At 44.2% G+C, this 498,179-nt stretch overlaps 2 protein-coding genes and 1 non-coding gene across 3 annotated transcripts; 2 read left to right on the forward strand and 1 right to left on the reverse strand.

Moving 5' to 3' along the window:
- Positions 1-76,769: 76,769 nt before the first annotated feature.
- Positions 76,770-80,991, reverse strand: CYTL1 (cytokine like 1). Its single transcript, XM_004269689.3, has 4 exons — positions 80,798-80,991; positions 78,887-78,931; positions 78,618-78,746; positions 76,770-77,423 (listed from the first exon to the last, which is right to left on the reverse strand). The coding sequence occupies exons 1-4, from the start codon at positions 80,945-80,947 to the stop codon at positions 77,340-77,342; spliced, it is 408 nt and encodes a 135-aa protein (XP_004269737.1). The 5' UTR covers positions 80,948-80,991; the 3' UTR covers positions 76,770-77,339.
- Positions 80,992-112,775: 31,784 nt separating this feature from the next.
- On the forward strand, positions 112,776-466,038 carry STK32B (serine/threonine kinase 32B). The gene is made up of 12 exons (XM_004269626.4): positions 112,776-113,023; positions 209,736-209,791; positions 235,579-235,730; positions 337,768-337,941; positions 393,557-393,594; positions 410,458-410,547; positions 428,051-428,154; positions 441,067-441,183; positions 443,310-443,435; positions 445,924-446,055; positions 448,089-448,153; positions 464,131-466,038. Exons 1-12 carry the CDS (start codon positions 112,972-112,974, stop codon positions 464,267-464,269), a joined length of 1,245 nt encoding a protein of 414 aa, XP_004269674.1. The 5' UTR covers positions 112,776-112,971; the 3' UTR covers positions 464,270-466,038.
- TRNAE-CUC (transfer RNA glutamic acid (anticodon CUC)) lies at positions 114,782-114,854 on the forward strand. Its single transcript has one exon. It is a non-coding gene; the product is annotated as a tRNA-Glu (tRNA).
- Positions 466,039-498,179: the final 32,141 nt, after the last annotated feature.

Here is a 498,179-nt window from a genome sequence, read left to right on the forward strand (position 1 = left end):
CTGCTGCAGATGTCTCAATCCAGGTGTTGCCTGGGGCTGTTTCATCTGAGGCTTGCCTGGGGAGGGCACCTGCTCCCAAGCTCCTGTGGCTGTTGGTAGCTCCTTGCAGACTGCTGGGCTGAGGGCCCGTTCTCTTTTTGGCTGGAGGCTGGAGGCTGCCCTCAGTTCATGGCCACGTGGCCCTCTCCATGGGGCAGCTTACAACACACAGCTTGCTTCTTCACACCCAGCAAGACAGATGTCACAGTCTTATGTAATGTAATCACATGGGCCTAACCACACATATCCATCACCTTTTCCACAGTCTTTATGTCTGGAAGCGCATCACAGGTCCTGCCCACACTCGAGGAGAGGGGCTCCCACAAGAGCATGAACATCAGATCATGGGGCACCCTAGAGTTTGTTCTCCACAAAGAACAAACAAGAGATGATATGAGATGACTCCAAGGAGGCAGTGTGATGTGAGAATCAAAAGCATCGGCTCTGGAAACTTTGCTTTGGGTTAGATTCCAACTATAGCATTTCCTGGTCCTGGAAAAGCTGCTTAGCTCTCTAAGCCTATTTATCTCGCCCATAAAATGGGGATGATGGAGCCCTAGCCTTGTAGAACTATTCTGAGGTTTCTAGTTGATCCAGAACTTGGATAGCCGTGTCATTGATTTAGCCCAGGAGAACCTAAATCAATGTCATTCGTGTTCGCTGGGTCCCCTCTAAATGTTGGTTGGTTTTGTGTGGTCAAGGGTCTATAGTAGTCTCTTCCGGAAAGCAGTTTTATCTGTGGCAGAGGATACCTTGTCCCGCAGCATCCATCCTCCCTGACTCCCTTTGCTGCTGGAGTCTCCCAGTATCGGCTGGTGTCTTAGGCGGTTTGTTCTGCTCTAACAAATTACCAGAGAATGGGGGGCTTCCCAGTTCTGGAGCCTGGGAAGTCCCAGATCAACATGCTGGCTGATTCAGTTCCTGGTGAGGGCCCTTTTCCTGGTTTGCAGACAACGGCCTTCTTGCTGTGTCCTCATTTGGTGGAGAGAGAGCCCTTGTCCCTTCCTCTCCTTTTAAGGACACTGTAAGGGCATCCTGGGTACCCCACCCTCATGACCTCATCTTAACCTAATTATCACCTAAAGGCTCCATCTCTGAATACTATCCCATTGGGGGTTAGGGCTTTAACATATGAATTGGTGAGGGGGACACATTCAGTCCATAGCAGTTGAGGACCTATCGGCCAAGCTAAAACCACTTTTTAAAATTGCCCCTTGTAGCAAGAATGACCATGTGACCAAATCTGGTGGAGTGGATGTGACCAGAAGTGATGGGTTGCATGCCGTCATAGGGAGCAGGCATACCTCCTGTCCGTCTTCCCTCTTCCTGTCAGCAGGAAGGTGATGGGAGCAAATTTGACCACAGGTTGTTGCGATGGCAGAGAACAGGACAGAAGGGTCCTGGCTCCTGACACCCACCAGCCCTAGACTCTCTACCCAGAGGCTTACGAGAGCAAAAATTAAACTTCTTCTTCTTGAAGTCACTGTACTTGAAGCTTGCTTGTTAAAATGTCTTCATCAGCATTTTATTTAATACTTGGCTATTTACTGGCTTTCGCTGTGAAGAACACTTGCATATGGAGATGAGTTAAATGCAGTCTCTGTTTACAACTATGCGTGAGTCCTGCCTCTGCCTGGATTCCCGGAAAACAGTACCTGAGACAAAAGGCTTCTGTGCGACAACTTTGCTGGGGAGCGTGATCCCAGGGGGCAGCGAGTGAAGCTGGGCGGAAGGATGCACTGACCACACTAAGGGTGACTGGTGACCCGAACTCCAACTATTTTGTGAAAATCATCTGAGAAGGATCTCCCAGGGGAAAGAGAGCAGAGCAATTTTCCATTGGCACCTGACCCCTCCTTGGCCAAAGGTTAACCCGTGCGGTGTTAATTCCTCGCATTGCTGGAATGTGTGGGCACAGGGGGTGCTCCCGTGGCATCAAGAGCCCAGCATCGATAGAGAACCGCTGGGGTCAGAGGCGGTCAGGTCTCTGCATCCTAAGGCTGGGCGGAGCCCATGCAGCCATGGCTGGGATCAGTGGCAGGGGAGTCGCGAGCATCTCAAGTGCATGGGAGGGGCTCTGGACATCAGTAGAGGAGATGAGTCAACACAGCCAAGTCTGTCCTCGCTCCACCGTCGTCCTCCCCATCGCTAACCGTGATGTCTGGTAGCTGTTTGCACAGCTTTAACCAGACTCCCTGGGTGGGGTGGGGGGAAACGGACAGAGGACACCAGTTGGGTCCTGCGCTCAGCTGCTTAACGTCCTTCCCTGTTTTTTTGCACGATGTCCACTGTGTTAGTTTCCTGGGGCTGCTGTAACAAGATACCACCACTGGGGGACTTAGAACAACAGAAATTTCTTTCACAGTTATGGAGGCCAGAAGTCCAAAATTAAGGTGTCAGCAGGGCCGTGCTCCCTCGGAAGGCGCCAAGGGAGCATGCTTCCTGCCACATCTAGCTTCTGGTGGGTCCAGGCAGTCCTTGGCTTGTGGCTGCCTCACTCCCCTGACTTCACAAGGCCTTCCCCACTGTGTTTCTCTCTATGTATCATCTTGTCATTGGATTAAGCGCCCACCCTAATCCAGGATCATCTTATCCCAAGATCCCTATCTTAATTATATCTGCAAAGACGCTTACCCCCAATAAGGTCACATTCTGACATTCTGGGCTGCCATGTCTTCTACGGGACAGCATTCAACCCACTACTCTTTCATTTAAAAATTTCTCTGGACATTTTCTGTTTTAGGGGTCTGAAGTCCAACACCAACTCACTTACATAGGAAAGGAGTTGAATGTAAAATACTCAACAAGGAGCTGATTAATGTAAAATAATCAACAAGGGAACTCTACTCAACACTCTGTAATAACCTATATGGGAAAAGAATCTGAAAAAGAATAAATATATGAATATGTATACTAAATCACTTTGCTGTGCACCTGAAACTAATGCAACATTTTTTTTAAACATTGTTATTGGAGTATAATTGCTTTACAATGGTGTGTTAGTTTCTGCTTTATAACAAAGTGAATCAGCTATATATATACATATATCCCCATATCTCCTCCCTCTTGTGTCTCCCTCCCACCCTCCCGATCCCACCCCTCCAGGTGGTCACAAAGCACTGAGCTGATCTCCCTGTGCTATGCGGCTGCTTCCCACTAGCTATCTATTTTACATTTGGTAGTATATATTGGTCCATGCCACTCTCTCACTTTGTCCCAACTTACCCTTCCCCCTCCCCGTGTCCTCAAGTCCATTCTCTACACCTGCGTCTTTATTCCTGTCCTGCCCCTAGGTTCTATTTTTTTTTTTTTTTTAGATTCCATATATATGTGTTAGCATACGGTATTTGTTTTTCTCTTTTTGACTGACTTCACTCTGTATGACAGACTCTAGGTCCATCCACCTCATTACAAATAACTCAATTTCGTTTCTTTTTATGGCTGAGTCATATTCCATTGTATATATGTGCCACATCTTCTTTATCCATTCCTCTGTCGATGGACACTTAGGTTGCTTCCATGTCCTGGCTATTATAAATAGAGCTGCAACGAACATTTTGGTACATGACTCTTTTTGAATTATAACACAACATTGTGAATCAATTATATATCATATCAATTATATATCATAATCAATCAATTTTGAATTATAACACAACATTGTGAATATAAAATTAAAAATTTAAAAAAAATTCTCCCCGAAAATCATCGGGGAATTCTGGTTTTTCAGCACAAGCCACTCATGCTCCTTGCTTGGCCCGGCCATAAGCCTTTCTCTGCTGCAAAAAAAAAAAAAAGAGTTGACATAAGACTGGGAAGTCCAGGAGCGGAGCAGACCTCAGACATGGTGGGGCAACGCCCTTCTCTCTCTTTCTCTCCTTTGCCTTTCTCTGTGTCTTGGCCCCTTCCTATGCTTCCTCTAAGTAGGAGGGAAAAAGCAGAGTCACAGGCCACTCCTAGCTCCAGCCATGTCAGATAAAAGGGAGAGAGATTTTCTCTGGCAAGCTAGATGAGGTCTCAGGCAAGGACTCTATTGGCCCATCTTGGGTCAAGTGTCTATCCCTGGGCCCACCCCTTAGCCAGGGGTGTGGGATACCAGGATTCAAGCCCCACGACGACCCCGTGGAGCAGGGGAAGGACAGTCTGCAAGGGAAGAGAGGCTGCTTTTCCTGGAAGGAGGGTTGGGTGTGGCGCTGGAGGGCTGCAGATGACAGGACCCCATCACTCACCTGCTGTCTGTCCTACTGCACTCTCCACCACCACACCAATGTGTCCTTCCCCAAAGCCTCCATGCTGTCACATGCTCTTCCCTCTGCCTCCACAGCCCTCTTTGGAAGCCATTCTGCCCGTCCCCACCTAGCCCTCCCTGCCTGCAGCCCCCAGCCCTGGCCAAGCTGGGTCTGCCTTCCGTGTTCCCACCACCTACTCCACTTCCATAAATCGAGGCTTACCCCTTTGTGTCATGAAGGTCTGAACTTCTCCTTCACTGGACTGGGAGCTCACTGAGCTGAGGGACTGGATCTGTCTGTCCATCTGTATATTCCCAGACTTAATACAGAGCAGGAGTGTAGGGAGTCTGTGCTCGCTGAATGAATGAGTGAATGAAAATAATCTCGGACAAGGTTGGACAAGTCATGGCAGGAGGTATGAGTGGACGAGGAGGGGCAGCTCCTCCCCAGCCGCTCAGTCATGGTGGTGGCTATGGCGGATGGCTAGTCCCATCATTTGCCCTCGGCCTCCTGATTTTGTCCACAGCCCCCAGTTCTCTGCAAGCTCAGATTCACCTCGCTCTGAGGCATCCCTGCTCCGGTCAGCTCTGGGAATCTTTCTGCATCCATCCAGGGCCTTCTCCAGTGTCCTGGCACCTCCCTTGGCTCTGTTGCAGTGCAAACCAGAGGTGCAGGAAAGTTATCAGCCCCACTCACCCAGGGAGAGTGGGGACTTCTGCAGAGATGCCCTGTCTCCTGTCCCCAGGGGTGGGCAGTTCTGGGAGACTATTTTAGTGTCCTGTGGCTGCTATAAAAAATTACCACAAACTGGGTGACTTAAAACAACAGAAGTTTGTTGTCTCACAGTCTGGAGGCAAGAGTTGGGGACCAAGGTTTTGGTGCGGTTGATTCCTTCCGGAGACTCTGAGGGAGAAGCCATCCCCAGCCTCTCTCCTGGCTCCTGGTGGCTCCCGGCAATCCTTGGTGTTTCTTGGCTTCCAGACACATCACTCTAATCTCTGCCTCTGTCATCACATGCCTTCTGCTCTCTGGGTGCTTTCACGTGGCCTCTTATGAGGACACCACTGGATTTAGGGTTCATCCTAATCCAGTATGACCTCATCTTAAGTAATTACATCTCAAAGACGCTAGTTCCAAGTAAGGTCATATTCTGAGGTTCCAGGTGGCATGAATTTTGGGGACACCCTTCAGTCCAGCCTGGAGGCCTCTGTACCCTTCTCGGGAGGTCCTGGAGGAATGGAATTCCTGCTGCTTGCAGCAGACACTCTGGTTATGCTCCTAGCAGCTTCCCCATCTCCCCTGTCCCACTGTCTCCCTCCTCCCGCTGCGTCCTGGGTCACCCCCAGTGAACTACCCTTCTCGGGTTATGCTCTCGGGGGACCCCAAAACCAAGAGAGACCTCTTTTCAGTGCTAGCTATGAACTGCCTTCTTCCCCAACCCCAGCAGTCTCCCTGAGTTACCGCCAGAGACCAGAGTCCTCATAAACTACCCTTAACTGTGACCCAGGAGTCACTGTGTGTCATGAACCGTTCTAAGCAGTTTACAGGCCTTAACTCATGAGTTCTCGTATCAGCAGCCTAGCTCTTAACATTGTTCTCACTTTATAGGCAAGGAAAATACGGCAGATAGGTTGTAGAACTGGCCCAAGGTCACACCAGCTAAGGAGCCACAGAGCCAGGTTTGAATCCAAGTGGCTCCCCTCTGGAGCCCCTGCCCCCAGACAACGCCTTTGAGGCCCCTGGTGAGTACCTGACTGGCTGTGTCCTTGGGCCGCACAGGGGCCATGTAACCCCTGGCCCTCCCGCGGGCCCCTGTGCCGTGCTGATCGGCAGGAGTTTCCACAGCCATGTCCTCGGGGCCCTCTGGAGGGAGTCTGGGTACTGGGGCTGCTCGCTTGGTCTCACGTGAATGTCTTACCTGGTCAGCTTCCTGCTCCATCCATCTTAGGGGACAACCATGAATAGGAAGTGTGAGCTGAGCGTGCCGTGGGGGTCTGTGCCACCTCCTTTGTTCAGTGTACTTGTACCCTCTGGATGTGCTTAAGCCCAGTCTCAGCTGTGCCATGTCCATCTCATGAAGGGCTGCCAATGAAGGCCAGCTGGGCACACCTGACCATATGGCTTGGCGAGTCTGAGGGCACGCAGCATGCAATGGGCACTTCCGCTGGGTGGTCACTTAATATTCTTTTTTTTTTTTGCGGTACGCGGGCCTCTCCCTGTTGTGGCCTCTCCCGTTGCGGAGCACAGGCTCCGGACGCGCAGACTCAGCGGCCATGGCTCACGGGCCCAGCCGCTCCGCGGCATGTGGGATCTTCCCAGACCGGGGCACGAACCCGTGTCCCCTGCATCGGCAGGCAGACTCTCAACCACTGCGCCACCAGGGAAGCCCGATTATGACTTTTTATAAGTCATAACGGCTGACATGAGCTTTCTACTCATCTTTCTGCTTAATCTCTTTTGATTATATATTAATTTAATAATTGATGCCTTTTTGGGGGGCTTCCCAGCCTTCTTGTTTTAGGAATACCATGTTCTCTTAGATATATTTATAGATATTTGTGGGTTAGGGGTCCCTGATTGCCTATTTAGGGTAACTATTCCCACCTTCTTTTTGACAGTAAAATTCTGCCGCCGCTTCTCTACTATTTGGGAACCCCATCATCCCCCTTGCTACTTTATAACTGCATCTCCTACCATCAGTCCCAGATTACAGAGGATGACCACTAAAGAGCCTCTCATTGATGCTTCTGTCTCTCTTCCAGGGCGTTTCGTATGGCCTTGGTAGATGCAGGGTCCTTCAAGCCTTTCTGAAGAACATAGCCAATGGGTCTTCTGGTCTGATATATAGATCCATTATAGCATATCCTCTTCTCTCAGTTTTTTGCTCCCTTCTTCTAGAAACTTCCATCACAGTCTGACATCTCTACTTCATATAATGCGGCCCATCACTTTTTCAGAGCTTCTAAGAACAGCATGTTACAACCATTTCCTGGGTCCCTTGTCAAGATATTAAAGGCTGATAAGAACATGCAGTATAAACAAACAAACAAACAAAAACAACTAATACTAAACTTTCTTTGGGTTATTTGTATGGAAATATGTTAATATAAATGTTTCAGACATTACATGAAATTTCTAAAAATCATATGTTCTGGTCTAATGTTATAAGTCATAATTCTAGTTATTACTTTAAAATGTATACCTCAGAAATAACTAAATTTCCTCGTCAATTGCATTATTATGAACTTTCATCAAATCTTTAACCGTGGTCATTTTTAAGTCTTTTGTCATTTACAGACAGTTCTGGGTGTACTCTGAGGCTTCTGCAAAAATGTTCCTGTAAAAGGGTTTCATCTGCAAGGAATTCATGGAAAAGACTGACAAGTACAGGTTTGTGGTAACTGACTCTACTGCTGAACTGAATGAATAAGCATTTTCAGAACTCTAATGGAAAACTGATGAATTCATAAAAGTGCTAACAAAAGATCAAGATGAAAAACAAAATTAATTACGTGGGACTGAGTGAACTGATGAGGATCAGTATAATTTTTGTGACTTTTTGTTTGAGTAAAAAAAAAAAATCCCACAAGGACTCAGAGGCAAAAAATATACAAGTCAATTTTCACTGCAAAGTAAAGGAGCTGTTACAGTGGCGGATTCCTGGACTGAATGTCCATATTATGACATAGTATGAGTGTGTTTCGTGTTTCGTAATTGCGATCATTGTTGCTTTTGTTGCGGTCATCCATTTACAATGCTTGGTGTCAGTTCACTTATCTCTTGTAAAAGTAAAATACAGTGTGTGTGTGTCAAAAAAAAAGATTGAGTGAGAATGCAGATTAAAGACATGTAAGAGACATACAATAAACTGTAAAACAAAAAAGATTTAAAAGAATATATTAAAGTCTGTATATGAGGAGCTTGCTCCCCCCGCCCCCACCCCATGTCAACAAAATCCCCCTCGCTCAGTTTTATATTCCATTTCCTCGACCCAGTACCTTCAGGTCCACTGCAGAGGAGACTGTCAGCTTCCTACTAGAGCACATTAGCCAGTCCTGAAACTCTTTTTGGACTTATTAGCCTTCTCCTCCCTTAGAACACTTACCACTTCCCCAGTTGAGGGTCATGCTGAGACTGACCCTAACTATTGCTCTGATGGCTGGAAGGGGACTTGGGGAAGATTCTGAGGTGAGGGAATTTTGTTTTATAAGGCATCCCTTTCTTGAGGCTTCAAGCAGGTGATCACCATGACCTTTTAATGAGGGGGATGGGCCCCTCTCCAGGGTCAGGGGGTTCAAGGGAATTTCTAAGTTCTCAGCTGTACTTACAGAGGTGTCTCCAATCCAAGTCTCAAGAGTCTCGGACTTTCCTTATCGTTGCCCTGACGCTGGCAGAGGAGACTCGCCCAGCTGAGAATTCCACCTTCCCTGAAGTTCTGCTACCTGACAATTAAGCTTTGTCTTGGCCTTCAGCTCAGTGTGCCCTCCAGCTGCAGAGATAAAAGTCTCTGAAACGTGGCCACGGGGATCCTCTGACTCCCACATTTGACTTTTAACCGGCGATTAATCAATCTGAGCTTATCACTCTTCTCCCTTTAATTCATTACTGATGTTTAGCAACAGTCACTCGACTGCACAGATCTTACAGTTACTGTTTCTCCGCTACCTCCCAAACTTCAGTGACCACACACAGGCTAATGCAACTCCCTGTTGCTTGTACAGTACCATAATTAACACGGGTGAAATTCTCAGCAACTGTGCCGCTATAGCACGCCGGGGACTCCCCCCCTAACTACCAGTGATGGGGTCTTCATCACCATCTGGATAGGGAGAGACCCAAATCTAGGTTCTGTCCTAAGAAACTGTTTCTTAGAAACTGGTACCAAATGTGTCTGGTTGGATTCCCCAGGACCAGAGCCTGTGATAGGGACTCTTGTGCAACTGATACGTTGAGAGAATAGTTTAAGATGACGTCTATGAGAGGGACAGAGCCAGGGACACAACTTGGCAAAGATGTAGTCTCAGCTAAATTCTAGCCACGGCTTGATCTCATGGGGAGCTCTTGAGTGTCTCATGTTGACACAAGGTGGATGAGACTTTGTATACACATATTAGTCAGAAATTGGCTGCACACGGACGCTGGCCAGGAAGGGGACAGGGTGTAACTCCTCAAATATATTCCAAAAAGCAAAGAGCAGGGGCTTCCCTGGTGGCGCAGTGGTTAAGAGTCCACCTGCCGATGCAGGGGACACGGGTTCGTGCCCCGGTCCGGGAAGATCCCACATGCCGCGGAGCGGCTGGGCCCGTGAGCCATGGCCGCTGAGCCTGCGTGTCCGGAGCCTGTGCTCCGCAACGGGAGAGGCCACAACAGTGAGAGGCCTGCATACTGCAAAAAAAAAAAAAGCAAAGAGCAGTGCTCCAGGGAACGGGCAACTCAGAGTCACCAGAGGTCACCATCACAGCAGCAAGAGGGATGGGTGCCCACCCAGTGAATGGGGTCTGGCTGACCGGTGTCAGCATCTACTCCAGTTTATCTCTGAGTATTATTTAGTTCTCTTGCTTTTTAAAGTCAGCCTCCTCACCAGCATTTTTGATTTTCATCCCAGAACTACTAAAATGAGTTCAAACCAATCAAAGGATGACCAGGAAAATAGGACAGAAGCTACAAGAGGGATTGAGCTGGACCAATGAAAATGTTTTGAATCAGACGTTGAGTCCAGCTGTTAATTAAAAATTGATTTTATTCCTTATTCCTTTGTAAACTTTACAGTTTACAAAGCACTCTCAAAGCTTCTTGACTCAAATGGTCCACACAGCAAGTATTGAGTGGGAGAGTCTCCTTGTCATCAGAGGAGTGAAGTGATTATTCTAAGACCTCGAAGCTGGTAAGTGGTAGAGCCAGAGAGAGAAGCCAGGCTCTGGCACCTTCCATCAGAGTTACCTGACCCTGTCGACTTCTATATGTTCATTTGGGGCCATCACTTGATCTTAAGCACACACTTTTTCCTTCACTCAGAGGAAAACACAAGCCAGCATGGAGTATGATTTCCTTGAACCATGATGGAATGTTTCAGAGTTACAGATGTGAATGTATGCAAGTTTTAAAGGTAACCACAGAAGTTTATTTCTCTACTTGTATACAGACGATGGCCAGGGAATCAAATAGTCTGCTTCTCTGGTCTCCTATTGTCCATCCCTTTCTGGGTCGAAATCAAGATCTGCTTTTCCCTCCACTGGGGAAGAGAGTTGGGTGTTTTAACTCGTGGAAACATATGGTTCTCTTACCAGCCGACAGCCATCTGGCAGAGCCAGGGCAGGGGATGGGCAGCGTGCACAGTAGGCAGGTTTCTCAGAGAACTCGGTCTGGAGGCAGGCTGGGTGGTGCGTCCAGGGAGCTGTCTCACGGCTGCTGTGTTATGTGCAGCTGCAAATCACTACAGTATCTCCCTGACGTGTTCCACCCTTCAAACTGGGCCAGTAACTCTTTTCCCCCTCTCCAGATGATAGAAAACTGTAGACTTTAACTTCCCAGCCAACGGTCCTTCCTCCCACCCTGGCTGTGTAATTCCTCCACTCCAGTGACCTCTGTTTCACAATCTGGACCACATCTTGAAGCTCCTCTCCAGTCATCCTTCTGGAACGGCCTCCTCTTTGCTGGCAACTCTGACATTTGAGCATCCTCCCAGTCACTATCTCAACAACCCATTTTAATTCTCTGTCTTGCCCTCATAACCATCATTTTCTAGGTTCTGTATTGATTTTTCTGCTTCCTCTTCCCTCCCCACCCCCCCTTAGAGTGTAAGCTCCGTGAGGGCAGGACCTGGACCTGCCTCGTTCACTGCTGATCCCCTAGTGCCCTGGCACATAGTAGTGTTCAATAACTATCTACTGCAGAGCATCTCTTATATCCATGATCCTTCTAAGCTACCCAGCCCCTCCCCACAGGGAGGTAGGCAATGTGACAGGAGAGGGGACAGACTGAGGGGGTGGGGTTAGAAGGTTCTCCCCGGGCTGCACAGCTGACTCCTCACACCCTCCCCACAAATCCACAGAGGTGGGGTTTCCCAGCCCCCATCAGGCCTGGCCTCAGCTGCCTACAACCCCTCCTCTGCCCCCCCCCCCCGGGTGGCCCCCTCGCCACCGCTCTGTGCAGAGAGTAAAATCAGACACGGAGAAGATGGTCAGCCATGTGGAGCTCCGTGACGGACAAAATGTCACTTAAGAGAAGTGAGGCACGGAGGGGACCGTGCCCGAGCTACCATGATGTCCAGGTGACACCAGGTGAAAGCAGGGAACCCCAGGTCGATGGCCATGAGCAGGACATGCCTACAGGCATGCCAGATCCTTGCTCTGTGGAAGGAAAGCCATCTCTGGCCCTCCTCTACCCATGTCAGTGTGGCTTACATCACGAAGGAGAAGGAGACGGGGAGCAATGTTTGCTGAGCACATTAGGTACCGCCCACTGTGTGGCATGTTCCATTTTGAGTCCTCTATCTCCCTGTCTAGTTATCATCTAATGATCCATCTCCAGCTTTCCCTCAGAAGATCTAGGGCTTACAAATACTCGAAATCCAACTTGGTTAAAAAGAAAACAAATGCCAGGTCCAAGAGGAAACAAAGGCAGGAAAAACCCAACGCAGGCGAGGTGAAATTGGTCCACAGCCTGGACAGTGAGGTTCAGGAGAGTTGGAAGAGGTGGGTCACAGGTTTGGGTCTGACCTCTCCAGCGGCCAGTGCCGAGGGACACGTGACCAGGCACATGATGTCGGGTGTCCACAAGGCGAAACTAAACTGGCTGCTGAGAAGCTGGTACTAGACAGAGAGTAACACAACTATTTTTGGTCCTGAAGTGGACAGAAACATCTCCCTCTGGGCTTCAGAAGGATGACTCACTGGGGAGCAGGGAGCCCTGTCCTCAGCCCTGTCTTCAAGGTAAACGCAGTGGCCGTTCCTGACAGCGTCCCCGAATGCAGGTGTGTGGCACCACACCAGAGTGAAAATGCAGTAACACCTTTGTGCGGTGGGGATTAAGTGGGATAAAATTTAGAGTATTAAGGAGAATGGATAGGTGCTAAGTCTCCAGGAACTCTTCCATCCACGCTTTGCTTTCTCTCAACAGGGCTTCTGATACCATTGTGTGGTGGCCCTAAAGTTCTAGTATATGGTGATAATGATGTACGGGCAACCTGTCCATTTGTACAGCCATCCAAGTTGATCTTTGTTAGTCCTCCCACCAACTCTGTGAGACAAGTATTACTGTCTCCGTTTCCAGTGGGAGCCAAGAAGACTAGGTAACTTGCCCAAATTACCCAACTAGTAGGTAACAAACTAGTAGGGTTCCGAACCCAGTGTGGTCTGATCCCAAAGCTCTGGTCTTTCCCCTTCACCATCCAGCTCAGATTCTGCTCCTCTGGGTGAGCAGGCCTAGTTTTACAAAATGGCGGCCATGCGGCTTCCATCGGCTGTCAGGCCCTACTTTCTCTCTCCTCTGTGGTTCCCGGGAACCCAGGGAACAGCCTGTTCTTTTGGCTGGAAAGAAACCAGGATGAATTTCAACATTTTCTAACCAGGCCTCGCCCTTCTCACTCTTGCCTTTGTTTGCGGATCTCCAGTTTTCCAAACCCAAACCCCCTGATTGACGGTGAGTGACTGCCAAACACATCTGGCGCAGAGGAAGTCCAGAATCACAGTCATCCAGGTGTTGGGGAGGCCCAACCATTGGGTCATCCGTGGTCAGCCGGGCAGCCTCCTGGTTGGTCGAGGTCTGGCCCTCCCCCCTTATCTTTGGGGCCTTCCTCCTGAGGACAGGCAGTCAGGGGGAGGGGCAGGCAAGGGGACTGGGCCAAACATTTGGAAACGCTTCCCTTGCAAAGACTCGGCCAAGAAAGGAGATTTAAACATTTCTTCTACCCACACGATTCAAGACAGCTTAGCTTGGAATTCCTAATTTTTATGCTTAATTATGACACAGTGTCTTCGAGGGTGTGTGGAAGAACTTTCATTGGGCTTGTAGAGGTAGGAATCCCCATAGACCCCTGACGGGGGGAAGCTGGTAGAAACCACAGAAGCTCAAGGACAAACCCTCTTATGTAAATGTGCAAACAGGCCAGAGACAGAAAGGCACTCGCCCTTGATCCTACAGAGAGCGGGCGGCCAAGCTGGGGTCTGACCCTTGGCCTCAGGAAAACCAGTCCCTTTCTCCCCACCCACCTCTCAAGCCTGCCCATCAAGTGGGAGGGCTGGCCCAGCGTGGAAGGGTGGAAGGTGCCGGTGGAGCTGGAGGGGGACACAGAGTGCCAAGGGCTTGCTCAGAAATGACAGTCACTGTCTGCAGATTACTGGCCATTCACTTCCAGAAATCGGCATCACTGAGCAGATACTACCTTGCTTAAATTCAGGCTCAGAGCGAGCCTCGTTGCCCAGCCGCCTTGGCTGGAGGCTTTTGACAGTACCACGAGTCATCGTTGGTCCGTTAGCCCTCTGAGGTGACAAATGAGGCAACTGAGGCACGGAAAGATTATGTGACAAGCAGTTAGGGAAGAGCGTGGATTTGCATCCAGCTTTTTTCCTCCTTCCTCTGGGAACCTGCAAGATGTTTTAGTAAATGAATATAACGTTATGTATAGCTAGGTTTCTGCAGGAAGCAGAATTCCACTGAAAAAAAGCCCGTTCAGTTGTTTTAATGAAGGGCCATGTACAGAGCTGTGGGCAGGGTTAAGGACACTGGCAGCCTTATACAGGCTCCTGGCAATACTAATTCAGGCAATCAGTGTCTCCTTCCGGTCTGAGGAGACAAGGGGAGGATGCAGGAACATTGGAGCCTGGTAAAAGCTGTAGCCGTGGACCAGGGGCCACCCTGGTGTCAGTCACTGCTGGAACCTGCCCAGTCCCTGGAGCTGTTTGAATTGCAACCTGGTCATCGGAAAACAACTTCCTTCTCCCTTTCTTCCTCTCCCCACCAACCGCTACCAGAGCCCCGCACTGGCTGACACCACCCAGAAGCTGGGATGCACAGGCCCTTGAATGATACAGGCTATGGGTCAACTCCCAAAGATATGTCTAGTTTGGACCAAATGGTGTATTCTACAAACAAACAAAACAACTGACTTAGTTGCCTATACTTAAAATTTTGAGCCATCACATAAAAATCTGAATTTCAGGCTTCTTTTGAAAAAGCGTTGGTACCGTTGGTCCTACACTTCTGCTTGGCTGGGAGAGGCTGGACCAGAGCTACCTGCCCCTTTATGTAATGGTGGTATGCTTACCAGCCCTACACCCTCGTCTTATACCCCAGGCTCCCTTTGTCATTGATGTTCCTGTCTGGGCCTTGGAGTCTGTCACGTGGCCACAGGAAAGGTGGGGGAACCAGAGCCAGCGAGGAGAAGTGACTTCCCCAAAGTCAGCAGAGCCGGGACCACCATGCAGGTCCTGCCTCAGTTGGGCATTGTCCCGACTGGGTCTGGGACTCTGTGGGCCATGACCCTTGTAGGACCCACCCTTCTCTGAGTCCACACCAAGGAATCACGTTTCACGTCAGGTCAGCATTTCCCAGGCATCCAGCTGGAGGAGAAGCCAGCCCCCCAAGTCTCCAGAGAGATCTTCAGGCATCTGGGCTCTGTCTCCGTGTGTTTAACAAGGAAGATCCCTCCCTTCACTTCCAGTGTCCCTCAGCAAGCGCCCCCTGTGAGCTCCAGGACAGCCCTGCCAAGGCCCTCATGATCACCCTGTTTCGATAAGAAACGAGGGGCTCAGAAATGATTTGCCAACAGATGTGCAGTGGGGTCTGAGGCTGCACTGGGATTGAGCCCCACTTGTCTTATTGGGGTTTTACTGCCAGTGTCTCCCCAGTGACGGGGTCCACTGGGTGTGGGGAAGGGTTGCCAATTTCAGATTTCTGGTTTCCCCAGGTTGGCAGCGTGTCTGCCCCATGTCCGTTCACTGAGTGACATGGGCCACAGGGAGCTGCCCCCAGACCCACAGAGAAGCTAGGACAGCACTTCTGTGTTCTCGGATGCCGCCACCCTCACCTGTCCCTGCCCATCCACGCCAGGCCTTCTCAACCCAGGCATCCAGAGGCTTCCATCAATGATCTCAGCTCCAGTCTGGAATCTGCTGGCTGCGGAGGCACGGTCACGGCTGCCCTTTTAGCCACCCCATTCCAAGATCTCCTTGACCTCTCGGATAGCTCTTGTCCTGTCTTGTCCGAGACTGAGATACCCTTACCCAGCTCCAGAAACTTGTCTCTTCCCCATTTCCAGTTCAAGGTGGAACAGTAGCTAGCACCTTCCGTGCATGCTTACCGGGGCAGGGCAGAGAAAAGGTGTGCCTTTGCCCATCACTCGTTCTGGGTCCCTGGAGAGCCAGGACTCCAGCCATTTCTGCTGTGTGATTCCTGCTCGATGCATTACCGTCAGCAGAGGGATGAGGGCAGTGTTGAGCTGGATGCCGCCTGATAGAGCGGGGGCTCCCGCTGCTCCTGCGTGGTGGGACCCCATCAGGCTCCTGGTGGTTGGTCAGCAGGGGGACTGGAGCGCCCCTGGGCACCTGCTCACCCACAGATCTGCCACCTCTCCCGTCTCTGTGAGCCTGGACCCCTGACCTGCATCTGTAAAGACCTGAGATTTGCATTTTGAAGTCAGGTGAGCTTGGGTTTGAATCCTGCCTCCCTCCACGCAAGCTGTGGAACCCTGGGCTCTTCTCAGAACCTCCTGGTCCTCAGCTCCTTTATCTGTCCCGTGGGGACAGGACGTCCTACCTGGCAAAGTTGGGGTAAGGCTGGAGGCACACCTCCCTTCTCTCTTCAGTCATATCTTTGCTCAGAGGTCCACCCTGACCGCCCCCTGCCCCCCCACAATCTAAAATCCTCCTGCTTCACAGACTTATCTTCAAAACCCTTGTCGCCATTAGCCACAGGATAGGTTTATTTGCTTATTTTTTCATTGTTTGCCTCCTCGTCACAACGTAAACTATATGAGGGCAGGATGGCCCCTGTCACTCAACACTGTATCCTCCATGCCCAAAACAGTCCCTGCATATAGTAGGCCCTCAAAAGTATTTGTTAAATAAATGAATAGACGTGTATTTGCCCATCCTCAGTGTCCTGCCCTCACCTGTCCCCACAGGTCTTGCTCTGTGCTGTCAGTCCTGTCCTACCCTCTGGTCTTACACCTACTCAGAACTGAACCAGATGCTGCCAGCCCCCTGATTTTGGTCATTGCCACCTTCTGGAATCCCTGAAGCCATGTTCCCTACTGGGTTGGGCAACATGGGCCACCCGGATTAATTAATAAATGCAACAAAACATTCCCCCTCCAAAGGGTTGGGCTCTGCCCTCTAAGCTTACCATCTTGGGTTTGCGGGGCGGGGCAGAGAAAGACCAGCAGGTAGGCGGACTACCATGTATGAGGTCCCTGCTGGGCTGGGGTTCAGTCCCAGTCCTGAAGGTGCCTCGGGGGAGACCAAAACGGTCACATCGTTTCAGGAACTGGATCCTGGCTGGTTGTTGTGTGTGAGACTGTGTTTTGGTTGCAGGTGCCAGAAACCAAACTCAAGCAGTTTAATTAAGTCCAAGAGGAACATTGTTGGCTCAAGGCATCAGTTACAGGAAGAGCAGAGTAGGGACTGGGGAAGGGATAGCCACAACCAGAAACCCCACGTCCCTCTTTCTTAACCTTGTGTATCTATTTCTCTCCGGGGTCTATTTCCGGGTCTCTCGTATGTCTATTTTCTTCCACTGCGGTCACTGGGGGAGACACGGCCCTGGGACCCTGAGATCTGAGAGAAAAAAGAATCTGTTCTCTCACTCCCACCTCATAAATCCTAGGGAAGGACTGTGGTTGGCTCAGCTGGGTTGAGAGCTCTGCCTTGGACATGTCACTTCGGTCCAGAAGGTCAGGCACTAGACAGGACATCCCACGCCCCTCCCGTGACCTGGGCTTTGACCAGAGAGGGAAGAAGCAGGACTGGGCCAGCATGAAGGGGTCTCTCCGGTGGCTACCGTGGATCTGGGTCTGCTACCACATCATGCCTCCGGCCCTGTCCTGGAGTCTAGATGCCCTCTGCTCCCACCTCTGCCACAGAAGCTTCCTGCTTCCTGCTTCCTGCTTCCGGCTCCTCCTGCCGCAGCTCCACCTGCTTCTTGGCATGTCCTTCCCTGGGCCCCCTTCCCTAGGGAGCAAACTGCTAAGAGTTAGTTTCTCCATTCTCAGGTGTTCTGGGCTGTGGCTGTCCCTGTCCCCATGTGCTTCCCTGGGCCTCTGAGCTGGGGCCCCCCTGAGGGACTGAGTCATGATTATGTGATATCCGTGCTCTGGAGCACATCTGCTCCCTGTGCTTAGGGGAACCCAGGTAAACGACGTGCAAACATCATGGGGCTAGAATGTGGAGCTGAAGGGAAGGATCTGGGTGAGGGCTCAGATGTACACCCTTCATCTGATTACCTCAGAGGCTCTGGGGAGCCCGTCTTGCTAAAGAGGATGGTCTCGTTCTCCGGGCCCTGGTGTCCCAGAGTTCCCGGGAGAGGGCTGTCCTTGAGAATCCAACTCCCCGAGCAGCTTCACCTGGATTTACCTCATTCAAAGGAACGTCGAGTTCTTGCACCAAGTCTTGCCTGCCAATTGCTGCTCTGAGCTGTCCAGAGAGGACTCAAGGTGAACAGCCAGGATGGGAAGCTCTCAGATGGCAGAAAGAACCAGTGCTGAAAGCGAGGCAGGGGGTGGGGGCTGTGGATGGTGAGTGCCTTTTATAAGGCACTGAAAGCGTGGCAGAAATGGCAGCCACCCAGCCTGTCTGGGCACCCACTGTGGGCCAGGCATCCAGAAAGCTCCCTCCTTGCTACAGGGAGCTCACGGTCAGATGGGTTGCTTGGGTGCTGAGGCCCTGACTCACTCGCCCCGTCCAGCCCATCTGAATCATGGCGCCTCTGGTTGCCCGGGCCAGGTCCCTGGCGAAGCCCTCTGCACAGCTGAGTAACATTAAGAACTTGGCATCCCTCACAGCATGCATCAGATCCTCTGGGCCTTTTTCTTATTGTTGTTGTCAGAGGCTGATGGGAGTTTGGGAAGCAAATGAGGAATGTGTTCATTTAGGGCCAGGTTAAAACTGGGCTGCAGGGCGGGTTCAGTCTGAGGGGAGAGCCTGCAGGGCATCAGGTCCATGTCCAGGTGGTGGGCTCTGGGTGGCCAGCTCCAAGCTCTGGGTGCATGGATAGACTTGTTCCTCTAAGCCTCATCTCCCTATCTACAAAAGAGGGGAGAACAGCAGAACCCACCTCCCAGGCCCGTGAGAAGACTGAGTGAGAGCAGGCAGGGACAGAGCCTAGATCAGCACAGAGGGGGTGCCCTGTAACATAACACTGGTGCTCCATGGTGCCTCAGTCTCTCCATCCATGCTGTCCATCTGCCCTCCTCCTCTGTCACCCCATTCCCACTGGCCACAGTGTGAGGACATCTAAGTTCCTCAGAAGACACCACCTTGTCCCTAGCACCCTCTCCAGCCCCTCTCTCACCATACTTTCCCCAACATTCTAGGCCCTAGAACTCTAGAACATTCCAGGCCCTAGAACATTCCAGGCCCTAGAACGCTAGAACATTCTAGGCTCTAGAACTCTAAGAACATCCCAAGCCCTGGAATTCTAGAACATTCTAGGCTCTAGAACTCTAAGAACATCCCAAGCCCTGGAATTCTAGAACATTCTAGTCTCTAGAACTCTAAGAACATCCCAAGCCCTGGAATTCTAGAACATTCTAGGCTCTAGAACTCTAAGAACATCCCAAGCCCTGGGATTCTAGAACATTCTAGGCCCTGGAATAGGCATGACACTTCCCATCAAGCACACCCTTGTGCTTTTGTTGACCTTGTTCCCTTCAAATGTGTCCCCACGTTCTTCAGCTGGCTAACTCCTCATCTTCCTCTTGTGGCAGGAGGTGACTCGATGAGATTTTGGCCTCCCATCAACCCAGGCAAGTGACATTCCTCAGCTCAGATCACCTCCTCTGAGAAGCCTTCCATGACCTCACCTGCCCCCCAGATGTTCTTAGCTGAGCTTCCTCTGTGCCCCAGTGAGCTGAGGATCCCCCACCAGGGCCCCCATGTCCCTGCTCTGGTTTCTCTCTGGCTGTGAGCCCCGGCACCTCAGAGAATTCCTGCATCACTGGGGTGGACCTGTAGGGGGTGTCCTGTAACACTTTTTGAGAGACTAAATGAAGGACTCGTGGAGATGGGGCAACAATGGCCTCCCAGTTAGGAGAACAGAGCTGCTACCCTCAATCTTTTGCCCAGACCCTATCAGGCCTCACTTTCCAACCAAGGACCCCTGGCTCTGAGAAGACCCAAATTCAGCCCTGCTCAGCCACCAGCTGAAAACCTTGGACCATCAAAGAACACTGAACACGGCTTCCTGCTACAATTTATTACGCAGATTGTCATGGTGAGAGAGAAGAGAGAGGTGTAATTGGAAAGAGGCCTGAGAAAGTCACTGTGATATTTCAGCTGATGAAATCTTTTGCCAGCTTTTCTCTTTGAGTCCTTGTTGTGTGTGCGTTTGCAGGGAGGCGTGAGAGTGAGGCCGGCAGGGGATATGGGAGCAGGTAATGGGACTTGCTGACGAACGTCTTCTAAGATTCTTCAGGGTTAATTTTTTTAAGTTACTCAAAGATACACCAAAGGTTAGAGTTCTGGAAATGGGAACCAGGTTGGTTCCCTGGAAACTGAAAACTAAAGTGGCTGATTTGTCCAAGTCAGACTCTTCTCCCTAAAAGATTGCCAGGCTCGTAGGACCCCGTGAGTTAGACTTCTGGGACCGCCAGCCCAGGTCAGCGTAGATTAGGGACCCATGCCTGATCAGTCTCCACTTCTTTCTCTTCTTTGTCTGCCCACCATCCCAGCATCCTTCGTTGCCATGAGGGTCCTAATGGTCCCTGGGTGATCTCCGCAGTGACTCTGGACTTCAGTTTCCCCTCTTAGGAAATAGAGAGATAGTCCCTTCTCTGCCATCCTCATAGGGAGGCGGTGAAGATCAAATAGCTCAAGCATGAGAAATAACTATTTTCCTCTTAAATGAGAAATGAGTAGTAGAGAAGAGGCAGCGGGCTAGGAGCCAGGACATGTGAATCTGAGCCCTGGCTTTCTCTGATCCATGGAGAGATGGGCCCTTGGGTTACTCACCCTCTCTGGGCCCCCATTTTCCTTATCTAAGAATAAGAGTCTTGACCCTTGGCCTTGGCTGATTTCAAGGGCCCTGCCAGCTCCAACCTTCCAGAATCCTGCACATCCCATTTCTTCTTGACTAAACTGTACTTTTTTTGTGGGGATGGGGTGGGGCATGGTCCCATCAGATCTGTTGCAAAGTTCTTCCCAAAGGATGCAGCCATGGAATGCTCGCTCAGGACCCACCATGAGGCTGAGACTCCCTCCATATCACTGGCCATGCCAGCTGAGACTGTGGCCTTCCAATTTTCCAAGCATGTTATGGAATCTGACCTGGCCTGGCTTCCCTGGCAGCTGGGCTACTCCTTCTGACTTGGCAGGTTGAAGGAGGCTGCCTTCCTTGAAACTGACTCAAGGTTTTGAAAGTCATTCATCACTGTTAAGTCTTCATGGGTGGGGTTCTCTATTCCTGCTAGAATTTCCTCCGGGATTGGTCTCTCATTGTGATGGGCTTTCACGCCAGTGCCACTTAGAGGGCCCATCATGATGAAGATGGGGACTTGCGTTCCAGTCCCAGCTCTGCCACCTCCTAGCTGTGTAGCCTTGGAGAAGTCACTTGACATCCCAAGGTCTCTATGTCCCCAGGGGCAGGACAGTAGGAAAGAAATACCCCTGCCCATCTCATAGGGTGGTGTGAGGCCCAAAGGAGATGATGGGTGGGCAGGGGCTTCCTGGTCGATGAGAGACTGTGGACTCGTGCAGGGGATGCTATATCTCTGCCGTGGTTACTTAGCAATGGCAGCACTAAGCTGTGACAAGTCCCCGAGTCAATTCATGGTGCTGAAAAGGGGAGTGGTTAAGGTGGGCAAACTTTCCCAGTGTGACGCAGTGGAGAGAGCATAGGAATGAAACGCCACCATACTTGTCACCTCTGCAATCGAGATGGATCCCCAAATCTGGTGGCCCCCAAACATAAAATAGGGGCAGTAGTGAATTTGCCCAGTAATTACGTTGGGATCCCCCAAAGCAGACCCTCAACACATAGATTAGATTTAAGTAATTTGGTGATAACCCAGGAAGGATGGGGAAGGGGGTAAAGGAGGGAGGATCCCCCAGAACCTCTGAGAGAGGGTGCAGAACACACCCAGAGTCACTCCACAAGGGGGCCAGGAACCTAGCTGGTGTTTGTCTACCAACTGTGAGTTGCTCTCAGGGTGTTAATGCCCCAGAACTTCCTGCCTGTCTATGTGTGGGCCACCGATGCCCTACGTGACCAGAGAACACGCTTAGGCAGAGATGCAGGAAGCCAGGGGACTCCAGGGCCAGCTGACGGGGTGCAGGCCGGATGCTGACAGTGACTGCTATGCCACCTCGTAGGCTGTGTGAGGGTGACGGGAGGTAATGGAGGAGAAAACCATGCCTGGCCTTGGCGAGCATCAGAGAGCTGTTTGCTGTCATTGCTATCTATCCACCAACTTCCTCTGTCCCCAGCAGAACCTTCTCCAGACATCATGGGCTTCAAGGGAGGCTGCCGCCAGCCCAGCCTCAGGGCTGGGGTCTTGGTTGATCTAAATCAATCATGGTGCCCCAGGCCCCTTGCCTGTGATTGGTTTAGGCATGGACCTGGGATGACTTTCTGGTCCATGAGACACAAGGAAGAGGAGGCTGGCTCCTGGTGGTCTCCTGAAAGCCCCTGCATGTTCTGTGTCTGTAATCACTCCTGGGGCAGGGGCTGCCACCTTGTCATGGTTCAGGTGGCCCCAGGTGGCTGGAGCACCTTCCAGTAACTTCTAGAAAGAAGATGGCTTGAGTCTGATAGCTCCGTACCTAAAACTTCCTTCAGCAGGGGAACCCGAGCACAGGTTTAGCTCCAAGATAAGCTTCCCACAGCATCAATATGCATGTTTTTCCTTCTTTAAGAAGGAAAAAAAGAATGCTCTGGCATTTTTCCTTTAGAGCCACCCTCTCTGTCTCCACAAGCTGATCTAATTTGCAATCAACGTTGCATATTTCCCATTCTAAAGGTCTGGGGAGCTGGGCCTGGAAAGCAGGAAGGTAGTCATTTGTGATGGAACTGAGAAGGCTGGAGGAGCTTCCACATTCCTGCATATTCGCACCTCTCTGGGACAGGACTTGGGCACTGCAGTCAGCCGTGTCCTAACGACTTCCAGCTCCTTCTGGGAGCCTGGGAGACTAGATAAAATCATTGGGTTGTGAAGCAATTTTACTTGGAATGAATGGTGAATTTTGTTTTCTTTTGATAAAGAAACACCAGCCTGTATCTGGCCTTTTTTTTTTTTTTTTGGTAGTTAATTTTAGGAAGGACTTTTAAATGCAGTTAAGATGAGGTTGGACAAGGTCACACTTGGTGTTGTCTTGGAGCTGCAGAGCCCGTCCATGGCTGTAACAATGGCGAGAGGGAAGGCTTATAACTGACCTGAGGCCTCAGCCCTGCCGGAGGGACAGGAGGGCTCAGGTCCAGGATTTGGGGGACCCCAGGGGCTGCAAGCCTTCCCTGACCCCTCCCTGGAGAAACAATGCATCAGGGAGAAAGCCTGCTTTCAAATGGGCTGACAGAGCTGTGTGAACCCTCCTGGGAAACATAGGGCCTTGGTCATGAGAAAATAGGAGCCCATGAGGGGAGAAATGAATACTCTGTTTTTTTCCCCGAGGGCAAATATGTTTATTTACAAAACGCACAAACCCTCCCTCCCAGAGTGCAATGCCTGTGGGAGAGGGGGAGGTCGGGGCCTCACACACCTGAGACCCCAAGAGTACCAGGAGGGGCGGGGCCTAGGCAGGGCTGGAAGGACACACTGGCGCTGCCTCAACACCGAATCCAGTAGTGGGTAGGGTTGGAGTGGTGAACACTCTTAATAGTAATGATGATGGTTACTTTGCCCAAGGCACCCTTTCTGTTCTCTCCAGCTCCCCTGTAAGGCAGACACCATCATTCCCACTTTTATATGCAAGGAAATTGAAGCTCAGAGGGGTTGTGTCCCTTACCCAGGGTCACCTGTCTGATAGGAAGGTGACCAACTCTCCCGATTGGCCCGGGATGGTCCTGGTTTTAGCACGAAGATTGCCACATCCCTGGAAACCTTCAATTCTGGGCAAACCAGGACAGTTGGTCACCCCAGAGGAGTCAGAGCCAGGATTAAAGCTGAGTCCAATGGGTCCCCAAGCCCGTTGCTCTCACATCTACACCATGCCAGCTGCTAGCTTCCAGCCCTCGTGAGATCTTCCCACTCAGGGTGAAGCCCATAAGCAAGGCCATGCAGTGGGAAGATGGGGAGGAAGAACTTGAACCCAAGGCTGTCTTTCTCCAGAGTCTCTTTTTCTTATAAGATCACAATGGTGGAAGGTTCCAGAATGCCTCTAGCCCTGTGGCGTTGCTGTGAATGGGTAGGTATGCCTAGTGGTTATACCTCTCCAGGGGCTGTGCACACATCTGGAGGGAGAAAGCTGAGTCTCTGCAACAGCTGCCTCCTTGCCTGGCCTGGAGCCCTGCCTGGGAGAGAGCGGGACCCACGAAGGCTTCACGGCGTGAATGAGAGGCGAGATCACACATGGGTTTGCTTTCATTTAAGCAGCAACACAAACGTTCAACGACTCAATAATTGGCAGACATAAATACAGACATAAAATAAGGACCAGTTTTAAAAGAACTCCAAACAAGTACAATGTGGTAACTTTTCTCATTAGCATCAACCGTTGTCCTTCATTATGGGACATAATCTAACTCTGGTGTTCTTCCAGGCCTGGGCTAAGCTGCTCGCTCTCTCGCTCGCTCGCTGTCTCTCTGTCTCTCTGTCTCTCTCTCTGCGTGTGTGTGTGTGTGTGGTGTACAAATCTTCTGTGAATATACTTATATTCACGGAAGTTTTTCAAGCCGTTTCTCCTTCATGGAAGCTGTTTTGAATTTATGAGCAACTGCAGTGGAAAACTTGCTCTTTCATTGTGGCTGGCATGGAACATCACATTCAGCTGCTTGTCCTAATTAGCCTAAGACTTGTTTCTGTGTTTTGCTACTCCCCAGCATCTCTGTCTTCCCAGCCACCCTGGTTCCAAGGCCCCTGTATCCTCATTCTTTGTAGCTAGAACAGAGCCCAAGCGGAAGGATGTGCCAGCTGAGTCTGTTTTGAGTGGCTTCTGAGTCCTGGCTCTTGGCAAACCACTGGTGTATTCCAATATCCATCCTCCTCTCTTTCTATGGTAAGAGGAGCGTGACGTTTGGGCTGAGCCATGGCCACCCTCAAGATGAAGACTACGTTTCTCAGATTTGTTGCTCGCTGTGGCTATTTGGCTAAGTTTTTTTGCTCAAAAGGTATGGGTGTGATTCGTACAAGCTCTGAGTTGTGCCCTTCAGGGGAGGGCTGTACCCTCCTCAGCATCCTTTCTTCCCTTCCCACTGATTCAAACGTAAGCGTGGTGCTGGTGGACTCAGCGGAAACATTTGTTCATTCATCTCATTAACATAACCAAACAAGACTCCACAAGGGATAACCCACAGAGATAAAAGACAATAGAAATAGACCTACAGATTTGTCAGATGTTGGAAAGATTGGAGGCAGATGATAAAGCAACATCATGGAGATGATCCAACAGCAAGCTAGGAGAAGCTTGGGTCCCTGCAGCCTCGTGGCTGCCTGGCTAGCCTGCATATGTGAGAGAGAAAGAAATGCTTATCCTAAGCCTCTGATCAAGTAACTGAGCGGTAACTAACCCCATATCTGATAATATATGGTCCTTCTGTAGCAGCTGGTTTTTTTCACATGCAAACAATTTTGATTTAATCACGAACAACAATAAAGTAGTTCACACCCTTCTTTTTTTTTTTTTTCCTGGTACGCGGGCCTCTCACTGTTGTGGCCTCTCCCGTTGCAGAGCACAGGCTCTGGACGCGCAGGCTCAGTGGCCATCGCTCACAGACCCAGCCGCTTGGCGGCACGTGGGATCCGCGGCATGTGGGATCTTCCCAGACCGGGGCATGAACCCGTGTCCCCTGCATCGGCAGGAGGACTCTCAACCACTGTGCCACCAGGGAAGCCCCACTCCTTTCTTAAATGGAGGCAGTTAGGGGGAAATTGCAAGGGACTACTGATAGGATTTAGAATTGGTTGGTTGCAGTCGAAAAGGAGAGGGAGAAAATGATGGTGGAGAGGAAGAAGAGGAGGAATAGGAGGAGGTAGCTTGGTGGCACCTAAACTTTATTGAGCGCCATATGTATACTTGGAACATACTGACGCTAAACATTATTTGTTGTTTATGTGAAATTCAAATTTTACGGGGTGTTCTGTATTTTATCTGGCAGCCCGATTTCCACCTCAACTTCCTACTTCACCTGGATATTTCCTACTTATCCTACCAGACTCAGCTCATGTGCAGATTCCTTAGGGAAAGCATTCCTGCCTCCTAGCCCAGACTGGACCCTCGTTACAGCTTTTCCCAGGACTGTGCTTCTGCCCCCAGAACCCTTATCTCTGTTTGACTATTTGATTAGCCTCTTTCTCAAAGTAGCCTGTGAGTATCTGATGGCAGGTCCACCCCAGCTTTTGCTCATCACTGTTTCTTCTACCCCTGTAGTGTATCCGGCACCTAGTAGGTATACAATAGATAGATGTACAATGAAGTAAAGGCTGGCTGAGGAATTTGTCCAAGACCAGCCACTTAGCAGGTAGGAGAATTAGGATTCAAATCTAAGGAACAAAGACAAGAGCTGTTTTAAAGGAAAACCGACCCCATAACTTGGCCTCTAGTGTCCCCTGGCTGCTTCTGCGGCCTCCTTGTGGAAAGCAGCTCGGTGGGTCAGGCAGGGCTTTGCCTGAGACTGAATCCAGGCTCAATGACTGATTACCTGGGTGGCCGCGGGCTAGCCACCTAACTTCTCTTCATCTCAGCTTCTCTATCTGCAAAATGATGATAAAAAATAATAATAGCTCTCTCATGGAATTGTTGTGAGGATTAAATGAGCCGGTACATCTGGAGCCCTTAGAAGAGGGCTAAGTGCTCAGTAAATGTGAGCTTCTGTTATGCCATCTCTGCCTTGCTTGCTATAGTCCAGCCACACCCACGGAACTGGTTCCTACCTGAGGGCCTTTGCATGTGCTGTTTCCTCTGCCATGGAAGCCCTTCTCATGCTCTTTTGCCTGGCCAGATCCTTCTAATTCTATCTCTAATTAAATCTCGACTCCTTTCTCGGGAGGGCTTTCTCTGCTCCCACCTGTTGATGTTTTGTACTCACCCCCTTCTCCATCCTGTCTCCTCGGACCGCTGACCACGATATGTAGTGAAATGTGTATTTGGTATGTGTTTGTTTAGGGTCTGTCTTCTTCCATCAGACTGTAAGAGGGCAGGGACCTCTTCCTTGTTCTCCAAAGACCTACAGTGGCCAGCACAGTGCCAGGCATACAGTAGGTGCTCAGTCAGTGTTTGGTGAATGAATACATGAAAACAAAACCAGCAGGACATGGTAGCTGAGGGCACAGAGTGGGGCAATGGGAGGGCAGTGAAGGGGCCTGGGAAGTGGGGAGCAACATTGCTTTTAATGGAAACAGGGAGTGGGGGGAGACCCGGACTCCGTTAATTTCAGTGAATGCTTGTCCAGCGTTGTGTCCTTTGTTGTACTTCTCTCCTGTCAGTCACTCACGCTAGTCTATGAAAACATCTCAAGGGGCCAAGTAGCACAGATGAAAGCTCTTATGACCTTGAAAGCTATTTCCTTCCGTTGCGGCTGCCTTAAGATTTCTGTGTACATCTAGGGGATGGATGAAAATAAGGATAACCATCACTGCCAGGAGATGCCAGTTTAAAAATACACATTATATGAAATACTTCTTTAGAATCCCGCAAGGTATCTTCTCCCAATTTTACAGATGTGCTAAAGAGTCTTAGAAGGAATAAGTGATTTGCCCAGAGTCACAGGAAGTAGAGGACTGCTGGGATTGGAACCCAATCTGACTGCCTCTGAAGCCCATGCTCTTGCCTGTCCATCCAACAGCCTGTGAAAAGCTAGAGTTTGACATGATTGGTCTGGCTACCCATCCTAGATCAGCATGAGGCAGCAAGGGCCCAGAGGGTCTCAGGGGCCATGCTTCAATACCAGCAAATTGCATGCCCACCAGGCCCTGCTACAGGGGGAGCAAACCCTAGCTTGGTAGTAGCTTGAGTTACTCCAGCTTGATGCTTTCCTTGATTCTTTTATCCTTTGATTCATTGATCAACCTATTCATTCATTCAATAAAATGAATTGTACAAGGCAATCACATATACAGGAAATTGTAGGGAAATATGACGTCCCTGGAGTCACAGGCTTTGGGGAAGTGTTGACCTTTGTGTTGCCAAGGTCCTGGGATTCAGCAACCAGATGAGCCCTTGAATCTCTAGGATGGGGTCCAATAATGGAGACTCACAGAAGACATCGGCTCCTGTGAGACCACTGGGAGTCCTAGGCACATCTCACCTCTGGTTAATCTTTGTGTCCTCACAGTCTTAACAAAAAGCAATTGCTTTTGCTTTGTGTGTGTGTGTGTGTGTGTGTGTGTGTGTGTGTGTGTGTGCACGCACATGCACTGTAAAAAGAGTGGCCAAAGAGGGATTTAATTCAAAACAAGCATCACTAAAAATATGCATCTCCATTGGATGAGGGTCAATTAATGATGTGAACAAAGAAGATACAATGTCAACAGTCATCTGTTTATTCAAGAGACATTCACTGAGGAACCCTGGGTGCCAGGGCCTGGGTCTCATGGGCCCCACAATTTAGAGGATGGAAGGACAATAAACAATGACCATGAAGTGACCCATGGGCTGAGAAGGGGGTGGACACGGAGCTGTGAGCCCCAGGTCTGTGTTGTCACGTCTGTCTCACATCTGTCTTCTCTCTGGGTCCTCAACTTCCTGAGGGCAGGAGATGCCTCCTGGTCTTGTCTGTCTCCCTGGGCAGGGCCAGTTGGATGCAAAACACAAACGAGAGGGCCCTTGTTCAAAAAAAGGAAAAAATGCCAACAAAGTTACAAAAATATAGAGTTTCTCTTCTTTTGTGGCCTCTTTCTTAAATTCTCATGGTGTTTTAAAATATTTACTATTTAATAGCCATCTAAGTAAATAAAAATTATTAACATGACTTTCATCATTTATCTTTAAATTGTGTGATGCCGTTTTCAATACAAATCTAAGAGCATTTAACTCTTACGCAGAATCTCAGGAATTCTATGCTCATAGCTCGTATGTGAACACGTGGTTCATTCTTACCAGAACAGGGGAACCTGCCCAAAAGTAACTCACCTGTTCTCATTTTGCTTCTTGATGTGCACACTTTGCTCTCAGTCTTCAGCTCACTGATGAGTGAGGAAGGATGGAAAGGTAAAGGAATTGTGGGTCAGTCAGTCCTTCCTTTCCTTGTATGTCATCATTCTCAGCGTGAGATTGGCTAATACAGGGAAGTGACAAGAGATGGAAGGGATGTGATAGGATTTCTTGGTCGTTAGTGTTTCTTAGAATATCATTGCCTTATTTCTGCATTCGACATAAGTTCCAGTTGACAAAAGAAGGTGGAGGCTGTCAGAGCCCCCTGCTACTCAGTTACAGATGTAACATGCTTACCTTGAACTTGCATTGAGTCTCGCTGAACTCCCGCTTAGTGGGTCCACAGGAATTCTGTGCTCACAGGGCTTCATGAATGCTGGATGTGTATGGCGTGGCAAGGAATGGCAGGCATACATGCTATATGTACCTCCTCTGCTCTATGGTCCCACTGGACTTCACTTATGAAACACAAGTTGAAAGACAAAATTATTAAGAATTTCAAGATGGTGATAGCAGAGCATTCAACCAAGCATGGGGTCCTTCCAGGTGTGAGGGTCTGAGAAACTGCCCAGGTTCCATGTCCATGAAGCTGGCCCTGTCCCTAGGGCCTTGGCCAATTTTGCTGATGAGTGAAAATCTTCCCCAAGGTGATCATATTTGATTTACGGTTGATTGGCCAAATGGAAGTCTCCCAGGCAGAGAAAGGGAGACCTAACAGAGGCAGGAGAAGTCATTGCAGGATGGGGGTTGTGGTCAAGTTGGCATGGCTCAAGTATCTTGTGCCAAGGAGGGAGCGGCAACAATGAGGTTGAATAGGAGAGCTGGAGCCAGGTTGGAAATGTCTTTGTATTCTAAACTAAGGAACTTGGACCTCTACCATTGGCAATGGGAAACCACTGAAGACGCCATTAGATCTTGGGCTCAGAAAGAGGGATCTGTTGTAGAGCAGGCAGGATGGTAGGGGAGTGGCAAAGAGGCTGGTGCAGAGAGTCAAGGCCAGAGACAATGGGGTCTGGATGTGGGTGAGGCTGCAGGGAAGGGAGGGGGGGCTCACTTGAGGGAGAATACCCAGGTACAGCCCATAGGGCAGGGTGAACTTCCCGACGGAGGCGGGGCAGCCAGGTGGAGGCCCAGGGCGAGCCTTGGGTTTCTCATTTGGGCAGCTGGGTTTTCTAACTTCTAAACCCAGAGGGTTTAGACATATCACAGGGTCTAGAGACCTCTGATCCACGGCCTGAAAATTCTTCCATTTACTGTTCTCTCCTGCTGAGGACGAGAGCGTTAAAGCACAGAAAGGAAAACACAGCAGAGGGCATGTTATTTTTAAGAAAGCCTGTGGCACAAATAAAAACACAATATTTTAAGTCTTCGTTTATTTGCAGGGGAGAGACCATGTCAGCCTGAAGGTTCTGGACAGTGAGCCAACCCCCGCCAGCCTCTGTAAACACTCCCAGACGATAAATAACAGTAGCACCAGTGTTAAAGCCCCTCATTAGGGTCTTGGCATGAGCACACCTTGATTTCAGAGGTCCCCCTGAGTTGTGCGTGCTTCTCTTGAATTCCAAGAGATGAATCTTTCTTCTTGTAGTTCCCAAGCAGAGCAATGGCTAGAGGAAGGTGGAAAGACTTGTTTGTGCCAACAGAAACTTGTTGTTGTTGTTATTGTTATTTATTTATTAGGCCTTAAGAAGCATTCATACCTTACCCTCGCAACAGAAAGTCCCTTATACTATTTGACTTTCCACACACTCCTGTACTGGAGCCTAGGCCCATTTAATAAATGAGAAAAAAGAGGCTCCTGGAGGCTAGTGCATTGCCTAACGCCATATGCTGGAAAACACTGGAACTTTCTCCTCGTGCTTCTTGGTCTGAGGTCCAAGCATTAGATCAGTGCTTCATTTTCTTGCAAAAGTACTCCTATCAAAGAGAGGTTGTCTTGGGGGTTCTAGAAGGAAGTTTACAGTGGTCCCCTCAAATAAGGAAACTGTCATTTAAGTTTAATGTCTTATCTTAATTCATATAAACATTGCATCTTGTGGTATATTATAACCAAATATGTTTTTTAAACATAGATATAATTCATTGAATGTCTTATCCAGTAAGATAGATGCTCTAAGAAGACCTGCTGTATTTATCCTGTGTCTTAGCCACTGGGTAGGTCCTTGGCGTACTTAACCATACATTGAAGGGAACTGCATCACACTATAGCTGCCACTGTGATCTAAAAACAGGATGAGATGATGTACAAGCTACCCACAATAATGCTGGGTAACAAGCAAGCCCAGGATTTCAGCTGCATACAACAGGAAGCATTTATTTAGCTCAAGGATCAGCTGGTGGTTGGCTGATACTGGTTGGGCTTGATCACATGTCTGCTGGCCCGTTGGTCTCAGCAAGAATCATCTGGGCAGCTAGGCTCTGCTCCACATGCCCGTCATCCTCCTCCAGGGTCCAGTGCACCAACCCAGGCCTGCTCTCCTCATGGCCATGGCACGGGGCGCGATCATGCCATTGCTCATGTCACACCTGCTAACTTTCCATTGACCAAAGCAAGTCATGTGGCTGAACCCAAAGTCAAAGGGTAGAAAGTATTCTTTCTTTGGGAGGAAAGAATTGAGAAATCACTCAATGAAGGGTGTGGATACAGGGAGGGGTAAGGAATGGGTGCTGTTAATGAAAACTCCCACAGTGACGGGAGTATGGGTCTAGTTATTTTGTGTCACTCTTATTAACTTGCATCAGGGAACCTGGATCCTTTTCTTTTTTAAATTGAGGTATAGTTGATGTACAATATTACATAAATTTCAGGTATACAAAATAGGGATCCACGATTTTTAAAGGGTAGACTGCATTTATATTTATTATAAAATATTGGCTATATTTCAGGGAATCTGGATTTTAATGGTAGCTCAGCCATGTGACCTCAGATAAGACCTGTGTTCTTTCTGAGCCTTACTTTTCTCATCTGTATAATAGGAACAATCATTCCTTTGTCCCAGGGGTGTTACTAGGATAAAATAGGTGATTCTATGGAACAGCACTTTATGAGAAAGCAGGATGAAGAGATTCTTACTATTACTCCATCTCATGTTTCCTGAGTGGCTATACTTAGCTCCAAATAATTTTTGACCTTCAAAATAGTCAAACCAGGCTACTGAATGCTTTGGAACAGCGATCATTATAAAAACAATGAAAACCACCACCACCACAGCAACTATGATAAAATCACAACAGGAAAGCTTTGATATTCACAATTGCCTTTCCTAGATCACAACAGGAACGCTTTGATATTCACAATTGCCTTTCCTAGTATCTCCAAGGCTGAGACATAGCGCTTACTCTAACGAGGCTTTGCTGAATGAATAATCAAACCACTAACAGTGATCATGTATTTTAAAAACGTCTCTCTGGTTCTAAAATTAGTTTCCAAAGAGGAACTCTAGAAAAATCTTTGTGTGAGGGATCCCCCTGGAAGCCAAGCTTCACCTGCTTTGAAGAGTAGCTACTCATCTCCCCAGATACATCATGGAAGTTTTCTTCCACCATCCCCAGCACACACAGAGAGCCACTCTGAGTGTTTGTCTTTGCAGCCAAGTTGAGCCATTCTGTGAGCCCAAATCCTTATCTTTATTCTCCATGGCATAGTCAAGCCCTAAATCTTGATTATCTTAGGAAAGAGAAATCTGCATTTTATTGAGGACCATCGCTGTGTCAGGCAATTCCACATGTCAATTTCTCCAGTTCTCGCTGCCTCTGAGGGAGGCATTAGTATTCACCCACTATTTACAGCTGGGACTCTGAGCTCAGAGAGGTTGTGGGATCTGAACTCGAAGATGAGCTTAGGCTGGCTCTAACTTTTCCCCCCGGCCTGTGGCCTGCACTGGCATTAAATAGTTGTTACTTGATTGCTCTATCAATGAACAGGTTTGAAGAAGCTACTATTAAGGTAACAGTCATTTGGCCGGAGGCAAAATGTGGAACAAGTAGATGTAATGCCTGTCCACACTCCTGCCCTCAGGACAATATCCTGTCCTCAGTAAGGCTCAGGGACGGTTCATGGTGATGTTCACGCTCTCTGGAAGAGAATTCTGGAACGGAATTCTTTTTATTGAGCTCAGGATTTTAAATTAGGCCAAGCACATCCAGAAATTTCTAAGATTCCTCTGGGTTTGAAAACACTGGATGTAGTCTAACCCCCTCATTTTCCAGATGAGAAAACTGAGTTCCAAAAATGTGAGTGACTTTTAGAGTCACCCAGCTAGTTATTGGTAGAGCTTGAGTTTTGCTGGAAAGTTCTCTCTGTCTTTCTCTATGTCTCTCTGTCTCTGTCTCTCGCACACACGCTCAGCCAACCCGGGGCAGGGGTGGGTGCAGGCAGCCTCTTCTAGCGAGTAAGAATGCCCATAATCACCCTCTGCCTTTCTGAGTGACGCTGAGAAGTTGAAGGCTGAAGGTCTCAGCGCCCTGGAGCCCCAGGGAGTCTGTGAACCCTTAGCACATTTAAACGTCAGCCCTTCAAACCATCCATCTGTGGAGCTTTCCGCGGGATCGATTCCCCCATACCGCCAACGGGCTCCTGATTAGAAGCACAGCAGAGCCCCAGAAGCAGCAAGGCTAGCAGGGGAGGGACTCACTTCAGAGCCGTGACACGGTGGACAGCTGAGCTGTTGAAACAGGAAACAGACTCGCGGCGCTCAATTCAGGCTGGTTGACTGCGTGTGTGAGGGAATCAGCCCGTGTGCGACAGGCTGTTTTGACAGGCTCTGGGCCGCTGGGGTGGGATTGCACTCTGTCACACATGCTTTGGGCCTGCAAATGGTCCAGACGGCTGCCCCCTTTTGCATCTTGGAGTGAACAGCTAGGATGAGCTGATTCTGCCTAAGGACAAGTTCTGCTCCCTAAGAGAGAGGGCCCTGGGCCAGAGCCCCCGTGGTGTGCACCCAACTTCCCCACTCACTGCTGTGGAATCTTGGGCAAGTCACTGAGCCTCTCTGAGCCTCCGCTTCCCCCTCTTGAAAATGGGGACAATACTAGAGACCGAATTTAACTCACGGGTAGACAACCCATCGCTGTATCTTAGCGGACCTTAAGGCACAGTATTTAATTCACAGTTAAATAACTCATCCACTGACATTAGTGGAGGTTGAATTATGAAATTTAGAACTTGGAGCGTTGCAAACGGAAGGCACTCAGCAGAGGTTTGTCGAAGCTCTCGCCAACATCTGACCCTGTACCTTCTGCCCTTAAGCCCAATAGGAGGGAGCACCAGCTGCTTCAGCTTTGTCCAGGGACATCAACCCCGAGTTTCGAACCTGAGCCTCCTTACTTTCTTCCTAAAATTAACATCTGTCACTGATTGGACACCTGCCATATGCCCGGCATTGTGGTGGACATTTACTCATGGTACCTCGTTCTACTGCAACAACAAATCTATAAAGTAATGACATCCAAATTAAAAATGGCCAATGAGTGTTATTTAAACATTCAAGGTGCACCGTGAACACTTAATATGTATATTAACTTTGTTAATTAAGCTTTAGGTCTTATTTCCCCCATTCTGCAGATGGAGAAACCCGACGCTCAGAGAAGTGAGCTGCGCAGACCAAGCTGCGGAATCCCAGACACTGAAGACCTTGGAAAGGCCCAATTTACTCTGGACAGAAGCAATCTCTCTCTCTCTCTCTCTCACACACACACACACACACACACACACACACTCTCACCTGTGTGCAACTGTGCACAGAAACTCCATCACCAGTGGTAGGGAAGGTGTTCCATGGGCTTATAACAGCGATCCTTACGTATCTGGAAGCCTTGGTCTGTGTCTTACTTTCCTGGAGCCCAGCAGGGGCTATGGAGGTGGGCAAAAGGTGGCAAGGGCAGCAGAGATCAGGGCGGGGCGACCACAGGGTGAAGTAGGGGCTGGAAGTACAGTTTTAAAAGCTGGACAGTGGGCTGGGTGCACCGTGTCAGTGGTCCTGCATCACAACGATCCAGAGGCAGAATCCTGGTTCTCTGGAGGACCCACTGGGCTCCTCTCCATTTACTTCACTCGCTGGGTTCCCCCTACTTAGAACACCCCCATCGCCCACCCCCCCACCCCCCCACCAGCCCATCTTTCCCTAGGGAACAACTAGTCATTATTCCAGATCCAGTTAGGGGGTACCTCCTCTGGGAAGCTCTGTTCCCTCCAAACAATGGTTCCCCAGATTCCCATCAGGTCCGGAACTTTCTACCACTGGAGCATCTGCTTGTAGTCTGAGTTCCCCTCTTGCCTGAAGGAGCCCTCTGGGGCATTTCATTTCTGCCCAGCCTAGCACAGGGCCCGGGACAGAGTAAGAGATGAATAAAAGTTGGTCGACTGATGAAAATGATGAAGTCTGGGCAAGTTTTCAACCAAACAAATGGAGGGAGGAATTCATATAACAATCTCATTGGACAGATCAAGAGGCTGGGGCTTGGGAAGTGCTATGGGCTGAATTGTGTCCCCCCAAATTCCTAGGTTGAAGTCCTAACCCCTGATACCTCAGGATGTGACATTATTTGGAGCTAGGGTCTTTACAGAGGCAATCAAGTTAAGATGAGGTTATCAGGGTAGCCCGTAATCCAATATGACTGGTGTCCTTATAGAAAAGGAGACGTTTGGACACAGATTTGTATAGAGGGGTGAAGGAACATGGGAAGGGGACAGGCAAGGAGGGAGGCCTGGAACAGAGTGTCCCTCACAGCCCCCGGCAGGAACTAGCCTTGCCGACACCTTGATCTCGGACTTTTGGCCTCCAGAACCCATTCTGAGCTACTCTGTCACGGTGGCCTTAGATAGCTAGTACAGCACAATGAAGTAACTTGCTTATTGTCACAGGCCTGTCTGTGGCAGAGCCAGGATTTGAACCTGGATCAGCTAACTCCAAGATCCATTTTGGGTGAAGACTTGCTGATTTCCCCACTCTGTACCTCTGTCTTACCAGTTCTCCCATTTTCCTTTTAGAATAAGAGTTGTTCTTGGGCTTCCCTGGTGGCGCAGTTGTTGAGAGTCCGCCTGCCGATGCAGGGGACACGGGTTCATGCCCCGGTCCGGGAAGATCCCACATGCCACGGAGCGGCTGGGCCCGTGAGCCATGGCCGCTGAGCCTGCGCGTCCGGAGCCTGTGCTCCGCAATGGGAGAGGCCACAACAGGGAGAGCCCTGCCTACCGCAAAAAAAAAAAAAAAAAAGAGTTGTTCTTCTGTCTACTCAATTTCTATCTACTGCTTCTCTATGCAGGGTCAGTTAGATCTGGGGAGAAGGGTGAAACTGAAGAAGGTTGGTGACTGGAGGCATTAAATCAAATGAAAATCACATCCGCTTATCATTTTATGTGGATTAAACTTTCTATTGTAGAAACCATAAACCTACACTGACACTTTCTGTCAGTAATGAAACTTATCTCTGTAATGAAAGCCTGACTGCTGCATTGGACGCACGAGGGGCTAATCAGCAGTACGTCCAGGCCTGAGGTCCAGGACCCAGACCCTGATGGTTCAGAATGCAGAGGACAGAACCAGACTGGCTGGGCTCAAATCCCACCTTCACTGGCGGACACTCAGGCAAGGTGTTTCGTCTCTCTATGCCTTAATCTCTCATCTTAAACATAGGGTCAAAAATACTATCTGTTTCTTATATTTTCTTTGTTTTCCCTGTGTGGATTAAGGGAGGTGGGTAGTACATGCCCTATGCTTTGAAGAGTGTCTGGTGTACACTGAGCGCTCCATCAGTGGGGGTTATTGATAGAATATTAATAACATTATAATAGGAATTATAATAATATGATGTATAATCATATATTAGAATGCTAATTATAATGATAGTGTAATATTAATAATGCAATTGTTAATTATAATATTAATAATTAAAATAATATATTAAAATATAATATTAATAATACTATTGATACAACGGTAAAATTGTTGCTCCTACTATTACTGGTAAGCCCTCCATTGATGTGGGTTATTGTTTTGTTGTTCTTATTATTGGTATTATCAGCAGTTCCTGAAGGTCTCAACAGGTCAAAAGGGGCTACAAAGAATATTAAAATAATTTTAAAATCACTTCTTAACTGTTTATTCCATCAAACAGCCACACTTCAAATATTTGACTTTGTATTTTGCTTCCAATCATTGTTTGTATGGGAATGCAGACATTTCCATGGTTATACCAGTCTCCCTATGATCACAAGCTGTGGACCATTTCTGAACTGCCTGTGTGCCTGGAGTTTTACTTGGTACCTCTTTTGTGTGATAACTTCCTTCTCAACTTCACAATGGTTCTGTAAGTCAGACAGTCCCGAGATCCATGTCACAGTGCAGGAAAAGGCTCCGAGACTTGCCTAATGTCCAGCCTTGTTGTGAGGCAGAGCCCAGGGTATGACTCAGCTCTCACTGGCTCCAAAGCCCTTCTTAGGGATTATCCCTGTAGGACCAGTTCCAGGAGTAGACAACTTCTCAACCTCACCTTCCAACCTCTGTGGTTCCTCTTGGTGCACTGAGGACATAGTAATTCCTCAAAAACCCAACATCTGGAATGAATTAATGAGCAAAACAAAGCAATGGGGCCCACTGTGGCTTGGAATGTTGAAAGTTTGTCATCTTCATGCTTTTAATCACTTAAATCAAGTGAAGTTGCGGTAGGGTCCGCGTTCAGCTTGAACAAGCTGATTCTGCATCTCTGGCTGCAGGTGGGTGCCCTGGGTGGACCCCACTGTGGAAAGGTGGGCCAGGGATTTGGCTGGGCGAAAGAGTCACAGTTTTGCCTCCATCAGGCCCTCGTCGTGAAGGAGAACAAGGTGCCCACCTGTTTCTGTTTCCCCAAGGGATTTTCTGTCTGTGATTGTCATTCGTTCCTGGGACTAATCGCTCTGTTTTTCCAGGAATAGCTTGGAGATCTGACCAATTCCAGAAGCTGGGAGGACAGAGATACCTTGGATCCCTCAAGGGCAGCTACAAGGCAGTGTGGGGAAGAGATATATTTTCCATCAATTCCCCAGAGAAACCAGTAACTGAAATGTGTCTCAGGGAAACGATGTGAGGATCTAAATAAGTACGGCTGTAAAGCCACCCCAGAAACCATGAAGTGCTTATAAATGATGAGAATTTCTAGTAATAGGAAATGATGATATGGGCTAAGAGATATAGAGGAAGATATAATGAGTAAATTTAAGGGGTTTAATGATAACGGTAAAAATAACGACAACTAGGGAGATCAGCTTGGCCTGGGTTTCCTGGAACTGCCCTGGTTTTAAAACTGAAAGGCCAGTGTCCCAGGAAGCCCCTCAGTGTTGGTCACCCCAGTAATGAGCATCTCAGACAACATGAATTCATTCAAAGAAATTAAAAATGATTCATTTGCAACACTTTTTGAACAATGGCTAGAACATGCATTCTGAGTCGCGGAGGGACTCTTTGCCGTCCTTGGTTGGTAGCACCGCTGCGACACCTGAAAAACCTCAGTTCCTTTCAGGCTTGGCAATACGTCAGAGCCAGACTCCTCAGGGACCCATCCCCTGAGATCTCGGGACTCACCAGAAACCCTGGCATTCCCATCACAGCCCCTTACAATCTGCAAAGTGATTTCACCTATTATTTCATTTCAGTCTTCCAGCAGCCCAGGGGAGTGGAAATAGTAGGCACAATTAATTTCATTTTTCAGATTAGCAAACAGATTCAGAGAGGTTAAGCCACTCTCCCCAGGTCACACAGCTGGTGGGTGATCCAGCCAAGGGCCAGGTCTGTCTGACTCTAAAGCCCGTGGTTTTTTTTACAAATACTGTATGATATCACTTATAGGTGGAATCTAAAAAATACAACAAACTAGTGAATATAACAAAAAAGAAGCAAACTCACAAATACGAGAACAAACTAGTGATTACCAGTTAGGGGAGGGGGGCAGTTTGCGCATGGAGGAGTGGGAGGTACAGACTATTGGGTGTAAGATCGGCTCAAGGATGTACTGTACAACACGGGGAAAAGAGCCAATATTTTACAATAACTGCAAATGGAAAGTAGCCTTTTAAAATTGTATACAATTTTTAAAAATTATATTCCATTAAAAAAATAAAGTCTGTGGTCTTTTCCCTGTAATATCTACCACTTCTCTGAGTTATTCCCTCACGTGAAAAACTAAGATCTCAGCATCAAATAAGCCAATGCCAAGACTCCACTCCAGGGAGCCCCAAAGCATGTGGCTGAGCTGAACCCCACACACCGGTGCCAAGCCAGGGGGACAATGACATGGCTTCCAGAACCTCAGTCCTCCTGGTCTGTCACATATGCTTCATGACAGTGGCAGTGTGCAGGGGTGTGGGGTTGGGTACTAAGGAGGAAGAGTGGCTTTCGGAGTGAGATAGAGAAACCTTTAAGAGAACTAATGTAAAGCAAGATGACTGTAGTTAATAACACCGTCTCCAATGCGGGAAATTTACTAAGAGAGTAGACTTCAGGGGCTCCCATCACACACACAAAAAGGAGAAGATAAGTTAATGAGCTTAATCAACTTAATATATTAAGTAGCTGGACTGTGGTAATCACTTCGCTAGGTATATGGCTGGCAAATCATCATGTTGCACCTTTAACAATTTTTATTAAAAAATTAAAAATAAACCCACCTCCATCTATTACTACGAGCCTTGATTTCCTCACCTGTAAAATGGAATTATGGTCACCTTGCAAGGTGATGGTGAGCGTGAAAAGTGATAAAGTGTTGGTACAACATGGTACAGCCAGGGGACTGAGAGCTACCGTTCATTGAGCCAGACGTGGTTTTAAGCACTTTGATGGATGAAATAATTTAATCTCGAGCATCTCTGTGAGGGAAGGGTAGGCTAGTCCATGGGTCAGATGCAGGTCAGCACACAGGGGGCTGGGGTAGGGTCGGGCACGAGCAGGGGCTGAGTAGTTTGCCAGATCAAATTTTCTAGTCTGAGTGTGTCCCATGCGATACTTGGGACATACTTAGGCTACGTAATTATTTGTTGTTTATCTGAAGTTCAAATCTAACTGGTCGTCTCGTATTTTTATTTGCTAAATCTGGTACCCATAGGTCTGAGCCACTGCCTCCAATAAAACCAGTGTTCATGGCTCACGTGGAACATTTCTCAGGCACTGGGGGGTGGGGTGTGGGTTGGAAGCTTACACGTACCAAGTCTGGACAGCCCTGTAACGGGAGGTGTGCGTCCCCTGGGCTTCAGAGTCATCTTTGGGTCTCCTGTGAGGTTGGTTCCTTTGCATCTATCTCAAAGGGATCAGCAGCAGCAAAAGAGACAGGGATTCAGATGATGTAATTACTCTTTCTTTTGCTTTCTGATGCCCATCAAATGATTTGTCTAGCCCCCTCATTTTTTCTGCTAGTCTTTGCCTATACCCCACAATTATTTTGAGTGTGAATAAGGGAAGGAAATGTTCTCTTTCATTATCTTATAAGAAATGTTTTAGGGTAGTGGTTCTCAGATTGGAGTCCTAGGACCACCAACATCAGCGTCATCAACGAACTTGTTAGAAATGCAAATGAATCGGAAACTCTGGGGTAGGGCCCCAAACTCAGTTTCCACAAGGCTCTAGGGCGTGTTGATGCCTACGCAAGTTTGAGAACCTCTGGTTCAAGCCATCCGCTTTGAATTAGGAAGCAGGAGAGCTTAGAGCCAAGCTCCACGCCTCCCTGGCTGGGTGACCTTATGCAAATCACTTATTCTCTTAGACTGTTTCCTTCTGCTGAGGGTAATGGGGGAACCAAGGCCCCCAGAGCCCCATCTAGCTGTGTGTCATGTTTCCTCCCAGTCCGTCGATAAAGGCAGCCTGCTGGGGGGTCCCTGGGCACCGTGCCACAGGAGTGGGAGCAGTCTGCTAGGTCCCTGCCACCCAGCCTGCGGGTCCCCAGCCAAGAACAAAACGACATGTGCTGCCACTTGGCCTGGCAAGGGAGGTGGCCCAGCGCCAGCCCCTGCTAATTGCTGATTTGCACTGAAACAGCAAACAAAGCTCTTCATGTGAATGCCCTGGTTATTTGGCCGGTTCTCCCCCAGCCTCCTTTAGTCACCACCCAGAGGACTGGCCCCATACTCTGGAGCTATTCACCCCGGGATTCCAGGAGGTCATATGGCCAGGGGCACTCACGCAGCCCCCGGAGAAGCCAGCCTCTCTCTCAGCAGCTAATGGGAAGGAGGGTTTGCTGTTGCTCTGTACTCTTTCTCTCCCATGTTTATGCTTCGCCATGAAGAAAAGAATACAATGATTTCTCTCTCAGGGGCACAGAGCTTTCGAGAGAAAGCAACAGAGGGGAGAAAAGAGCAAGAGCCCCGACTTGCAGCCTTGAGACCCTGCCAAGACTTTCAGTCCTGCTGGGACTCACTCCCATGCCTGTAACTCAGGGAGCCCTTGGTGCCTCCCCAGCGCTTGAGACCCAGGTAGGATTGCCTTGAACCTTCGTTCCACTGCCCGAGGGCACCCCAAGTCTCCCCAGGGAGTCTGTTAAGCCCTGGTTTTACATTCTCAGGGCCCAGCTCCTGCATCCTCATCCTTTCTCATTCTCCCACGACACCCCGACACCCACAGCTCAGCTCCATCACCAAGTACCATAAGCAAAGAGAAAACCACAGGTCCAAACGTTCCACCGTTGTGTGGCCTTGACAGAGACTTGGCGGAGGGTGGAGAGGGTTATGGGGTGAAGTTAAGTGGCACATCCCACCCTCTGGCTACCCACCACCTGCCTCCACCTCATCACATGCAGCTTCCCTAGATCTCAGAAGCCCTGGTACCTGCTCTCACCTGGGCTTCGCAGAGCCTCCTTCACCCCGAGCAGGCTCATCATGCCAGTCTCCCAGCAAGGAACTCAGTTCCAAGAGAAGGAACTTTCCCTCATCATGTTACAAGTCATTGGTGAAAATGAACTAAGTCTCTGACCTCTGGGAGCTTACATTCCAGTGGGAGGAAAAGGGGGAAAGCACAGAAACAAATAATCATAGAATGGGTCAGGTGGCGATGAGTCAATATATTTGGATTTGGAGCGATTCCCTCAATTTGCGCTTTCTTTCCGCCCACAGGTGAAGCTCCCCGAGACAAGATTTTTTTGTAAACAGCTTTATGGAGTATAATTTACACACTATAAACTGTACATAAAGTGTACAATCTGAGAAGTTTTGACAGATGTACACACTCGTGAAACCACCACCACCAACCAGATAGTGATCCAGCTCCCCCAAATGTCCTTGTGCCCCTTTGCGACTCCTCTGTTCCTTCTGTTTGCCCCATCCCCACTGATGGTTGGCAACCACGGATCTCCTCTCTGTTACTACAGATTACTTTGCATTTTCCGAAGTTTTATAGAAATGAAATCATACTGAAAGCATACTTTGGCTTCTTTCACTCACCAAAATTATTTTGAGATTCATCACTGTGGTAGTGTTAATTAAGAGTTCATTCCTTTTTTTTTTTTTTTTTTGTGGTACGCGGGCCTCTCACTGTTGTGGCCTCTCCCGTTGCGGAGCACAGGCTCCGGACGCGCAGGCTCAGCGGCCATGGCTCACGGGCCCAGCCGCTCCGCGGCATGTGGGATCTTCCCGGACCGGGGCACGAACCCACGTCCCCTGCATCAGCAGGCAGACTCCCAACGACTGCGCCACCAGGGAAGCCCCAGTTCATTCCTTTTTATTGCCAAGTATATCTCACTACACGGACAGACCACAGTTTGGTTGTGCTTTTACCTGCCGATGGACTTTTGGATTGTTCCAATGTTTTGACTATTAAAAATAAAGCTGCTCTAAACATTTATATCTAAGTCTTCACACAGATGCATGTTTTCATTTGTGCTGGGTAAATATCTAAGTGGAATGACTGGATCATATGGCAGATTTATGTTTAACTTTTTTGAGAAACTGCTAAACTGATTTCCAAAGTAATTGCACCATTTTACTTTCTCACTAGTAGTGTACAAATGTTCTAGTTCCTAGCCTAAAGTTGCTATTACCAACCTTGAAAATTTTAGACACTTTGGTAGGTATGTCTTGGTATTATTACTGAAAGTGAGGTCCAGCTGCTTGCCGCTCTAAAGCCAATACTACAGAGGCAATGTTGGTGGAAAAGAAAGTTTGCCTTATTGCGGCGGCCATCTGGGGGAGGGCGGACTCATGTCCAAAGGCCAACTCCCCCACTGACAACCAGTGGGCAAGAGCTTTTAAAGGGGAGTGTCAGGGGTGTATAAGTGGAGGGAGGGGGCTACGTGCAGAAGCAGCACAGTCAGCGCTGACAGTCATCTGGAAATTGGTCACGTTGTGGTCTGATCAGCGTCATCTAGATTGTTTTGAGTACAGTTAGTCTTCAGTTCCAGGGTTGGTTTGTTCCCATTTCCTTGAGGCCAGCTCTCGGAATTGTGGCAGCTTATATCATGGCTACAGTCTGGTCATCTTGTGGTTAACTTCTTCCATCTGGTAGGGGTTTCAGTATCTACAGAACAGCTCACAGGATATGGCTCAGAATATCATCTATAGCCCTTGAAGAGGAACTGAAGGTCCTTGACTTTGTTTAATGACTAGATTATTATGATTTGGTCTTGTTTGACCATTATCCTTTGCTTCTGCATTTTCTCACTTCTCTGATTAAACTTATTCTTTGACTAAAGTTTTTCCACAGACAAAAGGCAGGTGGAGGACATGAAGGGGCAAAGGACTATAGGATCCTGCTTCATTTCAATATCTCATTGTGGTTTAATTTGCAGTTCATAGTGACTATGAGAGTGTTGAGCATCTTTTCATGTGTTTATTTGCCGTCCAGATATCTTCCTGAGTGAAGTGTATGTTCAACATTTGACCATTTAAAAAATTGGGTTGTTTGTTTTCTCATCATTGAGTCTTTAGAGTTCTTTATATGTCCGGGATGAAAGTCCTTTATTAGAGACATACTTGCTAAGATATTTTTTCCTGTCTGTGGTTTGTCTTTTTATTCGCAACAGTGTCATTCGAAGAGCCTAAGTTTTAAATTTTGACGAAGTCCAGTGTATCATTTATTTCCTCTTATGGATTGTGCTTTTGGTGTCACATCTAAAACATAGCCTTGCCCATGGTCACGAAAATTTTCTTAAGTGTTTTTCTTTTTGATGATTTATGGCTTTAGGTATTAAACTCAGGTCTGTGATTTATTTTGGTTAACTATTGTATGTGGTACAAGGTAGAGATCAAAGTTCATTTTGTTGCATAAGGGTATCCAATTGTTCCAGCACTCATGGTTGAAAAGACTATCTTTGTTTCACTTAAATGGCTTTGTACCTTTGTTGAAAATCAACTGACCATTATATGAATGTCTCTGTATATGGACTCTCTATTCTGTTCCATTGGTTTATTTGCCCATCTTTACACCAGTAATGAATGTCATGATTAGTGTAGATTTATAATGTTTTGTGGTCAAGTAGTGTTAAGCCCTCCAACTTTACTCTTTCAAATTTAGTTTGGCTATTTTAGGTCTTTTGTACATGAATTTTAGAATTGGTTGGTCAGTTTCTACAGAAGAAACCGCTGGGAATAAATTTGGAAAGGGTTGAATCTATAGATCAATTTGAGGAGAACTGACATCTAATGATATAGAGTTTTCCGATCCATGAACACAGTCTATTGATCAATGAACACAGTCTATCTATTTGTTTAGATTTTGTTTAATTTCTCTCAGCAATGTTTGTAGTTTTCAATATATATAGTCTTGAACACTTTTGACAGTCCATTCTGCATTACTATTTATATTTTAATGCTATTCTAAATGGTATTTTAATTTCAATTTCTGATTGTTAAAAACTAATATTTAGAGACACAATGGAATTTTGTATATTGATCTTATATCCTGCAAATTTGATAAACTCACTTATTAGTTCCACTAGCTTAAAAAAAATTTTTTTTCCATTCCATCAGCTATTCTGCAGAAAGGATCATATGATCTATGAATCAAGACAGTTTTACTTCTTCCTTTGCCATCTGGATATCTTTTATTTCCTTTACTTGCCTTATTGTTACTGATTTACATCTTTGGTAAAATGTTGAATAGAAAAGGGAAAACCAAACGTCCTTGTCTTGTTCTTGATCTCAGGAGAAAACCACTGGCTCTTTCCCCATTAATTACGATATTAGTTGTAGATTTTCCTAGATGTCCATTATCAGATTGAGGAAGTTCTCATATTTTGAGTTTAATAAGATTTTTAAAAATCAGAAATGGATATTGGATTTATAAAATGTGTTTTTTGCATTTATGATAATGTCATGTGTTTTTTTCTTAGTCTGTTAATGTGAATTACATTGATCTTTTGAAAATGTTAAACTAACTTTCTGAGATAAATCCTACCAGTCACGATGCATTATCATTTTTATATACTATTGGAGCCTAAAATTTGATAAGTTTTCTTTGCAATTATGTTTATGAGGGATATGAGTCTTTGGTTTTCTTTTCTTGCAATGTCTGTTTAGTTTTGGTATCAGGGTCATGCTGGCTGCAGAGAATGGGCTGGGCAATATTCCCTCCTATTCAATTTTCTGGAAGTTTGTATAAAATTAGTGTTATTTATTTCTTACACATTTGGTAGAATTCACCAGTGAAGACCCTGGGCATGGAGTTTCTTTATGGGAAGATTTTTCACTACAAATTCAATTTCTCTAATAGATAGAGGACTATTTAGGCTATCTAGTTATTCTTTTTTTTTTTTTTTTTTTTATGGTAGGTGAGCCTCTCACTGTTGTGGCCTCTCCCATTGCGGAGCACAGGCTCCGGACGCGCAGGCTCAGTGGCCATGGCTCACGGGCCCAGCTGCCCCGCGGCATGTGGGATCCTCCCGGACCGGCGCACGAACCTGTGTCCCCTGCATCGGCAGGCGGACTCTCAACCACTGCGCCACCAGGGAAGCTCACCTCCCTGGACTCTTATCCCAATCAACCCAAGGTGACCACTGGACTCCATCTGGGTTACCCTTTACTGTGCCACATCATGGAAATTCTCTCCAGGCTAGATTGAATAATGGCCCTCTAAAGATTTTCCTTTCCTAAGTGCAAGAACCTGTGAATATGTTGTGTTACCTGGCAAAGGCGAATTAAAGTTGCAGATGGAAGTAAGGTTGTTAATCAGCTGCCCTAACAATTGGAGATTACCTTGGATTATCTGGGTGGGTTCAATGTGATCACAAGGATTCTTAAAAGTGGAAAAGGAAGACAGATATAGTAGAATCAGAGAGATGGCAGCTTGAGAAAGACAACACCCAATGTTACTGACTTTGAAGATGGAAGCATGGGGCCCTGAGACAAGAAATGTGGGCAGTCTCTGGAAGATGGAAAAGGCCAGGCAAGGATTTTCTCCTAGAGCCTGCAGAAGGGAATGCACTCCAGACAACATCTTGATCTTAGCCCAGTGAGTTCCATTTTGAACTTCTGACCTCCAGAACTATAAGATAATAGATTTGTGTAGTTTAAGTCACTAAGAATGTCTTTGGCTATAGTAGCAATAGGATACTAATACAGATTTGGTACCACAAGTGGTGTGCTGCTGTAACAAATACTTTGAAATGTGGAAGCGGCTTTGAAATTGAACAATGGGCAGAGTTTAGAAGATTTTGAGGAGTATCATAGAAAATGTCTAACTTGCCTTGAACATATTTTTAGTAGAAATGGCTGTTAATGACTTAGCTGGGAAGGCTCAAAAAGAACTGAGGCGCAGAGAACAGCCCATATTGTCTTAGAGAATATCTAAATCTTCATAAATAGGCCAGTAGTGGAAATATGGATGTGAAACGTCCTGTTAGTGAAGGCTCAGGAGGAAATGAGGAACATGTTACTGGAAACTGGAATAAAGGGATCCTTATAGTAGCAGAAGACTTAGTGGATCTGGGACCTACAGTTATGTGGAAAAGCAGAACTTGTGAACTATGAAATTGGACATAGAGCTGAGGAGATTTCTAATCAAAGAGCTAATGCTCTGACCCAATAAAGATGTTTTTTAAAAAAAAAAGATGTGGCACATATATACAATGGAATATTACTCAGCCATAAAAAGAAACGAAATTGAGCTATTTGTAATGAGGTGGATGGACCTAGAGTCTGTCATACAGAGTGAAGTAAGTCAGAAAGAGAAAGTCTAGTACTGTATGCTAAAACATATATATGGAATTTAAGAAAAAAAAATGTCATGAAGAACCTAGGGGTAAGGCAGGAATAAAGACACAGACTTACTAGAGAATGGACTTGAGGATATGGGGAGGGGGAAGGGTGAGCTGTGACAAAGCAAGAGAGTGGCATGGACATATGTACCCTACCAAACGTAAAAAAAAAAAAGAGCTAATGCTCTGACCCAGTTTCTTCTTGTGGCTTAGAGTACAATATGAGAGGAAAGAGATAAATTAAGGGAAGAATGTTAAACTAAAGGGAAACAGGACTTTATAACTTAGAAAATTCTCAACCTATCCAGATTGTAGAAGACACTATAATTAAGATATTCACTGTCAGGAAAGTATGCTTTAACAACCTTTTGCTAATACCTCAGAAAGATGAAAAGGTCCAAATATTCAGTTACACAAAAGGCTCTTTGAAGAGATTCAAGGTGTGACTATTAGATTCCCTCAGCCATTTCAAAAGAGCCAAAAATAGATATGAGATTATCTAGGAAGAATCTGTGGAGAATCTTCTTGTCTAATGGAGTGAATCCCTAAGACATACATGGGAGACCTACAAGGTCTTTTAGAATTTTACAGCAGTAGAAATGCTACCAGCATTTCCAGTTTTAGCTATTATGAATAAAGCTGTTATAAACATTCATGAATGTATGTTTTTATTTTTATTATTTTATGTTAAATTTATGGCATTAATTGGGGAAAAGGGGGGCCTCAAGAATTGGATTATGGACATATAGGCAGATTCCAATGACAGCCTTGAACTCCTAAACTTTGCCATGCCTCTTTTGACAGTAGTAGAAGCAGCCTTTCCTTCTCTATCTAAGGAGATTAGCCTCCTATTGCCTGAAACTCCAGTGAGATTTCCTGTGGAAAATTTCCTAGCTGCCAATCCAGGACTGCTGATCCTTCTGAAGACCTCCTGCAACTGCCCCTTGTTGTTTCTAAGTCAATAACCACACTCAAATCCTGGCATTACCCAGTGGGCTAGGTGCAAAGTGTTCCTAGGAAAGAGTACCATACATAACAAACAAATTGCAGGATTCTGTCCGTTTATTATTTTTTTTATTTTAATTTTTTTTTGCGGTACGCGGGCCTCTCACTGTTGTGGCCTCTCCCGTTGCGGAGCACAGGCTCCAGACACGCAGGCCCAGCGGCCATGGCTCACGGGCCCAGCCGCCCCGCGGCATGTGGGATCCTCCCGGACCAGGGCACGAACCCGTGTCCCCTGCATCGGCAGGCGGACTCTCAACCACTGCGCCACCAGGGAAGCCCTGTCAATTTATTTTAAAAAATCAAAACCCATCAAAAAATTTTTTCATATTAAGGAGTCTATGTAAATTTGGTATTAAGAGAATTTAGTGTTTTAGAGGGATAGCCTTTTAGCTCCACTGAAATGTACAGTATTTGACTTATACTTGTGATTTTAAGGGGAAATCTTATAAGGCGTGTGTGTGTGTGTGTATGTATATAAAATTATTAAACCACTGTTTTTATAAGTTTATTTGATTTATAAGAATTATTTCAGTATTGGGAGAGTTTGCCAGACCACTGAACTACTTAAAAGCAAATCAGGTATAAGCAATTTACAAACGTAATTCAAATTTTTGAAGAAGTTTAATTATTTAATGTGGTTAATAGGACCAAGTATTATTTTTGGATCTCTTGTGAGTGATTGTTTGCTGGTCATAAAAAGGCCTTGTACACTCTGGTAGAAAGTTCTGGTGGCTTAACAAGATCTGCTTCTCTTCTTCCTTGGTGGATGTTACTTTTTCCCAGTCCTTTACAGTTAGTTGTGGCCAAATGACTGAATTCTAGCCCAATGGAATCGACCAGAAGCGATGTGGGCCATTTCCAGTCCTGGCCCATGAAAACCTCTCATGGGCCTTCATTTCTTCCCATCTTCATCCATGGCTGGAATGGAGATGAACAAGGCAAATTTGCAAGCCACTGGTTGGAAAGTCAAAGCCTTGATCAGCCCGGGTCCCTGCATGACCTCATGCGCTATGGGGCATTCCTCACTTGTGCTGTCCCAGCACTGCCATGGCATGTTACATAGGCAAAAATTACATTTCTTTTGTGTTGGGCTGCTCCATATTGGGACTAATTGTTACCCAGCCTTCTCTAACTAATATGGTTTACAGAATATTAAAGAAAAGATTAGGTGTTAGGATATTTAACTTTAATAAGTTGAAAATAAACTTTGTGAAAAGCAAAACAAACTTCTGAATAGACTTTGCTTGGCCCAGGAATCTTTCTTTGCAAAGCTTCACAGTGGTAACAATTTTCAATTGAGGGTTTATAGGTAACAGATCTGTTGAAGAATGTCAAATTTTTCCTTCTTTTCCATTCTCTGCTCTCCACTTCCTCCCCATGATGGATCTAAACCCTGCTACAAGGGAGTCCTTGGAAAATCAATAATGTTGAGTAAAAATTTAAAATAAACCTTGTTTTTTTTTAATTCTTAAAAGTAATATACACTCAAAAATTTTGGAAAATATAAAAAAGTGAGAAAATGTCAGAGAAAGACAATCACTGCTAATATTCCAGTACTTGTTTTTTCAAGCTTATGTTTAATTTTACATAGTTGATATTATATTATATACATATGTATTTAATAGATATTGAATATATATATAATAGGGGTTTCCCTGGTGGTGCAGTGGTTGAGAATCTGCCAGCCAATGCAGGGGACACGGGTTCGAGCCCTGGTCTGGGAGGATCCCACATGCCGTGGAGCAACTAGGCCCGTGAGCCACAGCTACTGAGCCTGCGCGTCTGGAGCCTGTGCTCTACAATGAGAGGCCGCGACAGTGAGAGGCCCGCGCACCGCCATGAAGAGTGACTCCAGCTCGCCAAAACTAGGGAAAGCCCTCACACAGAAACGAAGACCCAACACAGCCAAAAATTAAAAAAAAAAAAAAAAAAAAAAATATATATATATATATATATAATTACCATAGTGTGTGTGTATATATATATATATTTTAAACATCTTTATCGGAGTATAGTTGCTTTACAATGGTGTGTTAGTTTCTGCTTTATAACAAAGTGAATCAGCTATACATATACCTATATCTCCATATCTCCTCCCTCTTGCGTCTCCCTCCCAACCTCCCTATCCCACCCCTCTAGGTGGTCACAAAGCACCGAGCTGATCTCCCTATGCTATGCGGCTTCTTCCCACTAGCTATCTATTTTACGTTTGGTAGTGTATATATGCCCATGCCACTCTCTCACTTTGTCACAGCTTACCCTTCCCTCTCCCCATATCCTCAAGTTAGCTGCCATTTCCTAGGTGCTTACCGTCAGCCAGGTATTGAGGTTATAATGAACATACACCCTCTCAGTTAATTCTCCCAGAACTCCCACTATACAGTGCTGCTATCATTTATTTTAAAAACAAGCAAACCAAAGCATAGAGTTGAAACAACTTGCTTGAAGTCAGAAAATAAGGAATTGTTTGAACCCAGAACTCTCTGACTCCAAATCCTTGAGCCGGTCTCCACCATGATGCCAAAGGCCAGGTCTTTCCATTAACTTGCTGTATGACCTTGACTAAGGCACTGAAAACCTCTGAAATTACCAGATCGAAGTAGATGATCTCAAAACCTCTTTCCAGCTTTGCAGGCTACAGCCCGGTGATCCCGGGGTGCAAACACCCTCCCAAGCCTCCCTTCCACAGTGGGCTTGCTTGGAGCCTAGGAGGTGGTTCCGCTTACGCTTCCACAGCCCTTGCAGCCCACCTTCACCTTGGCTGCCTGCCCCACAAAGGCTGGAGCCTGAGCCTGGAAATCCACAATCCAAGCAGAGAGATGGAACGAGCTTGGGAAGAGGGCATGAGCTCCCTTAGTGGGGCCCAGTGGCACCAGGAGTCTCCTAACGTTCCAGCTCCCACTCGGGATGGCTTTTATGATTTTTGCAGAGGGGCGGATGCACAGCATGCATACATTCGGCACAGTTCGGTACTTACTGCCATGCCAAGGCTGGGGGGTGCTATTTTATATGTCTCTGTTTGCACGGCTCTAGCATCATATAGGCTAAAATGAATTCCACGAGATGGGCTGCTCACAGGCAGAACCAAGAATTTCCTGGGAAGGGTTTCCGTCTGACTTTGGCAGCCGCTCTGTGCAGCGATAAAGCCCTTTCAGACCATCTCACACAGCCACGGGCATCCGAGGGTATTGTATTCTTTGGCCCCCGAAGGCTATTTCTCCCTTTTCCAGAAAACGGAGTGTGGAGGGTGGGCTTGGAGTCAAGGCTGATCACAGATGGGAAACGAACCCGGGCCTCCTCCCTCGTCCCACTGGATGATTTGATGGACGGGGTTAGTGAGGTCCAAACGGGTCAGCTAGCACCCCTGCCCCGGGGCACTGGAGCCCATGGACCTGACCCCTTGTCCTGTTCCCCCAGCCAGACAGCAGACTACTTACTGCTCACGAGGTGGGTTTGGTTGGTCCTTTGATTTCTGAAGAACTTCCTTAGGCATCATCTTACCTGATCCTCCTCAGAGCCCTGGGAGGTAGGCTCCGTGATATCATCACACCTCGTCTTCAACAAAATCACAGTGGTGATGACAGAACTACTGAGCCTTGACTCTGTAGCAGTTCCTGTTGGAAGTACTTGACACCCATGAACCATGGCTTTGCAGATAGGTCCGGAGAGAATGAAATGACTTAAGGTAGAGACATTCCCTGATCCTCCAGTTCACCCCAGCCATCATCCTCCCCGGAAATTTCACAATCCGGCAATATTGCAAAGGATGCTGCTTGCCAAACACGTTGTGCTCATCTCCATGGCTTTCTGCAGCCTCTTCAATTTTTCTAGTGCTCCCTGGAAAATGCCTATTCATCCCTCAAAACCCAGCTAAGGAGAAGCTCCCTCCAGTGCAATCCCTCAGACCTCATCAGACTGATAACATCATCAGAGTGATTACATCGACCCAGTCACTGCCCACGAGCTCAGTTTAGTGGCCACTGAGTATGGTCCACTTCTTCCACAGAGCTGCACGGCTCCCTGCTCTGGGGCCAGGAGGCTGACTGTGTCGACTGGCCCCCCTCTGCCCTCCTGCTGGATTTGGTCAGTAGGCGACATCAGCAGGTGATGCCAGGTCAGGAGGAGAGTGAGGGGTGGGCATCCGTCCCCCTGGCTCCTTCTCTGTGCTGTGCATTAACCATGACTTTTATTTCTCTACTCTGATGCTTTGCTCACCCTGGAGGACTGGGCTAGCCATTTCCTAGAGATAATAAACAGTTCACTCACAAGTGCACTTCCCAATGCAAACCAAGCAACCCAGAGCCCACACCCTCCAACCACCTCCTTTATGGGGTTCACACACTCTGGGCCGCTATCCACCTGTCCTAATCCTCAGGTACCAGACAAATGGGGAGAGCCACTCTGCCAGAGCTGATGTAATCATTCAAAGCAGCCCAAGTCATCTCGCCCTGCTTCACCTGTTCCTTCCATTGGAAACCACAAGAAAGGCTGCTTCCCAGTTTCCCCACTCCCTCTACCTCCCGAGCAACCCTGGTGCTTCCCCGTGTGGCCCGCCATACTGTGGCAGGTCCCCTTGTTTTGGAATCTCTGAGTATAGCAAAAATCTTTTCTCTCCTGATCTGTTGGCTTTACTGTATCTACATAATAATAAAATGTAAATTAAAACATAGCTGCAGGGCTTCCCTGGTGGTGCAGTGGTTAAGAATCCTCCTGCCAATGCAGGGGACAGATGTTCAATCCCTGGTCTGGGGAGATCCCACATGTGGCAGAGCAACTAAGCCCTTGTGCCACTACTACTGAGCCTGCACTCTAGAGCCCGTGAGCCACAACTACTGAAGCCCATGCGCCTAGAGCCCGTGCTCTGCAACAAGAGAAGCCACCGCAATGAGAAGCCCGCGCACTGCAATGAAGAGTAGCCCCCGCTTGCCACAACTAGAGAAAGCCCGCACGTAGCAATGAAGTCCCAACACAGCCCAAAATAAAATAAATTAAAAACAAATCAAAACAAAACAAAACACAGCTCCTGTGGGCTAGCTGCTTCCCTCTGCTGGAGCACTGCCCCCCCCACCCCCCACAGCCCATGCTTCTGCCTCAAATCCAGTCCAGTGTTCACACCTCCCCTGCACTTCAGGGCAAGGAGCCTTAGCAGCTCCCCCTACTAGCCCCCAGGTTCTGCACTGTCCACACCTTTATGAGTAGTGTTTTTATGAACATCTTCTCAGTTACACAGTTTGAGAGTGTCTGTTTCCTGCCAGGACCCTGTCTGGTACCTGGGGGTAAAACCTGGGAGCAGACAAGGTGAATGCTGTCCTTATGGCCCATCCAACCATCTTGAGAAGCATCTTAGGGTCCTTCCCGCCGCACGGTGCCTGGACTCACCTGCCTCCAAACTGTGAGATCCCTGGGCCAGGCCCCTGCTCCCCGCATCTCGGCATCCCCCACCTGCACAGCAGGCACCATCCTGCGGGAAGCCGGGACAAGAATACGAAGGACAGATTCCAGGACAGGAGGGTGAGCACTTGTGGCTGGTTGAAGGAGAAGTCACAGATGACACCCAGGTTTCTAATGTCACCAATGGTGTTGCCAGGCAGAGCAGTGGGCTTGGGGGAGGGCGAGGTTATTACTGGACGTATATTGAGTTGGAGGGGCCTATGGTGTCCCGTGGCCAGTGGATCAGGGAACAGTGAAGCTATGGTGTGGAGAGACCCTCCAGGGACTGTGTGGAGAGAGACCAAAGTGGGCCCAGGGAAGTCGGGCTACATTTGGAAGCAGGGGTGGGAGGCCATCGCTGGGGGGCATGGGAGGAGGGCTCTGCACAAAGGTGCAGAGCCAGAGGGGTGGGCTCCAAAGGGGACGCGGCAGGGACGTGGGCCGAGAGGGGCCTTTGAATTTGCCAGCTGCAGGGTCCCCTTGGGCTGAGGCTTTGTGGTGAGGGGGCAGAGGGGAGTCTGCAGGGGTTAGGATGGCAGGGGGTGGTGGTGAGCCCAACCTCACTGCACTCAGAGGACAGGAGGGTGTGAGGGAGACATTCTGGGAAGGGTGAGGCCCCCCCACCCCCCCAAGGTGGGGTCAGGCAAGGATGGGATGCAGGAGCAGAGAGCTGAAGGGTGAGGCCAAGAGGAGGGGCTGAAGCGGTGGGAACAGCATTCCAGGCAGAGGGAACAGCATGGCCAGAGCGGGACATGGAGGACATGTGGCTTATTTATGTGGCTGAAGAAGGCAGTTTAGAGTCAGATGTGCTTTATGTATGAGAGTGTGAGTGTGTGTGTGAGTGTGTGTGTGTATGTGTAGGTGTGTGTGAGTAAGTGAGTGTTTAGAGTTCTTTTCCTTTCTTGTTGGCCCTCAGGTGCAGATGTCGAGGTGGTCAGATCTTCAATACCTGACACCTCACTTCGTCCGGCTGGGAAAGTCTTTTCATCAAGTTTTTCCCTTTTAGCCTCATACCCCACTTCCAACTCCTTCTGTATGTACATGTGTGCACGTGTGTATGTAGTCTTATTTGCATGTTCTTATAAAATATGCGTTGTAATTTGCATGGATATAGTTTTAATTTTTTGTAAGATGTACTGGGTCATGGGTCACAATTTCTTCCTCCTTCCTTTCTTTTTCTTTCTCCCTCCATCCTTCCTCCCTCCCCTCTCTCTTTCTCCCTCCCCTCTCTTGCTCTCTTTCCTTCACAGCCCTGGATTTTACTGCGTAGTCAGTACACAGTAGTGGGTTCATCCCTTCTGGCTGCTACATTATGCTCCAGAGGTGCCCACCTTGCATTTCCCCCTCTCTTCCCCCAGGGGTGGACCCCCAGGGTGCCTTCATTTCCCTGTCCTGGGAGCTGATTTGTAAAGAGTCTGATGAAGAAGGGAGGGAGACGGGAGGCCAGGAGCCCAGGGGCCACAGAATGGGAGAAGAAGGAGGTACAGAGGTTCTATGTCTGCTGACTCTCTTGGGGGAGAGCATGAGGGGGCGTTGGAAACGGCCAGGCCCCAAAGGGTGATCAGGAAGGAGCAGGTGCCGGAGTTTCAGAGTCTTTTTTTTTTTTTTTTTTGCGGTACGCAGGCCTCTCACTGTTGTGGTCTCTCCTGTTGCGGAGCACAGGCTCCGGACGCGCAGGCTCAGCGGCCATGGTTCACGGGCCCAGCCGTTCCGCGGCATGTGGGATCCTCCCAGACCGGGGCACGAACCCGTGTCCCGTGCATCGGCAGGCGGACTCTCAACCACTGCGCCACCAGGGAAGCCCCTCTGAGTCTTGCAGACACCTTTCCATTACCCCCCGAAGAGCCTGTGAGCAGGAGGGGCTAAGCTGAGCCTGGCCTGCTGACCGGGCATTTACTGGATGCTTATTTGGTGGGGGGAGGAGAGAAACATTTTCTATTAATAAAAATTGCATGCCTCTCTCTGTTCAAAATAAGAGATTTATTATGTGCATTTATTATAGGTGATTTTCTGAACCAGACGGCATCTTGGGAGGCATATTAAAAAGTTTAAAATGTAGATAATAAAAGAAAGCCCTTGCTTGGGGGTAAGCAGGGCTGCATAATACCTCATTCTGCTTCTGGATCTCAGTTGGCTGGGATTTGCAGCCTCACAGTCCCTCCCGTTGGCTGGAGCCTGGTGCAGAAATACTCAGCAGGGGATGGTCATCCACCGGCAGAGACATGGGTTTCTTTCCACTCCAGGCAGCATCCAATTTAGCAGGGCCAGGGCTTCAGTTCCCATTCTGCCACCTCTGTACGGACTCCTGCACAGAGACCTTCGCTAACTGGCCCTGGTTTCTGGTTTCTGACAGTGATGTGTTCATGCCCTTATTGGTCAGTGCCCGAGGCAGATGCCCGGCTGGTCCCACTTAATATGCCACTAGAGGCAGCTACTGCGATCCTCATTGTACAGCCAAGGGGTGCTAAGTCACTGGCTAAAAGTCATATAACTAGTAAGAGATGGGGCTGGGGTTTAAACTCAGCTACTTCCAGAGCTCTATTTTGCCCTGGGCCTCAGGCTGTGTTAACCATATCTTCTATTTTCTGTATTCTGATGCGTTCACCTCTGGGGTCTTGCTGACTCTGGAGGGACTGCCCCTCCCAGGACTAGCCAATTACTATAGATAATAAACAATTCACTCACAAGTGCACTTTCTAAATTCAAATCCACAAACGCAGAGCTCACACGCACACCCCCTCCTCTATCTGTTTCTCACATTCAGGGCCATTATCCCTCGCTGTCTTCCTCATCATCCCAGGCCGGGTACCAGACAGCCGGGGACAGTCCTGCCCCCAAGCCTGCTGAAATGATTCCAACCAGCCACTCCCAAGCCTGCTCACTCCGCCTCCCTGTTCCTTCTCATGAGAACCTCAGTAAAGGCTCTTGGCGCTCCCATTCTCTCCTGACCCACGCTGGCGCTCCTTCAAGTGGCCCTGCATGGCGTGGCGTGTCTCACGTCTCCAGAAAAAAACTTCTTCCCTCAGGAGAGCTATTTCTGCATCTGCATGTCTCACCGCACCCATTAAAACAAATACTGGTGCCCTTAAAACACACGGGTTTCCCAACATTCAATAGCCAGGAGTTCAGATTTCGGCTTTCACTTTACCTTTCTTTTTTTAAGTATAAATACATTCAGTAAAAAGCCACACATGTGTTATCCCCATCAGTTCCTGCCACTTCTTCATCCTGCCCATCTTACCCACGAGGGGATTGGATACTCTCTGCCTTGAGGTCTGCTGGTTGGTTACATTTTCTCAGGGAGATCTGGAAAGAGATCCCAAGGTGTGCCGGTACTGAGTTTAGTCCTCACTCAGCCAGGGGAAGGGAGTGTTGTTAACAACTTCACTTAACCGGCAAGGAAACCCAGACTTCACCTTGACCACATACAGTGGGTGGCCGAGAGGGGTTCATGGCCACGGCATCCTGGCTTTGCTCCACACGGGAGGTGGCAATGGGTTCTGATTTCTTGGAAGTTGAGGCCTGTCTGGGCTCCCTGCCATTCTGCCTGCAGTTAAAGGGCTCTTGCAAACAAGGACACGCACCTTAGTTACAAGGCTGTCCAACTCTGTGTTGTAAACCATTGCAAAACTTTAAAAACAACCTAAGTGTCCAACTGAAAGGGAATGGTTAGAAAATGTCTTGCTGTAGCCATACAGTGCAGCACCCTACTGCCATTAGATATGCTGCCCAGAATATTAACTTGTGGGGAGTTGTCCATCATAGTTATTGACCAAAAAAAACTTACAAAGTATAATATACATGATGATCCATTTGATATAAATATCTAGAAACGTATGCAGCTATGTCTTTGGGTTAGGATTCAGGTGATTTTAATTTTCCTTGAGTTCATCTGTGGTATTCTCTACTTCTATAAGAAGAGGTGTTACCTAAAATAATACTTTTATTTGAAACAGTCTCTTTAATATCTACAGAGTCTGTCTTCTCTGGCACAGAGATGGGCCTGGAAGAAGAGAGATCCTAGGAATAAACAGAACTTTCCCAGGAGCTGGGGATCTGATTGCCCACCTGTTCCCTAGGCTGGGCTAGGAACCCTGACACGGCCTCCTCCGGGTGCGGGAGGTGCCCACACACAGCCTCTGCAGTAGAGGTTTATCTCTAAAATAGACACCATAGTCTCCACTGTCCCGGGGTGAGAATTGAACGGCTATAAAAGTGTAAAGCGCCCAGCCTGGCGCAGAGTAAGGCCCAGGTCTTGTTTACTCTAACTGGGCTTCTTCTCCACGTCGGCCTGTGCCTCTCCGTTTGTCTTTCTCATTTTCCATCACCCTGCTTCTTCTCACCTCTCCTGTCTCCTCCTTCCTCCCATAACCCCTCCTCCATTTCGCTCTCGGGCAGGAAGGGACCCCGTCTGTCCGGGCTTCAGCCCAGCCATCTTCTCAGAGCTGCTTTTCACCAGCGAATGCTCACTGAAGCTTCAGAACTTCCCAGGGAAACAGAGTCATCATGCCTGTTTTACAGAATGACGCTGGGGCGCAAGGTAATGAGCTGGACCAGAGAGGATCAGTGCAACGATGGTGGGAAAGAGTGTTGCCCCACTGTAGACAGGGTGGTTGGACCTCAGCACCAACGACTAGGTTCAGATAGGGCTCCCCACCTCCAAGCCAGCTTTTCCCCTCCGTAAACTGGGGATAACAATAGTCCCATGCCCCATGGGCTGTTGTGATGATTAAATGAGAAAACCCACAAAAGCGGTTTCACAGGGTAGCCTGCCCGGCAGGAGCAGGGCTCCGGACTTGGAGACAGGGGCCCAGGGCGGGGCTCTGGGTTGGGCAGCACGAGGATTGGGTGGGCGCCTCACCCGGGGCAGTGACCCTCCCCCCAGCCTTTCCAGCCTTACGTTCTAGGGGAGAGAAATGCGTGGGGTTGAGGGCTTCGCAGCAAGTTCATTTCCAGTCCGTCTCTCAGACCATCCGCTGACCCCTTTCTCACCAGAACCCATGAAAATCCAGCCGCATTTTTTCTTTGCTCCTGATGAACCAATAACCTTGAAAATTTGAAAATAAAATGTCTACGGCCGCACAGCTGACTAAGGCTGTGTGGCTTTGCAGACATTATAAAACATCAAATTAGACGGAAAATTGCCCAGGGTCTCTGTAAATGAAACTTACTCTTTTTATAGGGGGAAAATGACCCTTATAATAGCAACAAACAATTTTGGGCTCTTCCTTTTATTAGCCGGCTCACAGGGAGAACAGGCTTTGTTCATTCCACTGCCCTGGCCCCAGTCAACACTTTTACAAAGTTTTTACAACACTTTGCTTTGCACATTTTCACAGCATTATAACAGGAAAATGAGGTTCTACCTGTGTCTCTCCTGTTGGGATAGAACTTTTTGCCCCCCCTTCTCAAAGTTTATGCCTCCTGACTGGTGCTGGCTGGATCCAGGCTTGCTGTGGGGCAGCGGAAAGAGTCCTGGGTGGGGAATGAGACAAGGAAGTCCGCTGTGTGACTTCAGGCTGGTCGCTTACCCTCTCTGGGCCACATTTCCTTCCTCCATGAAAGAAAAGGGTTGGACTGGATCAGGGACACTCAATGCCTCTAGGAGCTGGCACAGTGATGGCCTTGTGTGATGGCCAGGCGGGGAAGTGCTACCCCAGAGTCACGCCAGGGCCTGTGTCACCCATTAATGTGCATGTTTTAACATTAAACTTAACAATATGTTTTTTTCTGCTCCAGGACCTCACGAGAATATTTTGGGGGCAAGGCAAAGAGGGAAGATGCCACTGGTCCTAGCTCAGTGGTTCTCAACCGGAGGGTGATTTTTGCCTCCACCATAAGACACGCGAGAGTGTCTGAGACGTTTTGATTATCACGAGTGGGTGATCACCTGGTGATGCTCCTGGCATCAGTGGGTGGAGGCCAGGGATGCTGCCAGACACCCTAGAATGCACAGGAGGCTCAGCCATGACGAAGGATTAACCAGCCCCAGGTGTCCACGTGCCCAGGCCGAGGCCGGCACCCTGCACAGAGGATTTGAATGGAGCGTTGAGACTGGCTGGTCACAGACTGGTCCCCACCACTGGCCCTACTCCCCACGATGAAAAGCAGTGCCCGTGGGACCCTGCAGCGCTGGCTGTCAACCCAGGAGTCACCACACCCTACTACATGCCTGTGGCCTGACCTTTGTCGGGGGCGAGAGAGCTGCCGTCTGCCGCCAAGCCGGAAGCAAGGCCTGGAGAACTGGGTGGGGGGTCAGTGTTGAGGGTCCAGGGATGGAGCCCCAGAGGTGAAGGTGGCACCTGGAGACCGCAAGCTGATTTTGATGAGTTCTAGCTCTCTCTCCTCCCAGATTCTCATAGGGGGAGAAAAAATCCTCAGTGGAGACAACCATCCCCATTCACCCTGTCACATTGGCTTCCTCCTTGCAGGTAAGAGGAAATACACTGACCTTTTAAAACCTCAAAAGCGGAGCCTAAGGAGGCCGAGCGAGCAGGGTCCTGGGCGTCAGGGACCTTGGGCTCGAGCTCACGTGGACGTGTCTGTGGACGTCCACCATGCTCTCTGACCCACTGTTTTCCCGTCTGTAAAGTGAGCAAGTGGACACAGGCTCCTTGAGTCCTGTAAATGGAAGGGTTTAGACGTTTCCTGATGCAGAGTGGGAATCCAGTCTGGGGACTGGCATACTTGGTGTTTCCCAGGTACCGCTCTGGTCTGCCTACCTTGGGTCATCTGAGTCACGAATTACGGATCTGCAATTTGGGCAGTAAGGATTGCCTTGTCCTACAACAAGGCTCTACTGTACAGCAGAGGGAACTATATTCAATACCTTATAATAACCTATAATGGAAAAGAACCTGAAAAAGAATATATATATATATATATATATATATATATATATATATATATAACTGAATCACTGCTGTACACTTGAAACTAACACAACATTGTAAGGTAACTACACTTCAATTAAAAAACAAAAAAAGGACATGCAGATGGTGACATGTTGAACGAGGAAACACAAACCACCTACACAGGGTCCACAGGGAGCTCCCCCTGCATACAATCTCCCACTCTCGGGAAGTGAAAACCCTGGGTTGTTTCGATCAAAGGTGGAGTTTCAATACATCCACACAAAGGAAGTCAAGACACAAGATTTATCACTTATACATCCCAGAAACGGGGGTGGGGAACACAGTGAGCTGGGGGAAGGGCCGTCCTCCGTCCCAGGTCAAGGGTGGGCAGAACATGGATAGAGAACAGAGTGGCAAGCACCTCTTACAAGATGTTTGGGGTGGAGGTCACCAACTTCTCAGGCTCAACTCTAAGTGGTTCTTTTAATTTTAAAAATGTATTGTTTATTTTTAATTGAGGTAACATTAATTTACAACATTGTATGTTTTATGTATACAGCACTGTATTCCCTCTCCTGCGCGCCCTACAACGTGCTCACCACCAAAAACTTAGTGTTCATCCGTGACCATATAGTCGACCCCCTTTACCCATTTAACCCTCTCCCCCAGCGCCCTCCCTCCTGGTAACCACTATTCTGTTCTCTGTATCTACCTGTTTGTTTTTGTTTAGTTTGGTTTGTTCACTTATTTTGGTTTTGTTCATTTCTTTGTTTTGTTTATCAGTTTTTTATATTCCGCCTACTGTGTTTGTATTTCTCCATCTGGCTGATTTCACTTAGCATAATGCCCTCAGGGTACATCCATGTTGTCACAAATGTCAAGATTTCATCTTTTTTGTGGTTGAGTAGTATTTCAGTGTGTGTGTGTGTGTGTGTGTGTGTGTGTGTGTAGTAGCTTCTTTAGCCATTCATCTGTTGATGGACACTTAGGTTGCCTCCATATCTTGGTTATTGTAAATAATGTCATGATGAACATGGGAGTGCAGGTATCTTTTTGGATTAGTGTTTTCACGTTATTTGGATAAATACTCAGAGTGGGATAGCTGAAGCATATGGGCTCTGTTCTTCATCTTTTGTTGAATAGCCATACTGTTTTCCACAGTGGCCGCACTGATTTACATTCCCCCCAACAGTGCACAGGGGTTTCCTTTTCTCCAAATCCTCAACAACACTTATTTCTTGCCTTTTTGATGTTAGCCATTCTGACAGGTGTGAAGTGATACCTCATTGTGGTTTTGATTTGCATGTCCCTAATAATTAGTGATGTTGAACATCTTTTCATGTGCTTTTTGGTAATCTGCATGTCTTTGGAAAAGTGTCTTTTCAGCTCCACTGACCATTGTATAATCTGTTCTTTTTTGGTTTTGAGTTGTATGAGTTCTTTATATAATTTGGATATTAACCCCTTATCTGATATATCACTTGCAAGTATCTTCTCCCATTGGTAGGTTGCCTTTTTGTTTTATTGATGGTTTCCTTTGCTGTGCAGAAGTTTTTAGTTTGACGTAATCCCATTTGTTTACTTTTGCTTTTGTTTCCCTTGCCTGAGGAGACATATCGAGAAAGATATTGTAAAGACTGATGTCAAAGAATGTACTGCCCATGTTTTCTTCTAGGAGTTTTATGATTTCAGGTCTTATATTCAAGTCTTTAATCCATTTCAACTTACGTTTGTGTATGGTGTGAGACAGCAGTCTAGTTTCATTTTTAAGACCTGAAAATTATAAGATATGGTTGATAGCAATTGAAGAAGACACAAATAATTGCAAAGATATTCTGTACTCATGGATTAGATGAATGAACATTGTCAAAATGTCCTTATTACCTAAAGAAATCTAGAGATTCAATGCAATCCCTATCAAAATCCCAAGGACATTTTTCAAAGAAATGGAACAAAAAATTATACAGAACCATGAAAAACTCTGAATAGCCAATGCAATCCTGAGAAAAAAGAACAAAGCTAGAGGTATCATACCCCGGATTTCAAACTATACTACAAAGCCACAGTAATCAAAACTGCATGGTACTGGCCCCAAAACAGATACACATATGGAACAGAACTGAGAGCCCAGAAATAAAGCCACACATATATGAACAATTGATTTACAACAAAGGAACAAAGAACACACAATGGAGAAAGGATAGTCTCTTCAATAATTGGTGCTGGGAAAACTGGACAGCCACATGCAAAAATAGAAAAAGAAAACTAAGTGGTTATTTTAAAAGGTGTCCCAGGAAAAGCAAAGTGGGAGTTTGTGGCAGGAGTCCTAAGCTCAGGTCCTTATTTAAATATCCAGGCTCTGGGTGTGAGCTGGTGTTATACTGTAAAATGCCCAACTCATTCTCAGGGAGAAATGCTGGTGGCTTGGTCCCATGTGAGAGCTGTGGGTATGGTGATAAGAGGCTGAATTGGGGACATAGGTAGGTAGTTATGATGGCTAGCTGCAGCTAGGAAGACATTTGATTTTTAGCCCAATTTTCATGATGAAATGGAGACCAAAAAAAGGTTAAGAAATGTGCCCAAGCTCACAGAGCTAAAGGCTATGTATGAATCCATAGAGCCCACGAATCTGTGCCCTTGAGGGATGAACTTGCTGGAGTGGGGCATGTCTGACCCATCACTGAGTCCTGGTACACAGCAGAGACTCAGTGCCATCAAATGTGAATTTCGCTGCATCCTGCAGGGAGCCCTCTGGGCGCAGCCATAGTTCATTCTGGCCAGTAGCCACTAGAGGGCAGCAGTGCTTTATCCTGTGCGCAAAGTTTCAGGACATCAGCTTCAGCTGAGTCAACCCCATCTGGTCCCAGGTCACCTGGAACTGAGAAACTTTGGGACGGAAGGGCCCCACTGATGACCATCCCTCCACCAACCCCAGCCTCCTACCCAAGCCAGAGGAAAAGAACACGCTTGAGGACCCTGGCGGGAGACTGGACAGGACAATCAAGACCTGTGTCGCTACCCCTCTCCCTGGCCCCCACCTCACATCTGAGAAAGGGAGGCCAAGAAGGGGAAGGGACTTGCCCAGGTCACACAGAGACTGGGCGCCATGTGACCACCCTGTTCTCTGAGACCCGCTCCAGCCCTTCTCTCCTGTGACCCCAGGGTCCTCCGTCAGTCCAGCTGACACTGGAAGGCCTTTGGCGGGGGCGGGGGGGGAGCGGTGTGCGTGTGCCCACGATCAGATTAGTATCCCAAGGAGGCAGCAAGGGCTGGAGGGCCAGTCAGGGAGGAGACCTGCTCCAGCAGCCTGCTGACCCCTTCCTGGTCTACATTTTCAGTCCACAGACCGGAGAGCAGTAATTGTGAGAGGCAAATGATGCTAACTTTCTCAGCCTCAGGTATCCTGGCGTCAGCCGAGTGTGGATTGATGTTTAAGCATCTACACACCACTGCAGCTTGACCTTTGAGAATCCTCTCTTGCTTCAGACATGCACATAGAAAGGTCACATTGATTGTTTCCCAAATCCCCGCATAAATATTTGCTTGGCTGGCTGAGAACCTCGTTCGCCTGTGTAAATTAATATAATTTATAATTAATTGCATTTATAATTTATTTATTTATTTATAATGAATTGCATTGGCAGGGCTTCCCGTCCACAGCCCGATGCCAGCTTCGGAGGCTCTGGCTTTTCCTGTTGATGGTCAGCACGTCCAGGCAAAGCTTTCGGGCTTCTCCAAGCAGTGCCCCCTTTCCCTGACTCATGTCCACAGGTGAGGCCTGTGAAGGCCCCGCCCTGCCCTCCAGTCCCCTCTCCCCGCTCCCTTGATGTGGCCTAGTCTTGGCGGTTGCTCACACCTATCGAGCACCATTGATGGCTGACGTAACACTTGCTGTGAGCCAGCCTCTTTCCCAAGTGTTTTCCACACCGTCACTCATCCACACGACTCTTGGCAGAGCCCTACTCAGTAGTTGTTATCATTAACCCCATTTTACAGGTGTAAAGACTGAGGCCAAGAGATGCTCGTAAGGGACAGAAATAAGATTGGAACGAGGCATCTGGCTGGAGAGTGTATCTCCTTTACCTGTACGTGGTAAGCTGTTGGGCACTGAGCTGCCTGACAGTGTCCTGGATGCTTTGGTGTGGGTCCTGCCACCACACCTCTGCTGGAGCTGTTCTCTCCTCCTGACGCCTCCTTGCCCTTCCTCTCTTCATCTGGCAACTCCATTTCCTCTTCCACGTTTCTTCTTAGACCCTCTATTCCAGAAGTCTTCCTAGGATCGGGCCCCTCGCTGGTAACTGTGGAGAATTCTCAGTTTGCCACCAGGGTTCGTCCACCGTTGGAGGAAGATTGCGTCTCATCACTGCTTTTAGCCAAGCATCCGCATCCCTTTGCTTTTGTCCACGGCAGACCTTCCCTCTGTCTTCCCCAGGCCCCACCCCTGCCCTCTGGTTGGCCACCCCAGCTCCCTGCGTGAGACTGGAGCATAGTCCATGGGTTTATCCTGTTTGCTTATTTTAGCAGGAGAGTAATCAGAGGTGGGGTGACTTCAAGATCAAAACAAATCCCACTTTGTGAGCAGCCAGGACGTTTGCTCTGGGGCCCTGCCAAGTACCTCCACCCCACCTCCGCTCCCATTTCCAGCCTACGACTGGTAGTATCTGACCACTCCATTCCCCAAACAAGAGCCATGAGAGAACTTTGCCAAACGATATTTAAAAAACATGCAACCACAAGGAAGGAGGATTATTCTACAGCGGAGAGTCCCGGGTGCTGCTGAGAAGCCGGTCATGTGACTCCAGGTGCAGGAGCTGGTCCAAGGCTGTTTCTGCCCGACTACCTGCGTTTTCAGGTAATTCACCTAATCTTTGAAGGCTCCCTTTGTCATCTTTTTTTTTTTTTTTTTTTGCGGTACGCAGGCCTCTCACTGTTGTGGCCTCTCCCGTTGCGGAGCACAGGCTCCAGACGCGCAGGCTCAGCGGCCATGGCTCACGGGCCCAGCTGCTCTGCGGCATGTGGGATCTTCCTGGACCGGGCCACGAACCCGTGTCCCTTGCATCGGCAGGCGGACTCTCAACCACTGCGCCACCAGGGAAGACCCCCCTTTGTCATCTTAAAGATGGAAGAAATCATTTTGTTCTGAATGCATCTCAGGGTTGTTTTGAAACACAACGTGTATCGTGGGTCAGTGTGTCCCCTGGGCTCTGTCAACTGCAGAGCATCACAGAAAATACGGGGACCGTGAGAATGGGGGCGACCCCAGGTCTGAGGTGGGACGGAGAGAGTTGGACTCCCTCTTCAGATGGATCCTTCGGCTGTGTCCACGCTCTGAAGGGGACACATTCCAGGGCCCAGTATCCTCGGAGGAAACACAACCTGTGGCCGGAGATAAGCAAGAGCTATAAATCCATTTTATGAGGCCTGGAATCGCTGTCTGCACAGGCGGCATCCTGGCTGCCGTGAGGGAGGCTTATCAGCGATTTCAGGAGGCCTGTGACACCAATAAGACGGAAACCAGGGCTGTGAGCTGCCTGTGACAGCAGCGGGGCCTGCGCTGGGCGCCTGGGAGCCACAGCTCCGCGGTGCCAACGACAGTCAAGAGCATCCTTTCCCGGGGCCGTGATCCTCCGCCGGGATGCCCCTCGGAACTGGGTTTTCAGTGTGTCAGCGTGGTACTGTGGTTCGGCATAAATTTTCCAGCCTTGAAAACGGTGCATCCGAATTTATTATTATTTTGCTCATATGTGTCATAACCATGGACCTTCCAGAAAACGAGCAGGATCTAATTTTACAGTAATGATTCCTTCATTATCTCTTCACTTTAAATCAAAACCACACCATTCTTCGTCTTATAAATATGTTGCTCCAGGGGGTGAACTTGCTGAATCACTCCAGAACTTTCCATTTGAAACTGGAGGGAAGAGGAAGAGGTTTGGGAGGGACGAGGTGTGAGGAGTTGGCAGTTTGGGGAGTCTAAGAGGCAGGAAACCTCGAGGTACCCAGTGGGAGACCCAGAGGAGCTGGTCTAGAAATGTGAATTTGGGGATGGGGGCCAGGGCAGGAAGCGAGGAAGGAGGGATGGAGGCTGAGCTGCCTGGTGGGAACTTTCTATGGAGTCCGTGGCCTGGAGCAGGGAATTTTCTGAAGATGCCAACAAGAAAGGAACACAAGGAATAAAGACTATGTGGAACAGAAAGCACAAATCACCAGATAGACATTTGAAGGGATGTCAGAACAAGAAAAGATGCCAGGGACATCACTCCTGGGCCTGAGACCCTTCTACCTTTATTTTTTCCAGCAGATAGGATTGCCAGGTGAGGAGTCGTGCGGATATCAGATAATTTTCTTCCATCAGGTCGCCAAGAGATGGGCTTCCCACACAGATGTCTTCTTCTGATACTTGGAGTAGATCAGCATACAGTTCCTGCTGGGGTACAGTGGGTAGTGGGGGACCCGGACCTCCTCCAGGCCCTGGCCAGCAGCTGGGGTGTGGGGTATGGGACTGTGCTGCTGTGGACTAGCCCAGAGCACTCTGCTGGGGGTGGGGAGTGCAGACCAGGGAGGGGAGTATTCAGGCTTTGGAGGTTCTGCAATGAAGCAGTTGTGTGGCCCCTGCCAGTCTCTTTCCCTCTCTGAGCCTTTTGAGCAAATGTCTAAGCTCCCACCTCGCCCCTTGAGCTCCCACATGCACAATGCAAGCCCTGAAATGTCCTCCAAGGGAGTCTTGTCAGGTAATTCCTCCATCAATGGAAAGAGCAGTGGGCTCGGTGTTTGGAACCCTTGGTGTGAGCACCAATCCTGCCACTTCTTGGCTGGGTTACCTTTGGCAAGTTACTAAACCTCTCTGAGTATAGTTTTCTCCCAAAAGTTCTCTCTGGCTCTGTGTTAAACAGCAATGCTCAGCTCTACTCTTCACAGGAGGAAATGGTACCTTATGCTAGAAAAGCAGGGGGAAAAGTACTAATTGAATCATTGAATCATTTATTGGAAGCGGATTTCAGTTGTTCCAATGAATAGAATGGTTATAGTCACATTTTAAATTCTGGAATATTGGAAACATACAGAAAATAAGACAGAAAATTATAAATAAACAGCACAACTCTGATTCAGTAAATGTTAACCTTTTGTCATGCATGCCTAAGCTTTTAAAAAAATCCAATATTACTGATAAAGGTGACGTTCTGTTTCCCTCCCTGTGCTGCTTCCTCTTCCCCATTCCCAGAAGCAACTAGTCACACGAATGCGATGTGTTTCCAGTCCATTCTCCTATGCTTCTAAGGAGTTTTTGATAGTCTTAAGTACATACAGCTATTTTGGGGGACATACACTCCTGAAACTTTTTTTCTTATTAGACAATAGGGTTTTTTTTTTGCAGTACGCGGGCCTCTCACTGTTGTGGCCTCTCCCGTTGCGGAGCACAGGCTCCGGACACGCAGGCTCAGCGGCCATGGCTCACGGGCCCAGCCGCTGCGCGATATGTGGGATCTTCCCGGACCGGGCCACGAATCCGCGTCCCCTGCATCGGCAGGTGGACTCCCAACCACCGCGCCACCAGGGAAGCCCAAGACAATAGGTTTTGAGATCAGGGCTTGTTGAATCATGGGCAGCTGATTCATTCACATTAACTGCTGTGTAATATTTCATGGAATGAATATATCAGAGTTTACTCATTTTTCTGAGGGACTTTTAGGACCTTTCTTTTTTCCATTATAGCCAATAATGAAGTGGTAGTGAACATTCTCATTTATATCTCCTTGTGAGATATATTCCTGAGATATATTCCCAGGAAAGAAATAGCTTGACCAAATATCATGAAATTGCTCTTTAAATAATTTCTATCAATTTACACTTCTGAAAGCAGCCCATGAGAGGTCCTGTGTCTCCTTGTCCACACTAACCATTGGTATCATGAGACTTCATGTTTCTTCGTATTTGATGGGTATAAAACTGTATCATATTGCTGTTTTAACGTGCCTCTCCCGGGTCGCTAGAAAGTTTCGACATCTTTTCATAAACTTAAAAGGCCATTATGGTTTCCTGTTCCAGATTATTCAGTCCACATCCTGCCCATCTTTCTATATCGTTCTTACTGATTTGTAGGCAATTTGGATAAGATTAGTTAACATACTATTTTTCCAATCGACAGGGCTTTTCTTTAGTTTTGTTTATTGTGTCTCTTAAAATCTTATGTTATATTTTTAATGTTTTCTTTATTGAATATACTCTTTGGATCTTGTTTAAGAATTATTTCCTTATCCTAATAACACAACGATAGTCTGCCATGTGTTGTTCTAAATATTTTAAAATATTGCTTTACTTATTAAGTCTGTCATCCCTCTCAAATTTATTTTTGTGTATGAGATAAAATTTCCATTTTTTCTAAGTGGATATCCTATTATCCCAGCAGCATTTATTGTATTGCTTATTATTTTCCCACTGATTTGTCATGTATTCTCAGCAATATACCAAATTTCATTTGTTCTGTTCCACTGGTTATTTTTTTTCCCTGCATCAATAGGCCAGCATACTAATTTCTACAATATTATTACAAGTCTTGATACCTGGTAGGGAAATTTCCCTCCTTCCATTTTTCTCTTTCAAAATTTAGTTAATCTTTTACATTTTTCTATAAATTTTAGGCTCAGCATATCAAGATCTGTCCGTTGGGATGTTCACTGAATACATTGAATTTAAGTTGAGATTCATAATCATGGCTTATCTCTTTATCTATATAGGACATTCTTTTACGTCCTTCAATAAAGTTTTAGAATTTTCTCCATAAAGCCTGTACACATGTTTACTTATATTTATTCCCAGTTGCCTTATGGTTTTTGCTGCTATTGTAAATGAGATTGGTTTTTAAACTACATTTTCCAATTAGTTTTTGATGTCACTGCTATCCATTTTTATTTATTAAATATTGACTAAATAATATTTTTTCTAAAAAGGCCTATCTTCTGTCCTGAATTTTATCTTAAGCACTTTCATGAACTAAAAAGCTTTATCCCATATGTTTCTATCCCCCAAAATATATTTTATGCTTTTCCTGCTTTTGTCCATTACATAAACGAAATCATTCTGCATGTTTTCCGCTACTTATGTTTCCCCGTCACTGTAGGTACCTGAGATTCAGCCATGTTATTATGTGCCATTGTAATATATTCTGTATCATTATCATTATCATTATATGACTCTACAACAATTTATTTTTCCATTGATGGACTTTTGGGTTGTTTCCAGATTTGCTATTGTAAACATTCTGTCATAAACTTAGATATATTTGTGGCACACTTGTGCAAGAATTCCTCTAGGGTATATTCTAGGGTTAAAATTGCTGGGTCATAGGGTATACACATCTTCAAATTTACTAGGTAACATCAAGTTGTTTTTCCAAATATCTGTCCCACCAGCAGTATGTCAGTTGCCTCATGTCCTCACCTACACTTGATATTGTCATATTTAAAATTTTTAGCCATGTTTGTAGATACAACAGGTATTTAATCAAAGACTTGCTTTTAAATCTATAAACGGAGATCACTTGTCCTAATCCACCCATCCTTCAATGTTGGCATAAGAACTAAAGTTAACAGAGGGGAAAATAGATTTGAAAATATTTTGTAAATTACAAAATTTTCCACATACTAAAGAAGTTATCATCACCAGTAAATTGAGAGTATCCTAGAGAATCAATAGACAATGTTACAGCACAACTCCAGACCCTTCCCCTCTCGAGCTAAATGATTTACAAGCTCAGAATGTCTGTAGACCTGTAGGCCAGAGGAAGGATGCCCATTGTGGTGACAGTGACAGTGATCTGAGCCCATCTTCTGAATAAGGAACACCTTCCAATTTTATAGCATCTTCAGCTGGGTTGATTCTGGAACCTTGGGATCAAGATGAAGTGAATTAAGAAGCCATAACTTGAGCATGTTTTCTTGTTTTTGGGTGGCAGCCAGAAAATTCTTGAAAAATAAGTGGTGCTTGCATTTTAGGAACTTGATTACGAACGTTTTGGAAATGTATATCCAATGCTTAAATAATTCCTGGGATTCTTTCACTATGAAGGAATGTAAACCTAAGTTATGACTGCTGACCTGGCCATTTTCTGCACATTGTGCTCTATTTTTCTGTTCTTTCTTCTCCTCCAACGCTTAATTGATTTCAAGGGCAGTTCATGACGCTACCTTGTAAGTTCTTTTTTTTTTTAAATTTATTTTATCCAAGTATAATTGACTCACAATGTTGTGTTAATTTCTGCTGTACAGCAAAGTGATTCAGTGTTATATATATATATATACATACACATTCTTTTTCATGTTCTTTTCCATTACGGTTTATTACAGGATATTGAATATAGTTCCCTGTGCTATACAGTAAGAGATTGTTGTTTATCCATCCTATATATAATAGTTTGCATCTGCTAATTCCAAACTCCCACTCCATCCCTTCCCCACCCCCATCCCCCCTGGCAACCACAAGTCTGTTCCCTATGAGTCTGTTCTGTAGATAAGTTCCTTTGTGTCACATTTTAGATTCCACATATAAGTAATATCATATTATCCTGTGAGTTCTTGATCTATGTCTAGACCTGAATATCCTGCAAAGGCAGAAGGTGATTTCACATTATTGGCACTTTTGCAAATCAATGAGGCTTTGATTGGCACTTTGGCAATCAATTGGCACTTTGCAAATCAATGAGGACTTTTGCCTAATAATTCTCGGTTGGTTGACATCGCCAACCAACTGGTGTGAAGGTGCAATGCTGATGTCAGCAAATTGCTCCAAGACAGCACTTCCCTGGTGGTCCAGTAGTAAAGAATCTGCCTTCCAATGCAGGGGACATGGGTTCGATCCCTGGTCAGGGAAATAAGATCCCACATGCCGCGGGGCAACTAAGCCCTTGTGCCACAACTAGAGAGAAGCCTGCGCGCGGCAAGGAAAAATCCCACATGCCCCAACGAAGATCCCGTATGCTGCAACTAAGACCCAACACAGCTGATCAATCAGTCAATCAATAAAGAAATAAATTGCTCTGAGACAGCCGAGACTGATGACTAAGCTTTTTTTTTTTTAATTTTTATTAGCGTATAGTTGATTTACAACGTTGTTTTAGTTTCAGATGCACAGCAAAGTGAATCAGTCATACATAACATATATCCACTCTTTTTTTTTTTTTTAGGTTCTTTTCCATATAGACCATTAAAAGAAAGATAAGGTTCTGTTCACGTCACTGCTGCTGGCTCCAGTCCAGACAGTCATGTTTTATGGAAGACCTTGGTCAGAGCCCTGTGAGAATGAGTGTCAGCAAGAGGTGGGTCTCTGTGTGTGTGTGTGTGACAGAGATAGAGACAGAGACAGAGACTTACAGAGGTTTTGAAGTTGACCAAACAGTGAGAATCACAAAAGCATAGGAACCAGGCCTCCAAGGCTGTGAATATATCAGTGTTGTAAGTAGCATATACTTTATGAAGAAAGAATGGGCTTGGACCACTTGGAATTGCCAAATCTTAACTTCTGACTTTTCTTGGTCTTCCCAATAACCAGTATCCAGTCTCCATAAATATCCAAAACATAGTTACTGAGTATCTACTAAGTGTCAGGAATGGTGCTAGGTGGAGGGGATAAAGTGATGAAACAAAATGACGTGGTCCCTGCCTTCCTGGAGCTTACAGTCTAGTGGGAAAGACAAAGAATATGAAAATAAACAAATGAACATATGATCAAGTACTGTAATGTCATAGGATGCTTTGCAGAGACTGATGGTGGTGATGGTCAATAAGGGGTTTGTAGACCAAGGTGAGAACTTCAAATTTCATTCAAAGTGGGAAGCTGTAGAAAGCTTTTCAACAAGGGAAGGACATGATCTAATTGATGTTTTAAAGTAGATGATTCTGGCTGCTGAGTGGAAATTGGATGGGAGGGGGCCAGAGTGAAAGCTGGGAGGCAATTGCAGTCCAGGTAAGAGGTCATGATGACCTTGACCAGGATATGGATAACAGGTATGGAGAAAAGAGCACAGGTTCCAGGTATTAATCAGGGTTCTCCAGAACCCTGGATATAGTTATACATTTACAGATATAACATATCATATTTATTTGAAAAAGGATTTGTTATAAGGAATTAGCTGACACAGTTATGGAGGCTTAGAAGTCCCATGATGTGGCACTTATAGGCTGGAGACCTGAGAAAGTTGATGGTATGTTTCCAGTCTGAGTCCAGAGGTCTGAGAAATGGAAAGTCAATGGTATAATTTCTGGTCTGAATCTGAAGGCCTGAGGACTAACAGTGACGTTGGTGTAAGCTTCTGTCCCAGGGCAGGACAACACCAACGTCTCAGCTCAACAGTCAGGCAGAGAGAACAAATTCTCTCTTACTCAGTCTTTGTTCTATTCAGGCGTCCAGTGGATTGGCTGAGGCCCACCCACATTGGGGAGGGCAATCTCTTTACTCAGTCCATTAACTCACATGTTAACGTCTTCTGGAAACATCCTCACAGGCACAACTAGGATAATGTTTAATCCAGTATTCTGCACACTCTCTGGCCCAGTGAAGTTGACACATAAAGTGCTTTGGAGGCAGAAAGTACAGGACTTGCTTCTTAGTTGCAAAGGTGGGAGAAAGGTGAGGAAAAAAAAATCAGGGGACACAAGCCCACGTTTTTCATGGAAGCAAATTGTGAATCATGGGGCAATTTTACTGAGACAGGAAAGGCCAATGGGCAAGAAAAGCAAGAGTTACCTTTAGGGAAGTCAATTCTGAGGTACTTGTGGGGACTCTAAGAGAAAATGTAATAACAAGGTAGTTGGAAAATTAACCTAAGCCTCCTCGGAAAGTCTGAGTAGGAGGTGTGAATTTGGAGGTCCTTTCACTAGGTGGGTTAAATCAGTTGAAGAAAGAACATGGGCTCTAACAATTAACAAGCACATGAGAAAAAAAAACAACAACCTTCTGTTGTGGAAGCCTCAGGGGAGAAGGATCAGTGATTGTCAGAATCTCACTTGGGACAAAAAGAGCTAATGGTGAGTGAGGATAAGGGGACAGAGTTCTCACCTTGGTCTACAAAGCCCTTATTTAGCATCACCAGCATCAGTCTCTGCAAAGCATCCTATTACAGTACCTCACCATTAGCTCCATCCTCCATCAGAGAAAGGAGTCCTGGGCAAAGGTTGGATGTCATGTTCTGAGAAGGTTCTGAACTAATGTTGAGGTGGTGAAGAGCAAATGGTGAAGTCAAGAGATGCAAAGAAGGTGGGGTTGACCAGTTGGCTATCGAGAAAGAAGGAGAAGGAGCCCAGGCTGGTACCCAAATGTCTGGCTTGGCAATGGGCTGGTTCACAGGGGAGAAGCCGTGTCCTCATTTTGTTATTTTTGAAATCCAAAGCAAAGGGACCCCTTCAGGAATTGACAACTTCCAACCACTGGGTCCCAGTCTTTCTGCCTAGAAAAGGATTCTCCTTTATGTGACCCTGGTTATTACACAACTGGGGTCAGGACAGACACCCTCTGCCTGCGTGTCCCTGCCAGGCCTCACCATGGTCCACACTGATTACATTCTTTTTTTTTTTAAAATAAATTTATTTATTTATGGCTGCGTTGGGTCTTTGTTGCTGTGCGCGGGCTTTCTCTAGTTGCAGCCAGCGGGGGCTACTCTTCGTTGTGGCGTGCAGGCTTCTCATTGCAGTGGCTTCTCTTGTTGTGGAGCACACATCTAGGTGTGCAGGCTTCAGTAGTTGCTGTGTGTGGGCTCAGTAGTTGTGGCACATGGGCTTAATTGCTCCGCGGCATGTGGAATCTTCCCGGACTAGAGATTGAATCCCGGTCCCTTGCACTAGTAGGCGGATTCTTAACCACTGCGCCACCAGGGAAGTCCCGGTAGTTCTATTTTTAATTTTTTGAAGACCCTCCATACTGTTTTCCATAATGGCTGTACCAATTTACACTTCCACCAACAGTGTACGAGGATTCCTTTTTCTCTGCAAAACTTACCTGTTGTCTTTTTTATAAAACCCATCCTAACAGGTATGAGGTGGTTTTTCATGGTGGTTTTTTTTTTTTTTTTTTTTCCCGGTACGCGGGCCTCTCACTGTTGTGGTCTCTCCCATTGCCCAGCACAGGCTCCGGACGCGCAGGCTCAGCGGCCATGGCTCACGGGCCTAGCGCTCCGCGGCATGTGGGATCTTCCCGGACCAGGGCACGAACCTGTGTCCCCTGCATCGGCAGGCGGACTCTCAACCACTGCGCCACCAGGGAAGCCCTTCATAGTGGTTTTGATTTGCATTTCCCTGATAGTGATATTGAGCACATTTTCATGTACCTGTTGTCCATTTGTATGTCTTCTTTGGCAAAACATCTATTCAGATCCGTTGCCCGTCTTAAAATCAGATTTGGGATTTTTTGCTATGAGTTTTAAAAATTTCTTACGTACTTTGGGTATTAACCCCTTATCAGATACATGGTGCAAATATTTTCTCACATTTCATAAGTTGCCTTTTTTTTCATGGTTTCCTTTGCTGTGCAGAAGCTTTTAAGTTTGATATAGTCCCACTTGTTTACTTTTGCTTTTGTTGCCTGTGCTTTAAGTGTCATATCCAAAAAATCATTGCTGGGACTTCCCTGGCAGTCCGGTGGTTGGGACTCCGTGCTTCCACTGCAGGGGCACAGGTTCAATCCCTGGGGAACTAAGATACCACGTGACACAAGGCACAGCCAAAAAAATAAAAATAAATACATTTAACCATTCAAAAAATATTTAAAATAAACAAACAAAATCATTGCTAAGATCAATGTTAGGGAGATTTTACCCTATGTTTTCTTCTACTAGCTGTATGATTTCAAGTCTTACATTTAAGTCTAATCCAGTTTTGTGAGTGGTGTAAGACAGAGGTCTAGTTTCTTTTGCGTGTGAATACCCATTTTCCCAGCACCACTGATTGAAGAGACTATCCTTTCCCTATTGTGTGTTCTTGGGGTCCATGTCAAAGTTATGCATGAGTATATATCTGGGTTCTCCTTTTATATCTGGGCTCTCCGTTCCCTTCCACTGTTCTATGTGTCTGATCCATGTGCCAGTACCACCTCGTTTTGACTATAGCTTTTAGTATAACTTGAAATGACGTGATACTTTGAGCTTTGTTCTTTGTCAAGGTTGCTTTGGCTATTTGGGGTCTTTTGTGGTTCCGTATGCATTTTAGGATGGCTTTTTTCTGTTTCTGTGAAAAATGCCAGGGGAATTTTGGTAGGGATTAAGTTGAATCTGCAGATCACTTTGGCCAGTATGGACTTTTATTTTAATGGTATTAATTCTTCTAATCCATGAAAAGGGGATAGCTTTCCATTTATTTGTGTCTTCCTCATTTTCTTTCATCAATCTCTTATAGTTTTCAGTGTGCAGGTATTTTATCTCCTTGGTTAAATTAATTCCTATGTATTTTATACTTTCTGATACTATTGTAAATGGGATTTTTTCTTAATTTCTCTTTCTGAACGTTTGTTGTTAGTGTATAGAAATGCAACTGATTTTTGTATATTGATTTTCTCTCCTGCAACTTTACTTAATTCTAACAGGTTTTCTTTGGTGGAGTGTTTAACATATATAAATCATGTCATCTGCAAACAGAGATAATTTACTTCAAGAAGAGGGAATTTTGGACACAGGGATACAGACGCCAGGGAAATACCACGTGTTGATGGGGACAGAGATTGAATCGATGTGTCTATAGCCAAGGAATGACAAGGATTACCAGTAGCCACCAGAAGCTAGGAAGATGCAAGGAAGGATCCTCTACCCTAAAGCCTTCAGGGAGAGGATGACCCTGACAACACTTAGATTGCAGAACTTCTAACCTCTAGAACTATGAGGCAATAAATTTCTCTTACTTTAAGCCCAGTTTACGGTACCCTGTTATGGCGCCCTAGGAGACCAGTACTGTGATGCTCTGGTCTTGTGCTTCTAGATATAAAATCATAAGCTACTAAATCATTCTCATAAATCATCTAAGTCAAAGACACCTAAGAACAAGGAGGGAAAGTATGGCCCATGTGTACAGAAGGGAGTAAAGGAAACAAAAAGACCACAGTGTAGCATGTGAACTTTTAAAAAATCAATATTTGAAATCTTTTTCAACAATCCAGTTACTTAACTGAGATGTTACTATTGTGTTCATGAATTAATTAAACAAGCATGCTTCACCTGCAGAGAGCCAGTGTGGGACACAGGGGAGAGTGTGGGCTTTGGAGCTCTTTGAGTTCAATCCAGCCTCCCCACTTAGCAGCTGGTGACCTTGGTCAAGTTACCTAATCTACATGAGCCTCAGCCTCCTACGATGCCCGTCTCTAGGTTTGTTATGGTGACTCAGTGAACTGATGTTTATGATGTGTCAGGTACTGCACTGCCATGGGTACGATGCAGGATACAGTCTGTCCCCAAACATAAATTAGAGCATCTTCCGACGCTTTAAAGACAGACATTCACACAGGTGGTTTGAAGCAGACCCAGAAACACCTGTGCTCGATGGAAAGAGGAAGAAAGACATATCTTGCTAAAAGCAGCAACTTGCAGAAAGAGCATGAAATAAACACACTGACACCCACCTTGGACAAATACAGCAGGACACGTGTTTCTCACTGTAATGATAGTCTTTATTTGATTTTCATCACCTTTCAATGAAAGAGTGGTTCCCATCAGCACTATGTAATTATGAACCTCGCAAATATATCTTATAGAAAATGAAATTTCCTTAAAAATGAAAGATAAGTGTAAGGAAAATTTGTAGAGAGAGAAGGTATAAAATAGAAGCTTGGTTAAATGTAAAGCAGGTTTTTATCAAGAAAGAAAAATGGTACCACTACTCCGTTAAAGTGGTACTGCAAACATACTATTTTGCTTTTTCTCAAGCTAGTTGTTCAGAAAAAAGAAGCTGGTTTGCCCTTTTCTTCTTAGTGATCAAATCAACATGCTTGTGTACCTCACCATCCTGGTAAGACAAAACCAAGGGGAAGGAGAAGCAAGGCTTCTAACTATGTTAAAAATCGTTTCTAGGGTAGGAGCACAAGCCTTGCTTTCCAGAAGGTGGAGAGACACATGACAGTTTCAGGGAGACCTGTGGGGGCCATGGCTTTAGCCCATTGTGTCTGGGCAGCTGACATAACTTCAGTCTCCCTGGGGTCTCTCTCTGGTCTGAGCTGCCTTAGCTCTGATGATCTGGCAGGACCGTGGTCACTAGGATTGGGTATTCCAAGGCATTGCAGTCATCCAACAGGAACACCAAATCCTGGAAAAGATGTGCAATGAGCAGGAATGTCACTGAAGGTGGCCACAGAGCCCATGCACAACTATAGGACTCCTGGTTATCCTCAAAGACTGTTCAATTGTTCCCCTTTGTGTGAAAATTTCCCAACCTTCATTCCCCCAAGGAGAGCTGGTTACGTCTTTCTTCACCTTCCCATTGAATCTCATATAGTCTTTGACTATTGAATTCAGTTGTACGTTGGTTGACCAGATGGATGGATGGATAGATGGGCAAGGGAGTGAATAAATGAATAAATCTCAATTTTTGAGCAAAAACTCTGGGCCAGACATCGGGGATACCGTGAGTAACAGCACCAGGTCTCACCTTCAAACACTTTAGAGCCAACAGCAGCACTTTTCAGACTGTATTATGTCTTCTTCTTGTCTCCCCTCCATGACCAAGGGGAGAGGGGAATGAGGAGGGGAATGGGTGTGGGACAAAATGCTCGTCTCATCTTTGATGCATAGTAACGAAACAAATCTTAATAAAACTTAAAGCTAAAAAACCTAATAGCTAATTATTAGTTTCCTGGGCCAGGCCTGGTGTTCGGTATTCTATGTTTAGTCACCTTGATAGAGATCTTAGGACCGAGGGAGTTACTACAGTGTCCAGCACACACAGGGTCAGGTTGTAAGTAGTATTATCCTCCCAATGCTCTCCTGACATGGTTATCATTCACGAATGAGGGAACTGTGGCTCAGAGAGAGGAGGCGACACTGGCATTTAGGAAGCAGGGAGGTGATGCTGAAGCCTGTGCCCCTAGGACCACACGACTCTGCTTCCTACATCTTAACCAGTGCTGATTCTGTGTTTTTCCCGTCTCCCTCCCCTCTGCTGCCAGATTCCTCCCAGCACAGAGCACACCAGAAGCCCCTCCCCCAGGAAGTCTCTCCTGATCCCAGGGCTCTGGGAATTCTCGGAATTCCAGAGTCCTCTACCCGCAATCCCAGCCCCATTTGCCTCGCAGCCTGTGGTCTTGGGTGTTGGAGATGGAGCTGGAGGACAGGAGGAGCCTTGTCCTCAGCAAGAGCTATAGGGTTGAGGAAGGGATTTGTGACCTGGAAGCACCCCACAAGCTTTTGTTTTCCTCCTCCTCATCTCCCTCTTCTCCTAACCCTTCTCTTAAGTTCTTGGCTGATGACAAGTAGAAAAAGAATGTTCAATGGGGTCACTTACCCTCCTGCAGAACGAGTTCATGATGGTGTACAGTTTCCGCACTTTATCCTTCAAGGCATCTACCCGGGCCACCTTCCAACACTGGGGCGATGCCACAAAGTCCCGCAGCTTGGCCAGCACACAGTAATTCTGTGAGTGGACAACAGGGCCGGGTCTCGTGGTGGGAGTCAGTAGCCAGAGACGCGGGAGCTGGGGACTCCTGGCCCTTCTGCACAGTCTCTCCCCACTCCCACTCCAAGCCCTCCCGCAGGCAGGCAGACCCCTCTTACGTGTATATCCAGGTACAGCCTGGGCAGGTATCTCACACACGGCTCCTGCAGAAAGGGAAACGGGTTTCTGTGTTGCTCACAGGGACACACCCTCAGCCTGGCCACAGAAGGCTCTCTGCCAGCCTCCCCAAAACCAGAGCAGCCCCAGATCCCTGGGGCCTTCCTTGATGCTGCCGTGTACAATACTTTCTTGTACCATATGCCACATTCCCCCAAAGTAAACTGCTCTTCTAGAATTCGACTTTTAGAATGCAACCATTTTATCATTGACTATGAGCTAGGGAACAGTTTTATATATATATATATATACACACACACATATACATACATATATATATATATAGAGAGAGAGAGATACATATAAATATGTGTGTCTATATATGTATATATATTAAAACAGTTCTATAACTGTAATCTAGACATAGTAATATATACAGTATATACTTTAGTAATATAAAACTGTATATATATGTACACTTTTATATTACTATATTTCACTTTTGCTTCTGTGCTGGCCTGAAGGTCAGAAGACCCAGATTCTGGTCCCTCCCGACCAGTTATCCCCTGTGTGACGTAGAGTAGGTCTCCTTCTTCTTTGTGACTCGGTTTCCCAGTTGTGAGATTAGAGAGTTAGAACACATCACCTCCACTTCCTTCCAGCTCTGAGCCTATGCATTATTTTAAGCTTTAAAATCATATAGTTTTAAAAGATGATTGCTCTACACATTTAATAGCAAGGAATTTGCGGACACGTTGGGGCGCAAAAATACAACCAAATGTTGTTACAAAGAAATATTAATTTATTTGACAGAGTCGCTAAAAAGTAAATTGCAGAACTGCTGTGTTGTTTGATCCAATTTGTCCACACACTTGGATAACTATGTACAGACCCAGAGCTGAAATCCTATCCTCTGAATGTGATGGCAGCAGGTCACCTCTAGGTGGTAGAATTGCAGTAATATTTATTTTCTTCTTTGTCTTTTGTGCCTTTTCCAACCATTTTCAAAGTATATGACTTTCATAAGTTGAAAAAAATACTCATCATTTAAGTTTCAAAAAGAAAATACAAAGGAGGTGATAGGGTATCGTAAGCCCCACATCTGAGAAAGGTGCATTTTATTTGAAGGGTTCACAAGTGGTAAAGGGATACTTTTAAATTTTACCGGAGCTTTGAAGTTTAATTTGCTTTGTTTCTACACTGGACGAGCAGTCAGGAGGCCGGATTCTAGTTCTGGGTGGCCCCTGTGGGACTGATGGCTCCGAGCCCCTGGGTCTTCCTCTTAACACAGTGTTGAGAACAGTGCAGACATCCTGGGTTGTCCTCTGTGCAGGCTGTGTCTGCATTCAAGTCTTCAACCCTCCAGCTGCCCGAAGCCGGTGAGGGGCTCGGCCACCCCCTCTCACAGCTGAGGATGCTGAGACTCAGGGCTGAGTAATTTGCTCAGGGTTCCTACAGCAGGTTAGGGGTGGGGCTGATTCTGGGAGTTGCCCCCTTAGCTCCTGCTGGCTAGTGGAGAGAAGAAATAAGCAGGACTCTTTGGTCCTCCTTAAGTTGGAGCTCTAAACTCTATGGGAGCTTCTTTTCTCCTGTTCTTCTCTTCTCTTCTCTTCTCTTCTCTTCTCTTCTCTTCTCTTCTCTTTCTCTCTTTCTCTCTCTCTTTTTACATTTTAAAACAGATCCTCTGATATTTGCTAGCTAGTTATAAACAAAAATTGTGATGTCTTTGATTATATTTTCTTTGTATTTAAAAGGAAGTGCAAACCATTGGTATTTAATAGGATGGGAATAAAACACAAATACCCTTGAAATTAACATTGACCAGAAAAGAAAGATAGCGTTTTTTCCCTGGTCCAAAGGCAAATTTTTGAGAACTGGGTCTCCCAGTCCTCAGGGGGGCCGAGGGCACTCACCGAAGGCTCCGTGGCCTGCAGGCTCCGGGAGTCAGCGGTGATCTCCCGGCTCAGGGCCAGCATCCTGGAGTAGCAGGTCGGGGGAGCCGGCTGAGCGGCGGGGGGGCCGGCCAGAAGCAGCATCAGCAGGGGAAGCAGCTGGGGGGTCATGGTGCAAAGGCGGCCTGACTGCAGCCCGAGGCCAGCCGCCCCTTTAAGCAGAGGCTTGGGGGTGGTCCTCCACGCCTCCGTTTCCTGTGGTGCCCAGCCAAGGCCAAGAGCACGCCCACCTGGCCTGTGGACACTGGAGCCTTTCAGACCTAAAGGTCCCCCTTGTTGAGAGGAGGTGCTTCCTGGCAGGGGCGGGGAGGGGGAGATGCCAGGCACCTGGAAGGGAACAGGGTCTTCCTCTCACACAACTTGCAATAGAACTTTCTCTCCTGGCAGGGGCTCTTCCTGAAGTGGCAGGATTGGCAGATGAGGGGGACAGAGGACAAGAGGGAGACAGGAGGGATGGTGGTTCAGCCAGAGGGGCGGGAGTGAGCATTCAGCCCCTTCAGTCAGAATGGGGACCGTTTGGTAAAACTGGATGATCTCTTGGAGCAGAACTGGGGGAGGGAAAGGGACCAGAAGTGATGGATTGAGGACCAGTGATCCGGGGGTTTGGGGTCAGGCAGCCTGGGTATCACTATCCACCCGCCACTGACTGGCCAGGGGAACCTTGGGAAATCCCTTGCCTTCTGAGCCGCTGCGCCTCTGCATCTGGAAGACGGGCTTGTGCTAGGGCCTGTGATGGGGGATGTGGGAGCATTCCCCTAGCTGGTCCACTTCAAGCTCCCAGCACAAGTCCTGGTACAGAGCAGACCCACTGGAAGGGTTGGTTCTCCACATGTGGGTCTCTTAGCAATGATGCTCTACGGGCTGCTCTCCTGTAAATACAGGAGCATGGGTACCAGTTAGAAGAGTAAGCTCTGCCCTTAGGCGCTCGGTGCATTGCATGGTCACCCACTCCTGTGATGACCTTGGGCAAGTTTCTTAACTCTTTCTTCCCTCTCCTTGTCTGTGAAACGGGGATGATAAGAGCATAGCGAGGAAGAGAAAATGCTGAGCTATTATCACAGTCAGAGCTGATGTCACTGTCTCCTTTCCTACAAGCATCCCTGCGAGGCAGGTCCTGCAGAAAACAGTCCAGTTTTCCATGTGGGAAAATTGAGACTCACAGAGTTCCAGCAACTTGTACAAGGTCATAAGGCTGGAGGCAAATGGGTCCAGTGGGGCTTTCTGCCTTGTCTTCATTCCGTCCTCCCATTCTGCAGTGTGGACCTGGGGAAGAGCAGGACTCTTGCAGCCAGAGATGAGTTTGAGCTCTTGGGCTGCCCAAGACCAAGGAACAAGCAACGCGAAGGAGCTGTCGAAAGAGAGGAAGGTTCTTACTTAACACCAAGCATCACATATGCTCCAGCAGTGATGCGTGAAGCTCATTTATACAACTACACAGCTGTTGTCACAAATGCCACGAGCTTCACAGAAAGCCAGTGAAGTGGGTGGGGGTATTCCCATTTCCCAGATGAGGAAACTGAGGCTCTCAGGGGATATGAAACTGTCTGGGGTCACAAGGCTTATAAGGGGAGGCAGAGCTGTGCACCTGGGTCTGCCTGTCTCCCAAGCCTGTCTCACTGCAGGGCAGGGCAGAAGAGCGGCCCGGGCTGGCACACATTCCCAGAACAAAACAACCAAAGTGGAGGACCAGAAGGTTAAGGGAAAGGAGTGTGGTGTCCTGCATATGGGGCAGCATCGAGGATCAACAGCAGGGATGAAAGTTCAGCTCCAGCCTCTCCCTGTCTCTGTTTGCCCACAAAAATCCCTTCCTGACGGGTGCCATTCCCTGTCCATAAACAGAGCAGCATCACCCCAGGCAGCGGGAGGTCTCTTCCCGCCCTGATGTTCTATTTTGCTACTTTTCTGTGTTCAAGCCCTGGGCAGGGATCACAGCCTTGCCTTCCTGTTTTGCAGGTGAGAGCATGTTCTCTAAACACCTTTAGCAAGATGGCCTGGGGACCGCCTTTTGGATGCCCTCTCAGGCAGGGCAGAACTGTGTGTGTTTGGAGGTGCAAGCAGCAAACACAGATGTGTTTTTCTTCTGGATCAAGGGGTCTCCCCACTTTCTGTGGCAGTGCCTGGGGCGTGGGCCTCCCTGGCAGACAAACCGGCCCCAGTCAGGGACTCCGGACTCCTTTGAAATGCTCCAGTGTTTCTGGATGTGCTCATCGAAGGAGCTTCAAATTCAGGACAGGGAGGAAAAACCAGCCCAAGCAGCAAAACTAGTCCTTGGACCATCCGATCGAGGAGGCATTGCTGTGCTGAAAAAGCGGGCTTTTCTGTGCACTTGATGGTGAGATAAATGTGTCGCTGGGAGGTCTGGCCTTGTTCCACCCTGGACACGTGTGTGGTTTTTGATAGGACTCCTTGGGCGAATCAGAAGCCTCCTCTGCACCCTACGTACCAGACATCCCGCTAACAGGATCCCATCTGCCTTCCCACTCACCGCGCTTGCCTTCTGCATCTGGGCTTGTCAGCACCCAGCACCCAGCCGGGCAGAGCAGATGCTCAGGAAAGCTTTGCTGAATTAACCTGATGGCTGTTAATCTTGTTACTCAGAGCGAGGCACAAACCCATTAAGAAACCCACAGAGCACAGCCGGAGTCATGCCAGAGAGACCCTGCCCTCGATGAAGGAGGTATCAGGGGACCCACGGGTGTACTTGCTCACAAAGTTCTCCTTTGGCACTGCCGTCCCCCTGCGCCCCCAATAGCTCCCTTCCCTGGCCCCTTCCCTGGCTCCTTCAGCATCAGGCTACTCAGTATGGAACGTGAATGCTAAAAATCCAGGCTGGAATTTCCACACAGACTGAAGCCTCTGTCTTCCTCCAAAGGTTTCTCCCAACCCCCTTAGTGCGTGAGAAGAGCAGGGGTCCCATCAAGCCATGGTACCTCATTATGTCAGGAGAGCCGAGCAGCCAGAGCTAATGAGTGAGTGAATGCTTCTCAGCTGGAATGGCATCTACCAGCCATTTTCTTTGAATGGATTCTTCATTCATTCTCCAGACACTTTATTTATTGAGAATCTATTGTGTGCAGGCCTGAGATGAACAATAAGGATAAAACAGTGAATGAGAGATGCTGTCCTCTGAGGAGACTAAAGAGGGCAATTAACTCATCGAACACACAGGGTAAGTGGCATGACAGTGGGAACCCTGGTGCCGCAGGAGCCTCTCCCTGGCGATGGCTCCGTCAGCAAGTTGAGGAACGTTGTGGGGATGTGGGATGGGCATGGGGATGTGGGCGGGGGCGGTGTATGAAGGAGAGAGAGAATTTGGAAGCTGCTATGCTGCTACCTTTGAATGTGGAGGAAGAGGCCACAAGCCAAGAGCTGCAGGAAGCCTCTAGAAGCTGAAAAAGGCAAAAAAAAAAAAAAAAAAGATTCTCCCCTAGAGCCTTCAGAAAGGAACACAGCCCCGCCAAGCCTTTGATTTTAGTCCAGTGAGACTCATGGTGGACTTCTGACCTCTAGAACTGTGAGAGAATAAATGTGTGTTGTTTTAAGCCATTCTGTTGGTGGTTATGTGTTACAGCAGCAACAGGAAACTAATACACCATCTCTCTGGGGTTCAGTAGGATAACAGAGATCGTGGTTGTGAGGAACTTGGAAATGATCTGCATCAACTTGCCTGGTGCTTGTGCCTCTTTTACAGCTTCCCTGTCAAGCATTCATCCAGAGTCTGTTTGCATACCTCCCTGGATGGGGAGCTCATTGCCCTTTAAGTCTGCCCTCCAGTCTCTGGGCAGCTGTGAACAATACAAATTCTTCCCAAGGTGAAGGTGAGATGTGCTGACTCCCTGGAGCTACCGCCTGTGACCTAAATCTCTGTTACCTTCCTCCACAGAACAGCCCTGGGTGATTCTCAGCCGTCAACCTGTCTACCACTACTCATCCCTGCCCCCCAGACAGAGCCGGCTCTCTTTCTGAGCAAACACCCCAATTTCTTGAAACTTTTTCCATGGGAAGTGGCTTCAACATCCTTTTCCACAATTACATTACGATTACCATCTCTCTGCCCAGAATTCTTTCTCCTCCCAGTAGACATTTCTAAAGCAGAAATCCACGCTTGCCTGTTTCGTGTTCTTCCCTGGTTCCCTGAGGCCTGGAAGATAGTCTGAGGTCTGTGGCCTGGTCCCAGACTACCTCTCCAGCTACCTCTGCCTGTCCTTTCCTGCACTTTTATCAAGGAATGACAATGATGATGGTGATGATGATGACGATGGTGATGATAGCTAACCCTGAAATGCGGCCTTGTTCCAAGCCCTGTACAAGGCTTAATGCATTCATTCTAGTATCATCATCTGAGGGCACTGAGGCACAGAGAGGTGAAGTGACTCGCTCCAAATCACACAGCATTAGCAATCCCTAGTGTTTGTAGTTATAACACCCAAGTGGCCTTTGGCCTTCATACATGCCGTTCCTGCTTCTTGGAATGTCTTTTCCTCACCTTGTTTGTTCCTGGTTCATTCCTTCTCACCCTTCCAGACTGAGCTGAAATGTCACTTTCTCCAGGAAGCCTGCCTTGCTGGATTGGGTCCCCTCCACCTGCCTGCACAGGCTCCCATGGCCCCTGCCCTTTCCTCTGCTTTGACACGGCATTGTCCACTCTGGCCTTTGTCTGTTTGCTTGTCTGCCCCCTACAGGCAGAGCGAGTGTCCTCTTTGTCTTTGTGTCCACAGCATGGAGGCCAGGTCCAACACAGAGTAGGTGTTCAGTAAACATCTCCCTGCTGAATGGAAGTGACTGCCCCTTTATCCCTGTTGTGTGTCAATGTGTCTCCCACTAGCTGGAACCCAGATTGAAACACAGCCCTCCTTGAGAGGTCTAGTCAGAACTGTTAACCTCCTTGGTTTGGGCCCCTGTTGTGTCAGTTAGGACTAAAGTTGTGAGTTACAGAAAACATGGTTTGAGATACCCATGGCCAGATTTTCTGGAAAGTTCAACTGGAACACGTAGTGGTAGTGTGGAGCTCAGGAATGGTTTGATCTAGGAGCTCGATGAAGTCACCAAGGAATCACCTTATTCTGTCTCCCTCTTCCATACTGTGATGGTCTTTTGATGTGTCAACTCTGCCAGGCTATAGTCCCTGGTTATTCAATCAAATGCTACTCCAGGTGCTACTGTGAAGGTATTTGTAGATGTGATTAAAGTCCATAACCAGTTGACTCGAAGGACAGGAGATTATTCTAGATATTCTGGGTGGGCCTGATTCAGTCAGTTGAAAAATGTTAAGAGCAGAGCTGATGAAGAAGAAATTCCCTGAGGAAGAAGAAATTCTGCCTGTGCAGTAGCTTCGACCCATCACCCTGAGTTCTAGCTTGCCCTTCCTGACAGCCTGCCTTGCTGTTTTGGACTTTCTTGGCCATGCCGGCCTCCACGACCGTGTCAGCCAATTCCTTACAATAAAATAATCTCTTACTATGTCTCTGCTTCTGGTTCTGCATCTTTGGTTGAACCTGAACTGACACATATGTCACTGACTCCATCCTAAAGCCAGGTCTCCTTGTGGTCGCAATGTGGCTGCTGGTAGAGTCCAGCACACATGCTATCCCATCCCTGTCTGGAGAGGACATGTGCCATCTCATCCCCTGACCATTGAAGGAAGTCCTGAGCTTTGCGCTGCCAGCAGATCCTGCCATGTCTGTCTCGTGACGTCGTATTTTCATAGTCTGGGACTCCTTTTTAGCATTTTTAGATAAAGATCACTTAAACTTTTCCTTCTGGCTATTCAGACTGGCACATTCCTGTAAGTGATGCAGGTAACCAGGGAAACACTTTTTTGTTCCCAGCCCTACGGGGTTATGGGAAATTCCTGAGCAGACCATAAGAAATAAGAACTCTTTCATTACATGGCTCAAACTCAGAATCACACCTTTCCCCCGAATATTCCCTGTGTTCCTGTCCTGTGCCTGTTTGCAATGACAGCCAAGGTTGAAAGGGCCATGGCCAGTCTCAGATCTCCTCGGTTACCCAAAGTCCAGCCAGTAGCTGTTTTCGCCAGAGATCGGAAGAGCCCTGCGGCAGTTTCCATCCTTGGAAAACATCACACTGGACACACAAGGAGTCTGAGATGCTGACATCAGGGGCTGGTGGTAGAGGCCAGTTCTCTAGCAAAGAGACTACCTCTGAGTCCCCCTTCCTGCCTGCATTTGAGGTCAGAATCCAGGGCCAGTGATGCCTGTGCTATCCTGACAGAGCAGTAACAGCCAGGAGGTATTTGAGCAAGGGGTGTAGGTTGAACAACTAGCCGGAATGTTGCCTCCAGGGTGTCCTGTCAACAGCAGTGTTCCTTTGGTTAAAAGCCACACATCTCCCCCTGTTTATGTGATGTGTTTTGAGCTTGTTACTTGCGCTCTTGGCAAACCCAAGTGGAAAGTTGGCCCACATATTCCAGAGTAAAGGAATGAAGACAAACAACAAGGCCACGTTTTGCTTTGGGGCAGTGATTCTGAAAATAATCCCACGTTTTAGAATAGAGACCCCTCTATAATCCTTGAAACATGGATTCAAATTTTAATAGGAAACAGTGTGCAGGACAAATTCTCCCAAACATTTTCCTTGGGCCTGTTTATGCAGAAAGGACTCAGAAAAAGTCTTTCAGAAGAGTCCCAGCTTGGCTTTTCTCAGAAAGAACACAGGTTTTGGAGTGATAGAGGCTTCAGTTTAAATCTCACTTCTGTTATGATGTGACTGTGCAAATCTTGTCACCCCTTGTCTTCCTCTGATGTATGGGATTTATAACGTTTATTGCCCAGAGTTCTTGTGAAGATGAAATAAACATGAAATAGCCAGTGTGACTGTGGGGGCTGTGGTTTTCATTTTCTTTATCTTTTCTTTCTTTTCATTTTCTTTTCCTGGTTGTGGACCTTGTTCATTCACTCCATCTTAGGCCAGTTCTAACCTTCCCACAATGGTTATGGCGAAGGGCACGTGGCCCAGGATGGACCAATCAGCTTCCTTCCCTGGGATGAACTGATGGGTACAGGAAGAAAGTCGCTCTCTCATTCCACCGATGTCCCTACATGGTTGCCAACAGTTATGTCTCCTGACCTGGAGTGGGCTTCTCTGCTGGAGGAGCAGGCAAGGCCAGAAGCAGAGCTGGGAGATGGATGGAGAAGAGAGTCTGGATGGAGCCCCATCCCTGATTCTGTTCCCAGAGGCCCAGTGCTGGAATTCCTCCTTGGACTCTGTAAGCTGTCCTGGGGTCATTTCTAGCTATAGACTTAGTATTTCCTTTTGGCTAGAGCTGGTTTCAGTGAGTTGTTTTTCTATCTCTTAAAAATAAGAGAGCTCTGAACAAGACAGGACCCAGCACGGCGCCCAGCACAGAGCTGGTGCTCGCAGCCATTGCCTTCTCTTTGATGATTCACTATTTGTGGTAATCATTGGTGCTGATCATCAAATACATCCAGTCTCCTCTCTCCTGGTTCCAAGCCAGCGCTGAGCTTCCCTGCTCCCTTGAAATTTTGCATGGCCACGTGAGTCATTTCGTGCAATGACACATAAGAGGACACGATGGGTTTTGCTTCTGGGCAGAAGCTTTAAGAGCCCGTGCATGCATTGCCACTTTCCCCTTCTCTCTGCTATGGGGCCACTGAGTCAGAGATAGTGGCGGCTCTGCTGGCCTCACCCTGAGGTGGAGACCTAGAGCTATACCCCAGCCCACCTCTGGCTTGTTTGTTATGACAGTAGAACCTAGCCCAGCCTGACTGTGGTAGGCAGAATTCTACCACGACCTCCAGGCCCCTGTAGAACCCCATCCCCTTGAGTGTGGGTGGAGCCCATGTAGGAGATATCATTCCTGTGGTTTAGTTAGTTATATGGCAAAAAGGATCTTGCAGATGTCCTGGAGGTTACTGATCACTTGACTTTGAGTTACTCAAAAGGGAGATTACCCAGGGATCTACCAAGTGTGGAAAGGATTTGACCTACACTGCTGGTCTGAAGGTGGAGGGAGAAACATAGGAAGGAATGGGGCAGCCTCTAGGAGCAGAGAGTGGCCCCTCTGGCCTCCAGCACAGAAATGGGAACCTCAGACATACAGCCACGAGGAACTGGGTCGGTCAGTAACCTGAATGAGCTTGGGAGCAGATCCTTCCCCAGAGCCCCCAGATATGAGACATGGCCAGTGAGACGCACAGCAGAGAACCCAGCTGGTTTCACCCCGACTGCCCTCCACAGCCAGTAGCTGATAATGGATGTTGTTGTTTTCCTTTAGTGATGTTAATTTTTTTTATTTTTAAAAATTTTTTATTTAAGTAGAGTTGATTTACAATGTTGTGTTAATTTCTGCTGTACAGCAAAGTGATTCAGTTATACATTTACACATTTTTTCAATTCTTTTCCATCATGGTTATCACAGGATATTGAATATGGTTCCCTGTGCTATAGAGTAGGACCTTGTTGTTTATCCATGCTATAGATAATAGTTTGTATCTGCTCATCCCAAACTCCCAATCCACTCCTCCTCCACTCTTCCTCCCCCTTGGCAACCACAAGTCTGTTCTCCGTGTCTGTGAGTCTGTTTCTGTTTCATAAATAAGTTCATTTGTCTCATATTTTAGATTCCACATATAAGTGATATCATATGGTATTTGTCTTTCTCTTTCTGACTTACTTCTCTAAGTATGATAATCTCTAGTGGCATCCATGTTGCTGCAGATGGCATTATTTTGTTCTTTTTTATGGCTGAGTAGTATTCCGTTGTGTGTATATATATGTGTGTGTGTGTGTGTGTGTGTGTGTGTACCACATCTTCTTTATCCATTCATCTGCTGATGGACATTTAGTTTGTTTCCATGTCTTGGTTATCGTGAATAGTGCTGCTATGAACATAGGGGTGCATGTATCTTTTTGAATTATAGTTTGTCAGGATATATGTCCAGGAGTGGAATTGCTGGATCATACGGTAGCTCTATTTTTAGTTTTTTGAGGAACCTCTATGCTGTTTTCCGTAGTGGCTGCACCAATTTACTTTCCCACCAACAGTATAGGAGGGTTCAAATGGGTGTTGTTTTAAGCCTTCATGTTTGTGGTACAGTAATTTATTACACAACAATAGACAACAAACACACCGAACAATACATTATTACTTGAGGTTATTCCTTGAGGATTATAATTTTTCAATTTAATAACACGTGTGACACCCCCCAGGCTGCCTTCCAGTGGTTTGTTTGCCAATGTCTGTGTCAGACTCAGGATCTTCTGGTGGAGGAGCTGAGCTGGTCATCTCTGTGTCCCCGGGCTGAGCAAAGGCCCCGGAGAGACACTCTAAGATGAGGTAGAGGTGACACTTGGCAAAATTGTGACGTTGATGGAATGTTTTGCACCAAATGTCCACATCCCATCATGCCTGGTTTGGGGACCTTGAAACTAATAACAGCTAATGTGGATACAGAGCTGAGGGTCCGGTGCTTTTCTTAGGGTGTTGTGCCCGTGAACCAGGGCGATCCTTGTAAGAACCCTACCAGGTTGGTGCTGGTACCATCACATCCCCCCTTCACAGATGAGGCAAGAAGTTACATAACTTGCTCAAGGTCACACAATTCATTAAAGTGAAGCCCAGGTTCAAACCAGACAGGTTGGCTCAAATCGGAGTTCCTAACACCCCACTACCCTGCCAACTAAGAGAAAGGACTCAATAAAAATTTGTTGAGGGATGGAGAGAAGGCAAGAAGGAAAAAAATAATTTCTTAACAAGCTGTGTGATACTGGGCAGCTCACTACCCTATCTCTGAACTTTAATTTCCTCAGAAAATGAGGGGAGACTCTATTTAAGGTGCTGTTTTGCATTTCTCTCCATTATAAACGTGGTGGCTTGTTGCTTTTAAGAGGTCCATCACGAGCATGGCGAGTCCTCTCTGCCCTGGGCAGGACCACCCTACCGGCTGCAGCGGCCTGAGTGTGGGCTCACGGGCACATCAGGCTCTGGACCACCATTCTGCAATGTGCTTGGTCCCCATGTTCTCAGTGTCCTGAGGTCCTTCATGGGGACGTGGTCGTGAGGATTGAAGTGGGGTACTTGTTTCAGGCAGAACGGGCGATGCTCACTTATGAGTAATCTCCTTTCCCAGACCCTGTCTCCAGGGAACCTGGAAAATTCCCTGGTTGTTAGCAGATAGCATGTTGTATTAGAGATTGTATTTGGAGGCCCAGATTTTTTTTCCCTTTTGTTGTGTTTGTTTTGTTTATAGGATGCTAAATGATTCACTTAACTGATTCTTTTCAATAAATTAACAGAATCGACTTAGCTGAACAAATATGCTTGTTGCTTTGGTGTCACGCATATACAACCAGAATTCTTTTAAATTTAGAACCTCAGACCAGTCGCTGGTTTTGGCTCCTGACCTATGAAAAATCTATACAACCGTTTCCATCTTTAATGATTTCTTTTATAATGAAAGATGATCCATTTCTCCTGCAATGTGATGAGTATTTCTAGAGCTATTCTGTATTCCCCTGAACCTATGAAAAAAAAGTTATTGTCATAAAATATACACAAGTTTTTGAAATATTTAAACTTTTTTTTTTTTTTTTTTTTTTTGCGGTACGCGGGCCTCTCGCTGCTGTGGCCTCTCCCGCTGCGGAGCACAGGCTCCGGATGCACAGGCTCAGCGGCCATGGCTCACGGGCCCAGCCGCTTCGCGGCATGTGGGATCTTCCCGGACCGAAGCACGAACCCGTGTCCCCTGCATCGGCAGGCGGACTCCAACCACTGCGCCACCAGGGAAGTCCCATTTTAAACCATTTTTAAATGTCCAGTTCAGTGGCATTAAGTACATTCACATTGTTGTACAACCGTCACCACAATCCATCTCCAGAACCTTTTCATCCTCCCCAGCTGAAACTCTGTACCCCCTAAACACTACCCTCCACTTCCTCCCCCAGCTCCTGGCACCTACCATTCTATTTTCTTTTCGAGGGCCAGCTTGATTTAGAGGTTTCAACTCAAACCACAGATCTAAGCTCTGTCATTTTCTTGCCGTGTGACTTTCTCTACTGCCTTACCTGTAAAATGGAGACAATGGTGGTGGTCACCCTTATGCTCGGGGCCAGAGGGGATGAAATGGTTAAGATATGCAAAGCCTTTAGACCACCAGTGCCAGGGGTAGACAGAGCATTGTGGGTTTGGTATTATTATTATTTATGTGATTTCCAGCCCTCAAAATACGGTTCCCACCCCCAACTCCCCAACACATTGGGCGATGAGGAGCTCGGGAGCTAGGACACACCGTCTCCACCCCCAGGCGCTGGCCCAGGGCTTGAGCCTGGTACAAGGACAGAGAACGTGGGTGGAATGAACGAAGCAGTGATGCTCCAGTCACTTCCTCCCATAGCATGAAGCCCTGGGAAGCCAGCGCCCCAGCACAGCCACCATAAACAAGGGCCCCCTGAGACCCCCATTCATCTTCCCGGTCCCGTGGATTCCAGCTTCTGAGGTGAAGGCTTCCTCCCTCGGGAAGCGCTTTGAGTGTTTTGGCCTCCATCCTTTCAGGAAGCCTCGTAGCCAACACACACCCAGGGCAGGAAGTTGGTGAGAAGGACTTAAACCTTGGGTGGAAAGCATCTCACCTCTTCAGAAACCATTTCAGAAGCTGGCTGCACATCCATGTTCCTGGCACGTTCCAGTGTGACCTCCTAAGTTTTTTTCTTTTTTCTTTGAATAGTTCCTTTTTTCTTTCATGAAGAGGCCATAGTTTCTGAGTGAGGCTCACTTATGGCACAGAATCAGGAAGGCAAAGGGGGTACAAACAGGTCCTGAGCACTTACGGCTGTAGCTCTCAATACTTTCTGAGCATACCACCACCCTGAGAGATGGGTATAAATCCTCATTTTACACTTGAAGCTCTTAGGTTCAAAGGGGCCATGTGTCTTGCCAAAAATACGCCGCTGGTACTTGATGGGCTGGTAATAAAACCTAGATGATCTGGGTCCCAGAGCTGATGCTCCGCATGGGATGGGATGTCTCTAAACCATCTTCATTGGCTGGGGGTATCCAGATACGCCAAATACACTCACATGGGCTGTGTTTACTTATCACAGACTTTCAGGGTGTTTTTAAAATTGAGCTGCATTCACTGATGCACAGCAGATGTAGGGCCCTAAACATAGTATAAAATTATATCCTTGAAACATTTCAAAACAAAGGAGAAAAGGCAAAAAAGCAGGTGGAGGAATATCACATATGTTTCCAGACAGGTCATGCTGATTTCACACTGTTATGTATGTAGTTCTTCCTAATTCTATTTCAAATATAGGAGCTTTGGATTCTTATTATTTGCTTATCCATCTGTTCAGCAGAGACTTGAGCAGCAATTGGGCTTCTTACAGCTACAGAATTAGTCTTTTGAAAAATGAACCAGAAGACGTATGGAAATTAATCTGGCCTTTCTCAACGAATACACTGTAATAGTAACCTCTTATACACGGGCATCACATGTTTATAAAACATGTGCGCCTTACAAATGAACTTATATACTAAACAGAAATAGACCCACAGACGTAGAAAACAAGCTTATAGTTACCAAAGAGGGAAGGAGGGGAGAGGGATAAATTAGGAGTTTGGGATTAACAGATACAAAACTACTATATATAAAATAGATAACCAACAAGGACCTACTGTATAGCACAGGGAACTATACTCAATATTTTGTAATAACATATAAGGGAAAAGAATCTGAAAAGGAACATATACATATGTATGTATGCATAGGGGCGTGTGCATATCTATAGCTATCTATCTATCTATCTATCTGAATCACTTTGCTATACACCTGAAACCAACACAATATTGTAAGTCAACTATACTTCAATTTTTTAAAAATGTGCCTCAAATGTGTCATTTTCCCTCCGATGCCTGGGCTTCTGACCACGCTGTTCCCCTGCCTGGAACACTATTCCTTCTCCCAGCCCTACTGCAATCAGGCTCAGACTACTGAGTGTCTGGACTGTCCTTTCCCTGACAAGGCATTTTCTCACCCCAGGCAAGATGAGCTGTCTGCTCTGTTCTCTCTCCTAGATTCTCATGCTTCCCTGTCCAGACATTAGCCACAGATCATTGCTTGTTTACTGTTCTTCTTTCCTGTACACCTTCTATGTTGCTCACAGCTGGATCGTGAGCAACCGGCACAGTGACTGACTCCAGAAATATTCTACATGCTCTCCTCCTCCCCCGTATTTGATGAATGAATGGCAGATTGAGCAAACTTTATCGATAGCTGTTGTAAGTGCCACACTCCTACAGGGCACCCTGTGACAGCTCTGTCATCATCGTTATTCACGTCACGACAGTTTTGCCTGATGCTTTGCGAATTGATCCGTGTGCTTAAAAAACAACTTTATCTGTTGTGTACGTGTCACGTGTTTTCCAGAAAAATCTTCCCATTTTCCTGCTTGAACTACTGTTCAAAAATAAGCAAAATAAAACTATCCTCACATCCTTCCACTCATTCAGCTGATTCTTAAGCTGGTCTCAGCACTTGAGTAAATTTGTCAGGTAGCTTGAGGGGCGTCTTGGGTTTTCTCAGGCTCCATCATCAGACATGGGTTCTAGATGCATTTTCGTGGCAGCCTTGCCACGCAAGTCCTGCAAGAGTCAGTAGCAAGAGTCTTAATGGACTTTTCCATTAATGGCTGATGTCTGCTTTCCCCCCACTGGCCATCAGTGACTTCCTTTGAATGATGGTAAAAAAGCATTTTCATGGTTAGATGTAAATTTCATTCCAGAGTTCCACAGATGTCTGGAAAACTCTGCTCCCATTTGCAGACTCTACTGGGGTTGGGGTGGATTTTAGCGCATGGCCGAACGCTTGGAGTTTGCAGCCTGACAGCCTCTGCTGGATGTGCTTGGCTCAATCTCTCACCAGCGATGGCATTTCAGAACCACGCGCCTTCATATTGCCATTAAATTGTATGCACTACACTTCCTTCCTTCTTTATTTTACTTGTAGCACCCAGCAGTGACCATTTCATAGGAGGTCTTGATACATTTTCATCAAAGAAATGAATAGATAAACCTGTCTCTGAGCCTTACTGTTCAGGTATTAAAAATGAAAAAATAATCTTTATAGGAGACTTAATTGAATGAATGTTTGTAACATGCTTATTATACTAAATGGCACATAGTAATTGCTCAATAAATGGGTAAATGGTGACTTACGTTTTTAGTCCTTGTGGGGACTGAAGGGGTTGGCATATCATGCAGACAAGAAGAGGGAGTTCTATAAAGGGGAACAATTCATTCAACAATGTTTCCTTCCCCAATATTTCAGGCGACCCCTTCCCATGTACATAGTGCCTGACCATGGGATGTCCTAAGGGCTGCAGGAAGGTAGAGGAGGAACTCTTCACTTTGTCAGGGTTGAGCAGTAAGCAGGGGCATTTCCAGATGAGGAGATGGCTCAGCTGGACCCTAGAGGCTTGTCAGGGGGCCCCCATGTAGGGAGGAGGGGCTGGGCATTCTCAGCAAAAACTTGGACTCATACTCAGAGGGCTAAAAGATCTTTGAGAACATTTACATTCCAAGTTAACAAACTTAGAATTGTTACCTACAAATTGGCACCTGCCATCTACCTCTACCAGGATCAAATCATGAGCCGCTGCAGCCGCTGACCTTCAACACCCCCTGAAAGGAGTTCAGGGTAGACATCAGGAATGAGGCCCTCTGTGCTCTGGGAAGGACTGGCAGAGCAGGTCTTCAGATGGTTAGATATTTTCAGGAGAAGATTTTATGAGCCCAATTCTTGCATCTCCTCGTATCTAGAAAAGCACTAAAATCTTTCATGATGACTTCTGCTCCTCATGACTAGTAACCTTCATGAGACCAGCAGAAACCTTCTGCAAAAAGTATGTGCTTGACCGCATGTACTCCCCCTTCACCAGAATCACATATGTACTGACCTCCCCGCTACCTCTCTGGAGCAGTTTCTCAGAGCTATCTGAAATGCTGTCTCCTGGGCTATAGCCCTCATTTTGCCCCAAATAAAATGTAACTCACAACTCTCACGTTGTACATTTTTTTAGTTGACAGAATGTATTTGCATCAGAAACACAAATTAATTGTAAAAATGTTTTTAAAATTATTCTTCATGCATGTTTTCAAAAACATTTTTCTTCTATCATATTCAAAATTATTAAACTAAAAGAATATAAATTAGAATATAAATTGATATAATTAATAATTATACCTTATAATAGAAGAAAATTTTAAATAAAAATACTTTAAACCAATCAAAAATGATTTATTACTTTGAAAATATGATGAAATATGATGAAAATATGATGAAATATGATGAAAATATGATGAAATCCATTGACTACTTTTGAAAATATGATGAAATCTCATTGACTACTTTTACAAAATAAAACGATTGTGATTTCAGTGTTCAACATCCACCTAGTTGCTAATACAAAGAATCTGTATCACGCTTCAGACAAGTTCTATCTAGACTTACACACATCGAAATAAGCGCAAAATGAATATTTAGTAATGCAAAATGTTCCTCAGCCACACCATGCAATTCTTGCCAATACCCGGTGGTTCATGAGTGCCTCTGGATCTACCTATTGGAGCCAAAAGGAAGCTAGAAATGGCTACTCAGCCCTGCCGGGAAACGATACCCTGTTATACAGGAATCTGACGGTTCATGCGCTCTAGAGCAGGGATGCCACGTGTTAACTCCTTTGTCTTTTCTGGTACCCAAACCCTCTGGCTGCTCAAATCCTCCTTACTCTTGGAAGCAGTGTCTGTCTCTAACATCAGCAGTGAATCAACTTACAAATCTTGGAAGCACTGGCATGCAGTCACATTTTGTTTTTAGGAGATAATGCCAGAGACGCAGAGAAGTGTTCCCGGGTTTCTGACCCATCTTTAGGGTTATGGGACATTCTGTGCCAGCTCCCCTGAGAAGGAAGCCCCAGAAGTTCTAACAAATTGCAGTGTGTTTATGATTTGCCAGACCTTCTAATAGTGGGGGACCCAGTGCAGGAGCCCCTCATGTCTTGATCTAAGAGGGATACACTCTTTTGTATTAGAGTATGATTGAGGGTAGTTTCTGTATCCTAGATCAGTTTATTTCAGTTTAAGGGCAGTTTCAATTCTTTAGAGTACTGATCACTTCCTGAAATATTTTGTTTTTTTAAAAAAAAGCATGCTTTCTTGCCTATTTTCCTTCTTAGAATGTAAACTCTGCAAAGGGAGATTTTTTTCTGTTTCTTCCCTGCCTTGAGCAGCATGTTGTAAGATCCTGAAGAATAAGCAGTGAATGACTGCAGAACTAAACAAAGGTACCTTGATGGCCCACCACATGCCAAGGTGTCGGGGCCACTTAGGAGCCCACACATAGCCTGGCATAGCGGAGGACAGCTGATCTACAATAGACTCAGACTTGCTTTGCCTCCCCTTCACTCACTCACTCACTCACTGCATTTGCCAGTGTAATACGAAGAGTGGTACACAAAACTGACCCTGAGGGCTGTTAGGCTGCTTGGGCAAGGAGATAGCAACGGGTAGGGGGTCCCCTATCCTGGATGGAGGCTGTACTTTCTCTCCACTTCCTATGACCCAGAGGGACTTTTTTTTTTTTTTTTTTTTTTTTTTTTTACTGTGTATTCCATCCTCACAATGTATCTCATACCTTTCTGTAAATTTTTATTTTTTTATTGAAGTGTAGTTAGTTTACAACGTTGTGTTAGTTTCTGGTGTACAGCAAAGTGATTCAGTTAAATATATATATATATATATATATATATATATATATATATTTTTAAATTCTTTTTCATACTCTTTTCCATTATAGTTTATTACAGGATATTGAATATAGTTCCCTGTGCTATACAGTAGGACCTTGTTGTTTACCTATTTTATATATAGTAGTTTGTATCTGCTAATCCAAAACTCCTAATCTATCCCTCTCCCACAGTTTCCCCTTCTGTAACCCTAAGTTTGTTTTCTAAGCCTGTGAGTCTGTTTCTGTTTTGTAAATAAGTTCATTTGTACTATTTTTTAGATTCTACATATAAGTGATATCATATATTTGTCCAACTTACTTCAGACTTACTTATTTCTCTGACTTACTTTGCTTATTATCATAATCTTTAGGTCCATCCATGTTGCTGCAAATGGCATTATTTCATTCTTTTTTATGGCTGAGTAATATTCCACTGTATACATGTACCGCATCTTCTTTATGCATTCATCTGTTGATGGACATTTAGGTTACTTCCATGTCTTGACTATTGTAAATAGTGCAGCTATGAACATTGGGGTGCACGTATCTTTCTGAATTAGAGTTTCCTCCAGATATATGCCCAGGAGTGGGATTGCTGGGTCATATGATAGTTCAGTTTTTAGTTTTTTAAGGAACCTCCATACTGTTCTCCATAGTGGCTGCACCAATTTACATTCCCACCAACAGCATAGGAGGGTTCCCTTTTCTCCACCAGAGGGACTTCTACTTCTAATGGACGACTCCAAGGTGCCCAGATGCCAGGCAGATGGCTTTCCCAGACAGCTGTAAGAGCTGGCGCCAAAAGGCTCAAATTGTTCCTGCATTTGAAAAGTTTCCATTCTGATTGTCCTGCACAAAAGGAGAGCAATAGGGGTGGGGTCCCTCTGCTGGATGGTAGACCTAGTCTGGATGCCCAGCAGAGTACCCTGGCCCAGCACACCTCTCCAGGGGAGGGTGGCAGGATGCCACCCCGCCGACCTTGGCCTTATAAGATTTGCTTTCTCCAATAAAGCCTATTCCTTCACCTAAATCACATGGCTTTGTAGAGTTTAGTTAGAAACCAGGTGCATGGCATTCAAGATCTCCTTGGTATAATAGTCTGTCCATCATTAACCCCACTATCTTCTCTACTGTCTTGAGAATTGAAAAAGAAAATGCTCTTCAAGAATTTAGGCTAATGGGGAGGCACTCCATAAAGCTACACATTCTAGACACAATGATAAATTCTATAATATGGGAAAGAACACATCTCGGGGGAAGCACTGAACTTGAGATGAGGATTAACTCTGCCTTGGTCCATCAGAGAAGGTTTCACCAAGGAGGTGATACTTGAGTGTATCAACCTGGCCACTTCTCTTCCCCAGTTCACTTCCTTATTCCCCTGTGACTGTTTTCTGGGGTCACCTCTCCAATAAGCTGCTGCATTCACATCCTTTTTGGGGGGTTGCTCCTGCGGGACCCAGCCTAAGACTTATGGTTTCTTAAACACCAAATTTATGTCACGACTTACCTATTACCACCCTCCAGAACTGTGCTCCAGGAATTCCAGTTTGGGGAACACTAGGGTGGGTTGATCTCTGAAATCTTCCTGCTCCAACACCCCAGACTAACTCTTCACCGTGCAAGGCAGGTGGGACAAGGTTATGTTAAGGGCATGGGCTTTTAAGGAAAGCAGATATTGTTACTGAGTCCAAGCTTGTACTGCTCACCGAATGACAGGCCAATAAATCAAGAGATTGCGGCAACGAGTAGAGACTTTATTCAGAACGCCAGCAGACCAAGATGATGGTGGACTAGTGTCCCAAAGAACCATCTTCCCCAAGTTAGAATTCAGGCTTCTTTTATACGGGGGTAGCAGCGTTTGGTTGTTGCAATCCTCTTGGTGTCAGAATCCTTTGTTCTTGCAGTTGTCCACTAGGTCAGGTCATGATGTTCCTATAAACCTCCAACAAGACAAATGTTTTTCTCTGTTCTGCAGCTCTTTATCCCTATGTGAATGGAAAAGTGTTGTACCTTTAAAGGTCAGAGCCTTGAGAATGGGCTATCCTGTATAATTCAGGCTGTAGGCAACTTTCTTAACTTGTAGCAAAAGGAATAGAACACAAAGGTTAAAGCAAAAGAAACTGATCCAATATGGAGTCAGATTTGTTCTTCCCTATTACAATATGCATTTAAGTTTAGTCTACCCATCCTACTAGTTAGTGTGACCTTGGGCAATATATTCATCTCCTGTGGTAGCCATAAAAGTATCACAAACTAGGTGGCTTAAAACAGAGTCTTATTTTCTCACAGTTCTGGAGGCCAGAAGTAAGTCTAAATCAAGGTGTCAGCAGGATTGGTCCATGTTGGAGGTTTCTGAGGGAGAATCTGTTCCATGCATCCCTCAGCTTCAGGCAGTTCTTGGTAATCCTTGGTGTTCCTGATTTGTAGATTCATCACTCCAATCTCTGCCTCTGTCGTCATGCAGCCTTCTCCCTGTGTGTCTTCTTCTCTGCATTTCCCTCTATTATAAGAACAGTCATTGGATTAGGCCCATTCTAATCCAGTATGACCTCAGTTTAACTTGATTACAACTGCAAAGACCTTATTTCCAAATAAGGTCACATTTACAGATTACAGGTGTTAAGACTTGAACACTACCTTTTTGGAGGACAAAGTTCTACCTATCAAGGTGAGTTGCCTAACCTCTCTGGATACACTGTCCTGTTTGGTTAAACAGGGATGAAAATAAGGTCAAGAGGATTAAATGCTAAAATATGTGTCAGATGCTTAGCCGAGGCCCTGGCACATATTATACACTTAGTAAGTGGTGGCTGGGATTATTGGTGAGTCAAGGTGATCAGCCAGAGAGGCCAGAGCCCTGGGTCTACCAGATGGCCTCGGATATTTCTAAGGCTTTGCAATAAATGAGCTGTCATTTACAGAGATGGAGCTCAGGTGTTGTCACATGCACATGGGGCTCAGAGAAATGTCACCAACAACAAAGGAAAAGCTTGAGGTTTCCCCAATTTTAATTGGGAAATGGGGCCCAGAAGGGAAGACCTGGAGCTCATTCCCATGTATTCCCAGAGGAATAACCAAGGTTCTCATGGAGAGAAAAAGGCACAGAATATGGATCAAAGAGTTCAGGGTTTGACCCTCCATCCCCCCATTTACTGGCTACATGCACTTGGGCTCGTAGCACCTCTGAGCCCTGTTTTCTTCCATTTCCTAGTCCCTCCCTCCCATACTGGTGATATTCTTGTCACTAATCTCATTATCTCTATGCTATTGTTACCCAATATATTGTTACTCTTATTACTTTAAACAAATGGTTCTTTTCCAGATCAATTAAGAATAAGAAAAGTAAAAGATTTTATTTATCTTCATTTGTTCCTTCTCTAATCCCCTCCCTTCCCTTAGGTAGATCCAAGTTTCTGACCTATAACATTTTCCTTCTCCCTGAAGATCTTCTTTCAAGATATTTTGTAGGGCAGGTCTGAATTTCCTCAGTTTTGGTTTGAGAAAGTCTTATTTCTCCTTCATTTTGAAGGATAAGTTCACTAGATATAGAATTCCAGGTTGGTGGGGGTGGGAATGCAGAAAGGCAAAAACAGATTGGAGGCCATTACTGCAATAATCTACCTACTGAATCCACTAATGGTCCATGCCTTGCTCATCATAGGATTTGGGCCTCTGCATTGTGGTTGCCCAGCAATTGGACATATGTCGTCATGGTGTCTGCCCATTATCTTTTGAATGGATTTTTTATTTTAGGGAAGGAAATTTCCACTTCGTGAATCCTGCTTACCTCTGCAATGGAGAATCAGAATTCGATTTTCCTAGCTTCCCTTGCAGCTAGGACAAAGGACGTGACCTAGATAGCACCAATCAGATGCAACTAAAGGAGATTTGGCTCCAGAAGAGAGAAATTGTCTGCCGTGTTGCAACTTCTGATCAGCATCTCCAATGCTAGTGCCTAGAAGCAGTGGGATTATGCCTGCAGCCTGTCCAATGGGGAGTTATGATCTTGGCTACTGGCTGCATCATGCCCTGTTCAATTCTCTGGCCATCCCAGGGATTGTGTAAGCTAATAAATATCCTTTAATACTTTCCTTTTATGTGTATATGACCTAGGGCTCATTTTGCTATTTGCAGCTAAGAATCCTAATTACGCACTTGTGTGTAACTTTCTCACCTCTAAGAACTACCATTCCTGCTTATTTCAAAGATTTGTGTAAATATAATAATATATGCTAAAACCATCTGAAAGCAGCTAGGTGCAATTAGCATGGGGGCTGCGTTTGTTTTATTTCCCACCGAATGCCCAGCACTTAGCAGTTAGTGCCTGGAATGTAGTAGGTCCTCAATGAATATTGGTTGGAAAAATATGCTAAGATCATCACAGCTTACACTGGTAATCACCATCATCAACATCCCACTCCTTCTCCATACAGCAGGCCCCTTATGGTTCTGATTATGAGGATTGCATCCAGGTGTCTCTGAAGTCAGAAAATAGACTCCACAATTGCAGACCAGACTAGAAGATGGCGCTGTTTCCTGATGAGTAATCAAGTGGACCTGAGCAAGTCGGATCAGGTTCTGCCAGCAACAATTCATACATGGATAGAAGGAACTAAAACTTGTGCTGCTGCTATTTTGAGGAAAAGCTTCCAAAATTCCAGTTGACAGTCACAGAAATACTGTTTTATGATTATTTATTAAACACCAAGGCAAGGGTAGCATTTTAAATTGCATACTATAGATCTCTAGCAAGAGTTTGAATGTATCATGTGGAAGTTGGTATTTTGATGGACTAGAGCACAGTCTCCCACCACTGGCACTATTGACGTTTGGGAGGGATATTTTTTTGTTCTTGGGAGCTGTCCTGTGCATTATAGAATGTTTAGCAGCATCCCTGGTTTCTATCCACTAGATGCCAGCAGCACTGCTTTCCCCCAGGGCCAGTCATGACAATCAAAAATGTCTCCAGACATTGCCAAATTTCCTCTGGGTGGGGATCACCCTGATTGAGAACTTCTGGGCTAGAGTAATATTTCTCATACTACCAAATCAGCATCTATTCACATGTATTGAGCCCTTGGTAGGCAGTGGGCACTTTGTTGGGTACTTTGATTCGAAGTTCACAGTAACGCTATAAGATAGGAAAAATTAGCTTCATTTTACAAATGAAGAAATTGAAAGGAAACTTGTTTGAGCAGAATGACTGAATAATGAATGAGTGGTCCAACAGCCATGGTGGGTTCAGATCACAACCAGCTCTTCTCACTCCCAGGCTGGAAGTTTGACCCCTCCAGAACCCCAGGTTCATTGCTAATCAAACTCAATTACTCCGCAGACAAAGGAAGTGGACCTAGAGTGAGGATGCCTTGAGGATTCTGAGACCTGGCTCTGACAGATGAACTTCCCCAAAGCAAATCAGGAACTCCCGATCGTGTTGAAGCTGGTGGAGATAAAGATACTTCTTTTCTGGAGACCAGCTCTGGGAGACTCTGAAGACTCAAAGATTAAGATGTCACCATGCTTCAGCCTGTTTTCAGCTTCCACCGCACTGCTTTTATTTACCATTGCTCCCCTTTCTTCATTGGCTTGTGAAGGTTAGCATGCGGATGTGTTCATTTCTGTACCCACTGGTGCCTGGCATGTAACAAGCACATGTTTGTTGAGTGAATAACTGAAAGGGGGCAGGAGACAGGATGAAGGGGGTGTGTGTTACATCTCTTTGATCCCTCTTAGAACCTCGCCTTCCCATCCTTTGTTTGGAAGACACTTGGCTAAGACAATACCAGTCACCTTGGTGTTCCCAGGTGACCCTCAGTTCTGAGAAACAACAGGACAGAATTTTAGTATTGGAAGAATACTTAGACAGGATATCATCCATAGCCAGTCTGGTTCATCCCTATAATATTCCTGACATGCCCATTAAACTCATTCATTTATTCATTCATTCTTTCACTTTGCTGGCCATCTGTTATGTGTGTATTTGTTCTGGATGTAAGGGAAGATGAAGATCTTGGCATTCATCCAATCTGTAGTAGTTAAATAATGGGCTTAACTGCTGAACCAAAGAAACGATAACTATGATCGTTAACTATGATAGTATGTTTTCCTCTCTTAACAGTCCAGAGGTGGGCAGGCAGTCCAAGGCCAGCAGGGCATTCTGCTGTGTGAGGTTATCCAGGGACCTGGGCTCCTTCTACCTGATTTTCCTGTTCCTCCCTAGGCTGTGGTCCTCTCCTGCAGGGTGGAAGCTGGCTCACAATATCATGTCCCTATTACAGCCTACAGAGGAAGGTACGGTCATTATATACATCCTTTTGGTTGGAACTTAGTCACATGGTCACTCCTCTCTATAAAGGAAGCTGGGAAATGTAGTCTCTAGCTAGGTAGCCATGTGCTCAGCTAAAACTGGGTGTGTGCATGTTCTGTTTTTAAAAAGAAAGAAGGGACAAATCAATACCAAAGATCAAGTCGTAGTCTGCCATACAGCCCAACTTCTTCATTCTTCTGGTTTACAGATAAGGAAACTAGGCCCAGAGAGGGGAAGTAGCTTGTCTGAGGTTGCAAAACAAGGCAGTGACAGTAGAACTTTTAAGACCTGTCTCCCGCCTCCTAGGTCATACACTTTCCATCTCAATACATGGTGCCTTTTATTTATTTATTTTTTAAAATTTATTTATTTATTTATTTTTGGCTGCGTTGGGTCTTCACTGCTGCACGTGGGCTTTCTCTAGTTGCAGTGAGCAGGGGGTACTCTTCGTTGTGGTGCGCGGGCTTCCCATTGCGGTGGCTTCTCTTGCTGCGGAGCACGGGCTCTAGGCACATGGGCTTCAGTAGTTGTGGCGCACAGGCTTAGTTGCTCTGTGGCATGTGGGATCTTCCCGGACCAGGGCTTGAACCCGTGTCCCCTGCATTGGCAGGCGGATTCTTAACCACTGTGCCACCAGGGAAGCCCCATGGTGCCTTTTAGTAAATTGTTATTATTACTCCTACTCCACTTGGCTTCTGCTTTCTAAGAGAAGGATTTATTCTCTCTGATACAGATTGTGTAGACAGAAAAAAAAAAAGCACAACCTAAAAGTTGAGAGTTATGTTTTATTCGGTGGAAAAAACTGAGCACTTAAGCCTGGGGCACAGCATCTCAGATAGCTCTGAAGGACTGCTCCGAAGAGGCAAGGGGGAAGCCAGGATATACAGGGGTTTCTGCAACAAAGACCAGGTAGTCCGAACATCACAAGATGACTGTTCGTTAAAGAAAGCCAGACATCTCAAGCTAAGGAATTTAGTGCTTTTCTACGCATTATGGGAAGATGCAAGAGTCTGGGCTCATTGAAATCATTCCTTTGATATGCACCTCAGCTATCTGGGGCCAGTATCCTGTGTTTTCTCATCCTGAGTTTCCTCAGGGTGTACGGTTGGGAGAAGGGTAGTGCAGGGGGGAGTGGGTGGCTGCATTTTGCAGATTCCATGGTGGGTATTATGTTTTCCATCCTGAGTTCCCTCAGGGTGGCTGGAGCGGCTGTAGTGGCTGATAGCTGCTACAGCCTTTGTTCACTGATATGGCAGGCAGCATTTTTAGTTCACAACGGTTCTACAGATCAGTGGTTCTTAGTGCCTTTTTTTAGGGGAAGAGGTAGACTCGTGCAACTTTTCAGGGAACTATGAAAGACTTTCACTCTCCCCCCATAAAAATACTCAAACATACACGCACGGGCAGGCACACACACACATAAGTACACACACACAAGTTCAGGTGCAGTCTGGAGTATTCCCTCCCATATGACCCTAAGAATCCCTGTCAACGCAGGTGGGAATACAATGTAACACACTCCATGGATGTTGTACTTGGCAGCTACAGAGCCTTCTTCCTGACCCAGCTGGGTTCACGTTACAGCTAGAATTCCCCGCAAACACTTAATTTGAGATCAGCGCGGAGCTACTATGCAAATTGTTTTAATATAAGAATAAGGAGCTCAGAATTGCTCGGCTACCAAGTTCCAAACGAGGGAAGTTTTATCAGGCCAGGAAAGGAAGAAAGGCCATAATAGTAGCAACTGATGGATCCTTCTTTTGGGTAAGCATGCACACCCACGCACTTACCCACAAAGACTCAACAATAAAAGGTAACTCTTGAAATCATCATTTTTTAAATCATTAGGGATAATTTGCTATCTGAGTGAGGTGATTTTCAACAATGAACTGGCTCTGCAAACCGTTCCTTATCTTGGTGTGCCACAGAACAGCCTTTCTCATTTTTTTCTTTATAATATACAACACTGCCAAACAGAACATATTGAAAGAAAGTGCAAGCAGACAGTATTTACTCTAAGTGAACCAGAATCAAGTTTTAAATAAAATAGGCTTAACAGAAACGATAACAAAATCTGATCTAGCAGACTCAAAAAAATCGCTTGGCACAGAAGACAGCCTGCCCGGAGAATTACATGAGCCTCTCCCGTGCGATTGTGTTACATAAAATTAAAGGTTACAGCCGCTGGAGTTTATAGTTCTAAATGCGAGTCTGGTGAATGCTTAATCATGTTCTCTGTGATAGGTCCAGCAGCCCCAAGAATCTACTCATGAAAATTGAAGTCAGAAAAAGCATCCCAGTTCTTATTTTCTGTGCCTCTATTTGGGATTTGAGATGTAACACAGAATCATATACTCAAGTTCGTGTCACATTCATAGGAGAAGCCTTAGACCGCAACTTCCATGGTCTTTCCACAGTCAACCTCCTGGGAAAGGCAGATACACTCAGGGCAGAGAAGCAGATGGCTTTTATTTAATTTATTTCTTTTGCAGCTGGTCAGAAGACCACACAAAGCCTTATCAGTATGTAAGCCAGGCAAGAGGGCAAGACCTGTAGCTGGCTTTGCCTTGACCACGGCCGATACCAAGTTCAGCCACTCTCATTCAGGGGACTAGGTGACACTCCACATTGTGTAGGAGATAGAGGAGGAAGGTACTTACGTCAAAATAATTCAGCCAGATTGTGCCAGGAGGACGTGACCGATTCCTGCAGCCATGAAGAGTCATGACGAGGGTTTCTGGAGGCTTCCAGTCTCAGCTGTCTGCTAGGGAGAGCAGAGTGGGAGATGGAGGGTACCACCTTGTCATCCATCTCCCCTTTCCATACCTGGAGACCTGCCTGGTTGAAAATGAGTCTTGGTTGGGGGCGGGGGTCAGATTAGATGTGTGACTCTGTCTCCTTGACAAAAGAAGCCCTTACCCAGACACCAGCAGGAGAATGGAATTCTCATCTGTCTCCTTTTGGCAGTGGGCTTCTGACTACAAATGTCCATTGGAGTCTCCTCTATCTCAGTCTTTCCCAACAGCACCTGCAAAATCTTTTTCTGTAAAGAGTATTTTATGGAGCTGTAAGTAGAAAGAGTTAAGAACTGAGTGCTCTATGAGGAATGAAAACATAAACTTGTACTTAGCTTTTAAGCATATATTCCATGTATTCGTCTTAATTATGCACATGGAGTCACTTACATCTCTCATAAATCTAGAGCTATATGTGTCACATAATCCTCGGAACAAATGATGACTTTATAGATGACGAGCCACAGAGAACAATCATAAATCCTCTGCTCTGCCCCCAGGATACCTTGGGTAGCATCTTCTCATACGAGGCGGTGGGATGCATTTTTACTTATTGGTCTCCTTAGTGCTCCTAGCCCAGCGTCTGACACAAAATACAAGCTCAGGGCATGTTAACTAAAGCACTAAATGATAGTGAGGAAGCCATTTGCCAGAAGCAGTTTGGACATTATTTCTAACCAGATTTTTATCGGGTTCACTTCTTGTGTTGGCCACTAATAAACACAGCTTGATTGTTACCAATATACCAGGGGCTGTGCTACACACTTTCTCTACATGAACAAGTTTAATCCTCACACCTGCCCCTGATGCAGGTACTCTATTTGCCGCTATAGATCATCTCTGCGCCTCAAGCCCTTCCCCCACGTAGCTCCCAGAGCATCCCAGACTTGGGGTTTCCTCTTATATGCTGGTTACTGCCTCTACATCTCCCCAGCCTGTTTTTATTAGAGGCCCTGGGGTTTGACATCTGGCATCTCCTTCTTCCTTGGCGTCTCCAAGATGATCTCCTCCAATCTCAGGGCCTGAAATGTCATTTAGAAGCTCAGGATTCCCAAATTTACATTTCCAGTCTCACTTTCTCCGCTAATCCCCAGACATACCTGTCTAGAGGCCGGTAAGCAGCCACAGGAGACATGTCCCAAACAGGACTCCAGATCTCCCCACTTCCCCTCCCATCTCCTGCTGCCACTCACCTCCCCACCCCACAAATGCACAGATCCTATCCTGCCCACAGTTTTCCCCAACTTGGTCAATGTCAACTTTTTCCTTCCGGTTGTTCAAGCCACACCCTCCTAGTCATCCTTGTTGCACCGGCTGCCCCCTCTGCCTGTGATGTTTTCACCCCAGGTGTCCATGTGGCCAGCTCCCTCCCAGCCTTCTGGATTTCCCTCCGGTGTCTGCCCAGTGAGGCTTCCCTGACCATCCCGCTTACAAGTCCAGACGCCTGATTGGCGGTGACGGAGTTGGGGTTCCTTTCATGTTTCCCAGCAAAACCTGGATTTCTACACACCTGAAACCATCCTCATTCATCATTTTGTCAGTGAATATTTGTGAACATCATTTCTGTATCAGGTACTGAACAAGACCTCGGGGGCACAAAGATCCCTGTACACAGACCTGGCTGCCCTTGAGGCTCACGGATAATAGGAGAGAGGGTAGAATGTGGAAGCAATGCCATGTGGTGTGGGTCTACGCATGCCTGTAGGGAGACAGCCTTGCTGCTGAGTAACTGTGGTGGTTGCGTGGCGGCCGCCAATGAGATACATCCAAGTTCTAACCCCCGCCGGGAACTGTGAATGTGATCTTATTTGGAAAAAGAGTCTTTGCCGGTGTTTTGGGATCTTGAGATGAAAGCATCCTGGATTATCTAGGTGGGTCCTAAATCCAATTTATAAGAGACAGAGGAGGAGGTGACACGGAGAACAGAAGGCCACGTGAAGATAGCAGCAGGGATGGGGTTCTGCAGCCCTAAGGCAGGGAATGCCTGGAACCACCAGAAGCTGGAAGAGGCCTGTAACTGACCCTCCCTCAGAGCTTCTAGAGGGAACCCCCCCTGCAGACACCTTCATTTTGGACTTCTGCCCTCCAGAACAGTGAGAAAATATATTTCTGCTGCTTTAAACCAAGTTTGTGATAACTTGCTACAGAAGCCATAGGAAACGATAATACAATAACTGTGGCATTAAGGACAAGCCATTTGACCCTCTGAGCCTCTTTTTCTCCATCTGCAAAATGGGGATCTTCCTAGCACCCCCTCATGTCACACAGTAACGTAGTGATGAACACTGCCTTACAAAATCAGGTATGTTGGTGTCCACAGATTTTTTTCAAAATGAAAATATTGCTCATTGTTTTTACTGGTTATTAAAATAATACAAAATTTTAAAAAGAAAATAAAAATGATCTGAATTTCATAACTCCAGAAACAGCCACTGTTCCCTACTTCCTTTCTTTCAGATCTGATATATGTGTTTAATTTGTGGATCTAAATCTCCACCACTTTGCAACCATTCGGCCTTGCCTTAACCTCCCTGTGCTTTTTTCTCTATTAGTACAGGGGTGATAGTCACGTCCGCCTGCCAGGTTTGTTGTGAGTATTAAAAGGGGGTGATCCATGAAAAGTACTTGAACTAACAGGCCTGACACAATATCTATAAATGGGTAGGGGGTCAGGGAAGGGGTTGCCTGGAGGGCCACGCTTCCTGCAAAGTGCTGGCATGGAGCTGACACACAGAGAGCGCTCCTACAGCACGCTGCGGCTGCTATCCTGATCACCCCTGCACTCAGTCACCGCACTCCAGCGACCTGGAACAGCCGAGGCCCTTCTCGCTTGGCCTCCGGACTTTGCCTGGTTGCCCCTCTCTTCTCCCACCTGGCTGATTCTTCCTTGCCCTTCTGGTCTCAGCTAATGTGCCATCGCCCTCCTGTCAGCTTCTTTGAGTGTGGTTCTGTCATAGGGAAGAACAAATCTGACTCCATATTGGATCTGTTTCTTTCACTTTTATATTCTATTGCTTTTGTAGCCTCTGGCCTGGAATATACAGGAGAGCCCATTCTCAAGGCCCTGAACTTTAGAGGTGTAACACTTTTCCATTCATACAGAGATAAAAAGTTGCAGAACAGAGAATAACATTTGCCTTGTTGAAGGTTATAGGAACATCGTGACCTGACCTAGTGGACAACTGCAAGAACAACGAATTCTGACATCAAGAGGTTTCCAACAACCAAATACACTCTTTCCCCTTTTAGTATAAAAGAAGCCTGAATTCTAACTTGGGAAAGATGGTTTTTCAGGACACTAGTCCACCATCATCTCAGTCCTTACCCAACAGCTGTCTCTCTACTGGCCTGTCCTGGGGTGCGTGGTATGAACTTGGACTCGGTAACCGTTCAGGGGCCTCCCCTCTGCCTTCACAGCCTGTGCTTATCCCCCTCCCCCTAATCAAAGTATGACCCACTCTGTGAGTGTTGCCCTTGTCCTTCAGCAGCCTTTTAAACTTCAGCTTCATGGAAGCAGACCCTGTCTTACTCGTTGCTGGGTCTGCCTCCAGCACCCAGTCCAGGGCCTGGCCCACAGCAAGTGTTCAGAAAATGCTTGTTCAACAAAGGAGGAAGTGAAGGAACAAACACTCGTGACTCCTTTCTGGGGGACCCTGCGCCTGCCCTGACTCTCAGGGCTGGGACAGGTCCCTCCTGTGTTCCCGTAGCCTCCTGGGATTCCTTCCACACAGTACAAATCACAGTTAGAGACTTTGCATGCATGACTATTCATTGAATATATGTATTTGTCAGTTCTTTCTGTGATAATGCTGTGGAACAACCACCCCCTCAGCAACCCCTCCCCCCCCAAATCTCACTGGCTTACAAGAACATATTTTTCTTGCTTGTGAGCTTGTAGTTCTGCTTCAGGATACACGTGGGGTTCAGGTGTACACCTTGGGTCTCTCGTTCTGGGAACAGAGGCTACCCAGGGCCAGATCTTCTTGTGGTGGATGGCAAAAGGACAAGAGAGCTGAAACATGCAACATCTTAAGGCTGTCACTCTGAACTGGCACACTGTCACTTCCTCCCATAGACCACTGGCCGAAGTAAGTCCTACGGCACGCTCCACCTCAGTGGTGGGAAAGTAGGAAATGCCCCCTCATTCCAGTGAGCAGTATCAAGGACAGGGAGAGAAGGAAAAATTGTGAGCCAACAGTACAATTTACACCATAGCTAATTACTGAGGATAATAACTAACACCTGTGTTGTGCTTATTATGTTCCAGACATCAACATCAATTCATTTATTCTGCATAACAACCCAAGGAGGGGGAAAAATACTATTATCACCCCCATTTTGCAGATGAACAAACTGAGGCCAGTAGAGGTTAAGTAATTTACCCAAGTTAGCTTGCTAGAGAGTGGCAAAGTGGAATGAAATCTGGGAAGAACAGGGCCCAGCACTCATGCCTGTCACCATCCCTCCTCCTGCCTCTTGGTCTAGGGGCTGTACCTCCTTTATCTTGGTTAAGTACATTGCCTGGTGTAGACTGGCCACTCAGTCAATGCTTGTGGGCAGAATGAAAAGCAAGAAATAGTTATTGATCATTTGTTACATGCCAGGCCCTGTTACCTGCTTTTATAAATATTATCTGATATAATTCTCATAGCAACGCTGGGGAGTTAGTATCAACCTCCCCGTTTCACAGATGAGAACTGGAAGTGGGGGGCACATACAGCCTGTAAGTGGTAGAACCAGTCCTGTAAATGATGCTTGTCTGACCCCTGAGGCCTAGCAGTTTAGGCCAATCCTGAAACTTTAGCTGGATGGGGCTGGCTCGTCTGCTCGACCTCTTCCCGTTGTCTCTCGGAGTTTTCTTGCTGTGTTAGACAGAGAGACACTCCCTCCGTTCCCTCCTCCCCCACAGAAAGAGACAGACAAAGAGACAGAGACAGCTTGGGGGTGGGGGAGACAGGATAGGGAGATAAAAAGAACCACTGCTTTCCACCAAAGCACAGACGGTAACTTAAGGCGCCCAGCAGATGGCAGGATGTGGCCAAAGATTCCTGGCTACCAGGTGCCTGGGCGGGCAGGACTGCACCGCGCGGGTAACCTGCGCACCCCTCAGGAAGCGCCCTCTGAGAGTCTGTGCTCGCCCCACGAGAGCTTTGGGGCACACCCATCGCATCCCTGTCATTAGTATCCGCGTGTCCAGTCTGGGCTCCCCAGCTCCCGCCGCCAGGACCCCACCGACCCAGATGCGAACCGCCCTTAGTTCAATTTCAGGGGACTCCGGAGGCCCACGCAGAGCCACTCCTAGGGAGAATGATTTGGGGCAAACCACGCCCCTTTGCGGACTCAGTTTCCCCGGGAGAATGAAGGGGTTAGACTGAGTCCAAAAGGGTAACTCTACTTTCACTCATTAAACATTTAGAAAAACATTAAGAAGAAAGAGGGTGTGTTGCAGAACTGGCAGACACACCACTGCCCGGGTCTCAGTCCGAGTGGACAAATAAGGCCAGTAGGGCGTCCGGGGGTCCCCCTTCGTAGCCAGGACTGACTAACTACTGACCGAAGAGTTCCTTTACCCCTAAACTCTACCTGACTCTACAATGGGCAACAACGCTTTTTCTAACCGTTGGGTTGTTGAGAGGTGACATGGGATTGTGTTTATAAAGCCCTTGACTGAGGCCCGGCACACAGTAGATGTTCACGACTCGCTTACTGCCTGGAGGGAGCGCCCCGACTCCTCCGGGCCGACGCTGCGCTCAGCTCCGGTGGGTGCAGCGGGGAGGCGGCGGCCCGCGCCCTCTCCTACAGGCAGCCCGTAGGGCTGCGTTCGCCCTCAGTGCCCGCCGCGCCCTCTCCTCCAGGCCGCCCCCGGGGCTGCGCTCGCCCGCTCTCCCCCTCTGCGCAGCCCCCGCCCATTCCCTCCTTCCCCTCCTGCTCCTCCTACTTTTCCCGCGCCGCCTCCAGTCTCCCGCGTGGAGCGCGCCTCGGTGGCCCCGGCGCCGCGAGCTCCAGTGTTCCAGGGCGGGCGCAGGCGAGGGGCGCGGCAGAAGAGTTAGCGTGGCCAGGGAGCGGCGGGCGAGGCGGGAGAGCGCCGCCAGGGGGGGACGCCCGGGAGGAGGGGGCGCGGTTCCCGCCGCTGCGCGGCGCTCGGCCCCCTCCGGCTCGGCGCGCGGCTGCAGCCTGGGCTGGGCGCTCGCGGCACATTCCGCACCCGCACCCCGGCGGCCGGGCATGTAGTAGCGGCAGCTGCGGCAGTCGCCGCGGCGGAATATGGGCGGGAACCACTCTCATAAGCCCCCGGTGTTTGACGAGAATGAGGAAGGTAAGAGGGCGAGGGGCGCCTGCCCCGCGCTGCCCCTTCGGGCAGAGGCCGGGTATCCCTCCTTCCAGCACCCTTGGCCGAGCGTCGGCTGTGTGCCCGGCCCGTGCCGGGCTAGGGGCTTCTACAGAGGCAACAACTCCTCGCGTCAGTGCCCCTTAGGGGCCGGGACGGTGCCGAGCGCGAGCCCGGGCGGGCCATTCCGAGAGGAGAGTGAACCCGAAGGCTTCACTTGGGGGAGCAGGAGGGATGAGTTGACTTCGGAGGCGAGTCTGGATGTTGTTGCTTGGGCTCCGGGGAAGCCGAGGTCTCCTTTAGAGCCCGAGGCTGAAGGAGGCGTTGTGTGTGTGTGTGTGTACTACGCATTTGGCCTTGTGCACGGGCAGGTTCCATGCTGCCCTCCTCATTCGCCCAGGACAGCTTAGGGAAACTTTTCTTGATTAAACTCTGTGTCTGGGCGGAAGGCGTCCCGCTGTTGGCAGCCTCCCAGGTGGAGGAGTGGTGTAGGCGGTCCAACCTCATCTAAACTCCAGAACTGGGTTCTTATGGCTCATATCGGTAGAGCTTCGTATTTGCAATAGCAGAACCCCTTTTCCAGCGCTGTGTGTCTGTGGGCAACTTCCTTAACCTCTCTGAAACCTTTGTTTCTTCACCTAGGAGAAGAGACTTACGATTACCGCTTACTACCTTAGGGGGTCGTTTGAAGCTTAACCACTGGTAATTCCTGTGAGAAGTGCCTTGATAATATAATCAGTTACAGAGCTCTGCACGGTGTTATGTGTTAACTTTGCCTCTAAAAGCTCGGTTTGCTATTGCACTGGTTTCTCCAGTCTCCACTGTGCCCCCAAATGAGAGCCAGGTCTACTGAGCATAGTCCATGTGCCAGCCAGTGTTCTAGGGCTTTACATGTGCTCACTCAGGCCTCATGGCAACCGTATGAGGTGGGTACTTCTGTTGTTCCATTTTACAGTTGAAGAAAGAGATGTGTCCTAGTCAGAGCTGGCTTTGAGGCTGGACAGTCTGCCCTGGAGGCAGTGCTTCTTGTGCCCAGGAATAGGCTTGTGGGCATCAGTCATGATCTCTAAATCTACCAAGGCTGTGGGTGGTAGTCAAACGCTCACCCTGGCAGTCCCTCTGAATAGAATACCTGAATACAGCCAATGTAATTGAGTCACTCCCATTTGGTCCTTTCTTAAAGGAGTTCCTAGTCTAGTGGCACTGAGGACCATCCATGGTGATAAGGGCAGTGAGTGGGACCAGTGCAGGGCCTTGGAGACCCAAGGAAGGCTAAGCCCTTCCTGGTTGTTTAGTCTGGAGCACAGGTAGATAGGGAGCCAGGAGTGGACAGACAAGAGGTAGCCAGGTGGGTGGGGGAGGCCCTTGTGTATCCCAGGAAGCATTTGGACACCATGTAGCTGAACTCTTCCCCAGTCAAGTTCATAATGACCCTGAATTGCTCTATGAAAGTCAAAGCGATCTTGACACTTAAATCAGTATTTAAATATGTGTTCTGCTAGGGACACATCCTGCTTGGGGTGGATGTGGGGCAGGCCTGTCCCTTTGGGAGAACTTCTGTCCTGTGAGGTTACATTCAGGGGTGCTCAGACCCTATGAGAAGATACACTCATTGACAGATGGAGAGGATGACTTGGGCCAAAAACTTTCTGTTCACAATCGGTCAAAGGTTTCCTGTCTGTTTTGGGGAACGGACCTATATTAGTCTGCTCAGGCTGCTCTAACAAGATACCCCAGATGTGGAACTCCCTGGTGGTCCAGTGGTTAGGACTCTGCACCCTCACTGCCGAGGGCCTGGGTTCGATCCCTGGTCAGGGAACTAAACTCCCATAAGCTGTGTGACATGGCCACAAAAAAAAAAAAAAAAAAAGAAAGCATTCACAAGATACCCCAGATGCTTAAACAAAAGAATTTGGTGGTGGTGGTGGTGGCTTAAACAACAGAAATTTATTTTCTCACTGTTATGGAGGCTGGAAGTCCAAGATCAAGGTGTCATCAGGGTTGGTTTCTGGTGAGGGCTCTCTCCCTGGCTTGCAGACAGCCTCCTTCTCCTTGGGTCCTCACATGACCTGTGTGCTCAAGGAGATAGAGATCTCTGGTGGCTCTTCCTCTTCTTATAAGAACACCTGTCCCACAGGGTTAGGGCCTCACCCTTATGACCTCACTGAATGCTAATTATCTCCTTAAAAGCCCTCTCTCCAAACATAGTCATGTTGGAGGCTAGAGCTTCAGCATCTCAAGTTTGGAGGGGACACATTTCGGCCCATAACAGGATCCTTTGATGAAAGCCGTGGACTCCTTTCCCAGAAGAAAGCACAAACTTATGCATCACTCCCAATTTTAGAGGTTCGTGGTAGTAGCCTGGGTCAAAGGTCATGCTTTAGGTAATTTTTTAGTGTCTTTCTCTTTTATTTTCAGAGTAAATTTGCTTCCCTGTCTCTATCCTTTATCCCAGAAAATATGCTTTAAATATCTGTTGGCAAAATAGTTATATCTGGCATAGCCAAGCTTTTGATTTTCCTGCTGTTGTTCCTCATTCCAAAAGTGGTCGGGCTCAAGGTCAACTGCCTGGTTGAAATACAAGGTTAGGACTCTCCTCATTTTGCTGGCTTTCAGCTCAGTGAAACATTAACTTGTTTGATTTTGCCAGCATATGTCTCAATACCTGTGTAAGTAACACACTGTTATTTGCCACCAATTGATTCACTTATTTCATAGGCAGGTACTGGTCATCTTTTCTGCACCCACCCCTGTGCTGGGCAGCAGGAATATGGAGAAGATGAAGGCAAAGTTCTAACCCTCAGGGAGCTCGCAGAGCAGATAAACAGGACAGTGTAAGAGAGCTCAGGGGACTGTGGTATCCTACAGGAGGTGCCCTAACCCCGGGGCAGAGAGGAGGGGTCAGAGAAGACTTTTCTCTTAGACTGAGTCTTGCAGAAATGGTAGAAGTTCCCAGGAAGGAGAGGTTGGTAGGTAGGGGAAGGGTGTTTCAGAGGGAGGGAACAGAATGTGCAAAGACAGATGGTAAAGAATAAACATGGCTCTTTGGGGAGATTGTGGGGACTTTAGTACCCCTGCAATGTGGTGTGTGAGGCTGGAAGCTACAGGAGATGAACCCTGAGTGCTGGCGTGGCCTTAAAGGGCCCAGTGGCCATGTATTTGGAATTGACCTTATGGACATCTGTAGTCAACGGAAGGATTTTAAGCAGGGCAGTGACATGGTCTGGTGACCGAACATGCTCTCCCAAACCAGAGTTGCTGAGTGGTTGAAGATGCAGATACCTACACAACCAGAACGAATCTGATTTGTAAGTAATTTAAAGCTAAACTGTAGCTGAAAATTTGCCATTGTGTAATTGTACCATAACTGTCTACATTCTGATGGCAAACATTTAACTTGCATCCAGATAATATTAAAAACTGTAACCTAGTGATGCATTGTGTGGACTCCTTTTCATACCTAATTGGGAATCATTATCACAACTCAGCCAGGGAGGTCTCAGAATCTGCATTTTACTAGAGAGTTTACAGAGGACCTCTGGAAAACTGCCCAGGGTCCCATGGCCTGTGTATGGATGAGCTGGGACTCATGAGTTAAACCCCCAGGGCTGTTTAACTCCAGAGTCTGGTACCTAACACTGTTTCCTGTGCCACCCCTTAGGACCTACAGGAAAATGAATCCCTCAAAGATATGTAGGACCAACGCAGAATGAGACTAGCGCAGAGATCAGGCTCTGATAGAGGTCTCCTTATGCAAACGTCTATAGGAAGAAAGTAACAGTGCATCCTGACAGCACTTGATCATTTACAATAATCAGCTACCATCTTCAGAAAACATTTTGTTGAGCTGTCATATCATAATGCAAGTTCTGGGAATGAAAGCAAAATCATCTCCCTTTCCAAATTCGTGTCAAAATTGTTTTTAAGGTTTTTTCCCTTTACTGTCCTAATCTATGTCTAGACATTTTTACATAAGGGTACACTTGCCACACAAAATGATTTCTGCTTTTTCTTTTAGCGTCCTGTTTTAAGTAGTTTATGTTGCTATAATGTCTTCAAAATTACTATTTTAATGGGCTATAATATTCCATCTGATGGAACTATTGTAACTTAAATGTTTTCCTGTTGTTAGACATGCAGGCTGTTTTCAGTGTTTCATCTTTATAAGTAAATTGCCTGAAAATTTTATACGTAAAGCATTTTTCTTCTTTTAAGTGAATTCCTTAAAATGAGGTGCAGTGAGTGAGATTGGATCGAAAGGATTGAATAACTTCTAGGACTCCAGAAACATGTTCTTAGATTATGTTTCCAAAAGGTTTTTTTTTAAAATATCAATGTTGTATCAATTTATGGCCTGTACCCACATTTGAGGGTATCAGTTTCACAACCTTGTAAACAGCTCTGGGTATTCTCATTTTCGATTGTTAGGAGTTAAAGGGACATTTAAAAAGAAATGTAACTTCTGTATTATTATTGGGCCAGGTAACTTCACATGCAGCATAGAACATGAAAGCATCTTCTTGGTTAACATAAATATACAACAAATGTTGTTTAACTCTGGGCACAGTCAGATAACAAAGGCAATTTAAAAAATCACTCCGTGAAGTTGCAATCATGCTTCACTTGGAGACAGTCTTTTGAACCTGGGGTGTCCCTGTCATTGTGATTCACAAAGTGCCTGAAATCTCTTAATGGGGCAGGATTCACTTCCAAGTTTGTCTCAACTTTTTTTTTTTGCGGTACGTGGGCCTCTCACTGTTGTGGCCTCTCCCGTTGCGGAGCACAGGCTCCGGACGTGCAGGCTCAGCGGCCATGGCTCACGGGCCCAGCCGCTCCGCGGCATGTGGGATCTTCCCAGACCGGGACACGAACCCGTGTCCCCTGCATCGGCAGGTGGACTCCCAACCACTGCGCCACCAGGGAAGCCCTGTCTCAACTTTTTTAGAACTTGGGGGAAGCTCACTTATGTTATACATTGCTTTTCATCCTTGTACCAGTTGTGGCTTGTGCAAAAGGTGGAAACCAAACATATTCTGAGAAAGTTTGGAGTTGCTTTGAATGCACTTTGTTCTTTATATATAGAGTACGTAGAGAAGTAGAGGCTGGAGAGAGGCCATGTAAGGGATGTGGGCTTATGGGCTTGGTGTCCATGTGTGTATCAGGCCTGTGTGAGTCTAATGCAGGAGTCTAGAATGTAAAGCTTAGATTTTAAGATCTACACCTCATTTGAAAGTTCATTTTGATTTGTCTTGTACATGGGGGATTAAGAAAATTACCATAAATCGATCTGAGATGGTTAAGTAGAAATGAATTGTAGGATGCATTTTTACCTTTCAACGCTCCTAGAAAATAAATATGGACTTCACGAGGATAAACCATGTACTAATCATCTCTAGAAAGTCAGACATAAGTATACACGCTAATGGATTTCATTGACTATGACGCACACACTTTCCCATGTTTTAACATTTCTGAAATTGGGATGTGCTTTATGATCACTGCTGGTCATGGTGGTACTTGTGATGTAATGTTATTGTTTGTACGTGGTCACAGTTGTTCGTACTAACATGATGTATGAAAGGTCTAAAGGAACTCTTTTAAGGGATGCGAAAGAATCACATTGTAGATTAATCGGCAGCATCTCTTCCTTCTTCGTGGCACGTAAAGTAAGAGTGCATTTGATGTGGATGGCACCTGAAAGCAGACGGAATAGAGCATGCCAGCCTCCTTCAGCTGCAAGTGGCAGAAAAGCAACATGAATTCCTTTAAAGGGAATTAATTGGCTCTGGCCACTTCTCATCACTTCCATTCTGGTCCAAGCCAGCGTCACCTCTCTTGCTTAGGTTATTACAATAACTTCCTTAACTGGTCTGCTTGCTTTTACCCTTCCCCTCTTCAGTGGCACCTCCATGCAGCAGCCAGAGTGATCCTGTTAACATGGGCATCATTTTTCGTGCATTGGTCTCCTCCTAAGGAGTTACAAGCTCCTTAAAGTAGGGATGTGGTGTGATTGATTCACTGCTGTGTCCCCAAGCCCTAAAACACCTGGAACATAATAGATGCTCAATAAATTGTTGATGGACAAATCAATAAATGAATGAATGGAGGTGTGAGTCTCATCAGCTGTGGGTGGAACCAAGTTCCTGAATACTATAATGAGAAATCTTCCTCCTTGGATTCTCTCCTCTGTGTGGCTCCAAGCAGGCTCTCTCCTCATGAGGCCCTTACCACCCCCAGGCTCACAACCTCACAACTCCAAGTGTGGAAAAGGGAGTATCTTTTTCACCATCGTTGCAGAGAACATCCCAGGGTTAGTTCTGATGAGTTCTCATGAGGTCTTGGGTCATTCTTGCACCAATGGCTGTGACCAGGGAGACTGAGGCTGTAACTGGCCGGGCTGTATCTCATGCCCACCCTTGGATTCAGGGGGTGGCGTTGGTTCCCCTTGAGGCATTGGGACAAAGAAGATATGTGAAGAATATTCTCAAGGAATATTGCAGTATCAACAGAAGAAGAGAAGTGGACCCTGGGTCAGGCAGGTAAACACAAACAGAAGCATCTACTCCAGTGACGATTATTTTTGTGTTCCTTGAAACATGGAACATTCCTTGTTTATTTTGTTGCATATCCACTTCTGCACTAGACTGTGACTTCTGAACAGCAGCAGTTCTTTCCTTTTCACCTTGGTGTCTGCAAGGCCTAGAATGGGGCCAGTGAAGGCCTGTGGCAGCTCTTTGTTGAATGAGAGATGAAAGTAATAACTTATTGGGGGCCAATTTCTTCTATTCTTCTGAGTTCAGAAGCTGTTGAGAAACAAACGAAGACATTTCGGGTGTATTATTAATAAAGTTGGTTTGGAGAACTGACTTGGATTTGAGTCCAGAATGGCCTTTCTATTCTTGTCCCTTAATTTCAAGCTTGAGACCTGCTTGGGCAGAGAACTGAGTCTGTAAGCTGGGCTCTGGGACCGTGGTTCCCAGTCACAGAGAAACCCAAGAAATTTCCAAAAAATGGTAACCTGTAATGATCAATGGATATCGGACTCTTGTATGTCATGATTTGGGCTATCACTTCTCTCCCAATGGATAGAGAAGGCAGATCTTTCCCCTGGTGCTTTCTGAGGAAGACAAAAATCCCTCTTTTATGGGACAGCAAAAGGGTGGAGAGGGGAGATGGCTCTCACGATATGAGCTGGAGTGGATAGGCTGTTAGGATGGCGACAGGATTTATGATGTCTTGAGGGAAGGGTTTAAATGCCTTGAGAGAAGAAGGATCGATATTTTAGAAGGATCAATCAGCATAAGCTAGCACTGAGCTTGGGCATTCTCCTGAGAGAATTGGTAGGAACAAAATATTCTCAGCAATACTCAGTTATCTAAAATCTGGGCTCTGAGCTATTACAGACAGAGATGGAAAAACTGTTCTACAAAGAGCAGTGAGAGTCCTGACACCCTAAAGGGATATTCTCCTGCAGACAACAATGGGGACAAACAGTTTAGGATACCAGGGGAGAATTGCGCACCAGAACCACCAAGAAGAGAAAATCAGGCTTATTAGCCAGAGACAACCAAGGAAGACGTGAAGACCGGTATTGTTACTCATCCTGCAGTCTAACTCCTTTCAGCCCTTGGTTTTTCTGACCATCTTGGAGTGTCCTTATTCATTGAGGAGTCTGGCCTCTGGTTCCTCTTTCCATCTGTGAAGTCAGTAATACAAATAGGCCCCATTCTCTCAATGTGGGGCTTTACCACTGTTCACCCATATCCCGTCCCTGTTTATTTCCATGCAAAGAATTGTCCTTCCTTGTCCCGTTGCAGTTCTGTGGGAACATGTGACTCGCTTTGGTCATTGTGAGCGGAGGCAATGTGTGTCACACCTTGGAAAAAGTATTTACGAACTAGGTGTCACTTCGTATGTCTCTAGCTCTGGGCAACCACAATGTTCTGGATGGTGGAACTTACTTCAGCCTGCCTCCCAGAGTGAGTGCAACGTGGAACGGAGGCCACACCGACTACCAGCCCACCTGACCTGGGACATGGCATCAGTGAGACAGACACTTCTGCTTTTTGAAGGCACTGAGATTTGGGGCTGCTTCTTACTGTAGCATAACACAGCCTGTCCTGATTGGCACATTGACCAAAACCAGCTCTCCCTCAGGCAGAGAGCATTCACTATTTTACAGTTAATTATTATGTTAGCTGTATTGTTATTGTAGATATGCTTTATCATGTTATTTTCCTTCTATCCTGATCTGCTGGGAGGTTTTATTATCAATGAGGGTTGAATTTAAGTAAATGCTTTTTCTCCATCTGTTGAGATAATATGTGGTTTTTCTCCTTTTTCTTTGTCTGACTAGGTGAAGATCAAATTTTTAGAGTATTCTTAAATAATAAATTAATCTTTCATTCTTGGCATAAAACCCAGTTTCTCATGATGTGATATATTATTAGATTTGATTTGGTAATAATTTTGTTTATAAATTTTTCATAAGAGGATATTATGAACAGTATGCCAATACATTTGAAATTTGGATAAAATAACTACTTTGGAAAACACAACTTAGCAAAAATAATACAAGGAGAATTTAAATATTAGAATAATTCTATATCTATTAAGGAATTGAACCTGTAGTAAAAATTTTCTTGTAAAGGGAAGTCTAGGCCCAGATGTCTTCATAGGTGAATTCTTCCAAATGGTAGAAATAATAATAATGATACAAAGCGAGTGAGAGGCATGGACATATATACACTATCAAACGTAAGGTAGATAGCTAGTAGGAAGCAGCCGCATAGCACAGGGAGATCAGCTCGGTGCTTTGTGACCGCCTGGAGGGGTGGGATAGGGAGGGTGGGAGAGAGGGAGATGCAAGAGGGAAGAGATATGGGAACATATGTATATGTATAACTGATTCACTTTGCTATAAAGCAGAAAACTAACACACTGTTGTAAAGCAATTATACTCCAATAACGATGTTAAAAAAAATAATAATGATAATCTTCTGCAAACTCTTCTAGAGAAGAGCAAGAAAGGGCACACTTTTAATGTCTTTAAAAAAAAATTTTATTGAAGTATAATTGTTTACAATGTGTTAATTTCTGCTGTACAGCAAAGTGACTCAGTTATATATATTTATTCTTGTTCATATTCTTTTACATTATGGTTTATCACAGGATATTGAATATAGTTCCCTGTGCTCTACAGTAGGACCTTGTTATTTATCCATTCTATATATAATAGTTTGCATCTGCTAATCCCAAACTCCCAGTACTTCCCTCCCCCACCCCCTTAATGTCTTTATTAGTTTTTTAAAAAATAAATTCATTTATTTTATTTATTTTTGGCTGTGTTGTGTCTGTTGCTTCGTGCGGGCTTTCTTTAGTTGTGGTGAGCAGGGGCTACTCTTTGTTGCGGTGCACGGGCGTCTCATCGTGGTGGCTTCTCTTGTTATGGAGCATGGGCTCTAGGCATGTGGGCTCAGTAGTTGTGGCTCACGGGCTCTAGAGCGCAGGCTCAGTAGTTGTGGCACACGGGCTTAGTTGCTCCGCGGCATGTGGGATCTTCCCAGACCAGGGCTTGAACCCGTGTCCCATGCATTGGCAGGTGGATTCTTAACCACTGCACCACCAGGGAAGCCCATCTTTATTAATTTTTTGTATCAAGGTTATATTGGCCTCATTAAAAGAATTTGGAACTATACCATTTCTTGCAATTCCCTGTAAGAGTTTGTTTAGGATTGTTATTATTTCTAAGTTTCACATGTATGGGCCAAATGTTCATAATATCTTCTTAATCTTTTCAGTGTTTGTAGGATCTGTAATGATATCTTCTTTTTTAATTCTGATTTTGGTAATTTGTGTTTTCTCCCTCCTTAATTTATTTTTTGATTGGTCTTGTTTGGGTTTATCAGTTTTTTAGATTTAAAAATACCCTTGGCTTTCTTAATTATTATTTGTTTGCTAATGATTTACTGGTTTATGTTCTCATTTTAATTTTCTCCTGCGTACATTTTGGTTTAACTTACTGTTCTTCTTCTAGATTTTTGAGACAGAATCTTCTTTGATCATTGATTATATTTACTCACATAGTCTGCTCATTATTTCTTCCTTTACTTGGAAGTTTCCATTGGAATTACCTTCATTTTGCCTGAAATATTTTCTTTAGCATTCCCTTTAGAGTATGACTTCTGGTGACAAGTCTCACTTTTTATTTGTCTGAAAATGTCTTCATTTAAACTTTGTTTATGAATTATTATTTTTCTGGATATCAAATCTGTATCGGCATCTTTTTCCTTCAGCATTTTGAAGATATGGTTCTATTGTCTTGTGGTTTTTATTGTTTCTGATGAAAAGACGACCGTCAGTACTATGTTTTGCTCCTTTTCAGCTGACGTTTTGTCTTGCTGCTTTTAAGAATTTTATATTTTGCTATAAAATTTAAATCAGAAATTAAATCAGAAATTTCATTACGGTTTGCGTAGGTCTGGCATTTTGGCCATTACGTCCTGTGGCCCTTGCTTCTTGTATCTGTGCTTGCGGGGCCTTGTTATTTTTGTGGGATTCTTATTTTGTCTTCTAATATCACATCTGACATTTTCTTTCTCCTCACATTATCAAACTCAAATTGCACAGATATTAGGCCTTATCACTATGCCTTGTATGGCTCTGACAATATTTCCGTATTTTAAAAAAACTCTTTTCTTTCTCTTTGTTTTTAGTCCGAATATTTTCTTCTACCCTATTTCTTTTGTAATCACTTCAGGTCTCTCTGTCTGCTATGAAGTATAACTTTCAAGTTCTTAATATTCATTGTTGCACTTTTCAGTTCTAGAATCACCATTTGGTTCTCTTTTATGGCTTTCGCCTCTGCTGAAATTCTCAAAACTTGCTTTTTAATTATTTAAACCTAACAATCACGTTTACTTAGAAGACATGTTTGATAACTCCATTATTTGGTAACCTTCTATTTTTTTTTTTTTTTTTTTTTTTGCGGTACGCGGGCCTCTCACTGTTGTGGCCTCTCCCGTTGTGGAGCACAGGCTCCGGACGCGCAGGCTCAGCGGCCATGGCTCACGGGCCCAGCCGCTCCGCGGCATGTGGGATCTTCCCGGACCGGGGCACAAACCCGCGTCCCCTGCATCGGCAGGCGGACTCTCAACCACTGCGCCACCAGGGAAGCCCGTAACCTTCTAGTTTTATTGTCAGTTGTTTCCTTTTAGACATCTTTTGTTTTCTCATCCATTTCATACTCATTGCTGGAACAAAGCCCTTTGGCATCCTTACGGGAAGCGCAGAGTTTACCAAGCCTCTTCCTTTTTGGTAGACTCTGATTTTTAGTGTGTGTCCTGTCCCTAAAGCCTGTGAGGTCTTGCAAACCCTGTGTGACTTCTTAGCCTCCTGAAAGCTGTTTTCAGATTTGGCAGATAACCTCTTGAGGAAGAGTGATCTCAGTGCTGGACCCATCTCTTTGGGCTTTTCTTTTTCATCGATATTCAACCTGCAGCTCCTTACTCCTTTGAGAGCTCTATGAGTCCTTCAAATAGATTTTAAAATATATATTTTGTACAGTTATCATAGTTCTTATTAGCAGGAAAGTTGACCAGAAACACTCTAGTCGACCGGAAGCAGAAGTCCTCTCCTCAGTGTTTATCTGTGCGTAATGCCTTCTAGTTTAATAATAAGCTCTCCCTGGTACCCGTGTCACCTTAGGTCTACCACCCAACACGCCTCACTTTCACAACCATACTTCCCCCCAAAACAGCCTTCTCTTGGTGTCCTCACTTTCTCATGATAACTTGGTCCTTAACTCACTACGTTGGCTTCATCATTTCAGTGAAATAGCTCTGAGTAGAGTCATGATCATTTGGTTCTTAAAACTAGCATATGATTGTAAGTCTTTTCTTTCTTGGAAATAAGAAAATGAGCTCATGCATAAACTCATGATCCAACTGAAGAGTAGAGCCTGTCCTGTACTTTTGAAGCTCCCTGGGCTTCTCCCTGACTCCATCCCCTTTCCCACACTTTCTCATTCCTAACCATACAGTGTTTAATTGTTATTGCTTTATGAAATTTATGAAAATGGTACCACGTTTTATGTATTCTTCTGTACTTTGCAGTTTTTGCTCAAGATTGAGTTTCTAAGATTCACCCACGCTGTGTATAGCTGTACTCTCTTCATTTTCACCAATGTATAATGTTCCATCGTGTGACTGCACCGTGAATTTTATCCTTCCTACTGACAGTGGACATTTGTACTCTTTCTAGTTTTTGACTATTATGAACAATGCTGCTATGAACAATTTTGTATATATCTCCTGGTGCACATACGTAAGAGTTTCTCTAGAACGTATACCATTAGGAAAATGGCTGGGTCATAGAATAGGTGTATGTTCAACTTTGTTAGATAATGGCAAATTGTTTTACAAAGTAGTTGTACCAGTTTACACTCTGATTAGCCATGTATAGACACTTCCATTGCTCTACATCAGCACTGTTGTAAAGAAATATGATGAGGTCACCAAATGCAAGCCATATTTGTAATTAAAAAATTTCTACTAGTGACATTATAAAGGTAAAAAGGATTAGGTGAACTTAATAATATACTTTATTTACCCTAACATAACTAAACTATTTTAATTTCAATGTCAAAATTATTGAGATATTTTACATCCTTTTATTCATACTAAATCTTTGAAATTGGGTATGTATTTTACAGTAACAACATGTCTCAATTTGGATTAACTACATTTATTTTAAAGTGTCCAAAAGCCACATGTGGCTCATGGCTACCCTGTAGGACCACACACCTTTCCTTCCTTGCCAATATTTAGTTATGGGCTTTTTCATATTTGCCAATCAAATGAGCATGAAGTGGTATCTTATTGTTTTAAATTGCATTTCCTCACTAACAGGTTGAGGTTTCTTTATATATTTCGTTCCCACTTTTGTGAAGTGCCTGTTCATAGCTTTGTTAGTTTTTCTTCTAGAAGAGTCTGCCTTTTTGGATTGATTTGTTCCTTACATATTCTAGATAACTCCTCTTTGTCAGTTATATGTGTTGCAAATATTGTCTCCTATTTTTTGATTTCCCTTTTTAAGTCCTTTATGATGTTCATTGGCTGTTCCTTCTCCATCTTCTTTGCAAGTTCAGCCTCCTCCCCCTTGCAGTAAATCTTGGAGTTCCTCAATACTGAGCCCTGGTACCTCTTCCTTAGCTCTCTGTACTGTCTCTCCAGGTGAGATTGCCAACCCCTACGTGTTCAGTCACTCTGTACCAGTCTGAGTGCAGTCAGGAGACCAAAGCAATGTCAAAAAGGGAAAATGTAGTACAAAGGACTGTCATCTAGTCAAAAGGTTAACTTCGAAAAGGAGTCAGGACTCTAGGAGATCCAGAAGTAGCAATTTCAGGAAAACAGCTGCTCCCGCTAGGGCTGAGGGTGACTTAAGAAGGAAAGAACTCAGAAACCTAGAAGAGGGCTTCCCTCTCCATCTAGGCTGTTTCAGATTTCATTGGGAGGGCCTGGTTGTCAGAGGAACAGGCATCCTACTGGGTGGCACAGAAGCTTGCGGGAGGATGCTGGCTGCAGCTTGCGCAGGAGGGCCGCTGAGATAAGGGCTACCAGGTCCCCTGCACCCCAGCCTACTGCAGCACGTGGAAAGCAGCACACTGGAAGAAAAAGGAATGCCCCTTCCTCCCACTCTGGACCGGCCGTGTCTCTGTTGTGCCCTCTATTGGCCATGCCGAACATGAAGCCAGCTGGAAATAAACGTCCACAGGGTCCCGTCCAGTGTCACAAAGCAGTGGATTTGGAGCTCAGAGACAGCACATGCGTAACTGGTGCCTATTCCTCTAAAACAATGACTCAGTAATTTATTTCCTGAATTCACATTTCTCCTCTGGGCTCCCAGTCTGTGTGCCTGTATTTCCACTTGGATGTCTCAGAAGATTTAATACCTCAAATTCAAAATGACCTCAATCAAACTCATGTGTTTTTCAGAGTTTCCGAGCTTAGTGCGCAGTACCATCATCTACCCAGTTGCAGGAGCCAACATCTCTGAGGTTTTCCTTGATCCTTCCATCTCCCTCAGCCCCGTGAATCCAATTAGGCACCTGGCTGTGTTGATTTTACCTCCCAAATATCTCCCAAATCTGCCCTTTCTTTCCAGCCACACCACTACCATCTCCATTCAACATCGCCCCTCATGGGACCCCTGTGCTGCCTCCTGACTGGTCTCCGTGCTCCCTCTTGCCCTTTCAGCACATCCTCCATCCAACCACCAGAATCAGTTTTAAATCATGAATATGACCAGGCTGGTCCTGCTCAGCGGTCCTTAATGGCTTCATTGCTCTCAGGACGAAGATTAGGAATGTAATATGGCCTCCAAGGTTGTATGGTCCGGAACCTGCCCAACTCTCCCATCCTGTCTCATCTCGCGTGAGTTCAGTTCACTGCCTGAGTTAAATTGCTCAGTGCAAAGTTGTTAGAGTACCTGGCACGTGGGCACTGTCCCATCGAGTTAGCTACTCCTCTCATTCTTCCTGTAATCAATGCTGTTATTTATACTCTTGGACCATGGGAGCATTCTTTCAGTTTCATGTAAGTTCCATGCCCACTACTGCCCCAGGGCCTTATCACTTGTTCTCTCTGCCTGAAATGCTCTCCCACCCACCTCCACCCCACTTGGTTTAGTTATCTCCCACTCATCTTTCTTCAAGGTGCCTTATCTTATTCCCAGACTGCATCATGACCCCCAGGGAACCCCCCTCAAATTACCATGTGCCCTTTCTTTACATTTGTCACATTTGCAGTTCTTTGCTTATTTGTGTGAATCCTTCATTAATGTCTGTCTCCCCCCTGAGACCAGAGTCTCTATGAGGACAGGGCCTGTGACTCTTGTAGTGTCTAGTGTGGGTCCCACTGCTTTTACAAAGTGTCTGTCATTGTAACTGCTGGTCCTTGACCGTCTGCCAGGAAAGACAAAGAAACATCACTGTGTAACCTATGAAAGGTAACAGCTTCCCTCCTTGTATCTGAAGGAGGCAGCCTAGGGAAAGGGAAAACCGAATTATATTGAAGAAGCACCTTGTATGGGCCAAACATTGTTCATACACGATTTCATGTGGTCTTTAGAATAACACTGCAGAGTAAGAGCGGTAACTTTGGCTTCATTTTATACCCAAGGATATTGGGGTTTGGAGAAGTTGACTAAGTTGTCTTAGGTGATAAAATTGTGGTGCTTGGTCTCACTTCTTTCTGTATACCTGGAGCGCTCTTTCCCGCATGACAGTCTTTCCCAATATTCAGCTGTTTGTGTCCCACATGCAGAATTATTTTTTACCACAGCCATGTATTACCTGTACTGTTATTTACTTAATACTTTTTTCTATCTTCACTGATTTTACTTTACTAGAACTTTTTAAGAAGGCACTTAAATGGATTAAGACTTCTATAACTGGGAAGAAAGATAAAGTCAAGATAAAGTATGGTAGATAAAAAACAATGATATTCAGTGTAGCAAGATATTATTAACCTTTTTTTTTTTTTTTGTTTTTTTGTTTTTTTGTGGTACGCGGGCCTCTCACTGCTGTGGCCTCTCCCGTTGCAGAGCACAGGCTCCGGACGCACAGGCTCAGCGGCCATGGCTCACGGGCCCAGCCGCTCCATGGCACGTGGGATCTTCCCGGACCGGGGCACGAACCCGTGTCCCCTGCATTGGCAGGCGGACTCTCAACCATTGCGCCACCCGGGAAGCCCTTATTAACCTTTTGTACACCCTTCCTTTGTGACTTGCTCAGTGGATGTTTTTGGAGTGGATTTGTAATCACTGAACTCCCAGCAGATCTGGGCGGCAGCTGGGTAGATGCAGGGTTGGGCCCTGGGGGGGTCTGCAGGGTAGGCGTTTGCATGTTAGCTCGAAGGCGGGGGTAGGTCCCTGAAGGGAAGTGAGTCCCACACTTTGTTCCCAACATCAGAGCTGCGGCTTGATGCTCTTTCAATCACACTGCAGCTTCCAGCCCTGCTTAGAAATAGTATATTGGCCTCTGGGCTTATGTGTCTCTGGGACACAGCAGGCGCCCTGCCAGGTACACCCTGGAATCTTCCAGCAGGGAAGCCCCATCCACAACACAGTGGTTAAGAGCACAAACCGTGGAGTCAGACTGCCTGGAGTTCCATGCTGGCTCTGCTACTTACTAGCTGAGCAACCTCAAGTAAGTTTCTTCTCCTCCCTGATTCTCAGTTTCCTCATCTGTAAAATGGGGATTCAGTGGTACTTACTTCATAAACTCTTCTGAGGAGTAAATGAGTTACTACATGTAAAATGCTTACTAAATAGTCTGGCACATAATATGTGCTATGTAAGTTTTATTAAATTAGATTAAGTTTTGTGACTGAAGAAGGTCATGCACAGAGGTTAAAAGGACAGGTTTTGGGGGTTACACAGGTTTAAATCCTGATTCTTCTACATATTGTCTAACCGTGGAGCAGTGCCTTAACCTTCCCAAGCCTCAGTTTCCTCCTCTGGACAATGGGATGCAATCTGATACAGTTGCCATGGGAATGGAGTGAGGTGATGCTTCGTACAGGGAACAGTGCTTAGGAGGGCACTTGGCCCAACACCTGGCAGCATGATATATGTACAAAGAGAGAGGTCAGGTGAGGACTGCTGTTCCTTTCAGCCTGAAGAAAGAAGTTGTTCTGACTCCCTCCTGCCTTCAACCCCTATCGTCAGGAGGGATTCCTCATTTCCATTCTCCTAGGAAACAGCCTGTTCAGACAAGCTTCCTTGTCCGAGTCCTCATCACATCTGTCAGGAAGGCCAAGGCCTATTTTCAAGAAGCCCGACTCTGGCAAGTTGTGTGGAACAGGCGATCAGGGATAGCCGTCCTCTTGTTGGTGGTTGATGCCACTGACATGGATCAAGCCGACTTTTGAGTCTTTTTGCTAAATCTCTTGGCGGCCCCTATGGAGGGCTTGGGAGTGGAGTGGGATTCTAGGGAGGATTAGATATCGGGCCCCCGTCTTTTAGAAAATGTCCATCATCTTAGGTGCTTAAAGGAAAAAAAAGAAAAAGACTTCTGGATGCCTGGTATTGTGGATTGAGTTGAGTCCCCTAAAATGAGTATGTTGAACCCTAACTCCCAGTACCTCAGGATATGACCTTATTTGGGGACACAGATGTAGTTAAGTTAAAAAGAAGTCATTAGCGTGGGCCCGAATCTCATAAAAACAGGAAATTGGAACACAAAGACAGACACACACACAGGGAGAGTGCCATGCACACATGGAGGCACAGGTGGGGTAATATGACCACAAGCCGAGGCACACCAAAAACTGGGCAATCCACCAGACGCTGGGCGAGAGGCACGGAACAGATTCTCCCTCACTGCCTCAGAAGAAACCATCCCTGCTGATACCTCAGTGTTGGACTTCCAGCCTCCAGAGCTGTGAGAAAATAAATTTCTATTGTTTTAAGCCACCCAGTTTGTGGTACTTTGTTATGGTGTCCCTAGGACACGATTTCACCTTGTTTTACCATTATGTAGTAACTTCAATGTGACGTTCTAGAGGAAGCCACAAATCAGGTCTGGGAAGTGTTTCCAGAAAAGGCAATTTCTTTTTTTTTTTTTTTTTTTAAGATTTTTCTTTTATGTTGACCATTTTTTAAAAGCCTTTATTGAATTTGTTACAATATTGCTTCTGTTTTATGTTTTGGTTTTTTGGCCTCGAGGCATGTGGGATCTTAGCAGCTCACAGACCAGGGATTGAACCCACACCCCCTGCATTGGAAGGCAAAGTCTTAACCACTGGACTGCCAGGGAAGTCCCCAGAAAAGGCAATTTCTGAGTCAATCCTGAGGTAGGGACAGGAAGCATTGAGGGGGAGGTAATGTGGGGAGGAAGGAAAGAGCTGAGAAGGTGGGGCTGGGGAGGCCCTTTAAGGCTAGGAGAGCAGCATGTGCAGAGGTGAATGGGTAGAAGGAACAGGGAGGTGTTTAGAGTTAATGGGGAGTGGGTATGGTGGGGGAGGGGGCATGGGGGAGGGAAGCCATAGAGATGGGGCTGGAGACTTAGGCCAGAGCCATGCATTAAAGGGCCTGGAGTGTCATGCTATGTGTCTTGGTTGGCTTGGGTTGCCACAACAAATACCACAGACTGGGTGGCTTGAACAACAGACATTTATTTCTTACAGTTCTGGACCCTGGGAAGTCCAGGGTCCAGAAGGTGCTGATGAGACCTTTCTTCTGGTTTGCAGACAGCTGTCTTCTCTTTGTACCTTCACCTGGTGGAGAGGGAGAGAGCGCTAGTCTCTTGCTCTGTAAGGACAGTAATTACTCTCTCTCTAAGGACACTAATCCTATCATGGGGCCCCACCCTCATGACCTCATCTAAACTCATTATCTCTCAAAGGCCCCATCTCCAAATACTGTCATCTCATTGGGGGTTAGGGTTTCAGCATAACAATTTTGGGGGGACACAAATATGCACATCTCCATATGCTAAGGAATTTGATTTTTATTCTTAGTTGGCAGAACTGTCTCTGTTATCTGTGAGACTCAGTGCAAAATAAAAAGGTGGGGTCCCTCATTCCAAAATTGGAAACATGCTGTTAAAGGTACTAAGATATAAAGCTTTTTCCTTTCTTTCATGGTCTCCCTCTTTCTCTTGGTTTGTCATGGTGTTTTTTATCTGCTATTTAATAGCAATCTCGCTAAATAACATTTAAAATTTTGAATTATCAGTGAGCATTTTACCATTCATCTCTGAATTGTGCAATGCCAGTTTTAAATGCAAATACAAAAGCATTGAACTCTCGTGCGGAATCACAGAAATTACCCAATTCATACATCGAGGTACATATATGAACATATATTTCGTTCTGACCAGAACAGTGGAAACACTGCAGAAAATTAACTCTTTTTATTTCCCTCCTTGATAACGTGCGCTTTCTACCAGCGCTGCCTACCTTCAGCTGACTGATGAGTGAGGAGAGATGGAAGGGAAGAGGAACTATGGTTGTCTCATATTTTCCTTTCCATCTGTGTCATCACTTCAGCCTCAGTGATTTGCTAACACAGGGAAGTAACACAGGAAGGAAAGGATATGACCAAGGTTCTTTGGTCCTTGCAGTCTCTTAGGACACCTGTGCTTCTTTTCGCATTTGGAGTAAGTTAGTTCTAGTTGGACAGAATACTTGGTCTCTGCGGGCCGTCAGTGCCCCTGCTTACTCAGGTATAGACAAAACACACTTACCTGGGTCTTGCTGAACCTCCACACTTCATGGATCCACCAGAATTCTGTGCTCACGGAGCATTACAAATGCCATATGGTAATGAGGGACATGCACATTGAGTGTAAAGCCTCTGCTCATGCGCACGCCCCACTGTAATGCCTTACAAAGCTACATTTCCAAGGTGAAAGACTCCATAGTGTTCAACCAAGTGTAGGGCCCTGAGCTCGGAGCTCTGTATTATTGCATGCCCACAAAGCTGGCCCTCTTAGTAGAAGATGAGGCGACACTAATAGTTTTAACCTGGGGAGTGATGTGACCAGTTTCCGTTTTAGAATGATCACGATACCTGCAGACTGAAGGATGGGTTGGCAGGGGGAGAAATTGGTGGCCAGGAAGACAGTATAAAAAAATCCATAAGAAAGGGAGGAGGGTTGTAAATCCCCATAATTGGATATGTTGGCATATGTGTAGACAGTTACCTGTATCACTATATATTGATGTACAGGAAAACACAAATACTCCTACAGGTGTTTTTTTACGAATCTAGCCCCTTCACCCTGTGGATAGTGCCAGTGAGCTCCCACTTACAGGCAATATAGCTTATCAAATTCAGCAAAATCATGGCACAGCAGAATTTTCTACAGTTCACTTAAGTGGTATAATATGTTTATAAATTCCATTTAAAATGTAATTAATTTTAAGCACACTTTTTAAAAAAAATTGAAAAGTCACTGCATGTCATATTTAATAAGTTCCAACATAGTTTCTTAACCCTCCTCTCCAGAGTATAATTACTCCATCAGTCTTCCTGGAGAATCAGAGGGAGCTTAGTAGAACACACCTTTCATGCATTAACCAGAATTGTGCTTGCTTTGGAGTTGCATTGGAAAGTTATTTGCATTGACATTTTACTTCTTCCAGAACATAACAAATGTTTCTGATCTTCCTGAGGTATCTTGGTCTTAAACTAAGGTTATAAATCTTTCAGAGCTTCTGTTTAATTTCTGTGATGTGACAGGTAGGGAGAGAAACAAAGCTATAATTTATGACTCTTCTTCTTTCTTAGCCAGCAAATAAGACACAAGATCAGGCCCTGGTATGCAGGTTGGCAATTTGGTTTGTGTTTTGGCTTATGCTTCTGAGTTGCCCCTGGGGGAGGTGTACCTACTCCCCATCTTTCTGGAAGTGTTTATCTGTTTGTAAATAATGGGAACACTGTGTTAGATTTTGATATAGATTTCTGGCTGAGGCCTGTAGGGCAGAGGGTCTTAAATATGGTATTGGTTTGAGATGAAATAGCTGTTTAAAAAACCACTAGTGGGCTTCCCTGGTGGTGCAGTGGTTAAGAATCCGCCTGCCAATGCAGGGGACATGGGTTTGAGCCCTGGTCCGGGCAGATCCCACATGCTGCGGAGCAACTAAGACTGTGCGCCACAACTACTGAGCCTGCGCTCTAGAGCCTGTGAGCCACAACTACTAAGCCCGCATGCCACAACTACTGAAGCCTGTGCGCCTAGAGCCCATGCTCCGCAACAAGAGAAGCCACCGCAATGAGAAGCCTGCACACCGCAACAAAAGAGTAGCCCCCGGGCTTCTCTCGTGGCGCAGTGGTTGAGAGTCCGCCTGCCGATGCAGGGGACACGGGTTCGTGCCCCGGTCCGGGAAGATCCCACATGCCACGGAGTGGCTGGGCCCGTGAGCCATGGCCGCTGAGCCTGCGCGTCTGGAGCCTCTGCTTCGCAATGGGAGAGGCCACAAGAGTGAGAGGGCCGTGTACCGCAAAAAAAAAAAAGAGTAGCCCCTACTCGCTGCAACTAGAGAAAGCCTGCGCACAGCAACGAAGACCCAATGCAGTCAAAAATAAATAAATAAATAAATAAATTTATAAAAAGCAAACAAACCACTAGAACATTATTTGCCGACAACCCCATCATTTGTTTTTGTAGGCACAACTTATGCCCTGCAGGCTTAAATTTTTAGTTGCCAACCCAAAGGTTTTACATGGGTATCTGGTAGGAATCTCGCTCTTAGTGCCCCTCAATTGAACTCTTGCTTCTCTGCCCCATCCCTAAATCTGATCCTTCCCATCTTCCCTATTTTAACAAATAGCAGTTCCATTCTTCCAGTGATGAAGGCCAACACTTTGGAGTCATCCTTGACTTTTCGTATGGCACCTACCCTCTTTCCTGTAGTCCTCCCATTCCTGTCCTGTACTCCCGCCTTTCACACCCACCATTTCAATACCAAGACACTGAGAAATTTGGAGCAGGAGTTGAAAAAGACTCATCTCTTTCAATTATCTCACACTCCCACTCCCAGTTCTGTTTATTTTCAGTCTTCTGGAGTTTATTGAGACTTATGTCTTGGCATTTGGTCAGCTTGCCATAGCCTCTTGTAAAGAATAGGTATCTTGTAGTGATTGGTGTAGTGTTCTATAAATGTCACTTAGGGATGTTCAAATCTCCTGTATCCTTAATGAATTTTGCTGCTTTTTTAAAAAATTGGTTACTGAGAGAGGAGTTTCAGCATCTGTATGTATGTTTGTGAATTTTTCTATTCTTTTTAGTTTTGTCAATATGTATGTATTTTGAAATATGTTAATAGTTATATGCACATTTAGGATTATTTTGTCTTCTTGATGAATTGACACTTTTATCATTATGAAATCATCTTCTTTATCTCTGAAAGTAATGCTGTTTTGAATTCTACATGGCTGCTATTAATATAGTCATGCCAGCTTTTTAATGCTTAGTGTGTGCATGGGAAATCATTTTCCTTTTTTTCACTTTCATTTACTGTGTCTTTGAATTTAAGCATCACTTTAAACAGCATGTAGTTGGATCTTCCTTTTTTTGTTTTGTCTGAAAACCTCTGCCTTTTAGTTGGAGTAATTAGTTCATTTATGTTTAATATATTTTTGATGTGGTTGGGTTTAATTCTGCCTCTGTCTGACTTTGCTCTTTGTTTATTTGTTCCCTGTGCACTTTGCTCCTTTTTTATTCCCTTTTTGAATTTTTATAAATCTAATATGTTTTAATATTCCATTTTATTTTGACTATTGGCTTTTTAGCTAAGCCTCTATATTTTTTAAAAGTTGCTGTAGGGATTATAATATGTGTTCTTAGTTTATCACAGTCTACCTTGAATTAGTATTATACCACTTCATGTATAATGGTAGACTCTTATAATACTGTAGTGTAATTTCATTCTCCAATTTTTGTCCTTTTTTGTCAAATATATTTATTTCTATGTAGGATATAAAACCCATGGTACTTCGTTATTATTTTTTCTTTATCAGTTGTCTTTAAGAAAAAAGTTTTATATTTACCTACATGCATACAATTTCCAATGTGCTTAATTACTTACTCTAGATTCAAAATTTTATCTCATATCATTTCCTTTTTGCATGAAAAATTGCCTTTACCCCTTTGGTAATACAGTTTTGCTGATAACAAATCATTTAAGGTTTTTTTTAACTAAGTATCTGTATTTCACTTTCATTTTTGAAATGTGTTTTCATTGGACACAAATTCTAATTTGACATTTGTTTTTTAGCACTTTCCATTATCTTCTTGACTCTGTTATTTCTGATGAGGAGTCAGCCATCATCCAAATCATTGTCCTCCTGTAAGTAATGTGTCTTTTTATCTCCAGTTGCTTTGAGGATTTTTCTTTATCTTTGACTCTTATAGCTTGCATCTTATGCATCAAGATGTAATTTTCTTTGTATTTATTCTGCTTAGGGTACACAGAGCTTCTTGGATTGTGGATTGATGTTTTAAATAAAATTTGGGAAACTTTGGACCAATATTTTTTCTTTTTCCTTCTCTCTGTCTCCCTCTCTCCTTATGGAACTCTAATAACATGTATGTCAGACCACTTGATAGCATTCCATAGAATATTGGCGTGTCTGTTCCATTTTTTTCTATTTGTGTGTTAAATATATTTTCTTACTTTGCTTCAGTTTGAGTATCTTTCTGTTGATCTGTGTCTTCAAGACTCTTCTGTATTGTTCAGTCTGCTCTTTTTATTAAATGAATTTAAGACATATTTTTCAGTTCTTCGGTCTTCATTTGCTTTTTCAGATTTTCTGTGTCTCCCCTGAAATTCTTCATATGCTTATTTGTCCAGTATATTCAATTTTTTTCCTATAACTTCTTTAACTGTTCTTCTAATTTCAGCGTCTTAATGTGTGTCTCTTTCTATGGATGTTGTTTTCTAGACCATGGGACACGTTCTCTTGTTGCTTCACATATCTAGTAATTTTCTTTATATGCTAGACGTTGTAGATGGTACAGTGTAGAGGATGGCACTAAACTTATCCTTGGCACAATAAATATTAGCTAGAATTATCGCTTTAGAATGTTTTATGAATACTACACCATTTTATCCAATAAACTTTTTATTTCAGATATTGTATTTTTCAGTTATAGGTTTTCCACTTGGTTGCTTTCTTCCTCTGAAGAGTGTGGGTTCTGTTCCACTAAGAAAATAAATTACTGTCTGTTTACTTTGATCTTTAGAGTCTTGATTTTAGGCTTTGCTTCTGGGACTTGGTACTTACTCATGCTGGTTTAACTTGAACTCCAGACTCTGTTGTTGAATACACTGCAAAGTTGCTGAAATTTCCGCTCCTCTCTTTCAATTTTTCATTTGTTTCACTGGACTCCTTGGAGTCTCACCCAACTCATGCCCATTTCAGGAGTCAACTAAGGACTCCAAGGGGAATTTGTATGCACATTTTGGGGCATTGAAATCAATTGTGTCCTGCTGAGTTATTTCTTTAGTATAAATTTCAATGGTGTGATTATTGAAATAAAGAATGTATATGTCTCTATAACTTTATAACTTGTAAAACACTGGCATTCCAAAACATTTTTCTTAAGTTTTGTTGCCACCAGTACAGCTTAAGTATAAGAATTCTTCAAGAAATTCTGTCCAAAAAGTGTTAGCATTGTTAAATCTGTTTTCTTGATTAACTAGGTTTGACATGGAACTTGAGGGTTTTATTAATGTTCATGATAGCAATTCCTGAGAAGGATGAACCCTTTTTTCAGGTCTTTATTCATTATTATGTGTCCTTTCTGAACATTGCCTTTTTATATGTTTGCCTATTTTTTTTCTGTTGTGTTTTTGATTAAAAAATATATCTAACTAGGCTCTTAATTCATTTTGGCGATTAACCCTTGTGTCCAATTTTATCTTCTCCTCTTTTTAAGATTATCATTGGATAAACTGAATGATAACCAAATTCAGTTCTAGTGAACTATTTTAATTATTTTTTTATAGTTAATAATGCTCATTTATTACTTAGAAGACCTGGAAATCACAGAGCACACGTGGGGCCACACAGCAAGGTCGCAGGTAGAGGGACGTTCACCTGGGGTTCTGCTTTTACTGAGGGTGGGGGCCTAGAGATTTGTTGGTTCGCTCTTTATTGGTGAATTTTGAACATAAAAGCAGGAATTTAAAGTGCGGGAAGAGAAAAAAATGAAGCATGCGGCCCAAATAGTCAGTTATCAGAGTCAACCAAGATTTCTAAAACAAAGGAACCTCAGTCAAGTGAGGGAGCCTGGCTCTTTATCTTGCCATGTGGCTGGCAATGTGTTTGTTGAGATAGCCGTCTTTGAAGTGGATGCCTCTCTGAAATGGATACCTCAGCAGACAAAGTTTAAGTCAGGCACTTGCATTACAAAAAAAAAAACAAACCCAAAACAACTGTCAGGGTTGACACTACACTAGTAAATACTGCATATTCACAAGGCTGATCTGTACTGACATAATCTGCATTTTGTATCTTATCGGCTAACGCCGTGGAAAAATGTGCTAAAAAGATGTTGAATTTTAAGTTGGTGAACTGTGTACATGGTAATTACAGGTTGCAAGATGGTAGTGATGATAAACTCTGCATGTGTAAATCTTTACCATGGTTACAGTGGCCACAATTATGGGAAGAGATATCGATATCATAGGGTACTTGGACCTTTTTTATAACTAGGCGTGGGTCAGAAGGGAAATCCTTATTCCTTCATTGTAAAATTTTCCTGGGCAGTGGTTTTTCTTTCTTTGAATTGTTGTGGAAGGGCTAGGTCACTGGGGGAAGAAGGGCAAGGAGAAGAGAGACGGGTGCTTCCTTGCTCACATCTCGCCATCTGCACTGATGCCCTCAGGATGAGATGCTCTGTCTTGCTGAAGGACTCCTGGGTTTCCGAGCTGCATCCCTGGGCTGTCGACTCCACTTGTGTGGACTTTGTGGGCCATGTTTCTCTCTGTACACTCAGCAACTAGAACACTGCATGACGCAATATGCAGAAGTCCCCGTCGTATATTTGTTGAAAGAATAAATGAGCCTCTTAGTGTTTGTTACGTTGAGTATGGTTTCCCCCATGTCAAGTTACCAACAACATGAAAATGTCATGACAATGAGAATAAGCAGAATCTAACAAAAATATTATGTCTCACTACCCTGTCCACCTCCCTGCTGCACACAGTCACATCCTTTTACAGTCCAGACCTCTTGTTAATCCCTCCTTATCCCCCAATCTCACCCCAGCCACTAAGATGTCATTGCTATATGCCGGTTTCTCCAGTCAGCTGTGAGGGCAGACACTAGTAACTAAATCATGGTACCACACCCACTGAGCTCAGAACAGCTTCAGAATCCCCCCTAGGCATGCCCAGCAGCTTTTCTCCAATGACCAGGGCAGGCATTGGAGGTAAAGCCTCTTCCCGGTTGACCCGTTGTTCAGCCTTCCTCTGGGTGCACCTCCCATCCTTCTTTCCAAGACCTCTTCTCCCTTTCCCCCGAGGTTAAATGATCAAAATACCTCTTGCCTTTTGCCAAGCCTAAGACACATCGCGTAGTTTTGTACAACAACGCAAGTTCTGTGTAATCCTTAGCAAAGATGCTGCTAGGAAGGTAGGAAATAGGGTTCCCTAACGTCAGGATCCCTGGAGGACCCACACCATTGTAACAGTTTCAAGGCTACACTAAGACTCTGTGTCAGGAGGTTTTGTGGTTAAAGAAAACAATTATTCAATGACACTTGCTAAAGTGTGGGAAGGAAGACTCTATTCAAGGTGGGGGTTGCATCTTGAAAGGTGTAGGGACCACTGCAATGGAGTCTTGTGGTGAGGTAGAGAGCTTGGACTCAACTCTGATATAGCATGGGCAGTGGGAATTTATAGCCATGGAGAATGGCGGGGGTCGGGGGATGGAAAATGTCTTGGAGGAACATTAGGATTAAGGGAGGATATTCTGAATAAACTGAACTAACAGAATTCTTGCTGAAGGCAGGCCAGGCTGATCACACATCACCTGGAGGATGGTGGAGGATGAGGAACCCAATTAGATATTGAGGGTAATCAGATATGGAGAATGGGGGATTTTAGCTAAACTAACTTCCAGGATTCCTGCTAAAATTGGACCATGCAGAGATAAGCAAACATGGAGGCTCAAAAGTCAGGCCTAGTTGAAAAGTTCAGAGGAGGCTGAGTAGAGTTTGGCTAAGGAGAGGATCTTTTTGTTGTTGTTTGTTTGTTTTTGCTCCGGACGCACAGGCTCAGTGGCCATGGCTCACGGGCCCAGCCGCTCCACGGCATGTGGGATCTTCCCGGACCGGGGCACGAACCCGTGTCCCCTGCATTGGCAGGCGGACTCTCAACCACTGCGCCACCAGGGAAGCCCAGGGGAGGATCTTTTTGAATATTCAGTAGGATGCTTTTGGCTTCAGGTAATGGAAAACTCAAGAAATAGTAACTTGAACCATAAGGACATTGCTGTGCAATTAACCAGAAGTACAGAAGGGTGTGGACCAGGAATGGCCAGGGAGCAATGATGGCATTGAAGACCCTGGCTGTTTTTGTTCCGCCGCTCCACCCTTCTCCCCTTACTGGCTTTTCCCCTCAGGCTCATCTCTCAAGGTCTCAGGATGGCTGCCACAGCTTCAGCATCTCCCCTCGTGAGAGTGTCTGAAGATGGGGTGGGGGGGAGTGAAGGAGGAGAGAGGGCTTTTTCTTCTCTTGCCTCTCTTACAGGGAGGGCAATACAGTTGGCCCTTGAACAATGAGGGGTTAGGGGCACTGACCCCTGTGCAGTTAAAAATCCCTGTATAACGTTGCAGTCGGCCCTCCATATCCTTGTTTCTGCATCCTGGATTCAAGCAACTGGGGATCGTGTCGTATTGTAGTATGTATTTATTGAAAAAAATCCGTGTATAAGTGGACACATGCAGTTCAAACCCACGTTGTTCAAGGGTCAGCTGTACTTCCTGGAAGTTATTTGCAGAATTCCCTTTGCCACTCATGAGTCATAACTAGGTCACACGTCCTCATCCTCCACCAATCACTGGCCAAAAATAACTGGAATGCCATATTTGTCCTGGATCAACAAGGATTCACTAGCCAGGACTGGCCAAAGAAAACGGGAACTTTCAGCCAGGGAGAAGATAGAATGGCTTTAGGGTAGACAAACTGTAGTATCTGCTACAGCCTAAAAAACCAAAAAACAAAACATCCAACAAAATACCTGCCATGGTGTGAAAAGTGGAGGCTAAATTTAAACCATGTAAAATGCAAGACCACATTACTATGAAGTTAATGATATTTGTAGGGCAAGCCTTTCCCACTAGCCATCTAGTGGGAGGTTCTGGGGGTCTGGAATTCTGGAGGTCCTACCCCTAGGTCTGAATATATCCAAGCTCCAGATTCCATTTGGCACCTCCTGGTAGCTTTTGTCCACTCTGGCTTAAATATCACCTGGGAAACCTCCTGATGTCAGATCCATGGGGACTACTGGAGATTTGGGGAACGATCCTCCACCTCCCATCTTCTCATGTCAAGGTGGCCAGCATTGCGCTGCCTAACCTCAGTCCCCTTTAACTATCCCCACCACCCACTTATCCCAGATGATCCAACTCTCTCTGTCTTTGAGAGGAGGGGCCAGCACAAAGCAGGGAGCATTATAATGGGCTTGGTGTTAGAACAGGTTTAAGTGTATTTCATTTTATATCACTACCTGTGAGAGTAGAATAACCATCTCCATTAAAAATAAGATTGTTGGGGCTTCCCCAGTGCAGGGGACACGGGTTCGAGCCCTGATCCGGGAAGATCCCACGTGCCACGGAGCAACTAAGCCCGTGTGCCACAACTACTGAGCCTGTGCTCTAGAGCCCGTGAGCCACAACTCCTGAGCCCATGTGCTACAACTACTGAAGCCCGTGTACCTAGAGCCCGTGCTCTGCAACAAGAGAAGCCACTGCACCACAACCAAGAGTAGCCCCCACTCACCGTAACTAGAGAAAGCCTGCACACAGCAACGGAGACCCAATGCAGCCAAAATAAATAAATATTTTTTAAAAAGATTGTTTTTCCTCATAATATTAAAATTATAATGTTGAAAAAACTTCAGTTCGAAGAAAAAAATATTCTTAGCATCCAGAGACAACTGTGATGCTTTAGTGATTCCTTGCCAGACGTTTTTGTTACTATTCATTGTTTTTTTTTACACCATATTACACTGTATTACATTTTGTATTGCCATTTCCTTTAGAAGCTATGTTTTAACAACTCATAACAAATTTTAATGGCTGCACAATATTCTATTATGTGGGTGGGTACACAATGGTATTTTAACTGTATCTCTATTGTTGAGTGTTGGGCTCTTGCCAATTTTTTATTTTTAGAAATAAGAATGTAACTGCATACATAAATCTTTGTACATTTTTCTATTTTCCTAGAACAGATTACTTGAAGGGAAATTAACAAGGTGAAATTTATGAGCATGGCAAAGAGTCTTGATTTTTATCCCCAAATTATTTCTCAGAAAATGTATGCCAGTGCATCCTAGCCAGCAAAGTTCTAATATTTTACATCTTTGCTAATTAAAAAAGCAAATACTTAACCTTATTATTTACATTGGAATTGTTATTGCTTAGTGAGGTGGAATATTTTTTACACGTGGTTGTTAGCTATGTGTCTAAAATTGAAATCTTGATTTTCCCCTCCGAACAGCTCCTGGCAGCGACTCATGGATAATCTATTCTTCTAGATGCTCAGGTCAAAATTTTGGTGTCATCCCTGACTTTTCTGTTTCTCTCCCACCTCTTATCCCTCACCCTATCTGCAGCAAACCCTCCTGCACCACCCCCACTGCTCCTCCCAGGTGTCTTCTCGGAATCACTGCAGCAGCCTCCTGATTGTTTGACCTACAGCCAGGTCTTAGCACAACAGCAAGGGTCATCCCGTTAAACCGTAGCTCAACGTTACTCTAGTGCACAGAGCCCTCTGTGTTCCCTATTGCAGTCAGCAAAAAAGCCAGAAGTTCAAACTCTACAGGGCCGTTCATGATCAGATCTCCTGTTACCTCTCAGACACTATCTTCTTCTGCTTTCCCCTCGATCTCCAGTGACACTTGAATATCCCAAGGCCATGCCTGCCTCAGCACCATTGCTCTTACTGTCTGCTCCTGTCACACTTTGCTGTCTTGGTATTCCATGAACACTCCAGCATGGCCTCAGGACCTTTATACTTGCTGTTCCAGCTCTCTGAAATGCTCTTTCCCCAGATACCTGCATGGCCAGCTTCATTTCTTCCTTTAGGTCTTTTCTGAAATACCTTTTGTCAGCGAGGTCTTCTCTGGTCTTTTTAAACCTTCCATCCCTCTCTACATTTCACCTTGCCCTTATGACTATCTAGCTACTATATGGGTTACTATTTAAATCCTTTTTTAAAAAATTTTTATTGGAATATAATTGCTTTACAATGCTGTGTTAGTTTCTACTGTAGAGCAAAGTGAATCAGCTACATGTATACATATATCCCCTCTTTTGGGGATTTCCTTCCCATTTAGGTTACCACAGAGCATTGAGTAGAGTTCCCTGGGCTATACAGTAGGCTCTCATTAGTTATCTATTTTATACATAGTAGTGTATATATGTCAATCCCAATCTCCCAATTCATCCCACTCACCTTTCCCCCTTGATATCCATACGTTTGTTCTGTACGTCTGTGTCTTTATTTCTGCTTTGTAAATAAGATCATCCATACCAGTTTTTTCAGATTCCACATATATGCGTTAACATACGGTATTTGTTTTTCTCTTTCTGACTTACTTCACACTGTATGACAGACTGTAGGTCCATCCATGTCTTTACAAATAACCCAATTTCGTTCCTTTTTATGGCTGAGTAATATTCCATTGTATATATGTGCCACATCTTCTTTATCCATTCATCTGTTGATAGACATTTAGGTTGCTTCCATGTCCTGGCTATTGCAGATAGTGCTGCAGTGAACACTGTGGTACATATATCTTTTTGAATTATGGTTTTCTCTGGGTATATGCCCAGTAATGGGATTGCTGGATCACAGTAGTTCTATTTTTAGTTTTTTGAGGAATCTCCATACTGTTCTCCTTAGTGGCTGTATCAATTTACATTCCCACCAACAGTGCAAGAGGGTTTCCTTTACTCCACACCCTCTCCAGCATTTACTGTTTGTAGATTTTATGATGATGGCCATTCTGACCAGTGTGAGGTGATACCTCATTGTAGTTTTGATTTGCATTTCTCTAATAATTAGTGATGTTGAGCATCTTTTCATGTGTTTGTTGGCCATCTGTATGCCTTCTTTGGAGAAATATCTATTTAGGTCTTCTGCCCATTTTTTAATTGGGTTGTTTGTTTTTTTCTTGATATTGAGCTGCATGAGCTGTTTGTATATTTTGGAGATCAGTCCTTTGTCAGTTGCTTCACTAGCAAATATTTTCTCCCATTCTGAGGGTTGTCTTTTCATCTTATATATGGTTTCCTTTGATGTGCAAAAGCTTTTAAGTTTCATTAGGTCCCATTTGTTTATTTTTGTTTTTATTTCCATTTCTCTAGGAGGTGAGTCAAAAAAAGTCTTGCTGCGATACATGTCAAAGAGTGTTCTGCCTATGTTTTCCTCTAAGAGTCTTACAGTGTCTGGCCTTAAATTTAGGTCTTTAATCCATTTTGAGTTTATTTTTGTGTATGGTGTTAGGGAGTGTTCTAATTTCATTCTTTTACATGAAACTGTCAAGTTTTCCCAGCACCACTTATTGAAGAGGCTGTCTTTGCTCCATTGTATATTCTAGCCTCCTTTGTCATAGATTAGGTGACCATAGGTGTATGGGTTTATCTCTGGGCTTTCTATCGTATACCATTGATCAATATTTCTGTTTTTGTGCCAGTACCATACTGTCTTGATTACTGTAGCTTTGTAGTATAGTCCGAAGTCAGAGAACCTGATTCCTCCAGCTCCATTTTTTTTTTTTCCTCAAGATTGCTTTGGCTATTTGGGGTCTTTTGTGTTTCCATACAAATTTTAAGATTTTTTTTTTCTAGTTCTGTGAAAAATGCCATTGGTAATTTGATAGGAATTGCATTGAATATGTAGATTGCTTTGGGTAGTATAGTCATATTCACAATATTGATTCTTCCAATCCAAGAACATGGTATATCTCTCTATCTGTTTGTGTCATCTTTGATTTCATTCATCAGTATCTTCTAGTTTTCTGCATATAGGTCTTTTGCCTCCTTAGGTAGGTTTATTCCTAGGTACTTTATTCTTTTTGTTGCAATCATAAATAGGAGTGTTTCCTTGATTTCTCTTTCTGATTTTTTGTTGTTAGTGTATAGGAATGAAAGAGATTTCTGTGCATTAATTTTGTATCTTGCACCTTAACTAAATTCATTAATTGGCTCTAGTAGTTTTCTGGTGGCACCTTTAGGGTTCTCTATGTATAGTATCATGTCATCTGCAAACAGTGACAGCTTTACTCCTTTTCCAATTTGGATTCCTTTTATTTATTTTTCTTCTCAGATTGCTGTGGCTAGGACTTCCAAAACTATGTTGAATAATAGTGGTGAGAATGGGCACCCTTGTCTTGTTTCTGATTTTAGAGGAAATGCTTTCAGTTTTTCACCATTGAGAATAATATTTGTTGTGGGTTTGTCATATATGGCCTTTATTATGTTGAGGTAGGTTCCTTCTATTCCCACTTTCTGGAGAGTTTTTAATCATAAATCAGTGTTGAATTTGGCAAAAGCTTTTTATGAATCTATTGAGATGATCATATGGTTTTTATTTTTCAATTTGTTAATACGGTGTATCACATTGATTGATTTGCATATATTGAAGAATCCTTGCAGCCCTGGAATAAATCCCACTTGATCGTGGTGTATGATACTTTTAATGTGTTGTTGGATTCAGTTTGCTAGTATTTTGTTGAGGATTTTTGCGTCTATGTTCATCAGTGATATTGGCCTGTAATTTTCTTTTTTTATGATATCTTTGTCTGGTTTTGGTGTCAGAGTGATGGTGGCCTCATAGAATGAGTTTGGAAGTGTTCCTCCCACTGCAATTTTTTGGAAGACTTTGATATGGATAGGTGTTAACTCTCCTCTAAATGTTTGATAGAATTCACCTGTGAAGCCATCTGGTCCTGGACTTTTGTTTGTTGGAGGATTTTTAATCAGAGTTTTAATTTCATTACTTGTGATTGGTCTGTTCATATTTTCTGTTTCTTCCTGGTTCAGTCTTGGAAGGGTTTTACCATTCTTAGAATTTGTCCATTTCTTCCAGGTTGTCCATTTTATTGGCATATAGTTGCTTGTAGTAGTCTCTTATGATCCTTTGTATTTCTGTGGTGTCCATTGTAACTTCTTCTTTTTCATTTCTAATTTTATTGATTTGAGTCCTCTCCCTTTTTTTCTTGATGAGTCTGGCTAAAGATTTATCAATTTTGTTTATCTTCTCAAAGAACCAGCTTTTAATTTTATTGATCTTTGCTATTGTTTTTTTCATTTATTTCTGCTCTGATCTTTATGATTTCTTTCCTTCTACTAACTTTGGGTTTTGTTTGTTCTTTCTCTAGTTGCTTTAGGTATAAGGAGGGGTTGTTTATTTAAGACTTTTTTTGTTTCTTGAGGTAGGATTGTATTGTTATGAACTTCCCTCTTAGAACTCCTTTTGCTGCATCCCATAGGTTTTGGGTCATCTTGTTTTCATTGTCATTTGTCTGTAGGTATTTTTTGATTTCCCCTTTGATTTCTCCCATGATCTCTTGGTTATTTAGTAGCGTATTGTTTAGCCTCCATGTGTTTGTGGTTTTTACAGTTTTTTTCCCAGTAATTTCTAATCTCATAGCATTGTGGTCAGAAAATATGATATGATTCAATTTTCATTTTGATATGATTTCAATTTTCTTAAATTTACCAAGGCTTGATTTGTGACCCAAGATGTGATCTATCCTGGATAATGTTCCTTGTGTACTTGAAAAGAAAGTGTATTCTGCTGCGTTTGGGTGGAATGTCCTGTAAATATCAGTTAAGTCAGTCTGGTCTAATGTGTCATTCAAGGCTTGTGTTTCCTTATTAATTTTCTGTCTGGATGATCTATCCATTGGTGTAAGTAGAGTGTTAAAGTTCCCCACTAGTATTGTTTTATTGTCGATTTCCCCTTTTATGGATGTTAGCATTTGCCTTATATATTGAGACCTCTTGTATGAGGTGCATAAATATTTACAATTGTTATATCTTCTTCTTGGATTGATCCCTTGATGATTATGTAGTGTCCTTCCTTGTCTCTTGTGATGGTCTTTATTTTAAAGTCTATTTTTTCTGCTATGAGTATTGCTACTCCAGCTTTCTTTTGATTTCCATTTGCATGGAATATTTTTTTCCATCCCCTCACTTTCAGTCTGTGTCTGTCTCTAGGTCTGAAGTAGGTTTCTTTTACACAACATACATATGGGTCTTGTTTTTGTATCCATTCAACCAGTTTGTGTCTTTTTGTTGGCGCATTTAATCCATTTACATTTAAGGTAATTGTTGATATTTACATTCCTATTACCATTTTCTTAATTATTTTGGGTTTGTTTTTGTAGGTGTTTTTCTTCTGTTGTGTTTCCTGCCTACAGAAATTCTTTTAGCATTTGTTGCATAGCTGGTCTGGTAGTGCTGAATTCTCTTAGCTTTTGCTTGTCTGAAAGCTTTTGATTTCTCCATCATATCTGAATGAAGCCTTGATAGGTAGAGTAATCTGGGTTGTAAGTTTTTCCCTTTCATCACTTTAAATATATCCTGCCACTCCCTTTTGACCTGCAGAGTTTGTGCTGAAAGATCAGCTGATAACATTATGGGAATTCCCTTGTATGTTATTTGTTACTTTTCCCTTGCTGCTTTTAATAGTTTTTCTTTGTATTTAATTTTTGTTAGTTTGATTAATATGTGTCTCGGTGTGTTTCTCCTTGGATTTATTCTGTATGAGACTCTCTGTGCTTCCTGGACTTGGTGGCTATTTCCTTTCCCATGTTAGGGAAGTTTTTGACTATAATCTCTTCAAATATTTTCTCAGACCCTTTCTGTTTCTCTTCTTCTGGGACCCCTATAATTTGAATGTTGTTGTGTTTAATGTTGTCCCAGAGGTCTCTGAGACTGCCCTCAATTCTTTTCATTCTTTTTTCTTTATTCTGCTCTGCGGCAGTTATTTCTACTATTTTATCTTCCAGCTCACTTATCTGTTCTTCTGATTCAGGTATTCTGCTATTGATTCCTTCTAGTGTGTTTTTTTTTTTTTTTTTTTTTTTTTGCACTATGCGGGCATCTCACTGCTGTGGCCTCTCCCGTGGCGGAGCACAGGATCCGGACGCGCAGGCTTAGCGGCCATGGCTCACGGGCCCAGCCGCTCCGCGGCATGTGGGATCTTCCTGGACCGGGGCACAAACCCGCATCCCCTGCATCAGCAGGTGGACTCTCAACCACTGCGCCACCAGGGAAGCCCCTAGTGTATTTTTAATTTCAGTTTTTGTGTTGTTCATCACTGTTTGTTTGTTCTTTAGTTCTTCTAGGTTCTTATTAAATGTTTCTTATATTTTCTCTATTCTATTTCCGAGATTTTGGATCATCTTTGCTATCATTACTCTGAATTATTTTTCAGGTAGATTGTCTGTTTCCTCTTCATTTATTTGGTCTTTTGCTTTTTACCTTGCTTTTTCATCTGCAATGTATTTCTCTGTCTTCTCATTTTGTCTAACTATGTTTGAGGTCTCCTTTCCACAGGCTGCAGAGTCTTAGTTTCTCTTGCTTCTGGTGTCTCCCTCCAGTGGGTGAGGTTGGTCCAGTGCCTTGTGTAGGGTTCCTGGTGGAAGGGACTGGTGCCTATGTTCTGCTGGGTGGATCTCCATCTTTCCCTCTGATGGGCAGGGCCTCATCAGGTGGTGTGTTTTGGGGTGTCTGTGGGCTTAGTATGACTTTAGGCAGCCTGTCTGCTGGTGGATGGGTTTGTGTTCCTGTCTTGCTTGTTGTTTGGAGTGGAGTGTTCAGCCCTGGAGCTTGCAGGCAGTTGGGTGGAGCCTTGTCTTGGAGTTGAGATGGAGACCTCCAGGAGAGCTCTTGCTGATTAATATTCCCTGGGGCCGGGAATTCTCTGGTGTTCCAGCGTTCTGGGCTCAGCACTCCCACCCCAGAGGCTCAGGCCTGACCCCAGGCCTGGGAACCGAGACCCTGCAAGCCACACAGCTCCACAAAACAGGGGAAAAAAAGAAAAGAGAAGAAATAGGTTGGGAAGAAAACAAATGAAGACAAACAAGCAAACAAAACCCAAGATAAATAGTAAGACAAAAACAAGTAAACAGCAACAGCAACAATTAAAAAGAAACAAACAAATGAACAAGACAAACAAAACCCCAGACAAATGGTAAAAGCAAAACGAAACAAACAAAATAGAAACACACACATACAAAATAAGAAACACAGAGAAAACAAAACACAAGAGAACGAGACAAAGAAAAGAATCCCAAAACGAAAGGAAACAATTAAAAATAAAACTAACAAAAGTAAAAACAAAACAACAAAAGCAGAATGCAAACCGGTTATGTGGGGCTCTGTCTTGTCCTTTCCGGTGTCTGAGGTCTTCTGCTAGTGTTCAGCTGGTGTTCTATGAGAATTGTTCCATCTCTAGATGTATTCTTGATGCATTTGTGGAGAGAGATGAACTCCATGTCCTCCTACTCCTCTGCCATCTTGTTTTTTCCCATCTTACAATCTGCTTTTTAAATCTTAATTGTTGTTTGCATCTCCACTAAAATTAAGCTACAGCAAGGCAGGGGTTTCTGTCTTTCTGATTCACCCCTATATTCCCAGCATCAGTGCCTGTTGGGAAAATCATAGCAGCTCTATCATGTGCATGAATGAATACATGTGTATTGTCTGTCCCAATCCTTTGGCATTTATTTGTTTGGGATCCTCACTATTTTTTTTCTATCATAAAACTAATAAAGGATAAAAATTGGGAAGAGTTCAGAAATCACTGCTGTTGTCCTAACTTTGAGTTGAAACCAATGTTAAATTTTGCTTTATTTCCTGGGACAATTTTTTTCCCTCTCTGCTTAAGTACTTTTTAAATGTATTCTTTGTGCAGTGAAATTTTATATCCAACTTTTGCACTATTCATTATAAGTTGTTTGTATTTTTCATGTAATGATAATTTCTACATAACATTTTTAGTGATTTCAAAATATTACACTAAATGAACTTACTTTATTTTCCTTAGTTTCTGTTATTGGCTCTTTGTATTACTTTCATTTTATTTACTGTTATAAATAGTGCTGTGATGAACATCCTAGTACATATCACCTTTTCTGCCTTTCAGATCATTTTCTTGGACTAGATTTTCCAAAGTTAAAAAATGTTTATGAATAGTTTTAAGGTGTAACAGTTTTTCAACTTAAGACTTTGCTTGGAGAGTCCCAGAGATGGCTAAAATTCAGCTTCAATTAATAATTCCCTTTCAAAATATATTTAGAAATCTGTATTCTGTTGGCTTCAAATGCTTTTTGAGATGTTTTCGTTTCTGTTCATGGTGTTTGTTGAAGAGGGGTCACTTGGTACTGTGGAAGGTAACAGACTCTGGGCTCAGATGTGTTTTCAGCTCTGGATCAGTTACTCATTGCTAGAAGACTTGGGGCGAGTTACCAACCTTTTGAGCCTCATTTTCTGCTTTAGTCAATTGCATATAATTATACCTGCTTTGTGGTAAGGATTAAATGAGATGGAGTACCTATAGCCCCTTTCACGGACACTGGCATACAGAACATGCTCAGCGAGTGGACATTGGCACCACTACTATTTCAAATGATTAAGGACTAGAATTATCTCCAGTGTCCACTACATACAGAAATAATCATGAGAACAATCATGTATTTAAATAGCAGAAGGAAGTGATAGCCTCTGTTTTGGTTCCTTAGCTACAGACTGCTCCTCTTCTGTTACCTGGTTTGTTGAACTTTCCATGTCTGTTCCTCTCTACAAGACCATGCTTTTCAGTAACAGCTGCTCCTCAAACTTCTATTTTTAAATCCTTGTGGTTTTATTGGATGTTTCATATTTTAGATATAATTTTCTTTGCTGAATTTGTGGATTCATTTCCACGAGTCTATCCCTATGTCACATTTATCCTCTCTTCACTTCGCTATGGCTGGAGACTGTATCCTGTCAGTTGGCACTGCTGTGTGTGTATTTCGCTGTGTACCTTCTGCGTGCACCAACTTCTGTGTAAAAGATGGACACTGGCATTTCGTGATCATCCAGAGCTGTTTATCACAGAATTATTTAAAACAGTGACAGACGGATAACAAGTCAACATGAGTGGAAAGATTCTGTAAATTATGATACTTCCCTGGAATGGAATATTTTGAAGGTATACAAAAAAAATGATGTTTATGAAGGGTTTTAATAGCATGAAAAAAGAATTCTAGTAATAAAAATTATATGTATGGCAAGATTCCAAGGATGAAAAGAAAACAAGGTCCTTAAAACGCTAGAAAGAGCTATGCTGACAGAAATTACTTCTGAGTGGAAGGAATTAAGTTTTGTATTTTCTGTTCCTTTAAATATTTTTGTTTTCTTTTCAAATTTTCCTGCACTGAGAACAAATTTGCCTTCTTCATTGGAAAAAATAGCTTGTGCAAAATATTGAAGAAAACAAATCTTTAAGGTGGAACCCGTTCACTTAGTTCTTCTACAACTTCATAAATTAAAATTATATTTGTAAATTCTGCCTCAGGGTAGAATCTTTTGGTTTTGTTTTTGTGTTTGTTAAGATAGCCTTTAATGCCTACCCCCAAGGAGACACTAAAATTCAGAAGCTTATACGTATGGATAATCTATAGGCAGACGAGCTCCACATTCCATTCTTCAATCGATATTTAATGTTGTAGCAAGTGTCTGTTGCATGATTTATGACAGCAAAAGTGTCGAGAAAAGCACAAATAGGTTTCTGAGTTATGGTGTTTTAGCTCAGCATTTTCCAGAATGTATTCTGAGACACATTAACTCTCCAAGATTCTCTGTGAACAAATGTTTCTGTTGGCCAAATTAAGTTAGGGAAATCCTGCAGTATGGTGTATTGACTTAGAGCAAAGGCTGGAAAGTACTTTCATTAAATTCCCAACTCTGGTAATTACTAGTTGGGATAATTTACTTAAACTTTCTATGCCTCAGTTTCCTTGCCTGTGAAATGGGAATAATATTATATGGTGGTATGAATTAAATGAGATAATAGATAGAAGTATCTAGCACCATTTTCTGGCCTGCAAGTTACCTGCTGTTATTTTATTTTATATAGTATATTTCCCTTGAAAGTGTGCAGCATCTTTAGGATAGAAAATTATGGATTCTGAGAAATCTATAGTAAGGAAATATGTTTAAATTTAACATGCGGATCCCAAACTTATTTCACCACAGAATATAGTACCAGTTGTTTCCCCATGGAACTAGTATTCTGGGGAACACACATTGGAAACATAGCTCAGGATAATTCTAAGGGAATAAACTGTAAAATTCAAGTGCATCCTTAGTCATGTTCAAAACAAACATCAAGGGGACATTACTGAAAGTGGCAGAGCAAGAAACTCTGAAATTCTGAAAAAAAACTGTCAGAATTAACTTTTTGGAGCTCAGGAAATTAACCAAAGGTTTATAGAAACCCAAGGAGCACTTATTCAAGAAAAACAGCTGAATCTCAGTAAGAACAGCAAGGCTTTGTGGTATTTTAACTCACCCTAGTCCCATTTCCCACTTTGTACCTCAGCAGTAGCCTTGAAAATAATAGCTCATATTCTTAGTACAAGGGGGAACAGTCCAGACCTCATTCACAAAGAATAATCATTACTAGATCTGTCTGTTGGCTCCCTGGAAGAAGACTGCCTGGGAAGGCTTATCTTTATTTCATCTGACTTGGAACTTGCCCACTGCTCTCTGGGGGGTGTTGGTAAAAACTATTTACAGGCAAATGTTTTAGTCATTGCTACATGAGACAATGGATAACAGTTGGAGTGAGTAATGGACTAATCAAAAATCTTGGGTGGAAAGGCTGGAGAATGAGAATCTTTGGATAATAAGGGCTTTGAATAGTTCTAGCATATTCATGGGAATCTAGAAGGTCACATGTATTTCCAGGGCTTGAACATGCTCATGAAAGACCTGAGAAGGCCCTAGTATCTCACCTTTGACTGACCTTGGGGGTCTGTACCAGAAGGAAGTGAAGACTAAGGTATTGTTGTTAGCTGCACAGCTGAGTGCTGAAGGTATGCTCAACATACTCACAGAGCCCCTCTGCAAAGATGGGAGGTTTTTTTCTGCCCAGGACTGTAAGGAAATCTCTTTCCAATCATTAGCTGACCACTAAGCTAATGGGACCAAGACTTCAGTGGACACACATGACAAAGAATACAGACTTTACAGAATTAGTTCAGAAAAGCCATGAGATAAAAAAACAGCAACTACAACAAACAGCAACAACAGCAAACCCTGAGAAAGGGGAAGAATCTGATTTCCAGAGTTGCCACAATGTAATATTCAGTGTCCAGTTTTCAACAAAAAATTGCAAGGATTACAAAGAAGCAAGAATGTATAGTTGGGGCTTCCCTGGTGGTGCAGTGGTTGGGAGTCCGCCTGCTGATGCGGGGGACATGTGTTCGTGCCCCGGTCTGGGAGAATCCCACATGCCGCAGAGCGGCTGGGCCCGTGCGCCATGGCCGCTGAGCCTGCGCGTCCGGAGCCTGTGCTCCACAGCGGGAGAGGCCACAGCAGTGAGAGGCCCGTGTACTGCAAAAAGCAAAGCAAAACAAACCAAAACAAAACAAAAAAAGAATGTATAGTTGCTACACAGGAAAATAAAAAAGCAATCAATGCAAACTCTCCCTGAGGAAGCCAAGAGATTGGACTTTCTAGGTAAAGACTTTCAATCAAGTATTTCAAACACGTTCAAAGAGCCAAAGAGAACCACACCTAAAGAACTAAAGGAAAGTACGAGAACCATGTCTCACCAAGTAGAATATTGATAAATAGATAAAAGTTATACCAAATATAAATACCAGAGTTGAAAAGTATAAATAACTAAAATGAAAAATTAACTAAAGGTGCTCAACATCAGATTTAACTAGGTAGAACAAAAAAATGAACATGGAGATAGGTCAATTAAGATTATCTAGTCTGAGGAACAGAAAGAGAAGAGAATGAAGAAAAATGAACAAAGCCTCAGGGACCTGTGGGGTGTCATCAGGCATATCAACACACACTTATAATGGGAACCTCTGAAGGAGAGGAAAGAGGGAAAAGGGCAGAAAGAGTATTTGAAGATATAATGGCCAAAAATGTTCCAAATTTGATAAAAATGTTAATCCATACCTACAAGAAGCTCAACAAACTCCAGATAGGATAAACTCAACGAGATACACACCTCCTTAGATTAATCTGACTGTCAAAGGTTAAAGATGAAGAGAATCTTGAGAAAAGAAAAGTGACTCATCATATGCAAGGGTTCTTCAATAATATTAACAGCTGATTTCTCCTCAGAAATCATGGATGCCAGAAGGCAGTGAGATGACATATTCAAAGTGCTAAAAAATATACTGTTGAACAAATACTCTGTATCCAGCAAAACTACCCTTAAAAGATGAAGGAGAAATTAAGACATTCTCAGATAAACAAAAATTGAGAGAGTTTGTTGCTAGCAGACCTACCCTGCAGGAAATGCTAAAGAGAGTCATTCAGGGTGAAGTCAAGGACACTAGATAGTGACTCAAATCCGCGTGAAGAAATAAAGAAAACCAGTAAAGGTAAAGGTACCTACACAAGTAAATACAGAGGACAGAATAAATGTATTTTTCTTTGTAACTCTATTTATTCTATCTGTACTAAAAGATGAGCACATAAAGCAATTATAAATCTTTGTTGATAGGCATACAATGTTTAAAAAATAATTTGTGGCCATAACAGCATAAAGGAGGTGAATGGAGATATATGTGAGCAACGTTTTTCTATATTAAATTGGTATTAATATAAACTAGACAATTATAAATTAAGACATTAATTATAATACCCAGGGCAACCACTAAGAAAATAACTGAAAACTATACAGAAAAAGGAAAGATCAGGGAATTAATTAAGGTACACTAGAAAAGCTTCTTTAACAAAGGGAAGACAGTAATGGAGGAATTGAGGAATAAAAAAGATATAAGAAATAGAAAACAAACATCAACATGGTGGAAGTCATTCCTACACTGTCAGTAATTATATTAAATAGAAATAGATTAAACTCTCCAATGAAAAGACAGATATTGGCAGAGTGGATAAAAAATATGATTCTAACTATCTGCTGCCTACTAGAGACCTATCAATACTTTAGATTCAGAGACACAAATAGGTTGAAAGTAAAAGAGTCAATCCATCAAGAAACCATAACAAACATCCACTAAAAACAGAACCCCAAGATACATGAAGCAAAAACTGGCATAACTGAAGGGAGAAATAGACAATTGAGCAATAATAGTTGAAAACTTCAATACTCCACTTTCAATAATGGGTAGAACAACTGTACAGAAGATCAAAAGTAAACTGAAGACTTGAACAACACTATAAAGCAACTATACCTCACAGACATATAGAAAACATTTCACCCAACAATAGAAGAATACATATTTTTCTCATGCACTGTGGAACATTTTCCAGGATAGACCATATATTCAGAAACAAAACAAGTCTCAATAAGCTTAAAAAGATTTGTCATACAAAATATGTTCTGTGACCACAACAGAATAAAATTAGAAATTAACAACAAAAATAAATTTGGAAAGTTCACAAATATATGGAAATTAATGACACATCCCTAACTAACCAACATTAGAAAATAGTTTGAGATGAATGAAAATGACAGCACAGCATACCACAATTTATGGGATGAAGTGAAAACAGTGCTCAGAGGGAAATTTATAGTAAATGTCTACATTAGAAAAAGAAAAATCTCAAATCAATAGCCTCACCTTTCTTTAAAAAAATAGGCAAAGAATAGCAAACTGAACACATGCAAACAGAATGGAAATAAATGAAATGGAGAATAGAAAAATAATACAGAAAATCAACAAAACAAAAAATTTGTTCTTTGAAAAGATCAAGAAAGTGGTCAAGACTTTAGCTAGACTGACAACGAGAGAGAGAGAGAGAGAGAGAAGAAAATTACAATACTAGCTTTTTTCCCTGGGCTAAATGTGGCACTGCAGCTTGTCAGGGCTCTGGGCTGTGCTGTGGCCTCGGGGAACTGGGTGCCCGTGTGGTCTGTGGTACACCCGAACCAGGGGTCTTTCTAGCTTCTGTCGGCAAGTCTCCAGGGAAAGCCATTTTTTGAATGCCTACAATGGAATGGCATTCATTCCACCTTCTACACCTCTGATAACCAGATGTAGAAGATATGCTTGCTCTTCAGGGCACAGTTCAGCCTGTGGATGAAAAGCTTTTGGTGCTCCAGCCAGGAGGCAGGGCTCTGCCTCTGAGGTAGGACAGCCAACTTCAGGACACTGATCAACAAGAGACCTCCCAGCTCCACATAATATCAAACGGCGAAAATCTCCCAGAGACCTCCATCTTAACACCAGCACCCAGCTTCACTCAACGACCAGCAAGCCACAGTGCTGGAAAACCTATGCCAAACAACTAGCAAAACAGGAACACAACCCCACCCATTAGCAGAGAGGCTGCCTAAAATCATAATAAGGCCACAGACACCCCCAAACACACCACCAGACGTGAACCTGCCCACTAGAGAGACAAGATCCAGCCTCATCCACCACAACACAGGCACTAGCCCCCTCCACCAGGAAGCCTACACAACCCACTGAACCAACCTTAGCCACTGGAGACAGACATCAAAAACAGGAGGAACTACAAACCTGCAGCCTGCAAAAAGGAGACCCCAAACACAGTAAGATAAGCAAAATGAGAAGACAGAAAAACACACAGCAGATAAAGGAGCAAGATAAAAAGGCACCAGACCTAACAAATGAAGAGGAAATAGGCAGTCTACCTGAAAGAGAATTCAGAATAATGATAGTAAGGTTGATCCGAAATCTTGGAGATAGAATGGACAATAGATTGGACAAAATGCAAGAATCAGTTAACAAGGACCTAGAAGAACTAAAGATGAAACAAGCAATGATGAACAACACAATAAATGAAATTAAAAGTACTCTAGATGGGATCAATAGCAGAATAACTGAGGCAGAAGAACGGATAAGTGACCTGGAAGATAAAATAGTGGAAATAACTACTGCAGAGCAGAATAAAGAAAAAAGAATGAAAAGAACTGAGGACAGTCTCAGAGACCTCTGGGACAACATTAAACGCACCAACATTCGAATTATAGGGGTTCCAGAAGAAGAAGAGAAAAAGAAAGGGACTGAGAAAATATTTGAAGAGATTATAGTTGAAAACTTCCCTAATATGGGAAAGGAAATAGTTGATCAAGTCCAGGAAGCACAGAGAGTCCCATACAGGATAAATACAAGGAGAAATACGCCAAGACACATATTAATCAAACTGTCAAAAATTAAATACAAAGAAAGCATATTAAAAGCAGCAAGGGAAAAACAACAAATAACACATAAGGGAATCCCCATAAGGTTAACAGCTGATCTCTCAGCAGAAACCCTACAAGCCAGAAGGGAGTGGCAGGACATACTGAAAGTGATGAAGGAGAAAAACATGCAGCCAAGACTACTCTACCCAGCAAGGATCTCATTCAGATTTGATGGAGAAATTAAAACCTTTACAGACAAGCAAAAGCTGAGAGAGTTCAGCACCACCAAACCAGCTTTACAACAAATGCTAAAGGATCTTCTCTAGGCAAGAAACACAAGAGAAGGAAAAGACCTATAATAACGAACCCAAAACAATTTAGAAAATGGGAATAGGAACATACATATCGATAATTACCTTAAATGTAAATGGACTAAATGCTCCCACCAAAAGACACAGATTAGCTGAATGGATACAAAAACAAGACCCTTATATATGCTGTCTACAAGAGACCCACTTCAGACCTAGAGACACATACAGACTGAAAGTAAGGGGATGGGAAAAGATATTCCATGCAAATGGAAGCCAAAAGAAAGCTGGAGTAGCAATTCTCATATCAGACAAAATAGACTTTAAAATAAGGACTATTAAAAGAGACAAAGAAGGACACTACATAATGATCAAGGGATCGATCCAAGAAGAAGATATAACAATTGTAAATATTTATGCACCCAACATAGGAGCACCTCAATACATAAGGCAAATACTAACAGCCATAAAAGGGGAAATCGACAGTAACACATTCATAGTAGGGGACTTAAACACCCCACTTTCACCCATGGACAGATCATCCAAAATGAAAATAAATAAGGAAACACAAGCTTTAAATGATACATTAAACAAGATGGACTTAATTGATATTTATAGGACACTCCATCCAAAAACAACAGAATACACATTTTTCTCAAGTGCTCATGGAACATTCTCCAGGATAGATCATATCTTAGGTCACAAATCAAGCCTTGGTAAATTTAAGAAAATTGAAATTGTATCAAGTATCTTTTCTGACCACAACGCCATGAGACTAGATATCAATTACAGGAAAAGATCTGTAAAAAATACAAACACATGGAGGCTAAACAATACACTACTTAATAATGAAGAGATCACTGAAGAAATCAAAGAGGAAATCAAAAAATACCTAGAAACAAATGACAATGGATACACAACGACCCAAAACCTGTGGGATGCAGCAAAAGCAGTTCTAAGGGGGAAGTTTATAGCAATACAAGCCCACCTTAAGAAGCAGGAAACATCTCGAATAAACAACCTAACCTTGCACCTCAAGCAATTAGAGAAAGAAGAACAAAAAAACCCCAAAGCTAGCAGAAGGAAAGAAATCATAAAAATCAGATCAGAAATAAATGAAAAAGAAATGAAGGAAGCAATAGCAAAGATCAATAAAACTAAAAGCTGGTTCTTTGAGAAGATAAACAAAATAGATAAACCACTAGCCAGACTCATCAAGAAAAAAAGGGAGAAGACTCAAATCAATAGAATTAGAAATGAAAAAGAAGAGGTAACAACTGACACTGCAGAGATAAAAGAGATCATGAGAGATTACTACAAGCAACTCTATGCCAATAAAATGGACAATCTGGAAGGAATGGACAAATTCTTAGAAATGCACAACCTGCCAAGACTGAATCAGGAAGAAATAGAAAATATGAACAGACCAATCACAAGCACTGAAATTGAAACTGTGATTAAAAATCTTCCAACAAAGAAAAGCCCAGGACCAGATGGCTTCACAGACGAATTCTATCAAACATTTAGAGAAGAGCTAACACCTATCCTTCTCAAACTCTTCCAAAATATAGCAGAGGGAGGACCACTCCCTAACTCCTTCTACGAGGCCACCATCACCTTGATACCAAAACCAGACAAGGATGTCACAAAGAAAGAAAACTACAGGCCAATATCACTGATGAACATAGATGCAAAAATCCTCAACAAAATACTAGCAAACAGAATCCAACAGCACATTAAAAGGATCATACACCATGATCAAGTGGGGTTTATTCCAGGAATGCAAGGATTCTTCAATATACGCAAATCTATCAATGTGATAAACCATATTAACAAATTGAAGGAGAAAAACCATATGATCATCTCAATAGATGCAGAGAAAGCTTTTGACAAAATTCAACACCCATTTATGATAAAAACCCTGCAGAAAGTAGGCATAGAGGGAACTTTCCTCAACATAATAAAGGCCATATATGACAAGCCCACAGCAAACATCATCCTCAATAGTGAAAAACTGAAAGCATTTCCACTAAGATCAGGAACAAGACAAGGTTGCCCACTCTCACCACTATTATTCAACATTGTTTTGGAAGTTTTAGCCACAGCAATCAGAGAAGAAAAGGAAATAAAAGGAATCCAAATTGGAAAAGAAGAAGTAAAGCTGTCACTGTTTGCAGATGACATGATCCTATACATAGAGAACCCTAAAGATGCTACCAGAAAACTACTAGAGCTAATCAATGAATTTGGTAAAGTAGCAGGATACAAAATTAATGCACAGAAATCTCTGGCATTCCTATATACTAATGATGAAAAATCTGAAAGTGAAATCAAGAAAACACTCCCATTTACCACTGCAACAAAAAGAATAAAATATCTAGGAATAAACCTACCTAAGGAGACAAAAGACCTGTATGCAGAAAATTATAAGACACTGATGAAAGAAATTAAAGATGATATAAATAGATGGAGAGATATACCATGTTCTTGGATTGGAAGAATCAACATTGTGAAAATGACTCTACTACCCAAAGCAATCTATAGATTCAATGCAATCCCTATCAAACTACCACTGGCATTTTTCACAGAACTAGAACAAAAAATTTCACAATTTGTATGGAAACACAAAAGACCCCGAATAGCCAAAGCAATCTTGAGAACGAAAGAAGGAACTGGAGGAATCAGGCTCCCTGACTTCAGACTATACTACAAAGCTACAGTCATCAAGATGGTATGGTACTGGCACAAAAACAGAAAGATAGATCAATGGAAAAGGATAGAAAGCCCAGAGATAAACCCATGCACATATGGTCACCTTATCTTTGATAAAGGTGGCAGTAATGTACAATGGAGAAAGGACAGCCTCTTCAATAAGTGGTGCTGGGAAAACTGGACAGGTACATGTAAAAGTATGAGATTAGATCACTCCCTAACACCATACACAAAAATAAGCTCAAAATGGATTAAAGACCTAAATGTAAGGCCAGAAACTATCAAACTCTTAGAGGAAAACATAGGCAGAACACTCTATGACATAAATCAAAGCAAGATCCTTTCTGACCCACCTCCTAGAGTAATGGAAATAAAAACAAAAATAAACAAATGGGACCTAATGAAACTTCAAAGCTTTTGCACAGCAAAGGAAACCATAAACAAGACCAAAAGACAACCCTCAGAATGGGAGAAAATATTTGCATATGAAGCAACCGACAAAGGATTAATCTCCAAAATTTACAAGCAGCTCATGCAGCTCAATAACAAGAAAACAAACAACCCAATCCAAAAATGGGCAGAAGACCTAAATAGACATTTCTCCAAAGAAGATATACAGACTGCCAACAAACACATGAAAGAATGCTCAACATCATTAATCATTAGAGAAATGCAAATCAAAACTACAATGAGATATCATCTCACACCAGTCAGAATGGCCATCATCAAAAAATCTAGAAACAATAAATGCTGGAGAGGATGTGGAGAAAAGGGAACACTCTTGCACTGCTGGTGGGAATGTGAATTGGTTCAGCCACTATGGAGAACAGTATGGAGGTTCCTTAAAAAACTACAAATAGAACTACCATATGACCCAGCAATCCCACTACTGGGCATATACCCTGAGAAAACCAAAATTCAAAAAGAGTCATGTACCAAAATGTTCATTGCAGCTCTATTTACAATAGCCTGGAGATGGAAACAACCTAAGTGCCCGTCATCGGATGAATGGATAAAGAAGATGTGGCACATATATACAATGGAATATTACTCAGCCATAAAAAGAAACGAAATTGAGCTATTTGTAATGAGGTGGATAGACCTAGAGTCTGTCATACAGAGTGAAGTAAGTCAGAAAGAAAAAGACAAATACCGTATGCTAACACATATATATGGAATTTAAGAAAAAAATGTCATGAAGAACCTAGGGGTAAAGCAGGAATAAAGACACAGACCTCTTAGAGAACGGACTTGAGGTTATGGGGAGGGGGAAGGGTGAGCTGTGACAGGGCGAGAGAGAGTCATGGGCATATACACACTAACAAACGCAGTAAGGTAGATAGCTAGTGGGAAGCAGCCTCATGGCACAGGGATATTGGCTCGGTGCTTTGTGACAGCCTGGAGGGGTGGGATGGGGAGGGTGGGAGGGAGGGAGACGCAACAGGGAAGACATATGGGAACATATGTTTATGTATGACTGATTCACTTTGTTATAAAGCAGAAACTAACACACCATTGTAAAGCAATTATACCCCAATAAAGATGTTAAAGAAAAAAAAAAATTACAATACTAAAGTCAGGAATGAAAATGAGGACATTACTACTGACCTTATAGAAATAAAAATGATTACAGGGCAATGCTATGAACAATTGTATGCCAACGAACTAGATAATCTTGATGAAATAGACAAATTCCTAGAAACACAACAAGTTGCAAAACTGAGCGAAGAACAAACAGAAAATCTAGACAGACTTATACCAAGTAAAGAGCATTTGATAATAATAAAATATCAAAACCTTCCAACAGATAAAAATTTCAGGACCAAATAGTTTTATTGGTAAATTCTACCAAATATTTGAAGAAGAATTTACACCAATCCTTCTCAAACTCTTTGAAAAGTATAAGAGGAGAAAACACTTCCCAACTCATCTTTGGGGAGCCCATATTACTCTGCTATTAAAACCAGACAAAGATGTCACCAGAAAATCAAAATACAGACCAGTACCACTTAGGAACATTGATGCAAAAATCCGCAACAGAGCACCAAAAACTGAACCCATTTAGAAAGAATTATATACCACAAACAAGTGGGATTTGCCCAAAGAATGCAATTTTGGTTCAATGTAACAAAATCAATGTAATATACCATATTAATAGAATAAAGAAAAAAGTCACATAACTGTCTCAATAGACACAGAAAAATCATTTGACAAAATTCAGCAGCTGCTTATGGTAAAAAGCATTCAGCATACAGTAGACAAGAACTTTCTCAATCTGTTAAAGGGCATCTGTGAAAAACCCACAGTTAACATTATACTTAATGATGAAAGACTGGGTGTTTTCTTTTTAAGATCAAGAATGGAAAATGATGCCTGCTCTCACCTTTCCTATTCAGCTTTTTCTGGTGATTCTAGTCAGGGCAGTTAGGCAAGCAACAAATAAATAAATAAATGATTGATAAATAAATGGCATCTAGATTGGAAAGGAAGAAGTAAAATTCTCTCTCTTTGCAGATGATATGATCTCATATCCAGAAACACCCAAAGAATCCTCAAAAAACTCTTAGATCTAATAAAAAAGTTCAGCATAGTTATATTGTATAAAATCTATAAAAAGTCAGTACTTATATACACTAGCAATGAACATTCTGAAAATGAAATTAAGAAAACAGTTCCATTAAGAATTGCATCAAAAATATTAAAATACTTAAGAATAAAGTATAAGACTTTTATACTGAAAACTATACAAAACACTGTTGGAAAATACTAAAAGAAACCTGGGACTTCCCTGGTGGTCCAGTGGTTTAAGACTTTGCCTTCCAATGCAGGGGGTGCAGGCTTAATCCTTGGTCGGGGAGCTAAGATCCCACATGCCTCGCGGCCAAAAAACCAAAACATAAAACAAGCAATATTGTAACACATTCAATAAAATACTTTAAAAATAGTCCACGTCAAAAAAACTAAACTAAAAGAAACCTAAATAAATAGAAAGACATCCCATGTTTATGGATTGGAAGACAATATTGTAAAGATGGCAATAGTTTCCAAATCAATATACAGGTTAAATGCAACCCCTATTAAAAAAAAAAAAAAAACAGCTGCCTCTTTGGCAGAAATTGAGAAACAGATCCTAAAACTTAGTGGAAATGAAAGGGACTTGAAATAGCCAAAATAATCTTGAAAAAGAATAACAAAGTTGGAAGAATCACACTTCATCATTTTAAAACTTAGTACAAAACTACAGTAATCAAGAAAGTTTGGTACTGGCATAAGGATAGACATATAGGTCAATATAATAGAACTGAGAGTCCAGAAATAAACATCTATGGTAAATTCATTGTTGAAAAGTGTGCCAATATCATGCAATGGGGAAAGAATACTTGTCTCAATAAATGGTGCTGGACCACTGGGTATGCATATGTAAAAGAATGAATTTGCAACCCCCCCTATCTCACAGCATATGCAAAAATGACCTCAAAATGAACTAAGGACCTAAATGTAAAAGCTAAAACTTTAAAACTCTTGGAAACATAGGTGTCAATCTTCGTAAACTTAATTAGGCAATGGCTTCTTTTATATGACTGCAAAATACAAACAACTAAATAAAAATTAAATAAGTTGGACTTCATCAAAATTCAATACTTTTGTGCTTCAAAGGACACTAGCATCAATGTGTAAAGACAGCCCAAAGAATGGGAGAAAGTATTTACAAACCATATATTTGATAAGATCTAGTATACAGAATATATAAAGAATTCTTACAATTCAAAATTAAAAAGACAACTCAATTAAAAAATGGGCAAAGGATTTGAATAGACATTGCTCCAAAGAAGATGTTCAGATGGTGAAAAAGCACATGCAAAGATGCTCAAGATCATTAATTATTAGGGAAATGTAAATCAAAGCCACAATGAGATAGTATTTCACACCTACTAGGATATGTATAGCAATAATTTTTAAAAAATGGAAAATAATAAATGTTGACAAGAATGTGGAGAATTGGAAACTTCATACATTGCTTGTGGGAGTGTAAAGTGGTGCATGTGCTATCCAGAACAGTTTGGTCGTTCCTCAAAAACTTAAACATAGAGTTAAAATATTACCTAGCAGTTCAACTCCTAGGTTTATAAGAAGAGAATTGAAAACACATGTGCACACAAAAATGTGTACATGAATGTTCATAACAGCCAAAAAGTAGAAACAACCCAAATGTTCATCAGCTGATGAATAGATATACAAAATGTGGTCTGTCCATACAATGGAATATTTAGGCATGAAAAGAATGGAGCACTGTCACGTGCTAGAACATGGATGACCTTTGAAAACATTATGCTAAATGAAAGAAATCAGTCACAAAAAGCCACATCTTGTATGATTCCATTGATTTGAACTGTCCAGAATAAGCAAATCCATGCAGACAGAAAGCAGATGATTGCTTGCCTAGGGATTGGAAACGTGGTGGTAGGCAATGGGGGAGGATTGGGAGTGACTGCCAACCAGTCCCAGACTCTTTTTGGGGTGATAAAATTTCCTGGATTTAGATAGAGGTATGGTTGCACAATATTGTGAGTATACTTAAATCATGAATTATACACCCTAAGATGGGTGAATTTGTTATGTGAACTATATCTCAATAAAAATATTGTAAAAAATAAAGCAAATATGATAGTTAATTTTATGTCAACTTGACTGGATCATGGGATGAGCAGATATCTGGGTAAACAGTTATTTCTGGGGGGTCTGTGTCAATGATTCCAGGAGAGATTAGCATTTGAATCAGTAGGCTGAGTAAAGCACACTGCCCTCCCCAGTGTGGGTGGGCATCATCCAATCCATTGAGGGCCTGACTAGAATAAAATGATGGTGGTTAGGAGGATTTCCTTTCTCTCTGTTTGACTACTACAGTGGGACATCAATCTTCTCCTGACCCCAGGTGTTCTAGGTGATCAGACCTTCAGACACGGACTAGAATCTACGCTTACTAGCTCTCTTGCCTTCCAACTATATGGTCTTCCTGGGTCCCCAGCTTACAGAGAGCAGATTGTGAGACTTCTTAGTCTCCATAGTTTCATAAACCAGTATCTTATAATAAATTACGTAGTTAGATATAAATCCTGTACGTTCTGTTTCTCTGGTGAACCCTGATTAATACAGCCAGAGCAAAGGAAAAAAATCAGCAAAAACCATATACTTATTTTCAGCCCCGAGTTATTTCAGAATCCATAGTACAGTCTTAGGTCAAGTCCTGCAAGTAATTCGTTCATCCAGGCTGCATTTACTGCACACCCAGTAGCTGCCAGCCCTGAGCTGGGTACCAGGAGTACAGAGAGGAATGAGACTCAGGCTCCCCCTTGAGGAGGCCACAGCCTGGCAGGTGAGACAGAGGTAAGGTGGGTGTAATGCTACTGAGGACAGGTGCTTGAGCTGTGAGAATGAGGGCTAGGGACATTTTCACTAGGAGGGGACAGTCGGAGGGCATACATTGGTGTGGTTGAGGGCCAGGCAGAGGTGGCCGAGGGCACTCTGTGAAGAGATCAGGCCAACCTCAGTTGCCAGGCTGGGGTTTGGACAGTGACTTAATGCTAAGCTTGGAGATATGGCTTTAAAAATATTAATAGAAATTACATTCTAAAAATATAACAGGGTTCATTCAATAAAACTATATACATTGTTCCAGGCCCTGCACTTGGTTTGGGAGAAATGTTGGTGATTAAAAGAGGTATCGTCACTGCTCATGTGGCCCTTCAATTATGTGATTAGAAGTCTTCGTGGCAGCATGATTTATAATGGAGAACACCTATAATTTCAGTGTTCAATCTTAACAGAATGGCTAAGTAATTAGAGGACATAATATGATGAAATGTTATTAATCATTCAAAGTAACGTTTGTTGGTAATTTTGATGGTTGATGTTTAAGATTTAAAAAAGCAGGTTGCAAATATGAACTGAAAAAATTACTGCTGGGAATTATATTTCATCGGGTGGTAAAATTATAAGTGATTCTCATTGTATTCTCTCTACTTTTCTACATTTTCTAAGCAGGGAAATATTTTCTACAACGAGCATGTGCTTTAACATAGTAAAAAATTCTTTAATATGCCTTAAGAAAACTCCTAAAAGAGCTAAACATTCGGGTCTACACCAAAATATCTTTTTAGACTTTTCAGACAGCTGGTATGAGGGATAAAGAGAGTACTGTCTTAGCACTTTAGAATTTTTGTACTTTCCTATTAAATATAATAATAAAACACCCACTTCTGTCTCAGCACCATTAGCTGCTTGTGGTGCTGGAGGAGCCAGCAGGCGATCAGCATTTCTGCACACCCACTGCTGGGAGTGACCATGTAATCCAAGAAAATTGATCTCCAGGTGTCTTTCACCCCAGATGGCATTTTGACAACAAAGATAAAACATTCACACAGTCACAGTGCACATCCAGCTCAATTAGACTCCCTCGTCTTACCCTGGATCTTTTGGAGGGGCTTCTTTATTTTTAAATCCTCCCTTTGAACTTGAGGAGTGCTTTTTATCAGGCTGTAAGCATTAGTGGTGTTTTATTGTCTGGTGGCTTTTAGAAACCTGGGGCCCACGGCGACTGCCGAATCCATTTGGGGACACCCTGTGGTTTACCTGAGATGATGGGAAAGGGGAGGGTAGAGTATGTCAGCCCATGTTCAAAAGCCCAAACGCCTTTTGGAGATGGGCACTTCTGTGTTGCCACGTAAGGAGCCTGGATGATTACCAATGGGCAGAAAAATAGGAACAAATATTAACACTCAGAGCAACCAAGATTTACTTTCATGATGTTGGCCATTTGTGAAGAGGGAAAGGACTAACATTTATTGAGCTCCTGCTAAGTGCCAGGCGCACTCCATGTGGAAGCTCATTGAACCATCTCAGTGACCCTAGGAGTTAAGTGTTTTTATTCCCATTGTGGAGAAGATGAAATTGAAGCTGAGAAAGTAAGGAACTTATCCAGCTTGTAAGTGACAGAGCTGAGATATGCACCTCAGTCGTTCCAGTTCTAAAGACCTTGTTTCTTCTTCTTGTCCTGACTGCGCTTTACGTATATGAAGTCTCATTTAATCAGATTGGCTTTCTTGCCCATGGTACTTTTATTGTGGGCAGGAAAAGGGAACATGAAAACTATTATTATACTAACAAGGGAAGCCTGACTAATTTCTGCAGTAAGGGGATGTGGTCACACTCCACCAGTGTTGAATGAATGAATGATATGCACGTGCCTTAAAAATGGTATAAATGCTGCTTTTTGTTATACTCCTATGTATGTATGTGTGTATGTATGTATGTGTTTACCTATTTAATTTTATTGTTATGAGGACACTTAACATGAGATCTACCTTCTTAACAAATTTTTAAATACAATACATTGCTGTTGACTGTAGGTGCAATGTTGTACAGCAGATCTATAGAGCTTATTTATCTTGCTTAACTAAAATTTTATGCCCATTGATTACTAACTCCCCATTCTCCCCACCCCCAGCCCTGGTCAACCACCATTCCACTCTTTATTTTATGAATTTGACTATTTTAGATACCGTATAAGTGGAATCATGCAGTATTTAACTTTCTGTGACTGACTTATTTCACTTAGCATAATTCCCTCAGGGTTCATCCATGTTGTTGCATAATACAGAATTTCCTTCCTTTTTAAGGCTGAATACTATTCCACTGTACATAGGTACCACATTTTCTTTATGCATTCATCTGTCCATGGACATTTAGGTTGCTGCCACACCTTGGCTATTGTGAATAGTGCTGCAATGAACACACAAGTGCTAATACCTCTTTGAGCCTGATTTCAATTTTGGGGGTTAAACACTCAGAAGTGGGATTGCTATATCATATGGTAGTTCTCTTTGTAATATTTTGAGGAAGCTCCATATTGTTTTCCATAGCAGCTTCATCTTTTTACATTACCACCAACAGTGTGCAAGGATTCTAATTTCTCTACATCCTTGCCAACACTGGTTGTCCTTTATATATATATATGTATATATATAATAGCCATCCTGACAGTTGTAAGATGATATCTCATTGTGGTTTTGATTTGCTTTTCCCTGATGCTTACTGATATTGAGTATTTTTTTCCTATACCTGTTGGCCATTTGTTATGTCTTTTCTGGAGAAATGTCTATTCAAGTACTTAATCCGTTTTAAAATTTGGTTGTTAGTTTTTTTTTTTAAACTATTGAGGTGTAGGAGTTCCTTATATACTTTGGAGATTAACCCCTTATCAGATATACGGCTTGCAATATTTTTTCCCATCCTGTAAGTTTTTTTTTACTCTACTGGTTGTTTCCTTTTCTGTGTAGAAGCTTTTTATTTTGATGTTACCTATGCTTTTGGTGTCATATCCAAAAAATCATTGCCAAGATCAATGTCATGCAGTTTTCCCCCTATGTTTTCTTCTAGGAGTTTTTCAGTTTATGGATTAAGGACATAAACAGCCTTCTATTTGTGTCTTTAATCCATTTGGGGTTGATTTTTGTGTATGGTGTGAGATTAGGGGCCAATTCCATTCTTTTCTATGTGGATATCCTGTTTTCCCAACACTATTTATTGAAGAAACTCTCTTTTCCCCATTGTGTATTCTTGGCTCTTTAGACAAAAATAAATTGCCCATACATGTGGATTTATTTATAAGTTCTCTATTATGTCCCATTGGTCTATATGTCTGTCTGTATGCCAGTAAACTATGTTTCAATTACTATAGCTTTGTAATATATTTTGAAAACAGGAAGTATGATGCCTCCAGCTTTGTTCTTCTTTCTCAAGATTGATTTGGTTGTTCATGGTATTTTGTGGTTTCTTTTGAATTTCAGAATTATTTTTTCTATTTATGTAAAAAATGCTATTGGGATTTTGATAGGGATTGCAGTGAATCTGTAGATTGCCTTGGGTAGTACAGACATTTTGATAATATTATCTTCCACCCCATGAAATGGATGCCTCTCCACTTGTTTGTGTTTTGTTTACTTTCTTTCATTCAATGTTTTGTAGTTTTCAGTATACAAGGCTTTTACCTCCTTAGTTAATTTTATCCCTGCATATTGTAATCTTTTATTCTGCTGTTATAAATGGGATTGTTTCTCTAATTATTTTTCAGATAGTTCATTATTTATAGAAACACAACTGATTTTTGTATGTTAATTTTGTATCTTGCAACTTTACTGAATTTCTTTATTAGTTCTAATAGTTATTTTTAACTCTATAACCATAAAAGTATAGTTACATAAAACATTAAAATATAAATCTTTGGGATTTTCTATATAAGATTGTGTTATCTGCCAACTGGGACAGTTTTACTTCTTCCTTTCAGTTTGGATGCCTTTATGTCTTTTCCTTGCCTAATCGCTTTGGCTAGAATTACTAGTACCATGTTGAATAGAAGTGGTAAGAGGAGCCTCTTTGACTTGTTCTTGATCTCGGAGGAAAAACTTTCAGTTTTTACCATTGCGTATGGTGTTAGCTGTGGGCTTGTCATAAATGGCTTTAATATTTTGAGGTAAAATTTCCTTCTATTCATATTTTATTGAGAGTTTTTATCATGAGATGCTGTTGAATTTTGTCAAACTTTTTTTCTGTGTCTGTTGAAATAATCATGTGATTATTATCTTTTATTTTGTTGATGTGAAATATCATATTAATAGATTTGTTTATGTTAATCCATCCTTACATCCCAGGAAGAAACTACTTGATCATTGTATATGATTTCTTTAATGTGCTACTGGATTTGATTTGCTGGTATTTTGTTGAGGATTTTTTGCATCCATTTTCATCAGGGATATTGGCCAGTATTTTTTTGTTTGTTTGTTTGTTTCTGTCATGCCTTTGTCTGGCTATGGTATCAGGGTAATGCTGGCTTCACAAAATGAGTTTGGAAGTGTTTCTTTTTGTCAGTTATTTGGAAGAGTTTGAGAAAGATTGGTATTAATCATTCTTTAAATGTTTCGTAGAATTGAGCAGTGAAGTCATCTGGTCCTGGAGTTTTCTTTTTTTGGAGGTTTTTGATTACTGATTCAATCTCTACATTGGTTAAAGCCCTATTTAGACTTTCTGTTATTCATGATTTAGTCTTGGAAGGTTGTATGTTTCTAGGAATATATCTATTTCTTCTGTTATCCAGTTTGTTGGTATATAATTGTTCACAGAAGTCTTTTATGATCTTTTTATTTCTGTAGCATCAGTTGTAATGTCTCTTCTTCTATTTCTGCCTGTTTGAGTCTTTTTTCTTTTTTTTCTTAGTCTAGATAAGGGTTTGTCAATTTTGTATGTGTTTTCAAAAAACAAACTTTAGTTTCATTGTTTGTTCTGTTGTTTTTCTGTTTTTAAAATTTCATTTATTTCTGCTCTAATACTTCCTTCCTTCCTTCTGTAATTTTGGGCTTAGTTTGCTCTTCTTTGCCTAGCTCCTTGGGTGTGAAGTTAGATTTTTATTTGAGAGCTTTCTTCCTTTTTAATGTAGGTGTTTATCACTGTGAATTTCACTCTTAGTACTATTTTTGCTGCATCCTATAAGTTTTGGTATGTGTGCTTCCATTTTCCTTTGTCTCAAGGTATTTTTTAAGTTACGCTTTTGTTTTCTTCTTTGATCCAATGACTGTTCAAGAATGTTGTTTAATTTCCTGTATTTGTGAATTTCCAGGTTTCCTTCTGCTATTGATTTCTAGTTTTCCTTAGTTGTCAGAAAAAAAAAAAACTTAGTTTGCTTTCAATCTTCTTAAATTTGTTAGGACTTGCTTTGTGATCTAACATATGATCTATCCTTGAGAAAGACCTGTGTGTGCTTGAGAAGAATGTATATTTTGATACTCTTGGTTGGAATGTTCTATATATGTGTTAGGTTCACATGGTATGTAGTGTTATTCAAGTCTTCTATTTCTTTATTGATCTTCAGTCTGGATTTTCTGTCCATTAGGGCATTGAAGTCTTCTACAATTAATTGTATTGCTATCAGCTTCTTCCGTCAATTCTGTCAATGTTTGCTTTATATGTTTAGGTGCTCTGATGTTGGGTGCATAGATACTTACAATTGTTATATCTTCCTGATGGAGTGATCCTTTTATCATTATATGATGTCCTTCTTCATCTCTTGTGACAGTCTTTGACTTAAAGTTTATTTTGTCTGATATAAGTACAGCCACTTCTGATTTCTTTTGGTTGCTGTGTGCATGGAATATATTTTTCTTTCCCTTTGCTGTCAGCCGAAGTGTATTCTTAAATCTAAAGTGAGTTTCTTGTAGACAGCATATAATTGGTTTTCTTTCTTAATTCACTCAGCCACTCTTTGTCTTTTGATTGGAGAGTTTAACGCATGTACACTTGAAGTAATTGCTGATAGGGAAGGATTTACTAGACATGTTTTTAGTTTTCTGTCAGTCTTGTAGTTCTTTTGTCTGCCTTTTTCTCTCTTGCTGTCCTTCCTTGTGTTCTGTTGATTTTTTTGTATTGATATGCTTTTATTCACCTCTTGTTTTCTTTTATGTACTTCTATAGGTATTTTTTTGCATGTGTGGTTACTCTGAGGCCTAAGTAAAATATTTTTATAATTTTAACATAATTTTAAGCTAATAACAACTTAAGTTCAATTGCATACCAAACACTGTACTTTAACTTCTTCCTCTCCACTCTTTTTATTATTATTGTCACAATTCATATCTATTCATACTGCTTATCTTTTAACATTTTTTTGCTATATTTTTAATACTTTTGTCTTTTAACTTTTGTACTGGAATTAAAAGTGATTTACCCACTACTATTACAGAAATGCATTATTCTGTATTTGTCTAGGTATTTACCTTTACCATCATGTTTCAGACTTTTTTATGACATGGCATACTCTTGAGTGTCCCTTTGTTTCATCCTGAAGAACTTTTTAATTATTTCTTGTAAGGCAGTTCTAGTGGTGACAAACCCCTTAAGCTTTTGTTTGTTGGGAAAGTCTTTATTTTTTCTTCATTTTGAAGGATAGTTGTTTTGCCAAGTGTAGTATTCTTGGTTGGCAATTTTTTTCGGCACTTTGAATATATCATCCCACTCCCTTCTGACCCGCAAGCTTTTTGTTGAAAAATCTGCTGAGAGTCTTATAGGAGTTCCCTTGTATGTGACAAGTCACTTTTCTTTTGCTTCTTCCAAATTATATCTTTATCTTTGACTTTTGACAATTTGGTTATAATATGTGTCAGTGTGGATTCCTTTGGGCAGTTCTTATGTGGTGCATTTTGGGCTTCTTGGATCTGGACATTCATTTCTTTCCTCAGATTTTGGGAGTTTTCAGCTGTTATTTCTTTGAATAAGCTTTCTGGTCCTTCCTTTCTCTCTCTCTTCCTTCTGGGCTTTCCATCACGTGTATGCTAATCATTTGGGGGGTACCCCATAAGTTCCTAAACATTTCTTTACTCTTTTTCATTCTTTTTTCCTTTTGCTTCTCTGACTGAATTATTTCCAATAACCTGTCTTCGTGTTCACATGAAGATCTTTTCTTCTGCTTTATCTAATTACTATTATACCCTTCAGTTGAAATTTTCAGTGCAGTTACTATGTTCTTGAGCTCCTTGATTTCTGTTTGGTTCTTAAAATGTATTCTATCTTTGTTACAATTCTCACATTGTTCATGCATTGGTCTCTTGACCTCAGTGAATATCTTTATGACAATTATTTTGAATTCTCTGTCAGGTAAATCATATAGCTCTTCTTCATTATGGTTAGTTTCTGGAGATTTATCTTGTTCTTTTGTTTGGAACCTCTTTGCTTGATTCTTCATTTTCCTTGACTCTCTTTGTTGGTGTCTGCACATTGTACAAAGGAGACACCTCTCCCAGTATTTGCCAACTGGTCTCATACAGGAGAAAACCCCACCAATAAGCTGGGCCAGATAATCTTGGGGCCTCTACCAATTCACCTCCCCAGGAAAAAACATGCAGCTGTGTTTTTGTCTGCTTGCTCTATGCTGAGACAGTGAGTGGAAAACTGTGGTGTCTACCAGTCCAAACCACCATCTCTGTTCTTTCCCTGGAAGCTAGACTGTATCATACCTGTCAGGGCTTCAAGACTGGAAAGTCAGATGCCAGTTCTTTGGGGATCACTGGAAAACTTCGTGTATTGAATACATAATTCAACTGTTTCCCTCCCCAGAAGGAAGCCCCTTCTAACTGAAGCTAATGTGTCCTCTTGAGCAAGGGAGGAGTTGCATGGTATTTTTAAAACTCCACAAACTGGTAGAGTGATGTCAGCAAGATGTTAGAATAGGAAATCCTAGCTCCTAGATCCTGCTGTTTCATTAGGAATGTCTACACATCTACAAAGAAAGAGTCCCTGCCTGCTCCTCAACAGAGTGTTAGGGTCTTGCCAAGCATCCCTTTTTCTTGCCAATCCTGTGTGGTCATTGCTGCTGTATCCTCCAGGCATTGAAGTGCAGCCAAGAAGGAAAATCTGAGAACTGGGACTCTTTTCATGACTGTGACTGATCAGAGTCTTTTCAGAGGAGTCAGTTTTACAGTTTCGAAAGGACTTAGATTGATACTCAAACAGCACCCTGGTCACTCACTCATTGGTCATCTGCATATGTGATTCACAGGTTTCTACAGTCACTAACGAGTAACAAAAGGATATATATCAGTTAGCTATTGCTGCATAACAAATCACCTTGTTCATAGATGGTGGCAGGGTTCCAAGAGAAAGGATGTAATTGTGCAAAGCCTCTCGAGACCTAGGCTTAGAACTGACACACCATCCCTCCCACCACATTTGTTTGGCTAAATCAAATCTCCAAGCCAGCCTAGATGCGAGGACTGGGGAAATAGACTCCATATCTTGATGGAAGATGCCAGAAAGTTGTAGTGCAAAGGGTGTGATATGAAGATGGGTGAAAAACTGGGTGTTAAAGTCAGTGACTTAGAGCAGAGAGAGTTGTTATCTTCATAGTAGAGCAGCGGAGGAAATGGGGTGTTAAGATCTATATGTATGGTTTCCTTTGCTGTGCAAAAGCTTTTAAGTTTCATTTGGTCCCATTTGTTTATTTTTGATTTTATTTCCATTACTCTAGGAGGTGGGTCAAAAAAATCTTGCTGTGATTTATATCAGAGTGTTCTGCTTATGTTTTCCTGTAAAAGTTTTATAGTGTCTGGCCTTACATTTAGGTCTTTAATCCGTTTGGGGTTTATTTTTGTGTATAGTGTTAGGAAGTGTTCTAATTTCATTCTTTTACATGTAGCTGTCCAGTTTTCCCAGCACCACTTATTGAAGAGGCTGTCTTTTCTCCACTGTGTATTCTTGCCTCCTTTGTCAAAGATAAGGTGTCCATATATGCACAGGTTTATCTCTGGGCTTTCTATCCTGTTCCATTGATCTATATTTGTTTTTGTGCCAGTACCATACTGTCTTGATTACTGTAGCTTTGTAGTATAGTCTGAAGTCAGGGAACCTGATTCCTCCAGCTCCATTTTTTTTCCCCTCAGGATTGCTTTGGCTATTTGGGGTCTTTTGTGTTTACATACAATTATAAAAAAAATTATAAAATTTTTTTCTAGTTTTGTGAAAAATGCCATCAGTAATTTGATAGGGATTGCAGTGAATCTGTCGATTGCTTTGGGTCATTTTCACAATGTTGATTCTTCCAATCCAAGCACATGGTATATCTTTCCATCTGTTTGTATTGTCTTTGATTTCTTTCCTCAGTGTCTTATAGTTCTGTGCATACAGGTCTTTTGCCTCCTTAGGTAGGTTTGTTCCTAGGTATTTTATTCTTTTTGTTGCAGTCGTAAATGTGAGTGCTTCCTTGATTTCTCTTTCTGATTTTTTGTTGTTAGCGTATAGGAATGCTAGAGATTTCTGTGCATTAATTTTGTGTCCTGCTATTTTAAAAAATTCATTGATTAGCTCTGGTAGTTTTCTGTTGGCATCTTTAGGATTCTCTATGTATAGTACCATGTCATCTGCAGTGACAATTTTACTTCTTCTTTTCCAATTTGGATTCCTTTTATTTCTTTTTCTTCTCTGATTGCCGTGGCTAAAACTTCCAAAACTATGTTGAATAATAGTGGTGAGAGTGGGCAACCTTGTCTTGTTCCTGATCTTAGAGGAAATGCAAAAAAACAACCCTCAGAATGGGAGAAAATATTTGCAAATGAAGCAACTGAGAAAGGATTAATCTCCAAAATATACAAGCAGTTCATGCAGCTCAATATCAAAAAAACAAACAACCCAATCCAATAATGGGTGGAAGACCTAAATACACATTTCTGCAAAGAAGACATACAGATTGCCAACATACACATGAAAGGATGCTCAACATCACTAATCATTAGAGAAATGCAAATCAAAACCACAGTGAGGTGTCACCTCACACTGATCAGAATGGCCATCATCAAAAAATCTACAAACAATAAATGCTGGAGAGGGTGTGGAGAAAAGGGAACCCTCCTGCACTGTTGGTGGGAATGTAAATTGATACAGCGACTATGCAGAACAGTATGGAGGTTCCTTAAAAAATTAAAAATAGAACTACCATATGACCCAGCAATCCTACTACTGGACATATACCCTGAAAAACCATAATTCAAAAAGATACATGTACCACAATGTTCATTGCAGCACTATTTACAATTGTCAGGACACGGAAACAACCTAAATGCCCATCAACAGATGAATGGATAAAGAAGGTGTGGCACATATATACAATGGAATATTACTCAGCCATAAAAAGAAACGAAATTGAGTTATTTGTAATGAGGTAGATGGACCTAGAGTCTGTCATACAGAGTGAAGTAAGTCAGAAAGAGAAAAACAAATACCGTATGGTAACGCACATATATGGAATCTAAAAAAAACGGTACTGATGAACCTAGTGGCAGGCTAGGAATAAAGACGCAGACATAGAGAACAGACTTGAGGACGTGGTGCGGGGCGGGGGGGAGGAGAAGCTGGGATGAAGTGAGAGAGTAGCATTGGCGTATATACAGTACCAAATGTAAAATGGATGACAAGTGGCAAGTTGCTGCATAGCACAGGGAGATCAGCTTGATACTTTGTGATGATGACCTAGAGGGGTGGGACAGGGAAGATGGGAGGGAGGCTCAAGAGAGAGGGGATATGGGGATATATGTATACACATAGCTGATTCACTTTGTTGTACAACAGAAACTAGCACAACATTATAAAGCAATCATACTCCAATAAAGATATATAAAAAAAGATCTATATGTATTATTCATGTAACAGAAGGACCCAGGGAACAAGTACACCCTTGGGGTTAGTTAACATACCACCCCAGTATTTCCTGGCTGAGAACCAGAGCTCTTTCCCAGGTTACAAAACCCAGTGTCAGAAGCAGAGAGTGAGTTGAAATGTCATCCTAGGAGTTTATAATGAATATGTGGGGCATATATGTATGTATGTTCTAAACATTTAAAATAAATCTCCTGTGTGTGCCAGTTACTTATTACAGTAATTCTATAAGGAGGGACTGCTTGCCCCATTTTACAGGCGCGGAGACTGAGACTCATCAAAGTGAAATAACTTACAGTTACCATAGCTACTATGTGGTGGGCCAGGATTCCAGCCTCCATCTTCCGAGGCCAAAGCCCTGCACTCTTCCCGTCTTCTCTCTGTTAAAGCTGATTTCTCATTAGGCGTTAATTGTGTATCCTGGTGACTCAGCAGCATGGAATGAGAGACAGTGAATCTTTGTCCTTGTGTGATTCTGGGATGCAGATAAGGAATATGTGGTCAGATTCAGTATCTACAGGCTTATATTGAGCACCAACTATATGAAAAGATGGTGTATTAGTTTCTTATTTCTGCCCTAACAAATTACCATCACCACTGGCTTAAAACAACACAGATTTATTCTCTTACAGTTCTGGAGGTCAGAAGTTCGGAATGGGTTTTACTGGGCTGATATCAAGGCGTCCGTGGGGCTGCTTTCTTCTGGAGGCTCTCAGGGGAGAATCTATTCCTTGCCTTTTCTGGCTTCTGTGGGTTGCCTGCATCCTTGGCTCATAGCATCCTTCTGTTTTCAGAGCCAGCAATGGCCAGTTGAGGCCTTCTCGCATCACTGTGACTCTGACATTTCTGCTTCCCTCTTCTGCATTTAAGGGCCCTTGTGATTATATTGGGCCCACCTGGATAATCCAGGAAAATCTCCCCATCTACAGGTCATCTGATTAGCAACCTCGGTTCCGTCTGCTCCCTTAATCCCCTTCTGCCATGTAATGTAACATTTGTAGGCTCCGGGGATTAGAACGTGGACACCTTTGGGGGAGGTATTATTCTGCCCACCATAGAGAGATTCTGCTAAATGGGGAACACAGATGAATTAGGGCCTCTACCCTCAAGAAGTTTACAGTCTGGGGTGTGTGTGTGTGTGTGTGTGTGTTTGTTCACAGCTAAGTGGAGTAAAAGGCAGGATGTGAAAAGGGACATGGCAGGGTTAAGTCTAGGAGGTAGAGGAAGTGAGAGGAGAGGTATTGCTTCAGATTGGGGAGTTGAGGGGATATAGAAAGGCTTTTTGCAGGAGGTGGTCAGTGAACTTCGTGCTGAATGATGGATAGAATTTCAAAGGGTAAAGTTGGTTGGGAGAACATCCTAAGCAAAGGGAATGGCCCAGAAACACACGATGAGTGTCCTGCTAGAGGTGTGTATGTCGTGGTCCCCAGCTTAGCTGCCTTCAGGGGGCAACAGTCACAGGGGAGAGAGGAGCCTCCTTCCCCCTTGCTGGCTCCTGGGTTTTCAGGAGGGGTGGGTCCCAGCCAGAGTGGGCAGCCACCACTGAGCTCCAGCATATTGTTGCCATGCAGAAACCTGGGCTGTGGTGGCCAGATTGTTGCTTTTCTAAAGAAGCCTGAAATCTGGATTTTTATGTGAAATACTTAGGTTTTAAAAGTGCGTGTGTAATTCAGTTCTAAAGCCCCACACTGGGGGCTTACCTGGTGGCGCAGTGGTTGAGAATCCCCCTGCCAATGCAGGGGACATGGGTTTGAGCCCTGGTCCGGGAAGATCCCACATGCTGCAGAGCAGCTAAGCCCGTGCACCACAACTACTGAGCCTGCACTCTAGAGCCCAAGAGCCACAACTACTGAAGCATGTGCGCCTAGAGCCTGTGCTCTGCAACAAGAGAAACCACTGCAATAAGCCCGCGCACCACAACGAAGAGTAGCCCCGCTCGCTGCAACTAGGGAAAGCCCACGTGCACAGCAACCAAGACCCAATGCAGCCAAAAATAAATAAATTAAATAAATTTAAAAAAAAAACACCACACTGAATAGGCCAAATAGAAATCAGAGGGCTTCCAGCTGTAACTTCTGATGTGAGGCACAGAGAGATTGAGTTATTTGCCCAAGGCCACACGGCTGTGAAATGACAAAGCCAGCATAGTCATTGATCCCTGGGTTCTTGATAACATGCTCCAAATTACTCAACCATCGTGAGTAACCTCTGGAGAGGTGGATAGACGGCTGTCATGGACCACAGGAGGTGTTCAAGTCAGGAGAAGATGGCCACTGATCAGTAAGATGGCCTTGTAAGAGTATTAGTGCAAGAGGACAAGGTTTCTTTCAACCCTGAGATGCTGTCATTCCAGGAAAATTTGGGACACGTCATGTGGCTTCCCAGGAGGGTCTGCACTGTTCCGCAGCATGAGATCTGGAACATTGATTCAGGAATTTATGTCCTGCAGTTGTTTCTCTGAAAGAGAGAGGTGGGGCGTGGGTGGGGAGGGGAGGGAGGGAGGGAGGGAGAGAGGAAAGAAGGAGAAGAAAAAAAAAACAGAAGAAAAGAAAAACCAAAATTACCTCTTTTGTTTATGCTGAAAGAAAAGGCATTTGGCTCACAAAAAGGGGATGGATAATTAAGATCATTAATGATATGAAAGTTCATTGGAAACTCCTTTTATTTTCAAGAACGGAACGATAGAAATGATTCCTTCATCATCATCTCTGATAGAATAGAAATTTTATCCCATCTTGTACCCCAGTTACAGACTATAATGACTTAGTCTTTAGAAAGAGTTTTTTAAAATACAAAGCATTTCTTTAATTTGCATTTTTAACCTCTGGGTTTGAATAACAGGCTGTGCAATGATAAAACTGCAACTGAAATTCCTATCTGATGGGAATTGCTGTAGGTTTACATTGAGGTGCCTGCTTTTTCAGCAAATGCCCCAGGTAAGTACAATTCAGTCTCACAGATATGTCTTGCACAGTGTTATGTGGTGATTAAGATCCTGGCCCTCAAGTAGGAAGGGTCTGCATTCATTCATTCAATAGTTATTTGTTAATAAAGTAACCTTTCCTCCCAGTCTGTCCACGACTGCACTGTTTTTCCAGAGTCTCCTCAATTTAGTGTCTCCTTTTATTCTCAAAATTGTCCTGGTTCTAACACTAAAGTATATGGTCATGCTCATCTTGGGTGTTTACTCTGCACCAGGCACTGCTCTCAGCCCAGAGGGAAGAGGTGCTGAATGGGGCAGACACATCCCTGCCCTTTCCTTAAATAACCACCTCATAGCTTTGTGACCCGTGGCAAGTTACTTAACGTCTCTGTGCCTCAGTTTCCTCATCTGTAGAGCACACCTGGTTGTATCTACTTAGTGAGGTGGTTGTGAAAAATTAGATGAGCCATTCCATGCAAAATTTGTAGCAGAGTCCCTGGCACAGACAGAGAGCTGGTTATATGCTAGTTATCATTGTTAGTATTTCTCCTGAATGGAGGGACTGTGCCTGGTCCAGTGTGTGTGTAGCAGACGAGAGCACACTAAGGTAAGCTGTGGACCAGTGAAGGAGAAAGGAGCACACACAAACGATGACAGAGAATCCAAAGGCATTTTTTATTCGTTCGTTTATTTAACAAGTAATTTACATGTTTCCTACCTAACCTAGGCTCTCGGCAGGGTTCTGGGGACTCCCTGGTAACTGAGGTAAACCCTGGTTAACATGGCCTGAGATCGCTGTGGTGCAGCTGAGGCCCCCATAAAGGCGGGTCTCTGGTTTAGTTAGAGGGGTAAAGAGGCCTTTCAGGGTAGGCTAATTGTGCCGTCTCAAAATTCATATACTGAAGTCCTAACCGTCAGGACCTCAGAGTGTGATCTTATTTTGAGCAGGGTCTTTACAGAGGTAATCGAGGTCATCAAGATGGGCCCTAATCCAATATGACTGGTGTCCTTATAAAAAGGGGAAATTTGGACACAGACATGCACACAGGGAGCACACAGTGTGATGATGAAGGCAGAGACGGGGGTGACGCTTCCACAAGCCAAGAAACACCAAGGATGGCCAGCAAGCCACCGGAAGCTGGGAGAGAGCCCTGGAACAGATCCTCCCTCACAGCCTCAGAAGGAACTCATTTCACTAACACCTTAATATCAGACTTAGGAGAGAATAAATTTCTGTTGCTTAAGCCATGCAGTCTGTGGTACTTTGTTACAGCATTCCCCAGATACCGACAGACCTTCCCAGAGGTCACGGTGTCCAGACAGGTGTTGCTGGGTGAGCAGAAGCATTTGCACTGGTGGGATGTATCCCTTCACTTGGCTGCAGTTCCTGGGGGCTGGTACACTCCCTTATCTTAGATATGGACATCCTCGGAGCTCCATTCCAGCCCATTCACTTATCATGACTCCAAATCAGCGTGCCAGTGTGACAAAGAGGAGATGAGGCTCCGAAAGCATGTTTTGAGGGAGAAAGATGCAAATCGTTGTTTTCCAGAGGCAAGTGATACCACTGGAACAGCTGCAGGAGAAAAGAAAAAAAAACTGGCTTCAAGTGAACCACAGATTTGGAGTTCTCAGACATACAGCTGCTACCTCGTGTACCTTAACCATTTCAGCCTTCTGTTTTCTGCCGTGCATCCAGTGATTGGCTAACTACATTGACCAACTCACAGAAGGAGAGATGTCCAAGTCTGCCACTGGCTTTTTCTATACTTGTGGGGAAATTATGACATCTCGGGCATAACCACATGCAACTGACACTTGTCATTTGCAAGAGATATGTCTAGAGTCCTTCATGGATTTGAGGATTCGTGAATAGGATCACTCTTGCGTTAATGATTTTTTTAAAGTGAAATATATCAAACACAGACAAGTACAGAAATAATATAATGCCCACCAGCATATCCTTCCCCCAGTTTAAGAAATGAAGCATCGTACATACGGTTGAAGCCTCTTGTCTAGCACGCTGTAATCGTTTTCCCTCCCCAGAGATTACCACAAACATTTCCATGGTTTCTTTTATTCTTTTGCCTAATGTTTTGTAACCCAAAGCAATAGATCCTATTCTTAAACTCTACCAAAATGAAATTACATCATTCTGCAACTTGCTTTTCTCACTCCCCATTACTTTTTAATGTTTATTCATAGGATGCAATTCATTTATTGTAACTGCTCTACAGTGTTCCCTGGGATTATGCCACAGTTTATTAACTTATTTCCATATTGACGTAGATGTGAACATTCTTGTTTGGGTTTCCTTGTGTACATTTCTGGGAAGTTCTGTAGGGCACATTTTATAGGATACATATGGAGAAAAGGGTGGTCTTGCTGGGTCGTAGGATTTGCCATCTTGGAATTTATAAGATTGTGACAAATTACTCCCCAGAAGAGTACTTTGCATTTCCACCTGCAGTTTTGATAGTTCCTACTTGTCCAGGCCTAGCCAACACTTGGGATTATGAAACTTCAAATTTTTGCCAGTATGGTGAGTTTTTTTTTCGTTTGTTTGTTTGTTTTTCGGTACGCGGACCTCTCACTGTTGTGGCCTCTCCCGTTGCGGAGCACAGGCTCCGGACGCGCAGGCTCAGCGGCCATGGCTCACGGACCCAGCCGCTCTGCGGCATGTGGGATCTTCCCAGACTGGGGCACGAGCCTGTGTCCCCTGCATCGGCAGGCAGACTCTCAACCACCAGGGAAGCCCAAGTTTTTAAAATTGCATATTCTGATACCAGCGAAGTTCAGCCTCTTTGAAATATTTATTGTTCATTCAGATTTCCGAAATGGGAAAGGGTATTGCCCATTGTATCCTTTGCCCATTTTTTTCCGAACAGGTTGAATTGTTGAATAGCATCAGTAAGAGAGGGCATCCTTGTCTTATTCCTGACTTCAGTGGAGATGCTTCTCAAGTTTTAACCTTAAAAATTATGTTTGTTTAAATTTTTTGATTGTTACCTATTACCACATTAAGGAACTTTACTATATTCCCAGTTTTCTTTTAGAGAACTTACGATTTTGCCATTCATACTCAGATCTACAACCTACTTGTAATAAGATTTTCTGTATAAGGTGGAAGAGAGAGGTCTTTAGCAGACTTAATAAAATTAACAGTAGTTATGTCATTATCTTTCAGTCCATATTCAAATTCCCTCCAGTGCCTAAAATATGCCTTTTGTAGATTGTTGAAATTGACATCCAAACAAGGGTTTTCTTTAAACATTACTTTTTCATGCTACTTACTTGTGAAGGAGGTGAGTTGTCCTGAAAGATGTTTTAGGTAATGGGTTTTATTATTTCTTCTTTGTGGTGTCATTTAATTTGTTCCCCTGGCCCTTATGTGTCTTACAGATCTTCAGTTAGATGTAAAGTGTGCATTAGGTTTAACTTTATTTTTTTATGGATTCTTCACTAGTGGTGCTTTACCTCATGTGCAATTTTGGGTTGTCATGTTTAGTGATGCTTAGATTGATAAGTGGGTTAGCTAGTGACAGTTTCATTCCTTCCTTGTAAAATCTCTCATCAACCTTCCACCTAATAATTTTACCATCCATCAATGACCATTGTCTGAATCAGTTATTAACTGAGGAATTGTGAAATGGTAAATTTTAATTCTCCCATTCCTTCAGTATTTAGTAAGCGAAAGAACTTCATCCTCTTTGATATTTGATTACATTCATGTTAGAGTGGCAGAATAAATGCGTAACCCTTTCCCTTTATATATCAAATTTCAGAGGAGCTGGTGTCTTCGCAAGACCCAGTGTTATCCATCCAGTGAGTTTTGTTTCTCTCTCCTTTTTTATTGAGGCTAATTATTAACTCATTGTTTTCCATATATTCCATGTATTTTAGTAAATTACAGTCTAATTTTTATGAGTATTTTTATTGAAGCATAATATATGTATAGATGATCGTATGAACGGTTAATGTACAGCTTGAGGTGGTTTTCATAAGGTGATACCTATATGACCACTGCTCATATCAAGAGATACAAAATGAAAAGTCTTCCTGTATTCACAGATTGGAAGACTTAGTAATGTTAAAATGTCCATGCTATCCAAAGCAATCTACAATACAGATCCAATGCCATCCCTACCAAGATCCCAAAGACTTTTTTTTACAGAAATAGAAAAACAATTCTAAAGTTTATATGGAACCACAAAAGACCACAAATAGCCAAATCAATCTTGAGAAAGAACAAAGCTGAAGGCCTCACGCTTCCTGATTTCAAAATATATTACAGAGCTACAGCGATCCATATAGTATTATACGGGCATAAAGACAAACATACAAACCAATGGAAATGAATAGAGAGGCCAGAAATAAATTCAGGCATATAAGGTCAACTGATCTCTGACAAGAGTGCAAAGGAGACACAAGGGGAAAGGATAGTCTTTTCAACAATGGTATTGGGAAAACTAAATAGCCACTTGTGAAAAATGAAATTGGACCCTTATCTCACACCACACACAAAAATCGACTCAAAATGGATTACAGACTTAAATACGAGACCTGAAACTGTAAAACTCCTAGAAGAAAGCATAGGGGGAAATCTTTATTCTGTTGATCTTGGCCATGATCTCATGGATATGACAGCAAAAGCACAAGTAACAACAACAACAAAAATACACAAGTGGGACTGTTGCCAAACTAAAAAGCTTCCTCACAGCAAAGGAAACAATCAACACAGTGAAAAGGCAACCTACAGGATGGGAGAACATATTGCAAGCCATGTATCAGATAAGGGGTCAGACTCCAAAATGTGTAGGAAACTCCTACACCTCAACAGTAAAAACAACCAATAACCCAATTAGAAATGGGCTAAGGACTTAAATAGACATTTCTCCAGAGATGACATAACAAATGGCCAACAGGTAGATATAGGAAAAAAAGTGTTCAAAGGCACTAATGTTCTTTTGATTTGCAGGGAAATGCAAGTCAAAAACCACAGCGAGATGCCACTCATACCTGTCAGGATTGCCATTATCAAAAAAACAAAAGACAACAAGAGAAACTGGAGCCCTTGCACACTGTTGGTGGTAATGGAAAACAGTGCAGGTGCCGTGGAAAACAGTATGGAGGTTCCTCAAAAAATTACAGATTGAACCACCATATGATCCAGCAATCCCACTTCTGGGTATTTCTCCAAAAGAATTGAAATCCAAATCTCAAAGAGATATTAGCACTCCTATGTTCATTGTAACTCTATATAGAGTAGCCAAGATGTGGTAACAACCTAAATGTCCACTGATAGATGAATAGAATGAGAAAGGTGCGCTACATATATATATACACACATATATTCACATATATATATAGACATACATTGGAATTCTATTTTGCCTTTAAAAGGAAGGAAATTCTGAAATATATATAGCTTGGATGTACCTTGAGGACATTATGCTAAGTGAAATAGGCCAGTCACAGAAAGATAAATATTGCATGATTCCTCTTACATGAGTTATCTAAAATACTCAAATTCATAGAACCAAAGAGTGAAATGGTGGTTGCCGGAATGGGGGGAGATGGAAATGGGGAGCTATCAATCAATGGGCATAAAGTTTCAGTTAAGCAAGATAAATAAGCTCTAGAGATTTGCTGTACAATATTGTACCTATAGTGAATAATACATTGTACACTTAAAAATTTGTTAGGAGTTTAAGAGAATAAATATCATGTTAAGTGTTCTCACCATAAAATAAAATAAAGCAAATAAAAATAAACGGAGTCTCTTGCAGACAAAAAAAAGAGCAGTAAGAAGAAGGAAAGAAATTACTGACCTCAAGAACCGCAGCCCCTCTCTCCTCCACCCCAGGCTGTCTGCCACTCATCTCCTCCTAAAGATAACCGTTGCCCTGACTTCGTCAACCTCATTTAGTTATCATGTATATTTCTTTAAACATTATTTAAGTTGCTTTTTATAGTGGCCTTTGATTATATTTCTTTATTTCCGTTTCTTGCTATTGTGAATCAGTGGCTTACAATTTAAAATATTTCTACTCCTGGGAATTATGACTGTTTCTTAAGTGGTTAGCAGATCTGGTGATGGAAAATACATAAACCCACACACACCTGGATTCAAAGTCCAAACCTACCAGTTCTAGCTGTGTGATCTGGGGAACAATGCTCCACTTCTTTGAGCTGCAATTTTTTTCTTTTTTTAAATAAAACTTTATTATTATTTTTGACATGTGCCATATTATACTTCTATTCCACCACAGTGTGCTTCAGGGTCACCTGCAGACCTTAAATCTGCCGATGCTGAGGGTCATTGACTTTAGGAAGTGGGCTCATCTTTCTACCTCCTAGAATCACAAGTAGAAATCAGGAGGAAAAACAGAAGAGTGACTAAAACAGTAATTAGGAGAGAACAGTTATGTTTAAATCTGAAACACTCATTAGTCTCAAAGAATGGAAACCTTAAAAGGCAATTTATATGCAAACACTTCCAATGTTCTTTCTGCGTCAGGCTGCACACCATCATTAGCTTGCCAAAGACCAGCTCTAAGGAGGATTTTTTTCCCTCTCCCCTTTTCTTCCCTCCTAATTGCCATGCTCTCGCCAGCTTCCTTGTCAAATTAATGCAGACAGAAGCCACGTTCTTACCCAGAGCTTTGTGCGGCAACAAAACCATGTGCTTCATTATCCCGCCCGGCCACTGATGTCTCAGAATCTCAGGATGTGAAAGCCAGAAGTAGCCTTCCAGGTGCCATGCACAACAGCCTCATTTTCCTAGTGAGGGAGCCGAGGTCCGGGAAGAAGGCACAAGTCCAGGGTTAGATCCTTCCTTCATCCATTTACTCGACAGATGTTTATCAAATATTTATTGAACAACTACTTCACACCTGGCACAATGGAAATAAAGATAGAAAAGTGCCCTAGTTACAGACAGACAGTGAGATAATAAATTAATACATACAAAATGGGAGAATATGATATATGCCAGGAAGGAAATATACAGGGTCCTATGATAGAAAATGATGTGCGTGGACCTCCTTGATGGGGTTTGTCTTAGTTCAGGTTTCTCTAGAAGTAAACCCTGAGACAAGGTTCTACGTGCAAGCAGTTTGCTTAAAAGGCGATCCCAAGAAAGTCAGAGGGAGGGCACGTGAGGCAAGGAAGGGGAGACAGTCATTAAAGCTTGGGTTATCAAGCAGGTTACCACTGTGGGCACCTGCAGACTTCGGGAAGTGGTGTAGAACATGCCTCAGGGTCATCCCACCCCTATGTTCAAGGGATGTGGGATGTTGATTCACCCATGCCCACCAGTCACTGGTTGAAGGCTCCCCCAGGGTACTTGCAATTCTGGGCATTTACCAGCTGCTGTGCAGGGCAGAGCAGAGTCCCATCACCAGGGAAAGCCCTCCATCAAAGAGATGCAGGTGTTTGCAGTGTGTGCATTGAGGTGGTAAGGACAGAAGATGAGTGGGGTACCAACAATGTCAGCTGCAGGGTAGTATTAGTCAGGGAATCCAGAGAAGCAGAAGCAATAGGGATGCTATTGGATGGGTAGATGGATGGATAGATAAAGAGGTTTGTTTTAAATAATTGGCTTATGCAACTGTGGAGGCTGAGAAGTCCCAAGATCTGCTGTCAGAAGGCTGGAGGCCCAGGAGAGCCAATAGTGTAAGTTTCAGTCTGAAAGCTCGCAGGCTCGAGATCTAAAAAGAGCCAATGTTTCAGTTCAAGCCTGAAGGCAGAAAGACTGATTTCCCAGCTCTAGGGAGTCAATTGGAGTGTTCTCGTACTCCTCAAAAGGGTTAGCTTTTTGTTCTAGTCTGGCCCTCAACTGATTGGATGAGGCCCACCTACATTGGGTAGGGCAATCTGCTTCACTCATACTACCAATTTAAATGTTACTTTCATCCAAAACACCCTTGCAGACACACTCAGAATAATATTGGACCAAATATCTAGGCATTTCACACCCAGTCAAGTTGAAACATAAAGTTGACCATCACAAAGGTAGTCCAAGAAAGTTTCTCTGTGGAGCAGAGGTCTAAGATTGGAAAAATGAACCATGGGTGGGGTTCACAAAGAGCTGGGGAAGAAGAGTCCTGGAGTAGGGAAGGGAGGAGATTGGCTGGCTCTCAGGGTTAACAGATGACTGTGACTGACCAAAGTGAACAGCATTCATTTATTCAATAGATGTGATTCAATGCCTCCTATGTACCAGGCACTGGGGAGAAGGGAGTGAACAAATCAGACAAATATGCCAGTTCTTAAGGAGAGAGATAGACAACAACCAAAGGAGTAAAATACATAGTAGGTCAGATGGCGCCTCTGTCAGCCCTAGTCCCTGAGTGAGTGTGGTAGATGGAGCCATCGGCTGATCTGCGTGGACAAGTAGTACGAGTGACAAAACAAACATTCATTATTACAACCCATCAAGATTTTGGGTTTACTTGTTACACAGCATAACCTAGCCCATACTGATTGATGAACCATCTTGCTAAATGGCAAAACAGATCATATCACCCCATCCTTTTTTTTTTTTTTTTTTGAGATATGCGGGCCTCTCACTGTTGTGGCCTCTCCCGTTGCAGAGCACAGGCTCCGGACGCACAGGCTCAGCGGCCATGGCTTACGGGTCCAGCCGCTCCACGGCATGTGGGATCTTCCCGGACTGGGGCACGAACCCGTGTCCCCTGCATCAGCAGGCGAACTCTCAACCACTGCGCCACCAGGGAAGCCCTCACCCCATCATTTTAATACACACACACACACACACACACACACACACACACACACACACACACACCCCTCTACCACTCAGAACCCTGTATGCTCCCCATTGCCCTCAGGATAAGGAATAACATCTTTATGCAACCTCAGAAGCCCAGCATGGCCTGCTCTTGCCACCTCTTCAGTATCATCTCTCACCTCTACACACCCCTCCACCCCATTTCAGCGTCTTTGAACTTGCTCTTTCTTCTGCTTGGAATAATCTCTCATACTCTCCCCACTTCCACCCCTCCTGCCCTTCCTCCCAACACTGCCCAACTCCTGTGCATCGTCTGGTCACAGTGTCAAGTTCACTCCTTCAAAGGAGCCTTCCCTGCCCCCAGGTGTCTTTCTTCCCATGACATGTCTTCTTGTAGCCTTCAGCACTTCTGCCAATTACAGGTAAAATTCCTGTTGAATGTCAGGTTCCTATTAGATTTTAGGTTCCTGGAAGACAGAGATGCCCGTCTTATTTGTTCTGGTGTCTCAGCACACAACACCAACAAAGTCAAAGAATAAGCTCCCTGTAAATACGTAACCAATGAATAAATAACATATCTTTCTGACATCTTTCCACCAGAGTGCTTTTATTAAAAGTCAGATTTTCTCTTAAAAGGAGTCCTGCATAGAGACATAGGACTCACTTTTGTGAGTTCCAGTCTTTTCAAAGAACTCCCTCCTGTCTTCCAATAAAAAGAGAGACAGGAGAACCAAGGAAACACATCTCCTCCAGAACACACTGTGCCTCCTGCATGGCGGGCGGCAGGGGAGATGTGATGCTTTAATAGGGAGCAGCGGGGGCTCCTTATTCCGTGGGTGGAGGTGTGATGCACCTCCCAGGTTGGAGCCCGGCATTTGTTTGGGATTACTCAGCAGCCCCAGCTCTTCCCAACCCCTAACCCCACATTAATGACCCAAGTTAAAGAGAGGGCAACTGTTCCCACCACTTTGTAAGGTCACAGGTTGCAGGGAACCTACCCTGCATGGGAGGGGGTAGCTGGAGACCTTCCCTGAAATTCCGTCATCAGTTGTCAAAGATCATAGTGAAATTATGATTTAATTTGGTTAGAAGTACAGGGATTTGGGAGATGCTCAAGGGTGGTTCTCTTGTAAGTGTCACATCTCAGGCTGTCCTGTGTCATTGGTTAGCTTTGCCAAGTTGCTTTATCGTCCAAAAGGGAGACTCCCATCTCCTGGCTCTTGGGATGCTTCTGGTGCCTCCAGGGCCTCACGTGCGGATTTGCACATAACTGGCTGATTGAGCCCAACCCAGTTCCAATCCCTGGACCACCAGGCTTCCCAAATTGCACCGGCCCTGAAAAGGATCAAGCTCACGTGTGTGAGCTTGAAAAATTGCTTTCCTACTGTGTTCCAGGAAAGATTCAGTTGTCTTAGCAGGCACTGGACGTATAAGAGGGTGGCACAAATGAAAATGTGAGTGAAAACAAGGAAGAAAAACAGGGATGGGGCAGAAACAGTGCCAGAGGGAAGCTGGAAATGTGTACCTTCAAAGCCCCCATGCAGATCTGAGCTTCCTCGTGGCCAATTCGAAAAGTGTAGTCAAGGCAGTAACCCATTTCACAGGTCTGTACATAGAAACCAGGCCTGGCGCTGAGGAGCTGCACGAGGACTCCTGGCCCTGAGGGGCGGCCCTGGACAAGCTGTCAGGAGGGTTGGCCCTCTCCTTGGCACTGAGACTCTGCTGGTGGCAGGAACTTGGCCAAGTCACTTGGCTCCCGTTAAATCAAGGACAAGCGTCTCTGCTCTGTTCCCCTCCCAGGGTGCCGTGAAGGTCAGAAAAGGGTGGAAATGCTTTTTTGAACCGGAAAGAACCATACAAGCACGAGGCGTTATTATCTATAAGAAACTGACGGTGCTAATTAATCTCTCTGAGCTTCAGTTACCTTAACTGTAACATCGGGCGTGATAACAACCTCATAGGGTTTTTGTAAGAATGTAGATCGTCCGATTGGTGGCAGGAGTTGTCTGATCTTAATCCTCTCCCTCTCTGGCCCTCTCTCATTAAGCAAGAGGGACAGACCCTCAGATTGAAATGGAGTGGATTCAAATCATAATGACATAAATGTTCTGCTCCGAACATTTATCTATTTTTTTAAACACTGTACATACATGGAATGCTCTACATACTCTCTCACATGTTACACACACACACACACACACACACACACACACACACACACATATATACACACACACACCCCACACTGTATTCTCCTACATTACCTGCAAGCAAGGCCAGCTCTGTGCATGGGACCTGGGCAGTCGCCTAGGGCTGTACCCTGCGAGAGGCCCCACGTTTGGTTTGATGCTCTATCACCATCTTGAAATGTTTAATAATATTTGAATAAGGGATCGTGCGTTTTCACTTTACACTGAGCCCTGCAAGTTCAACAGCTGGTCCTGTCCTGTCTACACGCGTGACCGGCCAGCACATTGCAGGAGGAAGAGAAGAGACCTTTAGAGCTGGAAGCTCAACTTCCTCCCAGAGTCTCTTTCTTTTCTCAGTAAAGCAGAGAGGGCTGTCTTACTTACTCTGGTGTCTGCATGTTGCTGCCTGCCTGAGACCCCCAGAGACGGGGGGGCTTCCGCCTGCTTCTGGGAGAAGGGGACATGTGATGGGGGTATCCTGGTGTGGCCGGCGCTTGCTGCGTCTTTGACTTTCATTCTTCCGTCTCTGTGACTCCCACTCGCCTCTGATCTCTTCATCTTCATGCTGCCATGGCCGCCTGCACCAGTGCACATCCTCCTGCACAGTGCTGTGGACCCAGTGGTTTCAGGCTCAGGCTCTAGAGCTGGAATGGCCAGGGTTCAAGTCCTCGGCCTGCCCCTCCGCGCCTCTGACCCAATGGCAAGGTTCCTGGCTTGTCTGGGTCTCAGCTTCCTCGTATGGCGAGCGGAGAGAGCGGGTGTGAGCTCCTCACTGTGAAGACTGAGAGCTAGGCCTGGCCCTGAATCGTCTGAAACATCAGGCAATCGATGTGGCTACAGCAGCCGCTTAACCCACACCTCCTTTCTGAGTTTGCTCCCAACCCATCACTTGTGACAGGCAGCAAAAGGGATCGTCTGAAAATCTAAGTCAGGTCATATACTGTCCCTGCTTGGGACTGCTCCACAGTACCCCCTGCATTTAAATTCACTCCAAGCTCTGTAAACAGTGGCCTGAGGGGCCCACCTACCTCTCTGACTTCAGCTCACTCCCACCTGCCCTTCCCATCACTCACCACTTCAGACACACGGCCTTTTGTCAGGTGCTCAGAAACACCAAACTTGTTCCTGCCCCAGGACCTTTGCATGTGCTGTTCCCTGTGCCGAGTACTCGTGCACGAATAACTAGGATGACTGTTACAAACACCTGGCCAAATGGCACGTTCCCCATGCTTGGCTGGTCACTGCAGGCCAGAGCTTCTCAACCTCTCTTGCATCATCACCTTCCCACGCCCGTCCCAGGAGCCTTTTGAGACATTGTTTTCCTGAGCATCTCCCCCACTCCCCACCTGCCATGGGATTTTGATAGCTCAGGTATACTGTATACCTGTGCACACCGTCTCTGTGTGCCTGTGCTTTGCACTTAAAAGACTAAGATAATTTTGCCCCCAGAACAAGTTTCCCCCTTCTTGCAGGATTGCATGCTGTGGGCAGTCCTGATGGTGGCGAGCTTCTGCCCCTCAGGCAGGCTCTGAGTTTGGTGTCATTCCCACAGTTTAGCAAATTCTTTCTGTGCCTTGTCCTGTGTGCGAAGTTTTGTCAACGTTAGAAATGGGAAGTTTGATATTCTGTTAGCTGGGAAAGCTCACGGAAGGGACAGGAGCACGTGTAACCACTGGGGCGTTAGGAAGATTTCATACCAGGCTGGAACAGTTTCCATTTCTAAATGGACAGAAAAGGAAATGGTTTGGCCTTTTTCTTAGCAAATATCTGACAAGTAGTGCTTTGGAGCTGGGCTGGACTGTTGGAAGCATGAGATTTCCAGAAAGCTTTCATTTCCTTTTCTTTTTCTCTCAAATATTGTCAATTTTTTCAGACTTCTGTTCCCAAGGTTTTATCTCCTTCCAAGAATCTGACAAAACCCAAGCATATGCTCAGTGACTGAGCAATTTGTGTTATGACTGTATGATTCTGTTACCAAATGTTCCATTTTCAAAATAAATTAGATAAGGACAGTCTCAGTTCTGAAAGAGTGCACTCAGCTTATAAATGTGAGTTCACATATGAACTCACAAATTTCAAATAGCATGTTTGTATGTTCTGAGACTAATGTGGTGACTTGAGCTACAGAAGTTGCTTTTGTTTGCATAGACTCTATTATGTCCTTAAAGTTTTAATGATTTCTTTTTCCTCCACATTTATCTCAATATCCAGTCAGTTTTTAATCCCTACACATAGAGATCCAGGACTCACAAATAGACACTTTTTGAATGAATGATCGTAATGTTTGCAGATCATGTGTGAAATCATGAGAATTTTTGAGATCTGTCTGTTAGTGTAAAAACAACTAAATGACTTAGTGACAGTGATCGGGAACCTGCCTGGTGCCGTGCTTTGTTCTGAGCACTTTACAAATGTTAAATAATTTGATCCTACAGCAATCCTATTATGTAGCTGTTATTATTACTTTCCTATTACAGAGGAGGAAGCAGGTCCCACAGCTTGTAAGGGAAAGAGCCAGCTTCAGGTTCTGTGTATGTAGTGATGTCATTACAATAACAACAATATCTACAGCTGCCAGTAGTAATGGCTTAGATGGCGGTAACACTAAGAACAAAGCAGGTCAGATCTATCAGGTAGAATGCTGGATGTTTTCTGTAAATCATCTCTAATTTTCACAGTGACTTTCAAAGGTAGTGAAATTCCTGTTCCCATTTTGCAGATATGGAAGCAAAGCCCCAGAAAGGTTAAGACAGCCTCAGGTCACACAGTGCTGGGTGGAGAGGCTGGTTCTGGAGTTGGGCCTGCATCCAAGTCTCTGTTGGGTCTCGCTGTGAGAGCTGAGAAGACTGCTGTCCCTGATAAGGGGGAGGGACAGACGTCTGTTCAGGAAACTTCTCCTGGCCACCACTTGGCAGCCAGCCACATCGAGAGGCCAGGAAGGCTAGGAAAAACATAGCCCAGGCCTGTCCATGCAGGTCTCCTGGGCCAGTGGAGAAGGGATAAACGTCCACAGAATGGGGAAGAATGGCTGAGTGTTCACTGTGTCCACCCATTCACTCATTCATTCATTCATTTGTCCATTTACCAGTGCTTTGAGGGCCTACTGTGTGCAGGCCCTGGCTCCACTGGGGATACTGACCACACCCATACCTGTGACATTTGACCCAGTGGACCCCTCCATGGACTCTCCTCCTTTGGTTCTCTTATGGACTGAATGTTTATGTCCCCCTGAATTCACACCCCAGGGTGATGGTATCTGGAGGTGGGCCTTTGGGAGATACTTAGGTTTAGATGAGGTCACGAGGGTGGGGCCCCATGATGGGGTTAGTGTCCTTGTAAGAAAAAGAAGAGAGAAGAGAGCTCTCCCTCTCCATCATGTGAGGACACAGCAAGAAGGCAGCTGTCTCTGAACCAGGAAGAGGGGCGTTACCAGAACTGAATCTGCTGGCACCTTGTTCTTGGACGTCCAGCCTCCAGACCATGAAACATAAATGCCTGTTTGTTTCAGCCCCTCAGTCTATGGTATTGGTTACACCAGCCCGAGCTGACTGAGACCAGTTTCGTGATATTCTCGGGTTCTCTCCCCTGTCTCCAAGCAGTGTCCCCTCCTGTGTCCCGTGTTGCCTGCCTTTAGCTGCAGGTGTCCCCAGGCTTCTATCCTCAGCCCCTATTCTTGACTGGTGTGCCCCACCTGGACCCGTTCATCCACCCCTCCCACGCCGGCTGCTGAGTCCAGAGCCAGCACCCCCTCCTTACAGCTCTCTGGGTCCTCCTGCTGTCTCTTTTTCACCACGGGCCCCTCAAGCTCACAGGCCCTGAGCCAAACTCTCCATCTTTCCCTACAAATTGTCCTTGTTTCGCCTTTGGTCTTTGCCTCTGCTGGGGCCTTCACCCTCCATATCTAATCAGTCACCTGCGCTGGGGACCCAGAATCTTCAGAGTCCACTCCTCGCTTCCTCTGTGGCCACTTCCAGCGTTCTTGCTGATCTGTGTCCTTTTCTCTCCTCCTGTCCTGGCTCTGGTTCAGACTCTCTGACCCCCTTGTCTGGATTCTACATGTCTCCTGACCTCTCTTCCCTGGATCCACAATGTGGTGGGCATGGGTGATGATTGAATACAGAGTTTTCCCTCTATAACCCAGGGTCCCTCATGTCCCCTAGTCCTGTGCTTTTCCAATAACATCAATAGCATCATCATTATTGTCTGAGTCTGCTTGGGCCACCATAACAAAGTACCATAGACTGAGGGGCTTAAACAGTGATAATTTATTTCCTCACAGTCCAGGAGGCTAAAAGTCTGAGATCAAGGATTCAGCAGGGTTGGTTCCTACTGAGGCCTCTCTCCTTGGCTTGTAGACGGCCACCCTCTCCCTGTGTCCTCACATGGTCATCCTTCTGTGCATGTCTGTGTCCTAATTTCTTCTTCTTATAAGGACACCAGTCATATTGGATTAAGGCCCACTCTAGTGACCTCATTTTACCTTAATCACCTCTTTAAACTCCATTTCTCCAAATAAGTCCCATCTAAGGTTCTGGGGACTTTAGCATGTGAATTCTGGGGGACACAGTTCAGCCCGTAACCATCATCATCAATCATGTCACCACTGTCATCATCCCCATCACTCCTCCCCACCACACACATTTATTGATCACCTGGTATGTGTTGGGCTCTGGTGTAAACCTTTCCACGTGTGATCTCATTTAATTTTCACAGGAATGGGGAGGAGAGAGGTGAGGTAAACCCCCACTTTGCCTCCTCAAGGAGGTGTTCTCTCATGCCCTGCTTCTGCCAAAATGTCATCATCCCTCCAGTTTGTGGGCCAGGGGAGCTGCTACGTAGCCCATCCACTTCTTTGAATTATAGAATCTGGCTCTCTCACAGAGAAAAAGTCCTGAAATCTTTGAGTTCATCAGATGTCTAAGCAGCAAAGGATTTCACTGTGATTGTCAAGAGCTATATAATCCCAACTCTACTTAAAAGTGAGCAGCAATTTCTGGGCTCTGGAGCCTCCTGAAACCGTCAGAGGGGGTGGCCAGTCCCCCCTCTGCGTCCACCCAAAGCCTCTGGAGCTTTCCTCCATTCTAGCCTTTGTGGGTGCCGCTTACCCTCTTGACGGGCACACGCTGGATATGGCTGGGACCAAGTTTGGTTTGTTTCTGCCCCAGGGCCTGAAATAGAATCATATTTCTGTGAAGGTCAGGAAGGAAATACAAAATAAACAGATCTTCTAACCCCAAAGGGACACCACAGGCCACGGATATAAAGCATTTCAATGAGGCTTATCTTATTATTCTGGTTTGCGTTAGGCTAGTAAGGGAATTACATTGTGCATGTGTGCCCATGTGTGTGCCTGCCTGTGTGCATATGTGTGTGTTTTAGGGGCCATCCCTAATCTCTAGCAGTTCATAACAAAAATTCATCATTTATGTGGCCCTGTAGGTGGCAGAATTTTAAGATGGCCCCCATGAGCATCCGGTCTCCCACTCCACTCCTGTGATTATGTCACATTATATTGCAAAAAGGAGATTATCTAGGTGGATCATATCTAATCACAGGAGCCCTCCAAAAACAGAGAGATTTATCAGAGTAGTTACAGAAAGGACAGTAGGAGAGAGATTGGAAGCATGAGAAGCATTTGCTTCTGGAAGCATGAGCTTCCAGATGCTTAGAAAACTCCCACTTCACAGCCAGGAAAGAGACAGGCACCACCATCCTACAACCACAAGGAACTGAATCCTGCCAACAACCTCGATAAGGTAGGAAGCTGATTCTTCCCCAGAATTTCCAGTAAGAGCAGCCCGGCCAACACCTTGATTTTGGCTTTGTGAGACCCTAAGCAGAGAACCCACTTGCTTCCACTCAGATTTCTGAACTACAGAGCTGTGGGCTAATCAGTGGGTATTATTTTAAGCTGCTAAATGTGTGATATTTGTTACACAGCATAGAAAACCGATACAGGTCCTTCCTCTGTGTGTAGGACAGGACCTGGGCCAGGAACCAGGGACATGGAGATTCCTGGGGCAGGCCTCTGCCCCCAGGCGCTCATGGTCAAATGTGAGAATCCAGAGTTCAGGCTGGAGGACCTCAGCTGAAGGCAAATGTCACTGGGGGGCTGCCGTAGCAGCACTTGATGGTGGGAAGGAGTAGTGGGCAGGCCTGGGGCCAGGGCAGGTACTGGGGGAGAGGACACCGAGTTGGCCATCCTACCCCCTGACCCAGGGTGGCTTTTCTGAAGCTGTTGGGTCACGTGGGCATGTTTGGGCTCGGGGCCATCCAGGGCACCCATCCCTGGCTTTCTCTCTTACCTTCCCCGGACCTCTGCTTCCACGCTCCCCATTTGCCTTCATCAAGGAGTCTGATTTCTCTTTCACAGTGAAAATGGCAGCCCCTTACACCAACTTCACAGTGTCTACAGATCTGCCTCCAGGCTGCCCAAGCTCTTCCTCAGACCTCACAGCAGGGCTGTCTCCTGTTCCCGTCCCAGCAAATTGATCGGTGATCTGACCCTGCCCCCCGCCAAAGACTCTGGCCTTGACTTAGGTCGAGGGATGTCCATGGATGTTCAGTTGTTCCAGCACCATTTATTGAAAGGCTGGCCTTCTTCCGTTGAATTGTTTTTGTACTTTTGTCAAAAATCAGGAAATTGGTAGCTTGGTTTCTAGGAAAAATGGTCATGCTCTAAGTCACACAGAGTTTCTCTTTCAATCATTGTGTTGAGAGCTGGCCGGGACAGCACATTTTGTCCAAGGTTGCACAGCTGGAAATAACGAAAGCCTGCCTCTCCCAGAGCTGCTTCCACTCTACCAGAATGAGGAACCAAGTGATGCCATTTTGTTTCTAAAGTATCTTTTTGTTTCTACAGCTAGACAGCTATAAGTCTACACACAGGTGCATACAGCCACGAATGTGGTCATTTGGTCATTCGTTCATCTACTTGGTCATCCTTTATTCAGCCTCTCCTCTGGGCCAGATGTCGTTCTGGGTGTTCTGGGTTGAATAGTGTCCCCCCAAATTCATGTCCACCTGGAACCTCAGAATGTGACCTTACTTGGAAGGAGGGTCTTTGCAGATGTAATTAGTTAAGATGAGGTCATTCTGGATTAGGGCCCTAATCTAATGACTGGTGTCCTTATTAGAAGAGAAGAGATGCAGAGACAGACACAGAGGGGAGACGGCCATGTGAGGATAGAGGCAGGGATTGGAGTGATGCGGCCACAGCCAAGGAGCAGTAAGGATGGCTGGCGGCAGCCCCAGAAGCTGGAATAGGCAGGGAAAGATGCTTCTCTAGACTGTCTGGAGGGAGCCTGGCCCTGCTAGCGCCTTGAGTTCAGACTTCTGGCTTCCAGAACTGTGTGAGAATATATTTCTGTGGTTTTAAGCCACCCAGTTTGTGGTTCTTGGTTACGGCAGCCCCAGGAAATGAATATACTGGGCACAGAGGAAGCAGATGTATCTGAGAGAGTCTTTGCTTTGAGGAATTATTAGTCTCTCTCTCTCTCGCATGTGTTTGATACTTTCATTATCATAGATTCCACCTGTCAAAGAGCATCCAAATTAACTTCTGTCCCGAGATTATTGCCGTATAATATTTTCCTATATGAATTGGGCATATGATTTCCTAAATGCTTATAGATTCAGTGTTTTCGCTGATAAGGGTATAGAGTGAGAAAAAAAAAGGCTTTTGGTCTTTATGAAACACATTCATCAACTAGAAAACAAAACAGTTTTTAATGAGGATAAAAGAAGCAGCTCAGTTTAGCAAACACTGGTTTTCTACTCTGTACGTAAGAAGTCTGGACGTAATAACTGGTCCAGCTCTGGCCCCGACCAGCCAGAATGGATGCTGGCCAAGGAGCTGGATCAGCGTCTCCAGCTGAATATCAGCCCCTGATGTAACCATGGATGAAATCTACACCTTAGGGCAGAGGAACCGTGGATGAGCGAGGGAGGCTGTGCAAAGATGGCTCCCTCCAGAGCCCTGAGTGCTACTAGCTTAGACTTGCGGATGGACTCATAGCCTTCAGCATGGGAAGTGAATATATACACGTGGCTCCCCTGTGCAGCCACTCTTCCTGGGTGGGAAGGTGTCAGTTCCAGTCCCGTGTAGCCTATGAGTCTGTGGCCTCTGAGTAAGTAGGCTACCTGGTGAGGGAGGAGGTTACACACCTAGAAGATGGTTGTCTCCATCAGTCATGGGGAAGGAAGAGACTGGTATTTGTTGAATGCTTCTTGGAAGGCACTGAGCTTTGTGGTTTTGATGTTGTTACACTGAACTCTGATCCACTCAAATTGATTTTGGAGTCTAGTGAACAGAGAGAGATACTGATTTGTTTTGGTTTTTGTCCCAAGAACTAACCAGTTTTCCCAGCCCTACTTACCAAATCGCTCTTCTCTTCTCTGCTGGAGTTCAGCCTGAGCTTGTCAACCTGCAAAGCTGTGTTCCTTCCTCTGCTCCATCCTGAATCTCTGGTGGACATTTTTGTAACTCAGTTTCCCAGAAGAATCACACTTCACTCGGGATTATGTCTTTTTTGTTCACCACAGGCATCTTATCACATGCAGTGACCGTTGAATGAGTAAATAAAATATTACTCTTATATCTGGTAGGATAAGACTTTTCTCTTCAAAACTTATTTGGTAGAACATTTTACTCTATTCTCACTTATTCTTAAGAATGATTTTGCCAGTTTTGGGAAACAACCTCAATTATGATTATATAAATGTGAGCATGAATTTGAGAGGAACTGACAGATGTCTTCTTGTGTCCTGAAACCTTTACTGCCTTATCCCATTCATCATCCTGACAACCCCATGAGGTTGGCATCATTGTGCCCATTTCACAGATGACTAGGGTGAGATGCTGAGACATGGAGGGCCCCCTCCTCCTTGAAGCTATCTCTAACCCCAGTCAGAAGTGAGGCTGCCATCCTTAATGTGCTCAGCACTCTCTTGGACTTCTCCCTTTCATGGCCAGGTATGATGTATGATGTATGTAGGTATTTATTGAGCACTTACTATACGCCAGGCACTGTTCTAGGCTCCAGGGATACAGCAGTGAACAAAACAGGCAAACATCCCAGCCTTCAGGGAGTTGGCATTCAATATGGGGGTGGAGACAACGAGCAGGTTGACAAGAGAGCAACAGCTATTTCAGTTTGTGAGAATGACTAGGATGGAAATAAGATGGTGATGAGGTAGGGAGGACTGAGGGGGAGGTCACCCAAGCAGGGCAATCAGGGAAGACCTCTCACTTATGCAGGGAAGAGAGACCCAAGAATGGGAAGAAGCTGGCACAGGGGTAAACCAGGAGCCAAGCATTCCAGGCGGGGGAACAGCAGGAGAGTGCCTGGGCATTTGGGCAACAGCTGGGAGGCCCTGGAGGCTGATGGATGCCAAGGGAAAGGAGCGTGCATGGGGAGGCTGGGAGGGAGGGGAGGACAGGTCCTTCCAGGTCATGGTGAAGAGTGTGGTTGTATTACCCGTGCAACCGGACACTACTGATGAATGAATCTGAATAGTACTTGAGTTGTAGGCTCTTGGGATGGTGGGCAAAGGAGGGAAGAGAGGACTCTTCTTCTTGGACGTGAGAACACACTCAGACCCTGGGGTCAACAGGTGAATTGGTCCCTTTCTAAGAATTGCAATGGTCCCATCTGCTGTCCAAGATAACCCCTTACTGAAACCCCGAGTCCCTGCGAGGCTGATTCCCGGGGACTTGGTGGCTTGGTAAATGAGGAGAGAGGATCCTCTTGGGCAGTACTTTTCCCAAAAAGCTCTTGCAGAGGCTGGATGTATCCTTGCCCTGAAGAAATGTCTAGTGATCTTTCTGATGGGTTAACCACCCACCCAACCCCACCCTACTCACTCCTTTCCTCTCATACCCCTGTCCTGCTGTTCCAGGAACTCATCCTGCTGTTTCGTGCCACTGGGTGCTTGTTTTCCTTGTAGCTTTCCTTGGAATCATTACTTCTTCTCCTCACCCCCTGGAGAATTCTTATTATTCCTCAAACCCACACTCAGGGTCTCGTGCTTTCAAAACTTTCCCTGACTGTCCCTGAAGGATGGAGTAGATCCCTCTCTATGACCTTGGTCCTAGTCGCTAGGGCAATCAGCACCCTGCAGGGCCCAGTGTGTCCCCTGCTAGGCTGCCAGCTCTTTGTGAGCAGAGCCCTGTCACTTTTGAAGCCCCCTTCTCTCATCAGGATCAGCACACCGTAGACACGGAAGATGTGAGGATGGACCTAAATCTAGTAATGAGAATGTCTCGTCCCCGCTTCCACATAGGCACAGGCTGAACCAAGACAGCTACGTTCTTGCTTTGCTTCTCCCTTTCCTGGGCTCCTGGCTGATCACCACTCCATCTTTTTTTCTTTTTTTAATGACTTTTTTAGAACACTTCAAGGTTCATAGCAAAATTGAGGGGAAGGCACAGAGACTTCCCGTATACTCTGGCCACCACCCATGCACAGCCTCCCCCATTATCACCTCCCCTACCACAGTGGTACCTCTGTGACAATCAATGAACCGATGAAACTGACACATCATTATCACCCAAAGTCCATAGTCTACATTAGGGTTCAGTCTTGGTGTTGTGCATTCTGTGGGTTTGGACAAATGTATGATGACATGGACCCATCATTATGGTATCATGCAGAGTATTTTTACGGCCCTAGAAGTCCTCCATGCCCACTTTATCTTTTCAGATAAATTTATTTAGCAGACTGTAACATCATTGCTGGGATTCCACGTCCTTAATTCCCATCATGTGGCAGTTCGGTTTCCCTGAGATTACAGCTAAATTTGCTTATTTCCAAATAGCTTAAACCAACAACACCAAACCATAGTTTTATTTTCCCTCGTCAGGACCCTCTAGTACTTTCCCACCATGTTTAGAAAAATCTCCTAAAGCCCTTACCCCAGCCCTGTATGGCCAGCTCCTGACCACCCTTCTGACCTCATCTCTCCTACTTTCTCACCCTCTCGAGTTGCACTCCAGCTATCCTTGCCTGCCTGCTCTTCCTGCAGACCATCAGGCATGTTCCCCTCTGCCTGCCGTTACCATCCCCCAGATATTTGCGTGGCCTTTTTCAAGGATCTGCCCAATTGTCCTCTCCTTAGAAAGGCCTGCCCTGACCACCCTATTCTACTCCCAACATAGTCGCTGTTTATGCCTGTCCCTGGTGGGGTCGGCAGAATAATGGCCCCCCAGAGATGGCCACATCTCAATCCTAGAACTGCGTATGCACTGCATGACACGGCAAAAGGGACTTTGCAGATGTGACTGAAGTTAAGATCTTGAGATGGGGAGGTTATCCTGGATTATCCTGTGGGCACAATGTAATCGCAAGGATCCTTATAAGGGAAAGAGGGAGAAAAGAGGGTCAGAGAAGGAGACGTGACATTGGAAGCAGAGGTTGGAGTGATATGGGGCCATCAGCCAAGCAATGCAGGTGACCTCGAGAACCTGGAAACCTGGAAAAGGCCACAAAATGGATCATTCCCTAGAGCCTCCAGGGGGAACTCAGCCTGCTGACACCTTGATTTTAGTCCGGTGAGGACTGTGTCAGACTTCTGACGTCCAGGGCTATAAGATAATATATTTGTATTATTTACGCCCCTGTGTTTGTGCCTGAATTTGCTAGAGCAGCACTAGGAAACGAATACACGTGGATTTATTGTTTTCTTCGTAGAATTTACCACTTCATACCAATGAGTTATACACTGATGGATTAGTTGCCTCCTTGCACCAGAAGGTCAGCTCCATGGATGGAGAGACATTTTGTGTTCTGTTCGCTGCTGGGTCCCAGTACCTAGAACAGGGCCTGGCACACAGCACACGCTTGTTGTCACTTCAACAAGTATATGTATCCACTCAGGAGACCTTTATTTTTTCAACCAATAAATACTTGTTGAATAAGTGACTGATAGAAGCATTTCACAGTGATGCCTGATGCACCTGGGTCATCCCTCCTTTCTGTATGGAGGTCAGTTGTGTCCTATAAAGACACCACTGTCTTTCCCAGTCCCAGTCCCTGGAGAGCCCCGTCCCTGGAGAACCCCTTCCTGATCTCCTACCTCACTGCACAGCTCATGTATTCATGCCTGTGTTTGGTTATCTCAACTGAGTACTTCCTCTGTGCTACCTGTCACATATCTGGGAGTCAAGGATGAACAGGGCTCAGCCCCATTCTCAGTGAGTCACCTGGGTACATGCATTATCTCTATGCTAATGAGAGACAAAAACAAAACCAAATAATCACCAACGTTATGTGCTGATTATGGAATCGTCTTATCCCGAGAAAAATTCCACCGGATGAGTGTGACCCCATTTGAGAGATGAGCCAACAGATTGTGAGATGCTAAGTGACCAGGCTGAGGGTCCACAGCTGCAGCAGGGATTTGAGTTGATACTTTTCAGGGTGGCTTCCGTTCGCAGAATCAACCTTCTGCTCTGTCATAGCCTGTGGCCCTCGCCCCGACTTGGGGAGGTAGGCATCACTACTCCCATTTTACTGATGGGAAAATTGAGGCTGGGGAAGTTAATTTATTTCCTCAGGTTCACAAGGACAAAATGGTGGGGTTAGGTTTAAAGCTACCTGTGCAGAACACCAAGCTCTCCCTTCCACCTCTGCCCCTTACCACCTCCCCATATGATAGGTCTTTTCCCACTGCAGTCCAATGACCAAAACCTCAAATACTTATGGGATCGGGCAGGAAACAGAGATGCATGAACTGGGCAGGCATGGATACTGGTGACTCAGAGAAGACTATTGTCCTGTTGTCAGGGGGCATCATAGGGCCAGTTATGGCAGATCTTCCAATTTTTGAAATGATGGCAAAAATCAGTATTTTGAGGTGAAATTTCCTATACACGCACGACCAGCCCAAGTGCAGTGGTACAAGGAATGAACTCCAGGTTTCAGCTTTTTAGGGAAATGGAAAAGGGGACATTTGCTTGCTGTCTTTGCTTGTTGTATTTTTATAGGATATTGATTGGGGTTTACTTTCTATTACAGATTGTTTAAAGAGTAACTAGCCATCTTGAAAATTCACACTTGGCTCTCTGAATAAGCTGCTTCCTGAATATTGCATGTTGAAAGAGTGCTATGAAATTCCTTAGAAATAATTGGCCTGTTGGAAAAGAGAAAAGAGCCCAGTAGCTCACAAGGTAGAACAACCAGATTTACCTAGTGTGATAATTACCATCAGTAGTTAATAGGCACTAATACAGTTCTCACTTTATCACCCAAGCAATGTTTGGTCATGATTTAATCAGATTAGTGTTGTGTCATAAAGGTGAAAAGTGGGGAAAAGCTACTCAGACAGAATAATAATGATAATCATACCTAATATTGGTAGGCATTACTTCAGACTCAGGATTATTCTAAATACTTTACCTATATTGATTCACTTAATATTCATGACAACCATAGATGGGTATTTTAGTTTACCCATTTTATAAGTGAAGAGACTGAGGCACAGAGAGGTTAAGTGACTTCCCCAAAGTCACCCAGCCGGTGCGTGGTAGAGCCAGAATTCAAATCCAAGCAGTGTGGCCCCTGTGTTTACACCCCAAACAACGTTTTTCTTCTGCCTTTCAGTAAAATCACGATGAGGCTGGAAATTCAACAATAAAATAGTTAGCATTTACTAAGCTCTTACTATGTGACTGTCTTTGTGTATCAGAGAGGAATGCTTCTGGCTTCTTGTAGTAGCAAATCTGACCCACAGTGACTTAAACAAGTAAGACTGCTTTGTTCTTTTTTCTAGTATAATAAGAAGTCCAGAGGTAGGTGGTTGCTGGCATAGCTTCAGAGGCTCAACAACAGGTAGTGGCTTCTGTGCCCATAAATCTTGGCCTTTTGCTTGTGTTTGTTGTTTCATAGTCACAAAATGGCTGCGGCAGCTCCAGACATCACATCCTCATTTATGGCAGGAAGAGGTGGGAGGGTTCAAGAGCCAGTCCAGCTGTAACTGTCCCTTTTCATCAGGAAAATATGCTTTCCCAGAAATACCCCCATTAATCTCCTGCTTAGATCTCATTGACTAGACCTATGTCATGAGGTCACTGCCAACTGCATGACTGTCTGTGACAGTGGAGAACAGAATTGTCCAGTGGATAATCAGTATCACCTGGAAACTTGCAACCTGGGAAATGTAAGTTCTCTGGCCCCTCCTCAGAAACTCAGCAGGGGACCCACGATCTGTCTTAGCGAGCCTCCAGGGGATCCTGATGAACTCACTGGATTTGGTCAATTGTGACTCATTGTCTGGGGCCGGCCACACTGATCCCTGACGGATCTGAGGTTTCCTGATCAAGGATGAAGGGCGAGTTGGGCCTGGCCTGCCTTCCAGGCGGGCGTCACTGTTGTGGAGCCTTTGGGTGAGGTCACTGGCACCCCATTAGCTTTGCTTCTGGCTGGCCTGTTTCTGCTTTAACAGTGTACTTATCACAGTGTCACCCTTGGCAACCCTAGTGTCTGGTGGTCTGAACAAACACTGCTTTTCAAGAATTCACCTTCCCATCCCCCGGCCAGCTCTGTCAGTGCTTGTGACTTCAGGTGGGACAGCTGATGGTCTAGAAACCTACAGGTGACCAGTTGTCCCAGTTTTCCCAGGACTGTGGGGTTCCAGGGTTGCAGGACCTTTAATGCTAAGACCAGGAAGGTCCCGGGCAAACCATGACCCGATGGTCACCCTAAGAAACCCACTAATCACCCCTCCTACACCCCCCAGCCAACTCCTCTTGCTCTGGGCCAACAGCCCTAGGTGACAGTGCGATTTCTAGGAGCCGTCTTTGGCCTGGGACTCTCATTAACTGAAGTCATTTCAATCTGCTTATCAATCAAGTGTAAACCCTTCCCTTATTCACAGTGTATTCATGGAGGCACTATTACGTAAGTCTCAGTACACCAGGTCAGGGGGATGCGAAATAAATGAAAATCCCAGGGCATACACTCAGTCACTTAAATCCAATCTAGTCCAGTAAGCAAATAAACGTTAAATAAGTACCTATTTGCCTCGTATGTTGTGTTAGACACCCACCCCCATGAACACACATTTCTGTAGAGGATGTGGATGAGTGAGATTATTTACAATATTTTAATGCTAATTATTAAAACAGTAATAGCTTTAGGCACTTGCCAAGTTGCTCATTAATTAAAACCCCTTCCAGTTATGAGACAAGACAAAAGAGGAGGCCAGTGGAGAACCAAGCCTTACCCCTAGAAGGGATCTAGGTGGGGTTGAGGAGTGGGACCCAGGAGGGCAGCAGCAATGGGCCCCGTGATTCTGAAGCCCAGAATTAGCCAGGCTCACCCACCTGTTCAGCAACGACTCTGGACCCCGTAGACCTCTCCACACAGTGCCTGGCCCTGAAAAGCTTCTGGCAAGAGGGAGCAGAGGAAAAGCTTGCTCCCTGAAGACAGACAGATTCCAGAGAGAGAGCAGGACAAGCAGAAATACACCAGTGCAGTTCCTTTTCCAGCTCACCACTTGGACAACTCCCACAACATTTGATGGGGCAAGAGGCCACAGATGTTCACTGAAGTATCCCTCCTAGAACCCAGAGAAGGGGGAAGATGGCTCCCCATCCCCAACACAAATAGCTAATGCTTTTTGAAAATGTGTTGTGTGCCAGGCACCATTCTATACTCTTCTGGAAGGTAGGCACCATTGCTCCCATTTTACAGGCGGGGTACATGACACACATAGAGGCTCAGTGACTCATACAACGTTACTGTGGCAGAGCTGGGTTATGGACCTAAGCAGTTTGACTCCAGGCTGGGGTCTCCTGATCCCTGGACCGATGTCTGCAGAAGGTCCTGCTATTGCACTAAGGAGAAAGTGATTTGTTGAAAGTGGGGGAAAGCTTCATGAGTGAAAAGAACATGTGAGCCGTGTGTCAAAGGGCAGGTAGGAGTTTTCCCTGAAATAAAGGGTGTCGGAGGAATGACTTTCCAAGCAGGTGAAATAACAGCACAGGGAGCAGGAGCCTTCAGGGAAGTGGGGATGTTCCTTGCTAGTTGGTGGGGAGGGCAGGTGTCAAATGCCAACAGTGGTGCCTGCCTCCCGGGACCTTGGGGGCTTGGGATAGGATACGTGCATTTCCTAGCTCGTTGCTGGTCACATCACAAGTGCAGTCCCAGCCCACTGCTTTCTCTCTTCCCAGTTTCTTTTCCTGTCAAGTTATGTGCAAAGGAAACCAATCTAGGTCAAGGTTTTGCTAAGTTAACCGTTAACCCTGTCTCTCTATTCTAAGCACGTTAGGTGTTAGATGGCGCACTGGATTCTGACGTTGGTTTGGCAGGGACACAGTTCAACATAATTATCCTCCATGGTGGTGAGTTGAATGCACAAGGAACTAATTGTATTCATTCACCTCCCCCTATCCTTGCCCCCATAATGTAGTAAACTAATCAGTTCACTTCATCTTTTGTAAATAGCATGTCTTTCCTAGTTACTAGAAACTGGCCGTAATTCAATCTAATTCAGAATATTTACTGAATATCCATTATGTACCAGGAAGTGTGTCTGGCACCATGAATATGGGGATCTGCTTTCAATCATTCCTTTAGTTGATGAATATTTGTCAAATACGACTGTGTACCAACGCCGTACTAGCTGTAGGGATACAGTAGAAAAACAAACATGGCCTTTGACCTCAGGGAGCTTAGAGTCTAGTGGAGGATCAATGATCTTAATCAAATGCATGTAAAATAACACAGAATAATGTCTTTTGGAGCAAAGTCCCAGGGTGCTGTGAGAGTATATAATAGGGGGAGCAGACTTAGGCTGAAGGGTCAGAGCAGCCTTCTCTGCTTGCAGAAGAATGAAGAGGAAGCAGAGTTAACAAGTGTGGGGCCAAGAAAAGAGCATTAAAGGTGTGGGGAATGGCTGCTCAAAGCACAGAAAGAAAGCTTGCAAGTCTGAAGCTCAGTGGGTGTCTGGAGCATGGTAGGAGGTGAAACAGGAGAAGTAGCAGGGGCACAATGGTGTAGCCTCATGGCCATGGGGAGGAATTTCCTCTTTTCCCTGAAAGCAATGGAAGGGCCATTGGAGGGGTGTAAGCAGAGGACGAGCAAGAAGAACCCCCTCCTGAGAGAGGTGGTTGGAAGACCACTGTGGTTGTCTAAGCGAGAGACGATGTGGATTAGACCAGAGGGTGGCCACAGGGTGGATGGATGGGAGAGACAGTGAAGAGGTGAAATGGACCTAACCTAGTGAAGGATTAGCTGTGGGGTTGGGAGAGAGAGGAGTCCACGATGAGTTCCGGGCTTTGAGCTTGTGAGGTCGAATGAATGTTGAACCACTCATCCTAGGCCGTGTTTCTTTTCTTTTCTTTTTTAATTGATGTACAGTTGATCTACAATGTTGTGTTAGTTTCAGGTGTACAGCAAAGTGATTCAGTTGTACATTCAGTTTTATATATATATATATATATATTCTTTTTCATATTCTTTTCCATTACAGTTTATCACAGGATGTTGAATATAGTTCCCTGTGCTATACAGTAGGACCTTGTTGTTTATCCATCCTATATATACTAGTTTGCATCTGCTCATCCCAAACTCCCAAACCATCCCTCTCCCCCCCCGCCTCCCCTTTGGCAACCACCAGCCTGCATATATGTGTGTGTATATATACCTATGTATGTGTATATATATATATATATATGTATATATATATGTGTATATATATATATATATACACATATATATATATACATATATATATGTTATTTTCCATTATAGGTTATTACAAGATATTGAATATAGTTCCCTGTGCTATACAGTAGGTCCTTGTTGATTATCTGTTTTATATATAGTAGTGTGTATCTGTTAATCCCAAACTCCTAGTTTATCCTTCCTGCCTTCCCCTTTCCCCTTTCATAACCATAAGTTTCTTTTCTATGTCTGTGAGTCTGCTTCTGTTTTGTAGATAAGTTCATTTGTATCATTTTGTTAGATTCCACATATAAGTGATATCATATGATAGTTGTCTTTCTTTGTCTGACTTACTTCACTTAGTATGATAATCTCTAGGTTTATCCATGTTGCTGCAAATGGCATTATTTCATTCTTTTTTATGGCTGAGTAGTATGCCATTGTATATATGTAACACTTCTCCTTTATGCATTCATCTGTCGATGGACATTTAGGTTGCTTCCATGTCTTGGCTATTGTGAATAGTGCTGCTGTGAACATTGGGGTGCATGTGTCTTTTTGAATTAGAGTTTTCATGTTTTCTGGATATATGCCCAGGAGTGGGATTGGTGGATCATATGGTAGTTCTATTTTTAGTCTTTTAGGGACCCTCCATACTGTTCTCCATAGTGGCTGCATCAATTTACATTCCCATCAATGGTGGAGGAGAATTCCCTTTTCTCCACACCCTCTCCTAAGTTCCATTTTGGACCCATTGAGTTCAAGATGGCTCCAAAGCCTTCAGGAGTTTCTGTGTGGTAGGATCAATCGGTACCCACAGCCTGGAAAGTCATGGGCCATTAGGTGGTGACTGAAGCCTTTGGAGGCAGTGAGGAGAGGAAGGTTGTAGGATGGAGGCTTGATGGAGTCCAGTAATTAATGGCCAGGAGGACAAAGATGTGTGTGCAAAAGGGTTGATGCATGAAATGGAAAATCAAGAGGGTGCGCTTCCATTGAAGCTATGCAGGTGTTTTGAGAGAGTGGCCAAGTAGAAGGGGCACAGTAAGTTGTCATTGGCTCGAGTGGCATAGCCATACGTTGTTGGCCTGTTGTGCTATGGGGATGGGGTATAAGCCATACTGGAGCAAGGCAGTAGAGATAGCAGGAATGGGGAGCCCCATCAAGAAACGTGATGAAAGGGAGGCATGAGACAGGGCAATACCAGGAGGAAGGTGTGGGATCATCATCCTCATCCTCTTGGCTCGTGATATCAGTGCTTAGACAGACACCCAAGCAGGGAAGGACCATGATGTGGTCATGAAACTTGGGGGTCCAGAGGTTCCATAATGGAGGTGGGATTAACTCCTTGGATACTGAGGCAGGTGAGCTGATGTCTGAGTATGTAAGGTAAGAGTGCTTGATGGACAAGACAGGAACTAGAAGTAGGGAAGGGTCATCCTGGCAAAGGGATTAGCAGGTGCAAGAATTTGATAATCCAAGCATCCAGGTTTTTCTCTGTCCTGCCTTCCCTCTGGCCCAAATGATGTCTCTCCTCCTATATACCATATAGGTGTATATGGTTGTGGGTGTCTAGGTATATGGTGAGGTGTTAACTGCCAAATATATGTGCTGGGAGGGGAAATGGAATATGCCGAGAAGTATCCATTCAGTGGTGGAGTGCTGCCATGACAAACATGGTGCAGTAAACCAGGAGCCGTTTGAAATAAATGGGTAGGTGTGCAGGTAAGGACATTTAAGAACCAAAACAAGGTTTGCCAAATCTGACTTATTCCTGTTTTTCTCTTTTTTCTTTTACAGTCAACTTTGACCATTTTCAGATCCTACGGGCCATTGGTAAAGGGAGTTTTGGGAAGGTAAGAATGATGGATTTTAACAAATTTCATCAGTAAAATAGGAAAGTTCCGACCACTGGGCTTATGCCTATGTGCGTGTTCGTGTGTTTGTTTCTTTGTTGATTGCTGGGCGCTGGGAATTTCCTGTTGGACAGAAAGATTTGAATTTGCTAAATTTGAAATGTGAAAGGAAGTCTGAATAGTTTCCTTTGGATATGCTGTAATTTCATTCTGAAAATTAAATTACAGCAGTCCTGCTTTAGGTGAATTACTATGGTAATTATTTCAAGATTGCTAATGCTATTTCTTCCTTGAGGATGTAATAAGGAAAGTGGAAAAAACCCCACAAATTTATGTGATGGCCAGCAGTAGCTCTTTCCTGCCATGGAGGTACTTTAAAAAATTACTGTGGAAAGAAGATTTACCATGAGATCTGCCAGCTTAAATTTCTAAGTGTACAATCTATGTATCGTTGTTGCCTATACAGAGAACACTGTATAGCAGATCTCTAGAGCTGACCCATCTTGCTTGGCTGAAGCTTTATGCCCATTAGTTAGTAATTCCCTGTGTCCCCATCCCCTCAAGCCCTGGCAACCGGCCTTTGGTTCTATGAATTTGAATATTTTAGATACCTCCTGTACATGGAATCATGCAGTATTTATCTTTCTGTAACTGGCTCATTTCACTTGGCATACTGTCCTCAAGATTTACACATGTTGAACAAAAGTGGTGAGAATGGGCCTTCTTGTCTTGTTCCTGAACTAAAGGGAAAAGCATTCAGCTTTACACTGTTGAGTATGATGCTAGTTGTGGGCTTGTCATATATGGCCTTTTATTATGTTGAGGTTTCTTCTATACTCATTTTGTTGAGAGTTTTTATCATAAGTGGATGTTGAATTTTGTCAAAAGCCTTTTCTGCATCTATGGAGATGATCATGTGATTTTTATCCTTCATTTTGTTTATGTGGTACATCATGTTGATTGATTTGTGGAGGTTGAATCGTCCTTGCAGCCATGGAATAAATGTCTCTTTGAATAGTGTAGATGATCCTTTTAATGTATTGTTGAATTCAGTTTGCTAATATTTTGTTGAGGATTTTTGCTTCTATGTTCATCAGGTACATTGGCCTGTAATTTCCTTTTTTTGTGGTGCCCTTGTTTGGTTTTGGTATCAGGGTAATGCTGACCTTGTAAAATTAGTTTGGAAGTGTTCCCTCCTCCACAGGAAGAGTTTGAGAAATATAGGTATTTTGGGTGTTTGGTAGAATTCACCAGTGAAGCTGTCTGACCCTGGATTTTGTTTGTTGAGAGTTTTTAATCTCCTTACTAGTAATTATGTTTATTCATAATTTTCTCTTTCTTCATTATTCAGTCTTGGAAGACTGCATGTTTCTAGGAATTTAAACATTTCTTCTAGTTTGTCCAATTTGTTGGCAAATAATGGTTCATAGTAGTGTCTTACGATCCTTTGTATTTCTTTGGTATTAGTTGTAATTTTATCGTTCATTTCTGATTTTATGTATTTGAGCCCTCTCTCTTTTTTTCGTAGTGAGTACAGCTAAAGACTTGTCAATTTTGTTTATCTTTTCAAAGAACCAGCTCTTAGTTTCATTGATCTTTTCAGTCTCTATTTCATTAATTTCTATTCTGACTTTTATTGTTTCCTTCCTTCTGGTAACTTTGGGCTTCATTTATTCTTCTTTTCCTAGTTACTTTAGCTTTATCGTTAGGTTGTTTATTTGAGGTTTTTCTTGTTTCTTGAGGTAGGCCTCTATCACTATAAACTTCCCTTTTTGAGCTGCTTTTGCTGCATTCCACAGATTTTGGTATGTTGTATTTCCATTTTCATTTGTCGCAAGGTATTTTTTAAAATTTCTCCTTTGATTTCTTCTTTGACCCATTGGTTGTTCAGTGGCATGTTGTTTGTCTCCACGTATTTGTGTTTTTCCAGTTTTCTTCTTGTAAATGATTTCTAGTTTCATACCATTGTAGTCAGAGAAGATACTTGACATGATTTTGATCTTCTTATATTTATTGAGACTACTTTGTAGCCTAACATATGATCTATCTTGGATGATGTTACACGTCCACTTGAGAAGAACGTGTATTCTGCTGCCTTTGGATGGAATGTTCAATATGTATGTATTAAGTCCATCTTGTTTAAAGTGTGGTTTAAGGCTGATGTTTCCATGTTGATTTTCTGTCTGGATAATTTTCCATTGTTATAAGTGTTATAAGTCCCCTACCATTATTGTATTGCTGTCAATTTCTCCTTTTAGGTCTGTTAATATTTATTTTATATATTTAGGTGCTCTTATGTTGGGTGCATAAATATTTACAAATGTTATATCTTCTTGGTGGAGATGACTTTATCATTAGGTAATGCTCATCTTTGCCTTTTATTAGTCTTTGTTTTAAAGTCTATTTTATCTGATATAAGTATATCTACCCAAGCTCTCTTTTGGTTTCTATTTGCATGACACATTTTTTTCCATCCTTTCACTTTCAGTTTGTGTGTGTCCTTACATCTGAAATGAGTCTGTGGTGGGCAGCATATATATGGGTCTTGGTGTTTATCTGTTCAGCCATTCTATGTGTTTCGTTTGGAGAATTTAGTCCATTTACATTTATAGTAAGTAGTGATAACTATGTACTTATTGCCATTTTGATAATTGTTTTCTGGGTGTTTTGTAGTTCCTCTATGTTTCTTTCTTCTTCTCTTGCATTCTTCCCTTTTGGTTTGGTGACATTCTATAGGGTTATGCTTAGATTCCTTTATCACTATCTTTTGTGTATCTACTATAGGCTTTTGCTTTGTGGTTACCATGTGGCTCACATGTAACAGCTTATATATATATACACAGACACATAAATATATATGTAAGTGTATATATAAAATCATCTATTTAAAACTGATAGTTAAGTTTGAATGCATTCTAGAACTCTACATTTTGAACTCCCCTTCACATTTTATGTTTTTGATTTCACAGTTTACATTTTTTAAATTTCATGTATCATTTAACTAAATTATTATTTTTATTACTTTTATTTTTTAAACTTCATAATAGCTTTGTAAGTGATCAATCCACTACCTTTACTATATATTTACCTTTACCAGTGAGATTTTTACTTTCATACGTTTTCTTGTTACTAATTAGTGCCCTTTCTTTTTAGCTTAAAGAAGTCCCTTTAACATTTATTGCAGGTCTGGGTTAGTGGTGATGAACTCCTTTAGCTTTTGTTTGTCTGGAAAGCTCTTTATCTCTCCTTCAATTCTAGATAGTAACCTTGCTGAGTAGATTATTCTTGGTTGGAAGTTTTTTCCTTTCAGCACTTTGAAAGTGCTGGCCTTCAAACTTTCTGCAAAAAAAATCTGCTGATAGTATTATGGGGGTTCCCTTGTTTGTAACAAGTTTTTCTCTTGCTGCCTTTATGATTTAGCTTCAGCTTTTGACATTTTAACTGTAATGTGTCTCGGTGTGGGTCTGTTTGGGTTCATTTTGTTTGGAACTCTCTGGGCTTCCTGAATCTGGATGTCTGTTTCCTTTTCCAGATTAAGGAAGTTTTCAGCCATTATTCCCTTAAATAAGTTGTCTGCCTATTTCTCTCTCTTCTCCCTCTGGACCCATATAATGCAAATATCATTCTGCTTGATGTTGTCTCATAGGTCCCTTAAGCTATCTCCACTTTTTGAATTTTTTTTTCTTTTTGCTGCTCTATTTGAATGAGTTCCAGTGACCTCTATACCAGACCACTGATTCTTCCTCTGCTTCTTGTAGTCTGCTATTGAACCCCTCTAGTGTATTTTTCAGTTCAGTTATTGTATATTTCATCTTTGTGACTTTTATTTAGTACTTACTTATATTTTCTATCTCTGTTTAAGTTCTCTCTGTGTTCATCTAGTCTTCTCCCAAGTTCAGTGAGCATCTTTATGACTAACATTTTGAACTCTGTTTCAGCTAAATTACTTATCTCCATTTCATTAAGGTTTTTTTTTTTTTTAACCTGTGGTTTTATCTTTTCCTTTTGTTTGGAACAAATTCCTTTCTCTCCTCATTTTGCTTGACTCTCTGTGTGTTTCTATGTATTAGGCAAAACAGCTGCCTTTCCCAGTCTTGAAGTAGTGGCCTTGTGAAGGAGATGAACCTTCTTGTTTAACCTTGCCCTAGCTCTTGGTTATATTTTGAACCATTGTGATTGTCGTAGCACCCTGATTTATTCTTGGTAATTCCCAGTTGTTGAAGACTTGTGAGTATTCCAGAGGGTGGGATCTCAGTTAGCCCTTAATTTCAGGCTGATTAGAAACTAAGCAGCAGCTTTTAAGGTATGCAAGTATACACAGTACTGTGAAAATGCAATTGTAAACCTTGCTGGCCTCCGCACCAGGTGATCTACAGGTGTCCCATTAGTGAAGTTGCAAAAATCGGGGCTCCAGGTGAGTGTTTGATTTCATTTCTGGGAGGTACCAGTGAGCTGTAGTGAGGTCAAGGGAGAGCACAAAGGTGATATCCCCTAGACCTTCCATGGCCTCTAGATGTATGGAAAACTGGAAGCCTGTCCATCAGGCTGAAGCTTCAAGACAGGTAAATAGGGCTTTTTCACAGGAAGACTGGGGGTGCATCACAGTCAGCTGTCTGTGCAGTAACTGGAGTGTGGTAGCCTGCCAAGAATAGTCTCTCTGATTGTTTCAGACCCATGGGGGTCCCAAAACACAATCCCCCCGGACACCTGAGCCAGGTGCTCAAGAGGCATACACTGTATGGGCTGCGTGTGTCAACTGGCTTTGGCAGGGCTGCAGAAGTGGCATGAGGATGGGGCATGAAGAGTGGGACTAACAAGGTGGAGAGAGAGCACAAAAATGGCACCTGCCAGCTTCTGTCGCCAGGAAGAGTCCTAACAGATTCCTGCCCCTCCAGCAGATGCTTTAAGATTAGCAAATAAATCTCCTTCACCTATGGTCTAGACCTTTTCATACTGTTGCTTTCGTGCTGGGTCCCAGGGCGAGTGAGTCTGTGTGCGAGCCCTTTAAGAGTGCGTTCCCTGTTCCCTAAAGCCCTGTGGTGCTTCTGGATGTAAGTCCTGCTGGTTTTCAAAGCCAGGCATTTGGGGAGCTCTTCTTACCAGTGCAGGTCCCAAGGGTTGGGATGACAGATGAGAGCACAAACCCCTGGCTCCTCAGGGAGAAGTTTTGTATTTGTGAGACCCCTCCCAATTTCAGGTCACCACACTGAGCGTGGGGTTCGGGCAAGATCACATCTCTGCTTCTCCTTCCCATCTTGATGTGGCTCTTTTATCCTTTGTTGTGGAGGAGCTGTTCAGCTAGTTTTCAGATTCTTTTCATAGGGAATTTTTCCATAGGTAGCTGTAAATTTGTTGTGCCCATAGAAGGAGGTGAGTTCAGGATCTTCCTACATCGCCGTCTTGAACCGCCTCCTTCCTCAATCTCTGTCTTTACTGATTTTAACAATCTAGTTGTTTTATCCATTTCTGAGATGGTTGTATACAATCTCCAGCTCTGATTGTGGAGTTGCTTCTTCTTCCTTTAATTCTGTCAGGTTTTTTTTTGTTTGTTTGTTTGTTTTTTTGCGGTACACGGGCCTCTCGCGGTTGTGGCCTCTTCCGTTGCGGAGCACAGGTTCCGGACGCGCAGGCTCAGCGGCCATGGCTCACGGGCCCAGCCACTCCGCGGCATGTGGGATCCTCCTGGACTGGGGCACGAACCCGTGTCCCCTGCATCGGCAGGCGGACTCTCAACCACTGCACCACCCGGGAAGCCCTAATTCTGTCAGTTTTGCTTCTTATGCTTGGAAGATCTGTTGTTAGGTGCATACAGTTTTATGGTTGTTATGGCCTCATGATGAATTGACCTTATTATCATTGTGAAATAAACTTCTCTATCTCTGCTAATAATCTTTTTTGAAGCCTATTTTTTCTTAGATTAATATAGTCATTCCAACCTACATGGCATATATTTTTCCATGTCTTGTCTTTCATTCTATCTGTTTTTTTTATATCTGACATAAATCTCTTGAGGATAGCATATAGTTAGGTCTTGCTTCTCTTTAAACCCACCTGGCAATCTCTTTTAGTCCTTTATTTGTTCTTGTTCTCTTTCTCTTTTGTTCTTCTGTTTCTCTTTTCCTGTTTTGCTTTGGATTAATTGAATATTTAGAATCTCCATTTAATTTATCTGCTGACTTTATAGCTACACTTCCTTGTGTTATGTTTTAAAATTGTTGCTCTAGGGATTATAATACACATCTTCAGTTTATTTCACAGTCTGCTTAGAGTTAATATTTTATACTTCACATAAAATATAAAAACCTGGCAACCATATAGGTCTATTTATCACTCCTGTCAACCATTATACTATAGTTGTCATACGTATTACAGCTTCTTAAATCATGTCTCCAATACAATATTATAGTTTTTTGCTTTAAATGTATAGAAATATATGAATATATAATATATGTGTAAAATATATATCTATTTTAAAGTATGTGTAGTTTTTTGGCTCTTAAAAAATTAGGAGGAAAGTAGTTCTTGATATTTACCCGTACCTTTCGTGAAGGTCTGAATTTCCCTCTGGTGTCCTTTCCATTCATCCTGAAGAATTTTCTTTAGTATTTTATGTGGTGCAAGTCTCCTGTCAACACATTCTCTTAATTTTATTTTCTCTGAAATGTATTTATTTCACCTTCTTTCTTAAAGAATATTTTGACTGGATACAGGTTATTGGGTTGACAGTTTTTTCTTCACTGCTTTAAAGATTTTGTACCATTGTCAGCTGACCTCCATGCTTTCTGATGAGACGTCATTAGACTTGAATCATTATTATCTGATAGTAATGTGTCACTTTCGTCTCTCTCCTTTCAAGATTTTCCTTTCATCTTTGACTTTCAGCAATTTGACTATGTTGTGCCTAGGTGGAAATTCTGGATTAAAAGAAAATATTTTCTCTCTCTTTGCTTAGATTCCTATATTTTCATTTATTTCTGTCATATTGCCCTTTATATCATGCAGCATATTCATAGTCATAAGAGCTGTTTTCATGTCCTTTATGCTAATTCCAACATCTGGGTCATTTTAAGATTCACCTCCATTGAGGATGGGTTCCATTTTCCTGGTTCTTTATATGTTGAATAGTTTTGGGTTGCATCCTGGATATTGCCAGTGCTATGTTGTATAGACTTCGGATTGCATTGTATTTCTTTGAAAATATAGTTTTAATGAGCAATTAACTTGGTTGGATTTACACTGCATACTCTGCCTCGTGGACAGGCACACGAAGCGTAGTCTTTTCTTCTTCACTGTATTGCTTATAGTCTGCCCCTTATAGCCCTTAGGGGTCAGCCAGAGATTTGGGCAGAGTTTATGTGCCACGTTTGAGAGTCCCCCTCTCTGGATTTTTCAGAGAGAGGAGTTGTGGCCCAGAGAATTTAGGAAGTTTGCCTCTAGTCTCTATGGATAGTAGCTGAACTTCAACAACAACAAAAGATTTTAAAATTCTGTTAAATCTTTACTTTCTGTTGTCCCTTATGTCGAGGATTTCATGGATGAAGGAACATGGAAGCAACTTTTTAAATCCACAGCACAATCGGCACCACATAGACGCATATCACTCTTACCCTCATGTCAGTGATGATTTTGGTCCTGAGCTCCTTGCACCCCTTCCTGTCATACTACCAAATCTGTCAGCATGTGCCCTCATGAATCATTAATGGATTATATCCTGTCACCATCCTTAAAAGTTTTGTTTTCCTTTCCTGCCTACATCTGTGCCGCTGTTTGCCTACTGGCTTGGCTCTCAGAACCTGTATTCCAGAGCATAAATGTATTAAAGCTATGGTTATAGTGGATGTTCTGAAAAAAATGCAAGCTTTATAGAGGATCTAGTTTTAAGTCCCTCTTTAGGTTGTAGCAATTTCTTGATGACACCCAAATTCATGTAAAATGTACACAAACATCCAGTATTCAGGACGAGGTTAGTTTACTTCAAGGCAATCGAACGTAGCTTTGTTGTGGTCAAAATACCAAATAATCGCTGCCTTTCATGGTAAGTGTAGATGAGTCTATATGACTATTATGAGACTCAAGGTGGAACTGGGCTGGACTAAGATGAAGAAAACCACCTCCTAATATTGAAGGGATATTTTGGCTTTGCTGTCTGCCTTTGGCAGGTTTTGATATCTGACATTTATTAAGAGTTTTCAAGAAAGACATTTCATTGTTAAAGTATGACAGTAGCCTTGGTTATCAGGAAAAAGCACGTGTGAATTCCCAGAAATCCCATTTTACTTTCATTCTGGAGGAAGTTGTGCTTCCCCAGTGTAGCACCAAGGTAAACAGCTGCAGGCAATCCATTGATTTTAGCAGGAATTCACTGAAAATTTTTATAACCCATTTATGACTGAATTTTAGGACAGTTGAGGCACAGCAGATTCTTTTCTACATATCTCAGTGGAGACACTTTAGATTTGGGAAGCAGACTGACTCTGATATGTACTAGTTGTGGCTACCTGGGAAAGTGAATTAGCCACCCTGAAGCTTAGTTTTACTCATCTGTAAAAAGGAAGGGGAATGAAGAATCATAGTGGACTGTAGTAGCTGTTGTTTTTGACTGTGCAGCATGCTTTTTGGTCCCCTTTCTTATCACAGTAACATCTCTTTCCTTTGGAAAACACCTCCCCCACCCCATGTGGACTGTCAATTATTATGGTTCCTCACTCACCTTCTGAGATGGGCATGTGACCTGGCTGGGCCAACCACTTGGGCCATATTCAGCTAGACTGGTGCTTGGTCCAAGGAGTGGCTGTGTGACCCAAGCCCAGCCATTCATAATCCTTCCATGGAATCAGAGGTGAAAGGCTTGTTCTCATCCTCTCATTGATGATGTTCTGTAAGAAAACAGGTCTGCATGAGTTGGTGACCATTTTTCTCAGCAACTGGTGAAGGTGAAAGTCTCTCTGCAAAAGGAAAGAATGAGGCCCAAAGTGAAGAAACAAACAGATGTAAGAGGCAGGTGGAGAGACGGACTCCTGTTGAGTAGGGTCAGGACTGGGGCGAGCGAGCAAGGCACCAGGAGTGAAAATTTAAGGAGGCATTGCTCCCAGGGTCCTCCAAATGCAGGTCGACATTGCTTCCTAACATTTTGCCCCCTCACTTGCTGGACCCCAGTCCTGGCCCTGCTGGGCACTGTCTGAGCTTGAGTTCCTCCAGGAGCTGAAACTGAGACAGAGAATTGAGTGCAAGCAGTTTTTTGGGGGGGAGGTGATCCCAGGAAACACCTGAAAGAGAGGGGGAGTGAGACCCAGAAGGCAAGGCAGCCAAGGATGGGCATTTGGTGAAAGCACTCACCACTGAGGCCCTTGGACTCACCTCCATTCTGGAACTCAATGCCGAGGGTGCCTTGAGGCAGCCGAAGGTCAGAGAAGCTGATGTTTTTATGCACAGTTCCCTGTTCATCATTGATGGAGGGCTTTACCTCATCATTGATGGAGGTAAGCAGCATTACCTCCCCTGCACTTTTTGGCTTATCCCGTCCAGGGCAGAAGAAGGTCCCCAGCAGAGAGTCACAGGTGTCCACAGTAAGCATCCTGAGGTGTGTGGAGGTGCAGGAGAGGGAACATGGGCAGGTACCATCAGTGCCTCCGCCTTTGTGCTCTTCCAGTCCTGTGAGCCTTATCCAGTGTCCTTACCAGCTACAGGAGCTGGCATTCTGTTTTGATTATGCAAGATCATGTTGGGTTCCCAGTATTTGCAACGTGGAGTAGAGTCCTGACCAATCAGAAACTCACAGTCATTGTCCTAGGAACTGGACCCCTCTTACCATCCTTGTTGCCCTAAAAGCCCAGTATGCTGGGCATTATTATCCCCATTTACATATGATGAGTCGGAAGCCTGGAGAGGACCCCACTGTCGCACACAGCCTGTTTTGTTTCCACATGTTCCTCCCAAATACAGAAGTTAGGTTGAAACTAGCATTAGTCACATGTGTATCAGCAGGAGACCATGGGGGTCAGGGGGATAGTGTCCATCGTGTCCAAAAACACTGGACATTTGGTTTGGGAAGTAACATAACATAGAGGAAAGATCGTGGGCTTTCTAGATGGGGAGGCCTAGGCTCAGATTCTGGTCCCACTGTTTCTAGCCATGTGAACTTGGACCAGTCATAAAGCTTCTTTAAACCTATGTTTCCTCTTCTGAAAAACAAGAATGCCCATTTCTATCCTTATTATGTTCACATTTTCCTTAAAATCCTTGAGCATACAGAACATATTAATAATAGCTCTTTTAAATTTTGTTTAAAATTGTTTAAATAATTTGATCACTAATGCTTATTTACTAATTTCATCACTGGTGCCATTCCTGGGTTTGTTTGTCTTTATTAGATTTCCTCCTGCTTATGAGTCATATTTTCCTGCTTCTTTGCATGTCTGGTAATTTTTTTGGACACTGGACATTGCAATTTTACTTTATTTATTTATATGTTTTTATTGATTTACAATGTTAAGTTAGTTTCAGGTGTACAAAATAGTGATTTGATATGTTCATAGATTATACTACGTTTAAAGTTATTATAAAGTATTGGTTATATTCCCTGTGCCATACATTATATCCTTGTATCTATTTTATACCTAGTAGTTTGTACCTCTTAGTTCCCTTCCCATCTCTTTCCCTTCCCCCCACCCCTCTTTCCTCTGGTAACCACTCAAATAGAACCTAGAGAAATGAGATCTACAATATATGAAATGAAGTATTCATTGGTTGGGATTAACAGCAGATTAGGCAGTGCAGAAGAAAAGGTTAACGAACTTGAAGATATAGCAATAGAAACTATACATGATGAAGCATAGAGGAAAAAAAATTAACAGATCCTCAGTGACTTATGGAACAAAATGCAATAGTTTAACATATGTGTAATTGGAGTCCCAGAAGGAGGGATGGGCATATAAAATATATTTGCAGAAATTGTGGCTGAATTTTTTTTTAATTGATGAAAATGATAAAATCAAATCCAAGAAGTTCAACTGACTCCAAGCAAGAGAAACACAAGGAAAACATCATCAATGATCATCATAATCAATTAATAAATAGTTTAAAACCATTAAGAGAAAATCTTAAAATCAACCAGAGAACAAAAGGACACATTGTGTTAGGAAATGGAAACTATGTAAACCCAAAGACAATGGAACGATATCTTTCTAGTGATAAAAGAGAACAAAAATACCTTTGTACAATGAAGGCAAATAAAGACTTATAAAGAATGCCCTGAGTGATCTTACTGGGAAAATAAGGGGCAGAGACCATGCAGCCTCCAACATCAGACCTGACATATGGTTGGCATTTTTAAAATGCCTTTCCTGTCTTCTTGGCCCTGGGTGATGTGGTGGGTTCTGGAAAGTTTTAGGTAACCACCTGAAGGGGTGCGTCAGGGGAAGACCTGGCTCTCTTAGCTTCCTCTTTCCATCTGTCACAGCACATCTTGCCAAGGGATGGTCTTCAGCTTGCTCAGCTGCCTCTGCCATCAGAGTGTGAGATTCCTGAAAGCTTGGGATTGGTCATATTCACCTGCCCAGTCCCATCAGCACCTGGCTTAGTGCTCAGCAGGTGGTAAAGGCTCAATAAATGCTACCTAGAGAATGGATGAGGGGGAGAGAGAAAGAAGAGGGAAAGCCCTGGTCTACGTAACAGCCAGTGATGTGATAAAGCATGGATTGGATCACATGCTTGCTGCTTTCAGAATGAACGCCAACCTCTTCTACTGGCCCCCAAGGCCCAGCAATCTGACTTGTGCCTAGTTTGCTGACACCTCTCTCTACCCCCTCCATCTTCCTACTCATTCCGCTCAGCCCATCTTCTCATCTCTCGAACATGCTGAACTTATTTCTAACTCGGAACCTTTACACTTGCTGTGCCCTCAGCCTTGATCACTTTCCCCCAGAACTCTGCAAGGATCACTCATACCATACAGAATTCTGCTCAAATGTCCCCTCAATGGGGGCCCTCTCTGAATATCCACCCCACTTGACTCCACCCCAAGCAGTTCATATCCATGTACCCTGTCTGGTCCCCTTTTCTTCAGTGCACCCGTCATTACCTGTAATTCCACTGCATGCTTATTAATTTGTCCTCTTAGTTGTTGGTCTCATGCACCAGAACATAAGCTCTCTCTGAGGGCAGCAATGTTCCCTCACTGTCCACAGTTGTATCTCCAGTACCTACTAAGCAAATATATATGTATGAAGTATAATACATATACACACATATGTATATTTACACATACATATATGTCTAATGCACATACATACACACACTCAGTAATCAGCATATAGATATACGTATACACACATTAAGCAGTGTATATATACATATGAGCACACATATGAATATGCATATATACACACCTAGTAAGCTGTATACATAGACACATGCATATATATACACACACATCTACATGTATGTATATACACATACATATAGTATTTATAAACACATGTAAATGTATATGCATATAAGCAGTAAATATACGTATATACATATATATATATACACCCACTAAACAGTTTATATATAGGCAGATATACAGATACCCACCATATATTATATAGATACATATACACACTCATATATGTATACATATATATGTAAGCCCACAAAGCAGTATGTATATCTACACACATATATATGCATGTATATACATACAAATACATGCATATATACATATCCACTAAGCAGTGTGTATATTTATATTCATATATAATATATACTTACATATACATGTGCATATGATACATATGACATATATGCTCTATATAATTAACTGAATGAATACATATTATGTAAATGAATGAAAAACTTGACAATTAACCAATCAACTGCTAAGAGTTAGTTGACTGGTTTATACTGACTGGGGTTAGAATCCTGAGGAGAATTTCTCTATCTCCCCTGCTGCAAACTCTAATTTTTCACAAATGCCCCTTCAATTTCCACCTCTCTCCTGACTCACTCTCCACCTCCCACAGGTTGCTCTTGACCCCTTCGTTCGTTGAGCCATTGGACATTTTGCTCCTGCACCAGCAGAGAGAGTCCAGACTGGAGTGTCCTGCTCTGAGTCAACTTTGAAGTCAACAGGGCTTAATTATTTTCAAGGGAAGGAGGAAGATACCTGTGGGAGAACTTTCTGAGAAGTTTGCTTCCAAAGTGTGTTTCTTGGATTAGCAAATGGGCCCCGTGCTTAGAGAGTCATAGGGTTGAAGCAAAATAAACAGAGAGTTAATTAAAATTCGTGGAATAGCCAGAGGCAGTCTGCACATAAAACAGCAAAAAGTGGCACAGATTTATATGATAATAGCTCTTTATGTCCCTCAAAGGAAGAGTCTGGGTAAAATTCAGCAAGAGTTGCACAGCTGATAATTCCAGACTCCACACTCTTATTATGCAATGATGATCATTTCTACACGCAAGCATATTATTAGCTGTCTCATTCCACATTCCAGATTTTCACATCTGCATGTGAATTCATAGTGTGAAAAAAAATTTTGATTAATAGCGGACTAACCAATTTAGTGCCCAGACTGCAACAAATCCATTTTGGAATTAAGTGGAGATTTGATTTTATATATATGTTTATAAGTTTGAATGTTCAGAAACATTTGACTTAGTGTTTTTTTCCTTTAAAAATGTAGTCTTTGGAAATCTTGTTCATCTTTTAAGATAAGGGTAGCATGGTGGAAAGCATAGCAGGATTTTGAGTCAGACAGTAAACGTTTATGCCAACTGTTCTGTCCCAGCATTAGTCTAGGTACTTGTGGTGGTGTGGCAAACAAGATGGACGAGGTCCCTGATGCCATAGAGCTGACGGTTTAGTAAGGGAGACAAATACACAAACAATATCCAACCGCGATTTCAATAATGAGAGTTGCTCAGCAGAAGATGCATAGTGCAATGACCTGGGAGGGTAGGCCTGCTTTCCTTGGAGGAGAGGGCAACAGAGAAGGCTTTGCCGAGAAGGAGACATTTAAGCCAAGGCCTAACTGCTAAGAAGGAAACAGACCATGTGGAGATCTAGGGGGTAGAGCATCACATACAAAAGGGGCAGCAGATGCAAAGGTCCTGTGGCAGGGACAGACTTAGTAATGGGGCCATGGCAGCAAATGTGTGTAAGATGCCCAGCCAACATTGTGTCTGCCACAAGCAGGGACTTGGAATATATGTTTGCTCTTTTCAGGACAACGCAAGAGTTAATCAGTTTATAGCAAAATGGTTAGAGAGCTTTGCCTCCAAGTCTGACAGAGCTGAGTTGGAATTCTGGTCAACCAGATGACTCTGGGCAAGTTACCTAACTTCTCTGTGTTTCCAAAGTGAGCTGTTATTCTTATGTAAGAATCATTTTTAGAATTCTTAAACATGATACTTTTACTAGAAGCTTTTACTGTTCATGCAGACATCTTTTATAAGCGGTGGAATCCATTTCTTTTTAATGAATATTTATTCCTTTCATATTAATTAGTCCATGTTTGGCTTGAATCATAGGTTGGAGGAATTTGCTGGCTCCCAGGGATCACTTTATTAAGAGCTAAATATCACAGGAAATGCAAGCTCATTCGCGAATGGCTTTCAAGCATAGGCCAGAGCAAATGATCCATTACTGACCAATTTAACAGACGTCATTGCTCGTTTGCATTTCGCATTTTCCAACAATGACGTCTCATTTCATATTCTGGATGAGCCTTCCCAGGCCTTTTTACATCTGTAAAGTGGTCTCAACCTTGCTTCACCCTAAAAGATACATTTCCAGCACTAAGGGTGTCAGAAGGCACCAACGTTGGTCCTGGACCCTTGCCCCCATGACTACTTTTTGGTGTTTCCTGACAAAGTGATGTCCCTTATGACTCCAGAGGGAAACTGTGTGCGTAAGCAGTGGCATTATTTATAAAACACACGATCACCTCTTGGAATTACCTCCAAACTCTCCTCCACCCTGTTGCCAGAAAGAACTCCTCTCCCCCTCAAAACCCACATTTTCCATGTTGTTTGTTTGTATGTTCTTTCCTTTATTCATTCATTTGCAATTGTATACCTAGGATCCACTTTTTAAACCCTTCTGTATCTCCCCAGTGCCCTCAGGATAAAAGCCAACTGTATTGTTCTGCTGGTGCTGATGTGACAAAATCCCACAGGCTGGGGGCCTTAAACCACAGGAGTGATTGTCTCACAGTTCTGGAGGCCAGAGGACACCAACCCAATTGGGTTGCCCTCATGACCCCATTTTAACTCAGTTACCTCTTTAAAAGTCCTATCGCCGGGGCTTCCCTGGTGGCACAGTGGTTGAGAGTCCGCCTGCCGATGCAGGGGACACGGGTTCGTGCCCCGGTCCAGGAGGATCCCACATGCCGCGGAGCGGCTGGGCCCGTGAGCCATGGCCGCTGAGCCTCTGCGTCCGGAGCCTGTGCTCCGCAACGGGAGAGGCCACAACAGTGAGAGGTCCACGTACCGCAAAAAAAAAAAAAAAAAAAAGTCCTATCGACAAATGCATCACATTCTGAGGTACTGGGGGTCAGGGCTTCAACATACAGATTTGGGGAAACACATTCAACCTGCATCACTGACCTTTAAACATGTCATTCAAAGCCATCTGTCACCTGCTCCTCACTCACCTTTGTCACCTCATCTTTTGCCATGATCTCCATGATGTCTGTCATGCACTGTCTCAGGGTGAACACCAGGGAGTATCACCTGATACAGGTCAGAACTCACAGATGAAGTGTCCGCGGGACAGGCGCACTGTTTCTTAGCATCTTAAGGAGAGACTGGCTTGGCTTAGAGCGTAGCTGTGGGGCATAGAGCTGACAGTTTAGTAAGGGAGACACCTTACATTGCCCCAATCAAGGCGTGTCCCCCCATGCTGCTGTCTCTTTTTATGCTGACTGGGGACAGACAGTTTAGAATCAAGTACCAAGCAGTTTTAGCTTCCTGTGCTTCCAAATGCCCAGCACTGGTGGCCTTAGTGACTCCTTGGGTCCATGAGAAGTTGAAATCAGGTGCTGACTTCTGATCCTGGCTAGCTCATTGCCACATGTATTAGTCAATGTTCTCCAGGGAAACAGAACTAAAAAGAGGTGTGTGGATATAGATATAGATAGATTTATTTAAGTAATTGGCTCACATGATGATGGAGGCTGGCAAGTCTAAAAATCTGCAGGATAGGCTGTCAGGCTAGAGACCCAGGAAGTTGCTGATGTTGCTGTAAAAGGCCAAAGGTCATCTGCTGCAGAATTCCCTCTTTCTTGGGGGAGGTCAGTCTTTTGTTCTATTCAGACCTTCAACTGATTGGATGAGGCCCACCCACATGGAGAGCAATCTGCTTACTCAAAGTCCACCTTTTAAAATTCATCACAAATTAATTTTATCTAAAAGCACCTTCACGGAAACATACAGAATCATGTCTGACCACATGTCTGGGCACCATAGCCCAGCCAAGCTGGCACATAAAATCAACCATCACACCAAATAATTGTGAAATTGTTCCTGAGCTCCTTCTTGGGCCACTTCTGCACATCTCTACAATGTTCTCTGGTCTTACCTTCAGTACATGTATGAATGATGATCATAATCACAATAATAAGCAATAATTTAGTAAGTGCTTACCATGTAACCCTCACAACCACCCACTAAGATAAGTACACTGCTACCCCCATTTTACAGATGGGGAAGTTGAGAATGCTACTAACACATGCTGAAGTGCACCATGCATGTTCCATCTCTGTGTACTTAGAGAGGGGCTGTGCACTCTCCTGGTAATGCACTTCCTTCCCCCTCTTCCTACACCTCCATCCTCATGAAGCCAACCCTTGATGACTGAGAAACAGTTCAAATGCAGCCTCTTCCAGAATGTCTTTCCCTAATCCCATATCCTGGTTAGGATCCCTCTTCTCAGGTCCCTTAGTCCCATGTGCTCACCTATCCTATAGCACTGTTCTTTCCTAAGTAGTAATTATCCATTTCTCCAGCCAGCCAGCCACAGATGTCAACTAGATGTTCCAGGCACTGTTCTAGTCACTGAGGAGGGAGCAGTGAATAAAAGGAAAATCCCTGTCACTGTGGGGTTTACACCACAGTGGGCGAGACGGACAAAGGGAAAACAAACAAACCAAGAAGCATGTGCTGTTATGGAACTTGGCCAGGGTGATGGAGGAAACAGGGAGGGAGAATGGGGACTGAGGAGGGATTAGCTCATTCACACATGGAGGACAGGGATGGCTTATAGGATAAGATGATTCATGGGTAGAGCCTGAAGGAGGTGAGGACCCAAGACTGGACACCTGGGGAAGAACATGGCAGACACAGGAATGGCACAGGGGCCATGGTGGGAAGTGAGCAGGGAGGAGAGTAACAGATGGAATTAGAGGGGACTTGGGGCCACGCCATGTAGGGCCCAGTGACCTGAAGTGAGCGACTTTGTCTTTCACTCTTGAGTATTGTTTGTTTATCCCATTGAACCTTGAGTTCCTAGAGCAGTGTCATATCTTCATGGCTAGCATAATACCAGGACCATGACAGGCATTTCACACATGTTTATTGAGTGAAATATTCATCCAAATGAGTATTTTTCTTGAAGCTAACTTTTGATCACTCTAGTGAGGCCACCATTGGTCACAGCCCACATGGACTTTCTGTGCCAGAAACATCATCGTATAGTTTGTGTATCAGATGGAGATGTTCTCAGGAGTGAGAAACAGAAAATCTGCCTTATAGTGGCTTAAACAAAGAGGGTTTATTTTCTCACATAACAAGAAGTCTGAAGGTAGGTGGCGCTATGATAACAGGTTCAGTAACTCTGAGTCCTTCGTAGCTTCATGGTCACAAGGGGCTGCTGCAGCTCCAGACATTACATATGTGCTCAAGGTAGAAAGGAGAAGAATAGTGGCCAAGGGGAGAAAAGTGGAACCATCTGTAGCTATTCCCTTTTATTCAGAAAGCAAGACTTTTCTTAGAAGCCAATAGCAGACTAATATTTCATTGGCAAGAACTATGGCTACTTCTGGCTGCAAATGAGTATTTAATGGATCATACTGCCTCCTTGAAGAAAATTGTCCTATTCAAAAGGAAGAAGAGGGAGGATGCATTTGGGTAGTTAACAATCATTGTCTGCCAAAGACAGTCTTCTTGTGAGATAAGGATATTTGAACAGCAGTACCTAGCACGATCACTCTTTTTTAGTGACCTTATTTAATCTTAATTTATTTATTTTTTTTTGCTTTTCCCCAAATTAGTTGTTTCCCAGAATCTTGCTCCTGTGAGCATAACCAGTGTCCGTTAATGTCGCCCTATAGCTGTGCATCAGTCAACAGCATCTGCTAAGTGTCCTCAAGCTGGGGGTGGGGTGGGCAGCACAGAGAAGGTCAACTGAGTCAGGTGAGAAAGGGCATCCAGGCGGGTCCATGGAAGGGCAGAGCCAGCCTTTGCACCCGCACAGCTCTGGGTTACCAGCACAGCCCTGGCTTCTCTGATTCTGGGTGACCTGTCCCCCCAGAGCTTGGCTTGCCTGAGCTGAAAAGTGAGGGTTACAGTCCTGACCATCAGGGTCACCGAAGATGCAGGCAGACAAGGACTTTCCTGAAGAATCCAGCGAAGTGATTCTCAGCTAGCCTGCTTATCAGACTCCCCCCAGGGAGTTTTTACAAAATACAACATCCCAGGACCCTCGCAGACCTCTGGGGGTGCCACAGAACCGAGGCCATCAGTGCTTTGAAGGTAAGGTCCGGCTGAGGACCACCAGGTGCTGGTGTGATGGAGGTTCTCAGCACGCATCCCTACCCCTTCTCTGCTGAATTGGGGTCAGTTCCCAAATTCCTGATGCACAGTGTGCTTGACACGTGCCATTCTCATGGCAAATCGCCTGAAATCCATGCTCGCTAGCATTTATTTATCTGTGCCAATAAATTGTAATTAATAATGATAACATCAGGCGTCCTAATTGAATTAGACCAATGAGGAGTGTTAACGGGGGGCTTGCCTGTCGGCAGCTTGGGTGGCTTTGGCCAAATTGCTCATCCCTTGGCTCATTACCTGTGATTTCTAGTGGAAAGCGCTATGTGCTGACCTGCTCAGGAGCCCTGGGGCCACTTGGGACCCGCCTCTTCTGTTTTGAAGGCTCCCAGGATGTGGGCAGAGCTGCCTGTTGGTGAGGAGGGCTGACGTTGCCTCTAGAACACCTGTCCTGAGCCCAGGAGGCTGAGATGCTGCTTTAGTTTGAGCAGATCCCCTCCGTCACGGGGTCGCCTTGGGCTTCAGAGCTGGGAGGACCGGCAGGCCCTCCTGCTGTGAGTCCAGGCATGGAGGACCCCACCTCCCTCGAGCACACAGGGCCTGGTGGGCCTTGTCTTAACTGAAATTCCAGCGCCTCTGTGGACTCCCGCTCAGGCCTGGAGGTCAGGGTGGCCCTCAGGTCAGGAGATGGTGATGCCCGCAAGGGGTGAGGCAGGGGACGGCCTGTAGGAAGGGTATTCTAAGCAGAGGGAACAGAACATGCTCGTGCTGGGGGTCAGGGGCCAAGGTGACAAGTTCACATGTCTGAGCCTCTGGAAGCTCGGGGTTCCATAGGGCACCAGGCAGCATGGCTCCTGCCTTCCTGGTGCCTGGGGTCGGCCTGTCAGTCAGTAAACAGGGCAGATCCAGTGTAGGAAGCAGCCCAGTAGAAATAGGGGCTGTGGGAGCCCACTGGGAAGGCTGTTGATGCAGCCCCCCCGAAATAAAAGGGAGCCTCCTACAGAAAGTAACGAATGAGCAGAGACAGTGCTGGTGGGTGAGCGGGAGGGAGGGGGTCATGGGCCCGGGAGGAAGTGAGAAGGGGAGAAAGCAGTGGTGGTGGAGAAACTCTTTAAAGAAATTCTAAGGGGGGTGAGGTAGCTGGCATGAAGGGGATGTGTGCGTGTGTGGTGTGTGTATGTGTATGTGTGTGTATTTGTGTGTATGTGTATATATGTGTGTGTGGTGTGTGTATGTATGTGTATGTGTGTGGTACGTATGTCTCTGTGTGGTGTGAGCACGCACTTGCCTGTCAGAGGTGACGGAGGCGCAGAGGACTTTGAATGACAAGACACAGACCTTGAACACTTCCTGAAGGTGAAAGAAAGCCCCTGCAGGGCTTCAAGTCTTTCATTTTGGGGAAGTTCCCACTGGGCAGAAGGACATGTGCAGAGACCAGAGCCGAGGAGACGCTGCTGGTGACGAAGCTATTACGGTGAAATGTTCCCACCTCTGAAATCTCAAGCACTAACTCTAAGTACCAGCAGTCACTCTGGTCACAGGGACTTAGGGGGAGAGGACACAGGCCAGGGGATCGGGCTGGAATGTGGAGTCCCGGGCGCTGATTGGGGAGTTAATGCACTCAGGGCTCAGGGTTGGGTCCCAGGCTCAGCTCAGCTCCCCACCCGCCCATGTTTCCTGGGCACCTGTGTGGGCCACACGCTCTGCTGGGCTCTATGGACACCTGACTGTAGACCTGCGGGGCTCAGATGAAACGCACTGCACAGGAAGGATCACAGAGGTGCCTGGCCGAGTTGGTCAGCCAGAAGTCGATGGCCATGATGGACATTTACAGACTGTCTTAGTTTCCTGTGGCTGCTTTAACACACGGGGTGATTTAAAACGGCCGAGGTTTATTCTCCACTGTTCCGGAAGCTCTGGGAAGGATCTGTCCCGGGCCTGTCTCTTGGCTACTGGGGTTGCGGCTATCCTAGGCCTTCCTTGCCTTAAAGATGCATCATCTCTCCAATCTCTGCCTTCTTTTCTCTTATTATAAAGACACTGGTTGATTTGGGGCCCGCCCTAATCCTAGATGACACATCTTGAGAGCCTTAATTATATCTGCAAAGACCCTTGAACCAAATAAAGTCTCCGTCACAAGCTTAGGGGGTCAGAACTGTTCAACCAGGACTACAGCCTGCCTGTCCCCTCCTATTTGGTTTTGTGCATTGCATTCCCTGTGCCACAGTCATCCTGCCTGACAGAGAGCCTGAGGGCTGGTCCCACCTGTCCCAGCTTCCTTGGGTCTGCAACGTGAAGGGAATGGCTCAAGCCACCCTGGCAAGCCAGTAGGAAATGTCACCCCAAGCTCCAGCCATGGGACCCTGTGTCCTGGGAAGCATGCCTCCCTCCCAGCACCCTGCCCTGCCTTCAGATAAGTCCTTAATGATGGTTGTGATGACAGTACCAGTAATCACAATAATAACTGCATTTGCTGAGAGGCCTCTGTGCCGGGAGCATTAAATGTCCATAACCCTATGGGAAGTAAAGAAAACTCACCTCCATTCGGTACCTCCAACATGACAGCACCACAGCACGCCCTTCACAGCATCCCCTCCCATGTCCTCACAACAGCCCTTGGAGTAAGAACATACCACCCCCATTTTACTGATGAGTAGACTGAGGCTCAGAGAGGGTGGTTGCACAGCAAAGAACTGGAATATAAGCCCCGCTCAGAGTGACCCGAGAACCCAAACTCCTTCTGTGTCTCTGAGACTTCCCGGCAGACCTTTGTCTCCACTCAGTGCCTTAGACTTGTCTTCGGTCTTCTTTTCATCGTAGCCTCTCTGTCCCCTGGTCAGGTTGAGTCAGCCATTGCTACCTGCCTTGCTTGGCCAGTGAGGAAGCAAGGGCAGAGGAGCCAGGGATACGTGCAAGAGGGCCATGAGCAGAGCCCAGCTCTCCAGACCCCGCGTCCAGCTCTGTGTTCCTGAGAAACATAGAGTGTTTCTAAGATGCCTTAGAAGATAGATTCAAGCCCTCAGTGTATAGAGGAGGAAGTTAAGGGATCCCAGCCACACCTTTTCTTTTATTTTTTGTCTTTTTACTTTTGTTTGTTGTTTTGTTTTTTAACATCTTTATTGGAGTAAAATTGCTTTACAATGTTGTGTTAGTTTCTGCTGTATAACAAAGTGAATCAGCCATACATATACATATATCCCCGTATCTCCTCACTCTTGTGTCTCCCTCCCACCCTCCCTATCCCACCCCTCTAGGTGGTCACAAAGCACCGAGCTGATCTCCCTGTGCTATGCAGCTGCTTCCCACTAGCTATCTGTTTTACATGTGGTAGTGTATATATGTCAATGCTACTCTCTCACTTCGTCCCAGCTTACCCTTCCCCCCCCCACCCCGTGTCCTCAAGTGCATTCTCTACATCTGCGTCTTTATTCCTGTCCTGGCCCTAGGGTCATCAGAACCTTTTTTTTTTTTTAGATTCCATATATATGTGTTAGCATACAGTATTTGTTTTTCTCTTTCTTACTTACTTCAGTCTGTATGACAGACTTTAGGTCCATCCACCTTACTACAAATAGTTCAGTTTCGTTATTTTTATGGCTGAGTAATATTCCATTGTATACATGTGCCACATCTTCTTTATCCACTCATCTGTCGATAGACACTTAGGTTGCTTCCATGTCCTTGCTATTGTAAATAGAGCTGCAATGAACATTGTGGTACATGACTCTTTTTGAATTATGGTTTTCTCAGGGTATATGCCCAGTAGTGGGATTGCTGGGTCATATGGTAGTTCTATATGTAGTTTTTTAAGGAACCTCCATACTGTTCTCCACAGTGACTGTATCAATTTACATTCCCACCAACAGTGCAAGAGGGTTCCCTTTTCTCCACACCCTCTCCAGCATTTCTTGTTTGTAGATTTTTTGATGATGGCCATTCTGACCCGTGTGAGGTGATACCTCATTGTGATTTTGATCTGCATTTCTCTAATGATTAATGATGTTGAGCATCCTTTAACTCTTAGAGGAAAACATAGGCAAAACACTCTATGACATAAATCACAGCAAGATCCTTTTTGACCCACCTCCTAGAGAAATGGAAGTAAAAACAAAAATAAACAAATGGGACCTAATGAAGCTTAGAAGCTTTTGCACAGGAATGGAAACCATAAACGAGATGAAAAGACAACCCTCAGAATGGGAGAAAATATTTGCAAACAAAGCAACTGATAAAGGATTAATCTCCAAAATATAAAAGCAGCTCATGCAGCTCAATATCAAAAAAACAAACAGCCCAATCCAGAAATGGGCAGAAGACCTAAATAGACATTTCTCCAAAGAAGATGTACAGATTGCCAGCCACACCTTTTCATCAGCATGGAGCTGGCCAAGACCCCAGGCCTCAGCCTCTTGTTTGACTTGTAAATCCAAGCCTTCAAGCTCCAGGCAACGTCCTGTACCAACCTCTCTTCCTTATCTGGTACCCAAAGTCAGACCTCCAAACCCTATTCAAATCCTGAGCTCTGCTTTGAAAGCTAGAATTCTAATCCCATTTTGAAGAGTCTCTGCTAGTTCCTGAGCTGTCTCCGAGCTGCTATGAGTGTCACCCTCCTCCTTCCCGCCCACCCCCCTACCCTGCCCCGGGAGGTGAGAGCCATCTCTCAGCACCTTTGCCCCTCGTCAGTCATACCAACAAGAGCTGGGGCTGGGAGGGGTCTTCCTCTGACGGGGGCATTGCCCAGACTCAGCTTTTCGAGATGATGCAGCCAACTGGATTTCAGGGCTCCCAGGCCTGGCAGAGACCGTGTCTACTCCACATCTCTTCTGAGAAGGCAAATGAGGAGTGAGAGAGATGAGAAACCCTAATTAGTGGAACGATCTGCCCCCTGTGTGTCTGCCTGCGGACGTGGGTCTCAGGGCTCTGGAAGTCTCTCTTCAGATTCCTGCGAACCAGGACCCCAAGGGGCTTTTGTCCAGCACACCTTTGCCTTCTGTGGTTTTATATTTTCAAGTTCACTGGTAAAGTTCTTGGGTCTTCAACCTCATGCCACTAATCGTACTGCCTGGAAAAGCATTCTTTTGGAGATTTCATGAAATGTGCTTCTTAAGGCATTGAGATTCGGGTGACATTTATCATCCCCCAGACACAGCCGGGCACTCCCACTTCCTTGGTCTCAGTGGGGCAGGGTGGGCTTTGATAACTCTGTTCAGACAGATGCTGAGACAGAAGCTCAGAAAGGCAGCAAGAACCAGAGTGGGAATTGGAATTCAGGCTTTTCCCTACCGTCTTGTATCTGCCTCAGATTCATAGCACATCGGAGCAAAAGGGGTCCAATTTCCAATAGAAGACCAACTTGGGACGCCCAGAGAAAACACCGAATTCCCAGGCCCGTAACCATATCCCTCGTGTTCTCTCTCACAGACCTGTTCCCAGGGAGGATGCGTCATTGGTGCGTTCCTGGGAAGGCAGAGAGCCTGGGTTTGAGTCCTGAGGCGTGAGGAAGGTCTAAAACCTTTCTGTGCTTCTCTTCCTTTATCTGTCAAGTGAGGGTAATAAAACTACTTACTGTACGGGGTTGCATAGTATCCGTCCCCAAATTCATGTGATGTAGCTGCTAGCAAGGGGAATCAAGGATTGATAACAACCCCCAGAAATGAGAAGAGGCAAAGAAGGACCCTCCCCGAGAGCCTGCAGAGGGGACGTGGCCCTGGCAACACCTTAATTTGGAGCTTCTGGCTCAGAACTGTGAGACGGTAAATTTCTGCTATTTTGAGCCCCCAGTTTGTGGTACTTTGTTATGGCAGCCCGAGGAAATGAATACGATTCCCCATCAGGATGTTGGGAATACAGGACGTGTTCACCCTGCTACTTTTTTCCAGCCACACCATACTCCTTGCCGGGTGTCCTAAGGCTCTATGTTCTCCTTTATATCTTCCCTTTCCCCTAAAAGCCTCTTCGTTTGCCTTTGCCATCTTTCCATCCTTTCATGCCCACCCTCTGGCATTAGGGCCTCGAGAGAGCCTTCTCTGACAGCATGTCCCCCCTCCCAGCGCTGCCCCTTGTGAGTAAGGACGTCACTCAAAAATCAGACTGTTGTGGGTTTGAATCACCGTCCTGACACCGAGGGGCTTGTTGAACTCTGGACAAGTTAACTAGTGCACACGGGGCTGCAGCTTCCTCGTGCTCAAGGGAAGGTGGAGCCTTTATTCGCAAGGTTCTGGTGGGGATCACGTGAGATAATCAAGGAGACAGTTTGCTCAGTCTCCCAAAGTAGAGTGCTCAGTACAGGAGCTGCCACCATTGCTGTCACCACTTCTCCTTTGCTCACCCAGGGCCCCTGCGCCTTAGTTTGGGTCTCCCCAACGGCCCTGGAGAGGAAGCAGGCACAGGTAGTGAGTTGGGAAATGAGTCAGGGAAGGAAAGGCAGGAGGCTGCTGGTAAGGGTGTGCCGTCAAGCCAGTTAGCCCTGTGGGCAAACTCTCAAACTCCGGGAGCCGTGGGATGGACAAGGGGTCTGGGGTGTAGATGCCCCAGCTGCCTGCATGGGCCGAGTGTTGCTTCTGTGGACCTTCACTCTTCGGCATCGCCAGTCTGTTACAGCAACGCAGGCTCTGCTGGCAGACAGAATCGTCGGTCAAAGAGAAGCGGGGCTGGCGATGGAGGTGTGAGCGGAAGTGGGGAGGGCGGGGGCCACGGGAGGCACAGATACGTGTATCTCAGCATCATAGGTATTGGTGCATCTGTCTGTTTTCCTCCCAGGCTATGAGCTCCTTGAGTGCAGGGCTGCCTCTTCCCCCTCCTGTTTGTGCAGCTGCTTTTTCAGCACTTTCTTAGTGTAAATACCTGATCAACAGGTGAATCTGGTCCAGCTCTTCCATTTTGCAAATATTGGAGAGGTTGTGGCATAGCCAGCACTGCTCCACTAGCAAGATTTCAGAACCAAGACTTGAACCCAGGAGTAGGGATGCCGTGAGGGGCTGCCTTTTTGTTCCTTTGAAACGTTGGCCTGAATATTCTCCCTTTTGGCTGTCACTCAGGTCTGCATCGTGCAGAAGCGAGACACTAAGAAAATGTACGCGATGAAGTACATGAACAAGCAGAAGTGCATCGAGAGGGACGAAGTCCGGAACGTCTTCCGGGAGCTCCAGATCATGCAGGGGCTGGAGCATCCTTTCTTGGTCAATCTGTGGTGAGTGATTCCATCCAGGGCTCCGGTGAAATCCTCATTATGGAGGCAAATGCAAATCCGGCTCTGCTAGAAGGAAGCTTCTGTACTGTAGAGAGAAAGAAATGAAATTTTCTGGGTTCAGATATTCTTGTAAATATTTCGTTGGGTACACTTTCTGATGACTAATCGGTAGAGTACATTTTCTGATGAAATCATTAAACATAGGCTTAATTTTCATTCGGTCCTCTTACCTGGTGAATCAGGATTGAAATCGGTTTAGAAGAGAAGGTTTTTGTATGTTCGAGAACACATGTAGAATGTGATAAGAGGATGCCAAATGGAGCCTTCTAAGGGGAGTTTAACTTTTTTAGAAAATTACACCCACAGTGTTCGTGGCAAGCAGGACTTGCCATGAACATGAGGAGCTGACGTTTTACTCCACTTACGATGGCTGCCCGGTGTGGACATGCTAAATTCCAGGTTTTGAATCTGGCCGATGAGGCCCGCTAGGAGCCATGTTCTGGAACTTTCTCTCCCTCCCACCCCTGGCTATCATCTCTGCTTTAATTTGTGTCCTAGATTTGCCCCTTTGCTGGTTGTTTCCCTGCCTCTGTGTCTTTGCATGTGAAGTCTCCTCTTCCTGAAACTTCCGCCTTCCTGTCTCCCCAGCTTCCTCTGACCAAATGCCGTGCATTCCTTTGGTTCAGCTTTCGAGGTACGTAGGCGAGGAGGCTTCGCTGCCCCACAGGCTGGGTGAACACTCCTCATGTCTCCACCTTGACCTGTGCTTGACCCAACATAGCCTGCATCACCTTGAATCCAAATTATTGTTTATTTATCTGTCCTTACTAAGAAATCACTTGCTCCTTGAGAACAAAGACTGTCTCCTGGTTCTTTGTTTCTGGGAGTCTAATACAGACTCAGACATGTTGGGGGCACTTAATCAATGTTTCCTGAGCTGGATTTTGTTGAAGGGGAGAGGATAGGCTATTCTAGGAAACAAAATCTGACAGTTGCATTCTGCATCTTTTGATCTTCAGAGCATCCTTTCTGATGGGAAAGTCTAGCCTAGCCTGAATCCCTAATATCACCAAGTATTTCTCTTGCCCTTCATATATAGAAGCACTCTGAACACTGGGTGATAGGACAAGGAGGGACATCAGTTGTCCTGTTTGAGAAAATCCAAGTCTGCCCAGCAGATGCCTCAGACTTGGGCATTTCTGTGGGCAAACGCCATACTGTGTGTCATACACTAGAATCTGGGTAACAAGTGTGCATTTGTCATGTCTCCAGCCACCCAAACACTTCAGTTTTTTGGGGGCAATAAACCTCTTCATGTTTTGATTGCGGTACGAGGAAATGTTTTAAATTTATTTTTTATTGCGGTGACATTTGGTTTATAACATCACATAAATTTCATGTATACAACATTGTATTTCTACTTACATATACCCTACAGTGTGCGCATCACCAAAAATTAAGCTTCCATTCATCACCGTACAGTTGATTCCCTTTACCCATTTCACTCCCCTTCCCCCAGCCCATCCCTTTCCTTCCGGTAACCACTCCTCTATTCTCAGTATGTATGTACGTGTTTGTTTTTGATTGATCTGATTTGTTCCTTTATTTTTTGTTTGTTGGCTTTTTATGTCCCACATATGAGTAAAATCATACAATATTTGTCTTTCTCCATCTGACGTATTTACCTTAGCATAATAACCGTCAAATTCTATCCATGTTGTTTCAAATGGCAAGATTTCATCTATATTTTTATGGCAGAATAGTAATCAGTTGTATATATATACCACATCTTCTTTATCCATTTGTCCGTTGATGGGCACTTAGGTGTTTACCATATCTTCACTATTATACATACATAGTACTGCAAGGAGCATGGGAGTGCAAATATCTTTTCAAATTAATGTGTTTGTATTCTTTGGATAAATACCCAGAATTGGGACAGCTGGCTCATATGGTACTTATTGTCTTAATTTTTTGAGGAATCTCCATACTATTTTCCACTGTGGCTGCATCATTTCTAATTAGAAAAGCAACATAGGTTCATTGCAAAATACAGAAAATGACATACATAAGAAGGCAACAATTATCCAGAATCCTACCACCACCAGATTACATTTCAGTGTGTAATTCTTTTTATACTTCTTTTCTCATATCAATATGACTGTAGATGTCATTGATATAAAACCATGCATAACAATGTTGGATTTTGTTTTTTCAAATTAATTGTCTAGTAGGAGCATTATCTCCTTATTACAAACTTTCTGTAAATCACTTCTAATGGCTACATAACCTTCCACTGTGGAGAAGTTCAATAAGACATCTAACCTCTAACCTGTCGTATAGGTTATTTAGGGCTGTTTCTAATTATCTTGCCAATGTAAATCATGCTGAGATGAAGTTCTCTGAGCTTGAACTGTTTCAGGGGAGACTCCTTAGACCGATTAAGGGCATGGGATGTACATCTGGACAGTGATGTGTGTTGAAGGAGGGAGGATGTGTCGGCATCCTCCCTTTTTAGGACCGTTTTTCGATGCTCTGTTCATGGTCTCCAAGATGCCAACAGATTAATGACAGACCCCCTTTAATTCCATGTAAGCGCTGGGTCAATGGGAAAGCTCCCTGTGCACGTTGGCCTCTTAGGGCATTGGATTCCCATCATAAGCAAGAAAGGATAGAACCTGCTGCTTGATTTTGGAGTCTCCAACTCTTTGGCCTCAATTTTTCACCTGCTAATGGTGAAAATAATACCTTGTTTACTGCTAGCACTGTTTTGAGAGTTAACTGATAGGAAAAGATATGACAGTATATTTTCTGTAAATGAAAATATTGTTTACTGTTAGAGGTTATGTATATATGTGTGTGTGCATGTGTATACCTACATATGATAATAGATGGATGATAGATAGAGAGAGAGAGAGAGAGAGAGAGAGAGAGGGAGAGAGAATGCTCCTTCCAGCTATAAGTGAAAAGGAGAGGGTCTTTAGTTCACTGGGCAGTACTGAGTACTTTACATACTGTGTGGCTCAGGGGGCAGAAACTTAAACTTGCTTCAACACCAAAGGGAATTTCTTGGGTTTTATACCTAAAAAGTCTAGAATTCTAGCTGACTTCGGTCTCTATCTCCTGCTTTCCCCTGTGCTGGCTGTGTTTCAGAGCCACGACTCATGCTGACTGATGGTTTTCCTACTTCTACTAGCTGAACAGCCACAGCAGAGGCTGAAGGTCACGGGCATGATTGACCTGGTCATGTGCTCCTTCCTAAAGCAGTGGGGAAGGGACCAGGAGGTTGGTCCCACCTGAGTCTTAGGAATCTGCAGAGGGAGGTTGGGAGCTGTTTCCAGAAAACAGTAGTGACTGTGCTCACCACGTGATTGGCACCTGCCACCACTCCTTGTGCTGGAGTCTTCATAACAGCCCTGTGGGACAAGGGGTTTGGGCCCCATTTGTCAAAGAAGTAAAGCAGGGCTCAACGCAGTTCATGATCTTACCTGAATCAACGGAATTGCGATTCAAACTCAAGATCGTCCAGTGTGCCCCGAGGTTTCCAGTTCTTGTAGGCAAATACCACTAACGTTTATTAGGTACTTGATAAGTGTCTTCTTTAACTGCTATTAATCCTCCTAACGGCCTCTTTAGTTTCCTGCTATCATCCTATTATTATTGTCCCCATTTTACAGATGGGGTAACTGAGTCACACCACTAATAAATGGAGGAGATGGGACTTGAACCCAGGCTGTCTGGCATCATGGCCCACATTCACAACCCTTCTGCCATGGCTGCTGTGAGAAGGCCCTGACCCTACCCTGCTTAGCCCACCACACCCCCTTCCTCCCTGCATGGAGCCCCTCCTGCTGGGCTTCTGTTTGCTGCCTCCCTTACCCTGCTAGGAGGGAGCATGGTGTGGGATTGCTTGTCAGGTTCATAAGGACACTACTGCTTTAAATTAATTATACATCAGCTTTTCATCTCATTACACGGAGGGTGAATTATCGCAGACTTGGAAAGCCTGACTACGCCCCTTGTCATTCTTCTCTTTTGCTGACATGCTCTATAACTGGCAAAGGCAAAGGCAAAGGCAAAGGCCGGGCACTGATTAGTTTTCACAACAATTTACCCTCTAAAGAACGAATGATGGGTGCTCCCAAGCCCGTGACGATCCAGGTGGAGTTGTCAAGTGCAATATTTTCACCTGTTCTGAAGCAAAGCTGTTTTGCTCTCTGGGGCTTAAGACAACTGGGGCAAAGGAAAAAGGCAATGAAAAATCACACCCCAGAGAAGAGGGCTGTGCACTAGCGGGAGCCCTGGAGAGGTGGGGAGGGGAGAGATGGCGGGGAGGGGAGAGATGGGCTCTGAGGTCCGATCTCCCAGGTTCTAATGACAGCTCTGCCTCTTGTAGGCAAAGCGGCTACTCTGGAACTGTGTTGCCTCCCCGCCCCCTTCCTGCCCCACAATATGACTAACCCCCAATATGACTATATCTGGAGACAGGATCTTTAGGTGGCTGTTAAGGTTATATGCGGTCATTAGGGTGGAACCCTAATCCGAAAGGATGGTGGCCTTGTAAGAAGATGGAGAGAGAGCGAGTCTCTGCCGTGTGAGGACATAGCATGAAGGTGGCTGTCTGCAAACCAGGAAGAGAACCCTCACTGGAACACGACCGTGCCCAGACCCTGATCTTGGACTTCCAGTCTCCAGAGCTGTGTGAGAATACACTAACTTCCAGTGCTTCCGCCTCCCAGGCAGTGGTATTTTGTTACGGCAACCTGAGCAGACTAATACAGAGGGCTCGAGAGTGATTTCATTCTCCCCCGTGTCTCAGTTTCCTTATTTGGAAAATGGAAATGAAAAGATGACCCCATGATAGAGTTGCTATAAGGGCCAAATGGGGGAATACATAACAAGCATCCACATGGTCCCAGGCATGAGGTGACCACTGGATCAGGGACCTCCACTGCTGTTGATATGATTAGCACCCGTCTTTCAGGTTAGTCTGGGGCTGGCTGGACCGGTTCTCTCCTTCTCTTCCAGCGGGGAACATGAGGACATGCTGACTGTTGGAAGATGAGTCTTGAGATTTCGGTACTAGATTTTTATCCTGATTACATTGTGGTGGGTAGGTAGTTCACTGTGTTTTCAGACTGTATTTTCAAAATCCAATTCTGCTTACCAGATTGACTATATTTACTGTACTGTTAAAATGTTCTGTTTATAATTAGGCAGCGCCTCCCCTGCCCTGTTTGCTGCTGGATTAACTGTGAGGACGGATACCTAGCAGGATAGGATGAGAACAGATACCTGCAATCAGTTTAAACTGTTCTCATAGCAAGTGTTTCTGGAACCTTCTCTGAGTAGCGAAAGGCTGAGTCAAGACGTAGGTCTCCATGAGCCACTCTCAGGCAAGAAAGAATCACTTAAATTAGTGGCTAGTTTTTCTTAAGCATTGAGACCTTTGATTAGAGTAAAACTGTGTAAGGTTTTTAAAGGTGAAGCTGATCTGTCTGAAGCAAGTGGGCAGGAAAGGAGGTTGGGGGGAGGATAGAGACAGAAGGTCCCTCAGGGACCTTTGATGAAGGATAGAAGCCCTTTACAAATAATCACCAGTCACTGAGCAGCTTCATTTCCATAAAACTAATTATCTTTGGCCTTGAATATTGCTACAACCTCCCAACCAGCATTTCAACACTCAGCCATCACCAGTTTTCCCCACACAGGGTGTCTTGGTCAGCTCAGGTCACAGTAACAGACTACCATAGACTGGGGGCCTTAAAAGACATTTATTTCTCACAGTTCTGCAGGCTGAGACTTCTGAGATCAGGGTGCCAACATGGTCAAGTTCTGATGAATACCCTTTTCCTGGTGTAGAGATGGCTGTCTTCCTGCTGTGCCTTCACCTGGGGGAGAGAGACAGAGAGAGCTCTCTCTTGCCTCTTCTTGTAAGGGCACTAATCCCATCATGAGGGTTCCACCCTCATGACCTAATTACCCCGAAAGCTCTATCTCCGTCACATTGGAGACTAGAGTTTCAACATATGAATTGGGGGAGGGGACATAAGCACAGTCTATAGCACAGGGCAAGTCTTACCAAAGTGCAAATCCGAGCCCACTCTCTGATTAGAATTCTGCGATGACTCCCCAAAGCCCACAGAATAGATGTCTCTCCATGCCCTGGCCTCTTGACATTATGTCAGCCTCTCCTCCTGACACCCACCCCTGCTACCATCTTGGTGCATTTTTGTCCCAGACATACTAACTGATTAGTGGCACCTGTAATTCATCTTGCTGTCATCAGCCCTCCGGGCCTTTGCACATGCTGTTCCTTCTGCCTGGAACACCGTCTCCCCTTTGTTCTCTTTGAGAACTTCTGCCCCCACAAGTATTCATTCATTAAATAGATATTTATTGGACTCTTACTGGGTACCAGGCACTGTCTTAATTTTTAAGGATCCAGAGAAGAAGAGAATCCTTATGACTACTGCCTCTTAAAGTCTATAGGTCAGGCACCAATTCCTCTATCGAGCTGCCTCAGGATTGCCACCTAGGCCTCAACTGGCAGTGCTTTCATCTGCACTCTGTTGCAGTACCAAGCAGCTCAATCACATTTATCCATCTGTACATCTGTTTCTTCCATTAGCAGTGAGCCACTTGGGGAATGGGACCATGCTTTATTCACCTCTGTATTCCTAGCATCCAATGTTCAATAAGTTAATTCACTCAGTGTTTGTTAAGGACCTACGACATGCCAAACCCTGTGTTGGCATCGGTGATAGAACAATGAGCGAGACAGTCACTCTACTTCTTTACAGAGCTTACAGATGAGAGAGGACAGACCTTAAACCAACAGTTGGCCCTGCTCCCCTGCTCTCTTCCTTCCATCTTAAGTAGTCACTGTCCTTTGGGGTCCTGGGTAACTTAAAAAATATAGAGGTTACAATTGTCCACCATGTCCTGGAGGTCATAGATGGGAAATGCTCATGGGTTTTTTCCCAATTCCAATTAGTATCATCTTCTTTAGTCTCCATCAGCATGGTAACTCCCTTAATAAAAGGGCACAAGAGGTGATGCTGACTCATCCAGGGTCCTTTTCTCATCCTTTTCTATTCCAAGATTTGTTAACATCACTGGTAACTTCAGTTTGTGCTTTCAAGATGGCAGATTTCTTAGGTTTGTTATTCTGAAGGGGGTGAGTGTGGATTACAAGATGTCCCAGCTGCGTTCTGACATCCAGGGGGTCAGCGCTGAACCGTGGAAAGGGATGCATGAGGAGCCAGAGGTCATGCTATATAACTCCGGGGCTCGAGGAGGATGGAGTTGGGCCCTGGTGTATCAGACAATTCCTGTGGGTGAAGGGGGTAGATCCAGCAATCAGTCAGGAAGGGCATGAAGTTTGCCCAAGGTCAGAGGGAAAGCCAGGATTCACTTGGACCCACCAGTGGTCTTTGGGGTCCTCTGATTCCCCACCTTCTGTCCCCACATGGCACCTTCTTGTGCCCATTTCTCTGACTGCTCCTCATGCTTCCCACATGTTTTTCTGTAATTAAGACTCTCCTGGGCTTCCCTGGTGGCGCAGTGGTTGAGAATCTGCCTGCTAATGCAGGGGACACAGGTTCGAGCCCTGGTCTGGTAGGATCCCACATGCCGCGGAGCAACTGGGCCCGTGAGCCACAACTACTGAGCCTGTGCTTCTGGAGCCTGTGCTCCGCAACAAGAGAGGCCGCCATAGTGAGAGGCCCACGCACCGCGATGAAGAGTGGCCCCCGCTTGCCACAACTAGAGAAAGCCCACGCACAGAAACGAAGACGCAACACAGCAAAAATAAATAAATTAATTAATAAACTCCTACCCCCAACATCTTAAAAAAAAAAAAAGACTCTACTTGGTCCTTGGGGAATCATTAAAGTCTTCCCACACTTCATCAAGGCCTAAAATATTGGTAACACTATCCTTTACGGATCACCTATGGTACATGGCTCTTTTCCTGTTTTATCCTGGTTAATCTTCAGAACCATCTTACAAGATGGATGTTCTTATCCCCAGTGTACAGTTGGGGAAGCAGAGGACTGGTGGGTTAAATAACTTGTGTAAGATTATGTAGCTGACAAGAGGCAGCACTGGGATTAGAGGCAACGATGTACCAGGAAATGCTTAACAGCTGTCCAAGAGGACAAAAAGCAAGTCCCGATTTGTAGAGTCAGATGATTTCCGTGGTGCAAATAGTCCCATCATGGCCTGCTATAGACTTAATGTATGTGTCTTCCCAAAATTTGTATGTTGAAGCCCTAGCCCCTCAATGGCATGGTATCTGGAGGTGGGGGCCTTTGGGAGATGATTAGGTCATGAGGGTGGGGCCTTCATGAATGGGATTAGTGCCCCTCCAAGAGGCCCCAGAGAGCTCCCTCACTCCTTCCCCTTCTGCCATGTGAGGACACAGCAAGAAGACAACCATCTATGAGCCAGAAGGCTGATGCTCACCAGACACCGAATCTGTCCGCACCTTGATCTTGGACTTCCAGCCTCCAGAATTGTGAGAAAGGAATTTCTGTTGTTTATAAGCCACCCAGTCTATAGTATTCTATTATAGCGGCACAAACAGACTAAGACATGGTTGATTTCAAGCTAACAGCATGTTGACCCGCTTATAAAATTTCTGAAAATTCAGCAGTTCTCATGAGCCAGTATGAGCCAGCTCCAGCACAACTCTGATAGACCCAGATCTAACACCAAAGCTTTTGCTCTTCCTAAACCAACTTCTGGGAGCCAGGCCTGGGGATAAGCCTCATGAACCTAAGATGAATAAGCAATGAAAGAGATACCTTGAGAGGAATTAAAAAGAAGAAATACAGTAGTTGGATACTGGACAAAAAATGGTCCTTCCCCTTCCTAGGATGGTATTGTTGGAAAGCCTCAGTTTCCTCATCTTTAAAATGGGGATAATACCTCCCTCCCTTCCTTGGACTTTGTGAAGTCCAAATCACATGAGGACCAGTGAATGAAAGCCCTATGGAATTGATAATTTGTTAGCGAGATATACATTAATATACTTCCTTCTGAGAAAAACTGAAGGATGGGTAATAGCCTGTAAATCCCATGCACAGTTTGTATGGATGAAATTGCCAGTGGAAGGCAGTGAATGCGGTTATACATGTAAGGACTGCAGATAAAGACGAGGGATGCTCAGTGAGGAGCAATTTTATGCTAAGTTCATATCCCAAAGCGATACAAAAATTGCATTAGAACGTAATACATTTAGGAAGCATTTACCCTCTGTAGTGAGCTTAATTAAATTGGAGACTGTGGCGCCCTTGTTCCTCAAGTTTTTGAAAGTCACGTGGCAGCTCCTCATGTTCTTCCAACAGCTGGGCACGCCCCCCACCCCCAGTCTTCACTCCTCGCTTCCACCCCTACTCCTGGTCTTTGCACCGGTGTTTCCTCTGCTTGGGACCATTTCCTCTAGACACCTGCAGGGCTCACACCTTCACTTCCTGCAGATCTTTCTCAAATGTTACCTCCTATCTGAGCTCTTTCGCTGACAGAGCTCAGTTTAAAATCATAAGCTCCTCCCCACCCTGGCTGGCAGCCCCCCTAACCCACTAACCCTCTTCCTTGCTTTATATGCTATGGTACTTTTCATCCTATAACACGTGATACATTTTACTTATTCAACTTGTTTATTTTTCTATGTCTCCTACACACACACACACACCCACCACACACACGAAGGAAGGGCTCCAGGAGGGCAGACTCGTCTGCATTTTCACTGCTCCTTCCCAGCGCTCAGAAACATGTCTTGGCATCAAAGAGATGCTCAGTGAGTACCTGCTGAATGAAGGATTGACTGAATAAATGTCCTGCCTCCCCAACACGTGATATTCAGGGAGCCATATATGGCAGCCACCTTGGTTCTTCACTCCCACCGACCCACACTGACCTGGAAACCAAAACCAAGATCGAACCCTCTAGTCTTCTAAACCCAATAGAAATGATTTTGCTAATCTGAACAAATGGTGTTTCCACCCCTCCCTCTGATCCAGAGTAAGTCTGTGAAGCTGAGGAAAGAAAGTGACCTTTTATATTCTGACGGGTAATGATGGAAGCAGTTCTAATAGCGAACCTTTATTAAGCACTTGCTGGGTACCTGGCTTGTGCTGAGGGTTCCACGTGAGTCATCCCGTTCATTGTTCCCACGGCCTTGTCGAGAGCCACTGTGCCTCTCCATCTTGCAGAGAGACAATCGAGGCTCAGAGGGGTTCGGGGCTGTAAATAAGCAGACGGTGCATTGGACTAGCGCTCTGCACCAGCGGCCCCTGCCTTTGGGTTCACGAGTTCGTTCATTCAGCGCCTGTTTAGTAAGCACCTGTTATGCCTGCTGGGCATGGTCCTAAGTGCTGGTGATATGCGCAGAGCAAAATAGGCGTGGCCTCACCTGCGCGGAGCATCCCCTTTTCCAGTCTGGACAGGAGACAGGCAAAAATCCAATAACTTTATAAAAACATGGACAATTCGAGATTCTGGCAAGTGCTGGGAAGGGAGTGCACGTGCACAGGAAACTGACATTGTAAAGGAAGAGGAAACTTGGCATCCTTTGTGGCATCGGGGAGACTCCCTGACCAAGTGGCACCTTGGGGATTTCACGGCACCCAATGCTCACAGCAAGTCACCATGGCAGGGGTTATTACACACGGGGAAACTGAGGCTCAGAGAAGCTGAGTGATTGATTGTATAGGGCCCCACAGTTAACAGGATAGAGCCGGAATTCACCCAGAACTTATACTTTCCACCACCTCCATTTTTCAAGCTGATGCGATAAGAGTTTTTGGAAATTGTGTGGGAATTTCAGAGGGAAAACTGAGACCTGCCATTGGGATCTTATCCACTCACTTGAAATTTGATACCTTCCTTCTCTGGATACAGTTTTCTCCTCCATGGCCTGAAGGCCTTAGACTCTCTCCACTGGTTTCCCTGAAGCCCTGGGGGACCCAGGAACTTCCTTAGAGGTTACTTGGGGCTGATGGGGCTGAATGTGTAGGGACCAGGCCTCTGTCCTGCCTCATTCTGCATTCCTGTTTCGTAATGTTCTACATTTGGTTTCATTTAAGGAAGACTTTTTGCTGCTTAACCATTATGACAGCCAGTAGCCTGAATAGTCTCTCCTGCTCTGTGAGTGTGAGATTGGACCACTACAGCCTGCCCTGTGGGCTGAGAACTGGGCCCAAGCACAGCCAGCTCTGAGAAGCAGAGCAGAATGACCCAGACTGTGTGATCAAATCCAAAGAATTACGGGCTTAATGAAAATACATCTCAACATGTAAAACTAGAGGCCGCACATTCATGGTTAAAGAAAAGAGTTCTGTTCCACACTCAGGGTAACTGCTGTGCCCAGGCCAGTGACAGATACCACGGGGGACAGGAAAGGATGCCTGAACGTGCTCCCCCAGCCGCATGCGGCTCCCACAGAACCAGGAGCCTTGCAGGGCCTCGGGAGTCAGGAATTATGTCTGGACAGTAGAGATGCACAGAGAATATAATAGAGTCATTGTTGACTCTCAGGAATGCTTGCTTCGTTGATAAATGGCCATTGTGCTTTTGCCCTGAGAACTGTTTGAGAGGCGATGGGAAATGACAGTGGAAGACCACATTGCTCATGAAGGGCAGAGTGGAGATTTGCAAGGTCCTCAGTCCAGAATGGTGATATTTTCTTAGAAAACCCATCACAAGGGACCTTGAGGGCCACTCTTCCTGCTGTTGGATCCCCAGGGATACCTGTGCCGTGCACAACTCCCAGGGGACCATCACAGCCTCACAGTCTCCTGCAACATGGTAGCCTGGTCCCCAGGGCCTTCCTGGCTCTCCCTGAGAGCTCTGTGGACCATCACTCTCCTCCATGACTCCTGATGCCCTGTCTGAACGTGACCCTGACAATGTGTTGACCCCTCCTCTCTGCTGTAAGACTTTGCCTCTGCAAGACTAGACTTCATTCACTCCTTTCCACCTCTCAGGCCCTTGCCCCCAGTATATCATGAGCCTTCCTCCTGTGCACGGAGAGGAGAGGGCATGCAGTGAGCATCATTAGCTCGATCTGTAGATGAAAAGACCCAGATCTGGTAAGGTGGAGCCATTTCCCCAGCATCATCGGACCATTAAGCTGGGGAGTCAGTATTGTAGCCCGTCTGTCTCACTCCAAAGCCTGAGCATCTCCCACCACTTTCCCGGCCTCGCACGCTCCGTGGAAGCCTCGGTCACCGTCCAGCTGGTGCAGATGCTCATCGGGAATCATAAGTGGACATGTTGCTTCTCTGTGAGTCCCTCTTCTGGCTGCGTTTCTGTATTCCAAGGGGTCGGTGCCCTCACCTGGGGCCCCTGCCCTGCAAGAACCCACCCACGGCTCCCAGGGGCGACTTCTTCACAGGTGACACTGGGATTTTTATTTCCAGCCACATTATCAGTCACGCGTGAAACTGGGAGAAATATCCTGAAAAGGTGGTGACGGGAGGAGCCGTGTTCCCGACACACGTGCAAGAAGAGATTTCAGGATGTTTACGGACTTAGAAGCCAAATGTGTTTGCTGGATTGTTGACACGTTGAACTGGAAACCTACAAAGGCCACCACAGTCAGAAACCCTTATCCTCCAGAGACATCCCTGATCAGCACCTCCGTGCAGAGCAGAAATCCTTGCTCCCTCCTCTGGGTCCCCGCAGCACGCAACTAGTGCTCTCGTGTGGTCCTTCTCAGAGTCTGCCCTGTGACCGTTCCATCCGAGAATCTCGAAAGAGGGTCATGGCTCGTTCATTCACAAGAGGCCGTCCTGGACCATTGGCTTCATCCAGCTCCTGGGCTTTCTCTGTCACGTCACCCTGTTTTATGTAGAAAGCTCAGCTCCTTTCTGCCTCTGGTGTTTGCTCATTACTTCACAGACTTTTCCCAGAATAAATATGAGTTCCCTGAGGCCAGGGTCCTGTGTATCTCATGTGCTGTGTTTCCAGTACCTAAAACGGGATCTGGCACAGGTGGGCACTTGATAATCCATTTGTGGGATGTTTGCACCCAATCCATGGCTTGGGACATAGTAGTCTCTCAATGAATGGGAGAGAAAAGGGAGGGATGCTTGGGAAGAAATGGGGAGCTACCTGTTCTCCCAGTGGGTCCCTGGGGGCGGGGACCATGCCTTTTCATGTCTGTACCCCTGGCTTCTAGCACAGGAGAACACTCTTTGCATGGATGATAAATTAGCCCCATAACATGCTGAGTTTAATATGCAAACATATGTGCCCCAGCAACAGAACAATGCACTTAAATGCTTCTCGATCTCAAAAATCCTTTTATTTCTTTCATTTTTAATTATGTTCTCCATAATTCATAGCAGAAGTGCGTTTTCTTTTTGATTGGCAGGGCACATACCTTTGATTCACCAATGTGTTCTTTACAGTAGGTCTAAGGCTGTTGGCTCACATTGAAGTGGGGGAATGAGGCATTTGTAAAATATATTTCTGTAAGATTCACGTCTACTCCAGCCTTTTTTGCTGCTACCTCTCCTTCCTCCATGCCCTGCTAATGCTAGCAACCTGACATTCCCCAGGACCATTTCAACCAGCAAAAAAAAAAAAAAAAATGAAATGACCTTGAGAAGTGATTATCCACTTTCCAGGTGATAAATTGATTCCGTGACTTGCTGGAGAAGGAGGTTGGAGAGACCCCATAGTGGTCCCTCATGATGATATGTACATCGTCTTCGTATCTAAGAACCACCTGCATATTATGGACTTAACATTTTTATATCAGCTCACTTTTTTATTTAAATTAACTTGATCTTAAAAGCTTGGTATTACCCCATGAGTAAAAAACTATCCTCTGTTTTCTTAAATAGAAAGCAACACTAAGAATTTATACCATGAAACATATATAGTATCATTAGATTCTAACTAAATACTGTTGCCTGCCGAGATGGTGAACCTGAGATCAGGTCTTTTCATTGCTTGAAATGGAGATTGACAGGTAGTAGGAGAGTGTTGAAGAGAGGCTGGCATCAAACCCAGACCTTCCCCTTGATATAATCAGGATGGAAATGCAATTGGAATTGGAGTGAGCAGCCCTTTGCTCTGCATTAGATGGCATTCAGTGCCACACCAAAGGCACCTGGGATCATCTTATTGGTAGCACTTGCGATACACGGCCCACATCCTCAATGATACTGGGTGCTGATGACCTGACGTGAGCCAGGTACCACTCTGCAGGGTTCTCTTACTCTTTCTTTTTCCCCCTCTCTTTTTCTTTCTATTCCTTTTCTACCCTATTGTTTTGCCCCAAAATTACTTAAAGCCACTCACACAAATGTTTTAAAATTCAAGATAAGATATTACTAAGCGAGAAAACAAAAGGAAGAACTAATGTGGGGAATGTAGGCAATGAAAATGTCGTGAGGAATCAGTCCGAGTTCAGATAAGCACATAGCTCCACTGCCCTGGATCAGTGATGGTAGACGCCATGGCAGACATGAATCCCCTTACCCCCACTCAAACCTCTTTAGAAGCAGCAGGGACTCAATCGGCCAGGACCTCAGTTGGCTTCTTTCTATGAGCAGGTGGGCTTGAGAAATGACCCTTACCCTCAGGCCCTTGGGACCAGGAGCCATGTCAAATTAGGACTCACAGGCTCAGTTGCCTGCAGGGGCAGACAGGTAACAAATGAAGAAAAAAGTAAGAATTGTGGCCAGCAGAGATTGTGGCCTTAGCACATCATCAGCCTGTGGGGGTGATGCAGGGCGGGGTTTGTGGGCGGAGCTGAGAGGAGGCTCCCAGCTCTAGGTCACCCACTGTCTGGGGCTGACCGTCTCTCATCATTTGGCATCCTCTTGGTCTCACTTTGCTATGTGGCAAGGTGGTGGGTGGACCAATGGGTTTCAGGCTGAACTCTATGCCATCCCTTTAGTTGCTGCAGGCAGTGAGGGACATGTGTGACGGGAAGGTTCTTATGACTGCAGCCCTTCTATCTGTTTGTCAATACTCTGGATCATTTTCCTCAGAGCATATGTCACCATCAGAAATTAAATTAAATTCGTTTAGTAGTTTATTTACTTCCTCCTCCAGAATGAACGCATCATTTCTGGGCCACCAGCACTTGATCACAAAGAATTCACACCAGAAATATTGGTAAAATGAATGAATACTTTTCCAACAGTTCTACCTCTTAACTAGTTCCCTTGTTTGAGTGCATGGATAACCTTGTGGATGTTATCCTTTAATTCTTGTTTTCCTAAGAGTTTTTTAATCTTTGGAGTTGACTTTGAATTTTATCAGATGCCTTTTGAAGAATCATCAAGATGCTTAGGTGTTTGGTTTCTTTGATCTCGAAGTCTGATTAATTATATTATTAAATTTATCAACAGTGCCTCATGCCACCTGGAGTAAATCTCACTATTATGTTTCATGGTAGAACACGTGTTGTTGTTTTTTCAGCAAATAACAATGACAATAATAGCAACATCTAAAATGCACTGCATTCTTTTTGCATGTCAGTTTCACTTTAAAATGTGTTATCCCGTGTCATCCTAACCACTTCCTGTGATGGAGTACTCCTACTTCACAGAGTAGGAACTTCATAAAATCTATGTAAAATGAGGGCATGGTGCCCAACAATGGTTAAATCTCAAACTCAGCTATTATTATGATTATAAAACTTTATCTGCTTCCCTGATCATTTGCTTAAAATATACATTGTGGGAGACACAATGGTAATCTTAATTTTCTTTCTTTTTTTCTTCCTTGGCCGGACTGTGGGGCTTGCGAGATTGAACCCAGGCCCTCGGGAGTGAAAGCGCGGAGCCCTAACCACTGGACCGCCAGGGAATTCCCACAATGGCAGATCTTGGTGTCAGGCTGGTTTAGAATTCCTGCTGTGCACAGCATTTATACGGAGGTGGCTAATCCTGTCTTTCCCTCCGAATTCTGCGCTTTTGTATGAGGTGCAGTGAGAGGGAAAATCAGTCTAAACCACTCTGACAATTTCCATTTTATTCGCACCCTTGAGATCTGTACTGGGAGTAATGAGATTTCTGATGAACCCTGAGCCAGTCTCGGGTTTCACGTCTGGATGGGAAACTCAAAGGAGTCTCAGGCCTTACGGAGATCCTTTATGGGATGTTAAAATTCAGATGGGTGGCCTCAGCTGCCCTTCTCAACCACAAGTCTGGGGAACATCTGGTGTGCAGTGAATGTCATTTTAATTAAGGATGCGTGATGGTGATTTGTGCAAAAGCAGCTCAAAGTGAGGCAGGCCCACGCACATCAGCACGGTGTGGGAAGTAGAAAGTCTAATAAGGTGTACACAGGAGCGGTACCATGGGGAACTATTTTAATGAATGTATTAAGTGTTTGTCATTAGCATATCTTTGTTGCTATGTGACCATGTACTCCTGAATATTTGAAAACCTATTAGTAGCCTGTGTGGTTTGGAATTAATGCGTCTAATCTTGCTTACATTATAAATCAGTTCCTCAAATGCTTCGTTTTACCTATCTGAGTTGCTCCATATTCCCAATTAGTGGAGCCCACCTTAATAAGATTTTATTATCCATCTCTAAATTAAATGTTCTCTTCACTTCTCTTTGGTTTTCCAACTTGACTAAACTTAAAATTGTGATTAAATTAGTTAACCTCACATTGAGCTCCACAAGTACTGGACTCCTGGGAGCCAAGCATCAACACCAAGTGGTTTCAGACACTTGTCCAGGTCTTTGCATGGGATGTTCCATTTTCCTGAATTTTCTCCCAACCCTGTTCACCTGATGAGCTACTATTTGCACCACAAAACCCTGCCCAGTGCTTATCTGTGAAGCTTTCTCTGATCCCATCTGAGGGATGCCTTTCTTTCTTTCTTTTTTAAAATGTATTTTTTTGAAGTATAGTTGATTTACAGTATTAATTTCTGCTGTACAGCAAAGTGACTCAGTTTTATATATACACACACACACACACACACATTCTTTTTCATATTCTTTTCCATTATGGTTTATCACAGGGTACTGAATATAATTCCTTGTCTATACAGTAGGACCTTGTTGTTTATTCATTCTTTAATAATAGTTTGCATCTGCTAATCCCAAACTCCCAATCTATCCCTCCCCTACCCCACTCCCCTGTGGCAGCCACAGGTCTGTTCTCCATGTCTGTAAGTCTCTTTCTGCTTTGTAGATAAGTTCATTTGTGTCCTATTTTAGATTCCACATATAAGTGATATCATATGGGATTTGTCTTTCTCATTCTGACTTACTTCACTTGCTAAGATAATCTCTAGATCCATCCATGTTGTTGCAAAGGCATTATTTCATTCTTTTTTTATGGTTGAGTAATATTCCATTATGTGTGTGTGTGTGTGTGTGTGTGTGTGTGTATATATATATATATATATATCTCACATCTTCTTTATCCATTCATCTGTTGATGGGCATTTAGGTTTTTTCCATGTCTTGGCTGTTGTGAATAGTGCTGCTATGTGAGTGATGCCTTTCTTGAAGTCAGTGTTTGGGAAAAAAGTTTGATTTCCCCGAGGAACTAGAAAACATCTTCATTCTGACAATGAAAATTGTGTATCTGGCTGTGTCATCCTCTCCCCTGTGATTGAAAGGAAGCTCAGAGCTAAACCACATTAGAGAGGCTACAGGGTGCCTTAAGAAGCAAAAACCCTCAGACAAGCAAGCCTGAATTTGAGTCTCAGGTCACTGGCTGCAGGACTTGGGATGATCGATTGAGACTCAGTTTCATCATCTGTAAAATGGGACTAATGTCTAGTGCTTACTTTTTTTTTTTTTTTTTTTTTTTTTGTGGTACGCGGGCCTCTCACTGTTGTGGCCTCTCCCGTTGTGGAGCACAGGCTCCGGACGCACAGGCTCAGCGGCCATGGCTCACGGGCCCAGCCTCTCTGCGGCATGTGGGATCTTCCCAGACCGGGGCACGAACCCGTGTCCCCTGCATTGGCAGGCGGACTCTCAACCACTGCGCCACCAGGGAAGCCCTAGTGCTTAAGTTTTAAATGTATATTATTAAATGTCACAGTGCCTGAGTTCTTCGCACGTTGAAGGACGTTCATTCTTCCATGTGCATTTATATCTTCATTTCCTGCCTCATTTTGATCTGCATTTCTCTGCTCTTCTTTTTTTATTGCTTTGTTCTCTACTTGACATTAAAATTCCTTGGTCCCTCTTCTCTTTCTATTTTTATCATCATTTTGTTTTCTATGTTTATGTTGTAAGCCACCTAAAGTCACTTGTGGGACTGGCCAAAACACACTGAAATAAGCCGTTCTATTTTTAAAGTGGTTGAAACCTTCCCATTTAGTGTGTAAGGGAGTCATGGCACCCAGGTCCTCCCACACTGCTTTTCTCCTGTAGGGTTGGGGCGATGGAACAGACCCACAGGGATACAGAGCCAGATGTGTGAGTGCTGCCTTACTAATATATTGGCAAAATCCCCATACCTCATACACGGTTCTGCAAAAAGCAGGTTTGGAAAGCTCTGCTTGGACTTGAGGTCGAAACAGAAACTTCTTCCTGCAGCTCAAAGCTAGAGGTGGGGGGGGACCTTCAAGACAGCAGAGGAGTAAAACGTGGAGATCACCCTCCTCCCCACAAATACATCAGAAATACATCTACATGTGGAACATCTCCTACAGAACACCTACTGAACACTGGCAGAAGACCTCAGACCTCCCAAAACGCAAGAAAATCCCCACGTACCTGGGTAGAACAAAAGAAAAAAGGAAAAACAGAGACAAAAGAATACGGATGGGACCTGCACCACGGGAGGGATCTGTGAAGGAGGAAAAGCTTCCACACACTAGGAAGCCCCTTCACTGGCAGAGACAGGGGGTGGTAGGGGGAAGCTTCGGAGCCACGGAGGAGAGCACAGCAACAGGGGTGCTTTGTCTCCACCCAGAGGGGTGGGATAGGGAGGGTGGGAGGGAGATGCAAGAGGGAGGGGATATGGGGATATATCTATACATATACCTGATTCACTTTGTTATACAGCAGAAACTAAAACGACATTGTAAAGCAATTATACTCCAATAAAGGTGTTAAAAAAGAAAAAGAAAAAAAAGCTAGAGGTGGGGATCCACAAACCCAGATGGGGCTGCAGAACTAAGAAAAATTGTGACCAGCAGACCCTGAATGTAATTAACCAAATAGCCTCTTGGTGGTTCAGCCTTTACTGAGCATCAGATCATTGGGGTGACTTTGCCAATGATGGGTGCTGGGACCCCGCTGAGTGGGATGTGATTGAGCTGAGACCAAAGCCCAGGCATCAGTGGTTTGAAAGCTTCTCAGTTGAGTCTAAGGTGCAGCTAGTGTTGAAACTACTGAGCTGCTGAATGCCTCAGCCCTAGGAGGTGTGAATTATAGGGGTGCAGGAGGCAGAGGCCAGACCCTTCCTGGGACCCTGTGGGTGGAGGAATAGCTGGCAGGGAAATATGCACAGGCTTGCTTTTTGAGGCTCAGCAGGGTCTGATCAATTGGGTGAACCTCTCCTCCTATACTAGGGAGATGTGAGTCAGTAGGGAAGTGAGAGACCAACAGTGTTCTCAGCAACATTCTGGAGTGGGAGGGGCAGCAGCTCCCTCCTGTCCAAAAAGGCAACATTGCTCATGGGAGATCCCTGCGCTCCTGTCCCTGCACCTGAGTCTGAGGATGCAGTGAGCATTCCTGCACCCCATCTAGTCTTGAAAGACCCCCAGCTCTGTGGGTTTCCACTGAGGAAGCTGTCAGCCAGGTGTTTCGTTTTAGGAAAAGTTGTTTGATGTTCACACACTGCTCAGTGATTGAGGTGCCAATTGTATTCCCCAAAGTCAATTGTACCCCAGTCTTAAAGTATGGGGAGGGGAGGAAAGAAAGCAGAGTTGTCCAATGCAGGGCACCTTTGGGGAAAAGGTAGTGTGGCTGCCCATATTCTTGCATTGCTTAAGCTGATCAGCAAGAAACACAGAGCTGGCCCTAGATGTGGGGCTTGCACCCTGGAATGGAGTGACCTGCAAGGCATAGTACCTGCACTTCAGCCCTAGCTCTTGACTGTTCCGTCTACTCCCAATGGAGCAGTAATTTCAGGAGTGTCCTCTGGGTACTTTAGTTAAGATTCACCTATTAATGTTTACCCTGGGAAAGGACAACCGAGCTTGGGGCCAGATTAACTTGGCTGATGTTGACTCGCATTTCCAGCTCTGTGGCTCTTACAGAACTGGTTTATTTATTCTTCTGAAGCAAACACATGGAACATTCTCCAGGGAAATCGTATGTTAGGTCACCAAACAAGTCTTAAGAAGTTTAAGAAGATTAAAATCAAATCAAGTATCTTTATCATCCACAATGGTATGAAATTAGGAATCAAAAACAAGAGGAAAGTTAGAAAATTTTCAAATATGTAAAAATTGAACAGCACACTTCTGAACAGCTGATAGGTCAAAGAAGAAATTTAAAAAGGAAATCAAAAACTGTCTTGAGACAAATGAAAGTGGAAACACAATATACCAAAAGTTATGTGACGTGGCAAAAGCAGTTTTAAGAAGTATGTTTATACTGATAAATGTCTACATTAAGAAAAAGAAAGATCTCAAATAAACAACCCAATTTTATGTCTCAGAGAACTAGGAAAAAGAAACAAACTAAATACAAAGTTAGTAGAAGGAAGGAACTAATAAAGATTAGAGCAGCAGTATTTAAACAGAGATTAGAGCAACTGTAGAAAAGATCCAAGAAACTGAGTTGATTTTTTTAAAAGATAAGTAAAATTGAAAAACTTTTAGCTAGACTAAGAAAAAAACTCAAATAAATACATTATAGATGAAAGAGGAGATATTACAACTGATAACACGGAGATACGAAGGATAACACAGAAATACAAAGGATTACAAAAGTTGAAAAACCTTTAGCTAGACTAAGAAAAAACTCAAATAAATAAAAGCATAGATGAAAGAGGAGATATTAAACTGATAACACAGAGACTACTGTGAACTATTGTGTCCCAACAGATAATCTAGAAGAAATGAATAAATTAATTGAAACATACAACCCTCCAAAACTGAATCATGAAGATAAACATCTGGACAGATGAATAATGAGCAAGGAGATTGAATTAGTAATCAAAAACCTCCCAAAAGGGCTTCCTTGGTGGCGCAGTGGTTAAGAATCCACCTGCCAATGCAGGGGACACGTGTTCAAGCCCTGGTCTGGGAAGATCCCACATGCTGCGGAGCAACTAAGCCCGTGCACCACAACTACTGAGCCTGCGCTCTAGAGCCCACGAGCCACAACTACTGAGCCCAGTTGCCACACCTACTGAAGCCCGCCTGGCTAGAGCCCATGCTCCGCAACAAGAGAAGCCACCGCAATGAGAAGCCGGAGCACTGCAACAAAGAGTAACCCCCACTCGCCGCAACCAAAGAAAGCCCACGCGCAGCAATGCAGACCCAAGACAGCCAAAAATAAATAAATAAAAATATATTAAGAAGAAAAAAACCTCCCAAAAAAGAAAAGTCCAAGACCAGATGGTTTCATTGGTGAATTATACCGAAAATTTAAAAATTATGGCAAACCTACTCAGACTCTTCCAAAAAAATTGAAGAGGAGGGACTACTTCCAAACTCATTTCACAAGGCCAGCATTACTATGATTCCAAACCCAGATAAGGACCCAGATAAGAGAAGAAAATTACAGGCCAATATCCCTAATGAATATAATAGATGCAAATATTCTCAACAACATATCAGCAAATGGAATTCAACAGCACATTAAAAGGACCATACACTATGATCAAGTGATATTTATCCCTGGGATGCAAGCAGGGTTCAACATACATGAATCAGTAAATGTGATATACCACATTAACATAATGAAAGGTAGAAGTCATATGATCATCTCAATAGATGCAGAAAAAGCATTTGACAAAATTTAATATCTTTCATGATAAGGACTCTCAACAAATTTGGTATAGAAGGAATGCACTTCAAAATAATAAAGGCCATATATGACAAGCCCACAGCTAAACTTATCCTCAAAGGTGAAAAACTGAAAGCTTTTCCTCTAAGTTTAGGAACAAGACAAGGATGTCCATTCTCACCACTTCTATTCAACATTCTACTGGAAACCCTAAACTGGGCAATTAGGCAGGAAAGAGAAACAAAAGACATCCAGATTAGAATGGAAAAAGTAAAAGTGTCTGTTTGCAAATGACTTGATCCTATATATAGAAAATCCTAAAAACTCAGCAAAAAACTAATAAATGAATTCAGGAGAGTCACAGGATACAAAATCAACATAGAAAAATTAGATGTGTTTCTATACAATAACAACAAACTATCTGAAAAACAAATTAAGAAAACAAAACTACTTACAATGGCAACTTGCTGCAGAGCCAGAAGTGCCTGCCTGGGAGTCTGCACTCCTTCCAGGTGACCCTGTAGCCATTGAATGATGGTCCCAGGACTGTGAGAGGCCAACTCTCTTGTACTGAGGTATGTGCCCTCCAGAGCTCCCTGCAGGATCAGGCTGAGGCTGTATTTGCCTGATGTCACACCCTTGCTTCCTACCCCGCTGGTCACCCAGGGAGCACTCCTTAATGAATCACTTGCTGATAAATCCTCACCCCAGGGTCTGCGTCCAGAAAAACCCAACTAAGAAAGGTGCATATCTGAAATGGTAGAATTATAGAACTCGGAAACAGACAGTTTGGGGAGCGGAATGAACATGGTCTCTGGAACTTCTGGTTCCGATATCTGAACCTGTGCTCATAGAAAAATGGTGATAACTGAATTGTAGAACTTTAGAGCTGGACAGAGTCCTAGAGGTTAACAAGTGAGATTCCCATAATTCATTTCAGTGGGTATTTTATTAAATATGTGCTCTGTGGTGGGACTGTGATGGGCTTCAGATGGGAAAACTGAGGCCTAGAGAGCGGACGTGGGCCACAGAGCACATGAGCGGTACTGACAGGACAAGAACCCAAGTCTTTTGCTTCTTGTGCAAAATATAGTCCTTGACCCTATTTTCTTTCGTCTCCTTCGTGGACCTCTGGTGGCTGTAAGTAGGGCTGGGGCTCTTGAGGCTCCTACTTCTTTATCTCTTCTCCCTCACTCTCTCCAAAGACAAGGCAGCGTCCAGGGCACATGGAGACATGGAGAAGAAAGGGTGTTGCCCATGAGCCTAACTGGACTGGACTAGACTATGTTGGTGGTGGCTGGAGCCCTGAGGGCCTCTCTGGATGGCTACTCTGTACCTCTGAGGGCTCTGCTGATGTCAGAGGCAGTTTTTCCTCTTAGTTGAGGTGTCATTTCAGAGGTTCGGGCTTGGAGGGGAAAGTGACACAGTGGGGGTGATGGTGGACTGTGTGTGTCTAGGCAGCTCAAACTGGGAAAGCCTAGGATTGTGTAGAGCCCTCATCCTCTACTCTGGGCCTTGGGGAGAATCCATCCTGCCTTAGAGGAATTCTTTCCTGCTTAGTCTCACCTCCCTTCCTCTCTCCATCAGAAGATATTGGGACACAAGTTTAGGATGGGGCCTTGGGGCAAAGGAATGGAAAAGGCAACAGGAGCTGGCTTTAATTCAGGCCACCTGGGTTGTCTCTACTTGGGTCAGAAGGAAATATTCTTAGCACCAGGGCGCCCAGCCAGTCCAGTCCAAGAGGGGCCAAGACTTCCCAACTGGGGGTTTGATTGAAAAGCTTTATAGTGTTCAACCAACTGCTTTAGTCTAGAGTGTCACCTTTGCTATTTCCTTCTCAAGTCTGTGACAAGGGTAGAGGCTAGTTATAAGTTCTGGTCAAATACCTTCCCAGGTCATAATGCCTAGCAGAAAAACAAAACATCCAACAAACCAGCCCCCTTATATTCCAATAAAAGCTATGACTTTCTTCTCTTGTGGTAATTCATCAGAACTTCCTTCTGACTCCTGACTTTCCTTCAACCGGGGATGGCTCTCGCAGTAGGGCAGGGAATGGCTTCCATGTAAGTGGATTTGCAGCAAAATCCTACTATATAGTCACTTTCCGTAGCCCCTGTTTCTGGCTGCTCCTCCACAGAGCTGCCATACTTCTTGGAAACAGTAATGTGGTCAATAGTTGATGGTGGTTATTGCTTGGAGAGATCATTACAGTTCTCTAGTCCTGAGCTAACAACAGCGTCATCACTTCTCGGGGGTGGTGGCTGGTGTCCTCAGGAGGAAGAGCCCTGGCAGAGGGAGGGGCTCTCAAACGGAGGCCTCAGTAATTGAAGTAACTGCGGGTGAGTCATGCACACTCGAGCAGAGTGGGAACAGCTGTGGAGGGGGAGGTGGAAGTCCCGTCTGTGGAGCCTTTCCATAAACCTAGATCTGTTTCTGCGGAAACAAGACAGCATCCGCCAGGACCATTCTGCACCCATGAAGACAGGGACACATACAAGGAGGAGCCTGAGCCAGGGGACGGGGAGAGGAGGAGGTTAGGAGTTGGGCCTGGGGTGCCTTCATCTTTGAGTTTTCATTGGCTGTCTTCTGTCCCTTCTCTTCTGCTTCCACAAATTCTTCCATTCTTTTCTCCTTAAGTCCCTTTATATCGTTCTTTCCACCCTGGCCAACTACTACAAAGTGCCATTGCAGACTCAACCCATTCTTGACCCACTTGATTCTAAACTGCTTTAGATGGTTCTGGTTTTCAGTCTCGATGGGTTGGCAAACTATGCCTCATGGACCAAATTTGGTGTGCCTACTGTTTTTGTAAATAAAGTTTTATTGGAACACAGCCATGCGCATTTCTTTAAGTATCGTGTATGGCTGCTATCACATGACCAAAGCAGAGCCGAGTAGCTATATGTCCCACAGAGCCTAAAACATTGACCACACAGCACCTATCCTGACTCCTGTCATCCCTCACTCTGTCTCCATCTTCTCCAACTTCCTGGAGAACTAAAGCCTTTTCGATTTTTCCCAGGCTGATCCAACCACTTACCCCACAGCCCAGGCTAGAGAGAGCAGACCCAGGAGGGGAAAAGATCTTTTATTTTTCTAGCCATGTGACCAAAAGGGAGCCATGTGGGATTTGTCATACATTTGTTGTCCCTCATCTGGATACTCTCATTCCTTTCCTTTTTCTCCCCTTGCCCCTCACTTTTTTTTTTTTTTTTTTTTGTGGTACGCGGGCCTCTCACTGTTGTGGCCTCTCCCGTTGCGGAGCACAGGCTCCGGACGCGCAGGCTCAGCGGCCATGGCTCACGGGCCCAGCCGCTCCACGGCATGTGGGATCTTCCCGGACCGGGGCACGAACCCGTGTCCCCTGTATTGGCAGGCGGACCCTCAACCACTGCGCCACCAGGGAAGCCCCACCCCTCATTTTTTAATCCTCAATTCCTTTTATGTACATTTATTCAAAAAGAAAACATTATCTGAGTTGCTATGATGTTTCAGTCACTGCTATGTTGGTCAAGATGGGCTAAGCTACGCTGCGGTAAAAAACAGCCCTCAGTTCTCAAGAGCTTAAAACAGCAAAGATCTATTTGTTGTTCTTGCTACAGTATGTGCAGCCTGGCCTGACAGAGGGCCCCGTTTTTCACAGGGATCCAGGCCTATAAGTTGATGATACGTCTTGAGCACCATCCATGCCAGGCCAGAGGGAAAAGGAGCTCAGCCCCAAAATGACAGATACCCATTTCTGCTCACAACTCAGAATTAGTTACAGGGCTCTGTCCACCACAAAGGGGTCAGGAAAGGTATTTCTACCACGTGCCTAGAAAGGAAGGAGAACCAGGTATCGCTGAGTAGAATGAATGATAATCAAACACTGGTGATGTAGAGATAAATAAGAACAAATCACAATCTGTGCTCTGGAGGAGAACCAAGTCTCATATGTGATTTATTGAGTTCTTACTGTATACACAACGTTTTGTAGGTGTTATGACATTTGATCTTCACATGAGTCATGAGAAATTTCCCCACTTACAGGTGAGAAAACTGAGTCCCAGCAAGACTACATGACTTGATTAAAGTCACTCAGCTGGTGGGACTTATGGGTATAATTCTCACGTCAAAGAAAGATCCCTGTCTGTCATGCTACAAGTGCCCCCAGTTTCCCTGCTCAAACTCTGGCTTTGGATTCCCATCTGTGACTTCAGCCACTGGTCTTTGAAGTGGGGCAGGAGGGAAAATCCATTTAACCACTCGTTGATCACCCCATGATGGGTAGGAAAGAGATGAGAGAGCCTTATCTTGGCTTGAGTTGTCCAAATCAATCCCATCTGGCAAATATGATCATTTTGTCCAAAGTCTGACAAATTATTGTAATGCCTCATAAGCAATCTTCAGTAAATTCCATTTTCAGCGACTTCCCTGGTGGCACAGTGGTTAAGAATCTGCCTGCCAATGCAGGGAACATGGGTTTGATCCCTAGTCCAGGAAGACCCCACATGCTGCAGAACAACTAAGCCCATACGCCACAACTACTGAGCCTGCGCTCTAGAGCCCGCGAACCACAACTACTGAGCCCACGTGGCACAACTACTGAAGCCCCATGCCACAACTACTGAAGCCCGCACGCCTAGAGCCCGTGCTTCACAATAAGAGAAGCCACCACAATGAGAAGCCCGCGCACCGCCACGAAGAGTAGCCCCTGCTCGCCGCAACTAGAGAAAGCCTGCGCGCAGCAACGAAGACCCAACGCAGCCAAAAATAAAAATAAATTTAAAAATTCCATTTTCAGAAACCACTTCCTCCCCTCTGTGAGATTGTTCATGACCTCCCCTCACTCCCCCCCACCCCCTGCCCTGCCACCCATTGCCTTCAGGAGAAAGCCCAAATGTCTTTGACTGATTTCCAAAGTCCTGTCCAGTGACCCCTCCTCCTTATTCAGTGTTCTCTATCTTTCTCCCAGCTTCCATCCCTCAGTCCTTCTGTAGATGGAGAGGTTCAGGGCAGACAAGATGAATGTCTGGACTAAGACACTGACGGTAGGATGGATGGAGGGAGAGAGAGATTGGGAGACTAAGTATGAGAAATTCAGGTTTACATTTCTTGACTGAGGTAACCAACAGTCAAAATTCTAAAGACAGTGAGGGGAATAACAGTGGGAAGGAGAATAATCTCATGAACTTGCTTTCTCCCGACTCATTCCAATGTTCCAAGGAGGCAAGGACCAACCTTTACTTCCCCTTGTCTCTTGTCTATTTGACTTTTTAGAGAACTGACTGCATGACACATAGTTCACCATGTCACTCAGTAAATAGTTGTTGAACGGAACTGGATGGCTAATGATGATATAGTAATCATAGTAGCCATAGTTTACATTGAACACCTACCATGGCTGGTCTCCATGCTAGATCCCTTGTCTACATTATCTTACCTAATTATCATAAACCCCTAGGAAGCATTTATAATATCCTCATTCTACACAGGAGAAAATTATTCAGAAACTTTAAAGAGCCGTCCAGAATTGCAAGGCTAAAAGAAACAGAATCAGGATGTGCACCACCCCCAACTGTCTACTTCCAAAACCCAGACCATTTCATCTACGCCGTTACTTCTCCAAGGACAATGTGTTTCATGTTGCCGACACAAGGGATTTTGGTCAAATATGTGAATTTTTAGAGGCTGACTGCCTGGTTTGGATGTAACAGCACAATTCCTAGAAGACTTAAATTATGCATCATTGAAGCACTTCCATTGGAAAGTTAAAATGTCAAACACACGCCCATAGCTCAGCACATACGTAATCTAGCAGCCATTTCCTTGAAAATAGCATCTTGTTACAAAGGCATAATGTCGCAGACTGAATCTCCAGCCTACGTATGCAAATGCGGTTTCTCTAAGTGCATTTGAGGAGAGGAGTGAAGAGTCTGGTCAGGGCCAATGGCTCGAGGGCTGAGACATCCCCCCTTCCATAGCTCCAGGCATGTGGCATCGATGAAAGGGACCTGATTCAGCACTGCAGCTCAGTAAAGATGAATATGGGGTGCCCCCTGGATCTCTCTGCAATAAGCCGTTTCCTTCCTTTCAGGATGGTGAGCGCCTCTGATCTATTCAAGTCATCTCACCATCCTGGACCTCAGTTTCCTCATCTATTAAATGGATATAGTAATTGTACCTACTTCATTGGATTGTTGCAGAGGTTAGATAAATTAATACATGTAAAGTGCTCAGGGTAGTGAGCCAGCCCTCAGTGAATATTAATTATATATTAATAATCATCTTCATTCCAATGCAGCAGATTCACTAAGGAGTGATCATTGACTTTGGTGTCCGGCAGCCTGCAGATCAAATGCCCGCCCTATCACTTATTAGCTGTGTGGCCTCAGGCAAGTCCTTTATGCTCCCTGAACCTCTGTTTCTTCAATCAATGTGTTTTTATCTAGTACTTTCTAAGTGTCAGGTGGGCTGCTCAGCACTTTTCATATATTATCTGTCAGGCCCCAACAATCCTGGGAGCTAGATTACAGAGCCCGCCTTTACAGATAAGGAGACTGAAGTTCAGAGAGGTTAAGCAAATTGCCCAGTGCCACACAGCCAGTAGGTGGTGGAGCCAGGCTTAGTCTAGGTCTTTCTGCTTCCAAAGCCCGTGCTCTTAACCACCTCACTAAGCCATAACGGTTGGATTCCCTACCTCAGAGGGTTCTTGGGAGGTCTAAACAATATCTGAAATGTCAAACAGCAGTTACGGGGCAAGAATGAAGTGGGTGTTCAAACATGGTAGTAGAAGTATTGATACTTTATCATTATGATTGTGGACAACAACCAAACAGCTGCTTCTCTCCCCTTCCTCCTCCTCCCCCGCATCATTCTCATCATCCTCCTCATCATCAAGGCTTTCCCCAGGATGCCCTGACCCATTGTGCATATCCTGCTTCCATCTCGCCCCTCCTCGCACCTGCATGACAGCCTGGGCCTGTGTACTCCAGCCTTGCCCTGGTCCCTGCTGTTCTTTCGGCTCTACCCATCTCTGCACATTCAAACCTTAGCCAGTCTTTCATCAAAATCACAAATCCTTCCTTTTCCATGGAGACTTTTTCTTGCCCTCTCCTCAAACTTAACCTGCTGTGCTTTTGCATCGTTAGTGGTGTGTATTATGCAGTCGACTTGAGGGTATATTGAACTTGTCAGTCATTCCCTGGTTAGACTTCAAACTCCGTGACAGCAGAGATGGAGCGTGGAGTTCACCGTCATGTGCCCAGCCCTGCGGTAGCCACTGGCGGGCATTCAGCAGCAGATAAATGGGCACTTAATACAGTCTTAAATCTGCTCCTTTGAACACGGTTACACATACCACAGTGTGCAAGACTGTACTGTGGTTAAGTCAGCTTTAGAAATTCTTCTTATATCCCCACTCCTGAAGAGTCATATGAATAGTGGTGTGCAAAGGCTCTGCGAAACCCATTTTCATTTTATAACCCAGTAAACTTATTTGCCCATTGGACCCCCCCCTCCCTTCCACAAATACCCATTACTCCTCACACCTCTTCCCTGCATATGTTGTAAGAAATTAAGAAGAGAAAGCTTTTCTGATCCAATGCTAATGGAAACGATTTGTAACTCTGGTAGAGAGAAACAGAGCTTCTTCCCCCACAGACTCCAACTTCCTGGATGTAGAGCTGCCATGTGGGGAGCAAGGTTAGCATCAACAGCCACCGGAAGTGGCCTCACCCGCAGTGGGATGACCTGAAGACCTACCTCCCCTCCAGTGACAGAGCTCAAACCAGGCCATGTGTCCATTGGCTCATGGGATTCAGGCAGAAGAGGGAGGGAGATGGAGATGGAGATGGATGGCTCTGATTCCTTGCTGGATATGTTGTTCATAACAACTAATGAATGTTATTTGTTCGTTTTTTCGGGGAAGGGAATACTCCATCCAGCATCTCCTACAGGCCAGGCTTCCCTTGTGTTAATTCACTCACTCTGCATAATGACCCTATGGGGGAGGCATCATTCCCTCCCAGAGAGAAATAAACAAACAAAACCAAACAATCTTGTTTCATAGTTTAAAATGCAGTCTGTTCATTTGAAAAATAAACAAACGTGCATTTTAAACTGTGAATCAAAACAAGCAAGTGGCAAGTCTTCCTGATTTTTAAAAAAAAAATTTTATTTTTCCTTGATGTATAGTTGATTTACAATGCTGTGTTAGTTTCTGGTGTACAGCAAAGTGATTCAGTTACACACACACAAATATTCTTTTCCATTATGGTTTATTACAAGATATTGAATATAGTTCCCTGTAGTATACAGTAGGACCCTGTTGTTTATCTATTTTATGTATAATAGTTTGTATCTGCTAATCCCAAACTCCTAATTTATCCCTCCCCCACCCCCTTTCCCCTTTGGTAAACATAAGTTTGTTTTCTGTGTCTATGAGTCTGTTTCTGTTTTGTAAATAGTTCATTTGTATCATATTTTAGATTCCACGTATAAGTGATACCATATGGTATTTTTCTTTGTCTTTCTGAATTACTTCACCTAGTATGATAATCTCTAGGTCCATCCATGTTGCTGCAAATGACATTATTTCATTCTTTTTTATGGTTAATATTCCATTGTGTGTATACATATGTGTATATATATATATATATATATATATATATATATATACATATTTATATACGAGACATTCCGAGACATTCCTTGTCTTGGCTATTGTAAATAGTGCTGCTGTGAACACTGGGGGTGCATGTATCTTTTCAAATTAGGGTTTTCTCTGGACATATGTCCAGGAGTGGGATTGCTGGATCACATGGCAACTCTATTTTTAGTTTTTTAAGGAACCTCCATACTGTTTTCATAGTGGCTGCACCAATTATCATTCCCACCAAGAGTGTAGGAGGCTACTCTTTTCTCCACACCCTCTCTAGCATTTGTTATTTGTAGACATTTTAATGATGGCCATTCTGACCGGTGTGAGGTGATATCTCATTGTAGTTTTGATTTGCATTTCTCTGATAATTAGCAATGTTGAGCATCTCTTCATGTGCCTGTTGGCCATCTGTATGTCTTCTTTGGAGAAATGTCTGTTTAGGTCTCTGCCCATTTTTTGGCTGTGTTGTTTGTTTCTTTTGTTATTGAGTTGTATGAGCTGTTTGTATGTTTTGGAAATTAAATCCTAGTCGGTCACTTCGTTTGTGAATATTTTCTCCCATTCCGTAGATTGTATTTTCTTTTTGGTCCCTGATGAACCACCATTTATTTGATATCTGCCATATTATTTCATGTTTGTGACAACCTTGGGAGTTGATTTTACTGTCCTCTTTTACCAATGAGGAGACTGAAGATGGGAGAGTGATGATAATTCATTCAACATCCTTGCAACAAATGGTTATTTGGCCCCTATCACGTGCTGTGTACAGTAATAGAGTATTGTTGCAGGTGGTCCTATTTAAAGATAATATTACCTGCTAGTCTTTGTTGAACATCCATTGTGCATTAGGCACTCTTCTGGTGTGCCGTACACTGAATGTTTGTGACCCCCAAAATTCTCATGTTGAAACCTAACCCCCAATAGGCTGGTATTCGGAGGTGGAGCCTTTAAGAGGTGATTAGGTCGTGAGGACCCCAGAGAGCTCCCTTGCCCTTTCCACTATGTGAGGACACAGCAAGAAGACAGTCTATGAACCAGACACCGAATCTGTTAGCAGCCTGAGCTTAGACTTCCAGTCTCCATAAGAGAGAGAAATAAAAGTTTGTTGTTTTTGTTGTGTAAGCCCTCTGGTCTGTGATGTTTTGTTATAGCATCCCCAGCTGACGAAGACATAGCATTTTATACAGGTCATCCTTTTTTAATCGTCACGATGAGTAGGGAAGCAGATGGGATTAGTGTTCACATTTAACAGATGGAGAAACTGAAGCACAAGATTCAAAATGACTTGTCCAAAGTGGTGCAGCTGCCTGTGGCTGACCAGGATCCGGCCTCCGGTGGTCAGGGTTACTGGCCCAAGTAGCGCTTTTATGTGACATCTCATGAAACAACTGTCCCTTCCCTATAGCCTGTGGCCTTGCTATCAGCCTAATAAAGAGCTCTCGGGACATAATTCATGATTTTCTGAATACAGGGACTGTGTGGACCATGAAAGGGACAAAAGATGTGGGTGAACCCCCAGCCCCCCATGGTCCCTCTGAGGAAGCACCCAGTGGTTGCTTAATCAAAGTCAGCTGGCAGCCCTGAAGTCAGAATGCCCTCAACACACTGTGATTTAATCCAAACATTCCAATTTTGTTACCTTAACAAAGGCCACTAGGCCATCTCTCCTGCATTTGTCATCATCCCTTAAAGCATGATATAATTGGAAGTTGCTGTGCTGGTCTGAGGGTAGGATGACATTTTATGCACATTCAATTTGGGCATAAATGTCATTTTTGCACTAGGTTGAGGCTGCTGGCTGTAAGGAGAAAATGTTCGTGAGGGATGAGCAGACTTACTGGAGATCTTGGTGAGTGAGAAGAAAGCAGCTTCTGATGACCCAGGCAAAGAGAAATTAATTACTGCAGGAGGGAGGTTGGCATTGTTCTCTTAAAAGCAAGTGTCCGCCCTCTGCATTTCCTTACTGCATCACTACAAAATAGATTCTCTCCATCTTCCTGCTCTAAACATCAGATAAAACCTGATCAGCATTCATTCATTAAAAATGCATAGATATGAATATCCCCTTTATATATTAGTACAATATATAATAATATATAATAAATATTCTATTTATTTGAAGAGCCATTGTGAATTAGCACCTCTATCTTCAAGACACGTCCTATCCACTATTCTTTACATTTGATTTAATTCTAGGGCTCATCCTTGGTCCCGTCTCTCCCCTCCCCCGCCTCTCCCATTCAATACAGTACACACCCCGTTGGCTCTGACGGCTTATTATCCCTCCACTCCCGTCACCAGACCACCCTCATGCCTGCCCTGGGTTTGGTGAAAGTGGACTAATGATCTTTTAGCTTTCATCTCTGCCCCTGAGTCTATTCTCCATAGAGCCGCCAGGATAAACTTCAAAAAAACTGAAGTCACGTCATGTCATACTTGTTCAAAACCATCCAGAATAAAATTCAGGTTCTTTCCTGTTGGGATCTGAGTCTGATAAATAATACCTTTCCCTCTCTTTTACCCGCCAGGCTTAGAACCAGTTGAGAAATGAACCCAGAAGTGAGGCCAGTAAAGATGCAAATATAGTGTTTATTACTGATACAGAGGTTGTCCAAGAACAGAGCTTGGGTCTGCCTAATGAGCGGACTTCAATACTCCCCTTAATTGAACTTTCTCTTGCTGTGTAGAAGCCTGCCTCATTAAAATCACAAATGTTGCCTTCGCGGGGAAGCCTTCTCTGTCCCCTGTTTCAGACAGTCCCTCTCCCATCTATAGTCATGCCATTTGCTCATTTTTAAAAAGATTGTCTTTTTCCTTATTGATTTGTGGGAGGATTTATATATGTTGGATATCTTCTTGCAATTTGTAGCTTGTATTCACATGTTATGGTGACTTTTGATAAAAATGATCTCAGTTTTAATGGAATTAAATTACCAATCTTTTCTTTTTAAAGTTAGTATATTTTATGTCTGCTTTGAAAAAGCTTTCTCAATCTCCAGGTCACAGTGAGATTTCCCTATATTTTCTTCTAACAGTTTGAAGTTTGGCTTTTCACATTTGATGCTTAAATCCAAAAGGTTTCTATGTATGGTTGTGAGATGTTGATTTTTGTATATGGTGATATTTAGGTGCAGTTTTCTTTTGTTCCTTTTAGAAAACCCACTATTTCAGCACCACTTATTATAGTCCCTCATGGATACAATGTCCCCCCTTTCTCCAGTGACCTGCAGTGTTATATATCATTTTATTATACCTCTGGGTTTGTTTCTGGGTTGTCTTTCTGTTCCTATGGTCTACTTGTCCAACCCTGCACTACTGTCACACTGTATGAATTGTTATAACCTGATAAGAATAAGAGAAAATTAAAAAGAGATTTTAAATCTCTCATGATCCCATCAGCTAAAGACTATCTCTGTCGGGGCTTCCCTGGTGGTGCGGTGGTTAAAAATCCGCCTGCCAATGCAGGAGACACGGGTTCGAGCCCTGATCCGGGAAGATCCCACATGCCGCGGAGCAACTAAGCCCGTGCACCACAACTACTGAGCCTGCGCTCTAGAGCCTGCGAGCCACAACTACTGAGCCCACGTGCCACAACTACTGAAGCCCACACGCCTAGAGCCTGTGCTCTGCAACAAGAGAAGCCACCACAATGAGAAGCCTGCGCACCACAATGAAGAGTAGCCCCCACTCGCCACAACCAGAGAAAAGCCCGTGTGCAGCAACGAAGACCCAACGCAGCCAAAAATAAAATAAAATAAATTTACAAAAAAAAAAAAGGACTATCTCTGTCTCAGTTTCTTTGGCATTTCCTTTTAGTCTTTTGCTTACGCCTATTTTTGTACATCCAGGAGAGACTGTATATACAGATACGAATTTTCACTTTTCCGTAACATAATTTTAATTTTTCCTTAACATCTGTAATTCCTACAGGTTTGAATTTTCATTTTTTTCCTTATAAGGAAGAAATTTTCATTTTTTCCTATATTTAGATGCATATTGGCAAATGCTCCAAATTTGTGTTTTTATTATGAGAAAGATATGAACAAAAGCGTTAAAGTTTTAAGAGGAAGCAAGAAAGCATTTCCTCTTGGGAGAAATCGAGAAAGATATTGCGGCTCTAAACTACTTACTTAACATAGTTCTTTTCTTGTTGATAAATGAATGGTAACAATATATGGAAAGGGCTGGATCATCCATTCAAAACTGTGACATGAAGACATCTGGGAATGATGGATGTATTAAAAGTCTAACCATCATTTCTGAAGGTCTTTAGATGGAAGCAAGGTATTTGCTATATGGGATCATCACTGAACTATTTATTTCAGGAGCAAACAGTGACACAAAAATATGTGGAATCCTTTCCCTTCAGCAGTGTCAATCGTGACCCTTTCAGAGTCTAGAGAACAGAGTCTGGAGAACATAGCGTGTTAACTAAGTTCTAAGTCGAAAGAGAACCATCCTGCAATTTGTATGGCGATTGTGTGAACTGCAGTTTTAAATAGGGAACTGATGTGTTGATTGTTGTTGGGAGGTGTTTAAAGATCTTAGTCACTTCAATCACTTTTTACATCTTTCTCTAATTTGACTGCAGGACTTTCGACAACATTTCCTCTCCAAATGATTATCTATTCAGTCAGCTCCAATTAGTAGGCAGTGTGTAAACGCAGAGCACCTTTCACAGGGAACACACGTCGTTTGATTTCCGATACTGGCAGCTTCTCCTGTTCAGGTTTCCTGAAGTTGGACCTTCTTTGATCAGTCAAACAGCTTCCCACTTAGATTTAATTTTTTTTTAAAATTTAGAGCCACTTATAAAATCTTTATTACTTAGCTTCTCCTGGAGTCAGGTAGAGACTGTTCATGGCTTCTGCTATATTTATTCAACATTAGAGGTTGTTTTACGTAAGCCACTCTAAGCTTCATTACGCTCCTTTAAATCTTCAGAGTAGGCACAATTGTGGTGTCTCCAACAGTCTTCGAGATGAATGGGAACATAGCAGCTGGTCTTACCTGACTCAGGGATCTCTTCTCCACCGTTCAAGTCACCATTTATTGAGTGGTAACTCTAAGCCAGAAAATGTACCTGCACAGCTAGGTGCCTGGTATGCCCTGATCACTTTCTCAGGTGCATTCTGTTACGGAACTTTCCTGATTGTGAGAAAATGCCTCCTATCCCTTATCCAAAATCAGCCTGCAAAGAACATCCACCCATTGGTTCTAGTCTTGCCTTTTGTGGTTGAGCAGTGTTAAGTCTTGCCTGTTACAGTGTGAGTGCCTTAGTGTTAAAGATCAGTGGTTCTTGGTGCTGTCTAGAGGTAAATAGATAGCTAACAAAGACCTACTGTATAGCACAAGGAACTACACTCAATATTTTGTAATAACCTATAAGGGAAAAGAATCTGAAAAAGAATATATATATAAAAATATATATAACTGAATCATTGGGCTGTACACCTGAAACTAACATGATATTGTAAATCAACTATACTTTAATTAGTTAATTAATTTTAAAAAGACCAATGGTTCTGAAACTTTAGTGTGCATCAGAATCACTTGGAGAGCTTGCTAAAGCACGATCTTCTGGCCCTACCTTAGGGTTTCTGATTCTGTAAGTCTGGAATGGGACCAGAGAATTTGCATCTCTAAGTCTCCAGGGGATCTCATGCTGCTGGTCTGAGGACCACACTTTGAGAACTTCTGCTAAAGACAAATAACATCCATTTAAGTAGGTGCTAGGCATTTGTTGTCTGCCAAGTATACAGCAATGGACAAAATGGGCACAGCGTTTATCCTCATGGAACTTATGGTCCAAGGGAACTTACTGGAGATACAAACAGCAAAGTAAGGTGTTTGTCATGACAGGGAAATGTTGAGAAACTCCGAGAGTATACAGTAGGGGACCTCATCTGGTCAGTGGGTCAGAGTCAGGGAGGCCTCCTTGCAGAAGTGATTTTTGAGCTGTGACCTGAAATATAGATTGGAGTTTGTCAGACTGAAGAAGGAGGATGGAGCAGTGAGAAAGACAAGTTCTATGCGTGGGCACAGGTTGGACGAGGATGGATGGCACATAAATACAAGATGCATAGATACAGCCGATGTGATGGCTGTGCAGAAAGTAAGGGGAAGGCTGGAGGAGGTGGATGTGCTTTCTGAACTAGCTTAAGATGTCTATTTTTTTTCCCAAGGTAAATGGGAAGCACTTAAAATCCTATGGGGTTTTAAACCAGGTGAAGTGGGTGTACCTCGTTATCAACCTATCAGGGCTCTATAAACGGCTTAAATCTATACTGCTGTTATTCAAGACCCAGCCCTAGGAGTTGCACAGAGACACTTCTGCTGCACTGCTAGTTAATACAAGCCACTGGGCCAGCCCAGACTCAAAGGGAGTGTAAGTAGATTATACCTTTTGATGGGAGCAGTGGCGAAGAATTTGGTGTCCACTTTTAATCCACCACGCTGATTTGTATGTTTAAAAGCTCACGCTGATTTCTGTGGGGAAGATAGATTGGGGTGCAAGAGCAAAACAGCCTATTTAGGAGGCTTTTGTGGCCCAGGAAAAAGATAATAGTGTCTTGAATTAGGCTTGTAAATGGAAAGTAGATGAATTTGAGATACATTTTAAATGTAGAGCCAGATAAAGGATTGGGCCTCATGGGTAAGAACTACAAAGGCCAGCCTACAATATGTGAAGAATTCTTAACAAAGAATCCCAAAGAGAAGATGGGATTAACCCCAGAACCCTCACTCATTATGGCTTCAGGAACCATCAGAGCAAAAGCGCTCCTTGGGAACTGTCCAGGGTCCTGAAGCATTTCTCAGCTGTTCATCCATCCAAGGGCCTCTGGCTTTGTGCCAGGCACTGTGATAAGGTTTGGGAATGTTAAGACCAACAGGACAGGGTTCCAGCTCTCACAAATGAGCACACAGTCCTTTTGTAAGGATTAGCAAGTATGTAAGAAATCCCAGAGACAGGGTGATGAGTGTTGAGTATAGGTCAGCCTGCTGAGGTCAGATAAGGCTTTCTGGTGAAGATGATCTCTGAGCTGAATACTGAATAGTGAGTGAGAGGTTGCAGGTTAGTGTGAGGCAGAGAGAAGGCATTTCATGTATAAGCAGGTTACGGTAACATAAAATACAGAAACATAAAATGCAAAACGTCAAACAACTAAAGCTGAGGCTGAAAAGGCAGAGAGCAGATCACCAAGAACCTCATATGCTAGGCTTAGAAATTTAGATTTCATCTGGAGACAGTGAGGGGGCACAGAGGATTTTAACTAGGAAGTGAGGGTATGAAATGATTTATACCTTGGCTGCATCTCCATGGGAGTGTGGCACTGACTGGAGGCAGAAAGAACAGAGGCGGGAGCTGAGTGAGGTCCCTGTTGCAGTAATCAACTAAAAGAGTGGCAGTGAGAACCATCTCTGCTCTCTCCTTTTTATCAAGTTGACACCCCAAATAGGAATTTCTACTAAAAAATCCAATCCATCTTCTAAGAAAATTATTGGAGAATAAGCTGCTGTCATTTCTTCGTGCTTCTCATAACTTATTGGATTTCTGAGTAATTGGATATATAGTATCACTTAAACCTTCTTTCTCTATTGAAAATAATTGGCATATTGAAGGTGAGTGTCCCTATGAGGGTGCCTGGCCCTCTCTGTTCCTTAGAGATGGCCTGCCTGGAAGCAGTTCACGTCCTTCTCTTTGTTACTGCCCCGCCCACCAGGATGGTGGGATAAGGATCTGCTCTATAGATCCAACTCTTTGAATGTTGAAGTTCCAGAGTCTGCTATTGGAAGGAAGCAATCAGTGGTATCTCTGCTTCCACCAGTAGAATAAGCTGTATTCTTCACCCAGCTTTACGGCAATAAAATGCATCCAGTATTTCTAACGGGCATGCATTCCTGAGATGTTAAGGAAGTAACATTGGCAGGGCTTGGTGACCTGATTCCTATAGGAGATAGGAGATAAGGGAAGAGGAGGAATCTTAGTAATACCTGCGATTCAGGCTTGGAAGGATAGTATTGTTTACTGAGATGGATAATACAGACGAAGGAAGACATGTTTGGGTGGGAGGCAAAATAACTTACCTCACCTGTGAAATAGGCATGTAGCAGATGCTGTCGGTGCTCTGGCCATGCCCTTGCCTGCTTGGATCACTTTACCACTTGTTGGATCCCAGCGTGCTTCCCTCCAGCTTGCCAGCACCCATGTGTCTTTGTTGTTGGGCTGCTCTCAGCCTTCCAGAGCCTTCTCTCCCTGATGCACGTATTGCTGGAACTGCCCAGGAATTTATATCCTCCTGAAGATACCTGGGTGCAGATGTGTAAACCGTCCAGCTCCCTTGAACCTCAATCAGGGACATCTCAGGAGTGGTTCTCATTGTCTCCAGAGCTCCCCCTTAGAACCCTCCTGGGTATAGATGTCACATTTTTCCTTGGCCTCTTTTCATGCTGGGTCCCACTTCTCTACTCCCTGACTGGTTTTCCTAGAAACCCTTACTAGTAAACTGCTTTCAGACAAATCCTCATCTCAGGACCTGTTATTGGAGAACCAAGACAAAGACTGGGAGCAGTAATTAATAATACCTGTATCATAGAGCTGTGAGGATTAAATAACGCTTATAAGGACTTTACTGCAATGATTGGCTCATAGTCAACGTTCAAGAACTGTTAGCTGCTTTTTTTTTAAGCTGAGATTTTTAGAAATGTTTATTTCAGGTGTCCGTGGTCATCTAAGTGGACATCAAATAGACAGTTTAGATCAGTGGTTTTCAAAATGTTTTGTCTCAGGTGCCCTTTTACACTCTTGAAAATTACTGAGGACCTCAAAGAGATTTTGTTTATATGGGTTGTATCTATTAATATTTACAATTTTAAGAATGAAAACTAAGGAATTAAAAAGGATTTATTTATAAATATATTTTTAAGTGACAATCATAAATCCGCTACGTGTTAACATAAATAACATTTTTATTAAAATTCCTATTTTTCCAAACAAAAATATAGTGAGAAATTGCCATTGTTTTACATTTTCTCAAATCTCTTTAATATCTGGTTTTATTGAAAGCAGTATCCTTATATCTGCTTCCACATTCAATCTGTTGCAATGTGATGCTTTCATTGAAGTATATAAAGAAAACCCAGCATCCCACACATATATTGTTGGTGGAGGGTGGAGTATTTTGATGGCCTTTTTTCAGATAATTTCAGATATTCTTCTTTCATATTATTTCAAAACCCAATGAGTGGCATCTCCTTAAAGATCAGTTGTGGTATGATATCTGAAACCATGTCAATGAACTTTTCATATTCTATTACCTTAAAATCCTTTAGTCTGTCTTGAAATTTAAGTGGACCCTTTACTCATGCATTATTTTGTAACATAATACATCAGTACTTTGGAAAATAGTCAGTGATTTATTCAGAGCTTCTCAGTGTTGGCATACTCCATTATACACCATTTAAAAGTCACACTTGTTAATATGACTACCAAACTCATCAGAACCATCTTTAAGTGTCAGAAAGCTGTCAAACTCCTATGACAGACACAAGTTTCCTAAAAGTCTACTTTTTAGTTGAAAACTTAAATTTTAGTAGCAGCAACAAATACAATTAGATGTTTTGTTGTTGTTGTTGTTTGTGGTACGCGGGCCTCTCACCGTTGTGGCCTCTCCCGTTGCGGAGCACAGGCTCCGGACGCGCAGGCTCAGCGGCCATGGCTCACAGGCTCAGCCCTCCGCGGCATGTGGGATCCTCCCGGGCCGGGGCACGAACCCACGTTCCCTGCATCGGCAGGTGGACTCTCAACCACTGCGCCACCAGGGAAGCCCCAATTAGATGATTTTTTCTTGAAATGACAGGCTGACTTCATTCATCTTCAGGTTTGTCAGTCAGTCAATCTCTGAATTAAAAATGGCATCCCATGAAAAAAGTGTCTGGTTCAGTTTATGACTTAACTGCAAAAGGGTTTGTTGTTGTTTTTTTTTTTCTGGAGAAAAGTGCTTTATACAAATTTCCAATTTCGTCACTCAGACTATTAAAAGGAAAGGATATAAGTTTATACAGTTTTTTTCCTGCTTCATCAATGCCATTCTTAAGTGAATTGGCTTTTATTTATGAGTGTGTGGCAGCGAGAAACACAACGACTATTGGTACAGTTTGGTGCCATTCCTTTAATTTGTGCAAAGGGGCCATCCACTTCACCCATCATTGCATTTGTGCTGTCAGTGAAAACACATTCCAAGATTCATAAGATAGTCAGCACTTTGAATACTTCAGCACCCCTGTTGCAAAATCTTCTTTGATGATTAGCAGATGCTGATACCAGAAGAATACCAGCAAAACTGCAAGTCCTGCCATGTCTGTCGATTTGTAAGACAAAAGTACAGTTCCACATTTGATTGGTTGACTCAGTCTTTATGTTTGCAACTAACTCTTTAACTCAAAAGGTTACTGTGTTTTTGGAAACTGTCAATGCCATGGTTTCTTTTGCGGACTTATTCGTCAGACATTCAGTAATGTCAAGGGTATAAGGCGTTATTAGCCTCTGAGCTATCATCTGTGCTTCCCCAGCCAATGAAATGCGATAACTTATCCTGTAACATGGTTGAGTGGCTTTTTCATTTAAACTGTGCAAAACTGTAATAAACAACCTTTTTGGCTTTTAAGGAACTTGTTTTGTCTATGTTTAATATATTTAGTTCCTTTTTCTCTAAATTCGGAATGAACTGGTGCCACAGTAGTATTCTAAAATGGTCTGTTCCATAGAACACAGTAAGATAAATGATTAACATCTGTGAAGTTGAGGGAACTAAAGTCATTTTGTTTGTTTTTCATTGTAGTTTTGTTTGTATTTTTACCTAATTTCTTTGGAGTAGATTGCTTTCTTCCATGAGTCAGAATGGTCTGATATGTCTGTTTCATCTTTCTCAGCAATTTTAGTTACAGATGATTCAGCTATGGGTTGAGGAGGTGAATCGTCTAAATTATTTTAAGCTAATGACCTATTCTTAAGCAGAAGAAAAATATTTTATAAATGTTCATTTATTTTCAAGTAAAGTATTACTAAGGTATAAAATAACAAAGGTTTTAGATAAGATTTAAATTTTCATATTTTTATTTTCTAGAAATTATTTTGAAATTATTTTCTAAATGTTATTACAAAATGGGACAACATAGGATAGTTTTTATGTTTCTAAGTAAGTATAAGGAGAACTTCAGGATTTCAAATGAACAATTTATTAGATGATAATGAGGTTACAGATATTAAGCAGATATAACAAAAGATGGCTAATAAGAACACAGTGGAAATTCTGAGACCAAACTGAGATAATCTTTGAAAAATGAACATATGTATACCTCAAACTTCTTACCTTAGAAAGGTCTAGAAAACACAAGAATATACAAGCACGCATTCCATTTAAATTTGACATCATAACATGTCATGTGGCTTTGGAAAACTCCACTACACACTCATGAGAATATGAAAGTTTGGGCAAATAAAGATTTAATAGTATAAAAACAATTTTGATGATGTAGACACCCTGAAAGGATCTTGGAGATCCCCAAAGGAGCAATTTTGAGAACTGTTAGTGCAGAGCTTAAGATGCTTATTTGGGCCAGTGATATGGTGTTTAAGAAGCATTTATACACATGTACATATGTAAAACATGGAGTGCAGTTCTGACATAGAACACTGAAGAAATATTAGCTGCTATTTATCACAGGGGCTAGATGAATCTACAGAAAATTTCCCCACGGGATTACCTTAGAAGAGGATGAGAACAGTTCTAGAATGGAACCTTCAGGAATACCAATATTTAAGGAATGGATGTATTACCAAGAAATTCCAGTAATAGCGGAGGTGGGGGAAATTGGGAGAGAGTGGTTGTCACAATGATGGGTAGACCTATGCCAGCAGACCTATTTAGAGTCCATGGAAAAGGATATAGAAACTTCTGGAGACAGATACAAAAAGGCAGGAGATAGTCAAGCAGGCCTGCTGATGTAGGTACAGTTTCCCAGGTCCTCCAGGCTTCCCTGTCGGGTTGTATAGCAGTAGGAAATGTTCCCTGCCAGACTGAGGACTAGCCAGGCCTGAGAAACTCCACTGTCGCTCTCATAAAGAAGTGATGGCCTTCTTTCAATATTCCTTATCACACTTTCTATGACTTGTTTTATTTGTGCTTCCCTGAGCTCCAAGATGTGAACAGCTCATGAATGACTTCTTCCATGCTCTAGCTGCCTTGCCTCATACACAGTAGACACTCAATAAATACTGACTGAGCAAATGAAGGATGGATGTGACCTTAGAAAGAGTTGTTCTCAAAGGAATGGTTGTGGGTAGAAAAGAGAAACCAGATACCAAAGGGCTCAAGATCGATGGTCACAGGGGTTGAGGCACCCAGCAGGAACCACCTCACACCAGAGGGCCCACATCACCAAGGGTATGGGAACCTGGCAGGACTGAACTCACACCAGAGGGCCCACATCATGAAAAGTTGAGGAACCCAGCAGTAAAAAAAAAAAAAAAAAAAAAGATGGTCACGGAGGAAGGAGAAGAAACAAGTGTAAACACATCTTTAAAGAAACATGAACGTGAAGAATCAAAGAGAGAAGAATAAAAAGGAATCAGTATCCCTGTGACGATCTAGGGGACAAAAGAGAATCTTTTTTTCGAGGGGCAGGATTAGCAGAATCATGTGCTGAGATGAAAGATCCGAGAGAGAGAGAGAGAGAGAGAGAGAGGGAGAGAGAGAGAGAGAGAGAGAGAGAGAGAGAGAGAGAGAGAGAGGGAGAACAAAGATACAAGGGAGAAGGAGCCCCATAATAAGGGTGGTAAGTGCATTCATTCATTCATCAAATAGTAACTGAATGCCTGTTATGTGCCAGGTCTTGTGCTGGTTGCTTGAGATGGGGTGGAGGAGGATGGAGGTGCGTCCTTGTCATGCACAGATTTGGAGATGAGGTGGACTTTCTCAATCTTTTACTAGCGGGCAGCTTTGGGCAAGAAGCTCAATCTGAAAAAAACTGCAGATTTGTCATCTATAGAATGGGTTCTTGGCTGCCTCCTGCACGAGATTGTCACGCAGGGTGCTGTGTACGATGCCTAGCACGCGGCGGGTGCTGGGTAGCCAGCCTGGTGGACAAGAAGACGTTCCCTGGGACCTGAATACTTGATTTTGAATCCCAGCTCCACCATTTACTGGTTGTGAGACCTGGGGTAAGTTACCCAATCTCCCTGTGCCTTGGTTTCCTCTCCTTGGAAAGGGGATGACAGTGTGTGTCCCTCTTAGTGTTATGGGGAAGGTGGAATGAGGTGGGATGTGGCGAGAGCTTAGAACAGCGCTGGGCATGTGGACGCTGCTCTGTAAGTAGCTGCTGCTATTCTTCTCATGCCTTCCCCTCTCCTCTGAAAGGTTTCACTGCAACGCTGTAAATGGTGTGTTTTTTTGGACCATTTGAAGGGTAGTAAGAGTTTTAAAGAGTTTTAAAGTTTTACAGAAAGAACACTTCCTCTTTAGATTATTCATCCTAGATTGCATGTCAGACTCAATCCAGCAACTTTATCCAAGAGCTTGTCCGTATGAAGAGAATTGAAGATAAATAGAAGGTTATACCTTAGCCAAATATACAGAAATTTGCCTACACTTGAAAGGTTGGCATCGCAACTTACTAAATCCAAGTTATAACATAACTTGTTATTTTGACTAAATAAAGTCTTTGTCACTGAGGAAGAGAATCTGTTGAGAACAGTTGGCTCCTGTCTCATTTGGCTAAAAATAGAATCTTCAATTTGAACCTTTGAACCCAACAGCACTTCAGATTCTTAACAAGGCTAATAACATCAAGTCCTGGTATAACTTCCTCCTCCTAAGAGTGAGTCTGCAGAAGTGAAGATGGAGGTACCAGATGCAGAAGGAGGGGACATGAGCTATCAGCTGGCAGACATGGGCTGGAGTCTGGTCCTTGTCACTTACCAGCTCTTCAACAAACAAGGGGAACTGAGCATCTAACACTGAGAGACCTGCAGAAGGGGACAGGAGCAGAATAAGACTCCAGGAAAACAGGGGTGGGTGGGGTAACTATGGGATCCATTTGTGGGAGCATCTGGACACTTACTGACCATCAACTGTGGTGTGTTGGTGGTCAGAGCCGCCTCTCGAGCTAGGTTGTATTGGGAAAGTTCTTTTTTTTTTGGCCCGCAGAAATAAAATTTTATTTTTCTGTAGCCAAGCCCAGAGCACTCCTTATGATGAAGACAAAATGCGTAATCTTAGTTACTTCCTCTTGGGTATCGTAGGGTGTGGAGCAATTCAGGACATTATCACATGGCTGGTTAGGTCACTGATTTCTTTGGGGCAGAGAATATGCCTTAGATTTGTATCTCTAGCACCTAAGAGCTTATATAGGAAAAAAGATTTTCTTTCTTTCTTTTTTTTTTTTTTTTTTTTTTTCGGTACGCGGGCCTCTCACTGTTGTGGCCTCTCCCGTTGCGGAGCACAGGCTCCGTATGCGCAGGCTCAGCGGCCATGGCTCACGGGCCCAGCCGCTCCGCGACATGTGGGATCTTCCCGGACCAGGGCACGAACCCGTGTCCCCTGCATCGGCAGGCGGACTCTCAAGCACTGCGCCACCAGGAAAGCCCTCTTTATTTCTTTTTTAAAAAATATTTATTTACTTATTTGGCTGCGCCAGGTCTTAGTTACAGCATACGGGCTCTTAGTTGCATCATGCGAGATCTAGTTCCCTGACCAGGGATCGAACTTGGATCCCCTGCTTTGGGAGTGCAGAATCTTAACAGCTGGACCACCAGGGAAGTCCCAGGAAGACTGTCAATAAATGTTCATTAATGACACAAAAATATTCTTCAATTTTAAGGTTTTGAGATAGCCAGTGTGTCACACTAATTCACTGTTAGAAAAATTTGCTGGAAACAGGAGGCAGATTCTTCCGCCTGAGTTTTATTATTTTTATTTTATTTTTTATTGGAGTATAGTTGATTTACAATATTGTGTTAGTTTCACGTGTACAGCAAAGTGAATCAGTTATACATATACATATATCCACTCTCCTTTTAGATTCTTTTCCCATATAGGTCATTAAAAAGTATTGAGTAGAGTTCCCTGTGCTATACAGCAGTTTCTTATTAGTTATCTATTTTAAATTCATTTTATTTATTTATTTATTTATTTATTTGGCTGCATTGGGTCTTCGTTTCTGTGCAAGGGCTTTCTCTGCTTCCGGCGAGCAGGGGCCACTCTTCATCGCGGTGCGCGGGCCTCTCACTGTCGCGGCCTCTCCTGTTGCGGAGCACAGGCTCCAGATGCGCAGGCTCAGTAGTTGTGGCTCATGAGCCCAGTTGCTCCGCGGCATGTGGGATCTTCCCAGACCAGGGCTCGAACCTGTGTCCTCTGCATTGGCAGGCAGATTCTCAACCACTGCGCCACCAGGGAAGCCCAGTTATCTATTTTATGTATAGTAGTGTGTATATGTCAGTCCCAGTCTCCCAATTTTAAATGTTAGTGTCCCTCAGAGCTGAGTTTCTGGGTCTTCTTCCCTCTCATTCTAATTCCTTTTTGAACCTGCTTCCATTACCTGCTTCATATGCCAGCAGTGCCCACATGAGGATCTCCAGGCCAGATCTCATCTTCTGAGTTGCAGACTCATCTTTTCAGTGCCTACAGTTGTTTTTTAAAAAAATTTTATTGAAGTATAGTTGATTTACAATGTTATGTTAATTTCTGCTGTACAGCATAGTGACTCAGTTATACATATATATAGATATACATACATTCTTTTTCATATTCTTTTCCATTATGGTTTATCATAGGATGTTAACTATAGTTCCCTGTGCTCTACAGTAGGACCTTGTTGTTTATCCATCCTATATATACTAGTTTGCATCTACTCATCCCACACTCCCAGTCCTTCCCCCAGTCCCCACCCACCTTGGCAACCACAAGGCTGTTCTCTATGTCTGTGAGTCTGTTTCTGTTTCGTAGATAAGTTCATTTGTGTCATACTTTAGATTCCACATATAAGTGATATCATATGGTATTTGTCTTTCTCTTTCTGACTTACTTTGCTTAGTGTGATACTCTCTAGGTCCATCCATGTTGCTGCATATCAGTGCCTACAGTTCTTCTTCCATGAATGAGAGGGGCATCTCAAACTCCCTATGTCTAAAGCTGGATTCGTGGTATTAACCTCCAATTCTGTTTCTTCTGCCATATTTCCCAGATCAGTCAAAGGACAGCACCTTAGTCCATTTACACACTTGTTCATTCAACAAATACCTATTGTCTGCCTGTGATGTGTTAGGAACTAGATGTCAGGAAGGCATTGATGACTAGGCAGGTCATGACCACCCTCACTGATCTTTCACATCTTTTCCTTTTCACATCCAGTCTGTCACTAAGTCCTACTGTTCTACTAGAAAACATACTTCTAGTCGTTCCACTTTCCTCCATATCCATTACCACTGCCTAAGTCCAAGTTATCATCATCTGTCAACTGAACATCCACAGCATCGCCGTAAAGTGATTTTGTTGTGCCCATTCTTAACCCCTTTTCTGTTCATTTTCTCCACTGCCAACATGGTAAAATGCTTCAAATGCAGTCCTTATAAGACCACATTAACATCTCTGGGTTAACATAGTCCAGGGTCTTCTCATTACTCTTAGAAGATAGCATAAAATCCTTAACATGACCCATAAAGCCACGGAAAACTTAGTCCCTGCGTACCTCTCCACTTTTATCTTCTACCTCTCTATGAAACAGCCACATGGCCTTTTTTTTTTTTTTGGTTGTGCCAGGTCTTAGTTGTGGCAGGTGGGCTCCTTAGTTGCGGCAGGTGGGCTCCTTAGTTGTGGCATGCGATCTCTTAGTTGCATCATGCATGTGGGATCCAGTTCCCTGACCAGGGATCGAACCTGGGTCCCCTGCATTGGGAGCACGGAGTCTTATCCACTCCACCTCCAGGGAAGTCCTGCCACATGGCCTTTTATATTGAGATACAACTGAAATACACCACTATATTAGTTTCAGATGTACAACATAATGATTGGATATTTTTATATATTGCGAAATGATCACCACAGTAAGTCTAGTTGACATCCATCACCACACACACGTTACAATTTTTTTTCTTGTGATGAGAACTTTTAAGATCTACTATCTTAACAACTTTTAAATATACAATACAGTATTATTAACTATAGACACCAGGCTGTACACGACATCCCCAAGACTTATTTCATAACTGGAAGTTTGTACCTTTTGACCACCTTCCAAAGGCGAAGATTCAAGGGGAAGTTCTCATTCTCAAAAAGGTCACCTTTACAACTCAGTTGTAGTGTCTCCTGGTCATTCCCCTCCTGTTTCAGGTTCAATCTTCTGAACCTCACACCTGCTTCTACCTGGCACTCTCTCAGATACATAAAGATCTACAGTTGTGCCTCCTACCCAAGTCTTCTCTTTTCCTAGATGAATAGCCTTTGTTCTTTCTTTAAAATCGTTTAGCTTTAAGAAAAATTCAACACATACAGAAAAGCGCACATGTAATAAGTGGTACAGCTCAGAGAATTTTCCAAAACTGTACTCACCCAGCACCCAGAACAAGAATCAGAACATAGGCACCCCAAGATCCCCTTCGATCTCTATCCCCCCAAAGTAGCCACTATCCTGACTTGGAACAGTATAGATTGGCCTTGCCTGTGTTTGTATTTTACATAAATGTCATCCGACAGTAGTTATGAGACGTAGATAAAGTGCACACAGCATGGGACCAGAGCCTCTTTCTCTGGATTACTGTGTTCAACATTGTGATTTGAGGTTCATCCGTACCTTCCTAGGCAATTGTAGATCACTTGTTCTCATTGCCGTGTAGTATTTCATTGTGTGAATATACCACAATTTATTTATCCGTTCTACTGTTGATGGGCTTTTGAGTTATTTCTACTTTGGGATTCTAACAAATAGTGTTGCTATGAACATTCTCCTACAAGGCTTTGAGTGCCAACATGCACATTTCTGCTGGATATATACCTTGATGTGGAATGACTGGGTCACGGCACATAGGTAGAATGTTTCACATCCAGTTTGAACAGGTAGAGTCAAACAGTTTGCAAAAGCAGCTATACCAACACCGTCTCTTCTTACACCATGTGTTACTGATTGTGCTGCATCGGAAGCTCTCTGATGAACTTAGTTTGTAGAAGTGGAATACATAACTAAGAAGAAGAAAAAGGATTGTCCAGAACCTCCAGGAATTATCAGCCTAAATGAAGGTTAAATTCTGCAACCCCCAACCCCCCCCCAACCCCCCCCCCCCCCCCCCCGCCAAAAGGTGTTCTGGTCTGGCTTGGTCTCGTGCCTGAGCCCCTCCCTGTGACCAGGGCAATGGGACCATCTGATTGGCCAGCCTGGCTGTCACTCAGGCTCCCTAGTGCTCTGCCAAGGTGGGACACTGTGATTGACAGCTCCTCTGCATGGGCAGCTAGCCAAAGGCGAATAGGCGACTATACCCTGACAGGCGGACCGTTCCTGTCACAGCCACTGGGGCATCTGAGAGCCAGGGTGCTCCTGCATTTCACCACCTGCTTCACGCTGTCTGGAGGGACTGCTGGGAGCATCACATGAAGAACTGGATGTGAAAATGCTGTGCGAACATCTGCAGATGTTAGTTATTAATGTCCTGCATCCATTTCATCCTTTATTGTGAAGAGTTTTCCCACTCGACAGATTAATAAGAAAGAACCCAGCTTCTGTCAGTGAGGTCTGTAAGCCCAGCTGGATTTAATTGTTGGGGAGTGAAGAACTTGCAGATGTTTTCTCTGAGGCTTTACCAGAAAGACTGAGACAATGAATCTAATAGGATGAGGGAAAGGAATTATTAAAAAGAGAAAGGAAATGTGAGCTAGAAACAAATGTAAGCCTTAATGAGAGTGGATCATGGGAAGGGTGGTGTGTGACCAAGGAGAGAAGCAGCAGCACGTTATCACCCAGGATATGTGATGCCAATGTCGCCCTTTTCCCCAGAGAGGAGTATGTCAAGGTGAAATCTGCATTGGATGTCTCTACTGCCATGTGATGTGTTTGATGACGTTGGAGAGTTAAAGTGAGCTTTCCGGTGAAGGACCACTGGACTCTTTCCTTTGTCCTCTCTCACTAATATTTTTCAACATTTAATTGGATGATAAGATGGAAAGAGAATCAGAATACATGGTCCAAATCAGAGGTCGAGGCCTCTTTCCGCCCAACAAATTCCTTTTTCTAGGTCTTAGTTTTCTTATTTTAAAAAAAGGGAGCTTAAAAATATACAAGGTTGTTTTAAGCTCACAGTCTATGGTTGTGTGATTCTTTGATGAAAATATAGAAGGAGGCGTCAAAAGTTGGATTTGTTTCCTATGGCTACCACGACAAAGTACCCGAAACCGGGTATCTTAAAACAACAGAAATTTATTCACTCACAGTTCTGGATGCCAGAAGTCCCAAATCAAGGTGTCCGAAGGGCCATGCTCCCTCTGAAGGCTCTAGAAGGAGAATCCTCCCTTGCCTCTTCCATCTTCTGGTGGCTGCAACCGTTCCTGGGCTTGTGGCTGCATCACTCCAGCCTCTGCCTCCGTCTTCACGTGGCCCTCTCTCTGTTTCTTTTTTCTTTTTCTGTCTCTTGTGAGGATACTTCATTGGATTTTAAGCCCACCCTAATTCCGGATGATCTCACCTTGAGATCCTTAACTTAATTACATCTGCAGAGGCTCTTCTTCACAAGTAAGTTCACACTCACAGCTTCTTGGTGGGCAAGTCTTTTGGGGAGCCATAATTCAGCCCCTTATAGCAGTTTTAAGTGGCATCCTTTTTGAAGGGATTGTTCAAACTGTGGGGGGCAAAAGAATCTAGATTCACTTGTGCATGTTTTGGCTTACATCCTGGGTTCAAACCTGGCAATTTGAAATTTAATTCTGATAAATATAAAGTTCAGCATTTAGAATCAAACAATTAATTACCCAGAAAATGGTGGGAAGACTTGACTTGGCAGTAGTTCATAAAACATTTAATTCGGCCAAAAAAGTGGCACATACCATCATTGTGAGTAGGTGCTTATCCACTTAGTCATTGAGTAAATGTGTTCTGGTATCTGCTTGTGTCAAAGAAGAGGGAATTACATGTGGTTCTTGCCTGCCATTGTAGGGGGAAGCATTCAACAAGGTTTGTTAACTGAATATTGAATTAAGGAGCCTAGTCTAGTAGTAGATACAGACAAGTCAGCCTACATTTGCAGTTGATGTTTGTAGGAGGCTTTGTAAGGGTTCACATCTGTGCACAGAGGAGGCAGGCATCCGTCCTCCTGGGGAAGAGGATGGGGAGTGGTGAACAGATCACAGTCAGTGACTACCCTACAGGGTTCGGCTCTGTACAGACCATCATGGTGGTGATGGGGTCAACTCCGGGGAGCCTCATGTCAGCACATTGCACTAAGAGGAGACTAAAAGATGATGAGGGGTACAAATTATATCTGAGAAATTTAAACCTCTCTTTCAATAAGACAAGACCAAGGTGAGTCAGGATAGGGTCATAATGGGATGGAGATGACCAGACCACCTGATGTGTGGGAACGGGAACCTCTTAGAGCAGTGCGAGGGGAAGAAGGCATGCCTGGGTGAATGGACCCATGTTTGGCATTGGTCCTGGTGGTGCCCGACGAGTGTCCACTGGATGACACAGATTCAAGCATGATTTAGGCAAGTGGAGAAGATAGTATCTAGAAGGCGGGCCATGATAAATTATTAATTCATTCATCCACTCAGTAGTTGCGTGCTCAGCATCAAACGTATGCCAAGGACTGTGCCGGCATCATGGGACGCAGATAAGCACATTCCAACAACCCTGATCTCAAGGAGTTCAAATCCTGGTGGGGAATATGGATGAGTAGATAATTACAAGGCAATAAACTCAGTGCTGTAACAGAGAATGAGCAAGATACTATGGAAATTAGAGCAGGGAGTGCTTAATGCTTTTGAAGAGACTTTGGTGGTGTCTAGAAGGGATGATGTTTATCCTAAATCTTGAAGATGAAAAATGGGATTAATCAAAGGAAGCATTTTTGGGGTGGGGGAGGTTTCCAAGCTGCAAGAGCAGCATGTGGAAGACCCAGCGTGAGAGCACAGTGAAGCGCTGATGTTACTGGAGCCAAGCACCGAAGGCATGAAGACAGAGGCAGAGATGGGAGAGGTGAGCGGGGCCGGTGTCTGGGTGTTATTCCAGGAAGTCGGTGAGGTGTTTTAACTAGCAAAGAGATCATATTTTCTTTTAAAAAGATTTCTCTAGCTGCTGGGTGAACAATGAATTGGAGTGGGTTGGGGTTAAGGAGTGAGGTTGCTGGGGGACAGATGTCAAGTGACCAGCAGAACTGGAGGGAGGAAGGCAGGATCACATCTTTCCACATGATGTGTCCCATACAGGCAGAACTGGGCTCGTGGCCTGGGGTTGAGGGGGATGGTTCGGGTAACGGGACTCAGCCCCTGTGGGGAGGGGTGGCCGGAGCGAAGTATCAGGCTCTGAGTTCCGCTGACCATGCCAGAGATGCGAGGTCTGAAGAGTGAAACTGACCTTAGTGCTCCCCAGATGGAGGTGCTGCGCGTGGACGGGGACTTCCTGCCCGCTCAGGTGCCAGACAGGGCTGAGCCTGCAGGTGGCGCCCATTCTCAGGAAGTCCAGAGGGTTGAGGCAGGTGCTTAAAAGACTCAAAGGCAAGATAAAAAGATGAGTGTTGACTATCAGCTGTAATTATTATTATGGCTATATTAAATAAAATGAAGCTTTTTCTTTTATCTGAATGATGTTGAAGGTTAGACTGTGGTCTCTTTTTGCCTCCAACTTCATTCCCCAACAGCACGTCTGTTCCCGGCAATATGAACAACATGATTTGCTACAAATGAATCATTCTCTTTCATACCCCCATACCTTTTTCTTGGCTGTTGCCTGTGCCTGGACACCCCGTCTTCTGCCAGGTTAACTCCTACCCATTCTTGCTTCCTCCTGGAAGCTTGCTTTCCCTGACACCCCAGGCTGCCCTAGACATTTGAGTTGTGCTCCCATCTTGATCTGTGCTTCTCTCCATCACAGCACTTAGCAGATGAAATTGATGTCGTCTACTTCTCTGTAACCCCCTAGACTAGAAGTTGTCTGGAGACTGGGACCGTGACTTACTTTTGTGACTGAAGCAGTGATTCAAACCTAAGCTCTCAGTAAATGTTTTTGAATATGTGGGTGAATGAGGGAGTGAGCAAGTAAGGATATAATTGAATAAATAAAACTAAAAACAATAATGGCATTCTGATATCAGGAGGCATCTTTGGTCTCAGATTAAGAAAGAACCTTCTCACAGGTACCTCCGCTTAGGGAAGGGATAGGCTGCTTGGGGTGGGAGTGGGTGCTCTTATCTGGAGAATGTAACTCTGGGCTGGATGACCCTCACTCAGACAGTGAATTTATGCCTTGAGTGGGAGGCTGGTTAGCAAGACTGCCAACTTCCATTTTAACTGTAAATTCTCTATGCTATTCAGAAATGAGTCAAGCCTGAAATTGGGTTATAATTTGTGGGGATGACACTTGATTGAGGTTTACAAATAATGAGATCAAGAAAAGTGAATTTGTAACTATATCCATCAAGAAACATAGAAAAATGAAGTGGAGAAATTTTGCCTAGCTATTAAACATCTCCTGGACCAAATAATCCCATTAATTCCTACCTTGTGATTTTATCTCTCTTAAGTAAGCAATCCATCTTTTTAATATTTATCATAGATTTTAGCATATTAACCTTATTAAAAGATGGATTGCAGAAACGTTTATCCTGAAAGTCTGAATTTTTAGTTATTTCTGAGAACTCAATTACTAAATCAACAAGTATTTATTGACTTTTATGTGTGCCATGTGGTTTTTATATACTCTCTCACTTAAACTTAAAAACAAATACTGCAAGAAATGTATCCTTATTCCAATTCAGACTTACAAAAAAAAAATACACCAGTGTACCCATCACCTTTCTTAAGAAACCATTGAGGAGTGAAAGTACAGTAAAACACGACCACAGACACTACCCAATGGTAAAGTTTACATTACTTTTCTCCATATGGATGTATCAATAAGCAACATGTGATATCGTTTGCATGTTTGTAAATGTTATCATGTTATAAATGATACCATGTATGAAAGTTATCCAACTTGCTTAGTTGTTGTTTTGTGTTTGGAAGTTCATTCATTTTTACTGCTATAAAGATTTTGTCATAGGAAACTATCACAACATATTTATCCATTCTTCTGCTGGAGAATATTTGTGTTTCCAGTTTTCTATTATTACAAATAATGCCATTACGTGCCTTCTTATACATTCTGTATGTTTGTCCGTGTTTATGTTGGTGTTTCTCCATGTTTATGACGGGTAGTAAGATTGCTGGGTCACATGATACAGCAACCAGATAAAGTCAGTTGTCCTCCAAAGTGGTTTTATCAGTTTGTATCACTTCTAAGATGCTGATAGTTCCTGTTGCTCCACATTCTTGCCAACACATGATATTGTCAAATTTAAAATTTTTGGCTATCTGATAGTGTGAAACTTTGTTGTTGCTGTTTTACTTAGCATTCTATCATGACTTGTGAAGTTGTCTTTAGCTTCTGTTGATTTGTAGGAGCCCTTTGTATGTTGATGGAATGGGGTGGAAGAAGCAAGTGGCATTGTCATGACTGAGGACTCCCTCAGCCTCATTACCAGATTTCAAAGGGCGAATCTGAAATAGTGCTGAGTTTCTGTTCATGGTCAGGAATAAAGTCACTCATCTTCTGTGCACTGTCCTACTCTGATTCCTTGTCCTAATCCCAGCTGATAGAAGGAAGCGCTTTGCCTTCTTAGCTGAAATGAGTCACTGGAGCCTCTCATGTTGAAATGCGTGGTGCCTTCACAGCATGCCAAATATTCTGAGCTTGGCTCCGCTCACTGGAGGGTCAGTCACCATGCAGGGAAAGCCCTGCTGCCCTAAGTGCCATTAAGAGGGAAAGGGTCTCTGTTTTCTCCTACGATTCGGGAGGCTGTGGGCTGAGATGGGGCAGTTTAGGCTTTGGAGCCAGGCTGCATCACTTCCTCACCATGAAACCTCAGCAAGTCACTAAGGCCATGAGCCTGTGTCTTCATCTGCAAAGTGAGCTCAGTAGAGCACATGCACAGTGCTGTTGGAGATTGGTCCCTGGTGTCTGGATTGTTTAAGCAGGTTAAGTGACTTGCCCGAAGTTCCCATTGGTGAGAGATGGGATCCAGGCGTTCTGATTCTAGAGACCAAGCTCTCTCTCCACTTTCCATCTTCTTCCCTCCCTCCATTCTTTCCTCCCTCCATTTCTCCAACTTTCCTTCCTTCCTTCCTTCCTTCCTTCCTTCCTTCCTTCCTTGCTTCCTCCCTCCCTTCCTTCCTTCCTCCCTTTGTCTCCCCTCCCTCCCCCACTTTCCTTTCATTGGCTACTCTGTGCCAGACAGTATGTTGAGCATCAGGGACACAGTGGTATCCAATTAAATGTGATTCTTGCTCTTAAGGAGTTTACAGCATAGTGGGGGGAAGGAAATAAAAACTTAAATTATACAATTGTGAGGAACTAAGACAACAATGGATCTACTGAAGTAAGGGGAAGTATGTTTATCTATATGTATCTTCAAGGGCTAGCAAAGGCCCAAAGCACATAAAATTCATAATAAAACATAGGTTTAATGTTTATTAAAATAATTTTCTCCCCAATGGTTTCCCTCTTCCCTGATTTAGATATCAAGCATAGAGATGGGTTAAAAGCCTTTTTTCCCAAGGTGTGAATGCCGAAGTTCTCAGGCTCGCTCTTCCCCTAACTGTTTTGTGACATTTGATAAGATGTCAGACCCTGTGTGGGCACCAGTTTCCTTATCTGAGATATATGACTGATAATGCTACACTCGCTGCTTCTCAGTGAGTTATGTAGAAATTGGATGATGTTTATGAAAGCTCCCTGAGAAGGTACAAGTTGTTAATGGATATGTGTGAGGCTTACATTATGAAATTCATATTCTTTGAACTTCTCTAACCCAGAAGGGTTAGTCTATGGCAAAACCCAGCCAGGGGACTTAATTGAGGCACTTCCAGGAAAAGAGTGGGAAAGGAGGAGTTTCTGTGATGAGATACCTTTTCTATACTCAAAGCCACTTCTTTCTATCTCCACCCCCTCGCATAAATTCCTGTCGGACATTTACTACGATTGACCGTAAGAGAACCATTTCGTGAGTATGTGCCAGTGCCAGGACCTGTGCTGCATGCACTGGATAAAGAATCTCTAATTCTTACAACAATACTATGACATCAGTTTCAGTATCCCCATTTTATAGGAAATAAAACTGAAGCTCATGGGCAGTGGAAGAAGCTGAATCATCTTCCGTATCCATGATAACGACCACCTGTGCTACCGTATCTCATCTCAGAGAGTGATGCTGGGTGGGTAGATGATGAGCAGCCCCATCTGTACATCTTCTTCAGCCCTGTGTTCTCCTTTGTCCCTTGCCCTTTAGCTATCCTGTCCACTCTATTACACTTACCTATTCCCTCTACTTTAGGCTGTCATTGTCACTCATTTTTAGGAGAGAAAAGAGTGAAGAGAAAGAACCTGAGCTGGAGTCACACCTGGATATAAATCCCAGGAGTACCACTTCTAACCTGTGTGATCTGAGGCAGACTATTTAGCCCATGCCTTGGTTTCCCCATCTGCAAAACAAAGGCAGTAAAATCATCGAATCAGTGTCAGAGCTACATGCAATGACTTATAAAGTGCCTGGCGCATTGCTTGGCGTTCAGTAGGGGCTGAGTAAATGCGAACTTCTTCCTCTCTCATCAGGATTGGTTGTAACCTGTAGCTGATCACCATTTCTCTACTCTCTCTAATTATTTGTCCCTTTTAATCCTTCTACCACCACTGCCACATTTGGCTTCCCAAGGACGTATCCTTGTTCTTCTCATTGGCTTCTGAACACCTACCAGAACAACTCTTCTCTCTGGCTTTTCAGGATGATAATTTGGCCTTATCATCCCTTTCCAAAGCTGCTTCCTGGAAAGCCCCTGGGGGTTACAGCACTCCATCCAGTAGCACAGGGTTCATCCACTTGCCCTGTTGTTTCTTGGGTAGTTATGTTGTTCTCCCTGCCTAGAGGGAGCTCCCCTCCACCTCTGCCTAAAGAAAGCCTATATAAAACCAAGCCTGCTCCTCCAACTAGACATATTTTTGAGACTGAGTGTTTCTCTGGGGCAAGGGTGATGGCTTATTCATCTGGAATCCCCAGAACCTGGCAAGTGTTTATAATTTATTTCATAGATACAGGACCACTCAGATTTTCTATTTCTTCATGTGCTAGTTTTAGTAAGCTATGTCTTTCTAGAGATTTTCATTTCATCTAAATTTTCAAATTTATAGTCATAAATTAATTTACCATACCTCTTATGTTTTTAATGTCTCTAGGATCCAGAATGATGCCTCTTTCTTCACACCTGATGGTGTTTGTGTCTTTTCCTTATTTTCTTCATCCATGTTACCAGGGGTTTATTAATTTTATTAGTGGGTTCCAAGAAGTAACTTTTGGTCTTCTAACTGTACATTTGTTTCTATTTCATTGATTATGCACTTTTAAAAAATTATATCCTAGCTTGCAACTTTTAATTTTTTTCTAATTTCTTTAGATATATACATGCATCGTTAATTTTCAGCATTATTTTTTCTGTCTAACAGTGCACTTAAGGCTGTAATTTTCTTCAAAGCATTGCTGTATCTGAACCACACGAGTTTAGTATATCATATTTTCATTATCATTCATTTTGAATTATTTTCTAATTTCAATGGTAATTTTTGCTTTGACTTATTCGTTTTTGAGAAGTGTATTTTTAATTTCCAAACATCTGGAGATTTTCTAATTAACATTTTGTTATTAAGATCTAGCTTAATTGAACTGTAACCAGAATGTAATCTTCTGTCAGGTTTTGCTTTCTGACCTCACATGTGCTATGTTCTTAGATGCAGTTCTTCAAATTTTGCCCATACTTTTTTTTAAAGATACCAAAAATAAAGGTAAAGGAAAAAAATCATGAGGTGAAGTGGATGTTATGATCTTGGGTTTTCTTTTGAATTATCCTCAAGCCTCAATAAACATTCCATACATAAAACTCTTCGTTTATTACTAGCAGCCATCATTCACTAAAAAAATATTTATTGAGAACCTTTTTCACACTAAGCATTTAGCTAAATGTTGGAGATTCCACAGCAAGAAAAATCAGACAGCATCCCAGATTTCACAGCCCAATGGGCCAGACTGACATTAATCAAATAATCAGTGTAACAATGTGTTATTTTAAACTGAGATAAGTGTTCTGAGGAAAATGAACACGTTCTCTGAGACCATATACTTAAGGAATCTTGCCTGTTCAGGGTTGGAGAGGGGCAGGTCTATTATTCACACACCAAGTTGTAGAAAAACTAATAGGGTTTGGTGCCTAACATCGCAACGTTCTTGTATTATTTTGAGAGCATCACAGCCATCTGACTTTCCCCTTTTGTTAATTAATACTCAGCCATCTGACTTTCTCCTTCTGTTAATTAATACTTACCTCATAGGATTTTTTCTCTTTTTTTGGCCGTACCACGTGGCTTGCAGGATCTTAGTTCCCCTACCAGGGATCAAACCCATGCCTTCGGCAGTGATAGCGCAGAGACCTAACCACTGAACCACCAGGGAATTCCCAGAATTTTTTAAATTTATTTTTTAAATGAGATATAACACACATATACAAAGTGCATTAATCTTAGCTATACAGTTAAACAAATTTTTACATATGTATGTACCTTAGTTGACAATGATCTGAATCAAGATGTGGAACTTTGTCAGCATCCTGGAAGATTCCCTCATGTTCCTTCTTTGTCAATACCCCTACTAAGAGGTTACTGCCCTTCCAGTCTCTATCTCTAGAGGATTATGTGGTCTCTTTCTACCTTATATGAGTGGAATAATGAAATAAATACTCTTTCACGTTTGGCTTCTCTCACTGAACGATGTCTTTGAGATTTGTGTGTTGTATCTTGGAAGTTCTTTTTCACTGCTGTATACTATTCTGCAATATGAATTTACTATAGTTTATTTAATCATTTTCCTACTGATGGACAATTGGGTTGCTTATAATTTGAGGCTGTTATTAATAAGGCTGCTGTGAATTTTCTTGTCCATGGTGAACATATGTACTCATGTCTCTTGGGCAATTTACACCTCATGGAGTATTGTTGAAGGAAGTATAATATGCAAAGTATATAGTAGGTGCAAGGATATTGCAAGTCCCAGTGCCATACTGCATGTAAGTAGTTGCTTTGGTTATTTATTATTCTGAATTTAGAAGAAGGAAATTGTGGGCTTTGTGCTCTAGAGTTGATGTTTGATCTCATCAGGCCTTCCCGTCTGTTATAGATGCAGACACTGAACCCAAAGGGAAGACGTGACATTCCTGGGACCACACCTGGAATTTACAGATGGTTCATCTCACAAACTTAATGTCTTTTAAGCCAGAGACTGTCTTTCATACACATGTGTGAAATTCAGTTGACAGAACATTCTGTCATAGACAGAGTGTAGGCGTATTGACAGGGTGTCCAAGCCTGGAATCTCAGGAGGAGGACTTGAGGTTTTCTAAGGGACAGGAGCACAGAGCGGGGTGGAGTTTGGTATACATAAAAGAGCAGACCCAAGGTGAGCATCCTTCAAAGGTCCTCCCTCCCCAGCCCCAGCCCTCCCAGCCCTTTCCCGCCTCCCCATGGAATAACCCAGCTGTATCCTTCGGTACAGACTTAGAGCACCTCTGTTCTCTGAATGCTTAGCCAAGCTTGTGCTTCAGCTTTTCTCTCTGTAGTGTCTGAGCACCCTTTAGCTACTTTTCTAACTTTAAGGCCCAGGTCAGACATCCTGTGCCCGGAGAGACTGACTCTCTTGTTGGGTTTCTGCAGCTTTGTATGAGCTCAACTCGGCCTTGGCTCACAATGGATCAGCTCCTCTGAGATGAGCCCTACATGCCCCGTGGAGCCCTGACCTTCTAGAATGCCTTGTGCAGTCATGTGCTTCCTGTCTCCTTTCCTGGTGAGGTTCTGAGCTCTGTGAGGGTGGCGATTGTGTCCGCCTCGAGCCCACTGTCCTTGGCACCTCGCACAGGGCCTCACAAGGGGAGGATGGAGCTATGAATAGTGCAAAGCAGGCACCCCAGGAATAAGTAAATGAATGAATGAGTGAATGAATGAATGGGCGGATGAATGCAGACTTCTGCCCAGAACATGGCAGCTCCTCTCCACTTCACCATAACCCTTCTCTGACCACCAGGGTCTCAACCCTTAGTGGTCTCTTCCTCCCATCCTTGGCCCCCTGCAGTCTCTTTACAACACAACAGTCAGGGGGACCCTTTGACCTCTTATCATGTCACTCTACTCAGAATCCTTCAGTGACTCTCGTCTCATTTAAACACTACAGTGGGGAAGAGTGTGGGCCATGGGGTCAGACTTCTTGAGTCCAAATCCCGGCTCCTCGGTATTGGCTACGTGACTCTGTTCCATTGCTTCACCTCTCTGTGCCTACTGATGGGTTTGTGGAGAATACTGAGTGAGTCAGTTCATAAGAAGCACTAAGGACAGTGCCGGAGCATAGTCAGGACTGAATAAGGTCAGTATAGTGTGGTGAGGATCAAATCAGAGAATAGAAACAAAAATGGTGATGGTATTGTAAAGTGACACAGCACTGGGGTAAAAGTGCAGGCCGCATACAATGCTGGGCTCAAGTCCTGGTCTGCCACTGACGAGCTGTGTGACCTTGGGCAGGTGATAGAACCTTTCTAAGTCTCAGCTTCCCCATAGTGCATTGGGAGAATCTTAGTTCGCACCTTGTAGGTTTTGAGCAACCTGTACTTTATAGAGAAAATCAGACCTCTCAGGGCCCAGAGGACCCACACCTGAATTCTGCCTGGACATTCAGGAGAGGCTTCCTGGAGGAGGTGCCATTCAATCTGCACCTGTTGGAGGAGAAGGGGCTCTCTGGGCTGCTAAGTTTGAAAGGTCCTTCTAGAAAGAGAGAGAAGTGTGGGTAACAGTAGGAAGGCGGGACAGTGAGTGGCCAGTGGGAAGGAGAGACAGCTGGCACATGTCACACATGTGACACATGTGAGAGGTGGGTCACCCATCTAGAGAGGTTGCCTGGGTTGCAAGTTGGTTTCCTGGGCAGCAGATTCTGAGGTGGAAATGGTCAAGCAGGGGATTGGTAGGGAGCGTCTAATTAGGGAGTGCCCTGGGTATCAGCATCTGGGGAAGGAGGAGAAGGGGGGAGACAGGTTTGAGCAGGGGAGCGGTTGGTCCTGGTGGGGTTTCAGTGACGCCTCGGATGACCCCATGGGGCGTTCTGAAACTGGCCAGCTCTTCCGAGTTATCCTGAGTCAGGGTGACAGGGCCAGGCTTTTTCTACCCCCAGGGTGGCCAAGCAGTGGCTGTGGGGTGCCCCAAGGAAGGCGCGAGTGACCTTGGCTAAGGCAGCTCTCTTAAGCTGAGGCAGTTCTAAAAGCAGCTGATGTCTGAGGGCTGTTTACCCTCAGCTCTCCCAGCAGCTGGGTGACGAGCCTGCCATCTTATTAAGGGTCTAGGGGGTGGCTCGCAGCCTCCATCACGGCAGCCTGACCCTCTACATGAAGATTTGTGTGTCTTTTTGAGGCTTGGAACTTGTCCTGCAGGCTGCAAAGAGTCATCAACAGTCTCTGCACAAGGAGAAGACGTGTATTCAGATGTGTATATATGTGCAGCACTGGAGGAGAGGGGAGGGAGGGAGAGGGACCCGTGGGGGAAGTTATTGCTTCAGTCCAGGTGAGTGGTGATGAGGCCCTTAGCAAATATAGTGGCAGTGGGGCCGTGTAAGATTTCTGGGTAAATGAGAGTAATGACAATCATCATTTATTAAGCCCCTGCCCCACAGCGGGCCCTTTAACCTAATGTTATCAACCTTCACAACAGTTATGCAAAGTATGCATTTTTACACAGAATAAAGTTGAGGATCAGAGAAGTTAAATAACTTGCCTAAAATCACACAGTGGTAAAGAACAGAGCCAGGAATGAAACCCAATTTTATCAAACTTAAACTTCTGCACTTAGGACAGCTTCTGAAACACAGTGGGTGCTCAGAGCACCAGCTGCCATTAGTATTACTTATCACGCCTATTGCCATCATTTTCTGGATAAAATGCAGGCCCGGGTAGCAGATCTGCATTTTATTAGCAGAAAAAGCACTGAGGATTGCTGACAGCTATGATGATCTTGACAGTATTAGGGGCAGACGTATTCAAATGCAATTAAAAACAGCAAATATAATAATCAAATGTAAATGAGCCGAAGCCAGCCATTCCTGGTGCATATGCAGTGAGCACACATGGTAATTTAGTGGGAGGCATAACTTGCTCCATTTCATCGCCTCTAACAAATTGCTGATGCCTCGCCTTTCCCCTCCCGCCTTTCCCTTCTCTTTGCTGCTAACAATTTCCTCTCCATGTTTGTCCACGCTCTCTGTTGGCAGACAAGAGTCTAATTAGCTGGACTCTCTCGGAGCCAGGATGCATCTAGTTGTGGCTCAGAGAAGGAGCTAGCTTCACAGGCTGCCCGGGGCCAGTGGGCAGGAGCCATCAGAGAACTTTGTGTCCTCTCTCTTTTGCTGACAAATGATGCTGCTCATGGAAAGTGTTAATCATCTTCTCCAGCAAACACTTACTAAGCAGCCACTGTGTGCCAGGCCCTGTGCCAGGCACCAGGAGGACAGAGGTGCATTGGTTCACGCCTTCATTTATTTATCTGCCAATCATTTGCTGACCACCTGCTCCATGTCAGCATCTGGGCCAGGCAGTTAGGAGGTGGAGAGGAATAAAACAAGGCTGATGTCCTTTGGGAACTCACAATCTTTTGGAGAAAAACAGAGAAGCAAATAGGTAATTTCCACACAGTATGCTGTGTGTGCAGTAGAGGTTAGGGTTCGGTCCAGGGCCATGTGTGCAGTGAACCTGCCAAGGGTTTGGGCTGCCTGCAATTGCATCCTCGATCCTCCTCTTACAAGCTGGGTGACAGTGGCCACGTCACCTGACCGCTCTGTGCATTTTTACAGTGATAATATTAACACAGACTCACAAAGGTGGTTGTGAAGACGAATCGGTTCTCGCAAAGCACTTAGCCCAGTACACAGCACACACGGCAGATGCTTGGGGAATGTGAGCTGTGGTCACATCCTTATCTCTGCTCTTGGAACTCAGAGGAGGGACAGGCTGCACTTCTGCCCTGGGAGTTACCGAGTTCAGGAAGAGCAAAAGAAAGTCTGGGGGAAGGTGATAAATTGAGCTTGTATTGTGGAAGGAACACACTCAGCCTCTTATTGGACGATGTCATCACCTCTTTGAGCCTCAGTTCTTGCATCTAGAAAGTGTAGATAAGAATACAGTCAATCCTCACTATTTGTGGATCCCATATTTGCAAATTTGCCTACTCACTAAAATTTATTTGAAACCCCAAAATCAATACTTGTGGCACTTTCATGGTCATTTGTGGACATGCACAGAGCAGCAAAAAAAAATTGAGTCACCATGTTTGAGTCATGCATGTTTCCAGCTGAGGTTGGACAAGTCTGCCTTGTTTCAGCTCTCATATTGTGACAAGTGTCCTATTTGCATTTTTATGCTTTTTGTTGTTGCTGTTGGTGTTTTAAGTGGTCCCCAAGCCTAGTGCTGAAGTGCTGTCTAGTGTTCCTAATCTCAAGGCTGTGATGCACCTTATGGAGAAAATGCGTGTACTTAGGTAAGTTTCATTCAGGCATGAATTATAGGGCTGTTGGCTGTGAGTTCACTGTTAACTAATCAGTAATATACATCAAATAAGCTGTCTTTAAACAGAAACACAAACAAAGCAAGGTTGTATATTGATTGGTTGGTAAAACGTTGGGACCAGAGGCTCTTGGGAGCCTAGCCCTGGTTTGCTATTCACTAAACCAGTGTTCATAGCAACTTCATCCAACAAAGCTACCACGAGCAGTGAGAATCAACTGTATCTTTGTTGCAAGGCTGCTATGAGGACTAGCACTGTGCATAAAACACCCAGAACAGTGCTTGGCACAGAGCAGACTCTCAGTAAGTCTGCCTGAACCCACAACAATTTTACATGAAGAAGCTGAGGCCTAAAAGAGCTGGATGGAGTTCATAATTGCTCCCAAGTGGCTGATGACTAAATTGTCAGGAGTCACAGCCTGAAAAAGATTAAAATAAAAATAAAACAAGCCTCAACAAATATTAAAGAGTTACAATCATTCAGAGTATAATCTGACTGTAATAGAATCAAAACCAGAAATCAATATCAGAAAGATGTTCAAACACTTGGAACTGAAACAACAAACTCCTATATAATACAGGATCAATTGAGAGGTATCAAAAAAATTTAAAATATGTTCAACTGAATGGAAGAGAAAATACAATACATCAAAATATGTGGGAAACAAAACAGTGTTGAGAGGTAAATTTATAGCATTAAATGCTTACATTAGAAACAAGAAAAAACTCAAATCTAAGTACCTACTTCAAGAAACTAGTAAAAGAAAAGCAAACTAAACCCAAAACAAACAGAGGAAGGAAATAATAGAGATAAGAATAGAAATCAACAATATTGAAACTAAGAAAACAGTAGAGGGAGTTCCCTGGTGGTCTAGTGGTTAGGATTCAGCACTTTCACTTCCATGGCTCAGGTTCAATTCCTAGTCTGGAAACTAAGGTCCAGCAAGCTGCATGGCACAGCCGGAGGGGGAAAAAAAAAAAGAAAACAGTAGAAAAAAAATTTTAAGCTGATTTTTTGACGTGATCAATAAAATGGAAGAACCTCCAGAAAGACTGACAAAGACAAAAAGAGAGAAGATACAAACCATGAATATCAGGAATAAAACAGAGGCTGTTAGTACAGATCTTGCAGCATTAAGAGGTTAATAAGGGAATATTTCAGTCAAGTTTACAGTCAAAAAAATTCAATATCTTAGAAGATATGGAACAATTCCTTGAAGACCACAAACCATCAAAACATAACTAATATGATATAGATTATCTGAATATTCCTACAACCATTAAAGAAATGGAATTTGTAATTTAAATGCTCTTGAAAAAGAAATCTTCATGCCCAGAGAGTTTTATTGGAGAATTCTACCAAAATTTAAAGAAGAATTAACACCAACTTTATATAATCTCTTCCAGAAAACAGAAGAGGGTAGAACATTCCCAACTCATCTTATAAAGCCATTATTACCTGATACCCAAACCAGACAAAGATAGTACCAACCTGCACCCAAAAAACTATAGACAAATATCTTTCATGAACATACACTTGAAAATCCACAACAAAATATTAGCAAATTGAATCCAACAATGTATAGAAAGAGTCATACACCATGAGCAGGTAGGATTTATCCCAGCTATGCCAAGTTCAGCCTTCAGCATTGTTAGTCAATGTAATCTACACAATCTAGAGAAAAAAAATCATATGATCATATCTATTGATACAAAAAAGAACATCTGATAAAATCCCATACTCATTCATAATAAAAACTACCAACAAGTTAGGAATAGAGGGAAACCACTCAACTTGATAAGAACATTTACAAAAACCAACAGCTAAGATCATACTTATGATGAAAGACTGAACTTTTTTCCCCTAAGATTGGGAACAAAGCAAGAATATTCACGTTCACCATTTTTATTCAACATGGTACTAGAAGTTCTAGTCAATGTAATAAGGCAAGTAAAGAAAATAAAAATGTATAGGTAGTGGAAAAAGAAATGAAACTATTCTATTTGCAGATACCATGTTTGTCTATATAAAAAACCTAAAAGAATTTACCAGAAAAAATTCCTGTAACTAATAAATGAGTTCAGCAAGGTTGCAGAATACGAAACCATCACACCAAACTCCATTTCATTTCTATATTCTAACAATGAACATGCAGAAACCAAAATTAAAAACACAGTATCATTTATAATCACTCTAAAGATAATGAAATATGTAAGTGTACACATAACAAAACATTTACAGGCTCTGTGTCCTGAAAATTGCAGTGCTGATGAAGGAAATCAAGAAAGACCTAAGTACACGGAGCAGCATACCCTCTTCATGGACTGGTAAACTCAACATAGCAAATATGTCAATTCTTGCCAATTGACCTATGGGTTTAAAACAATCCCTAGCATAATCCCAGCAAGAAGTTTTGTTGACCTGGACAAGACTATTCTAAAATGTATATGGAAGGCACAGGCCTTAAATTAGCTAAAACAATCCTGAAAAAGAAAAAATAAGTTCTTCTTATTCTACCTGATAATAAAGCTTATTCTTCAGTTATGCTTATCAAGACCACACGGTATTGGCAGAAGGGTAGAACTGTAAATCAATGAACAGAATGAAACCCCCAGAAATAGAACCACAAATATGTGTGCTCACTGGTTTTTGACAAAGATCAAAAGGCATTTCAGTGGAGGAAAGATAGACTTTTCAACAAATAGTGGGGAGCAATTGGACATTCATAGGCAAAAGAAAAAAAAAAACCCTAAACCTTACACCTTATACGAAAACTAACTGAAAATGGATCATGGATTTAAATGTAAAACTATAAAATTTATAGGGAAAAATATGTAGGAGAAAATCTTGGGGATCAAGGGCTTAGTGAGTATTCCTAGACTTGATATCAAAAGCATGATCAAAACATTTGGTAAAATAGACTTCACTGAGATTTGAAATGTTTGTTATGCAAAAACTCCTATGAAAATACAGGCTACAGAGTAGGAGAAAGTATTTGCAACTCACACATTTGACAAAGAACAAGTATCTAGAATAGATAAAGAACAGTGAAAAAAAGCCAGTTAAAAAATGAGCAAGAGACAAGAGTAGTCATTTCACTGAAGAGGATACACAGATGGCAAATAAGCACATGAAAAGTTGTTCAACACTGTTAACCATGAGGGAAATGCAAACTAAAACTGCAATGACAAATCACTCTACATCTATCAGAATGGCTAAGATTTTAAAAACTGTGACAACACCAAATGCTGGTGAGAATGTGGAGAAATTGGATCATTCATTCTTTGCTGGTGGGAATGTGAAATGATACAGCTGCTCTGTAAAACTTTTGCAGTATTATAGTTTCTGATAAAACTAAACATTGAACCACCACATGACCCAGCAATTGCACTCTCTGGAATGTATCCCAGAGAAATGAAAACTTAATGTTCACACAAAACCTAATCATAACAACTTAATTGGTAATAGCCAAATGCTAAAAAACAGCCCGGTTGTTGATCATATCTATTGATACAAAAAAACGCATCCTTCAATGGGTGAATGGTATCCTTCAATGGGTGAATGGTTAAATAAACTCTTGTACATGCATACCATAGAATATTACTCAGCAATCAAAAGGAACTATTGATGTATACAACTTGGATAAATGTAGAATTATGGGGAATGAGAAAAGCCAATCCCAAAAGTTTGCATTATGATTCCATTTCTATAACTTTTTTGAAATAACAAATTTTTAGAAGTGGGGAGCAGATTAGTGAATGACAAAGGTTAGTCGGGGGGGCTGCATAGTGGTGGAGCAAAGGAAGATGGAGGTGAGTGTGGTCTTTAAAGGACAATGCCAGGTCTCCTAGCAGTGATGGAACTGATCAGTATCTTGACCACGGTGGTGGTTGCAGGAACCCACCCGTGTGATAAAATTGTGTAGAACTAAATGCACACACCTTTGACTAAAAGTAAAGCTGGGGAAATATGAATAAGATGGTGTCTTGCAACAGTGTCAATACCAGGTTGTAATATTGTACTATAGTTTTGCAAAATATTACTGTTTGGGGGAAACTGGGTTAAGGGTACATGGGATCTCTCTGAATTATTCCTTAGAACTTCATGTAAGTCAAATTATTTCAATAAAACTTTCAATTAAAAATGGCAGAAGTCAACTAATGATAGAAATGGAATTCTCTGGAGAAGACTCCTTCTGGGTTTGTATTGTATTGAGGAAGAGCTGTTTGAATTCAGAAGATTTGGAGGTTGGGACATCAAGGACTGAGCTTTGCTTAAGAAGGTCTGATTATATCTTAGATCCTTCTTAGTCTTAATGAAATTATGGTGAAATGAGCACTTTTTTTTTTCATGCCTATTTAATACAACTGCCCTGTGTCATACCCATGACACCAAATGTCCTCTCTTCTTTCTTTCATGAGCTATACATGCATCACTTTGTTCATGATATGTTTGGTCAGTGTATGTGTTCACTTGGTCTTGACACAATCTGATGGCACTGATCACTGCTGAGATTATCTTCTATGTTTGTTTATTTGCGGTCTCCCCCTCCTGAATGAAGGCTCTGGAAGACAGGGCTTTGTCCATTTTCCTTAATGATATATTCCCATCATCCAGAACTGTGACCAGCACATAGTTTGGACTATTTCATTATTTTTCACTTTTCCTGTTTTTTTTTTTGTTGTTGTTGTTGTTGTTCTCAAGTTCTTATTTTTGACTCATGGCTTCTATTTCTTATTTTTTTCTTTAAATAATTTGAAAATACTTATCTACAGCTCCCTTTCAGATTGTTCCTTGAAGTCCATTTATTGAGAGGTTAATTCTTTTTTAAAAATCTGATGTGTGGTTAAAGTTTTTGTCAGAGAATTCATCTTCAGCCAATTATCTGTGTTGCATTGGTTGCAGAAGTGTTTCACATTTTCTTCTGCTGGGGTCTCAGTTTCCACTAGTTCAAGGCCAGTTTTTATGTTAAATGCCTACCAGATCAGTGGTATGAATTTCACCTTCCAACCACATTTGATGCAGACTTGCAATTTTTATTTCTTGCAGGTGATTTTTCCCACCATTTCCCAGAGTGGATGGCAAGGTTTTCTTGTATTTCCCTGGTTGTGCAGGAGGTGTTTTAAGTGTATTTTCCACTGATCATGTAGCCCTTCAATGCTCCCTGCTTCATTGAGCCCTCAATTCTCTTTTCTCCCAATTATCTTGGGCCCAACCCCCATCTCCTTTCCCCACATGGGCTGACTCTTCCCCACCTTTAAGGCCTGTTTCTGACTTTGTGAGTGTTTGACTTCATCTCACCTCTCTGACTTAGAGATACCACCTGGTCTCTGCATCTGCCTTCTTTAACTTTCTCACTCTTGACCTTGAACAGATTATTTACATCTTTTGGTTATCTTTTATTCAGAATGTCCATACCCTTGGAGTGGGAGAGCGTTCACCCCACTTCACCTCTGTGTCCCGACTCTCTTCCTATTGATATACTTCTTACTGGAGCCTCTTGTCCCCTTAACTAGAGAGTGTCAGCCAAAACCACATATGTCCAAACCTTCAATGTGTCCCTAAGTCAGGTAATCCATCCAGAAGCCAACGTGCTCAGACCTGAGAGAAGAATTAGCCTGAGCCAACCTCAAAGGATAGCTATTCAAGGCCAAAGTATCCACAGGGATAAAAACTCAATGAAAGGAATTATTGGATGCCTCTGGCTTATATTCAGTCCCTATGGTCTAGAGGGGTGGGGGGTTATTTCCTGAACTGATTAGAATAGATACCCAAGATTGTAATGCATAAGGCAACAAAGTGCTCAGGAAGAAAAGAGTGGCCTTTCAAAAACACAGATCTGCTGGTGTCACTCTGTTGATTCAGACTTTTGATTTGCTCCCCCAGACTTTTGGACTCAGGTGCAAATCCTTAGACTGGCCATTAAGACCCTTTCTGTTTGACCATATTCCCCTCTCCCATCTTGGGTCCACACACAGCCTGTGCCCCAGCCTCACAGAATGGCTTGCATTCTCCAAATTCTCTGTGCCCCTTTCCGTGGTTTTGGCTTCATGTCTGCAGTCATCTCTTCCTTTTCCCCTCCCACATCTTCATGGAAGCTCCTCCCTCTCTAAGACCTAGTTAAACACTTGTAACAATTGTAAACAACTGAAAACCATTGTGGATGATCCAGAGAAGGTTGGTTAAATGCAGGGCACAGCTTGTGGGGTGGAATTCTACACAGCCATTAAAAATGGCTATGTGGACTCATACAGGCATGAAGAGCTAGCAACAATATATGGTGAAATATTAAAGAAAACGGCCTATAAAACAACATGTATAATAAGATCCCATCTTCATGTTAAAGAAATAAAGAGCACTTAGCATGGAAAGGTCTGGCAGGAAAGACACAGTCATAATACTGACAGAGCTTATCTCTGAATGATAGGATGTAGACTGAGGTTACTTAATCCTCAGTGCTTTTCAAATTTTTTTTCACAACGAACCTCTATTACTTTAATAATCAGAGTAAAGCCATTGAGTTACTCCCTTGTGAAGACTTAGCACAAATATCAGCTCCACTCTGAAACCTTCCCTGACCGCTCACTCCCCACCTGCCCCAAAGAGTTGACGATCTCCTACCCACCCCTCCATTTTAGCACTTTATTTTATTAAATTGGTTTGTGGAGCTCTTCCTACTAGACCGTGAGCTCCTGAAGGGCAGTGTCAGCACCATTAGGGGCTCAGAAAATATTTGCTGGTGTGAACTGGTATTCACTAAGGTGGTGGAGAAAGAGGGATGTCTCACTGGGGGACAGTCTATTTGGATCAATACAGGCTCATATATTTTGTATATATCATCAGGGAGTATCTCAGACTTGGTTTTGGCTCTCACCGGACACAGAGCTCTCATCAAGACACAGAGACACCAGATTTCTTTTATGCACCTTCCTTGTCAGTCTCCATCGCTGTGTTCCAGGAAATCACTGTTCTTATCTCCTTCACCATAGTTTCATTTTGCCTATTAGAATTTCATATGAATGGAAAATTTGTGCCTGGTTTCTTTCAAGCAACATGTTTTTGAGATTCAGTCATATCATTCATTGTGTGTATGTAGTTCCTTCCTTTTTCTTATTGTGTAGTGTTCTACTGTATGAAAAGTACCCCACTTGATTATCCGTTCTCCTGTTGATAGACGTTTGCTCTTTCCAGTTTGGGACTATTATGAGTAAGGCTACTGAGAATATTCTTGTATAGGTCTTTTTGTGAACAATTTGCTTTCGTTTCTGTTGCGTAAACATTTAGGAAAGAGTTGAATTGTTCAACTTTATAAGAAACTGCCAAAGAATTTTCCAAAGTTATCATAAACTTTGATGCTCACTTATGGCAGCTTATGAGAATTCTGCTTGCTCCATGTTGCTTTCAGCATTCGGAGCCATCAGACTTGTTACTTATAGCCATTCTAATCAGTGTGTACAGGCATTTCCCTGTGCTTTTAATTTCCTTTTCTCTGATAACTAATGATGTTAGGAACTTTTTATTAGCATTTATATATCTTTTCTGTGAAGTGCCTGCCCAAGTCTTTTGTATTTTTAAAATTAGTTTTTTTTAAAAAAATTATTGAACTATAGATGTCCTTTACAAATTCCGGATGAAAGTTCTTGGTCAGTTATACACTGTGGATATTGTATCACAGTCCGTGAATTGCTTTCCATTTTCTTTGTGATGTCGTTGATGAGTAAGATTTTAGTTTGGATGAACTGCAATTGATCAATCTTCTTATCATCTGTATGGCTTCATTTTTTCCTTGTGGTGGTTTTACTTTTTTTTCTTTTGGCCACACCGTGCAGTATGCAGGACATTTGTTCCCTAACCAGGGATCAAACCCACACCCCTTGCATTGGAAGTGCTGAGTCTTAAACACTGGACTGCCAGGGGAGTTGATCGATCTTCTTTAGGTTCATTGCTTTTTATCCCCTAAGAATTCTTACTTACCCCAGAACACAAAGAGAGTTTTCTGTGTTTCTTCTAGAAAATATATTCAACTTGTAGATCTGTTATCTGTCCCAAGTTATATTTTGTGTATGGTGTGAGGTAGTGATTGCTATTTCTTTTATCCCATACAGATGACCAGTTTTTCTAGTCCTAAATGTTAGAAAAACTTTCCTTTCTCCAGTGACTCTTTGGTCCTTTGTTAGAATCTGGGAAATGGTGCAAAACAGCCATCTCAGAATTATACCACCTGAAAAGTGAGAATGTTGGGTGTTTGTTTGACTCCTAAGAATAGTTGAAGGCTCCTTCTAAGAAAGTGTTAATTCTTTGGATCTTCTAATCTGCTGTATACATAGCCTCCTGCAGGTCCAGGTAAACGTCCTTGGGTATAGAAATACAGATACTGGCAGTTAGGAGTACTTCATGGCTAATTGAAATGGTAGGGTCCAAAGTTTATGGGCGGGCTTTGACACATTTGCTGTAGAGAACTATAGTGCAAACATCCTGAATCGCACCATGATCATTGAGATGTTTCTAAGATATTTTGAGTTAGGTCAGTCTAACTTTTATTTGTTGCATACATATTAACTTAAAAATAAACATGCAAATAAAACTTTCCACAATCTTGTCACTCCAAATTGATTGTTCTTAATTTTCACTTCTGGTCATTTCAGTGTTTGCCCATACAGACTTACTTCTATATAAAGTAATTATAGATTTTGCATATTTGTCTTCTTTATTTTCCACTTGATGTTGTTATATCCCAAGTGCCTTCCCTGTAATTACATAGTGTTGATTTTAGTAACAGTGTAATATCCCATAATATGGTACCAAAATGTACTTACCCGTTCTTTTATTGTTAGATAATAAGATCAACTCCAGTGTTTGGTAATATATGAAATGATGAACATCTTTATACATAAACATTTTTTTCTTATATTAATTTAGTTCTTTAAGGCAACTTCCTAAGTCTTGGATTCCTGCATGAAAGGGATAAATGGATGGGTATTTCTAGTCTGCTGATATACATGTAGTCCCCTGATAACACGTATGCATTCAGTAGGTTTGGGATTTAAACCAAAGATGCTACAGTGAATTTTATCAATATTTTTTTCTGATTACCTAACATTAATAATAACAAAAGCATCAACAACATTTGGAAGCAGTATATTGTGTATGGATTTTGACAAAACATATTCAGAGCTGGCTCACAATCTGTCCCTGGAGAAATTAACTTTTTGAGATAGTACAGTTATAAAACTCTCTTTGCAAACTGAGCATATAATGTGAGATTAAAATAAACAGTTATCTTCAGAGCCAAATGAAAGTCTCCCGGGAGTGTCTGAGGGTAAAAGGGTTAGGTCTGGTTTCAAAGAAAATTTTAATTAATGATCTGAAAGACCAGGACAGCAGCTGGTTAATTAAATTCACAGATGGGTCTCAGTCGGGAGGTGGCGTGAACTCTGGGAAAAGGTGAAGAAATTAGATAAAAAAACTCTGTTGCAATCGCCAAGGAACACAGAATGAAAGTGAAAATTTGCAGTAGTCTGAATCAAAATTATTTGGTCTCATATTAATAGTGTTTTGCCCCAGTCATAGCTCTCTTCTAGCATGACTTAGATGCTTCTCAGGAGCCTTGAGTTTGGATAGGCAATTTGGGTGTGCGTTCCTTTCCTCCATCTTTGTGATCGTCACCAATTCCCCTTGATCTCTCTGGGGTTCAGGTTTCTGTCTATACATGGGGGATAATAGTTATGCTGACTTTGCAAAGTAAAATAACAGGAAGAAGGTGAAACTGCTTGGTCAGCTCTAAAGTTACTTTACTTGTAATTCCTTTTCAACCCCCGGAATCTTTTGCATGAACTTTGATTTTCTACTTTTAAATATATTTTGCCCACAGCAGAGAAAATTAAATAAAGGCCAAGCAAAGGGCTCCCCATCTCAAACACCCAAACTCTTTGGGGTCCATAGGACCAAGATGGGACCCAGGAGGTAGGTTCTGAACCATGAACCCAAGATGACGTAGAATGCTTGGATGGAGGACTTTACACGGAAAATTTGTTTTGTTTGCAAAGAGCAAACCACATTTTAGATCACCTTGTTGAAACTTTGAGTGAAGAAGATCTGAAAGAGTCCCAGCGAGCAATGAGTGGTAAATAGCTGTTCATTATGGCTGAGTCAATGGGTGCAACGCCATGGACATTCTCTTAAACTCAGTTCAGTCTTTAATTTTTAAAATTGAGTAGAAGTATTTATTACAGACTGTGATCTTGATTCTTTTCCTCTCCCCATTTCCCCTAGGTTTCTCAGCTTAGCGCCAAATTCTCTTCTCACTTGGGGGATTGTGTGTGGCTAAACCCCATGTCTGGGTAGGGAAGGACTCCTGTATCACTAATATGGTTAATAGCAGCTCCCCTGGGAGAGGATGGGAAGATGGGAGCATCCTCGTATCTCAGGAAAGGAAACAAAATCTCAGGGAGATTAAATGACTTGCCCAAGGTCACACAGTGAGTAAGTCACACAGCTGGGACATAAATCAAGTTTTTCAGATATTCTGGTTATGTATTTGTCAAAGCCAAATATGGAGAGAACAAATTACACCAGAACATGGGGGAAGGAATCTGAAAAATGGTTCCGCTTATTATTGTAAATGTCAACCCACTCTAAAGAGATACTGTTTGTACCACTTTTTATCATGCAAAGAGAACACTTGAATACTTCATCCATTTCTATGCTCTATCGTGTCTGGAAGGAAATGTGGCAGCTGCCAAACAACTTGCAGCTCTGTTGTTTCCTTTTTGGGGCCAGAGAGTGAGGAGGATGGCTATGGGCTCCGCGGGAATTGTTTGCCAGCAATGCTTAGGGTGGTGCTGTGGGAGGATGCCTTGGATGAGGTGCAGGACAGCAGTAGGTTTAGGAACCATTCCATCCTGATTGCCAGCAGCCTGTGGGCTCAACACACTCTGCAGATACAAGGAAAGGTGAGCCAATTTCTCTGATGTTTTTTGTTCATCCTTCTAGAGGGAGGGATGTAAAGAAAGTTTCACTTTAATATTTCTTTGTGTATTTGGGTGCAGTTTTCCCACTCTACTCCACACTTTGCCCCTGATGTGTAAGACCCTATCAGATCTGGCCCCTGCCTTCCACTTCTCTCTCTCACTACATGACAGCCACTCTAGCCCTCATTCTGCACTGCAGTGTGCTGAGCTCACTTCCCACTCATGACTTTTGTACCTGTGGATCTCTCTACCTGCAGTACCCTTCCCCGTGACTGCTACGTGGTCACCTCCTCCTCAGAGATGCATTCCCGACCAATATCTATAAGGTTGTTTTCCCGCTGTCTTCCAGTCCCTAGTGATCACCCTCACTTGCCTAACGCTATCTAAAATTGTCTCGTTTATATATTTATTTTTTCCATTATGTTAGTTGACTGTCATCCTCCACTAGACTGTAAGCTCATGAGCGCAGAGGTCTTTTTGTCCTGTTCACCGTGCATTCTTGGCACCTAGAACATTCCATAGTCATTAATTCCATCAGCATTTCTTTTGCAAAATCTACTCTGTAGCAGAATATAGGCTAAGGGCTTCCACTTCTGGCCAAGGTGGAGAAAGGGAGACCAGATTTATCCTCCCTCCTGAAACAACCAAAGAAGGGAAAATTTGTATGAAACATACAGGACATTAAAAGTTATTATAACTGTATTTCATAAGTTCAAAAAGTTAAGTAGAAACATGGAAGATATAAAAAAGACCTAAATTGAACTTCTAGAGTTGAAAACTAAATGTTTGTGTTGAAGATATACTGGATGGGATCAATAGCAGGTTAAACATTGCAGGAGAAATGGTTAGTGAACTTGAAGACATACCAATAGAGGGAATACTCCCTAGTTTATTCTTTGAGTCCAACATTACCCTGTTATGAAAACCAGACAAAGGCATTACAAGAAAAGAAACCTGCAGACTAATAACCCTCAGGAACATTGATTCAAAAATTATTCACAAAATTCTAGAAAATCAAATCTAATAATATATAAAAAGGATAATACATCATTTCCAAGTGAAATTTATTCCAGAAATTCAAAATTGGTTTAACATTTGAAAAGCAATCAATGTAATTCACCATATAAACATGCTAAAAAAGAAGAAACATGATCATTTCCATCAGTGCAAAAACATCATTTGACAAAATCCAACATCCATTCCTGGTAAAAACTTTTAACAAACTTAGAGTAGAAAGGAACTTCCTCGACCCAATAAAGGATATCTACAGAAAACCTGTAGATATCATTATATTTAATGGAGAATAATTGAAAGCTTTCCCCCTAAAATCTGGAACAAGACAAGAATATCCACTCTCACTACTTCCATTAAACATTATAGTGGAGGTTTTAGCCAGTGCAATAAGGCAATGAAAGAAAAAAAAAAGCATTCAGATTGGAAAGGATGGATACAACCCTCTTTATTTGCAAATGATATGATGATGTTGTTTATATAGAAAATCTGATAGAATCTACATAAAAAATATTAGAACTAATAAGCAAATTTAGTAGGGTTCCAGACAAGGTCAATAGATAAAAAATTTATCGTATTTCTGTGTATTAGCAATAAACATTTGGAAATTGAATTTTTTAAAAATACGATTTATAGTAACATAAAAATATGAAATACTTAGAGACGAATCTGAATAAACATGTATAAGACCTATACATGGAATACTACAAAACACTGTTGAGAGAAGACGTGAATAAATGGTGAGATATCCCTTGCTCATGGGTCTTAAAATTCAATATTGCTATGATGTCAATTCTCCCCAAATTGATCCACAGATTCAGGACAATCTCAGTCAAAATCCCAGCAGGCTCTTATGTAGAAATTGACAAACTGGTTCTAAAATACATGTGGAAATGGAAAGCACCTAGAATAGCCAAAACAACTTTAAAAATTAAGAATGTAATTACAAAACTAATTTCAAGACTTATAAGTATACAGTAATCAAGACAGTATTGTATTGGTATCAACACAGACAGATCAATGGAACAGAATAGAGAGTCTAGGGATAGATCCACAAATATATGGTCAATTGAGTTTTGACAAGGCCTCTGTCCTCTAAGGACAGTCCCCTTCTAATGGGGGGCACAGACTATATTCAGATAAAACAAGTGAACCAATTATATAATATTAAGCAGTGATGTAGTTTCAACTTAGTCACTGCCTATCTAGCCTTCATGTTCTTTCATTATCACAATGTGAGTGAGTTGATTCTGTTCCAACTTGTCATCATATTTTATAGTAAACAATTATTTTTCAGTCATGATTCCAAGAGTCTGTTGTTTTTGTTTTATTTAAAACTGCCACAAATCAATTTCAATGCAAACATCTTATTGTGGTTCAAGTCTGGTTGCTCTCTCACCCAGTTTCTGAGGGGAATAAGAAGAAGGCTTCTCAGAGGAGGTACACTGTCTTCCAGGATTGCTTTACCCCTTTGCCATACCTCTGAACCCCCATGAATCCTTTGCTTGCTATCTCATGTCCACCCTTCACATTGTAGCTCTGATGTTGTATCCATGACTGTCACCATTGTATCCCCATCAATTTCTGCAATGGCTGGTGTCCAGTGGGTGCTTTGGAAACATTGGATGAATAGATGGAGGGATGAATGGGCCTTTAGGGCTGAGTTGAGAAGTTCTGGGAGGGTCCCCTGTAGGAAGAACCACCATTGAGTCATTCACATTGAGTATGGCTGGGGCCCAGGTCACTGGTGGGGTGAGGGGGATGGTGGGCTCGAAGTAAAGGCAGGGCCCACATTTGAGAAGTCAAGGAGAGCCTCATGAGGACTTCTTAGCATTTTAAACAGAACCAGTTTTTCAGCCATGCATCAGTCACCCCAACTCTTCCAGGTGCTCCAGCACATTGCTTCTATCTTCTGTTGTAGATGCCCCAAAGCACCTCATTTCACCTAAGAACAAAGTGAGAACACAGCCCACATTTTAAAGGAAATTTTATCAAGTTTTGATGCTTTTAAAAAATATACAGACTTATTAGAATGCACATCCTACTTCTGGGCGTTCAGGAGCCCTCTCTTATTATGCCATCCTTGCCATGCAAAGGTTCCATTCCAAGCTCTTCCCCCCAGGCTGCTGAGTGAAGATAGAGAATTTGATGTTTCCAGAGTCTCTGATATCTAATCTTGAAGAAATTCACTGAAAGTGTTGTTGTACATCATGTAGCAACTTCTTGGCTGAGAAGAAAACCAAAGAACTTAAAACACAAGCAGATTCTTTTTCTTTCATTTATTATTTTAATGGAATAGTAATTACATCTATTTTTCAAACTGCTTCCCCATGCGTCTTCTCATGTGTTTCTCATAACAACCGTGATTTTATTATTTTTACAATAATCATATTAGAAAGAAAGGAAATGCAGCTCAATGACTTGAGATACTTGCCCAGAGAGGCACAGCTGGCAAATGGTAATACATGGTCTCCACCTCTGCGCTGTCCAAATGCCCAGCTCTGGTGCTTTTCTGCAGCACCAAATTGCCTCACAGTGAGAACAGGAGCCTGCGGGGTTTTCCAATTTCCTCACTGACTGACTGACTCGTATAGAGGGCACTCTGTAAATACTTGTTTAATTGCCATTCATTTGGACTAGTTCCCACTAAATATGAGTGCCAGACTTTGGAACCAAGACGGATAGCTCCAGATGATCTTTTGTCTCACTGAGTTTGTTCTCTCCAACTCCAAATCCTTGTGATAAACATGGAGCCTTTGAAAGCCAAACAGGTTTGTTTGTTTTTGTTCCTGTTTATTGTGGGTTTTTTTTTTAAGATCGAGTATAGCAAGCATGTTCCATTTGGCATTGTAGGATGGTTGTGTTGTAGATGGTAGAGTGCAGAGAGAATCAATGCCCATTCTAGGATTGACTTGAATATGCTTAGTTTGAACCATTATTTGTGCAAGTGTGTATCTCACTTTTAATTTTCAGTACAGGGCAATGGAAGAACTATTAGAGAACAGGTCATTTCTGGGACAAGAAAGCTGTCTGGAGTATTATTTTTTTACCCAGCCAATTCATTCTTTTCTTAAATTACCTTAGACACCTTAGAACATTACAATCAGTAGCAATTTTAGTGGGGTGCCTATGGATCACCTAACGCAGAAGCCAAGAAATTGAAGCATGAAGCTTCGTCTGCTTATGAATACACTCTCAGACCCATTTTTTCTCCATTTATAACAAGTGGATAAATCCGTTTTCACCTGCCTACCTGGCTGTGATGTGAAAATTAACGGGGGGTGTTTTACTCAAAGAAAAAAAAGATGTTATAAAGAGCTGCACCTCAAAGTTTATATCTCCGTGGCTCACCCATATATGGTCTTTTTAGTGTTCGGATGGCCAACATTTTCCGGAGCCTTTAAATAGTATTTTTCCTTTCGTATTTGAAAAGGATACACAGATTTTTTTTAATTGTATAAAGATTGTATGTAACTGACAACCTGTAGTCTGGATCTTTTAAACATTTCTTTGACCATCAATAAAAATATTTCTGGCTATACTAAGCCTTGCCTGTCACTCAGCAGGTATTCTTTAATTATTTGTGCAATGAATTAATAAGTGAGCATCCTAGGAACTGTTTCTAATGCTTGATGTGACACTCTACCGCATATCCACCATCTTTAAGATGCCCTAAGTGAGAGCGATTGATCAAGAAGCCATACTCTGCTGTGCCCTTAGCTGCTGGCCAGCGGCGAGGTGAATGGAGTGATTGATGAAGAGTCCCGGGGGTGGTGAGGCTTGAATAAAAGAGCTGCCGTTCAAGATTGCATGGCAGTTTCTACTTCCGGCAAAGCAGTGCTCTGCCTTGAAAAGCCTCCCAGTAAGAACACTGGGCAGTACACTTACACTCCCAGTAAGAACACCAAGACACATGGGACAAAACGTATTTTTTAAAATTACTTTAAGTACAGAACTTAGCTTGAAAGAAAGGAAAATCTTCATGTGCCAAAAGTAAGGCGGCCACCAAAAACCAGAGCATGAAGGATGTGAGCTGACACTATAGCTGCCCAGGAACAGGTGAGGGTGCTGATCTCAGTTACACGGGCACTTAGGGTTCAGCACCCAAGAGGTAGAAGATTAGACCCTGGGCGAATGTAAGACAGAGAGTATGAACTGAGACCTCCACGTAAACTGGGAGCCTTCCGAAGGCTGTGCCTTCATTGAAAAGTCAACCAGGAACAATGTTCATCAGCAAAGGAGATAACCAGGAAGTCTCTAATGGGCTCTGGAAAGAAAAAAATTATTTCACATGTGAATGTGAGACCCCCAAGTGTACACCTCACAAGTACCAGAGCTTGAATATATATTACCTATGTTATTACAGAGAAGTACTGCTGTATAATAAATATCATTGTATACATTTTAAATTATGCTAAACCAAGCAACACATTTTAGATACATGTAGGACTGTATATCTATAAAATAGTAAGACAAGGATAAATTTTTTAAAAAGATTAAGTAGTTCCATCTGGGAGATAGAGGAAGATGTAATTGAAGAGACGTCTGCAAAGACTTAGGTGCTATCAGTCAGATTCTATTTTTTGTTTTATTTTTTTATTCTGGCAGAATACATATATAAAATTTGCCATTGTAACCATTTTAAGTGTACAGTTCAGTGGTGTTAAGTACACTCGTATTGTTATGCAGTCATCACCCCCATCCATCTCCAGAACTCTTTTTGTCCTGCAAAACTGAAAATCTATACCCATTAAATAATAACTCCCCATTACCAGCTCCCCCATCCCTGGAACCACCATTCTTCTTTCTGTCTCTATGATTTTGACTACTCTAAGTATCTCATAAAAGTAGAATCATATAGTATTTGACTTCTGGTAACTGGTTTATTTCACTTAGCATGATGTCTTCAGGGTTCATCTATGTTGTAGCATGTCAGAATTTCTTTCCATTTTAAGGCTGACTAACAAGGTGGTATTTCATTCTGTCACTTTGCTATTTGTTTTTTGTATACCTTATAGCTTTTTGCCTCTCGTTTCCTTCATTATTGTCTTCTTTTGTGTTTAGTTATTTTTTTTTTGTAGTAAAATGTTCAAGCTCCCATCTCTTTCCTTTTGTGTATATTCTATATCTATTTTCTTTGTGGTTACCATGGGGGTTAAATTTAACATCCTAAGATTGTAACATTCTAATTTGGATTTATACTAGTTTAACTTAAATAACATACACAAACTCTGCTCCTTTACACCTCCATCCCCACTCCTTTCAGTGCTTGATGTCCCAAAATTACATCTTTAAACATTGTGCGTGTAAAAACATAAACTAATATTTTTAAAAATACATTAGTCTCTTAAATTATGTAGAAAATAAAATATGGGGTTACAAACTAAAGTTATAATAATACTAACTTTTAGACTAATATTGCTTTTTTAAAAAGTATTAATCTCTTAAATCAGAAGATGAAAAGTGGGGTTACAAGCTGTTGTTACAATAATACTAGCTTTTATACTTGCCCATGTATTTACCTTCATTGAGACCTTTATTTCTTCCTGTGGCTTCAAGTTACTGTCTAGTGTCCTTTTGTTTCAGCCTGCAGCACTCCCCTGAGAATTTCTTACAGGGCAGGTCTAGGGGTAATGAACTTCCTCAGCTTTTGCTTATCTGGGGATGTCTTATTTTCTCCCTCACTTTTGAAGGACTGTTTGCTGGAAATAGGATTCTTGGTTGACAGAGTTTTTTTGAGGACTTTGGACATATCAGCCTCCTGACTTCTGACCTCCAAAGTTTCTGATGAGAAATCTGCAGATAATCTTATTGAGGTTCCTTTGTATGTGGCATGTTGCCTCTCTCTTACTGCTTTCAAGATTTTGTCTTTGGTTTTCCACAGTTTACAATGTGTCTCAGTGTGGGTCTTTTTGAGTCGATCCTATTGGAGTTCGTTGAGCTTCTTAGATGTTTATATTACTGTGTTTTCTCAAATTTGGGAAGTTTTCAGCCATTATATCTTCATATATTTTCTCTGCCTCTTTTCCACTTTTCCTCTTAGGACTCCTACTATGTGTATGTTGGTCCACTTGATGGTGTCTCATAGGACCCTTATGCACTGTTTGCTTTTCTTCAATCTCTTTTCTTCTGTTCCTCAGCCTCAATAATTTCCATTGTCCTATCTTCAAGTTTGTTGATTCTTTCTTCTGCTCATTGAAATCTGCCTTAAAATCCCTCTAGTGATTTTTCATTTTAGTTACTATACTTTTCATCTCCAGAATTTCATTTTGGTTTCTTTTAAGTTTTCTATCTCTTTTTTGATATTTCCATGCTATTTGTGTATCATTTTCTTGACTGTCTCCACAGCTTCCTTTACTTCTTTGAGCATCTTTAGAACCATTATTTCAATGTCTTTGTTTAGTAAATCTGTCATAAGATCTTGTTACAGGGACAGTTTCTGTTGGTTTATTTTTTCCTTCAAACGGGCCATACTATCCTATTTCTTTTTATGGCTTGTGGCTTTTTTGTTGAAAACTGGACATTTGAATCTAATAATTTGGTAACTCAGGAATCAGATTCTTTCCCTTCCTCAGGATTTTTTTGTTTTTACTTTTTTTTTTTTTTTTTTGCGGTACGCGGGCCTCTCACTGTTGTGGCCTCTCCCGTTGCGGAGCACAGGCTCCGGACGCGCAGGCTCAGCAGCCATGGCTCACGAGTGCAGCCACTCCGCGGCATGTGGGATCTTCCCAGACCAGGGCACGAACCCGTGTCCCCTGCATCAGCAGGCAGACTTTCAACCACTGCGCCACCAGGGAAGCCCCTTTGCTTTTGTTTTTGATTGTTGTATATTGTGTCTGTGCCAAGGATCAGTCTGAGGTGTAAACTTTAGATCTTCTCAATTTTTTTCTGAGCCTGTGCTTTTCCCTGTGCATGTATGGTGAATTTCTAATTTTTCCCATATATGTTTTAAATGTACTAGTCATTAATATCTGGTTCCCAAAAGAGAAAAAGAGTAAAACGAAAGTGGGGTGGAAAGGGCACAAGCCCTTTAAGTCTCCTGAAAGTCACTTTGGCCAGTGGGGGCAGGGTTCACAACAGTGGGGGGAGGTGCAACAACAATGGTCACCCACCTCTTTGTCTGCACTTCTGTGATCAGAAGCAACAATTAGCATTCAGGTCACAGATCTCCAATATTTGAAGAACAGGGTCCTCTTCACCCACCCAGGCTTCTGCAAGCTGTGTGCAAGCTGCTCCTGGAATACATGCACAGCTGCCTGCTCTGGGGCTTGGAGGTGAGGGATGGGTAGCTACTACCCTACTAAGAGCTGAAATTGACCATAATTAACTTCAATCCAAGCCTTTCCCTAAAAGTTGCAAACCTTCATCAGACTCCAGAGTTCCAAGGTAATTACATCACACAGATTCTACCAGTGCAATTGTTGTCAAGGTGGGAATAGAGATTCCTGATGCTTCCTTCTCCACCATCTTCCCAGAATCAGGTCTGTTTATTAAGCTATAGAGTTTATTTAATTCTTATTTACAAACCACAGGTACACGTGTTTTTTATATATATATATATATATATATATATATATATATATATATATATATATATATATACACACACATATATATATTCTTTGTCTGAAATACTTTTAAGTGACCAAAAATAGAACAAGGTTAAGATAAATAAAATTTAATTCTAAAAACTAGGTTTAAAGAAGACTAGGTGACAGTAACATAACAGATATGGAAGAAGAGGTGATCATAGTAAAACATATTACTTGTATGTTTTTTAAAAAGAAAGTAGAAATATTGTTTAATTCAATACCATGTTAAGTAAGGTCCAGACGCTAAAATTTAAATGTAAGCGCTAAACGTTTAGAAATAGGGTACATGGCCAAGAGGGGAACTAAAGAAACTCAGTCAATGAACTTGAAGGCAGATATGAAGGGGAGAAAAGTAAGAAAAAAGTATGGTAGACAGAAAGCACTGAACACAAAGATAACTGTAATTCAAAAAGTCAGTCACTATAATAAATATAAACATTCTGAACTCACTAAACAATACTCAGACTCTCAGTTCGGATATTTTAAAAATCTGTGCATGGCCTATTTACAAGAGTCACAGCAAAAAACATGAAGGTAGTGAAAAACTGTACATAATGAGATGGAAAAAGATAGGCCAGGAAAAGAATATAGGTCAAAATTGATGTCACAGCAAAAAAACCTTTTCTTTTTCAGGATAATGAGGATAAACTACAAAATGATAAGAAGGAAAATTCACGTCTCTTAACTTGCATGCTGATATAAAACTGAAAAGTATGTGAAGCCAAAATTGCTGGAATCGTAAGGAAAAATAAGAAGTCAAATATTTGGTGAGAGACTTTTAACTCACCTGTCTCATGGGGAGATAGATCAAAGGAACAGTTAGTAAGACACAATTAATAAGTTTAAGCTAATGCATAGAAATAGCAGGAAACAAAGTGAACAGTCAGAGCACTGGCTGAGAGAAGGTATTGTCAGCATAGACACATGTCAAAAGGTTAGTCTCCAATATGTAAACAGTGTCTACAAATAACTAATGAAAGATCAAACAGCCATATAGATAAATGGACGATGAACAACAACAGGCAGTGCATAGAGGAGAAGGCCCAAGTGGCAAATGAATCTGTGGTTAAATATCAGACTCATTGTTTGGGCTGAATTGTGTCCACTCAAAATTAATGTGTTGAAGCTCCCAGAGCCTCAGCATGTGACTGTATTTGAAGATAGCGTCTTTGAAGAAGTAATTAAAGTTAAATGAGGCCATCAGTGTGGACCCTAATCCATCTGACTGATGTCCTTATAAGAAGAAGAAATTTGGACACAGACACACACAGAGGGACAATCATGTGAGGACACATGGAGAAGACAGCCATCTTCAAGCCCAAGAGAGAGGGGCCTCAGGTCGACACTTTGATCTCAGACTTCCAACCCTGCTGAATTGTCAGAGAGTAAATTTGTTATGGTATCCCTGAAAACGAACACACTCAATCAAATACTGTTGGTAGGAACATTTTGGTGCATGTATTTTGGTGTATATAGGTGAACATTTTTGCTGGGTATATACAGAGGAAAGAAATTGCTGGATTATGTTCAGCCTGTGTAGATACTACCAAATAGTTTTCCAAAGTGTTTGGCCAGTTTACACTCCCATCAGTAGTGTATGAGAGTCAGGGCTGATACACAGCCAGCAACTCATGGTATTGTCCGTAGTTCTTATTTTAGCCACTTTGTTGAGTGTGATGAGAAACCACATTTTCATTTTGATTTGCACTTCTCTAATGACGCTGAACTCTGTATATTTTGTATATATACCAGTTGTATATCCCCCCTTTCGTTGAAGCACCTCTTCAAATCTCTTGTACATTTTTCTTTCACTTTAAATGGATGAACTTAATCTAATGTATTCACTTTTGAATAGGTATATTCATATGATTCTTAATACAAAAGGGTATATAGTGAAAATTCCCTCTTCTAGTTCTGAAACCAGGCCATCTAGTGATCCTGCCCAGATCACAGTTGTCAGTCTTATAAATATAATTCCAGAATCTTTTAAATGTGTATAATAACACATATATTTTATGAAAATATATGTGTTATTTATAAAATGTTCTTCCACTTTTCACACAAATGGTTTAGTACACTAAACATGGTTGTGTATATTGCTATTTTTGGTAACAGTTTCATTGAGATATAAATTCACATGCTATAAAAGTCACCCTTTTTAAATGCACAATTAAGTAGTTTTTAATTCATTCACAGAGTTGTATGACCATCACCACCATCTAATTTTAGGACATTTCCATCACCCCTCAAAGAAATCTTATACCCATTAGCAGTCAGTCTTTATTTCCTATACTCCCCAGTCCCTAGAAACTACTAATCTACTTTTTGTCTCTGTGGACTTGCATATTCTGTAAAAATGGAATCCATGCAATGTATGGCCTTTGTGACTAATTTCTTTCATTTAGCATAATACGTCAAGTTTCACCCATATTGTAACATGTATCAGTACTTCATTCCTTTTGATGGCTGATTAATCTTCCGTTGTGTAGATTTACTGCATTTAGTTTATCCATTCATCCGCTGATGAACGTTTCGGTTGTTTCAGTTTTTGCCTATCATAAATAATGCTACTATGAACATTCGTGCACAAGTTTCTGTGTGGACGGACATATGTTTTCAGTTCTCTTGGGTATATATCTAGGAGTGGAAGTGCTGGGTTATATGGTTATTCTTTATTTAACATTTTGAAGAACTGCCAGACTGTTATTCCCAGTGGATATACCATTTTGCATTCCCAGCAGCAACGTATGAAGGTTCTCCATATCCTTGTCAGTACGTGCTATTGTCCATCTTTTTTTGAGCCAGTCTAAAGAGGGTGAAATTGTATCTTGTTGTGATTTTGATTTAAATGCCCCAATAACTAATGATGTTGAACGTCATTTCGTCTACTTATTGGCCATTTGTATATCTTCTTATAGGAGATATGTCTGTTCAAATATTTTGCCCAATTTCATATTGGATTGTCTTTTTATTGTTGAGTTGAAAGAGTTCTTTATTCTAAATAAATGTTCTTTATAATATACATGATTTGAAAATAATTTCTATTCTGTGGGCTGTCTTTTCACTTTCTTGATAGTGTGCTTTGAAGTTTTTAATTTTGATGACATCCAATTTATCTATTTTGTTGCTGTTCTTGTTACTTGTGCTTTTGGTGTAATATCTAAGAAATCTTTGCCTAATTCAATAATCAAGCTATGGGGCTCTACACCTATGTTATTTTTCATGAATTTTAAATTTTTAGCTTTACATTTAGGTCTCTGATCTATTTTGAGTTAATTTTTGTGTGTGGTGGCAGGTAAGGGTTCAGCCTCATTCTTTTGCATGCGGATATTCAGTTGTTCCAGCACCATTTGTTGAAAAGACTTCTTTCCCCTATTGAATTATCTTAGCATTCTTATCAAAATCAATTGATCATAAAAGTAAAGGTTTATTTCTGGACTCTCAGTTCTGTTACATTGATCTATGTGTCTCTCCTTATGCCAGTACTGTACTGTCTTGGTTACTATAGCTTTGTAATAAGTTTGAAAATGTTAGAGTAAATCCCCTCACTTTGTTCTTCTTTTTAAAGATTGTTTTGGTTATTACGTGTTTTTTGTTTCCATGTGAATTTTAGTGTCAGCTTGCAATTTCTGCAAAAGCTGCAGTTGGAATATTGATAGGGATTGCGTTGAATTTGTAGATGAACTTGGGGAATATTGCTATTTAGTTTTTTGATCCATGAACATTTTCACTTCTTTATGTCTTGTTTAATTTCTTTCACTGATGTTTTGTAGTATTCTATGTAAAAGTCTTGTACTTATTTTGTTAAGTTTATCCCTAAATGTTTTAATAATTTTTATTTTAAATGGAATTGTATTCTTAACTTCATTTTCAGGTTGTTTATTGCTAGTATATACAGAAATACATATGATTTTTTTTTGGTCTATTGATTCTCCTTCCTGTGACCTTACTGAATGTATTTATTAGTTCTAAAAAGTTTTTTTAAATAGATTTCTTAAAATTTTCTATATACAATATCAGGTAATTTTTGAATGGAGATAGTTTTACTTCCTTTCTAATCTAGTTACCTTTTATTTCTTTTTCTTTCCTAATTGTCCTGACTAGAGCTTCCAGGACAATATTCAGTTGCAGTGGTGAGAGCTGATCGTTGTCATATTCCTGATCTTAAGGAGAAAGCGTTCAGTCTTTCCCTATTAAGCCTGATTTGACTGTGTTTTTTTCATAAATGACCCTAATCAGGTTGAGGAATTTCCCTTCTCTTCCTAGTTTGTTGACTGTTTTTATCATGAAAGGGCACTAAATTTTGTCAAATTCTTCTTCTGCAGCTATTGACCTGATCATGTAGGTTTTGTCTTTTACTCCATTCATATGGTATTAACATTGATTTTTGTATATTAAGCCAACATTACAATTCTACCATAATTGTTATATATATAAAAACTTGTTATGTGTGTGTATATATGTATATATATACATATATACCTATATATGTATATACATATATACCTATACATACATATATAAGAAGATATATTATAATTTATAATGTTATATATATAATGATATATATGTAACAAGATATATATATGTGTGTGTGTGTATCTATCTATCTATCTATATATCTGCCTGAATGACTGACTCTTTATCATTTTAAAATATGTTTCTTTGTCTCTAGAAACAGTTTTTATCTTACAGTTTATTTTGTCTGATATGGTATAGTCATTACAGCTATCTTTTGATTACTGTTTGTATGTTTATTTTACTTTAAGCCTAATTATTTCTTTGAATCTAAAATGTGTCTCTTGTAAATAGCATATAATTGGATCATTTTTTAAAAACAATACAATCTCTGCAATTTAATTGTATTGTTTAGAGTGTTTACATTAATGTAATTTTCGATAAGGTGGTATTTTACATGTACCACTTTTCTATTTTTTTCTATATGTCTTATGTTTTTTCCCTTCTATTCCTCCACTACTGCTGTCCTTTGTGTAAAACAAATATTTTCTGGCATACTCTTTTAATTTCCTTGTTTCTTTTAACATATCTTTGAGTTATTTTTTTACTTGTTGCCCTGAGGATAACAATTAATATTTTAAGTTAAAACAATCTCATTTGGATGTCGGTGTGTGTTGGCAAGTTTTATTTTGTTATAATTTCAAAATTACAAAAATTGCAAAAATATTACCAAGATACTTATATGCTTTAAACATATCCCCAGTTGTTAACATTATGCCCCATTTTTATTCCATGTGTTTTTTGAGAACTGAAGTTCTTGATTTTAATCAAATCCAATTTATCAATGCATTCTTTTTATCAGTGCTTTTAATATCCTGTTTAGAAGTCTCTTTCTATCCTAAAGTCATGAAGATCTTCTCCCATGTTTTTTTCTAGAAGTTTCAGTTTACATTACACATTGAGATCTACAATCCATCTTAAATTGATAGATGTGTAAGATATGTAGTCTTTGTCAGAATTCATTTTTCTCCACATAGATATACAACTGATGCAGAAACATTTACTGAAAAAATTTCCATTTGCCACTGGTTAAAATGTCCCTCTTCCTTTTAAAAAATAAATCAAGTGTATGATGTTAAGTAAGCTACACTCTCAAGGTGCCTGTTTGGACCTTAGTAAAATAGGTATAATTGTGTATTCCTCTGTAGTTACTATAAGGATTATAAGAGTAAGGATGTGATACACTTTTATCACTCAGTATGTTTAACATCAGGATGTTAGCTTTATTCATTTAGCCACTCATTCTTATAACCAGCTCCCCCTAAGGCCTCCTATGTGCTACCCACTGTGCTAGTTGCTTAGTTCACATTACATAATCCCACATAGAGAGGGACATGATTTCTGTTGTTTACTTACGTATCCAAAGCACCTAGACCAGTGTCCAACATATGGTTGGTGCTCAATACATGCTTGTTTAATAAATTATCTTGTGCATGTGAGCACAAGAAGAAATATGTAAATAGCCTCATTGCAGCATCACTTGTAACAAGGGAAAAGTAAAAACAATTGTGCTGAAATTTATCTCTCAGTAGGAAATAGATAAATAAACTTTATAAATATAAAATATATACATGGTAATATGATATAGTATACTATATTAAAATGATTCAAATAATGTGTTATAAATGGGTCAATCATCATAGTTTCCAAATACATGAAACAAAATTTGATAGTGCTGAAAGGAGACATAGAAAAACCCACAATTATAGTTGGGGACTTCTTAGCAATTGATGGAACTTCTAGACAGTAAGTCAGCGAAGATATAAAAGAATGAACACCACCATAACCAAGAGTACCTAACTGACATTTATAGAACATTTCACCAAATAACACAGAAAGTACTTTTTTTTTCAAGTTTCCATGGAATAGTCACAAAGATTTACCTGGCTCCTGGTTCATAAAACAAAGCTCAACAAATTTTTAAAAATGAAATCATGACAGAGTATGTGCTATGACCATAATGGAACCAAACTAGACCTCAATAACAGAAGGACAACAGGAAAACCTCCAGATACTTGTAAATTAAACACAAATTTCTAATAATCCTTGGGTTAAAAAAGAAGCCTCAAAAGAAATAGAAATACATACAAGTGGATGAAAATGAAAACACAGCATATCAAAATTAGTAGGATTCAGCTAAAGCTGTGATGAGAGGGAAATTTATAGCTCTTAATGCTTACATTAGAAAAGCGGAAAGGTCTCAAATTAATCTAGTCTCGATCTCAAAAAACTAAAAAACAAAGAGAAAAATAAACCCGAATCAAACAAAAAGAAGGAAACAATAGAGTAGAATCAATGAAATTGAAAAGAGGAAAGCAATAGAAAAAAAATCAATTGGAACAACAAGCTGGTTCTTCAAAAAAAATTGATAAAACTCTAGCAAGACTGAAAACTATAAACTGAGAAAAGATACAAATTAAGAAAATCAGGAATGAAACAGAAGCTATCACTACAGGCTCTGCAGCCATTAAAAGGATAATAAAGGAATACTGTGAACAACTTTATACTCATAAATTTGACAACTTAGAAGAAATGGACCAATTCCTCAAAATCCACAAACTACCAAAACTTAACCAAGAAAAAATTAACTTAATTCTATCTTTTTTATATAAATTGAATTTATAATTTAAAAGCTCCTGAAAAATGGAGTTCCATGTCCAGATACTTTCACAGGAGACTTATAACAAATATTTAAAGAATTAAATTTAAAGAATTTTATATAGTCTCTTCCAGGAAACAGAAGAGAAGTGAACACTTCCCAATTCAATTTGTGAACTTGTATTACCCTGATACCAAAGGCAGATAAAGACAGTGCATTGTCTTTTCATTTTGTTTGTGGTTTCCTTTGCTGTGCAAAAGCTTTTGAGTTTAATTAGGTCCCATTTGTTTATTTTTGTTTTTATTTCCATTACTCTGGGAGACAGATCAAAAATGATATTGCTGCAATTTATGTCAAAGGGTGTTCTGCCTTATGTTTTCCTTTTAAGAGTTTTATAGTATCCAGTCTTACATTTAGGCCTTTAATCCATTTTATTTTTGTGTATGGTGTTAACAAATGTCCTAGTTTCATTTTTTTACATGCAGCTGTCCAGATTTCCCAGAACCATTTATTGAACAGACTGTTTTCTCCATTGTATAGTCTTGCCCCTCCTTTGTCGTAGATTAATTGACCATAAGTGCATGGGTTTATTTCTGGGCTTTCTATCCTGTTCCACTGATCTATATTTCTGGTTTTTTGTGCCAGTACCATACTGTTTTTTTTTTTCTTTTTTAAATGGCATGACTGTTTATATGAAAAATCACTCATAATCTGAAAAAAAATGACTAGAACAAATGAATTTAGCAAAATTACAGTTTCCAAGTTTTTTTAATTAATTAATTAATTTTTTTAACATCTTTATTGGAGTATAATTGCTTTACAATGGTGTGTCAGCCTCTGCTTTATAACAAAGTGAATCAGTTATACATATACATATGTTACCATATCTCTTCTGTCTTGCATCTCCCTCCCTCCCACCCTCCCTATCCCACCCCTCTAGGTGGTCACAAAGCAATGAGCTGATCTCCCTGTGCTATGCAGCTGCTTCCCACTAGCTATCTATTTTACGTTTGGTAGTGTATATATGTCCATGCCACTCTCACACTGTGTCACAGCTTACCCTTCCCCCTCCCCATATCCTCAAGTCCATTCCCTAGTAGGTCTGTGCCTTTATTCCCGTCTTGCCCCTAGGTTCTTCATGACTTTTTTTTTTTCTTAGATTCCATATATATGTGTTAGCATATGGTATTTGTCTTTCTCTTTCTGACTTACTTCACTCTGTATGATGGACTCTAGGTCCATCCACCTCACTACAAATAACTCAATTTCATTTCTTTTTATGGCTGAGTAATATTCCATTGTATATATGTGCCACATCTTCTTTATCCATTCATCCGATGATGGACAGTTAGGTTGCTTCCATCTCCTGGATATTGTAAATAGAGCTGCAATGAACATTTTGGTACATGACTCTTTTTGAATTATGGTTTTCTCAGGGTATATGCCCAGTAGTGGGATTGCTGGGTCATATGGTAATTCTATTTGTAGTTTTTTAAGGAACCTCCATACTGTTCTCCATAGTGGCTGTATCAATTCACATTCCCAACAGCAGTGCAAGAGTGTTCCCTTTTCTCCACACCCTCTCCAGCATTTCTTGTTTGTAGATTTTTTGATGATGGCCATTCTGACTGGTGTGAGATGATATCTCATTGTAGTTTTGGTTTGCATTTCTCTAATGATTAATGATGTTGAGCATTCTTTCCTGTGTTTGTTGGCAATCTGTATATCTTCTTTGGAGAAATGTCTATTTAGGTCTTCTGCCCATTTTGGATTGGGTTGTTTGTTTTTTTGTTATTGAGCTGCATGAGCTGCTTGTAAATTTTTGAGATTAAGCCTTTGTCAGTTGCTTCATTTGCAAATATTTTCTCCCATTCTGAGGGTTGTCTTTTGGTCTTGTTTATGGTTTCCTTTGCTGTGCAAAAGCTTTTAAGTTTCATTAGGTCCCATTTGTTTATTTTTGTTTTTATTTTCGTTTCTCTAGGAGATGGGTCAAAAAGGATTTTAGAGGAAAACATAGGCAGAACACTCTATGACATAAATCACAGCAAGATCCTTTTTGACCCACCTCCATACTGTTTTGATTACTATAGCTTTGTAGTATAGTCTGAAGTCAGGGAGCCTGATTCCTCCAGCTCCGTTTTGCTTTCTCAAGATTGCTTTGGGGGATTTCCCTGGTGGTGCAGTGGTTAAGAATCCACCTGCCAATGCAAGGGACACGGTTTTGAGCCCTACTCCAGGAAGATCCCACATGCCACAGAGTAGCTAAGCCCATGTGCCACAACTGCTGAGCCTGCACTCTATAGAGCCCATGAGCTACAACTACTGAGCTTATGTGCCACAACTACTGAAGCCCACGCACTTAGAGCCCGTGATCCGCAACAAGAGAAGCCAACACAATGAGAAGCCCATGCACTGCAACAAAGAGTAGCCCCTGCTCCCCGCAACTAGAGAAACCCCCCACGCAGCGACGAAGACCCAACACAGCCAAAAATAAATAAATAAATGTATTAAAAAAAAAAAAGATTGCTTTGGCTATTCGAGGTCTTTTGTGTCTCCATACAAATTTTAAGATTTTTTGATCTAGTTCTGTGAGAAATGCCATTGGTAATTTGATAAGGATTGTACTGAATCTGTAGATTACCTTGGGTAGAATAGTCATTTTAACAATATTGATTCTTCCAATCCAAGAACATGGTATATCTTTCCAACTGTTTGTGTTGTCTTCAGTTTCTTTCATCAGCGTCTTATAGTTTTTGGAGTACAGGTCTTTTGTCTCCTTAGTTAAATTTATTCCTAGTTATTTTGTTCTTCTTGATGTGATGGTAAATGGGGTTGTTTCTTTAATTTCTCTTTCTGATCTTTCTTTGTTAGTGTATAGAAATGCAACAGATTTCTGTGTATTAATTTTGTATCCTGCAACTTTACCAAATTCATTGGTGAGCTCCAATAGTTTTCTGGTAGCATCTTTAGGATTCTCTATGTATAGTATCATGTCATCTGCAGACAGTGACAGTTTTACTTCTTCTTTTCCAATTTGGATTCCTTTTATTTCTTTTTTTTTTCTCTGATTGCTGTGGCTAAGACTTCCAAAACTATGTTGAATAAAAATGACAAAAGTGGAAATCTTTGTCTTGTTCTTGATCTTAGAGGAAATCCTTTCAGCTTTTCACCATTGAGTATGATGTTAGCTGTAGGTTTGTCATATATCTTTATTATGTTGAGATATGTTCCCTCTATGCCCACTGTCTGGAGAGTTTCTATCATAAATGGGTATTGAACTTTGTCAAAAGGTGTTTCTGCCTCTATTGAGATGAACAAATGGTTTTTATTCTTCAATATGTTGATGTGGTGTATCACACTGATTGATTTGCAGACAACCCACAGAATGGGAGAAAATATTTGCAAACAATACGACCAACAAGGGATTAGTCTCCAAAATTTACAACCAGCTCATGTGGCTCAATATCCAAAAACCAAGCAACCCAATCAAAAAATTGGCAGAAAACCTGAACAGACATTTTTCCAAAGAAGATATACAGATGGCCAAGGGGCACATGAAAAGATGCTCAACATCGCTAATTATTAGAGAAATGCAAATCAAAACTGCAATGAGATATCACCTCATACCAGTCAGAATGGCCATCATTAAAAAGTCTACAAAAAATAAATGCTGAAGAGGGTGTGGAGAAAAGGGAACCCTCCTACATTGTTGATGGGAATGTAAACTGATACAGCCACTATGGAGAATAATATGGAGTTTCCTCAAAAACTAAAAATAGAGCTACCATATTATCCAGCAATCCCACTCCTGAGCATATATATAGAGAAAAACATGGTTCAAAAGGATACATGCACTCCAGTATTCATTGCAGCACTGTTTACAATAGCCAAGACATGGAAGCAACCTAAATGTCCACCAAGATGTGGTACATACATACAATGGAATATTACTCAGCCATTAAAAAGAATGAAATAATGCCATTTGCAGCAGCATGGATGGACCTGGATATTATCATACTAAGTGAAGTAAGTCAGACAAAGGCAAATACCATATGATATCACTTATATGAGGAATCTAAAAAAAATATGATGATACAAGTGACCTTATTTACAAAAGAAAAACAGACTCACAGACTTAGAGGATGAATTTATGGTTACTGGGTGGAAGGGTGGAAGGGAGGGATAGATTGGCAGTTTGGGGTTGACATGTACACACTGCTATATTTAAAACAGATAACCAACAAAGACCTACTGTATAAATAAATAATTTTTTAAAAGACAGTGCAGTGAAAGAAAACTACAGACCAGTATCTCTCATGAATATTGGAATGTGCATAGGAAACACTCCACAAGTGTGAGTTACCATTATTTGCTTCCTATTTCTTACTCCATGCCTCCTCTTTGTAAAGAATGCAAATTATACATTTCTTTTGGAATTTAGCCCAAGGGAGATGTTTGGCTTCATCTCATTCAATCAGACAGTGAGAGTGGGTTGTCTGTTATGCATTGCCTTTGTTGCTCTGTCCTGTGAAGGAGGTTGAACCATGCTCACAATCAGTTTGTCCATGGGAACAAAACATTCGCCTCTCCCTTGTTCCACATTTTTCCTCTCCATCGCATCCATCAGTCTTACTTTGTTAGACACCGCAAAACTTTTAGAAGTAAGCAGAAGCGAGCACAGATTTAATCTATAAATTAAACCATTAAGCCACAAGAACAGTGTCCTGCACTGACACAAAGAGATGACACTTGAGGGTCTGCAAATCCCACTGTGTAGCTGGCAGGTGGGGAGGGCCGTGGACTTGCGTCTTGCCTTTGCATCATCCCACAATTTCTCCTGCCCTAAACTACCTTGGCCCGGGGAGTGGATGGCATTTGAGAGTCTCCCCTTCATGGCACTTGGCTAACAGGCAGCAGATGGAAACTAACCAGTAATCTCCTGGGGCAGAGACAGGGCCAGAATCAGCCTAGTGTGAGAACAGTGAGGGCTAGCGTGTTTGAATGGCTTGATGACTTTTGTGGCTGAAGTCAAATTAAAAATTTTTAAAACAGCTTATTACTGTGAATGTTATTAAAGGCATATGTATCAAGCACAGTTCAGGTTTGATAAGCTCCTTTTTATTTGTCTGACATGAGCTAACGGAAGGCCCAGCATCCCATTATTGGATTTCTTAGTCTAGAGGGTATTTCTAGCTCTTCTCTTGCTGGATATTAAGTCTCTGAGAATCGCTGGAAGTGAGCATGGTGGGTGAGCTCCCCTCTCTATCTGCTCCCCCTCGAAGATCAAATTGGACAGAAAATGGTCTTAGGAGACGCTCAGCTCCTCGTCCCTGTGGGTGGACAGATTAAGGACAGAGGAGGTGAATGTTGGAGACACGTGGCTTGTGCTGCTGCCAGGGCTTCCAGAATGACCATCCCACGGAGTCCTCTCTGGGCAGTTGACTCCTTTTGCCTCAGGAAAAGTAGAGAAACACATTTGTTTCCAGTGGTCAAGTAGCATTGCGCTGCTGGAAGACTAAGAAGGTTTAGGATTTCCTGCAGAAGGTCCCTTTCCTTTCCATGCCTCCCCAGCCATTAATAACACACCATTGGTTGAAGAGACCAGGTACTGGGCAAGGTGAGATGAAGTGAGAGGGAGCGCTGGAGATGCTCTAACTGGACATTCGAGGCAGATCATTCTTTGTCATGGGGCCATCCTGTTCATTGTAGGATGTTTAGCAGCATCCTTGGCCTCTAATCACTAGATGCCAGTAGCATCCCTTCCAGTGTGACGACCAAAAATGTCTCCGGATGTCAGCAGATGTCCCCACTGGAACCGTGGCTGGAAACCACTGCTCTAAACTGGCAAGGGGATGATGGATAAGAGTAGAGAGGTGGGATTAGGGAGCATTGTGAGGGAGCAGGTAGGGATGAGAGAGTGACAACAATGAGTGTCTCTGGGACTGTTAAGTCCATGGCCAAGTGCAAAAAATGGAAATGCAGCAATGGATCATCAGGGGGCACTTGTCCTGGCACAGGACATCAAACTCCAGACTCCTTATGGTTATCACAAACTCAGGTGACCTATTGGGGCAACTCCTCCCACTGAATCCCAGCTTCTGGCACAGGGCTGGATGCGTAGTAGAAGCCTACTGGGTGTTTGTTGGTGTGTGCATGAGCTCATATTTGTGAAGTAGTCCCTGAGGCCATTCACCAGCATCTCTTTTATTAAGAAAGCTCACCTGTGAGCATGACGCCCAGACCACTTTGCTGTTGCCCCATGTAGCAGTGCTTTAACGGAATTGGACTTGGATGCATTCAGTCTATCTTGAGGAACATCATACAAAAATCCTGTTAAACTTGCAACTCTGTTCAGAGCTATTTTAGATAGCTCACTGATCACCACGTTACAGAATGTCATCTTTATAAGAATCTAGTGGGAGAGAGTTCCCTCTGGCTTCTGCACCAGCAATAAACAATGAAACATAAAAATAAACAATTGATTTGTTTTTTCACTTTGACCCTTGAATCATGAAGCTGGTCGTGATTCTCACTTTGCTCTCGTTGCTGGGAAGGTTAGAAATGCATTGATGGCCTACTTCAGGCAAGCAGGCAAGTTCTTTGGGCATTTTTGCCTGCAACCATTTTCTTGTATTCCTTTATTATTCTTTGACTTGGTCTGTGGCTTACTTATTTTTAATTGTACTTTGTTATATGTATTTTGCAAGTCACTTTTAGTCCGTTTTGGAATAAGGTAGGAAATTAATACATTTTTTTAAAAACCCAAAGGATGTTGGATTCTTCATGTTGGCCTACGTCAATGTCCAGGCCAGGACTGATGCCATCCCAGCTCCTGACCTTCTTTGATCTTGCATATTGAGCCTAATTATCCAGATTTCTCCATGGTCAGCATTACTGCAATCAAGTGCAGGTTTTTCATTTGTGATCTCCATCATTTCCATGACAATATGCACCGGCATCATGAGAACATAATTATAATTCCAGTCCAATAAGAAGCAAAAGAGGCAATGGCACAGAGCTGTGGAACGGCACAAAACTACAGAGAGATCAATGCAAGGTCATTCTCTGTTCTCCGATAATAACATTGAGTCTCCTGGAGAATGTAGGGTCCATGGCCCAGGGTGACGATGGATCTGCAGCGAGAAAAATCCATAATCTGAGTTATTGCCTAAATTATCGCTATCTTTGCATTTGGGATTTTCTCTTTAGAATTCATTCTGGTCTGCAAGTTTCTCCCCTGAAAATTCATGTTGCTCCTCCAAAAAGTTCTGATGGAATACTGAATGAGATTCTCTTTGACAGTTTAGCTGTGAATTGAGGGTGCAAGAACTCACTGGTCATTAACACAGCGTTTCAATAGTCCATCAACTATTAGAATACAAACTGAGCGTCTGTAGGAGCGTATTACAGCTGATTCCTGTCATTTCTTTCTGAGCATCTAAACCCTTATCTCCAGTAGCAAATACGTGGAAAGATGCATCAGATGACTCTTTCAATTCCAAGAAACAGAAACACAGTGTTAAGTAGCTTAAATCAAAAAGTACAGTCATTGCCCATGTAAATACGAAGTTCAGGGACGGACCGCTCTTGCGCCCAGGCTGGAGCCCTCACCTCCAGCAGGGCCTCTCTCTGTTTTCAGCCCTTCAGCCCTGCTTGACTCTCTGCAGCTTCACTCTACAGATGGGTCTTATCTTCATTTTGGGCCACAGGATCTAGACAGCCTCAGTTACAGCTTCTAGCCGAGCACACCTAGAGCAAGGTCCTCATCCACACACTGACCCCAGGAGCACTCTGAGGGGGCCTGATGAACCAACACCAGTGGCCAGAGGACGCACGTAAACTTTCTAGTCATGTTGTCATCTTTTGTTGAGAGGGGAGCAGGAATCATCAGACGGCTGCAGCAGGTGTGCCTTAAGTGAGGGGGGAGAGTCCCAGGTGAATCATAAGTGGGGGAATGGAGGGCGTTTTGACACCAGACTTGCTACAAGCAGATGATGTCTTTTGTACACTTCTTTTTTTTTTTTTTAAAGAAGATGTTGGGGGTAGGAGTTTATTAATTAATTAATTTATTTTTGCTGTGTTGGGTCTTCGTTTCTGTGCGAGGGCTTTCTCTAGTTGAGGCGAGCGGGGGCGGCTCTTCATCGCGGTGCGCGGGCCTTTCACTATGGCGGCCTCTCTTGTTGCGGAGCACAGGCTCCAGACGCGCAGGCTCACTAGTTGTGGCTCACAGGCCCAGTTGCTCCGCGGCATGTGGGATCCTCCCAGACCAGGGCTCGAACCCGTGTCCCCTGCGTTGGCAGGCAGATTCGCAACCACTGCGCCACCAGGGAAGCCCCACTCTTCTTGAGCATAGACAAAACAAAATCACTTCATCATACAAAGCCAGTATTACCATGATACCAAAACAGGGTCAGGACAAAGGTAGGAAAATATAGGCCAGTGTCACTTGGAACGTTTGATGCAAAAATCCTAAATGAATAAACCTGAACCCAGTAAAGAAAAAAAAAAAAAAAATATATATATATATATATATATATATATACACACACACACACACATATATAGTATATGTTATATATAATATACTTATATATATTTATTATACATTATATTATATATATTATATGTTATAAATTAAAATATATATTATAAATATATACTTATATATTTATTATTATATATGTTATATATAATACACAGATACACATATATATGTATATAGATATACATATATATATGTGTGTTTATCAAGTAAGGTTTAGACTAGAAATGCAAAGACAGTTTAATGTAAAAAAAATAAAATAAAACCTTTGAACCCATCCGATAAAAATTCTTAGCAGTCTAGAAAGCAACTTTCTTAACTGGATAAATGATATCCATCAGATATCTACAGCAAACAATTTACTTAATGGAGAAACAGTTTACTAAATTCCAGAACAAGATAAAAATGCCCAGCATCACCTCTTATAATCAATGTTTTACTGGAGGTCCTGGGTAGTAAAATAAAACAAGAAAAAGTAAACAGCATAAGGATCGCAAGAGTATAAACATGGCAGTGTTTTGTAGAATACATAATCATCTTCATATAATAAGTGGAAAAAATATATGAAAGGTATTAGAACTAATAACTAAGAAGTCAGCCAAGCTGCTAGATTCAAGATAAACATAAGCAATTCCAGAGTGTATTTTCCCCTAGCAATGACCATTTAGTACACCTTACTTTAAAAGATTATCTTCACAATAGCAATAAAATTTATTTTAAAATATCAGGATACTCTGCTCAATGTTATGTGGCAGCCTGGATGGGAAGGGAGTCTGGGGGAGAATGGGTACATGTACGTGTATGGCTGAGTCGCTTTGCTGTGCACCTGAAACTATCACAACATTGTTAATCAGCTATGCTCCAATATAGAATAAAAAGTGAAAGTCATAAAAAAATGCATACATGCCAGGCCCTTAAGTAGAAAATTATAAAATTTAATTGACAAACATAAAAAGAAGACCAGAATAAATAGATATTTCATGTTCATGGAAAGGTTGGAAAGTTCCACCATCGTAAAAATACGAATTCTCTTTAATTTGTAAATTAAACATAATTCCAACAAAAGTCAGAGTTTTTCAAGAAACCAGATACCTTTGTTCTAAAATTGCCATGAAAGAGAAAAGGTTAATACAGATGGCTATGACCATGTTGAAAGACAGATTGAAGCGTGGCTTTTACAGAGTTCGCTAAAGAGGCCCGTGGTTACCTGCTCCATGCTCCAGTGTGTCAAGAGCATCTTTGTTTGATTCTCTCCATCCTCGCATGGGCCCAGATAGTCCACCCAGAAAAAATAGTGTCTGGAAAAGGCCAGTGCCTCCAGGCTGGGAGCCTACCTTGGGCAAGGCTCCTGGGCAAGCTTTATTTTTTAACCTCTTCTCGAGCATCCAACTCCTGCAATGCATCAATTGGAGCAGTGATCACGCACCACACAGCTCATACTTGTCCTGAACCAAATATAAAGTCCAGCTGGTGCCCTCCAGGCGGCCCTGGACACCCCCACAAGCCCCTGGACCACCTCTTTCCTGCCTGGGCAGGCAGCCACAGCTCCAGCCCTGAAGTGAGCCTGAAAGAGAATGGAAGAAGCTGGTCTGCATCATCACCCTTGGGTTGTCAGTGGCTAAGATGCTGAAACTGGGGGGATGGGAGGTGCTGTCCCCAAGACGCTACAGAGTTCTGGACTCCCAGCACCAGAAGGTTCATGCTGTCCATCTGTCTGGGTCACAGTCCCTGTGTGTCCCAGACCCAGGGTACCCTTCATCTGCAAAGACCTTTCCACCCACCTCAGTTGCTGGAGAGCTGACTTCCTCCCTCCACATGCCCACTGCACCCCAGAGAGATTTCTGGAGCCCCTGTCCCCCTGCATGACCACTGACTGTTGACTTAGCCCTTCTCTCCTAGGGGACTGTGTGAGTGAGGACAATTGCTTTGTCCCAGTGTCCCCAGCACACCACCCAATGCCTGTCACAGGACAGGTACTCTGTAAACATCTGGTAAATTTACAGTTAGGGGTCACAATATATCACCCCCCTCCTCCTTGCTTTGATCCTGACCCATATAAACAGCAGGTGAGACATACAAGGAGAACTGTGACACTCGGGCAGCCATTTCTTCTGTCTCTGGATCCCAGTCTCTGTAATACAGGGCGGGTGGGACTAGATGGCATTTAAGGTTCCTTCCACCCCTGGAATCCCTCATCCCGTAAGCACATGGTCTGTCACCTCTCCTGTGGCCGAGTCGGGCTCCCTCCTCAGGGCTGCATGCCCAGGTCAGGGAAACACAGCAAGTACATGTTACAGCAGCATCTCAGCAGTGTGTGGTTGTAAGAGCTCGATGGGAGTGGGGGGGTCTGTCTTGTTTTCACCCTGACGGTGGCTCACTGAGGCCCTTCTTCCCTCTTCTGTCGAACGAGGGGAATGGTCTGGCTGGCCCAGGTCTAATAGTCGAGGATCTGAGACACAGATCTAAGCCTCCAAGACAACATCCTGTCATTCTGTGACGCCCTTATTACAGTTCGTGGTTCTGTATGGAACGTGACGACATTTTATGACGTGATTCTAGTTTACAATTGTTTAACGCCGTTCTCAGGGTTTTTATGTTGGTGCTTCAGCCCTTAAAAGGCCTAAGTGCAACTTCTGTTGCTTTGGGGGAAAAATACACTCAAAATCTTAGTGGCTCAAAATACAACCATCTCATTATCTCATGTTCTATAAGTTGACTGGGCTTATCGGGGCGGCTCTTCTGCTCCATGTGATGTCAGCTGGGACTGCAGCAGAATATCCAAATTCCCAAGGTGGCTCACTCTCACGGCTACTGGTTGGCGCTGGCTGTCACTGAGTGCTCAGCTGGGGCTCTTGAACAGAGCGCCTTTGTTTTCCTTCTCATGGCCTCTCCATAGGGCTTAGGCTCTGGCCAGGTTCTGAGAAGCAACGTGAGTAGAAACCGCCAGTTCCTTTAAAGCCTGGATGTGTCTTACCAGAGCATCACTGCCTTCAAGGGCTGCAGAAACAAGATCCTTGTGGGGAGCGGCATGTGTGGGGAGGACAGGGGAATCAGTGGAGAAGGGGCTGCAGCTTTGGAGACCAGCTACTTAAGTCCCGACAACATCTAATTAAAACATATACTAAAAACAAAGTAACCTGTTGGAGTCCAGTGTTGGTTCAAGTGCCATTTGTCAGCCAGAGGACTGGTGCTCTGTCATAGAACACTGTAACTTGGGCAGCATCAGTGCCTCTCTCTGAGCCTCAGTTTGCTCTTCTGTAAAATGGGGGCATCGGTCTTGAGGGCATTGGAGTCATCTCCATCCCTAACTTTCTCTGCCCCTTGGTGCTCCTAGGTACTCCTTCCAGGACGAGGAGGACATGTTCATGGTGGTGGACCTGCTGCTGGGAGGGGATCTACGTTATCACCTGCAACAGAACGTACATTTCACAGAGGGGGCCGTGAAGCTCTACATCTGCGAGCTGGCCCTGGCCCTGGAGTATCTGCAGAGGTATCACATCATCCACAGGTAACCAGGCTGCTGGAGGGATGCTGGGGGGTGGGGTGTGATGGGAGGAGTCTGCAGCCATCGAGAGTATTTTCTCACTGACATTCTTGAGAAGTGGCAGCACATGGAGATCATAAAAAGCAGAACAGCTTTATTGCTTTACCTTCTCTACCTACTCCCTTGTCACGTGCATCGAGGTGGAACACTCCCACTGCCTGTGTAACCTCCTCTCTTGGTACCCCACTGCTTAGAGACGTGGCTGGTGGTCGGCCTTTGCTTCTCCATTCTGGTGTGTCTTTGGGAGGCTGGAATGTTCTGTCCCTCTAGCGTCAGGTTAGAAAAGTCACAGTGGCATGAGATGGGAATGTGAGGGATTCTCCTCTATTCCTTTCCTTACTTTGAAATCAGTGCTGTGTATCATGGAGGATTTCTTCCTCTTGGGAAGCTTCAGTGCTGGCTCTGGGCTTTGGATATAAGCTCTGAGTTTCTGCTGCTTCCTCAGGGCCTTTGCTTCTCCCTGCCTGTGCACAGCACCACCACATCCAACCTGGTGAGCAAGGCAAGTTTGACTGCAGAGGCAGGAGGCCAGCGAGAGGCTTCAGAAAGCAATGGTTTGGGCTTCCCTGGTGGCGTAGTGGTTGAGAGTCCACCTGCCGATGCAGGGGACACGGGTTTGTGCCCCGGTCCAGGAGGATCTCACATGCCGCGGAGTGGCTGGGCCTGTAAGCCATGGCCGCTGAGCCTGCGCGTCCGGAGCCTGTGCTCCGCAGCGGGAGAGGCCACAACAGTGAGAGGCCCGCGTACCGCAAAAAAAAAAAAGAAAGAAAGCAAGCAATGGTTTCGTTAATAAAGTCCTATCTCTGACCACAGAGGAGGGGGCCAGAGTGAGTAGCTCCAAATCTGTTCACCCATCGTCTTGCACTGTGCCTAGTGGATCTTCTTCTAACTTATACAGTTTTGGAGGACTTGGGAAAGACAAGAACTTGCGCTTGAGAGTAAAGACGGTAGACGAAGCACACACACACTTACGGTTTCTCCTTTCTAAAATCTCCATAAATTGACAGTAAGGAGGGTTTGAAAAATGGTAAATTCACAAGGATGGGGAAAACTAAAGAGGAGACTATAGCAAAACATGGTGGGGAGGGGGATTAGAAAGAAGATGGAGTAGTAAATGGCTTAGGATGCCAGAAACTGAATTTTGAGTTGTCCCTGGGAAGAACCATGAATTGATAGGCACTAAAGAATCCCCCGCGAGGCTCAGGAATGGGGAGTTATCAGTATCGATGGAAGGCGGAAGAGGGGGTAAAAGAGGGGCTAAAATGAGGTTCATTGTTTGAAAGCCTTTTAAGATGTACTGAGAACCCCCAATCTGCTTACCCATCCTGAATAACTGGATGGCTGTCCCTTCCTCTTCCAAGCAGAAGACTGAAGGTTTGTTCCCTCAGGAGAGTAAAATAGAGAGTGTCTGGACTGAAAGACATCAAGCCTCTTGAGTTGGGATATGGTACTGAAAATAGCACCACTACGTAGACACATCCATACCAGATGCTCAGATAACACACCCTCCCCACTTCCAGCTGGGCTCAGGCCTTCCTCCTCCTGAATGGACACCTGAATGATTTCAGTGGGGGTTTGGCTGAGCCAAGAGGAAAGAGATTTAGACATCGGAAGTTCCCCAAGACCCTTGGAGTGTAGTTCAGGGTCAGCAAGCCCTGCTCATTTGTTATAAGCTCCCAACTAAGTTAGTGACAACTAAAGATTATCAGACATCCAGAGAAATCTTCTAATATAAGAGTGAGAGCCACGCAGTCAAATGGAAAAAGAAAAAAAGCTTGGAATAAACAGAGACTCTGCCAGGAGAAGACACTATGAAAAGAGCTATGATCAGTATTTTCAGCGGGATGAAAAGAGTTTTGCAATCGTAAAATAAGAAGTACTATGTGTATTTAAAATTCAAAGGACAAACATCAGATCAGAGCTCTTATAAATTAAAAATATGAATGTAGAAATGAAAAATTCAAAAGATAAATGTGTTGGAAGATAAAGCTTGAAGATATCCTGTGCACAGTAGAATAAAAAGACAAAAAGAAAATATAAGAAAATTAGAGGACCAGTACAGTAAGTTCAGTATCAGAGAGAGAGAGAAGGAAGGAAGAGGGAGAGAGAGATAGAAAGGAAGGAAGGAAGGAAGGAAGGGAGGAAGGAAGGAAGGAAGGAAGGAAGGGAGGGAGGGAGGGAGGGAGGGAGGGAAGAAAGAAAAGTGAGAAAACATAAACATAGGGGAAGAAATCATCAATGAAGTAAAGAAAATCTCCTGGACCTGAAATATATGAATTTCCAGACTGAAGGGTCCACCAAGGATACAGTGACTAGAAACAGACATACATCAAAACAAACTTGGATCCAATAAGCTTGCACTATAGAACAATAGTTTGGGATTATCAAACACCAGAAGGCAGTGGAAACATGCTTATCGATCAAATGTGAGATGTACGTTTTCACAAGTTCAAGGTCTCAAAAAATATACTTCTCATATACCTTTTCTAAAGTAGCTGTTAGAAAATGACATGGACTCCACTAAAATGAATGACTAAATCAAGGAGGAAGAAATGGAATACGGAAAGCTGGAGCTCCAGCAAAGAAGAGAGAGACAAAGGAAATCTTCCGGTTGATGGGTGGGTCAAGGATGTCAGCTGTCCCTGCTGTGTAGACCATGACCAGTTCTGATTGGAGTCGGATCAGAAGTCCCTGGGAGAGACTTCTTCAGGAAGAGCGAGCTGATAGAATTCCTAAGACATCTGGCTGCCTTGAGATATTTATTTATTTGGCAAAGAATCTGAAGTTGAATAAATGAGAAGTTCAGGGAAAAAACTCAGCAATAAATAGAAGATAATTTTTAACTCCAGGGAATGAAAGTGTTGGACAGGACATTGCATATCATACAATTTACTACATGAATCATCTCTGCGTAGCATGCTTAATCATAATCACCTAACCCCTAAAAATTGACCTAACCAAAAATACAATAATACCCCATTAGGGGAAGTGAGGAAATGGGAAGATGAGTGTGTCTTGTGGGGACACACGAAGGAAAGACTGCTACATACTCATCTTCCATAGTGGGAAGCCAGCAGATAGAGCCAGAAATTGAAAAGTCAAGGAGTCCTGTACATCAGTCATTTCAAGATAAGGAGTTAAATACCAAAATTATAGCCTGGGTGAGATAAATGGACGGAGAGGGAGAAATCAAGGAGAAAGTGATAGGGATTGTCGCTATATTGTAACAAAACTTTCAGCACAATTTGATTCTTGGAACTATTCCTCTGTATCATTTTGACACAAATAGTAACAAACGTAACAAAATGCAAATGAAGACGAGGAAGGAGGGGGAGGAGAGGTAGAAAGAGGAGGAAGGGGGAAGGAGGAGGAAGTGTAGTAGTCCCAGTCGTAACAGTAGTAGTAGTAATAGTAGCAGCAGCAGCCCTGGTCGAATAGGAGTAAAGGGACTGTTCAGTGTGATGCAGAGTATTTACTGAGGTCCATTGTTCATTCACACAGTCATTGACTAGCTTTTGCCCGCAGGCATTCCGGCTGTGGAATCTGGGTTTATAAGCACTGTGCTATATTTGTTAAGGAAGGTCACCCTATACCAGAGTAGCCTCTGTGGGCTGGCTGGGCTTCTTTGAAGGCAATGAAAGGAGCGAGTTCTTTACCAACCTATTGTACAAGTGTCATTCACCCATTATCACAGTGCTTCCTCCGCTAGTGTGTAATAGATGATCTATTTGCCTACATCCCCCCACACACTGAGTCATGTGGACCTTGCTGAGACAGATGCCAACATCCCAGAGCAGAGCTGACGGTAGACCAGGCGGAATATGGAGCCGTCACATAAGAGCATGGTGGTTTGGAACCATTTCATTGTATTTCAACAAATGTTTTTATGTTGCTCTCTGTGGGGTCATCTGCCCTCAGATTCCAGATCTACCTGAGAGAAAAGGAGCTATCCAACAATGTAAGGAAATTTTTAACAATCCACTAAAAGTAAATGGAATTACCTTACCATTTCTAAACTTACAGACTTGACAGAAATTTGAGTCAGGGTTTTTTCCCCCTCCCATATGGTAAATGGAATTACCTTACCATTTCTAAACTTACAGACTTGGCAGAAATTTGAGTCAGGGTTTTTTTCCCCCTCCCATATGGTTCAATAAATCTCTTTTTCATTGTGTATGTATGTACAGACTTGAAATTATGTGTGTCTGTACACATTGTGCATAGGGATATAAGATAATGTTGTGCAATGTTTTGTATTCATTCAACAGCTGAATATGTAAGTCCCCTACTGCATATGTACAAGGCGCTGTCAATGCCATATTTTATACAGACTGATGAATGTTGCTTCTTTCCAAGTAGCCACACTTGCAAGTGGCAGAATCATTCCACAAATGCAAGCCTGAGTTGAATTGCCAAGAATTTCTATCTTCCATCTTGGTGGACTTGGACATGTGACTTAGCTTTATGGACTTCCATTTCCTAATCTGTAAAATGGGCCTGATGACACCTACTTCACAAATTCCATGAGATGCAAATTCCATGAGAAAAAGTTCGTAAAGGATTTAACTGTGCCTGGGGCCTTTTAGGTGCCTCATTCCTCTTTCTTTCATCTGAGGGAATTGATTTTGAAACCAGGTGTTCATTTATACTTAGCGGTGACAGATCTCCATCCTTTGAGGATGATGTAGATCTGTAGAAAATAAAAGGTATTTCAGAGTATAACCCAGTGAGCTTGAAAGTGCATAAGCAGGAAAATACCATTGTGGGTTCAAAATAAATCATTGTCTTAAAACAATTAGAAGTTTTACTTTTTAGAGCACTTGAGTTGGCCCTTCGTTCTTTCAAAACACTCTGGGCCAAGAAGTGTGCCAGCCCCGGGAAGAAAATGATGGGTGGGACCCTTTGCCTGCACCTGCGCAGATTCCCTGGGCGGAAGAGACAACCACTCTAGGGGCCAAATTACTGCAGTCCGAGGGGGAGAGGGGACCCAGGACAGGACACCACACAGTGGCGGGCGGAACCTCTGAGGAGGGCACCCAGCCCAGACTGAGGTGGGGGGCAGAGCAGGGGACACAGAGGAGGCTGGCAAGCCTTCCTCTGGGACACACAAATGTGATTTGTGGGACAAATGGACATTAGCCCAGAGAAGAGGAACGCTGGAGGCACTGGGCAGACAGGCTCCTACTGAGAGGCCTGGGTGGGCAGAGCCTGAGCTGGTCAGCTCGGCAGGGAGCACTTCCTGAGGCTCCGGCTGGTGTCAGTCATTGATGGGTTGAAGCTTGGGAGTGATGTGGTCCAACTGGTAATCGAGAATGACGTTCACCGAAGGCACCTCCCCGGGGGTGCTCTTCAGCCAGAGCTGGTTACTGGACTAGCTACCCAGAAGGGCCAGGTCATGCAGAAGAGCAGATGACTAACAACAGTGACAGTGAATCAAGTTTGTTAAGCTCCTGTGTGTCAGCACTACTTTAAACTATATATATATATATATATATATATATATACACACACACACACACACACACACATACACGCATGTGTTTGTGTGTGTTTACATATGTGTGTGCATATATATGCATATGTGTGTATATTCATATACATACAAATATCTCATTTAATTCTCACATCAATCAAATGGGCTAGGTACTAGGATTATCCTAATTTTTCAGAGCAATTGGGTGATTTGCACTCTGGCACACAGCTGGCAGGTCATGGAACCAGGTTTCAAACCAAGACACTCTGACCCCAGATCCCATGCTGATGAGCACATGCTATCCTGGCTTTCTGCATTGAACTGTTTATAAAACCCTTATATGAATGAGGGTGCTTGCACATCTGAACATAAAAATATGCATGGATGGATCTCATCGACTCCTCCCAAGCGCCCCTGAGGAAGGCTCTTCCAGCAGTGCCCATGAAGCAAGGGAGGATTCTGGTGGTGACGCCCCTAGCCTGAGGTCACCCCTGACTCACTGCCTGGCACAGAGGAAGTGCTCCATAACTACATATTGAATCAATGAAGAAATACTAAAGAAAGAAATGAAAGACACGCCTTACTTGAAATTACTTGAAAATACAAGTTCAAATTCAATAAGTCACTACCCAAATCTTGCAGTGCTTCCTGTAACTTTTCTGCCCAAATATCCCTTGATATCTGAGGAGTCAGCCTTTTGAAAATTTCTGGTGGGGCCCAAAGTAGCCATGCACAAGCATGAAATTCCTTTGAAATCTCATGTTTGATGTTAAAAATTTCTCCAAGTTCCACTGCAATATGTAATCATAATTCTTTTGATACATAAAGTAGTGCTTTGAAGAACTACATTTCATCAGAAAAATAAAGGAAATGAACAATAAAGGCTTCTTGGAGTCTCCTTGGTCAGTGGCAGGTGCTGTTGCATTATCTATCAATTTGGGAGAAATGAGCAGATTTGAAGAGAGCTCATGGTTCAGGTGAGGTTCACGGCACCAGTAATTCTCTCCCTCGTCTTTTATTTTTAGATCCAATCCACTCATAAATATGAGCCCGTAAACAGCAAGCTTGTTCACTGTTTTGAACAGAGCAGTGATCTAAATGCTAATCGAAGTGGGTTTGGGGCAACATTTTCAAACTCCTTTTGAAGAAAAATTTTCACCAGTGAGGTTACTTCTACCAAACTGTGGTCTGAAAATTCCTGAAAGTCCTAGGGCAGTGTCCTTTACTCCCTTAGGAAAATCTCTCGATGAAGTCTGATTATTTATATAGTGCATTTTATTTTGCTTCCAGCCCTGAACCTGCATCACATGAAAATTAACTCACAGTCTCAAAGGTTTGTAATCCCAGTGGTCCTTCACTTCATCAGACTCACAGGCTTCCTTTCCAGGGCAGAAATCTCATCAGATACATGAGAAGCATCTTCAGCTTCGCCTTGGAGTTGTTTTTTGTGTGTGTGTGTGGTACGCGGGCCTCTCACTGTTGTGTGGCCTCTCCTGTTGCGGAGCACAGGCTCCGGATGCGCAGGCTCAGCGGCCATGGCTCACGGGCCCAGCCGCTCCGCGGCATGTGGGATCTTCCCGGACCGGGGCACGAACCCGTGTCCCCTGCATCAGCAGGCGGACTGTCAACCACTATGCCACCAGGGAAGCCTCTGGAGTTGTTTATTGAAAGTATTCAGCCTTGAGAAGATATCTGCTTAATGAGTCAAATATTTGTGAAGCCCTCTCTATCATTAAAGCTAATTATAACTTTTATTGAGGGCTTCTTTATGGGTTTTGTCAGAAATCTTTTTCTTTTCCTTTTATCTTTAGGGAAAATAATAGTTCAATCCTGGAACACTAGCAAGCACCTTTCTTTAAACTAGCATTATCTTTGAGATGAGCAAGCTTTTCAAAGCCACTTCTCAGTTCTACAAATTGTCTAGAAAATAAGTATACAAATGCTGAGTTATATAAAGTCTATCCTTTTGTTACCGAGTTCAAGCGCATACTGCTCACCACACAACAGGCCAATAAATCAAGAGATGAGTTGAGGAGGCAAGGAAGAGTGACCTTATTAGGAAAACCAGCAGACCGAGAAGATGGTGGACTCGTGTCCCAAAGAACCATCTTGCCTGAGTTAGAATTCAGGCTTCTTTTACACTAAAAGGGGAGGGAATAAAGCCAAGCATTGCCTGGTTCTGGTCAGCCTCTGGAGGGGATGTGTTCATTTTCTCCTTGCTGCTGTCATTCATAGGTGGGCCTGGTCAGGATGTTTCCTGTGAGCTAAACAAAGGTATTTTAGCTTAATGCCCGTTACCTGGGAGGCAGGGTTCCCAGAGATGGACCATTATGCATACTTTAACATCCCTTTAGTGAGTAACCTGTAGTAGAATACAAAGTTCTTCCCTATTACAATTTTTTGTCACTTTATTGAATAAACCGAGAAAATAAAGAAGTAAAAATTTTTTTTTGCTATGGGTTTTGTTAGCATTAAGTCCAGGCCTCATTTTTTAATAGAGAGTATGTGTACGTGTTATAAAGTTCAAAAGATTAAAAAGTGTGCAAGTGAAAAATAATTCTCCCATTATTTTGAGGATTTTCACTTATTTACAGCATATGCTTCAAACTTCCACTTTGAATTCACCATTCCTATTCCCTGTGGACAGCTTAATTTAAAAATATTAACAGGTAAAAAGGAAATGAAGCATGTGCATACGCACGCACACACACGAGATTTTTGGCATTGTGTGTCTTTGGGTGCGAATAGTATGAGAAGGAGATTACTCACTGGGGCAGGGCTTGGAACTGAGCTTTGTTCATATTTATGTACAGTAAGAATTTAAATGCAGTGGATCATCCCCATATTTGAAACCTGGGATTGGTAGGTAACAAAATAGAAATAATTGTTTGTAAGATGCTACACCCATGATGGAGATAAAAATTTGCTGAGCACTTTGCTTGTGCCAGGCTCTGTTTTAAGTACTTTGCAGGTATGATCTCACCTAATCCCAACACCAGCCAACAGAGGTGGGGCCCATTATCAGCCCCATTTTACAGGTGGGAACATTGAGTCTCACAGGGAATAAATAACTTGCCTGGGAGCAAACACTAAGTGGACGCCTCAAGTCACCAAGCTCTTACTGTCTCTATACTGATAATAATTGGCAGTCAAGTTCTCTCATCATATTTACACATAGAATCTTTCTATTACCCAGGCTTTTGTGAAGGAAAAATCATGTGACTGACTCTCAGGAAAAGGTGATACCTTTTGTTGTTGTGTTCACATACAAATATAGCTCTATTTTTTGTGGCAATATTCAACCTCCTCCGTCCCTGAAGCCCTTGGCATTGCCAGATGAGTTGCTCATTATCTTGTGGGGCAGCACCAGTTTTCAGCCTGGGTTGTACGAACTGATGGGGCTAGCGTTCCTGTCCTTACTTTGGAATGCTTGTGTGTTTATGATTTTTTTTTCTTTTGGTAAATAGACTCACTTCCTTATGCTTGTGCCTCCTGAACTCTGGAAAGAGAAACTGTCTTAATTCCTGATAATCTGGCAACATGGCCTACATGCATTTCCCAGGGAGCTGTGTGCAGAGTGAGGTGGGGTGTTGGTTTTCAGTGGCCGAAATCAGTTTATTGGAAAATCAAATGCCTCTAAGCTGTAGGGACAGGGATTGTGCCAAGGGGTGAAATATGACCGGGCTGCTAATCCTATGTCATCTTTGGCAAAGGCTTGTCCCTCATGTAATGGCAGTGGAAGTGAACAATTTCCTAACCTGTGGCTTCAGTGGCTTTGGCTGAGTCTTCGCAGTAGCCTGCTGTCTCTGGCTCCCAGTTTGGGTCCCATTTGATGACCAGTGGAATTTGTAAACAAACAATCCCAACCTCTGACCACAGTGGTGGGACACAGGGCATGAGACTGTGAAGAGGAGAAACCAGACTTCGTACCTGACCGTAGGGGAGGGGTCAAGGGCATCTCCTGCATGTAGGCAGGGTCCTGGCCCACCGCTCCCATTGTAAGGAGTAGTGCTGAGAGTTCTGACATTGTGGTCCAGCCGCAGGAGACCTTAGTAAGTCCATTACGTCTCTGACTTGAGTCTGCTTCTCTGTTAACAAGAGGAGCGATCGCCAACAGAATGACGTGATGCAGGTGGAGTGTCAGGCACACGTGAAGTATTCAGCAAGTGTAGCTCCTTGTTTTCGGGAGCAAAGAGCAGGAAAGCACAGTGGTGAAAAACCTGGATTCCGCTAAGATAGAGGAGGCTTCCATGCTGTGAGCTCAGGCACAGCATCTGATTGCTCTGAAGCTCTGGTTTATCACCTGTAGACAAAAATGGTGGTGGACAGAAAAATGTCCTCCCCACAAGATGTCCACATCCTAATTACTGAACCCTGTGAACATGTTATGTTCCATGGCAAAGGGGAATTAGGGTTGCCAGTGGATGAAGGTTGCTCATCTGCTGTCCCTGAGATGGGGAGATTACCCTGGATTGTCCAGGTGGCCCAGTGAAATCACAAGGTTCTTTAAAAGTGGAAGAGCAGGCACAAGAAGAGGTCAGAGGGATGCAGTGTGAGAAGGACTCAACCCTCAATACATTCTTTTCTGGCCTTGATGATGGGGAAAGGGGCCATGAGCGAGGAAAGGCAGGCGGCCTCTAGAAGCTGGGAAGAGGAAGGAAACAGATTCTCCCCAAGAGCCTCCAGAAGGAAAGCAGCCCTGCTGAAACCTTGACTTTGCATCAGACCTCTGACTGGCATACAAAATATAAGGTAATAAATTTTGTGATTTTAAGTCACTAAGTTTGTGGTCATTTGTTACAGCAGCTGCAGGAAACCAATACTCTACTACCCTGGGGTGTTGAAAGAACAAACTGAAATAATGTGTGTTGCATGTTTAAATTTAGTACCTAGTAAGTGTTCAATAAATGTGATCTTCTGTGACAAAGGTTACTGGTGATGGTGATGATGATGATGGTGGTGATGATATTGATGATGGTGATGGTGATGATGATGGTATGTTGATGAAGGTCATGATGAAGATGAAGAAGATGATGATGATATTTGAGGGCCTTACTATTGCCCATCTCTCCAGCCTCATCTCTTGCATCCCCTTCCTCTGGTTCCGCCCATAGACCTTTGCAGTCCACTTGTCCCAGACTCTGCTTTTCTCCCAAGTTCATGCTGTCTTCCACCTCTGTTTTTCCTTTGCATGATGATCTCTCTTTAAGAAATGCTTTTACTTACCCTATCCACCTGTTTAGCTTATTCCCATCTGTCAGAACTCACAATGGAATTCTGAAAGCCACAGGGAAGGGTTTCTGCATATCAACACTGTTGATATTTTGGTCCAGATAATTCTTTGTGGTGGGAACTGTCCTGTGTACTGTATTTAGCTGCATCCCTGTCTTCTACCTGCTAAATGCCTAGAGCCCTACCTCTCCTTCCCCACCAAGTTATGACAATCAAAAATGTCCCCAGACATTGTCAAATGTGCCTTGGAAGACAACATCATCCCTGGATGAGAATTACTGCATTAGGGGATATCATCCTTGAGCCCTGCCCCAAACCAACAGCTTTGCAAACACATGGCTTCCCTGAAGAATGCAACCCTATGGAAAACCTGAGTACCACTTTATTTATAGCTGGGCTTGGGCCCCAAACCTCAAAATAAGGCATTTCTAGGGGCAGAGCCGGACGCTGTGGAGCATCATCCCACTGAGCTAATTAGGACTCAGCACATTCAAACCAGAGGCCAGGTGGCTGCATCTCCCTAGTGCCCAGGAGGATGCCTCAGAGATAGGTGGGCAATAGGGATGGTTGGATCTGTGGCAAGTGCTGAGCAGACTCACACCCCACATGGGCCCGGACCGGCCTCACCCCTGGATGGGAAGAGGTGGTCAGTCAGCGAAGAGGTCATCTGTAGGGCTTCATCTCTGACCACAAGGAAGAGAGAAACAAGAGGGAGTGAGCCCCACCCCCGCACTCACCTTTCAGCACACAGTGGCCCAGCACCTAAGAGAAGAGGCCCTAACCCATACCTGGAATCCAACCTCTCAGAATAATGGTCTGAGGAGAAGTGAGGAAAAGAGGGATATAAGGAATTGGTGTTGAGCATCTTCTACATCATCACATTCATTTCCTGTGGCTGCTGCAGCAAAGTACAAAAAGCTTGGAGGCCTAAAGCAACAGAAATTTATTCTCTCCCGGTTCTGGAGGCTAGAAGTCCACACTCAAGGTGTCAGCAGGGTCAGGTTCTCTCTGAAGTCTCTAGGGGAGGATCCTTCCTTATCTGCTGATAGTTTCTTCTGATGGCTCCTGGCATTCCTTGGCTTGTAGCAGCATCACTCCAATCTCCGCCTCCATCTTCATGTGACCTTTTCGTCCCTGCCCCTCCATGTCTCAAATCCCCCTCTCCTTTCCCTTTAAAGGACACCAGTACTAGGATTTAGGGCCCACCTTAAATCAGGATGAGCTCATCTCTAGATACTTAATTTCATTATCTCTTCAAAGACCCTATTCCCAAATAAGGTCACATTCACAGACATGGAGGGTTAGGATTTAGACATATTTTTTGGAGGACACAGTGTAACTCACTACGATCATGTTCCAGCTCCAAGGTCACTCCTGTGTGAAGACTCCCGACTGCTCCAAGGAACTGGGTGGTTCCTCCTTTGGGCATCCTCTTCACACTTCAAGGAGCACTTCCCTCCACTTGTTTATTGTGTTCACCTCCAAAACTATACGCTCCTCCAGAGGATGCTTTCAGAATTATCTATCTCCTGGTTACCTATTTTAGGTCCTGGCACATAGTAAATGTTTAATAAATGTTTATGCCTTACCAGCTCTTTTTACAATAGCCAAGACATGGACACCACCTACATGTCCATCGACAGATGAATGGATAAAGTAGATGTAGCACGTACATACAATGGAATATTACTCAGCCATAAAAAAGAATGAAGTAATGCTATTTGCAGCAACATGGATGGACCTAGAGATTATCATACTAAGGGAAGTAAGCCAGACAGAGAAAGACAAATATATGGTGTCACTTATATGTGGAATCTAAAATATGACACAAATGAAATTATCTACAAAACAGAAACAGACTCACAGACCTAGAGAACAGACTTGTGGTTGCCAAGGGGAAGTGGGGGGCAGGGGAGGGTTGGATTGGGAGTTTGGGACGAGCAGATGCAAATTATTATATATAGAATGGATAAACAACAAGGTCGTACTGTATAGCACAGGGAACTATATTCAATATCCTATGGTTAACCGTAATGGAAAATAATTTTTAAAAAAGAAAAAAAGTAAATGTTTATGCCTTAAATGAATGATTGAGGCCTAAGAAAGAGAAAGAATTTGTCCAGGTAGTGAGATATTTCTGCCCTGGCAGGCTGTGAAGTAAACCAAATCTCAGGATCACATTCATTCAGTTCGTAAGTGTTTAACTGGCACTTACTGTGTGCCAGACAGCACAGCAGAAACCCTGATACATAAATACTTGGTCCCTTTCTTCAAAACCCAAAATCTTCTTAAGTATGCATTGAGCACCTACTGTGTGCCTACCACTGGGCTCACAGTCGGTGTAGGGAGACAGACATGTCATGGCCATCTCAGCTGGGGTGGGAAATGCTTGGTTCAAGCACATTCAAAGTGCTACAGAACACAGAGGAGCCAGGATAAAATTTGGCTTCAAGGATCATTCAGGCTTTGGGGAGGTGATGGCATCTAGGTTGGATTTTACTTTCGGGGGAGAAGGGAGTGTTTCCTAAGACAAAGCATTCTAGAAAAATAATTTCTGGGCAGTCTGACTATGTATTTGCTGGTGGCAATAGAAATTGTTACAACCCTTTTGAAAAGATATTTGGCAATAAGAATCAAGTACTTTTAAAAATATTTATACACTTTGACCCACTGATTTCACATCTTGGACTATATTATAAGGCTCCAGTCTGGCCTGCCTAAAAAGTTCTAAGTGTGAGGATCTTTATTACAACATTGCTTATGTTAATCAATAATTTTGAAATAACCCAAGGGAAAGAAATCAGCTTAGTAAACTATATACCTACTGTTGAGAGACTTGAGACTATGATACACCCACATATATAGGGCTTACTATGAAAATCCTGCAATATTAAAAGGGGTTGTTTTTATGATCTTGAAAGAAAATTATAGCTTATAAACTTATATAGACTATGTAAAATTCTTTACATAGTCTTTACATGACTATGTAAAGAAATGTCTGCTTATTAAACAAACAAAAAATCCCTCAGCTTTCCAATGCACTAGATTGAAGGGAGATTTTTCTTTCTTTTTCTTATTTTGAAATTTTCTTTAATTAGCATGTCATCCTTTTAATGAAGAAAATCAAAGCATAGCTTTCTCTCTAAAAGGAAGGTGTTTATCAAACATGAACTTTGTTTTTTGTTAATTTTTATTTTTTATAATAGCAATGTTTTATTTATGGCTGCATCAGTAATCATATGTATATTCAGATACACAGTTTAGTATTTTTCTACAGAAATTAGCGTATTTTAGTACCAATTAAATCATCTTATGTTTCCCTTATATATTTTTTCTAGATCCTTACTGAAAACTACACAATTGGGGTGGGGAGGTGAGTACCTTAGAAAAGCAAATACATTTGATAAAAATTCAGAGCTGTTGAAATCACTTTAACATCCTCCTAAATTTTGGTGCTTTACACTTAGACTTACAATTAGTCTATCAAACATGAGCTTGAGATTGGAATACCTGGATTGGAATCCTAACACCACTGCTTAAGCCAAATGTGAGAGCTCAGAAAAGTTCATCTCATCATTCCTCAGTTTTGTCATCCTTAAAATGGGCTCATGTGAGAATGGGACGAAATTATCCATGAATTCTCAAAGCATAATGCCTGCTTCACACATACTAAGCCTTCAGTGAGATCCATAGTAAAATAATAATTAATAAGCACAGAATAAAACCGATATGACCTATTTTTGTATCCTAAATATCCTCCCCAGCCCCTCTGGCAACACTGTGCTGAAAATAAACTGACAATTCTCATCAGATTAAAGAAGAAACACTTCATCAATTCTTCTTCACTATCCTGTGGGACGAGGGTCAGAGCAACGAGAAAGAAATTTTGAGATGGGAAAAAAAATTGAAGACATGCAGAAGTGTCATTTAGGATGGAAATTCCAATTCAATTTCAGGAGTAAGTTTGTTATTTCTAAGCACAAAGCTTGATTTCCCTTCTGTTATAGGCCAGCATTTTGAGAATTTATGACTTTGTGATGATTAAAAAAAATGAGATACAACAGAATCCAATTTATTCCTTAAAGGGATTGCTCCATCTCTGGGGGTATAAATTGCTCCTGCAATTAGGTGGCAAGCATTTATGTTAGATAATAAATTTTAGAAATAAGGACCTGGGTCTCAATTTAATGTCAAAGAAACTGGAATGAAATCTGGGAGCAGAATTTGAAAGCAGAGGATAAACCTCTGAAAGAATCCAATAAATTAGAGGCTGTTTTACAGAAGATGTTCAAAAGCAAGACAATGAATGCAGTGTCAGGAAATCAGGTCAGCATTTTTGGAAGCGTCAGCATGCAGTGAGAACACAAAGATTTCTGAACTTTGTTCCCATGCTGTTCCCTATGGCTCTGAATCCCTTTCCCAAGTAGAAGCCTTCATTCATTCATGCAGTCATTCAATAAACAATAATGGACAAGTTTCAAAGCTTGGGCATTAAGGAGAGATGCATTAAGAAAGCAAAACTACCCCTAGGAAGCCTCAATCCTTGTGGGAGGAGCACATTGGTTATTAATAATATTAGCTACCATATATGGTGCTCTATATAACCATATACATATACACACAGTTACAGATATATACCTTACTACAATATATATATCTTATACATATCTTATTATAAATATCATATATATATTATTATGATTCATTGTAGCCTCCCCACCCCCTTTTAGCAAGTGAAGAAAATACAGGGCTAGAAAGGATATGAATCATGAGAGGGGGTAGGTGAAGACAAAATATTCTGACAGTTCCAAGAAGTGAGAGATCACATACATTTTATACCTTGCCTGGGCTTCTGGAGGAGCTGTACTTTGAAGTCTGAATAGCATTTTAACAGGCACAGATGGTGGAGAACATTTTTTCAGGAGGAGGAATTGACACAAGAAAGGGGTTGGCTTACTTTAGGTCTTCTTGTGCAGGACCTTGAGTACAAGGTTATTAAATATGGGCTTTATCTTGTGACAGTTGCCATAAGGATTATTGAAATAATCCTTCAAGTCAGATGAAGATTGAGATAAAGAAAGAAGAGAGGACTCCCCAGCGGCCAATGATTTAATCAACCATGCCTACATAATGAAGCCTCCATAAAAATCCCTGAAGTACAGGGTTCGGAGAGCATCTGGTTGGTGAACATATGGAAGTTCTGGAAAGAAAAGAGAATACATGAATAAAAAGTAGAACAGGGCTTCCCTGGTGGCGCAGTGGTTGAGAGTCCACCTGCCGATGCAGGGGACGCGGGTTCGTGCCCTGGGCCAGGATGATCCTGCATGCCGCAGAGCGGCTGGGCCCATGAGCTGTGGCCTCTGGGCCTGTGCTTCCGGAGCCTGTGCTCCACAGCGGGAGAGGCCACCGCATTGAGAGGCCCGCATACCAAAAAAAAAAAAATAGAACAATTGGAAGCCAACAGGCTTTTTAAAAAAAATTAAAAGTCACAATGTATTTATATTGCACTGCTTTTCAAACAGAAGAGATTGTTCCTGAGGAGCACAGAGCTTGGAAGATGAGAAAATGACCTGCAAAAAATGATCTTTCACTTAAATGAGTAGATTGCTGATTGGCACCCAGTGGACTAGCACCAACACCGTGTACGGAAGGCCACTAGTACCCTAATGTGAAGTCTAACTCATGAAAAAGAGTCAGAGGAGGTGCCTTGAAGATGGCGGAGGAGTAAGACATGGAGATCACCTTCCTCCCCACAAATACCTCAAAACTACATCTACATGTGGAACAACTCCTACAGAACACTTACTGATTGCTGGCAGAAGACCTCAGACTTCCCAAAAGATGCCCTCAGGAGACCTACACACAGAGGTGGGGTCAAATCCAAAGCTGAACCCCAGGAGCTGTGTGAACAAAGAAGGAAAATTTCTCCCAGCAGCCCCAGCAGCAGCAGATTAAATCTCCACAATCAACTTGATGTACCCTGCATCTCTGGAATACCTGAATAGACAATGAATCATCCCAAAACTGAGGCAGTGGACTTTGGGAGCAACTGTAGTCTGCATCTAATTTGTTTCTGGTTTTTTGTTTATCTTAGTTTAGTATTTAGACCTTATTATCATTGGTAGATTTCTTTATTGATTTGGTTGCTCTCTTCCTTGTTTTTTTTTTTTTTTTTTTGGCGGTATGTGGGCCTCTCACTGTTTTGGCCTCTCCCGTTGCGGAGCACAGGCTCCGGACGCGCAGGCTCAGTGGCCATGGCTCACGGGCCCAGCCGCTCCGCGGCATGTGGGATCTTCCCAGACCAGGGCACGAACCCGTGTCCCCTGCATCGGCAGGCGGACTCTCAACCCCTGCGCCACCAGGGAAGCCCCCTTGTTTTTTATATAAATATATATATATATTCTTTTTTCTCTTTTTGTGAGTGTGTGTGTGTATGTGTATGCTTCTTTGTATGATTTTGTCTGTATAGCTTTGCTTTTGCCATTTGTCCTAGGGTTCTCTCTGTCCTTTTTTGTTTTGTTTTGCTTTGATTTTTAGTATAGTTTTTAGTGCTTGTTATCATTGGTGAATTTGTTTTTTGGTGTGGTTGCTGTCTTCCTTCTTTCTTTCGATTACTTTTAAATTTTCTTATTTTTAATAATTTTTTTTATTGTAACAACTTTATTTTATTATTTTTCTTTCTTTCTTTTTCTCCCTTTTCTTCTGAGCCATGTGGCTGACAGGGTCTTGGTGCTCTGGCCGGGTGTCAGGCCTGAGCCTCTGAGGTGGGAGAGCCCAGTTCAGGGCATTAGTCCTGAACTTCCAGCCCCACATAATATCAAACGGTGAAAGCTCTCCCACAGATCTCCATCTCAACACTAAAACCAACTCCAGTCAACGACAGCAGCAATCTACAGTGCTGGACACCCTATGTCAAATAACTAGCAAGACAGGAACACAACCCTACCAATTAGCAGAGAGGGAGCCTAAAATCATAATAAGTTCACAGACACCCCAAAACACACCACTGGATGTGGTTCTGCCCACTGGAAAGACAAGATCCAGCCTCATCCACAAGAGCACAGGCACCAGTTCCCTCCACCAAGAAGGCTACCCAACCCACTGAACCCACCTTACCCACTGGTAGAAGACACCAAAAACAATGGGAACTACGAACCTGCAGCCTGCAAAAAGGAGACCCCAAACACAGTAAGTTAAGCAAAATGAGAAGACAGAGAAATACACAGCAGATGAAGGAGCAAGGTAAAAACCCACCGGACCAAACAAATGAAGAGGAAATACGCAGTCTACCTGAAAAAGAATTCAGAGTAATGATAATAAAGATGATAAAAAAATCTTGGAAATAGAATGGAGAAAATACAAGAAACGTTTAACAAGGACCTAGAAGAACTAAAGAGAAAACAGACAATGATGAAAAACACAATAAATGAAGTTTAAAATTCCCTAGAAGGAATCAAGAGCAGAATAACCGAGGCAGAAGAACGGATAAATGACCTGGAAGATGAAATAGTGGAAATAACTACCACAGAGCAGAATAAAGAAAAAAGAATGAAAAGAATTGAGGACAGTCTCAGAGACTTCTGGGACAACATTAAACGCACCAACATACGAATTATAGGGGTCCCAGAAGAAGAAAAGAAAAAAAGGGGCTGAGAAAATATTTGAAGATTATAGTTGAAAACTTCCCTAATATGGGAAAGGAAATAGTCAATCAAGTCCAGGAAGCATAGAGAGTCCCATACAGGATAAATCCAAGGAGAAACATGCCAAGACACATATTAATCAAACTGTCAAAAATTAAATACAAAGAAAACATATAAAAAGCAGCAAGGGAAAAGCAACAAATAACATATAAGGGAATCCCCATAAGGTTAACAGCTGATCTTTCAGCAGAAACTCTGCAAGCCAGAAGGGAGTGGCAGGACATATTTAAAATGATGAAAGGGGAAAACCTACAACCAAGATTACTCTACCCAGCAAGGATCTCATTCAGATTCAACGGAGAAATTAAAACCTTTACAGACAAGCAAAATTAAGAGAATTCAGGACCACCAAACCAGCTTTACAACAAATGCTAAAGGAATTTTTCTAGGCAGGAAACATAAGACAAGGAAAAGATCTATAATAACAAACCCAAAACGATTAAGAAAATGGTAATAGGAATATACATATCGATAACTACCTTAAATGTAAATGGATAAAATGCTCCAACCAAAAGACATAGACTAGCTGAATGGATATAAAAACAAGACCCATATATATGCTGTCTACAAGAGACCCACTTCAGACCTAGGGACACATACAGACTGAAAGTGAGGGGATGGAAAAAGATATTCCATGCAAATGGAAACCAAAATAAAGCTGGAGTAGCAATTTTCATATCAGACAAAATAGACTTTAAAATAAAGCCTATTATAAGAGACAGAGAAGGACAGTATATAATGATGAAGGGATCAATCCAACAAGAAGATATAACAATTGTAAATATTTATGCACCCAACATAGGAGCACCTCAGTACATAAGGTAAATGCTAACAGCCATAAAAGGGGAAATTGACAGTAACACATTCATAGTAGGGAACTGAAACACCCCACTTTCACCAATGGACAAATCATCCAAAATGAAAATAAATAAGGAAACACAAGCTTTAAATGACACGTTAAACAAGATGGACTTAACTGATATTTATACAACATTCCATCCAAAAACAACAGAATGCACTTTCTTCTCAGGTGCTCATTGAACATTCTCCAGGATAGAACATATCCTGGATCACAAATCAACCCTTAGTAAATTTAAGAAAATTGATATCGTATCAAGTATCTTTTCCGACCACAATGCTATGAGACTAGATATCAATTACAGAAAAAAAGATCTGTAAAAAATACAAACACATGGAGGCTAAACAATACACTACTATATAACCAAGAGATCACTGAAGAAATCAGAGAGGAAATCAAAAAATACCTAGAAACAAATGACAATGAAAACATGAAAACCCAAAACTCATGGGATGCAGCAAAAGCAATTCTAAGAGGGAAGTTTATAGCAATACAATCCTACCTCAAGAAACAAGAAGCATCTCAAATAAACAACCTAACCTTACACCTAAAGCAGTTACAGAAAGAAGAAGAACAACAACAACAAAACCCCCAAATTTAGCAGAAGGAAAGAAATCATAAAGATCAGATCAGGAATAAATGAAAATGAAATGAAGGAAACAATAGCAAAGATCAATAAAACTACAAGCTGTTTTTTTGAGAAGATAAACAAAATTAATAAACCATTAGCCAGATTCATCAAGAAGAAAAGGGAGAACTCAAATCAACAAAATTAGAAATGAAAAAGGAGAAGTAACAACACACCGCAGAAATACAAAGGATCATGAGAGATTACTACAAGCAACTATATGCCAATAAAATGGGCCACGTGGAAGAAATGGACAAATTCTTAGAAAAGCACAACCTTCTGATACTGAACCAGGAAGAAATAGAAAGTATAAACAGACCAATCACAAGCACTGAAATTGAAACTGTGATTAAAAATATTCCAACAAACAAAACCCAAGGACCAAATGGCCTCAGAGGGGGATTCTATCAAACATTTAGAGAAGAGCTAACACCTATCCTTCTCCAACTCTTCCAAAATATAGCAGAGGGAGGAACACTCCCAAACTCATTCTACGAGGCCACCATCACCCTGATAGCAAAACCAGACAAAGATATCACAAAGAAAGAATACTACAGGCCAATATCACTGGTGAACATAGGTGCAAAAATCCTCAACAAAATACTAGCAAACAGAATCCAACAGCACATTAAAAGGATCATACACCATGATCAAGTGGGGTTTATTCCAGGAATGCCAGGATTCTTCAATATACGCAAATCAATCAATGTGATACACCATATTAAGAAATTGAAGGAGAAAACCCATATGATCATCTCAATAGATGCAGAAAAAGCTTTTGACAAAATTCAAAACACATTTATGATAAAAACCCTTGAGAAAGTAGGCACAGAGGGGACCTACCTCAACATAATAAAGGCCATATATGACAAACCCACAGCCAACATCGTTCTCAATGGTGAATAACTGAAACCATTTTCACTAAGATCAGGAACAAGACAAGGTTGCCCACTCTCACCACTCTTATTCAACATAGTTTTGGAAGTTTTAGCCACAGCAATCAGGGAAGTAAAAGAAATAAAAGGAATCCAAATTGGAAAGGAAGAAGTAAAACTGTCACTCTTTGCAGACTACATGATACTATACATAGAGAATCCTAAAGATGCTACCAGAAAACTACTAGAGCTAATCAATGAATTTGGTAAAGTAGCAGGATACAAAATTAATGCACAGAAATCTCTGGCATTCCTATACACTAATGATGAAAAATCTGATAGAGAAATTAAGGAAACGCTCCCATTTACCATTGCAAGAAAAAGAATAAAACACCTAGGAATAAACCTACCTAAGGAGACAAAAGGCCTGTATGCAGAAAACTATAACACTGATGAAAGAAATTAAATATGATACAAACAGATGGAGAGATATACCATGTTCTTGGATTGGAAGAATCAACATTGTGAAAATGACTATACTACCCAAAGCAATCTACAGATTCAATGCAATCCCTATCAAACTACCAATGGCATTTTTCACAGAACTAGAACAAAAAATTCCACAATTTGTATGGAAAAACAAACTGCCCCAAATAGCCAAAGCAATGAAAGAAAAACAGAGCTAGAGGAATCAGGCTCCCTAACTTCAGACTATACAACAAAGCTACAATAATCAAGAGAGTATGGTACTGGCACAAAAACAGAAATATAGATCAATGGAACAGGATAGAAAGGCCAGAGATTAACTCACGCACATATGTTCACCTTATCTTTGACAAAGGAGGCAAGAATATACAATGGAGAAAAGACAGCCTCCTCAATATGTGGTGCTGGGAAAACTGGACAGCTACATGTAGAAGAATGAAATTAGAACACTCCTTAACACCATAAACAAAAATAAACTCAAAATAGATTAAAGACCTAAATGTAAGGCCAGACACTGTAAAACTCTTAGAGGAAAACATAGGCAGAACACTCTATGACATAAATCACAGCAAGATCCTTTTTGACCCACCTCCTAGAGAAATAGAAATAAAAACAAAAATATACAAATGGGACCTAATGAAACTTAAAAGCTTTTGCACAGCAAAGAAAACCATAAACAAGACGAAAAGACAGTCCTCAGAATGGGAGAAAATATTTGCAAACGAAGCAACTGTCAAAGGGTTAATCTTCAAAATATACAAGCAGCTCAATATGAAAAAAACAAACAACCCAATCCAAAAATGGGCAGAAGACCTAAATAGACATTTCTCCAAAGAAGATATACAAATTGCCAGCAAACACATGAAAGGATGCTCATCATCACTAATCATTAGAGAAATGCAAATCAAAACTACAATGAGGTATCACCTCACATGGGTCAGAATGGTCATCATTAAAAAATCTACAAAAAGTAAATGCTGGAGAGGGTGTGGAGAAAAGGGAACCCTCTTGCACTGTTGGTGGGAATGTAAGTTGATATAGCCACTATGGAGAACAGTATGGAGGTTCCTTAAAAAACTAAAAATAGAACTACCATACGACCCAGCTATCCCACTACTGGGCATATACCCTGAGAAAATCATAATTCAAAAAGAGTCATGTACCACAATGTTCATTGCAGCACTATTTACAATAGCCAGGACATGGAAACAACCTAAGTGCCTATCAACACATGAATGGATAAAGAAGATGTTGCACCTATATACAATGGAATATTACTCAGCCATAAAAAGAAAGGAAATTGAGTTATTTGTAGTGAGGTGGATGGACCTAGAGACTGTCATACAGAGTGAAGTATGTTAGAAAGAGAAAAACAAATACCGTATGCTAACACATATATGGAATAAAAAAAAAAGTTCTGAAGAACCTAGGGGCAGGACAGGAATAAAGACACCAATGTAGAGAATGGACTTGAGGATACAGGGAGGGGGAAGGATAAGCTGGGACAAAGTGAGAGAGTGGCATGGACTTATATACACTACCAAATGTAAAATAGATAGCTAGTGGGAAGCAGCCACATAGCACAAGGAGATCAACTCAGTGCTTTGTGTCCACCTAGAGGGGTGGAATAGGGAGGGTGCGAGGGAGATGCAAGAGGGAGGAGATATGGGGATATAGGTATATGTATAGCTGATTCACTTTGTTATAAAGCAGAAACTAACACACCATTGTAAAGCAATTATACTCCAAAAAAGATGTTCAAAAAGAATAAAAAATTAATTTAAAAAAAAAGAGAGAAGAGAGGAAGATGGTGTAGATTTTCCATTGTTACAGGTTGGTGATACCTACTGTGCCAGTCTGCATTATCTCCCTTGGGCTGGACCCAACAACCTGTGCAGTCTTCACAGGTACTCATTCATTCATTGATTCATTGATTCATTTGTTCATTCAGTTGTTTGTCCATTCGTCCATCCAATCATGCATGCAGCCATCCATGTATCCATCCATGCATCCATCCACTAAACAGTGACCTACCAGGTACCCACATCATGTCAGGCTAAGGCTGCAGCAGTGAACAGCTGATCAAGTTTCTGCCTGTTTGGTGCATATGTTCTTGTGGAGGGAGGCAGACAACAAACAAATGTGTATGTAATATGTCAGAAGATGATAAGTGCTGTTGAATTCTATGGCAACATAGGGAGGACCGCAAGCAGGGGTCTGGCTTGCTGATGCTTTATGGAGGAGAGTGGTCAGAAAAAGACCTCATACAGGGCCATGTGAGCATGGGCTGGAGGTTGTGAGGGTTGGGATTGTGGCAATCTTGGGGTAACCTTTCCAGGTGCAGGTGTAGAGGTGCCAAGATGGGAGTGTGCTTGGCGTGTGTCGGGAACAGCGAACAGAGCAGTGTGGCTGGAGCATCAGGGAGAGTGGTGGAGGTGAGGCCAGGGGAGAGGTGAGATAGAGGGGATTAGTCATTGGCTTGGGCTTCTACCCTAACAGAGTGGAAAGCTAGCACCCATTTTCAGCAGAGGAGTGACATGATTTGATCTATGGCTTCAGTAGAAGTGCATGCCGGCTGCTTCTCACAGGGTCATTCTGGCTGCTGTGTTGAAGATGGACTGTAGTCAGGAGGAGTGGGGAGCAGCCTCCCCTCCCTACGGATGAAGAGAAGGCATGGCTCTTGCTGGAGAGCAGAGAAACATTTCGATAGAAGGTCAGATATCCTACCCTAATACCTCATTTGGCCAAACCAACCACAGTTCAGTTACCAGGAAAGAGAGACACAAAGACCATTTGTTGTTCGTTTGACACATTCTGCTGTGAGGTGCCCGATCCAACACTACATTCTGGGGTGACAGAATTGGGCTGGAACCATGCCAATCTTCAGAGCACTCCATGCCCAGTGGGGGGGAAGAGCAGAGATGCTCACAAACTACAATAAAACAGGTCAGAGAGCCCCACATTCTTGGAGAGGTAAAGCCGTAAGTCAGGGGCAATGTCATTGTAAGCCCGCCCAGGGAAGGGGGTGCCAGGTGAGATTAGGTGACCCTTTGATGCTTTAGGAGGGGTGTGTGCTCTGCTGTGAGGGGCTGGCCATTTTCTGATTGTTGGAGCTATTGTGTGGGAGGGCATAACTGATGCAGGGCATGGCGTGATCCTATGTGCAGGAGGCTCAGGTGTGTGAGGTGGGCATTACCTAGATAGCCTTGCAGCTGGCAGAGAGGATGAAACTGAGCTAGAGTTGTTTATTTTTTATTGTGGTGAAATACACATAACATAAAATTTACCATCGTAACTATTTTTAGGTGTACAGTTCAGTAATGTTAAGTACATTCACCTTGTCGTGCAGCCAGAACTCTTCCATCCTCCCAACCTGAAGCTCAATAAACCCATTAAACAGCAGTGCCCCATCCCCGCTCCCTCCGGCCCTTGGCACCCACTGTTGTACTTTCTGTCTCTGAATTTAACTCTAGGGATTTCATATCAGTGGACTTCTACCGTCTTGTTGTGACTGGCTTTTTTCACTCAGCATCATGTCCAAGGTTCATCCATTTGTAGCATGTGTCAGAATTGCCTTCATTTTTAAAGTTGAATGATATTCCATTGTATGTATATACCACATTTTGTTTATCCATTCATCTGTTTATAGACATTTGGTTTGCTTCCACCTTTTGGAAATTGTGATTAGTGCTGTTGTAAACAATTCTTTGAGACGTATACTTAGAAGTGGCATTGCTGGATCACATGGGAATTCTATTTTTAATTTTTTGAGAAGCTGCCTGTGCTAGAGTTTTATATTGAAGAACTTCAACTGCTGGACTAAAGAATTCAGACTTGGTTCTGTAGACCATGGGGAGATGAACAGTGTACTCTAGTCTTCCTGGCAACCACACAGAGCAAGCATCCTAAGAGAGAGGTTTAGGCCAAGGCAGCCAATGAGGAGATGGCTACAAATGTTAATGTCATGGCGTACTAATGTAAAAGGAAAGATTGAAATCAGTATTTCAGTTCTGAGGATATTAGAATTAACTTAGACATTAGAGTTAACTTCTAGCACTCACAGTAATTGAGATTGCTTCCTTTCCACCATCATGGGAGGCATTTGCAAATTCTCAATGTTTTGGTGCAGAAACAAGATTTCTCTCTGCAAAAGTAAACAAGCCTTCTTTAATGTGAGAGAGTTCATCTCCATCAAGATATATAGAGCACTGTTATTTATTTGTTTGAAAAGGCAATAAAAATTGCGTATTGTGGGAGGAGCTCTCCTTAGTGCTGAAAGTAGGAATTTTACATCTGTTCCTTGACTTCAGCTTGGAATTGCAGATATGAAGACACAAACAAATCACAGACAGTCAGCTAAACCTCAGGAATGGAAGGAATAAATTTAAGCCCTTATGCACTCCTGATCTATTTGAAAATTGGCAGGTCCTGTCATCTCGGGAACCATCCCTCAGCTCTCCTCTCTCTTATTCCCACGTGCACAGAAGTTCCCAATCCTCCGGGTTCACCTCTCTGCCTCCATCCATCATCATCTCTCTCGGACTAATTCTTTGGCCTTTGTATATAGGTCAGGATGCTGGCAGAATATAGAAATCACCCTTAGTATTTCAAACAGAGGGAACTTAGTACAAGGAATTGGTGACATTGATGTATGTCTTCTGGATTGAGGAACAAACAGGGGTTGATGAGGCAACAAAAGAGATTAGCCAGAGCAGGCAGCTGCTACATACCCTGGAGGGACACAGGGGTCGGGGGATGGGGAGGGTGGTGTCCTGGATCCCTGGAGCCAGGTTTCTGCAGTGGAGCTAGACCCTCAGAGGATCTGGTCCGTGAGAGCTGGAGCTGAGAAGTACCACAGAGGCAGGGACTGTGTGATACAAGCTGGAACAACAGCATGGAGAAGATGCAGCCCTGCCAGGGGTGCTGCCCAAAGAAACACCCTAGCTTCTCCCCAACTCCCACTCTCCAGTCTTCCGCCATAGGGCAAAACCAATTGGAAACCAGAAGACAAGTATCCCCAGGAAATGTGGTCCCTGTGATATAGAAAAGAACAGGAAATGGATCAAACCATGTGCTGGCCCATGACCAGCACAACCTCCTGGTCTAGCTGGTTATACTTTGGCTTTCCATCAATTCAGCCTCCATACTTCCTGGGTGATTTCCCTAGAACTTTGTTGGTGTGATGTCACTACCAACTCCAGTATTGTCCCCTCCATGATGGCTACCATGACTTCAAAGGGAAACACATTGCGGTTCCATGCTTCCCTGCTACCAAAGTACCTCATACAGACCCCCACTATCATAGTGACCATCCCTGTGGTCTTAGTCTATTTTTCCCGTTTGGTTTCAGTCCCTACAAGCTTGGAACCATATTCTCATCATCAGTACAGACCCAATGCCTAACAGAGTACCTATCAAGAATGTTTGACGGGTGACCATGGAATGCCTGTAAACAAGATTATACACCTTTTATATAAATACATCTTTCACATAAATATTTTGAAATTCAAACAGTTTAACTTTAGAGAGTCTTGTATTATTTCATATAATTCACGCAACAATTCTTTAGCTTGGGCTATATCTTATGATTTCGCTTATTTTATAGATGGAGAAAATGGAGGTTCAGAGAGAGGCTATGACTTGTCAAGGCTGCAGGGTTAGTCAGGGCTGGAAGCAGGTCCTGCTGCTCATGTTCTGGATCAGAGTCCAAGGCCTGGGTGATGTGTCACCTGTGGGTTCTGGGCAACCTTTGCACATTAAAGGCAGACTCCAGCCTTGATGCTAGCTCTGTGGCCTTTGCTCAGTTACTATGCCTGGCATTGCTTCTTTTAGATATTATAAGGATAGTCAAAAGTTGAAGCTTTTAGACCAAAACAGAATGACTTCTAGTTCAGGGTTATGAAAAAGATGTTATCCAGAGCAGAGCTGCTCTAACCAAAGAATTAGATGTGGAGAAATGTGTTTGGCCAGCCTCCCTATTGTGACTGTTCCTTTGTTTCCTTTATTCATTGATGTGTTTGCTAATTGTGACACATGTCCTGTTACCTATGGGGCTTTGGCTGTATGAGAGATGTTCCTGTGAAGTGTTTACTCCATTACTGAACACAGAAAAATTCAATATTCATTGCTAATTGAATAGTCTTAGTTACTAAAAGAGAAAACTGCCTCCTGGCATATTCAGATGAAATTATCAGTTTCAAAATATGCATCCTTCTCTCTCCACCCTCACTGAATAAGTGGAAACTCTCACAATATTTGCATGAACCAATGAATGAAAGATCTCCTGACTCATTCCCCTGCTGGAGACATCTTTCTAAAACAAAACTGAACCATGTTACTTTGCTTCTTAAAAATGCTCACTGACTCCCCATTGCCCACAGAATAAAGTCTGAGTGTCTTAGCCCTGTTGTTCATAATCAGACCCTTAATTCTCATTTTGCCCACTCTTCCCTTTATGCTACTAGGGTACAGCAACTTGTCATAGTTGTTTTAATAAATTCAGAGTGATAGACACTCAAACCAGTTTAAGAAAAAAGGAAATTTTATTTTAAAAATTTGGAAGTTAGCATATCTGATATTGTTGAAGCCCAGTCTCGCGTGGGGTGTGTGAGCAGGGGGAGGCGCAGGGAGAGAGAGAGAGATCTTGCTTTGTAGCTGTCTGCTAACTTCATTTGGCAAATAAGCTCTCCAGTGGGCCAGCAGCATGGCTGCTCGCAACCCCACTGCTGCCATGTCCCCAGCTGGACCATCACAGAGGGAGCTGGTCTTTTCTTTCACCAGAGAAGCATGATTGAGTCTTCTGAGTCACATGACTATCCCAGAAAAGCCTCTGATTGGTTCTACTTGAGTCACGTGACTATCCCTGACTGAATCCCTGTAGGCAGAATGATGGAATATTATCATTTAGATACTTGAACCATGTACCCCCCCCCAAGCCCCTCTGGGACCACCATGAGGGGAGAGGGGTTACTGAAAGGAACCAGAAGAAGAGGCAGGAAACTATGTTAAGCCGAAAAAGAACTTGCTCCTCCAGTCCACACCCACAGTATCCTTTTAGGTCTCCATGTGTTCACAGGCTGAATGCCCCTCTTCTATCAACTCTTCCTGGAAAAAAAAATACTTCCTCCTTTGAGAAGGCTTCCCAAATTCTTCTAAAAATGTAGCTTTCCCCCCTCCTTGAATCTTTTTATGCATCTTGCTCCCTTTGGGGTTTAATACAGTGCCTAGCACACAGTAGGTTCTAGATATATCTAGAAGCAGTGAATAAGGTGATCAATAAGAAACTTCTCAGTTTGCTCTATATTAAACCTAAATATACCGTTTCATTCCCATTGTAAAGTTCCTTACATGTTTTTACCATTCATCTTGTTTATCTGCGTACTTCAAAAGCTGCATCTCAAGTCACATTTGGTTTTATAGCAGTGAAATTAGATTCTGGGCTGGAGAAGAGACTTTCACGTTTAAAAACCTTCAACCTCACCAGTTGCATGAAAATGCAGAAAATTTCTATTGCGTTTGGCAGCAGGCGATATTCCTGATGTTGCCACACACATTTTCCTGTGGAATGTTGAAAAGTTAACTTGGGAGCTTGCCTTCAATGTTGATATTACTCATTTTTCAAAAGAGACTGATTAGTGAGTCACTGGGAAGAGGATGTTATCAAGAGTTGAGTGAGTGTGTGTGTTGTGTGTGTGTGTGTGTGTGTGTATCCTGCAAAGGTGTGCTGCCAAGAATCAGACTGCTGAGGGCTTGGGATTTTAAAGGGCAGTGTTCCAGGACCTGATTTAGAACTTGGGACTCCACACCGCTGTGCTCATCCATGTTTACAGATGTGCATGAAAAATGTATGGAGAACTCACAGTTGTGCAGGTGCTGGACAGATCCTCCTCCCTAGTATTTATTTCTGTAAGAGGTGTGCATCCCCCGAACCTACTTCCAAAAGAACCCGGGGTGACATAAATGGAAGGAGAGCATGAAAGGCAACAAGCAGAGATTCCAGGTTCCGAGGCCGAATCCCTAGCTGTGCTCTCTGTGGAAAGTTGCTTCAGTCCCCTGAGCCTTAGTCTACTTCTCGTCCTCCAGAATGGGGATGGTGATGAAAACCACAGGGGTTCTGTGAGGATTAAAGAGATAATGTGCCAGAGGGCAAAGACCTGGATGTGTCTTGTCACAGTCACTTGCTCAACTTGTCACATCTCCCCATCTCTTACCTTCCCAAAGGGTTTGACAAGGAAAGTACATTTAAACAGAGTGAAATATTTATTTACAAAAACTGAGTTTGGAGGCTGCCATTTGCTCTCTGAGTCCCAGGAACAAGCTGATCAATCGCTTTGATTCCTCATTTCCTTCATCTTTAAAATGAGGTGAGTGTATATGTCACTCAGAAGAAGATGCTCAGTGCCAGGGAGGTACCAAAGCATGTGTGCGAAAAGGAAACATGCACATCAGTTCTACCGAGCAGGGCAAGAGGCGTGAATGGCCCAGTCACCTGTCCCAGGTGATGACGCAAGTGGCATCAGATGTACCTGGATTCTTGGTGGCCTCTTTGTAATGTTTTGCATTGAGCAGAAACACCAGACATTTCACATAGAAAGACTTGGGTCCAAATCCTGACCTTGTCTTGGTTGAAGTTGGTGTCAGATTCCTACACTGCTAAGTATAGAAGGCAAATTGGAGTGAATAATACCCATTGTGGCCCTGAGGATCGCTGCCATTTACTGCATGCCTAATGCGTTATAGGGTTCCACTAGGCGCATGACATGCACTATCTCATTTAATCCTCACAACCATCGTGTCTGTTGGACATTATGAACACCCGCCTCCCATTTTGCGGCTATGAACATTGAGGCCCAGAAAGGTTAAATAGCCTGTGGGAGATTTTGAGGACAGGAATTGGTGGAAGGCATTTAAACCCGCAACTGCAGATCTCAGTGTCCCTGCCCTTTTCCTCCAGTCTACGTTTAGCTTTTAACTTCAGAAGAAAACACCCTTATCACATGGAAAGAACTCACATTTCTCCCTAGAACTAAGCAAAAAGAGAAATGTGACACATGGGTGTTTTTTTTTTTTTTTTATAAGACATTGACGATTCCTTTGTCAATGCCCAGTGAAAGGCTATTCACCCCACCATGATGCAGAAATGCTCTGGGGCAGCTCTGGGGTAGCTCTTTATGCCTTTTGATTTGTCAAATGGAAGAGGAAAGATACTTAAGTTGTGTGGCCCCAGAGGGCAGAATTGGCACAAAGGGGCAGATGTGATGGGGAGGCTGGTTGGATTCTCCATCACATAAAGGATTTGAAGCTGTCCAGCCTGTGGCCAACAGCCTCACCAGGCAGTGAGTAGTTGCCTTTCCCTGAGCCCATTTCAATGGAGGACCACTGAACAGGATGCTGGAGAGAGGACGCATACAGGGACAGAGCACCAGGCCAGGGAGCTAGCAGCTCCCCTGCACCAACACTGAAACTTCCTCGGGCTTGTCTATAGCAACACCCTTGAACCACCCATGGGGCTGTCGTGCTTGGCCAAGTACAAGTCAACTTGTAGGAAGGAAATGTGAACATAACCAGTTTATTATGTTATTTCTGCTTGTTGGGCTATTTAAATCAAATCGTCTTAATTTTTCGCTAATTCTGGTTCAGTTGTACAGTGGTGAATGTTCTCTCTCTACTGGATAGCAGATCCCATTTGGGGTAGATTCCATCACATCCCAGGAAACTTCGTTAATCAAAAGTCCAATCTAGTCCACTTGGAAACCCTAATCTCATATAAGATCCAGAGCTTTCCCCTCCCCAGTCACTGTCCAGGCGTGGCTACGGACGCTGAGGTGGGGAGGTGCTTATCTGCCTTCTTCCTTTTCCGTTTCTCCCCTTGGCATGTGAGTGTGGAGATACCCACCCCCAAGTCCCCCCTTTTCTGGGTCTCTCACTTCTCTGGTGTGTCAGGTCAAAGAAGAGAAAGATTAAAAAGGGACTTGAATAACCAGCCATGTTAGTCCTTTTGCTGTTGGCTGACCAGCCATGGACGCTCTCTACATGGAGATGTCTGAATAAAACCAAAGCAAACTTACCACTTGCTGGGTCTGGTTCTAAGGGGTTTGCATTCAATAACTCACTTAATGCTCACAACAATGTCCTGAATTAAGTCTATTATTATTCCCAATTTATAAATGAGGAAACAGGCAGAGAGGCACAGCGTGCATTTCCCAGCTGTGGGCCAAGATGGTCTCTGAAGCTATGAGCAAGTACATTGAACAGAGTTGATTTAAGCAGTTCACCAGTGGTAAGGCTCTTGTGGATGTCTTTGTGTTCGCTGTGGGATTCTCACTGGCTGACTCAGTGCCTGCCATGTTGCAGGAGCGCCATGTTTTTGAATGAACAAACCAGTGAATGAATGAACTCTTTGACAGCCCTTTTGAGAGAGTTTAATCCTGAAGAGTGACTAATGGCATCAGTGGGTAAAGATGGTGATCAAGACTATGAATCAGAGGTTTGTTTATACTTCTGGGGTGAGAAATGTTTTATTCAAGCAAAGGGGTCCCCAAGCTCAAATCCAGAGGTCAAATAGGAGGTGAACCCAGGCGGTCCTGGTGGCAGATGGCCTCGTCTCTCATGGGCATGAGAGCATTCTTAAGTGGGCCTGGCAGGGACCCCCTGACATGGGAGTTTCAGAGCAGACCTTCCTTTTTCCATCCCCCTTCAATTCCTATCCTCTGAAGGACACCCCCAAAGGGGACGCTGCTGGTGTCCCCTTGCCTGGGGACTCTGCACAGGAGACTCACTCATCCTTGCTGTGTCAGATGCTGGAAGGGAGAGGGCTGCCCTCCTGCTATTCTCTTCCTCTTTCCTGCTGTGGCAAAATGGTAAATTGTCCCCAGTAGGTGTTCTTCCCATAGTATTAAATTCTGGCCCATAGTATTAAATTGTATCTGGGCATGCTGTCCAGAATAGACACCATGTTGCCTGCCTCCCTTGCATTAGCTATGATTGTGGGACTGGGTGCTAGCCTATGAGATGCGAGCAGAAATTCCAAAGGCAACTTCCAGGAAGCTTCTGATGAGCAGGTTGACACTTATTCTTTGCCTCTTCCTCCACCCTTTTCTCATCTGGCTGTTTGGATGGAGACATGGTGCCTGGAGCTCCATCCTAGCGGGTGAGAATCCACACCCCAGTGATGTTAGAGTGGGGAGGTGGAGACAACCTGGTTCCCCAAAGACTTGGTGGTGCCCAGCTGCTGTGCCAGCTCTCGGGTGCCTACCTCTAGATTTCCACATGGGGGAGAAATAAACTTCTTTCTTTTGTCAAGCCACAGTTATCTAGGGGCCGAACCTAAATCCAGCTAATCAGTCTATATCTCTCACTCTCATTCTTTCTTCCACTGTTCAGGTCAGCACAAGGGCAAGCAGCAGGCTCGCTGCCTGAGCAGACAGTGGATAAAATGCCGTTCATCAGGTCTTGCAGGCAGCTCTGATCACTGCTGTGGGTCTCTTACCCCCTCTCTTGGGTGGGTGCAACTCTTCCGTGTTCATGCGCTTCCTTCTCCAAGCTGGCAAGTCATGCCCAATGATTCTCACTCTCTACCCTCACCAGTCATCTTATATGAGGGTTTGGGGTGCAGTGGCAGCTGAAGGATGGACCAACTGTGTCAACTCTTTGCATCCACTTCTTGGACCTGGTGGGCAGTTCTCAGGCAACATGAATATCTCAATCGTGATCCTGTTAGGTGCATTTCCCAGCTGTGGGCCAAGATGGTCTATGAAGCTATGAGCAAGTACATTGAACGGAGTTGATTTAAGCAGTTCACCAGTGGTAAGGCTCTTGTGGATGTCTTCGTGTTCGCTGTGGGATTCTCACTGGCTGACTCAGTGCCTGCCATGTTGCAGGAGCGCCATGTGTTTGAATGAACAAACCAGTGAATGAATGAACTCTTTGACAGCCCTTTTGAGAGAGTTTAATCCTGAAGAGTGACTAATGGCATCAGTGGGTAAAGATGGTGATCAAGACTATGAATCAGAGGTTTGTTTATACTTCCGGGGTGAGAAATGTTTTATTCAAGCAAAAGGGTCCCCAAACTCAAATCCAGAGTTCAGCATGTGCAAGCAGCGTCTGAGCTTGGGTGCCTAGCTGGAGAGGCAGGGGCCACAGACCAGAGTTGCTGGACTGGCTGCCACAGAGCCTGGACTGGAGCCCTGATGCCATCACTGACTGACCGTGGCACTTCAGGCGAGATAGTCACTTCTGTTAAAGAAAAGATTCTCCTGACACTCGCTAAAATGGTAAGGAAGACTTTACTCAGGACTACTGCAAAGGGGTCAAGACCGTTGCCATAGAGAAGACAGATCAGGCTCAGGTCCAAACACAGCAAAGACAAGTGGAGATTTCTAGCCAAGGAGCAGAATGGAGGTTCAGCAGATGAAAATTTACTAGAAGGAGCCATCAAGAGTAGGGGAATTCTCACTGAACTGATGTAGCAGCAGTGTTCTTCCTAAAATCAAACTTGGCAGGCCAAAGACAAGACCCCAAGAGGAGGTCTGATCAGAAAGGGGGTTCAGAGGAACCTGTCCGGGGTTTAGCTAAGCTTTTGTCATTCTTGAGTCTGTCTCTTGTCTTAAGTCCCTTGCAAGGTTATTATGAAGACAACAACAAGGTAGGGCAGCAGAGGAGAGAGGGGAGCTGGTATCCAGCCCTGGCTGTGCTCAGCTCACTCTGCATACATTTTACCTACAGGGCCAGTGAGGGAATATTTTACGCTTGTGGGTCATAAGGTCTTTGTCTCATTGCTCAGCTCCGCCCTCACAGTGTGAAAGCAATAATAGACAATGCACCAATGAATGGGGGTGACTGCATTCCAATAAAACTTTATTTACCAGAACAAGATTTGTGCCTGAGACATAGGTTGACCTCTGTCTAGAGGGGGGTGTCTTTTTCCAATTCATACAAGAGTACTGTATAGACCAATGGTGCAGTTTTCATAGGGCTTGAATTCTGTTTCCCTCACCTTATCAGTTATTATTTATTTTATAACCCAGTGGTAATGTATGTGTTGTGTAAGCCACTTTATAAACCTTTTTGGAATAAAGTGGATATAAATAAATATATTCTCTTGCACGACTGTCCAAGATTCCAGCCTATGGAACTTGGGGCAGGGAGACCAGGGAGGGGCAGTGTCGCAGGAGGTGGCACGGTGGGAATGAGAGCCCCCCTGGTGCAGGACACACCCAGATGGTCACAGAGATGTCCTGCTGGAAGCACAAGCCACTTCTCTCCACCCCTGGCAACAGGCCAGGATGTGGGCTGCACTTGAGTTGACCCTACTCATCCCTGCAGACAGGCAAATAATACAGATAAAGCAGATGGTCCAGAATGAGAGCACAAGAAAATTAGCCAATAGTTGACTAACTCCATGACAGAGAGATGAGCACCAGTAGTGAGAAGGGCTTACATCTGAGGAAATACAGACAAAGGATTGGGGACCAGGGTAACCAGCAAGAGAACAGAAAATGTGGAAGCAGAGGGTGCCACAGCCCTGGTACTCCCTGGTTCCTGCCTCCTCTGCCTAGCCGGGTTGTGCATGGACTTGTTAATTTACTGAAGACACCATGATGCCATCCATTCTTTCTGCTGGAGCCTTGAAGCTTCCATTGGGCCAGGACTCGTGGTATCCAGCACCCCTTAGCTTTCGTTCTGCATTCTAGACATCGTCATTGCTATTCTGTATTGGCATCCTACCGAGGCAATTGTCCTATAGTTGACCAAAAAATTCAGAGTGTTTAAAAAGGAGAAGATGACAGCTTTCATCTTTTTCTGGGTCAGTGGACTATTTAAGATTAAGATTTCAGCTTAATCCCTACCTTTACAATAATAACTGCATCTACACACTTTGAGCTCAAGGCCTCAGCAGGAGAAAGGGGATTCTACCAAACTAATATTCCCAGCTCTTCCTCTCCAACACACACGTGTACTTTTTTCCTGAATTCAGATGGATTTTTGCAAGGCATTTCATGCTACAGAGCATGGAAGCTGAGTTTTCTGCCATAAGCCCAATAAAGTTTAAGATTGGGTTCAGCAACGGTGGAGGCGCGTCAAGACACAAGACCCATGAACCTAGTGGTGAATCCTCATGTTGCTTGCTTGAGGTCGACAAGGATTAACTGGATGCTGTCTAGGAGTCAAGCATTTTGTTCACACCAATTGAAAGATGTGAGTGCAGCAGCAGCGGGGTCAGCCTGTGGAGCCAGGAAGAGCTTTCTAGAGGGAGACAACTTTGCAGCTGTGACTTAAAGCATGAGTAGGAGTCACTCAGAAAACAGAAACAAGATGAGTCCTCATGGATATAGCTTGCACATCCATATTTGTTAGGGTTCTCCAGAGAAATAGAACCAACAGGATAGATACACATATTTCCCTCGACTTACAGTGGGGTTACTTCCTGATAAACCCATTGTAAGTCAAAAATGCATTTAATACGCCTAACCTACCAAACATTATAGCTTAGCCTAGCCTGCCTTAAACGTGCTCAGAACACTTACATTAACCTGCCATTGGGCAAAATCACCCAACACAAAGCTTACTTTATAGTTAAGTGTTGACTGTCTCAAGTAATTTATTGAATACTGTACTGAAGTGAAAAACAGAATGGTTGTCTGGGTACAGAATGGTTGTAAGTATATCAGTTGTTCACCCTCGTGATCATGTGACTGACGGATCTGCAGCCACTGCATCATGACACTGCATATTATGGGGCTGGGAAAAGAGGAAAATTCAAAATTCGAAGTATGGTTTCTACTGAATGCAAATTGCTTTTGCACTGTTGTAAAGTCGAAAAATCATTAAGTTGAAACATCATAAGCAAGGGACCATCTGCCTATGGAACTGGCTCACTTCATTACAGAGGTGAACAAGTGCCAAGATCCACAGGTGAGTCCTCAAGGTGAAGACCCGGGAGAGCCGATGGTAGTTCCAGTCCAAGGGCCAGGTGGCTCGAGACCCAGGAGGAGCTGATATTTCACTTCAAGGTCAAAGGCAAGCAGGAAACAATTCTCTCCTCCAAGGGGAAGGGTCAGACTTTTTGTTCTACTCAGGCCTTAAACTGATGGATGAGGCCCACCCAAATTGGGGAGGGCAATCTGCTTTACTCAGTCTACTGATTCAAATGTTAATCGCATCCAAAGAATCCTCACAGATACACCCAGAATAACGTTTGACCAAACATCTGGGCACCCTGTGGCTCAGTCAAATTGATGCAGTAGAGTTACCATCACACCATCCATTCACAATTCCCACTAGGGTGGCTGGTCTATGGATTGATCTGGAATTTTAACCAATGACAGCTGAGATTGTTGGAGACAGCAGCTGGGCAGGCAGGGACAACCATGTCAGTCTGGACAGATGACTGGCATCAGAGGCATTGATGGACATGGTCCTTCCTCACTCCTGATGTTCTGCCTCTGAAGGGCACTCATTGTAACTCTTGGCCTCTCTGAGCCCCTCAGTGCTAATGTAGAGTGACTCATCTGATTAGTAACTTGGAAAGACTTACTGGCCGGGGCCTGCTCAGCTCTGCCCACAGAGCACGTGTTCTGTTCTCTGTGCTACACATTCAACTGAGCAGATCTTCTCCATGTGGAGGGACCTTCCTTGGTTGAGTTACCCAAGACTGAGTGGGCAAATATTCTGATTCCCAGGCCCTTTGGGCCCTCCTGCTAAGCCTCATCCTCCAACTTAAGCTCTACCAGTAATAAAGATAGCATGTTGGTCTCTAGCTTTACTCTTATTTTATTCCTCAAAGTTCTTACCCTCCAGGTGTGAAGGATATGTGCTGTTTAGCAGACGTCTGCTCAGAGATGCCATACATTAATTTAATGATTTAATAAGTTAATAAGAGTTAAACTTTGGAGGTTGAAAGTTCAAGACCATAAGAGAAAAGAAGATTCATGGAATGGTAGAGAAAACGTTTAAAAAGAAACTCAGAGGGCCAGGGCAAGACTTTACCCAAATTCCCACACTTTGAGAGCAGCCAGAAGAGAAGTAGTGAAGGAATGAGAAGAACAGAGGTGAGAGAACTCAGCCAGCACACACCAACACTCATGGGAAGGAGCTTCAAGAAGGTGGTGGACAGTGGCAAGTGCTCAAGCCAGATATCCAAGAGCTTTCCAATTCACCAACATCCCAAACCCCCAAAGTTGAAAGACCATCCCAGATCTATCCATTTCTTCCACTATTAGGGCTCTTCAGAGAAACAGAATCAGTAAGATATATCTACACATCTATATCTACATCTGTATATACCCTTCCCTCCCTTCTCTGTCTCTCTCTCTAAGACAGAGAGCTTTATTTTAAGGAACTGGCTCATGCAATTACGGAGGCTGGCAAGTACAAAGTTTGCTGGGTGTGCTGTCAGGTTGGAGACCCAGGAAAGAGCTGACCTTGCAATCCAAGTGTGAAGATCATCTTGCCGGCAGCATTCCCCCTTGCTTAGGGGAGGTTACTCTTTGTCCTAGTCAGGCCTTCGACTGATTAGATCAGGCTCACCCACTCTGCAGAGGGCAATCTGCCTTACTCAGTCCACCAATTTAAATGTTATTCTCGACTTCCCTGGTGATCCAGTGGTTAAGATTCCATGCTTCCACTGCAGGGGGCACAGGTTCGATCCGTCCGCAGGAGGGAAGTTCTGCATGCCGTGTGGTGCAGCCAGAAAAACACAAAAACTGAAAAAAAGCAACAATAAATGTTACTGTCATCCAGAAACACCCTCACAGAAACACTTAGAAATAATGTTTAACCGAATATCTGGGCACCTCATGGCTCAGTCAAGTTAACACATAAAATTAACCATTAAATTCCCTAAATCCAAAGACTGTGTCCTACGACACAGAAAAGGACACACAGAGGAGAGAAAGCCATGAAGACAGAGGCAGGAACTGGAGTGATGCAGAAGCCAGGGAACACTGGAGCCACAAGAAACTAGAGACAAGAAAGGACCCTTCCCTAGAGCCTCAAGAGGGAGCCTGGCCCTGCTGACACCTTGATTTTGGACTTCTGGCTCCAGAACTGTGAGAGCATAAATTTCTGTTGTTTTAAATCATTCAGCTTGTGATGATTTGTTACAGCAGCCCTAGGAAACACATACTCTGCCTTTATGATTTTTGCCGTACCTGCATACTACCTATACTATTGTTTAAATAGCATTCAAACTCAATTCGCTTTTGCTAAGATAAATGTTTCAGAAAGACACTCTACATTAGTCCTTGAAAGAGGAAACGGTGCTGTTTGTTGTAAATATAAGGTGGCCATGAAAACAAACATAGTGAAATCAAAATGATGTTATTAAGGGCTACCTAGATCCCATTGTCCAAGGTGCTCATCCTGCCATCTGCTTTCTCTTGGTTAAAAGGGATATTAGCAAGTGGCCGATGTTAAAGAGATAAAAGAATCAAACCAAGACACCTCTTTGACCTAATTAGAAGGACTGAATGAGAGTTTCTCATTCTGTGCTCCAGTGCGACAGAATGAGGCTGCGTGTGTCCTAAAACCACCGCCCACCCACTATGGTCCTCGCAACCACACTTCCTGAAACTCCAGGCTCCCCCCTCAGCCTACTTTTCATACCCTGCCACCTCCTCCACCTGCTGGCCCAGCCTCATTGGCCACACTCCCTCCGCTCACATTGGACCTTCCTGTGCTCCTAAATTATTTGGATGTTGGACTTGCTAGAATGATCCCCTGTGTTTTAATTTTTTTTTCTTATTCTCCATCTGTGAGACTTTTCATTCTAGTTTCTGAGAAATTTCCCTGGCTTCATCCTCCAAACCTGTCTATTGATTCTTTTTTTTTTTTTAGTTGTCAGATATTCTATTTCCCAGAGCTCTTTCTCCTCCTCTGACGGTTCCTTTTTCATTGTGCCCTGTGTGTTTTATGGGCACAGTATCTCCTCCTACCTCTCTGAGGATATTAATAATAGTTATTTTGAAGTTTCCTCTTCCCTGAATTTATTTCTGTTTCCTCTGAGGTCCTTTGATATTTTTATTTTATCTCTGCTTTTCATTTTGAAGATTCTTCTCAAATGGCCACTGGTCATGCATAACTGTTCACTGATATTGAAGAAGGAGGCAGTTAAAAGCTGGTTGGTGGGTCTTGGGCATGGAGGGCCCCCCAGTGGAGCTTTATACAGCGAGAGCTTCCTCCACAGGATGCCCAGGCAGTAGCCCTGGGGCCCCCTCAGTCTCATGAATGGTGTTGACCCTGGCCTGGCTGCTGAGGTTGTGGCTGCAGGACAGGACACCATTTATGAATCAGACTTTTGTTTATTACCCTCCCTGTTTCAGCCCTGTGCTCACGTCCACCCTTCCCTGTGAGTGACCCAGCATCATGGGGCTGGGAGTGGATTTGTGGGTTCAACACCCTAGGGGCAGAGTGTCAGCTATCCAGCCCCCAGCACAGCCCATCTTCAATGGCTCCCGGTCCTTCTACGGCTGGAGATCCTCCAAGGTTCTGTGAGTGACCGGCTTGCTGGGCTCCCCTATGGGAGCCCTGACATCAGAGCGTCCTCCAGCCCATTCGATCGGCTCCTCCGTCTGCTTTGCTTTTTAAACATGTGATGACAGCTCATCCTTTGGTATAAATTGTCCTGATCTCTTTGTCCCAGTGGGTTCATACTGGTTTTATTCCTTGTCTTGCCGGGGGACTCATTCAGTCACTGAATAAATACTCGCTGATCCCTTACCCTGTGCCAGGCACTCTTCCAACGTAATGAGCAGAAACACAGCCGTCCTTGTCCACCTGGAGCTTGCGTTCTAGTGGTCCAAATGCATCTTGTCAATTCCCCATGTTTACTGGAAAATGTCAAACCATCTTCTACAAACGTACATCAGACCATGTCACTCCCCCAGTGGAAACCCCTGTAACCAAGTCCACTGCTCGCTGCAGGACAGGCCAGTAAATCAAGAGCTGAGTTGTTGGGGAAAAGAATAGTGACTTTATTCAGAAAGCCAGCAGACCAAGAAGACGGTGGACTAGCGTTCGAAAGAATCATCTTCCCCAAGTTAGAATTCAGGCTTCTTTCATACTAAAAGGGGAGGGCGTATGGCTGTTTGTTGCAACTTTTTGGTGCTGGAATCCTTTGTTCTCGCAGCTGTCCACATACGTCTGGTCACAAGGTTCCTCTAAGCCTGCAAGACAAATGTTATTCTCTGTTCTGCAACTTTTTATCTCTATATGAATGGGAAAGTGTTAAACCTTTAAAGGTCAGAGCTTTGAGAATGGGCTATCGTGTATATTTCAGGCTCTAGGCAACATTCTTTTATAAAGGGGCAGAGCCAGCATGACTAAGCACCGGCAACAGAGCACAGGGGTTAGAGCTGAAGGAATAGATCCAACGTGGAGTCAGGTTTGTCCTCTGTTACGCCCCTGCAGGACCCTCACACTGCAATTAGACTGGACCGAAGGCCCTCAGCTCGGCTGGAGTGTGTCCTGACATCCCCCAACCAAGTCTCCCCAGGACCCTTCACCCCCAGTCCTCTCAGCCTCGATGCCTCCTTTGTCTTCCTGCGGCATTGGGTGTCCTGTTTTCATGTTATCACATTAGGCTTCATAGCGCTCCTTGGAGGCAAGAATTGTTGCCTCCACTTTGTAAATGAGGAAAGTGAGGTGTAGAGAGGTCAAATGACTGAGTTAGGTCAGGTCACAAAGTAAGCAAGTGAAGCCAGCTGGGTTCAAGGAGGGACATCTGACATCCCAGCTCCCCTTGGCCCCCAAACCGCCTCCCTCCCTTCTCCCAAGATCGGTACACAAAGCCATGTTCTCTCCCCCTTCCCCTCCCCCCCCAATCTGTCCGAGAGCAGAGAGGGACCCAAGCACAGCACTGGCAAGACCCAGGAGCCAGCGACCCTACCTGTCTTAGAAAGGCCGGCACAGAGATGTACTTCTTTTCTCCTCCACAGGCGTGCACAGATCCCAGGGAACTGTCACTAATGCGGCCACTTGTGAGCTTTAGGTTGATGAAAATGAGGCTGGAAGAAGCAGAGTCTCCCACAGCATGTTTAGTCCCTTTTAAAGTTACTAGTCAGAATCTGCAGCCACCCCTCCCCCACCCCCTCCCTTGCCCACCCCTCCCCCTCCCCTCTACCTCTCCCCGTCTCCTCTGTCCCTTCCTCTCCATGCCCACTCATTTCTCTCCCAGCTTACTGACAACCCTCCTGGTGGTTCAACACCTTGCCTCCTTTCTCTGCCTCTTTATCCTCCCAGCTGTCCCGCAGGATCTTTTTCAGATGCTAAGTAAGCAAGTTGCCACTGTGTTAGAAATTCTCCTGCTGCGGCTTCTCCTCAGGTCTCCTCAAAAAGCCCAGATTCGGTGGCCCTGTTCCTCATAACAAGCTGCTGCTGCTCCCAAGTTAGCTTGTGTTGCCACCCGCCTCGTCCTGCCCTGTGCTGTGTAGCCTCCTCCCCCTCCCCCGCCTGCACTGGCTCTCCTTGGTGTGTCCAGTCTGCCAAGCCCTACATAGAGAGGTGAAGCCTCTGGGCAGCTCTGAACCATGCAGATAGTGAGCACTCAGAGAGCTTTCAGGGGTCAATACTGAGGTTAGGGACAAGGGAACACTGGTGGGGAGAAACCTCAGGATTCAGCCCTGAACTAGGCCCCCTCCTTCCCACCTTTGCTGGTCAGTGATGATGGTGAGGTTGAGAGTAACCGGTTAGCTAAGATTCTGTAAATGGATATTCCTCTATTCCTTGTGAGACTGTTGACACAGCTGGATTCAAACCCAGGTCTCCACTAGCCTCTCTGCTCCCCCTGGGCGCTCCCTACCACATTCCCTTTCTTCTCAGACCTTTCTCCAGGGTCCCCTTGGTTCCATCACTTGGTCCTCACTCTCTACAACATCCTTTAACTCCATTGCTTGGTCCACTCTCGGACATCTCATCCTTAATGCTGACTGCAGACACCCTTTCTGACCTCAGGGAGCCTGGTTCTTCCTGGACCTCTATTCCCCCATAATCATCTCCAGAGGCGGCAGATCATCCCTGCTTCCACCCAGAGGTCAAGAGGGTTCTCTCCTCTTCATACAATCCCTTAAGAGGGTGTTAGGAGCTGAATTGTGTCCCCCAAAATTCATATGTTGAAACCCTAACCCCTAGTACCTCAGAAGCGGCAGTATTAGGAGACAGGGTCTTTAAAGAGATGACTAAGATTAATTATATGGGTGGGCCGTAATCGAATATGATTGGTGTTCTTATAAGAAGGGGAGGATTAGGACATAGACATGAACAGAGAGACAACCATGTGAGTTCACAGCAAGAAGACGGCCATCTATAAGCCAAGGAGAAAGGCCTCAGAGGAAATCACCCCTGCCCACACCTTGATCTTGGACTTTTAGCCCCCAGGAATATGAGAAAATAAATTTCTGATTTTTAAGCCCTCCATCCTCCCTGCGCCCCCTGTGGTATGTTGTTATGGCAGCCCAAGCAGACTATACTGAGGGCTAACGGTCCCTCTGGTGCATCCTTGGGGCCTCAAGCAAGTACAACCCCTAGATCCCAGCCCCGCCTAAAGCCAGCTACCTGAGGTCATTTCCTCCAAGGAGGCAGGGCACACGTATTCTCCTCCTTGGGCACGTGATGAATTAGGATCTTAGTGGAGGGGACTCCGTTACTAAGAACAGTGAGGATCGTGGCCCAGGGGCCGCTGGCATCAGTATTGCCAGGATTACAGCTGGAGCCGCCATTGTCTGAGACAGGACGTGATGAAAGCGTGCACATGTGAGGCCGCCGGAATCTCAGGGCCACATCCAGTGCACAGGGCGTCTGCCAAGCCCACTGCTTCTGTCCTGGGGACGATTTAATATGTTTATTATTCTGGCGAAACTGCCCCTAACCAGACCTATCCCGCAGCTGGCTGAGAGCTATTTCATTATCTCTTCACTCAACAGATAAAAAAGAAATGGAACACAGTGGGCTGCATCAGAGCAGCCCCTTATTTTTAATCCAGGGTCCTCGCTTCCCTCCCAGCCCCACTCCCAAACTTCTCCAACGCTACCCAGAGAAACACAAAAGGCCAAACTTCTGTGCTGAAATTATGCTATGAAATAGAAGGGTGTTGCTTGGGAGACGTACAGGAACTGTCCTAATGCTCTGTCTAATTTTGTGAATAGATGTTATGTAGAGAAAAGCCTCATGTTAAGACGAGGATGACTTCACAGGAATCCTGTCCCAGCCCCTCTCCCTCTCTGTGTGTATATACAGGGACTTAAACTCTCTGTTTTAGCTTCCTCGTCCATCAAATGGGAATAATTGTCCTTCCAGAGGGGTAGTTGGAAAGATTAATTAAGATAAAGGATGTAAAGTAATGGCAGTTTCTGGCCGTGGAAACTTGGGAGATCATCAGTTCCTTCCACAGTGTATTCGGAGCTTACTATGTGCCAGGCACTGCTCTCTCCTTGAAACAGGGTGGACAAAACTCAGGCAGGTTCTTAACTGTCTTGGAGATTACGCTCCAATAGGGAGAGACAAGGAGTGAAAAGCAAACAGGTGACACATGTAGTCATTCACATTGTGTTATTGTTGTGCAGATGTATCCTGGGTGACAGGACAGAGAGCTGGGGGGCAGGGTAGGCTAGTGGGGATGATGATGGTGATGATGGTGATGGTGACATCAGTGGTGATGACAATGGTGCTGGTGACGATGACGACAATGGTGATGATGATGGTGAAGATGACACAACGACCTTTGTACCGTGAGCAGGCTGCTTGACTTCTCTGAGTCTGCAGATAAGCTAAGAATTACATGACTAGAGGTAAAAGCAGGACTAGCTACATAATTAGAGGGGTCCAGTACAAAATGAACATGCAGGGCCCCCCCGCACCGTTCAGATCTTATTAAGCTTCCCTCTCAGCTGTGTCTTGCTTTCCCTCGGGTGGAAGGAAAAGAGGGAGATGTGACAGAGGGCCCCTCAGTCCCTGTCCGTGGTCTTCCTCCCGAGGCTGCCCCAAGATGTTAATTCTCAACAACTTGCAGCAAAAAGACCCCAGCTTTCCACCCTGGTCTCAGTTCTGCTGCTTTCCGTGTCACTTCCCTTCTCCAAACCAAGATTTATTTATAATTAAGCAATTAAAATTTTTTGACGTATTAACTGAGACTTCACAACAAGCCTAGGCTAATTCTTTTGTTTACATCATTGCACTGAATCCTCAGAACAACCCTTGGAGGTGGACGTGATGATTATCCCACTTTACAGATAAGGAAACTGAGTCTCAGCAAGGTTACAAGACCCAGGGATAGTTTGTTTCAGATACACTTAAGGTCCCAGGCTGGGACTCGGTGATTCTTACACATTTTGGCAGCGTGCTCCCTTGGATGAAATATCAGAGAGATCAGGCCCTAAAAATAGCAACTCTTTAAAATATTAATTCACTGTAATGCTTCACATAGACTCTACTTTCTAACCAGGCCTCCCTCATTCCTAGAAAAATCAGAGAAGGGAAATCCCTCCTTCTGTGGTTCCAGTCTGGGCCCTGCCATCAGCCTCGGGTGGGTGGGTGTGAGGGGCTGTTTTCTTCTCTCCTTTGCTGGCTGATCAGTACCTGCCATGTCTGGTTGCTTTAGAACCCACTAAAATAGAGCCTGCTCTGCTCACTTCGGCACACAGATCCGCGCTGTGAGTCAAAAGGTAATTCTCCCCTCTCCCCATCCCCTCATCACGCCAATCAAACTGAGCGGGCCTGCCCCTAAGGGGGCCCACGGGACTCAGCAGCTATAACACAATCCTCCTAACTTATTCCCAAAGGAATCAGAGCCCGTTACCCGGACCCCATGTTTTAGTGAAAGACACCTACACGCCAGGGATTGGAGACTAAGAATTCTGGGCAATTCCTCTCCTGAGTTCAGCCTCCCATTGTGAACCAACTCAGATGTCTGTCTTGCCCCTTAAGCAGAGCAGGCCTCTCAAACCCCAAGAGGCATCAAAATCCCACTGGAGCTTGTCAAAATGCAGGTTCCCAGGCCTGGCTCACAGAATCTGAGGCTGTGGCTGGTCTAGGGTGGGGCCTGAGTTGCTGTATTACTCAAAGAACCCTAGTTTCTGGAGCTGGAAGACTGTGGACCAACCCTGAGAAACAGATGAAGAGGAATCATGGGGGCAGGCAGTCCTGAATGCTGGGCCTTCACCCACTCAAGTATCCAAACACCTGTTTACTGAGTGTGTTCTTTATGGCAGATAGCGTTCTAGGTCCTGGTGGTACAGCAATGGGGGGAATCATCCCTGCCGTCATGGGGTTTATAGCCCAGTCTGGAGACGGAGACCACGAAAACAAGTCAGTACGTAAAATGTCAGGTGGTGAGGAAGCCGAGGGGGAGGTAAACAGTGGTCTGGAGGGAGGGGGTAGGAGGAAGGTAGTAGAAGCGGGAAAACAAATTCTTGGCGATAGAAAGGGCACTGGCCATGGCGAAAGATCAAGCCAGACCTGATCGCAGATTTGTAAGGACGTATTTGTAAGTTAGCGCAAGTCATTGAACCTTTCCGAGACTCATTTGCCTCGTCTGTAAAAAGGGAGGGAGAAACAAAATTATTTCCTAGCTCCTTTTTAGCTATTCAATACCTTTCTCACTGACTCAGGAAGATCCAGGCAGTTAAGAAGGTTACAATAGTCAGGAAAGCAAAATTCAGACCCCAGCCCTGAGGCTAACTTACCCATTGACCCAAGGAAATGACTCACCTCTCCTGAACGTCAGTCTGTTGGTCTGGAAAATGACAGGTTATTCCTGAGGGTGGTCAGGCGTCCTCCTGCCCAGTGTTCTTAGATTCCAGTAGGAATCACATGAATAGAAGAAGACCTTGACATGGAGTCTCTTTGCAGTGTTTTCCTCAGAAAGTAGGATTAAGAACATGAGGCCTATGTCTGAGCATCTTAATGGAAAAGCAAAGAACTGGGAGCTGTGGGAGGGACCACGGAGCTCCTGAAGAGTCACAGCACTTCTTAGGCTCCGCCACGTGGAACCCACCCGATTACTGAATCCAAGAGGGGAATGCAGGACCGAATGACTGTGGCAGTTTGCAAGCTGCAAGAATTGAGTGAAATAAAGCGAGAGCTAAGCCGTGGTCTCTGGGGAAGCCGGGAGAGTTGGGGGGATCCCCTGCCTGGACCACGCCCTGCCAGGACCTGACACTGATTGGCCTGGTTCTCCCTCGGGACCTTTGGACTCAGACGTTAGGGTTCTGGCCAACATTTACCCAGTGCCTTGGGACAAGTTTATAGATGTGGAAACTTAATCAGTAGTTGTCAAAAGCCCAGTCTGTGCTCAGCACCGTGCCAGGTTGCTGATCTAGAGGTGGGCCCTGCTTCGATGGAACTCAGAGCCTACTGGGAAAGAAGAACGTCATTCAGATAATCACACACACATACACACTGGCTGTGGTCACAGCCAGCGAAGTTCAGGGAACAAGAAAATGCAGGACAGGGACCGGGACCATCCAGGACTTCAAGGAGAGCTTCTCAGAGGCAGGGGCGGCTGAGCAAGGGCAACCAGATGCAAGGGGCTGACCAGGAGGCGATTGGAGAGCTCCAGGCCAGGGGACAGCGTGCGCACGGACACGAGGACTGGGTGTCTGCCCCACCCAGGAAATGGAAAGAGCATTGGGCATCAGGAGAGCTGGGTTCAAATCCCTCTGCTGCCACTTTTAACTCTGACCATGGGAAGTCACTTCACCTCTCTAGGCTTCAGCTTCCTTGTCCATGAAAAGAAGATAATGCTTGTTCTGCAGAGCATTCATGTGGGTTAAACGAATTACAGTATGGGAAGGGGTTTTGTGAACTGTACAACTGTGTACATGTGAAGGATGGTCATAATCATTTTCAGGGTCAGCTCTTCCATCTCCTTTTCTGCCCCATACTGTTCCCTCTAAACTCCCTGCTAAGTAGGGGTGGGTCAAAGTGGGGCAAAGTGTCACCATTTTTGGAGCACCTACTCTATGCTAGGAACTGAGCTAGGTCCTTTACATTCATTATGTCATTTCATCCCCATTTTACAGATGAGGAAAACTGAGACCCAGGCAGGCGTAGAGTTCATGTGTGAAGGGCTTTAAAGCTTTATCCATCATCGCAGGCTGTCCTGCGGTCCCTGCAGGGCGTGGGCAAGCACCCTATCCTTCTTACAACTTCTATTGTTTTCCATATGCTGTGCAGTGGCGCTTAACTTGAGGAGTTCACAGACTGACTCATGGACAGACCTTTGTAATTTAGTGTTCCTAGAGCAACTAGAAAGAAATAAATCTGGGCTAGGTGGGTCTGCGTGGGCTTCACGGACCCTTCCTGACCTGCCTGGGAAGGCGACGCCCTCATGGTGTCTAGGGCAGTGTGTTGTTGGCCTCACCCATCCATGAAGGAATTAATTGAGCCCAGTGCATCCCTGAACCTGTTTGTAAATCCTGAAACTCTTGAATTCTCCATGAGGTATACTTGGCAATTAGCTGAATGCAATTTACACCCAGGCCCCGTGGAGTGGCATAGCCGTTTGAATGTAATGAATCAATGTCAACCATGCCGATGCTTGTTCTTTGCAGGATGAAAGAAAAACCAACAAACCCCAAGCATGGCTTGACAAGATGCCTTTCTCTCCCGAAGGATAAAGGGAGAGGAAAGTGATTTGAGTTGCAACAAGAGGTTTTAAGCCAGATGTAAGAAAGAACTGACTCACCAGGCTGTGTGTACATTTAAAAAATTGTTTCCATACCTTTAAATCAAGACCTGGGTCTCTGACTGGTACATCCAGGCTCTACCATGAACTCTGTGACCTGGAGGAAATGTTTAACTGCTCTCAGCTGCAGTCTTGTTGTCCAGTAAAATGAGGATAATAATATTACCTACCTGTGTTAGTTTGCCTGGGCTGCATACAAAGTACCACAGACTGGGTAGCTTAAACAACAGAAGTTTATTTGCTTATAATTCTGGGGGCAGGAAGTTCAAAGTCAGTGTGTTAACAGGGTTTCTTCTGAGGCCTCTCCTTGTAGACCACCACCTTCTCCCTGTGTCCTCACATGGTCATCCCTGTCTGTATGTACAGCAGAAATTAACACAACATTGTAAATCAACTATACTTCAATACAATAAATTTTAAAAAATAAACACTTTTCCAGGAATGGGCCTGAGGCCTGTGACAGCTGTGCCTTATTCTGAAATTGTGTCCTCATGACTCTTCCGGGCTCCTCTTTCCCTCTTTTTGTACAAGTACAGTGGTAGTGGTTGCTAGTTTGCTTTGATGCCCTTGATGGTTTTCAAAGTTGACAGCCACATCTCAGCATTCACTTTTTATTTTTGAGATTATGTTAGAATATGGACTCCCAGATACCGGCCACCAGCACTGTGGGTACCAGAGGGCAATTAAGGGAATTTGTGTAAGAAGGGACAGATGTATGTTTTGTAAAGCCATTCGGGTCATATTAAAAAAGAAATACAACCTTGTATGTGGGTGTTGTAATAAAGAAACATATCCTGAAATCCAAGTAACATAATTTTGCTGACCAAATATCATAGGTATTATAGCCATGCTCCTGCAATTATGAGATTCATTTTTTTCTTGAGTATTTCCCCCAGGTAGAGAACATTGATCTAGAGGCAAGTTGAGAATGGGTCTTGTCTGCTGACATGTGACCTTTGACCCTCTGTATATACTTCTTTCTTCATCAATAAAATAGGAGTAGTGAGTGATACCTGCCTCTAGAGTTGTGTCAGAATTGAGCGGGGTGACACAGAAGGTGATGCCACAGCCCCTGATCCGAGAAGCCACACTCCTTGTGAAACCCATGTGACCTGCCCACGTGATGCCCAGCTCACAGGAGGCTCTCCAGGAAGTGCAGCTGTGAGTCGCATCAGGACTTCTGACAATGTGGAGGCAGCGTGTTGGGGGCTGGGGGCCGTACATGGTCCCTGCCCTCCACAGGAGGCGGGAGAGAGACAGGAGAAAGAAGTGAAACCTAGCCAGTAGCAGCAATATGCGGTTTCAGAATCGGTACCCAGTTTCTGGAAGGACAGTCCACACCAATATGGTGAGAGATTCCAAAACGTGAGAACCAAGTTCATCAGCCTCCTGCCCCCCATCGGCTTGCTGCTGGATGGGTGCCAGCTGGCCACAGAGGTCCACGGCCGAGGTGAATCCCACCCATTCAACCCTGGCTCAGTCACTGCATCCAGCCTCCCTCCCCAGTGCCCGTTCTGGTAGCTCATCCCCAAGACTGAAATGTCTTTGCTCCTTCCGTTACTAACAACAGGCGTGCATCCTACAGGCCTGGCCCTTGGCTGGCTGCTCTCATAAAACCCCACCTACATCAAACGGAATCATCTAGTACCCAGCCAGCCTGGAGGAAAATCCCAGGTATGGCCTCCTAAGTCTAACAACCTGAAGTTGGCTCCATAATCAAATAAAGCCCCTCATAAGTGGTCTGAACCCACCTGTCTAAACCCATCTCCCTCTACCCACCCACCTCTAACCCACCACTCCGGCACGACCCGTCTTCTCCAGCCTCAGAGCTGGCCATCCTTCCTCCTGTCCCCAGTCCTGCCTGTAATGCCTTACATGTAACTCCTTGGACAGCAGTGAGGAACTACAGAAGCTTCTGGATGACATGACTGGAACTATCGAATTTGCATTTCAGAACACGATAAAGATAAGCTCCTGTAATAGATAGGATGTAGGTTTAGGTGCTTTAACAATAGGCAAAAAGAACGACTAAAACAAACAAATCCTCACCGTAAGTACGTGGAGTATGTGTTGTTTTCCAGTTTACAGCTGAGGAAACTGAGGCTCGCCCTGGGCATTGTGCCAGGACCTCAGGGCCAGCAAAGTCAGGACTGGAATGGGACCGCTGTGTGTCCACCTCCTCCTGCATCACTTCTGTGATGTCAACAGCATCTTCTTTCTCTAGGGGTAAAATACCCACAGAATTTCATTTCACAGATGCGACTCTTTTTCCACCGGGTTTTTATTTGTCTTTATTGCTGCATAAGATCATGGACATATAACACTCAGAGACCCCCAGCAAAGGCACACGTGCAGAAATGGCCCCAAGGCCCGTTTTTGCAGTCTGGATCAGAGCCATTTCTGTGCTTTATTTATTTATTTTTGCGGTACGCGGGCCTCTCACTGTTGTGGCCTCTCCCGCTGCGGAGCACAGGCTCCGAACGCGCAGGCTCAGCGGCCATGGCTCACGGGCCCAGCCGCTCCGCGGCATGTGCGATCTTCCCGGACCGGGGCCCGAACCCACGACCCCTGCATCGGCAGGTGGACTCTCAACCACTGCACCACCAGGGAAGCCCCCTCCCTTTTTTTTTTTTTTTAAAATAGCCCAACTGACATTTTATGCTTTGTTTTATTTGGGGGTCAGGGGATAATTCAAAAGCAGAACCAGGTTTTATAGCCTCGCATGCACACTTTCTATCAAAGTATCATTTTGCCCAGCTCTGAAATTATGGGCCTGTCCTCGGAAAACATTGTCGCAGACTTGCCCGTCCTCGCAATGCTTCTAATGCCCTTTCTGAACACACAGGCCCATTTTCAGCAGGATGACGTGCTTGGGCTGAGATATGATCAATGTGAAAAGTGGAACCAGAGGAAATGGTCCTGGAACCCACTAACCTAGAGGCTCTGATAAGATGCTTTGCCCATAAAATGTTATTCTTATTAAATCCCGAACGAATCAGGCTCCCGTCTCCTACGTGAGGCTTTGCCTGGTGAGTATCCTCTGAAAGAGATCTAATTCACTTTGCTAAAAGTTCAAGAATCCACCCCTGAGGGCTCCCTAGCTCCTTTTCAAGAGCAGAGATAGGACCCTCATCGTTATTTATTTCAGCACTTCTTACGCACTGGGAGCCCTGCTAAGCCTTGTGTGATAGCACCTCCGTGTATACGCCCAGCAACTGTCAGATAGGGACCGTCATTCCCATTTTCCAGATGAGGAGAGTGTGGCTCAGAGTACGTTGCCCAAGACCATACAGCTATCATAACAGTTTTCTGTCGCTGCGGAACAGATTTCCACTAAATGAGCGGCTTAAAACAAACACAAACTTGTATCTATGTATTTCCTCAGAGTTTCCACAGGTCAGGAGTCTGGCCACAGCTTAGCTGGCTCTTCTGCTCAGGGTGTCACAAAGCTTCGACCCCGGTGTCCACTGGGCTGCACTCCTTTCTGGATCTTTCTGGATCTTTCCCAGGCTCTCCTGGTTGTTGGCAGAATTCAGTCCCTTGTGGCTACAGGAATGAAGTCCCCCTGTTTCCTTGCTGGCGCTCAGCTCCTAGAGGTGCCCGCAGGTCCCTGCCATGTGGCCACTCCCACTCCAGGCCACCAGGACTCAGTCTGATAGCCTGTAATCATGGGAATGACCCCACCACCTTTGTCCTGTTCCCTAGGCTGGACAGATGTCACAGGTTAAACCACTCAACCTCCCAGCTTTCCGTGGACTCATCTGCAAGATGAGAGCTTGCTCCCAGGTAGTGTCTAACTGACTGTTTCTTGTCATTCACATGTCAACCTAACGTCACGTCTTCTGAAAGTCCTTCCCTGGCCACCTACCAAAAGCAGGTCTCTTTTCTAGACCCTGATTTGTTCTCTTCAGAGCACTTGTCTCAACTTGGGGTCGTGTCACTTATTCACCCCCGTCAGCCTCCTAGAAGCGAGTTCCATTTGCTGGGTCTGCCTTGTTCACTGTTGCAGCCCCAGTGACCATGGAAGGGATGCCCCCAAGATGCTTGAGGACCATTGACTCCCCTCCGTGCTAAGAGCTGACACAGAGGCATGTGTCAGACATTTAGGAAGCAGAGGCACAGGGAGGTCACCCCGATAGCAGGAGAGGCGCCAGGGTGTCAGACAGTCTGCTCCCAAGCAGGATTAGCCTGGGCAGGACACCCTCTTTCCTTGGAGCCATGGGGTCTAGTTTACCAAGCCACTGATATCTGTGCCCCTGTTTGGTCCTCATGATATGAGAGGCCATGAATGGAGGCCTTTCAGAATGTGGGCTCTGATGGATGGTGGGCCTATCCAAGGTCACACCGTGGTCAGTGGGGGAAGCTGGCTGCCACTTGACATGTACCCACCTCCTTCATTAGCTCTCTTTCTTCTCTGCCAGATGTGTAGCCTCCTGTGGGCTGCTACAGCAAATTATCACAGAATTGGTGGCTTAAAAAAAAACGCAAATTCGTGACCTCACGGTTCTGGCCAGGACTGAAATTAAGGTGCCAGTGGGGTCAGCCTTCTCCAGAGGCTCCGAGGGAGAGTCCTTTCCTTCCTCTTCCAGCTTCTGGGGGTCCTGGTTCTCCTTGGCTTGTGGTCTCTGCCCCTGTCTTGACATGGCCTCTTCTCTGCTTTGTGTCTGTGTCCAAACCTCCATCTCTTTTCTAAGACGGCAGGCATTAGGACCCCCCAAACCCAGGATGATTTCATCTTTCCTTGAACCTGCAAAGGCCCTGTTTCAAAATAATATCACTTTCTGGGGTCCTAAGTAGACGTGAATTCTGGGGGGACACTCTTCACCCTACTACACAAGGTCACCTCTCCTTAGGTCGGCCACCACTGCCCCATCTTTTCTTGGCTCTGACACCCTGGTCCCCACTGGTCCATGTGATTCCCTGGCCGGCCGTTCCCTCTCCAGCTGCCCCAGTTCCATCTCCCCCAGGCTCCAGAGCAGTCTCCCTGCACCGTGGCTTCTATGCCACCCCACCTGCGTGTCTCCCTCTCCCACTGATTCTGAGCTTCCAGAGGGGAGGGACTGTGTCCCCAGCTCTCTGCCCAGACCTGCCAGGAGGAAGCATTTGAGGGCTATCCCGGGAATGCCCTGGAAGGAAAAGGAAGAAGTCAGAGGAGGGAGTGAAGGATGAAGGAGGAAGAAAAGGAGCGGGGTGGGCAGAAAACCCCAAAACAGGGCAATTTCAGCATCAGCAGAGGCGGCAGCTCAGGCCAAGGACCTTGCAGGCCTTTTGGGCTCATGGTCTTGGTCCAAGGCCAGCTCCTCTGAAATCCGCACACCCCAAACAAGGTCATCGCAGTTCTAGAGACACCTTAAAGAAAGGATGCTCTTGGTCTTCCCTGGTGGCGCAGTGGTTGAGAGTCCACCTGCTGATGCAGGGGACGCGGGTTCGTGCCCCGGTCCGGGAGGATCCCACATGCCGCGGAGTGGCTGGGCCCGTGAGCCATGGCCGCTGAGCCTGCACGCCCGGAGCCTGTGCTCCGCAACAGGAAAGAAATGCTCTTGAATATTTGCTGCTGTGTTTTCATTCTTGACAAGTATTTATTTTCCCTTCTCTCACCTTTTCTGGAGAAACCCTCCTGGGAGAGGCCCTAGACAGGGGCCAAGTGTTTGCTGATTTGAGCCACAAACACTTGACTCCAGGTCTTCCGTCTTTTGTTTTAATTGTGTGAGCTCTCTAGTTCATCCTCCCCCTGGGGACTCCCCTAACGACCAATCTCTGTTCACCAGGGACCTGTGTCTGTGAACTTGGCAGCTGGGGTTCCATTGGCTTAATGCTCATCAGTATTCACAAGTCACAATGCAAATGAAAATTTAAAGCTATGGTATGAGTGTATCTTTCTCCCCCAAAGCCGTAGGCATTACCTCATACTGTTACAAATAACCATGGTGTGTTTTCAGGTAGAATTGCTATTTGATAAACTCATGGGCAATTGCTTTTTATTTCGAAGAAAGCTGTCATTAGTCTCAAAAGATTTAACATTTACTCTAAATGAGTGAGTGGGGCTTGCATTTCTAAAACCCATGGCTTTAATACAAAGCTTTGGAAAGTGTATGCATGTTAATGATGGGTAAATCAGAGCTGAAGCTGTCCACTGAGTTTCTCCAAGGCTGTGTTTCTCTCACATTCATTCTTCCGTGTTTCCTGTGTGTTGACAAAGGTTCTTTTCCCCCTAAAACTCCACTCAGGGTCTTCTGATGAGTTCTTCTGAAACCCAACCTTGTCTTTTGTACTTCTGCGTTGTCTCTGCATCGTCCGGTCTTAGCAAGAACCTGCTAAGTTGGTTTAGCCAGAATCCCCCATCCTCCCGACCTGATCATCTTCTGATCAGGTTGCTCATCCCCCGGGTGGTTTGATCCCCCTGGCCTGCCATCAGCAGGAATCCTGAACCCCTCTCACCTCTGATGTCTCCTCTTAGTAACTTTCCATCCACCGATCCCCACCTGCTCCTCGGCTACAAATCCCCACTTGTCCCCCTTGTGTTCAGAATTGAGCCCAGTTCTATGCTGAGGTGTCTTTTCCCCTTTGGTGATTGCAACTGAATAAAATCTGTCTTTACTGCTTTAACTACTGTCCTGGTTTTTCTTTGACTGTGTCTGCTGGTGACAGACGCCATGCTAGGGGTGCAGAAGTGAAGAAAGCAAAACCCCTGCCTTTGAAAAGCACAGCTTGGAGTTGGGAGCCCTTTGCTATAATGATGACATAGAGCAGAATTTTCCAGAAACTCCCCAACCGAGATTTCGCTGCACATGGCCCGCTGTGTGCAAAAGGGATCAGCAAACTTCTGAAGGACCAGATAATAAATATTTTAGGCTTTGAGGGTCACATCAGTCTGTGTTGTACATTTCTTTTCATTTTTGCTTTGTGCATGTGTGTGTGTGTGTCTTGTTTTGTTTTTTACAATCTTTTAAAAGTGTAAAAGGCCTTCTTAGCTCACAGACTGTACAAAAACCAGCTGATTGCTGGGTGTGATCTTTTAAGAAACTGAATTGACATCTTCAACCCTGATTTAGTCATCATGAACGTGCATACACTTTCCAGAGCTCCATGTAAAAATCACAGATTTTAGAAATTCAAGCCCCATTCACTTCTTTACAATAAATGTCAAATCTTCTGAGATTGTACAAAAACTGGCAGAGGCTGTGGACAAGGATGACGAGGACAAGTTACTGAACCTCCCAGAGCCTCAGTTCCCAGGTCTATAGAGCAGAGACCATTACACCTGGGAGGTTTAGTACCTAGCAAGGTGGGAGGGCTAAATTCCATCAGGAAGGGTAAGTGTCTGTACTCACCAGTAGAGACCCTGTGCTCAGTGAGCAGTCATTCCTGGGCCTCAAGAGGCCAGAAATCGTTAAGAATATTGAGGAGAAAAATATTCACACAATAATCCACTTGCAGTTCCAGGAAAAGAAAAGGGAAGGAAGCAAGAACACGGGGCTCCACTATCATAACAATCACTCTTCTGCTCCCTGTCTGAGCCCTCATGCCGGGGGAGAGACAAGCACTCGAGGTGTTGTCAGGCATTTATCCCCAGTTGTCACGTTTGTCACGTGCTCCTCCGTAGGCTCCAGAAATCACATTTTCAGCTTCTTTGTTTTCTCTTACAGAGACATCAAGCCAGACAACATACTGCTGGATGAACACGGTAAGCCTGTTATGAACGCTTTCTAGAGACTATTTCAGTGGGAACTTTGAGGCTCTGGGAATTTGGTCCTGGTCCTGGTGAGTTGGATTTTAGGGTTGACTAGAAAGCCTTCTTTTGTTTCAATCCTAGTGAATGAACAGCTGTGTAAATTTCTGGTCTGTGTCCTGCTGCGGTGAGTTAAGTCCAATGTATTTGATGGTTTCATATCTAAAGACATCACCATTCACGTCCTGGTGTGAGGACAACAGAGCAGAAATGGGAATGGGATACAAGGTTGGAAAGCTCTGAGCCTCCCAGCCCTGCTCTCCGACCTGTGAACCCGGGGCTTCAGAAATGTCACTCACCTCTCTAAGCCTCAATGTCATCTTCAGTAAAATGGGGAAAATGATACCCACCTTCCAGATTGTCATGGGGATCAAATGCGATAGGGTGTGCTTGGCAAGCTAGAAATCAGTAATCACTAATCCTCTAAGCCTTCCCTCACCCAGGCTTCTCAAGCTTTTATGTGTGTACGGAGTGTGCGCATCTTCTTAAACTGATTCAGTGGAGTGAGGTGGACCTGGGGTTCTGCATTTATAACAGCTCCCAGCTGAGGCTGACACTGCAGGTCCATGGAGAAGGCTCCATGTCAGCGGCTCTCCAACTCTGGTCTTATCGGAATCCCCTGGGGGACTTGGTAAGAATCAGAGGCCAGACCCTGTCCTGTTTAGAGAACCTGGGCCTCTGTGTTCTGAGTCAGTCCCAGGGATGTGGTGCCCAGTCAAGTCAGGACAAGTCCAGGGCACAGCCCAGCAATGACTGCCAGTCTACTGCAGTCCACGCCAAAGGCAGCTTTGCAGCCAACCATCATGGCAGTCTTGGAGACTAAATTCCCCGATGTTGCTTCAGGAACTCATCTCCCAAGGGCTTTCGGGGCTGTGGGCTGGAGTGAGCAGACGGGGATTTTTCTGCTGTGCTGCTGAATCTTTCAGGGATGAGTCTGCCGCCTCATCTACACGGCTCCTCTGACCTACCTCCCCCACTCCCTCCCGCAGGCTGCGGCTGTGGCTCCAACCCGAAGCCCCTCTAGGACTTGTGTGTGTCACCAGTGTGTCTCAGGGAATCCTGCCTCGTTGTATAAGCCCCTTGGTACTGGGAGACAGAGTGGGAGTGGTGGATGGGACCATCTGGGCTCCAGTCTCCTGCCAGAGGCTGAAACCAGCCCAAGTGCTTTGGGGCAGAGAGGTGAAATCCCTGTGCTCCCGAATGGAAGGTCAAGGATGACCTTAGGTTGCCGGGGGGGAAACTGAGCAGAGCTGAGGCTGCAAATCAAGGTCCCCAGTATCTAAAAGGCAGGAACCCCAGACCTGGGTCTCAGCTGGTCCCCCAACTAGCTGTGTGTCTTCAGGCAAGTTGCAAAACAAGTAATACCGCCTTGCAGGGTGGCAGAGGTCTAAGACAAGATGGGGAGGATGAGCCACTGTCCCAGCACCAGGACATCAAGGTGCTCGGGAGGGCTTGTATTAGCTTATAGCTCTCAGCCTCTCCTGTCCCTTCTCTGCTCAGATCACAGAAGCAGGTGAGGTGGAAGGAGAAGAGGCACAGGCTGGGTGACGCAGGACCCCTGGCAGGGCTGTCCTGGAAACCAGGGGTGTGGAGGGCAGGGTTCTGGCTGGGATCCTCACGGCCCCAGCCTAGAGACTTGAGAGAGACTTTTGGACAAAGACCTTTCAGGCCCTGGGCAGCTTTCCAGAAGCAAAATCAAGGCAGGAACGCCAAGCAGTAGGAATAATTCAGCCGTTTCCTCTAGGATGAAATGAGACTCAGCAAGCCTGTGGGGTTAACCAGGGCCTGCCTGACGCCGTAGTTCCTGCCCGATGCTACAGCCTCGGGTCAGAGCTCACACAGCCTTCTCCGGGTTCCCTCGTTCCTGGGCTCCTGGATCTCCGTCCATCCCTTCCTACCTCCCCTTCTGTGCTCGTCCTCACCTCTCCCCCTCAGCCCTTTCCCACTTTCCTCCCAGATCTCCCCATCCTTCCCCACCTCCCACATGCCTTACACAGTGTCCTGACCCTGCCCTCTGGCTTTGCAGCATCCCACACACTCCCCAAGGATTCGAACCCTCCTGTCTCTTCTCTAAGCTCCTTTTTCATCAAGCTTGCTGTCGAGTCAGAGCACTGAACACTACTTCATACTAAGATGTGAATGGCTGATGCCCTCCCCTCCATCAGCTTTAGCATCCAGTGAGTGCCTTTTTGGGCAGTGCAGAAGGAAAATCAGGAGCAGAGGATTCTCAAAAAATACAAAACTTCTCCCCTAGGAGAGAAAGACAAGAGAGGAGACTGTGGCTATGTTTTTCCTTCCCCTGATTTATGACAGGAGATAGATGCTCATCAGCTTTTCTTTCTTTTTTTCTTACTTAGTCATTGTTGCCTTTTTTCCCCCTCCAGCTTTATTGAGGTGTGATTGGCAAATAAAAACTGTATATGTTTAGGTTGTACAATGTGATTTTTTAAAGGTGTACAACATGATGATTTAATACACATATACATTGTGAAATTAACAACACAAGGTAATGAACGTATCCAGCACCTCTTAAGGTTACGTTCTTATTGTGTGAGTGGTGAGAACATTTAAGATCTACCCTCTTAGCAAATTTCAACCACACACCACAGTATTATTAACTACTGTCACCACGCTGTACATTAGATTTCCTTACCCTGTTGTTAAATGCATTAAAAAAAAAAACAGCTTGCAAAACAGATAACTATTTCTATTTAAAGAGTTTGCTGATTGATCTCATTAAGTGTTTTCTCAGAGAACAAGTTGGTTGCTGTGTTTACAGTGAGTCATAAGCATAATTAAATAAATGCATTCATATTTTATTCAAAATGTTCAAGATCTGCTGGTTATACAAAATCCAAGGCTCTCACAGAAGCGTCTCTGCTCCCCCGGTGTCTGCTCTGCTTCCTGATCTTTCAGGCTGGTTTTATCTCCTAGAATGGGCGCTAATTCTACTCTGAGATTTGGGGTCTCTTGGCTAGCAGCAAAAGCAGAGGGAGACCGTACCTGGAGGTAAAATGAAGTTGAAGGAGGATGTACATCATAGCACAGTGTGAGAGGAAGAGTTGAGAGTGCTTTAGGGCTGAGGGCAAATTGCTCTAGGAAATGGGGAATTTAAAACTGTAGCGGGAAGGGGAAGGGATTGCATTCATTTTCTGTTGGTACAATAATGCTGGGTGATGAATAACCACATGAATTTAATGGCATAAACAAGAAGCATCCAGTTAGCTCACAGGCCTGTGGGGTTATGCTCTTGTAGACAGGGCTTGCTCCTAAGACTGAGGTCCTGCAGGGTCAGCCAGGCAGCTACGGTGACATTGGCTGTGCTCACTCCCATGTCTGGGGGTCGCCTGGCTGCCAGCTGGCACACCGTGACCTTGGCTCATTGACTGGGCAAGTCGGCCCAGCTCCTCATGGCTCACCTTCTGGCAGGCCAGCCCTGTGTGACCTCGCGTGGCCATAGCAGAAACAGAGGCAGGGAAAGCCCAGTCCCTTAAGCCACCACCTGCATCACATTTGCTGCCATCCCAGTGGGCAAAGCAACTCACAAGACCCCACCGGGTCGGGGTTGAGCACTGCCAAATGACATGGCGAAAGGAAGGATACAGAGGAGGAGGAACTGCGGAGATTAATGCAGTCATCCAGCAGATGGGCAGGTGGGGGGCTGGTCTTTAACACGTGGGAGCTTGACTTTCCCCCAGATGAGCAAAGAGCCGGGAGTCAGAGACAGAAGGGCAGTGCCTGCGTTTTGCCCTGAGTGTCTACTGAGGACCCTTGGTCAAAATGTACTGACCATATACTGTCAGCTTTCTTATCTGGGGTTTCACATTCTCGAATTGAACCAACCTCAGATGACAAACATTCAGGAAAACAACTCCGGAAAGTTCCAAAAAGCAAAACTTGAATTTGCTGCTAGCTGACAACTATTTACATAACATACGCATTGTACTTACAACTATTTACATAGCATTTACATTGTACGAGGTATTGATAGGTTAAAAAAAAAAAAAGTATATGGAAGGGTGTGCCCAGGTTATATGTAAATTGTACACCATTTTATACGTGGGACTTGAGCCTCCAAAGATTTGGGTATCAGTGGGGGTCCTGGAACCAATCCCCTGCAGATACTGAGGGACAACTGTAGCTCTGTCCTCTTCTGTATGCAAGAAAGTAATTCCTTCACTTTTGCAGACCTGCCATAAGCCAGGTGTTGTGACAGGCGACCCAAGGACACAGACCCCCTGTGGCCGAGGACATCGTGGTCTAGGGTGGCGCTTCTCAGCCACGGCTGCACGTCACCCAGGAACCGTAAAAGGTGCTGATGCCAAGGTTCCACCCGCAGAGGCACTCACTTGACTCATCTCGCAGGAGAAAGTGCTGGGCGGGGTGTGTGGGGGGGTGAACGTGGGGTTAAAGCTACCAGGTGGTAGCTTTAAGGTGTAGCCAGGGCTGAGGGAGGGACAGAAAAGTAAACAGGTGATTCTGACCCAGCAGGGTCAGTGCTGGGACGGGCAGGGGTGAGGCTGTGCCGGAGCAGAAGGGCAGTGAAGCTGGGGGAGGGGGAGGGGGAGGGGAGGGGGAGGGAGGACTTTCTGGATCCTCCCTCCAGAGTGTGGGCACCAGAGCATTTGGGAGCAGAGCATTCCAGAGGGCAAAGGAGAAAGCTCCACTGGCCAGAGGACAGCAGGTTGTGAGGCGTAGAACTCATTCTTTTCTCAGGGACCTCGGGATGGGCGCTTGGGGATCAGAAACCTCACCTGGACGTTTAGTAACAGGTGACACAGCAGCCATGCCAGCAGAGTGAATCTGTTTTCTCATTGTATCCCTAAACACCCCAGTGCCAGGATCCAGACAGCCAGGGACAGCTCCTGTGCCCCAGAACCCCTGAAATCATTCAGCCTAGCCAGTCCTAAGCCTGCTTGCCCTGCCTTGCCTGTTCCTTCCCACAGAAACCACCAGAAAGGCTCTTGGCCACATTTCCTCCCTTCTCCCTCTGTCTCATGACTAACGCTAGTACTTCCCTGGGGGGACCCACATGGTGTGATGTGACCCGTCCTCTTAGGAACTGTGAATAACAAACTATCTTTTCAATGGCAATTGTCTCCTAATCTGCGGACTTCACTTCTAATTTTCTATTAACAGGCTCTATTTCAGAGCACTCATTCACTGGACTTATTTCAAAGAATTTCCTCTCCATCTGTTGCTGACATATTTGTCGGCAAGTGTTCCCCAAAACGGCAGTGGCCAGCAGCAACACCCCCTTATCACTTGTCAAAACACTGTATGTGCTGTGACATCCCCCTCACGAGACTCCAGGAAATCAACAAATCAGGCGCGTGTTGATTCTGAAGCCTCAGATGCAGGGATTGGAGCAGCTGAGATGGAAGTGGGAAAAGCCACCCAGGCAAATTGGGGGGGCGGGCAGAGGTGTTTCTGCTAAATCAGAGGGGCCAACAGTGCGTGTCATTACTCTAGACGAGTTTAAGGATAGAGCTTAGGAATGTGGCTTAAAGCTAGCCTGGAGTCCTTGGGAGGTTGGTAATGACATTCTTTCTGAAGACTGCTGGGAGTGGAAGTGTCTAGCACAGGGTGATGTCTTAAAGTCCTGAAGACCCAGAGCAGGAATCTCTGAGGACCCCCAATAAATAGCCCCCTGTATTAGTTTCCTAGGGGTGCTGGAACAAAGTCCCACAGATTCAGAGGCAATAAACAGCAGAGATGTATTGTCTCCCAGTCCTGGAGACTAGGAACCCGAGGTCAAGGTGTCCGCAGGGCTGTGCTCCCTCTGAAGGTGACAGGGAAGGGTGTGTGTCATGTCTGTCTGCCAGCTTCTGGTTTGGAGACACGCATACTTCTTTGACTTGAGACGGTGTAACTCCAGACTTCAAATGGCATTCTCCTTCTGCTTCCTTTCTGCTTCCAAATCTTGCCTGAGTGCATTTGAAAGGCAGAAGCTCAATCTTGTCCAGAACCCTAGCTGCAAGGGGGTCAGGACATGTGGTTTTTCTCTCTTTCTGGTCCTTATAATACAGGAAGCAGGAAAGAATGGAGTGGAAAAGGATGCTAGGTATCAAAATATAGTCTCTATCCCCGTGCCTCTCAGTCATTGCAAAGAGCAAATCATGGCTGAGAAAGTTTATAAAAACCTCCCTGTAAACCTAATTCACTGTGATTAGTATGATTGCATAAAATTACATGCCAACACAGAGACATGGAAGGGAAATGATTGATCAGGGAGCCATGGCTATGCTGTAGTAACTAATTAACCCAAAATCTCGTGACTTAACATTAAAAGCCGCAGAAGTAGAGAAAAGGGGAAAGAAACTCAGAACTGTTGAGCCCTCTCAAAAGCCTTGGGGGAGGTAGTTTCCAAGCAGCATCAAATCAAATAGGGTGTGAAGGCTGGGCAGGTTTTATGAGATCACAATATATCCTGGGGGAAGGCGTTGAAACTCGTCTTGGGTGGGAGTTCCCCCGAATCTCAGCCTAGGAGCTCAAGAAATCCCACACGTGTTGCATTTCTTGTACCCTGCTATTGCTTGTTCAGCCCCGCACAGGGGGAGCAGGGACCACACAGATTTTTTTTGTTTTTTGAAGATTTATTTATTTATTATTTATTTTATTTAGTTTTGGCTGCGTCGGTCTTAGTTGCGGCACACAGGATCTTCATTGTGGTGCGCGGGCTTCTCTTTGGTTGTGGCATGCGGGTTTTCTCTTCTCTAGTTGTGGTGCACAGGCTGCAGGGTGTGTGGGCTCTGTAGCTGTGGTGCGGGGGGTCCAGAGCACGTGGGCCCTGTGGTTTGCAGCACACGGGCTCTCTAGTTGAGGCCCGCGAGTTCAGTAGTTGAGGCGCGCGCGGGCTTAGTTGCCCTGCGGCCTGTAGGATCTTAGTTCCCTGACCAGGGATCGAACCAGCATCCCCTGCATTGGAAGGGGGACACTGGACAACCAGGGAAGTCCCACACAGATTGTTTTGAAAGTCCTTCTTTCCCATCCCATGTCCAAGATAGGGGAGGAGGTCAAATCAAATAGAACAGAAGAAAATCAGAGGGTCATTCATTCTACGTCAGGCAAAGGTGTGCCCCGAAACAGAGTCAATCTTTGGTTGAGGTAAAGCCAAATGAAGACTGGATAAGCTGGTGCCTTGGAATTTGATTTGGTTTCTTTCTTTCTTTCTTTTCTTCTTCCTTCCTTCCTTCCTTTTCCCTCTCCTCACCCCCTCTCTCTTTCTGCCACTGTCCTGCAGTACATTCACTGTCATCTCCATGAAGGCAACAGGAAACAGTGCCCAGGATGTGTGATCCTGAGGGAAGTATCACAGCCAGGGTAGCATCACACTGACATCTTGGAAGTACAGATATTAGCAGTGAGCATGTGAGCCTGTCATGCGCGGGGCAGTTGAGTCTACAGCAAGGTTCTCATCCTCTTGGGCATCCAGCTGTGTCTTTTCAGCAGCACCACTGTGACCTCTGGCTTAGGCATGATGTAGACCCTGTAAACCAGCTAAGGTGGGGATAGATGTTCCCACGAGGCTTTACTCCAAATTCCAGGGAAACAAGGCAGAAAATAATGTGGGAGGAGATCATCTCTTACATATGGACCCCCTGTCAGCCTAACTCCCAATCTAGTGCCCTCTGGTGGGCACTACCTTAGCACTCACTCCCAGGAATTCACAGCCACGAATCCAGTCTTGGCTTCCCGAGGATAGATCCAGAGAGAACTCACTCTGCAGGAAACAAAGCCTGACGTTCGGTTGACTATCCCGTCCCAAGCAGACCCCATCTTTTCCTGGATTGTGGCCTTGTCGGTCCCACTGAGAGCACTGCACTGCCCTCACTCATTTGGTAAATACCCACGCGGGTTTGGGGTTATTTCATTACAGGGGCTGAGAGGGGAGAAGGGAAGGGGGAGTGGCATGGTGGAGCAGGAATAGACACTTGTGCAATGTAGCTGCAGACGAAACAGATGAAAAGTCAGCAAAATTCAGGAAGGCTTTGGATGTTTTCTCCTGGAATATACAGGGAAGATGCAGGAATCAGTCTTCGAAGTAGGAGTCCCTGTTACTGGTAATACTGAGAAGATTCTCTGCATTGCCAGTTATACCGCAATGAGGGGACTGTAGATGGGACTTTAGCCCCGTGTAATCTCCATCATCCCATCCCCCAGTTCCATGACACAGGTAACTGGCACATCCTTAGTGTCTGCAGTTCCAAGCCCCCTCCACCCATATGCACAGGTAGGAGGTGCTCATTAAATGATTGCTAAGTGAATGAAGAAATGAGTGAGAATTTTTCCAAGTCACATGGATGTCAAGTACTTTTGTACTCGGAAAATAGCCCAAGTTACAGGTCCTCGTGGTGCCAATCCTGACACTGGCACCAGTGATTACAAAAACCGTGGAGAGGGTGGCTGAGTCCCATCAGCTGAGTCCAGCTGAAAAAGTGACGTTGCTACAGTTTTAAAAGTCAAAAATTGAAATGGAGTGTTGTCAACTCCTGTAAATACCATGATAGCCTTAAGAAGTAAAGAATGAAGAAAGGTGATAGGATTGCCTACCATATTTCCTTCATTCAGTCTTTTGTTTGGTCAGTCGATCAGCCAGTCAACAAACACTTGATAAGTACCTTTTCCAGGTCAGGCCAGTGCTAAGGTACTGGGGACATAGAAATGAATGAGGGAGGATTCCTGGCCTCAAGGAGATGGACAAAGTGACAGATACAACATGGTGAATGCTAGCATGGGAATGACAATGGAGGGGACTGTGGAGGTACAGGTCGGGGCCCAGAGGAGAAGCCTAAACTAGTCAGTCTGCCATGGATTAAATGTGTCTCCACCAAAATTCATGTTGAAGCCTTAACCCCCAGTGTGATGGTACTTGGAGTTGAGGCCTTTAGGAAGTAATAGGGTTGGAGTCCCCATGATGGGATTCGTGCCCTATAAGGGGATGAAGGGACCAGAGCTCTCTCTCTCTCCACCATGTGAGGTTACAGCAAGAAAGCTGTCATGTAAACTAGGAAGAAGACCTTCACCAAGAACCCTACCATACTGGCACCCTGATCTTGGACTTCCAGCTTCCAGGACTGTGAAGAATAAATGCTTGCTGTTTACACCACTCAGTCTGTGGTAATCTGTTTTAGCAGCCCAAGCCAACTAAGACACACACACCCCTCATGGTAGTGAGTCTCCTGTTAGTGGAAGCAAGCAAGCAAAGGTTAGATGTGCATCCAGCAGTAATATTACTCTCCAGCCAGGTTTTGAAGAATGAATGGAAATCTGCGAAGCAGAGGGGAGGAAAAAGCATTCCAAATGGTGTCAGAGTCTTGGAGGTGTGATGAATTTCCATGAGTTCAGAGAAAGGAGAGAAGCAGGGCTGGAGTTCAGGATTCATAAACAGGTCTGGGAGGATGATTATTGATTGTTGATTCTCTCATTAAAACTTGTACTAACAGATCTCACACAGTATCCTGGGCTCCTTCTCTCCCTGAATTTTGAATGTTTTTAATTTACAGAAAACAAATAGCTGAAAAGTCAGTTCATATTTGCACATTTTGTAGTAAATTTCCATCCTCCTTAGAAGGAACTCAGAGACCTCATATGGCACTAATTTTCACTTTCCCACATCTTGACTCAACTGTTAAAGGAGACACACCAGGAAGTTACAGCTCATCAACTCACGCGGTACAGAAACCAGAAGTGGAATTCTGCTGTCTGGCGCTCCTGTTGGACGTGAATTCCCTGTAGACTGGTCGGCTTCAGAGCTGCCCCAGATCCTCCACCCCAGAGGGCCTGAAGAAAGTAAGGGCTGGGCTGTGAGACTCAGCTCTGAAGGGGCAGCGTGGGGTGGAGGGAAATGCCCGCCCCGGAAGAGGCTGGAGACAAACAGCTTCCCACGTATCAGCTGCTGACCGTGGATGAGTCACTGGTCTCTGGAGCTTCAGGCTACTCTTCTGTAAAAAACAGGGTAGCCATACCCCCCTGATAAGAGTACTTAAGGATTAAATGCGCTTCAGCACCAATTATGTACCAGTTATGCAACCCTAAATGACAGCAGCTTAAATAGATGGGGGATACATTGTTTTTCTCCCTCTTTATCAGTTTCCCTGCTTTGACTATTGCCCCTACAATCCATACACAAGCCAAAGTGATTCTAAAGTGAGTTGGATTGTATCTCTCTTTCTCAAAACCCTCTCACTTGGAGTAAAAGCCATCTGAGCCCCTTTCCCACTTTCTCTCTCTGGCCCCCTCGCTGGTCCCTTGCAGGGCCTTTGTGCTGCCCATTCCCTCTGCCATCACACTCCTCCCCCAGAAGTCCAATGGCTTGCTGCCTCTCTTCTTTGGGTCTTTGCTCAAAGGTCACATTCTCAGTCCCTATCTACCCTGTTTAATGCTTACAACTACCCTACAAGGTACTTATTAGTATTAGAAGAATCAGAGGCTTATAGAGTGGAATAACCTGCCCAAATCTCAGGGTAAGTGTCTGCATCAATTAGGACACCAGCAGTGTGTGGCAAAGAACAGGGAGCCCAACTCAAATAGTCCTAAACAATAAAGGGTTTTGTTTAGCTTGTATAACTGAAGCCCCGTGGAATGTGGCTTCAGGCAGGGTTCGCTCAGGCTTTGGCACCATTTCTCTGCCACCCTTGCAGCTCTACTTTCTCCAAGGATAGGCTTCATCTTTAGCTTGTCTTTCTTCGTGGAAGCCAATGGCTTCTACAGTTCCTGGGGGGTCAGGGGGGTAGTTATATCCCCACATCACACTGGCCAAAGGCAGAGAATATCTCTTTAGGTAGCTCCTGAAAAAAAAGAAAGAAAACTCTTCATTTCCTGAATCCCTAGAAAATCATCTCCCCAGTTTTCATTGGCCCCAATTCGTTCATATGCCCAACCCTGAGCCAACTGTTAGAGCCAAAGGGTGAGGTTAGCCTGGCTGGCTGCAGCTGGAGCCACATGCCCCATTCCACAGCCAGATGTGCAGGGATGAGTAATTGCTGAGATAAGGGGATGTGAGTGGCCACAAACAGCAGATGTCCCACACAGGAGCACAGCTGTTTGTTTTTGAGCAATCTGACTCTAAAGACTGTTCTTAACCACAGTGCTCTAAGCCCTTCAACCAGGGAAAGGACACCATCATTGTATGCAGATGATGTGCTTCTATGCCTAGAAACACCAAAAGGCTCACTAGAAAAATTATCAAAATTAATAGCGGGTTGTGAAATTTAAGAGAGACATAATTGCTTTTCAAAGACTCACAAAAATTTTTTAACGAAACAGAAGTAGTTTTCTCTTTGGTAAAAGTCTAATCTCTCCTCCAGTGATGTTTACTGTGACCCCAGCTGCTTCTACTTTGTTGCTCCTCATCTGTGTGGCCCAAAATAACCCCCCAAGTCCACATAACAGGTGACAGAATTGGAGGGTAGTGGAGGGAAGGAGGGAATTCTCATTCCCTTTAAGGAACTATCCTGAAAGTTGCAAATATCATTCTGTTCATATCCCATTGGTCAGAACCTTGTCACATGACCACAGCCAGCTGCAAGGGAGTCTGGGAAATATAGTCTTTAACTGGGTGAGCATGAACTCAGTTAAAAATTCTATTACTACCTAGAAGGGGAGATGGGATATTGGCAGATAATATCTTATACTATGGATGATTAATAGAGTAGCCAAATAGGAGATAAATAAGCAAAACTTAAGAGCTTTTTATTGTACTAAAAACAACTAAGTATAAAAAGAAAAGGAAAATATTTTCATTCAGAATAGTGACCAAAACTATATAATATCTAGGAATAAATTTATCCAGGGAGTTACAAGGTCTAAATGAAGAGAACACTAAACATACACTGAAGGAATAAAGCTGAGTGAAAGACAGAGCATGACCTTGGGTGGATTACATGTCCACACTTCTCACATGAATGCATAATTTAGTGTAATTCCTATCAAAATCTTAATGGGAGTATCTCCTAATTCATCTCCAAAAATAAACATTTGAGAATAAATATTCTTTTCTATGTTTCCAAGAAAACATGGAAAAGAAACAATCATGAGGGTGACCACTCTCATCTAATTTTACAATGGGCTACAAATCTATTGTAATGAAATGAGTATAGTTCTGGTCCAGCAATAAACAATAGGTCAGTACAACAGAAGAGAGAATCCATATGCAAATCCACATATATGTGTGACTTGATGTAAAATGAAGGTCACATTACAAGTTACTGGGAAAGGATGAAATTTTCAAGAAATGTTGAAACAAATAGCTATCTATTTGGAAGAAATAAAATCAGAAACTGTATCATACCATATAGAAAAATATAATCCATATGGTTGGGAGATTTAACTATTGATACAAAATATAAATTATATATATGTGTCTTATAAGAAAATATTGAGGAATATGTAAAATCTTGGGGGTAGAATAGGTTTCTGGAAACTGGAAAGTTATAAGAAAAATAATACTCAGAAACTATAAAAATAATATATTGTTTGAATTCTTTAAACTTTCATATGGAAGAGATACTATAAAGTCAAAAAAAAGCAATAATCTAGAAGAAGATATTTGCAGTAGATGGACCAGAGAAGAGGGTAAATGTATTGAATAGTCAAGGAGCTCTGACTGAAAATTGACCAATATTCTAGATAGGCAGTTTGCAGGGATACTGGTCACATGAAAACTATGCAGCCGCATCAGCACTGAAATAACATTTCTCATCATCTGATAATAGCCAATAAGTAAAATTATTGATAACAGTGAGTGCTAGTAAAAGTGCAGAGAAATACACACTCATATTCTGTTTATAGTACCATAAATTGTAAGTTTTGGGAACATAAAATGCATACCCTTTAACTACACGCTTCCACTTCTGGGAATTTATCCAGTCAAAATAAAAGTAGCAATATGTAAAGATAAGTTCAAGAATACTACTGCTGCATATTTTATAAGAACAAGACAAACAATTAAGCAAACAAAACTGGAAACAACCTGAGTGCCATAATAGGAGAATTGTTGAATAAAATATGGTATAACCATATATGGAATACTCTGCAAATACAGGTCCACAATTTCTTATCTGAAATTATTGGAGTCAGATATGGTTTCATAACTCAGATATTTTCAGACTTAAATATATACTTGTATTAAATAATATATATAATAATATGAAAATAGTGTCTAACATAACATATAATAATATTTTAAAATATATGCTGTATATTATGTTATATACATAGTACTGTATACTATGTAGCAAGGCTTGGAGAGCATCTCGTAATCAAATATATAAATATTTCTGTAGCAAAACATGACTTTTCACCCTAAGTAGAATAAATAAAACTATGAAGGGCTTCCCTGGTGGCGCAGTGGTTAAGAATCTGCCTGCTGATGCAGGGGACACAGGTTCGAGCCCTCATCCAGGAAGATCCCACATGCCGTGGAGCAACTAAGCCCATGCACCACAACTACTGAGCCTGCACTCTAGATCCCGCGTGCCACAACTACTGAGCCCACCCGCTGCAACTACTGAAGCCCACGTGCCTAGAGCCCGTGCTCCACAACAAGAGAAGCCACTGCTCGCCACAACTAGAGAAAGCCCACGCACAGCAACGAAGACCCAGCGCAGCAAAAATAAATAAAATAAAATAAATAAATTTATTTTTAAAAATAAATTTAAAAAACTATGAGGAGGACTTCCAGGTCAGATTTTATCACTAAATGAATTACAAAACAACAAAACAAAACAAAACAATGGATTTCGAATGGAGGTAGGGACTGTGGATCTCATAGGTAGACCTACATATATTGATTTGGAAATATGTCCACAATACATGGTTAAATGCAAAAGTGACTCTTAGAATGACACGTGGAGTATTGAGCTCTTTATTGTAAGAACAAAGCCAAAGTCCTAACGTATGTGGGTATACGTCTGCATAAGTGAGGGGAGAAATAATGGAGGAGCTGTATGAATCAGGGTGGTTATATGGCAGGGAAAGGAGAGATTCAAACACATGTTTGTATTCTGTGATTTATTATAATGAGCTGGCTTTACTTTCATAATGCAAATATTAAAAAATTTTAAGAGGAGGAGAAATGAAAGAAAACCAAATAAAAACTATATTTGAAGATTCCAGAATTCCCTCCCAGCAGTGCTACTGTGTTTGGAACTGTTCAGGTGTGGGGTGCAGAAATGACTCAGACGTCCACCTACTTTCACATACCTCACAGTGGAAAACAGGACTGTGAATTTACTTGTTTGTTAGTATTAGAATTGAGGCAATAGAGGATGCAGGAGTGGACTGGCCCTAGCTGGAGAGGGGATTGGAGCCACGCCTTGGCATGCAGTACTGCTAAGAGTAAATGCTTATACGAAATTCCCTACTTCATGTGTGTCAGTATGCTCTAACCATTTCATATGTATTAACTCCCTGACTTCTCCCAACAGCCCTCTGAGATGGATATTTTGTTATCATCATCCGCATTTTACAGATGAGAAAACCAAGGCTCAGGGAGATTATTTGCCCAAGGTCACACAGCTGGTCACAACAAAGCTGAGACCCAAACCAAGGCAGCCTGTCTCAGAGTCTGTCCACCCAACTACTCTGCAGATAGGACCATGGATGGCTGAATGGGAGGGATGCTCATCCGAGCCCCAGAGGCTGGAGCAGACTGGATATGTTCTAGAGATGCTACCTGGGTGGGGACACTGTGTGTCCGGCCAGAAAGGGTTCCCAGCAAAGGCCTGGCTGGGTGACCTAAGCTTCATCCACAAGCAGCTGAAGGGCACTACAGATCATCACTGAGTACCTCCTGCTGCATCTCACCCGGGGGCACCGGACAGAGCGCCTAGCAGAGCAGCTTAGTCACACATCGGTGCTGGCTGTTGAGCCTGAGATTTGGGATTTGCATGTGACACCACTGGTGCTTTTTCCGTCCACCGTGGCTGATCACATCAGGCACGCCTCTCCCATGAACCTCCCAGCAGGCCTCTTTGCACCTGCTCTAGTGGGGGGGTCTGTCCATCTCTTGGAGGTGCCCTCCAGGCTCTCCCAATGTCCCAGTTTTGTGTATGCCACCCACCTATGTATTTAAGCCCCACCATCCCAAACACAGCTCTCAGATTTGGTGAAAATCCAACCATTTTCACAAAATGATGTGATGACAAACAGAAAGAAATGTGATTGCATTTATATCAGGTATTCAAGGGTCTCAGAGCTGGTTTTATTTTATGTGTTTTTAAAATTCTGTAGTGCTTTACAGTTTTCAAAAGTTTCACACACATGATTTCCTATAATCCCATAATAACCCTTTTTTTTATCCCCTACCCCTTCCCTCTCCCCGCTGGTGACCACTAGTTTATCCTCTACATCTGTGAGTCGGCTGCTTTTTTGTTTTGTTCACTAGCTTGTTGTATTTTTTAGGTCCCACATATTAGTGATATCATAACGTTTTTGTCTTTCTCTGTCTGACTTACTTCATTTAGCATAATGCCCTCCAAGTCCATCCATGTTGCTGCAAATGGCAAAATTTCATTCTTTTTTATGGCTGAGTACTATCCCATTGTATATCTACACCCATTGTACCTCTTCTCTATCCTTTCATCCATTGATGGACAGAGCTAGTTTTATTTTATGTTCCAAATCCCCAGAGAGCCAGTACTCACTATTTTGGATTTTCCTCCTTCTCACCTCTCACCCTCTTTCTGTCACTTTCTTTCTTTTCCCCTTTATCCTCACATCTCCTTGTCTCCTTCCTTTTCTGTCCCTCTTCCTTCCCTCTCAGGGTTCTTCAACACCCACGTCCCATCTGCTGTTGTTACTTTAGGCTGGATGGAAGGTGGTCTCAACCCCCAAGCCCCCTCCCTACTCAATTCATCAGGTACAGTACTAAGGCCCCCGCTGACCAGAGCAGACAGACAGCAGAACAAGGGTGTCTTCAGGGCATGAGAATCCTCTCTCCATGCACCCTCTCCCAACCCACTGTTTTCCTGAGAGAGGGAGTCTGGACTCTCCTGTCTCATTTATTTATCAGGAGCTTTCACTCTCTGGACCAGTGCTGCTAAACTTTAATCCATAAAAATTTCATTATGTCTTCAACATATTTGTTTATTTATAGATAATATGCATGTACCACCAAAATTCACATTATAAAACCTGCATATAAAATAGACTTTTTTTCACCTCACATATTTATATATGTATGTGTATCTGTTTTTTGGAGGATGAGCATATTTAAGTTCTACTATCTTAGCAAATCTTAATTATACAATACAGTGTTATCAACTATAGTCACCATGTTTTGCATTATCCTCAAACCTTATGCTTCTTAGAGCTGAAGGTTTGTATCCTTTTACCAGCCTTTCCCTATTTCCCCCTCCCCCAACCCCTAGCAACCACTTTTCTACTCTCTGTTTCTATGAGTTTGACTTTTTTTTTTAGATTCCACATACAAGTGAGACCATGCAGTATTTGTCCTTCTCTGTCTGACTTCTCACTTAACATAATGCCCTCAAGATCCATCCTTATTGTCCCAAATGGCAGTATGTCCTTCTTTCTCAGGGCTGAATAAATTCCACTGTATACACATACCGCACCTTGATCCATTTGACTGCTGATGGACACTTAGGTTGTTTCCATAGCTTGGCTACTGTAAATGATGCTGCCCAAAATAGGCACTTCTAAAGTATCAGTTAAAATACTAATGTAAATAAAAGTTCTAATATTTTCTTCCTGCCCCACCCACCGCTTTGCAGACCACAACTTTAAATCAGACAAGGAAATAACCCAGCTGCCTGCAGCTCTTGCTAACTGTGGTTTCTGATTCTCTATCTCCAGGACATGTTCACATCACAGACTTCAACATAGCGACAGTCGTGAAAGGCACAGAAAAGGCTTCCTCCATGGCCGGGACCAAACCCTACATGGGTGAGTATTCCAGATCCCCGCAGGCCTCAGCATTCCTCTCCTGCTTCATCTCACCCCTCCCTCACCCACCTCCCATCCCCTCACCAGACCCCAAACCATGCCCAGTATGTGCCGTGCTCTGTCACACCTTTGGCCCTTACCTAAGCTGTCTCCCCTGCCAGGAAGACCATCTCCTCCTGTGTTTTCTAGACAACTCCTACTCAGCCAGAAAGGTTGGCTCCAGCTTAGGGAAAAACAAACAAACAAGTAAACAACAAACCCTTCTTTTTCCTTAAAGTCCAGTAGTGTTGCCAGAATACAATTTTGGTGTTGGTCATTTTGGATCTATATTCTCAGGTACACAGTGCTCTTGCAATGTGGTTTCAGGTTGGTTTTTCTTTAGGACTTTTCATGGAAATGTCATTTTTTTTAGTACACATTCTTTTCCTTTACTTTTTCTTTGTTAAGGATGCCTATTATCTGAATGTTGGGTCTTCTTTGTCAGTCTTCAATATTTGCCATTTTCAAATCTTTCTTATCTCTTTCGTCCTATGTTTAAATTTTTTCTCATTTTTTTTCTTTCTCTTTACTTTAAAGCATTCTCTGTTGTGTTTATTTGCTTTGTGTACTTTCTAGTGAAGTATTTATTTCTGAAATAATTTCCCTTTGTTTCTATTTTTTTCCTGAGTTCTTTTGCCAGATTTCTGAGTATTTAAATTATAATTTATGTGTTCTTTCATGTCTTGCATATTTTTTAAATGTCTATATTAGTTATTAATCCTTAATGTCTATATTAGTTGTCAATTGTTATATGACAAACCATGTCAAAACCTAGTGGCTTAGAACGATAACAATTGTATTATCACAATTCTGCCACTTGATTTTTTTTTTAACATCTTTATTGGAGTATAATTGCTTTACAATGGTGTGTCAGCCTCTGCTTTATAACAAGATGAATCAGTCACACATATACATATGTCCCCATATCTCTTCCCTCTTGCATCTCCCACCCTCCCACCCTCCCTATCCCACCCCTCTAGGTGGTCACAAAGCACCGAGCTGATCTCCCTGTGCTTTGCGGCTGCCTCTCACTAGCTATCTATTTTACTTTTGGTAGTGTATATATGTCCATGCCACTCTCTCACTTTGTCCCAGCTTACCCTTCCCCCTCCCTGTATCTGCAAGTCCATTCTCTAGTAGATCTCCATCTTTATTCCCATCTTGCCCCTAGGTTCATCAGAACCATGTTTTTTTTAGATTCCATATATATGTGTTAGCATACGGTATTTGTTCTTCTCTTTCTGACTTACTTCACTCTGTATGACTGTCTCTAGGTCCATCCACCTCACTACAAATAACTCAGTTTTGTTCCTTTTTATCTGCCACTTGATTGAGTGGTTCTTCTGCTGGTTTTTGTTGTGGTCACTCATTCAGCTGCTGGGTCAGCCAGGACAGCTGAGATAAATGGGCCCCTCTCTCTGGGTGGTCTTTCATATCAAGGGGTCTAGAGAGAGCTTGCTCACGTGGTGGCAGCGGTTTCAAGAAGGAGAACCCAACTCCCACGTGCCTATCAAGGCTCTGCTTGCTTCACATTTCCTGATGTCCAACTGGACGAAGCAAGTCACATGACGAAGACCAGGGACCACATGGGAGGGAACCGCACTGGTCATGGATACCAGGCAGCCTGATTCATTGGGGAGCCATTTATGAAACAATCCACCACACTGTCTTTTCTGAGGTGCTTTCCTTGTACAATGTTGTTCTGCTCTTTATTCTCCTTTCTCTTATAACTTGACATGGAATTTGACTTTGATACTTTTCTGTTGCTCATTTTCACGTAATATTAGTTTTCCTGAACCTTTATAAGATGGTGTGGCTCAGGGTAGCTTTTCTAACAGACTTGCCTCTTCTGTTGTTTAAGTGACATGTCACATCCCAAGGCAGCTTGCTACCTGGGATTTCCTTGCCCACTTCCACTTGCCCACTTCTATCTGGACCTCCTCTTTCTTTGGTCTGAGGGGCCCCCTTCCTGCTCAGTTTTGATTTCATTCCCAACAGTTTCTCCCTGGGATCTTTCCTAGATGGGAGCTCTGGCTGGATTGATTAAAGCGATTTTGTGTCCCAGACTCTCCAGCTCCTGCAAAACTTACCAAGGGCCCTTTTCACTCACCTGAGATGGGTCTGGACAAGTCCCTCCCAGTTTCATCTGCTATTCTCAGACTGGTCAGCTGTGCCTCCCAGTCAATGTCTGCTCACTATTTTGAAGTCCCCTGTGCTCTGGTCCATCATAGGCTGTGTTATTATTTTCTTTGTTTCCTTCTGTACAGAAATCACTGCCATGGAGGGCTTGTCACTGTTGCTGGTTTGTTCCCACCTGCTTATAGTTTGGGGTCTGGGGGGACAACTTAGCTTTGTAGTAAATATTGCCCATGGTTTTTGGTTTAGCTATTTATCTGCTCTGCCATTGTTTATAGGTGGATTGTGGAGATTCAAAAACTATGTCATTGTCTCCCCAGAATGGACTCCTTGTGTCCTTCATCTTTAACTTACTAAATAGATTACATAAATGAAGTTTGGCAATAAATAATGGTAAAAACAATACTTTTTAGTATTTACTATGTATGTGCCAGGCATTCCATCCATAACCTTATTTAATCCTCACAAACATGAAGTAGGTGCAATTATTTATTCCCATTTTAGAGTTGAGGAAATGGGCTGAGAGAGGTCGGGGGACCTACCCAAGTTGACCTTGGTGGTGAGAGCAGACCCAAGTCAGTGTGAACACCAGAGGGTATACAATGAGTGGGTCTGTCCATTTCACAGAATCCCCTTGGGATGCTGAATACAGACCTTAATAAGGCTTTCACTGTTGACGACCTTTCTGAAATCCCATTCCAGAAGGATCCAGAGCTGGGGCAGTTCTATCCAAGGAGGTCCCTGCTTTAAGATTCAACAGAGATCAGACATGGAGATGGAGAATGGCAGTGAAGGAGGGGATAAGGCTGCCTCCAGGCCTCTGAATCAAGCAGTAGAGGGGATTACAGTGATGATCACTGTGCAGGGAACACCTCAGGAGGAGCAGGTGTGTGGGACGGTGGGAAGGATGAATTTGAAAGTGAGGTCTGTAGGAACTTCAAGACATTCAGATGTACTTCAAGACATTCAGATGTACTCCAAGCAACTGGAGAGTGATGTGAACTCCATCTGTGCATGGGGAGTTACCGGCACGGAGATGCAGCAAAGCCACGGCAGTGACAGGATCCCCCAGGGAGGACACGGGAGAGAAGAACACCAATTCTAAGCCCAGGAGCATTTTGCCAGAAGGGGCAGGTAGAGGCCGGAGGAGTCATCATCTCCAGAGGGAGGATGGAGGAGAGAGGTGACATAAGAGAAGAATCTCCCAGTTGGAGCCACCTCTATAATCCTATAAATTAGTTCCCACTGCCTTGAGGCTATTTCCAAAAAGCAAATTGATCTCTAGGAAAGTAGATTCTGGACCACTGGAGAAATTCAAGACAATGTTCTCCCAACCCTGACCTTTCTGCCCCTGCTTTGCCACTGTTCATAGCAGACTTTCCTGGGCTACCTCAGCCTCATGCCCTGGCTTCCCACTCATCTCTGACGCAGCTCTGTCCTGGCTCTCAGCCTCTGGGAAAGCAGACCAAGGTTGACCCAGAGGCCCCACTGTCAAAAAGGAGAAGAAAACCAACATGTATTTTGACCCTACCAGATGTCTGTCATTACATTTAATCCCCAGAAGATCCACATGAGAATTCTGCATCTCTTTCATTTTATATATGAGTAACCTGAGGCCCATAGAGGTTAGCTAACCTGCCCAGAGTCACACAGCTAGCAAGTGATGGAGCCAGAATTTGAAGCCATGTCAATTTGGGTCCGAAGTCCATGCTTTTTAAAAAAATTTTTCTTGAAATAGAGTTTATTTACTGTCACTGGGTTAGTTTCAGGTGTACAGCAAAGTGATTCATTTTATATATACGTGTGTATATGTGTATGTATATATATGTATAAATATATATATTCTTCTTTTACATTCTCTTCCATTATAGGTTATTACAAGATATTGAGGAGAGTTCCCTGTACTATATAATAGGTCCTTGTTGGTTATCTATTTTATATGTAGTAGCGTGTATAACTTAATCCCAAACTCCTAACTTATCCCTTCCCCCCCTCCCCTTTGGTAACCATAGTTTGTTTTCTATGTCTGTGAGTCTACTTCTGTTTTGTGAATAACTTCATTTGTATCATTTTTTTAGATTTCATGTATAAGTGATATCATGTGATATTTGTCTGGCTAACTTCACTCAGTATGACAATCTCTAGGTCCATCCATGTTGCTGCAAATGGCATTATTTCATTTGTTTTCATGGCTGAATAGTATTCCATCATGTATATGTACCACATCTTCTTTATCCATTCATCTGTTGATGGGCACTTACATTGCTTTTGAAGCCCATGCTTTTGCCACTGTACCAAGCTGCCTTTTTGACACTGAGTTCTTGTATCAGAAAGTCACATTTCTCAGACAAGAAAAAAGTGTATTGTCCCAGCTGTACCTAGGATTCAGGGCTTCTGGTGTCCTTCTAATTAAAGGAGCTTCAGTCCTGAATTAGTGAACGAATGCACAGGAGAGATTTTTATGGGATTTAGAGAGCACAGCTGATTGACCAAATGGATATATTTTCAGAGACTGTAGGGGTTGGCAGTGCCAAGCAGTGGGAGGCTGGTGGGGAAAATGGGGGTGAGAGGGAAACTCTCTCATTCAGGTCACATCCTGCAGTTCCCAGGGCTATAAATTCCTGCTATCAAGTGGCACGTTTGTTGATTTCATTCACTTGAGCTGTTCAGTTCAAAGGCCCAATAACAAGTTCCCAGAATGTTCCAAACATGGATTCAGGGAATGGGCTGATGAGTAAGCTCCCAAAGGTTGCTCACGAAGGATGATCCCAGAAGAAATATTTGCATAGTACTGAATTTTCATTCATTAAAAGAGCAGATGGAATTCACCAACAGAGGAAAAAAAAAACTCTCTGAAACGTGCCAAATTAGAAGTCAGAAATGTTCCAGCAGCCTCCCGGGGCTTCAGAGTTTATTCATCTGAGGTGAAATGAAGAGCTGAGTGTTCTTTCAGCAAATACAGTGTTTCAGAGGTGTGAGGCTCAGAGTTAGGCACTGGGGCACAGGGGTGAGTCATGCTCTCCGGAGCCAAAGGGGCTCAACATCTGTGGGGCAGAGAGCTGTGCAGGCCTGGATTTAAGCAGGTCCCTGTCAAGATGGATTCCCCAGAATAGGACCATCTGAGGAGTCAAAATCTCAGAGTGTACTCAGAGCTCACCTGCCAGGCGAGGATAAGGAAAGGTCATTTCAGTCCGAGCAAAGGCATAGAGGAGTGACGCAGCATGGTGGGCTGGGAGACCCTAGCACTCCCATTTTTTTATAGCTTGTAGAACAAGAGGAGGTGAGAGGGAGAGACGAAACAAGCCAAAGTACCAGGGTCTTGAATGCCATGATAAGGGCCACGGAACCAGTGGAAAGGCCAATGCTGGAGACTCACGGGATTGGCCTCATGGGTGGCCTTGGAGAAGAAAATGGGCAATCGGGCTTGCCAGAAATGGGTCTCGATGAAGTGTGGGCTTCAGCGTGGGGTGATTTGGGTGTCTTCCACTTAGAGGCTGGGTGAACTTAGGCAAATCCCATTAGCCAACGTAATACACTTAAACTGCCCAGCACGGTGAAGGTCAAACCACGGGACCCGACAGCGTCCTCATCTGAGAAATGGGATTAATGGTTATGCAATCTGCCTTAGTAGATTGTTTGTGAGGATTTCATGATGTAACTATGGAAAGTACGTAACGTAAAGTCAAGTGTAGATGCATCAGACTGGTAACTGATACTATTATTGTTGCTGTTATCATTATTCAGACTATTTAGTATATGTTAAGTCCTGGGAGCCCAGACCCAAATCTGACATTCCCTTGCCTTATGGAGTTTGCCGTCTAATCGGGGAAAGAGACCCCAACCAAATCCTAATTCATGATAGGAGCTGGGTAGGCTGGGGGGTGGTGGGTGCCCTGGGAGATCATTGGGCCGGTGCCCTGTCTGTACTCACCATATGTGAGTTCCTTTCCCCAGTGAGCAAACACAGGTGGCTGTGGAGGCACCATGGCCATGCTTGTACTTTCCTTGTAGAAATGATGGAGGCTAAAGGAAGTAAAGTTTGCTACCCCTGTGCCAGAGAAAGTGACAGAGCCAGCATTCAGACCCAGGCCAGTGAGGCTCCAGGGCCCAATATCTTTCCTGAGAACCTGGCAATCCATCCATCCATCCATCCATCCATCCATCCATCCATCCATCCATCTATTCATCCATCCATCCATCTATTCATCCATCCAGCAGAGACTTATTGAGCACCTTCCACCTGCCAGGCAGTGTTCTATGGGCTGAAAACACGTCTGTGAACAAATAGGCAATATTCCTGCCCTCATCAGTTTGGCTGTTTGTGAGGGAGACAATCACTTTGCAAATCATCGAACTGATAAATATATAGTTTGAGATGCTTATTTTTGAGGAACAACTTTCATGCGGTAAAATGCACTCTTTTAATGTAATCCAGTAAATTAATCCACCATAATGAAGACGGAGAAACAGTTCCATCACCTCCAAGATTCCCTCATCCCAGTTCCTGGCAACCAGTGATCAGTTTTCTATCCCTATCGTTTTGACTATTCCAGAAAGTCACAAAAACAGAGTCATATTTCTACAAACTTTTGAATCTGGCTTTTTTACTTAGAATAATGCATTTGAGGTTTTGCCATGTTGTGTGGATCAGTAGCTTTCCTTTTGATTTCTGAGTAGAAATCCTTTGGATGGATATACACGTTTGGTTTATCCATTCACCAGTTGTACGGCATTTGAGTTGTTTCCAGTTTTACACAATTGTAAATAAACTATTTGCGTACAGGTTTATATATAAACTTAAGTTTCTACTTCTCTAGAATAATTACATAGAAGTGGGATTGTTGGGTCATATGTAAATGTACGTTTAACTTTTTAAGAAACTGACAAACTCTTGAATATAGTTTCATTGGCTTATTTGCCATCCACATACCTTCTCTGTGAAGTATCTGTTCAAATCATTGCCCATTAATTTATTGGGTCATCTGTTTTTTTTATTATTAAGTTCTCATAATTCTTTATATATTCTGGTTATAAGTCTTTTGTCAGATATATTTGCAAATATTTTCACCAGTCAGTGGCTTGTCTTTCTGTTACCTTAATAGCATCTTTTTAAAAGCAGATGTTTTAAATTCAAATGAAGTCCAATTTTTTATTTTTCATTTATTGATCATGTACGGGGTGTCATTCTAAACATCTTTTCCTCCCTCACATGAGGTCACAAAGATTTTCTGCTTGTTTTCTTGTAGAAGTTTTATACTTTTGGGTTTTACATTTAGAACTATAGGCCATTTTGAGTTCACTTTTGAATGTGTTGTGAATTTTCATTGATTTACAAGGGCTGTCCAATTGTTACATCCAGCATTTGTCGAAAAGACATTCTTTCTCTATTGCACTGGCTTTGCAACTTCATCAAAACTCAATTGACCATAAATGCATGGGTCTGTTTCTGGATTCTATTCTGTTCCATTGATCTACTTGTTTATGCTTTGACTAATCTCATACTTTTGCTTTCACTTCATAATAATACTCGGATCAGGTAGTGAGAGTCCTTCAACTCTTTTCTTCTTTTCAAAATTATTTTGGCTTTTCTATCCTTTGCCTTTTCATATAAGGAAAAGGCTTTGTGCCCAGTCTTTGTCATGAGTACCCAGTGAGGGTATGTAGAGAGGAGTCTGTGAGTAATGCAAATTCCTCTTGTATCTGGACAAACAATAGTTCTATTCTCTCACTTAAGTTCTTATACAACCTTCAGCAATTCAGTTAAATTAAGCATCTTAATTTAAGTCTCCTTACTCTCTTCTATGGCAGCCCTGTTTTCTTCCCATGCTCTTCCCAAGGTAAGCCAGTATTCACATCCCAAACCTTCTTGAAGGTACCCGTCTTTCCTTAAATTTCAGACTAGTTGAGTTCAAGAAAAGTTATGGTTTCATAGATGATCCAGCTTTTTCTCACTGTTAGGCTGGGAGTGACACTCTTTCCAACTCATATTTTAAACAGAGTAGAATTGTTTGAGGTCTTTATAAGGATTATGGTGGAAAAAGAGAGATGCTGATGGGATAGATGATTAGATTGGAGGGGTCAGGATAACTTTGCTGAGGAAGTGACTTTTCAGCTAGGTTCTAAAGGACGAGTAGGTGTTGTTCAGCACAACAGGTGGAAAAGCACTGCAGGAGACAGCAACTTTTTGCCTAGACCCTGAGGCAAAAGGGAGCTTGTCACATCGAAAGAACCATAAGGAAGCTAGATTGGCCTGAACAAAGTAGGCAAGGAGAGTGAGCCTGGAGACATGGCGGGGCCAGATCACGTGGTACTTGTGTACCCACCAAAGCTTTTGACAGTGGGAAATTTTAATGAACATTATGGGCCTTAGATAAACAGAGATCTTGGAATCCTGTAAGAGAGTAGCACTATCTAAATGAACTTTTCCATCAGCCTAACATGCTGTTTAGATGTTTATCACCCATTTCACATATTAACTGTGTAAAATGCACAGGGTTAGAACCCTGTGCTTTCAGTTAGCACTTTCCATCATTCTCTCTGAAAACTTTCCAAGGGTCTTCTTTTTTTAATTTACTAATTTAATCTGACACATTTAACATGAAGTAGTTTTCTGATACTGGTGCACCATTGATTTCTGTACCTCATCAGAGCTTCTCAGCCAGTTAAACTTTCCCTGCTGTTCCTTTTCTCATGCAGACAGGTGAGGTCCTACTGGTCCACACCTGAGCAGCGTCTTACATACCTTAATGAAACGACTCTTCTGTTACCATTAACACTACTAGCATCACCAGATAGAAAGAAATTATCAGACTGATGCAGCAGATTCATTTCGTCTCAAATTAATATCTGAGTTCATTTGCCAAGATAAAAAGCCAAAGAAACATGAATTGCCCCCAAGGGATCCAGACAGAGGCCAGGCACCCTGCTCATCTCTGCTTTCCACAGCTTTTCCACACACTCTCATCAAAGAATGATGATGGAGCTCTTGAATCATTTGGGGAACATGTACAACATATACATTTGTGAGTTGGTCTTTCATTTATGTGTGCATTTCATTTCCCATTCAATAATGAATTGATATAATAATAACTAGCTCACATCTATTTGGAACTTGCTTTGTGTCAGTCCTTGTTCTAAATGACTCACATATAGCTTTGTGCTAATCCCTGACGTTTTGGCCCTGACTTAGTCATACCCCTATTCAAAGAGCTCACAGTCCAGTGAGAACGCTGGACATGTATATCCTTAATTGCAGTATGGCATGATCAGTGCTGCAAGGGAGGAACCAACAAGGGTTTGGTGAGAATCCAGAACACTGATGTACTTGGCCAAGAGAGGGGAAAAGAAGGGAACTGAGAAACAGGAAGGGACTTGAAGAACACTCCACAGAAGGTGTAAAATTTGGTCTGGGTTTTGAAGTATGAGTAGGAGTTCATGAGTATAAAAAATAGGGTAAAGATTACCAGGCAAGTCATAGAAGATTAAACATAAAGTGTGTCCTATTCTTTGAAGTTGGCCCAATGGGTATAATAAAGATAGTGGCCAAAATATGAGGAGGTTGGAACCTATTTTTAGGAATTTTTCATGCTAAGGAGTTTGACCATTATTCTACAGTAAATAGAAAAATTTGGAAATATTTTAATTAAGTGATTTGAACATGTGAATGATAATAAAATGACAACAATGTTAGATTGCATTTATTGAGCACTTACTTTGTGCTCAATAAATACATACAGAACTTCATTTTCTCTTCTCAATAACTTGATGTAGCAGACATCGTTATTCCTTTTTACAGATGAGGAAAACCAAGGTACAAATAAGACATTAGGCATTTTGCCTGAGGCCACTGTGGCAGTAAGCCTGGGAGCTGGGGTTCAGGTTCAGGTTGAATAATCACTACACTCACACCTTCCGTCTCTCCGTTCCACTGATTCTACTGACTTAGAAAGGTGTTTGAGGAGTAAATGTAGTGGGATTACAGGGCCCCAGGCTGGGGTAGGGGAGGAGCTGTCATGAGTCCAAGCAGAAGTGAAAAAGGACCAGAGAAGAGAGGAAGATTCTGGAAGGGAAAAATGATGAGTCTTGAGAATTAATCACATGATCCAAAACATAGGCTGGACGAGGGTCAGGGTCCATGAGACTCCCACGTTTCTGACTTGCACAACTGAGCAGCCCATCAACAGAGACTGAGAACGCAGGAGAAGGGGCAGTTGGAGAGGGAGAGTTTGGCTTGGACAGATTGAATGTGCCATGCCTGTGGGGCTTCTAGGTAGAGGTGTCCAGATCTGGCACATCCTGCCAGCCGGGATGTGTGAGCCACAGAAAGGCTCAGTGGACAGGAGAACTGGACTCTGGTCCCAGCTGGGCTGGAAGCCATGGAACTCCTCCAATAGGCTTCGGCTTCCTCACCTACAAAAGGTAGGGGAGGAAGGAAATTACCTTGAAGGTCCCCTCTAGGCTGAAATGCGGTAATTCTATGTTCCCAGTCCAGAAGGATGCAATTACCTGTAGAAACCGATCCTGGAAGCCAGTCAGCTTGTAAGCTAGACATTGAATAGCATTGTCACACTCCGCTGCAGCAATCAGAGCCTTCAGGAATATTCGTAGAGCTAAAGCATCAGACCAATAATTATAACTTAGGTGGTTTCTGTGGTTTTTCTCCATATTTTTAGTCTAATGAGGAAGTAAACTCTGTGTGGTGAGGATAGGGGGCAAAGCCCACCACATGCATATTTACATTGCCTCGGGGTGATCTCTTTCAGACGACACCCCATGTTCTTGCTTTTCTGGAAGGCCAATTCTCTGATGTCCCTTGGAATCCAGACTCACTTTCCATTTAAAACCTGCACTGACAGAATTGCTCAGCTACTGGTAGAAAAGGTTAGTGGGAAGTGGGGCTGATCTATCCATGCCACTGGCCGTGCTGGGGAAGCAGCTTCCGTGCAGCCCGATGTCCCCCCAGTGTATTCATTCGTGGGCTCACAGCTATCCATGGACCGTGCAACATGCATGCACACCGTGAAGGATCCTGGGGATGTAGCGTGGAAGGAAACAGGTGTTGCTGGGGAATGTGATTCAACAGCCACTTTTATTAATGTGCATGTTAATGGCGAACCACATGGTTTTTTTGCTTTTGGACTATGTTGAAACCTTAATTTCCTAATTTTAGAATACCCGGACCTTCGTAAATACTCTGGATTTTCATTCCAATTGAATTCACAGATTTAATGCATTGACCATGGAGAGATTTTGGCGTATAGAACATATAGAGTATATATATTGTGTGTATATGTATATCTGTTTTATGATACATTATTTTCATTTTCAGCATATACATAAAGATGGTGTAATGTCTGGAGTTTGAAGGAGACAGGGCAAGGTCTGGTCGTCATTCTGGATGACCCCAGAGAATGGGGGAGGCCTGGGTTCAAATGAGGCTCAGAGCCACGGTAGCTGTGTCACCTCTCCAAGCCTGGCTTTCTCAGATGGAGATCATGATCGTACTCGCCTCTCAAGTTCCTTCTGAGGATAAAATGAGATAATGCATGTGAAAGTATAGAAAGTGTTCCATAAATGTTAGCTTTCCTGAGGAGTAAATAACATATGTAAAGAAACTTGAAGAGCTTCTAGCACATGGTAGATGCTCAACAAACGGCCACATTAATAATGCAGCTCTTGGTGTTGTAAAGAAAACCACTGCTCGTGATAATAATGGAACAGCTGTATTGAGCGCCCCTTGAAAGTGGTAAGAGCAGCTTTCCAGTCCACGCTCTTCCACTTGCTGTCTCCACGGCCCTGAACTTGCCCCTTTACCTCTCTGTGCATCCGTTTCTTCATCTGGGGCTTAGGGTGCTTTGAGCATGGGTGTGGGTAATTATGAAGGAAACTTTGTGCCCTAGAAAACTCTGCATGACTGTTTTGTGCGTGACGATGATGGTTACAGTGGGCATTTTCAATGGCTCAAAATAGGTTCAGGGCTGGCCCTTACCCCACCAGGGCATTGCAAGGAGTTTTAGTTGTTTTTCTTTCTGGAAGACCTTGGGAAATTTCATTTATCCATCACCCCTGCAGGTGTACCCAGACCTTGAACCCTGGACATCCTTTCTGGGCGAGGCCATAGCCAACTTCAGCTATCTGCTTGGTTTGTCGTTTGCTGTCCTGGGCTCCCGCTTCAGGGTTCCTTCATCACTCACTCTGCTCCAGGGAACCCCCAGTCCTGGCCTTGCCAGCATCAGCCCAGAACCTCCTGGTCCTTTCCTCAGTGAGACTCAGCTGCAGCTAGCCAAATGGCACGTCATTGTGAAGATTAAATGAGTTAAATGCTAAACTAAATTAAATTAGTAAATTAAATAAATTAGTAAATTTATTTTACTACTATAATTTATTACTAAATTATATTAGTAAATAAATTAGTAAATTAAATAAGTAAATTAAATTAGTAAATTAACTAAATTAAATTAGATTAAATAAATTAAATGAGTTTAATGCTAAACTCTTAAAACAAAGTTTGGTGCATGACAGATGCTCCAGAGAGATGAGCTATTTTTATTAGCAGTGTGTCAAAAACTTAGAACAGGGCTTGACACATAGCGAGGGCTGTACTGGTGTTGTTTGCTTTTTTTTTTATACGATCATTCATTTATTTAGTCAGTCAACAAACCTTGCCCACATGTCTTCTTCATGCCAGGCAAGACTTGGGGAGCCAGGGAGAACATGACCGTCCCTGCCCTCAGGGAGCTTAAAGTCTAGCAAGAAGCAAACAAATAAGCAAAAATGCAGCCGGAATGTAAAGATCAAGAGATGCCTGGGGGAGGTGAGGATAAAGAGGAAGCTGTAATCTAGTCTGGAGGGAGGGGAATGATAAGAAAATGATAATAGCAGAGATGTATTTTGAGGAATACATGACAGATGTAAAGAAGCCTGCAGAATGGTACGTATTCGGTTCCTAGAAGTGGTAACTCTGAAGCTGCACCCTTTGTGAGAGAACCTGGTGGATTAGGGGAGAGGAAAAGAGACAGATAGACAGACAGGGTGTTCTAGGAACGGCAAGCAGCGTGTGCAGCTGGAGCCCAAGGTGGCCATGAGCAACTCCTGGGCCATAATACAGCTTAGAAGATCTACAGGTAGGAGCTGAGGGGCTACAGAATTTAAACCACCCTCTAGGCCACATGGGTTTCCAGCCCTAGTACTTTGTACTGTTCCACTGAAAACTCAAAAAGATTCCAGGATCAAGTCTAATAAATTTCCAAACCATGCTTGCTATTGAGTCATTAAAGGCGCTAAGAAGTCTACAAGAAAGAACGCAATTGAACCTCGTCATTTCCCAGACATGTTTGACCTCAGAATCATTTCTCCTCCAAAATCTATGAGCCTAACATGGCTGGTGGCATTCCTGGGAATACAGATTGTGAAACAGCCATCGTGATAGGAAGACCTTGAGGCAGGGTACTGCCGTGGTCTGAGTTGCATATCAGAAAGCTAACTCCCCCAGAAGCAAGGACGGACTGGAGAAGGAGACTCTGGAAGCCAGAGGACGGGTGGAGAAGCTAGTGCAGGAGACCAGGAGGAAGGAATGGGGATCTGAACAAGGGCCATGTGTTGGCGAAGAGGAGGAAGGGGATACAGGAGCTGAGGAGGGAGAGTCATCAGGCATTGATGGCTGAATTTAACTGTTCCAATAATGGGAACTCCCTGAACCTGGAAGTCAGGACCAGGAGTTCTGACTTGAGCCCTGAGTTGGTGAGTTGTGGCCGAGGCAAGCCACTCTCGTCCCTCAAGCCAGGTGGCCAATTCTAACACAGAGGGGACGATGACAAGACAGTTTCCAAGGGACCCTGCACCTCTGCCGTGCTGACGGTCCTAGGCTGTGAGCTGTCTCTACTTCTGAAGCAGGCAAGCAATGTGCTGGACCAGCTGTATGGCCCCAGGGTGAAATTGACATGCGTTGATTAAGTGCCTAACATGTACTTGGCTGAGTGCCAGGCTCTGGGACAGAGGGAAGGAAGGTAGCAGCTTTCATCAGGACCCATCCTCAGGTAAGTCCATCACCCCTGGAAGTCACCTCAGTATAGGAGAAAGGACTTTGGAATCAGATACTGAGAGAGGCTAATCCCAGCTCTGCCATCCCAGCTGGCTGACCTGGAGCAAGTTCCCAGCCCCTCTTACTAGTTTCCTAGGGCTGCACAACAAAGTCCCACAAATGTGGTGGCTTGGAGCAACAGAAGTTCATTCACTCACAGTTCTGGAAGCCAGTAGTTCAATATCAAGGTGTCTGCAGAGCCGTGCTCCCTCGGAGGTGTAGGAGAGGCTCTTCCAGCTTCCGGGGGCTCCAGGGCTTCCTTGGCTTGTGGCCGCATCCCTCCAGGCTCTGCCTCCTCCCACGGCTTTCTCTCTTTCTCTCAAATCCACCTCTTCTTTCTCTTAGAAAGGCATCAGCCATTGAATCTAGGAAGGGTCCACCCTGAATCCGGGATGGCTTTATCCTGACGTCTGTATTAATGACATCTGCAAAGTCCCTATTTCCAAATAAGGCCCCGTTCACAGGTACGTGGACATATCTTTTGGGGACACTTCACCCAACTACACCCCTTCATGTCTCTGCCTCTTCATCTGGAACGTGGAGATCATTGTAGGCTTGTTTTATTGGGCGGTTGGGAGGATGAAGAGAAGGAGTACGTGTAAAATCCTTAACAAAGCACCTGGCAAACTAGTTTCCATACTCATTCATTCATGATGAAATGATGGTGACAGGTCTGTGTCTTGTACCTGTCCTTCAAACTCTAATCCTATATGATGCCCTCGCCTCTAAGCACTGATCCAGGCCACTAAAGCAGCCGTTCTGGTGGCATATGGATTGTGACATAAAGGTTGTTTATGTTCTCTCAGCCCCAGCTGTGCAAGGGAGGAGAGACTGTCACCTTCTCTGGGAGTGGGGTCACAGGCTGCAGACGTTTGTCACTTGGTTGGTCACAACAGCCAGGACAGAATTGGTCAGCTGCTGCTTCTACCCTGAATTCCAGATGGGCATGGGGCTGCCAGGCACCACAAGGATTTATGGGGACACCTGGGCACGCAGCCTCGCCTGCACTCCTGGGCGTGTCCCTGCCTCCCTCACTGAGCACATGGGCTGGGCCAGCAGCTGTCGAGGCCCTGGTTCTGTAGAATTACATCTACACATGCACAGACCAGCATGATGTGGCTCCTTCTGTCCTGGAACCCTCAGCACGGAGGGAAGAAGGACAAGTACACAGACTGGGGTGCAGGGAAGGAAGCCCCTCTGGGTTGGAGCTCAGCCTCAGGCTCCCAGTGGGATGCAGAATAGCACAGCTCAGTGCCTGGAGCTGCTAGGAAATCAAATATTTTCTCACTAGATGTTTAATGAACAGGTATGATTGCCACCTTTGCATTCAGGTTGATCTAGGATCGATAGGAAGGGGCAGACAGAAAGGTGCTGGAAATGCCAAACTCAGCGGGTCTGTAGACTGATGGTCATGAGGCTGAGGACGATGAAGTTTAGCACGCCTCCCAGGCGACTGCGTGGACCGTGGCGTGGCTGAGCATGGTCAGAAGAGGAGGTTTGAATGACGATTCTAGTAATAAAAACCATGCCCAAGATTCCCGGAACACTCACAATAGACCAGCCAGGCATCCGGCTTAGCTCTCAGCCTGCGTTGTTCCTTAATCCTCATAAGAACCCTATGAACACACTGTTGATTCTTGTTCATGTTTTACAAAATTGAGGCAAATAGAACTTGTTAATTCAGCTCCAGCCCCACTGACCTTCTTCCTGTTTCCCATCACACCACGTTGCTTCCTTTGGGAAGCTCAAATTACCCAAAGGGACATTTCCTCAAACTCCCATTCACATCTTCCCCAACGTAGACTGGGTATGTTTCTGTACTCAAATGTTGATACGAACCTTATTTCAAACTGGGATTCGACCAGTGTATAAGGCGCACCTCAGCTCTGAACCTCCCTGCTGTGTAACTTCCTGTGCACCGCTGTCCCTCTCTGAACCTCTTCGGTAAAATGTGTCAAATGATAACACGGCCCTGAGGGTTGTTGTGAAGAGGAAAGGAGAATCCTCGGGTGAAAGTGCTAGAAAATACAAAGTAAATGGAGAGGGTCTCTAGAGGGCAGCTGAGATCTGCCCGCTGGTCAGGTTCAGTGGTCCAGCTGCCGATCCAGAGCCCAGATTCGAGCGTCCACGTCTGCCCTCATCTGCCTCATCTGGCCCTCCCCAATCCCACGCCGTCTGAATACCAGTCTGAAAATTGAGTCGAGATGTCTTTAAACACAGCATGTCCTGGTTCCCTGTGAGAGAGTTTGGCTGCTCTGACACCTGTAAAATGGAATTATACCTACAAATTAATTTGCTAGAAATGATCCACATTTCCCAAGATGTTCCTGGAAGCCAATATGAACAATTAGAGCTGGAGACGCAACTCCTGGCCTGATGAGTTGGGGGTGAGGCAATGATGAACCCACCGCCCATTAGCTTAGGAAGCAGCAGGGCCGGGGGACCCTGGAACAGCTGCAGCTCCCTGAGGAGTGAGGATCCATCACCCGTGGGCCTCCACCCTCCACTTGTTTATTTATTGAGGTGAAATTCACATAATGTAAAATGAACTGTTTTCAAACAGAGTGGCATTTAGTACGTTCACAATGCTGTGTAACCACCACCTCTGTCTAGTTCCAGAACATTCATCCCCGCAGAGGAAACCCAGTGAGCAGTTGCTCCCCATCCCCCCTCCCGGCCCCTGGCAACGCACGATCTGTCTTCTGTCCCTGTGCATTTACTTATCCTGGGTATTTCATATGCGATCCCACCTACGCTAAAATAACACCGTACCTGAGACAGGCACCAGGCACAAAGGGCTCTGAGCATCCTAGTTGCTGGGACGCCCGACCTGGTGTTGGGGCCAGAGCAGAATGACATTTAGCAAGGTTCTTAGCCCCTTGGGGGTGCAGTTTCTTCTTCTTAACTCAGACTTTAATCCCCGGGCTGTGACCGTGATTCATGCTCCAGCAAACCCTCCTCCTCCCCAGACTTTCCCTGACCCTCCCCGACAGACCGCCCTCCACAGCGCACTTGGGTTGCCCCATTTGTATTCTGTCCCAGGTGTCACACCGGTGTTTCCTGTGATGCCTGCACCTTGTTCTCTAGCCACCTCGTGACTTACGGAGTGCGGAAACCACGTGGCATAGCAGATGGAGTACTGGCTTTGCCATCCAAAAAGCTGAGTTCCTGGCCCCGTGTCCTCTCTGTAAGAGGCAATGAGTGTAAAGTGAGATGCGCAGTAATGTTCTTTTGTCCTGTCTTTGGCAGCCCCGGAAGTGTTCCAGGTGTATGTGGACGGAGGCCCTGGGTACTCCTACCCCGTTGACTGGTGGTCCCTGGGTGTCACGGCCTATGAGCTGCTGCGGGGCTGGGTAAGATGTGCGCCTGTGTGGTGAACGCGAGGGCTGTGGAAGTGGGGGGCTCAGCTTCTACCAGGCTTGGGTGGGGTGGAATGGCCCTGCCGCTGGATGTGCACCATGCCGGCCCTGGGTGTCAGTCCTGATTGCCCGTGTGCCAACTCCAAGGTGCTGAGCATTAGAAAGCTCTTAACAAGCTTCTGGTCCAGCCCCTCATTCTACTCACGGGGACAGGGATGTCCAGAGGGGGAGGGTCTTGTGTGAAGCTCAGCAGCTGATCCATGGCAGCTCAAACACCCAAAGCATCTTGGTGTCATGATTTCCAACGCTGTCGTCTTTCCACCCACAACATGATGCGCCCGTGCCCAGCTTTCCAGATTGGTTTTTTGTTGTTGTTATTTTAGTTCCAACCTTCCCCGAATACTTAGCTCAGTGTCCTATAAAAATGGGGCATTCAGTACGTATTTTTGTTTTATTTCTTTTAAATTTAAAAGCTGAAGATGACTAATGGAGCTATTTGGCAACTAATAACTCAGTTTTATTTTAGCAGAAAGAATTATGACAAACGAATTTCGAGGCTTTTTTTTTTTTACACAAGTATCATTTGAAAATGACGCCATTTAACCTCTCAGGACCATGGTTTCCCCTTCATACAATGGGGATAGTAACATCCTCTCAGTCTATTCTGTGGTGCTGAAGTTATCCTGGGATCGATGCACCCCTAGACTGGGACACTCAGTTTGCGTATTACCCACCTTATAGCTCCAGCACCCAGCACACAGCGTAGAGAGTCAGTTCCTCCCACTGGATGCTGCTTTAACAGTGTCTCACGGTCATCTGCATATATGCATATTAAGGCGGGTAGACGGTGCCCCTTGAGGGCAGGAGCCCCCAGTGCACAGTGATAACTGGTGGGAATGAATGAGGGAATGAATGATGGCAGCTGTGTGAAAACCATACAAGCTATGTGAGTGTCATTAGTTATCACCGTGTGGTTCAAGCAACTGGGGTCTCTCTTGATCTCAGTGATTTCCCCTGAATTCCTCAAAAACATACTACAGTACATGATGTTGTTAGAAAGCAAAAAATATGTATATGAACTTGTGAGTTTTCTCGGGCACTGAATGAAAACAATTCATCTCTCCCCACCTCCCTGGTTGGTTCCTTTGTCGTGTACTGGTTCTTTAATATACATGCTCCAGGAGGGGACATGAGGGTCCCCATGATATTTGTATGAACCAGAGAACACAGACATCACCAGATGATGTTTATCACGGAATCAATCATACAAATGACCTTGGCAAGCAGTTGACCTAAGCATGATTGGTCGTTTGCCAGCAGAAAGTGTATTCTCTGCCGGAATACAAGTCAGAACAGTCAGAGATGATGACTTGGCAGAAAGCCCCAAGGGCTTCAAAATAAAACGTTTCATTTTCAGTGTATCTGAGTTTTCTGCTTAGGGATCCAAATGCCACTTTTAGTAGAAGAGGGAGGGTCCCATGGTGGGATCGGGGCTTTGGTGTGGGGACAGAGTGAACAAGAATGCCTGTTATGGGTTGGTGTGACTCTGTCTCCCAGATATCTTGGTCTGTTCATCTTTGACTTGAAACACAATGGGTTTATGCAAATAGTTGATTCTGTTTTTTTAATCCTGGAAACGATCACATTTAGTCCAAAAGCTATACTGAAAAACACTCATATTTTTCCATGGACTGTGTGAATTTAGAAGTTATCCTTCCTCATTGAAATTCCTCCATCATGTCAGTGACAGCATCCCTGATAGGTGATCACCCCCCTGTTCCTTGATTCCCTCAGGATCCAGGGGACTCCTTACCTCCAAAAGATGAAAGTCATAATGGGAATTTTCGAACACATATTCTAAGATTATAGAGTTGGAAAGCATTAGAAATGAAAGGTGGGAGATTGAAGGTATTAATATGGTATGTTAGCCAGGGACCCAGGCATGCTCTAGTCTTAGAGCAGAAAGAGACATCTCTCCCGAAATGCTCTATCAGGAGAGCAGAGGAGTGGAGTGTCATCAGTGGGCTTGAAATTTCAATGCAGAGAATTCTGTGAGCCTGCTTGGATCCTGTAGCCCAGACGAGGGGAGTAACTTGTACCCAACTTTCCTATGAGCCCAAACAAGAATCTCAGTTCTCACCCTGAGACCTGCTAAGTAAAAAAAAAAAAAAAGACTCAAGAAGCACCACGCAGCTGCATAGCACAGGGAGATCAGCTGGTGCTTTGTGACCACCTAGAGGGGTGGGATAGGGAGGGTGGGAGGGAGGGAGATGCAAGAAGGAAGAGAGATGGGAAGATATGTATATGTATAACTGATTCACTTTGTTATAAAGCAGAAAGTAGCACACCATTGTAAAGCAATTATACTTCAATAAAGATGTAAAAAAAGAAAGAAAGAAAGCACCACCTGGAGAGTTCCCTTTTGAGCACAGTTGTCTCAGGGACTGTGACCACACCCCCTGGAGAGAACCCCATGGGGACAGAGAGGAGAGGGAGGTTTCTCATCCACTGACCCAGAGAAGGGACTTAAAGGTCTTACCCAGCCCCTGTTTCCCCACCTACCAGGCTCCTTGATGGTTTCCCTGGCAGTGTCACCCACCTGTCCACTGGTTTTCCTCTGCATGCACAGGGCTCTTATATCCAGAAAGAACGTGTTTCATTTTTTTTAAAGCCCTAATGGCTAGAAAGATTTTCCTCTTACTCAACTGAAAGCTGCCTCCTCGTAACACAGAAAGAGGATCTTAGAAGAATTCACAGGTTCAAACCCTGGCTCTACCAGGCACCTTGTCTGTGATCTTAACCAAGGCCAATAGACAGACCAAATGCTCAGAATCCTCATCTGTTAACCGAAAAAATAATAATAATAGTAACACCTACCCAACAGGGTGGCTGTGAATATTAAGTGATTCTGACGATGCAAATTACCCAGCTCTGCGACCAATAAAGGGTCGGCACTCGGTCAATGTCAGCTCCCCTCCCCTGGTCTCTCTGATTCCCATGCGGGGGGCCTGCTGGCAGGTCTGCATCCTTTCCAGCTTAGCACCTCTCAAGGTGGAGACAGGCCCTGGGAGAGGAGCTGAGTCACATGTGGCTGCTGACCGTTAGTGGGGAGGTCCCGGGGCCCGGTGAGCAGGGGTCTGGGCTCCCATCCACACCCCGTGTGCCTTGATGCTGTGATTCCACCTTAGTCACTTAACTCATCTGAGCCCTGGCTTCCTCCTTCATGAAATGGGGATGATGAGGCTGGCCTGCGGGGTCACCGTGGGGATTCCAGGAGCAAATGTAGGCGGAGCACACGCGGCGTCCAGTGCACAGGAGGGATGCTGACTGCTACATAAATGTGCACGCGGTGATGATTCTGAGACAGGTAGCTGCAGAGACAGTGCTGATGACTTCTTCTTAGAGGAGAGGGGAAGAATTTCTGAGGGAGGAAGCGTTAAGGGGGATCATATATGAGTTGGTTGGGAAACCGTGTGAGCAGAGACCGGGAAGGGCAGCTGAGGCTGACACAGCAAATATCTTAGACTGACCAGCAGTCAGAAAGACAGTCTGGGGGCTGTCTAGAAAGGACCCTGAGGTCAGCTGGAGGCACTGGCTTCACTCTGTAGGCAGTGTGGTGCTGTCCATGGAAGCGACAGCATGGTGGTCAAGCGAGAGTCTGGGCTTTGGAATCACACGTGTTGGGGATCAAATCCCAGCTTTGTTGCGCAGTCTCTGAATGTCTGGGGTGAGCCTGTTTCTTGTCTATCAGATGGGGAGAACAGTGGTTGCAAAGCACAGGGTTCCTCAGCCTCAGCTCTACGGACGCTTGGGACTGGGTACTGCTTTGTGATGGGGGCTGCCCAGTGCACTGTAGGATGTTTAGCTGCATCCCCGGCCTCTACCCACTAGATACCAGCAGGACTTTGCCCCCACCCAGTAAGGACAACCAAAATGTCCCCAAACATTGCCATATGTCCCCTGGAGGGACAGATTATCCCCGTTTGAGAACCACTGCCATGGAGTAATCAAGGGGACTAAAGGAGATTCTGGTAACCAAACGTTGTCTTCTACATCTGTGACTCTATTTCAGTTTTGTAGGTAAGTTCATCTGTACCCTTTGTTTAGATTTCACATATAAGTGATATCATATGATATTTGTCTTTCTCTGTCTGACTTACTGAGGGATAAATTGGAAGATTGGGTTGGACATATACACACTACTATATAAAATAGATAACTAATAAGGACTTACTGCATAGCACAGGAAACTCTACTCAATACTCTGTAATGACCTATACGGGGAAAGAATCTAAGAAAAGAGTGGATATATGTATACGTAGAACTGATTCACTTTGCTGTACACCTGAAACTAACACAACGTTGTAAGTCAACTATACGCTAATAAAATTTTTAAAAATAAAGTTGCAACTCCCCTCCTTCCCCCGCCCACAGACACCTCAGGCCCTCCTTTTTCTCTAAGACACGTAACACCATGTAATATCTATTTTACGTATTTTGATCGTCTATGTCCCCACACTAGAATGTAAACTCCACGAGGTGGGGACTTTTCTGTTGTTTATTTACTAACGTATTCCCCAGCCCCTAGAGCAGAGGTTGGTATACCTTGGGGACACAATATTTGCTGACTAAATAACAGATGGAAAAATAAAGTCTCAGTCAAGTTTCTTAAAAATAAATAAATAAATAAATGAGATTCTGAATGTCAGATCACTGACCCATGGCCTTGCAGCAGGGGGTGGAGCCCTAAGAGCCCACGCTATGGTGCCATGAGGACTTCTACCCTCTCTGCTTCCCCCCAGCCACCTGCCTCACGCGGTGTTACCCTTGCCTTTGACCTCTGTCAGCACTTCTCCTTAGGGTTCAGTAGGCAGAGAAGGTATGGGTGATGGCTAATAGAGGAAGGAGTATGGCGCTCCTAGAGGTTGGAGCAGAACTAAGAACCGCTGGGTACACACCGGATGGTGGGCTCAACCACAGAGACGAGGAATCTGTTGGTATATTAACCCAAGAAAGGGAGAGAGGCAGCCCTTGGGTTGAGCACCGCCTTTCTGTCCCTCGGTAAAGCAAACAGAGAGAGCCCTGAGCTGGGGGTCAAAAACCTGGGGGGAAATGAACTCTGGGACCTCGCCCCTCCAGGTTTTATATCTCCATAAAGGGAGGGGTTTTCAAGCTGTGTTTCCTGGAAGTACAGGACCCTGAAGAGGTGATTCAGCAGTTCATACAGGAAAAAAATGTTTCTCCAGGCTTTGGAGGTTTAAATAGACCAGGGAACTGTTATTCCCTTTCATCTGTTCTATGTTTGGGATTTTGAGTAAAAAGATTTGGGGTAAAAAACATTGGATGAGATGGTCCCCAAGGCCCAGCTCAGCTCTAACAGTTAAAATAACAGGTCTGAGCCGGAGAGCCTTGTCTGCTCACCCGCCGGGGCGGGCGGGGCTGGGAGCTGAGGCTGGGGCTTCGGTCGGAGCGCAGGGAGAGGACTGGGGTTGGCGGTGTGAACACAGCCTTTAGGGGGCTAGTGCACCACGGCTAGCCAGCAGGGAGTCCGGGAAAAGTCTGGAGCTGCCGAAGAGGCAAGAGACTTTTTCTTCGCTCTTTGTTTCCTGGTGCGCGAGGAGAGGGGATTAAGAGCGCTGATTAAAGGAGCTCCAGAGACGGGCGCGAGCCGCAGCTAACAGCGCGGACCCCAGAGACAGGCATGAGACGCTAAGGCTGCTGCTGCCGCCACCAAGAAGCCTGTGTGCGAGCACAGGCCACTATCCACACCCCCTTCCGGGGAGCCTGTGCAGCCCGCCACTGCCAGGGTCCCGGGATCCAAGGACAACTTCCCCGGGAGAACGCAGGGCGCGCCTCAGGCTGGTGCAACGTCACGCCGAGCTCTGCCGCCGCAGGCTCAGCCCGCATCCGTGCCTCTCCCTCCCCCCCGGCCTGAGTGAGCCAGAGCCCCCGAATCAGCAGCTCCTTTAGCCCCGTCCTGTCTGAGCGAAGAACAAACGCCCTCAGGCGACCTACACGCAGAGGCGGGTCCAAATCCAAAGCTGAGCCCCGGGAGCTGTGCAAACAAAGAAGAGAAAGGGAAATCTCTCCCAGCAGCGTCAGAAGCAGCGGATTAAAGCTCCACAATCAACTTGATGTACCCTGCATCTGTGGAATACCTGAATAGACAAGGAATCATCCCAAATTAAGGAGGTGGACTTTGAGAGCAAGATTTATTATTTTTTCCCCTTTTCCTCTTTTTGTGAGTGTGTATGCGTATTCTTCTGTGTGAGGTTTTGTCTGTATAGCTTTGCTTTAACCATGTGTCTTAGGGTTCTATCCATCCGTTTTTTTGCTTTTTTGTTTTTCTAATTTTTTTCTTAATAATTATTTTTTATTTTAATAACTTTATTTTATTTTATCTTACTTTTATTTTATTTTATCCTACTTTTATTTTATTTTATCCTCTTTCTTTCTTTCTTTCTACTTTTTCTCCCTTTTATTCTGAGCCGTGTGGATGAAAGGCTCTTGGTGCTGCAGCCAGGAGTCAGTGCTGTGACTCTGAGGTGGGAGAGCCAACTTCAGGACACTGGTCCACAAGAGACCTCCCAGCTCCACATACTATCAAACAGCAAAAATCTCCCAGAGATCTCCATCTCAACACCAGCACCCAGCTTCACTCAATGACCAGCAAGCTACAGTGCTGGACACCCTATGCGAAACAACCAGCAAGACAGGAACACAACCCCACCCATTAGCAGAGAGGCTGCCTAAAGTCATAATAAGTCTACAGACACCCCAAAACACACCACCAGATGTGGACCTGCCCACCAGAAAGACAAGATCCAGCCTCATCCACCAGAACACAGGCACTAGTCCCCTCCACCAGGAAGCCTATACAACCCACAGAACTAACCTTAGCCACTGGGGAGAGACACCAAAATCAACGAGAAGTATGAACCTGCAGCCTGCAAAAAGGAGACCCCAAACACAGTAAGATAAGCAAAATGAGAAGACAGAAAAACACACAGCAGATGAAGGAGCAAGATAAAAACCCACCAGACCTAACAAATGAAGAGGAAATAGGCAGTCTACCTGAAAAAGAATTCAGAATAATGATACTAAAGATGATTTAAACTCTTAGAAATAGAATAGAGAAAATGCAAGAAACATTTAACAAGGACCTAGAAGAACTAAAGATGAAACAAGCAACGATGAACAACACAATAAATGAAATTAAAAATACTCTAGATGGGATCAATAGCAGAATAACTGAGGCAGAAGAACAGATAAGTGACCTGGAAGATAAAATAGTGAAAATAACTACTGCAGAGCAGAATAAAGAAAAAAGAATGAAAAGAACTGAGGACAGTCTCAGAGACCTCTAGGACAACATTAAACGCACCAACATTCGAATTATAGGGGTTCCCAGAAGAAGAAGAGAAAAAGAAAGGGACTGAAAAAATATTTGAAGAGATTATAGTTGAAAACTTCTCTAATATGGGAAAGGAAATAGTTAAGTCCAGGAAGCACAGAGAGTCCCATACAGGATAAATCCAAGGAGAAACACACCAAGGTGCATATTAATAAAACTGTAAAAAATTAAATACAAAGAAAACATATTAAAAGCAGCAAGGGAAAAACAACAAATAACACACAAGGGAATCACCATAAGGTTAACAGCTGATCTTTCATCAGAAACTCTTAAAGCCAGAAGGGACTGGCAGGACATATTTAAAGTGATGAAGGAGAAAAACATGCAGCCAAGATTACTCTACCCAGCAAGGATCTCATTCAGATTTGATGGAGAAATTAAAACCTTTACAGACAAGCAAAAGCTGAGAGAGTTCAGCACCACCAAACCAGCTTTACAACAAATGCTAAAGGAACTTCTCTAGGCAAGAAACACAAGAGAAGGAAAAGACCTACAATAACAAACCCAAAACAATTAAGAAAATGGGAATAGGAACATACATATTGATAATTACCTTAAATGTAAATTAATGCTCCCATTGGTGGGATCCAATCCATTTGGTGGGATTAAATGCTCCCACCAAAAGACACAGACTGGCTGAATGGATACAAAAACAAGACCCATATATATGCTGTCTACAAGAGACCCACTTCAGACCTAGGGATACATACTGACTGAAAGTGAGGGGATGGAAAAAATATTCCATGCAAATGGAAATCAAAAGAAAGCTGGAGTAGCAATTCTCATATCAGACAAAATAGACTTTAAAATAAACACTATTAGAAGAGACAAAGAAGGACACTACATAATGATCAAGGGATCGATCCAAGAAGAAGATATAACAATTGTAAATATTTATGCACCCAACATAGGAGCACCTCAATACGTAAGGCAAATACTAACAGCCATAAAAGGGGAAATCGACAGTAACACATTCATAGTAGGGGACTTTAACACACCACTTTCACCAATTGACAGATCATCCAAAATGAAAATAAATAAAGAAACACAAGCTTTAAATGATACATTAAACAAGATAGACTTAATTGATATTTATAGGACATTCCATCCAAAAACAACAGAATACACATTTTTCTCAAGTGCTCATGGAACATTCTCAAGGATAGATCATATCTTGGGTCACAAATCAAGCCTTGGTAATTTAAGAAAATTGAAATTGTACCAAGTATCTTTTCCGACCACGCTATGAGACTAGATATCAATTACAGGAAAAGATCTGTAAAAAAATACAAACACATAGAGGCTAAACAATACACTACTTAATGACGAAGTGATCACTGAAGAAATCAAAGAGGAAATCAAAAAATACCTAGAAACAAATGACAATGGAGACACGACGACCCAAAACCTATGGGATGCAGCAAAAGCAGTTCTAAGAGGGAAGTTTATAGCAATACAATCCTACCTTAAACAGGAAACATCTCGAATAAACAACCTAACCTTGCACCTAAAGCAATTAGAGAAAGAAGAACAAAAAAACCCCAAAGTTAGCAGAAGGAAAGAAATCATAAAGATCAGATCAGAAATAAATGAAAAAGAAATGAAGGAAACGATAGCAAAGATCAATAAAACTAAAAGCTGGTTCTTTGAGAAGATAAACAAAATTGATAAACCATTAGCCAGACTCATCAAGAAAAAAGGGAGAAGACTCAAATCAATAGAATTACAAATGAAAAAGGAGAAGTAACAACTGACACTGCAGAAATACAAAAGATCATGAGAGAGTACTACAAGCAACTCTATGCCAATTAAATGGATAACCTGGAAGAAATGGACAAATTCTTAGAAATGCACAACCTGCCAAGACTGAATCAGGAAGAAATAGAAAATATGAACAGACCAATCACAAGCACGGAAATTGAAACTGTGATTAAAAATCTTCCAACAAACAAAACCCCAGGACCAGATGGCTTCACAAGCGAATTCTATCAAACATTTAGAGAAGAGCTAACACCTATCCTTCTCAAACTCTTCCAAAATATAGCAGAGGGAGGAACACTCCCAAACTCATTCTGTGAGGCCACCATCACCCTGATACCAAACCAGACAAGGATGTCACAAAGAAAGAAAACTACAGGCCAATATCACTGATGAACATAGATGCAAAAATCCTCAACAAAATATGAGCAAACAGAATCCAACAGCACATTAAAAGGATCATACACCATGATCAAGTGGGGTTTATTCCAGGAATGCAAGGATTCTTCAATATACGGAAATCAATCATCGTGATACACCATATTAACAAATTGAAGGAGGAAAAGCCATATGATCATCTCAATAGATGCAGAAAAAGCTTTCGACAAAATTCAACACCCATTTATGATAAAAACCCTGCAGAAAGTAGGCATAGAGGGAACTTTCCTCAACATAATAAAGACCATATGTGACAAACCCACAGCCAACATCGTTCTCAATGGTGAAAAACTGAAACCATTTCCACTAAGATCAGGAACAAGACAAGGTTGTCCATGCTCACCACTCTTATTCAACATAGTTTTGGAAGTTTTAGCCACAGCAATCAGAGAGGAAAAGGAAATAAAAGGAATCCAAATCGGAAAAGAAGAAGTAAAGCTGTCACTGTTTGCAGGTGACATGATACTATACATAGAGAATCCTAAAGATGATACCAGAAAACTACTAGAGCTAATCAATGGATTTGGTAAAGTAGCAGGATACAAAATTAATGCACAGAAATCTCTGGCATTCCTATACACTAATGATGAAAAATCTGAAAGTGAAATCAAGAAAACACTCCCATTTACCACTGCAAGAAAAAGAATAAAATATCTCGGAATAAACCTACCTAAGGAGACAAAAGACCTGTATGCAGAAAATTATAAGACACTGATGAATGAAATTAAAGATGGTACAAATAGATGGAGAGATATACCATGTTCTTGGATTGGAAGAATCAACATTGTGAAAATGACTCTACTACCCAAAGCAATTTACAGATTCAATGCAATCCCGATCAAACTACCACTGGCATTTTTCACAGAACTAGAACAAAAAATTTCACAATTTGTATGGAAACACAAAAGACCCCGAATAGCCAAAGCAATCTTGAGAACGAAAAACGGAGCTGGAAGAATGAGGCTCCCTCACTTCAGACTATACTACAAAGCTACAGTAATCAAGACAGTATGGTACTGGCACAAAAGCAGAAATATAGATCAATGGAACAGGATAGAAAGCCCAGAGATAAACCCACGCACATATGGTCACCTTATCTTTGATAAAGGAGGCAGGACTGTACAGTGGAGAAAGGACAGCCTCTTCAATAAGTGGTGCTGGGAAAACTGGACAGGTACATGTAAAGGTATGAGATTAGAACACTCCCTAACACCATACACAAAATTAATCTCAAAATGGATTAAAGACCTAAATATAAGGCCAGAAACTATCAAACTCTTAGAGGAAAACATAGGCAGAACACTCTATGACATAAATCACAGCAAGATCCTTTTTCACCCACCTCCTAGAGAAATGGAAATAAAAACAAAAATAAACAAATGGCACCTAATGAAACTTCAAAGCTTTTGCACAGCAAAGGAAACCATAAGCAAGACCAAAAGACAACCCTCAGAATGGGAGAAAATATTTTCAAATGAAGCAGCTGACAAAGGATTAATCTCCAAAATTTACAAGCAGCTCATGCAGCTCAATAACAAAAAAACAAACAACTCAATCCAAAAATGGGCAGAAGACCTAAATAGACATTTCTCCAAAGAAGAGATACAGATTGCCAACAAACACATGAAAGAATGCTCAACATCATTAATCATTAGAGAAATGCAAATCAAAACTACAATGAGATATCATCTCACACCGGTCAGAATGGCCATCATCAAAAAATCTAGAAACAATAACTGCTGGAGAGGGTGTGGAGAAAAGGGAACACTCTTGCACTGCTGGTGGGAATGTGAATTGGTACAGCCACTATGGAGAACAGTATGGAGGTTCCTTAAAAAACTACAAATAGAACTACCATATGACCCAGCAATCCCACTACTGGGCATATACCCTGAGAAAACCATAATTCAAAAAGAGTCATGTACCAAAATGTTCATTGCAGCTCTATTTACAATAGCCAAGAGATGGAAACAACCTAAGTGTCCATCATCGGATGATTGGATAAAGAAGATGTGGCACATATATACAATGGAATATTACTCAGCCATAAAAAGAAACAAAATTGAGTTATTTGTAGTGAGGTGGATGGACCTAGAGTTTGTCATACAGAGTGAAAGATAAAGACAAATACCATATGGTAACACATATATATAGAATCTAAGAAAAAAAAATGTCATGAAGAACCTAGGGGTAAGACGGGAATAAAGACATAGACCTACTAGAGAATGGACTTGAGGATACGGGGAGGGGGAAGGGTAAGCTGTGACAAAGTGAGAGAGTGACATGGACATATATACACTACCAAACGTAAAATAGATAGCTAGTGGGAAGCAGCCGCATAGCACAGGGAGATCAGCTCGGTGCTTTGTGACCACCTGGATGGGTGGGATAGGGAGGGTGGGAGAGAGGGAGACGCAAGAGGGAGGAGATATGGGAACATATGTATAACTGATTCACTTTGTTATAAAGCAGAAACTAACACACCATTGTAAAGCAATTATACTCCAATAAAGACGTAAAAAAATTTAAAAAAATAAAATCACAGGTCTACCACAGTTCTTTTCCTGTTTCTTCCATTTCTCGGTAAATTGGCCATCTTTGTAAACTGAGTTTCCTGGAATAGAGATGCACCTCCACTCTATAATGAGTATATCCAGTGCCCTGCTGCCAAAATCACTTTCACCAGCAGAACATGTAATTACTTTACCTTATAAAGACCACTTGGTTTTCTGAGTCAAGACATCCTAAGGCCAATGAGTGAGAACCGAGCATCAGTAGAACTCTTTACCTGACGCAGATGAATATGGATCTTAATATGTGCCAGTATTCTTGTCGAAGGACCTGGGTTTCTCCAGAACCACACAAACAGATTAAGGCTAAGCCTGGAGCTTAAAGGCACAGAGCTGACTTTATTTTATTATTTTTTAAAAATATTTATTGGAGTATAATTGCGTTACAATGTTGTGCTAGTTTCTACTGTACAGCAAAGTGAATCAGCTATACATACATATATATCCCCTCTTTTTGGATTTCCTTCCCATTTAGGTCACCACAGAGCACTGAGTAGAGTTCCCTGTGTTATACAGTAGGTTCTCATTAGTTATCTATTTAATACATGGTATCAATAGTGTATATATGTCAATCCCAATCTCCTAATTCATCCCACCCCCCCCCAAACTCCCACTCCATCCCTCCCCCTCCCCCTCCCTCTTGGCAACCACAAGTCTGTTCTCTATGTCTGTTTTAACCACGTGGGGTCTCTCTCTCTGATGCCGCCTGTTGTCCTTTGGTTGCAGAGGCCATATGAAATCCACTCGGCCACCCCCATTGATGAGATCCTCAACATCTTCAAGGTGGAGCGTGTCCACTACTCCTCCACGTGGTGCAAGGGCATGGTAGCCCTGCTGAAGAAGGTAAGGGGGCAGCCGCCAGCCCACCTGGCCAGGGAGCTGGGCACTCAGCGCAGTAACAGGCAGACCAGCAGATTAAGGAATGAGAAAACGAATGGCGGGACAGTGGTAGAAATAATAAAGTCAGCGGTGCTCTAATGCCTCATCGTAAACACTCTCACCATCCCGCAGCAAGATCACAAAGCCGCTGGACAGGGTGGCTTTTAGTCACGTCTGTGACAACAAAGCCCACAGGCTCTTTTCACTCCACAATAAGCTTCTAGTAATTAGAAATATTTAATGCATATAGCTCTTGAAAAATTTTACAGATCATCTTTTAACTCACTGACCTTTAAGACATTGGGCGTCTCCTGACTTTTCCTGGGAACTAGTAGTTGCTAGTAGAATAAAGCAGTGGTTCTCCAAGGTGGTTCCTGGACCAGCATCCCCCGGGAACTTGTTGGAAATGCGGATTCTCAGGCTCCACCCGCAGACCTGCTGAATCAGAAATGGTGGGGCAGGCCCTGTTGTTTGTGTTCTGATAAGCTCGAGTTCAGCATGGGCAGTGGGTCGTGGCGCCCTCCTTCTGAGGCTGGCATTCAGCTAAACTCACTCGGAATCCTCCAAGACACAGAGTCGAGCCTTGCATGTGGTCAGCGCCAGTCACCTTTAATGAAGGAATTATGATGACGGCAGCCAGCACTGGTTGGGGGAATGTTATATGGGGGCTCTGCTCGTTTAGTCCTTACATGCCCTGTGAGAGGAGGAGTGTTAGTGCCCCCATAGTAGAGATGGGAAAACTGAGGCTCGGGAAAGCAGATCATTCACTCACTGCCACAGGGCTGTTAGAGGCAGAGGAGGATTTAAATCCAAGCTCTCTGAACTCCAGATGTCACCTCTTAATCCCTCCAAACTCTGTAGATGACTTAGGGAATTACTCATTAGTTAAATTGCTTTAGGGGAGATTCACCCCCTGGGTTTTAGACATCAGTGGTCCTTAACCAACTGCTGATTGGAATCACCTGGAAGCTCTACCCACCTGCCAACACCTCCACCTCCCACCCACCCATGGAGTCAGAGAACTAACTGCTGCTCTAAACGGTGGCCACCCCCTTCCACCGCCGCCCTGCCCTGGGCATTGAAGCAGCATCTCTGTTTAAATCTGTACCCGTCATTCTGGGGACAGTTCCTAGAGAGAGGCCACCGTGATCAGCAGGTGAGACCCTGCCAGGTGCCCCTCCCATGGTGTGACTGTAGCCCACTCGCTGCAGTGGCAGGTGGGAGCCGACTGGCTGGGGGTCCTGATTCCAGCTCCCACCTGCCAGCAGCTGGGGGTGGCATCCTGCCTTGGTGTGTCCCAGGTCCTCATCCATCCCCTATGGGTCTCATCTGAATCATGAGCCAGAAGTGGAAGAGTTACCATTATCCTTCCTACTTTCGGAGGAGGAAACATGCACAGCACAGTCAGCAGCTCAGCCGGGGCCACGCTGCTACCGAGTGGCCCTCCCAGGGCTGGGCCCCGTCTTTCACTTTTAGCCTCAGTGTCCTTGCACCAGATAAGCTAGTGTTTTGAAAGCTGAAAACCCCTCTGGATGCAAGGTAATGTACGGCTATTTTTTTTTCTTTTACTGCATCACCCCTTATTAGCAGAAACTCCATTTGAAGGGAAGCTAAAAGTTGACCCCTTGGCTACAAATGAGGCCATTCCATCAGACTGCAGAGGTCACCTCATAGCTGTCCAGGGAGAAATTTTATTATGCTTTTGTGCATCCCATTACCAAGCTGAAAGTCCTAAAACAAGGTGGCTAATTCTTTTTATTTTTAATTGGAAACCTCTGCAGACCTCATTGAGAGGTGGCATGTCACAGGGTGCGAGTTCCCAAGGGGAGCACGGCAGGCAAAAATCTAGTCCCTGTCCAGAGAGCCCATTGCTGGATGACCTTCCAGCAGCCTGACCCCTCAGTTCCTCCCTGGCTATAAAGAGATGAGTGTAGGTGATGCTTCCAACACAGCAGCCCAAACAGGACAGGACACTCATGGAACGCAGAAAGCGGGGCACCTTCATTTTCCCAAGACTCCGCCTTCGGATTCCCCCACAAACCTCGGTGGGGTGCACTGCCCAAGCAAGCACGTTTGCCCTTTGCCTGCAGCTCCTGACCAAGGACCCCAAGAGCCGCCTGTCCAGCCTCGGTGACGTCCAGAGCGCACCCTACTTGGCCGACATGAACTGGGACGCGGTGTGGGAGAAGGCCCTGATGCCCGGCTTCGTACCCAATGTGAGTGAGGTCCTGTTCGACGGCATCCCGCCCTGTGCAGGGTCCCCCACCTGGGCGGGCAGGAAGACGCCAGAAGCTGTCCAGTGGGGGCCCTGCTGGCCACGGTCACCTGAGCACCAGAGGAATCACGTTTCACTGAGATTCAGGGTGGATTTGTACCTGATTTCCGAGGTCCACATGCAGATGCCTGCAGTTGTCCCCTCTGGCCACACTGTTCCTTAGCTCCATACCTGTGAACACACTGCTTCCTCTTCCAGGAGTGCCTTTCTTGTCCACTTGGAAATCTCCTCCCCCTCCTTCCAGACTCAGCGTAAAACGCAGCAAGTGGTCCACTGGAGGGTCTTGGTAACTGCCTTCTGGATAAGGAGGAAACTCAGTCATTGCCTCCTCTGGGACGTTTTCCCAGCCAGCCTCTCCATCCCCTTACCTGGAGTGGATCTCACCCTCCCTGGTTCCCCACTGGACAGTTGCCTAGGTCTGCGTTAGCGGTCAATAACGTTCTGTCGCGTGCATCCGCCATTGCCCGAGAGCTTCAGAGGGTGGGTTGGCTGACCTTCGCCTGAGAGAGATCCCAGAGCAATGGGTGACCCCAGAAGCTGCTAGAAGACCTCGATATGTGCTTGTCACATGAGTATGAATCGGTTAATGATAACAGCCAGTAGGGTTAAGCGTGTTCTAAAGCTTCACGTAATGTCACATAAGCTTCACAACAGGGAAGGGGGCCCTGTTAGTAGTCTCAGCTTAAGTGAATAGTCTCAGGTTAAGCAAACTGCCCACATTACTCAGTGAGAAATTGGCAAAGCCAGGGCTTGACCTCAGGCAGTCTGGATCCAGAGCCTCCATTGAAGGAAGGAAGGGAGGGAGGGAAGATAGATCAGGCCAGGAAGGACTTGGGCCTGGAATCTGACCTGCTCACTGGGAGAGGGAGAGTGGTGGGGGACAGATGTACCACCAAGGGAAGGGGGACTATTCGTGGAACCATAGCAGTTGGCAGTGTGAGGATCCTGGCAGGGGCAGGTTGGGGAGAGCTGTCAGTACAGACAAGCCCAGCGGGGACTGTTCCGCTGGGACCTCTCTCCAGGATGGAGAAGGGAAAGGGAAAAGAACGTAGTACTGCTCCCCAGCCTCACAAGTTCGGAGCACTTACCCTCATTTTGCAGTTATGGAAACAGGGCCAGAGAGGTTGAGGGACTTGCTAGTGAGTGGAAAAGCCAGGCCTTGCCCCAGTTCTATCTGCAAAGCCCTGGTTCCTCCTCTTGCCCTGGCCATGGCAGGGCACTGGCTGACATCGAGGGGTGAGGCAGCCTGGCCAAGGCAAGTTTGATGGCAGGTAGCAAGACCCTCGCTTATAAGTTGGGGTTTAAGGCCGGGGCTCCCATGGGAGGCGGCTGGGACTGCAGGGCAGCAGAGGGAGCGGTCAGCCATTGCAGGCCTGCCATGGATCAGGAAGGACCCATTCTAGAAGATTTGCAAGCACTATCTCAGTTAATCCTCATCAACCCACTGAGCCTGCTGCATTTTACACAGATGAGGAAACTGAGGCAGAGAGAGGTTATATGTCTCCCTCAAAGGCACGCAGGTGAAAGGTGAGGCTGTAGGACTCAGTGGCAAGGCTGGCAGCCCCCCCCACGGTTGTGCCTGGTCCCTCCCCTCCCTGGCCCCCATCCAATCAGGAACAGGGACACCTACTCAAGGACTCACTTCTCACTTGGCCCTACATGAAGAACTTTATTAACTTGTTTAATCTTGCGTGAGGGAGGAATGCTTATCCAGACTTTACAGATAATGAACTGAGTCCCAAAGAAGTTCAAGGTCAGAAAGCAGCAGAACTGGGTTGTTGTTTTTTCTGAGCACCTTCAGAGCCATTGATGTTATAACCACCAGACTGTGCTGCCTGAGAGGGCCAGCATCCTGGGCTGGGTCTCAGGATGGAAAAGAGCCGCCTGGGATAAGTCAGGGAGACCAATATTGCTCCTGACCAAAGTGGCAGGAGCCCAGCCTAGGGCAGAGCCAGGCCTGAGGGTCAGCTGGCTCTAGCTGCAGGAGAACAGGGAGCCAGGATGGGGAACTGGGTAGATTTTGGCCAGAAATGGTATTTTTAAATGGAATTGTTAAAAATGATATTTATAGAAAAGGTAGTAATGACATGAGAAGGAGAGTATGAGAAAATAAGTGAAAAGAACAGATTGGAAAACTGAACTCAACCTCACGAAATGAACATACGTAAGGAGATCAAGGGAACCTGTGGATGTTAATAAGTGGGGTGTGCAAGGTGGGCGGGATTATGGGGATAAATGAATGACGTGTGCGGCGAGGGTGTGTCACTGTTCATTATCAGGAAGAAAGTGTAGCTGATGTATCCCATAGGAGTAGTTCATTGTTCCTTGTTGAATGAATGAATGATTGATTGAATGAATGGATGAATGAAAATACAATTCAATGGCACGGAACAAAGACAAACCATGTTTTATTTTCCATTTCTTTTCAGAAAGGGAGACTGAACTGTGATCCCACATTTGAACTTGAAGAAATGATTCTTGAATCCAAACCACTTCACAAAAAGAAGAAGAGGTTGGCAAAGAACAGGTCCAAAGATGGCACAAAGGACAGCTGTCCTCTGGTGAGTGCCATCTCAGGAGCAGACCCCAGGCAGAGAGGAATCCTATACTCCAGTGAATATGGTTGAGCTGCTTCTTAGCCAGATGGGGGGCTTGTCACTTTGCCCCACCAAATACGTTCATTTGCAGTCAATAAAATGCCTCCATCGAACAAGTGGTCTTTCATAGCAGAACCCTGTGAAATCATCCCTGTAGAGGGACATATTCGTGCTCTCATCATTCACATTAGCACTGTTCCTAGCGCAGGAACCTCCGTATCTGTTAGCAAGAGCAGAAGAAATGATGCTGAGTGACACCAGCGCTGTTCCGAGTAGCCCCCAGCACCCTCTGCAGAGGTTTTGTACTGTGGAGGCACCCAGGGCCACACTCTGTGGCCCACTGCATTCATTTTCTAGGCTGCCAACACAAAGTATCACACACTTGGTGTCTTAAAACAACTGAAATGTGTTCACACAATTCTAGAGGCTAGAAGTTCAAAACCAGGTATTGACAGAGCTTTGCTCTCTCCAAAGGCTATAGGGAGGGTCCCTCCTTGCCTCTTGCAGCCTCTGGCGGTGGCCAGCAGCCCTTCACATCCCTTGGCTCGCGGCTGCATCACTTCCATCTCTCCCTCCGTCTTCACGTGGTGTTTTCCTCTCTGTGTCTTCACACGGCCCTCTTTTAGGGACACCCGTTGTTAAATGTAGAGCCCACTCCGCTCCAGGGTGACTTCAGCTTAACTAGTTCCATCTACAAAGACCCTGTTTCCAAATAAGCTCACATTCACCAGTCCAGGGGGTTAGGACTTCAACGTATCTTTTTAAAATATTATTTTTTATTTTTTATTGAAGTATGGTTGATTTACAATGTTGTGTTAATTTCTGCTGTACAGCAAAGTGATTCAGTTATACGCATATATACATTCTTTTTCATATTCTTTTCCATTATGGTTTATCACAGGATATTGAATATAGTTCCCTGTGCTATACAGTAGGACCTTGTTGCTTATCCATTCTATATATAATAGTTTGCATCTACTAATCCCAAACTCCCACTCCTTCCCTCCCCCACCCCCTCCTTGGCAACCACAAGTCTGTTCTCTATGTCTGTGAGTCTATTTCAGCTTTGTAGATAGGTTCATTTGTGTCATCTTTTAGAGTCCACATGTAAGTGATAACATACAGTATTTGTCTTTCTCTTTCTGACTTACTTCACTTAGTATGATAATCTCCAGGTCCATCCATGTTGCTGCAAATGGCATTATTTCGTTCTTTTTCATGGCTGAGTAGTATTTCATTGTATATATACAAATCTTCTTTATCCATTCCACAACATACCTTTTTGGAGGACACAATTCAACCCACAACGGCCCCTTCCTCCATCAAAATATATTAAAAATTGTAGTGCATGATTACATTGGTAGGAAGATGAATATAACTTTCAAATTTAAAAATTCATTTTTTTCAGCTTATTTGAAAAGAAATTAAAACATCTTTGTAGCCCCTAAGAGTATCGTGGAGCCTAGGCCAGCGCCTGCAGAGCCTAATGCAGAAGTTGGCCTGGGAAGGGCTGGGTGTGTGTACGTAAGGGCACACAAGGGTGTGGGGCTCCTGCACAGGCATGCAGTGTACATTCTGCATCCAGGCAGCCTCTGAGGCGTGTATTACAGAGCATCCGTGGGACGGGTGGTCCTTGGCACCTGTTCCTGAAGAGATTGAGCACCTTTGCACCATGGCCTTAAATCTCTTCCTCTCCCCACCATGCTTCTTAATTAGGACTAACGAACATTCAAGTGATCAGGAAACCAAGGTCATGATTTTCAATTCCTATTCCGTTTTAACATGGCTTTTAAATTGGATTTAATGGCTTCAAATGGAGAAAAGCATCTCTGTCTGCCAGCCCCCCTCCCTACCCCCGGTGGCACAGCCGCCGCTAAAATCAGGGCTGCTCCAGCCGCTTTGATTGTCCCCAGCCCCATTTAGATCAGTCTCTGCTCGTCCTCACTCCCCGGATGATGCTTCATCACTTACAGTCCCCTCTCTGTGCTCTTTGACAGAATGGACACCTCCAGCAGTGCCTGGAGACAGTGCGGAAAGAATTCATCATATTCAACAGAGAGAAGTAAGTCCACCACCAGCATCTGCTGGGCAGAGCCCTTCCAAGGGCAGAAAGTCTCCCTGGGGGAATCGGGGTCCCTGGCCCCCCATGAAGCCAGCCACGACGCTGGAAGGGAAGCAGCAGGTGGACACCGTTGTTCTAATCCTGCCTCTGCCATGTGGCCTGAGCAAGGCACTAACTTCACCTCTCTGGGCCTCAGGGTGTTCATATGAAGTGGGGTGGCCACAGGAGGACCAAGCCGGCACACAGGATGCTGGCACAGAGGGGCAGGCCTACAGATGGTTACGTGCCCAAGCTCTGGAGCAAACTTGCCCGGGATCAAGTCCTGGCTCTTCCGCTGCCAGAGTGACCTACGGCAAGTCACTTAACGTCACTGAGCCTCATTTTCAGCAGTGACAAAGTGGAAATCACTCCCTTGCAGTGTGTTTGTTGTAAGGTTAAATGAGGCTGTTCATACAATACCTAGCATGGTAGGAGTCCTCATGAAAGGGATTACTATTATTGTTGTTGTTGTTATTGTCATTGTTCTTGTTATTATTTGATGGGGTGAGGTGGTGTGGACTGTGCTAGGACCCCAGCATCATTGGCTGGCAGGAGATAGGATGATGCTGAGCTGGGAGGGGCGAAGCTGGGGTCAGACCTGGCCGCATGACTGCCCTTACAGCAGTCAAGGAAGCAGAGGCTCAGGCTTGGTCCCAGCTGACGTTACTATCTGGGGGTTCATCCACCTGTGCCTGATGGGTCAGAGCAGAGGCTTGGGCAGCCGTGGGCTCATGCAGCAGGAGCTGAAGCCCCGTAGGCAGGACTGACAGCACATCAGCCCCATTTGGCCAACACTCAACTAGGCCTTGGGCTTGCGGAGATGATGGGATGCACTTCCCTACCTCCAGGAGGGCCAGATGGACACATGCCAGGCTGGCCCTTAGGCGTTCACCAGCGTTTCGCCATTTTCAGCTTATAGCAGGTGACAGCAGCACTGGGGATGCATGATATGGAAAACGGCAGCCCAGGCGTGGCTCCGACAGCAGGTGCCAGGCTCAGCCTGGGTGTCAGGGAAGCTTCTGGAGCCACCATGCCCGGCTGAGTCCTGACGGGCGAGGAGGGCAAGGCGTGGAGTTCCAGGAGTCAGGACAGTGCCCAGAGAACGAGACGGCCTGGCAGACACAGGGACCAGCGGCTGTTGAAGAAGTTTGTATTCCCTAAGCGTGCATGGAGGGTGGAGCAGCACGAGGTGAGGGCCCCGGGGCAGAGTTGTTTGGGTCAGGGGGCAGGGCGGGGCTCCATTCCCAGTGGGCACTGGGGGAGGTGAAGGAGACTGCAGCCTGTCATTTATCCTGGTCAGCTAAAGCTCTAGGGCTGGTGGATGCCCAGGTTAGCCCAGACACACACACCAAGCTGGGCAGCAAGTCTCACCCACTGCGAGACTACGTCCTTGGTCCCAGCAGAACGGGAAGTGCCTCTGCAACACAGCGCGTCAGACTTGGGACGGGGCGGGGTGGGGGGGGGCGGTGCTGACGTGGTGAGCGGTTTCAGAGCTCATCACAATTTCCCTGTGGTCCTGCCTGCTCTGAGGCTCATGGTCCCTCCCAGCGGTAGACACCCAGTCCTGGGAACTTCCGCTCAAACCAGCTTGGGCACTTTGGGCCAAAGTGATGGTGGGCTCCAGGCAACCTTGCCTCGGGTCCTTTATCAGTTCAGACATGTCTGAAGGGTCCTCAGAGAGTGCCTGGATGGCAAATGTGAGCCTGTGAAAAGGCAGAGGGGTGACGGACCCGAGCGGAGAGCAATCACATTGCGTATTGTGCCGCGTGCCAGAAGATGCTTCAATCTAGAATCCGAAGAATCCAAGTTGTTTCCCTTTAAAAGAAGATGAACATGAGATATCCGTCCTTGTGTTGTTAGGGGTTGCCTCTGGCTGCCTTTAGCAGAAATCTAACTATTTAGTGGCTTCGACCAATTAGGTGCTCTTTCTCACATGGAAAAGTGAATGGATAGGGCTTCCCTGGTGGCGCAGTGGTTAACCGTCCACCTGCCGATGCAGGGGACGCGGGTTCGTGCCCCGGTCCGGGAAGATCCCACATGCCGCGGAGCGGCTGGGCCCGTGAGCCATGGCCGCTGAGCCTGCGCATCCGGAGCCTGTGCTCCGCAACGGGAGAGGCCACAGCAGTGAGAGGCCCGCGTACCGCAAAAAAAAAAAAAAAAAAAAAAAAGAGTGAATGGATAGGGAAATGTGGTAGGATCGCCCAGCCGTGCTGAGAACCCCTTTGAGAGTTGTGATCATGGATTTGAAGTGAGGCTGGCACCGTTAACAGAGGGAGGGTGGAAGTCATTTTCCAATGGAGGCTGCGGGGTCAAGGACCAGCATATGCAAAAGCAGGAGGCAGGAAAGAAGATGGCCCGTAAGGGGAGATGTGCATGGGTTTCACCGAGGTTCCTGCTCTTTCATCCCTGCCTCTCTGTTCACCTCAGGTGCTCCCCCGTGGCTCTGAGGCTATAGGCTACCTGTCAGAGCAGGTGTTCTGGGAGGAGTGCCTTTCCCCCAGCCTCTCCCCACCCACCACATAAAACTATCCAGGTGGACGGCTTGGTGTCTGGATGCTGTCTGAGCATCACGTCGACCCCTCCATGTCAGACCCCATCCCTGCTCCACAAAGTACGTGGGAAGGGAGCCACACTGCATCTACCCATAACCCTCTCTGCTGCAGTTTCTCATCTACAAAAGTGCCTGTGAGAAGTCAATTCATGAGGCATGATCTGCCCCAAAGCAAGAGATTTCCTTTTAAACCAAGAAAAAAAGGTCGGCGCTATTCATCCTGCACTTCCTTCTGCAATCCTGTTTTTGAAGCACCTGCTGTGTTGGCATTTGAGTAGCTGGAAAATTAAGTCAAGTACCTTCTTTCCGACCTCAGACATGTGGCCAGTGGGGTGACAGTAGGGGACGCAAGACGCCGAGCCAGGCTTCCCTTCATGCTCCGCTGGGACCATGCTGCCCCTCGCTGCCTCCCTCCAGCAGTTCTGTTTCCTTTCATTCTCTGCACGCCCGGCTGTCAAAGTGCAACAGACTGGTCCTGCTCCGTGTACCGTTGTTACAGGCCTTGCCTCTGCAGAAGGCTCTGTAAAGAAGAACCAGACGGAAATGCCACAGTCACAGGGGGTCATGTCGGAATCTCCCGGGGGGTTGTTAGCGTTTAGAATTGCTGCATCTGTTACAGGTTGAACTGTGTCTCCCCCCACCGAAATAGATATGCTGAAGGTCTAGCCACCAGGACCTTAGAAGGCGACCTTATTTGGAAATAGTGTTGTTGCAGATATAATTAGTTGAGATGAGGTCATACTGGGGCAGGGGACCCTTGCCCGGTGTCCTAATATGACTGGTGTCCTAATAAGAAAAGAGACACAGACTCAGGGAGAAGACTGTGAAAATGGCGTCAGGGATTGGTGTGATCCATGTGCAGACCTAGGAAAGCCAAGGATGGCCCAGAGCCAACAGAAGCCAGGAGAGGGCCTGGAACAGATTCTCCCTCAAAGCCTCCAGAAGGAACAAACCCTGCCAACACCTTAGGTTCAGATTTCTGGCCTCCAGACTGTGAGATAGTACATTTCTGTTACTATAAGCCACCCAGCTGGTGGTACCGTGTTACAGCTCCCCAGCCCTGCGCCCGGGAAACCAACACGGCATACTTCTGAATCAGAAGCTGAGAGAATGGGCCTGGGGATCTGCACTGTACCTTGTTCTTCCAGTCGTTCTGATGAGAATTTCTGCAGGAGACCAGAGTGCCCACACCGTGCATCCTCCAGTTGGTTCTGGACTGAGTCATGAGAATTCCCCATCTAAAACTGTCTCCGAGGACAGAGGGAATGAAAAGTGCCCAATGAACTGAGAAGGTATCTTGAGACCAAACAACGAGGCAGTCAGCTCCATAAAGTACAGTTGTGACGTTTATTGCGGGTAACTTACGTGCGGATTGGATGGGGCGTATGGCAGTCTGGAGGCATCGGCAGCTGCGCTCCGCACCTCCGAGGGACCATCACCATTTTATAGTTAACCTAGGGTATGGGGGTAAGTGCTTGGAGTAAGTAAGTAAGTCAAGGCCTTATCTGATTTATGATGGGTGGGTGCCAGGAATATGTCAGCGAAGGTCTTTATCATTATTTGGAGACTACCTGGACCTCATGATCATTAAACAATATCTATTAATTACAAAACCACTGACGACAGAGAAGAGATTTACTACACAGTACAGTCCTAGGTAGGGTCAGTGGAAGGACAGGAGGAAATGAACAGGCCCAAGATGGCGTCAGTTATGCTAACAGCCAAACACACTGCAAACCTTCCAGCCCTCTTTCTCCTTTGCCCTGGATCATTCACCTGCAACTTCGAGCCCTCGTGGGTGGAAGAATACTGCTGAAGGCTCTAACCGCCCCAGCATAACTACCTACCTCTTGCATGGGCCAAGTGCGCTTCCTCAACTAGAAAAAACTCTTGGAGAGAGAAAAAGCTCCCCTCCCTCCGTGGGATGAGGAAGCTGTCATAGGCACGAAGTGCCAAGGGGACACGGGCCGGGCATCTACTGTGGCAGCTCCCATAGAAGGTTCTCATTCAGCCCTTTGACAGATATATTATAATCCTGACCTGAGACTTGGGGTCATGGAAGTGGATCTAGCAGGACCATGTCCTCAGGATGCTTGAAGCCTGCAGGGGAGATGGCGGGATGCAAACATTCTTAGGCCGCTGTGAAAACGTGGAGGAGATGCCCTAGGTCTGACCTCTCTGGACTTCAGTTTCTAAACAGGGAACAAGATTAAAATTAGCACTGCCTAATTTTCTGGAAATGCAGCTATTATTGGTTAATGGTCTCAGCTGGCAAAAGGCCACTGAGCCAGGTGGAGCATCTGCTTCCAGGGACTGGTCGGGGCTTCCAGGGCCTGGGCAGCTGAGCTTCCATTAGTTTGAGAAGTGCACTGTGGGGCTTGTCCTATTTTGGCCAAAGATCCGAGCAGGGGTGATTTTTCCAAAAGGTCTTTTCAATAGCATTTGACAAAGTTTTGCAGGATAAAAAGCCCCTGGTGCGAAAGGAGTTTGAGGAGGTGAATTTTCTATCTGCTTCCTCTCTTAAAGAAATAAAAACATTTAAAAGCACATTTAAGCTACCTTTGGAGCCCTTGAAGACATTACATTTTAAACATCGAACACTGCACATGTTATGTTTAATAATATTATTAACAGTAACTGTACATGATTTTATGGTTTTAGATCCTGTTCCTTTAATCCAGGGCTTCTCAACCTCAGCTCTGTTGACACTTGATGACTATTGACCTCAATTCTTTGATGTGGGGACAGTCCTGTGCATTGTAGTATGTTTAGCAGAATCTGTGACCTTTATTCATTAGATATCAGTAGCACCTCCATAGCTGTGATGCCAGAAATGACCCCGGGCATTGCCACATGTTCCCTGGCAAACAGATCACCCCCAGTGGAGAACCATTGCTCTAATCCTTGCTCATCACATTTTCCTGAGGTACTTATTATTATTATTAATTATTCCCAAGCTCTTGCAGCTCTTAATTGGAAGATGAAGGACTTGAACTCTCTTCTTCCATCCACTGGATTCTGGGCTCTTTCGAAAACTCAAATTTCATGAAAACTCGAAATCAAGCAATCCCACGGGAATCAGGGCCCTCTGTCCATTTCACTTGGTTCTCCATCAAAGGAAATTTCAGCCAGGTAGAAAAGGGTGACGGATACTGACATATCAATCTCAACCAATAAAAGATAGGAGCGTTGGTTTTCAGTCAGCCAAGGGAGACACGCAGACCCTGACAGATCGCCCCGAGTGTATACAAGCCCGTTGCCCCGAGCAGTAAAGCACGTGCTCTTACTGGTCTGCTCAGACTTAGCTCATTTAAAGACCCATCTTTACTTTCCCTTCAATCGGTTTTCTCTAGTAAAAGAGAGGTACCCTAATTTTTCTTTTTTTTCAAATTTTAAATGGCTTTATTAAAGGCTGTTAATATAAAGGTGCCCTAATTTGTTATGTCAATATTTATAGGCCTTACATGAAATGAGGCTATGTGTAAACTTGAAAATTATAAATAGGACCTAATGTTCTGTTTTAGAATAAATGATGGTGGTGGTGGTGGTGGTGGTGGTGGTGACATTCCCACCAACAGTGTAAGAGGACTACCTTTTCTCCACACCCTCTCCAGCATTTGTTGTTTGTAGATTTTTTGATGATGTCCATTCTGACTGGTATGAGATGACATCTCATTGTAGTTTTGATTTGCATTTCTCTAATGATTAATGATGTTGAGCTCTGAGCACGTTTAAGGTAGGAAGATCTAAGCTATGATGTTCGGTAGGTTAGGTATGTTAAATGCATTTTTGACTTTTAGGATATTTTCAACTTACAAGGGGTTTATTGGGATGTGTATATATATGTGTGTGTTTGTGTATGTATATATATATGTATGTGTATATATGTTTATATGTGTGTGTATATATATATTAAAAAACACATACCTAAGTCCCATGGCTTAACCTACACAAATCGTGGCTCTAGGAGTCTAGAGAGGAAGATACCAGCATAAATGGTGAATTCTCTGAGACTACCATGGCTACAAGGGATGAAAACAAAAAGAAAACAGCTTCAGTGAAATGGAAACTTACTGCAGGACTCATGTAGCCACAGGAAGTGCTGGAATGCAATGTGATCCCAAAGTAACTGGGACGGGGGCCAGGAACCTTGCCTGAACTCACTCCTTCCTTCTTCCAGTGATTTGTTTTTCTCTGCACATCAAAGTCATTTTCTTTTACTGTAAACCAGTTCTTTCTACACACTGAGCTCCAGAGTCTCCCAGCTCTGCCACCAAACTCAAGAAAGTAGATAAAACAGGGAGTTGAGGAAAGTCAAGAAGGAGAATGCTTTCCTGACCTCAAATTCGAGTACCCCAGGGAATGACTCTGATTGGTCAGGTGCTAGTCCCTGGACCAATCAAAGCTGGCCATTGGAGAACCCTGACTGGTGCTGATTGGGTCATGTGTCTGCCCTTAGGCCAATCAATAGCTGTGAGAGGGAGGTAAGATTTATAAAATCACTAGAAAGGCAAAATGATGGTGGTCCACTCCACTTGGAAAGTAAGGACGATAGCGTAGGGTAAATAGAGCCCAAGAGAGGAAAGAATAGGGAGTGACAGATATTGAGGTCTGGGGAAGGTTAATAAAGAAATGGCAGGTGGTCCCTCTTGGCTTTCTGTCTGACCTCCTCCCTTCCTCTGGGCAGGTAGAACGTGGTAACTGTACATGGATAGGACGGGGGAATAGGGGACAGGGAGAGCTGGCTGCCCAGGCATGGAAGTACCAGCCCCAAAGTGGACACCATTTCAGGTCCCTTGGCCGTCAAAGAGTTCATCTCAATCTGCAGCCCCAGGGTTTTCCCATGGTGACTCTCTGGCCCAGAATTGGACTGAGGCCATTATTCACCCACAGACCAGTGTCTGAATCTCCAGAACCCCTCTCTGAACCCAAAGAGGCCAAACTCCCTACAACAGCAAAGGTCTGTTTCCTGTTCATGGCAGGTTAGCTGGGGGGTGCTGCTGCCACGTCACCATCCCCAGCATTGCAGGACGCAGACTGAAGGAGCATCTCTGGAACATGGCCGTGAGACTGACAGAGGGAAAGAGACTTCGGGAGGGTCTTGCATCGGCAATGCTCCAGCCTGATGGTAGCGTTTCTACTCACACTCATGGGCCAGAACTGGTCACATGGCCGAACCCAGTCCCAGAGGAGCCAGGAGGTGCAATCTTGCTACGTGCCGAGAGGGGCAAATCAGAATGTTTGGTGAACACCATTAGTGGCTGCCTGTCCATCAGGCCCCCAACCGACAGAAGTGAGGACCCAGCAAGTCTCATCCTTAAGCCAGCTCAGATGTAAAAGGTCAGCCCCACCTCTAAATCTAGAGAGAAATATACTAGTGCCAGTGCATAGGGAGGATCACTTAGCTGGGAAGGAGCCGGGGCTCCCCTCTGAAAAGCTGTGTGACCTACCACCAGTTCCTCATCCTCTCTCATCCTTTTCTCACCCTCAGAATGGGTGCTGTTAATTCTTATCTGGAAGGGTGGGTGTAGGTATTAAATGAGGAGGTGCTGAGTGAGGATGAACTCATCGAATCTCAACCCCTATCACTCAGAAACCAGGGCTGCCATCCCTTCAATTTTCCCAGAGCTCATCCATTTGCAAAGGGGTATATAGAGAGGACGCTCAGTAAAATAATCCCCTGCAATTTGCTATATCACACCCATGCCACAGCTGACGCCATCCTAAGACTCCCTCAAATAGGTTTTGCTTCAGGCAAAGCCGATAAAATAGACAGAATTGTAATGCTTCTGGCCAAAGGCTGTTACTGAATTTGTGAGATAAGTATTGCATACAAGGTGGTCTTCCCAATAAGTGATGAGGTTTGAAAGCGGAACAGCCAGTTATACTGAGTTTTTACTTAAGGAAGAGACACCTCATGGGAGAGCAGAAACATGTATCAGTCAGAGTTGCAGAGGAAACACTCCAAGGATAATTTATTTTCAAAGGACACTTTACAAAGGTGTGGCTGTAAGGGCGTCATAGAAGCTTGTGCAGTGAACTGGGGCTTCGGAGAAGGCAAGGTGTTCCCACCCGGTGGGTGACAGAGAGGAGGAGAGGGAGGTCGTCCAGGGAGAAGGCTACCTTGATTGGAGCAGCGACCTTCCAATGTTCCCAGCAGCCCCAGGTGACAGTGCAGGAAAGGGGCTGGGACCTGATGCCCAAACTTGACTGCCCTTACTCCTTCTGATTTCTGCCAGGGCTCCCCGTGGGCCAAGCCCAGCTGGAAGCCCAAAGAGCTTGAGGGCTTTTGATACAATTCCTACAAGTCGGACTCCCAAGCTGGAGAGCAGGCAGGGAGTGGGGCAGGGTGGACCTGGGGGACAATGGAAGATGGATGATGGAGGTCCAGGGGGCTTCTAAGAATTGAAGGAGTGTCCCATGAGAAAGAAATTAGAATCAGCTGAATAATTCCGGAAAGCACAACAAAGGCCAACGGGGAGGAGCTCTCAGGCAGCAGATTTCTCAGTTGAAATTCTATATGAAGGAAAAGTTTCTAAGGATTTAAGCAGTTCCCACATGAAATGGCCTATCTTGAGAGGTGGGCAGTGGGGTTTGGGTTAAGACTGGCTGGCTCTCTGCTAGGGATGCTAGAGGCGGGATTCTTGCAGTGTACAAACAATTAGACCAGGTGACTGTTTGCTTTCTTCTCTTCAGTATCCACCCCCTGTCCCCAAACAGACAACCATTCTTCGATTTGGAGTGTTCCCTTTCAGAACTTTCTGGTAACTTCGACTCTGGTTTTTATTAACCATAGAGAAGCAGTGTACATAACAGCTACAAGCACAGCCTCTGGAATCAGACTGCCTGGTTTTGAATCCTGATCCATGCTAGCTTTGTGACCTTGGGTCTCACACTACTGCCTCAGTTTCCTCATCTGTAAACTGGGGTATTAAAACCTACTCCATATGAAGGATTGTTGTAAAGACCAGTGAGTTAACAGATGTTAAGCACTTAACAGCCCCCCTACACAATCAGTCAGTACTGCCCAAGTGTTTGCTAGTAATATTAATTTTGCATAGAATTATCAGACCAATACAGTACTGTATCAATTAAGTGCCATGTCAAACATCATTTTGCCTTAATTCTTTAACGAACTCTTACGCATACACACAAAATAACAACCTATCAACTCCCTTGGCCACAAGAGAAAATGCTCCACGCATGTTGACTCGTGCAAATTGTTGTCCACGAGGGCTGTGAGCTCGCCAGTTCTAATGGTCATCCAATTTTTGTCCAGCTAAGACATCCTTTTACTCCATTTAATTGGGACTGGCATCCTTCCCCCCTCGGTGTGTTGAGACAGAGCCTGCCAACCTGTGCAAACAGGCTGCTGATGAGGGGTGGAAACCTGGCTGGGCATTTATCCCTGCATTCACCCGCCCGGCCTTCCAACACACATTGACTGTGCACCAGCCCCAGGCTGGTCGCTGTGCCGGCTGCCGTGCAGCCACAGATGGCTTTCGGTGTCCCTTGCCCAGAGGAGGGGAGACCAGTAACCAGGCTGGAGACCCAGTTCCAGTTGCCATTTCCATGCCCAGCCTTCCCTGGTTTACAGGCCCCTCTGGACCCCACCATGACTTGTGGGGCTGGATTCCCTCCCCATGAGCCTATTGTCCTGTTTCACCCATTTCTGGGTCCTGACTCTCAGCCACTCTGTGTGTACCCCCTTCCAGTACCCTCCTCTTCTCCAGGTCTTCAGCCTTGATCCCCCAGAACGAGGCCTGCAGAACCATCTGTGGGGGCCTCCTTGCAGGGAGACATTCATCAGAACTGTGGCAGGAAGTTAAGCTTTACTTACTGATCCTCAGTTTCTCCATCTGTGAAATGGGGGTGTCCCCACACTGCAATCATCATCATAAAAATCGCTGCCCTTTATAAAGTGCCTGTTACAGGGCAGATGGATACTACACATTAGTTCATCTTCTCCTTTCAAGAGGTGCTGCTGTGGCCATATTACAGGTAAGGAAACAGAGGCTTCAGGAAGCTGGGTAAGTTCCCCCAGGCCCCTCAGCCAGTCACGGCAAAGGTGGGATCCTGATCCAATTCTGTACAGCTCCAAATCCTGCCTTCTCCCACCATGCCACACTGCCACTCCACAATTCCACACAGTCCAGGAGACATATAACCAGTGAAATGACATGAATAGGTGTGACGGCACTTGAAAGGTTTCCCATTTTTAAAGCACACAGCACAAAGGAAAGCTGGTCATCACCCTGGAACGGGAGGCCTAGGGTTTGAAGCTGCAGATCAATGTTGGTATGAAACTGATTCCATCCTCGGGGTGTGAAATAGCTTGATTTGAAATTACTTGATGGCTAACCATTTTATTTTAGTCCTATGTAGTGCTTTGCCTTTGAAAAATGCCTCCAGCCCAAATTATTACAAATTTTAATGTGTTCTGTTCTTGTTACTCAAGGGTCTCCGTCACAGAGCCCTTCCTTCTGGAATCTAATGCTTGAGTTTGGGACGAGAGCATTCACATCCATCACTCAGAATTCTGGTCACAAAGCTGACAGTTAATTTGATAAAGTGGCTGAAAAAATGAAATGTTCCTGCCATCATGGAGATAACTAGGCAATCTGCGTCCGTAGACTTGGGCTATGTCTAGTAAGATACGTAAAATCCTTTTTCGTTTCCTCCTGAATTATAGATAACTAGGCTCTGGGCTAGTCGTGGAAGTGAGCTCTCGGGGCCAACCATATGGTTTCATATCATTGTCTTGGTTCGTGGGTTCCTACTTGAGCAAACTGAGACTTTCTAATTCCTTCAGAGTGTGGAAAAATCATTCCATGCTACCTTCCTTCCATATCCAGATTGAAAGGCATAAGAGTCAGTGGAAAGGGCAGGGGTCTTGGAGACAGACAGCCGTGGGTTTGAATCTAGCCTCTAAAAGTTACACGGCTAGTAAGTGGCAGACCCAGGGATAGAACCAGACAGCCTGGCTCCAAACCCAGGCCTTGAATGCCAAGCCATACTGCTTCCTTCCAGCAAAGACTTCATCACAGTGAATGTTCACTGTTTGCTCTCTTGTCCTGCTCCCCAACCCCTTCAACTGTGAGCCTGGAACATAGAACCTGGCACACGGATAGTGCTGGTAAAAAGGATGAGTGGAAGGATAGGGGAGTGAATGGGTGGGTGGGCATTGAGCAGATGGGAGGGTGGCAGTGATGAATGGAAATATGGGAGTAGATGGATGACTGGATGGGCAGAAGGGTGGTGGATGGATGGATAGACGGGTGGATGGATACTAGATGAACAGGTGATGGGAGGTAGCTGTGTGGGTGGATGGGTAAATAGGGGTCTATGGGGGGAATCAATGAATGGGTGGATAGTGAATAGGTGAAATGGATGGTAAGTGGATACTTGGATGATGAGTAGAAGGGTAGATGGAGGGATGTATTGATGGATGGATGGATAATGAATGGTTGAGGTAAATAGATAGGTATCTGTATAGAGGTACATGGGTGGGTAGGTGAATAAGTAAGTGAGTAAGGGGAGGTCAGTTAGGTGAGTAGGGGTGGACAGGTGGGGGTGGGGTGGGACAGATGGACATATGGATGGATGATGATTGGATGGATGGGGTAGATGAGTAGGGTAAGCAAATGAATGAATATATGGATAGGTGGATAGAAAGTGAATGGGTGGGTGGATGGTGGCTGGATGCTAAATGGTTGGTAGTAGGTGGGAATGCAGATGTAGTGGGAAGAATGCAGGCTTTGGAGCCTCCCAAAACTAGATTCGAATCCAGTTGTGTAAGCCCGTGGAGGGATGGGTGGATGTCTAGAGAGGGGTCCATCCTTCTGGATTCTGCCTTCTCGTCTCACACTGCACCTGGTGGTGAGTTGCAAGGCACATGACTCACACCTCATTTAGACGCCACTCTAGGCCTCCAGTGCCCATGGTCATAGTATTCTTATGAACACTTATGACCCTCCATAGAGGAGGGGAGACTTGAAACAGCTGGTTCTACTCTTTTTTAAAAAATATATTTTATTCCTTTATTTTGGCTGTGTTGGGTCTTCGTTGCTGTGCGCAGGCTTTCTCTAGTTGCGGTGAGCAGGGGCTACTCTTCATTGCGGTGCGCGGGCTTCTTACTGCGGTGGCTTCTCTTGTTGCAGAGCACGGGCTCTAGGCGCACAGGCTTCAGTAGTTGTGGCTCATGGGCTTAGTTGCTCCACGGCATGTGGGATCTTCCCGGACTAGAGTTTGAACCCGTGTCTCCTGCATTGGCAGGTGGATTCTTAACCGCTGCGCCACCAGGGAAGCCCCTGGTTCTACTCCTTGAAATAGCTCTGGCCAGAAGGAGGAGCTGAAGTGGCTGAAACTATCCAGCTCCAGAAAGGACTCTGGTCCACCATGCAGTATTGTTTTTACTTTCCGTGACTTACCTCACTGGTGTCCCTTCATTTCAAATCTCCTCCCTCCCTCCCTCCAGCTTCACACATTCCAGACCAATCCTTAAAGCCCAGCTCAAAGGCTGCCTCCTGCAGGAAGCCTTCCTTGATCTACACAAGATTTCAGAATCCATCTCTCCCTCATCAGGGCTGTCTCATCCCTTTGCTCCACTCTTTATTATGCAGTCTTTGAAGCTTTATTTTGCGTTATAATCAGGAAAGTTCAGAAATCTAGAGATAGTAATGCTTTCTATGCTATGTTTAGGCATTTAAAAGAAAATCTTAATGGCATTCATCTTTATCTTGCAATTTACCCAGAGAATTGTGGGGCTTCACAGATTGTGAACCAAACAGCAATGTCCTACTTTGGAAGTAAAAGGATTTCCCTTTCACTCTCATAGATTTCTTAGTCATTTGAGTGTTCCCTAGTTCCGATTTGATTTTCTCTCCAGAGGTGTCTGAGAGTCTCTGAATGTAGGAGAGGGAATAAAGGGCCAGGGGAGCAAGATTGCCAGGCAATCCCAGCGTTGCTGAGGAAGTCTGACCACCTCCCTTCCTCATCCTAGGCTCTCCCCTCCCTGCTCACTTTGGCCTCTAGATCCAGTGCCTCTGGGCCTCTGGACCCTGAGCCCTCCTCCACTAGGATGATATATTTTATCCTGACTACCTTTCCCAGTTGTCCTACCTGGAGGGCTGCAAACCTCAGAGGCAGAGGCACTGGGCACCTGGTCCTAGTCCCTGCAAGTAGACAAAGGACAGGAGGTTGGGCTTCCCTGGTGGCGCAGTGGTTGAGAGTCCACCTGCTGATGCAGGGGACAAGGGTTCGTGCCCCGGTCCGGGAAGATCCCACATGCCGCGGAGCGGCTGGGCCCATGGGCCATGGCCGCTGAGCCTGTGCGTCTGGAGCCTGTGCTCTGCAATGGGAGAGGCCAGAACAGTGAGAGGCCCGCGTACTGCAAAAAAAAAAACCAAAAACTAAAAATGGTGTTGCCATGTGATACAGCAATCCCACTCCTGGGCATATATCTGGGGAAAACTCTAATTCGAAAAGATACACGCACCCCCATGTTTGTGCAGCACTATTAACAGTAGCCAAGACATGGAAGCAACCTAAATGTCCATCAACAGATGAATGGATAAAGAAGATGTGGTACATATATACAATGGAATATTACTCAGCCATAAAAAAGAATGAAATAATACCATTTGCAACAACATGGATGAACCTAGAGATTATCATACTTAGTGAAGTAAGTCAGAGAAAGACAAATACCATACGATATCACTTATATGCAAAATCTAAAATATGATACAGGGGCTTCCCTGGTGGTGTAGTGGTTGGGAGTCCGCCTGCCAATGCAGGTGACACGGGTTCAAGCCCTGGTCCGGAAAGATCCCACATGCCGCAGAGCAACTAAGCCCGTGCGCTGCAACTACTAAGCCTGCGCTCTAGAGCCCGCGAGCCACAACTACTGAAGCCCGTGCGCCTAGAGCCCGTGCTCCGCAACGAGAGAAGCCACCGCAATGAGAAGTCCATGCACCGCAATGAAGAGTAGCCCCCGCTCGCCGCAACTAGAGAAAGCCCGCGCACAGCAACGAAGACCCAACGCAGCCAAAAATAAATAAATTTTTTAAAAATATATGATACAAATGAACTAATTTACAAAACAGAGACAGGCCCACAGACATAGAAGACAAACTTATGGTTACCAAAGGGTGAAGGGAGGGAGGAGGAATAAACTAGGAGTTTGGGATTAGCAGTTGTAAACTACTATAAATAAAATAAACAACAAGGTCCTACTGTATAGCACAGGGAACTATGTTCCATATCCTGTAATAAACCATAATGGAAAAGAATATGTAAAGAGTAGATAGGTAGATAGATAGAGATACATATAGACATATAGCTGAGTCACTGCTGTACACCTGAAACTAACACAACATTGTAAGTCAACTATACTTCAAGAAAAAAAAATTTTTTTAACATCTTTCTTGGAGTATAATTGCTTTACAATGGTGTGTTAGTTTCTGCTTTACAACAAAATGAATCAGTTATAAATATACATATGTTCCCATATCTCTTCCCTCTTGTGTCTCCCTCCCTCCCACCCTCCCTATCCCACCCCTCCAGGCAGTCACAAAGCACCGAGCTGATCTCCCTGTGCTATGCAGCTGCTTCCCACTAGCTATCTACCTTACGTTTGGTAGTGTATATATATCCATGCCACTCTCTCTGTCACAGCTTACCCTTCCCCCTCCCCATATCCTCAAGTCCATTCTCTAGTAGGTCTGTGTCTTTATTCCTGTCTTACCCCTAGGTTCTTCATGACATTTTTTCCCCTTAAATTCTATATATATGTGTTAGCATAAAAAAAAAATTGTGCTCCCTTAACACAGTTTGTCATAGGGTGGTTTGTAAGTCTGGGTGCTCATCTGTTCAGATATTTCTTTGTGGGACAATTTGATCACTGTTCCTCTTCCCCATCAGGTGATAAGCTCGATGAGGACAGAGAACCTGACTGCTTTGCTCGCCAGGGTTTCCTCTGCTCCCTGGCATGGTGACTGGTCCATCAGTGGGCATTCACTACACATACATGCGCGAATAATGTGTGGGACACGCCCCTTTACCTACTGTGTCAACTTAGGCAAATTATATACATGATCTCCTGTGGACTTCACAAGGAGCCGTGATGTAGGTATTACTATCTCCATTTTACAGATAGAGAAACCGAGGTTCTGGGTGTTGAGTAACTCTTCAGATCCACACCTGAGCTGGGTGTGGATCCCAGCCTGCCAGGCTCCAGACACAGCATTCTCGCCCCCTCAGGGGTTGTGCTTCCCCAGGCCAGCGTGACATGCAGGCTCCTCGGTCGCCCTGCTTTCCCAGCCGTGTCCCTGGACATCCCCCGCTCCACATCACTAACTTGGGTCTCTGCTGTGCTTGTCTGCAGGCTGAGGAAGCAGCAAGGGCAGAGCGGCCAGCTCTTGGACACAGAAGGCCGAGCCGGGAGCCAGGCCCAGAGCAAGCTCCAGGACGGGTGTAACAACAACATTCTGGCTCACGCCTGTTCCCGCGGCTGCAGCAGCTAAGCCACCACCTGTGGCTTCCAGCGGGACTGCACACGCCTCTGCCCTGCCCACCAAAAGCCCCTCTCTGTGCCACGATGGTCCCTGCCTCACCTCTAATAACATCAGATGCAGAGAAGGAACTCTGGGCTCGGAGCTGGGGAGCCTGGGTTCTGGTCCCAGCTGCCCGGCTGATACCTGCTTGACTGTGGACAAACCTTGCCCTTTCTGTGCCTCAGTTTTCCACATCTGCCAAAGGGGTTAAACAGCTCTCTGCCCCACTTCTAATTACAAGGTTATTCAAAGAATCCAATTGGGTAGCGGACATGCAAAACCTTTATAAAGTTGTTCACATGGGCAAAATAAAACCTTAATATTTGAAGTGCACTCCCCTCCCCCAAAGCAATTAGACCAACACAACTTTGCAATTCGGTCCATCCTGACTCTTAAGACAGTACCTTCGAAAATGCAGCCCTCAAACATCTGATGTGTTAGCCCAGCCTATGGAAACACCATTCCCGAATCCTGGAGCTAAGCCGGAAGTGTCTTCTTTTGCCTTCTCTGTCAGGCCAGTCTTTCTGACCTTCTAAGACGGCTTTCCACCATCTCCACCTTTAATTTCAGTAGGTCTCCACTCCCACCCCACCCCTGGTGCTGGGATGGCCCGTAGATGCCCATTCAGAAGGTCAAGTCACTGACCATCAGTCTCTCCTATAGAGTATCAGCAGAGTTCCTCCCAAAACCCAGTCCCACAGCAGAACTCTGAGTCGCCGTCCCCTTCCAAGTTTTCTTTCCTGAAAAGGGGTTATGTCATCTCATCGGCATTGTCTTAAAGAGGGTCTCCAACTGCCATCCAGGAGGCTGCTCCACCTGATAAATTAGGAAGCACAGGTGGTTAGAAAGTGTAGGAGGACGGTGGGCTCACACAAAGAGCAAACTACTTTATGGTCTGTTCAGGGAGCACTTTGTCTTTGAAGTGGGAGATGCTGTAGCATAGGGGATACAGCTTGGACTTGGAACCAGGACTGTGTCCAGAATCCAGCCCTGCTGTTTACTAACCAGAAGACCTCAGGCAAATCGCGTAATCCCTTGAGTGTCAGTTTCCTCGTTCTAAAATGAGGATAATAAAACTAACCCTCGGGTTAAAAAAAGACCCTGTGTGTGATATACCCAGCACACGGTACTCTGTGAATGGTAGCCGGTTTGGGTCTGCATTCTCATCAGCATCATTTAAAGAAACTTTCCTGTTTCATTCATTTGGCAGTCAGTTCTCTGTAGAAACAAGCCTGGTGTTTAAGATTCTTTGAACTTCTCATCCTGGAGTCTCTGATATCTGTACGTTCCTCTGAAAGTTCAATTGTGTTTTTATTTTGCATCCGACTTTCACTTTTTACCTCATAAATCAATCCTTGGGACTGTCAATGCCACCTCTTAGATTTCTTAAGAGACATTTTAATGTATTATGTGGTTTTATATTTTTATTTGAAAAAAGGAAAGAAATGATTATTGTTTTCCTCCTTCAAACCCAGGCTATTTCTAGATGGTGTTGCCCACGTGTCCACTTGTCAGGCACACTTTTCATTCGTTGATTCCCGTTGGCACCATCCTGTCCCCTCCAGGAAATAACGGGGCTGCTTCTTTCTTCACTGTGACCCTGGCAGCACGTAGGGCCCCTCACTGGGTTGAGTTCATGAATTAGGGGCGGGAGCTGGAAGTAGCTCAAGATGCTGGATTTCCTGGCTCTGTTCAAGTTAGCCTTGTTCGTTGTTCAGAATAAACTATTTCTTGGCCATTCCTTCCTACAACTTTGTTCTTATTCAGGGTTGGGTTGGATGGGCAATGTCCCCTCAAAGACAAGTTTAATGAGGAACATAGAGACTGGGGGCGGGTAGGTGGGAAGGATTTCAAGTCAGTGATGTGTTTACTTTGCCCACAGAATAAAACCAAACTTGGCAATTCAAGGCTCAATCAGCTTGATCACAATTCATGTTATCATCATCATCATCATCACCATCATCATCATCACCATCATCACCATCATCACCATCATCATCATCATCACCATCATCATCATCACCATCATCATCACCATCATCATCATCACCATCATCATCATCATCACCATCACCATCACCATCACCATCATCACCATCATCCTCATCACCATCATCATTGCCGTCCTTATCATTATTTAAAAAAATACAGAAGATTCTCCACCTAAAGAAAAACACTCTTAAAATCTCCTCAAATTACTGCTCAAACCTTTATATAGCACACACATGGATGCAAATGAACAGTAACTGCTCTACTGTACAGATTCTAACTTAACTTGCCGCCTCCCTGCTTTTGCCCACCCTGCCTTCCCTACCCAGAATGCCTTTCAACTCCCATCTCTACGTGTTAAAATACGTGCCTCTCATGGGCCAATTCCACCTTTCCCATGATGCCTTCTGGGTCTCATGGCAACCCTAACCCAAGCCAGGTGTAATCTCCTCCACACACCCTCTCACGCATTTTCTGTGACTTTCTCGCAGCTCTGATTGCTGCCAACTGCACAACAGGGTTACTTTCGCCCATGGCTCATCCTCAAGCTCCTATGAGAGGTCTGATTCTCGTGCCTATGTCCTCTCATCCTCCATCTTCCGGTCCTAACAGCGCCTGTTTCACGGGAGGTAATCAATAATTTGGAATGAATGAGATAAATGCAAGCCCAACACAAACTCTCCAAGTGGGTGAAGCTTGCTTTTTGGCAGCCTCCTGTCTGGTCCCACTGCCACCTCCCCTGCTTTTTTTTTCTCTCTTGGTCCCAGTGGTTTCCCAGAGGCTGCCTCCCCCTGAACCACCAATGAGGTACCCAGTCCCCACCCCCAATCCCCCTAAGAGCATATCTCCTCAGTCTCAAGTTCCAAAGGAGTTTTCCCTTCTCCCTCATCCAAATCCCCATTCCCAGAGTACAGAGCCCCAGGCCAGTTGTTGGGAAAGCAGTCCGATCAGAGAAACATGTATCCAAGCAAGAATTCGCATTAGGAATCACCTTATGGTTTGGGATTCAGGCACAGAGGGACAAGCTGTAAATTGGTAACACTGACAGGGCTTTCCCACCTCCACTGAAATATAACTTGGGCTTCTCGTGCCAGTAAGTAAAAATAGGTCGCGTTTATAGTAATAGTAACGCCAAGCTGCATGCTCTGAGTCCCTCCCCACTTACTGGCAGAAAGTACAGTATATTGTCCGAAATCCTCCCCAAATTTGCCTGAGTGACCACAGCATAATTTCCTGTTAGCCAGAAGGGCCCCCTCCCCACCACTGGGGAGAAGGGGATCCCCTATGAATCCTCAGTGCCTACGGCTGTTGTCATTCTGCTGTGTTGACCATCCTGGTTCCTGGCCACCATGAGCCGTGACCCTCACCTACAGGCTTCTGCCAGAGCACCAGCTGCACCCCTTTTCTTTCTCTCCAGCCTCTAGAGACACAGCCTGGACTTCTTAAAATCAGCTCTTCTAATGCTGGTTCCAACGCAAAGCTCTTGAGCTGTAGGCAACTCAGTTCTTGCCTTTATGCCTCCTCCCCTCACCTTCTCAGAATACACGATGTGGCTGGTCCTGGGACGGTCCTGTGCAGGGACACACTGACCCTGGGGTCCCTGCCTCCTGGTGCTCCCTGGCCCCCTTGCCAGGGCTTATCTCTCAGCTTTCTTCAGGGACCCCTGTCCATCAGACTCACCTCCACTCCCGTCATGGGTTGGTCCGCTTCCCTTTCCGGGGTCCTCGGCCCACAGAGAAATCGGCTCTTGAGGCAGGCAGCAGTTTCCATGTGCTGAAGTCTCCAGCGATGGCTGGGAGGCTGCTCCCCACTGGACACACTGGTCCTCTCTGGGGTGGGCATGAGCCCACCCAGTCTGATACTGGCCCAGCGAGAGCTGGCTCTGCAATGGGAGATTTGGCTTCAAATCGTGGCTCCACCATTCACTGTGTGGCCCCACTGGGAGGCTCTCAGCAAGTGTCTACATCTCTGAGTGTCGGTTTCTGCACCCATGAGCAGGGCCTGGTAATTCCTGCTCTGCCTTTTTTTTTTTTTTTTTTTTTTTGCGGTACGCGGGCCTCTCACTGTTGTGGCCTCTCCCGTTGTGGAGCACAGGCTCCGGACACGCAGGCTCAGCGGCCATGGCTCACGGGCACAGCCGATCTGCGGCATGCGGGATCCTCCTGGACCGGGGCACGAACCCGTGTCCCCTGCATCGGCAGGCGGACTCTCAACCACTGCGCCACCAGGGAAGCCCCTGCTCTGCCTTCTTCATACAGCAGTTATGAAGGTCAACTTCAGGGCTCTAAGCGGGCGCACGTGTTAACTCATGGAGTGCCGTGTAAAGCTGAAGTCCTCACCATGCAGGGCATCGCTTCCCACTTCATGAAGCTCTTCCCACACATTGTCCAAGTTGATCTCTGCAGACAGCGGTCTCCACCACCCACCCCCTTCATAAGCCCTCCATCTCTGTCCCTTCCCATGCAGCCTGCTTCAGGCTTCAGGTCAAATAGCTACCACTGACCTTCCCAGAAGCCACTACAAAGACCAGGCGTGAAGGGAGCCCAGCAGGCAGTGCCCCAGCCTGCTCCTCCCCCAGGAGTCCCAAGAGAGGCCAGAGCTTAGAAGGATCAAGAGGTGGGAATACACCGTTATTCCATGCCCATTCTCTGCCAGGAACTTCACATGATTTTAATTCTATGGAGTATGTGCATTTTAGAGATGAACGAAACAAACTCTTCAGAGGACCTACAATTTGTCTGAGGCCACCCAGCTACTTGGTGGTAAAGTCAAGATTTGAACTGTCTGCCAGGATCCAAACTTCACGAACTTTCTATTACTTAGTGGAGACCCCACAGGGTTGGCTTGGGGGTGCCCTTCCCAATCTCTTTTAGTATCACAAAGCCACCCCATAAAGATGCTCTTTAGCTAAGCACAAGGTGCATACTAAACAAAAGCGGCCCTGAGGCAAATCCTCCCCCATCCCTCCAGAATGGTGCCCTGAGTCCCTGCTCTATAGATATCCTGGAGCCACCCTGCCACTTGTCACTACAAGGAGACTCTGTCCTCTACCAGGAAACACATTTGGAAGAGAACCTTCTCAGGGGGGACAGCACCCAGCTTCCAGCTCTGATGTGATGCTCCTTACCATTTCCACGCTGCTGTGAACCAGGTTTAAAATGCTTCCCAGTACATGGGTTGTTTGTGGCCCCTTGCTCTATGAGGGAGAAGGAGGGTGGCCAGGGGATGGAATCTCTGAATCAGGACCTGGTCCTAGCACTTCTGAGCATCCTACAGAAGCATCCTACAGAAGATTCCCAGGGACCAGCCAAGCATGGAGTCCAAGAAAAGGTAAATACTACCCCTTCTTCTTTTCTTGTGGAATTAAAAGCACAAGGAATTGCTGGGAGAAGTTGCCTGGAACCCTTTACCTTGACAGGTTCCTTGACTTTGAGTCACCCAGGAAACTTCCTTCTCTTCAGGGAAGGGAGGTGTGCCAAGAGACTCCTAAGTCATCAGAGGGCTTTATTACTAATAACAACAGCAGTATCATAGCATCAGCAAGTGCTTGTGCTGCCTTTTGGGCCCCATTTCCCTCAGGATGCTGTGGAGCAGGCCGGCAGACATGCACATGCAGTGGGATGCATTACACAAAAGGCACCCTGAGCTCAGGGAACCTGGATGTTTTATAACAGGCAGTGAGCACACTAGCCCTTTGCTCCCAGGGAGACACAGTCTCCATCAGCCAGGTTTGTCTGCTGCACAGACATCCTTGAGAAGATCTTCTAGAGCAGAAAGGCCATCAGTCTCACTTATAAGACATACACTGACACAAGATACCCATGGAGAGTTGTCTCCCAGCGTTGTCAAACTGAACAGTTAGGATTCTCACACCACCCCGCCTGCGGGGTACAGGAATCATCTCCATTTTACAGGTGACAAAAGTGCAAGCACTATATATGGTAGTGACGTATGTGGAGGCCTCAGGAACCATCCTTATGAGCAGCAGATTCTAATTCAATGGGCCCCAAGTGGGGCCTGAGATTCTGTATTTCTAACAAGCTTCCAGAGCGTGCTGATAATAATGGACCAGGGACCACACTTGGAGTAACAAGGATCTAGTCCCTTCTGTCCTCGGGCCAACCTGGCCACACCCATTTGCTTCCACGTGTCTACAGCTGCATTCAAACTACAACCGCAGAACTGATTATTTACAACAGGGATCAGGTGGCCTGCAAGGCTGAAAATACTTATCATCTGGCCCTTTAGGGAAAAAGTTTGCTGACCTCTGGTCCAGGAGGCACATCTGGGACATTAGATGGGCAGATTGAGAATGCACCTTTGGCTTGCTCACCGGCAATTCAGCCCCACAAGTTCCCCATGGCGAAGAATTTGCAGAGAAATCCACAATCCATTTTGTCTTCATGGGTTGACTGTTGGGCCTTTTCCCAACTGTGGACGCTTTTCAGTGACACCCTTCCCAGTTGAGTATTGAAAGTCACTCTCTTTCTCTCTTCTTCCTCCCCGTGCCAGCAAGTCCCCCCAGCAGCCCTCTGTGTAGCATCTCTCCTCTTGCAGTTTAATTTTTTTTTTTTTTTTTTTGCGGTACACGGACCTCTCACTGTTGTGGCCTCTCCCGTTGCGGAGCACAGGCTCCGGACGCGCAGGCTCAGTGGCCATGGCTCACGGGCCCAGCCGCTCCGCGGCATGTGGGATCTTCCCGGACTGGGGCACGAACCCGCGCCCCCCGCATCGGCAGGCGGACTCTCAACCACTGCGCCACCAGGGAAGCCCTGCAGTTTAATTTTGGCAGCAATTACCACACTGCACCAATTGAAAGTAGCTCTTTTGCCCCTTTCCTGTTTACCCATTTCTGTCCCCCTCTAACCTTAAAAACCAAATTAAAGGAATGAGATCACTAAGCAATTGAAACTAACTCCTGAATTATGCTTTCCTGAATGCACACCACGCCTTGTCTAACCTGTTGATCCTTTTCCTAGATAAAAAGAAGAATAAAGAATCCAGTAGTTAAGGAATGATTAGCTCTCTACGCCCCAACAATCCCCTAAGGAATCCTGCAGGCAGATCACACGGGCAAGGTAACATCTGAAGAGAGAGGGTCAGCCAGTCTGCATTCAATGAAGAATGATGCAGAACCCAACCTCCTGCCTCAATGATTCACTGAGATTCTTCCCCTTAAAAAACTGTCATGGCTGAACAGAATCTTCAGAGTTTGTCTCTGGACGTGAGTCCGCCTTCTCCCCAGGTTGCCGGCTTTTCTGATTAAAGCACTTTCCTTTCTACTGGCACTTGCCTCTCGAATTATTGGCTTTTGAGCAGTGAGCAGCTGAACCTGAGTTTGGTATAACACAATGATGGTTATGTGTCCCACACACCCCACTCCAGGCTGTGAACTCCATCAGGGTTCACAGGCTGTGTATAGTTGGCCCCCCAGCACAGAGCTGCCTTAAAGCCATCTCTCAAAGGACATGAAAGAAGTGCAGACACTCCCACCTTGGCACCGAGCTTGGGCCACATTTAGCAAATGCCTATCACTTTGACGATTCAGCCCACACACTGTGCCTCTCACCATTCACTGTCTGTCCCATTTCCTCTTCTGATCTCAAACATGAAATCATGGCTAGGCCTCTCTCATGTTTAATTACTAACTGTCACAAGGAACAAGCAGGTGCTTCTTCCTGGGTAATCACAGACAAACATGATTAATGTATTTCCCCCTCAAATACATTAATCAGTGTCTCTGCACTTCATGTTATTCTCCATCCCCCCCCCGGCCCCCGCCGCCAAACACACACTTGCTAATTATTTCCTCTCTGCAGGGAGGATGGCAAGTTACACTCAGACCCTTTGCAAGCGTAGAGCCTGCATCCTGGCCTTGTCTTCATTCTAAGAATCTATTTGTACAGCCACCTTCTATGCTCAATTCAATGGCATCTTCTAAATAGGAATTCATTTCACATGTCATGTTTAGTCAACTTAACAATTAAGGGTGAGAATGGGGGTGTCCTGGCCAGGATGAGAAAAACCTGAATCCTGTTTTGCTGATCAGCCCTTCCCCAGCTCCCCGGCTCCCCTCACAACAGGTTCTCAAGGGAGCTCAGCATACAAGAACATAATAGGAATCAGCGAACAACTGACCTTCTCAATGTTGAAACCCCAATGCCGAGCCAGCCCTGTGGGAAGTTCAAGTTGAAGTAAGAAGCCCAGGATCAAAGCTTTAGCAAGGCCCCCTACTCTTCTCAAAATCTGACCTAGGATCCAGCAACCTCAAGGGTGCCAAGCATGGCAGTTCCACCCATTAGTAACAGTGGCCCATCAATGGCTACTATCAGTTAGGCTCTAAATAATGAGATCAAATTCCTCCTTTATTTTGAGAGAAATGGGGAAGGATTGATCACAGACATGCCTGGCAAAGCAAAATGTGTGAAAATTCCCCTTTTCTCTTAACTATGAAGCTGTAGGAGAGTCCTTCTCTATCAGAGAAACCAAAATCGAATAAGCCCAGGATTTATTCACTTGCCTCATCTACATCTCCTTCCATAGAGTTTCTCCACCCTCACCTATCTGCCACTCTTTGAAGTCACAGCAAAAGAACATGATAGACATGCTCTTTTGTATTACATTTCACATCTATGCCTCTGAAAGAATTAGTCCCATATCTTGTAAGGCTCTGGGTATTGCTAAGGTTTTTACACTGTCAGGCTACCCACCTGACAATTTGAACCGTAAACATCTATCATTCAGGTAGACGACATTGCAAGGGGGAGGGGGAGTTATAGGAACACAGAGCAGGGATCCTAGCCCAGCTTTAAAGGATCAGAGTAGACTTCCTGGGAAAGGTGACAGTCCCTCAGTCCAGAAGGAAAAGTGAAAGAAAGAAGGAGTTAATTAGGGGAGGAAGATTAGGAGGAGGGGAAGACCATATTTTGCAAAGTCCCAAAGATAAAAAAGAAATCTGGGCATCTTCCAGGAATAGCAAATATTCAATATGGTTTAAGCAGGGAATGGATAGAAGGTTGGAAGAAAATGATATTGTGGATATTGGACTTTCAGACTCTAGAATCCTGTGGTCATTAATGCCCTGTGCCCTCTCATGGCCAGTCTGGGTTTTGGCAAGTGTCAGCTGTCCATCCATGATTTGGATAGTTAGGAAATTTCATTGCCACGATAGGTGGAATCCTCCTTCCAACCACTCGTAACCCACTGGGTAGTTGCCACAGTGACTGGTAATACGGGCTACTCCGTCAGTCTGGGTCCCAGAGTGAAGACTTTTTGCAGCAGAACAGCAGTCAACCTTTGATGGATATGTGGCAGAAGTGGTAAATAGGTCTTTGCTTTGTAAGCCACTCAGTTTGGGGGGGATGTTTGTTACTGCAGCACAACCTAACCTAGTGTAGTTCGGTGTGATCGTCTCTTATCAATCAGTCCTGGCCTCAGAACCACATGATTACCAAGAACAGAGACTTAGAAGCTCAAGAAAAAGATTTGTCAGAAGGACCCAGCGGAGTCCTGCTGATCTAACTGGGGAACTTCAGATGGCCTCATGGGAACTGGGGAGTCAGCAGGCAGCTGCCACCGTCTTCTCTGAAGCTGCACGAGCTCTTCCGCGGCTCCATCTCCGCATGGCCGTGCCGTACTCATGCTCCTCTTCCCACACTTGCTTTTCCAGCTGCTCCATCTACTTGCCCATGGCCCGAGGCTTGTTCTTTTCATAGTTCCAGAACATATCACGCCCCGTCCAAGTCCTTCTCTGTATCTCTTGGTCCAAGTGTGAGAGAGTTTGGCCCAGTTCAGGTCAGTGACCGTCCTGATTCAGTCAGGTGAGGCTGTGTGGGCAGAAAGTCCATGTCTAGAACCCCTTGCCATTTACAAAGGGCTTTATTGAACTATTTACAAAGGGAACCTGTAGCCAAGGTTAGGCTCGTTTTTAAGAATTGCATTGGGTTAAGTATCTGGTGTTGCTCTTGTAATTTAATTTACATTTTCCCTATGTCTGATGTTCTCGGTGTTCATTTACGTTTTTCTATGTTATTAGGTTTCTTCTTTGTGAGCCGCCTCGAAACCTTTGTGGAATAGCTGAGCCATAAATAGAGAGCTCTTCCAATTATGTTCATTGGTTCATTAAATATTTATTGAGCACCTACCACGTGCTAAACGTTGTTCTGAGTGCTGGAGGCTCAGTGGTGAGAAGGTCCTAGCCTTCATGGAGCCAATATTCTAAACAGGGGAGTCAGTCAAGGAGAGTAACTGAGAAATAAAAATAATTCAAGTTGAGATGAAGGTAATAAAGGGAGTACCCTGGGTGACACACAGAGAGGAGCTACCCCGGTGTGCTCAATGAAAGCCTCCTGTGTCAGGACCTGCAGGTTGAAAGCCATCAGCCATGCAAAGAAATGGTGGATGATGTTGCATTCCAGGCAAAGAGGACAAATGGACAAAGGCCCTAAGTTAGGAATTACCTGGAAGAACAGTAAGGAAGCCAAGGAAGCTGGAGCTTGGGGAGTGGAGTGAAAAATGTACAAGATGAGGCTGCAGAGACAAGCAGGACCAGATCATGGAGATCCGAAGGGACCACAGGAAAGAGTTTGGATTTGCACACTGAGATGTCCTTGAATCATTCTGGAAAGAGGAGCGACCAATAGACAGTGCAGACAACAGACAATAGGCAGTAGGAGTGAGGGTGGCAGTTGAGACACCAGTTAGATGGGAGATGCCTCACACCGGGAAAGGGATGATGGGGCTTGGGTCAGGGTGGTAACGCCGGAGATGGAGAAAAGTGGATGGACTGGGGACATTTCTAGAGGACTTGTCTAAGGATTGGATTGGGGTGGTAAAGGAAAGTGGCAGGACTTTGGTGTCAGATTTTAAGCCACTTTAAATCTCTAAGCCCATCATGGGGAATCAATAAAATCATGTATTTAGAGCTCCTATTGCCTGACATGCAATACACACTGAGTGAAAACTGTCCTCTCCTCTCCTTTATCCCTCTTGTGGGAACAGTAAGCACTCGATGCCTTCAGTTGAGCTCTTTCTCCCACCTGCTTCTCTTAGCTGGTTGCTCCTCTGCTCAACACTCTATGTCCTGCTCCCTTTACACACAAATACACACACACTTTCTCTCTCAGATAAAAACATCAGCCGTGTTTAAAGGACATCTCTGTAGGAGTCTCCAGAGAGGTATTTCAAAAACGTTGCTTGTTTGCAGGAGGATTTTTCTAAAAGTGTACTGTATCCGTTTTCTTTCTGCTATAAGCAAGAAGAAACCCAACTCTAACCATCTTATACGAGAAAATGTATTATCCCACTTAACAGCAAGTCCATGGGAGGGAAAATCCCTGGCACAGAATGTTATTAGGTTTCTTCCTTATGAGCCACCTCGAAACCTTTGTGAAATAGCTGGGCAATAAATAGAAAGCTCTTCCAATTATGTTCGTTTGTTCATTAAATATTTGTTCACAGATCGACAGCATCACCAGGAGCCCGTGTTCTGTTCATCCTTCTGCACTGATATCCCTGATGTGTCGGCATTGTCTTCAGGATGTTGACCCTCTTAGTCATTAAATGGTGGCCTCCGTTGTGCACATCCTATCCAGATAGAGGCACATTCAGGGGAAGGAGAAGGAACAGTACATTCCCATATCTCGCTCTCAAGAGTGGCAAGGGAGGCGGGTCATGGGAGAGCATGGCAGTTATCCTGGGACCTGTGGGCAGGGCTTACTGACTCGCTTCTAACAGATACCATATGGAAAGAAGAGGAAAGTATGTTATAGTGGAGAAAACTGACAGACACCACGTAACCCAGGTGATCGAAGATAACATCACCAGGAAAAAGTCACATTGATATCATGTACCCCGAGTTAGATGTGATGAGCAGGGCACTTCATCTCTGCGGTGTGCTCCCCCAAAATCCATAACCCCAGTGGATTCATGAGAAAACATCAGACAAACCTCAACTGAAAATTCCTGACCACCACTCACCAAAGTATCAGAACCATGAAAGACAAGGAAGACTGAATAATATCACAAATTATAAGGGACTAAGGAGATAAGACAATTAAATGAATGAGGTAACCTGATGGCCTTGTGGAGCAGAGAGAGGGCATTAGTGGGATAACTGGCGAGATCCCAAAAAAGTCCAGAATTTAGTTAATGGTAACGTACCAATGTTCATTTCTTAACTTTGACAGATGTACTGTGGGTATGTGAGATGTCGACACTGGGAGAGGTAAATCATGCTGTCTTTGAAGCTCTTCTGTAAATCTAAAATTATTATAAAATAAAAACGTTTTTTGATTCTCCTTTTATTTTTTTAAATTCTATAGTATTTTACAATTTTCAAAAGTTTTCACACACATGATTTCATGTAATCCTATAATAACCTTTTTTTTAAATCCCCTATCCCTATACTCCCCCCCCGCCTTCCCTCTCCCCTCTGGTAGCCACTAGGTTTGTTCTCTATATCTGTGAGTCCGTTTCTTTTTCGTTTTATTCACTGGTTTGTTGTATTTTTTAGATTCCACATGTAAGTGACATCATACAGTGTGTGTCTTTCTCTGCCTGACGTATTTCACTTAGCATAATGCCCTCCAAGTCCATCCATGTTGCTACAACTGGCAAATTTTCCTTCTTTTTTATGGCTGAGTAGTATTCCATTGTATATCTATACCACATCTTCTTTATCCATTAATCTATTGGTGGACACACAGGCTGCTTCCACACCTTGGCAATTATAAATAATGCTGCTATGAACATTGGGGTGCATGTATCTTAAAAAAGATTTTTAAAAAATATGTCTGCAAAAGAGCTGGCCATCAGCCCTCCCAACACTGTTTCCTCCACCCACACCCCATGAAAAAATGAAATGAAAGAATGAAAAAAAACTTCATTTTTTCCAAGATTGAAATTGGAGTCTTACTTTCCAAAGAATCGGAAAGGTCCCTGAGGAGGGCTAACCTAATTGCAGGTCCTAGTGCTCAGGGTAGAGCTTATGCTTGGAGGAGGGGCACTCTGTCTGTCTGTCTGTACCAGCCCTACAGACTGAAGTCAAGCCACGCTCTGACAGACCCCACCCACGGGGAAAGCCCATGTCAACCTTCCTTCACCGGGAAGTCGAGGGATCAAACACAGTCACACAGGCCTGGCAGAAACCCATGGAGCCACCTTGACCATCAGCTTGGTCCTTTATTGACAAACCATAAGAACAGGCCAGGATAAGCAGACCTTGGGGAACAGCAGATCACAGGAGAAGGAGGCCAGGATAAACACAGAACAGCTCTCCCCAAAGGAAATAGTCGAATCAGGGAAGAGAAGAGAACTCTGAAAGATTGAATTCATATCCTCAGAGAGATTTGAAAAGATATTGCAGCCATAAAATAACAGAACAAGCTGTTCTGAAAAAAGGGAAGAATATGAAAGAGTTCCTGGAAATTAAAAATTATGGCCCCAATAAAAAATGCAATGAAAGGGCTGGAGAAGCAAGGGGAAGAAATGTCATAGAACTGAGAGTAAAGAGAATATGAGTAAAGAGAATATTCCATCCATGAAATCTGATGGAGACGTTGAGACACATGAGATCAGTATTTGTAATAATAACACTAAGGTATACTGAGTGCTTACTACCTGCTAAGCTGTCTACCTTGCATGCACATACATGGAACTTTCACAGCTCGATGAGATCAACTCAGTTAGGATCTCGATTTCACAGATGAGGAAACCAAGGCCCAGCAATGAGGAATGACTTGTGAAAGTCACACATTTAGCGAAGGAAAGAGCCTCTCCCCAAATCCAGGCCTGAATCTCTTTCCTCCTCTGCTTCTTGCATAGTGGCTGCGTCTTCTTAGAACTAAGCAAAGCCCTTGGCTTGGTAGAAATTTATATCCAAGGAAACATAACAAACATAGTATTGCAAATGCTTCTGCTGGTGTAAAATTGTAGAATCAAACCATGGACAGAGCAAAGATGTTTTCCTTATATTTAATAAAGAGAATGTGACTGTCAGAAGTCAGAAGATGGAGGGCTGAAGAGATGGAGAGAATCCTCCAGGTGCTAAGCAACTCATTTTTTCACGATGGGAGTCCACAGGCACGATTTCAATTGATGAAATAAGAAATAGAGCTTATTATCATCCTCATTATAGCATGGTGATTACAGCACGCTAGTAGAGTTATATATTATGTACCTATACTGCATACATATGTGACAACTTTGACATTATAAAGTTAATGGGGCAGATCCGGATTTTGAGGGTCTGAAGCTTGTGCAATTTGTGGACTTTCTTTAAGAAAATGAGCACAGGGCTTCCCTGGTGGCTCAGTGGTTGAGAGTCCGCCTGCCAATGCAGGGGACACGGGTTCGTGCCCCGGTCCGGGAAGATCCCACATGCCGCAGAGCGGCTGGGCCCGTGAGCCATGGCCGTTGAGCCTGCGCGTCCGGAGCCTGTGCTCCACAACGGGAGAGGCCACAGCAGTGAGAGGCCCGCGTACGGCAAAAAGTAAAAAAAAAAAAAAAAAAGAAAATGAGCACAATCTTTCAAATTCAAAATTAGATCCAAGGTTTTGGAAGGAACCTGAGAAACTGAGGCACCCAAAGCTTAAACTATCTAAAATTTACAGTCATTCTACCGCTAATCGACAGATGACACCAAACTTCAAGAAAACTTAGAAAATGTAGAGGGAGGGAAGAGGAAGTGGGTAATAGAGCAAATACACTAGATCCCTTATTATTCAATGTAAAGAATATATAATCTCAAAAAATTTGATTATGTATAATTATAAAACACACACATACTTCAATTTAAAAAAACATTAAATTTAGTGATAAAGAACATGCATTTATCATCAGAAAGATCTGGGTTCAAACTTCTGGATTCTTTATGTATATATTTTGGTAGATTCATCAACCTTCAAGAATTTATTTCTTTATTTGTAAAACTGAAAACAGGATCTGCCTCCTGAAATTGTTTTCAACATTAAATGGCATAATGCTTGAAATGTGATTATCTTAGTGACTCAATAAATACTACCTATAACATAAAAAACCACAAAAACATACATACGTGCACATAAAATTGGGTGATACACAATCAGAAAAAATAAAAGCAGAAAAGTTTAAACATTATTTCTGTAGCAGGACTCATCTGGAGGTGGGGTACCCATTCAGGACGCTTGTATTCTGTTTTTATTTTCATAGACTGCTTTTATAATTATACAGGAGCCTTGTGCCAGAGCCCTGGGCGCACCAGTCCCCTCCCTCATGGCCACCTGCACACGTGAGAATTCTGAACAGGTGGGGAGAGCCATGCAGGAGACATTCTGCTGCCAGCGGGGGTTACGGCCTCAAACCCCAGGATGACCATATCTGACTGTGGCAGTGAAGGTCTCCTTCTGCCCAGATCATGGGGACTGTGTGAGCAACACCAAGCAGGCCTACCCTTTTTTTAAACATCTTTATTGGAGTATAATTGCTTTACAATGGTGTGTTAGTTTCTGCTGTATAACAAAATGAATCAGCTATACGTATACATATATCCCCATATCCCCTCCCTCTCTTGTCTCCCTCCCACCCTTCCTATCCCACCCCTCTAGGTGGTCACAAAGCACCGAGCTGATCTCCCTGTGCTATGCAGCTGCTTCCCACTAGCTATCTATTTTACATTTGGTACTGTATATAAGTCCATGCCACTCTCTCACTTCGTCCCAGCTTACCCTTCCCCCTCCCTGTGTCCTCAAGTCCATTCTTTACGTCTGCATCTTTATTCCTGTCCTGCCCCCGGGTTCTTCATAACCATTTTTTTTTTTTTTTAGATTCCATATTATATGTGTTAGCATACGGTATTTGTTTTTCTCCCTCTGACTTAATTTCACTCTGTGTAACAGATTCTAGGTCCATCCACCTAGTTACTACAAATAACTCAATTTCGTTTCCTTTTATGGCTGAGTGATATTCCATTGTATATACACTGATCTATTACCCAAACCTTTGGTTGAAGGAAAGCACAGCAGGCCCAGCCCAGACCTCCTTAGAAACCTCTCACCAGCTCTATGCCTCCACCCCCGGGCCCTGTGTGCTTTGCTGCCAAGGGTGTGCCCCTGCAACCTTCCCAGGCTTGCCCCTGGGCACTGGAGCCTTCTTTGCTGGTACAGATTGCTAGAAGAACTCTCCCAGGGTCCTTCCCATCCCCCCACCCCATAGCCAATGATGGCCAGTATGGGAATACAAAAGCCTGCACCTTCGCCTGGGGCAGGACAAATTCTGAGATGTAATCTCTGCTTCAGCGGCACCGCTCACCCTGGGGCTGAGGCTGGAGTTCTGCCGGAGATCAGAATCTGACCCAAGGGGGGAAAATAGTCATGAGGAAGAGAGTGGCAAACCGAACAGCGCAGCCCCTGAGCTCAGGAAGCCAATGGCGAAGAAGAATGATAGCTTTGTCGGTGGGTGCTGACCACGGCAGGCCAAGGAGGGTGAGTGCCTATAGTCAGGGATGAATTCTGTTGGCCGAAGGTGGGGACTGCTTCAGCCCTCTTCCGCAGATGCACATTCTGCATGGACCATTCCCACCCCCGCTTCTCAGAGCACATGTGCTTCACCGTGCTGCCTTCAGGTGTGGGGCTTGAAGAAAATGTGTTGTTGTTCAGTGGAAGCCCAGGGTCCCCTGAGCATCCTGGCCTTTGTGCCAATTCTCTTAGGAACAGACATGCAGAACGCAAACAAGGTCCTCAGATGGATAGAGGTTCAATTCCCTCTGTCTTCGGAGAGTCTGCCTTGAAGAAGTAGGGCTGTTTTGGGTGTTTTTCTGTTTGTGAAGGGTTTTTCTTTTAATGTTTCCTGAGAAAACAGAACTGAGCATCAGTGAGAAGCTGAAGATGACAAGCGTAGGGGATCCAAGGTGTCTTCTCCCACCCGTCTGAGATTTTCTGACAGCTCCCAGCTGATAGGACGCTAAATGATGAAAGATAAAGGACCCCAGAGAAGAGAGAGGGTGGGTAGGAGGGAGACCTCAACCCCGAGTTGTTTCTCTTCGAATCTGATTTGACAAGACGCCTTCCAGGTGACCCCACTGGGAGGGTGCTCTGCACCTCACACATTACCTTACTCAGTCCTCACAGCAAAGCTAGAATTCATTTTTTAAGCTCCCCGTGAGAGATTAAAAACTGAAATTCAGGAAGGTTGTGGAACTTGCTTGAGGTTGTTCACGTAACAAATGAAGCTGGGTTAGAACCCAGACTGGTCTACCTCCAAAACTGAGTTCTTTTTCACTGGATGACAGATATCTTAGGGGTATAATTTCATCCACAGTCTCTCCCCATTTCACCTTTTCAGGCAAATCCTGTGAGGGTTAAATGAGATGATACATGTTAAGTAAACACACCGTGCTACTCCCTAGCACTAGAGGGGGTAGTGCTGCCGTTGCTGTTGCTGAGATGCTGCTGTTACTATTATTGTTGTTGTTGTTGACATGTTGATGATGAGGGCCGTGTTAATATACCTGCCTGAATGCATTGCTTCTGTTAGTTTTCCAAATCAACCTAAACTTCAGCCGGCCATGATTGGCCAGCTTTGCAAGGAGAAATTTCTTCCCTACTCCTGGTATTTCCATAAAGGCAAGAGTATTTGCATCCCACTCTCCAGGAGGGAGAGTCTGAGTCTCTCTCTCTCATCACTGAGTTGGGCATGGTCGTCTCAGAACCCCTTCTCAGAGAGCTGCCTGCTGTGCACCACTGGACAGCACCATTGACTGGGTCTGGGTTAAATCTGAACTCATCTTGTATGTATGAACTACTGTGATGGTGGGGAGAAAATCTACCTAACGCATGAGGTAGTGGTAAAGTAGAAGGAAATCCACGTGGCCACTCAGCTCAGGTACAGGGACCAGTCCAGCCTTTTCTTCTGAAAGCCAGCAGATCAAAAAGGTGGTAGATTCGTGTCCCAAAGAACCATCTTCCAGTTCAACCTTTAAAGATGGTATTCTCGTCTCCACCTGTTGTGCTCCTGGTCTTAATTGGTTCAAAGTTGGGTGTTATTTTGCCTCCAAGATACCCACAAATTCCTCGCAATATAATTCGATTGAATTGTCACATTTTTAAAGGTCTCTTCCCTTCCCACCTGTGAATCTCTGTAGCAGCTCATTACTTACTTGCATTCCGTCGTCTATACCATGAGATACGTGAGTGAACCCAGCTAGACCGTACGTCCTTCAGGCTGATAGCGCATCCTGAGCAGCCCCTGCTACCACCCCATCTGCAGGATCGATGGTGTCCTGATTCCTTCCAAAGCTGAGCATCCTTGTCCCCTCTCCCCAGTGGCCACCTGAGTGTGGCCACCTCTGGGCTGAACCTCTGGCAGACAGGAGTTTAGCTGCTGACAGTTATTTACATGCCTTCTTCAAACATGGCACTCAGGGTGCTTGAGGTGAAGGGTGTTAATCAGATCTGTGCCCTGGGCTGTTTGTGTCGGGTGAGAAGCCGGGCCTGCAAGCTGGACAGGAGGGGACCTGAGATTTGTACCTGCGGGCAGCACACCAGACACTCTAAGGACGTAACCTCATTTCATCCTCACCACCCTCGTGTCAGGAGGGATTCTAACCACCCACTGCACAGGTGAGGAGGAAAGGAAGCTGATCTGGTTCATTCGTTTGCTCAGCAGATCTGCCTACGATGTGTTTGGATTCTAAGTGCTTGGAAGCATCCTTTCTCATGGAGCGGTCACTGCAGTGAAGGGAGACAGAATATAAATAAGTGAGTGACGCAGTGTGTTACAAGCTGATGAGTGCTATGGAGAAAAACAGAGCGGGAAATGAGCGGGGGGGATAGGCGTGGGGAGGGAGAGACGGGGTTGCAGCTTTCAACCAGGGAAGGTCTCACTGAGAGGGCAACGTCTGAATGAAAGCTGAAAAGAAGTGCAGAAGCAAGGCCTGTGTATGGTGAGAGAAGAGTACTGCGGAGAGAGCAATCGGCAAGTGCAAAGGCCCTGAGGGAGCAGCATGTCTAGCTGCTCGAGGTATAGCAAGGACCAAAGTGGCTGGAGCAGAGTGAGAGGGGAAGGAGCGGGTGAAGCGGTCAGGCACGTAATGGTCCAGTAGGTTTGGCTTTACGGGGCTGAGAAAAGAGCCTGACCTTTTCTCTGTCTGAGATGGAAACCCTTAGAAGGCTTTGTGCAAAGGAAGCGTATGGCTTGACTTACCATCTTTATAGGATCAAAGACATTAAGAATCTTGTCTCAGACCACACAGCTGGTAAGGGATAGAAGGACAGGCCAGTGTGTCAAAGTGTGAAGGCTGTTATTCCCTTTCACCATCACTACATCAGCCGGAGTCCCTTTCCAGTTCTCGTGACTAAGAAAGCTGACTGATAGCATTATGTGAAAAATACGACAGGCGTTGGGGGAAGATGGGTTAGTGTGTGATAATTTAGGTAAGGTAGACAAGTCTTGGAAGGCCTCCCTGAAGAGATGATACTTGAACCAAAACCTGAATGGTAGCAGGGAAATACATGGAGAGTAGCATGTTCAGGAATAGATGGTGCAAAGGCCCTGAGGCGGGATGCAGCTTGGTGTATTGGAAGGATAGAGAGAAGACAAATGTGGCTCAATTACAGTGAGCAAGGGAGAGAGAGGTGCAAGATGAGATCAAAGCAGACCAGATCCCTCAAGGCCTTGCAGGCCATGGTAAGGAATTTGGATTTCCTTCTTATGAGTGATGACGAACCACTGGAGGATTTTCAGCAGGGAGTGATTTGCATTGTTTTAAAAGATCAGTCTGGCTGCTCTGTGGAGAACAGACTGGGGAGGGGCTTACAGGCTGCGTAATCTGAATCTTAGTTTTCCATGTGGAAAGTGATCTAATCCAAGAGAGCTGTTCACCGTGCTATGGGAGAAGGGGTGGATACGTTTCCACAAGAATGGTTTGGATAAGTTTCCAAAGTTAGGGTGTTAATTCCACGGAGGGGAGGAATTTGCAAGTAGTGTTCACTGCTGTGCACTCATTCTAGAACAGTGCCTGGCATATGGTAGATCCTCCGTTAATTACTGGTTGAATAAATGAAGAAAGGAAGGAAGGAAGGAAGGAAGGAATATGCTTTGAAAATTGTGAAGCACGACATAAAGGTGAGAGGCTGGGGGTTTTGCATTGATCATCAAAGTTTAAGGTTTTCCCAAGACATGGAAACAACCTAAATGTCCACTAACAGATGAATGGATAAAGAAGATGTGGTACATGTATACAATGGAATATTAGTCAGCCATAAAAAAATAAGGCAATAATGCCATTTGCAGCAACATGGATGGACATACAGATTATCATATTAAGTGAAGTAAATCAGAAAGAGAAAGACAAATGCCATATAGTATCAGTTATATGTGGAATCTAAAATATAACACAAATGAACTTATCCACATGAAACAGAAACAGACTCACAGACATAGAGAACAGACTCGTGGTTGCCAAGGGGGAAGGGGCGTGAGAGATGGATTGGGATTTGGGGTTAGTAGATGCAAACTATTATATATAGGATGGATAAACAACAGGGTCCTATTGTGTAGCACAGGGAACTATATTCAATATCCTGGGATAAACCATAATGGAAGAGAATATTAAAAAATACATATATATGTGTTTAATTGAATCACTTTGCTGTACAGTAGAAATCAATACAACATTGTAAATCAACTATACTTCAATAAAATAAATTTGGAAGAGTTTAAAGGCTTTCTCAAGAGAACCTAACTTATAGCAACGGGAACTAAAGGCTTAATGAACAATTCTGGGGATTTTTCTTCCTTGGAGTATTGTCATTCTGTGCTAACAAATTTCCTATGATATTCTTGGGAAGGGGGGTGGAATAACCTCCCGCTAATTTCTCAAATTAACATGTCTGGGCTTCATGTTCAGTAACTTCAAACATCTCACACTGCGCAGCCTGTGCAGAATTATTTTCCAGCACAGCATCTGGTATATAGAAAATGCTAGACTCTTTTTCAAATGAACAAAGAGAATCGTTGGTGGCGATAATGCAATGGTTTTACTTTCATCTCTAATTTCTAAAGAAAACAGGGAGAATTTTTTTCTTATTTGTCTCCCTCTTTTTTACCCGTTATTTGGGAAGAAGCTGCAAGTTTCAAATGCAACTTTTTACTGACAAGACTTAAATACTGGGCAATAGCCAGAGGTTTCCCCAGCACCAGTTTAAAGATGTGAGGGACCTCCCAGACGCCCCTACCAAAGGGTCTGAGGATCAGGTTTGATGGCTACAATATCCAGGAATGATGTCCAAATCTCCCTGCTTGTCACCTCCAGTGAAGTTCAGTCACTGGCACTCCCATGGAGCTTGGACATCTTATCTTACTAGGCTGCCTGGGAGGCTGGACCCCAGAAATCCAGTCCTGCCTGTCCCTCTCTGGAGTAACCTCTGCCGTAATTCTCCCGAGAAAGTGGATTTCCAGAGGCACTTGCCTCATCCAATCATTTCTCTTTTGCAAATCAAAGTCTCAGGTCAGTGCATCTGATTGGTGAAGACTGAGTCACGTGCCTGCCCTGAATTGCAAGAGAGGCTGGGAAAGTGAGTTACTGATTTCTGCTTCAGGGATGCAGGTATCATAAGGAGGATAAGTTTCCAAAGTTAGGAAGGGTATTCCACAGACTAGGCACCCACAAACAGGACTACACCCACTGCAGCCTTTCTCTTATACAACTATCTTCTTCTACAGGGTCACCACATAGTATATGCTCAGTGAATGATAGTACTGCTTTTCCCTAGCCGTGCTTCCCTGTTTAGACTCTCTGCCCAACCCTAAATGTGAGTCTTCCTGCTTGGGTTCCTGTGCTTGGAATTTCTTCCCAGGGATCCTTTCCCTATAACCAGAGCTTTGAAAGGAAGAACAACTGAATTCAATATTCAGAGGTTTACCTCATACAACTTTAGCAACAGATTCGTAGCACAGGTTCATGCAAATATTCAACACAAACGTATTTCAAAGACATTATTCTCTAAATAAAATCTGGATACTGACAGTCTAGCTGTTACATCAGAACCTTAGTGTCCCTCACCCAAGGGATGTTTAAAGAGTTTATCTGAATGCTTTTTTCCCCCTAATGTGCTTACTTATATTGCTTGTTTTTAAGAAATACATTTAATATATATTTTTTTTTTTCCGGTACGCGGGCCTCTCACTGTTGTGGCCTCTCCCGTTGTGGAGCACAGGCTCCGGACGTGCAGGCTCAGTGGCCATGGCTCACGGGCCCAGCCGCTCCGCGGCCTGTGGGATTTTCCCAGACCGGGGCACGAACCCGTGTCCTCTGCATCAGCAGGCGGACTCTCAACCACTGCGCCACCAGGGAAGACCCATTTAATAATTTTGAAGCAATAAGGGAAAATACTTTTACATAAAAGTTAAAAGCATTTGCATGACAAAAATATAAAAATTAAAATGACAAATATTATTCTAGGAAAATATTTGGAATTTAAATCACAAGAACAACAAAGTATCAGTATCCCTAATATATAAATCTCTATAGAGTTTTCCAAAATTATAGGAGGAAGAAAAACCCCGGTGAAAAATGAGCCAAGAAATAAATAGACAATTTACAGGATAAGAATCTAAAGTGTATGAAAAGATGCATAACTGATATGAGAAAAAATAACTAAAGCTACGTTAGTCTAGAGCCTATGACCAAGACGTAGTAACAAGGACCAGATTTACCCTTCCACTAGAAAAAAAAAGGTTTTTAATAGACTAAGTTACAAAACAATAGTTTTCAAGATATCGGACATCAGGCAATGAAGGACAGTCACCCTGAGAGACGGGAAATAAATGAACTGAGCCCTATGATGGCCCCACTTTCTGCCTTGAAAGACATTCTAGGCATCCCTGCAGGGAAGGGGACTCAGGTGGAGTCCAAGGGCTCCTTGAGTTAAGGAGGCAGAGCTCAAAGTCCAGAGAGTTCAAGGTGGCCAGAGATTCTGGGCAGAGTACTAGAGAGGAGAGAACTTCAGAGAACTTCAAAGGGTCACCCTCAACTATTCAGCGGAGTACAGTCAGAACATGCATGTGAGAAAAATACTTGAGACCAGGGAAAGAAACACCGAAAAGGATTAGAGGGAATAGTATTCAGGGCTCACACAGGGCTGGGAACAGTGCTCTTCCCAGACCTGACGATCTTTTAATTCTGGGACCATTCTGTAGAGTACTCAGAAAAAGCATATCTCAATAGTGGGGAATAATTAGCCATAGACTAAACACTGCCCTGGTCCCACCTAATAAATCTTAAAAACTAGACTCAAAAGATCAAAACACCTCCAAGTGCTTAACTGCATCCCAGAACAAAGCTCAAGGATATTTATAGGAATACAAAAATATCTAGCCCCTAACAAGTTACAATGACTGTCACTCAATAAAGTAATAATGATGGGCAGAAGACTCAAAAAAAGCCAAAAATTGAAAAGTTTAAAAAGCAATATGATTTACAATAGTATTAAAAATAATTCATTACTATATTCGTGGGTCAGAAGGCTCAGTCTTTTTAAGATGTAAATCCTGCCTAAACTGATCTGTAGATTCAAAACAATCTGAATCAAAATCAGGATTCTTGGTAGAAATTAACAAGTAATTCTGTGGACTTCCCTGGTGGTCCAGTGGGTAAGACTCCACGCTCCCAATGCAGGGGGCCTGGGTTCCATCCCTGGTTAGGGAACTAGATCCCACATGCATGCATGCTGCAACTAAGGGTCCACATGCCGCAACTAAAAGCCTGCATGCCACAACGAAGATCCCATGTGCTGCAACTAAGACCCGGCGCAGCCATAATTAATTAATTGATTAATTAATTAATAACTAATTAATAAACAAATAAATATTTTTTAAAAAACCAAATAATTCTGAAATTTGTACAGAAATACAAAGAACCTCTTATAGCCAAAACGACCTTTTAAAAGGACAACAAATTTATTTATCTAATACTACCTGATCTAAGACAATAAAGCTATTAAGAAACTGTGCTATTGGGGTCAAAATAAACAAATTGATTAGTGGAAAAGAATAAAGAATACAGAAACAGACTGACTCATTGTGCATAACTGACAAAGCTGTAAAGGCAATTCAGTGGAGAAAGGAGAGCCTTTTCAAAAAAAATGATGCTGTAACAACAATTGGATATGCATATGCAAAAAAAAACCAAACTTCGATCCATAGCTTACCCTATATACCAAAAAGCTTCAGAATGGATCATAGATGTACATGTAAAGCTATGAAACTATATATGTATACATGTATGTATATACATGTATCCGTATTGTTGTATATGTGTACATATACATATATAGTACATGCATACACATGTGTATGTCCATTTATACATATATAGTATATATTACATACATATATAATATACGTATATAAAACTTCTAGGAAAAACCCTTCATGACCTTGGGTTGAGCAAATAGTTATTTCTTAGATAACAAAAGCACAATCCATATAAGAAAAAATTGACAATTTGGACTTCAAAATTAATGATTGCAGCTCTTTGAAAGATGCTGTTAAAAGAATGAAAAGATAAGAGAGAAGATGTTTGCAAACCATACATTTGATAAGGAATTTGTCTCCAGAATATAAATAAACTCTTTATACCCCCGAAAATAAAACAAGCCACCTAACTGAAAATAAGTAGAAGATTTAACCAGATGCTTCACCAAAGAAGATATGCGGTTGGCAAGTAAACATATAAAATCCTAATTAAAACTGCAGTGAGAAATCACTACTCACCTATTCGAATGGCTAAAGTAAAAAGAATGGCCATACGCATTTAGGTGAGGGCGTGGAGGCGCCTGGAATTCTCAGTGGGGATGTAAAGTGGAACAACCACTGTGGAAAACAGCTTGACAGATTCTTACAAAGTTTAACATATGCTTATCCTTCACTCTGTATGACAGGCTCTAGGTCCATCCACCTCATTACAAATAGCTCGATTTCGTTTATTTTTATGGCTGAGTAATAGTCCGTTGTATATATGTGCCACATCTTCTTTATCCATTCCTCCGATGATGGACACTTAAGTTGGTAAGTCAGAAAGAGAAAGACAAATACGGTATGCTAACACATATATATGGAATTTAAGAAAAAAGAATGTCATGAAGAACCTTGGGGTAAGACAGGAATAAAGACACAGACCTACTAGAGAATGGACTTGAGGATATGGGGAGGGGGAAGGGTAAGCTGTGACAAAGCGAGAGAGACATGGACATATATACACTACCAAACGTAAGGTAGATAGCTAGTGGGAAGCAGCCGCATAGCACAGGGAGATCAGCTCGGTGCTTTGTGACCACCTGGAGGGGTGGGATAGGGAGGGTGGGAGGGAGGGAGATGCAAGAGGGAAGAGATATGGGAACACATGTATATGTATAACTGATTCACTTTGTTATAAAGCAGAAACTAGCACACCATTGTAAAGCAATTATACTCCAATAAAGATGTAAAAAGAACAACCACAACAACAAAAAACATGCTTATCCTAAGATCTAGCCATTCGCTCATAGATATGTATCTAAGAGACAGGAAAGCCCACTAACAGAGCTTTATATGTAATAGCCAAAGCCGGGAACAACTCATATGTCCATCAAAAGGTGAGTAAAGGGCTTCCCTGGTGGCGCAATGGTTGAGAGCCTGCCAATGCAGGGGACACGGGTTCGTGCCCCAGTCCGGGAAGATCCCACATGCCGCAGAGCGGCTGGGCCCGTAAGCCATGGCCGCGGAGCCTGCGCGTCCGGAGCCTGTGCTCCGCAACGGGAGAGGCCACAACAGTGAGAGGCCCGCGTACCGCAAAAAAAAAGAAAAAGAAAAAGAAAAAAAAGGTAAGTGAATAAACACTTTGTGGTATATCTGTACAACTGAGTACTGCTATGCGATAAAAAGAATAAACTTGATACACTGCAATGACATGGATGAAACGAAATCATTATGCTGAGTGAAAGAAATCAAAGAAGGATACAGGCTGTTTGGTTCCATTTATACAAAATGCTTTAAAATTCAAACCAATTTATAAGGTCTGAGCAGGTCAGTGGTTGCCTGGGGATGACGTGGGAGGTGCCTTTAGAGTGGGGATTACAAAGGAGCACAAGGCAACTTTCATGGGGGACGGATATGTTTTTTATCTTGATTTTGGTGATGGTGTAACAGCTGTATCCAAACTTCAAAATGCATCAAATTGTGCATTTTAAACATGTGAAATTTATTACACGTCAGTTATACCTCAGTACAGTTTTTTTTTTTTAAACTACCTTAATGTGCAGTTTCTCCCCTATCAAATTGGCAAAATTCTAACATTTGGACAACATATACTGCTAGCAAGGTTGTAGGGAAGCAGGTTTCTGAGAGAAGCTCTTTCAATTTCCACTCCCACCCTCATTGTCTGAATGTTCCCCATCACTACACACTCATCCATGCTAATGAATTTTTAAAATCTAATTTTTGCTATTCCAGCTGCCTCTGACCTTTCCAAACAGCGGAGTTTCAGTCAACTGTCGTAGTAAGATTGCTCGGTGAGAATGTAGATTTTTAAGAGAGGAATCAGCATATGAGTGAGATGCAATTTTTTTTCACTTACTCATTTCTTCCTTTTTTATAAATTTCTACAACTTTTAATTGAATGCCTACTAGGTGTCAGGCACTGTTTTAGGCACTGGAGATATAGCTGTGAACAAACCTGACAGCATCCCTACTCCCACAGAACTGACACCCCAGTGCCGCCATGCAGACCATACACAACCCGTCAGATACATAGGTATGTGTCAGGCGGTGTATGGAGAAAAATAGGTGCAGAGATGGGGAAGAGAGGATCTCGGAGGGAGTTGTCATTTGAAAGAGAGGGGTCAGGTGGGTCACCGTGAAAGGTAACACCTGGAGAGAGAGAAAGTGTTGGGATAAGATGATTTGGAAGGGTTGAAAACAAGCTCCTTTTCCAGCATGAGTTTACTTTTTTTCCCCATTTGTACATGTTTGGAATGCCAGAGGGATTTCATGCCCTTTCTTCTCAGCCTCTGCACCTTCCCCCAGAGCTTTGAAGTCCTTTCAAGGCCTGTTGATGTTTTATTGTGAGCTCAGAGTCCCAGGCCTGGCAAGAGTCCTTCTCACCAGCTGGGTGACCCTGAGCAGGTCACTGCATATCTCTGAGCCCTTGTCTCCTCGTGTGAAAATGGAGAAGATAACTAATTTGTGCACGCATCCAACAAATGTGAATCGAGCAGTTAGTAAGTGCCTGGCCCAGTGCCAGGTGCTGAGAATGCTGGTGGGTAAGACAAAGTCACAGCCTTCACGGGTCTGTATCCAGTCAGGCATGCTGACGTGTGCAAAGATCCAGGGTGATGCACATTTCCAGCAAGACATGTAGGGGCCACAGGGCATAAAGAGAGGACCAGGCTAGGTCTGGACATCAGAGGATGCTTCCCAAAAAGGAATTTAAATGAGACCTAAAGAAGTTAGCCAGGCAGAAGAAGAAGGATGGCGTGTGTGTGTGTGTGTGTGTGTGTGTGTGTGTGTGCCTGTACACATGTGTGTGTTGCAAGGAAGGGAAACATACCAGGAAGCAGGAACAGATCAGGTGTAAAGAACCCTGAGGCAGCACAGACGCTGATGCTTTTCAAGGAATTGAGGGGAAGCCAGGATCAGCGTTGATGGAGCAGAATATTCATCTCACAAGGTCATAGAGTCAAATGCGACCCCTGAGAAGAAGATGCTCTCTCCCTTAGATGCACGATACATGGGACTTCCTGTCTTTCCTTCCTAGAGCTCTGAGCCACCATCAGGGTGCAGGACACTGTCACTGTCCCATCGCCCCTCTAGTAATCTCAGGTTCTGTTATTGCATTTAACCTACACACACGCAAGTTTGACAGTAGAGATTCTTGTGTGCGTTTTCCAGATGAGAAAACAAGCCCTGGGAGAAGTGATATTAATAACACCTTGCTTTCAATCAGTTCAACAAACGCTGACCGATTCCTACAGGAGACCAGCTTCTGGGTGGATCTGGCTTGGACATGCCATGCGAAAGTGACCTGTGCCTGGGAAATCCCCAATATTTATACCCATGATGTGTATCTCAGCCTCTGTAAGGAGCCCTCATTTTCCAATGCCCACAGCTTTTATGGGGACCTCCTAAAAGAACCAACACCTTTACCCCTCTGGGGCCACCACTCATCCTTGTCATCTGATGGTGATGTAGGATCCAGACGTAGACTGCCTAGGTTCTAATCCTGGCTCCCTCACCTACAAGTTTCTGCTTCTGTGTGCATTAACTGTTGCACCCCAGTTTTCCTATCTGTAAAATGGGTATTATATTAGTATTTACCTTGCAGAGTTGTTGTGAGACATAAGCATGTTATTATACACGAGGGGCTAGTCGTTGGTCACACAGCAAGCTCCCAGGATTGGCCCCTCCAAGTCCTTCTGGACAAAAGGACCACTCATCATGGCAGGGAAAGTTCATGCATAGCCTGCTCATGGGAACCACAACAGCTGTCCCAGTCCCTTCCTTGGTTTTCCTGGGTCCACTCCCAACCTCAACAGTATCAGCAATGAATGGTTTTCTCTACCCTGCCGTGGAAACAGTTCCTCCACTCCCCCTGACCACATTGCTTAAGTGAGGCAGATAGGCAAGAATTCCTTATTTAACCAACTTATAATTACAGGAACGGAGGTTCTGATGATTGGAATGCTTAGTCTAAAATCATGTAGAAATGTGCTTCTTACATTTCATAAATCCACCCACTTAACAAACATCTGTGGGGTCCCTACCAGATACCTGGACGTGGAGCAAGAGAAAATTCTGGGCTAACCAAGGTTCCCCCCACCATCACCACCCATTTCCTTGTACCCATTACCCATCCACCCCAAACAAGCAGCGACAGTCAACACACATGGTCCTCTCCTTGGAATGACCTGGCAGAAATCAGATTACAGTGGAAGCTGTTGACTTCCAAAATAATCTCTTGAAAATCATAGAAGACACAGGTTTGAAACCCAGATTTTCAACAGCAAGAGGCAAGCTTTGAGAGACTCAGAAGTGTTTCCCATATCTGGGAGTTGGGAGGATTCTGAGTCTAAAGATTGGATCACACACAGTAGAGATAGCAAGAAATATGTTGAGAATAAAAACAAGTTTTCTAAACCAACAAGAGGTGAGGCTATGAGGGAAGGAGGGAGAGAGAAGAAAAGAGGGGAAGAGGCTGAGAGAGTGTCTTTTAGAAGGAATTTCACACTATTCCCCCTTCTCCAGCTTGAAACCCTGGAGGTGGGGTGAGAAGAATGTTAGAAACCTCAGTTACATGAGGAGTGTCTGCAGGGAACGTGCACCTGCTTCCTTTCTGGGGCTCCAGGAGGGCAACAACACTCAAGGAAAAGGTACCTTGTCATCATGGTGCTGGAGTCGGGTTGGAAGAGTGGGGTCCAGGTGGTAGACTGGAGGGCGGCTTCAGGGAATTCACCTCCACGCCTGCATGGCACAGGGAGACAAGAAAAGGGTGCAGGTCCTAGCTGAGTGAGGGGACCTGGAGCCTAAAGGGCTGTGATGAGGGGACACAACCACAGGTGACAGTGTGGGTGTCCTGGCCACAAGCTGAGGTGGAAACTGACAACAAGACCTCAGCAGGCTGGTCATATACACCTCAAGATGCTCATCAGGGGGAACTCTGGACCAGAACCATGGGTGCCTCCCTTTCCTGCAAACCAAAATGGCAGTGGTGGAAGAAGCGGGGAGGGAGAAACGCTGAAATCATCTGAGTTTAAACTAAAACTAAGAAATCACTGATTTTGCTGGGGCTTACCTGGCCGTGACTTGGTCAAGTTTTTCTACAGCAGAAAATGCTGGCTAGAAATGGAAATTAAGTCATTACAGTAAAAGAGAAAACTCTGTTTGCAGCCTATATGTTTGCAGCCTATGTCTCTAAGTTGTCAAGTGTTTGACCCACTGGAGGAGGAATGAGATTAACCCTTGCTTTCACGGAGCCACCTGAGATTTATAGTTATTTCCTCTGGAAAGAACGCAATCCTACCATCCACCATTCCTACCCACCCCGCCATACACGCCCGCCTTCTTAGTTTCAAGAGGTGCAACTCTAGGGAAAGTATATTAACCTTGAAAACAAGCACAGCCGACTGTGTCCCAGGAGCTGGAGACCTGAGGGTGAGTCCACAGAAAGCCCTTGGCCACTGAATCCCCCCTTTTCACCAACAGGGAAGAGTCAACTCACATAATTCGAAAACTGAAATTGGAGCTTCAGGACACACCACCAGAGTCTCCTGCCCATCACACTGGGTGTTCACTTCGTAAATTCCCAAAACTTAGCTGCTGAGAAGGAAACAAGAAGAGTGGAGGTGAGGGGCTACAAACACTGGTAAAGACACAAAGGGGGCACCAACAGATGCCCAGACTGAGCTCCATGGCCTGTTCCGCCCCAGGGACACAGGGCATTTGAGCCTTTGAGATAGAGTCCAGCCCTTGGTCTCCAGGACCTGCCCTGTTTCACCCCGACCCTCCTGCTCTGGAACATCCTCACCTCATCCTCCCACCCGCACTGTGATCCCTTCAAGCCCGAGTTCTCTTCCTGTCTGCCCACCCTGCTCGGTCCTCCCGGCTCAGGCGCGCACCCAGTATCCTTGGTGACATTTTCCTGGGTGCTCCTCAGAAATAGGGGGTCACAGCATCCTGTAGATGGCGCTGTGTGGCCCTGATTGATGTCCCTCACCAGGAAGACCGTGAGCTCCTCCCCACAAGGCAGGCATTTAGTCACTCATTCATTCATTCATTCATTGGACCAATATTCACTAAGTATCTACTACCTGCCAATACACAATGCACTTAGCAATGGCTGAAAGAAAAAGTAAATGATGCCTGCATTTGCAGACCAGGGGCGTCAGGATGGTGCAGTAGAAAGAGATGGGCTTTGGAGTCAGACAGACCTGAGTTAGAAACCCAGCTCTGGAATTTGCAAAGCTGGTGGCTCTTAGGGAGATATTTACTCTATCTGAAGCCCACTTTCCAGAGGTAAATGGGAATAGTAATATCCACTTCTGAGTCTAAAGAGTTCTGAGGAGTTGGGCTTCCCTGGTGGCGCAGTGGTTGAGAGTCCGCCTGCCGATGCAGGGGACATGGGTTCGTGCCTCGGTCCGCGAAGATCCCACATGCCGCGGAACGGCAGGACCCGTGAGCCATGGCCGCTGAGCCTGCGCGTCTGGAGCCTGTGCTGCGCAACGGGAGAGGCCACAGCAGTGAGAGGCCCGCGTACCGCAAAAAAAAAAAAAAAAAGAGTTCTGAGGAGTAAATGAGAATGTCCACAGAAGAAACAGCACACAGAAGCCCTAGCTTCCTCTTCCCCTAATAAAAAAGTCTCAACCATTTCCGGTCTCCCACTGGCCACATGAGAATTCAGCAGAGATTTTGAGTTGCCCACCGTACCCTTTATTCCACTTCTATTTTACTAGAGAACCCCAGTTTGGGCGATGCCATTTCCAAATGACGTTTCGCATCCTCCCTTGCACTTGGGGTTGTCATGTGATTTAGTTCAGGCCAATAATTTGCAAGCAGACCTTATGAAGTGGGGCTTCTAGTACAGCTCTTTAAAGGGGATTGCCACATCTGGTCTATTTTGCTCTTCTCCTTCCTCTTTCCCTCAGCCTAGAATGAAGATGTTATGATTGGAGTTGCAGCAGCCATCTTGGGACCATGAGATAACCGGGAGGATGGAAGCCATGCACCTAGGATGGCTGAGCAGAAAGATGGCACTGGTGACATTGTGGAACTTCTGTCCCAGCCTGGATGTCACTTCTAGATTGTGTGTCATGTGAGAGGAAATTAAACTCCTATCTTATTTACATCACTATTACCTTTTTTTTTCTGTTACATGCAGCAGAACTCAATCTGTAACTGAAACTACAAGTGCCTGCTGATACGCAAATCTACCCAATCATAGCACAATAGAAAAACTGGTAAGAAAAGTTGATTTTAAGTTTTATTATTGTTATGTGAAGTAGGCTTTAGATACTCCTAAATGAGGAATATGATTAGAAGGTAAATTATGAAAATTATTTTCTTTATACCAAATTTCTGATTTTAGATACCATTTTGTGCTCTTATCTGATTACAAAGGCAATAGAGATTCATTTTAACAAATTTAGAAGCTACTTAGAAGCACAAAGGAAAAGTAAAAGAAAATCATCTGTAATCAATTCTCCAGGGGCAAGTAATGTTAACATTTTACTCTACTTTCTTCAAGTTCTTTTTTTATTCTACATAATCACATGAAAAACAAGGTTCCTTCTTTCCTTCCTCCCTTCCTTCCTTCCTTCCTTCCTCTCTTCCTTTCTTCCTCCCTCCCTCCCTTCCTCCCTCCCTCCTTTCCTGTTTTATTAATTCATCTACTGAACAGACATTGATTAAATGCTAAACATTGTTATCTCTCATAAGTCTGCTTTTTTTTACTTATTTGTATTTGTTAAAGCTCTCCTATGTCACTAAATATTCATGAACACCACTAAACAACTGAATAGCAACAATAAAACTGAATAAAATATAGAATATTTATATTATGTTATACTACCATAAAAAATCCATAACAACACAATCAGCCAACATTTGTTAAGCCCTTAATATGTGCTGGGCATTGGGAGTTTGCTTTTTCTTTTCATCCTCTCAACAACCATAAGATGGGTACTATTTCATATCCTCACTGTACAGGTGAATAAAATTAGTATAGAGGTTGAGAAACTCTTCCAGAGTCCCATGGCTCGTCAGGGGGCAAAACAGAGCCTCAAGTTTGGGTCTGTCTCATGCAGTGTTCTTCTTTCTCCAGCTTCTTAATGCAGAAACTTAGATTATTGATTTTAGATCTTTTGTCTTTTCTACTACACCCATTTGATGGTATACATTTCCCCATACATACTTCTTTGGCTGCATCCATACATTTTGTTAGGTTGTATTTTCATTTTCCTTCAACTCAAAAAATGTTTTTAAATTTTCTCGAGACTACTTTTGGAGGATCCATATGTTCTTTAGAAGTGTGTTGTTTAATACCAAATACTTGTGTGATTTTCCAGCTATCTCTCTGTTTTTGATTTCTAGTTTAATTACACTGTGATCTGATAACATACTTTGTATAAGTTCTATTCTTTTAGATATTTTTTAGTTGTGTTTTATGGCCCAGAATGTGGTTTATCTTTGCGAATTTTGTATGTGAACTTGAGAAGAATGCATATTCAGCTGCTGTTAGATGGAGTATTTCTCCTTGTAGTTCTATCAGTTTTTGCCTCATGTATTTTGATACACAATTGTTGGGTGCAAACATATTTAGGATTGCTATGTCTTTCTGGAGAACTGACTCATTTATTAATAGGTAATGTCTTCTTTATCCGTGATAATTCCCTTTGTTCTGAAGTCTGATTTGCTTCACTGTATAAATCCAGACTTTTCTTTCTCTTTTTGGTTAGTGTTGGCATGCATGGAATGTCTGTCTCCATCCCTTTACATAGAATCTGTCTGAGTCTTGGTTCTTGGCTGTGACTCTCCTGATTGGCCCATCCCTCCAGATTTTAGGGAGGGAGTTTGCCCTGTGACTTCAGTTCTCTGATAGGATCCAGAAAAGACATTGGTTTTCAGTTTTTTCAGCTTTTCTTCTTGTTGGAAAGACAGAAGTTCTGACTTCTAAGCTGAACATGTCAGAGCTGAAACCAGAAGTGGTGTGAACACTTTTTATATCTTCTGTTTCTCCCATCATGTTTATGTTTTCTCCTTCATTTTGAACATATGGGGAATGTATAATAGCTGATTTAATGTCAACATATGTTAATATTTTCATATCTGTCATTTCTAAGTCAGTTTCAATTGACTGGGTGTTTTTTTTCATACTTATGAATCTTAT

The sequence above is a fragment of the Orcinus orca genome, chromosome 4 (genome assembly GCF_937001465.1).
Source record: "Orcinus orca chromosome 4, mOrcOrc1.1, whole genome shotgun sequence".
NCBI lineage: Eukaryota > Metazoa > Chordata > Mammalia > Artiodactyla > Delphinidae > Orcinus > Orcinus orca.

Excerpts from the sequence above, each read along its gene's own strand:
- CYTL1 (XM_004269689.3), bottom strand. The coding sequence starts at position 80,947 with ATGACCCCCCAGCTGCTTCCCCTGCTGATGCTGCTTCTGGCCGGCCCC. Across the intron at positions 78,747-78,886 it reads GGCTGTACCTGGATATACAC|AATTACTGTGTGCTGGCCAA; the intron begins GTAAGAGGGGTC and ends GTCCACTCACAG. Across the intron at positions 77,424-78,617 it reads TGAACTCGTTCTGCAGGAGG|GATTTGGTGTTCCTGTTGGA; the intron begins GTAAGTGACCCC and ends CATCTTTTCCAG.
- STK32B (XM_004269626.4), top strand. The coding sequence starts at position 112,972 with ATGGGCGGGAACCACTCTCATAAGCCCCCGGTGTTTGACGAGAATGAG. Across the intron at positions 209,792-235,578 it reads GTAAAGGGAGTTTTGGGAAG|GTCTGCATCGTGCAGAAGCG; the intron begins GTAAGAATGATG and ends GCTGTCACTCAG. Across the intron at positions 428,155-441,066 it reads ATGAGCTGCTGCGGGGCTGG|AGGCCATATGAAATCCACTC; the intron begins GTAAGATGTGCG and ends CTTTGGTTGCAG.